Genomic DNA, 576716 nt, shown 5'->3' on the forward strand with positions numbered 1-576716 from the left:
TACTGCACAAGGTGAGTAACTTCTTCTTTCTCACCTAGCAGCTGAGAGCAAGGACTGGGGAGAGAAAAAGCAAAACTCTTCCTCCAACCTCACTCCTCTTCAGCAACTGGAAGTTAGAGTGAGCAGAAGTAAATGGTCTCTTCCAGCACTCATTCACCAGCAACAACTGGGACAAGGAAAAGCCTAAGAACCACTAATTTCCCGTCCTTAGCAACATGGCAGAATCCGTGGTAAGGAGCCCAGTAAAAAGAGAGAAAGATGGATTTATCAGAATTCCACTGCTGTGTTTTCGGACTCGCATCTAGTTATCTGAGAGCCCTATGGACGCTAGGGGGCGCTGCTCCCTGCGGACACTGTGAGCTCTGCGGGCGCTAGGGGGCGCTGCTCCCTGCGGACACTGTGAGCTCTGCGGCCGCTAGGGGGCGCTGCTCCTCAGGACACTAGGCGGCGGCTCTTCACAGCCGCTGAACTCATAGCTGCCCGCGTGGCTGCCTGACCGAAGCGGCGCGCGGTCCGGGGGCGGGTCCCCCACAGGCCCCGCCTCGAGGACTCTGTCGGGCTGCAGTGCTGAGGGGTTGTGCGGGGAGCGGGCGTGGTGTGCCCCGGGTGGGGGGAGGCGGCGGCGGACACCCCCGTCAGGCGGGTCCTCGGCGGGCCCGGGTGAGGTCACTCTTTGTGGTGGCCGCGGCTGCTGTTGGCAAGATGGCGCCGGTGCTGGTGGAGAAGAAGTTGCTGGGGCCGGAGGCGGCGGGCGCCGCCGAGATCCCCAGCGAGGAGGAGGAAGGGCAGAACCTGTGGTGAGCTGGGCCGGGGGCTGCTCCCGAGTGTCGGGCGGGGCTGCGGCTCCCCCAGTGGGGCGGGGTCCCCTCCCGGACGCCCGGGGGAGCGGGGTGTCAGGAGGGGGCCGGGCGCGGCTGTGGGGCCCTGCTGCCTGCCTGCTCTCGGTGGCTGGTGCAGCGTGGGCCCCCAGCACCCCTGCAGCGGACAGGCGGCTTGGAAGCACAGCTGGGGCTCCGTGGCGGGGCCTGCGCTGCCCCAGTGGATGGGAGGAGGGATTGGACATCGGGGCGCCGCGCGTAGGCTCGTATCCGCTTTGTCCTGGCCTGGCCCCCCTCGGGGGACTCTCCCTGCGCCTTAGGGATTTCAGGGACTGAAGCCCCTCGGCAGCCCTGGCCACAGCGCTTCCCCGCTTCCTGGGTGGGGTGTAGAGAATGACTTGCGTGTAATCAGAGGGGAAATCATGGCAGAGCTGGGGATGCTCTGTAGTCTCCCAACCCTTACGCTTTCTTTCACCACTGAGTAATGTGTCTGATTTCATCTCCTGTGGTTAAAGGCAACAGAGTAAGGCCTTCACCATAGGTTAGTACCAGTCAGGCAGTCAGCAGTCATAGCTTTAGGTCTTCTTACAATTAGCAGGCCTCTTCATTAGAGGTTCGAGTTTGTAAAAAACGATTTGCTGTTGAATGTGTCACTGAGACAGTGCAATATTCTTTTCATAAAAGTGAACAGCTCTGCAAGCTGCCTTTCAGATTATCTGAGTCAGGTATCCGTCTTGAATATTTTTATTTAGAGATTTCATAGCTGGTAGATATCTTTTCTGAATGGATGACATTTGACAGGTCTGCTTAAATATCTGCTCATAAGGGCTTTGGAGCTGACATTTTCCTGATCTTTCTTTTTGGGTGCCCCACTGGCAAACTAACAAGTGGTACTGTCCCTATAGGTCCTCAATACTGAGTGAAGTTTCCACCCGGTCCAGGTCTAAATTACCATCAGGCAAAAACATTCTTGTTTTTGGTGAGTAGTATCTTCAAGCAGTGGAGAGGGTTGGATTTCTTAGAAATAATAAAGTATTGTGCACATACAGAACAGGGGTTTTTTTTTTTTTGGTGGTGGGAGGGGAGAGTCGGAGTTAAATAATTTAACAAAATTGCTTCAAAACTTTGTATGGACAAAACCATGAGTTGATGCACTTAATTTGACTTTAAACCTGGCTTATGTTGGTTTAGCTTGCATTGACAAATGTATACGTGCAAACTAAGCGAATATAACGGCAAATATAGATCTACATTTGTACTGGTTTAACTTAATGTGTTTTTAAAATAACTTTAAATGGGTAGACAAGGCCATTTTGTTGGAGTATAATTGGCCCATCATGGGTAATCATCAATTTTATCTTTTCTTTCAGGCAGCAGAAATGTAGTAAGTATGGGATCCCTAGGTTGGGTGGAACTTGAAAAGTTGCTCTGGAACTGGCTTTGCTTATACTGGGGATTAAGAGATGGAATATTAGATACATCAATTGGTGTTAAGATATAGGTAAACTTACTTTAAATTCATGAGGTGCTATGTGATGTCCCTGTCCCCAGAAGAGTGAACTCTCTAGCTTCATGCTGTTAGACTATATTCAAACAAATGGAATATGTTTTTGAATAGTGCAGCTGCTCTTCTCACTTGTCAATCTATAAATTCACAAATTTAGCCCCAAAATTTGAGGAAGGGGGAAACACAAAACCCTCTTTACAAAAAATTGTAACCTCTTAAGTTTGCATAAAAAATCTTTCCAGTAACAAATACACTTCTGAATGTATCTTTTTGCTGTACAAACTTATTGATAGGTGATGATGGTTCAGGTAAAACAACTCTTATGACTAAAGTACAAGGAGCAGAGCACAGCAAGAAAGGAAGAGGATTGGAATATTTGTACCTAAATATTCATGATGAAGACAGAGATGGTAAGTTACATGCTTTCACATGTAGTCTTCTGCTGAAATTGAGTAGTTGACACATTTTTATAATCATTATGGGTGTCCCTAGTGTATCTTTGGATTACAGTGAAATAGCTGTTTCAGCATTCCCTTGTTGTATACGTTGTAAGAAATTGATATGGCTCATAAAAGAAGAATGCATTTCACACGTAGAGCATTGTGTCTTTCTCTGCCCTTCTCGCAGTCTGAGCTCTTTAAGGAAAAATACATTAGAACAACTTGTTCTCAGAGGATCCATTTACTTGCAGGATGACATTTTGCTGATGTTGATTTAGTAGTACATTATTCATCCTGCCTACACTCAAATAAAGGTGCATACCAAATCTTGAGCTACAGGAAGGATTCTTAACCCATCCAAGAGCAACCAGGATCTTAAATATGGATTTCATAACTTCTTATTGTAGCCAAAACTTTTAAACTAAGTTATATATAGGTTACAGTCTTCTATATCTTGTGTCTTTGGTTAGGTTGTTGCCATCGTCTACATAATGGAAAAATTCCAGTAAGCATGGTTAGGGGAGTGAAAAGGAGATCTTAAGCCACTGACAGAACCAATATTTCCTTTTCTTCAAACTGGAGCTTGTCTTTCTCTTTTCCTCCTCTCCCACTTCCCAAAATGTGTTGCTGGTTTCATTGCAACTGTTCTCCAGTACACTGGAGGAAAAAGACAAGTTTACTAAAAGAGTCAGCATGGTCCAGGAAGTAGAGCATTGGCCTGAAGGTCAGGAGAGCTTGGTGCTGTGCCACAGACCTGCTGTTTTGTCTTGCACAACTCACTTTACCTCTCTATGCCTCAGTGTCCTTATCTATAAAGTGAGAATATTGATATTAACCATTATTTGTAAATGCTTTGAGCTCTTTAGATGAAAGTGATAATACTGTTGCTCTTCTGTGCCCCGGAAAATATAGGACCTTAGGAGCAGTGCACTGGCCACATGGCTGCTTGTGTGTAGGACTGACACACCTCATGCTCACATCAATACTCAGCAGAGGCTTGGTACTTTCCTTGCCAAAGATGCCATATGAGTCATACCCCTTGAATCCAGAGACAGCTAAAGTCATCTACAGGCTGTCATACTATATTTGACCCATAGGCTATCTGGTCTTGCTGGCATTGTGGTGCTTCTTACGCCTGGGGGTCTGGAGATAATTAATCAGACATAAAACCTACTGCAACTTACCTTTCTGCTTCTCCCAAAGCAGCGAAGATAACATCTTCACTGCTGTCTCCTCTGCCACCCAAATAGATATTAACATCTGTAGTATTGCCTTTTCTGTTGGCCATTATTCCTGACTGCTTGCCTCCTTCAGAGGCAGGGGAAGGAATTTGGGATCTGCAACAGTGCTTTAAACCAGCAGGAAGGTATTGCTCCCTCCTCAGTCTCTCTCATAGTCTTGGGTAACTGGCAAAGTACCACTTTCCTCTTTGGAGACCCATCCTCTTTAGTCGTCTACCTTTTTGAGGAGCAGAAAAAGAGAGCAAAGGAACTGGCGAGTGAGAAGAATGCAGTGTTGAGTAACATCCAATGAGCAGCTTACAGTGTTTCAGACTTTGACTTACGCAGTAGCATCAGTATCTTTTCTAAAGTCAGGTCATCTGCCTTTTATCAGGGACTCAGCCTGTGTCAAAAGAAAGGATTCCTGAAAACCAACAAGATGCTGGAGGAAAATGAAGGGCACCAAGTCAATAATAGGTCGCTGGAACTCTTTCACTGAAGCAAGAAGAGAATGGCCTTTGCATCCTTCTTTGGTTCTAGAGACCATTATCTGGTATCTTCATGTTTCCAGACTTGGGTCCAGAAGAGTCTTAATCTTGGGAGGAAAAAGCAAAATATGTTGGGCAGAGAACTGACTCATCTTCCCTCCATACCTAATTTAGCCTTTAGAAGCAAGATGATAAACTTGATTGCTCATGAGTCCAAAGCCAGATAAACTCTTACTTTCCTTCTTTCACCCTTTGCTTTCCTCTTCCCTCCCTCCAAAATCCCATTTGAGCATTTAGTTCATTTTCTTGCAACTTCAAGTAGAATAGCTATAGATTGTTAGGCCCTAGGGACTTACCTTGGAGTGCTTATTCTTACCTTTGTCCTTTCTACCACATCAGAGGTTTCTGCCAAATTCTTGGGAGTGACTGACATCTGTCTTGGATGCCAAGTTATTCATGTAGTCCTTTTCTGAGATAACTGGTCATTTCAGGCCAGTTCTTAATTTTGAAAGTCACAGTTAAAAAAAGTGGTCATATTTTTAACTGTGTATATTCTCCGTGTGCTCAGTCTTCTGTCCTCTTCATCTTTCTAAAAGTGTCCTGATGAAGTCTCAGGTGTATGACTCATTGGCTTAACCATTTGAGGATGGCCACATTCGCTATCCTTTAGATTATTTAAAGTGCAGCTTGCACCCACTGAGTTTTAAAAAAACAAAATGTGAAGTCATCTTAGAACAGCGGTACCAAACTGTGGGGCATCCCCCCCAGGGAGTTAAGGAGGAATGTTTTGGGAGAATGCAGTGGGGCCTGAGCCAGCCCTCATAGCGGATGGTGAGGGAGCGCCACTTTACTCCCAGCTCTGCTCTGGCCCTGCCCACAGCCTCAGCTCCTGTCTGCAGCTGCTGGGGAGGCGCAGGCGGATTATATTAGGGGCAAAAGGGGGTGCATGACTTAAAATATCTACTGAATTTACAATACATACAGATCTTCAGTAGAAAGTTCTAATTCTCATATGTTGCATATAAGTATTGTCATGAAAACACATCTTGCTATAAGAGTGGAGACCAGTGATTGCTAATATTAGATACTTCAGTGTTCTTGGCAGAATATTGGTTTGCATAAAAGATTACATGTACAGGTGGAGTGGGGTTTAAATTCTATTGCAATTCCAGTTGGGCTTGTTCATAAACTGATTACTTTGATATCTGCATTTTCAAATTTATTACAAATGTGTATTTTAACCTCTCATGCTAGACTTGCAATACTTCGCAGGATTCTGGCTAAATATACTAGCACCTAACACAGTAAAGCCTTAATTGTAGGCACAGCTGTAATGATCTCATGACATACTTGGGAGTCCAGATATGAATACGTATGCCAAATTCAGCTGTGCTGTATAATGTACGCTGCTACCTCGATATAATGTCACCAGATATAATACGAATTTGGATATAATGTGATAAAGCAGTGCTCCGGGGGGGGGGAGGCGGGGCTGCGCACTCCAGTGGATCAAAGCAAGTTCAATATAACACGATTTCACCTTTAACACGCTAAGATTTTTTGGCTCCCAAGGACAGCGTTAATTGAGGTAGAGGTGTATTAAGTAAATGATTGTAACACACTAAGCAGAAAATATCCTTTTATAAAAATGAAATGTGTACTTAGGAAAAGCAAGAGAATACAGATCTTCATATCTCTTTGCCGCTAAGTTAAAACCAAGATTCTTACAGAAAGCAACAACCCATTTTACAGGGACGCTGCCAGATTGCTTTGGTGCTCTTTTTCCTTAAGGGATGGGTGGTGTACACACACTCATTATGTTAAATGCAAACAGGCTAGACTTGCTGGTAGCTAGCTTCTGCTCATCTTCAATTTGGCACTGTAATACCATGTTGGTTTGCTGCTTATTGATGGGCTAATGTGGCTGTAGCAAAAGGCACATTAGTTTGAGGTATAATTGCCCCTTTTCCTTTTCAGATCAGACTCGCTGTAATGTTTGGATTCTAGATGGAGACCTGTATCATAAAGGACTCTTGAAGTTTGCTGTTTCTGCAGAAAACCTGCAAGAGACCTTAGTAGTCTTTGTGGCAGATATGTCTAGACCATGGACTGTTATGGAATCTCTACAAAAATGGGCCAGTGTCTTACGTGAGCACATTGATAAGCTGAAAATTCCCCCGGAAGAGATGAGAGACATGGAACAAAAATGTAAGTCTATTATGATTTTTCTTGCATGGCTTTTTGCATCTTAATGACAGTTTGTTTAACCCGTGTCTTGCTGTACTACTTCCCTAATGCATAGTACTTAAAAGCAGGAGATGGCTAAATGTAAACTTTGAAGTTTTGACTGTAACACTGATTTTAAGGGAATGGACTTTTTATCAAGCTTTTAAAGAACTCCTCCAGCTTTTGCTTATATTCACTATCAGAATACTAGTTGAGTTAATCACTCTTTGAGTAAACGATGTAACATTTCAAGTTGCCTTGTATTTGAGCCTTCTTGCTTTCATTGAAATAGATCAGTATTTAATCAGCCAACTTGAAATATGGTCAAGCTTTTTTTTTAAAAAAAAAAAAGAAATCTACCAGAACAAACTTAAACTTTTTTCTGTCTACTCACTGTTCTGTATGTAGCTGTGTACATAAATACAATACTCACAAATATATACGTTCTCTAATTGACTTCTACTTGCCTGTCCTTTAGGGTTGAGTGTCCATGGTTGTATATTCCAGTGTCAAATTCTGGATTATGATCTAGATAAAAGAATGCTTTAATAGGATTTTGCAGGCTATAAACAACCACTATCTTAAGTGTGGTGTTGAGAGGAAGGGTACACTAAAACACAGTGTCATTTTGAGGCTAGTAGTTTCTCTATAATGTACTTTCTAAAGAACTACTTTCCTGGTTTGAAAATGCTTCCGGGTATATTCAGATGGCTAATATCCTCAGAGGAACTCTCTAAATATATTTGTCATTCTAGAATGTCGTTGTAATTGGTCAGGGTTGTTTGCTACATGAAAGAGCACTAAAATCTTCACCAAACTCTGGGTTTTCTTGGTGCATATGTTTGTTTAAAAAACTGGAGTGATGCTTGGTGTTTAGAGTTGGATGCTGTGTTACATCGGCTACAGTCCTGAAAATGGTTTGAATGCTTTTTTTTCAAGTGTGGCCGTAATTCTATATCTGGAAGTTCTTAAAGATTTTTAAGAGATTTTCAACTGAAATGAGAAGATACAGTGTAATAGGACTGATGTGTAGGAGTGAATTCTTAGGAAATAAGGCCAGAAGACTCATCATGTGATGGTCCACCAAATGCTGTCAGTCTTGAAGAAAGCCCTTCCCCGCCCTCAGCCCCATCCCCCACCCCCCCAGTAAGAATGTAAGCAGCAATTCAAACAATACAGCATGTAAGGAAGCCACCAAGCTGGAGAGCCATATGAGTGAGATGCAGCCTTCAGAAGAGAACATGTACTACACCTCTACCCCGATAATAGGTGACCCAATATAACACAAATTTGGATATAACGCGGTTAAGCAGTGCTCCGGGGGGGTGCTGGGCTTTGCGCTTCAGCGGATCAAAGCAAATTTGATATAATGTGGTTTCACCTATAACACGGTAAGATTTTTTTGGCTCCCGAGGACAGCGTTATATCGGGGTAGAGGTGTGTTCTATAGCTGGATGACAGAGTAAAGTTACCTAAGCCACATCCATACTATAGCTGCTCCAGTGGCAGAGGTATGGTTCCAGAATTATGCCTATGTAAGCGTGTAATGTAGATGCAGACTACAGCAGCAGAAGGGGATTTTCCATCGCTGTTGCAGCTTCACTTCCCCAAACAAGAGTAGTTAGGTTGGCAGAAGCATTCTTTTATCGACCTTGCTGTGCCTATGTTGGGGGTTAAGTTGGCATGGCTACAGCACCCAAGATTGTGGATTTTTCACAGACCTGAACATCCGCTGTGTTAACCTAGAGTTTTAAGTGTGGACCAGGTCCAATGAAAATGGTTTGGGAGTCATGGTGGATATTTAGCTGAACGTGTACTCCTGGTGCGATGCTGGCAATCCTTGGATGTATAAACAGGGGTCTTGAATAGGAGTAGAGGGATTGTATTACTTCTGTATTTGGCACTGGTGTGATTGCTGCTGGAATACTGTGTCAGTTCTGGTGTCCATAATTCAAGCAGGATATTGATAAATCGGAGAGGGTTCAGAAAAGTCTTTCAAATAATTAAAGGATTTGAAGCTAGAGAAATTCAGACTGGAAATAAGTCTTAAAATTGAGAGTGAGTAACCACTGGAACAACTTACCAATGGTTGTGGTGGTTTTTCCATCACTGACTATTTTTAAATCAAGAGTTAATGTTTTTTCTAACGGTTTGCTCCTGGGGGGAGATTTCTGCGGGGCTGCGCGCCTGCAGAATTCCTGTGCTTTCCTGCAGAAAACGGCAGGGAACCAAAGGGAAGCTGGGGGGGCGGGGCAACAATGTGTGTAGTTTTGCGGGGGATTGCCCCCAACACACAGAGGCGAGGTGTGGGGAGAGTACATGGGGTTACATACCCCCCCCGCCCATTTCTACAAGTGCAGAGCAGTCCAGCTGAAGGTTGCATGCCAGTGTTGAGGTGGGGGATTTATCTGGTCGTGTTAAGGAGAAAACGTTAAGCCTATAAAAGGCAGTTTTAATGTGCCCATCATAGCGGTACCCTCTATTGTGGGGAGCCTATTTTGTTCTACCTCTCATTCAAAGCAAAAGAAAAGTTATTTGATTCATTTGTACCACTTCAAACCCACACACTTGTCTTTTCCATTAAATGCCATTTGGCATTGTTTTTGGAGAAGGCTAAGAATACATTCCTGGAAATGAGGAGGGAAGGTGGAAAGGATTTGTTTTTGTAACCGATTCTTTAGTTTAACTGAATTTTTTTTCCAAACATTTTTTTTCTCTTTGAATCTGTGCTTTTTAAAATACTGTTGGGTATACAGTAGAACCTTGTTTATCTGACCCTCCATTAACTGGACAACCAGTACTCCAGGGCCAGAAGCAGGTGATCTCTCCTGTGACTGCTAGAAAGTTCTGCAGAATGGCATTTTCACATTCTCTGGTTTATCTGGATTTTTAATTATCCAGTCTGGTCCCGGTCCCAATTAGATCAGAATAAATTGGGTTCTGCTGTATAATTCTGTTATAAAACTAGGTGTCAGGAGAACTGGATGCCTTGCATAGGTCATCCTCCCCTGCCAACATCTCAATAAATTAGTGCCAGCACAAGATTTTTATTTAATGTGCAGCCCTGAAACATACCAGAACTTTGAGATAGCAGAGCACAAAGGTTAAGAGGTAGCCCTGGGATGCAGTCTCTGTCCTTTAGAGCTGTAAACTGAAGGGTAAGTCAGTTTGAGTCTAGATACTGCTGAAGCAAAGTTCTTAGTGTACAGTGTGAGGATCTTAAAAGATGGTAGTGGCCTTGTTTTGGGATCTGTATATCAAAGCTTCTTGGAATGAGTAGCTTGTATTGCTCCTTACTATAACAGATTCCGAGAAAGTAATTGTTATGGAGAAATGTTAGTGACCTTCATGGTCTTGGTAGGAGCGTGGATAAATCAAAGCAATTTACATCCCCGATTTTAATAATAATTGTAAGTCATTAAGCAGGAAACTTTAATTAAAGTAATCAATTTTAATAATGTTTGCATGTGTATTTATTCCTCTAAAGAAAAGTTCATTCTCATTGGTTAGTAATCATTAAAACATTTGATTTGCTACTAAATATAGCCTTTACAGTAAATTTGCTGCTTATTGCTAACCAGGAAGATATTTGTATTCATGCATATTTATTTACACAACTATGTAGCTTAACTTTTTACTAGGTGATTACGTTTTTACTTGCAGTTTGTATCAAGCTCTATTTGGACACACTTTTTCTGAAGCTGACAGCCTCAGTGTGGACTTATGTCTGCACAGGGCATTATAAATATGATCTTCACAGCCTGTGTCTATACTGCACACCTTCCAGCAGTACACCTGTGCCACTACAGTAGTGCTGCTTAAGATATGCAGTGTAGCTGCTTTTTGTCAGCAGAAGAGAACTCTCCTGCCAACAAAATAAAACCACCCCCAATGAGGGACGGTAGCTTAGTCAGCAGGAAAGCATCTCCCACTGACAAAGTACTGTCCACACCTCCACCCCCAACTAACTTCAGCAGGCTACCCAACCGGTCTTGGTTGCACCCCACCTCCCAACCCAAAGTTATAACTCAAAGTGGAGGGCTTAGCTCAAAAAGTTTGAAAACAGCTTAGGGTGCTGGGAGGGGGTAGCTAGAAGCTATGTGCAGACATGGCGTAGCTGAACTTGCAGGGAGGGGGTAGCTATGGGTGTAGGGAGAGGGATACTAGAGGCTGTGTTCAGGCAGGGTGTAGCTTAGGTTACAGGGAGGGCATAGCTCAGGGTACAGAGAGATGGGTATTAGGGGCCGTGTGCTGGGAGGACTCCCCTGTGGTCCCTGTTACTGGAGGGGTCTGCCAGCCACTCTTACTGGTTGTATCTGCGGTTGCAAAGGGGGCTGGGAGCTAAGGAGCAGCTTCAGCCTGGGGCACCAGCAGGAGAGGAAGGAACGCTGCTGCTGTCTGTGTCATGGCACCAGCCAGAGCAGCAGCTGTCCCATGATGTCAGGCTCCGGCTTCTCACCTCTGACCTGGACAAGGGGCGGGGACTGAAGATTTGGGGGAGGGAGGGGTAAGGTGTAGTGATGCCCCAGGACTGCTTTGATCTTGCACTGCAGGTTTGTCGGGGGGAGTGCAATGCCTTCCATGTCCCCAACTCTGCCTCTGGGCTCCAGGCTTCAGCTCCATGGGGTGTGCTGGGAATTGGGGCTTCAGCCCCATGTCTCCCAGCTTCAGCCCCGTGGGGGGGTGTTGGGGATCCCAGCTTCAGCCCCATGCCTCCTGGCTTCAGCCCCATGAGGGGGCGCCGAGGATCAGAGCTTCAGCCCCGTGGGGGGCACCAGGGATCGGGGCTTCAGCCCACACCTCCTGGGTTCAGCCCTGCGAAGGGGTGCGGAGGATCAGAGCTTCAGCCCTGCGCCTCCTGGCTTCAGCTCCATGGGGGGTGCTGGGGATCAGGACTTCAGCTGTGGGGCCTCATGGACCCCTTGAAAGGGCTCGCGCATCCCCAGTTGACAACCACTGACATACAGCACAAAGGTCAGCAAAAAGGCTTTTTGCTGTCTTTGCAGTCAGCTGCCAGTTGTAATGCCGTGTAACGGGGTCACACTGCGCTCCTGGGTATTCGGCCCCTGGGCCTCCCTCTACAATGAGTCAGGGACACTTCAGTCTGGTGCAGTGCCTGAGCTCTTTATTCTCAGAGAGTTTTCCACCACCAGTTCCCAACTATATACAGGCTTCACAGCTACTTTGCCTACAACAGGCCTGGCCAGCAACAAAATAAGAGACTCCCACTTCCTTTCTTCTCTTTCCCTCTTCCCCCCTTCTCTGACTTTCTCACAGCCTTTATAGCTCTGGGCTAATAAGACTGGCAAGTGTGGCCAGTTACCAGGCAGGCACTGGGCTACTCACCCAGCCTCAATCCATTCTCCTTGATTGGGGCTGGAGTGGCAGGAGCTGATTAAAGGCTTCTCAGCCAGTACCCTGCCGCACTCCACCACTGGATTTTCATTTGCTGAAGTCAGTCTGACTGACCCATCTGTCGTGCTCAATGATATGCAGCCTTCCTAGCTACTGAAACTTGTCCACTATGTAGGCTCATTGGGTAGCATGCGGTGAGATCAAGAATTGACATATTTCAGGGTAATTCTCATCAAAGTAGTTCTGATGTTTCCCTTTAAACAAAGTGAAGAACTTCAGCAGCCATATTATATGTCAAATCCCAAAAATGTTTCCAGGCTAGCCCTACATCCACTGAGGCTTCTGTCACTGAGGGAAATGCTTCCATGAATTTCTGTTGGAATTAAGTGTCATAGTTTTCAGGGCTTGAATTATTGATATGGAGACATCATGGAGCTCTGTTTGTCATAAAATAACTATTTTGAATGAAGGCGCCTCCAGGTCGTCTTATAGTTGTTGGCCTGTTGAAACACTAATGATGACTAGGTTGTACTTGGTACATTTGGAAAGTAGTAATAAGCCATTAGAGTTCTTGTTACCAACTCCATGACAACTTATCACATCACCCCAGGATGCAGTCATGACCAACCCTAGCATGGAAATCACCTAAAGTGGTCAGCTTATTACATGCGACTGATGTGATGATGCTATCGGGTTTGATAGAAGTCCTCTGTATCCTTATCTGGATTAATCATTTTTAGTGCATGGGTTGATGATAGAAGCATAATGAGCTTTCACAAAGGTCAGTGTGGAGAAGCATAGGTCTGTCGTTGACACCATTTGACAGTGACTCAAGTTTGCAGGCAATCAAAAAGCAAGTGGCAAACCCCACACCCAAGTATCTGCATTTATCCTCAAATATGAGAGTCAAGTAAAAGATGCACCCTCTTCTTCTGGCTGCAACTCACCAGCAAGTCTTGTCTCACTGAATGCGTCAATATCCATATTGTACCGTGCCAATACTCTTGAGTGTTGCAGTTCTACATTCAGTTCTGTCATCTCTGTCAGAGCATACAAACATTCCAAGTTGCAAAATTTATTTGGGTCTTCCTTATATTTAGATTGCAGAAAAGCTGGAAGACCAGTCAGGTATGATATTCTGAGGGTATGTCTATGCTGCAATAAACCTGTACCTGGCCTGTGCCAGCTGACTCAGGCTTGTGAGGCTTGGGCTGGGGAATGTTGTAGATGTTCAAGCTCAGACCTTGCAGTGTCCTAGAGCCTGGACTCCAGCCTGAACCTTAATGTCTGCGCTGCAGTTAAATAGCCCCTTAGCCTATGCCCAGTGAGCCTGAATCAGCTAGCACAAAAGATTGGGGAGGAGCAAGTGCCGGGAGTAAAACTGTGCTCTTTATATAAGTCAATTAAACCTTTTGATTCTGTAAATCATGAGGGACTTTGGAAACATTTTGTTCATCTTTGGATGCCCTGCAAAGTTTTTCTATCATTTGGTCCTTCCATAATGGATTGATGATCAGAGTAGTGGAAAATGACAAGATATCAGACCCCTTTCTGGTCACTAGTGGCAGCAAACAAGATTTTGTTATCATTCCCACACTTTTCCACCTTTTGGGGGGCTGTGCTTATGGATGTATTTTGTTGTGTTGTTAGAGGAGTATTTATCAGTTCCACACTGATGGGAAGTTGTTGAAGCTTCAATGTGTTTATGCACACAGTGGCAGGTTGACTCATTAAGGAGCTTTTATTTGCTGATGACTGTGCACTCTGGTTGCTCATTCAGTTTATAACTGTTACTTTGCTCATGCAACCAATCATTTTGGTTTTACAATCAGCCTAAAGAAAACTGAAGTACTGTATCAGCCTATGCTGGGGATGTTGATGTCTACACATTTGTTAAGATTAACCACACTTTTCTGAGGTCCATGGAGAAGTTTTGCTACCGAGCCAATATGCTGTCACAGAATGCCACAGTTAGTTACCCATCACATAGGCAAGGCTGACTCTGCATTTGAAATGCTGTCACACTGCCTATGGAAGTGTAATGTCTGCAGTGGTAATGGACGATCTTGTCTGTCCCACGTGTAACTGTATCATGGTTCTCACACTGGTCTGACCTCACATATACGTGTTCACCAGTAGCATTTGATGAATCCCTATACGTCAACATTGATGTGAGACTCCATCGTCATTTGGATGGAAATTCAAATTCAGTTAAAAATGCACCACAGCTTTTAATTTTTTTATAAAAATAAAATCACCATATATGTTTTGTGTGTGTGTATATATATAAGAAAAAAGTTTATCAAAACATGTTTTGTATTTAAAACTGATTTATTTAGCAAAGGAAGAAATATCTGTAGTTAGTGAATTGAACTGATAGTTTTGGTCACCATATTCTTTGTAACTAATAGATCTCATCCACTCACACGTAGCTTTTGTTCATAGATTGAAAGAGGAAAATAAGCTTTCCTGCTTTTTCAGCTCTGTTGGTTTCTTAATTTTTGAATGAATTAGTCATTTAACTGAACTAATTCAGTAAGTTCAAACAAAGAAAATATTCGGTTTACACCTGCAGACGTGACCACTGATGTCAAAAGCTGACTTAGCACTTCAACAAACTCTGGTTCCAGATGCTCATCCAGCGACTTCAAACAGTCCAGAGGTCTAGCTTTATTTGAAACTTGGTAGCAAATGTAGTGCTTAGTATTCTTTGTATTTTTAATTTAAATCATTTTGATATAATACAAGTTTAAGACTTTTTAAGTTGTAAAGTTCAAATTTAAAGTGGGTTTATTTAAAAAAAAATCTAATTTAATGTAAATAAAAATCCAATTTAAATAAACTTAAGATTTAAAAACTTTTTTTTATATACAACTATTTTTATCCCCCACCCTTGTGGAAGCTTCTCTCTGACATCTTTTCAGAGATGTCAGAAACAGCCAGCTCAATCTCAGCCTGGCTGAAACAGCTTTCAGTATTGAAACTACAGGCTACCCCAAATAATTTCAAAAAAAGGGACCAAAAATGTCATCCTGGCAGTAAACGGAGTAAAAGAGGCAGAGACAAAAAGACATTTTTGTAAAAATGGGAAGTCAGATCATACTGAGGAAAACAGAAAGGAACATAAACTTGGGCAAGTAAAGTATAATTAGGCAGGCCAAAAAAGAATTTGAAGAGCAATGTGCAAAAAAGACACAAACTAACGACAGGTTTTTTAAGTACATGTGAAGGAGGAAGCCTGCCAAACAGTCAGTGGGGCCACTGAAAAATCATGGTGCTAAAAAAGCACTCAAGAAAGACAAGGCGATTGCAGAGAAGCTAAATAAATTCTTTGTATCTGTGTCTGCTATCTGAGCCATTCTTTTTAGACAAATCTGAGGAATTGTAGCCTATTGAGTTGTCAGTAGAGGTGGTTTTGGAATAAACGGATAAATTAAACAGTAATAAGGACCAGATAGTATTCATCCAAGAGTTCTGAAGGAGCTCAAATATGAAATTGCAGAACTACTTACTGTGGTATGTATCCTGTTACGTAAACTAGCCTCTGTAGCAGATAGCTAATGTGATGCCAATTTAAAAAAAAAAAAGATTCCAGAGGTGACCATAGCAATTTCAGGCCAGTAAGCCTAACTTTAGTACCAAGCACACTGATTGAAACTGTAGCAAAGAATAGAATTATCAGACACATGGATGAATGTAATATATTGGGGAAGAGTCAATATGACATTTATAAAGGGAAATTATACCTCATAGATCTGTCAGAATTCTTTAATGGTGTCAAACATGTTAAGGATGGGCCAGTGGATTAAGTGTATTTGGACTTTCACAAAACCTTTTACAAGACCCACACCAACGGCTCTTAAGCAAAACAGGCAGTCATGGGATAAGAGGGAAAGTCCTATCATGGATCATTAATTGGCTAAAACAGTGTTCCCCAAACTTGCCATCCCACTTGTGTAGGGAAAGCCCCTGGTGGGCCGGGCCAGTTTGTTTACCTTCCCTGTCCGCAGGTCTGGCCAATCGCAGCTTCCACTGGCCGCGGTTTGCTGCTGCAGGCCAATGGGAGCTGCTGGAAGCGACGGCCAGTACTTCCTTCGGCCCATGCCTCTTCCAGCAGCTCCTGTTGGCCCAGAGCAGTGAAGCGCGGCCACTGGGAGCCGCGATCGGCTGGACCTGCAGACGCGGCAGGTAAACAAACCGGCCTGGCCTGCCAGGGGCTTTCCCTACACAAGCAGTGTCCCAAGTTTGGGAAACACTGGGCTAAAAGATAGGAAAGAATGGGTAGGAATAAATGGTCAGTTTTCACAATGGAGAGAAGTAAATAGCAGTGTCCCCCAAGAATCAGTACTGGGACCAGTGCTGTTCAGCATGTTCATAAATAATCTGGAAAAAGGAGTAAAGAGTGAATTGGCAAAGGTTGTAGATGATACAAAATTACTCAAGCTACATAGGTCCAAAGCTGACTGTGACAAGTTACAGAGGGATCTCACAAAACTAGGTGGTGAGGCAACACAAAGGCAGATGAAATTCAGTGTTGATAAATGCAAAGTAATCCACATTGGAAAATTTAACCCCAGCTATCCATACAAAATGATGGAATCTAAATTAGCTGTTAACACTCACGAAAGCGCTCTTGGAATCATTATGGATGGATAGTTTTCTGAAAACATCTGCTCAAAGTGTAATGGCAGCTAAAAAAACTAACAATATTAGGAACCACTAGAAAAGGGATAGATAATAACACACAAAATATCATAATGCCACTATATAAATACAGAGTCTGCCCACACCTGGAAATACTGTATGCAGTTCTTGTCATTCTATCTAAAAAAAATCTGGAACTGGAAAAAGTACAGAGAAGGACAACAAAACTGTTCGGGGAATGGAACAGCTTCCATATGAGCGGATATTAAAAAGACTAGGAGTATTCATTTCAGAAAAGATATGACTAAGGAGGGGATATGACAGAGATCTATAAAATCATGAATGATGTGGAGAAAGTGAATATGGAAGTGTTTGTTTACCTCTTCACATAACACAAGAACCAGGAGTCACCCAATGAAAGTAATAGTTAACAGGTTTCAAACAAAGAAAGTACTTCTTCAGACAACACACAGTCAACCTGTGGACTTGTTATCAGGGGCTGTTCTGTGTTTGTTCAGCGCTTAGCACCGTGGGGTCCTAGTCCATGACTGCATCTGTGCCTCCTAGTGTTATAAACAGATAGTTAATGTCTTTTTTACCTGTAAAGGGTTAACAAACAGGGAACCCAAAACACCTGACCAGAGGACCAATCAGGAAACAAGATACTTTCAAATCTCGGTGGAGGGAAGCCTTTGTGTTTTTTGGGTTTTGCTTTGTTCTCTTTGGGTCCTGAAAGGGACTAGACGTGCAACCAGGTTTCTTGCCAATCTCCCTGCTACAGTCTCTTATATATTCAGAATAGTGAGTATTAAGCAGAAAGGCGGTTATAGTCTTTTGATTGTTTTCTGTATTTGCAAATGTGTAGTTTGCTGAAAGTATTTTAAATTGTATTTTGCTGGGGGGAGGCTTCTCTCTAGTGTCTATAAGCTGAAAGACCCTGTAACTTTTACCATCTAAATTACAGAGACAACTTTTACTTTTTTTTCTTTTTTATTAAAAGTTTTGCTTTTTAAGACCTGTTTGATTTTTTCCCCTGGTTGAGGCTAAAGGGAATTGAGTCTGTACTTACCAGGAAAGTGGTGGAAGACAGGGAGAAAAAAGGGAGGGGGGAAAGGGGGAATCCCTTTGTTTAGATTCACGGAGCTTGAATCTGTCTATCTCTCCAGGATAGCCCAGGGAGGGAATGCCTGGAAGGGGGAGAGAAGGGGGGGGGGAACCTGATTTCTCTGTGTTGTGATTCAAGGAGTTTGAATCACGGTGATCTAGTGTACCCAGATGGGAAATATCTGGGAGGAAGAAAGGAGAAGGAGGGGAAATGGTTTATTCCCCTTTGTTGTAAGACTCAAGGAATTTGGGTCTTGGGGTCCCCAGGGAAGGTTTTGGGGGGACCACAGTGTACCAGGCACTGGAATTCCTGGTTGGTGGCAGCGTATCAAATCTAAGCTGGTAATTAAGCTTAGAGGAATTCATGTTGGTACCCCAACTTTTGGACTCTAAGGTTCAAAATAGGGAATTATACCGTGACACGTAGGCACTGTGGTACCATAATAATAATGATAATCCAGATCTTTCCTTGCCAAAGCCAGATTGTTCCACTTGATACTTCATATGCTGTTCAGTCAGGGTAGAATCTTCTGGAGAACTTGGAGCAAATTGGGCAAGCTATTCTGGAGATGCTGAGGCTCAAAAAATATCTGGGCTTTCACCTGTGAATAGCCCACTAACTTTTTGGTTTGTCATACTCCAAAAAAGGCCTGGCATAGTAGGAACTTCAGAACAGGTTTTGCACACTCTTTGAGGAGGGCAAGAGAATGTGGCAGGATATATCTCAGTACCTATTTAAGAAGTCACTCACTATGGAATAGCTTCACTGGTTCATAACTATCAATATTTTGCAACTTAACTAATATATAATCTAGTATAAAGTAATTATCAATTTTGTGGAAGCTAATCTTAGCATTACTTGTTTTTCTTGAATATTTCAATACAAAACAATATTTTAAAAAGTTTACTATCATGGAGGTTGTTACCCAGGAATACTTGCTTTCATAAATATAAACTTTGAAAATCTGTCTAAATTATCTAATTACTGCTGATTAGTTTTGCTTTGTTACCAATACTTTAAACCTACCAGTTGTATAAGATTGTGTGTGTGGAAGAAAGGAATCATTTTAGCCACAAAAATATGTTTGTGTTCATGAAGGATTATATCACTTCACATTTGCTTCATGAGAGAAACCGTGAACTGGTTATTCAGTGTTATAATGAGATACCGGTGTTGCTGTGACCTCCACGTTCATGTGAGAGGGCTTCACTTTAGAGCAAAAATAACTGTTCTTCAAGTAGCAATGCGGTATGGAGAGATCCTCTATATAGGAAAATGCACTTGGACATGTTGATTTTTTCCTGCTGGGAGATCTGTCTCTAAGCTCTACTGTTTAAATGGAGAGGGGAGTTGTTAAATAGCCTTCGAAGAAAATTTTATTTCTGAATTTCTCTTGTCTGCCAGTTCAGTTAATGGTGATAATTGGAATTGGCGGCTGAAAAACTCAATATGTCACCTTGAAAATAAGTAGTGGACTGTTTCCCTTCCCTCTTCCCCTGCTATCTTGGGTGTGTAGTGGTGGCAAATTGTGTAGTGTTGAAGTCCTCTTTCTTTGGTCTTCCTACCACAACTTCTTCAGTCATGGGGGGGCATCCTTCTTGTTGAGAAGCTTATGGTGGTTTTGTTTTGAGAGCATTGGTTTATTACCTCTTCAAAGGTTTGCCACTTCATAAAGCTCAGAATACCAGTTGGTATTGCTATATTGTATGAGTCAAGTATTTTCATTTTGCATTTTTGAATTATTTTAATACTCAGTGTCAAAAAAGTCTTTAGAACCACGATCTTTGCCAAATCTCATTTTTCTACATAATTCATTGCAGCTCTGCTAGGTAAATGGAGGCCTTTCCAGATGATTTAGATTTCTTGTCTCACATACTAAAAATAGCTTTGAATATACTCATGCATTCAGTATGCAGATAGTGGTTGACTTCCTGTGAGAGACAATAACAGCAAAAAATGGATTGCTTTGTAAACTAGGAGTGGTTGTTTAATTTGGTGTTTTCTGTACTTGTTGTTTACATTTTGCAAAACAAGTTAACTCCAAAGGGTGCGGCTAAATAGTATTTGCTTGCAGTTATAGATGTTAACTCTTTTAGTAGGCTCGTAGTGAATACAAGTTATAGCCCTGCTTTGCTGTAAGTTACAGTGAACTGTCTGATGCAAAGGCACAGAAAGCTGTCATATGAGGCTTTTTAGCATGAACTACCAGAACAACCCTTTTATTCTTGATGCTTCTGTCAGTGCACACTTAAAAATACTACGAAGTTTGTTTGCTTTTGGTGCTACTTCTATGTTCAGCTCTTAACTGCTAGATTTCTTATTTTTTGTGTGTGTGTTGTGATTAAACCTTCAGTACCCTGAATTGAATGTGTAGCTTTTCTGAGCCTGAAACCACTTTTCAAAAACAAAATTTTTGCTCAGCAAGGCTCCTATGATATCAAATTAGAAATCACTTGTTTGAATAGTTATGCATCTCATTTTCTTTAATTTTAGGCACTTGTACTTTAGATCTCAGGGTTTGTTTAACAGTTTCTAGATTTGAATATCAGGAGTTACATTAATTCTTCTTTTTTAACCACTAAGATTATGGATATTTTTATGTTTCCATTGGCCCCCCCTGTAAATACGAAACATCTTCACATTGTCCAAGTTATCCATAAATATAATTTGAGTTCACTTCAAGTTGTTGGATTGTTGCGTTGCATGGAAGCTTATTTGAAATTGCATGATTTTAATCCCCCAAAACAGCATAGTGCACTTCCTGAAAATCAAACTTCCACAGTCTGTCTAGTTGAGTACCCAAAAATTGAAGCTCCGAGAATCACTAAACACGCCCGAAAATGTTGGCCCTTATATTTAAATTAGAGATGTGCTTTGGGTTCAAAAGCTGAAAGCTAATAATAGCCAGATTCCAAAATCTTATTTTTTTTATTTGGTTCAGTAGAAATTGTACAGTTTCTTGAAGCTCAAATTCTGTTCTCAATTCATGTGTTACCTTAAAAAGGTTGTTGAGAAGATGTCCCAACTGCTCATAAACATATAATTGTCTGAAACTATTTCACTTTAATATAAATTTTAAAAATTTATTCCTGTCTCTTACCTTACAAAGATATTTTTTCATAGTTATAAAGGAATTCCAGGAGTATGTGGAACCTGAAGAAGGCTACCAAGGATCACCACAGAGAAGAGGTCCTTCATCTGGCCAAGAAGATGAAAATATTACTTTGCCACTTGGAGAGAATGTGCTGACTCACAATCTTGGAATCCCTGTGCTGGTGGTTTGTACAAAGGTGAGCTTGAACTTGAGTTTACTAGAAAGGTTAGTTACTTTTCCTTTTGGAAGATAGTTTGATGCAGATGTTTGCAAGCTGAAAGTGAAAGTTCCGGATTCAGAGTAGATAAACTTACCTGGCAGGGGAGATACCATGATCGCAAAGGTGGTTTTCCCAGGGTGAGGCTCATCCATTGCACTGCAGGTGTGCTGACCCTTGAGATATCCTCATATGTGGGAAACTCGACTGCATAATTTGTGCTAGTGAGGCACTGCGTTCGTGCTTTCCCCTGGGGAATAAAACAAACAAACAAACAAACCCAAAACCTTTTGGTGTATAAACAAGACTTTAAAAGTGTTTTAGATTTTTATTTTTTTTCTTTTTACTAGACAAGGATTGAGAGAGACCAGTTTTATCTTTTCAGTTTGGATGAAAGACATATTAGAGGTCTAAAAGGTGGACATTCTCCATTCTTAATTGAAAAAGGGAAGATGTTATGTTTATCAAAAAATCTTTTCTCCCAGTGTTTTGAGGCATTTGAAATAAATGCTTCCTTTTCCCATCAGATTTCACTTGCATAGTATCTCAGTCTTTCCTTAAATAGTCTGTGGGCAGTAGTGTAGATGAGATCTGAATTTCTAATGTAAAAAAGAGACAGTTGAGAAGGGTACTTTCAAGTTATCTTTGTACATCATACAGTTATCTGAGTTACTACATGAGAAGGTGTTTAGCAACTAATGACTTAATGAAAATAGCATTTCAAAGATACACATTTATGGCATCAACTTGATTTCTTGTTGGAATGGATATTTGATGTGGCTTTAACTTTTAATTAGACGCTTTTTGTCTTTGGTACCTCGTGAGCATTTTACCCATTGGTTAATTAGTGCAGTCTCCCCAACAAAAAGCATGAATTGAATACTGATTAATACAAGGGAAGATGTGTACAGGAGAACCTCAGAGTTACGAACATCAGAGTTACAAACCACACACCTCATTTGGAACCAGAAGTACGCAGTCAGGCAGTGCTGAGACCAAATAAATAAATAAATAAATTCCCCATACACAAATACAGTACAATTCTGGGCTAAATATAAAGTACTAAATATAAAGGGAAAGTTTTTTTTTTTTTAAAAAAAAAAAGATTAGACAAGGTAAGGAAACTGTTTCTGTGCTTGTTTCATTTAAATTAAGAGGGCTAAAAGCAGCACATTTCTTCTGCATAGTAAAGTTTCAAAGCTGTATTAAGTCAATGTTCAGTTGTAAACTTTTGAAAGAACAACTATAACGTTTTGTTCAGGGTTACAAACGTGTCAGAGTTATGAACAACCTCCATTCCCAAGGTGTTTGTAACTTTGAGATTTTATTGTATATCTAAAAGCTTGAAGAAAATGCAGGTTATATGCAAGGAAGTGTTAAGTGGCTTTGCTTTTTTTTTCTTCAGTGTGATGCAGTGAGTATACTAGAGAAGGAACATGACTACAGAGAAGAACACTTTGACTTCATTCAGTCACACATTCGTAGATTCTGCTTACAGTGTATCCTTTCCTAATCTGAGGATAGTGGCAGAATAAAATCTGGAAGATAGGAAATGTATTTTATTATAGTGTGTGAGGGAAATAAAATAACCGAAGGAGAAACTGCGTATCAAAATAACTTCTGGCATTTACTAACTTAATGAATAGTATTTGGAGTGTAGTTATGAAAATACATTAAGATAGTTGTCAAGTTTTTTTATCTGAAGCCATACATTTGATCTAGGGTCTGTTACATTCCTTGGCAAGAGACTTCAGTTTTGAGATGCACCGCATTACTCTTTCTCCCAGAACGTGGATTTCCATACTAAACTTGCAACCTGTGACTTTTTCAAACAGCTTTCTGGTGTCTACATTGGTTAACATTTTAAAAGCTGAATCTGTTTCTGAAGTGACATGATTCTCATCCTCTTTTTCCCTTCCTCCCAAAGGTGCTGAACAGCTATAGAAGGGGTCGGCAACTTTTCAGAAGTGGTGTGCCGAGTCTTCATTTATTCACTCTAATTTAAGGTTTCACGTGCCAGTAATACATTTTAACCGTTTTAGAAGGTCTCTTTCTATAAGTCTGTAATATATAACTGAACTATTGTATGTAAAGTAAATAAGGTTTTTAAAATGTTTAAGAAGCATCATTTAAAATTAAATTAAAATGCAGAGCCCCCGGATCGGTGGCCAGGACTCGGTCAGTGTGAGTGCCACTGAAAATCAGATTGCGTGCCGCCTTCCTATAGTTTCCATTGACCTCTAAAAATTGAGCCAGTAGGTGCCTAACTTTAAGCACCCTACTCTGAAAATTTTGGCTATTACTCAATAGAAAACTTCAGTAATTATTGCAGTTTAATTTAATGTTTATAGTTTTCCTTAAATGAAGTAATTAGATGGAGCTGCCTTGATTTATACATCAGTTAAGGAAGAAAAGAATCTTGACTTGCTGTATAAGTACATTGTACATAAAACATATGGTTTTCACTTTACCACACCCGCCTTAGTGGTAGAAAAGGATGCAGTCTTTATGTAAGTTGATGTAAGAAATATATTTTTCGAACTTTTTGTTTGTCTATGCCCTTATCACTGAAATGTTGCATTTCCTTATGAACAAAGTGAAACTTGTACACCCCAAGCTTTAGTGCATTTAACTCTTCAACTGAAAATAAAATCGCCTCTGAGATGTGAAATATTCTGTTCTAATGTGGGCAATTTAAATTTGTTAAAGTAGAATGAAAAATTCTTTCCACATAAGCAATTCATCATTAGCTTCATAATAGCGCGCTCTCTCTCGCGCGCACCCCTCCCACCCCCAAATAATTGTCTCATTCTATGAAATACTTCCATATCTGATTAGAAATCTGCCTTGAAATGAAGTAAATTTGTAAAGAATCTGATATCTAATAGTCATATTCAGCATGCTGGAAGGAAGTTGGAAACACCATTTTAGACTGATTTTCCAGCAAGCACTTTCATGGTTTTAAGGAAAAAAAAAAATTGTGCTTGCATTGTTTCAGTGCTCAGTGCCTAGATTAATTATAGTCTGACGTTCTTGTGTTCCACAATAGCTTAAAAAAGCGTAGTGGCTATAGGTCTAATTACCCGGAATGATAATGCCATCTCAACATCTTGGTAAGCATAGCCTATGTTTTCAGAGCGAGGACTGTGCAATGACCTCTTAATGACATGATAAAACTGTTACAGAGGAAAGACAGTAGTATGGCAATACAATTACTTGCTTAAATGTGCATGTGCTGTGCCAACAATCTTTTGAATCTAAAAAAGCAAACTTTGCCCTAAAACTTTTTTTTTTCCTATAGACCTGCTGGTTGGGACAATGAAAAGAAAATTGCTATTTTACATGAAAACTTCACAACGGTGAAACCAGAAGATGCATATGAAGACTTCATTGTAAAACCTCCAGTAAGAAAGGTACAAAAGAGTTAATTTTTGAAGTTTAGTGTAAAGGAACTACAAATCACTTCACTATAATTGGATGGTTGATATTGACAATAATATCGAACTTCAGCTTGTACAATAATATGCTTTTCTGTAAATGTTAAACCACTTTTGAAGTAGTGGCATACATTCTCTAGTGGTCTAGGGCAGGGGTTCTTAATAGGGCTGTTGATTAATTGCAGTTAACTCAAAAAAATTACCATATATACTTGTTCATAAGCCAAATTTTTTTAGTAAAAAAAGGGAAACATCAGAGTAGGGGGTTGGCTTATGAACAGGTATATAGAGGGAGAGCTGGAACACTCTTCTCTCCTCCCCCACCCCCCAACAGAGGTGACAAGGAGATGCAACAGAGCCAGAAGGGAAGAGGCAGGGCCAGAGTCTCTCCTCTTCTGGCCATGCTGCTTTCCCCGCAGCCTCCAAAGCAGCTGTAGCTTCAAGGCTGGCAGGCTGCAGCCTTGCTGCCTGGTCTGCCACAGCAGGCTGCGACCAGGCCAGAGACATCCTCCCCTTGCCCGCTCCAGGTAAGGTGAGAAGGGATGGGATGGGGAGAGTGTGGGGATCCCGAGCTAGGAGCAGGTAGGGGTTACATGGGGAGGGGTCATGTGGTGAGGTCCCAGGTTAGGGGTGGAGTCATCTGGGAGGTGGTCTAGGTATTTTTCATTAGTGTCATAATGTTACTTTTCAATGCTTTTTAACATTAACAATCGCAGCCCCCAAAATATTAATTTTACCTAAAATTCTAACTTCAGATGATATGCGCATGCAAAAATCACATTGTCTATAATTTGAGTCCTACAGAAGAATATTTATTCTCTTACTTGTTTTAAATTATCACCAAAATATATTCTGTACTACAAAATTCTATTTGTAGAGTAGATGTGGAGCACAATCTAGGAGTACAAATATTCTGTAGACTCCTAATTGTCTGGACCCATGGACAGGTAACTTATTACAGATAGAGGAAGAATGCATTCTTTTCTAATGGGGCTGGAGTAGAGTAAGTAATATATAAAACCCTTAAATGCTATTTTAGTCCATATTTGACAACTCCCCAGGGTTTGTTTACCTCTTGTCTTGCGTGTTTCAGTCCCATCTAAAACCCTGGTAAATTGGGAAAGAAAAGAAGAGTGGGAACATTTGAAGACACTTGTGGGGAGAAAGGAGGAGAGGGGAATGGGACTATTGTTCTCCCTTAAAGATGCTAAAGATACAGCACACCACTGGCAAATCTTTTTTTAGGTGGGGGCATCTATTGCTCTGTTGGAGTGATGGGAGAGGCAGCCCTCCAAAGTTCAGGCAGCCATTTCTTTGAACATCAAACCTTTGCCGTCTTTAGTAAATTTTAATATTAATATTATTTATCAAATATGTATACAGCCCACTGCCAGTTCCTCATATTATCCAGGGAATTGTCCTCAGAAAATAATTTTTTTGCAATTATGCCAGGCCAGTCATTCTGAACCCAAAGCTTTTACTGGAAGTATTTTCATTGCTGCTTAAAGTCTATTAAAAATATAAAAGCAGCACATCTTTATTGTAGTCTAATGTACTCGGCAAGTGACTGTTCAGTTCTCATGGGTTCAGCTGCCCATCAGAACTCTAGTGAAATGCATCTGCACCATAGGTGCTGGTATGGATGCTGAGCAGTGAATCCGCTAATTGGCTACACTGTTTAGGAATATGCATGAAATAGTTTGCTTCAGATATTAAAAAGCTGATGGTATTTGATGGAAGATCAAATATTTGCATGTAAATATAGCATTGAGTTAGTTCTGTACTCTCCTTTCTTGAACGGATAAAACCACTTAAAATATTTCTACAGCTGTGCCTATTTAACCAGCAAAAGCATGGATTAGGGATACATATATACATGTTTGTTCTTGAAGTTTACATGGGATCAGTATCAAATCCTGTCACTGTTATTTTACACTTGTTAACTATTAAAAAAAAATGCTATAATCTTGGTCCTGTGTTTCCTTAAGGGTAACTGCTGCCAAAGTGTCCCTTCTTTTGAAAGCCAGACAGAAGGAGATAGCAAACTTACTGCCCAGTTAGTGTAATTCTGCACCTGAAATAAGCCACACGTCATAGAATGGATGTAAAAGATTGAATGGATATAAGAAGTTGAAAGAGGTTGAAGTTAGGCTTTTGTTTTTATATGCTGCTGTAATTGTTTATAGCTTGGGTGACCACTTTGTTTCTAAAGAGAAATGCATTGTTCAACAGTTAGTCCATGAGAAAGAGTTGGCAGCAGAAGATGAGCAAGTGTTTCTTATGAAGCAGCAGGTAAGAATGTGAAAATGAAACTATTTGAAATGAAAGATTACTTAAATAAACAATGCTTCTCTTGAACTTTTCAGTGTTATATGAAGTTTAGGGCAAGGTACATTGTTTTTAATATTTCATTTTTGAGTGGGTATCCATTATTCTATTTTGCAGATTAAAATGAAATAAAAAAACTTTGAGTGCATAAGAAATGTCCATTTTTATTTTACTTCCGTGCATGTGAATAGAAAGTATGGCCACCATTTTCAAACTTGGTATACCTGTTAGTTGAGGGTGAGTGCCTTTTGAGAAGCCAGCAGGAGCTGGGGATACTCAGCACTCTTGAAAAATAAGGCCACTTTTTGATGCTGAAGTATGATATGGTTGCCTAATTTTGGGCAATCAAGTTGGAAAATGTGTACTTGTGTTTTCTAAAATGGAATCCTATAACCCTTTTGGATGTTTGCCATAACTGAAAATATTAGGTGTACCTTAAACTTGGCTGTGAATGGGTGTGGCGTGCTGGGATTGCATTGGCATATTTTCCCGAAAATACCAGACAGGTACAAATGAATACTAATTTATACAGCAGAGAAAAAAAATGTTGTTAACATAGTAGCAGAAGTAATAGCAGAATGTTGGAAATTGGCTTCCCAGATATGTAAACCTTAAAAGTGAGGTGAAATTGTTTTGTACCTCAATAATAATGCAGTAGCCAATCTCCCAGTTAAAATGTCTCATTCATCACAGGCTTAAATATACAAGCAACACTCTGGCATGAGGTTTCAAGGTGTTCGGCGTGAATAAAGCCAGCCTCCAGACTGGTAATAAATAAGTAATAAATATATACAGTAAAGAAATGAGAACATACCAGTGCCTTACAGTTGTATGTGTTTGGGTGGACGTGCTTGAGAGGCTCTAAACTGAGTTCTAAGGAAGGTTATACGTTAAGTTTGAGATGCTTTAGTGAAACTGTGTAAGGAAGCTCTTGTGTATGTATCACACAGTATTTAGTTCTTTTAATTGTAGTGCCCTCTATTGGTAAAATTTGGAAATGTATCTAAATGTTGTTACAGAGTGACCATGAGTTAATTTAACAAGTCTGCTTCCCTGCTTTTATTTTGAAAAGTGTGTAGTTTTGCTGAGGTATATTTACAAATCGCTGTACTGTCTTTGCAGTCTTTACTTGCCAAGCAGCCAGCCACGCCTACAAGAGCATCAGTAAGTATACACTAGTAGCCTCTCAAGAAAGGAGGGCAGCTTTTTCTAAACTAGGAAGCTATTCGTTGGTCTATAAACAAGGTACAGACGAGAGCTCCTTCTCTGAATAACCAAAATGAGCCCTCCTTCATAGTGCATGGTTCTAATCTGTGTGGGGCATAGCGTGGAGTTCATAAATGCAATCATGACCTAATAAAAAAAAAAAACAAAACTTCCAGTGCCACGGAAATTGTAAAGTGTCTTTAGGTATTCAGATGTCATGTGACAGAATGGTTTTAACAAATAATTGTGGAAACATGGCGTTAAATAATCTGGAAATTGGGGATGAGTTGAATATAGAATGTGCTGTGGTAATTATCATCTATATTCATCCAGAGGCACTCTCCCAAAATTGGCTTTTATAGTTGATAATTTTTCAGGTTAAATGTGTATATACATTACAATATCAAAAAAGGTAAAAGTGGGAGCTTTGTATGTAGTGCAGTGTTTATAGATGGTCATAAATTAACCTGTTAATTCACGTACTTGGATTTGGACTGTTTTTATCTAAGGAATCTCCTGCAAGAGGACCTGCAGGATCCCCAAGAACCCAAGGCAGAGCTGGTCCTGTCAACGTACCCAGTGCCTCACCAATAGCATCAGTTAAAAAACCAGATCCAAATATTAAAAGTATGCATTACTACTTTGGTATTTACTAGGCATTTTTTGTTTTCCATTTAAAAGGGGAAAAAGTTATTTCCTGATTAAACCTGTATACACTGTTTTGAGATTGACTCACTCATACTTTATGCTTTGTGCAACTCACACGAAGATGTCATCCTTTGAATTCCAGATTGTTTTCTGAGACACTCATTGCTTCAGGTAGCACTGCACTGTTGTCTAGCTGGTCAAAGTTCAAATACACCTCTACCCCGCTATAACACGAGCCGATATAACACGAATTCGGATATAACTCGGTAGAGCAGCACTCTGGGAGGGTGGGGCTGGGCAAGCTCGATATAACGCGGTTTCACCTATAACGTTGTGAAGGAGGAAGCAGAGTTGTCCTCACACAATATCTTGTTGCATCCAAGTCCTGAAAGCATGTAGCCAAACTGAGAATAGCAGTTAACTCAGAGAAGCAAAGCCCAGGTTATGTAGAGCAGAGCATACTGAAGAGATAAGGGAAACACTTCCTAAACATTTAATAAATCAAACAGATCAGAGAAACATTGAAGCTACTGCTTATTTAAATTTGTTTGAGCTTTAAGGACTCTCAATTAAATGTTATAACTAAAAATGAAGAGTAGCCAGGATAAAGTTTTTGTGCAAGATTTGTAGGATTTGGCCAAAGTACACAGAGAAGCGTTCAAATGCAGAAGGTGAATTCATAACAAACTAAAGCTTTGTCTAAACACAAATGTTCACCATTGCAACTAAATTGGTTTTAATTCATATATGTTGTAGTTTCAGAGCAGATGTGTGTGTAGACACTCTTATTTTGGGATATGTCCTATTTTGATTTAATTTGTCAATTTTTACCAACTTAAGCATAATTAAAATAGGACACTTTTATTACAAAACAAGTGTCCATGCACTCACTTGCACTGAAATAACAAAAGGTATGAATTAAAGATGGTTTAGGCTTTGTCTAGACTAGGATATAAAGGAGCGGTGTTGGCACATATTGGCTAATGCATTCTAAAAGCCAAGTGAAGACAAGGCTGTGGAGCCGTCAAGATGTGTTAGGCTGATTGAGTGAAACCCTGGTGATAGTGTAGTTTTAACATGCTTAACACGTATTATTAGGCTTACACATTCACACTATATCTTCATATTTTTTGTCCTGCATACTACATGTGGGAAGTTGATTTCATATAACTCTGGCTACATTAGCCTTTATTAGTTACATTTTTGGTCTAGATATCTGACTTGCAATTTTTACTTACTGTTGTAACAATTGTACTTTTTGCTACTGTGAATACTCAAGAGCCTAGCAACTGGTGAGCTTGTTTGTTTGCCTCTTTAAAATCAAATATATTGGGGGAGGGGTGTGTGAAAACTGAGCAGTTCAGTCTTAATTTTCAACACTCCATTTGTAGCATTAATATTAATTTGACACTAGCTAGCTGAAGATTTTCAAGGCACATCTGCAATATATACAGCTTTGCATACAAAACTTACTGAAAACTCTCCACAGAAATTCCACTCCTGTTTTAGAATGAGGCTGAAGAACGGCAGCTGAAATATTAGGACAGTTAATTTGCTAACCAATATTTAGGTAAACCTGGTGTACAGACACCATCTAGTCCATGAGACTTACATTTCCCATCTAGACAAGGAAAAGCTAAAGCACATAGATTTAGGTTGAAGTTCTTTGCTGCACCTTTAAGAGGCTCAGCACAGAGGGCACAGTCAGAGAGAAACAAGGGGCCTTAAGCCACCCTTACATCTTGGGATTCTGGGCTACTTCAGGAGCTCATGCATCCCAGAATCTTCCTTGGCAATCTTGGCTACAGCACTTTCCCTACATGCCTCCTGTGCCAGAGTACAAATGTGTGTGGAGGGCGGTAAAGGAGGAACTAGCAGCAAATAGGGGCTGGATAAGTGAGACAGCCTGTCCCATACTTGAGATTTTCTCTTTTGGCTAGTGTGTGTGTAACATATTTTTTTCCTAACACTTAGAGGAATGTAGGTATACATATGTTTTAGAATTTATGATTTCAGAAAAGTAATAAGTTATTATTTGTTTTTTAATTAGACAATGCTGCAAGTGAAGGTGTGTTGGCTAGCTTCTTTAACAGTCTGTTGAGTAAAAGACAGGCCCTCCTGGGAGTCCTGGAGCTGGAGGAGTGCAGACCACAGCCAAAAAATCAGGTATTGAAAATCTGTTGTTGTTGCAGGATGTTTTGCATATTTTTAATGTTTTACTTGGACCACATTTAAATCAATGTGCTTATCATTTAAGCTGATCAGTCAAATAACAGAACTTGAGGGGTATGATATGGAGCCAGGATAAAAAGTCTCTTCTTACAGTTTTGCAGACTTTGGGGTTGCTATTAAACTTGCTGTAGCTTGACTCTTTTAATGACGTTGCACTGCTGGGAAATAAACAGCACTGAGTCTTGATTGTATTCAGAAGGTATTAATCTACCTTGTAATTTAAACTTTATTTCTGAATTCTATCTATGTGGCACTTAGCTGCTACTTACCTGAGAGGAAGAAATTTAGCTTAATTGTTTTAGGCTGCCGTTTCCAATCAAATCCCTAAAATCTCTCTGGCATTCAAGTTTAAATTAATACATAGCAACTATTATGAAGGAATGTCTTAAAGCTGCAGTAATAAGTGTTTAATTAAAGTATCATCAAAAGCAATTGTCAGCTTTGATCAAAGACTCAATCATATATATGTAGTTGTGGCTCTAATGAGCAGTTACAGTAGGCTGAAGGAACACAGAAGTTAAACCTTCAGGATTTTTGGCACCTACATCATAAAAATGAATGAATTCAGTTTTCTAATGTACATAGTTGCATCATAATTCCACCCAAAAGGCAGCTCCCAAGATTACCTTCCTTTACTGCTGCTCTAACCATGTCACCTTTCAACTTTGATATTGGCTTCCTCTGTTCTTTTTCCCTTAAATTCATGCTTCTGTGTACTTAGAGAACCTATTCGTACTGCAGTGGATAATACATGGCTCCTGTTTTTTTCCAATTTCTCAAGTCACTCAGTATTACCACAGGTTTAAATCCTGAGATGGCTGACTAAGCCCCAAATTTCTTGAGCTTCCCCAAAAAAAAAAAAATAAGTTTAGTCACTCGGATACCAATATGTTAGCTGTAATAAAGGAACTAGAACAGAATATTATCATGGAATAGGGGCATGTAAAAATTCAAAGGTCTCCCCCCATATTATTTCCATCTTCTCATAGCTCAAATGGTTGTGAGGATTTTGCTCAAAATTAAAACAAAAAACCTTCAGGCAGAGATTGAGCATAAAATATTTCAATTCAAATGATGTATACTTGGTAAAGTTTATATATATAAAAAAAACAACCCAGTCAAATGGAAACTTCTTGAAAACTCGATCCACAGGGCATTATTAGGCATTAGCTATAAAATAAACATTGTCAACAGTTATATATGAGATATAGGTGGATAGTGTAAAAGTAAAATGCATGTTAGTACATTATGTAGCAGAAGTCGGTGTTAAACCTAAAATAAATAGCTTTTTGAAAATGGCACAATGAACTTTCCATGACAAGAAAAATCTTACCTCCTCTCTGACAGTATGTGCTCTTGATTCTGTTCAAGCAGCACAAAATTAAACTTTCAGCCAAGGTAAGAGCTCCTAATAACATTGGTTTGTGAGGCAGTGAAGTTGCGGATACGGGGGAAAAAATTCAAGGAGAGCTCAATAAATGGTCCTTGAGGAGCATATCTTGAAATGACCTGACTGTTGGTCAGATTAGAAAAATGTGTTATTCTATGGCACCCTATTCTACACTAATAACATGCTAAAGTAGTCTTGGTGTAGTGATTTTCGGGTGCCCAACCTGAAAACCCCTTCAAGGGGTCTAATTTTCAGAAGAGGGATTCTCAGTACTTTCTGAAAGTCAAGACACTTTATAGTGCCTCAAGTTGGGTACCCAAAATCACTAGTTGCTAAAATATAGACAAGATTTTCTCCAGGCAGTTTTATTGAACTACTTTACATCACAGCAATCAGATTTGTTTAGGGTAGTTCACTTATTTTAATCAAAGTAGCAATTAGGTGACAGTGTAAAATGTCAGAACTCTCACTTTCTTCAGTACATCTGTTTCAGTAGTAAACTTATTCCCAATGTATTGTTTGAAGAGATCCGTCAGGGTTACCTTTCAGTGGGAGGAATTATAGGGTTATGTCTTGGGTTGAGAAAAATGCCACAGATGTCGGTCCGTCAGGATGGTTTTGAGTTGTATTGTTTTCCAAAACTCTCTTCAGCTCATGTTTGAAAGAAGTTCCTCACTTCAGCAGATGCTGCTCATACAGTCTTTGCCTCCCTTCCATGCAGCCAGCTCCTGGCACATCTTATTTACTTTTTGATGTCTTCACACATAGGCCTAGTTCTGTTTTGTGAGTAGGGTTTCTTTGTGCCTTTTTAACTCAAAGGTGTTAATAGGATGCAAGAAAAATGGGCTTTGTGTTAATATTTGTGTGTACACAAACTAATTTGAAAATAAGTACTGTTCGAACAGATGCTTCAGTGCTCATACTGCTGATAAGAATGTTGCTAAGGGATTTCAACTTGAGTTTGTATTTTAGCCCTTTGAAAAAATTAAGATAGCTGTTTTTAACTTGGTCATGCCTTGTACTTTGGAAAAGCGCTTAAATCTCTGAGCAGTCATACCTTGCCACTTAATGTTTTCAGCATGTACCCTGGGAAAAAAATCACCTAATATTTCACACACATCTCTGAGCTGGAAAACAGATATGCTTGTTAAATTCTTTGGCAATGAAAAAAGACTATTGGAGGAAGCCGTACATAGTTATATAATTAACCTATTTTTTATTTTGAGTGCCTGTCTCAAAACCTTGCTTTATACCATAGCATTTGTGTAGTTTTAACTTGAAAAATATTGTCATATACAAGTCCATATTAAGACAGTGATAAACCAGGATATGAACAGGCTAATTAATTCTATATTAAGCAAAAAAGAGAGAAGAAAATAAACTAACTACAAATTGCTAGTGATCTGTCTATAACTGAACTGAATACTAATCCTAATATATAAAAATCAGAAGGGTAAAATCTCCCATTTGTACAGCTACTCTAAAGTATCTGTTGATTTTAATTAATGAATGCAACACATTTAAATTCTAACACTTCATACAGTATTAAAGAATCTGCATTTTTCCCATTTTTCTTTGAGGGGCACAAATTGCACAATATGAATTAAACTTTTGATTCCTGAGAGAGATCAATACAGTTAATAATGAAGGAAACAATGAGTGTGATTAAAACCAAAGTAACAACACTTTGTAGCAAGTGCCACATATATCTTTTTTTTTCTTGTGCAACTTATTAAATACTTAAAGATTTCCATATAATACTCTTCGATATGACAGACATACTATGATCATCCTAATGATGGAAGATTGTTAGTTTTTTGGAGGAAACATCTTAAATGATTGACTGTTAAAATTTCAGTTGTCATAACAATGTACATCATCGTACGTACTTAAAAGCTGATTATACGCAGTCTCGCTTTTATTTTAAGGCCTAATCTATTTCTCAGTGAAGTTATTAGGAGTCTTTCTATACTCATCAATTGATGATTGGATCAGGCCCTATGAAGAATGGATGAAATAATGAGAGTTAATAAAATACCAACAGAAACATTATTATAAATATTGTGCTGCTGCTATTTCAAACAATGCATTTCAACTATATTACTTACTAGTTGTCCTTTCTCTTTAGGGCAAAAGACTGTTTTGACAAATGTTCAAGAAGAACTGGATAGAATGACTCGCAAGCCTGATTCCATGGTAACAGCAAACTCTCCAACAGAGAATGAAGCTTGATAGTGCTTAAAAAATGTATATGTCAATGACCAAATAACTATGTATATGGATCTGATAAGACCAGGATTTTTCTGCTATGGCAGATGCTATAAGTTTTCTTGGGGCAGGGGAAATGAACGTAAAACTTCATTGGCTTGTCCTGGTATAAAGTGCACATTCAGGAAGTTTGCATATAAAATCCCTCTGTATAAGATAACCATTTAGAGTTTATATAGGGCAATTCTCTTGATTTTGGAGATAAGCAGGTACATCAGCAGCTGAATTTCTTGTTATGAAGAGCACAGAGAAGCAAAATGCAGAATACCTTTTGCAGTAGTACTACTGACTGCACACAAAGCAAGAAAGACATGAAATCCCTTTTCAGAGTTATTGGAATTGGCCATTTGTATGTTAGCAAACACATTGGTGTACTTGGAAAGGTGGGGATACAGCACAGCATTAATTAGATGGAGGGGAGAGAAATCCAGGTAGGAAATGCAGCACTGGTAGGGGGACGCAAGATTTGGCTCAGTAGGAATAAAGAATGCTGATTGGACTGGAGAGGGAACACAGTTACTAAATCCTGTGGTCAACATAGGGCAAATAATCACTGTTTAAAAAGGCTTCTTAAATTAGAGTTTCCAAGCCAAACACTAAGCATCATGGAAATATTCTTGTTATAAATTGCGTCTTTAACAAAAGACGTGTAAAATGGAGGGATGCCTTTTTTGGTATAGCTAACACAGGGAGAAAACAACTTGCTTAGATCCAAGTGCCTGGCACAAAGTGTGATGTCTTTAGAAGGTGCTTGAACTTATTGTGCACTGTAGTACAAACAGTCACTGTTTGGTTTTATTTTAAAATCAGTAGTTTTAAGAATTGTATTTAATTTCAAATTCTGTTTTCTGATATTGTTTCTGCCTTGTTTTTTTAAATGCCAAGAGGCTAGCCTAAGAAGGATGGGTGACATATCATTTTCCCATAATGAAATGTGCTACAGAATACTCCAGTACTTCTTGTTTGTAATTAAACAATGGCTCCCAAGCTCAGACTGATTCCTGCCTATACCTATGGAAGTTTTATAGACTTCAAGGTTCTTATTCCAGCCATGTAGGCTGCAATCTGCAGCCGACTCTCCAATTCTAAACAATAATTGAAGAGTATGAATGTGTACCTGAAGAATATAGAACCAGTGAACTGTTCAGTTTGTATTTTTCCTAAATGTAGCATTTTCATATGGAAAGTTGCAGTTGTCCCCTGTTGCTATATGGAGTAGTGTCCTTGGTCATGTAAAACACTTCTTAAGTTACTGAAATGGCACTTTGATTTTATTACGGTATATTTGTTTTACACATAACACTACCATAAAATGAACTGTATCAAGCATATTCTGTGCTTTGAAGGGAAAAAAAAACCCACAATTTGAATTATACAGAGTTTACTTTTTATTGTATGAACTTGTTTGTGTACAAAAATCTGATGTCTGGATATAGCTTCCCTAATATATATCATTACTTAATATACAGAATTAGATTGACCATTAATACAGTCCCGGACATACCTTCAAATCCTATGTTAAATCAAGAGGCTGGCTTTTTCCTGTTTTTGTATGTCGTCTAAACTTATCTAGAAAGCTAAGAGTATTTACTTGCTCCTTTGACAAACATTAACATAAAAGCATGTTACTTGTGCCAGTTTATTCTTGAAAATATATTATATTTTTTCCATATTTTTACTTTTTTAATGTTATGACCTTGAGTTATACATTTGTCTAAATGGTTGAAAACTGAGAGGCTGTGGACAGCAGATAGGTTGTGTGGTTGTACTGCCTGGTGTATCAGGTGCCAGTGACAAGATGAAGTTAAAAAAAAAAAAAAAAATCCTGTTACACACCAGAAGAAGCAGTTGCATCCTGTCCTTGTGATATTGAGATTGAGGAATAAACATCAAAGCAAGACACGTACATTGAAAAAGCATGCGTTCTAATGGTATACAGTTGTAATGAAACCTGTGCAAACTGCAATTTGTATTAATGTTTGTCATTTGACCTGATAAGCACTTCTGGATCAGTATGGCTAAAAGTTACAATTTAAGTATAATTTGTTAGATCTACTAAACGAGCGAAAGGCAGTAACGTATTATACAATTTGTCAGTTGTGTAAAGAGATGCTGCTGACAAAACAGAAGTTTGATTTCCAGTTCTTCATTGCAAGTCAATGCTCCTAGTTTATTGGAAGAAAGGTTTAAGTAATGTAGTGTCCACTGTTTTGCCAAAGTCTAGCAACTTTGGAGAGCTGCACAGTTGTTTTTCTGTGTTTTCAAACATTGGACCAAAGGCCAAACTGCAAACAGCCTTACATTTTAAAATAAAATTAATTTTATTGCAGGATACACTTGTATGGTAGACTGTAAAACTATTGTATGACTATTTAGTGCATTATAGTGATTGCATCTACTGTTCTGTTTAAACTTAGAAAATAAAATAACTTATCAACTTGAAGATAAGGCAATATAAAGGTTAAGATGGCCCTCCATAAAATGCTATGGTTATGCTGCTTGATTTTAAGTTTGCACTTTTTTATTGGCGTTTAGAAACTGTTTAAACTGAACAGAATTTGTCATATTTTATTTATTTAACTACGTTGAAGGTGACTGCTCTGTACATCATGAACTTAACAATATACATGCTGTAATGAAAGTAACTGTCCTGTATACTAAGTTTATATTGATGTTTTTAACTTACAGTTACGACTGCAGATGTATCACACAAACCTTAGTCCAGTTGTATGGCTTTAACCAGGTGCGGTATGCAGTCATGTGGAATCTTGCTTTCTAGTGCTGGCAAAAATGAGGACATGTCTTTAGTTACTGGCTTCAATAAACACGAATCCAGACTGCTTAAAATGTTGTGCCTTTTTATTAAAGACAAATTCTAGTACTTTTTTTGGAGGGGGCAGAATCTTAAGGCATGTAGGTAACAACAGGCATGATGGACTCATAGCTGAGAAACGTCACTGGCTTTATTATCGAAGGGTCCTACTGCAGATCTTACTCATGCAAAAGCTGCACTGAATTTAGTGGGTAAGGCCATGGCTATACTACGCATTTTTGCTATGTTGTGATACCTGACCAACATAGCTGGGCAGGTTTTGCCAGTATAGCTTATTTTGGTCGGGGGTTGCGGGAGAGGGGCTGGAATAAGCAAAAGCAGTTTGTCAGTATAACCTGCATCCACTCTAAGTGTGCTTTGCCAGTATAGTATACCATTAGCTATACTAGCAAAACATTCCAAGTGTAGACTTGGCCTTAGGCTTGCAGGACTAGTACCCAAGTTACTAGGGTTAAAGTAAGGAGCTGCAGGGGCACTGCAGTTCACCATTCTCTGCGAAAAGCAGTGAGGAACTCCCCTTCCTTTCATTGTCCTGAGCAAGCAGAGCTCCACCAAACTACCTCTCCTGGGCTGATATGGTGAGAGCTGCCCCTCCTTCAATCTACTAAAAGTTGCTTTCATTTTGGCTTCAGTGCATACTCTTTCTTACTTGATTTCCTATGCTTAAAGAATTCGGCATTCTCTAAGAGAGCTGGCTTTTATACCTTAGACACCTGTTCCATTATTTGTCACTCACCAAAATTCTGGTTATTCCAACATTAATCCAAGATTTCTTTGGTCATTTTCCCATTAAAATAGCTGCCTTCCACACCAAGATTGACAGATTTCTAGAAGAGAGTTTTTGCTGAATTCAATCCTCATGAAGCCCTGTGCAGCAATAATATGAGTTATTGATTATAGAGGATAAACTTAAGCATGTCTCACTTTTAATTTTACTTCATTAATGTACAGTGAAGAATGTAGCACAGCAAACTGTGAAAAGAAATGGGTGAAACCAATAAGGTGAAATTTAGCAAGAACATGAACTGTTTGTTAGCAATAAGAGAATTACCCAATATGTTCATTCTTGTGCACAGAAGTTTGTATTATAGGCAACTAGAAGAGTTTTCCATTTCCAGCTGCAGCATCACTGAAGTTCCAGTTTTCAAAAGGAGCATGAAAACACTGGCAAAAAAGGAAGAATGCCTGTATCATGCCTGTTGGCTTGCTGCTCTTGATCAGTATCATACTCTGAGCATAAAGAAAGTTTTTCCCATGCTAACCACAGTTTGAAAAAGAAATGTCTCAGCCTGGCAAACGGCAGGAGTGTCTTCACTGAAGAGACAAGGTGAGTGAGATAATATCTTTTATTGGACCAACTTCTGTTGGTGAGAGAAACAGGCTTTCTAGACAGCTCGTTAGGTCTGGTAAGTGAACTCAGTTTCACAGCTGATAGAAGGTTGAACAGATTGCTTAGCATAAGTAGTTAACACATTTCAAAGGTGGAATGGTCTGTTAACACCCCCCAGTCAGAGGGGAAAAGAAAAGAAAAAACTGGGGGGGAGGGGTTAAGTAGGTTACAGATTGTTGTAATAAGCCATACATCCAGTGTGTCTATTCAGTTCATACAATGGAGCTGTGGCTTCTACTGAACACTGTTCCAGACTACTGTCTGTTTTAACTCCTGTATTCTCATCCAGACAAAGCCAAACCTCAATATTTTTACTTCCTCCATCTAATACATTAAAAATCTTAATCAACTTTTACTCTAATTATTCATGTTCACTTACTGATTTTTTTCTTGCTGATCATAGGAAAAATGTCTCCAGGAAAGAACATTGTCTGCTAGAGAATGTAGCTGAAAATAGGCAAAATTTCAATAACCATCAAATTGATAAAGAAACAATTTGCCAAACCCCAAAAGACAACTGAAAAAAACATTCAGATTAAGGTTTCATCAAGGTTTTTAGAACAAATAAGGTATTCATCAGCTAACGTGGGGTTTGGCAGTCAAGTAAAACATTACTGCAGTCTGTATTAGCTGTACAGGAGTAGAATCTGCTCTGTGTGCTGGCTATCTGACTGTTGCTCAAGCCCATCGTTAAACTTGGGCTACTACACAGCCAAGGGCATCAAAGCATGAGGAGCTGCCCCTCCCACTGCAGAAGGAGATCTCTGCAGATCATACAGGGGACTTGAAACTCCCAGCAGCTGCTAGCTTTGCGAGTGCATAAGGCTGGCTCTGACTTTTGCTTTTAGTTTTAATTATTTTTGCAGCTATAACGCGTGATTCTTGAATATAACCCAGGACTGGCAATCTTTCAGAAGTGGTGTGCCGAGTCTTCAATTATTCACTCTAATTTAAGGTTTCGCGTGCCAGTAATACATTTTAACCTTTTTAGAAGGTCTCTTTCTAGAAATCTATACTATATAACTAAACTATTGTTGTATGCTAAGTTAATAAGGTTTCAAAATGTTTAGAAGTTTCATTTAAAATTAAATTAAAATGCAGAGCCCCCCGGACCGGTGGCCAGGACCCGGGCAGTGTGAGTGCCACTGAAAATTGGCTCGCATGCTGCCTTCAGCACACGTGCCATAGGTTGCCTACCCCTGATATAACCTGTTTAATATGAGAAATGAGTATTTGTTGAAGAGAAATTGCAATATCTAAAGTGTGAAGCTTACCAGATTTATTATGCATCCTTGCATATGCACTCTTAAAAACTGACATTGTACACTGAGGGGCAAAAATCAGATTTACATTAATCTTTATATAATTTTATTTACTTTGGTAGAAAAATAGACATTCTAAAAAGAACCTTGAAGCAAAGAAATATGTTCAGCACTGAATATGATGTAAGAATATAATGCAGATAGCCACTGACCTAAATTGCTTACAATCTAAAAGACAGCAGGGAAAATGTCACATAAAGAAATCTAGAGGGGAGGCACTCAGAACATGGTGTAAACAAACACGCAGTTTAACACATAGCTATAATTCAGTTCCTATATTTTAGGATTAAAAATTTAAAAAATTAATCACACTGTTAATAATTGAATAACATTCATTGAAATATTTTTGGACGTTTTCTACATTTTCAGATGTATTGACTTCAGTTACAACAAGGAATACAAAGTGTGCAGTGCTCACTTTATATTTGCACTGTAAAAACAAAATAAATAGTATTTTTCAATTCACCTAATACAAGTACTGTAGTGCAATCTCTTTATCATGAAAGTTGATAAATGTAGAATTATGTACAAAAACAACCTTCATTCAAAAATAAAACAATATCAAACTCTAGAGCCTACAAGTCCACTCGGTCCTACTTCTGATTCAGCCAATCGCTCAGACACAAGTTTGTTTACATTTGCAGGAGACGATGCTGCCCGCTTCTTGTTTACATCACCTGAAAGTGAGAACAGGCCTTCTCATGGCAGTGTTGTAGCCAGCATCCCAAGATATTTACATGCCAGATGCGCTGAAGATTAGTATATCCCTTCATGCTTCAAACACCATCCCAGGAGACATGGGTCCATGCTGATGATGAGTTCTGCTCGATAACAATCCAAACAGTGTGGACCGACACATGTTCATTTTCATTATCTGCATCAGATGCCACCAGAAGAAGGTTGATTTTCTTTTTTGGTGGTTCGGGTTCTATAAAAGCTGTGTAGCATAGACATTCCCTTAGATAGTTCATGATGCCTATCAATGGCTATTAGCCAAGATGGTCAGGGATGTAACCAGTGTTCCCTCTAATTTTTATGTTCATGTGCATAATGAATTTAATTATGTTCACCAACGGAGGTGATGTGTGACACATCACCTTCATATTGGTGCACATAACAAATTATGTAGTAGGTTGAGGCCGAGGAATTCGGAGTGTAGGTGGGGGCTCAGGGCTGGGCAGAGAGTTGGGGGCAGGGGTGAGGGCTCTGGCTAGGGGTGAAGGCTCTTAGGTGTTGCCAGGGATGAGAGGTACAGGGTGTGAAGGGGGCTCTGGGCTGGGGCACAGGATTGGGATGCAGGCTCTGGGTGGGGCCATGGTGTAGGATGCAGGCTGTAGTGCCGGGAGAGGATTCTCCCAGTCCTCTCTCACCGCAGCAGCTCAGGGCCAGGTGAGAGGCGCCTCCTGGGCTGGGCCGAGGGAGGGGCTCCTATCCCGGCAGCTCCATGGCCTAGGCCGGGCCGGAGGAGGCTCCTGTCCCCAGCAGCTCTGGTGCGCTTGGGCTGGGCTGAGGGAGGAGCTCCTTTCCCCACCTGCCTGCACTGCCCTTATGTCAGTATAAGATATGCAGTTGCATAAATGTTCACAGGAGTGTGGCATGAGATTGTAAACTCCTTGGGAAAGGGATAGAACATAGAAGCAAAGGGTTCAGGGTGATGGGCACTCAGTTTGTTAGATTCATATCATCCCCAAAACCAGAGGCTTTTTGTGTGGAGTGAGGGGAAGTGATAGAAGGGGGTGAGTTAATAGGAGAAGGAAAAGAGGAAAACTAGAAATCCCTGAAGGGGAGGATGGAGAGGGTCATGGAGGCAGGGAGAGTGAGGCAAGCACCACAGTGACAGAGGGAGGGAGGCAGGCACATGAAGCAGCCAGCTATTTACACATTTGAGGAATATAGGATTTACCCTGGTTCCTAATTACTGATTCACTTTCTTCAAATGATGGCTACATACTCACAACACATGGGAAACACTCCACTTTCTGCTGGTTGGCTGGAGTGAGAGAGCAGGCTCTGTCTATGCCCACATGCAGAAACAGAGACGAGCAGCCAGGAGCAATTTTCCTGGCAGTGTAACTGTACAAACTGTACAAAAATTGCTGTCAAATGTAGAAATTAAACACAGAAAAAACAAGGAAATATTTTTTCTCTAGTCTGTTTCAGTTACAGTAATCCTAGGTGTCATTTGTGACAATAGTAGCTAAAATACATTGAGACAGAAGAATGTTGTTGAAGTTAACAGCAATCACATTAAAAATAAATATTTGCATTTCTCCATCTGAGCAGTGAATGAAGTGGATTTATTACATAACACCAAACTCTTATAAACAGTTGCAATCAATCATTTCATTGGCCCCTTTTGTCTATAGAAATAAAGAATATAGTAAATGAACCTCATCCTTCTTCAAACCTGCTATGGGGCCTTTAAAACTCTTGAGTTTATAAAACAGTTTACATAATTTTGCTTCCTCCCTTTGACTCCCCCCACCATTGCCTCCAAAAGCACTTTTATTCAAAAAGCTTGGCTGTATCCTATACACTTTGTTCATTCTCTCACTATAAAAATACTACACATCACATGGAGAGCATGACTGCACCCACACTGCTTTCTGACCTTGCCCTTTGTGCCTGTGTTTTCATGTGACTGTTCAAGGAAAACTGTACCCTTTTTCTCTGCCCATTGGTACATATTTCCCTGAAGTAAAAAGCCCTGATAAGAGGCTTAGTTTGCCATGAATAAAGCACTGCAGCCTGTCCCAACCCACTTTTAGAAAGCTATTGAATATGCTTATTTTTTCAACACACTTTATTGTATTGGACTCTTTCAGAGGAAACATTCTAACACAAGGCCTTGTCTGCTCTCCAGCACCATCAAAGGATCCATGGCACTTTTCATAAAGAGTAGGAATTTTTGCCTCAATTTCTGTCTTTTCCCCTTGCAGCTGTGTAGCTGTTAACTGGTCTGCTGCCTTCACCCCAGAGGCGGAGGCATTATGAAACAGTGTGTATAGTTTGCAAGTGCTTTGCAGACGTTGGAGATGGAAGGAGCTTTATCTGTTTCAAATATATGTTATACCTTTTCAGGGTGATAATGAATGACAGTGTCAGTGGGGAAATGTCAGACCCATTGGACGCTATTGACACACTTTCAAATGTAACTCTCTTGTAGTAGATGTCTTTCCCTTTGTCAAGCTCTATACAAAAGAAAGCCCTGATCCCTGTGACTAATCCCATTGTTAACAGTGTATAAATGAGGCATATCTGTAAATCTTTGCAGAATCAGGCCCAAACAAATCTAATTAATTGTGGTGCTTCTTTTTTTTGAAGGGGGGCAGCTAGATTTGCTCAAAAGATATTGGAATTTATTGACAGTTCTTGGTAAAGGATAAAAAGGTATCTGAAAAGCTCTGGATCTTCTGCCATTACTTAAACACACATAGGTGAGATTCTTTGCTGTTCCTTTAACACAGGGATGGGTAAACTATGGCCGTCAGGCGCATCAGGCCTATCAGATGTTTTAATCTGGCCCTCAAGCTCTCATTGGGGAGCAGGGTCAGAGGTTTTCTCCTTCCACAGGTGCGTGGCTCTGTGCGGCTCCTGGAAGCAGCAGCATGTCCTGTCTCTGGCTCCTATGCATAGGGGCTGCCAGGGGGCTCCGCAGGCCTATGGTATGGTGGCTTAAAGCCACTCTTGGGCCTTCCTGACCCTGGGCAGTTCTGGGAGTTGCAGAGGCCCCTGGCATAATGTAGACAGCTCTAGGGGACTGGCTATGTTACAGCAGCATCCCCTTGGTGCCCTTTGAGTCAAAGCACTGCCTGAAATCTCTGCTGTACTGGTACTGCAATCCCCTCCTCAGCATACTCCACGTACACCAGGGCTTGTGAGGGGGGTCCTGGCAGGGCAGCTGTTCTTCCACAGTGTCTGTATTGGGGAACTCTGTCCCCAGCTTCATACAGGGATTTTAGGGCCCCTTTGGCTGCTCTGGCCTTTTACTCAGCTTCAGAGGGGCTGAGGCGAGGGGCTCAACCAACAAATTATACAGGTAAGGTGTTTGTAGCTGACACAGCGTATAGAGCAACATTTTCAGAAGTGATGGGCCGAGTCTTCATTTATTCACTCTAATTTAAGATTTCACGTGCTGGATAACATTTTAAGGTTTTTAGAAGGTCTCTTCCTATTAGTCTATAAACTACTGTTTAAGAAGTTTCATTTAAATTAAATTAAAATGCAGATCTTATCAGTTTATGCAGTGGTTCTTAACCTGGGGTGTACACACCCCCTGGGCAGGGCCACTGCAAGGATATTTTGCACCCTCGGCGAAACTTCCACTTATAGGCCCACCCCTTGCACATCTGTTCATTGAGGGACAAATCCCAACAAGCCTTATTAGACCCAGGGGCCAGCCGTGCCCAGAGGATGCTCCGCCAGACCAGGTCCCCCCTCCCCACCCCCTGAACTCCCCTGAGGATGCACAGCCTCCCCGCACCCTCCCCACCCACCCCGGTGGCCCCGCCCTGAGTCTACTCACTGACTTCATTGCTTGTGCCGCTGTAGCAGCTCGCAGGGAGGAGCCTCGCCTTCCGGAGGGTACCGGAGAGCCAGAGCATCCCGCTTCTGCAGCAGTGACCTCAGCCATGAGCCGGGCAGTGGTTTCAGGGGGGCACAGCCCTGCAAAGGTTATGGCGCCGCTAGCGGGGAGGTACTGTGTCCCCCTGTCCCTCCTGCCCAGGCTGCGGCCCAGCTCCCCCGAGAGCTCCTGCAGGCTGCAGTGGATGTATGTGGGCGCCAGCCCTCATGCACCCCCCAGCTGCCCCCTCGCCTAGGGTTACCATATTTCAACAATCAAAAAAGAGGGGAGAGCCCTGCCCTAGCCCCGCCCCATCCATGCCCTACTTCCCATCCCGACTGCCCCTGTCAGAACCCCCAACCTGCCCCCCCCCGCTCATTGTCCCCTGACTGCCTCCTCCTGGGACCCCTTCCACCCTAACTGCCCCCCTAGGACTCTACCCCTTACCTGTCCCCTGACTTCCCCAACTCTTATCCACACCTCCGCCCTCAGACAGACCCCTGGGACTCCCACACCCCCTCCAACCACTTCCTGCCCCCTGACAGGACCCCCAGAACTCCCAACCCATCCACCCTCCACCTGCTCCCTAACTGCCCCCCGGGACTCCCCTTACCATGCCCATGCTGGTCAAATGTTGGCTCCACGTGGAGGCAAAAAGCTGCCGGGCTGCTGCACGCACAGCCCCTCCCCTGCAGAGTGCTGAGGCAGCGAAGGGGGGGATCTGTTGGGGGGGGCAGCGCTGGCACTGGCTTACACCTCCAGAGCCACAGAACCCGAGCACAGTGAGGGAGCACCGGGGGCGCGCCTGCCCAGGCTGCGGCCCGCTGCCACAGCCTGGGGAGCTCCCGCAGCAGATTCATGCGGGCAGTGGTCCCCGTGCACACCCCCAGCTCTCCCCTCGCTGCGCTCGGGCTCTGCAGCTCCCAGGAGTGTGAGCCGCCGCTGCCCCTCCCACAGCAGGCTCAGGGCCCCGTGCCGCAGCGGCTCACACTCCTGGGAGAGCTGGGGGCAGGGCCGGCGCTACCATTTAGGCAGCCTAGGCAATCACCTTGGTTGCCAGGATTATTCGGGCGGTGGCATTTTGCTGGGGGAGGGGTGGCAGCGGCTCCGGTGGAGCTGCCACAGTGGTGCCTGCGGAGGGTCCGTGGTCCGCGGCTCCGGTTGAGCTGCTGCAGTCATGCCTGCGGACGGTCGCTGCTCGTAGCTGCTCCGGTGGACCGCCCGCAGGCACGACTGCAGCAGCTCCACCGGAGCCACGGACCAACGGACTCTCCGCAGGAATGACTGCAGCAGCTCCACCGAGCCGTGGGATCAGCGTGGGGGGGCGGCAAAATGGCCGTGCGCATAGGGCGCGAGAAACCCTAGTGCCGGTCCTGGCTGGGGGGCACACCTGCCACCGGTCTGGGGTCTCGACAGCCAGCCCCGCTCAGCCTCCTTCTGGCCAGGACCCCGGCTGGCAGCCACGTGCCAGGCAAAATTGGCTTGCTGCCACCTTTGGCATGTGTCCCGTATGTTTCCGACCCCTGGTTTAGAGTATGGCGATGATAGGATTGACTAGCTCTATTAGGAGATCTGCACTTGCACTATGTATTATTCATGAACTTGTCTGAAGATCCTGGGATTTATTCCTAAAATTAAATGTTTTTGTCTTGTGAGTAGAACATTCATTTATTTAACTTTTTGACCCATTGAGAATAGTTTTTGTATTTGATTTTATGGCAACTCCATTGGAGATCTTTGCTGTTGCCTTTCCTAATCGGTAGCCTCTCTTTATACTCTTAACATGAGTGTGTTGTAAAATATTGAAATAAATACAAATGTGTAAAACCATGATTATTCTAACTGACCAATAGCATTTTCATAGAAAGAACCAAACCTCTCAGACTTTTTCATTTGTTTGGGTAAGGAATCTAAATCTAAATCCAGATTCATGTTTTGCAGTTGAGGCCCTCACTTATTCATGCACTGAGATCAGGTCTGCTTACCATGTGAACTTGTAAAAGGTGGGATGAACAAATGAGATGCAGTTTTCCTTTAAGGCCTTTGGCAGAATTTTCAGGCACAAGTCACATGTGCAAGCTCTGATGAGGCTATCTGGCCAAAGAGCCTGTCAGACACTGGTGAACGCTGTCTGTTATTCTACATCCTTGGAAAGCTGTTCAGTACATTTCCAGGATAAGCTAGGCGGACCTGTAGGTCTGAGAAAAGAACACTTTATTTTCAACAATGCTTGAGCCTTTCAGGGAACCTCACTGGATCCTTCTTTTCCACACGCTGTCCCCCACAGTACTTTCTTTCCCCTGCTCTTGTCAGCCTACCTAGCCCTTTAGCTGAGGACTAAACTCAGTTCTCTACAAGGTCCATCAAAACTGCTCCTGAGTTGGCCAGAGGGATCAGCACTAAGTGACACACAGCATTGTCCTCATCCTGGGGGTTCTGTCTGCTGCTTCTGCAGCCAAATTGAAACTGAGCTAGAGCCGTGAGCTGCACTCTTCCCCTGCAAGTTAATATTGGATTGCTGCACCAGTCCCCATCTATGGTTCAGTTCTGCTTCTACTGAAGATCAGTGCCAGAATTTTCAGTGGGAGCAGGATGGGGGCCTTTGTCCTTGCCCCATACTGTAGTAATCTCTAAATCTGATTTAGCGAAAAAATTAGCTTGTCTCCCATGCTGCTCAGGGCTACAGAATTACACACACACACACACATACAAATTGGCATGCTAAGTGTCTGCATGAAGTGAAAAATTATTGGATGTTTTGCTGAATTACAAAATTGAAATACACTGGAAGTTTCTCCCAAGTGAAATCCCTTTACTGGTATTCATTGGATGTTTTTGAATTTGAGAAGTCAGAGGGCTGTGGAATTTTTTTAGAGTTGGGATATCAAAGGAAAACATTTCTCTCCTATGCTGGAGTTAAACTCTAATCACTGCTCGGCTCTCTTGGAATTTGGCAGCATACCAGTGCTCCTTCCCTTCAGTAGGTCATGTGGAAATACTAGTGTTTTCTTAAAGAAACTCTCAGCTCTTTTCAAGTACTTACATGGATGCTACTTTCCTGTTTGAATTGGGTTCTAACTGCTTCAGACATCAAATTGCATTTTCCATGAAATAAGCACTATTCACATCTACAGCATTTTATATGTAATCATTAAAATATTTCCAACACATTCACCCCCAAAAATACAACTTTTAAAATTAGTTTTTAGGTTGACATTTGTATTTAATTACAATTGAATCAAATATTTGAACTTTGAGAATGTTTAAAAATGTAATCTATAATTATTGTGATGTTCAATATATTTAATAATTGCTTCATTTTTATATAGGCATCTATTAATTTGAAGTTGTCCACATGTTTACCAAAGGCTGTAAATCTTATACATGAACAGCTGGTACATTTTGTTCAGTTATAAGGGTAAGTGACATATGGCTATGGATTCTCTTCCCTCTGCTCTTTGTGCCTGGATTATTGATTGGCTTTAAGCTATAGTCATAGTACCGGAGATACTTTCTGACAGGTAACAGTTAATTCTGTCCAAGGCTGGATTATCTATTCTATGCTGATGTGAATCTTTGACCAGACTCAGTGCCCGATCTCAGCATTCTCTCCTTTATAACTTTTATTCTCCTAGAATGATAACTGCCCTTCAATTTTTCAGTCTTATTCATTGGTTGTAGGGCCGTTCATCAAATTCCGTCCCTCTTTCCCATTTCCTGCATTATTTGTTTTCTACTAAGGTATTGCTAAATTCCAGCTGGATGTGAAATCAGCCTGGAAAGATGCAGTGGTCTTATTATTATTTATTTAGTATTTGTATTGTGGTAGTGCCTAGAAGCCCCAGTCATAGATCAGAGTCTCATTGTGCTAGCTTCTTTATGTATGTAACACACACACTGAAATCAGACTCTGCCCCAAAGAGCTCACAATCTTATTACAGAAAGTTACCTTCAAGTAACATTTGGATGAATGTAATAAACTTTACCTAGGATCAATATATGAAATGTATTTTATACATTTAATATGTATGTATTTTTCTTCAAACACTATATAGCAAAATCTATAAAGGCGCTGCTTCTGTGTCAGGCACGGATTCCTTTATTAAATGTCCGTAAAAACCACAAAAGCCTTTGCTAAGTTGGTCCAGGGAAGCTGGCCCACCCGCCTTTCCATAAGAGTGCCAAGGAATCCCTCGGTATGGCTCAGTATTGACTCCATGCCCTTTATGGGGTAGGCAATCTATGGTACGCGTGCCGAAGGCAGCACACGAGCTGATTTTCAGTGGCATTCACACTGCCCGGGTCCTGGCCACCAGTCCATGGGGCTCTGCATTTTAATTTAATTTTAAATGAAGCTTCTTAAACATTTTTAAAACCTTATTTACTTTACATACAACAATAGTTTAGTCATATATTAAAGACTTATAGAAAGAGACCTTCTAAAAACGTTAAAATGTATTACTGGCACGCGAAAACTTAAATTAGAGTGAATAAATGAAGACTCAGCACACCACTTCTGAAAGGTTGCCGACTCCTACTCTATGGCAATCCAGGAAGCACACTATACTGTACTGATCATGGTGCCGAGCAGGGTTTTGCTGTGCATGCTGGTGCCCCATCTATTAAACCACATTAGGACACTGTCAACATAGCCTGTTAGGAAACATTTCTTACCATTGTTAGAAATAACCAGACATTACCAGAATGGAAAGAATATTAACCATGCTTTCTTCTCCCCACATTTGCTCACTTTTGATAATAAATAATACTGTGCACTTCAGTTCTTTCATCCACAGTTCTCAAAATGCTCTATAAATATGAAGTTTTCCTCATTCCTCTGCTCCCCATTTCACAGAGTGATAGTATGGAGGAGTTAAGTGACTAGTTGAAGGCCACACAGGAAGGCTGTGGCCTCCCACTTGTGTTTCACTCACATTCCCCGACAGCAGCAGATGGCGGGTTCTCCTGCAACATGCTATTATGCCCTGACTGAAATGACAAGGGATCATTCAAAATAATGTTAACTGATTTTGTAAATATTTTGCTTTAAACCATTCTGTTCATGGCAATTTTGTAAGAAGTCCATTCCACCCACTCCTTAACAAATTAGAAATGTGGCATTGACAATGTCCCTTTGAGCTGTGAAATTCCCAGTGCTTCAGGAGCAGCTGTGGAACTTATTTATGTTAAATAGAATCGAGAATGAAGCTACCATGCAGTGGCAACCACTTAGCTCTGATGTTTGCTGCAAGCAAAGGAGCTTTGTGAGATAGATTGGATTTCCCCGTGGAGTCACAGAAATATTGAAATTAGAGCTGGAAAAGACCTCTTAGTCAACCAGGTCCAGCCCTTGCCAATGCAGGATTTTAACTAGCACATTGCCATGCTTGACATGTATGTCCCAAGCAATGGGGATCTCACTACTGATAGGTCCATCAATGGATATTAGCCAGGATGGGAGGAATAGTGTCCCTTGATGATTACCTGTTCAGTTCATTTTTTCTGGGGTACCTGGCACTGGCCACTGTCAGAAGACAGGATACTGGGCTAGATGGACCTTTGGTCTGACCCAATAGGGCCATTCTTACGTTCTTATTTCCCTTGTGGGACAATTCTATGATCTAACAGATTGTAGAACAGCTCTGCATTTATCTCTGTGGTCCTGTTGCCCCCTGCCCCGTTTATCCAGCATCTGGGAAGAGGTAGAAAAGCTGTTTTTCAAGCCATTTCCAGCACCACAGTTGAGTGCAGAGAAGCATTATGGCAACCCCCACTGGCCTGTCAGCATTAGTCTCTTCTTCCTCACACTGCTAACCCTGCAGTGAAGAAGAGTAAGGTGTGAGGAGTAAGAGAGAAATACCCCTTGCCTTGGAGGGTCCCCAGCCTCTTTCTGTCTCTCTTCTTCTATCACTGTGGTCCTGCCTCTTGGGGCCTTGTAAGGAGTGACAAAAGGGGAGAAGAAAATTCCAGGAAAGTAGTGGAGGGGATGGTGGAGAGAATCTCATGGGAATGAGGGAAAGAGAGGATGAAGGGGAATCCAAAAAAGGGGAGGGGAGACTCCCAGAGTGGAGAGTGGAGTGAAAATCCTGGGGAACAGGGGGAGGAACAAAGGTGGCAAAAAAGGAAATGCTAAGTGTGGAAATCCAACAGGGTCAATGGAAGAAGACAGTTAATGATAGTGGGGGAGACCTACAGAAGGTGAAATCCTGAAAGGACTAATAAATATAAGAGAATACACTGTATAGAAATGTGAATGAGAAAAAATGGTGAGAAGGCAGAGAATGAGTGAGAGATGGGAAGGGAAATGAGAGGAAGGGGCCAAAAAGCTAGAAAGAGGCAACTTCTAAGATAATTTTATTTTAAGTTCTGTATTTGCTTATTGCAGACATTGGGGAAAATAGACCATTTTGAGTAATACTATTAATATTGCTAGTTGTCTACTCTGGTTACTGTAGTATATTAGTGTGGTTTCTTTAGTTTCTACCTGCTTTCTTATTATTAATTATGGCTATTTTATTGTCTTATTTCCTGCCCATGTTCATATTTCTGTAGTGGACTCTGAGTGAGGTGTTGTAGGATCATCCCCTCTCTCCTCACTACATACTTTCTTGTCCCTTCCCCTGCATGGGATGGATACCTAAATGAAAGTTTGCCTGCTTTCTAGAAATCAAGCCTTCTATGGATCACACATCCTGGGTACACACATTATCTCCTTTCACAACCCCCTCCCCCAATTTTGCTATACAAAGTGAATGTGGGGAATTAGAAGGGGTGTTGCCCAGCCTTCTCTGGCTACTGCTAAAACATCACTCGCTGCCAAGGAAGACACAAGTCTTTGGATGATAAAGATATGTCAGAAGAGCAAATATTTGCTGTTGGAATACACCTGATGGTATCAATTACAAATATATATTTTGCATAGGAAAGGTTGCCCATGTAAAGGTTTTAGCCCCTCCACATTTGAATTCTCAGTTCAGTCACTACGACAGTACTACCAGTGTGCACATGCTCTCTGAATATAAAAGATTTTAGAAAATGTCTGCAGCTGCATTTATATACATTTATTAGGCAGATTATGTTGCACCTCTCTCCTTGGTTATGATGACAGCATTGTTGTGTAAATTATAGAAAAAATGGAATGTATCTCCGAGTGTTCTCTCTCCTAGGTCTGTACATAGACAGTGATTTTTGTGGCTGTGGAATCTACCTCTTGCCTTTGCACTGGGTTTCCCAATTTAAAATTTCACTTAAAAATATTGCTAGCCCTCATAGAAGATATTGCTGAAAGTGTTCAGAGTACAAACAAATGCAGTGGTGTCTTCTTGAGTTTACGGACATTCTGTAACTGTAGTTCTAAAAGGCTTAAACTGCTCTATATAGCTCAATGGATCAACTTTGAAACCTAAAGAAAAATTTGTAAATTGTCAATTTTTAATTTTTTAAACTGAAATGGTGTTATTGTAAAACTGCCAGTTTGTTGTGCCATACTATTGCAGAATTGAAGTTTAGCTTGTTGCAGAGTAGGGGAGGCTGGAAAAAGAAAAAACATTGTGAGACGTTTTCCCATTTTTTAATCTACATTTTATTCTGATTTGTTTTCTGACCTGCCATACTGCAGAGTAGATGGCACTTTGGTTATACTGCCATCTACTACCATAAATAGTTCCTCTTTTTCCTTCTTGTTTACCTTTGTAAATATTTGTAAACTGATCTCATAATCTTCCCTCTTCACTTCTTAGACAAGACAACGACTAAGGTCAAAATGCACAACAACCTGCTCGAAAACTGGCCAGAATGATATGCGGCGTCAACACCCAAAAAGTATTTACTTCAGCCTTGGCACTCTGTTGTTCAGCAGTGGAGTACTGTGCATCAGTTTGGGCTCGCTCATCTCATACAAAGATGATCTACAACTTAATTCCACCCTGCGTATCCTTTCAGGTACACTTAAATCTCCTCTACCTTTGTTACTAGTTCTCTGCAATATTGCTCTGCCCAGTGTTCTCAGGAAGTGTCGCAAAGCTCATGACAGAATTGCATGATATGCCATATCTTCCATTAATTAAAGACTTGTTTAATCCATCACATGGTCGTCTGCCCTCACATCGCCCAGGTGGATAAATTTACTGAGTGAGGGATTTATGGTAGAGGACACAAAATGGGTTTCATGGCTCGCAAAGTAAGTGACAAATTATTACCTTGTCTTGGATCCCACTCAACGTCAACCCAGGTTTGATTTACGCAAAGGCAATGAAGCCTTCTGGACCAGTTTTGTACCAGACATGGAATTTGTGCTGCAGCAGAATTTCGGTGGCATTTTAGAGATAGTCCACTATGTCTATGTGGGCAGCCACAAACCATGACATATTGTTGAGGACTGCAAAATGACAGCTTCCTGGAGGCCTTCATGCCTTGAACATCATTGATAAGAACACTGCGGCTTGGCTTGACCAAATTGCATAAGCCAAATAAGAATAACAACACTTCTTAGTAAAAAAGGACATGACAATTATTTTAGGCCCCAATCCTGCAATGAACACTGGGTGAGTCTCATTCCCTTTGCACAGCTCTCATTTTAGGACTGGGGTCTTAATTCTCTATAAATGAGTCCTTCCAGCTTCTTAATTCCTGTTACTCTTCTCCATACTGCCATTCATTCATTAAGAAAGTATCTAGAGCTGACCATATTTCAGCTGTGGTCATCCCAGGGCTGCATAAAATGCTTTCTTTCTTCATGTGACCCCTGCACATACAATCTGTGACCCATTATTGCACTGGAGATTTGTTTTAAATATTAACATCGCATCACTTTATAAAATAGTGTGTGATTTGCAGTCTGCTCTCCTATACAGAGGAAAGCTGGCCTGCTGGGGTGCAAGACAAAGTGGGAGTCTGTGAGTGAGCTGAGTTCTTTCCCAGCTCTGCCAGGTGATTCCTGTGTCACCTTGGCCAAGCCACAGAGTCACTTGCCCATCCCGTGTCTTGGTTGCCCCATTTGCAGAAGTGGGATCATCCCACCAGCTATCCTCGGAGACACATTGAGGCCCTTATGTCTGTTCAGTGCTTTGGGGTATTTGAGGGGGAGCACTAATGAAGGGCAAGGGGATTATCGTCACCCCACGATCATCTTCTACCTCCCAGGTTTCTCTGCTTTTCAGCCCACCTGTGGCACGAATCGTTCTTCCCAGAAGATATCGACGTGGCCTGCTCCAAACCACATTTATTTTGCTTCTGTCTACGCGCTGCCCTTAAGTGCCATCCCCAGGCTTGGTGGCTGGACCCAGCCCTTTCTCGGGGGCCGGGGGCCCTGTGGGAAGGGGGGAGCGGGCTGTCCCCCGGGGCGGTGGCCGTACCTGACCCGTTTTCAGGGGAGGGGGCTGTTCCTCCCGGTGGTGCCGCGCTCCCGGCCCTTGCTCTGGATAGGGGACGTTCCCCGCCGCGCAGGTAACCGCTCCCGCTCGGGGCAGGCGCCTCCTGGCCCCGGCGCGCCTCAGGGCGGGCTCTCTCCGCCCTTTCCGCTCCGCGGCAGGGGGAGGAGCAGGCGGCGGTATCAGCAGCAGCAGCAGCAGCCGCTTCTCCGGCCGGAGCTGCCCCTGCGTAGGACAAGGGGAGCCCCGCAGGGCAGCTCGCGCCCGGCGGCCCCATCCGGCGAGGGCCTGGGGCGCCCCCCCCGCCCGGTACCAGCGCCGGGCACACCCCCTCCCCCCCCGGCACTAGTGGGGAGGCGGCTCCGCTCTCACAGCAGCGGCGCCCGGGAGCTGAACGCCGTCGCCGGGGATTGCGGTGCCAGAGGCGGGGTTCGGGGCTAGAGGAGCCGGGCCGGGCCGGGCGCGCACCATGCTGCCCCCGCTCTCCCCGCGCCCATCCGCCTAAGGGCGGGGAGCCCGCGCCAGCTCCCGGTGCTGCCATGCTGCCGGCGCTCCGCTAGGCGAGCCCGGCTCCAACCTCGCGGGCAGGGGTCGCTGCGCCTCACCCCGGGCGGCGGCACCATGAGGAACGGCGAGGACCTGGAAGGCTTCGATGGCGAAGCGTCCAGCACCTCCATGATCTCCGGGGCCAGCAGCCCCTACCAGCCCACCACCGAGCCCGTCAGCCAGCGCCACGGGCTGGGCGGCCTCCGCTGCGACCTGGACTATCTGCGCGGCGCTCTCGGCAAGATCAAGATCACCGAAGTGGTAGGTACAGCGCCCCAGGCAGGCCGGGACGGGCCGCGGCATCCGTGAGGAGGGCGTCGGTGTCCGGCTCCCTGCCCAGCGGGGGCATTGTTCCTCCCGCACTGCCTGGCGCCTCATGCGCTGGGCGGGAGCAGGGTGTATGTGTCGGGGTAGGACCACAGGAGGCAGTTTCTTGTCCCCTTCCCGGCTCACAGGTGGAGGGGGAGGACGCGCTCTGCTGCACTTCATTCCTCAGGTGAGAGTTTAACCTCCCTGCCCTCCATCCCGCCCACGGTTTCTGCTTGCATGGTCCTGCTGCCAAGTACCAGCGCTGCCACCGCCTTTAGGTCACGTTAGTCTGGGAAGTTCAAAGAAACCTGTAATGCGTTTTGCTGTCGGTGGGTGTTCCAGATCCCATCGGAGTCGGTAATACGTTCTGCCTCCCCTCCACCCCCTTTCTTGGTGTCGATTAGTTTCACTTTTGCTAATGGTTACTTGATGGTCTTATTTTTGAGAGAGACCTGGGATTTTTGATCTTTTGATACGAGGCAGCTGGTGAGGGGCAAGTTTGTGAGTCCCTTTTCTGCCTCCCATAGATTGATCATCTGGTAACAGTTGGCCCATTGTTTCTAGGTAGTTGAATCAAAGGTGGGTGTGAGAGGGTGTTTTTGATGTTATATAGGTGTATTCACCAACTCCAGACTAGCTTGGATTCGCCTATGTGTACATGTCCTACTCAGTTGTTAGTTTACTTTTGGTTGTAAAGATGTATAAACTCACAACATACTACTTTGCATGTTAGAGCTCTATAGTGTAGATGTGGGACCCCAAAAACAATGGTTTGGGTCAAGTGGAAGTGATGATGTTAATGCTGTCATCTTTTGTATATTAGAAAGTCTTACTAAAAATAAGTTTAGGCCACAAACTCCATTTTTAAAATGGTCTGTTTTCCTAAATGCCATTCAGATTCCATTTTTTCACTTTCCTAAATTGTGTGAGGGTGGATTCAGCACAAACTGTGTGTGTACAGATTTGTCACCAGCCAATACATACCATTTTATATTGTTGCAAGTGTTTGTCCAGTTTATGAAGGTAAACCTGATTTTTTTTAATTTAAGAAGATTTTTTATTTTAATATGACTGAAGAGAAGTACGATTTGTACACCTGGATACCTGTACCATCCTGATATCTTATTTGTTGATTATTGAAGGAGTAACTAGTTGTGCAGCTGATTGTGTAAGGTTCAAATTTTGCTCTGTTATATGGGTTGTACTCCTGTTTGACTTAAGGCAGCACTACAATTTGAACTCTAGTCAGCTCAAGAAATGAATTTCAGAAGCTTTAAATCCTACACCTGCACTTTAATCCCACTGCTAAACTGTGTTTTATTTGATTTGCAGGACCAGATGGGGACTAATCAAGGATCAGTCACCCATTGTGCTACATATTGTATAGACATGCAGTAAAAGGACAGGCTGTGCTCAGACTTGACAATCTAGGGCCCCAGTCCTACACAGACTCTGTGTGTAAAGTTAGTACATGCTTGAGTAGTTTCCTTGACTTTAGTGGGACTACTTGCAGCATATAAAGTAAAGCATGTGCTTACATCTTTGCAGGATTGGGACCTTAGTTTTGGCAAGATTCAACAGGTAGAGGAAACAAACAGGAGGACAAGAAAGGTGGAGAGGATAAAGTAACTAAAATTTGTAAATCAAATACATTTTACCAGTAAGAAGTCCTAATTCTTGTAGATTAGTTTTTAACTGTTTTTCTGTCCTTGTTTGTTTGTGGAAGACACACACAAGCAGAGGACACTAATGAAAGGTTGTATCTTGCAAACATAAAGGCGAATAACTTCATTCACGGGAGTAGTTCCAATGGTCACTGCTTGCCTGAATACATGTTACTCACTTCTGTGCTTGCAAGTTCAGGCCCTTACTGACTGAAGTGGTGTCAAATGCACAAAGAAAACAAATTGAAGAAATAGAGAAATAATTTTCTAATTTTTCTTAGATAATGAACTTCATTTATTAACAATTGTGTGTTAAACATTTGTGAACAGAAGTATGATTAAAATGATAGTGTCTCTTTTGTGATTTTCTAGGTGATTTCCAATTTTTTTGTGTGCCCTCGTGTGCCTGGGATGCTGGTGTGTCTTTTCCATCTGCTTGATTTTATTAGTGGAGTTTATTTTGCCAGTTCTGTTTCTGATCATTGCAGATTTAAATTTAGAGATTTTTTTTTTCTATCTTCCTGGAGATGCCACTCAATGAATTAGAAATTGCTTTTACAGTTTTTTGTCACTGTATGAACAGTGCATCAGGGAAGAGATCTGTTTGAAGTATTTTTTCCTTCTTCCTTTCTCGCTTATCTCTGAGAGAGGAAGCACTTCAGTTAATGTTTGTATAATTTGGAGTCTATACTGGCACATTATTGGCAGGAGGTTCAGAAATTAGTTTTTATATTTCATATGCATACTAAATACAGCAGAAAGCTTATATTTTCAGGCTTAATTTAAAATATTCAGGGTATTTTTGCTTCAATATCCGGCAGATGTTAATTTTTCAAATGAGAGGTTTGAATTAAATGATTGTAAACTATGTTGATTCCAGAATACTTCTACAAATAGGTTACAAGATCGAATATCTGAATAAAGAAGAACACTCACTTTGTCAGTCTCCCTTTTCACCTCTCACCTCCCCCTCAAATACATCATGTTCTGTAAGAGGTGGCCATGAGCATCTGAACTCCCATGTCCTGTAAAACACTGAAAGGTATGCTTAGCTTTACCATTGAGAGTAGCCCCGTTGGAATTAATGGGACTAGTGATGTCTGTGTGAAGGGGGGTTTGGGCCTAAGAAACTGTCATCTGTGTGCAATATCCAGCTGTTTTGAACGGTTAGCTACAGAAAGGGGCGGGGGGGTTCTGGGGGTGGTGTTTTCTAACATGCTGAAATAATCTTGTTGTTTCGCTCGTCAATTATTTGCTCTTCCTGCAGTTATTGCAATAGACTTTTTTTTTTTTTTTTTGGTAGGTCATATTAAATATTTGAAATTTAAATGAAGATTTGAAGACAATAAATCGGTTTCTAAATTCTGTTTTTGTTTGAAAGAGCAAGCCCCAGAGGCATAATAAGCATGTTTCATAAAAGAACTTAAAAAAAAATCCTACTAGGAAAGAAATAGGAAGAACACATTGTACTTAAGTTACAAACATAAGAGGTTTCTTATCTGCATAGCAAATATTTTCCTACATTGAGTCCATTGTTGAGGAAAAGGTGTGTGTGAACTAACCTTAGTGGAACCAAAAAAATGCTTTGTGTGTTTTTGATAAACATAGTCTATTTGTCATGTACAGTATTCCAGAATTTACCAAGACACATGGAGATTTACCGTGGCTTGGCATATTTGGCTTCTGGATATTTGCAAATAAAAGAGAGAATTTATTTAATTAATATTAATAACTCAGAGTCCCAGAGCAAACATGGATTTTAACTCTTTGTCATTACTGCTGAAATGATTGTTCATCCAAATGTAAATTTTTGTTTGTCAAAAGAAAAGCGAGACAGGGAAGGAAATGTGACTGAAGAAAACAGTACAAATAGTTCTAAAAATTTGTTTCTTCCTCAAAAGAAGAAATTTGTATCGATTCAAAATATTGTTACATCATTGAATGTCATTGATGAAACAGGAGCGTGACATTTTAGACATGAAGAATATTTTAAATTTTTGTTAATATATCAGAATATTTTTAAGGTCAAATCTGTCTTATAACGTCATAAAATCTTTAATTTAATACATCAATGGATAAACCACAAACTGTCCTTTGAAAGTGTGTGCTGTATTAGTAGTGGATTTGGTGATGTGATCCATGTTTATAACTCTTTTTCCTTACCATGACCCTCCGTTCTCTCTGTTCTCCCCCCACCCCCCAAAAGTTTAGAATTATTGTAGTTTTGCTCTTTTCTAAATTGAGTGTATAACCCCAGGAAATCTTATTTTGATACCACTGGCATTTTTTATTGATGTTTAACTCTGATTAATCTGTTTAATCATTAATTAATATAACTGTAAAACTAGAGGAAAAGTAAAAAAGAAGACAGATTGAAGATTAAAAAATTTAAACTCAAGTTGATTTTTTAAAAGGTTATTTTTATATACATCACTACCCAATATAACGTGGTCGCGGGGAGCCAGAAATTGCTACCGCATTATAAGTGAAACACCATTATATCAGGGTAGTGGTGACAGGGCTCCAGCAGTGATTTAAAGAGCCCGGGGCTCCAGCCCTGAGGAGCCTCAGGCCCTTTAAATTGCTGGCGGAGCTCCACTGCCGCAGTCCCGGGGTAGTGGCAGCAGGGCTCAAATGGGTATTTAAAGGGCCCAAGGCTCCCCACAACAGCCCTGGGCCCTTTAAATCGCTGGCAAGCCCCACTGCTGCAGCCCAGGGGTAGCAGTGGCAGGGCTCCGGCGGTGATTTAAAGAGCTCTGGGTTCCGGCTGCTATGGGGAGCCTCGGTCCTTTAAATTGCCGGCGAGCCCCGCTTTCGCAGCCCCGGGGCAGCAGCAGCAGGGCTCCGGTGGTGACTTAAAGGGCCCAGGGCTCCCTGCAGCTGCCGGAGCCCCAGCCCTTTAAAGCGTTGCTGGAGCCCCGCTGCTACCATGCTATATATGAAACCGTGTTATATCGTGTCGCGTTATAGTGGGGTAGAGGTGTATAGAGAGAAATAAGTGTTTAAGAATTAGGTCTTTCAGTCATATTTAACTAATAATTTATTTCAATCATATTTAAGTTCTCACAATTCCATACAAACAGGAGTTTAATTCCTATCTCACCCCTCCAAAAAAGTCTCTCACAGATGGCTATGTTATCCAAATTAAAATTGCATCTTTAATGTTCTTTTGTTTCTAAACTAATGTGACAACAAAGAGAACACCATTTTCCCCCTGAACATCACCACGTAAGAGAGTTGGAGTATTGGTCTGTGTAAGGAAGGAAATTTCAAGCAGAGAGTGCTGTAAGGAAGAAAAGGTGAAGAAAGAGTGATAAATATAAAGGGAACGGTTAATTATGTGACCTTATAGAGAAGGAATGAAGAGGAAGGCAGGTGCTGAGTTTAGAGAGCCTCGAAGTTGAGGAGGACAAAGAGTTTAAACTTGAAGTGAAAGGCAAGGAGAACCCAGGGAGGGATAGCTCAGTGGTTTGAGCATTAGCCTGCTAAACCCAGGGTTGTGAGTTCAATCCTTGAGGGGGCGATTTAAGGATCTGGGGCAAAAATCTGTCTGGTCCTGCTTTGAGCAGGGGGTAGGACTAGATGACCTCCTGAGGTCCTTTCCAACCCTGACATTCTATGGTTCTAATTCTATGTGATTATAATATGTTTTCCCTTCTGTGAAATTAAAATTCAGAAGAAAAAAATCTCCCTGGTGACTTCTCAGTGGAATGCTTCCTTATCAGACTTGAAACTTCATGCAGTCATCCTTAGGGATTATTGCAGAAGTGTTTCTTTGTGGTTATTTTCAGTGCTTTCTCTGGTCTGCTTGTACATTTCTCAAGCAGTTGGGGATCTCCACTTTCCCTAGAGACTATTGAACAGATCTCCCAATGAAGACGTTTTTCTTTATGTGCAGCCTAAATTTCTTTTTCTATCACTCCAAATACTGTAGTTGGTATGTTTGCACTATGGGGACTACGTTAGTTTAGCTACACTGGTGTAGTTATGTCAGCATAACTCCATAGTGTAAATGCTGCCTACATCAACAGAAGAGTTTTTCCATTGGTGTAGGAAAACCGTCTCCCTGAATGATGGAAGCTACATCAACTGAAGCATTCTTCTGTCAACATCAAAGCTATGTCAGTGGGTGTAGTTTTACTGCAGTGCTGGAACTGAATGTGGCCGCCAGAGCAGGATTATGGTATTTGTTTCTTATGACTTGATACCTGTGAATTTTTATCCAAGTATTGAGAACCTGGAGGTCCTGGTGGGCCCTGAGGTCTATCCTCATATAATCACCATCATATAATCTTGTGGTATCCCCTGAACCTCTTTACCATTTACTAGAGCTAATTGCTATCTCAGAACTAAGTAATTACTCTCTGGAGAAAAATGACTTTAATTTCTAAACGAAAGACAGGTAAGTCAGTAATTCACACCTTGATGCAGTGAGAGCTCCCTTTTCTTCAGATGGATTTAATTTTTTTACAACATTCCATCTTTGCTCCTGTAATATCTACTTTATTTTAACCATTCTGCTGGCTGTTCAATGTAGGAGAGATTTGTTCCATGGGTTACCATCATTACCCGTGCAACCCAAGGTTATTTAGAAAGGAAAGTAATAAGAGAGGACATGCTAAAAGTAAATGAAATAATGATATAGAGAAGGTAAACTGGTGTTCTCTCTGGCTCATAACACAAAAACAAGGGAACATTCAATTAAACTAGACAGTGGAAAATTCAAAACTCATAAAAGGAAATACTTGTTCACAGAAACTTGTAATTAGATTATGGAACTCATTGCCACAGGAAATCATTGAGGACAAGAAACTATCAATATTCAAAAAGAGATTGAGTGTCTAGAGTTGTCATAATTAATGATAAAAATGTCAGAATGGATGATCATATTGGTCCCTTCTGACCCTAAAGTCTATGAGTCTATTAAACCTCACGCATCAGGGCTTAAATCAGTCTTTAATTGTTAAAGATCACTGAGGTCTAATGTGGAGGAAGATCATTCCACATTTGCCTACTATGGGGTTCTTTACACCCTGGAACATCTGGTCCTACTATCACAGATGTCAACTCCAAGGTCCAACTAATCCAGTATCACAATTCTTGTATTCCTACTTTGTTTTAGCTTCTAGTTTTAAGTAGTGTTACTAGATATTACTTCGTTTTCATAAGTATAGCTTTTTTACTCTAGAATGTGAGCTCTTTGGGCAGGGACAGTGTCACCTTACCTGTAAGGTGGTGCCTACTCCAGTTTTGGCACTGTAAAATAGTAATGGTTCTTCTTCGAGTGATTGCTCATATCCATTCCAGTTAGGTGTGCACATGCCGCGTGCACGTTCGTCGGAGAAACTTTTACCCTAGCAACCCAGGCGGGTCGGCTGGGCGCCCCCTGGAGTGGCGCCGCTATGGCGCCCAATATATATCCCAGCCGACCCAGCCACCCTTCAGTTCCTTCTTACCGCCCGTGTCGGTCGTTGGAACTGTGGAGCGCGGCTTCGCTGACCTCCACACTCCCTAGCAGCTCTTTTTGCTATCGTTGTATATACAGTGCTCAGCTTGTCACAAGCCCATGCCAGTTGGAGACCCTCATGACTCCTGCCTGAAGTGCCTCGGGGAGTTGCACTTATCGGCCAAGTGCTCAATCTGCAAGTCTTTCAAACCGAGGACCAAGAAGGAGCGGGACATTAGATTAAGACAGCTCCTTATGGAAGCGGCCCTGACACCTCCGCCCTCGGCACCGAGCACAAGTCAGCCGATAAGCAAAGGTGCTGCCACGGCACCGAGTGCTGCCACCAAGAAGCCGGCACCGAAACCGACTCCGAGCCGCTCCCTCTCCCCGAGGCCGAAGGCAGCGAAGGCGCAGATCATCCCGCCACCAATTGCCTCGCAGTCGGAGCCTGCGCCAAAGACGGATCGCCCGGCACCGATATCTGCCGCGGCACCGTCTAAGCCGGTACCGTTGACTCCGACCCCACGAGGGCCATCGAGTCCGGCACCTGGCGGCTCCCCGGTGCACACAGGGGTAGACCCTGCTTCACCTTCTACCCTGGAGATGTTTGCAGCAGCGAGGGATCTGATTGCGATCACCGAGGCGCCGTTGCCCTTACCCCCGGCACCGCAGGTGCGGGTACTCCACTCCATGGGCAAACCGACCTTAACCAGACCAGCTTCGGTCGGCGTAGCAGACCGGCACCGCTCCAGATCACGGTCCCGCGGGCTCTCGGCATCGAGGCGTCGCTCATGCTCTCGATGTCGATCTCGGTCCCGGCACCAGTCAGACTCCCGGCACCGATCACCTCGGCACCGGTCGAGCTCCCGGCACCGGTCACCTCGGTACCGATCACGCTCCCGGCACCGCTCAGGCTCCCGGCACCAGTCGACGTCCCGAGCGTCAACCAGGTACTCCCGGGGCTGCTCCAGTTCACGGCACCGCGGTGGACGCCGCGCCTCCAGGAGCAGATCTAGACAAAGACATTCGGGATCCCGATCGACTTCCCGGCACCGAGCCGGTCGCAGGTCCCGGTCTCGCTCTCAGCACTGGCACCAATACCGACACCGGTCACCGCTACCCAGAGGTGTAAGGTCTGTTGGCACCTCGGCACCGACTTTCGCCGCTCCACCTTGGCCATCTAGAGGCACGTCGGCATCCTCCCAGGCGGGTAGCTTCTATGAACGGGACCAGGATCCCGAAGTACCGCTGGGAGTGTTCCAGGACCCCCAACCGCAGGACGTGGGGGCCCAACAGTGGGGTTTTTGGACACCCTGGGCATATCATCAGACCCAGGGTGCCCCCGTGCCCCAGACACGTTCCACCGCCTCAGAGCATCGGGTGCCAGAGGCCACTGTTTCCCGCCCTCCCGTGGTTGAGTCAGATAAACAGCTGCCACCAGACTCCCCGGGTCAGCTCGAGCAGGAACCAGACCAAGAACAGCAGACCGCACAGGAAGCCCTCATCCCCGGAGTATCCTCCTCCTCCTCCTTGCCAGATGAGGCAGTGGCTGGGTCTTCGGTGTCAGGACCCCCACCGATAGACCTCAGGGCCCACCAGGACCTCCTCCGTAGAGTGGCCCTCAATATCAACCTGCCTGTGGAGGAGGTCCCAGAGGTTGAGGACCCGGTAGTGAGCATCCTCTCGGCCGATGCACCTACCCGGGTAGCCCTCCCATTCATAAAGACGATCCAGTCTACTGCCGATAGCTTGTGGCAGTCACCAGCCTCCATCCCGCCGACAGCTAAGGGAGTGGAAAGGAAGTACATGGTACCCTCTCGGGGGTACGAGTACCTATATGTCCACCCTCCTCCCTCGTTGTCCAGTCAGTCAACGACAGGGAACGGCATGGCCAACAGGCTCCGGCCCCTAAGGCCAAGGAAGCTAGGCGAATGGACCTCATGGGGCGCAAGGTGTATTCGGCTGGGGCCTTGCAACTCCGTGTGGCCAACCAGCAGGCCCTACTGGGACGTTATAACTATAATATATGGGCGGAGGTGGGTAAGTTCTCCGAACTTCTACCCCAGGACTCACGCCCAGAATTTAATGCGTTCCTGGAGAAGGGTAAGAAGGTGGCCAGGACCTCCCTCCAGGCCTCCCTCGACGCGGCTGACTCTGCAGCCAGAACCCTAGCCTCGGGAATAACCATGAGGCGCATTTCATGGCTTCAAGCCTCCACACTACCTCCGGAACTTCAATATACAGTCCAGGACTTACCCTTTGACGGGAAAGGGTTGTTCTCGGACAAGACAGACTCCAAATTACAAAACCTGAAGGACAATCGAGTCATCATCCGCTCACTGGGGATGCATATACCTTCCACCCAGCGTAGACCCTTCAGGCCCCAAGCACGGCGCCCATACTTCCCACCCCGTCAGAGGCAGGACCTCAATAGACGGCGTGGCAGGGGGGGCCGCAGACGCCAATCTGGCTCCCAGGCAGGCCAAAGCCAAGGGCCATCCAAGGCACCACCGGGCTCCAAGTCCGGCTTTTGAAGGTGCGCCCGGGGACGACATACCAGGCACAAGACAGGATCCTTCCCCTACCTTCTCCAGTCGCCTCTCCCACTTCCTCCCAGCGTGGTCCCGGTTAACTTCAGACTGTTGGGTGCTACGCACGGTGAAGCACGGATACCATCTGCAGTTTGCTTCCTTGCCCCCTTCCTGCCCCCCTTCCCGGTCCCTCTTCAGGGACCCCTCTCACGAGCAAACCCTCCTGCAGGAGGTTCATTCCCTCCTCGCGGCGGGAGCTATAGAGGAGGTACCTCCAGGCGAGAGAGGCAAGGGGTTCTACTCCCGATATTTTCTGATCCCCAAATCCAAGGGAGGTCTCAGACCCATCCTAGACCTGCGGGGCCTCAACAAATGGATGCTCAAGTTGAAGTTCCGCATGATCTCCCTGGGAACTATTATCCCATCCCTGGATCCTGGAGACTGGTATGCCGCCTTCGACATGAAGGACGTGTACTTCCATATCGCCATCTTTCCACCGCACAGGAAGTACCTTCGCTTCACGGTCAGACATCAGCACTTCCAGTTCGCAGTCCTACCCTTCGGCCTCTCCACGGCCCAAGGGTGTTTACCAAGTGCATGGCCGTTGTGGCCGCCCACCTCCGTCGGCGGAACATCCACGTCTTTCCGTACCTCGATGACTGGCTCCTGAAGGGGTCCTCCCAGTCGCAAGTGCGGAGACATGTCGAGACCGTTACGGACCTCTTCTCCCAGCTAGGCCTGCTTCTCAATGCCGAGAAATCCAGCCTGGTCCCCACACAGAGGTTGGACTTCATAGGTGCGACCCTGGACTCCACCCAAGCCAGGGCTTACTTACCTCAACCTCGCTTCCAGACGATCGTCGTGATCATACGGAGCTTGCAGGCCTCCCCAATCACCTCAGCTCGCACCTGCCTCACACTACTAGGGCATATGGCCGCATGCACTTATGTGATGAAGTATGCCAGGCTCCGAATGAGGCCCTTCCAAATGTGGCTTCATTCCATATTCCGCCCAGGCAGGGACCACCTGGATGTGTTGGTGACGGTCCCCCCCGACCCTCTCCGCTCCTTCGACTGGTGGCTGACCCCATCCCTAGTATGCACGGGAATGCCGTTCCATCCACAGCAACCGTTGATGACTCTAACAACCGACGCATCATCCCTGGGGTGGGGAGCCCACCTAGAACACATGCGTACCCAGGGCCTCTGGTCATCCCAAGAGCTGTCACTCCACCTAAATGTCCGGGAGTTGAGGGCAATCCGCCTCGCCTGTCAGGCGTTTCAACGATGCCTATGTGGCCGTTGTGTTTCCGTACTCACGGACAACACAACGGCCATGTATTACATCAACAAACAGGGGGGAACCTGTTCGTCTCCCCTATGTCAGGAAGCCATTCGACTCTGGGACTTCTGCATAGCCCAGTCGATAGATCTAGTGGCATCCTTCCTCCCAGGGGTCAAGAACACACTGGCGGACAGACTCAGCCGATCCTTCCTGTGCCACGAATGTTCGATCAGACCGGATGTCATCCATTCCAACTTCCAGAGGTGGGGGTTTCCCCGCATAGACCTCTTCGCGACCAAGTCCAACAGGAAGTGTCAGGAGTTTTGCTCCTTTCAGGGTCTCTCTCCCGGGTCGATCACGGACGCGTTTCTCCTGCCATGGACTCGCCCACCTACTGTATGCCTTCCCTCCGTTCCCTGTGGTGCACAAAGTCCTGTTGAAACTACGCAGGGACAAAGCGCATCTAATCCTGATCGCATCTGCGTGGCCCAGATAGCACTGGTTCACCGCCTTGCTGGACCTATCGGTGGACCCTCCAATCCCCCTTCCTCTCTACCCAGACCTGATTACGCAGGATCACGGCAGGCTCTGTCACCCAGACCTACAAGCCCTGCACCTCACGGCGTGGCTCCTGCATGGCTGAACACGGCGGAGCTCAGCTGTTCCGCACCGGTCCAGCACATCCTCCTTAACAGCAGGAAGCCTTCCACTCGCTCAACGTACAGGGCCAAGTGGAAGCGCTTCTCTTGCTGGTGCGCTACTCAGGGGGTGAACCCTACGCAGGCCCCGATTCCCACAGTCCTAGACTACCTCTGGTACCTTAAGCAGCAGGGCCTGGCGACATCCTCCTTAAAGGTACACTTAGCGGCCATATCCGCCTTTCGACCAGGAGAAGGTGGCCGCTCCATATTTTCCCACCCCTTGGTTGCCAGATTTGTTAAAGGCTTGGAGCGTCTCTACTCCCCCCCCTCCCCCCCCCCGTACGCTGCCCTGCTCCTACCTGGGACCTTAACTTGGTCCTAAACAGGCTCATGGTCCTGCCATTCGAGCCACTGGCGACTTGCTCACTCACGTACCTGTCATGGAAGACGGCCTTCTTGGTGGCCATTACATCGGCCAGACGGGTCTCCGAGCTCAGAGCTCTCACAGTCGACCCACCCTACACCGTCTTCCATAAGGACAAAGTGCACCTGCGACCCCACCCGGCGTTCCTCCCTAAGGTTGTTTCTGCCTTCCATACCAACCAGGACATCTTCCTCCCGGTCTTCTTCCCGAAGCCACACTCTTCTCGGAGAGAGCAGCAGCTACACTCCTTAGATGTACGCAGAACTCTTGCTTTCTACATTGAGCGAACAAAGCCATTCCGGAAGTCCCCTCAGCTGTTTGTGGTGGTCGCAGAACGGATGAGGGGTCAGCCAATCTCATCTCAGAGGATTTCCTCCTGGGTGACTACATGCATTCGCGCATGCTACGACCTAGCTCGTGTCCCCTTTAGCCACCTCACGGCACATTCCATGAGAGCTCAGGCGGCGTCGGCAGCCTTCCTGGCACATGTGCCTATCCAGGAGATATGCCGTGCAGCGACCTGGTCATCAGTCCACACGTTCACCGTGCACTACGCGCTAGTCAGACAATCAAGAGATGATGCGGCCTTTGGCGTAGCAGTTTTAAATACTGCCACATCTCACTCCGACCCCACCGCCTAGGTAAGGCTTGGGAATCACCTAACTGGAATGGATATGAGCAATCACTCGAAGAAGAAAAGACGGTTACTCATCTTTGTAACTGTTTTTCTTCGAGATGTGTTGCTCAAATCCATTCCAAACCCACTCTCCTTCCCCACTGTCGGAGTAGCCGGCAAGAAGGAACTGAAGGGTGGCTGGGTCGGCTGGGATATATATTGGGCGCCATAGCGGCGCCACTCCAGGGCGCGCCCAGCCGACCCGCCTGGGTTGCTAGGGTAAAAGTTTCTCCGAACGTGCACGTGGCGCGCGCACACCTAACTGGAATGGATATGAGCAACACATCTCGAAGAACAACAGTTACAAAGGTGAGTAACCGTCTTTTCCCTAGAGCTGATATTTTATTGTTTAGTATAGGATATGCTCATCACCTATCCTAAGTATTGGTTGCATTTGTGACATCATTTTTATAAATGCTCTCTTTGAGATGAGATTTTTGTAGCCTTTTTCTAACAGATAAAATATCTCTGTTGTAAACACATTTAGTAATCCTACTGGGATAAATCACATCTCTTTCATTTCTTTGAAATTTCTTTTGACAATTTCCCTTTGGGGAAAAAAATCTTTTTAAGGTTTTGAGCCCACTTTAACATACAGTAAGATTTTTATGTTCATATTTTGTCTTTCCTTCTCCTTGACTAACTTCTATGCTAAATAACACTCTTAACTAATAATTTTGGGTCAATAAAACTTTGTGTGGCTTTTATCTGTGGAGGTAAAATTAGGCATACAATGGAAACTCAGCTATAAACTGAACTATGGAGTCGCTGTCACGCCATAATAGCAGCTATTACGATTAAATTATAACTGTACAGAGAATTGTACTTTCTCTTTTGATATTCTGATAATAAAATGACTCACTTTTGAATTTTTTCATATGGCAAGTGCAGGCAGTTCCTTCTGGTGCTGCAGTCTCCACCAATAGGTGGAGGTTAGGTTATTTCTGGTACTAATGCAGTGCATAGGGTTTAATGTTTACTCTTGTTTCTTAGTGAAGGAGGTGGGTTAATAATAATGAAGCATCTAGATGGACAAACTGTTTATATTTTCTTATACCTGGTGATGCTGGATGTACTTAAAAAGGATAAATTACTATTACACTGAAGTGATGGTTGCTGTACTGGAAGAGCAGTAATCTCTTCGGCAGCTGCTTTATTCCATTTTACATACAAGTGTAATGCTAAAAGATTCCAAAGAAAAATGTAAAAACAGTATGTTTGAAAAGCCTTCCAGTTCCAATTGCAAATTTATAGATTTCCCTTATTTCTGTTAACATAAGATGATAAACCATTCTCTATTTAGAAACAGCAAATACCCATAATGCGAGATCCAAAGTTGCATTATAGTAATTTTAATGGAATAGTACTAAGGCTGAAATATGGTTTCAGGTACAGAGAGCAACCCACCACTGAGAACAGCCTAGCTCCATCCTCTTTGGAACCTCCCTTCAGGTAATTAAAGGCTGCTATCAAATCCCCCCTCCCCACTCTTCTTTTCTAGTGATTTGCCATTGGTCCATTTCCCTTTAACATCTTTTTAAATAACTGCTTTAAAAAGTTTTATCTCTGGAGAGTGAATCTTAAATTTGGAGATCATTCTGTACAGCTTGTACTGACTTGTATTTATGATAGCAGTTAAGTGTATGCATTGACAACATACTAACATTTTGGTCTTTTCATATGGTGCCTAAAATATTTGTATATGCAAATACCCTAGCTCTGTTTACAGATACCTGTATAACTAGCATATTGGTCTTAATAAAGACTGTAGAATTATGGCCTTCAGTATGCTATTTGTCGAATCAGGCACATGTATAAAATACAGATGAACAAAAGCTGGAGTATATCCAACCATAGTAGGACTAAGAGTGAAGCTGTAACATAGGGTGAAGAATAACTGATTAGATGAAACTGTTTATGGATGAATAAAATTGTCTCAGGATTCTTTTTCTTCAGGGCACCACGACAAGGGCAGAGTTAAGGTTGTTTTGGAGTCTTAAGTCCATTGTAGTCAAACATTTCTGCTAGGTTTAATCCTCGGAGTGTCCTCTGTTTCTGATGCTTGGAGTTTTAAAAAAATATTTGTTTGACAATTATAACATTCCTGTAAGGTTTTACCCATAGGTTTGATATGTACTCAAAAAGAACTTTTTTATTTGTGAATTGATATTCAGGTGCCAGAGTTCGTATGTGAGGTTTTATAGCTTAATTGAAATATAAAATATATATTTTCACGCCTTTGTTCAGCTTCAAGTGAGCTAAACTTTATATAGTCTAAACTGAAGATTAACTTTATTTTGTTTAGTATCCTTCATTAAGGAACAGCTTAAAAGCATAGTGACAATTTATCCAATATATGAAAATATATCCCATACTTACATCTGGAATTGCATGAAGTAATGCCTCTACTGTGACTTTAGTACTGATATTGCTATATTCTGTCAAATGTATAGTGCTAGAAAATTAGATTGTGTAGTGTAAACTGTTCTCTCATGATGTTCTGGCAATTTCTCTAGCGGCATATTATTTTATGAACCAGCTACAAGATTTTTCATACTAGAAATTTTCATTATTCTTGCACATTTTTAAGCTGCAATAATCAGATGAGACAGTAACTAACAACATAAGTTGTTGATTTTCAAATACTTAAAAAAACTGCAGATCAAAACTCAGACTAAAATCCTGTAAGGAAGTGTAATGTCAGTTCTATCAACATGTGAAAACCAATATTTTGATACCAATAATTGATATTGTCACTTGTATGAGGAAAAAGCAAACCACATATATATGGTCTTACATCAGACCAGTTCCCCTTCTGTTTACTGTACTTATTCCCACAAGTCTGATGTTACTCCAGTCCTTGTTGCTCTGCCCTTTCCCAAGGTCTATGACTTTAGTGACTTGTCAGCCTCCACACAGAACAGTACATTTCTTTACTGTAAATAGCATTAAAAAAGGTAACTGGTTTAAACTGTTTAAAATTGTATTGGTTAAATGTTTAACCGTTAAGGACTTCACAACATAGGTGGGGAACTATAGATGTGGGGAGGGTGCTGCAGCTCCCCCACATTTTACGCAGGGCCCTGCTGACGGCCCACGTGCCTGGGGCCCCGGATGCCTTGGGCTGATAGTGGGGGCTCAGAGCTTTGCCTGTGAATCTCAGCATCTTTAACTCCTAACAGAAAGTGGATACCCCGTGCGTGGGGGTGGCGATAGGGGTAGAAGCGGGGACAGGCAGCCCAGATGTGCCTACCTTTAAGATGCAATGTAGGGAACAGTACAATATTTGCTGCTTTTATTTTTTGTCTCCTCTGTTGCCTGATTGGTTACTTACGGTTTCACGTGGTATCCGGTTGACCAGTCAGTCCATAACTCTGCTGTTCGTATCTTTGAGGTTCTACTGTAGTTAATCTAATTTCATCTAATTTCAAGCCTATATATTAATTTTGTTTTTGTGTCAACACTGGTGCTTCAATTAAATAATTCCTTCCTCTCCCTGGTATTTGTCCCTCTGCTTTCTATAAATACGTCAGTCGTATCTCCACTCAGACTTCATTTGGTTAGGCTAACCAGTCCAAGCTGTTTGAGTCTTCTCTCAGTAACCTTTCTCTGCATTTGTTCCAGTTTAAATTAATCTTTCTTAAACATGGGAGACCAGAATTGTTCACAGTTTTCCAGATGAGGTCTCACCAGTGCTATGGTACTAACTCTTCACCGTCTCTACTGGAAATACTTTGCCTGATGCCTCCTAGGAATGTATTAGCCTTTTTCATGGCCGCACGCTCGTAGTCATCCTGTGCTAAACCAATACACACAAGTCTTTCTCCTCCTCTGTTGCTTCCAACTGATAAGTATTCAGCTTATAGCAGAAATTCTTGTTAGTCCCTAAGTGCATGACCTTGCACTTTGCACCATTTGCATATTTCTGTTACTCCAGTTTTCAAGGTCATCCAGATTTTCTTGTATGATATTCCAGTACTCCTCCGTATTGTCAATGCCTCCCAGCTTTGTGTCATCCACACATTTAATTAGCACGCTCCTACTTTTTGTGCCAAGGTCATTAATAAAAATGTTAAAAAAGATTGGTCACAACACCAGTACCTGAGGAACTCCACTAGTAACCTCCCTCCAGATGGACACTTTCAATATGATTATTATAGTCTCCCCTTTAACCAGTTTCTTATCCACCTTTCAATTATTGTATTAATCCCCATCTTCTCCAATTTAACTAATAATTTTCCATGAGGAACTGTATCAGGTGCCTTACTGAAATCCAGATTAGGTCGACTGCATTTTCCTAGGTCTAAAAAAAATCAGTTATCTTGTCAAAGGAGATCAGGTTGGTCTGGCACAATCTATCTTCTGATTAAACACTGGAAAGTAACCACAGTTCTTTCCAAGACTGTTACTATCCAAGAGCTTCAGTACTCCAATCTGAACAGGATACCCCCATTTTTCTGCTCATTATGTAGTTATTTTCCAATTGTGATTTGAGAGTAGGTAGGTGAATGTTCATGGACATTTAATTGTCATTTCAATTTCAATATTGCCAATTCCAAGCATTTAAAAATCAGAGACTTTTTTAAAAAACAAACACCACTTTGGATTTTGTATTTGCCTTCTGGTTTTTAAGTCTGTAAGGGTTCATTTGGGTCACATTTTGAAGCTTTTCACTGCAACCCTGTGAGTAGAAACTTACTTATAATTTTTGTAATGAAACCTGAGATTCTTACCTCTGGAGCTGAGGCTTTAAGAGAAACACCAACTATCGTGAGAGTTGTGATAAAATCAAGAATTGGCAGCACTGTGATTTACCAGCTATAAGATAAGATTGTCATTCCTGTCATATAGTGCATTCTCATCCAAACTAATTCTGTTGTACAGCTGTGTAAGTGGCAGGGCAATCTTGAAGGCTTTAAGCATTCCCCTCACAGCTGGCAGTGCTCTTTAATGTTGTGGCCTACATCTATTTTTTTAATGTTCTGTTTTACCAGTATGTCTAGACTTGTTTAGCCTTTTAAGGCATGGCATCTGAGGGGGCCATCAGATTGCAGTTTTAGGATGCTTGGGATTACAAGTACATTTTGCACCATTTCCTTTTTATTGTTAAAATTCTTGCTCTAATGGATCCGTTTTTGGACAACTTTATGTTCTTGATTGTTTATCCATTAAAATTCTTTTCTTAGTATAGCATTGATAGGATGGATGCTTGATATTTACTCATGACTAATCTTAAACAAGACTTTTAAAGGGAATGAAGTGATTTTGTTAGTTTTAAATGGTGCTTTAAACAAGTTCTTTGGTTTGTTGAGAAGTGAATTTCAAAGCTTTTACGTTTTGTTTTTAAATAAACCTTGTTATTCCTAGTTAAACAGAAATATATTGATTTAAACATTAAAAATCTAAGTTTTAAAAAGAAAATAATTGAAAGTCAGTTTAACTCTGAAGTCCACACCAGGTGAAAGAACAAAAAAGAGAATGCTTTTTGGTTTAAATTTAATTGAGAAGATATATATTCTGCTCCCTCCAGGCACCGATTTCAGGATTCCATGAGTGAAGGAGTGACTGACATCATATACTCTGTTAACAATCATATAAACACAAAGTTATTTACTACATTCCAGCAGTGTATGTGTGTTGTCAGAGTTTTGGGGTAATTGCCCCTTTCACACACACACCTCTCCCTCATGGTCTGCTCAAGGACTGTCCATTAAGGTTTCAGGCCTCTAGCTGTCACCTCTCCATGGGCAGGGCCTCTCATCCCTCTCCCTTCTGACTGGGGGATTAGGCTACAGCTTTCCTGTAATTCAGTGTGACTCTCCTAGCTGATCTGACCAAGAGACCAGCCCTTGAATTTAGCTTTCTCTCTAAGCGCTGTGAATCATGTATGCCAGCATGCAGCTCTATCAAAGCAGAGTACATTTATTTAAAGACAAAAACCTACAGAAAAAAAATATGAAACATTAAAAGGGTCTAAATGCTTTAACAGTAGCTCCCTGTCAATCCAATGGAGACCCCAGCAGGATCTCGTCCCTCCAGGCCTTCAGCAGAGCTGAGTCCCTGCTTTGGCAAAAGATATCTGTCTGAATCAAAAATAAGGCCTCTCTGTGAGATTAAACTCAGGCCAAGTTTACACTACAGAGTTAGGTCAGCATAAAGGGAGCTTATGTTGACCTAACTCTGAAAGTGTCTACCCTATAGCTGAAAGTGTCTACAGCTCCTGCCTGTGTACGTCACCCACTACATCAACTTAATATCTCAACCTCCATGAAAGGTGTAACGCTTAGGTCGATGTACTTGGGGTGATACCGTGTCTTGTAGACACTGCATTACTTACATCACCTGTTGGCTGTCAGTGCCATGTGGGGCTGCATAGGGCGGGGGTGGGCAAACTTTGTGGCCCAAGGGCCATCTCTGGGTATGGAAATTGTATGGCGGGCCATGAATGCTCACAAAATTGGGGGTTGGGGTGTGGGAGGGGGTGAGGGCTCTGGGGTGGGGCTAGAAATTAGGAATTCAGGCTGCAGGAGGCACTCTGGGTTGGGGGGGTACGGGCTCTGGGGTGGGGATGGGGATGAAGAGTTGGGGTGATGGAGGGTGCTCTGGGCTGGGACCGAGGGGTTTGGAGGGTGGAAGGGGGATCAGGGCAGGGGGTTGGGGCGTGGGAGGAGGTCAGGGGTGCAGGCTTCAGGTGGCACTTACCTCAAGCAGCTCCCAAAAGCAGCAGCATGTTCACACTCCGGCTCCTACACGGAGACGCGGCCAGGCAGATCTGTGTGCTGCCCTGTCCTCAGACACTGCCCCTGCAACTCCCATTGGCCACAGTTCCCAGCCAATGGGAACTGCTGAGGCAGAAGTTGGGACAGGGGAAGCATGCAGAGCCCCCTGGCTGCCCCTGTGTGTAGGAAACAAAGGGAGGACATTCCGCTGCTTCCAGGAGCTGCGTGAGAGTGCCAGAGCGGGGCAAGCCCTGGACCCTGCTCGCCAGCAGGAGCTCGAGGGCCAGATTAAAATGTCTGAAGGGCCAGATGCGGCCCCTGGGCCGTAGTTTGCCCACCCCGGCATAAGGCTTTCTGCATGGCTGCAGGACTGGTGGTACTTGATCCCTCCAGGTGCAAGGTACTTGGAGGGAGGCAGCACTCGCACTGACTGTAATTAATGGATTTTTTTTTCCATCGATTTCAGTGTGTCGGCCAAAATCTGTTTGCCAATATCTGTTGATTTAAATAAAATCTTGCCAAGCCTAAATATCACATTGTTAAAGTTAATACAGTAGTCCCCAGAGATACTGCGTGTGGCTGCAATATCTGTCACATCTCCCCCATAAAGAAGTGGGTTTAATTAGGATGCTCAGTTGGCATCCTGGGGAACCCACAGGCTCACTTCCTGGACAGAGCATTAACTGCCAAATTTGTGGTTCCTTTCCAAATGGACCACCTCCATATCAACATTTGGAGCACCTGGCTCCATCTTAGCAATTTGGCAATAGTCCCTTTCATTTGATGCAACCAGGTGAGTGGTGAATGGTCAGTATATACAATGAAGAAATGCCCAAACATATAGGAGTGTAATTTGCAAAGGGTCCACGCTGTGTTGAGATGTTCTTTTTTTGGTAGTTATATTGTTTTTTCTCTCAGGGAAGCTTATTCAGATACATGGTGGGATGTCTTTCTCTTTTTCTATTGCTTTGCATCAGCATAGTCCTGACTTCGTGTCAGAGGTGTCTGTGAAACCATAAAAGGTTTGTCATAGTCTGGGTTTACCAGATGGTTTGTCATAGTCTGGGCTTACTAGAAGTGGGTTTGTACTTTGTGCTTCCTTCAGTTTACCGAAGGCCAGGTGACATGTATGTGTGTGTGTGCGTGCTCCTGCGTGTGCCTTCCATTGGCATGGTTCTGGGACAGCTTGTGGGTCAGTGTAACAAAGTTTGTGTGCCTGATAACTTATAATTTGAAGGTTGCGCTCCAGATGGCATTAATTTTGTTTTCAGATCATCTTTCTCATTAATTCTCCCTCCAGACTTTTGTGGTGTTATAAGTTATTGCAGGGTGATTCTTAACAAACGGGTAAAAACTCTAAAACAAAAAAAGTACTTTGTATGAGGTTAACTGATGTGATAGGTATATTAGCTGCCAAAATCTATCTTTGTTCCTCATTACCAATTTTTATTTTACAAAGTTCATGTTTTGCCTTTATTGAACCTGTAGTAAGAAAACACAGTTAGGTCAAATAGTGATAATGTTCATATTTTATACACTTTTTTACGGTCTGACCATAGAAAATATTTCTTAGAATCTCTGTGTGTCTGTCTTTGATTCTAGAAATTAACTAGAATAGTTGAAATTATAAAAGTTTTATTTATACATCTCTACCTCGATGTAACGCAATCCAGTATGACACGAATTTGGATATAACAGTAAAGCAGTGCTCCAGTGGGACGGGGCTGCGCACTCTGGTGGATCAAAGCATAAGTTTCACCTATAATGCGGTAAGATTTTTTGGCTCGCGAGGACAGCGTTATATCGAGATAGAGGTGTATATTTTTCTTAATCATCAAAAATGTCAATTTTGGGGAGGGAAATACTTAATAGACATCTTTCCATAATTTTGTAATTATTTCTCATAGCTGCTTAATCAAAAACAGGGAAACAAATGTAAAGAAATTCTCGTTAACTCTAGTACTAATAAAGGAAATGGTTATACTGTAGTTCTTTTAGCATAGTGTGCTCGTTGAATGCATATTTTTTATGCAACTTGCTGAATTTTGCGTAGGGCCTCGTCCTGTGAGCCCTCTTCACACAATTTCCATTGAAAGCAATGGGAATTATGCTCATTCAGTCCTTGCAGTTTGTGGCCCAAAGTGGATTTTTATTTCTGTATATTTTTCCAATAAAAAGCATTTAAAATTTTCAGTATAATCCCCAAACAAAATTTAGTTAATTTTTATGTATTAAATATCAGTGGGGTTAGTCATTTTTGTGATGCAGGCACTTAATCATTTCCAAAGCACATTAAAGTAAATGGAAAGACTTCCTTTGACTTTTCTGGACTCTGGATCAGTCCATTGTCTACTAAAATGACCTTCAGATAGTTGCAGCTTTTGGTTGCTGCAGACTGGTGACCTAGAGATGGATGGCTGTAATATCCATTTAACAATCTTCTGATCCCCACAGCCCTCTTGAATTTCGTTTTCTTAATCTACAAATCAAATCTGGATGTTAAACAGCTGGTCTAATAATTTTGAAAAGGAAAAAGTAAATTCTTAAGAGTTAACATTGTTATTCTGTGAAGAGAAGTTTGGGTAGAGGTGGTTGTGGGAAAGGAGATGGAGATAGTGTATTTACTGCTATTGCAGAGCTGTTTCCTGTGGAAGAATTGGCCTATGTTGCTTTTTGAATGTTCTATAGTAAATTGAATGTAGAATTTCTTTGCATCATGACATTGAGTAAACAGTCAGCGGAAGTATTGAAGATGAGGATAATATCATAGAATCATAGAATATCAGGGTTGGAAGGGACCTCAGGAGGTGATCTAGTCCAACCCCCTGCTCAAAGCAGGGCCAATCCCCAACTAAATCATCCCAGCCAGGGCTTTGTCAAGCCTGACCTTAAAAACCTCTAAGGATGGAGGTTCCACCACCTCCCTAGGTAACCCATTCCAGTGCTTCACCACGCTCCTAGTGAAAAAGTTTTTCCTAATATCCAACCTAAATCTCCCCCACTGCAACTTGAGACCATTACTCCTTGTTCTGTCATCAGGTACCACTGAGAACAGTCTAGATCCATCCGCTTTGGAACCCCCTTTCAGGTAGTTGAAAGCAGCTATCAAATCCCCCCATATTCTTCTCTTCTGCAGACTATACAATCCAAGTTCCCTCAGCCTCTCCTCATAACTCATGTGCTCCAGCCCCCTAATCATTTTTGTTGCCCTCCGCTGGACTCTTTCCAATTTTTCCACATCCTTCTTATAGTGTGGGGCCCAATTCTGGACACAGTACTCCAGATGAGGCCTTACCAATGTCGAATAGAGAGGAATGATCACATCCCTCAATCTGCTGGCAATGCCCCTACTTATACAGCCCAAAATGCTGTTAGCCTTTTTGGCAACAAGGGCACACTGTTGACTCATATCCAGCTTCTCGTCCACTGTAACCCCTAGGTCCTTTTCTGCAGAACTGCTTCCTAGCCATTTGGTCCTTAGTCTGTAGCAGTGCATGGGATTCTTCCGTCCTAAGTTCAAGACTCTGCCCTTGTGCTTGTTGAACCTCATCAGGTTTCTTTTGGGCCAGTCCTCTAATTTGTCTAGATACCTCTGTATCCTATCCCTACCCTCCTGTTTTAAAGTGTTTGCCTTTAGCAGTGTCCAGTGAAAAACTGTACTGTGCCTATGCCTGTTTTTTAATATATGGAGAAAACAATATTGTATTATAAAAGGGTTCCAAATTAAATGATAAAACAGAGTGCTGGCAATAATTCATAATATAAATTGTTATATTGCTATGATCTAATTTGCCTGTTCAGAAGAACATTTAGATTTTAAAATGTTTTCTTCATTTTACATCTGATTAAAGACTGCCCCATGGACATCACAGGGCTTTAGTTCAGACACCTATATTATTTCTGAAGTTATAGATTCTATTAATCATCAGCAAGGGTCATATTGACAGTTTATTCCTGTAAGCTGCCTGTCTTTCCTGGTTAATATAGAAGATGTAAAGACAGGCAGTTGATAAAATCACAATTAGCCTGAAGCTTTATGTAGGACCTGTGTATCTCCTAATACTGTAAATTAAAAAAAAAAAAAAAAAAAAAGGTTAATGGTAACTTGTTTTTAATTCAGACTTGTAGTCAGCATTTTTCCACTCTCCTTTCTGTGGTCAATTGTTATCATACCCTATTACTTCAATAAAGGTGACAATCAGGTAGGTAGCTCCTTTGGAAACCAGTACCATTACTTTTTTCAGGCTGGTTGGCAGTTGACATCGAGGAATAGAGCAACTGGCAATCTCTTCTTATTGAAAGACTGAGTCTGCACCATTTACACATTCTTCATCAACTTAGGGTCTAGAGCAGGGGTCAGCAACCTTTCAGAAGTGATGTGCCGAGTCTTCATTTATTCACTCTAATTTAAGATTTCGCAAGTCAGTAATACATTTTAACATTTTTAGAAGGTCTCTTTCCATAAGTCTGTAATAAATAACTAAACTGTTGTTGTATGTAAAGTAAATAAGGTTTTTAAAATGTTTAAGAAGCTTAATTTAAAATTAAATTAAAATGCAGAGCCCCCCGGACCGGTGGCCAAGACCCGGGCAGTGTGAGTGCCACTGAAAATCAGTTTGAGTGCCGCCTTTGGCACACATGCCATTGATTGCCTACCCCTGGTCTAAAGTCTTAATTCCTAGTAGTAACTCAAGTTTAAATGGCAAAGTGAAGCTGTACTAATTTGATCACTATGAAGAATCCTGGAAGAAGCCAATTATTTAGACTTAAGTTTTATAGTAGTTGATTATTTCATACTATCTCAGAACTACAGTATTCAAACTTTCAAAACTTCTGATTTAGCAGGGAATGTATGTGATTGTTAGTAAAAAATACTCTCTAATCCCATATATCTGTCTCTTATTTTTCGACAATGCCTAATACAAATAGGACTTCTGATAAAACATTTTATTCTTCAGATGTCATAGCTCTTACAGCTGGACATGAGTGAAGAAGACACAAGGGAATGAATCAGCATACCTGTGACAATATTTAATGCTACACTGAAGCAATGTATGAACATCCTTGAGACAAATTTGTATCTAGCATTTGTGTGTGTTTGAGGGACGTGTAGACCAATGCTATTCAAATTGTGGCAAAAAATTTGAATAGTTTTCAACGGTTACACTACAGGCAGAACTGGTAAAAAGTAAAGTTTGAGTTAATGGGAGTGTGACTTTAACTTTACTAGGACAAATGGTTGATTTTAGATGGGGCTTAACCAAGCAAGACAAGACACAACCTTGGTTTTCTGAGCAAAATGATGTGAGTTGTGCAAGAACAATTGTGAGTGAAATGTAGCACCTCCTGAAATTTCAAAGGAGAACTATCAGCATCTTTGTTGTTGTAGGCAGCAGTATGGGTGATGGCAGGTAACTATGGAATCAAGATCCTAATACAGATCATCATGATTGCAGAGATGGATGACTTGAAGGTCCAAATATAGTGATGGAAGTGAATTCCAATAGGTAGCATTAGCTACAGAGGCTGTTGGTTCAAAATTCTGGTCTTAGGCATTGAACTAAATTGTGACAGCTTCAAAAGAGCCTAAGGCATGCAGCAATAATATAAACCTCTAGCCTTACACATGCAGACAGTTGTCATGTAAAAAATGTGAACGTATTATATACAACGTTAGAGGATTTACTTAGAAAAATGTACAAACGTAGCATGCCAAAAGTTTAGGGAAGTTATTTGGGTCCACGATGAAGGAAACAGCTGTGTTAGTACATTAAAAATTTCCCTGACATTAGGCCACTGAGGAAGTTAAATATTCTCTTATAGCAAAATACTACTTTATGAATAGTATTTGAAATGGAACAAGTCTGCCTGTGAAGGAAGAACAAGGACATTCAGAATTGAGATTCTTCCAAACAGTATACAGAACACTGTTTAACCGAAACTAACTCATCACTTCACTCGGGCACTTTTTTCTTTCTAGTTGTATTGGTGATTTACATTTTTTAAAGTATTCTATTTCTACCTCAGTCAAGAATATTTTTTTAAATTCATCTCAAATCAGTCCTGCTAAAATAAGACACTTGGATTAATGTAAGTGTTTCAGCCCTGCAAAGCTCCCCCAGCCAGACTTTCCCCAGGCTGCTGTGTTTGGGTCCCATCATGCTAGACCTGTGTGCTTTAAACTTCCTGAGTCTGAGTAGCAGCACTGTCCAGCACTGTCTTTCCATGACCTCTCTGGCACACGTCCTGGGCATGTGTTCTGTCTGCACCCCTTCATGGAAATGGGACCTCCGAGTCCAACTACTTATACCCCCAGCCAGGGCTGATGGGAAGGTGGGATGGGGGGTTGTTCTAGGGCTGTGAGGCTCAGGGCCCCACCAAACATTTGTAATGTCTGTGTAAATAAAGGGAGGGGATGGGGACCCAGTGAACATGATCACCCCAAATTTATCTTAATGGACTTGCCTCCAGGATCAGTGCTGACCGCCATAAACACCTCAGGTGCTTACCAACACCCTTCACCAGAGCTCCAACCTTTGTGAACATTTTGGTCACAGTTTACCCCTTGAGGGACATGTGAAATGTAGATGAAGGACATAACACACAGACTTTGTAAAAGATTCTCAAATTAATCTCTCTTTACTTTAGATATCACAAAAGATGTACAAACCTAGATAAAACACCTATATGCCATCGCTGCGTCCGGTTCCTCACCACTCTTGAGCATTCTTTGCATTTGGTAAGAGTCCTTAAGGGTGTCCAGGATCCCCTCTCCTTACATACGGCTTCTCCTTTAAATTATGGAATCTCTGCCTCTCTCCAGCCAGCTTTCTTCTTCCTCAGCTGGTGCCACAGTTAGAAAAGGACATGCCTACTATGAAACCATGTCGTTGTTCCTCTGTCCCTGAGTCCCTCTGGGTTTGTTTGTCCTGCTTGTGGAAAATGTCCATTTCTTCAAATCCCATCTAGGGTTGCCAGGTGTCTGGTTTTCAACCACAATGCCCTGTCGAAATGAGACTCTGGTGGCTCCAGTCAGCACCACAGACCAGGCTGTTAACAGTGCAGTCAGCAGTGCTGTGGGTCTAAGGCAGGGGTTTGTCCTTACCTGTCCTGGCATTGAGTTGCGCCCTGGAAATGGCTTGCAGATCTGTCTCCTAGGCAGGGGGCAGGGGAGGGCAGTGGGGCTCCATGTGATGACCCTACCCTGAGCACTGGCTCCGCACTCCCATTGGCCAGGAATCTCGGCCAGTGGGAGCTGGGGGACAGTGCCTGTGGCGAGAGCAGTGTGCGGAGACTCCTGGCTCCCCTGCCTAGGAACCGGACTTGCTGGCCGCTTCCGGGTGAAGTGTGGAGCCAGGACAGGCAGGGAGCCTGCCTTGGCCCTGCTGCCCCGAGAGCTGCTCGAGGTAAGCTTGTGCCTCAACCCTCTGCCCCAGCCCTGAGCATCCCCCCAAACCCGGAGCCCGCTCCTGCACCCCAAACCCCGCATCCCTAGGCCCACATCAGAGCCCGCACCTCCAGCCGGAGCCCTCACCCACACCCTGAACGCCTCATTTCCGGCCCATCCTACAGCCCTCACCCCTTCCTGCATCCCAGCCCCCTGAGCCAGCCATGTGAAAATGAACGAGTGAATGACGGTGGGGAGAGCGAGCAACAGAGGGAAGGGAGGATGGAGTGAGTGAGTCTGGGGCCTTGGAGAAGGGCAGGAGGCAGGGCAAGGGTGTTCGGGTTTTGTGCGAGTAGAAAGTTGGCAACCCTAACCCCATCCCCTTCAGATCAGGCGAGTAGAACTATTTCTTCCAGCTCAGGCACCCTGCTTAGCATACTCATTGTTTAGCCAGAGCCCAGTCATTAAGGTTGACCGCTTCTTTTGGTTTGGTTTGTAGCTTCTTAGGGGATGAGGGTGACACGTTAGGGGCCCTGTTTGTCCATGGCTAGCGTATTACACATCCAGGCATTCAACGATACAGCAATTTCATAAAATTAACCAGAATTCATAAGTTGTACATAGATTTGTTTTAGTGTAATTGTTGTGCACAGTGGCAGAGACTTCTGTTAACCTTAGTTTAGCAAAACACCATTGCTGTTAAAAATATCATCATCTACATACTGGTTACAGGTCACAGCTGGCTTTTTGTAGCTCTTTTATTTATGTAAAGGACTTACGTAGTAGTTGAATATCGACTTTCCATAGAACCTTTCCTGTGGGACTGTCAAGTGCTGTATAAGGTTATGTCTTCGCTACTGGCCGGATCGGTGGCCAGCGATCGATCCTTGAGCGCTCTCCCATTGACTCTTGTACTTCAGCTCAATGAGAGGCACAGGCAGAGTCAACGGGGGAGCAGCAGCAGTCAACTCACCATAGTGAAGACACCATGGTAAGTTGATGTAAGTACGTCGACTTCAAGTACATTATTCACGTAGCAAAATTTGCGTAACTTAGATCGATTCTCTCCCCTTCCCTCCCTGCCCCAGTGTAGACCAGGCCTAAGTTTGTGTGACATTGCTACCAGACTAGCTATCCTCCTTTGTAATGGTATATTTGGAAATAAGCTGCATGTAAACTTTCAGATATTGACAAAAAATCTGCTTCCTTCTACAAATTGCTTTAAAAAAAAATACACCTGATAAAACTGACAGCTTCCCACATATGTCCCTTCCCTGCAATATGCCCTAAAAATGTTGGTCTGGCTTTAGAAGTATGAAAATATTATCCCTCCTGTATGAGGTTTGTAAATCTGATGGATGGATGGATGGATAGGGCCCTAGTCTGGATTATATTTGGAGGTAGGTTTCAAGCTGAATCAGGAGAATTGGTTGGAGTTGGCAGTGCCCAAATCTTGGAAACTGTTGTTGAGTAAATTTGCTCTAACGTGGTGGAAATATTACTAGATCAGCTGAACTCACAAGACTTCCATAACCTTGAATGCTGGAAACTTTACAGCTGTTATCACATCCAAACTGGAACTAGAAAATGAAACACGTTTCAGATCTGGATCAAGTTTGGCACCAAAACTGCATCAGAGTATGGTTAGGCTCTGGAGATTCAAACTTAACTATGTTACTTCCACCACACACACAAAAAAATTAGAGGAGGTTGAATTGAAGATTCTGGTTTTGGTCTCTTTGGCCTTGCTCGCTGTTTCATTTTGTGTACCTTGAACACAATTTAGTTTATTTAAATGCTGACTTACTAGTGCTTGCGGAACCGTCCCTTTTTATTTAAGACCTTTCCCCTAAAGTTTCCAGGTTTAAGAATAGGATCCCAACTTCATTTGCAGAGTTCAAGCTCTTCGCAGTCATGGTAACTGAGTTTTTGAATCTGAGGGTATGTCTACATCTACAATTTTGCAGCGCTGGTTGTTACAGCTGTATTAGTACAGCTGTATAGGGTTGTAGACCGCTGCAGAGTGGTCACACTTACAGCAACCAGCGCTGCAAGTGGTGTTAGATGTGGCCACACTGCAGCGCTGTTGGGCGGCTTCAAGGGGGGTTAGGGGAACGTGAGAGCAAACCACGGGGAAGCAGGTCTCCTTCCCAGCGGTTTGCTCCGGTGTTCCCCGAACCCCCCTGCAAGCAGGTCTCCTTCCCAGCGGTTTGCTCCGGTGTTTTTTGAACCCCCGTGCAAGCAGATCTCCTTCCCCGCGGTGTGCTGTCGCGTTTCCCGAACCCCCGTGCAAGCAGGTCTCCTTCCTGGCGGTTTGCTCCGGTGTTCCCCGAACCCCCCTGCAAGCAGGTCTCCTTCCCAGCGGTTTGCTCCGGTGTTTTTTGAACCCCCGTGCAAGCAGATCTCCTTCCCCGCGGTGTGCTGTCGCATTCCCCGAACCCCCCTGCAAACTGCGGGGAAGGAGATCTGCTTGCACGGGGGTTAGGGGAACGCGAGAGCAAACCGCGGGGAAGGAGACCTGCTTCCCCGCGGTTTGCTCTCGCGTTCCCCGAACCCCCCTGCAAACTGCGGGGAAGGAGACCTGCTTGATTACCAGAGAGGCTTCCTCTGGTATGCTGGGATACCTGTTTATTCCACGGAGGTCAAGAAAAACGCTGGTGAGTGTTTACACCTGATGACCAGCGCTGGATGACCAACGCTGGATCCTCTACACCCGAGTTTCAACGGGTGTACGGCCAGCGCTGCAAACAGGGAGTTGCAGCGCTGGTGATGCCCTGCAGATGTGTACACCTCCTAAGTTGCAGCGCTATAACTCTCTCACCAGCGCTGCAACTTTGTGGTGTAGACAAGGCCTTAGGCTTTGTCTATACTGGCACTTCTGTTGGCAAAACTTTTGTCATTCAGGGGTGTTAACACCTCCCCCCCCCCCGAACGACAAAAGTTTTACTGACAAAAAGCACTTGTGTGAACAGCACTTTGTCGGCGGGAGTGCTCTCCTGCCAACAGAGCGACTGCTGCTCGTTAGAGGGTGAAAGTTTTTTTTGTCTGCAGGAGAGCTCCCTTCTGCCTACAAACAGCAGCTACATTGAGTGCCTTTTAGCAGCACGGCTTTAGTGGCACAGCTGTGTCACTAAAAGCTGGGTAGTGTAGCCATAGCCTTAGTGATGCAGAGTAGGAGTAGGGAGGAAATCAATCATCCTTCTGCTTAGGGTAAAAGGTGGGTTTTTGCTGGAGAAGCAGTACTGTGTTACAGTCATATTATCCAAAATATTTATGTTTGTGCCAGCTGTTTTAGATGTGGGAAATGCACGTGCTTTACAAGGAGTGAGGCTTGATTTCATACATTGAGTTAGAACCACTGGGTCAAGTAAAATGAAAACAATATATCTATATTTGAATGCAAGATAAAGTTTATATTTTTTTAGATTTTTTTTTTAAAGTTTTGTAAAAGTGTTTTATTCCTTGTGTACTGTATGCATGTATTGTACTGTACCACTAATCTAAGCAGTCTGGAAATAAAAAATGTCTTGGTAATGTGACAATATTACTAAAATTTTGTGGGTATTTTTCAGGCAGAAAAAATGCTGACCATTTTGTGGTTTTTCTGAAATCATGTGCAATTATGTCATTTAACCAGACAATAAGGCTTTCTGTGGTGCTTTTAGATAAACAGGAAAACTCGCTTTTTGCTTTGTCTGTTTTCATTACAGAACCAGCCTTTATTTTTAGTGCTTAAGTTGTTTGATATGCAAAAATAAAGCACACAGTAAATTTTATAATTGATAGGAAAATGGGCCACTAATAATCTTCAAAAAGCTCCTTTTCAAGTTTGGTGTCTGTTGCTACAGGTTTTATTTTTTCAATTAAGACAAAATCAGTTACTGTATTTAAAATGTATGTGTATGCGTAACTGACACAATTGTAATCCATTTACTTGGCAATAGGGCATTTGACTCCTTTGCTATGAGTAATTTTCTTCTATGCTGAGAATCCAGCATTTTAAAAACCGTACATATTGAAACCCACTGCAAAATAGAATGAAAGCTGCAGTTTTATTGTAGCAACTAGTCTTAGGCCATGTCTACATCTAAAATTTTGCAGCGCTGGTTGTTACAGCTGTATTAGTACAGCTGTATTAGTACAGCTGTATAGGGCCAGCGCTGCAGAGTGGCCACACTTACAGCAACCAGCGCTGCAAGTGGTGTTAGATGTGGCCACACTGCAGCGCTGTTGGGCGGCTTCAAGGGGGGCTCCGGGAACGCGAGAGCAAACCGGGAAAGGAGACCAGCTTCGCCGCGGTTTGCTCTCTCGTTCCCGGAGCCACCCTGCAAACCGCAGGGAAGGAGACCTGCTTGCTCGGGGTTCCGGGAACGAGAGAGCAAACCGGGAAAGGAGACCAGCTTCGCCGCGGTTTGCTCTCGCGTTCCCCGAACCCCCCTGCAAACCGCAGGGAAGGAGACCTGCTTGCTCGGGGTTCCGGGAACGAGAGAGCAAACCGGGAAAGGAGACCAGCTTGATTACCAGAGGCTTCCTTCTTCCACGGAGGTCAAGAAAAGCGCTGGTAAGTGTCTACATTGGATTACCAGCGCTGGATCACCAGCGCTGGATCCTCTACACCCGAGACAAAACGGGAGTACGGCCAGCGCTGCAAACAGGGAGTTGCAGCGCTGGTGATGCCCTGCAGATGTGTACACCTTCAAAGTTGCAGCGCTGTAACTCCCTCACCAGCGCTGCAACTTTCTGATGTAGACAAGCCACTAGTATTGGGCACAGCTGAGCACCATATAGCCAGTCTGGCAGACATAGGCTATGTCTACACTACTGCAGAAAGTCAACCTATGCTACGCAACTTCAGTTATGTGAAAAACGTAGCTGGAGTCAATGTACCTTAGGTCGAGTTACTGCAGGGTCTACACCGTGGCGGGTTGACGGAAGAAAATCTCCTGTTGACTTATCTTGTTCTTCCTGTCGGGAGTAGAGTACAGGGGTCAACTGGAAAGCGATCTGCTGTCAATTTGCGGGTCTTTACTAGACCCGCTAAATTGACCACCGGTGGATCAATCTCAGAGTGTGGATTCCGGCTGTACTGTAGACCTGCCCATAGACTAACATAGCTTCAAAATCATCAGGCTCTCTACTGAAAAACACAAGATTTCTGCCTGCACGGGGTAAAGGAAGCTTGAAAGAACCCTCTGCCCAATAATGTACTTTCCTTTAAAATTTTCCTCTCCACTTTCTTTGTAGCTTAATCCTTACATTTTTATTTTCTAATAACTTTTTAAGTGTATGAAGACATTTTATACTCCTGTTCTCGTTACTGCAGGGTGGGCTGGTAGCACTACCTATTAATATTGCCTGACATTTCCCATTATACGACACTGTTTTTCCAGTTGTGTTTAACTTTGCTAATTTTTAACAGTTTGAACTGAAAGTTTTCATGTGCCTTTTGCCGTCCCTAGGAAAATCTCCCCACTTTGGCCAAGTTTTAAGCCTTTGAAAAATTGCAGTTTCCATGTGGTCATTAGAGACTTCTTTGACTTTCAGCAGCTAAAATCTTGAAAGATTCCATTCTCACCGAACATGTGCAAACCTCTTGCAGCTTCTTGTGCTGAACAAATTGCATATGCATCATCTCCAAAGTGATTGAGCATGGTTTAGCCCAAGGGTACAGGGGCTCGGAAGGACTTTCTCTGTAATGGCTGAACCTGACTGCTTTAGGCCCGTACTGGACTTGAGAGTAGGGATACTCCAATTTTTCACAGATTAGGTGTTGGCCTAATGCTTATTCCATTAAAGGCCATGGTAAAGTTCCATTAAGTGGGTGCAGAGTTATGCCAATATTTGAATGCTTTTGAAAATCTCACCTTTAACTTTACTTTCAATGTTTGTACTCTAAGCGAAGCAATTGCAATTATTTTTTATCAATTTTAATCATGTTTTTTCCTCCAAGAAAGATCAGTGTTGGCCCACTCCAAGAAAAGATGCATAATTCCAAGTGAATGCAATAAAAATTTGCTTAAATGACTATGCTAACACAACATGATTTTGCTTTCAGTCCATTTATATAGGAATAGCACTTTACTTACAAAAGTGTGTGTCACAGGTAAATACCCTTCCTCCTATATTGAATAATAAAGTGCATTCTACAAGTAATAATTGCTCAGAAGTTTTAGTACTTTCTTATCCCTCATAACTCAAGACAAGGAAATTAACACATTTTGTGCAAAATTCATCATCCTAGGTGTCTCTTACCCTGTGTTTGTCTCTAATCTTGTATAAGGCGATGGTTCCCTTTTAAGCTTACTGTTGAGATGAATACACAGGGGAAAAGCAATTCATCAGAACAAAAAGACCCCATATGCTGCAGAGTAGTTGCCAGTTGTAATGATCAATCTGACCCAGTTTTTAGCTCCTCCTCTCGAATTTTTTTGGTTACTCTGGCACAATTATGTATTGTGTATACTTTAGGAATGGGGCTAGAATTGCACAGAATCATATACTGTAATCTATCTAGAGAATGTTGTAAAATACACTTATTATAATATAAAACACTTGAGAGCATTTTAAAAAGGCTGTCGGTGCTGTTTTTGGCTACAGTTATATAAATCATGATGTGTGAGGCTGTTCAATGGAACTTCTAAAAGTATTTAAAAGTTAGCCAATTAACAGCTCAAGTTTAGTTGCGAAAGCTTGATATTAATGCTCATGAATAAATTGAAGGTTCATAAAAGCTCTCTCTTCCTTTGAAGTTGGTAATTCAAATTACTGTCAATTGTGAGGCAGCTATTTACACTAATGTTAGACTTTATTATGTGATGTTAATGCAAGATCAGGCCACCTCCTGGCAGACTATCCTGCATTTAGTTTAGCAGACTCTTCACATCAAAGTTTGACTTTTGAATATAGCCACTGTGATTGACATGTTTTCTTTTTGCTATTTAATATCAAGATTAGGCCCAAACCTTGCAGTTATATTTTGTGTTTTAACATGTTTACACTGTGCTCAGTTAAAAAATATTGTTTAGACATACCTGTAAATGCAGCATGTGTAGATATACCCAAGCTAGCAGAAATTGATTGTGACTTTTTGTGACTGGACTGTTTTGCTTAGGTGCTTTTTGTAGTAATGATGGAGAGATTGTATTCGTAAGGGTTGCATTGAGTTGTGTCTTAGTAAGTGCCTATGTTGCTGTTTTTAAATCTAAATGTATAGTCACGCCACAACGAAGAAGTAGACAAAAATAAGACATAGGATGAGTTTCCTTGAAATTGTTAATATTGACACAGGAAACCATCAAACACTAATGTAACCATAAATTCCTTCATTAAATCCAAAAGCCAATGGTATTCATACAATTGCTGTAAATATGCCTAAAAAGCCTAACTAATAAGCAATTTACTACATCAAAACAGTAACAAAACATTTATAAGCATTTGATCAAGATACTTAAAACCGGCTAAACCTGGGGTGCTTAGTCCCATGTTGGTCAGCTCCAACATGGTCAGGCAGGTATTAGCAATGAACTCCTTTAAGAGTTTGCCTTTTATACCCTTTAACTAACAAGTGATGTCATTGCCAATTACTGTACTGACTTCAGCAAAAAAAACAACATTTGAGACAATTTACCCTTTTTTCCAGTCTTAATCTAGATAAGATTCACAGCCTCCTTTCTTCCCAGGGCCCTTTCTTTCTTCTTTTCTCCCCTACTCCTTGCTTACCAGCAGAACAGTGGTAAGGTTTGAGCTTGTTTGTTTAAGATAGTTTTTCTTTGTCTTGTTACTGCAGTTCTTCTACTTTTACTTTTGGAACCATACATCCTTCCAATACTACAGGTAATACTTACTATTCTCACAGCCTTCATTTACCTGCTGATTGTGACCTTTTCCCTCCTGGCCACAAACTATAAAGAGAAAATGTCATTGTCTTAATTAAACTTAGGTTAACTTTAATTCTTTAGTTTTATATGTATTCTACAAGTGCTTATGTGCCCCCCATTACATTAGTATCATACAATTTTTAGTGTGTTTACCCTGGACATCCATTTGAGGGAGGGAAGTCCTATTATTTCTATTTTAGATGGGGAACTGAGAACCAGAGAGACTAAGTGACTTGCCCAAGTTCACACAGGAAGTCTGTGGCAAAGCAGAAAATTGAGTCCATGTCTCTTGAGTCCCGGGCTAGTGCCCTAAGCACTGGACCATCTTTCTTCTCACAATATGGTTTCTCAGATGAGGAGAGGTGAGTCTCTACCTTAATCAAGGATCATGTTTTAGAGGAGCTATAGAGAGAACAAAGAACAGAACATAAAATATTCATGTTTTTCTTTTTTTTAAATCTCTAAAGGCATTAGGTAGTAATTACAGAAAATCATCTAGGAGACCTAAAACCAGTATAGGAAGGGATATTGGACATGAACAGGTCTGTTATCACCAGTTCTTTCCTTTTGGCAGAAGGCCTATGGTCCCATAGCTAACTTGCTCTGGTTAACTTAACATTTCTAACTACAACAGATGTGAGGACCTCACAGAAACTGAGCTGAAATGGGATAGCACTTCAAAAAGTGCTAGTCTGATTAAGTCCTGCTCATGCCTGACTGAACTGATGAAACTGGTGATACTAGCCATGAGGCAGGCCGGAGGAGAAAAGTGTGTGCTTGGAATGGAGTTGTATAGTGTTTGCCAAAGTTGTAATTACTGACTTAGTGTTTTAGAGTCTAGGGTAAGAATATGAGAAGAGAACTGCATGCACAGCGTTGCCCCATTGAAGTCTCTGGAAGTTTTGCAATTAAGTTCAGTGAGGATAGAATTTTCCCTTCTGTTATGGGTGCAATAGTCTTTTGATACTCTTTGCTGTTTAATATATAAAGAAGGCTTGAAAGTTATATTTCTCCTTGTGTTTTACATTTAGAAACTAACAGATAAATAGAGTTTAAACAGTCTGACTGAAAACTCCCACCTCCCCATAGTTGCTTAATTTAATCTCTTAGGACTCTAGTGATGTTATCTTGCTAGTTCTCCAGTCACTGTAGAGTCTTCCAGGCTAAACAGAATTTCTGAGAAGCAGGGGGGAAAACGCCTTTTTCAGGGTTGAGGTGGGTAGTCAAAATCAAACATCCTTCAGGCTGCATTTATGCATGTCACAGATCTGGCTGAACTCATGTTGGACACTCACAAGACTGTTGTGAAGGGATCCACCTCACTGGGCCCCTTGTGCTTTAAGCCTCCAGAGTCAGAATGGAGTCCAGACACTGTCCCTAGCGTGGGGTCTCTAGGAATGCTATTGGGGTACAGATTCTGTCTAGTACCCCATTCTGAGAACTGAGACCCCATGAACCAATTGCTCGCTCCTGGGACCGTGCTGGCCTCTTAGACTTCCTCGCAGCTTAGACATATTCTCTCCCAGAACTCCAGCCATGTGGGAACCCTGGGTTTACAGTTCACCTCTTCAGGTGCATGTGATAGTGAAGTGAACAGAGACAGATAGACTTGGCAAAGGATTCTAAAATACCATTGTTCTTTACTTTATAGCATGAGAAACACATATCCATGTAAAATAATACACACCTCTAGGCATTTCCCTGCCTCAAGTTTTTCACAGCTCTGCAGTGTTCTTTGGGCTTGGGAAGAGTCCTCTGGGGTGACCAGCACCGGCGGCTCTAGGTATTTTGCTGCCCCAAGCACAACAGGCAGGTTGCCTTCGGCGGCTTGCCTGCGGAGGGTCCAGCGGATTCGGCGGCATGCCTGTGGGAGGTCTGCCGAAGCCACAGGACCAGCGGACCCTCCACAGGCATGCCGCCTAAGGCAACCTGCCTGACACCCTCGTGGCGACCGGCAGAGTGCCTCCCGTGGCTTGCTGCCCCAGACACGCGCTTGGTGTGCTGGTGCCTGGAGCCGCCCCTGGTGATCAGGATACTTCCTCTCCAGCTTATGACTTCCCTTCAGAGACATGGAGCCTCCCTCGAGGTCAGCTTTTTAAAGGGGATTGTCAACATGAAAATTGCATTTATGTCTGAATTATACCTATTATGGTTAAGACTGCTATCTGAGAGATTCCTTTTTTTCAAATATTTGAGTTTTGTTCATTTTACAGAGTATATTTCACTCTATCCCCTGCAGTCTTACAAACACTTAGGACTTACGCATGTGCTTAACTTTACACCTTCATTGAATTCAATGGGACTGCTCCCTGTGCAAAGTTTAAAGCGTGTAAGCATTTGCAGGATCAGGACTTTATACTCTTTTTCCTTTATGTATTGGAGGGGTAGCCATGTTAGTCTGGATCTGTAAAAGCAGCAAAGAGTCCTGTGGCACCTTATAGACTAACAGACCTTTTGGAGCATGAGCTTTCGTGGGTGAATACCCACTTCGTCGGATGCATCCGACGAAGTGGGTATTCACCCACGAAAGCTCGTGCTCCAAAAGGTCTGTTAGTCTATAAGGTGCCACGGGACTCTTTGTTGCTTTTTCCTTTATGTGAGGCTGTAACTCAGCAACAAAGGATGGGGGGTGGGAAAGAGGGGGAGAGGAGAATTAAGGATTTGCAGAAGTAGGGAATTGTGATTTTCAAATCATAACAATGGGGTGAGTTCTGTGGATAACATTTGAAGCTATTCTAAAATTTTTATTTAAACTGACTACATTTTTAAGTTGACTGACCCTTGAAATAAATATAATGGGAAAAGGCATTTTAAAATGGTAATGATCTGGATGTTGTTTGCACTAATAAAATGAGTTGGATATTTTCTCCAAGTTCTGAAAAGATGTATGAAAAATTTAAAAAGGAAATAAAATGTTTACTTTATCGTTCATACTTTATACTGTTGGGCTTAGAAAAGGGGATTCTTTTTTCAGCAACCCATGACCAGTGGCTTCGTTGACTTTAGATCAGTATAATTTTGTTGCTATAAGTTTTGTAATAAATGAAGTACCCAAAAAGTCTTGCACTAATTCCTTTTATTCTTGCTTTTAAATAGTGCCCTATTTTAAACTAAAATTGCACATTCTTGAGAGTAAACTGATCATGTTCCCAATGGAAATTTCAGGAATTCTTGTGGCTATTTTCAATATGTGGAAATCTATTTATATTTTTTCCATTTGTTTTTTTTCCTAGGTTTTGGCACTGATTGCATTCATCTGCATAGAGACCATCATGGAATGCTCCCCTTGCGAAGGCCTTTATTTCTTTGAGTTTGTGAGCTGTAGTGCATTTGTAGTTACTGGAGCTTTATTGCTTATGTTCAGTCTAAATCTTCACACAAGAATACCACAGATCAACTGGAATCTTACAGTAAGTTCTCATCCAAATCTTCATATTGTAAAAACAGCTGAATAAACATTTTAAGTCTGTTCTTTAAACTCTGCCTGTCTTTTACTGAAATTTAAGATCCTGAATAAATGCTATGTATATTGAGTAAAATATATATCTTACTTATGTCCAATTTGAACACCCACGGCGTAGTGAGTCTTTAGAAATGTAATGAGATTATAGGATATTAAATTAAATAAATCTGGAATTGTCTTCTAGCAATTTCTCCTCCTCTGAAAGAGAGCCTTTCTAGCAGTGCCAACGTTTCTTATTTATGGCTGAGGTGGGCAAAAAATACTCTTATTCATTGTATAACTTTGAGAAATGCTGTCCAAAAAAAAGAATTAGGAATTCATTTTATTAGATCTGTAAATCAATACAAAAAGTTGTTGAAATGTATGGCAAATGTATTTGTAATAACCTGCTGCTGTTTTTTGTCACTCTGAGTGAGGGTATATGCTAAATCTCTTGTAAACATGAACACAAGCATTGTATTATTTAGGGGGAAAATTGAACTGTCAGCAAGGAGAAGTCCGCTGCGTTGACTTGGTTACGTACCTAGCGACTATAAGAAACATAGACTAGCAGGCCTCATGTTCACAAATACAAGGAATTTGGGTGTGGGGAAAGAATTGCCAGTAACTCTCATTCATATTGGATGTATTTTCATTTTCTTGCTTGCTGTGAACCTAACTTTCCGATTTCGTGACCTGAAATGAGCATGTATATCAGCATGTAGATCCACTGAGCACCTACATTTGTATTAACTTTTGGACATATCTGTGTGCAGTTCACCTGAAGAAATGAGTCTAGTATAAATTGCTGTTGTACATTTAGGTGTGCAGTCCCAGTGTATCAGCCATCCCTAATCTTAGCAAAGCTGCCAGATTTTTGCTGCTCCATGTGTGGCATTTTGTGCAAATTACTTAACAGACATATTTGCAAACAGCTTTCATATATCCATAACCATCAACACATCCAGTCCTGAACCATGCTGGTGATAGGAACTGGAGATGCACAAAAACTGGCAATTGGGGATGCATAAATGCATGGGGGAAAGTGGCTGGGATACTAGGGAGCTGGATTTGGTATCTGAAGGGAAAACTAGGGGCTTCTGAGGAAGTGACTGGTGGCTGGGTCGAAAAGTGGATTAGAGTGAATAGTGTCTGGGGAGGAACCTGAATGAGGTGTTAGTGGAGGGAGAAAGGGAAGGGAAGTTGAAGAAACATGGGGCTTGTGTCAGGGCCTCTCATCTTCTGTCTCCATTCTGTTCTGTCTGCTCCTCCTGGCTGCTCCTACCCTGTTTGGATTCAGCAAGGAGAGGGGAGATGTCTGGCTGCTTGTACCCCAGTGGCCACTGACAGTCAACAGTAACAGTGGCAGGCCATTCTTGTAGCCCAGGTGGATGCATGATGTCTCCACTGTGAGGTGGGAATGTCGGGCAGCGCTGCCAAGTGCACAAGAAAGTCACGTTTGATAAATAAGACTTGGCAGCTCTGCTTTCGATGACTTCATTATTGCCTGGGATGTAGGGTAAATACTGGATTTCATGCAAATAACAGTGAAGCAAGCCTGACAGTGACTGCTAGGTAGTACAGATAGTATTCATGACTTGGCTAAAGACTGCTTCTTGAAGAAGCCCAAACATCTATTTTTTAAATTTTTTTTAAAATTTTCTGATAGAAATAAATCGGCATGTGTGGATCAGATCTTCCCTCGTGTACAGCCATGTAACTCCATTGACGTCAGTGGTTTTGTGTAGATAAGCGTAAATAATGGTGGGGTTTGGCCCTGCATGTTAGTTGGTGCTTTTACTGCTTGCAAGATGATTTTAACTGTATCATGAATGCACGTGGGTAGAAAAAGTCTATTGAGGCTTCGTTTTCTCTCTCTTCCCCCCTCGCCAATAATGGAATAAATTTGAACTGTTTAACTACAAGGTCCTTTCAACCACTCTTGGTACTTATAGGTTTGAATAGCCCTGTTCAAGTGATGACAAATACTGTTGTACTTAGAATGAGAAATCCATCTCTAGCATAACTCTGATAGAGATCTTTGAAAAGAAGGGATTTAAAATCTATTAACTGAAAATAGAGCATTTTGTTTGGGTTTTCACTTGATCTGGAAATGTAACTTGGACTCATTTATTTATTTAGAAGTTTGTTTTATTGCTGTTCTAATAGTGAACTGAAGGTTTATTTTAAGGTTTTATTCCCTTTCCCAAATTTAAAGGTATAATTTCAATTATATTGTAATGATATGTAGTACTGGATTTAGTAAGAATCCTTACTGAAGATATCCCCCCCAGATTTTCATACATACACAGTAATGTTTGACATGGGAGAGCCTGTAGCAATACCTGACTGTGTAGTGCATGGATCTACCTTGTGGATTGCAGATGCCATTGCTTCACTACATACGTGTGGTCAACAGAGACCTATAGTAATACTTCAGTAGCATTTCTACAGCACTTTCCGTTCATCTATTTTAGTGTGTTTTATGAACACCAAGTAAACTTTGCACTACTACTCTTGTGAGATAAGTACTTTTTATTACCCACATGGTGTAAATGAGGAAACTGAGACTGTGGCTTGGTCTGCACTACCAACTTATGTCAGGATAACTACATCACTCTTGGAGAGGTGGAATACCTATGTAGATGGGTGAAGCTTGCCCATTGGCATAGGTAGCATATTCACTAAGCGCTACAGCACAGTGCTGCAAGTGTAGACAAGTCCTCAAAGGGTTAAATGGCTTTTCCAAGGCTATAAAGGAAATCTTGTGGCAGAGCTGCAGATAGACCTGGAAATTGATGACTCCCAATAACCCAAGACCATCTTTGTTTCCCAGCTCTCCATGTTGAGGTAAGTGCCTGCAGGAGAGTTTGTTAGGACCTGTGGTCTGGAGAATTCTGTGCTGCAATCTTAAGAATTAGGATAGCTCATGGCTGCTCTGGTATGCATGCAAATTGAGGCCTTCAAGCTCCTGGCAAGCTTGGGCAAAGTTAGGATGCCCCTGTAGTACAAGACGAATTTTATCAGTGCTTTCTGGCAACTCTGATTTTTTTTGTCTTATGCAATTCAGCGATGCAATATGTTTGGTGTTTCTAATACAGGCTGTACCCACACATTAACCTTATTTTGTTCATGTGGCAGATTGTGTGCTTCTCACTTTTCCTCAGAGAAAATATTGTGGTGGTTTTTGTGTAGTCTGACAGTTATTTTAGGAATTATGCCACCTTTCATGTTTGACACAATCTATTAAAAGCATTTTCAATAATGACAACCATCATAATTTCTCATTAGTGTTCAGGAGACATGCATGTTCCTATCTATTTACACTTTTATTAGTTTCAGTACCTGTTCAGTTAATCATCAGTTTCAGGGTAGTATTTCCTTATCCAAAGACTAACTGCAAGTTTTTGAAGTTTAATGTAACATAATTACAGAGGCTGCTCTAGCAGTACAGAGGTTAAAACATGCCACATTATTTTTAGCCTTTTGAATAGTTTGTAGTGTTATGACTCTTTCCTAACCTTTATCTGAGATGCACCCATCTGTATAACAAACTTTCTGTGCAAACAGTTTATCCTCAATAAACCTAGAAATTAAAGAGGAAATAATTAGGTCATCTAGTCCACTCGCATGGGCCCTCTGTAGTATATTGTAAAAATTAGTATTTCTTTATAGATCAGTTGATCAATGCCTCAGCATTTTACCATGGGTCATAGATGGTAGCAAACTGGGCATCTGTGCCAGCAAAGATGCATCAGCTGCTGCTGGTTGTCTATAGCAAACTGAGATTATGCAGATTTTCAGTAAATAACCTTTTTTCATTTAATATCAGGAAACACTGAGGCTGTGTCTTTGTTTTAACCCCCATTCTATCTGTTCATTAAAATAGTACTTGAAACCCATAGCCTACAGCATAAGAGCACAGCATACAAATATTGTGTGTTCTTTGGGGAGCAAATTTGCTTCTGTGCCCTTACATCAGTCTTATCCCTAACTAGGCCACCCTGTTAGTGACAGTAATCCTTACTAGCAACACCAGTGTTTGCCACAATAAGAAAAAATGTTCCTTGGGTTCTGCCTGACTCCTCTGTCTATGGTAAAAATTAATCAGTCTGCCAACATCTAGTACAGATACGCAAATATTACAAAATCCATCGTTTTGTGGCTCTTACATTTTCAGCCATTTCAGCAACAGTGTTTTGTTTTCATCCTAATTAGAAATGCAACTGCCACCTGAATATTATTGAGATACAGTATATGAAAGAAACATGGGATCTCTGAAGCTAGGAAAGAAACTTCTCTGGAAAGAGAGCTAAAAATTGTGTATCTGTGACAGTGAGATAAAAGAATGGATCAGTCATTCCTCTGTGCTGCCTAGGATTATCAACATTACCATGAGACGTGAAGACTTGGGGGGAAATGACAGTAGAATTTTCCATTTTCCTCTCTGATACACAAGATGTGCTGAGGTGTGCATGCTATTTTTCAAGGATACTTGCATGTAGCAGAAAGGAATGTGATGTATACTTCTACACATGTTCTAGATGATCGATAGACATTGTAACTGCATAGAAATGTTTCAGATAAATTACTCATAACAAAGTGGTTAGTATAACTACGTTTGGCAAAATGTGTTCATTATCTGTTTATTATTTGAAGCATAAGCTGCTTGGACAGGATGAAATACATAAGTGAGGTACAAGTGGAATTTGTTGTGGGTTTGCATACAAAGGGTCATGGTTTGACAGAACTATGTTGAAACACACAGTGGCATGGAACATAAACAAGGATTGTATGACTAGTTAAGAGCAAGAGTGGAAATGTAACAAAAGAACATAAAAATCTAGATGTTTTGAAAGCCCTGCACCTGGGTTACCAGATATATAGTCTCAGTATTAGAGTATTGTCCTATGTTGCTATAGAGGATGATTGTTTCTGCAGAGATCTGCAGTAGTTTTACAATAATTTCCCAAAGCCACAATGTGTCTGTGTCAGAACTAAGAGAATCAAAACGTCCCCAGTAAACATGGGGGTGGTGAACTTGCAGATCATCATTAATTGCTATGGCACACAGTCCAGCATGCTGAAGTTGAACAATCTCTCGGATGAGCAGAGTTGTTGCAGATATAGATCTTTAGTTATTCTATCAGTAAAATGAACTTTTCTGTGACTTAGTATTCACATTTAATTTCTATTTACATAACCAATTGCTTCAACTAGAATGTTTGTCATACTGTCTGTTGATGATCTGACTTTGGTTATATCTATTCATGTTAGTCAGTGATTTGTTTATATCTAAAACAAACACAAGGCCAACAGTTACCAAGAATGTTAGAAGATCAGCATGTATTAGGTTTTTAAAATCAAATCTGGCTGGATTGCAATGTTGGCTCATGTCTCCCTCAGTTCTGTGTCAGATACCAGTTAACCAACACAGGTTCATTGAACATGAAGATTGAGCACTGGATATTCATGTTGCTTGAAAACATGCGTTAGAGCTTTTCAGAAAAGCTGGAGAGGGAAACAATGGGTACAGATGTCCAGGTAGGTGACAGCAAAATAATGGATGTTGCTCGGGAGAAACTGTTTTTATTGTATCAATCTTGGCTTTAAATATCTCCATTTCAAAGTTATAGGTTAAAGAGCATCACAGAGGAGACTGTTAAAGAGCACCAGACCTTTTCTGCTTGTAGATATTACATGGGAACCGGAAAAAGTTGTCTTTTATTTTTTACTTCTGCCAAGAAAGAGGTTCTTGCAGTTCAGGGCAACTATACCTGTATTCTGCCTCCGTTGTCCAGCAGAGGCACCTGTTCTTAGGATTCTGGTTCCCCATTCATACCTCTCTTGGGCAGAGACATGAGTCTCTCTCCTTCCTGAGTGGGGTATTTCCAGACTGCACAGTTCCCTGCCTACATTGGGAATTCCCCAGAAAGTCAGAGTGCTTCAGCAGGCCTGCTTTGCTTTCTCTTCAAAGGCTATAAACTGCATAATTGCCCATAGGTAAAAGATACCACAAAGCAAGCTCACTTATTCTTAAGGTGAAAGCATTATGGAGAAAACATATTAAAAACAATAAAAGAACATACAGACATGCTAGTAAGCTTACGAGAGATCACCGCAGCTCCAAAAATTGTTCTCCCAGGTGATAAACTTTTTTCAAACCCACCTGGGCTCAGAACAAACATACTCATCAGTAGATCAAGTTCTTCTAACCCTTTCAAAGGCGGATTGATACCTGCCTTGGATAGAAGGTCCTGTCCGTTTGCACAATCAGGCCCTGAGTTAATTTAAACTCAGGCTGTTTATCCTATCCAAAAGTCCTTTCTTTGGGCTTGGCTACACTCGAAACTCCAAAGCGCTGCCATGGGAGCACTCCCGCAGCAGCGCTTTGAAGTGTGAATGTGGTCGCGGCGGCAGCGCTTGGAACGAGCTCTCCCAGCGCTGCAGGTGCTCCACCTCCCCGTGGGGATTAGCTTCCAGTGCTGGAGCGCTGTTTACACTGGCGCTTTACAGTGCTGTAACTTGCTGCTTTCAGGGGAGTGTTTTTTCACACCCGTGAGCAAGAAAGTTGTCATGCCGTAAAGCGCCAGTGTAGCCAAGGCCTTTGTTGGTTTGCTGGAGAATACAGTTTGAATCAGGATATACAAGTCTTGCCAAGAGGGTGGTACCTCTTGTGAGGTGTTACAATCTGAGTGAATTTGACTAATCTCTGCTCACTGTTTTTAGTTCTTGGAGAGCTGTGGTTCTCCTCCCCTATGGAATTACATATAATCCCTGGCCCAAAATGATATATAAACTTAATTGAGCAATTAATTCAGGATTAAACAAAGACTGTGAATGGCTTGCAACTACAAAACCAGTTTCTCCTCCCTTGGTTTTCACACCTCAGCTGCTAGAAGAGGGCCTCATCCTCCCTGATTGAACTAACCTCGTTATCTCCAGCCTGCTTCTTGCTTTCATGTATATACACCTCCCCCTGAAAATTTCCACTACATGCATCCAATGAAGTGGGTATTCACCCACGAAAGCTCATGCTCCAAAACCTCTGGTAGTCTATAAAGTGCCACAAGATTCTTTGCTGCTTTTGCAAATCTAGACTAACACGGCTACTTCTCTGATACTAAACTTAATTGAATAAGGTTTAACTTAATTCAGTGAAGTTTATCCAGGATACTGCAGGATATTGCCATATCTGTCACAGAGATGTCCTTTAAAGAGCCATCATTTTCATGTTCTTAATTTTATGAACCATTGTCAAGGTTTATTATATGCGGCAGGCTTGTGTTCTAGGTGCACCATCCCTATTTGATGTTTCACAATATTCTAATCATCATGGGTCGTGCATTCTTCTGCTAACGATGCCCTAGTAAAACTTTAGCTTAAATGCAGGGAGTACTACTAGCACTTGGCTTCTGTTGCTAGTGATGTGTATAACAGTAGACAGTAACGTCTGTTAATGTCTAGGACTGGAAACACTTGGCAGAATAATTGGTAAGTAGTAAGGTGCAATGGGTTGAGAGAGAACAGGAGACTGAACACCATGGAATTTAAAAAACACACATAACCAAGAGAAGTTAGAAAATAAAAAGGGGGAAATGTTAAAACAGTGAATAGAAATGACACATTTGTCACTCTTGTAGAAGAAACACTGCTTCCAGCAAAGCCTCTGGAAACACCCAGAAATGGCGAGAGCCATATAAGGACGAAATCTTCTGACCCTGACCACCTCTTCCAATGCCGCAAAATCATGTCTTGTCCCTTAAAATATTAGCCAAGATTTTCAGGTGCAACTAGTGATTTTTGGATACCTAATTTTTCTGTGTGCCCAATTTGAGTTGTCTTAAAGTGGCTTGATTTTCAGAAAGTGTTGAACTCCTAAAATCATTAGTCACTTCTGAAAATTTTTGCTGTTGACTGTCTTGCCATAGGTGGGACCCTGTCCCCGTGGGATAAATTTCTAACTTGAATCCTGAATTCTTTTAGTTGCAGTATCCAGTATTTGAATACATGCTTTGTTGCATGGGTAAAAATAAATTAATATGGAGATGAGAGGGGTGGGAATTGGATTCTAACACATTTAATTTGGTTATTTCTTTATATGATTTATTTTTACTTTGCAAACCATGTTTCCATTAGTAACTGCACTGCGAGTGATCACATGATGTTTAATAACATGACTACACAGTAAAATTATGGGGTGACCAGGGAGATTGGGTTCAGCAAACTGACTGGTATGTGTATGAACTTAAAATTGATAGCTACACACAGGAACAAGGAAAAAACAGCCCAAACCTTGTAAAGTAAAGTGATGGTTTGGGGAAAGAATTAGAGACATTGGACAATGAAAATGAAGCTAAAAGAAAATGTTAGTTTCAGCTCTCTATTTTGCAGAAACTAACTTGGAGAGTGGTAGACCTCAAACTTCTATAACAGGTTTTTGACAAACTCATCCCACTGAAATGCAGGTTTCTTTTCCAGATTATATACATTTAGATGGAAGTTATAATAGTTAAATGTAAGCTTTTTGGATTTCAAGAATTAAATGGCAAAGAGAGAGATTCTTTTAAAATGCCTTGATAAAATAAGTATCCTTGTAATTGAATTTTAAAAAATACATGATTTGCCTTTACATAACTTCTGATGGATTGTGCGTCAGTTTTCATCCAGAATTTCTCCTGGAAAATTACACATGTTCAGGTTTGGAGATGAGTGGGTGAGGGCACGCAGCTGCCACTGCCACCACTGGGCAAGACAGCCAGCTCCTGGCAATGGACCCAATCTGGAATGCTTAACAGAAAGGTTCTTTCCCTGTCTGTTCCTTTGCAGCTCTTCAGAAGTTACTTCCCGCCTATAAGCAGCAACAGCCTTCTTCAAATTCACAGCCTCTATTCAGTCTCTCCACTACAGTTAGGCTTGTGGTTCCCTCTGCCTGTCCATGCTTGACTCTTAAAGGTGAAAGACTATGGGATGATTAAGTTGCACATTAGAGCATCCTTGGATTGCCTCTTCTGTCAGCTGCCTGGATACTGCTTTGCTGTGCCCTGCTCTGCTGTTTGTCATTCAGACTTCTTGTCCACTTCCTGAGGCAGGGCTGGAGACACAGAAATACAATTGAAGTAAAACCTAGTCTTAATTTTACAGTTGAAAAATTGGATGGTAATGTAGGTCACACACACTTACATTCCGTGTAGCTGAAGATTGGATCACAACATTTTTTAATGAGACCTTTATCTGTGCAGCCACTATTGTAATCTGCTGGTACAATTGCCTGGAAGAGTATAATTTGTTCTAAGGCAATACCTCCGGAAACATCTGCAAAACTAACTCGTTACCATCTTTCACAATCCTCCCAAAACTCTCCTTTTCCATGATGCCTACAAAACAAAACATGACAACAGGCTGCTGGTGTTCTGAGACCACTGCTCATCATGCTGACAAATACTGTTTTGTTTCTTTGTACTCCCCCTTTGGTCCGTATCCATCTGTTGTCCTTGTCTTGTATTGTAAGCTGTTTGGCGCAGAGACTCTTTTTGCTCTGTTTGTACAGCACCTAGGGTTGTGATCTGTGACTTGGGCTGCTAGGTACTGTGGTACTACAAGTAATAACTCCGGATCACTCCCTGCCTCCCTTGTCCCCTGCTCTGCCATCCAGCATTGCTGAGATTTTTGAGCCAGAGCAATGCCCATCCTTATCAGGTAGTTTGCCACCTAGTTAGTAACATGTGCACCTTCTGTCAGCTGTGGGCACGAAAAGTGTGACACAGTGCTAAATGTGTAGCATAAAATGGGAATCAGGATTTGAAAATGTAGCCCTGTGGACCTACTGTTGTCAGTCAAATATCTGCCCCATGGATACGACATTGAAAGTGTCACTATCTGACAAATTTTAGATACTTCTTTCATTTTGATTAGAACAGTTAATATGACCATTGGATAACAAATCACTGGCAAGCAACAATAAATCAATCTGACATTAAATTATTTCTGAGCGAGTAAAGGATCAGTAGCAGTCTAGAGTGGATTTGACTCAGATCCTAGACTTTATTCTGTTATGGACAGCAGCTTTGAACACTGTTTTATGGCGCAACATGCTGTCTCATGAGGTTGCTGTAATTTCAGCTGAAATTCTTCTATCTGTGTGATGTGGTTTTACTTTGTCTATAAGTACAATGGTAAAAACTTCAGCTACATCATGGCCAGATTTGAAACTACATCTTTTTTCAATTAGTTTATTCTTTTTTATTGTTATGGTTACTCATTTTGTCATCTTAATGTGTGTGTATATGTATATATATATATTTTTACAAAACATCTTTTGCTTCTAGAATCCTCACCATAGCTTTTTCTCTTCCTTTGGGCTTTAGCTTCTTCAGACCAGATTTTAGCATTTAAAGTTTGAGGCTGTCATGTTTTTTCATTTGAAATGAGAAGCACTGCTTTTTCAGAGGGAGAAACTTGACAACTTTCTTGAAAAAATTCAGTAGAACACGATAACAAATACTTGCCTTAGTTTAGACAGGCTCTTCAACTACCACCCTGCCTCTGAGCTCTCCTTCCTAAGAGAAATCATGGAGAAATGTCTGGATAGTCTAACTTCAGCAGTATTTCACATTCTGTCTTAGACCTCTCACAGTCAGACTTCAGACTAGCCTATGACATGGCAATTGGTCTTGAGGCATTGATTGGTCTTTCTGTTTATGGACAGGGCAGAACTCCTTGCCTGTACTACTCGGTATCCTTTTACTTGGATGTTCAGGTACAGAGTTGAAGGTCACGAGATCATTAGATCATTTAGTCTCATCTCCTGTATACCACAGGCCATTAAATTTCACCCAGTTACCCCTGTGTTGAGCCTAATAACTTGTTTGGCTAAAGCATACCTTCCAGAAAGACATCCAGTTTTGATTTAAAGACATCAAGAGATGGAGATGCCACCATTTCACTTGGCAGAGTGATCCAGTGATTAATCACCCTCACTGTTTAAAAATGAGTGCAATTCTACTTTGAATTTGTCTGGCCTCAGCTTTCAGCCCTTGGTTCTGGTTATGCCTTTGTACACTAGTCAGTGATTCCCAAACTCCTTACAAGGCGACCCACCAAATGCACTTTGTCTTTTTTTGTGACCCACTGAGATCCAACTTCATGGGGAATTGGAGGGGGGAGGGGCACAAATCATAAACCAGTGTCGTCATTCTTCTGTGATGACCGATCACTATGCCCATACTGACACCAACTACCTGCAGCAGCACCTCTGCCCCGGTGCTACAATCTTAGTGGCCCAGAGTGGAGGAGAGCCTGGGAAAGAGCAAGCTCATCCTGCAGGGCTGGGCCCAGTTCTGTGCTCTGGGTATTTTGGCCCATCCCCACTCTATCCATCATGATGGAAGGGTGGCTGCACCACATTTTAGTTAGCGGTGTGAGGCCTCATATGCTAGGTCTCAGCACCTGGAGCAGAGAGCCAGGCTCTTTGCTCCAGCAGAGAAAGAAAGGTCTGATGGGTTCTTCAGTCTAGCAGAGAAAGGTATAACAACGATCCAATGGCTGGAAGTTGAAACTAGACAAATTCAGACTGGAAATAAGGTGTAAATTTTGAATGCTGAGAATACTTTATCAGTGGGACAATTAACAAAGGATCATGGTGGATACTCCATCACCGGCAATTTTCATATCAAGACTGGATGTTTTTCTAACAAATATGATCTAGGACAGGGGTCGGCAACCTTTCAGAAGTGGTGTGCCGAGTCTTCATTTATTCACTCTAATTTAAGATTTCACGTGCCAGTAATAGAAAGAGACCTTCTAAAAACATTAAAATATATAAGTCTATATGGGACACAGTTCCTCCTCTAACTTGGTGGGTCCTGCGCTTATTGGCAGATTTGCTCACCTCAGTGATCTTCCACACAGTCTGGGTCAACTCCTCCTTTGTCTGATCAGGAGTTGGGAGGTTTTGGGGGAACCCGGGCCCGCCCTCTACTCCGGGTTCCAGCCCAGGGCCCTGTGGATTGCAGCTATCTATAGTACCTCCTGTAACAGCTGCATGACAGCTACACCTCCCTGGGCTACTTCCGCATGGCCTCCTCCAAACACCTTCTTTATCCTCACCAAAGGATCTTCCTCCTGCTGTCTGATAACGCTTATACTCCTTAGTCCTCCAGCAGCACACCCTCTCACTCTCAGCTCCTTGTGCCTCTTGCTCCTAGCTCCTCACATGCACTTCCCTCTCCTCTGGCTCCTCCTCGCCTTACTGGAGAGAGCTTCTTTTTAAACCTGAGTGCCCTGATTAGCCTGCCTTGATTGGCTGCAGGTGATCTAACCAACTTGTCTGCCTGAATTGGTTCTAGCACATTCCTGATTACTCTAGTGCAGCCCCCGCTCTGGTCACTCAGGGAACAGAAAACTACTCATCCAGTGACCAGTATGTTTGCCCTCTACCAGACTCCTGTACCCCACTGGCCTGGGTCTGTCACATGTATAACTAAACTAGTGTTGTATGTAAAGTAAATAAGGTTATTAAAATGTTTAAGAAGCTTCATTTAAAATTAAATTAAAATGCAGAGCGCCCCCCCAGGCCGGTGGCCAGGACCCAGTCAGTGTGAGTGCCACTGAAAATCCTCTTGCATGCCGCCTTTGACATGCGTGCCATAGGTTGCCTACCCCAATCTAGGGATTATTTTGAGGTAGTTTTTTGGCCTGCATTTTGCAGGTGGTCAGACTTAGATGATCACAATGGTCCCTTCTGGTCTTAGAATCTCTGAATCAAGTCACAACACTTGGAAAGGACAAGCGCCACCATTGCAGGGTGGACTTGCTCTCAAACTCCAAACCACCCCCACTGCACCCAACCAGCTGGGCCTCTGCACTGGGCCCACAACCTATCAACAGCCGTCCCAATCACAACCCACTGTTTGGGAAATACTGCACTAAATTAAAGAGACTTTTAGCACCTTCTCTCTATGAAGTTACTTATCTGCTGTAATCAAGTCACCTCTCAACTGTTTGTTTCTTCGTTTTTTAAAGCTAAACTCTGCATTTGGTAATATTGAAATGAATTTTGTTTGACTGGGCCCAACTCACCGAGCGATCCAGATTGTTCTGAACGATTGCCTTACCCATATCATTATTTACCACTCCATTGATCTTTGTGTCATCTGCAAACTTTATCAGCAGTGATTTTATATTTACCTCCAAATCACTGATGAGAATGTTGAATAGCATTAAGGCTAGGTGTTACTGACCTCTTTACAAGACTTAGCTGAAGTGGACAATGCAACACTATGATGACTTGAGTCATTCCTCTCAAACAGGACCTAAAGACTAGTACTGAGCATCTCTCATATAGTCACAGGGATCAGTACTGTATATTTCTCCTCCAGTTGGAGAGGTTGTGAATTGCTGCTTGCTCCCTGAAAGCAGTAAGTGGACATCTTTGTTTTCTGGATGCTCAGGTCTTCAAGATAGGACCTGTGCCTTCATATATACTTGTTCAGCATCTACGCCTAGGCTCCTGATCTTTGTTGTAATATTCCTTGGCAAATATAACCACCATCACTTCAGACTTGCGTGGGAATAATTTGAGGTAGCTGCTCTTTAGACAGGTGTTGGTCACGTGCAAGCATTTTGCTATCTTTGGTCACTGACCTTTCCCTCCATTTTTTCAAGGTAGCCTGGCAGTCTTACTGCATTCAGCACTGATTCTGGATACAGGTTGCAATAGTAGTGAACAATGGATTTTTCTCCAATGTGTCAGGAAACTGTCTCTTCCTTTTAGAGGAGGATCTGGCCATAGTGATCCTTGTATTCATCTCATTGTAATTTACTATACCTGAGCTGAAAGCATAGACAACACAAACCCCAATTTGTACAGACTGTAGTAGCCCATCTTCTCAGAAGTTTTTCCAGATGAGCACATATATCATGACAGTGATTTGCACCCTCTATAATCTGTCCTACCAGTGCTTTTTTCAAATCCTTGGCCTGTAAGGCAGAAAATGGTTTGGGGCCTTACCATGTCTTTTCACAACCCACAGTGACAGCTGCTTTCATAGTGCAGCTAGCTGTGGGCAGGTCAAAGTTTGAGATTCTTGGAGCTTAGTCAAGGGCCCTTGTCCATGGAATGCCCCACTTGAAGAAATACATCGGAGTCCAAGCATAACCATTTTTTCAGTACTTAACAAGACTTGCTTTTTGCAAAAATGTTGCTGCAATAAATGATGGAGAGTGGGAATTGGCAGTAAGCAAAGTGGCTGAATGTAGGAAAGACTAACAGCAGAGGCCACTATGGACAACTGTGCATTTTAATTACAGATAATACAGTGATGGGCATGTTGGAAATACCTCCAAAACATCTTATATTGTAGTTATCAGTTGCCGCATTTGAATTTGAAACTATGGTTTGCACTGCAGTCTTGGTTTTACAAAGCTGATCCTTCTGTCCCTTCAGTTAGTGTTATTCCCTTCCCCCAATTACTTCATGTTCCTTAAGGTTACCTACCTTGCCCTGTCCTCAGCTGCTGCATTCCATTCTCTTCCTTGCCCCTGTCTCCCTCACCTTCATAATTGCACTCTGCTTGTCTTGAAGAACTGGTGGTAACCTTGCTGTCTGAGCAGCTAGATTCCAAGGCAGCACTAATGGCTTCTTTCCCTTAAAATGATGCAGGAGAGTGCCCTAAATAGCACACTAGGGATTCTTTATAAACTAAATGATTCTACCACTCTGTTCTTTTGGTACTTTATCTCTTGCTTTCATGATTTTTAACTGTTGGCAGTTGAATGGAGTATTGAAGAAAAGAGCCCTCTTGTCAATAGCTGCTAGTTTAGAATATGTAGTTGTTCCACAGCAGTATGTTTAGTGACCTGATTTGGAATGCTGGAAGCTTAGCAGCATGATTACTTCATTGCTAAGCAACACAGAATCTAGTTAGTTGAATTGCATATATTGCTGCTGCAAGCGTTTCTACATTTAAAAAAAATCAAATTTCTTTCTAATCTTGGTAACTTCTTGGAGAGAGTATGTGGTTTTTTTATGGACATATATAAATAGTGTGTGAATATTACATATTTGCTTATCCAATACATATATTAATAAAAGTGTGTGTGTGTGTGAGAGAGAGAGAGAGAGAGAGAGAGAGAGAGAAAATAGACATTCTGTGTTATTCATATAGTGCCATAAAGTGTGGAGTACTTTTACAGATAAGACACTGTCTGGCTCCAGTGGCTTGAAGGAGCAGTAGTTTGAGTCACACATGAGAGCTGCATTAAGATTAAGCAGTTGAAATGCTGCAGATTCCTTTAATGTCAGCTGTACTAAAATAGTTGTATTCACAGTTTGTACTAGCAGTGCTTTTTTGCTTCTAAATACTAACTCTGAATAGAAACTGATGTAACATATTCTGAATCTGCAGTGATTTGCAAATGTTACTCGCATAGCATGTATATATATTTGTGTATGTGTATGTTTTGAGTGTAATGTACTTCCTGGATAAGTATCAGTGCCTTTTTTGCAAAAGGATAAACTACATAAAAGTTGGGGGAGTGTTAATGCAGATTCTGTTCTGATCTTCCTCTGTGTTTAATCCATTCAGTATAAAACAAAAAAGGATGATTGTGTGTAATTCTAATAACTTTATTTTTATAGGATCTTGTCAACACTGGACTCAGCACTTTCTTCTTTTTCATTGCATCTGTAGTACTTGCTGCTTTGAACCATAAAACTGGAGCAGAAATTGCTGCTGTGGTAAGAAAACAATTCAAATTTCTTTACTCTTGACAATTATTTTTCATCAGAAGTAAAGGGTGACTTTTTCGTGCACCCCACTGGATATTTCCCTCACCCTTGTTCACACATCTCTATATACTTTAATGGTCATCATCTACACATTTTTGGCTAGTAGCGATGTTTTGATTTCAAGGAAATCAGCTCTCCCTCTGTGACATGAGGTGATATTGGATGAGCCTTCTCCCCAAAATTTTTAATGGTGAGAGCCAAAGAAACTAAGTTTTAGGCTTAGTTGATCCGGTATTCTATAACTTTGAATGGTCACTGGCAAATACTTTATTATTTACTACTTTTAATAAAGGGTTACAGCTATGCATGAAATCAGACTCATTTTAAAGTCTTGCAAAATTCTACTTGCATTCTCTTTAGTAAGTTTTTGTCTTTTATGGGTGAGTAAAAGAGTATTCATTTTTTATTACCACAACCATCATAAGGGCAAGTGAATCGATTTTGTTCCTGAACTGGCAAATTTTAATGAGTTTTACGACGCTGAGTATAATAATGGTTAAAGTCACATAACTTCTCCACAGAATTTTGCAGGGATGAAATTGAGGAGAAGTAAAAATTAACTCCTTATTTCCTGTGCTTTGAGGGGTCTGATCTTGGGACGATGATCTCTTCCATCCTTGCCATTCAGTGCCATATGGTAGAGTAGCAGTATTTAACTTGCATTGCTTCACAGCATAATAGATAAGTGAGAGTGGAATTCTCATTGTGGCACTAGGTCATTTCTCTTTGTGTCACTGGCTTGAGGCCAGATTAGCTCCAGAGCGATCAAAATCACTACCATTTGCTGAGTGTTTGGATAAGCAATAAGCTGGTAGCTTCTCTCTCACTCAGTTTCACAAAACCCACAATCTGTGTTTGGCATCCTTGTTAAATCCAGCAGAAAAGTCGAGGATTTAATGGGGAAAGAACTAACTTGTCTCTCGTTAGAGGTCCCTTTGACATGAACATTATCTTGTATTGCCAATGTCAAGGGTGTTCTGTGTCTAGAGACCTTCAGTCTTTAAGATCATTAATCTAGTACCTTTCACAAATGCAAAAATTCATTTAAAATAAAAGGCATTGGAGCTGATTTTTATAGGCCATGCCAATGTGTCAATGCTAAGTACAACATTAAGCTCTAATGATTTTGTTATTAATCTGTTACCATTTTTTATTTGGAAGATTGCCTTTGACAACGTTTTGCTGCTGTTTCTTTTAGATATTTGGTTTCTTGGCGATGATAGTGTATGCTGTGAATATGTATTTAGATGTTAAAAAATGGCGAATGAACAGCAGACAGCAGAACAGTCGGCAGACAAGTGATTACATTCGTGCTCGGACAGAATCAAGAGAAGTAGATCACCGCCCTGAGATTCAGCGTCTGGATGCGTGAAAACTACAGCTGAGTGGGACTGCAAAGAGGGGATAGAAAACAGCAACTTTTTATTTTGCTACATCAAGTGAAGTTTATATAGTTTGAAGTTTTCATTTTTTAGGAAGAGTCGTGGCAGAGATAAGCTGACCATTTATATGTACAGAGAGAGAAATTGATCTACATTTATTCAGAAGCTGTTGGCTTGGAGGCTATAATTATTGGCCATTCAAAAGCACGATCTATATACAATGATTACATATATCTGATGTATGATAATATTTTAGATTAAACACCTGTATAGTACTTCTTTCTAGGTACCAGCTCTAGAGAGACTTGCGCACATTGGCACTATTTCATCACCCAGTAGGAATGTTATGATCAACAGTATATTGTTCTGTTAAAAGAAAGAAATATTCCAAAACTTAAGTACATTTTATTGCATATGAAAAGAAAGTGAGGGACAAATAGCAATAACATAAACCAGCTTTAGCGTACACCAACACTTTATATACTTCCTCATGCAGCTTTGCCAATGCAATTCACTTCTCACCTGCAGGACCTACCACAGTTCCATCCTTGGTGCATTTTGTAGCTGACACAGGCAGTCACGTCAGATATTTGGGCTGGTGGATTGGTGATATGGACAGACACACTATAGACTATACTAAAACCACCAAACTCATTTATTGTATGACCTCAACCAGATTTTGAATTGGGGCTCCTACATGTGAAAGACTAGCACTTTCACCTGCTGCACAGTCAACACAACCCATCCAACACTAGTATGTAGGTGTCTACTCGTGTTTGAATATGTATTACATGATTTTCATTCATGAAATACTTTTGGGGGGTTGTCAGGTAATAGAGACTACACCCCAATCAAGATTCATTTTTTATTTCAAGGTTCAGTCATCTTGGGATTTTAAGGAAATCAGGAGCCACCAAAAATGCATGATGTATATATTGTAGGATATTCGAAGACTATGACGTGTTTTGTGTAGGATAAATACATTTTATGGCATATTCTTGTTTTAGATTGGTTGTTCTGTTAAATTAAAATTGGTTGGTAGTAGGTAAAATAATTTGGTTTAATGCCTAACTTGGACATAGCTGTAAAACATTTTTATAATGTTCCTTTGAAGCTAATTTTAGGTAATGAGGACTTATGGGTGGTTGAACCTATTGTTTTTCTCTGTTTGCTTCTCATCTTTACAGACTGTTTTCCTAGCTCAAATTTTCTCACTTCCATTGAACTTTCAGTGAAGAGAAGACTGTATTCTCTGGTTATTGAATTCTGCAATAATATGTCTAGAACCTTAATCATAATTTTATTAGGGAGACTTCACCAATATCGTGTGTGTCCCATGTAATAATGGGTTGGCATATGGATAAGTGCTTACAACAGCTTTCTCATTTATTGTAGATGGGAACACAACATCATGCCACTCCCAGTGGAGTCAAATGTAAACCTGATGTACTTGAGTAAGATCTTCATGGAAGTTAGTGAAGTTGTATACACTCACACCAGATCTGAGTTTGTTCCACAGACTTTTAGCATTGTATTCATGCGTAACTATTCCCAGTATGGGTTGATGTTTACAGCAAAACATAGTTGGAATCATAAGTATAAGATGCTGTCAAGTCAGTTTTAAGTGCAAAATGTAGTTTTTTTTTCCAAACAGAGTTTTACCAATCCTAAAGTTAATAGAAATGTTTACATGAAACTTTTTTTATTTTTTGTAATTCCAAAAAAACAGGGAAGGCTCTAGATTTGAACATTCTACACTGTTCACTTCTCAGGCAATGCAAGCCTTGTGCTGATGCATGAAAACCAGAAAGTGAGACTGTTTCTCTCTTGTCATTCTCCAACTTGTTTGCTATTTGCAGTCATTCCACAGAAACTAGATCTTTTTAAAATTCTGTTTTAATAATTAAATTAAAGGAAATTAATTGTTTATTTTTAACCTGATAGAGATCTTTTTATCATATTATCATATTTAATGTTGTATTTTACATTTCACCGAAAGTTGTAACTGACGGAAGTGCTGAGTTTAGAGTCTAACAGTTGAAGTTCTAATGATCGTTTAGAGTGGTTAAGAACATAGCTATCTTATTAATTAATTCCAGTGAAAGCTAGTTTTAATGGGGTATCACATGAAAAATGACCCATAATTCAGTATGGTTAGCAGTGCTGAATGGAAGTCTGCATGGTGCCCATTGGACAAGTTCTTCTCCATTGGACAAGTTCTTCTTTCACCATGCTGTGCCAAGCATTGGCAGGATGATATAATTGGGGTAGTTCGTAGATGTTGCAGTTTAAAAAAAAGAATATCCATAAATAAACCTGAAAAACTAAACATAGTGATCTTTAGGGTAGACTTGCAGCTTAGTTTAAAGGACTATACTGAAATGTTATCGAAACCCTCTAAAAAGGGATTCAGAGGATGCCTATATTAATATTTCATGGGTGAGATCTTCCGCTGAAGTCAAGTAATAGAGGAATCCAGTGTATGGTATAATAACGAAGACTTTTCAACATAGCAAAAGCATATCCTGTTAGCTGATCAGTAGAAGGAATGAAATGGTGTGTTATACAATCCCCTTGTGCTTTTCTAGTTAATTTCTGACCCTAAGCAATGTTTTAGTTACTTAGAGATCTAGACAGATATCCATTTACAATTTTATGTACTGTCTTGGTATCTTTTAACATGTGCATTTTACTGCATGGGAAAGGAGGGAAAACTGCATAGTGCTTTGTCAGAGTTAGATCACAGAAGGTTTTTGTTAAAGTGCATGCTTGGTCTGGCTAGTTAATGTGAATTACTTCTTTTTTTACAGTAATCTGATACAATGGTCTCTAGTATATTGTACAATCATATAGCAAATGTATGATATGATTACACATGAGATACAATGGCTTTGATGTTCTGAGTACAAAATATAATTATTTATTATTTACACCATGATTACATGGTCAGCACAATTATAGAAGAAGATATGAAGTTTTTGAGATGAGCTTGGACAGAATAAAAATTTAAAAAACCCACTTTCTGAACACAAATCTTAAATAACTGTAAACAAACGGAAAATAAATGCAACTTCCATATAACTTTTGGGACCAAAGATGATTTTAGTGTTGATAGATACACTTTAAAAAAAAAAAACTAAATTAGAGATTTGTTAGTCTAGGAAAATGTTATTTATGAATGTCATGTAAGTTGGAGGGGATGGATTCATTGGCCTTATGAAAGAAAATTAAAATTCATATGCTGATATCCTACAGTATGTACACAATGATTTGTTTTTTTCCAGACTGGATTTTGTACTGTGGCATAATAAAATATCTGCATCTTTCCAACAAATTAAAAAAAACTAATAACCAAAATGCAGATACTGATATTGGCCTCTATATAAAACAATGGGGCAGAAAGTTTAACTTTTGTGCAACTTATATAGGAAACTCATCTTAAAGTGCTTCCCCCTATCAGATTATGGTTCTGCTTTACTACCAGTTAGTCTCACTTTGAACCGCTTGTTAAACATAAAGGGACCACTTCCTTAGTCCACAAGAGAACTATTTTGCTTCACAAAGGGATCCACAACATTGTAAATAGTACTCAAATTAAAACCAGACCAGTAAACCATTTCTCAATGATGTGGAAATGTGGTGCTTGAAATTGTCTTAGGCATCTGGGCATTCTTTCCAAGGCAAATCTTGTCCTCAGATATGCAGTTCCAATGTATTTCAGTGTGTATGTGTAGCTGAGGGAAAAAATTGCCATATTTGTGCACATCCTATAAGTAGGGCCCTAAGAAATTCACGGTCCGTTCTGGTAAATTTCATGGCCGGAGGGTTTTAAAATAGGTCAGTTTTACCTTTTCAGATTTCATGTCTGAAATTTCATGGTGTTGTAACAATCGAGGTGGTGACTCAAAACGAGACTTGGGGGGTCGCAAAGCTGTTGTAGGGGGGTCGTGGGATTGTCACCCTCATTTCCGTGCTGCCGTCAGAGCTGGTCTCCATGGAGCTTCCTGCAACCAGGGGAGGTACCCAGAGGTGGGGCTGATCTCTCCTCCTCCCTCTCCAGAGCTGCTATGCAGGGGAAGAGCATGTCCTGTCCCTCCCCAGACCAGCTGGGATTAGCAGCTAGGAGCCCCTGGCTGGGGCGGTCCCAGAAGCAAGGGGAGATCAGACCCACCTCCACCTCCAGGAACCTCCTCTGGCTGCAGGAAACTTGGTGACTGCTGTTTGGGCTCTGAAGGCAGCACAGCTACGGATCTTTCTGCAGCCAGGGGAGGAGGTGGGTCTGTCTCCTCCTAAGAACAGCCGTGCAGGGGAAGAGGAAATCCCGTCCCTCCTCAGCCTGGCGGACTATCAGCAGGAGCCAGCTGAATGGTAAGAGCCCCCTTACTGGTGCACCCCTAGGTCTGCACCTTTCCCTCCCCTCCAATAGCTACATTTCACTGGAAAGGTCCGATTTCACGGTCTGTAACGTGTTTTTCACGGCTGTGAATCTGGTAGGGCCCTACCCATAAGAGAACATGAATGAAATAGACAAATAATGGTAGCAGCTACACTGTGTGCAGACTTCTGGTTTTGTTTGTTTGTTTTTAAATAGTTCTGTACACGGCTTTCTGTCAATCCCATTTTCAATTTTGTCAGCCTCGCTACTTGCTCATCTTTTCACATTCTCTGTAACTATAGCAACATGGAAACCACTCTGAACCATAGAAATAATTTCACAAGAAACCTAGTAGGAACTGGGGTTTTGGTAATTTACTTGCCTAGTAGCAAAGGTGGTTCTTCCTGCCTCCTATTTGCTTTCCCCCCCCATGGAAATCACCTAATAATTGCTATGTTTCGCTAGGGAAGTTTTTGTACATCCCTCTCCACCAAACTCAATGAGGTTTGGCTCTGCGTTTGGGAAGATGAGGGCAGGTTGTCCAGCACCTTCTCTTTATTTAGTTAAGTATTTCCCTTTGGGATTAGTTTGGTGTTTTTTGCTCCCTTCTTCAGAAATTTGGAAGCTGTGTGGTGTACCCAAGTCCCCAGCTAGTTGTGTTTCTCCTGTAAATCATGTCTTCTGCCTGCAGCACTTGCACAGAGGTGAAAAGAATGGAAGACCCTTTCCCTTGGCCAGAGAGGTAGCTGTGAGATCTCATGCCAGTGCTTCAGAGGACCCCAAGCTCTCTAGCACTTGATGGTTCTGAAACAGTGGCCCTGGTCCCATAGTGTCTGTGCTGTCCATCCAGTCCTTGTAGCCTTCTGAATACAAGTTATAGCTTGGTTGGCCGTGGTAGCAAAGTTTATTACTTTTTCCTTTCTTGGTGGTAGATTGTCTGTTAGGCAAAGCCGTGAATGACATCAGAAAGGAACTTTAAAGAGCCTTAGCGTACCATCAGGGTTGGCAGATAAAGCCCTGTTTGAAATTAACTTTCCATTCACAAGGAAACTACCCTTCCTTTTAGGTTTCATATCACATAGCTTAGTTCTGTAGCCTGTCACTTAGAATGGTCTGGACCTTTTTTTTTTCTCTCTGCTTGTGCCTGATAGTTAATTTTGGTGGGAAGTGGGAAGAGATGGACAGCTGGCTATCTCCAGTCTCCTCTGAATCAGTGACTGTCTCTACTCTTCTTTCTATGGACTATTTCCTAAGATAGAGAGCCTGGCATGGTCCTGCCCTGTTACTGCAAGATCCACTGGGTCTTACAATACTCTCATTCAGACTGCTAGATAGAGCTCTGTGATCTGGACTACAGTTTGAGAGTTGCTGTTCTAGACAACGGACCCAGGTAGTCCCTTGCAACTGGATTGTAGAATTAATCGCTAAAGTTTTCAGTGAAATGTCCAGTTTGGCCTCCTTAAACAAGTGAAGATGTCCCCTTATGCTACTTACCCCTTCTGTTACATTGGGTTGAGGCATACAGGCAGAGCAAGTGATGCTTAATGTACCCACATCACATTAATTTGGCAATACCTGCTTTGTTTTTCAACAAGGAATCTTTTCCTGGTCTGAAATCTCCCCACATCTGTGCCTAGTGTCGTCTTTTCTGACTCTCTTTTTAATAAACATTTGTTCACCCATTTCCTTTCTGAGGGTGGTAATTAATATTACAGTGGTTCTGGAGAGCACCCGTCGCAAAAAGCCTGAGGCAGTCTGCATTTCAAACACTATTAAAAATAGCATCAACCATCCTCCTTCAGATGTGATGTAAAGACTGAACAGCTTTCCAAGTCTAAATAGCATAAACATAAGCTCTTAATGCTGAAACCTCTAGAGCCAAAGGTCTTTGATTGATATTTAGGACAAATAAATAGTCTGGTAGAATCTAACAATGAACCTAAGAAAAATCTGTTAATGCTTTTACAAAACTCTTTATTTTCCAAGTGATGTGTGAACATTAATAATCCTCAGTGCCCTTGGGAAGGAGAAGGGAGGTGCTTTCTGCTTTTCACAGAAGAGGAGACAGAGAGACAGCGAGTCAATGGTAGAAACAGGCTTGGAAATCTGGATTTTTTTGTTCCCAGCCTCTATGTCACATCCCATCCCTAATCAGGAAATAAGATATTAAATCAGAGAGTGTCTGTGCTTGTGAACAGTATACTGTAAAATCTGTGTCAGAGCTATGCTGTTATATCAGCCAGTGTGGTTATCGAACAGCCCAATTAAAAGCCAGTAGTTGGTCAAAGGAGTCACTACAGAATGCAATTACTGCTTTCACCAGAAAGGTGAATGTGCAGGATCGGTGCCTCAGACGGGGCAAAGTTTTACACACTGAGTAGTCCCACTGAAATCAAAGCTATTTAGGTTGTGTAAAGTTGAGGAAGTGTGTAGGTCCCTGCAAGATCAGATACTAGCTATGAGCCCCATTCATAATGTGGTGGACTGCTGGGATGGCCTTGGAGTCAACTAAGGATCAGACACATTATGCGGAGATAGAAGGTTGTTTTTTAACTATTGTGTTTAAACCTATTTTAGGCCTAATGGTCATAAAAATATCAGTTTGAAAGGAAACTGAAATATATACGAAAATAGCAGAATGCTGTAATGTTTGTCAAGTAAGGATCTGGAAAGAAATTATATTTGAAAACTGCTAATAAAAGTGGTAGAGTGTTCTTCCTTTCAGCAGGGCAAATTACCAAGACTCAGAAGCTGGATTAAGTTAAATTGCTCTTTACAAACTATTTCTCCTTATTCAAGAATTAGCTGGATACGTCACTAGAATTTTTCTTATTAGCACCGTCTTTACTATCGCCATAGTACCCATCATCCATTCACAGGAGCAGAGAGGTTTCAAATTGGCTGGGAGAGTAGGAGGATACAGTCTGGCCCTAACATTTTTTTTGTGTATGTAAAGTTAAAAGAAAAAAAAAATCTTTGACCGTTGTGTACCCATTGATGTTTCTGAAATACACTTTTAAAAGAAAATCTGCTCAGGCTGTGATTTATAATAATCTTTGATTTAGAGTAGATGACACCAGTCAATTTTGTTTAGGGACATGCAGGCTTCAAAAGTGTTCTTATTTATGCTTCGAAGTGAAAGTCACCCATTTCTTTCCAAAAATGTGATGAAGTACATATTGCGCTGGCATACACTATCGTTACCTATTCACAATCCCACCGGACTCATTCAGCTCTGCTGGATGAATGACCTAGTGAAAATGTGTGTCTTAGTAGCTATGGGCTAATAAATATTTTTTGTATAACTAGTCACAGGTGTTCCTTTTTAAATTATACTTGGCAAAGAAAATATTTAATTTTGTTTTTATATACAGTATACCTAGTTAACCTTGATTGACATATTTATAACATAAAGCTTTGAACTTACTATGAAGGTTTTCAGTCCCATGGATTTCATGAGCTAAGTAAAAGCTAATTAACATATAGTGAAGGATATGGAAATTGTCATAAATTCATAATGAAGACTTAAAAACATTTAAAAAGGCAGTGTCCAGATCTTGTAAACAAGTTTTTGGGGTTTGGTTGGGGCTGGTCCTACAACTATATTAATAACCTCTGGATGTGAAATACTGAGGGAACAGGATGAAATAAAAACATCTGCTTCTTTTGACTTGCAAGGACCCGATGAGTATCCAGAACATAGTAAATTTCAGGGTGTTGGTTTTTTTGACAAATGTTTTAACAGACATATTTAGTTGAAAGCTTCACATTTGAAAGGAAATATCTATAACTAGTTTGACTTAGTATTTTTAGTAATCTTTTAATCCTAAAAGTAAAATAGTCTAAATACTTTAGCAATGCTATATTGTTCCTGAAGTCTATAGGTTTAAAGTGGTTCAGGCTAGCAGCCTGGTATTTTGAAAATTTGCTACCTTCAATTTTCTACTTTTTATACTTTAGATCTTGAATGTTTACTGGTTCCTAGCAATTGGATATTGTGGAGGGATAGTGCATCTTATCACTACTATTCATGCAGCTTTAAATCACATTGCAGACCTATAGTGAGACTAGTACTTTTTATTTGTATTGTAATCAATTTAATGCATTTTAAAATAATTCCTATATTTAAAATACAACACTTAGGACATCCTAGAATGAATGATATAGCTACTTGAAAGGTGTTCTGTTGGCCAGGTTTCTCCTCTTCTACATTAGTGTCCATTGAAACTGTTTGTATATGTTGACATTTGTAAGGGTTCAGGAACCCAGAATAAAATAGTAAAGTATGTATTTATTACTCACTTTATTGCTCAGTTCTGATCTGAAAAGTTGACGTTTTGTTATGCCTTTTCTCATACTTGTAAACAAATATTGGAAAAACTGCTTCACCTAGGGTGCCTTCCATGTTTGGTATAAGTACTTTGTCAGTCATAAAGACAGAAAGGTAATGTACTAAACCAGTAAACACTATTTTTGTAACATGGCTTACTAACACATTTCTAGCTTTGTGTTTTATTTTCCCTAACACTAGCCTTAATGGTAACAGCAGCCATTTTTTCCCTTTGTACATTAATACTAAAGTTCTGCGTTCAGGGCAGAACAGGAAAGTTGTACCTATTTTGCTCTGCTCTGCTCAAAACTGTAACCTGAAAAGGTGAAAAACAACCCAGACTAACGGAAAAACAGACTTGAAAATACTTCGCCCCTCTCTAAGACCTGCCTGAAGAGATCCCCATTTGTGGGATGCATATGCAACCCTGATGCTGAATCTAAGCTCCAACTGGGGCTGATCCAAACATTCCTGCATCTAGACCACTACTTAAGATAGAACATCAATTTTAAAAAGAAATCTCTTGTCTTGGCTGAAGGACTTTAAATGACAGGGAATCTATTCCTGTGCTACCATACTTGTGAATGTGAACAGCAAGAGGTTCAGAAATGCCATCTAGAATAAAATATTTTTTTTCCCCTCTCAAAATCTGTGTGTAAGTTATATCAGAGTTAGAATTCTCTGTCTTTGAACTTGCAGGCTGCTGGGCTGGGCAAAGTTGGTCCACTTTTCCTTTTAATATTAGCACAACTCCCCTGTGTGATACCCATGTGTGTTTCCCCTTTTGGATAAGGAAATAGTAATTTTCTGCCAAGGAAAATACTTCAAGCATTTTCATATGTGCCACTGCAGATTCAGGGCCTGATTCTGCAGCCTTTACTCAGGCAAAACTACCCGTTGACTTCAAGGACCATAGGCTCGGGCACCCATGTGATTATATCGCCTTCATGTGTAAAAGCATGTTCTGACTCTGACAAATGAATTTTTAGTTTTTAAGAAAATTGCATTCAGACAAAATGTTATGTATAAAGATCATTTACAATCCAACCAAAAATACAGTTAAATTGTATTAATGTTCTTGCATCTATTTTAGATCAGCAAAAAACCACAAGTAAGATGGTCAACAAAGAATATTGAAAGTTTCTAGCACAGGTACTTACCCTCTAATCCAAACTGGTGTCACCTTCTTCACAGTATCAGTAACTAATTTAACCTGATACAGTACGTGTAGTAGCTGTCAGGCTGTTTATGCAAAGAAATTCTATTGAAGGCAAGAAAATCATACAAGAACAAACGCTTCCTAAACTTGTTTTATAGAGACAACTGATACTCGTTTATATGTTATGCACTTCTTTCCTTTTTTAATTAATGTTCTAGTATAAACAGAAGTTGAAGGATTGTAATAAATTTACTCAAGTGATATAGAAGGCAATCTCTAAGTTGCTGTTTATCTTGTCTATATGTTTTTAAAACACATGCCTTTATAACACAACTTAAATGGTGTATTTTATCAGTTTTAAATGTTATTTTGCTTATTCTGTGTTTTGTATATGGGCATAATTTTTTTTTTAATTTTCCAATTTAAAATGTAGTATTTGTGCTGCCTTTAGAGTTTGCTATTATCTCTTTGCTAGCTTTTTTCCTTTGTTCTTTTGATATATCAAGATAATGAGCTCTAAAAATTTTTATGGTACTCTTCTGATTATGTCTTCATAGTGGTAAAATCTGTATTTTTGTATGTAGGGAAAATAGTTTTCTGAACACTAATTTCTGATCAGTATAGTATGGAATCATTTGTGAAGGATTTCTCGTTTAATAAATGGACATGTTAATGTGCTTAAAACATTTTGTCATCTGAAAATATAATGTATAAGTTCAGTACTAGGTGTCATGGCTGGTTATTTATCATCTTTGCTGCTGATTGTCTGAAATTGCCATCCACTACTACAGCAGGTGTAAACTGGTTTATTAGTTCGATGCTTAAAGAAAATTGTTGTGATTGAATTGGTGAGGATGATAAAGCACCAGGAAAGAGATTCTTTGTGGATAAGAGAGTTGTTACAAAACTAAACACGTAAGTAGTCCCTGATAAATTCCATGCAGCAGAAAGCTCAAACAGCCTAGTTGCCATGGTGTATGTTTGTGACAGGATCTCTTTTGAGGGATTTTTTTGACCTGTTCAATGAAATGCTATTGTTTACTGTTGTTTGCAGTGTTGTACTCTGAATTGTAAATAAGCCTGAGACTGAAATCTTGGAGGAAATGGATACACTCTGAGGTGGCAGAAAGTTAAGTGGCATGAGATGTTATCCTGGGAAGTGGGAAGATGGATTTCTTATTGCTTAGATGCTGAAGGCATTGAGTCTCTGAAGGCAAGAAGCTAGCGGGAGGACATCTCTCAGGAGATCTGCTCATTGAATGAATGTTGTGGAAAAACTTTGGGATGCTTGGAAGGCACTTTATAAGGTACCTGTGAGGAATTGCTTGAGAGTGACAGGTAGTTGGGATCTTCGTTAAACCCTGTATCCACCACAACCTGCTATGCTGGATGAATCCCTTGGGGAGGAACTCACTGAAGTGTGTCAAGCACTGTTGTGATGTGCTTTTTTCCAAAATGTACCACTTAAAATATGGCCTGCTATAAGACCAGACCAGTTGCAATTTCTGTCTGGGCTTCACAGGTAACCAGAGCTAGAGATGTGATAGCTGGCCAATGATGAGGTCAGCAATGAGATTTTGTTTCTATTGCTGTAGCATGTAGGAACCTCACGCACAGATCATTATCCATCGTGCTAGCTGCAGTACAGAAAGAACAGAAATTTAATGCTGGGCAATGGACAGGTTGGTGCTGGCATTGTAACCTGCACTGTGTGGTGATCACCACAAGAGGTCTTGCCTGGCTGTTGTGTAAAAAAAGTGAAATGTATATTCTTAATTTAAATTCTTCTACCCACCTCCCTTCGCCCCGGGGGAAAGCTGACTTCTGGTTTAGTAAAACAGATTAACAGAATACTGGACTCATTTGATTTTCATTTTTGGACGCTGTCAAACTGCACAACCAGTCCCCTGCTCAAAGGAAACATCTTTTCATTTGTCATGTTTTTAAAAATATGTTTTCAGTGGTGTAGAGGAACACCTTGAAAAATAAACCCCTTATTAAACTTGTTTGGATTCCCTGTACAGCATATAACCCTAGTTTCCAGGGAGTGTTGAGGCTGGGGCTACCAGACGCATCCACTATTACTATTAACGTTGCAAGTTCTTACAAGGATCCCATCCTAGCACCAGGATTGGCACTGCCCACTGTTGTATCCAGCAAAGCACAAGACATAAATACAGGCTTTGAAATCTGTGACTAACCAATGAGTGATTAAGAGCATAGTAAAACCAATTTGTCTGCTTTTTATCCGGAACTCTAAATTGCCTGCTGCTTTCAAAGGGGTTAGTGGGGTTGTGGTTCTCAAATACAGCAGTCTGAAGAAACATTGTTTCTCACTTAATGTATTGGACATGCCCCCTTGGGTGGAGAGTTGAGATGTGATGATTATAGCTCAATTTTCTTGCCATGAAATGTGAAATTCCTGGATGTAACTGACAAGAGTCTTTTAAATGTTTTCTTAAACACTTACTTAATATCACACAGCTGGCAAGCCTGTAAGTTAATTGACAGTCTAAAAAGGCTCTATACAAAGGGTTTGAGTTCCATGCCCGGTAGTATCCTTATGCTATCACTTGTACAATGACGACTCAGGAGACTGGAACAAAGCGTCCACTAACAGGAATAAGGTGCAGAGATGAAACAGTGAGAGTGCCTTGTGAATTCATCCAAATGTGGTATAAAAGGAGACTTTCTTTTTCTCCTTACCTATAATGTTGATAATCCTGTGAGTGGCATTTTAAATTGTAAGTACATTGTCTTTACATGTAAGTTCACTCTGCATTTGCTATTGGAAGCTTGCTTCTTTTCCTAGCCTCGTTTGTTGTGTATTGTTGCTGAGTGCTGCTCGAGAACTGTGGAAATTCAAGCTAGGTAGCTACATTTCAGTTGTAGGTGAAGTGATACCTATATCAGCTTGTAAATGCTTTGACTTTAATTATTATTATTATTGAACTAAAATATATGGGGGTTAAAAATGCAGAAAACAGCAGTATGATCATAATCAGGGCCGGCTCCAGGCACCAGCGTAGGAAGCAGGTGCTTAGGCGACCAATTCAAAGGGGCGGCAAGTCCGGGTCTTTGGCAGGAATTCAGCGGCGGGTCCCTCAGTCCCTCTTTTCCTCTTTGAGTTGCCGCCGAATTGCCACTGAAGAGGAAGAGAAGGAGAACCCGCCGCCGAACTGCTGCAGAAGAAGCGGCACAATTGAGCTGCCGCTGAAGTGCTGCCACTTCCCCAGCTTGAGGTAGCAGAAAAGCTGGAGCCGGCCCTGATCATAACAAACTGTTGAACTAACAATTTCAGTAGAAGAAACCTCTGCACTCAGAATAACAGCTGATTCCCTCAAGGTCTGATTTTTCAGGGGTCCTGAGCAACCAGAAGTCCCATTGACTTGAACGTGTCAAAAACTGAGGACTTTAGTGTAGCATGGCTAGTCCCAAGTATTAAAAAAATTTTGAATCAGGCCCCAAAAAATCATGACTGGCTTTAAACAGATATCTCAACAATAAATATAAAATCGTAACAGCAAGCAACACAATGTATTATTAAAGTGATACTGAAATATCTTAATATTTTTTTATGCATCTCTTGATTTTGAGGACATCAGCATAAAAAACACTATTTTCATTTTTATTTTAGGAATAATTCCTGAGTTCCAAAAATAGTATGTGAATAAACTGCAAATCTAAAGAGCAGATTTGTTTACAAGAATGACAATATCAGATCCCAAAACACACAGCATCTTATTTACTTCCAAAGAGTGCTGAAGAGATCATAACAACATTTATGGTGACATCCCTTTTATGCATGGGTTAGAGGAGTGTGGTATACTCTACAAAAATACAGCAGTGAGCCTACAATCTCTGAGTGCTGAGGCAGCACATTTCTCACTGCCTCTTACAATGCTCTGTGTTAACTGGCACAATTAATCTAAACTGTATTATTGTATCTGGTTTAAAGCATGAAATGTTTATAAAATGAGACTGTAAAATAAAAAAACATGTAAAGGAAAACACAAAACTCAGCTTCTGTTAAAGATGGTATAATCCAGGATAGTTTATAAATGTTAATCTTGGGCTAGTTTCCAGGGTTTCACATGCAGTATGTTTAAAAAAAAAAAGAATTTAAAATTACAAAAAGACAGTGTAAAAATTACCACAGGTTCCCTAACATCACAGTAAATGCCAGTAAACATATTACAGTAAAAGAGAAGCATGACAGAAATGCAGAATTCCACACTGGAAAAAGTCCAAAGGGCTCTTTCCTGAGATAAGTGCTGATTACTTCTCACATTCATTGTTGTTACTCCTTCGGTGGTGTGGAGAATGGGAAAGTTGTCTTTCAGATATCCCCTTATTAAGCCAGACCATTCTGTCTGAAACACCTCTACGCTGCTAATCGGTACCTTGCTTCTGGACAGCTAACAGCCAGCTGCTAGCAGGTCACTGAAACACAAGTGGGATATGTTTATTCCCAGCAAAAACTGCCTTTATTGTTTTAGCTCTGTTTTCATTTACTCTGTTCGTACCATCTGCTGTTTCTTGATGAAGTCTTTTTTTGTTTAAAGAAAAGCCACCAGTCCTGTGACTATATGAAATGCTTGTTAACATATATGAGTTTCTTTGAAACGAGCATATCAAATGCCATACATGGAGTTTGCCGTTTTTAACCAAGTTATTTGGGATGTGTATATACGTTGTCAGAAGGTATGACTACTGCAGACAGGTTATGTTACCCTCTCTCTAAAGAGAACCCTTTGAAATGCAGGAGTTTTTCCTAGAAACTCCACACCAAGGGACAAATCTGGCCTCTCAGAAAAACCAGAGAGGGCTGGGAAAGTGCGACTTGCTGCACTGAGATTTCTGTCAGGAGGCTGGGTTTGCCTCTCCACAGTGGGTATGGCCCTTCTATACCACAAAAGTATAGATAAGGTGAGATTTGCAGAAGCCTTTGCCTCTGGGTTGTTTCCTCCATTCTCTGTGGCAGCCTGGCTTTATTAGGAGCTGTAAGCCCTGTGGTTCCCTACCTGGGGTAAACACTATTGACTGGAGGACTGATGTTAAAAGTATAGAGCAAGAAATTGTGCAGTGGTTTCTCGTGCGGAAATTCTTACAGGCTTGATGGGGTAGGAGATGTCATGTGGATGACTCTGAGCCAGGCCCATCTGGCCATGCACACTGAAACTAGAGCTAAATGTGCAGACTGCACATAGAGGCTTCTGCCCTGCTGGTAGGAAGGGAAGGTTAAAACAATGTGTCTCATGCTCAGCCTCGTTTTTGCAATAAAATTTGAAGAGCATGATGTGCCGCCACAGAAGCAGATTAGAAAGAGAGCGATTTCTCCTCAGAAAATCTTACAAAATGACAGAAAATTGAATGTCCACTAAACCAGCTAACCTGAGGCATTTTCAGATTTGCTCATGTTGCAGATGTCCAGCTGCCATTTTCATGGTCACACATACACAGCCTTCTGAAACCTACATATCCAATATAACTTGTGCCTTCAAATGCTTGAGATAGTAGAGGTAGTGGGACTTTATTTAAAGGAATACTATTGGCTTCTTAATCGGGGGGAAAAAAGTAGTAAGTTCAGATTCAGAAATCTAGTGTAAAGTTTGAAATAAAGCATATTAAAAGATAATATCTAGGTACAAGATTGCACACCTACAAAATGGCCAGTTTCCAAACAAATGTTCTGTGACACTGAAATATTCTTTCCACCACACCACTGAGTCACTGGTTTTTGTGACTCTGTAAACAGTGATGGAAAAAGAGAGAGAACGTACTGGTGACTGAGACCAAAACAAGAAAGGGAAACATTTCAACTGGCAGTGCATTTAGCAAATAGGAAAGAACTTGGTCATCTCTTCCCTTTTGACTTCACAATCCGTAGGTGTGCTGTTCTTCAGTCCGAATCCGAATCGGAGGCCTCATCTGGGGGGAAAAAAGTGGGGGGGGGCGCAGTGAGAAAAGTGAAGCTGCAGTGTTCAAATAGACTTGTTGCTCTGGTTTAGGTGTCTGCTTCAAAGAAAATAGGGTCTTACGAGGATTTCTTTAATTACAGCTTTTATTTCCATACCATTACAAATGATTGTGGTGCTTCAAAGTCCTGCCCAGGAGTTAGTCTCAGACAAACACAATACAAAGGACAACAGTTCAAGCGAAAGAAGTTATGGAGATACCATCAGCAAGGTCACTGTGAAAAGGAAGCCTTCACAAAAGACGTGAGTTTGATTAAAGACCTTCTATAAAATTTGTGCTGTCTTTTATAAGCCTTATGTTTTGCTAACAAGAGTACCCCCTTCTTGTTTTTATGGTAATCCCTTGTCTTCCTAGACAGCTCCGCTCCTATTCATATTGTCAATACAGTACATGAGTCTAGTTGAAGGCAAAGAATTAGAAAGCCCATGGAATGCATGGCATGAAAATCTTTGAGGCTAACGGGTATTAGCTGTTAAAACAGTCGGTGATATGTAAAATATTAGAACCTTTTGGTGCAAGGAAGAAACTCCCTGGCAGTAAGATCTATTAGTCTACGTAACAGTCTCCCAGAGGAAGCATCATCAGTGGGCACATTTAAAATTTGACTAGACAAAATACAGAGGAATGCATTTTTTCTTAAAATAGGGTGGAGATTTCACTTTCTCTAATCAAGAAGCCTTAGTTACTATGTTATTGACTGCAATGGCTTCATACCAGAGAATAGTTAACACACACGAGTTCTGGGTCACCATGAACAGAGTCTGAGTAGACTAGTTAATGTTGGGAACTCCCACATATCTGTCAGATAAGAGCTAGAGGTTTTGCTTGATCACTTGTAAAACATAACAGGGGCATTTACCTACCTTCTGACTTTTGTGCTTCAGTGGCATTTTCGGAACCGCCTTGTTTGAGAAACGTGACCAGGTCATTAAAGGTAAAGTAGAAATCAACAGCAAACACTATTGTGGCTATAAAGCCAAATACCTATACAACAGAAGGATAGTCTCTTCATCAGCAGTTCATGTCAACCATCCAGGACAAAAATGGGCTAACTTAATTAACAATAGGCAAATTGTTGCGGAAACATGGGGCAACTGGAGTGGTGGTGTAAGGCAAAGGTGGCTTAGGAGCATATTTTGAGGGCCTGCCTAACAACTTGTGAGGTGGATCTAAAAGGAGGCTTCCCCTAGTCACCTCTGGGTCATTTCATAGTTCAGAACAGCCAGAATGCTCTAGCCACATGCACCATTGAGCACCTGGCATGCCCCTATGTTTGGAGATACAAAAGGGGTCCCATGGGACCCAGCATGACTCAGGAATTTCTTGAATACAAAGGGGTTTCCAATCTGGGAGATCAAGATCCTTTTCCGTCTCCATAGGCCTAGTTTTTGCCATTTTGCAAGGCCTTCTGCCAGGCTAGTCATCTGCTGCTGAATGAGCTGTGCTGGGTGCAGTGTCTCTGGAGATGCCTGTTTAGATTAACCAGGACAAAGAGGCTGAAAAAAATGAGGCCTTTGTAGCTAAGAATCTAGCATATATGATACCTCCCATGCATAAAAAGAATGACAAAGGTAGATTGAAAATCAAACCCTTATTATGCAATTGTATTTACTTTCCAATGATTTGGTTAAGGTGTTTGGCTGACAGGGAGGAAAGAATCCAAGATCTCTTTAAAAATATGCAAATTTGATTTATATTATATATGTTGCATAAAATATTTATATCTTTTTGGCTTCAAGTTACAAATGGAAAGAGCTTGTCTTGGTTCTGAGCACAAAATGCTGACTGTGAGCTCCCTAGGAAAAGCAATTCACAGCCCATGTGCTGGTGACATGGTGTTTAAAGGGTAAAATGCCATTGCTTTTTTCTCAGCTGCTCGGTGCAAAAACAGGCAGCAAGGACACAAATCTGAAAATATTTGCAACATAGATCATGTTTTATTAAGTAGAATTACAACCCTTGGTCACTATATAGGGCTTTTCATCCAAGGATCTCAGTGCTTTTTACAGAAATGGGTGTTACTATCTTCATTTTACAGATGGGGAGACGGAGGCAAGAGTAAACGAGGTCACATAATGAGTGAGTGGCAACATCAGGAACAGATCCCAGATCCCCTGATTCCCAGTTCCTTGTTCTAAACAATAAACCACTTTTCCTCTTTGGGCCAAATCCTGACCTAAATTAATTCAATGGCAAAACTTCCGCTGATTTCAATGAGATCAAGATGAGGCTATTTCTCAAATGTATTGAAGTACAGTTCACCAAGATGCAGAAGTGGAAATTGCTCTTCTCCTTTTAGTACTTACCCCAGCTGCTTTGGATGCTCCATCAGAATATTTTGAGACTGCAGCGATTGAGATGGCAAAATATATAATGGCAGCAGTGACACAGCGCAAGAAATCCTGTATAACACAATGCAGTGCTGATTTAAATAGTCAAATTATTGTAACACATTAAAGTCCTATTACAATTGCTTTTAAAATGAGGACTTTAAAAATATTTCTTTGTCATGAGAATTTCAAGATTATATAGTTATAACTATTTTATTATCTGCATGTAGACCTGCTATTTCTTGGTATATCTGAGAAATCAAAATTAAAAAAAAAAAAGGTTTTTCAATGGGATCCTGACTCCAGTAGCTAGAATCTGATCTCAGTGACATTACAAATCCAAAGCTACTGCTAGTCCACAGAAATCAATGCAAACCTTACATTGGATCGAGAAGGATCTCTTTCCACTTAGGAACAGAGGCATCACTTTGGATTTATGCTAGTGTTGCTGAGATCAGAAGTTGGTGCTTTGTCGTCAATGATCATGCATGGAACATGACTGCCTGACAGCTAGAAATGATTAACAGAAGCTTTCCAACTGGAATCGATTTAGACTGCCGGTCGCCTCCACAGGAAATTATGAAAGCCCTGCCACTTGAGATACCAACTAGATGGCCAAAGAACAAGAGCACATATCATACAGGCTGGGTCATGCACTGGATTATCTATTCTACTTGTAAGTATTTCTAGCGCCTCAATTCCACTGCTTCTATCTTGTACACAGTGATTTTCTTAATGATAATAATAAATTATACAGCTGAGAATCTAATTACATTACAAGAAACTATCCAAATCAATGTGATTATTTTCTCCTCAGGCAACAATTGCACCAGCCAGGAGACTGAGTGGCACAGCAAGGGCACAACAATGCACTTAAATATTTCCTACTGTATAAATGAAAACATTATCGTCAGTACCAGATCAGAAATGTTTGCCTAGCGCTTATGCTGTAGTTTATACTAAATGTGTACTGACAAGTAAAGAGTGAAAGGTTGAGAGAGAATTCTGTTCAGTCTATGAAATGTAGAATATCCAAGCTACCAAGAAAGTGATGGAGGAAGATGAAATCTTTCATTCTTCTAGGTAAAATGTGCTGTGTAGATGGTTGACATTGTAGGCTCTTTGGGGCAGGGAACATGTCTTATACCAGTGTTTGTAATGTGCTGTGGAAATGGCATCTCTAAATAGTATGTCATATAAAAACAATGATTTGCTAATACACATGTAAACGTTGTGAGATGGGGGGGAATTGATATCTTGACCTCTGTTCACATCTTTTGTCTTTTCTGAACAGATGGACAACTCAGATGTTGTCATAAGACACAAATCCTCCAGGAAATTGAATTCCTTTGAGGTTAAATGGTGGTCAGCAGTCTGAATTCTGAGGTTGGTACACATTACCATAATGGACATAATAAATATGCAATTGATTTTTTTCTTAGATGGTTCTGTGAAGGGTGCTATAAAACAGTAAAAGACAAGCATTTATTTGAAAAGGAGTCAGGGTGGTGGGGAGAGGGCTCTTGAGATTAGAACTGAGAACACAAGCTCTAAAAATATGTACACTGTCCCTGAGATGACGAAGTTACTGCTACAGTTTTATCCACCAAAGACTCTACCAATATTTAACTCAGAACTCATTAAGACCAACTATCCCTACGTTGCACTAGGGAATCCAAACTGAACTAGGTTGGGATTTTTCCCTAAGCAAAAATAAGTTGTCCTGCTAGATAAATGTTCCCTGAAGTGAATGTTTGGAGCAACAGAGCCATCCAGTGGTCAGTGTGAGTAATAACCTGCAATTCCTTGCAGGCTTCTTATAGACCAGGGGGGTTGGCAACCTTTCAGAAGTGGTGTGCTGAGTCTTCATTTATTCACTCTAATTTAAGGTTTCACGTGCCAGTGATACATTTTAACATTTTTAGAAGGTCTCTTTCTATAAGTCTATAATATATAACTAAACTATTGTTGCATGTAAAGTAAATAAGGTTTTTTAAATGTTTAAGAAGCTTCATTTAAAATTAATTTAAAATGCAGAGCCCTCCCCCGGACTGGCAGCCAGGACCCAGACAGCGTGATTGCCACTGAAAATGAGCTTGCGTGCTGCCTTCGGCACATGTGCCATAGGTTGCCCTACCCCTGCTATAGATCAAATACGCTGCTTTTCAGTTTAAAGGTGATTTTCTTCATACAAATTGGGGATCAACTACCAGAAGGGTCAGATAGCTCCTCCCGCCATCACACAGCAAATACATTAGTACTGTGTTGTCAGGGCAACCGCTACTATGACTGCACTTATATAGCACATTCTAACTGAGAATCTCAGAGTACTTTAGCAAGGTGATATTTTGACCCTCACATCACAAAATGGGGAAACTAAGGCACAGAGATTAAGGGCTGAATTTTTCAAAAGTGCCTAGTGCTGGCCCAAAGCTGAGTTAGGCTGAGGCTAGGTGCTTTTGAGAATACAACCTTACACGGCAAGTCAATTGGAGAGTCAGTAGGCCCTAGGCCTGGCACCAACTACAATGTTACCTCCCATAAAAAATGGTAGCTACAAAGTTATAGTTCGTAACCTGACTTTGGGTCCTGTGGGATGAAAGACTAAAAAGAATTTATTAATAATAAAGGTCAAGTTGTTAGCAATTAGTGTAAAATGCAGCTCTATCCCTTTTATCATCTACTTTCATACTGTACAATTGAAGTTGTGTGTGAATTTCACATCCCACTTACCGACAAAGGCCAGTAGATTCCTTTAAACTTCTCATTAAGCTTAGAGGAGTATGCAAAGAAAAGAAACAGTGCCAGCAGAAATTCTATGAGTGGTGCCATCATGAAAGATGCAGCTGAAGATGCAATATAACAGATAAAGGTGATAAATGACAGCACCTAGAGTACAAGGGAAAACATAGCTTATTATTCACATGGTACAGCAGAGACAGAGTCCAGGGTAGTTCTGAGAGGCTTTGAAGAGAGATTTCTTGTGCATATTTCAGTCAATCCAGCGACTGATGGCAAATGCTACTTTCTACATGCTCCTCTTGCATAGAATTGTGTAAATTTAAAATAACTCCGTCCATTCCAATGGATTTGGAAGTTGGCTGCTGGGGAGCCACTTCAGATTCACACCTATCATTTGGCCCTGATTTGTAAACAATTCTGGGAACATAATTAAGTGATCAAGTTGGAATCTGTCAGAAAATGAATTTATAAATTCTAAGATTTCAATCACGGCAATGCAGTTCCCATTTGAAATCCAAGTCATTGCTCAGATAGCCCAGAGGTACTAGTCTTGTCAGTAAAGTTAAAAGAAAAAAAATATAATTTCTTCTGTTGATGATGATAAAAAAAAAACAACCTTTGACAGTTGCTAATGTTCAAAGGTTCCCGTGAGTCAAAGGTTCTTGTTTTTCTTCCAATACTGACTGCTTTGCTTTGGTAAAAACAGACTTCGGTAAGATTTTTCTCAGGAAGGAGATGGTGGTTCAGATAAAATGAACCTATTATGTGTGTTGTATAAGGATATTTAGCCCACTCTGCCTTAAACCTCCAAAACAACAGAAATGGATACTTTCTCAGCAACACTGTAGCTGCAAGGAAACGCATTGCTATATTATGGCTTAAAAAGGAAAGCTCTACAATGGAGATGTGACTAAAAAAATACAGCACAACCTGAATCACAGCCCCCCCAAAAATATAAAGAATGTTGGGCTGGACTGCCGCTAATACGACACACCTGTGAGGGTAAGAAAAGTGTCTGTCATTTTAGTTTTACAGATGGGAAACTGTAGCATGAAAGCCATGGGTTATACACTCTTACTTCAGTGAGGGGAGGAAGGATGGAGGACAGACTGAATCTATTATATACTTTTAAATATTAAATTTTATTTACCTTTACATGTGAAAAAATGAATTAAATCACCCATTTTGAGAAATAACTCCCTGCCGCACCCCCTTGTTTGTTTTGAGAAATTCTAGCCTGACATACTTTGTCTAAGGGTTGGAGACCAGCTTTATGGGCCTCTGGCTCTGTCTTTAGCTGTAGCCAGTCAGCCTCTCCACCTTTAATTTTTCCCCATAAGATGTGTATTAATTAAAACCATTAAAACAATCTCCCCTCCCCCTCAACTAACATTCTCTTGCTCTCTCTCAGCCTGCTCTGGCCAACCACAAGAAGAGGACATACCTGCCATAACAATCAAACCAAGTATAAAGCAATATTTGGCAATTGTTTAATGCAACTCAATGGGAAGCTGCAATACAACATTTCTGCACTGATGGGAAGGCAATAAAGCAGCAGCATGCCCAGGCTCCACTCCCAGAATTCCAAGATGGCACCATTTAGCATTAGTAGCACTGCTGGCTTCTCTCTGGACAAATTCACTTGTGTGTTTCAAAATCTCCCTAATAACAAAAATCTCTAGCATAGTAATTAAAAAAAATGTTATTTGCATGCCAAGCCACAAAATTTACCTACTGAATTGCCCAGCAAGCCACACCTCTTCTGAACCATTCCCAAATGCAAAATTTTAGATTTGCTACTCAGATAGTCCTAGGTGGTATTATCACTGGTATTTCATTCGCTTCCTTTTCAAACAGAATGAAGCAAATGTGCTCCTTCTTCACTGTTATTTTATTCACTAGCTGGAAAATACGATATCAGTAAAGTTCACAAATGTTGTGTGCTAGGTTCTGGTCCTGGGTTACAGGTCTGTGCTGTGTTTGAGTGTGGTCTGTGCCTGAAGAAACTACTCCACAGCTGTCTTGTTTTAATTAAATGACAGTTTATTATATATTAGTCAAACATAAAAATGTACGGGCACAAGGGGCTGCTTTTTGAATGGAAATCTAATTGGAATGCACTCTTGAAATGTTCATTTAATTTCACAAGTGTGATTATACTATGGAACAGCCTTGGAACATGATTCTATCCAATTATGCTTAGAATTTCTGTATTTGCAGGTGTCTGATACAGATGGGTCCAGACTTCCTTTACAGAGCCAAATGTTGAACCCAACAAAGGTCAGTGATGTTTCTAGATCATTACAGCGATAAGCAAGCCACAAAAGTCTAGTCAGAATATGAGTTCAAATTCCCCCTCCTAAATGTGGAGCTTTTCAAGCCCATCACTAGTGTCAAAGAAGTGAGGGGTGTACATGTTTGTTTCAGATGGCTCTTTCTGAAAAGGAGACACTGCTTCTTGAAAACAGTGTGTTTAGATTGGAGGAGTCAGTGCAGGGCCGGCTCTAGGCACCAGCGTTCCAAGCATGTGCTTGGGGCAGCGCTTTTCAAGGGGCAGCACCCCCCCCCTTTTTTTTTTTTTTTTTTGCTTGGGACGGCAAAAAACCTGAAGTTGGCCCTGGGTCAATGCGTTTGCCTCATTGAATTTCAGATCTATTGGTTTGGCTGCCTGCAGCTACAACATATTCCCTGCACCCAGTTGTATATCAATTAAGGAGTTTTACATTTGCCACATAAGTCACTAATTGCTCCTGTGAGAGGTCATTCAGTGCTCTCAAATACATATACCTGAAAAGCACATTAGGTTGAGAGAGTGCTAAGCAGTTTAATCTTATTGAGATTATTTACTAATTTATTAAACTAACAAACCTTCATACTGATCTCTAAGTGCCTTATTACATTGTTCCATCTGTGACCAGATGTAGAGGGAACATCATAACTGAGAGCAATAAATCATCCCATGCATTTAATATCAGATGGATTTGTTCAGATTTATAGAAGAGTGGATGTGTGTGTAATACTTATGGCTTACTCCTGTATCCAGTTCTGTTGTGTGATGGCTCAACCTCATGCTCTGTGCCCAATATTCCATTTGATTCTCATGTATCTAACGGACTCAGCTCATCCTCCAGAATACCATGGAAGACACTGTTAGTAATCTCATTCCCTGTTTCAGCTGTTGGCTTTTTGATGTGTTTGTTATTTATAATTAGATACAATCAGTGCTTAAAGTGGTCTGAATAAAGTGAGGGATCTGTCATAATCTGGGAACAATACCTCAGGTAGCACTGTGCTTAAAGTACACCCCTCAACGACCTAGCTTGATTTTTTTTTTTATTTATTTATTTTTTTTTTGGCCAGGTGTGTGACTACTTATAACTGCCCCTTCCCTCCACATGCCCATGTTAAGCAATGACTATGAAAGACTGAGGTGGGTGCTCTAGTAAAGATTAATGAGGAACACAGAACCAAGTTGGGCGGGGGACACAAGTAGAGATTCTAACTCCAGCTAGCACTGAGGTCGTCGTAGAGGAAGATTTAGAGGCTTCACACAAAGGTTAATTTAGAATTAAGGTTGCTAAATTCAATGACTAACTATGCAATCCCTAAAATAATCCCTGGGATATCCCCAGTTATGTTCCTTCTCTCCCGGAATATGTCACTTCTGATACTCTCCTACTCCCATCCACCACCCTTTACTTGTAGGCTTCTTTTGTCACAAATATGCAACCTTACTCTGATCCTAATGAGTACAGACAAGTGAGTGCTGAGATTTTGATGGAAGGAATAGTAGTTTCAGGGGCTTGGAAGATAGCAGTTTCTGATGGAATATATCTTGTCTTGGTGTGTTAGAATTGTGGTGGTAGACTGGGAGGGGCGGTATGAAATTCCTAGGAAGATGTAGGTAAATATGTATATGACGTTGTTCTTGTTTCATTTTAGGAACCTGTTATAAAAAACTGATACTGTTCGTAGGTGGTGGATGATTCTTGTGACTCAAATTAGGGGTGCACATTTGATAGGGAAGGATGAAGCCTTTGTGTTGCAGATTATGGGAGGGTGCAGAGGAATATGAGAAATGACATATCCTGTAGAAGTACAAATTGAAAAGTGCTGATTTCATTCCCCAACCCCCCTTCTCCTCCAAGATAAGTCTGGCCACTGATCTCTGGCTAGGAAATAGAAAGTCCCATAACTTTGTGTTATAAGCATATCTGCTGCACTTGCATTTGCCGGACATAACTTGGACCCACTGTTTCATTTGGAGTTAGCTGGAAGGTCCATAATACTGAGAATCTGAGAAGTATTGTTTCTCACTGCTCTTCTTTAAAATCTCCTGTCCTTTGTCTGGCTGAAGGCAGGGCAGAGGGGATGGGGAAAGGTGCAGGTACGGGCATGAGGACAAACAAAACAAGAATAAATAGGTGCAGCAAAGATGGGCCCTCCGAATCCAAATAATGGAAGAGTTAGACCCAAACTGTACTTCATAGCTTAGGTTTATCAAAAAGTATTAAGCACAATTTAAGAACTGAATTACCCTATAAAGAACGTAGATGAAAAAGCAAAAAGACCTAATTCAGAGGTGAGTGGTCCATAAAAACGGAGGAAAATAACAGAGAGCTTCTATACCAGACTCCATTAATTTAGCATATTCACACCAGATTTTATTGTGCACATTTGTCATTTCCGCCAGCAGAGCAGAGTTTCTCCATCAAAGGCATGAGCTAATTCAGGTGGATTGGCCATATAGAGTAGCCTTTGCATTCTCATAAGAGCAACCTTTTGGCAACAATTAAGGCAAATAGCAGCCCACTCTGAGGCAAATGAAGTGGAGTGTACTTTAAAATCCACGAAGTCAAGGATACAAAGTCATAGGAATAAAATGAGGAATATATGGAGAGAGAGCTTGTGTTTAGTGAGATCTTTGCAAATATCAGCAGAGATTCTGAACCTTCAGGCACAAAACTAATGTGTGTGTGAGACAGTGGCAGTATGTGCTTGGATTGAAATCCAAGTCAAACATAAGTTACTGGGCTCAATACAAGGGTAACTGGGTGAAATGTAATGGCCTGTGATATACAGGAGGCTGGATTAGATTATCTAATGATCCCTCCTAGCTCTAAATTCTATTAATATATGAAATCACCAACATCGTCTGCCTTATGCTGGCAAAATCCACTAGGAATTTTGTTTTGAAATAACCATATAGATGCACTTTTCCTAGGTCGGCCTCATTCTATCTTCAGATTTCTGTTGATGCTAATTATATTCTCTTGATGTGGGAACTTCAAAACAGAAAAAGATCATCCAGTGGGGTTTTCCCAGTATCTCAGGACTCCAGCAAAAGTGTCAAGCAAAGCAGGAAACAACAGGCTTTTAAAAAAAGTAACTGCTGTGTGGACTCTGAGTTATTCAGTGTTTTATAACTTGCAATATTTTGTCAGTATTACTAATATAACATGAACTGCTACTTGTCTCTTTTTAGTGATGTAAATGTTGGGTCTGACAGAGATTTGAATTCTATGAACTCTGCAGCCTTGTAAAGTTATTACACTTCATAATATTAGCACCATCACCACACACTCCCAGTAGATACTATCAATAATTCTGTCCACTAAGGTAGGTGATGGTTTTACCAGTTTTACCATCAGCCAGTACAATTGCTTATAATATAGGAACAAACTCTTGGCTTCCAACTTTTAATAGAAAGCTTTGTTCTTTAGATTCCAAGCAGGGCAGTCCTAACAAATAACGTCATAGTAGAAGCCATACAATGATCCACAGTCCAAACTCACGGAGGAGAAAAGAGAGCAGTGTGTGCGTTTTGGCAGAAAAAAACCCATCCTATATTTGTGCTAACGTGCCTGAGGGTAATTCTCTAATAGTTTGACAATAGAAAATGGATTCATCTGGGTTAAAGTGACCCACTTAATTAGCTGTAAGAAGCAAAACTTGGCACAAATGATAGGATTATGTAATAGTTCTTTGAGCAACTTTAAAGCGTCCCCCAGCTGGGGACAGATGCTAGTTCTTTCATGATAAATAGGTTCCAACGGCGCTGTGCTCTACTGTCATATTAAGGAAGTGGTTATAATGGATATGGGACTGATCCAAAGGCCACTGAAGTCAATGGAAAGATTCATATTAACTTCCAGTGCACATAGCTGGGGACTTCAATGAGAGAGAGACAGAGACAAGTTCAGAAGAAAGCAGAAAGGAAATGGAAACCATTGTAATCTAACCATTTTTTTTTATTTGCTTACTGACAATGTTTACATGCTAAATTTGCAAATGAAAATGGGGGTTTTCTATCTGCTTCACTCTTATTTGGCTTGTCTTACCTATCTAAAAGGACAGTAAAATTCAGGGACTGACTTTTATCCTGGCCACAGTCTGGTCTCATTTTGCAAAAGAATTTTGACAGCCAGTATGTTTTGTTGTTATACCACTGAGGATATTGAACTGCCTATGATTTTTCTACCTGAAAGTTTGATAGTCAGACACCTTATGTAATACTCATCCCTTCTCTGAAGTCCCATCTTTAACCATTGCTTTGGAGAGGGGCCAAGGAGTCGTAACGGGTCAGTTTTTCTAAATATCTCTCCTTTCTATTTCTGTGCTAAAAATAGAGAGAGGAAGTTTGTTCTAGCCAGAGAAGAGTTCACAAGTCCCTGTTCTAAGACCACTGAAAGCTCAACTGCTCCTGAAAGTTCTTCAAATTATCCTTAATCATAGCAAGCAAAGGTAGAACAATTTCATAGCAGGAGTCACGAGAACCCCCAAAATACAAGATTGACTTCTGGAATCACTTATTAGCACTGAGATCACTTATTGCACCTAAAATTGCTGTTGAGAGTTTAGCCAGGTTGCCACCCCTTCCACTGTGTGGGAGTACTTGTGTGCTGACAACTCTAGCATAACAGTCCATAGACAGGACCACAACAATATCTTGTTGTAAAAAGGGTCCCACCATAAGGGAACAGGCTAATGAAGAGACTATTTAATATTAACTGTTCAAGGAGCCTGATTTTATTTTTTATTACTGCATTTAGAAAGATATTTTTCATCTACGTGAAACTTTCTTAATCTCATTTACCTGGGGCTCCTAAGTTATCAGTAATAATTCCTACCTGCTAGTCGTGTCATTCAGTTACAGGTATAAAACATAATTAAAATGGTTAGAGTGGATTATGCTTCTATTAATGAAGGACCTCTGGAGGTAGTGAAGACGTTTCTAGCCTCTTTGTACTGAGTACACCCTCAACTGCAGTTCATCGGGGATCATACCGAGGGCCAGGCAATAGTTTAGAGCTTTGCACAGTGATACATAGTCTCACTGGCCACCATCCACCAGCCTGAATGTTCAAATCCATGTTATTTTCCCTCTTCATGGGAAAGAGCAGCCTTGCATATTCAAATTGCCTGTTGAGTATGGTCAAGGAAGATCTTTAGTCAGAGGGTTAACATCGGTGGCTCTAATTTTCCCTATTTCATCTTGTTTACACACTTCATGCAACGTGAGAAACAAATACACACAGTGGACTTTATGGTACTCAGCTACTAATTCTCCACCATATTTGACACAGAAATGAAGTTCTGTCCCCAGAGATTTAGCTGCAGAGGTCATCTTCTATTTACTGAGTCACAAAGTCGTAGGGGTCTTCTTCAGAAGAGGCATTGATTACACAACCTTTTCATCTGGAAGTTTCAGTTATAGGGCTCCCTTCAGAGAAGAAGACTGAAAAGAGAGAAGAAAGACAGCAGACAAGAAAAACAAACATCACTTTTTCTGCATCCTTTGTGTTGCAACATCTACCATACTTGTGAAGGGACAATTCGGAGTATTTGTCTGGTGTTCCTACAAAAATCTGTAGTGCCTCCCAGAGGGGTGCATCAGGCATACAGGAGTTGGGATGCACCACTTAATTTTAATAGAGAAGCAGTGACCAAGACAACCATGAAGGTTTGACTTAAATATTTGGAGCGGGGAGCAGAATGGATGAGAAGGAATCTTGCCTGGGTCAATGGTATGGAAGTCAGCAGCAGTGCTGTCTGTTACATGATTTCCTGGCATGTCTTTTTTGGGTGTGTGTATGGGGGGGTACAGAGGGGGGTGGAACAGAGCTTAGAAAGGATTCCAAAATCTTCAATAGGGAAGGGACAATGGTTTGCAGAAAAACTGAGCGGATAAAGAGAAGGAAGATTTTAAAATACTGGAAAATATAATGGATAGAGAAAAAGGAAAGCAAATAGGAATATGGGAAGAGGAGCAATTAAAAGGGGAAGATTATTAAAATAATTAAACAGAGAATAAGGGATTGATTGAAGTGTGAGAGGAGAGGCAGTAAGAGTGAGCAGGATCAGGGGAGAAGGCAAAACTCCTGTATCTGAATTAATGTACCTCATTATTGCTTCTTAGCGGCTATGCAGTTATTCCAGGTGGAATCAAAATAAGAAGTTCAGACCAAAAGGGAAAGAGAGAGCAGGGGGGAAACTCATTATGTGAATAAAATTTAGGATAGTAATTATCTTCTGGCAGTAATTAGCTTCAGCATTAGCCTAACTTCTGCTAAATGAAGTAATGAATTTCCCCAAAGCTGGGAACTCTCAATCTATGTTCCACTTTGCTGCCTCTGACAGAGAAATTACAGCCAAAGAGTGGAAATGAAACCTGTTTGTTCAAAAATTAATGTAAATAGCCAGGATGAGCATTTGTTTCATTCAATAGGAATAACATGCAGCTCGCTAGCAGAGCAGAGCTCACAATGGTCCTCTCTAAACTGCTAGTGGTGTGATTCACTTTGTAACACATGGCAGCATATCTGGCAACTGCAGACTTGTGTGCCCATTATGCTGTACAAGACTAAAGACTGGGTGCCTTTTAGCCACCTTAAAGGCCAGATTCTCTTCTGTGAGACTGGAGCAATGTTAGCAAAGGAGGGTGGGGAAGTGAGGAAGGCAGTTATGGCTCCCTGATTCTTAAATGGCCCCAGTCCTGATGTAACTTAAGAGTTGCTAAGGGACTATTCTACCTTATTGACCATATGCCAGCTGCAGATTGGTGCAGTGAGGCTGTGTTCCAGCCCTCCTATATTGAGATGTGGTTGAGATAGGAGCTGCACTGGATGGATTTGCAAACTGACAATTGTGGCCAGCTTTGGCCCCCTTTGTGCAACTCAGGCACATCCAACTTCCTCAAGGTTAGTTGTTAACATTCATTTTCTATGGTGCTGATCACTCTTTCAATGTTTCAGTTTAGGTTTTGAGTGTCTGAAAGAGCCGTGAGATGCACTCTATAACTAAACAGAGAAATTCTAGTCTACACTGAGACATGCTAGTAACTACATGGCTTTGAATCCTCAAACTGAATAGATTTCTGCAGTTTACCAAGCCACTAAATAACAATGTGACACTACTTTTCAGTTATAGCAGTGAGAGTCTGAATAAAATGAAATTCCTATTCTGAAACGTCCCACCTGTGTTAATTTATTTACATATTCCATGCAGAAATGCCTCTTAATATTAATGGAATACTGAGGCTGAGAGATCAAGCACTCTGGACAGGAAATGCAGAGTTATGGTTGACAGCTCAGTCTTAACTTTACCCATTTGTGCTTACACCATAAATTATGGCCTTGTGCTATTTGACATTACTTGGGAATTAATACTATATATAATGTAATGTAAAATGGGATTTTATTATCTCCTTGTATCCAGTAAATTACAGCACATACACTCTGCCGTCAGCTTAATTTTTAAGTTTGAGATGTTTGAATTCAATTCAATTATTTTGAAGCTCGGAACACCCAAAGCTAGCAAGCTGAAACATTTTCATCCTTTTTTTTAGATCATTTTACAACTGGAGCAACATAGTGTCAGGTGCCTGAAAGTTAGGATTGTCTTAAATGTAGCAACATAGTTTCTGAGCTGTCTTGAATGACAGATGGTCTCAATCTCTCAACTGTTTTCAAACTGGCCTCATCTGAAATGTGAAGGCATGGGACCATCTTAAACTTGGCCATATAAAAACTATAATCATTCACAGAACAGATTCATTCAGGGTCTGTTGGCTTCTGCCAGGATAGATCAAAGAACAAAACCTTGGCGACAAAGACCAACAGGAGTGGAGGGATAGCTACTGCAACCTGCTCTCTCCCATGGGCCAATGCAGCCCAAAATGTGGGTTGGCTGGAAAAGAGTGTGGCTAGTAAATTCAGGCTGCAGCCTTCACTGATAGGATTTAAAGCTGTCTTCACCCATCTAACCCCCAAAGAAGGGTGAATGTGGCCCCATGACTGAAATAATATGCCTTACACATGTCTTTTGCAGACATAAAAGCCACGTTGTCTAAAGACTGCAATTCATTATATGTAAGGATGTATAGAAAAGTCCAATTTACATTGTGTTATGTAACAATTTATAATGATATAGAGAGAATATTTTAAGTCATATGCTCAAGGGAGCACATTTAAATGCTTGATCGCTCATCCTGAAATGTTGCCTTAAGGTTAGGTTTTTGCCTGGAATTTTTAAAGAAAGTAAAGGGATGAGAATTATCAATGGAGCTGGTGCACGCTACAATCTGCAATTTCCAGCTACCCAAATACCCGCAAAACCAACCCTATTTCCTAATGACACTTTCCACCTATCCAACCAAGTCTCTTGCCTCTCTCTGCCTCTGTTTTCCCTATACCAGACAGCATGCTAACCCCAGCAGCTGACACCATAAACCCACAGGAAAAAGAGATGCTGTCAGCCATTCGTCTTATTACCCTTTTCATTCACAGTGTGAGATTTCTGGAAACAGTACAGCCAGAGTGTGGTGTCTTGCTGCTCTACAAACCAGCTTCCTTTTCCCTGTATGAGTTTCCTTCCCCTAAGCTGATCTAGTGAGTGAGTTCACATGCATCAGTAATCTATATTTATTGCCTACTGATTTTGGGTGCCTCAGTGGTTGAGCACTTGCTGCTGAGTTTTCAAAATTCCAGTTAACATTAATATTTTAAATATAAGGGATCATCTGTTTTGAAGAAAAAATGAATAACGTTTTTACAATTGGAGAAGTGTAGTGTTTTAGTCTTCTTGCAATTCAAAAACTGCTGATAGAATTTTTCTCACTTTCCAAAATAATTTACTTTTAGGCAAAAACTAGTGAACTCATCCTGCCTTGAGATCTGCTAGCATGGACCCCTGCATATGCTAAGGTTCTCCCTAAAGCCAATGGAACTCCATGTGAGCACACGGCTCTTTGCTTGCACATCTGGGTGCAGGATTGGGATCCAAGCATGGAATATTTCAGGTCCAAAGGTGAACATTTTGTGAGTGAGTTGTGGGTGTGTGAAAAAAGGGAATTAGTCCAGCATCACATTTCTGATGTGCTCTGTCAGTATAGAATGAGTTTCCTTTATAAACACCTTTTTCCTGATGACATGAAACATGGTAGACAGGTTCCCATTCTTGGCCTATTCTATCTAAAAATTAAAAAGCAGTATTTTCCCCTGCAAGAAGATAAATCTGTTTTTCAAGTGTGATGCTTTTACATAAACTCAATAGGAAAAAAATCAGAAAGAGCTTGGTGCTTAAATTTCTGGCTAATTCCAGAGTAACTGATTGAAGATTCAAATATGTTAATTTCTTTCATTATTCATCATATACTCTCTTGCAATCCTAATGCTTTTTTTTTCTGTCTTAATAATGTGGTGCTATTCCATCTGTCAAAATTAAAAATAAGTAAGTATAGTGTCAGACAGTACTGAAACCTGAAGTTCTAGAGTCAGACACAACACAGCTCTCAAATCTTGAGCTAGAGAAAGACTACAGTATAATTTTGGGAAAATGAACAAACCATCTTTGTATTTTCAATGGATACCATAACCTCATTCCTAGTCACTGCACGCCCATGCTGATTTGGCAGCAGAATAAAGGGTGACTCTGCAAAGGAGATCAAATGCATTCTTCCCTTAGCATAAGATGGGTTTCTGACCTTGTCTCTGCAAACTTCTCTATTTATTAGCAATAAATGGAACTTCACCACAAGTTATGCTATGAGTTAGAAATCAATTTTTAAACTGAAAAAGGGATCACTCCCAAATAAATTTGTGCACACAAAAACATTTAAACAGTGTAAGCTTATGAAACAGTCACAAAAAGTTAATGAAAAATTACAAAAGGAAATACATTGGGAAGGTGGAAACACGCCACCGTGCTCAGGCACAGTACCTGAGGCCATGTCTACATCTAAAATTTTGCAGCGCTGGTTGTTACAGCTGTATTAGTACAGCTGTATAGGGCCAGCGCTGCAGAGTGGCCACACTTACAGCAACCAGCGCTGCAAGTGGTGTTAGATGTGGCCACACTGCAGCGCTGTTGGGCGGCTTCAAGGGGGGTTCCGGGACCGAGAGAGCAAACCGGGAAAGGAAACAAGCTTCGCCGCGGTTTGCTCTCTCGGTCCCGGAGCCAGCCAGCAAACCGCAGGGAAGGAGACCTGCTTGCTCGGGGTTCCGGGACCGAGAGAGCAAACCGGGAACGCCGCGGTTTGCTCTCTCGGTCCCGGAGCCAGCCAGCAAACCGCGGGGAAGGAGACCTGCTTGCTCGGGGTTCCGGGACCGAGAGAGCAAACCGGGAACGCCGCGGTTTGCTCTCTCGGTCCCGGAGCCAGCCAGCAAACCGCGGGGAAGGAGACCTGCTTGCTCGGGGTTCCGGGACCGAGAGAGCAAACCGGGAACGCCGCGGTTTGCTCTCTCGGTCCCGGAGCCAGCCAGCAAACCGCGGGGAAGGAGACCTGCTTGCTCGGGGTTCCGGGACCGAGAGAGCAAACCGGGAACGCCGCGGTTTGCTCTCTCGGTCCCGGAGCCAGCCAGCAAACCGCGGGGAAGGAGACCTGCTTGCTCGGGGTTCCGGGACCGAGAGAGCAAACCGCGGCGAAGCTGGTTTCCTTTCCCGGTTTGCTCTCTCGGTCCCGGAACCCCGAGCAAGCAGGTCTCCTTCCCCGCGGTTTGCTGGCTGGCTCCGGGACCGAGAGAGCAAACCGCGGCGTTCCCGGTTTGCTCTCTCGGTCCCGGAACCCCGAGCAAGCAGGTCTCCTTCCCCGCGGTTTGCTGGCTGGCTCCGGGACCGAGAGAGCAAACCGCGGCGTTCCCGGTTTGCTCTCTCGGTCCCGGAACCCCGAGCAAGCAGGTCTCCTTCCCCGCGGTTTGCTGGCTGGCTCCGGGACCGAGAGAGCAAACCGCGGCGTTCCCGGTTTGCTCTCTCGGTCCCGGAACCCCGAGCAAGCAGGTCTCCTTCCCCGCGGTTTGCTGGCTGGCTCCGGGACCGAGAGAGCAAACCGGGAAAGGAAACCAGCTTGATTACCAGAGGCTTCCTCCTTCCACGGAGGTCAAGAAAAGCGCTGGTGAGTGTCTACATTGCATTACCAGCGCTGGATCACCAGCGCTGGATCCTCTACACCCGAGACAAAACGGGAGTACGGCCAGCGCTGCAAACAGGGAGTTGCAGCGCTGGTGATGCCCTGCAGATGTGGACACTCTCAAAGTTGCAGCGCTGTACCCCCCTCACCAGCGCTGCAACTTTCTGATGTAGACAAGCCCTCAGACTACTAATCCTAATGTTCCCCACTGTACCCAGCTTTGGCCTTGTGTGTTATGTTTTCACTTTAGTGTGAGCGCATCATCCCTATTGTGCATTTTGCTAACACACAAAAGGACATGCATATTATAGGGAGAAATTTCTCCTACTTAACTTAGAAACAGCCCACTGAAGAGTCAAATTCTCCTCTAGTTTACACTGGAGTAAATCCATTGAAGTCACTCACTGGAGTTAGTGGGGAGCTATACTGACCTGAGAACGGAATCGGGCATGCCCTCTGTTTGCAAGCAGACAGCTCTCCTCCCCCTACTATATCCATTCAAATAGGCCTGTCAGCTGGTTCCTATTTCCTTGAGTGAGCTTTCTGCCAGCCTAAGGGCTCGTGATTTGCTGAGCTCTGTCGGGCAGATAGGGCGAGGTAGGGGGCTGGAGCCCTAAGGAGCTAAGCTAGTTTACATGGTTGCGGCGGGAGCTCAGCGTGCTGTCCCACTGGCCGGAGTATGGAGGCTGGCCGGGCGGGGGGGGATCCCAAATGAGCAGCGGGGGAAAGCCGTTCCAGGCCCGCGCTGAGCCACCGCAGAACCGCCGCGGTCCCTCCCCGCCTGGGCCGTGCCTACCAAGCTGGGGCGGGGAAGAGGCTCCCGGAGCCCTTACCGACTCGGCCAGCAGGAGCTGCCCTTTGCGAGAGCAGAGAAACTCCCTGGAGGGCAGGAGCGTGCGAAGGCCAGGCGGAGGCGCTTGGGCATCGGGATCTTCCGAAGCGGGTAGGTCCATGGCCGGGAGCGGAGCGGGGCTCGCCTGGGCGGCTCGGGCTGCTGCTGAGCGCCTGGGGACTTGGATTTTTTTTTTTTTAAAGGAGGGAAACGGAAATCGTGACACTGCGGAAATGTGAAAAAAACTTAACAGCTGCAAATGTGGGGAGTGCCCGGCCCGAGCGCCTCCACCCCCTGCACTTAGCCGCCTTCTGGAAGCTGGCAGGCAACCAAGGTTTGTACCCCAGCCTCACCCCTCTGTAGTGTCTCTGCGCCCCCAAACTTCCACTTCCTGATACATCCCGGTGCGGCAGCGCTGCAGAAACCTCGCGCTAGCACCTGGAGCTGGCTATTCTCCACCGCCTCCCAAGCATGTAACGCCAAATAGAAAAGTGTAGCGGCTCCTATGACATCAATAACCCCAGACTTTGATGCTCAGTGGCACGACAGTGCTGGAAACATCTGGACCCAGCTAATTTTTGGCCCAACTCCCACAAATCCCAATGCCTAAAATAAACAGAAAACAAATGTAGTTGTTCCTACGCACAGAGTTGGACGCCAATGTATCCTGGTGCCACAGCATTACAAAACCCCAGAGCTAGTTCCTGAATCTCGCTAATTTTGGCTGCATTAGCCTTCCCGTCTTTACCATCTAAATTTAGTACCTATGCAACTTCTCCTGTGCCCCCAGAATAATCCAAATTCCAGTACATCATGGTGCAACACACCATCAACAAGGTAGCAATGCATATTTCAGGTTCCTTCCATTACATGCAACACTAAACATACCATTGACACAGCAGTAAACTTAACTAGTTGAAAGTACATATAGCTAAAGTGCTGGAAACAATTCTCTAACCCAGGAGTCAGCAACCTTTGAGAAGTGGTGTGCCAAGTCTTCATTAAGGTTTCACATGCCAGACCAGCAGCGCAGGCAGCAGGCTGAGCGGCTCATCCCGCTGCGGGTCTGGGGTTCCGTAATCCAGGCCAGTAGCGGGCTGAGCGGGGCTGGTGGCTGAGTTCCCGGCTGGCAGCAGCATCCTCCTAAAAATCAGCCCATATGCCGCCTTTGGCATGTGTGCTGTAGGTTGCTGACCCCTGCTCTTACCTGAGATGTTCCGTAACTGACCAGCCATTTCAGTCGTGAAATTCACATTTCAGTCTTTGTATTTATTTGTTATTTTGGTCAAAAATAATAATCAGGGCATTATTATTTTAGTGGATGGAATAGCAACAGAACCCTCACTAGAAGTAGTAAAAACTGGCAGATTAAGTGCCAATGGACTAGGAGTCAAGTATGGGAATACCAGAAGACAACTTTATATTTGTAAGAATAAGAGAATGGAACAAGGTACTAATGTAGGTTGTGGAAACAGCGGCTCAAACATACAAGTACGTCTGAAAGCGTAGCTCATCATTGCTAGGGAAGAAAGGCAAAATAACTATTGAGAATGCTGAAGAAAATATGAAAAGTATATTGCAACTATACATGGAGGCAAGAGCTCAAGTCTAAGATGGAATTAAATGTATGAATGAAAAAATGTAGAAAAGATACAGAAACTGATTTAGTAGTACTGTAGTAAGAATCTATAATGGAATTTTCAGAGATGGGTCTAGCCCAGGGGTTCTCAAACTTCATTGCACTGCCACCCCCTTCTGACAAAAAAAAAATACTACATGATCCCACGAGGGGGTGCCAAAGCCTAAGCCCCAGGCAGGGGAAGAGAGGGCAAAGCCCAAGCCCCGCTGCCCCAGGCAGGGGGGCCAAAGCCCAAGGACTTCAGCTCCAAGCAGGTGGCCTGTAACCTGAGCCCACCCCCCAGGGCTGAAGCCCTGAGGCTGACTTTGGCCCCAAGTGGTGGGGTTTGGGCTTAAGCCCTGGGCCCCAGCAAGTCTTAACACCAGCCTTGGCAACCCCATTAAAATGGGGTTGCAACCCACTTTGGGATCCCAACCCAGTTTGAGAATTGCTGGTCTAGAGCCAGGGTCCAAGTGCTATCTCTGTGTCTTCCTTTTCCATGGAGGAATTTGCAGAGGCTACCTCTTGCAATTTTCATCTATTCACTTCTGTGGAGAAGCAAACCCAAGCTTTTGCTATTCCTCACCCTGACAAATAATGAGAAGGAACAGAGTTGAAATTCACCAAACTTTCACTTCCCTGTCCAGAAATCGCCTGCTTAGGAGTGAGAAGAGCCCTTAGTGAAATTATGTCACTGGTTTGGCAATAGATGCAAAATGTTTGCAAAGATCAATTTTAACACAAAGCCCATTTCCTTGTTTACTGTTTGACATTCTTTGCATCAGGCAATTTACGACTATTGCGCTGTGCTTATACTTAGCTTTAAACTACAACTTACTATTCAATTTGAACGGATATGCTTTGGTTCTGAACTGTGCTTGACCTTTAATGTTGTACTCTGAACAGAGCACAACAGCTTCTTCAGCAGCCATTTCGATTGAAATTGCAGTGCTGTTTGTGGAAAATGAAATACATCTTAGCCCAAATATTGTCCAATACTTGCATTGTACATTAGCACTTACTGTTTATGGCATTACTATAATTGTTATGCTAAGGTTCATATTTCTAAGTAAGACTGGATTTTTTTGTTCTGTCTTCAGAAGAAGAAGATAAAAACTCAGACAGGTTTCAGTAAAATTATTTCTGCAGAATCTCCACATACTCAACGAATGTTTCATCAGCCAATTTGTTATTTTTCACAAAAAAATGAACATACTTTTTGCACATAGTTGCACTTATTAGCACTCCCTTTATTTGTTATATAATTTTTGAGACTGTATTTTTCCAGACGGAAAAACATCCAGCCTCAGTGAACAAAACTCCTGAGTTTACAGAAATTATAAAGAACACAATCATTAAATCCTTAGTTAAGAAAAGGAACGGTATTTCAAAGTCTCTGTTTTGGGTTACATAGCACTACTCGTCCAATGAGAAATAAGACTAATTCTAAGGGTCAGATTCTGATACCTTTACTCATAACAAATAATACTTTATTTCACAGTGATCCCATTAACTGGCCCACCTGTAGAGTAAGATGCTATTCAGCATGACTGTGGATGTCAAAATTGGTCCCTAAATATATCTGGCAGGAAAAGACTTGCGTTAATTCAAATAATTCTTGCTTAAAGTACAGTTACTACTTACCTACTGAAATAATACATTTAGATCCATTTTGTATTTTCAATTTTTTTATATAAACACTTTGTAGCAAATTAGATTTTTTAACAAATGAAAATGTATCAAGTTTACCAAAACACATAGGACAATATTTAAAAGTTAACACTGATAAAATGTGTAGTCTAGAAAAATATATAGGAATTTAAAGAATGTTTGTTAGTGTGAAAAAGTAAACTAATTAAAAAAAACACACAGGAAAATATTGTCATTCTAAGACGAACATGTTAAACCCTTTCAGAAAAATACATAGGCTAATAAAGAAACAAGTATCCTATTAATCAATAGGCATTTAAAGTGGAGAACAAATCAGTCTTTTGGTAAATTGGTCATTCTTATCTGGTAATAACATTCCTTCCTCTTGGCTTATTAAATGTTATCTTCTTGAAAAGAAGAACAGCATCTGCAATACAAAGACCAACCAACAGAAGACCAAAGACCTGCAAATAAAAAGAAAACTGTTTCCTCCTATGCACATCACAGTTAGTTGTTTATAGTCTTTACCTTTCATTGTAATAACTCATTCATTACCAATTCTGAGCAGATGCAGTTGCTATAGATTACTAAATTGGTCCTGCCCTTCTAAATGTTTCTGGATATTTGATTTGTGATGATTGAGAAATTCAGTGTTCTCCGTACTTTGTCAGATATGCTGCAATCTCTCATTAAATGACTTTCCCCTTATGCTCTGGCAATCATCTTCACCCTGACCTTGGTTGCCCTTCATCTGTCATCTCAGAATAGGAAGTGACTCAGTCTCCATGGAAACCAGACTACAGACCTGCTGCTTTATGTGAGATTATGCTTTCCTCCAGAACCAAATCTCTTATGTCTGTGTAAGGGATGATCTACTTAATGGTTTTGGACTGCAGTAAACACAGTGTTTGCAGATGCAAGGCTAGAAGAAAAAGATATTTTTCTCTTTCAGAAGTTTTGAAGTGAAAAACTCTGAATTGACAAGAAGTTACCTTATTTAATGTTTAAAATGTGAATACTTGTTATTAAAATGTGGGGCTAACTCATTATAAAATTTGAGTCACAAGGAAGCAAAACAAGTGTCACCTAAGAATCCTGTTTAGCAATGTCTTTGCTGCAGAGTTAACTTGGGTTCTTATGTGGGTGTTGCCCTAAGCCCCTGCCTGTCCATACATAAAGCACCAAAGTTTGGTGATGCTTTAAACCTGGGCTAGGTGGTCTGGCTGGGGGTACAGGCTAGACCTCAGGTGCCACTTTAACTTGGGCTGGTAACCCACCCATTTTTCAGTGAAGAAGCAAGCCAAATCCCTAAAGTGATGATAGTTCTTTCAATGCCTTCCCACAATTCACTAGGGAAGAATCATGGAGCAGCCCTGCTTATCACAGCAACCTTGGGATATACTCCCCAGAGGTCTAGCAACACATGTGGATGAGTGGGGTACCAGTGAGGGCACAGTGGATATCGGTACACAGCAGCTAGGAGGTGTGAATCCCAGCTCGAGTAGACATATTAGCTCTGAACTAGTGCGCTACAACTAGTAGTGTACTCACAGCAGCACAGGTAGCAGCTCAGGCTAGCCGAACAAGTACAGTCCCCCTGACTCCATGGGTACATACTGGGGTGGCTAGCCTGAGGCACTGCCTGTGCCACCGCAACCATGCTGCTATTTTTAGGTGCTAATTTGAGCTGAGCTAGCATGTGTGCATTTACCTATGCTGGGAATCACACCTCCCAGCTGCTGGGTAGAAATATGCAGTAACTTGAGTATGGCTTTGCAGTGTGGCTGCTCATATCTGCGCAGCAATCACTGAAGTTAACTAACAGGTATCCTCTGATCACCAACCCAACTAGCAGCACTTAGCACCTCTTTGTTACTGTATATTAGCAATTTCAGACCACATCTATACTTGAGCTAGAGATGTAGCATACACGTGCTAGCATGCTAACTAGTGTAGCTGCACCGGTATAGAAAGTGTGATGGGCTAGCCATCCCAAGTATGATCCTGCAAGGATCCTAGGTACTTGGGCAGCTAGCCCATGCCACATCTTGTACCACTGTGGCTACAACTGTGGTCTCAAAGCTAACCCACATACATCTACTCAAGTTGAAAATTACTTCTCCAGCTAGAGGCACACATACTCTCAGTATCACTTGGAGTCCTGTTAGATGCTTTGTGTGCTAAACTACACAGTTACATAAACCACTTCTAGATAATCTGTTCTTTGAGTGGCAGTGTTTTCTCTAATTTTAGTTATAAACACTGGAATGGACTATGATCACAAGCATGCTTTAAAAACTTGTCATCTTTAGCAAAAACAAAAGAAAACTAAGTATTCTTTTGCAAATAAATTAGCTAAATATGATAATCTATAAAGCTATATATTAAGATTTGCTCTGCTTTTACACTTTATCTGCTTATTACTCATTTCTCCATGTGACAGTCCTTCATTTGTACTTGGAGGGAGGGGAGAAGTACTGACTCTTTACTCAGATGTTCCTTTATCAAATTAACACACAGGGATGTCTAGTATTTATGTTAGTAAAGGTAATTTAGCAAATGCAGTTCAAATGAAATGCGTTCTAAAACATGTCATCTAGAATTCTAACTTTTCAACTCAATGCTATTTGATACACAATATGAACAGTTTCAAAATAATAGTAATTAAGTAATAATAAATCATTGGTGAACATTATCTGAAGGAGACAATAATTCACCTCATTCCTCTTTCTTGAATGTAGGCAAGAAAAATTGGTAACTAGCTATGCTAATTAACATCAGCTAAGAATCTGGCCCTTTATATTTAATCATGAGACACACCTGGAAAGCAAATGCCAGAGAAACAAGTTAAACACTTCTGACTAAAAATTATAGGTTCTTATGTTCTCAGAGACAAAACAATCCAAGAACCTTTTTCAGTTGCTCTAGTTCACTCTCAGCAAGTCGTGCACATCCATTATTTATATTATGCAATTTGGGCCTTTTTCAGTTTTTCTTCAGAATGTTCACTCCCCTAAGATTTCTTTATTTGACATGGTCATTCTCTGTTAGATAGAAAAAGAATGATTGTGTCTTAGCTGTCACCCTGGAGGAAACTATCATTTACTATTTCAGTGCATATCACTTGGCCTGAGTGCCTGGAGTCAGATCTGAAAAGAATCTGGTGTGTTTTCTTAAGTGCACCACCTTTCTGTGACACAGTTGCTACTAAAATGCATTACTTGTCTTAAGTGTAGTAGTGAAGATTTTTTTTCTTTTAGAATGGGAGTTTGTTGTTTTAGTAAACAACCTGCTCATAACAGGATGAACGGGATCTTTGGACATGACTAAATAATAGAGGAGGTATCTGAGCCTCTAGCTATTATCTTTGGATAGTCATGGGAGAAGGAGAGATTCCAAGAGACTGGAAAAGGGCAAATATAGTGCCCATCTATAAAAAGGGAAATAAAAACAACCCAGGAAACTACAGACCAGTTAGTTTAACTTCTGTGCCAGGGAAGATAATGGAGCAAGTAATTAAAGATATCATCTGCAAACACTTGGAAGGTGGTAAGGTGATAGGGAATAGCCAGCATGGATTTGTAAAGAACAAATCATGTCAAACCAATCTGATAGCTTTCTTTGATAGGATAACGAGCCTTGTGGATAAGGGAGAAGCGGTGGATGTGGTATACCTAGACTTTAGTAAGGCATTTGATACGGTCTCGCATGATATCCTTATCGATAAACTAGGCAAATACAATTTAGATGGGGCTACTATAAGGTGGGTGCATAACTGGCTGGATAACCGTACTCAGAGAGTAGTTATTAATGGGTCCCAATCCTGCTGGAAAGGTATAACAAGTGGGGTTCCGCAGGGGTCTGTTTTGGGACCGGCTCTGTTCAATATCTTCATCAACGACTTAGATGTTGGCATAGAAAGTACGCTTATTAAGTTTGCGGACGATACCAAACTGGGAGGGATTGCAACTGCTTTGGAGGACAGGGTCAAAATTCAAAATGATCTGGACAAATTGGAGAAATGGTCTGAGGTAAACCGGATGAAGTTCAATAAAGACAAATGCAAAGTGCTCCACTTAGGAAGGAACAATCAGTTTCACACATACAGAATGGGAAGAGACTGTCTAGGAAGGAGTATGGCAGAAAGAGATTTAGGGCTCATAGTGGACCACAAGCTAAATATGAGTTAACAGTGTGATACTGTTGCAAAAAAAGCAAACGTGATTCTGGGATGCATTAACAGGTGTGTTATAAACAAGACATGAGAAGTCATTCTTCCGCTCTACTCTGCGCTGGTTAGGCCTCAACTGGAGTATTGTGTCCAGTTCTGGGCACTGCATTTCAAGAAAGATGTGGAGAAATTGGAGAGGGTCCAGAGAAGAGCAACAAGAATGATTAAAGGTCTTGAGAACATGACTTATGAAAAAAGGCTGAAAGAACTGGGTTTATTTAGTTTGGAAAAGAGAAGACTGAGAGGGGACATGATTGCAGTTTTCAGGTATCTAAAAGGGTGTCATCAGGAGGAGAGAGAAAACTTGTTCACCTTAGCCTCTAATGATAGAACAAGCAATGGGCTTAAACTGCAGCAAGGGAGATTTAGGAAAAAGTTCCTAACTGTCAGGGTAGTTAAACACTGGAATAAATTGCCTAGGGAGGTTGTGGAATCTCCATCTCTGGAGATATTTAAGAGTAGGTTAGATAAATGTCTACCAGGGATGGTCTAGACAGTATTTGGTCCTGCCATGAGGGCAGGGGACTGGACTCAATGACGTCTCAAGGTCCTTTCCAGTCCTAGAATCTATAAATCCAGATTTGTAAAACCAATTTCTCAAGTGTTAAGGGGTAGGGGGAGAGAATCTGCATCTCTCCCTCCTGGCAATCGTAATATCCTTATTTATTTTGCCCAAAAATCTGTTTTATTAGGCTTGGCTTTAATCTCCTGTATCGTGGCAGCCAATAAGTCCTCAATCTTTTTATCCTGAATATGTGCAGTTCTTTCTGCTGCTGTAGCTTTTAACTCAACTTTAAATTCTAGAGATTGCTCACACAGGAGCCAATCCTATCAAATGTTTAATCCAGCACAGTCACTTATTTTGGAATATTTCTAAAAACTTTCTTTTAATTTGCTTCAGTTGTCAGCACTGGAACAAAATGATGGCTTTGCACACTATGGCTGATAGCTGTATGTATGAAGAACTGTGTGTGTGAGTTCCTGTTTTTATTGTTTGACTTTTTAAAATGTCAAATATTAGGACAGATTTATTTTGAGGATAAAAGAACAGTAATATTTGTTACATGAGAATAACTAAATATTTAAACATTTAAGCCATCTCAAATTTAATAGTATAATTTATTATTATTACTATAAATTCCTCTACTTACTCCTCCAACCAGAGTCCCAGTTGTGGTCTTGATTATTATTGCACATAGGCACACAATGATAAAGAACAAAACTGCAATCAATGAGTTGAAAATATCCTGAAAATGTATTATAAAACATAATTAAGTTTCATTAAAGTACAAAGCTAACAAATACTGAAATGTGTATACTTGTAGCATACAGCAGTCTTATTTTACTCCTTGAAGGAAGTCAATGAAAAAATGTCATGTTTAAAAACATTAAATGATTGCAAATATTCCCAACATTGTTATTACCTGCCAAGAAACCAAATCTTTTTGCCACTGAATGGGATTAGGTAATATCCAAATCTGTTCTAGAGTGACACCAAGTGCTTTGATGCTAAAAACTGCATTCCTGAAATATCCCCCTTTGTCTGAGCCCTGGTCTACACTATGAATTTTATGTCTGGGTGTTTTATTCATTTGATATTGTTAGTAGTGAGAGTTTTTGTAATTCTAATATATTCATTATTTAAAAGACTAGCTTAATTTAAAACAAAAGAATTAATACGAGAGCAATTATGATCTTTTTCCATAGACAAACAGTAGCTGTATCTTACCTTTACAGAACCGGTGCTTACATTTTTTTGAAATAAGATGGAGCCTGTTCAGAACTGTTAATTAATTAGGCACTAGCACCGCACTTGTTTTTATGCATAAATCATGAAACACATACATACACTTGCATTTCAAAAGACACAGGTCAATACTTACAGCTAAAGGCCAAAATAAGAATTTCATCTTTTTATCTAGTTTTAGTAAGTACAGCAGAAAGAACAGCACCGTGATGACAAATTCCATGACTGCAAGTGCTATAAAGGCTTCATGGGATTTCGAAGCAGCAAAACAGACGAATGTTACAAATGCAACAACCTGAAAGAAGAACGACAGTATTTACTGATGTCATTTCAGCACGGGGTGGGCACGTTGCTCTGTACCTCACGCCACACTGTACTGCAAAACTTCCCGCTGCCCCACACTGGCCCGTCTCCGCTCATTCTAGGACCGACCTAAAGCCTATTAAGGCCACTGAATTTACTTCAGGGGGGTTAGCAGACGGCACGCCGACCTGCAGGGGGCTGCGGACCTGGCAGCCCGCCCCGCCCCAGGGGCTCGCCCGGCGCCTCCGCCCAGCCAGCCTGTCCTCGTACCAGGCGGGCGATTTTCAGCGCCCCCGGCAGGGAGCGGGGGTAGCCGGCGTTCACCTCCACCATGGCGCGCGAGGGCACGGGACCGGGCGGCGGCGGCGGCTGCGGGGCGGTGCCGGAACCAACTGAAGCGGCTGTTGGGCGCGCGCGTCAGAACGGCCAGCGCGGGAGCAGGCGGGGCTCGCTCTGGCCCGCGCGCACAGAAGGGGCTGGGCAGGGGAGGCCAGGGTCGCTCGTGCAGCGCGTCCCGTGCCCGCCCCACTCCCTCTGCCTCCAGCTCCACCTACACGCTGCCTGCCAACTCATACAGCCCACCCACTCTCCAGCTCCTCCCCCCGCAGACCGTTTCTCACAACCCCCCAACTCTCCATCCCCCCACCCCTGTATAGCTAACCCCCTCCAGCTCTTCCTGCAGAGCCAGCTTCCCACAATCCTCCATCTCCTGTATAAATCCCCCAACTCTCCATCCCCCCACCCCTGTATAGCTAACCCCCTCCCACTCTCCAGCCCCCCCCCGCAGAACCAGCTTCCCACAATCCTCCATCTCCTGTATAAATCCCCCAACTCTCCACCCCCCACCCCTGTATAGCTAACCCCCTCCCAGTCTCCAGCCCTCCCTGCAGAGCCAGCTTCCCACAATCCTCCATCTCCTGTATAAACCCCCCAACTCTCCATCCCCACACCCCTGTATAGCTAACCCCCTCCCACTCTCCAGCTCTCCATGCAGAGCCAGCTTTCCACAATCCTCCATCTCCTGTATAAACCCCACAACTCTCCACCCCCCCACCCCTGTATAGCTAACCCCCTCCCAGTCTCCAGCCCTCCCTGCAGAGCCAGCTTCCCACAACCCCCCAACTCTCCATCCCCCCACCCCTGTATAGCTAACCCCCCCATTCTCCAGCCCTCCCTGCAGAGCCAGCTTCCCACAATCCTCCATCTCCTGTATAAATCCCCCAACTCTCCACCCCCCCATCCCTGTATAGCTAACCCCCTCCCACTCTCCAGCTCTCCCTGCAGAGCCAGCTTCCCACAATCCTCCATCTCCTGTATAAACCCCCCAACTCTCCATCCCCACACTCCTGTATAGCTAACCCCCTCCCACTCTCCAGCTCTCCCTGCAGAGCCAGCTTCCCACAATCCTCCATCTCCTGTATAAACCCCCCAACTCTCCATCCCCACACCCCTGTATAGCTAACCCCCTCCAGCTCTCCATGCAGAGCCAGCTTCCCACAATCCTCCATCTCCTGTATAAACCCCCCAACTCTCCATCCCCCACCCCTGTATAGCTAACCCCCTCCCAGTCTCCAGCCCTCCCTGCAGAGCCAGCTTCCCACAACCCCCCAACTCTCCATCCCCCCACCCCTGTATAGCTAACCCCCCCATTCTCCAGCCCTCCCTGCAGAGCCAGCTTCCCACAATCCTCCATCTCCTGTATAAATCCCCCAACTCTCCATCCCCCACCCCGTATAGCTAACCCCTTCCCACTCTCCAGCTCTCCCTGCAGAGCCAGCTTCCCACAATCCTCCATCTCCTGTATAAATCCCCCAACTCTCCATCCCCCACCCCGTATAGCTAACCCCTTCCCACTCTCCAGCTCTCCCTGCAGAGCCAGCTTCCCACAATCCTCCATCTCCTGTATAAACCCCCAACTCTCCATCCCCCACCCCGTATAGCTAACCCCTTCCCACTCTCCAGCCCTCCCCCCGCAAAGCCAACTTCCTACAATCCTCCACCTCCTGTATAAACAACCCCCCTGAAACTCTGCAGCCCCCGCCCGCGTAGAGCCAACTTCCGGCAACTCTCTAACAGTCCCTACAAGTGCACTGCGTTCTCCATTTATCAGGTTCCATTAGCAGATAGGGAACAAGTGACTTGGAAACAAACGCAGATAGGTTCCCCTGCAGGCCCTGTAATCGAAACATTGCCCCACTGTTCTCCTGTAAGAAAACTAGAACGTGAAATTGACTAGCAACAAAAAGGAAACTGATTAATTTATTTTCATTGTCTAGCCTGAGTTGCAAAAAAGTAAAGAAGCCCCAGGCAGGGTGAACAGTACGTCAGCTCTTAGTTTGAATAGCCTGTGTTGCTGTTTTTAACTTAAGCAGAATTTTTACTGCAACCAGCTTCTTGAATGAATGCGCATCTACCAAAACGTAAGAAACAAACTTGTAAAACAGAAGCATTGTTAGAGTGCACTGTGTCTTTAAGGGCCAGGCTGGAAGGCTTCCGGCAGTAGTTTGTCAAGCTTGGTTGCTCAATGCCTTGCTCAGTGCTTAATACAGTAGCGGAGGTGGGATCATACAGGAAGCAAAACATTACAGCTGCGGAAATGCGACCTGTTGGGATCTAGGAAGCTCTATGCGGCTCGAGTCTTATACCTAAATCGTAGAGCTCAGAGCTATCGGAGATGGGCCATGTGGTTATTGAAATCGTTGTGGATCCGGCCTCTCCTAAGCCCTCAGTGTACCCGGGGCGCTCAAGCTGGCCTCGGGTTTTGTAGCTGGAAGCACTTGCTACCTCCACTGATGGCTAATCGCAGCCTCTGCATGGCCGGCTGCTCCCAAGATGCCTCATGTATGTCTGGTACTTCTGCAGCATGAACCGTTTAGTTGTGTTTAAAAAGATTATTGATGCCACCCTTGCGTCCTGGTATTTGTAGCATCAAGAATCTCTCGTGCTGTCTCTCAATAGATTTATTATTTGAGATGAAAGTACGGGGGGGAGGGAGCAAACGCCACTTCATTCCCCGAAATAGGTTGATGGTTATTGCTTTTCACAAAGAAGTAGCTGATGCTTATTTGAAAGGTATTTGAGAAAATGCATTTGATCTAATGGCTATGGTGGCGGTAGTTTATTAAACATTGTTGCTGTGGTCCTTGATTTATCTTTTCCTAAGTATGTAGCTGTATGTACATTAAATCTGCTGATCGCAATAGCAGCCTCTATTAGTGTTTGGCCTCCCGCAGATTACTCATGATAGAGGAATTACGAAGGAGGAACCCACTTGCCAAATGGGGAAGTTTTAAAAATAAAATGAAATGCAATATATTGAAAAAGTTTCACGCCTTGAAAATATATCCGTTACTCTTCATTTCTAGAAAACAGGATGAACTGTGGCTTTTTTTGTTTGTTTGTTTTTTATTAGGAAGGAAGAGGCAGTTTTTGAAATGTTGAGCGATCAGGAACTTTCAAAACTCTTTTATGGCACTAGTCAGTACTTGTAAAGCAAGTATCCATCTCTACTTCTCTATTAAGATGCACACATGAACAATATACTGTAATTAAATGCCCTGAGTCCTTGGTCACCTATACACAGTGAACAAAGGTGCAGTGAACATTGTAAAGGGACGTTATCAAATTGCAATCCAGTCAATTTCAGAAAATGAGTTAAAAGTAGTTTTAATTATACCTGTTCTGAGTCTCCTATAAATTGAAAAAAAAAATTTTTACAATCACAAAATTCCCTGTTTTTAATATGGTTTCCCTCCTCTGTGAGAGAGGCCCAGACAAACAGAGAGAACCTGACTTTGCACAGGCTCTGGAGTCTGCACTATCTGTTTGAACTGTGAAACTGTGGTTTGTCATTCTGCACACAAGGTTCTGTCAAAGGTGCATAGTATCTGTTTTTCTCTACTCTTTTCAGTGATAGTTTATCTTAGATGTTACTTGTAACAATAGTAGGTACAAATTTTTAGATGGATGAGTGACTTTTAAATTGAAAATGTCTCCTTAGTATCTAAGTTCCTGATCCTGCAGAGAGCTCTGCTGACTGTGAAGTCTATGGCGCTTTGTTCAGGCACAAGGATCTGCCAATAATTCATTGCAGATTTGGGGCCTATTTTCTTGTGGTGAAAATAAGAACTAACAAAGAAACAACCATATATAATAAATAATCTTACTCAATGAAGGTAGGAACCAGCCATTTGACTGCTTGTAGTGTATAATAAAATATAAAGTAAAGCATATGAATTATAGCCATGGGAGTTTAATGGAACATGTTTACTATTAACTCCTAACCCTAAAACTCATTAATATATTCATTCTTACAAGAGTTCTGATAGTGGCTTGGATATACAGTCTAAGAGCAGTTTCCTAGTTCTTCTAACAGTGCTTTTTTCCTGTTCTAGATAAACACCTCATTAATGAAGGAGAGAAAAAGACAGTTGTAAGTATAATATTTTGCTCAGAAAAATGTAGTTATTATATTACTATTGCAATATAATTATATTATGGAAATGTCCACAGGCTAATGACTGGATCTTGGTGTAAGCTGGCACACAAATCTAGAGTCTTATCCTGCATTTTGTTCCAGGCAGGCAGACCCTTGCTGAAATCATTGAGGTAACTTAAAAGACAATCAAGAGGATTTCATGCAGGGGCTGCTCATGTGGAACATAAGTTGCTTGATCAGGGCCACAGAAGTAATCATCAGCATTCTGAATGTAGCGTCCTTCATTTACATTACATATATTTTGGCTATAAATTCTAAGTACTCAATTCATGGTGTTTTAAATCTAATTATTTTATGAACTATTAGTAGATGGTAAGACAAAATACTTTTCACTCATTTTAGAACCCTGGATGGCTAAAAGAAATTGTAATTTGTCTGAGAAAAATCTATTTATGGGTGTAGAAGTGATAACATTTAATGTATAGTAAATTGTATTCAAAGTAAGCGTAAAGTCTTTTGGGGTGAAATTTAACACAGTGTAGATGGATGGCTGTGTAATGGGTGCTATAAAAGGTGCAGCAGCACTGCAGGGAAACCTCTGCAACTCTGCATGCCATGGAAAGGGGTTCTGCACTTCTGAAAAGGATGTTGTGGTGACGAGTTCGGATTGGATGGTGCAGATCCAGTAGCCCAAAGCCTACAGGCACTGAATCAAACTCTTATTATTTTAATAGCCACGCTAACGATAACAGGGCATATGGGACTGGGTGCAGATGTGTAGTTACAAACATGGTTTTGAAAATCTGGCCAGTTGAAGCCAATATGTATCAGTTTGCACATGGAAGGCCCAAAACTGTACTGGCAACTTGTATCTTTAGACATTAAAGGTCTGATTCCCCACTGTGTTATTCCATGTTTATTCCAGCACAAAACTCCATTCCTTTCAACATGTCACTCCATTGTACAGCTTCTACAATGCAATAGTGAATCAAGACCCGAACTCTTGAAGTTTAGGTGTTCTCTTGGAAATGCCTTAACTATATTGACACTAGAATTTGCTCTAGTGTATTTATAATGCTAATTGATTATTTTTAGGCTATGAGTATGTGTTTCTACATTTGCTGTCAGTTATTTCTTTGTAGTAGCATTCATTTAGTATTGAAAGGTTGGTGTCCTCTTTCACCAGATCTGTGTTGAGGGGAATATTGCAAGTGGAAAAACAACATGCCTGGATTATTTTGCCAAAACTACCAGCATTGAGGTAGGGGGCTTGAACCGTCTTAATGTTCAGTCAAGTCAACAAGAGTTTTTCTATTTATAGCATTGACAGTACTCAAGTCTACTACAGTATTTCCCAAGATTAAATGCGAGTAAGATAAATTTAAAGGCACACTGTCAAACATTTTCTAATTTTTAAACTCTTAGTAATAGTCTCAGAAATTTAAAAACAATACTTTTCTTTCTTGATGTTGCCCTTTTTCATTTGGCAACCAATAATTGTCCTTGTTTTTAGTTAATGGAATGGAAGCCGGTATGATGGATTATATTTTTTACTACATTTGTGCTCGGGTTAATTGTTGCCTCGATCCTCCAATCACACACTCATAGCTTTGCTCATGTAAAATAGGCTGGGTCTGCCTACTTGATTAAATATATATTTGAGGGTTTCCATAATTGAGGTGTGAGTTAGTATTAGTTTCTTGGAATATTGTAAACTGCTGCTACACAGTCAGTGGAAGAAGCAATATATATATTAGGAAAATTCTTAGTTGTTGAGTGGCAGATATAAAATATATGCAATTCAAAAATATTCAACAACGGAACATAGTATATTCTGTAGATCAAATTTTGTCCCTCAGTAAACTAACAATAACCAATAGAACTACCATTTTTATTTACTGCGTTTTTAAAAATCTTAAATGGATCTCATAATAAGCAAAGTCAGAGACAATTCACGTAATTAAACTAAAATAATTCAGGTAAAGATATGCTGGTTTGCTGGGAAAAATACATTTGTATAATTCCTTTTTGGAAGTTTGTCAAACAAACATGGGAGTTGATCCCACATTCCATAGGCAAAATGCTTTTGGATGAGGAAAAGACAAACCTGTTGTTAATACTGTAATTGCTTTAATCAAAACAAATTCAGAATAAACTTCAGGAAGCATTTATTTATGTGTACATAAAATCTTAAAGGTGTTGGTAGGTCTGCTAAGACAATCCTAATACAAAAATCTAGGATTCTTCATAGGGATACTTAGTATTATGAGGGTCCTTGATAATTTAAAAGGAATGAATTGAGTTGAATAAATAGCCAGTAGCCCAAAATGTTTTTTTTAAAAATATGTATACAGTGCAAAAATTTAAAAAGTAAGTGCATGTAGTTTATCTAGCTAATCTCAGACTCACACTAAGATCTTAGAAGTCCTTTATGCCCTGATCATGTAGTTTGCTGGATCCTCATGCCCACATGGAGACCCCCTGGAGACGCTTGTGGTTTTAGCTACTTAGGGCAGAATAGACCTTCTTTTTCTGTCTAATTTTGATTATTATTAAAGTTCTAACTGCGTTTCTTTGTGATCCACAAAAATAAAATTAGAGTTATGTATAATGGCATATTGATCTTCAGCTTTTATTCCTTTGTCATTCTGTTTTGTCCTATGGGAATTTAATTTGTGAGCAGCTCTTTCGCATGATATACCCTCTACATTCGGCTGTCAGTTCTTCTCTCTTTACACTGTTACTGATAAATGACAACCTTCTACGGGTATCAGTCAGCCATTGCTTTGTTTTGGTGGGCTGATAAAAATAATAATAATGATAATAATAAAACTACCATTCACGACATTTTGTAATTAAATGCATCTTTTTCATTTGTATAATAGCTCTTAAATATTAAATTGTGTATTTCATTAAATCAGTCCTTTTTTCTTTTTTTTTTTTAAAAGGGATAGATCCTCCAGTACAGACATTTATAAAAATGGTCTTATGTTGATACATTCACATAAATAAAATAAAAAAATTGAAATCGCTTTGGGCCACGTGGAATGAATGTCATTTTTTAATTAAGGTTTTGACGGAACCTGTGCCTAAGTGGAGGAATGTACGTGGTCACAATCTTCTGGTAAGTGGCAGGAACTAACCCTGTGATTTATGTTCTGTTAAAAATATGGACCCTGATGTTCTCAAAGTCCTGTGTGAAGGTTTAGATGCATTGAAGTCCGTAGCAAGGATATGGTCACAATCTTATGTAACTGAAAATTAATATCATGATGGTGATTTTTTTTTTCTCTTATTGAGGAATGGGCATTAAACCTATTGTGTGCAAAAAGTAGCCCTGAGAAGGACTTGGGCTCCGATCTTGCAAGCAGCTTCATGGTAATGGTCACTGCACCCACAGTGAGCCACATTTTGAAATCAGTGAGCTCTGTGCAGGCGTAAAGGTCTGTCTGCATGGAGCAGATTGCAATCTTAAAGTGATCTCAGAGACACAATGGGTCTGTTACTGCCTGGCAGTGAGTTCTTTAGTTCATAAATAAACTAAGGCTAAGACAGCTCTTTCAAATGCTCAAACCAGGCAGGAAAGTGTTTTTTAATACTAAACAATACAATACAAGTAGAGTGTGTAGTAAGGAGTTAGATTTGGCAGTCAGGGGGTGCTGTGTGACTGCTGAGAAAGTGTCCTGCAAGATGTTGAGTGCCTTCATTGATTATGGTGAGAGTGCAGGGTCATCCTCATCTCACAGAATCAAACACTTTTAATGCAGTGATGCAGCGCCGTCAGAGACTCCACCCTCTGATTGATAAATAGCATTATTACCCAGAGCGGAGTGGCGTGTGTCAGAAATAAAAGTAAATGAATAAATTTCACTTCCAGCCTAAATTGCACATACAACCTGTTCAAAATACCTGCACTTTTGTACTCACAGTATGCATTTTGGCTCCATTACTAGTAGCAGTGTGTCCTGAGGAAAGCAAATTCCCTTGGGTGGAGGTTACTGATGCTCTGCTTTCTGTTCTTCTACTGGCAGTGTAGCAGGGGGATGCACTGCTTCATGCCTTGTTGTGTCACCAACATCTTCACCAGTAGACCACCTGCCTCACAGCTCTCTTTGAGGTGGGGGGAGAGGCCAAGTCCGTGTCTGCAGGCAATTCAGATCACTTTAAACCCTGATATTTGCTATTAAGCTGTTTTGCAAACCAACACTTCATCCTAAAAACTCCCTTTTTACTATAAAGTGTTATACTTTGGGTTTATGTTACAGGCCGGTATTTACTGGTGTAAAGAATTGAAGTGGGTTGGGAGTCCTGGAGATTAGAGAAATTCTTTGCGGGGCCACAGGGGGAAAACACTCATAAGGTGCTGTGGAAAGGACCTCTCTTCTCAGAGTCACAGTGGATACTGTGGACACATCCAGCTACTCCTCTGTAGTGTCATTCGCTGTCCTGGGAGCTCCAGCCCTGCTCACAAAAGCACAGAAGCAGATTCATTTTTTTAGACATTGTGTAATTTGCATTTGCCTCATAGAGGAGACTTCTGGCTGTGAGCTCTTGTGAGTTAAATGCACTACATATAGGTATTCATTCAGAGAGGTGCTGAGTGCCTGTAACTCCCACTGAGTTTAGTGAGAGTTCTGATTGCTCAGGGTCTCTTATGATTAGGGCTATAATTCAACACATGCTCTGCCAGTGCAGATGAGCCATTTCATTCTTTACTCCTGGGGAAATTCTGTGCCACTGTGCAATGCAGAGTTTTGTAGAAATTAACATGGTGCGTGCAGAATTTCCTTTTCCCCACAGAAATGGGCTGCAGTGCTGTTGGCCACCACTAGGGATCGCTGGACCCAACAGAGCCCAGCATGCACATATAAGACATTGCTGGGGGGAGGGGAAGGAGTTAGAGAGCTCCTGGATGCTTAAGTTCCCAGTATGGAAGGAGAAGGCAGCGTGCAGGAAACTCTACACAAGCCTAGGACCGAGCATCAGGCTGTTTCTTCCTCTGGATCCCTGGGCTCTGGGAGAAGAGGGAGGCAGGTGTCTGGGCTGGGGGGGCCACAGGTAGGCTCTGGACGAGGGGAGAGGGGGCACGGTTATATGGCCAAGGGGGGCTTTGTGGCTGGGCTCGGGGGCAAGAGGGTTCATGTATATTGGCTGGTGGGGCCACAGCTGGGTTCTGCGGCATAGGCACCGACTCCGTGGGTGCTCTGGGGTTGGAGCACCCACTGGGAAAAATTGGTGGGTAGCTTCCTGCCCCAACTCCCCTCCCCTCCGCCTCCTCCCCTGAGCATGCCACATCCTCACTTCTCCTCCCAGTGCTTGCCGCTGCAGGACAGCTGTTTCGTGCGGTAACAGGCTATGGGAGCAGGAGGGGAGGATCGGGAACACGACACGCTCAGGGGAGGAGATGGGGAAGTGACAGGGATTTGGGGAAGGAGTCCAATAAGGGCAGGGACTTTGGGGAAGGGGTTGGAATGGTGGTGGGGCAGGGGTGCGGGTGGGAGGTCGAGCGCCCACCAGCACCAGGAGAAGTTGGCGCCTATGCTCTGTGGGGGAGGGGTTGTTGGTATCTGGTCCCCTGGCATATATACTTGCTGACAGACATACTTGCTGACAGGTATTTTGAAATAAATTTCCAAAATAATTGAAACTGGTGTGATTATGTAGTGTTATTTTGACAAATAAAATTTGCTGTGTGCAGAACGTCCCCAGGAGTAATAATGCTGGTGTCTGCTACCTTAATACCATTATTTTGGTAACTGTGAGCAGGTATAAAATATATAGCTTAGCTTTTTTTGTTACTAATTGGTATAGTCAAAGTGGTTTTATTTCTCTCTTACTCTTCTTCCCCCATCCCCAACACCAGGGCTTAATGTATCAAGATTCATCACGGTGGGGGATAACGTTGCAGACATACATACAGCTTACCATGTTGGATCAGCATACCAGGCCAATGGTAATTTAAAGATTTTTTTCTTTTAATCTGAAGCAGAGCTATTAAGGTGCATTTATTGATCAAAATAATTTGTTAACCCTGCATCCAGAAGATAAGACCCTAGGTTGACTTTCATTCTGTGTTCCTGAAGCTAGTAGGAATTTCCATGTGAAAAGACAACACTGATATACTCAAGTCTATGCTCAGTGGGGGCTGGGACATCTACCTCCTATATTTACATGTGTTTCATTCCCATATCCAGTATTGCGTATTGTTAAATGTTGGCCCATGCGTTGGTCATCTCTCAGCTTGACTGTTGTCTTTGCCTTTTTATTTATTATTTGGGGTATGTGAATTGTAGGAACCTCAAACTCTGGGTTCACATATGGTAATCTTAAATATGAATATTCAAAATCACACATTGGCTGGTGTCACTCAGAATAACCCCTGCTGATCCATGTGACTCTAAACACAAATGCAGCTTCCTGCTTCTCACCTCTTCTCACTCTAACTCCTTCAAAATACTTCCACAGAGATTATCTACCTCTTCCTTTTGGATTGTCTACACTTCTTTCTCCTCATCTGTTTTCCTTCTGCTCCCTTCTCACATTATTCCCAGTCCTCTCCTATGTGCACTCTTTGGGCTGGATCCTCCCTTTTCCCTTTCTCATCCCCCCTTGAAACTCCTTTGTTGTTGCCTTGGAGTCTTCAGTTATTGTTTCCTTCCCACTTGATAGCATCTCCAGTTACTCTTATACCTGAACTGTTTGCTATTGTATCATATTGTCTGGCTTTGCTTTGGGCAGGGGTCTTTCTTGTAAAGTCTCATGTAAGGTTATGGTCCAGTGAAAATGATTAATAGTAATTTGACAAAATAGTTCTATAAGGCTGTGGCTTGGGGCTTTCTGGAAATCGTTTCTCCTTCCCTTCTCAGAAAAGTGACATTTTACAAGTTCGAGTTTTGAAGTATGCCCAGTTCTCACTTCTCTGCACTCCTGAAGTTTTGGACAAATCCTGTTAACTTTCTATTCAGTGTGCATTATGAGACAATTGCACCATAATGCTGGGTTCTTCTTGGATGAAAACACAAATAAAAATTATTCCTGGCATGTAAAGAAGGAAATGGAAAAAGATTGATAGCTTCAATGAAAAGATGCCGAGACACTAGTCTCCTAAAATGAGCAGACAGTAGGCTTTTATAATGGCCATGTCCCTAGTCTGGATTAAAGCAGTAACGGAACATACCAGATTGTGGCTGCTTTTGCACAGATACATAGGGAAGAGAGGTCACAGGGAGACCTTTCTTCATCTTGTGCATTAATGAAGGAGGCAGCCAGCACATTGGTCTTGTGCTAAATGAGCGTGAGGGAGGTGGGTTAGTGTGGCCAGAGGCACAGGGAGCATGGCCGGGTGGGGTGAAATCCACATCCCAATCTCCTCTGCACCTGTTTACAATGAGCACTGGAAGAGTGCATGCTTCACCTATTTAGAGGGTGTGATTTCCACTTCTGAGCATGTTCCCTCCCCATCCTCAGGTGTTTCTTCAGTCTGTTTCTGTGTTCCATGGGCAAAATGCCTTCCACTTCTACCCCTCTGTGCCCCACGCCCTATAGCACTGCTCTGGTTCTCACACCCACAGAAGAGTCTCATGTGTTGTACAGCTTCAGGGTGGATGGAACTTTTCTCTCTCTCTCCATCTTCCCCGTAGATATAGAGGAGGCTAAAGAGGCAGGAAGCCTTCCAGAGCTCTGTCTTGCAAAGCACCTTGAAAAGTGCTCCATGCACCATCACTTCTGTGAAAGTTGTGAGATGAAAGAGCTGCCATGCAAAGGAGCATATTGAGTAGCAGACAACTGGGGGTGCTCAGTACCCAGAAGGCCTTTTCAGTTCCTTTGTATTTCCTAGCACAGCTGTGGAAAAAACCCAAAAGGTTTGGATGTGTTTGAAAGTGCAGAGAGTTCTTTTGTTTGATTTGCAAAATGTTAAAAGTCCCAGTGTCTCTTAAGAGCTCATTAAAAGCTCCCAAGAATTCCCCTGCATTCTAATCTGTACTCTGCTGCCAGTTCCTGTGTCAACCTTGCAATAGCAATTGTGACTGTGTGACCATTAACTCTGTGCAGAATAGCTGATTGGAAAGAACTCCTCCAGCACCACCTGATTCTTTAGAGACCAGGGAGAAAAGCTTAAACAGTGGCAGGAAATCATCATTCACCAAAATTGAAGCTCATTTGGGTGGTAGATCAGATGAAGCTGAGATATTCTGCCAATTACAGTGACTGCTTTGGCCTCTGTGAAGGAGGAGTAGCACACTTGAGACAATTCGAAAATCCTGTTTTCTTTCTGTAGTCTCTCTGATCAGTGCCTTATGTAATAAGCTCAGTAACATATCTGAGGAGGGCACCACTTCAGGCAATGACAGTTCCCATTGCTCTGCACGTTCTAATGGACTGCAGTTTATTTCTAGTCAAGTGTCTAGTGATTAACTTCTTGGTATTGATGGGTTTGGTGTTCCTGCAGTTATCCTTCATACATCTTCCATAAGTCTAGTGTGTCAGGAAAGTCCTGGTTCTGGAATCCCAGGTTTATGTACATAATGTGGGTTTTAGCCCATGAAAGCTTATGCCCAAATAAATTTGTTAGTCTCTCAGGTGCCACAAGTACTCCTGTTCTTTTTGCTGATACACAGTAACATGGCTACCACTCCCAAACCTGTCAGAAATGTTTCTGAGTAAGAGTAATTTTTTCTCTCTGCCCAAACAATTAGTCCATGTTACATTTAGCATAGTTTAGTAGGAGTTTAATAATGTAGTGAGCATGAAGAAGATTAATAAAAAAATGGATGTAAAAGGACATGCTATGCAGCATCAGGGGGTGAAAGAAACTAAGAACATTGGAAAATGTAAAACTAGTGAATGGCTGTTGTTTTTATCTTGTAGATTTCCCCGCTAAGAATGATGGAGAGGTCAATTCACAGTGCAAAACACATTTTTGTAGAAAACTTATATCGAAGGTACAGTACATGGTTTACTACTTTAGCTTCTTGTTTTAACTGTAGAGCGTTTTAAATAAACTGATCATCTTAGTTTTCTATGATGATTTGCATTTCAGTAATCCATAAAACCTGCAGCAGTGTATTAGAGAGCTAGTGGTTGCTTACTTAGTCAGTGCTACCATATATATACACACAGACAAACACACACATACACATTCAATCCAATCTTCTCTTGGCTGAAACAAAATATCTGTTGTAGTGTATTTTTCTGAATACTACTAAACAGGGGTCGGCAACTTGTGGCACGTGTGCCAAAACCGGCATGCAAGCCAATTTTTAATGGTATGCTGCCACCTGCTGGGGTCCCGGCCCCACTCAGCAGGGGCAGGAGGCAGAAGTTTGGTCCTGCTGGCAGCCAGGCTCCCCTCTCCCCAGTTTCTTCCCCCAGCACGCTGCCTTCCTGCAGCGCCTCCTCTCCTTCCCTGCAGCAATCAGCTGATCGCCCTTGCGAGGGGGAGGGGGAGCCGAGCCGAGCCGCAGCATGCTCGCTGCTCTGGGGAGGAGGCAGAGAAGAGGTGGGGATGGACGGGGCCCTGGGGAAAGGGTTGAAATTGGGCATATCCCCTCCAGCCCCCTCCCATGAGCCGCTCATAGCAGGGGGCTGGGAGCACCCCCACAAGCTGAGCACCCCAGCCCTCTGTCCTGACCTCTGAACCCCCCCACACCCAACCCTCTGCCCTGACCCGACCCCTGCACCCCTCACACACACACAGCCCTCTGCCCTGACCGCTGCACCCCCCACAACCCCAGCCCTGGCTTCTGCACCCCCCACAGATACCCAGCCATCCCACACCCTGACTCCTGCACCCCCTCACACACTTCCAGCCCCCATTCTGACTCCTGCAACCCCCCACACATATGCAGCCCCCCATCACTCCATGCCCTGACTCTTGTACCCCCCCACACCCCCATCCCCACCCTGAGCACCAAACAGAAGCTTCTGCACCTCTGGTCTGGGGTCCTGGCCGCTGGCCCCGCTCAGCACACTGCTGGTCTGGGATCCCGGCTGCCAGCCTCTTGCCAATTGGGGTCCTGCAGGCTCCACTCAGCCCGCTGCCAAGCTAGGTGAACGGAACCCTAGGCCAGCAGCGGGCTGAGTGGGCCAGCAGTGTAAGATCAGCATTTTAATTTAATTTTAAATTAAGCTTCTTAAACATTTTGAAAACCTTGTTTACTATATGTACAACAATAGTTTAGTTATATATTATAGACTTACAGAGAGAGACCTTCTAAAAAACGTTAAAATGTATTACCGGCACGCAGAACCTTAAGTTAAAGTGAATAAGTGAAGACTCTGCACATCACTTCTGAAAGGTTGCTGACCTCTGCACTACAATTTAAGACAGGACACGAAGAATAAAACTATAGATAATTGGAACAGGGAAATTAAGTAGATACAATGTACATTAAATATACAAATGAGATTTGGCCAGGGTCTGGAGACGGGGGAGTTAGGGGACAGGGAGCAGGGAGCGGTTGGATGGAGCAGAGGTTCTGGGGGGGGCGGTCAGGGGACGGGGAACGGGAGGCTTGGGTAGGCATGGCAGTCCTGGGGGCCTATCAGGGGGCGGGGGTGTGGATAGGGGTTGGGGCAGTCAGAGGACAGAGAGCAGGGGGGGTTAAATAGAGGGTGGGGTCCTGAAGGAGCGGTTAGGGATGGGAGTCCTGGGAGGGGGTGGTCAGGGGACAAGGAGCAGGGGGGATTGGATGGGTTGGGAGTTCTGAGGGGGGCAGTCAGGGGGTGGGAAGTGGGAGGGGTTGGATAGGGGGCAAGGGCCAGGCTGTTTGGGGAGGCACAGCCTTCCTTACCCAGCCCGCCATACAGTTTTGCAACCCCAATGTGGCCCTCAGGCCAAAAAATTTGCCCACCCCTGGTCTAGATAATACTTAGTACTTCCTTGAGTGCAGGGGACTGGACTAGATGACCTCTTGAGATCCCTTCCAATTCTATGATTCTATGCTGGCTTTTTAATATATTCGAAACAATCTATAATGAGTTATAGTTTATGAAACCTCAGACTGGTTATAGGAAAAATGTATCTTGCCCAAATCTGTGGGGAAAACAGCTGGTTGCCAGTAGATCCACAAGATGGCATCCATGCTACATTGTGTTTGTTACTGAATTACTTTGAATGTTTACATAAATGATAAGCTAAGATGTAAGGCATGTAAAAACAGTGGAAAATAGTAAGAGTCACTGTTTATCATAGTCTGTATTCAGAAGACTATACAGTACTTAGTTCTTTTTCTTTCTTTTAAGCTATTGATTTGCTTTTTTCATTTCGGACCAAATGCCTGTGTCTAAGTATTGAAAATCTTGCCTACTGCTAAAAGGCTAAGTATAATGTGCAATAACTTTTATTTCTTGACTTTGTAACATATTTTCTACAGGCAGCTATGGTTTTGTCATTTCTGTTTTTGTATTTTTTTTTAGTGTTGGGGACCAGGTATTTACTTTGTGTCTCATTACAACAAACTGTAAAATTGGTTGCAAATTAAACAAACAAATGTCAGAGTCTGTGAATGGATATTTAGGTGTTTGGGAAATGAACTCATAGAATATGGAAAAGGAGACATGACAGGTGAGGCAGAGGGACAAAAAGTGATTGGTCTTTTATAATTAATAGATGTGATTTGACAGTTAATAGATGACGTTATATGTAGTTTAGGACCTACTTTGGATCTCCTAAAATGGGGCGTGTTATAACCACAGGCAATCTTATTACTTAGTGCATATATGATTATGACTAAAGCAATTTTTGTATTACATAGCCAGTGTAACTAGTCTTCAACTCTAAGATGCACCAAGATGTGTATTTCTGGTTTCTTGTAGAATCATAGAATTATAGGGCTGGCCTTAAGAGGTCATTTAGTCCCTCCCCTCTCACTGAGGGAGGATTATAAAACACTTCAGAAGGAGATAAGCCTGAGGCATGAAGCCAAAGCCCTGATGATTTTAAACCATCTGAGATGTGCAGTAGTTGCACTGAAATTGCTACCACAAAATAGTTTCTTTTCTCTCTAAATATCAAGAAAATAAAGCTATGCATTGACCTGGCATAGATATATTACTTACCAAGTTTGCATGGCAATCATATTTCTTATGCTGAGTCTTGATAAGAGGAGATTTTCAGAGGCATCAGTGAGAGTTAGACACCTAACTGCCATCATTACCTTGAAAATCTTCCCCACACTAAATAGGTATTGCTACTGTTCTGAGACATGGGGAATATTCATTCTATGGATATTCTCATTTACATGTGTGACAACAGGGGACTTTGCCAAGAGGTCTCTGTCTTAATAAACCACTCACACTTCAGACCTGACAAACACCTTACACCGAACACATACTTTGCAAGGCATTTATCCAAAAGGGATATAATGTGAGATGTCTGCAGAAAGCTCATAACTTGTCAAGACTCATAATCATTGCGAGATGTATGCACAGGTAATATTTAAAAACCAGTGTGTTTATACTGAAGTATGCTTTATGGACCTGGAGTAGAAATTAAACACCAAGAGATGATGGGCCTCAGGGATGGCTCATTCAAGCAATCACTAATCAGTTGGCAAGATGATGAAAATCTCAATTGACCAAGCTTGCTTCCTCCCAAAACTATCCATGCAAAACCACCAGCAGCACCATAGAATCATAGGACTGGAAGGGACCTCGAGAGGTCATCTAGTCCAGTCCCATGCACTCATGGCAGGACTAAGTGTTATCTAGGCCAGGTCAGGGCAAACTATGGGCCAGATCTGGCCCATCAGGGCTTTCAACCAGCCCACGGGATTGCCAACCCCGTGGCGCAGTGGGGTTAAGGCAGCGTCACCACGCCACTTCCAAAAGCAGCTGGCACCATGTCCGTGCAGCCCCTCGGGCGGGACAGGGGGCTCTGTGCACTGCCCTCGCCTGCAGACACTGCCCCCTGTAACTACCATTGGCTGGGAACAAGGAACCATGGCCAATAGGAGCTTCGGCGGTGGTACCCGCAGGTGAGGGCAGCGCGCAGTGGAGTGTCCTGCCCCACCCCACCCCCAGGAACCACTGCTGGACATGCTGGCCACTTCTGGGAGCGGCGCTGTGCCAGGGCAGGCAGGGATCCTGCCTTAGCCCCAGTGCGCGCTGCTACTGCCTTGGAGCTGCTGGAACTAAGCGGCACTGGGCCGGAGCGTGCACCCCAAACCCCTCCTGCACCTTGCACCCCAATCCCCTGCCCTGAGCCCCTTAACCCCCTGCTTTGAGCCCCCTGCTGCACCCCTCCTGCACCCCAACCCCTTGCCCTGAGCCCCTTCCTGCACTCCCACACCCCACAGTCCCTCCTGCACCCCGAACCCCCTGTCCTAGCCAACATTCATGGCCCTGCATAGAATATCCCCATCCAGATGTGGCCCTCAGGCCAAAAAGCCTGCCCACCCCAATCTAGATCATTCCTGACAGGTGTTTGTCTAACCTGCTCTTAAAAATCTCCAATGATGGAGATTCCACAACCTCCCTAGGCAAACAATCCAAACCTCTCAGAGATGAAAAAGGAACTTTACACCAGACAAAGTTTCACCCTGGCTGTGTATGGAAACAAAACACTGTATTCAGAATCACAGAGTGTAGAAAAGACATTCTGGATGCATTGAATGAGGAGAATCCCTGGCGGAGGTGGGTGCTTTCATGAACATTTTGGATCCAGGTTAATGAGAAACCAGCCAGCTCTGCAATAGAGTGAACTTGGTGGCGTGGGAAATCTACTTTATTAAATAGGAAAGGTAACTATTGATAAGTATAGGCCAAGGTTCACGGTCCATGATTTTATTTTGTACTGTAATCACTTGTTTCCACCACACTCTTGGTTCTAGTTAAATTTTTATTCTACCTTTAATAAACCTCCTTTTGTTTTATTATAAGTGTTGTGTGGGTAATAGGGGTGGTGGTTTAAGGAAGAACCAGTAAGCCAGGGTCCAGTGTACCTTTGTGTGCAGAGGATCTGGAAATTGTGCAAATAGCCAGTGTCAAGGACTGGATGTCACAGGAGAACAATTCAGAGGAAGTCCGGGATTGCGGTGGAGCTGTTATTAACCTGTAAGGGGAAGTTAGGGCTGGCATAAGCCCAAGGAGCAATGCTTGAGTGGCTGAAGGGCTGATGGTGCCTGTGAGCTGTCACCCAGCTACCAGAGGGAAGACTCCCTCTCACTGGAGGCAGAGGTGACAAGGTGGCTCGCAGGCCTGGGTAGCCCAAGGACTGTCACTTCATAATGCTGAGAGTTTAGTGGCATGTGATATGTGAGCATGCGTGTGAAGAGAGACTGTTCTTGCACAGGTGAACCTGGTTTACGGGTGTGATATTGAAGTACAGTACAGACACGTGGATGTCGGGAGTGAAGCCATCAGAACGGCTTGTTAACGGACCGTGGGTTAAGAGGGCCATGCTGAAATATCTTAAGATATCTATATATACATACGTAATCCATACATACGTGAATACATACGTAATCCTAGATAATTATACAACGTCCCTATCTGTTAATGGTGCTTTGCAAGAATATAAAATAAAATGTGTAATCTAATAAAAACATTATTATTACTACACAGGGGTGAAAGTAACTCAGGACACTTACTGGTATGTGGTAGGGGCAGCTCTGGTCCCTGGAAGGGGCGGGGCCTAGGGCAGAAGGGGCAGGGCTAGGAGTCAGCATCCCCCAGCCAGCCCTTGCAGGCCACCTGGTCTGCACCACCCGGAGGTCCTGTGGTGATTTAAAGGGCTTGGGGCTCTGGACGCCACTGCTGCAGTAGCAGCATCCGGAGCCCCATCCCTTTTAAATCGCTGGCCCTGGGGCAGCTGCTGCCTTTGCCCCCACAAAGGCGGCACGTGAGCTGATTTTCAGTGGCACTCACACTGCCTGAGTCCTGGCCACTGGTCCAGGGGGCTCTGCATTTTAATTTATTTTTAAATGAAGCTTCTTAAACATTTTAAAAACCTTATTTACTTTACATACAACAATAGTTTAGTTATATTAAGACATAGAAAGAGACCTTCTAAAAATGTTAAATTGTATTATTGGCACGCAAAACCTTAAATTAGAGTGAATAAATGAAGACTCAGCATAGCACTTCTGAAAGGTTGCCAACCCCCTCCACTACATATCCTGGAAGAGAGAGTTCTGAGGGTTGTTCTGTATTGATTAGCTCTGAGAGTCATGACCTGAGTGTTGCACTGAGATACATACATTATTGTACTAGGTAGAATGAAGTCCTTGCTGTGGAAGCTTTTAGCACAATTCTAGATCGTTTAATGGAGAGCTTGAGCTGTGTGGTGGTAGCAGTAGGGCTACTTTCATTGGTTGCCCAAAGGTATAAAACAAATTGCTTTTCAATAATGGCAGTGTGGGGTACGTGATTGGAAGTTGGCCCTTGTTCTTTATCTGCATTGATGAGTTATGCTGTAGTTTCAGTTAATGGGGGTCGTTTCAACCTCTGTATGAGAGTTAGTGAGATTAACGAAAATCACTGAACTTTTGGAATTTGTAAAGCTCCATCTTAAATGCTCTGGAGTGTAACTATTTACTTAACTAATAGTCTTCATAAAGAAGTATACCTCATTTTTTAAGTAAGTGGGAGCCAAAGGAACAATTTCTTTCACCTTTAGCTAGTCCCTGGGGGATTCTCATATTCAGTTCAGATAGGCTTAGAGGTCCTTATCCCTAGGCAAGTCATAAATCAGCTGTCTTAAGTAAACCGACCAAGGGCCACAAAGGGAATCCAACAGTGGTTGCTAATGGTGTATCAACAGAATCTGTAATGAGCATCCAAAAAACCAGACCAACTGGAGTGACATCTTCAGGTTCAGGCTGCTGGAATTTTATTGACAGGTCCAGGTCCAAGCTATTCAACTAACCCTTCCAGCAAAGATTGTTTACCAAATATAAGAAACTGGATGGCAGAAGAGGGGTCGTAGCTTGGTATCAATGCAAGGGGGTATTTATTTAAGGGGTTTACTATCAATTACAAGAAAAGTGCATTTTTGTTCTTAAAAAAGGGGACCTTGAATCTTTTGAAATAAAGAGCCAGGCTGCTCAGAGGTGGATAGGCATTCTGTATCAGAACAGAGGTTAGACTTCGCTGATAGAAACAGGATAGAGTATGAGTCCCTGACTCAAAGCCAGGGAGCAAGCGGAGGTCCAGATGTCTAATCTAAACATGCTTCCTTCCTTTTCTCATTGTTAGATCAAGGGACTGGGAGCTAAAAAATTCCGGGTGCTGTCCCCGGCAGTGCCATTGACTCCATGTGTAGGCTTTCAGAGTCACCTTAACTCTCGGTGCTTCAGCACTCTGTCAGTGAAAAACTGAAGAATATTTACAGGGATGTTGAAGGCTCCATTAATTTCCATTTGCTGTGAGATTCTATGATGAAAGTCGCCACAGAAATGCAAATGTTCCTGTATTCTTATCATTATTACAACTCTGTATTTAATATTGAAATAGAAGCACGTATTTGTTTTAGACGTGCATTTGAATGGGTATGATTTTTATGACTAAATCATAATTAAGTTAATTTTTCCATTTGAAATCAAATTAGTAGTTGGGTTAGGAAGTTGCTCCCATTCCTATATAACCTTGGCAATGCGAACTTTTACTCTGGAAAAGTCATGTCCTCGTCAGCAAGATTTCAGTTGAGATGGAGGAGCTTCTGCTTTGATTCTTACACATGACCTTTATTTTCCATGAGCCTGTTCCAGATGCTCATGCAAAATATTCCCATTGATTTCAGTGGCACTGCTCGCATAAGCAAGACTGCCTGCGCATGAGAGGTTTTCAGGATTGGCTCCCAAATGCAGTATATATTTAATTCTGGGTTTTGTTGTTGTTTTTGTTTTGTACTTCCATTTCTATCCAGCCTTGCCACTCCTCCTTTTCTCATATGTCTTGGGGAAAAAAAGTGGCAGAATCAACCTTGGTTTGTTTGTTTTTTCCCTTGGCTTGTGCAGTTAAAATATAAAATCATTATGGATGGTGACACAGAAAAACATTTGCTAGTTACGGGTATTTGAAAAACAACAGTTGTTTGTTCACAATGAATTGTTACCCTTCCCTTTGTCTTTCTCCAAACTGTGGAGGCAAGCTGTTAATTTGGATGGCAGACAAGGAATGGGGATAGCATAATTTCTGCAAGCTTTTGCTCTTTTTCTTTCTTAACTCCAATATAGATATTGCAAATATCTTTATATGCTGCTGTCTCCTCCCGGTTACGACCCAGACATGTTGCCAAAAGAATGGCCGAGACGTCTGTCTCTTTTAAACTCATCTGAAAGCTGCAAATGGTCATAGGTCTGCAAGGAGTTCTACACATCAGTAGTTTTTGTACATGTTTAATATTTTACTGATTGTTCTTATCAAGATGACCATTTTGGGGTCATCATCATCACTCCCATAACCACATTGGTCGTTGGGGCACCATCATTGATGAGCAATCAGCCAATTGTCTCCACCCCTGACAATTCTGTGTCAGTCAATCAACCATTCATGGCAGCATGGCGTGCAACAGTTTAAATACATTCATAACAGTCCCACTGTGAAAAATGTTAGAAATATGAGTGATGCTAATTTACTGTATCTACGGTATAGATATTGATGTTGTAACATTTTCCTACTTAGTTCACCAAGTAACTGTGTTTTTGCGGCATAGCATAAAATACTAATTTGTGTTACAAAAACTGTTAAAACTGAGGGTTATATTAGCCAGTATTTCATTTTTAATTGTTTTTCAGATGTCTGACCCATGAATGATATTTCTATGTGACTAGAGGCATTATGGGTCTTGAGTTCACTTATGCTGGTGTAAATCTGGAGTAGTTCTAGTGAGGTCAAAGATATACTGGTGCAAATCATTTGAGAGATCAGAATCAGGCCCTCTTGCACACTGTATGATTTTGTAGTAAAAGAGGTAATAAAAAAATCATTTTCTTATTGATTGTTGCAGTGGGAGAATGCCAGAAGTGGATTACATAGTGCTAACTGAATGGTTTGAATGGATCACGAAGAACACTGATGTTTCAGTTGATTTGATAGGTAAAACATGTTCTTCTTTGACACTGGTCCCTATTTAAATTGGGTATTTTTTGTGTATTGTATTATGAAAATGGAGAAAAAATGTTTTCCTATTTCTTTTTCCTGTGCCCTAAATTTCTGTGACGTAAGAAATACCTTCTAGTGTACACGTTAAACAGCAGTGATGCCTTTGGAACATTTGGTGATGTTGTTACATTGCCGTACTTCACCTATATATATCCACGATGTTTGGAGGTGGCTACCTTCCTCCGAGAAAAAATCCACTGGTGTCAGATAGATTGGCCAGCAATGGAGCCACTGTGGACATTTATGGCTGATATCCATGTCAGAAATGCCTACCACAGATTGCTTTTCTGTTGGTTGTGGAGAAGATTTCTGCTTTACATTGCTTTCTAACCTGACCCCGTGAAAATAACTAGTCCAATGTTTTGTTGATGGCAGTTTATCTACAGACGTCTCCTGAAACTTGTTATGAGAGATTAAAGAATAGATGCAGAGAAGAGGAAAAGATCATTGCTATGGTAAGGAAATCTTCCATCATAGTTAAGCAGAGGCTCAAGATACCTTTCAGGGCATCACGTGTCTGCATCTTCATAGCTTTTAATCTGTAGCTCCTCTCCATCTAAATATAAAATCATGTACTGCAGTCAGTTAATAAAAGTCAGGGTCTTGCCACAGTGTTTCCACTGATGGATGCAACTTATTAGGAAAAGCGTGTAGGGTTCATTGTAGCTTTATGGTCTAGTAGAGACAAGTGAATCCTTATCTATTTAAAAATCAAAAAATTTTGGACAGCGAGTACCCCAAGTTCTCCATGTTTGCAGATTTGGTAGGTCAGTACAATACAATTCAGTGAACACGGGGAAGAAAAGGAAATTAACCACCAAAATTTTCAAAGGGTGTCTGCCTGCTCTTCTTTTCCGCATGCAGTTCTTGAGTATGAGCCCCTGTGCATGTGGGCAATAGAATTTATATGTGCAAACTTCATCAGCTGTATGCAGAGGTGTTTGGGCTTGAAAAATGCCCTTCCAGGTGTTTGCCTGTACCCCAAAAGAAGGCACTGTTTGAAAAATCAAGCACACAGTGATACAGGAACCTAATAAAAGTAAGTTGTACAATTAGATTACTACATCTCCTAAACTATAGTTTATGTGAAGGCTCTGCCTCAAACAGATCTTTTTAAATGAATCCCTAAGCCAGAAATAAATGGGGTAATAGAAGGAATGTGCTGCCTATTATTAAAGTGCCTCTGTTGTAAGGTGATTTAGTAAGAGCAGTTGGGTAGGTTGAACATGTATGGTGAGATAAAAGCCAAGAGCTAAATCCTGAGCCATGTGAAATATCCCCAAGGTGAATAAGCCCTAGCTATTATTTTACTACAGTGGCTTTGAAGAGACATCATGTGTTGCACTTTGCAGTGTCTTTCTCTGTTACTGAGGAAAAAACCTATAGTGAATGGAAAAGGTTAAGTCCTCTTCATGAAAATCTAATAGCTGCTGACAAGCAAAAATGCTTTTAAAGGACATGAGTGGAAGTTGAAGAAAATCATCTGGGAATGTAGAAAAAACGTATCCACATAAAAAGCAGCTCTGAAGTCAGTGTTCATTTCAGTTTTCCCTTTTGTCCTTTCCTCTTCTGTCTATTCATCTCTGTGTAAGGTTTAAGTCAGACTGCTCCCATGGGAATTAAAACAAAGATTTTGATCCTGCAAGGTGTTGAGAGCTCTCCAGTCCCATTGATTCAGTGGATTAGATCCAGTGTAGGTTAAATCCTAACACCAGTGATAAATTGTTGCCATTGTCAGTAGGAAGAAATTAAAAGACTCTACTTGCTCAGTCTGTGTGGATTCGCCATGAAGCTTCAGTGGCATCCCATGGGAATGATGGTGCTAGTGTCGCTTGGATGGTAGACTAGAGCTAGGGGAATAAAAGAAATCCTTCATGGGAATTATTTTGGGGAAGCTCTCTGGCCTGTGCTATACAGGATGTCAGACTGGATGATCACAATGGTCCCTTTTGGCCTTAAAGTCTCTGACTTCAGTCAAATTAAATGTTGGGTGAAAGTTTCTGATGCACTGCATTCTGTACTCACAATGCAGTGCATAATAAGGACCTACCTTATTTGTCAAACCATGTCAAACCCGGGTTTTAGTATCAAATATTTGTACACGGTTGTAGTCATTGACCTCTTAGCTGATTTGGTTTACCTTAAAAAATATAAGATCAGAAACCGCAGTGTGTGTTTCACCTCTGTAAACACTTGTTTTGAATGGCTTTTTATAGGAATATTTAGAAGCTATCCATCAGCTCTATGAGGAGTGGCTTATTAAACAAACACTGTTTAAAGTTCCTTCTCCAGTGCTTGTAAGTATATATTGGTCAATTGTAACCAGGTGAGCGCACACAGAGAAAATTTCAATTCTCAAATGTCACTTTAGTTGTAAAGGCAAAATCTATTTTTCTAATATGATTTGGAAAAGAAAAATTTCAATAAGTGTTCTGATTCTCAGTAGGATACAGCATTAGAGTTTGATCTTGCAAATGACTCTTACTTCATCACCCAAGGGGCTATTTACAATAGTAAGTGTTTGCAGAATCTGACCCATTGATTGTAAAAACCCATCCCAACCCCTGCACTGAAAACAAATTGACCAAGTGCCTAGGTAGTTCATTTTAGGACTTAGTGGTAGTAAGTCCTTGCTTTTCAAATGCTAGCAAAATGAATTATTTTTGGAAAGAATATACAGATTTTATAGGGCCTCTTGTTCTAATTTTCATTTTCTTGTTTCCTAGGTGATTCAGGCTGACAATGACATGCAGAAAATGATAGAAAAGTATGAAGAAAATCGGGACCGAATATTAACCCCGTACAATATACAACACTGTCTGTAGAAATCCAGTTTTATGGTCATGCTTTAAAACACATTTCCATCGGGAATTCTGATCAGCATTCCCAACACTTTTTATGATTTGGTCTCTTGGTTGAGATTTTGTCTTGTAACGTGTCAATGACTTTAGCTAGGAAAAGGCCACAAACAGGCCATATCCTGTTTACCTTCAGCTTCTTGCACTTCTAAGTTCCAGTGCAGCTTCACTGATCTCAGACTACCTCTGACAGGAAGCTGCTGTATCTCGTTTCCCTACTTCACTTCTGCATTGTATAAATACCTTTCTGATATTGCATTTTCTCGTATAATGTGCTTTTATTCACTTCAAATAGCCCCATATATATCCTTTCATGTAATTAGAAGGCTGTGAATAAGTCAAGCTTATGTAGTCAGTAAGTGAGCAAATTCAGTCTAATTTTGTAACAATTTTCAATGGAAAAGCAATGAAATAACTATGCTACTGTTCTCAACCACCATTTTCACAAAATATCATTAATTGCTCTTAAAATAGGAAAAGTAAACAGTTCACTTCTTAATTATGGACCTGATTCTAATCTCACTTGCACCAATGTAACTTCATTGGCTTTACTGGAGTTATTTCTGATTTAAATGATATCAGAATCAAACCCCAAACCTGCAAATACTTATGCATCTGAATAGTTCTATTGAATTCAGTGGGACAACTCAGGTACATACAGTTACCCAGGCTTTATAAGAATTTGGGGTCTAAAGCTCTCTGGCCCAGATTTTCAGAAGAGTTCAGTATCTAGCTGTTCTCAACAAAATTCTGACTCCAAATGAAAATCTCTTTTGAAAATCTGTCCCTTAAACTTTTTCTATCATGTGACAGAATTTTTCTTATTATGCATTGAAATTGGGTAGTAATTCTGATACTGATTATTTGATAGGTTAAACTTTTTATGTTCTAGTAGATGTTTGCCTCACGTGTAAGTTTAAGAACATGTGACAGGGCGGTACATAGGGTCATCTTGATCCCAGCTTCTCCTGGCTACAGATATCAAGAAGAGAGCAGAGAACATCTAGTGACAGTTAAATTCTCACTTTAATTCTTAAACTGCTCTGTGGTGTTTTTATAGATCACTTATTATTTACCTTCTCGAGTGCTGTCCTCATGTTGGCACTTTTAACGGAGCGGTCTTAAGACAACTTGCACTTTATTTTCTCTTTAAATTGGAAGGGATGATTCTTTGTTTATTCTATAAAAGTTTGTTGTTTGAACTGGAGTGCCAGCAAAATTAGAAGTGCTTCCAGGAACACCTCTGCTTAAAACAACATAGCAAAAAAAAGCATTTACTTCACTGGACATGTCATAACTGTATAATCTTAAAACTAGCTCAGTGTTTAGCTCAGTCTTTAGCTCAGCTTAGATGTTTTTGTAAATGTAAATATGCAGTAATCAATGTCTATGACGTGTTAGAAACAGAGGATAGTAACTTTCAGATACAGAATTCCGTTGTGTACGTCATTTGGTTAAGAATAATAACAATCAGATACTACACAAAGGTGTATCTTTAGTTTTCGTTGTAGTCATGTGTAGTTAATTTATAGTTTCATTGTAGTCCTTAATTTATTCAGTTTCTACTTGAATTGGACTGCTGCTAAGAGAGGAGGCCCTGTGTCATGGGGTCCACTAACTACTAGAGCACCTCCTCCTTGCTGCTATGGAGATTAGTTCTTTCCAGGTCCGACACATGCTTGTTTGCATGCCGTGCCATGTCTCTCTCTCTCTCTCTCTCTCTCTGATCCAGGTACTCTCCTTTCATGGCTTGTTCCTCCAGTCAGGTCACTGTATGTTTTCCCATTTCTGGGGTATCAAAGTCATTCCATAGAAAACTATCTCCAGTAGTCTTCTCCATCGCTACCCAGATGGTGCCACTTCCCTAGTGGCTGGTAGAGGAACCCAGGCCCACCCTCTACTCCAGGTTCTAACTCGGAGAGCCTCTACTCAGATGCTAAGGTCTGTACCATCTTAAACCTTGCTGCTGTTTCTTGGCGCCTTTTCCTACATTATCTCTCTCAGGCTTTCACTGCACCACCCTTCTGGATAAACCCTTCCTTCTTTCCTTCTGGGCCTGGATCCCCTGGGGTTTCCACTTTCTCCCTGCATTTCCTTCCTTCCCTCTCTCCCTCACTATCTTAACCTTGTCAGGTGAGGGTGAGGAGAACACCCCATCACACCCTGGTAATTTCTTCTTTTTTTTTTTTTAAACATCAAACAAGATTTTTTGTTCTCTGTTTATACAGTCTAATGCTGGTAGTTTTGCAGAAAGAGTTTCTGAGTGCAACACTAAATTAATTTTCTAAAGCATGTGAATGCAGTGCCTAGGCTCTGCCTAGGCTTCTGTTCTAAAGCTTTAGTACTCTAGCTGAACAATAAGATCCAACATTTCTAACTGCTTAAATATATAAAGATTTTAAATGTAGAGGAAAAAATAATCATATTTGAATGTTTCTTGAAAACACACAAGCTGGGCATACCCTAAGAGAGACCAAAAACAGCCAACTCCTTGGAGATTGTCCCATATGTTTTAAATGCTCAATTAATTATATATATTTTTCCTTAATAGAAACCCTTTAGTGAGCAGGGAAGTTTTTACTCCTTTCAGTCTTGATTCCAAATTCACTGTGTAAATTAAAATGTTTCAGCAGAATGGCATTGTTTCGGTTATTTGCTCAAATTGTTGGTGGTTACTCTGCCAGTGTTCAGAGAAAAAAATGTGACAATCAGAGTAGTGTGTTCTAGGAGCTACTTTTTTTGTGTGTTATAAAAACTGACTCAGTTGGGCCCTGGAAGCCTAAATCTCTCTATCAGACAGTATCACAAACTCTCCTAAATCACTATCAATACTTTTTTGTTTCTTGCTCAAACAATTTGTTTCATAATCTCCTGCTTTCTAAATCTATGCTTACTATCCCTAAACAAATTATAATATTCCCCTATTGTCTTTGCTTAATGTGTTTTAATCTTCCTTGCACTGAAATTCAATTTTCTTGGTTCTTACCTTTTCAAGAACATTTGTTCTAAAGCTAACCTATGCCTCTTCAGCACCTATATTCTGAACAGCACAGGGTCATGGGTGTGATATGAATGGTAAGTGGGGAAAATGACTAGCTCAGGACACCCAGAGGGAGAGCTTGTGTGAGTGAGTGAGTAGTATCACCAACTACCAGATTCCACAGCCTAAGAGCCGCTTCTGTAGGGATCAAAAGAGAATGTTGGTAATCCAGGGCAAGGGAGTGGAGCCATTCAAAGGGGCTAGCTCTGTGTAGCATGTCGCTTTGGGAATAGGCTGGGACTCAGATTTGTGACAGAAAGATATCCAATCAGTAAGGAAATCCCCATTTAATCCACAGACAATCAGTACTAGCTGTAGCAAAGTTAAAGTCAGCCGCTTGCAAGAAGATATGCACACATTTTACCAAAACAAATAGACCCCCTTTAGCAAGAGACATATGCAGCCCTGGTATTGCTGTCAACTAAGTTCAGGTGCTGACTGTGATGTAATTTAACTAAGCAAAGAGAGGTGCAGCATTTATTAGAACTTGTATGTAGGAGCACACTGGCTGATGGGATCATAAATTGCTTGGCCCTTTAGAAACCTCCCTTGCTATCTGTCCCCAGTTTCTGTCCAGAGACAATGCATAACTGTTGATAGTAGGGGGTACGATTTAAAGCAGAGATTTTCAAACTTTTTCAGCTGAGCCCCCTCCCCCTCAGGTTACAATTTTTGGTTGTGCCCCACCTACTCCAACCCAGACAAAAATAGGTGAAATGGGGTAGAGGTGGTGCTTCCTGAGCCCTGTCATGTGGGGCTGAAGCCTGAGCCGCTGCTTGCCCCCTGAGCATTCCTCTGTGCCCCCCTAGGGGGCATGCCCCACAGTTGGAAAACCTCTGATTTAAAGGTTCTGGTGGTATGCAGCAGGGTTCAGGGCAGGGCATATAAACACTGGAAGAAATCGGGGGGCAGGAGGGCACATGACCCCGTTCCCCCTGCTGTAGGCATTGCCTCTCTTTCTATCCATTTATAAAATAGAATTACAGACAGCCTCTTGTCAGTCTGTGTAGCTGCTGCTTGACCATCTCAGCGTTTCCACAGGTGCAGTGAGAATACACATGAAGTTCCATGCACACAAATGGAACACAGTTCAGGGCCCACATAAAAATGTAGCTTATGTGGTTTAAAGCTGTGCTCCGAATCGCACATATGTCATTAAATGTTCACATCTCAAAATATGGCCGCTTTAGATCTGCTGGGTTATTTGTAATTGAGATGTGTGTTCAAAATGGGTTTAACTTTAGTTTTATTATTGAAGCAAATTCAGCGATATGATTTGGAGACCCGATGTAGTGTTTTGGGCTGTGTGAAGTGGGGCTGCCAACGCTGAGTTGAGATAACCCTTTTTTTAATGCTTTCTGTTTGGACTCCTTTAAGTCTTGCCTCTTCTTCCAAATATAATTTAAGTTTTCTATTGTCTTTATCACAGTCACCTCCCTCAGCCTACCTGGCCCACTCAGACCCACTTTCTCCCAGCAGCGTTATCTATACACCTCTCTGGGTATCCCTGCATCGCACCTAAGACCAAGCCTCCCAGCTCAGGTAGACAGACTTCTGCTAGCAGGGCCCAAAGTAGCATGCTAAAAAGATCTTTGTGGATGTTGCAACCCTTGAGTCTTAAGAGCCCAAGCTCCAGGCCATGCCACAACATCCACGTGGCCACTCAAGCCCTGCTAGCACGAGTCTGTCTATCCAGGCTGAAGCCTGCTCCCAGCTGCTGTAGAGATGTACCCTATATGTCTATACTACATATCCTCACGTGTGGTGGGGACAGTTTTTGCAGCTTCCTAGTCAGAGCTCCCCTAATAACTTTTGCTAGACACAAAGCTTAAAACAGAAGAGGAACTTTAATAATCCCCAGTGGGGGAAAAATTGCATCTTATAAAAACACAAAAAATAAAACAAAGTTTAGCAAGTACATGAATGTAGACTTGGACGACATATAAACAGGTATTCCTGTGTGCATATGTGTGTAACGTAAACTTCCTTCAAACCTCAGGTGCAATCCTGCCATTGACTTCAATGGAGTCAGGGTTTTACACCCGCTACACTGTTAAAACTTCTAAGAGCTTCATTGCAGGGATTCTCCAATGACTTTGAAAGTGCAGAGCTTCCCGTGTGAGTTCTTCAACTTTCCTGATAGCCCATTCTTTCATTCACCCCGTAAGAATCCTGTTTTTCTTTTTCTCTTGGCACAGAACTACCATTCTACAATCCAGATGTGACATTATAAAGAACTTGAAGAAATGATCAGCAAATATTTTCTCTATATACAAATATGCAACTCTAGGAAAGAATTGGTATTGGAAATATCTAACTTATAATACCTTTTACTAAGAGGGAAATTCCTTAAGATTTCTGAAAAATATATTGAGCTTAGCATTCGAATACACTTTTTTTATTCTGCTTTATACTAAACACTATTTTTGAAAAGATATTTTCAGCAGTCAAATGTACTGTTATCATGCAATATCAGATAACTGCATGTGTATCTAAATGAGCAAGTCAAATACGTTTAGTATTTGCATACTGCTTCAGGCACATGTTTGTATTTACACTTAATAGCCAAGATTTTCCATATAAGGAACCTAAAGTTAGTCTTACAGAGTTGCCAATTCTTGTTATTTTGTTGCAATATTCCCAAGAGTTGGTGTTTTTCTTAAATCCCCAGCCCCTGAAGTCATGTGCTTAAGTAAGAATCCCAACTTTCGGGGGTGGGGTGTGGGTGTGTGTTTTTTCTAGCCCTCATGGAGAAATAATTGAAAACGTGAACCCTAAAGAATCAAAACCCAGAAGGCAAGGCAAGTAACTGAAATATATAGACAAAACCATTCCATTATTTGTTTAGGCCTGAATCATGATTTCTAAATGCTTAAGTTTGACAACAGAGGGCTCCTGAATAAGTGACCAAAACCCATTGAAGTCAGGGGCTGGTTAGCACTCAGGCTACTTATTTAGGAGCCTACCTTTGGTTCTAACTTTAGCATGTATTTTTGAAAATCTTGGTGTATATGTACATGAAAGTATATCTGGAGTATGGACCTTCATCATATTGCTAAAAAGTTAGTAGAAAACAACGTATAGTGCAAGAGAAGCATGTAGTTTTCAAAAGGTTATAACTTCATTAATAAACACCTTTTGTCATATTGGTTAAAGGAACGAGTCCTCATTAAGGCCCCAAGCCAGCCATCCCTTTTCCTGCGCTAAGCACCCTGAGTTCAATAGGATTTTGTACAGACATAAGGGTTTGTGTGAGAGAGTCAAATTTCAGAATCGGGGGCCAAGACAAAACATTTTATTTTTTAATTTTTTGGTATTATTTGGTGGTAGCAAACAGAGGCAAGTATCAAATCCTATAATTGTACAGAATCAAGTATATTTAGAAGACCCACAGGATTATTCTAATGCAAAAATACATCTGAAAATGTCTTAGCAGAGTGTGTGTTACCTCTGTTGTTGTTTTTCTCTGAACATCCAAACAGAATTTTACCAAACTTTGTAAATCAATCTTAGGACTGAGAACAAAGAAAAGGAACAGTAGCTCAAAAGTTAACTTAACTGAAATGTTATGAACTGGAGATGAGCTTCAAATGTAACTTTAACGCGGCATGGGAGAGACTATAAACAGTGAACCTTAATTTGGAAGCATTTATCTATTTTTCCCATTGCACAACATTTTAGACTTTATTTCATTCTTTGAGGTAAATTTGCTGCCTTGCTGCAAGAATAACTTGTTAGAGAGAGAGAAAAAAAGCGGCAGTATATGTATTTGAAAAACCTGTCAGAAGCCAAATACAGCAGGTCCTGGTGTCTAACTTATACATCATATCAAATACATTTGTGAATTTATCCTCATTTTTAAGACACACAAATTAAAGACAGGTGACCATTCAGGTCTGAGCACCTGAGTATCAGTGTGATCACTGAAGACAAACAGAGCAGACTAATGGACCCTTTCTTCACTACCCAAAAGCAGCAGGTGCTTTGGTGTGATGAATCTTTGCTCAAGGGAGGACCAAGACCAGCCTGGAAATACATTTATGTTGTTGACAACAGTGAAGGACATTGGCAGAATCATATGGGCCTGGCATTCCTTATTCACCATCCTTGCTGATAATTACATAGTCCTCTTGGTTAGTTTCATTCGCTTTTGAAGTGTAAGTCTCAAACTTTCCTTTGTCTGTAGATGAAGAGGACTCAGGTGAGCCTCCTTCAGGCTGTAAGTGGGTCTTCCTACAATTCACAATGGTGGCACTAGGGCCTGGAGATGGAACATAAATACTTCTGGGAGGGATGTAAGTGGGATTAGGTGGCTCTCTGATGTGTCTGAAACCCTCTGAAGTTGCATGTGTACCAGGCATATGCGTTAATAGTCTCTTGTTATCTGAGCCAGTGGTAGGACACTCGGGGGCCCCAGTGGCATTACCAAGTAGGTTTGAGGAAGACTGACCAACACTGAAAGGTGCTTTATTTGTTGTCTGAATCCTAGCTGGATATGTATATTTCATCTTGGAGAGACTGCATTCTCTGATGTCTTTATCACTTATATTTACATTTGTTATACACTCAAGTTGTGCAGTTTCCTCTACTGGATACATAAGCTCTTCATCACTGGCGTCCTGGATTTTTAGTTTGCTAAAAGATAAAGCTATTTCACAAACTTTGTCGTCTTTGGTTAAATTACATTCTGTAACAACCGTATTGCTATGAGACAGGGGCTTCAGCTCCTGGGGTTGATCTGCGGGATTTATAGAGATGCCTATGCAATTCATGGCATCACTGATTTTTGCTTCAATGGTTTCTTCAGGGACTTCTTGGGCTCTGTATTTATCAAGGGCATTTCTGCTTTCAGGAGTATCATCAGTAAATATTGCAAAGGCTTGTGGGCCACTTGCACCTGGTGAGAGTGGTTTGGGGCCAGCTTCGTTTGCTGTCAACGGCGTTGAGATCACCAAAACACATTCTTCACTCTGATTGCCTCTTAGCTTCTCTTCAAACACTTTCTGAGGAGAATTCTCACCAAAGATGGGCTTTTGTCCTATGACAATGTCACTGTATTTGTTCAAGAAGTCGTCGCTATCTGAGCATTTGCCATGAGAGTGTGCTGACTCACTGACGTGCCTGTGGTGTGCTTGAAGCCTGCTAGTGGATTGAGTAGATGCTAACTGAGACATATCAGTAGCAGGCTTAAAATGGGATTCATCTTTGATCTTACTATTTCTAGCAGTTTCAAAGGATTTCTCACTCTTTGTTGAGGACTTCTGTTGAGCAGCACCAAGGCATGAAGAAATCTCATTATTTTCTTTGTTTTCCAGATTTTCAGGGTCCTCTCTCTGGAAGGGTTGACTCTCTCTGTCCTTGTTCTCTTCATGATACCAGTGCTTTTGTGCTCTCTTCTGTAAGACATCCCCCAAATCACTGTGTTGTTCTTCGCTTATCATTTCAAGGATGGTTTCACACTCGATTCTTGCAAGAAATATTTCAAATGCAGTCTCTTTTGTTTCCTCCTCATTTATCTTTCTGACAAGTGAATACTCTGTTGCTGTTGTTGCAATGTAACCTATTTTCTGCAGTATTGTGTTTACTACGTTTTCTGGGAGCACTGATTGAACACAGTAGACAAAATTACCTGTAAACGTCTGGGGAAAAAAAAAAAAAGAAACATTAAGATGGGCATTGAGGGAAATCATGCAGGGGAAGGGGCTTTTTAAACAAGTTCATAACTATTTAATTTTTAACACCTATTTCCCCAAACTGGTGTCACTGAGTTTTGAATTTTGAGGTTTTATACCAGCATTATTGTCAGCCTCCTGAAAATTACTGCTTTGCTCAAGTGCAATAACTTGAGTGGAGCTATGCCAATTTCCACCAGCTGAGGATAAGGCCTGTTACCTCATTAATTGAAAAGGACAGTGGCAGCAGCAGAAGATCGCCGTGGCCAGACTAGGATAGTATAAAAACACCAACCACCTTTTCTTGTGTTCCATTCAAGAGCAAAGTCTTTTTCAATTTAAAAAATAGAAACCCCTTGAACACTGAAGCTCTTCCGTTGACGCAGCGCTGACGCAGCGCTGTCTACATGGGGGGTGGGTGAGTGTTAGATTAGTATAACTGTGTTGCTCAGGGGTGTGGATTTTTCACAGCCTTGAGTGACGCATTTATACTGATTTAGGTCTGTAGTGTAGATCTGGCCTAAAATATGTTCAGACCAAGCAATCTGAGTAGAGTGGAAAAACAGGCTTGTCTTATACAAAGGAATATGGATTTGCCCATGTGCCTGAGTCTAACTTTGTAAGCTACAGACAATGAAAGTATATTTGCATCTAAGGTAAACAAAATAATCAACCCACCAGAAAGAGCTAATTAACAAGAGGACAAAAAAGGGACATGCTCTGCACCCTGTGGAACAAGCAGCAGGGAACTTTGTATGGGGTTACTTTTCAAAAAAATATGTTTCAAAGGTTTTTCAGAGTTATAAGGAAGGGGAAAAAGACATCACTTAAGGGACAAAAGGGCCAGCACTTCTGGAATCTGTGAAAGGTGTATTTTGCAGCCGTGTGGATTGAGGATACGAGAACTGACCGAGTGAGAAATTGCCCCATACCAGGCTTGTAATCTGTTAAGTTTTAGATACAAGAAAGTGTATTTTATTTATGGTTTATCTGTACCCATTTTCAGTTTATATTGTCTCTGCTTACTATCGCTTAAACCTGTTCTTTAGTAATAAACTCAGTTTTGGTTTTACCATAAAGTCATCTTAGAGCTGTGTGTTACAGTAAAGCATGGGTCCTCAGCAAAACTAACAAGCTGGCGTGTGCACTGTCTCTTTGGAGGCAGCAAACTTTGGTAATTTCAGAGACTCTGCAGTCATAGGGGTAGGGTACTGCAGAGGAACTTGCAGGGGGTTTACTGAATGTTATCTGCAAGGCAAGGTTAACACTGGCAGAGTCTTGAGGTGTTTGCTGGTGAGGTGGACAGGCGGATGTGGCAGAGAGATGACACACAGTTAAACTCCAGCAAAGCTCCCTTGCTGAGGCAGAGGGATATCCCAGCAGCTTACAGTTCTGGCCGCCCTGGGAAAGCATCACAGGGTGCTCAACTCTTTCTGGAAATCAGGCCTCTTTTAAGTGTGCCAAGTTGGGCACCCAAAATCAGCAGTTACTTTTGAAAATCTGAGTTTAAAGCCTTACATGTAAACATTATTGATAATCCCTTCCATTACCTGTATCTGCCTGTCTCCTGCCTTATACTCCCATTGTAAACTGCTTGGGGAAGGGGCTGGGTTTTTTTGTTCTGCCTTTGCATGCTGCCTGGCCCAGTGGACTCCTGGTCCATGATTGGGGCTGTGTTAATACAAATCACAATGCTATTGTTGGGCTCATTTAATAGAGTCGTATGAATATATGTGCGTCTCTGTTAGGGGGCTTATTCCTTCACCCTCTCACTTCCCTGGTGCGTCTCTTGTTTCTGGAGCTTCCCTTGGTGTTAGGACACTAGATTTCCCTCATTTCCCCTGAACCTAGTCTAAAGATATAATAAAGAGCTCCAATGAGCTCAGGTGGTGACTCAGAATTGTGACAGGTATTTAGAAAGGTTGTTCAAAGATCACAGCATTATGTAGCTGGAGTAGTCGCTCTGGTCAAGCAAACTCCTGTGCAACTGTTTTGCAGAGGATACTCTCTGTATTCATTTTACGTCAATCTGCTCCAGGCTCCATATTCCTCAGACTTTCTTTTCCCACATCAAAAGTTTCCATTCCCTCAGGGTGGCATTTATCTTCCTCTTTGTTTAGCTTTTCCTTATCCTCTGCCTTCTGATAGTTTGTTATATATTTGCCTGGAGAACAATATGGACAGATGAGCAACAGGTTGTTGGGGCGGGGCATAGTCAATAGGCTGGGTAATTAATCCACAATCAAGGGTGTGACAGTCAAAACCAACATGTGCTAAAAGGCTTCCTGCTTAGCAGTCAGGCCAGGTCATCTCTGTGGATTCCGTGGTTGATAGTTTCCACTTCTTCAGGTACTGTTTGACTCTGCCCATATCATCACCTTCCATGGATCAGCCCAGTGTCTGCACAGTAAGGATGGCAGCAGGGAACAGAGTAAGCAAGATCTGTACAGGGCACAGAACTGCTGAAAACTGCGGCACAAGCCCTGCACAGAGCTGATGCCCCTCCACATCCTTCCTCCAGCCCCCTCCTAGCTCTGGCAGTGGGGTTGGCGCACACACCATGCCACATCTCTCTGTGTCTGTGCACTGACTTGTCTTGTGTGATATTTATTTGAGCATTATAATGAATCCAAACTGGCAGCCATGCAGGGTTAAATGGCATTTCATAGTTCATGCTCTGGGACCCATACTTTTACAATGATGACATTATGTAAAATTGCTTCATTTTGTCTGATCTGTAGAGAACCCAATTTGCATTAAAAGTTGCCAAGGAAGAGCTGTAATGTTAGTGTAGCTTGTTTTAATGTTTATGCTTTCTGCGTTAGAGCATTACTGCAATGTGGCTGACGTACGAAGTACAAACAGTCCATTCACAAAGAAGAGAATAAACAGACTGCATATAGCTTTTGCTCACCAGTATAGTGCAAAGCATGCTGCTCCCTTCTAGCAAGGCCGGCTACGTAAGCAACGTTTTCAAACACACCTAAAACTTGTTTTCAAAAGTGACTTAGGCACTTTGTTGAAGACTCATTGAAAGTCTTGGGCTCCTAAGGACCATATTTTAAAAGGTATTTAGTCACCTAAAGATGTAGCTATACACCTACTTGAATTTTAAAAAGGCCCTGTGCTGGCTAGGCACCTGGTTCCCAAAGGCTAAACGCCTAACCTGCTCAGGTCCTTTTTAAAAACTGACAAGGCACCTAGCTGCACCTTTAGGCAACTGCCTTTGAAAATCTGGCCCTAAGTCACCTAGGTCTACATGCAATAAAACACCAGCGGCTGGCCCATATCATCTGACTTGGGCACATGGGGCTCAGGCTATGGGGCTATAAAATTATAGCATAGACGTTCGGGATCTGGCTGGAGCCTGGGCTCTGGAACCCTCAGACATCTGGGATCCGTCTGGAGCCTGGGCTCTGGGACCTCCCCAAGGGAGGATCCCAGACCTTGGGCTCCTGCCCAAGCCTGAAGCTCTACAGTGTAATTGTATAGCCCTGCACAGCACAAGCCCACATGCCCAAATCAGCTGATATGGGCCAGCCACTGATGTTTTATTGCAATATAGACATATCCTTAGGCAGTTTTAAAAATTTTATCACTTGTGCATAATGGACCTGATTGAAAACCCACTGAAATCAATAGAATTTTTCCCCTTGACTTCAGGGGACTTTGGATCAAGCTGTAAATCCTTAATTTCATTAAAGGTTCAGCACACTGGAAATAAAGCACTACCCTAAGGATTTGATTTATAGCTTTCTGATCCTGTTGCTATGCCACTGTTTTCATCTCATATCCTACCTTCAGCGACTTTATTTCTTTTCTCCAAGGAGAGAGGAACAGGTTTATGCAGAGCAGCTCCAGGAACTCGAAAGCTTGGATGAGGTTTTTGAAAACATTGCCTCCTTCTTGCTTTTTCACCTTTAAACAATTCTCTGCAATGTTGTAGAAGCTAAACCTGCTAAATCTCTCAGCAGGGCAGGCACCAGACTCCAGGAAGTGTTTAGCTTTTGCTTTTAGCGTTGTCTCGTTGCAGATCAGAAGTTTTCCTTCCGACCACTTCGTTTCATAGTATGCAACATAGTCCCTTAAAATGTCTTGTTTAGCTGGTGCTGCTGCTTTAAGCTCCTTCATCGTTTGCAGGAGTCCCACACTAGCAACTATTGCTCTTTAAATTTCAAGCACGTTATGGAATTGTAAACGAGGAAGTTGCTATCCTGCTTTACCTTTGCTGAGTCTCTTCTGTCTAATCCGTTATTGGCTCCTTGATGGCACTGCTAAGAATTAAGTGGTCACGTTGTGTGTCAGTCAAGGCTCAAATTACAAGAACAGCTCTTGTGGAATCAGGAAGTGAAAACACAAGTCCAAAGCAAAAGTGAAACTTACTCTTCGGCTGTTCACCATTTGTCCCTGCAACTTCCTCGCTCACCGTGATTACTTACAATAATGGGATCCTCCTGGAAATGTAGGGGTCCGGTAAAACAAACTGACTGCAATGTCACAATAAACAGCGCAAGGAATAGGCTGTGTTATTCATAATAAGAACAGGGGTATTTGTGGCACTTTAGAAACTAACGCATTTATTTGAGCATAAGCTTTCATGGGCCACAGCCCACTTCATCGGATGCCTAGAATGGAACATATAGTAAATGTTCTCCGTACGTGTATATATATCTCCTCACCACAAGTACTCCTGTTCTTTTTGCAGCTACAGACTAACACGGCTGCTACTGTCATTATTCATAATAGTTCAATCAGACCTCCAATCAATAATATACCTGGAGCTACAGTTGCCACCCCTCCAGGATCGTCCTGGAGTCTCCAGGAATTAAAGATGACTGTTTAATTAAAGACTAAGTGATATGTGACGACACCTCCAGGAATATGTCCAACCAAAATTGGCAACCCTAAAGTTGTTACAGTTTTCCCCTTCTGAATACTGCAGTATTCTACAATAGTGGAGATAGGTCAGAGGAATACAGTTTGCAGCAGTGACTGCATCATTTTGAGCCATTGCTGCAGGCAAAACTCCTGTTGACTTTATTTGGTGCAGGATTGGATGGCTGGGGTGGGATGCAAGTGATCTGGACAATGTCACGAGTGCAGCCCACAAAATATTGGGTAGTTTGCAGCAGGAAGGGTAAAGTTCTCTGTTACCTTTATTTATTCATTTTATTTTTCATCCTTTATATCACGAAAGCAGCTGTTGCATTAGAAACTTCCCTTCACTGTTTACTTTTATTCCCAACAGGAACATGAACCTGTTGCTGTTTTAATCTATCTGGTCACTCCAATTGGGAAGAGGTGCCGTCACTCCTGATAGGTATGACTATCCAGGGCCAAAATTCCACAGCAAGAAGCTGCTGGGCCTGTCCCCAGCTCAGTGGAAATGTCTGCGCAAGGTCACATGATTTCCATGCCAAGCTAGACCTTCATTCTACAAGATGCCCTGGGTTTCAGCAGCAGAAAAGAAACTCTGCAGCAGCTTTAGGTACGTTAAAGACTGGAGGGTCCGAATGAAATAGGATTATGAATAATGCAGCCTAGTCCTTGTGCTATTTATTTTGATATTACATTCAGTTTATTTTACTCTGTCTCTACATTGCCAGGATTTGAATGTGAGCAGTGTCTCGATTTAGGGGTCCCTTCTCCCTCCCACCCTCTTTGGTGGGCTAGTTTTTAATCTAGATTTTGGATGCAACACCTAGAACAGGGGTCTCAAACTCAATTTACCTTAGGGCTGGTGCCAGTCCTCAAATCTTCCCAGTGGGCCAATAATGTCACTGAAGAAGGTGTTCAGAAAAGAAAATGTTTATGTTGAATTTTTTAATTTTAAATTTCTTAGAAATAATAAAACTATCATACAACTTTATACAATTCTTCGCCTGCCAGTGAGTTTTTAGTGTTTGCCAGAGACCTGGCAATGCTTCAGTTCTGTCAGGTTGTTGTTTGGCCCCAGTGACTGAGCAGTTGAAACCTTCAGGATTGCAGAAGGTATGCAGCAGGTAGTTGTGTTTGGTATTTTGACCTATTTATATGCAATGTGGAAAAAAGTGATTCTGCCTCTGCCCAGTGACAATATTTCTGTCCCTCTCCCCCAGCCAATGGGAGCTGCGGGGGCGGTGCCTGCAGCAGACATTGCCAGCAACATGGCTGCATGAATCTCTCCTCCGTGGACCACAGTGAGGAGGTTCTTGGGCCACAGATGGTCTGTGGGCCAGGACTTTGAGACCCCTGACCTAGAAGACTGGTTCAAATCTGGATCCAAACACTTCCCAAATTCAGTGATGTTTGCATTTGGAATCTGGATTTGGGCCTCCTTGGCTTTGGCCAGCAGAGTGTTTGTGCCAGTCTTAGAATCATAGATTATTAGGGTTGGAAAGGACCTCAGGAGATCATTTAATCCAACTCTCTGCTCAAAGCAGGGCCAATCCCCAAATGGCCCCTTCAAGTATTGAACTCACAACCCTGGGTTTAGCAGGCCAATGCTCAAACCACTGAACTATCCCTCTCCCCTCCTTCCTCTCTTCCTCCCCCCTCCTTCCTCTCTTCCTCGTCTTCTAGGACCGCCATTTATATTAAGACCAAATCAGAGACAGTGTAATTCAGCCTCACTGCACTGACGGCCTTGGAACTGCACCTGCTGATTCCAGATCTGAATTTGGCTCCATAAATTCTTAATGGCGTCACTCATAATTGATTATCCCAGTTACAAGATAGTTATTCATTTTTTAACACCATTTTCTTCTTAATCCTTTTTAATAAATGGTTCCCCTCGCTTAATTTTGTGCCAAATCCCAAATTCACATAAACACAGTCATTTGCTGCTCCATCTTCTCATGCACAAGACAGCTGTGTTCTATTGCAATCGAACCAGTTTTGAATCTGACTTCTCAGGCTTCCTAGAAACATGTGCCTTGATAATCATTCCAAGTGAAATGTCATTGGGAATTTCTTGTGTAGAAATCATGCCTGGATAATTGCTATATAGAAATTGCTGATTTAGCTAGGAATAAAGACATGTCAGAATGAGGCCATCTGGCCATCTGCTGCGCTATTTCAATGACCCCTCTCCCAGCCCCTGGAGTCAAAGACATGGTATGGCTGGAGCCTACAGGCAGCACAGCTGCACCATCACCATATGCCGACAGCTATTGACACAAACTGGGGCCCAGTGTCCATGTTTCTGCTCATTCCCCCACCATTGTGCTGAGGTGAGCTCTGGATTATGACAGAGCGTTAAAGGCTGGTGGAGGGGAGGAGAGGGGAAGCAGCCGGGACTGAGAGTTGATGTGATAGAGGATAAATGAGTGTGGCAGAGAGAGGCTGACAGTCAGTTATAAGGATCAGAGCTAGAGCTGGAAGATAAAATGCAGGTCCCGTATTCAAACTCCTGTATTACATTCTCCTAAACAGAGGTGCTGCTTTTTGGCAGGATTGAAGTACTCTAGCAGGGCAGGAGGTGGACTCTTGCTTTGCTGTTGCTCCAAGTGGCCAGATTTACTTTGCAGTACAGCTGTGTGTGGGTGTTTGCATGCACACAACATGCTGATAGTCACCTAGTCTAGTCTTGCATTGGTTGAGAGGTGTTCCTTGAACTATATTTTCTACTGTTGTCTCTAAATGTCTCCATAGATGGGATTTCTACCCTTTCTTTTGCAGGGCCGCCCAGAGAATTCAGGGGGCTTGGGGCAAAGTGGGGGAGCTGTGGCGCTTGTACTCACCCAGCGGCCTTCTGGGTCTTTGGCATTTCAGCAGTGGGGCAACAACCTTCAGTCGTTCTGCATCTTTGGCAGCACTGAAGAGCCCCCCACTGCCAAAATGCTGCCGAAGACCTGGACCGCCGCTGGGTCAGGGATCGGGGCAAATTGCCCCACTTGCCCCCCCCCCCACCCCGGGCAGCCCTGTTCTTTTAGGAGATTGTTCCAAAGGCTTAGAAATCTGGCCTCCAAAAATATTTCTGAGACCACCAGCACAAAACACAAGATGGTACTTGGCTGATGCCAGCTCTCACTCCCAACATGTCCTGGGTTTGTGCCGGTGACTTAGCTGTGCAAGGTGCAATAGTCCATTTACAATTCCTTAAAACAGACTCCCCGTAGATGTACTTTTTTTTTTAAAATCAAAAACAGGAGTTTGTTGCTCAGTCTGTGCTTTGCTCTTTCCTCGGTATCTTTTACCGTTTGTGACACAGAAATAAATCTGGCTTTAACCTTGCACCAACATAAAATATCTTGTTGGAAGCAAAGCTGTGACACAACAATCTCGTTTTTACAGGGATCTTTCATTGCTTCATCTTTGTCGGCATCTAACCTGGAAAAAAATGCCTCTCCATCTTGAATTTATTGGATTCATTCAGAGCAAAAGAGTAGAGAGAGCTCACCAGATATATATCAGTAACTAAGTGCTTGTCGCTGCTGGGATGATTAGTGTAATATTTATGTTCCAAAGATCACAACTAAGCAAAAACCTGGTTAGTAGTTCCAAGAGAGAAAGAATGATGAAACTGAGGACCAAATTCAGCTCTTGCATAAGCAAGCACAATTCCCATGGAATCCAAGAGGTATTGTGCTCACCTACACCAGAGCTGAACTGAACCTGGAGACTAAGGTTTAGATTCATAAAGGTACTTAGGGATTTGAACCTGGGTTTCCTACATCCCTGATGAGTGCCCTGACCGCTGGACTCCATGGAAGCTGCCCTCCTCTGTGCTTTGACAGTGGGAGTAGCCCGAGGATAGGCTTCTCTTGCTTAGTTCCCACAGAGGGTGTGTAGAGGGAGCCATAATCTTGCCCTGAATTAACCTAGTCAGTTGACAGACAACTAAAGAAGACAGCGAGCGGTCTGAAATCAGTACAGACAAAACAAAAAGCACAGGAGTTCTATGATTTACATGTATGTTCTTTACTAAAAGTTCAGTCTGCGAAGGTCAGCTTACTAAAAATACCCCAAATAAAGGAGGTGAATACAGACATGCCTATGTTAACAACAAGAAACATTGTGTCCAAACTGTTTTTCCTGACAATAATGAGATAAACAAAAGGCCATATCCTGCACTCAGCCTGCCAATAGGACACCCTTTGAAGTTAAGAGAGTGTCTGGGGCAAAACCTGATAGCAGGATATAGTTCTCTTAGGGTCTAACCCAACTCCCATTAAACTCTGGAGAAAGAATCCTGTTGACTTCAGTAAGGAGGGGTTAGATTGAACCTTTAAATAGTCCTGTGTTCTCTAAGAAATTAGATTTCTCTGTTACATAATTTTAAAAAACCATAGTCAACGCTTCTTACTCTGGCAGTGGTAGTAAAATCTACTGGAGAGAGGTTATAGTTGCATACAAACGTCTGTTAATGGTATTCTCTGTCCTGAATAGTATCTGGGTCACTTCCATTCAGATTTGTCCAACTATTTCCACATAATGTTTAGCTTTCACATGTTTAAAAAGAATTACCAACAAGGTTTTAAAAAGTCATTCCAGCAATTCTCTTCAGTGAAATACTAATTGCAGAGTTACTTAGTACAATTAATAACATACTTTTACTTCTAATTCTAATCTGGAGGAAATTTTAAAAAAATCATTTAAATACTATTTACTAAAAGAAGCACTTTTTCATTGGTCACTGTTCAGAAAGCAAGTATTTCTTTATAGTAAGTATATGACAAGATAAATACCTGTGTACTCAGTGCTAAATTACGTATAGAAGTACTACATTATTGTTAGTAGTATTTATTTTATTTAAAACATATAAACAATTAATCATTGTTAAGGCCCAAATCAGCAGAAGTATGTGCCTGGCTTCTATGCTGAATGTGAGTATGGAAGATGATGTTCTAGTTGGCTACTGTGTCCTTCTCTGACAAACAAGCTGGACATATTTTTGATGGATTGGGCCCTTTGAATGATGTCTACATAGTATGATAAACAGATGAGTTTATTTTATAAAACAATATACCATAAGGGGGAGCACACAGCTATTTGTGAACAATCATGCTACCTGTAATTCAGATTACAATACTAAGACTGTTTTAGATCTAGTGTCTGAACAGAGAGTTTGATTAGATATCTACAGTTTCAGCACTGGTAACATCTCCCTCACTAGATAAATACAAATCTGTCGTTCTCACCACTGCCTTAATCAAAATGAGATTTTTGGGGAAAAAATCTTAGCCCTTCACCATACGTGGAAAATCAATGGAGGGGAATGAAATAAATTAAAGAGACACTGTCAGCTTAAAAATAATATTTAAAAATTACTTTCTTAGCTGTATGTTCCTAACAACAGATTGGGGGCCTGATCCTCTGAGGTGCAAAGTGGTCTCAGCTTCAAGAGCCACTGCCAGCACCACAATTTTATAGTTACAAAGGAAAGAATTTTCTAAACTCTCTTTTACTTTCTAATATTTATGGGTCAGATTCTGGGTCACTAATATTTATGGGTCACCCTTACTTAACTAGTACCTTATTCTGCATGTAGGCCCACTTATTCCAGTAGGACTACTCATGGGTAAGGTCCTACTAAATTCATAGACTCTAAAGCCAGAAAGGACTATTGTGCACATCCAGGCTGATCTGTTTAGCCCAGGCCATAGAACTGCCCCAAAATAATTCCTACAGCAGATACTTTAGAAGAACATCCACCCCTGATTTAAATCTTGTCAGTGATGGATTTAAAGGCAGGAAATGAAATTTATACAGCTCTACATGGGTTTATGGAAAATAGATCCTGTCAAACTAATTTGAGATCTTACAGGTTTGGTTGATAAAGGTAATAGTGTTGATGTAATATACTTAAACGTCTGTAGAGCATTTGAATTGGTATGACATGACATTTTTGATTAAAAACTAGACTAATATAAAATTAACATGGCACACATTAAAAACTGGTTAACTGATAAAGTCTCAAAATGTAACTGTAAATGAGGGATCATCATTTTCATCAATGAGCTGGAAGAAAACATAAAGCAATGACAACATACGTACTGTATTCATTTTCATAAGAAGTAATTACATACTTGTCCTTCAGAGGAGATAGTAAACTGAGATCCTTTCTGCCCATGTGAAAACTGAAGAACTATCTGCAAAAGATTTACCAAAATGGGCTAGATCCATTGGCTTCAAAGGTACTACATTGATTTACACCAGTTGAGGATCTGGACTACAGAGGGTATATGCTCACCATACCAAGTAAGGTCAAATCTTCGTATTTACAGAGTTTACCTCTGTTGTTATTGCTAGAATGAGTCAATTTCTTTCAGATATATGAGTGACAGAGATCTAAGAACAGATGCAAGATTTATGGACAGCTAAACTGCAGTGAAAGAGATCATGAATGATTAAAGGGGTTTTTGCAAAATAAGATTCATTATGTCATTGTGCATGCCAAGTCCTGGCATCTATTATTAACTTTGCACTTTGGCAATTACTGCAGGGAAAGATCATGATCCCTCGAACGCACTGTAGGCTTATAACTGTGAAAGACGACTAGCTAATGCCTAGAAATGCAGCTTTGTACCAAGAGAAACAGGCCTAACCTACCTGCTAGTATTTCAAAACACCTTTCCCACCATGGCTATGCCAAGCCACCATGCTGTGATGGAATTTGCACAGGTATCAACCCCATGAGGAAGAGCTTCTAGGAAGACTGTCATAGGCCTTCCTCATCAATTAGCAATTCTGGAAACTCACTGCTGTAGGTCTAGCCAATTAGCATTTCTGTGAGTCCATTGACATTTCTAACACTCCCATATTTTTTTTATTTTGAGGTGGGATTGGCACTCTTTGGAATGGCATCAAAATCATGGTAGCCGATATATGTAAAGGTTAAGAATAGCAAAATACCATCTTTCATCACCTTTGAGTAGATGAGTAGTTATGATAACCACATTTTCCAGATACTATCCAGCCTATTCACTTGAAATATATTTAAATAAAAAATGCTTTATAAATTATAGTTTTTCTTATTTCTAAGACATTTGTTATAATGTACCAATGATGTACGCAAACAACAAAAAACTCTTCTTCCTCTTTTTGCTCTACAACATGCAAATACTATAACATTGACAAATAGTGTCAATTGGTTAACATGTATCTACATTAACAGTGGCTGACTTGAACGTGTTTTCAAATGCTTAAAAAAGGTTGGATGCACTGCTTGTTGCTGTTGTTTTATTCTGCAGTTGTTTATATGAGACACCAGGGAATAATTCAAAGCCCAAAGATAAAAGTTTACCTAAACTTTCAAAATTCACTGTTAAAAAAAATCCAGCCTCATTTAAAGATATAAAATAGATAAAAGTTTTATGGGTTTTATTCTTCTGTTTAAACCTCATTTTCTCATCCTGACAGACTCCTCCTAAATAGTGGGTGGAAAGAGCCACTTGTATTTAGATGATTTGGTTGAGAAGGGTTTGACAGTCAGTTGAAGAATTTTTCAGCACATCCATTGGAACCAGAGGAATGGGCCTATTTTGTTCACACACAACCGTCTCATATGAGGGGGCAGCCTCGAGAGTGAGTGCTGTCAAAGAAATTGATGATATGGGCTGCTGCAAGTCCTGCAGTCTGACTGGATAATTAGAAGACCTTCCTGTAGTCCCAGAGGCTGCCTCCTCTTCCAAGCTAATGTTTATAGACAATTCATTCCTTTGACAAGGATCTGTCAGAGAATAGGGTGGAGGATCATCTGTAGGAATATAGATTTGTGTCGCTCCAGGCCCAATGCACTCATCGTAGCTGAAAGAAAACAAATTCAATGTTAGGTTTGTGGGCAGAATATATCAGACAGTTGTTTTCAGTGTAAAAGAGGCAGATAAAATAAAGGGGGAAGCGATTATTTGGTATTCTTTCCTCCAGGCTGCATCCTCGACCTGCCACTTTGGAAACTTAAGAGCATGAAAACTTAAATGCATGTCTTCAAAGAGATAGTGGAAAAAGTCAAGCTAAGCATCAGAGTTTCAATGAGTGTTCAGGCCCAACCCTTTCCAGTGGTGATAGCACATAGTAACACCTCGCCTGGTATGAGCCAGCAACTTACCGCAGTCCTGAAAATGATGCAGCCTATTTTTTGTTTTATGTGATAGTCACTGTACATATACACAGTAATAGACAGACCTTGCCTTGAATAACATACAATCTAAACAGGCAAAGCAGATAACGGGTCGGGGGAAAAGAAGTATGCCCATTTTACCAACAGGGAATTGAGGCAGACAGGGAGCCTATAACACAGCCTATAACACAATGCTGGCCTCTTGACTCATAGTCCAGTATCTTAACCACAAGAATATCCTTCCTCTCTTTATTTTCCCATTGGACTTGCTCATTTCTTCTGGCCTGGAGGTGCAGAGGTTAAACCTCCAGCCACTCTGTCTCTCTTCCCTGCCTACTGGCTTGTGTAGCGGAAGGAGACCATCATGCATGAGGTTCTAGTGTGACCATGCTGGGGTTCAGTGTCTTACTCCCCCTTAATCCCATGCCTGGCTGCTTGAGGGTCAATTGCAATCTGTCCCCAAATAAATAGGCTGAAATTTCCTGTCCAAATCCCATCCTGCTCAACTGAATTGCCAGCCAGGTTTGCTGGAGCCAGATACATTAAGAATCTATTTCCTCAATCATATTAGCATCTGAGAGATGTCACAGGCCACTTCCTGAACTATGTAATGTTTAGAAGAGGCTTGATTCTGCACATTTACTCGTGGTGAAGAATACTTTTGTCCATGAGTAGTCTTGTTGATTTCAATGAAACTGTTTGCGGCTGTATGTGTCCTATTCAGGATGAACGAGGGTGGCAAAACTGGCAGCAGCAGACAGATAATGAAGTGAAAAAATGCAGCGTGCATTGCTAATATATCTGGTTAACAAAGAGCTCATAAATCCAGTGGATGTTTCTGTTTTTAGCTTCATGGATTGTCCCTTTAAGAAGAGGCAAATGCTTTTAAACTCAAATTCAGATTTCCCCAAAAGAAAGTAATTGTTTTGTTTTAACTTGTGATCTTTACACCTTGAGCAAAAATTCTGGGGTTTTTTTTTGGTTTTTTTTCAGAAACAAAGCCTAGCAGATAAAAGGTTGAGTTCTTTTCATGAGTCACTTGGAAACCAACTTCGTCCATTCCTTATTAATCCCACTGAAGCTTCCCAATGTATTTGATTTTCCTTTCAATAAAATCAGACCTTGAACTAAGGATTAAGAATCTGATGATGCAAAGTATCAACTCCCAGTTAAGTCAATGGGAGTGAACGCTACTCAGCACCTTGGAAGGTTGGACTTTTATACAGGTATTTAGAACAGCATGTTTATTTTGAAGGTACAAAGCCTGAATCAAAGCCCTTGAAGTGAATGGGAGTCTTTTTGATTGCAATGGACTTGATGAGGCTGATACAAGAGCTATCCAGCCCAATAGCTTCTCTAACCGCATATCTCAACTCATGTCACAAGAAGTCACCTGGAGCCCATCCAAAGTCTACTCTCACTCTCCGAAAGCCCCAGTATCTCAGCCCTCTGCATAAGGGAAAACAGACAGCCTTTGCAGGGGGTATGTTTGAGATATTTCAAAGCAGCCATATAATGGGAGGAGGGTGGAATGAATAATAAGGTTGAGGTGGATCCCAGCGAACCACTTTCTGGCTGATCCTCAGGATGCTCCACTGTTGTAACTGTCAGTATTGCACAGGAAGAGGCAGCCTCCCAAATAAGTGGGTCCCAAGCTAGTTACAACTTTATAGGTCAAAACCAACCCCTGAAATCCTACCCAGAAACCAAGAGGCAGCTACTGCCCATCACAGAGCACGAGTGTCCCATAGTGAGAGACTTGGTTTAGCAAGAAGGTTGCCTCAGTTTTCAGTGCAGTGCCAGGTCGAGTGGATTGCAGTGCTGAAGACAGGATGGATCAGGGCAGTGAGAGAAAGGTTTACATGCTACTGACCAGACAGGAAGGAGAAAGCAGCAGTTGTAGTGCCTGACTGAAGTCACTGTGACTTCTGACATTGACTAAAATGGGACAGGGCACAGGATCAAGGCCCTAGTCACTGCTATTATCTGATCATCAAAATTCCTTTCCTAGGATTCAGAATAATCTCTTTTAATATCTGTGATGGATCGTAGTGCAGCTCGGTAAAACTAAAATGCTGAGTGGGATAAACATCAAAATGGTCCTCTGTGAAGTAGACTTTAAGCTGGCTTTTAAACAACAAAATGAAACAAAACCAAAATGCCCATAGCCAATACTTGCTTTTCAGTGTATTTTATGTAAAATAACAATATGGTGTTTCTCTATATATGCTCTGGAGAAATAAAAAAAACAAACAAACCACCACTGCAGATTCAATCACCTTGCTTTTTTTTTGGTAATCAGGATCACATTTTAAAAATCTAATGGGGAACACTTGCCAGGTTTTCAATTAAATATCTTTTTGGCACTCGCAGTGCTGAATTTGCAGATTATCATTGCAAAGCAGGAACTATAAATCATTCAAAGAGTGTGTTTTTACTCTGGAAGCTAGAAATACACTGTCGTGTTTCATTTGCATTTCAGGGTCTTGATATTAATGTGGAATTAGTCTTCTCTGAAAATTTGTAAGTGTTCAGTATATAAGTTGTTCTTGGCTAATAATGGTGCTTCATTAGCTTACAATGCACAATTAACCCTGCAAACAACTATAATTATTTATCATAGGTGGCGCAGGTAGTGATGCCTATAATTGAAAGCCCATAATTTTCTATTATTGGATGCCGAGAATAAAAAGAAATATTGAATAGCTACTCATTCCCTGAGCACCATCTGTCCTGTGCACTGAATGAGGCAGGGTTTTGAGGAAAGAACAGGACATGCTTATGAAATTAAAGACTATATTATAATGCATTATGCACAAGAGGGCCAAACAAAGGCTACACAGGCATTTCCTAACTTTTGAGTGCTTGACTTTGCAACCATAACTTTCTTCTAATCAGGGGTGAAAGTAGAAATAGGGATTTACTGATATGGGGCTGGGTTGGAGCCGGCTCTGGCCCCTGGGATGGGCGGGGCCTCAGGCAGAAGGGGTGGGAATGGGGGGGGCAGAGCCAGCCCTGGCCTAGTGCCCACCCCCTCCCCTGCCGGGGTAGTAGCAGCACCTGGGGGCTCCGGCAGCAGTTTAAAGGATCCAGGGCTCAGCTGCTGCTACTGCCCTGGGCCCTTTAAACCGCTGCCGGAACCCCTGGCTGCCGCTGCTACCCAGGGTTCCGGTAGCAGGGCTCTGTGGGCTATTTAAAGGGCCCGGGACTCCCCTGCCTCTACCGCCCCAGGTCCTTGAAATAGCTGCCAAAGCCCTGGGGTAGCAGCAGTAGCTGGGGGCTCTGGGAGCGGTTTAAAGGGCTTGGGCCGTAGAGGCAGTGGGAGCCCCTGGCCCTTTAAATAGCCCCCGGAGCCCTGCCACTACTCCAGGGCTCTGGGGGCTATTTAAAGTGCCCAGGACCCCCCTGCTTCTACCACCCCTGCCCATTAAATAGCCTCCAGAGCCCTGGTTTAGCGACAGTGGGGATCCAGGAGCTATTTACAGAGCTCAGGGCAGTAGAGGCAGCGGGAGCCCTGGCCCTTTAAATAATGCCCGGAGCCTCGCTGCCACTACCCCTACCCCAGGGCTCCAGCAGCAGGGCTCTGGCGGCAATTTAAAGTCGGGGGCTCCAGCCCTTTAAATTGCCTTCTAGGGAAGCCAGGCCACCCCGGTACAGCGTGCCGGCTCTTGCTGGTACGCTGTACCGGCTTACTTTCACCTCTGCTTCTAATGTAGTTATTTGTATGTAAGTACTGCAGTAATACATGTACTAATGTATGCAATATCACAGGTCTGACTCATTCTTTACACACACTAACACACAGCCCCAGCTCTAAAGACCTCACACTGTGTGAACGTCATTCTGTGAGTAGTCCTTACCTACAGGAGGAATAGATCATCTCAAATGAGTGTTGATAACACATTTATTCCACTCCACACAGTCATGATTTTTGGGTATGCCTCGTGTGTTTCACAAACCATTTCTCCTCAAAGAGTTTTTAGGGAGTTTAAAGCAATTGAATAGGGATTATTTCTTGCATCTTTCCACCTGCAAAGCCAGGTGCCTTAGTTACCATCAGGCTCACTGTGCACAGCACAGAGAGAGTAACAAACTCCTCTAAATATATTCTTAACAAGCTTTTTTTAATACATCGGAAGGTCACAGTTTTAAAGTCAGACCTATCAGGCTCTTCCAGGGTTAGACGTGAGCACTGGGTCCCATTGGAAAGCTGTAAAGTTGCTTTTCCCAACAGCCCTGAAGAGGTTGTGAAATGATGTGTTTTAAAGCCATGTAAGTATTTATGTATGCAAAGGCTGTCAGCGGCCCCGGGCTGAATCTTTCCCTATTCTTGGCCTCTGGCTGGGGTAATTTTGAGGTGAAGTTCTACATTTGGAAACAGAAAATGGAACAGACCCCTCCACTGTACTGGAGGCTGCCTGGCATCCTCAGGTTGTGGCTTGGCGGGTAGGCCCTGTTAGCCTGCACCTCTGGGCCACCTGCTCCTTGGCGCCTCACTACCTGCACCTCAGCAGACAGACCCACAGTGGAAGGAAGGGAGCTGCCCAGCCAAGAAGGCATTTTAAATAGAGATGGGGCAAAGAGCTATCGGGAGTCTTTTTATTCACCCGTGACAATGGCATTGGCTCCATTTGCCTCCAACTGAAATTGCTTGGCTCCTGCTCTGCTCCTTGCCCTAGTCTTTTTGATCCATGGAGTGGATTGGCTCTGGGCCAGAAAGGCATATCATGCTTCTAGGTCCAAGAAGACAGTGGGTGCACAGCAGCAAGGCAGGGAGACTCAAGCAGCAGTAACGGGGGGAGGAATGGCATTAGTGTGTGTGTTGGCGAGGCATTAACTGGATTGGGGTGAGGAATGAGCATCTGTGTGTGTTTGTCGAGGGGAGGATTTGCATTAATAATAGCTGACATATTGTGTGTGCAGTAACTGAAGAGGAAAGTGGGCACCAGTTTGTGTGTGTTTGTGTGTGTGTGAAGGGGAGGAGGGAATAGGACTGCTGCATTACTGAACTGGGGCAGCCTACGCAAGGGCTCCAAATGAGCAGAATATGTGACCCCTGTGCACTGTTGCATGTCTTGCTATAACTAACAGATGATAATGTTTTTAAAGTGTAAAACTTGTTTTCTCGGTGTGTGAATTCAGTTTTGCAATCTCGAAGAGGATGATTTTTGGGGAGGAAGGCTGCTACAACTCACAAAACTGGTTTAATTGACTCACATTGCTGAGAAAACACCCTTAAAACCAGGCTTTGCATTTAAAAAAAAACACTATAAAGAGTCAGTTATGGCGGAACATGCACTAAAACACAACTGTCATATTTTGGTCACTGGTCACACATTTTGATGACTTGTTACACACTGGATGTTTTGGAGGCTGGGTGGTATGAGATGCTTCTATGTTAGGTTGATTAAAAATTGGTGGTGGTTTGAAGCTGATGGGTGGGGTGTGTGTGTTGGAATGGCACAGCAAGTCCTTGGGAGATGTATCCATGGGCAGAGGGCAGATGTGGTCAAAAGTGCATAGTAGCTTCTGCAGTTTAATGAACAGCTACAGTACATTTGTGGTGACGGTATCAGCACACAGAGGATGTATACAATTTTACTTTCATTAGTTTGGTACAAGCGTGTGGGTCGCTGTGGTGGGATTGCGGAAGGACTACATTAAAATCGTCCATTGTTGTATGCAGTGTAGTTATAGCCATGTTGGTCCCAGTTATTAGAGAGCCAAGGTGAATGAGGTAATATATTTTACTGGACCACCTTCTGTTGGGGAGAGAGCCAAGCTTTAAGAGCTCTGTGTAAGCTTGTCTTTCACCAACAGAAGTTGGTGCAATAAAAGATACAATGTCACCCTGTCATAAACAGATAGCTAAGGGTTAATGTCTCTTTCACCTGGAAAGGAGTAACCTGAAACACCTGACGAGAGGACCAATCAGGAAACAAGACTTTTTCAAATCTGGGTGGAGGGAAGTTTTGGGGTGTGAGTTTTTTGTTCTTTGTCTTGTGTCTGACCCTCTCGGCTATGAGAGTGATTTTTCTATCTCCAGCTTTCTAATCTTCTGTTTCCAAGTTGTAAGTACAAAGATAGGAAGACCATAGGTTTATATTGTTTTCTTTTGTATTTACATGTGTGTAGTTGCTGGAATGTGTTAAATTGTATTCTTTTTGGATAAGGCTGTTTATTCATTTTTTTCTTTTAAGCAAATGACCCTGTATTTGTCACCTTAATACAGAGAGACCATTTTTATGTATTTTTCTTTCTTCTTATAAAGCTTTCTTTTTTAGACCTGTTGGAGTTTTTCTTTAGTGGGAATTCCAGGGAATTAAGTCTGCAACTCACCAGGGAATTGGTGGGAGGAAGAAGTCAGGGGGAAAATCTCTTTGTGTTAGATTTACTAAGCCTGACTTTGCATACCCTCTGGGTGAAGAGGGAAGTACTTGTGTTTCCAGAACTGGAAATGGGGAGGGTGGAGTCCCTCTCTTTAGATTCACGGAGCTTGCTTCTGTGTATCTCTCCAGGAACCCAGGGAGGGAACACCTGGAAGGGAGAAGGGGGGAGGGAATGGTTTATTCCCCTTTGTTGTAAGACTCAAGGAATTTGGGTCTTTGGGGTCCCCAGGGAAGGTTTTTTAGGGGACCAGAGTGCCCCAAAACACTCTAATTTTTTGGGTGGTGGCAGCAGTACCAGGTCCAAGCTGGTAACTAAGCTTGGAGGTTTTTATGCTAACACCCATATTTTGGACGCTAAGGTCCAAATCTGGGAAATATGTTATGACACACCCACCTTGTCTCTCAGCATTCTCAAGCTTGGCTCTATTTATCCCTTTACTTCCATAGTAAGACAGTATACATTTCATTTTACAGCCATCTAATTAATAGTACAACTGTACTAAGATGAGTCAGTGCCAGTTCTTGATATTATCTGCCAGTTCTATACCTTAACTAAACTTGAGATGGTGTGTAGGATTTGTCAAGAGCTCAGTTCACTGAGACCTCAGTCATGCCATGTATGCCAACTCACTTTTCTGCCTGAATCAGTGTCAAGGGTCTTGTTTGTTCTCCCCAGAGTTCACATACAGCCAGCGTTTAAATTGTTTTTTTAAATGTTAGTAACAAAAGTCACATTATTCTTGGTACTCTTGTTCCATTTATTTTGTAGAGTAAAATGTTTTACAACATTCAGGTTAAACAGAAATGTCAATAGCCTAGCAGTCTTAACTAGGGAAGGGTTGAACTGGCTTGAATAGAATAAAAACCAAACTGACCTTTAGAAAATGGAACCTGGTGTTGATGAAAAAGAGTGGTTAACATATTTTTCCTGGTTGTTTTCATTTTTGTGTTCCTTTGCACTTCCTGCTTTTCCCTGGGATTCAAAGTGGAAATACTCCACTGGACTGTGTTTGCATTCTACAGTGGCTACCCCGGGGGGTGGGGAAGTCAATGTGTACCACATCAGTGACATCCTACATACCTAGTCAAAGGACAGTGTAAAAGAAGAAAATGTCTTTTCTCCTTTTAAATAAGGGGAAAGGGGAAAATAGATGTCAAAAGGTGTAAAATTCTACAAAGGAGGGCCCCATCTGGCAAACACTGAAGGCATGTGCTTAACTTTACCATCATGAATAGCCCCATCAATTTCAATGGGACTACTTACAATAGTGAAGCTAAGCATGAATGTACGTGTTTGCAGGATTGGGCTTAAGTGCACAATGCCTAAAGTAGTGAGCATTCGGAGACATAATTTGATATTAGGAAGATGAAACTTGTGTCATTTGACATTAGCTGGGGACAGGGCCAGCTCCAGCTTTTTTGCTGCCCCAAGCGGTGAAGGGGAAAATAAAAAAGGATAAAGCCGAGATCGGCGGCACTTCGGCGGCAGCTCTAGCACGCTGCTTCGTTCTTTGGTGGCAATTCGGTGGCAGGTCCTTTGCTCCGAGAGGGTCTGAGGGACCCGCTGCTGAATTTCTGCTGAAGACCCGGACGTGCCGCCCCTTTCCGTTGGCTGCCCCAAGCACCTGCTTCCTTCCCTGGTGCCTGGAGCCGGCCCTGGTTGGGGACCAATAATATTCGTTAACATGGTATTCAGATTTTTGCATGCTCCTATTAGGGTGACCAGATGTCCCGATTTTATAGGGACAGTCCTGATTTTTGGGTCTTTTTCTTATATAGGCTCCTATTACCCACCCAACCTTGTCATGATTTTTCACACTTGCTGTTGTGATTGCCCTACCTCCTATGATCTTTTGTCTGGACATGCATGCTTCAAACTACTACAGTAGAACTTCAGTGTTACAAACACAGAGTTACGAACTGACTCGAAAACCACACATCTCATTTGGAAGCGGAAGTATGCAATCATGCAGCAGAGACCAAAAAAAAAAAAGGAAATATTGTGCAGTACAGTATTGTGTTAAACTTAAACTATTAAAAAAATAAGGGAAAAATTTAAAAAAAAGATTTGACATGGTAGGGAAACTTTCTGTGCTTTTTTCATTTACATTAAGGTGGTTAAAAGGCATTTTGCTTCTGCATAGTAAAGTTTCAGAGCTGTATTAAGACAATGTTCAGTTGTAAACTTTTGAAAGAAGAAACCTAAAGTTTTGTTACGTTACGAACATTTCGTGTACCCAGAAGCCTCCTACTGCAAGATAAACCCAAGAAAGAAACCAACACGACTCCACTGGCCATCACATACAGTCCCCAGATAAAACCCCTCCAACGCATCATCAGGGATCTACAACCCATCCTGGACCATGATCCCACACTTTCACAGGCCTTGGGTAGCAGGTCAGTCCTCACCCACAGACAATCTGCCAACCTGAAGCATATTCTCACCAGTAACTGCACACTGCACCACAGTAACTCTAACTCAGGAACCAATCCATGCAACAAACCTCGATGCCAACTCTGCCCACATATCTACACCAGCGATACCATCACAGGACGTAACCAGATCAGCCATACCATCACCGGTTCATTCACCTGCACGTCCACCAATGTAATATATGCCATCATATGCCAGCAATGCCCCTCGGCTATGTACATCGGCCAAACTGGACAGTCGCTACGGAAAAGGATAAATGGACATAAATCAGATATTAGGAATGGCAATATACAAAAACCTGTAGGAGAACACTTCAACCTCCCTGGCCACACAATAGCAAATCTTAAGGTGGCCATCCTGCAACAAAAAAACTTCAGGACCAGAGTTCAAAGAGAAACTGCTGAGCTTCAGTTCATCTGCAAATTTGACACCATCAGCTCAGGATTAAAGAGACTGTGAATGGCTTGCCAACTACAAAACCAGTTTCTCCTCCCTTGGTTTTCACACCTCAACTGCTAGAAGAGGGCCTCATCCTCCCTGATTGAACTAACTTCGTTATCTCCAGCCTGCTTCTTGCTTGCATATATATACCTGCCCCTGGAAATTTCCACTACATGCATCTGACGAAGTGGGTATTCACCCATGAAAGCTCATGCTCCAAAACTTCTGTTAGTCTATAAGGTGCCACAGGACTCTTTGTTGCTTGAACATTTCATAGTTATTGTACCTTTAAAAACATAGTCTGCACATGAGGTTTAATGTTGCATACATACAGAAAAATCCTTCTAAGCAAAAAAGGATGTACTTCTGGGAATGACTGTTATTGCAACATAATGAACTGGGATCATGGGAATTTATTACACATGCATCTCTCCTGAATGCTGCTGTTGTCCTCCCTGAAATAATTTGCAGAATCAGTTAATCGTTCATTTCCCGACTCCTCAGTTATAGCATTTTATGAAGCATTTCCTTTAATCCATTATTTTCTTAATTGCAGCACATTAAGATACAGTACAAAGCATTCCTGACTGGGGAAGAGGGTCATTGACCTTGAAGCATGCTTTAATCTATATTTCTCTGGCCTGGTTTCTGACAGAATGGTAATTTCATTCTTCTTTTAGCCTTCTCTTTGCCATCATCTTTTAAGAGATGATATTTTATTTATCAGAAGGAGAGGAAAGGTGGATGATTTCTGGTACATCCTTCCTTAGCAGGAGTGAATTTATTCTCCAAAGGAAAAATATCACTTTCTGATTTTAAAAATGCAGTGGATCTCTAGTGACCCCATTGACTCAAAATGTTGTAGTTGTTCTAAAGGGTGGGCGGAAGGAATCATTCCATGATTTTGTCAGGTCTTAGTCTAATGAGTATTAAGATAGGTTTTTTTGCCAAGGAAACACAAAAGAGCTTATTTAACTGGTTGTCATTCATAAATTATGATCTTCTCACTAGGAAGAGAAGAAGAGGGGTCTGCTAGCAGAATTTGTTAAGAAGCAAACAAACAAACTGATTAAAATAAGCTGGTGATGGGGGGAGAAGGGGTGCTTCAAAAAAGGATTAAAAATTTATGAAATATACAGGGCTCCTTGTTAGCTTACACTGGGCCAGATTCTCCACTCCAGTACATTGGCATAAACCCACTGAAGTTACTTGTGTCATATTAGTGTAACTTAGCTGGAGATCCACTCTTTTCTTTTAAAATCTAGTAAACAGAACCATACACCCATGCCTAGAAAATAATTCTGTTAAGAACATTAAGCTTAAAATAAAGGATGTCTGCATGATGTTGCTGCCTAATAAAGGAAAGCTGAATCTCAAATGAAAATGCCATGACTTCCTAAAATGAACATGAAAAGAAAAGCTGTAACGTGACTGATGCTAACCTGAGTGGTTTGGATGGTGATGGTGCTTCATCTGATTTTATAACGCCTGAGTATAAATAGCTGGATTTATAGGACCGTGGCTTGAAAATCAACGTCATTATTTCCTCTTGAGTGTTTCTTCTTAAAATTGGTATACAGTTTTGTTATGTGTAACTGTCATGAGGAAATGTTTGCAGCGTTATTGTAGCCATGTTGGTCCCAAGATATGAGAGAGACAAGGTAGGTGAGGTAGTATTTTTTTATTGGACCAGCGTCTGTTGGCCGCAGGGATAAGCTTTCGAGCTTCACTGAGCTCTTCCTCAGGTCTGGAGAAAATAACCCGAGTATTCAGACTAAATATAAAGCGGGACAGTGTTAAGCACATGGGGTCAAACAGGCTCTTGGAGATCACTCAAAATGAAGCGTACAGTTAAGAGATAGCAGGCAGTATGGTATGTTACAACTTGTAATGAGGTATAAAACCAGTGTCTCTGTTAAGTCCATGGCTTTTAGTGTTCAGCAAAATTATTAATTTAATTTCCCAGACTTGGCTTTTGAAGGTGTTGTGCAGGTTTCTGTTGAGGATAAGGACTGAGAGGTCAGATGCAGAGCGCTCACTTCATGAAAAATGTTCACCCCTGGATAGAGCTTTTCGTCTTTTATCAGTTTCCTGTGTGAATTCATTTGAGAGCATACGATTGTCTGGTTTCACCCACATACTTCTTGTTGGGCATTTGAGTTACTGCACAAGCTATAGGGGTTCTCAACCTTTTTCTTTCTTCCCCCCAACATGTTACAAAAACGTCACCTGTGCCAGAATAACTGGTTTTCTGCATATAAAAATCGGGGTAGCAAGCCAGGCAGTCACCTGGGCCCCCAAGAAGCTACATTGCTCAGGCTTCAGCTTCAGCTCCAGGTGGTGGAGCTCAGGGCCCTGGGCTTCAGCCCCATACAGTGGAGCTTCAGCTTTCTGCCCTGGGCCCCAGCGAGTCTAATGCTGGCCCTGCTTGGCGGCCCCCCATGAAACCTGTTCGCAGCCTCCCAGGGGCCCCAGACCTCTGGCTGAGAACCACTGAAGTACACCACAGGTTGTGATAGGCATGTGTAGGACTTATGGATCTTGAAAGGCATGTTGGGGAGGTATTGATCATCATAGGAAAGGAAATGTCAATTTGTGATAGCATTGCTCTTATCTATCAGTGGAACTTTTTATGCTATTGGACTGTGGATTTTTCCTAGTTGTTCATATTTTTAAATAGAGACAATCTACACCTGAGATGTCCGAGTGATTTAAAAAAATCTATTAAATGTATTTATCCTACTTTTAGTATCGGCTTCTATTTTGCTGGTGAGTTAGTAAGCATTAAAGTACTATTTTCTCAAATGCAAAGCAAGTTTTAAAAAAATCCACTCCGTATGGACAGATTTCAGGTGCTTGTGGAGTGCTGCATCCATTGGAAGTGCTGGCCATATTAAAAGTCACCCACCGCCTGTGCCACTTGATGTAAACCATAGCAGTTATGGATTCTGTGTCACCATCCACCTGATTTAATTTTCAAACTTTAGTCTATAATGAAGTCATGAAAGTCTATTTTATTTGAATAACTATTTGATCCCTTTCTGGAGATATCAGTATCCACTGACATAGCACCTGTAACATACACGTTTGTAATACACCCATGTTGCTTCTGCCCTCCCAGCTACAGCCTCATCATATCAACATCCATCTTTCTTTGAGATTCAATAATAATAGGTCAGGATTTTTAGTATGACTGGCCCTGAAGCAGGGAAAAAAAAAGGTGATAATTAACAGTGTCGTTATTCTGCCATTACCTCATTTCCAGCAAATCTACAACACCCTTCGATAGGAGATAGAGATATCTAGTAACACAGTCTCACTAATGCTAGACCCAGAAGTTGAGTGAAAGACAAACTGTAAACAAAGGAAAACTGTGAAGCAAGAGCAGGACACATAAGACTTCAATTAGAGGTGAATCAATGACTTGTCCTTCCAGTTCTGTTGATGGTTTCTGGGGATATGATGATCCTCTGACTTGAAAAGGTTGAATCATGATAGTGTGACTCTAATGCAATGCCATTGTCAGCATGCTATAAAGGTTTGGGAATGATGAGTGCCAGCCAATAAGGTGTTGAGATCTCTCAATCCATGTTGATTTCAACAAGAACTGATGGCACGCCCAGCCATGCAGTATTGAGGCTTGAGAAACCGATCCAGCGCTCACTAAAATCAATGGGTATTTCTACTGGCAGTCAGCTCAACTTCTCAATAAGCTGGCCACATATGCATGACACAGTTGGCTTTAACCAAACAGAAAATTGTCCTTTAAAGAATACTGACTCTCTTTTCTAGAACTGTGAGAAACTGGCTATCTCCTCTGAGTGAATATGCTTTTGGAAAGCTTAATTGAAGTCAAATAAAAAGGTGGCGTGAAGCTGCGCTCTCACTCTAGTAGAGAAGAGACTAATTAGCTCTTCTGGGCTGGTTTAGCACTAATCAGACACACCTGTAAGACTTGCACTGCCCGGAAGGCGGAGAGCTTAAAGAGGGACACACTCCTCTGGGGAGAGGGGTTTGAACTGGAAGATTTTTGTACTGCAGGGACTGCTGACCCTCTGAACCAGATCAGCTAAGAGGGAGACAGCTGTAGGCCTTACTGCCCCTGAAATGGCATGGATCAGCTATAAGCAGGCACCCCAAGAGGAGGGGCTGGAGGCAAACTCTAATTAAAGACACTGTACTAGCTGATAATCCAAGCTCCAAAGGGGTAACCACAAAGGACTGCCCTAAGGAACAGACCACCTTTGCCTTTCTTTTACTCTGATTTACCCCATCTCTCGAGGGAAAGAGAGACTAGGACCTTTCTTTGTTTGTTTGTTTGGAAAACCCTGTGTATGCTACAAATGGGATGGACATTACAAACAACCTGAATTGGGGTCTGGTAGAGACTTGGGGAGCCCTAATCCTCACAGGCAGGAAAACAGACACTTGAAAGAAAAATAAACCAGAAAAACAAAGAGCAGTTAAAAGCAGGGCAGTGTGGGAAAATGGCTGTTTCTTTAGCCTTTCTTTGGTAATGAGTCCCCTTCTTTTGACACTTGGTGTCTTTTTTTACAAAACAGTATTATAAACAGCAGCTGTTACAGATATTAAAGAACCCAGAGTATTCAGAGAAAAGGAACCTAAAGAGTGACAGAATCCATGAATGTTAAGGGCAAGGGGAGGAGGCAACCTGCAAGTTAAACTCTGATCCTACTTACAGGAAATTGACTGTGAAACTTGGTGTTGTGGTAAGTGTGTGCACTGTCTCTAGATTCTGAGCTCCTCAGGGCAGGGATTGTACCTGATCTCTGTTCAGAAAGTGCTGACCACATCTTGGCAGTGACCAAAACCAAATAATGATGGTAATGCCCGTTTTAGATGGTCCAGGACTCTGAAGAGTATTAAGGTGTGGGAGGTGTGGGGCAAGCAGATACCTGAGTATGGGTTCTGTTCCCATCTCTGCAAAAGACTGGTCCTGTGTAAGTCACTTAACTTTTCTGTGCCTCTGTCCTCTCGTAGTTAATAGTCACCTAAAAAACAACTCTTCTCAAAAACTGAAGTTGACTGCAGACATTTTTCATTCAAGATGTAGTTAGAACAGTCATACTGACAAAGTACTGTACTTGGGATCCAGTCCTCCAATCCTGGAGGATGTGTGTAATATATTGGAGTCTAACAAATAATATTAGGCTTGTGTTTTCAGTGGGATTACTTGGATGAATAAAAGCTGCGGGACTGGGGCCTTACTTTGCAATATGCATGGAAGGGATAAAAAGTCTTGCAGAAAACAGTTGTGGCTCAGGGACATTGACAATTTTATAAAAATAAGGTATTAAATATTAAAGATTGTTTGTTTGTCAAATGAGAGCTTTTAAAAGGAATGGAAGCACATGCAAGCCAGTATCTTAACTAGATAAATTGCTATTTTGTATATTGTCATGCAGCTTTAAAATTACCAAAGCAATTAAAATAAATATGTTCCAAAGAAAATCAATCATTTTGTGATGAAAATTTTGTGTGACAAATTTCAGCCTGGAAAGAATTTTTTTGCATACAAATTATAAACCCTTGATAAGCAGTGTTTAGTGTGTGTCTGCATTACCATTATAAATGAGAGTGAAGCTATGGGCACTGCTACAGTAATCAAAACCAATTAAGAAAATTGTGCCTTCTTAAAATAATCCATTATGCATTAACCTCTATTAGAACTTCCAGGCCTCACATGGGGATATAAACATCCTAAGAGACACCAATATTCATTTTAATATATCATCACTGTGTTTGTTAGTGTCCTCTCATATCTGAGGACCACTGGAAAATAACCCACACTATGATGCATGAGTGTATAAAGTTCTGAATAGGCTCATGCTTCTAGGAGAGGGCTTTGATTTGATTAAGGTAAAAATGAGTTTTCCAGCAGGTGACAGAAATATCCAGTTTGGTAGGTATCCTGTTCTAGCCAGTGGAAAACCAAAGGAAAACTCAGCAAGGATTTTTTTCCTAGAAGGGTAACTATCTTACTTTTTTCAGTTCTGACTATCAAAGGCCTCTTAGCTTTATTGTGGCCATACTGCATAGTGCAATGGATTTCTGGCTAGAAAATCTTGGGGTGCTAGTGGGTTATGAGGTATTGCTGCTTTTAGTGCTGCAGCATATTCCATTTAATAATAGTTGGCACTTCTATGGTGCAGTTTTGAAAAACTGCTCAGTGTTATCAATATGATCAGAGTTAGGCAGTCACTGGAAATTTTACCATTGACTCAAACAGGAGCAGAGTTAGGCTGATTCTGAGTTTCGCACCCACAATGTGCCTTTTATCGCTGAATTTCAAACATTAATGACATCTCTCAGCATCTATTTGAGGTAGATATTATTAGACTCATTTTACAGAGGAAATTGTGAAACAGGCACAGGATCTGGTTCAAAGCCCACTGAAGTCACTGACTCACTTTCTGCACACCATTCATGATTTTATAGACCTCTATTATATCCCCCTTTAGTCATCTCTCTTTTTAAGCTGAACAGTCTTTGTCTTTTTAATTTGTCCTCATATGGAAGCTGTTCCACACCCCTTATTATTTTTGTTGCCCTTCTCTGTATCTTTTCCAATTCTTGTATATCTTTTCTGAGATGAGGTTACCAGAACTGTATGCAGTATTCAAGATGTGGGCATACCATGGATATATATAGTGGCCTTATGATATTTTCTCTCATTATATATCCCTTTTCTAATGGTTATTAACATGGTTAGCCAGGGCCAGCTCCAGGTGCCAGCGCAGGAAGCAGGTGCCTGGCGTGGCCAATGGAAAGGGGCAGCACGTCCAGGTCTTCGGTGGCAACTCAGCAGCGAGTCCCTCTAGGATGGAAGGACTGGCCACCGAATTGCTGCTGAAGAATGAAGCAGCATGGTAGAGCAGCCACTGAAGTGCTGCCAATCGCGGCTTTATCTTCTCCCCTCCCTCCCTTCGCCACTTGGGGCGGCAAAAAAAACTGGCGCCGGCACTGTGCCTTTTCAACTGCTGCAACATGCTGCAAATTCATATTATGGTGATGGGTGACCTCTGGAAAAGGGCTGGATCTTGCATTTTATCCTGATGGTGTTTGGTTATGTTTCTTTTTTTGTAACTCTTGTGGAATAGAATTCCATGCTCTGGATTCTTTGTGTCAGATGGCACAGATCTTTTTTCTCAGCACTAATGGCTAGCGTTCTTGGAAGTAAGTATCGTGCTTTCTTTTGTAACAGAGGCTTCAAATGTTTCAGGATGACATAACACCATATAAAACTGCCCCAGCATTGTAAAACTTATTTGTATATGATAGGAACAGGATATGAAGTGAATCCAAGTACCATTCTGATTCTTTCATTTAAGACCTGTCAATTTTTTTTCTTCTCACGTAAAATCAATTTGACAGACGTTCACACAGATCTCAGATTCATTAGCAAGTCATTACATCTCCTAAAGGGATGTTTATGGATATGAGCACTATATATTTAGGGCTGTCAAGACAAATTGACCAAACTGAGTGTGGCAGGACTATGACAAAACCGAGTGCCTGGTATTCCTCTAAATCTAATCTAAGAAATGATTAGAAAAAGCATCTATAGTGATAATCAAATTGAGCCCTAAATGAGATTTGAAGCTCAGACATCAAAGCAATTAAATTATTAACATCCCAAGGCATTTTTCATAAATTTCCCAATTAGAGGTTATATAAATAGTATTCTTCACTGGACATCCTACAGGTGCAAGGATATTTCGCGTCCTAGGCAAAACTTCCACCTTGCGCCCCCCCCCCTGCGCCCCTGCCCTGAGGCGCCCTCCCCCCCCGCAGCAGGTCCCCCCCTCTGCCCTGAGGCACCCCCCTTGCGGCAGCTCCCCACCATCTGCCCTGCCCCCCTGCCCCAGCTCACCCCTGCTCCGAGCATGAGCACCCTGAGCACGCCATCGCTGCTTCATGTCTCCCGCCTCCCAGGCTTGCGGTGCCTAAGCTGATTGGCACCGCAAGCCTGGGAGGTGGGAGAATTGAAGCAGCTTACTCCCCACCTCCTCCTGAGCATGCAGTGGAGGCGGGGCAGAGGTGAGCTGGGACGGGGAGTTCCCCTGCATGCCGGGCCCCCCACCTTACTTGCTGCAGGCGGCCCTGTCCCAGCTCCTCTGCCCCAGCTCCCTCCACCTAAATGCTGGCAGCGACTGGGGCGGCTGAAGATTTGGCCGCCACGGTTGTTGCTAAAGAAAATGGCACCTCCCAAATCCCAGCACCCTAGGCGACTGCCTAGGTGGCCTAAATGGTTGCACTGGCCCTGAGCAAAGTGTAGATTGATTTTTGTGGACTGTTCCCGTAGGAAATCTAGAGTGTTGTGCTCTTCACTGCTCAGTTTGAGCTGAGATATCAAGTGGAATTTTTGTCTTTCTGTGAAAGACATTCATGAGATGTAGAGGAAGGTCAAATTGCATATAGAGGTATCTCTGTTCTGTTTGTTCCCTACTAATGCTCCTCTTCTGATCTTGAGCTAAATATACAATGCCAGATACTCTTCTGCATCACGACAGCTTTGTGCTGCCTGAGCTGGCCACAGGAGGATCTCTTATGCAGTGAGATTCTCAGGTTAGTTACTCTTATGCCATGCAGATGGCATAGTCAGGAGAAAGGGCATGGCTGGGCTGTCCCTCTGCCCTGGCAATCCTGAGTTATAGCTCTCAGGGGCTGTAGGCAGCTGTACAATTTTATTCCTACCTGCTTACATGCAAACACTTTTTTTACTTTTGTATTTAGTTGTAATTTTTCTTGGTTGCTCGGGGCATCTTTGTTTTTGGTTTAATTCCTCAAGATTCTTGTTTTCTTTGGCTGAATTAGTCTTGTTTTTTAGGGAAAGTTGTGCTCTGCTCACAAAGCAACCCTTTCCCTTGCCTCACGTAGAGGCTGTCTTCCCTCAGACTGGTGCAAATTACACTCAGGGCTGGCATTAAACTCGCTGGGGCTCAGGGCGGAAACTAAGGAGTGGGCCCCCACCCCACTGTGCCATGCAGGGCCCAAGCCTGAGCCATGCTCCACAGTTTGAAAACCTCTAATTAAATGTGATTTATTTCCACTTTTAGAAATTAAATTACTGTAATACTTGCGTTACATTTACCTACAGTGACTCTGTATGTTTGAAGCAACTTAGCTTCGTGGGCTTCTCCCTCCCCCCCGCGTGGCATGGGGCCCAGGGAAATTGTCCTGCTTGCTGCCCCGGTGCTAGTAGCACGGGCCAGATCGTGCAAAATCTTACTGAGATGAGCAGTCCCATCAGGGCTGGCTTTAGGCCAATTCCCTGGAATCGGGCCCCGCACCTTAGGCGCCTTTTTTAATTTTTAAAATTTTTTTACTCACCCGGCAGCAGTCCGGGTCTTCGGCATTTCAGTGGCGGGGTGTCTGTGGAAGACCTGGAGCGAGGGAAGGATCCTCCCGCCATCGAAGATCCAGACCGCTGCCAGGTATTCAAATTGGGCCCTGCAGTTCCTAAAGCTGGCCCCAAGTCCCATTGACTTCAATGGAACTATCTGCTTGGGTAAGGGCTTGTAGGATTGGTCCTCAGGGTATGCTTTCATATCTGAATAATGCTATGGCTTTACAAATTCACCTGGAGTACCAGAGAGCTTTTTTGTATAATCTGATTGCTGTGGATTTTGGAAGTCACATCTCTCCTACTTCAGGCACATCTGGATCCTGAGATGCTGTCCAGCTTTGGGATTACAAATGATGCACCATTGTAGAGGCTGTTAATTTCTCTTCCAGCTCATGATTGGTTAGCATAACACTTAGCCCTCCCCTAATTGCAGAAAAACAGGAAATCTATTTTATGTTCTTGGTTTTCTCCAACCAGACTACCTAATCCCACTCTCTCACTGGTTTAAGACCTGAGTACGAAACCTAGTGAAAATGATAGTCTGAAACAATTATAGTCACCCTTGGGCATGGAGTGGTTCCACTCTTGCTCCCAGGAATTTTTCAGATGGATGTTTTTAGCAAAAATAATATGCTCAAGAATGCTCAGTTCAGTGGCACCTGACATTTGGGGGTGACATAGCAGGACAAAACATTAGAACAACATTGTGAACTGAAACAAACTTTTCTGATGCTTGCCCAGGGCATTAGAACACCCACAGACTCTTATCGCTTCAGGTGTGTGCTAGGGAGGTTTTAATTTATCACTGCTGTTAATGCAATGATGCTTAATCTGGGCTGCCATTTATTTCTGTTCCTCGCCCCTTTTCCCTCATGCTTAGGCCACATCATCATTATTGATTTGTTGGTGTCCCAGATTAGTTTTACATGACATGTTCCTCTCTGAATTAGAAGGAGAAACTCCAGTAATTCAGCTAACCTGACATTTTGCTATACCTATTATTCAAAATTTTTATTTAGTACATAGCAAAGTGAGTGCTTAATATTTTTAAATTTTATTGGGACTTGCACAAGGACAAACAGTAAATAAAAGTTAGACCTAGAACTCTGTTCCCCTGGCTCGCAGGCCCAGCCCTAACCCAGTAGAACACAGCACCTCTCCGTACACAGAGAGAGCCCTCAATCCAAATCACAATAACTTGGCTGGTCCTAACACTCTACTAGTCACTTGAACATTATGCCATGTGGCCATGGTATAAAGGTAGCTATACTGAATCTTACTGTGGTGGGGTGGCTCCCCCTCACTGGTAGGTAAAGGGTTACAGCCACCTTGGGGAGGCTGTTTGGGAGGCAGCCAATGAGGAAAAGGCTTATAGTGCCAGCCTATCAGGAAAAGTTTTATTGGAACAGCCAGTCAGGGCCAGGTTGACCCATATAAGAGGGGCTGCCCAACAGTGCAGGGGCAGCCTCTCCCTGGAGTGCAAGGAAGAAGCACGGGTCACCTTAGATAGAGCAGTGCTGGGCAGGGTCAGGGAAGCAAGGTGGTGCTCCAGCCTGAGGACTGCCAGACTGGGGCTCCAGTACAAAGGACTGGGATGGCCAGGATGGCCAGCAGGAGGTGCTGCAGTGGTGAGTTGCACCTTGTCACACTTACCCATCATACTAATATTTTTGTATTCTGTATTGCAATCGTTTTGTGAACTGAAGTTTATACAGCAATATATAATACATTCAGTGGAAGCTTAAATGTCTCACTACATAATTCTCCACATTTTACTTTGAACCATCTGCTAAACTCTACTTTTCCTGAGATTTGGCCCCAACCATGTTGCTAAGATATAAAATTTAAATTTTTGAATATTTGTCAAAACTATTCAGTGTTTTCTGTCTTGAATATTTAACTACTGTGATAGCGAGACTGGGCCACACAACAGCTGCACTTTGTACAGCTCAGGACTGGGATAGGGAATGGGAAAGTGGTTTTAGCCACTTTTATGCCTCTCTGATGCTGGTCTATCAAGGTGCTGGCTGGTCCCTAAGTACAGTGCAGACTGTAGAGCACCCTGAGGGCTGCTCTAAATGATATAAAATTGCTCTTGGCCTCAGGAGCCCAAATGCAGCTGGGGATTGCCAAAGCTCAGAGATATTCTGGCCATGCACCCCTGTGCCAAAGGGATGGTGTAGAACTATTACGGCAACTGTGTGTCACCTGGCACTTCCCCTTATTCAAGGGATATCTTGAGCGGCCAGTTAAAAAGCTTTCTGGCAGTGGAGAATGGCACTTCCAATCTTGTGCAAACTATCTGCTAATAAAAAACACTCTTTTCCTAGGACTGAGCTGGTTCAAAATAAACAGCTAACCTTACACATGTAAGTTGTCCCATTGCTGTCAGTGGATATGCTTTGATCAGTAACCGTTTTCAGGAGTGGGCCCTAGAGCAATGTATACTTGTAAGTGGATTTATGTACAGTTCTGTGGATTTAGATGCAGGGTTCTGGTTGATTTCACACTTCTAGTCTAAGTGCTTTGAAAAAAACCTATCGGGGAAACAAAAATTTATTGCTTGGTATGGCTTTGAGATAGTTAATAGTTCCTTTGGAGGGATCAACAAATGGCAAAATGGGTGCCAGAGCCAGAAGAAATAGAGACCAACCACTGTAACACAGGTTTATGGGATAAAGCTGGCTGTTTGCTTCCCCCATAGCACAATCAGAGCAGGTAGCAAGTGCAGTGCCAGCAGGCAAAACATTGGTCAAATCATGTACTAATCATGGAGCTGTCTTGCACATCGATTGTATTGCTGTATGTCTACCTTTGTGTCTATTCACCTTATCTGTCTTCTGATATAGTGGTACCTATTTACCAGGTTCTTCTATATTTCCATTTTGTGGATTTGAGCCATGATCAGATATTTTCAGTAGCATTTTCTCTGCCATTGATCCAATTCTCTCCCATCTTGGAATGTGTCTGGTTAGTTCTGGTGGCCCCAACAACTCCCAGGAAGGTCTTCTCAACCACAATTTGAGGATATTGAGCTACTATACACAACAGGGTGGCCAAAACATTCTGTTTACAAGTTTTTATTTGTCCTTGTTAATTTTATTACCTTATACTAAAGACTATTATCCAAATATATTTATACTACTTCTTCTGGAGTACTTAAAAAGAGTATTTATTTACTTATGACTAGGTAACAGTCCCTTTTCACAGAGGCTTAGTCAGCAAAATACAAATATAATCACAACATTCTTTTGCAAAAAGAACTACCACTCCTGTACCTATAATAAGTAAATAACCATAAAAAGGGCTGGCAGAAACCCAGAAATGTGCTTACCATGGAGGTGAGTCAGGATACATGATATTGACCTGAGAGAGAGTCTCCATGTAGGAACCAAAGTCGAAAGCTGGTGGGAACTCCTCTGTGCAGGTGGATCTCAGTTCTCCAATTGAGCCACCGTAGGAGAAGCCATCTGGAGCTATAAAAAAAGCAATTAATACTGAGTCTTTTCTCCATAGTGGCTTCTCTACTGCTCTTTCATAATTTATACCTGTAATCCACAAATGAGACAGTAGGATTGTTGGTGTTTTGGGGCAAGCAGGTCTTAGGGAATTGTTTTATTTCCTTGTCAGGATGGCTGCCAACTAAATCCCAAGCTACTGTGTATCACGGTGTGGAGCTAGTAATATGCACCCCATGCAAATCCCCAAATTGTCAATGTCATCAGTGCTCTATCTAAATAGAATACAAGGTCTATATACAATCTCAAATGTTAGCACTGCTTCTTCATAACCACTGAAGATATTGGGAGCTGCATATATTCAGCACCTCTGAAAACCAGATCACTTCTATGTAGGTGCCTAAATAAGGGGTTAGGTGCCTAACTTTAGGCATCTGTGGGTATGTCTTACACTGAGGTGGAGGTATGACTGCAGAATAGGTAGACATATCTGAGCTAGCTTTGATCTAGCTAGCCTGAATAACAATAGCAGTGAAGCTGCAGCAGCACAGGGGTGGCTGCGTAAGTACACATCCGGGTCCTGACTGGGCTTGTAAAACCTGTGTGGCTGCCCATACTGCCATGGCTTGACTGCTATTGTTTGAACTAGATAGATCAAAGTAAGCATGAGTATGTCAACATGTGCTGCAGTCACACTTTTGATTGCGATGTGGACGTACCGTTAATTTAAGTCTTTAACACTAGGACTCACAGGGGAAAAGAAACTGGAAAACGGGAATGAGAAAAGAAAAGCTGCAGTCATTATGTGGCTCCCGCACAGATATCAGGAAACTGGTTCAAACAAGGTACAAGCAGGGAGTGCTGTGTAAAGGGGCATAGTCTTCCACTGGAAGCTTGCCTCTTTAGATTTTGGCACACCCTGGAGGTGTCAAGAGAGAAACTGCTGGCACCTTCTTCTCTGCAGTCAGTGTTAGGCTTGCCTGCACATGGGCTGTCCCTGAGACAGGAGTTAGTAGCATAAGGGAGAGAATACCACCACAGACTTCTCAGCTGCACCGCGTTGTGGTGTAGCTTTGGCATTGCCTCTGTTTCTCTAGCTGTGTCCCACAGGGCCAGAGGAGGAGCAGCAGTGGCTGGCTGGCTGAAGAAAGGGGAGATGATTCTCCTCCAGCAGTGCCAGGCTCCTGGCCCCTCTCCCTTTTTCTTCAAGCACCAGAGAGAGGCCCGTAGGGAGGGGAATCAGGGGCTGATGTTTTTGGTAGGGCAGGGGTGAGGCGATTAGTCTTGGAAGGGGAAGGGGAGCAGACAATGACATGCTGGTAGGCTTCACTGGCTGGCTGCCCTACACTTATGGAAAACAGTCTGTTCCTGAGCAGCTTGGGAGAAGAGAAGCTAGCAGCCAGCACCTCTGTGGGGACAGCGGCTGTGGAGCCTTGCAGATGGATGAGGATGGCTAAATGTAACTGGAATTGTAGGGGAGAGTTCATCTGGTCTGAATTAAGTTAAGTGTATTGGGGGCAACCTAGTGCCCAGAGAAGCCTAGTCAGGGACTCTTTTCCTAAAACCACCAGTGCCTAGACAGTAGCCCTCCTCCTCCTCCCCACACCTACTTCCATTGGTAACTGATTACACAACTCATTTGTTTAACTCCCACAGTAAGTAACTATACTTGTGTGTAATTTCAAAATGTACAATGCTAATGGCTTCCTAGAGATTTTGTAGGGAGATGCTTCATAAAACACTGTTTTGCATAATTGTAGTTTGAAAGTAAAAACAAAGGTGGGGGTTTCTTTTTTGGTAGGTAGTCAAATAAGGCTTGGGTTGAATAGGCAGCTCAGGTGAAAGGTCTCACAAAATGAAAAGTGAACACCAGGGTTGTAATTTGTAAATTTATGCGGTTATTCCTCCTGCTCTTGAAAGCTAATGCTGTGTTTCTTTTGGAGCATGGGGGTGTGTGGAAATAAAGGTGTAAAGTTTGAAGTGATGGCATCAGAGTAACATCTATAAAAATACCTACCACTGCAATCCATAGCATGAAGGGATCAGTGATAAAAGGTCAAATCAATTTTTAGGCAGAATGACCCACATATTTTTAATAATGAAGCGGCTGATCAATATAGTGAGCCAAGAAATACATAGCTATTGTTAAAGGCACCATGTTCTGTTGAAGGAGAGTTACTCAGAGCAATAAGGACTGACCTTAGCTTCAGAAAATGTATATAAATCAATGCACTAAAATAAGATGATGGAGGGGGAGGGAATAGTAGGTCTATGAGGGGCATGATTTTTAAGCTGTTTTCCTGTCAATATTGCCTAATGCATACCTAGCCTTATCTAGAAAACCAGGCATCTGTAAGGACACTGCTTAACCACTAGCTTAGGAGACACCAGGGTGTCATTAAAAAATTCTGGTACGAATGTGAAGGGTGAGGTAGAGTGAAAATGAATGGATTGTGTTAGGTATAAATGGGATAAGTCTTGTTACAGAGGGAGGTAAACTCTGTAAGATTCCCCTTGGGGTGTCTTTTCCAGACTCTTCTGTTAAGGGAATAGTGTTTGCAGGTGGTCTATGCACCTATCCAAGACCCCCTGCAGCTTTTCTTGGCAGCTCAGCTCATGTGGCAGCTAGAACTAAGGGAGTTCCTAGGGGACTAAGTAGGAAATTGAATACAATAGCAAGTCTCCAGTGCCATGATGCTTCCACCCCATAGCTCCACCTCCAGCCCTCCCCTTTGTGAACAGAAGGGACAAAATCAATCTAATAAAGGACTTCTGTGTTCTTTCCCCAGCTCTGATCTCCCTTCTTTCCCCAGCTCAAGATCTCCCTTCTTGTCCTGTAAGAGTTACTAGGAAAGCTAGTCACAATTTCTTGTACAGTAGCATCATACACTGCAGGCAGAGCCTTCAAAATCTTCTGTAGCTTTCCTATGGCTTTTCTATATGAACAAAAATAACCAGGACAAATTGTCCCCGACTCCCTTAAGGAGCCAACAAGATGATGATTTTATTGCCTGTCTGGTTTTATGTCAGAGACATCATCCACAATGTGATTTTTTTTGCAGGTGATTACTCCACAACCAGGTGCACTTCATGAAATGTCAGCATTACTCAGAGGCAGGCTAGGCCTGTTCTTTAGTGAGCTGATAAGGGCAGTCATGTTTCACAGAGGCGGTTTAACTCACTGAAGTAGAAAAATAGTGTGGATAAAAATTCATTTGTGAATAAAAAGTAGCCACTGTGAACTGTGTGCCTGCCTCCCATTTGTTAAGATATTTATAAGGTGCACTGCAAAGTGGTTCCTTGCAATGATTACTCAGTCAGGGGCCAGATCTGCAGCTGATATCAACTAGCATAACTATATCAGAGCCGGTGGAACTATGCCAGTTTACACTGGTTGAGGATCTGGCCCTGGAGTCTGCGCTTAACTGTCAGCACCACTGCTTTGATATCAGATTTAAATTAGACTTTTCTTTACCACAAACACAGTCAGCAAATCTTCACAGCTATGGGTTACCCTGAGAAGACTTGTCTGAAACTCAAAATAGTGATGTAAACTTCCTAAAGGTGTTCTGAGTGGTAGCTAGAAAAGATAAGAATATAATTTGTGCCCTGTAACGAAGCAAATTGCCCTAGATCCATGAATTAGGGCTGTGACTGTAAATAGGGATCAATATTTTTTTCTTTTATTTTGAGGGAGGTCTCTGCCAGAGTAGTGATCTTTTTGGGTAGGGGTTGGGACACACTTCAAGTTGGGGACTGTTTGTGCCTTCCTCAAGCAGTTTTCATATGTCTGTACATTTTCAATTCATTTTTCAGGGTCATTTTAATAGGCTAACTTGTTACTGGTGGAACTCCACCAGGGATTAATTCAGGGCACCATGTTTACTATAGCTCTCCTATGCTTAGTAAACTTAGTCAGCCAAATTCACAGTGCTTCCTGGTGCTACCACTGGAGCCAATGGAAATGTGCCCAGATGCTATGGTAATGGCTGCTAAGGTAAAACCTTAAGATAGGCAGATGAGCACCACTGAGCTCAAGATTATTATTTTGATTTTTTTCTTAAAAGATGCTGCTAAGCCTTTCGTACAACTTAACACTTATTTTTAATAATAGCTTTTTTCTTTAGATTGTTGTTTTCTCTGGGGGCTTTGATGCCCCCCCCCCGTGTTGCTATGGAGCTGAAATATTAACATAGGCATTTTTGTTTAAACAGTGACAACTTCATCTTATATAATACACAGATATTTTGGCATTATAAGGTGTTGTATACCAGCTTTACTGATGATACAGTAACTGTACAGCTCAGGGATTAGTGCCCTAATTGTTGCAAAGCCAGAAAAAAGAGCAGAAAAAAATAGGTCTTACGAAAAGAGTAGACGTTGCTTGTAATTTATCTCCAATGGACTAAGGTTGGTTATTTATGTATTTTACTAAATACAGCAATTCTAAAAGAGGTGAAAAATGTGAATCTAAGATGGGGTCCAAAGACCTTGACAATTTTTGAATTATTTGAAGAAGCTGACTGTAGACACTCCTCTATTAAACACAGATAGAACGCAAAATGAATAACTATTAAAATAAAGATTGAATCCCCACTGATTTCAATGGGAGCTTTGTAAATTACCTCAGTAGGCTCAAGTTTTGGTCCAATGTACTTATAAGCAGCCTGAGAGGCATCCTCCAAACAAGGGTATATTTGTTTTTGGTAAGTGGCTTTTTCTCCAAATTATAATGTTTAGAGGTTTTTCTCCTTGTAAAATCATAAATGAACAACTCCTTGAGATTAACTAGAATTAAAAAATTAACTGTCTTATGACAAACTGCAAACTTGTGGGGCTAGATCCTTCGCTGGTGTAAACTGCCAGTGCACCATTTAAATTAAATGATCCTCAACTTCAGTGGAGCTACAGTGCTTTGCAGCAGTGGAAGATCTGGCCAATGGGATCACTTTATATATCCATCCCTAATATTTTCCCTTTTTAACTACAGAAGCGCATCTGCTGTCAGTTTTTCTGGTGTAATTACCTTTCAAGATTTTCTGATCTGCAGCCTCAAAATGGCCCAAAAAGTCATCCTGGGCCCCTTCATATCTCATATGCTTTGAAATCACAAAAGATTTCAGTCTCAGGAAGAAAAAAATGGGAATACTTTTTTGATGGTAGGGGGTGGGATGACTAGTGCTGCTGGGAGAGGCTTAAAGTCTAATGTAACCAGATGTCCTGCCGTGTTACCAGGGCAGCATCATTACATGGAACTCTTCACTTTTATAGAAAACAAAGAGGCAATTTTCAAGGTTGGTACAGATTCAAAGACTAAGAATGCCATTATTTTCTGTTCTAGAAACTACTATATGCTGGCTCTAGCAGAGAGAAATTAAAACTGGGCCCACAGACCAATGGCAGTAATGGGATTTCAACAGAGTGTAGCAGGAAATTAGGAGACTATAGAGAGGGAGACAAAAATGTGTACAATACCAAAGAAAACTAAGCAGCCTCGCAAACAGGAGCCATGCAGTTGGCTTTCACATATTCATTTTGACCCCTTAAAATATTAAATGTAGCTCTCATTACTTTACTTCAGTGCCAACACAGAGATGCAACTAAACAAGAAAGCCAGTTGTATCCTCCTTCTGTCTTTTTAATGTCTGCTTTGCAATTTCTGCAGAGCCATGATCTCACTATCCATAGGAGCAGTGCAACAAGGCACGTAAGCACTAGCTCACCATAATTAGCTTCTCTCCTCGGGTGTGGGTGTCTTAAGCGTCCATCCTTTCTCAGGCTGCCAACAATGATTGTCACACAGGATAGAAACAGCACAAGTCCAATCACTACTCCAGCTACCAGGAGGGGGGAGACCAGCAAGCTGGTGTCATTGCCGCTTTCACTGTAGCCAGGAAATTCACTGATAGGGCTGCTCTGGTTGAAGTGAACTTCTGCACAGGAGAAAGAGAGGAGAGTGCATAAATGATGCTGAAAGGAACAGACTTGATTAAAGCTGCTGCATAAGCAACAGCTATCCAGAGCAACAAGTTACAAATGGACTTCAACTTGGACAGTCATTTGCATCGTACTGATTACATCTTGCCCCTAATGATCTCCTTGTGAAATAATTAATATTTTTTAAAAAAGATCTTGGAAGAGTAAGAATGTCCTGGCTCCCAGCCAGTAAAACTTCCTGTGTAGCAATGCACATACTCACTTCAAAGGCTAGAAGCTATCTGTAGTGTATTTTGTATACCTCTCCACCCTCTGATTATTGCTTCACTATCTTCACAAGATCATAGTTATTTTATTTCTGTCTGTGTTATTCTGGTAGCAAATAATAAAAGTTCCAGTGATCTCTCTAAAGGAAATAACTGCCATGAATCTGAATAATTTGTCCGCTTGGGATACTTGGATAAACCTTTTTGGCTCGTCTGAGAGATGAGCGCTCTCTCTCTCTCTCTCTCTCAATGTTGGCGGACATATTATTGAATATGGGTGCTTGGTCAGCCTGGTATGGTATGTTAAATTTAAAATAATTAATAAAATCAGCCAGCTAGCCTACTCTTTCTGCAGCAATTAATGGCAGTGCACCTGTACTGCAATATTTCTGCAGGCTCTTCTATGCTAGAGTCTAACTTAGCAGTCCTGATTATCTAGTCATTAAGCATGTCCATTTAACAGCACAGGTTGTCTTCTCCTGCCCAATCTTCTGTATGGCTTCAAGGAACATGTGCTATAAAGAGTGACCCTATTACCTAGACAAGTCCTACACTAATACCCACCTCATTAACAAATAATGTTATAGTGATTACTTATACTTTAACATTAAATTTAAAATATATGTAACTTTACAGTTAAAGAAAATCTAAGTATTTAAACTATGGCAATGAATAGTGAAAGGAAGATAAATATTCAAATACCCTCACCATTCATACAGTTTCTAAAACAAATGCATAAGAAGCAGTGGGATAGAAGCAATGGATGATTCTGTGATCTTTGTTATGCCGGAGTTCAGATAAGAGACTCAGTCATAATGTCCCCTTTTGCCCTTAAATTCTATGAAATGTCTGAAGTATAAATACATCACATTGCAAAACCATAGCAGCACTTGGCTGACTGTGAGAATCTTCATGGGCATTTAAGACCGCTTTCCAAAAAACTTCCCAGCGCTCTTACAAAGTCTTGCTCTTTAGGATAATGAAACTTTTGGTATGCAAGTTGGTACGCCTGTGTGTGTGTGTATGTATGTTTAATCCTATCCTAATTTTACACTAATGAAAACTCTTGGCTCACCACTTTCTTGGTATGTAACGTGCATTTGGGTTTAGTTGAGGCTGTGGATGTTGTATTAGGAACCAGTTCGTAAATATCACTTCTAAAGATGAGTGTACAGTGCAAAGTTTGGATGTTTCTGTTTCTGAACCACGGGCTCATTGTAAAGATAGGAGCTAGCTGCAAAGTTTGGATCTAGATTTGCATCTAAACTTTCCTGAAGACTGAGATCTCACCTCTAGTAATTTCCATAGGCTACTGATTTATGTGAAAGCTTTATAGGCTAGCAAAGATAAGAAGCTCACAGAAAATGGGGCTTGGTGTGGTTGGGTTTTTTGTTTTTTGTTTTTTTTAACAATGTAGCTTTCCTGCTGTTACCTTTTAAGGTGGAATAAAGTGAGATCTGGCACATTCACTACACTAGAACAAAGATGTATAACTTTTTTTTTAAAGAGTGATTTCTCTCCCCCCCCCCCAGCATACAGTTTGCAATTGGTAAAAAAGTTAATGTTTTTGATTGAAAATAAAATTTTGAAATTGTTTAAAAAAGCAGGAACTCTTTTTGTTAAACCAGCAGTTCTTGGCAATGTTTCCAACAAGCTGGTGTAATGGTGACAGACCCTGGTCATTGGTGGGTGGGATCAGACCTGGGGCCTCTGGAACTTAAGTGCATGAGCCTTTACTGCAGTGGCTATTAACCTGGGGTGCAAGATGCCCTTTCTGGGGGTGCAAGACATACTTGTGTGAGATAGGATTTTCATCACCCTTATACATCAAAACAAAGGCCAGAAACCACCTAAATGTGAGTGATGACGTGTGTGGCTATTTCAGAAAAGTTCCTCATTTCTTAGACATCATTGAACAAAAGCAACAGCAGAAGAGTCACTGAGCCGGTAAACTTAAAAGTGTGGAATTTTTCATGTATTAATTTTACTGCAAAATTAAAATAAATAGAATTATAATATAGAATGAAAGAGAGATATGATATATCTAGGTCTAAAAAACTGACCTACTTCAATGATTTTTGATAAGTGGTGCGAGAATGTACTTTGATAACCAAAGGGGTGCAGGCTGCAGTAAAGGTTAAGAACCACTGCTCTACCGTATGAGCTAAAAACCAACTGGCTTTAACTAAGGCTGTAGAGCAGACTCGTTTTCTCTTTCTCTCTAATGGTCTCGGTGCCGCTAGATGGGACAGAACACCACACCCAGAAGGTATGTGGGTTACACTGGCACTGGATTGCAATGACTTTTTCCCCCTGATACACAGTACCTAAATTCTTGCAGGATTAAATAGCAAAAATGAAAAGCATTTTCACAAGGGCTGAACCCTGGAAAGTCCCGCTCTGACAATCAGGCCAAGGTATATGCAGCCAGATATGCACAAATGTTCTGCAAGCTTTCAAAGATGAAAGGAAAGTGTTTAATGTAGTACCCACTATAATGACATGAGATTGTCTTGATGTGGCAACAGACACTACCAAATAGATTGTCAGCCATTTGAAGCAGAACAGAATTAAAACCACACAGACATTGGCACATTGATCTCCAAATATTTATTTTAACCAATTAGCAGATGGGAATATGCCATTACTAAAGCAGAGATTCTACTGTCAGTTCGGCTAAAAGCAACCTAATATAATCAACTGCATTTAAGAGATCTTATAAAAGCTATGTTCTCTGATAGCAGAAATGAGAAGGTCAGGAGAGAGTTACAGACTTGCAACTCATCCTTGATGCCTTTGTTTTATCTGTCAATTGTTTCACAAGGCAAGCTTAATACTTTCACATTAGGTGTGGCACTGGTAATATTATACATCAGGTTGGTGATAAAAAATGTCAGCCCTCTGAAGATGTTTCACATTTGAAAAACGGCCTAATGCACAGAGCATATTAATTGTGCTAGAATTTCACTGAATGCTAGGCAAGTCCACAAGAATATGTCAAAAGCTTTTCATCAGACTGATTTTTCATTTGTAATTGGTGCAGGATTCAGAGTGAGATTAGATTTAAACTTCATGGCCAAGTCTTTAATCTATTATTATTTACTGGTTAAGCACCAGCAATGTGCCTGATTCTTTCCAGACCCTGAAAGAAGTGGACAGATTCTTCTTTCATTTATGCTGGTGTAAACCAGAAGTAACTCTAGTGAATTTGAATGAGATTGACTAGACCCAAGAGACTACTTTCGCCCTTTCTGTTTACTTAGAGACCTACTGGGAGATCCAGAGGAAGGTCCCAGGTTTAATACTGTTCTTTTTGGGAGTGAGTAGGATACAGAATTTTGGATGACGTGCGTTAACTTTTGTGGACTTCACAGGAGAAGCTTATGGGTGGGATTTTCAAAAGCACTCATTGTTGGCTTACCACTACTCCCATTGAACTGAATGAGAATTTTACCATAGACTTCAAAACTGACTACGATGAGCCATTTTGAAAATCGTGCCCTATGTGACAGTCTATTCCCTTTCACATGCTCAGGATGAGTTTTAAACAAACATGGCTCCTCATTGTAAATATATACACATCAATCACTATCAGAGTAGTAGAGTAGTAAAAAGTACAAGGAAATAGGAATACAAAGTCTTGTGATAAAGATATGGAAAAAATATGCAGAGTACTTAGCTGTGATTGTTGGAAGAATCATGACCTAAAGGATTTGCAATAGTTTAAGAATATAGGTAGAGTGGTCTATTTTGAATATCCAAAAACTTCTATTCTTTCCTCTCCCATAATTTTCTCCCATCAGCTAAACAAGCTCAGAAGATTACTGCAAGTGAAAAATTGTACATTTCTACGTGTAACAGAAATGCTGCACCAGTAGATGTCTTCTGAGAGAGGGTTCTGACCAATTTTATGGAGGTGGAATTTATTCCAATAATTACAATAGCCAAGTTAGAATATGCAGCCTTTACAGAGCATTCTAATTTTGGTGTTGGATCCCACCATCATTATGCTTAACCTAACAAAATTCTGTGACTCGTTTGGTCAATGTTTAAGAATAAATCAGAAGCACTGGCAATTTCCTTTCACCAAAATATTTCACTTGCCCTAATGGGTAACTGAAGAAGAAAAACCATTATTTAGGTGTACAATGTATTGAGTATGGTGCAGAACTATTCCACAAACTGTGATGTTTGTTTTTTTAAATAACTGTAGATCTGGAAAAGTCTGAGCTGTCGTGTGTCTCTCTCTCTCTCAAAGGTTTGATTTCTTTAAAAAAAAATGGCTACTAGAATTACTGTAAGATTAATAGCTGCCGTCACTAGTAAAGAGTGTTTACCAAAGTAAAGGATGGTTGGCATTGTACAACCTTTAGACATTATTTAGCTATACGAGCTATGGATCAGATTCTTATATCCTTACTCATGTTGCATAGCACTTTTGTCAATGAGTATCCCCCCTAAAGTCAGTTAGAGTAAGGGTATCAGAATCTGGCCCTATTTTTGTTTATAGGAGTTTAAATCTCATTAGCAGAGTTGAAAAAGAAATCACTTCTGAACTTTAAATTCCTCTTTTGTACCCAAAGAAGCATTCTTCTTTTACGACAAAGAACCCATTTATCTAGCACTCCCTCAGAGCTTTGAAGATGTCTACGCTGTTCAAACGCTTTTACCTTCTGATACTCATATTCATGAATCTTCCCTCTTTTTATATACATATTAACCTAGTTGAAACCAGTCTCTGGCAGAAGCATGATATATTACAATATTACTGTTATTAAAAGGAATGAATTGCCCTTAGCCCAGCTTCTAAAACAATATGCAGTTGATAATCTCCTCCTTTTACAGTATTTTAAATTCTAAGCCAAATCCTCTAGACTTTACTTCCTGAATAGCACTGAGTTCAATGGGAGCACTTGAGATAAGAGTTACAAAACGAGACCCCTTATTTCTGAGAATTAAGAATTTCTATTAACAATCTCTGAAAAAAATATATATTCGTACTACACAGAGCAAAGTGTAATGTCAACCTTTTTATATTTTTCTCTTACTCAAATTCCTCTGTTAGTAATTTTGCATATTTATGCATGGCAAAATAACTAACTTCCACTCTCATAAACATTAAGAATATGGATACTTGCACAGAGCCCACAAATATCTGTAACAGAGTTCCTAGTTATTCCATTATGCTAAATTGTTTGCAAATGTTTTCATTCAGTTGTAGGTCTGTAGGTTGTAAATACTTCATTGTGAATATTCCATAATAGTCCTTCAAAATTTGCATCTTGTTGGTTACATAAATCACACGAAATTGCTCCTATTTGGTAATAGGGCAAAGTGCACATCCCATCACAGGCTATAATAGCCAAAATGTGCAAACTCCATACTGGCCAGTCAAGGGTTAATGAATGGCTCTGGGCTCAAGCAGCCCTACCTTGTCAATGTGCAATCATGCTGAGCCTACAAAAAAGGCCTAACATGGGGAAACTTGGCTCAGTTAGCAGCTGGCTGAGGAACGGAACACACCTTCAAATCTCAGCTCCCAAAGAGGGGCTGGGACTGTTCCCCTGAGCACTGCCTGGCCGAGCCCCTTGGAGGGAGGGTGGGCCACACCCAACAGTTATTTTAAAGCACTTGCTAGGAGTGATTCTCGTGAGGATGTTGAACTGGACTACAAGTAGTCAGATCCCCTTCAAAGACAGAGGCCTGCTGCCAGCTTCTGCTTTTCTTTTCTTTATTTGGTGCTTGGGAGGGGCCTTTGATAGTCCCAGGAGGGATCGATTCCTATGGACTCAGACCAAGGGCTGAATCTCCCACACCTGACCTGTGCTGACAACCACCTGGGTTTGGGAGGCTGCTGACATGATGAGTACAGGGCTCCCTCACGTATTGTGGGAGACCAGGCCTATTACACAGCAAAATACACAATTTGAATATTCAAGCATTTGAACTGGACTTTTTTTTTTGTGCTAGCAAAGCTCAACCACTTTCAAATCCCCAGAAAACAAACTTGAAATGAGTGCAAATGTGGCAGATTTGGTGACGCTTGTTTTAGAATGAGAATGAATATTGGTGGAAAATTGCCTATTCTAGATTCTAGGCATCAACATCTGTCTGCAAACCTCTCTAATACTTCAGCACAGAATTTTACAGAGACCTTGCACCACTCCTAACAGACTGTGTTTATAATACACACGACACACCACTCCATTCTGCTGGGGGAGCTGCAACTCTTCTGGAAACTTTATCACGTGGCGCCGTTTTCCCCTACCATTAATCTCTTTTGAAGAGAAATCTTTTTACACTGTTCCAGATTACCTGAGGGAAGGAAATAGAGCTATTCTCGGTCACTTAAAATCTGATCCTAACCTGGTACATGCATCTCTAGCATAGTACTGACAGGGCCAGCTCCAGGCACCAGCATAAGAAGCAGGTGCTTGGGGCAGCCAATTCAAAGGGGCAGCACGTCCGGGTCTTCAGCGGGAATTCGGCGGTGGGTCCCTCATTCCCTCTCTTCCTCTTTGAGCTGCTGCCGAATTGCCACCGAAGAGGAAGAGAGGGAGGACCCGCTGCCGAACTGCTGCAGAAGAAGCGGCGTGACTGAGCTGCCGCCGAAGTGCCACTGCTCCTTTATTTGCGCTGTTTGGGGCAGCAGAAAAGCTGGAACCGGCCCTGGTACTGGCACTTACTTCCAAAGGCTTCAGTTGAGGCTGCTCAGCACCTCACAGGATATAGCCGTTTAACAGGGCTTAAACTGGCTTTCCCCTTCTTACAGTTCTACCTTTTTGCAGTTTGTATTGTCATTGATGCAGAATGGAGGCCATACTGAAATTATTTCCTGAATGCATGTCCACTTTAGAGTAACATGTATCCAGAATTTGTGCTGAAGGGCATAATGTTCTTTTTACCTGGAACTTTAAAAGAAGATATAGCCATCCCTACAGGCAATGAGTTGGTTGCCAAGTGGATAGACAATGAAGAGAGAGGGAAAGAAGCTGGTCAAGATTTATGTAGTGTTATGGTTATCATGTTTATCTAACGTGCAAGAAGTCCTCTGTTCAAAACTAGGCAAAAATGTGACCTTTCCCTGCTGTGCAGGAATCCTCTTACTGCCAGTGGCCTCTGCCCTGTTGTCAGTTCCACACCCAAGAGGGCAGTGACATCACACTTTCTGTCAAACTGGGCCAGCTGGAAGGGTTAAGCCAGTCACTTTCTAGAGACTTGTTCCTTGGCCGCCTCTGCCTTTGCAGGTTGGCATACAGAGGTGAGCTCTTCCTGCTGGCCTCCTTGGCATTTCTTCCCAGTGGAACAACTAAGGCAGGAATGGGGCCAGGAATGTAGGCAACAGTGGATCTTGCTTTACTGGGATAGCTAGAATGTCGTCTTTCTTGTGTGGCATGACTGGGGGGAAAAAGGTAATGAGCACATCACAAAAACCACGACTGCCATAATTGTTGCCAGTGTCAGTTAAGAAGGTAAAGGACTGACTGATCATGGAAAGTAAATCTCTTATCCTAGAAATAAAGAACATGAAGACAATACTGCATTGACACTGCCTATGCTGAATTTGTTTTGTGGATTAATAGAAAAATTCATCCACTAGGACTATATGTCCAGCACTTTCAGTGAGCTTTAAATATATTGAATAAAGCCCTATAGGACTGAACATGGGTGGCATGTACAGTGGCATATTGTATAAACAATGTAAGTAGGTGCCATATTTAACACAATAAGGTGCATCGTGTGTAAGTATTCAAAGTAAATTTCAAGAGCCTCATTTTCTCTAGCTAGGATAAATTACATTTTTTAGGAATGACGAGACAGACTCCTGAATATGCAGCCTTTTAATCAAGGGGAGAAGACTGACAGATGGTAAAGAAGAAACGATAGATAAGGCAAATTAGCAGAACTGATAAAGATTTTGTTGCTCCTGCTTTATGAGTAGTTCTTGTTCAGTGATGATTTAGTTCGGTCAAGAGTAACCAATTGGATTCTGTGCTTTCTGCTGGACTGTGAAATAAACCTCTGGCTACTGCAGCTATCAAACTGCTATCACACTGTTTATTCCTATGACTTCCATGAAGGAAACCACAAAATAAGCAGAGTAGGTGCATTACAAAAATCTCTCAAACACTTCAAACTGCAGTGAACTGGCTGTGTGCCAAGTAGCATTGTAGCAGGTGAAGTGATATGATTTAACTCATTCATGCAATGGCCACATCAGGGCTAGATCTTGGAAAAATGTCTGTTGATTTCCAAGACACCACACCTTGGATCAGAAAGAAAAACTGGCCTTGTCCATAAGGCCAGTCATGTCAAGAGGTCTCCTGTCTAGCAGAATCCGTGGGCCCTCTGCTATATTAGGTGTAAATCCAGACAGGCTTATATTTGATTTATGACTGTAGTTGGCCCATTGTTTCACTTGTGTGCCGGAACAGGTTGCTAGCTGAATTTAAAATCCAAAATGGAGCTCTGGGGTGCATTTTTGTATTCAAGCAGAGGTTTTTAAACTGAGCTGGCAATTTAAAAGAAGACAAACCTTCTTAGTAATCTTTCAGATCTCGAATTGTAGTGAAAGCATTAAAATATTTTCATATTTTGGAGTCATGTGTGATGGTTCCATTACAACAGTGGTTCTCAAACTAGGGCTGCTGCTTGTTCACGGAAAGCCCCTGGTGGGCTGGGCTGGTTTGTTTACTTGCCGTGTCCGCAGGTTCGGCCGATTTGCGGCTCCCACTGGCCAAGGTTCACCGCTTCAGGCCAATGGGGGCTGCAGGAAGGGCCTGAAGCGGCGAACCTTGGCCAGTGGGAGCCGCAAATCGGCCGAACCTGCGGACGCGGCAAGTAAACAAACCAGCCCAGCCCACTTAAGCTGCAGCCCCCATTGGCCTAAAGTGGCGAACTGTGGCCAGTGGGAGCCATGATTGGCTGAAACTGCAGATGCGGCAGGTAAATGAACTGTACCAGCCTGCCAGGGGCTTTCCCTGAACAAGTGGTGGCCCTAGTTTGAGAACCACTGACTTAGAGGGCACATAAGTTGCCTAAAAGGTGCAACACTACTTTTGCCATTCATAAAGCAGAAAGAAACTTTAGTTTTTATATTGCAGTCTTTTCTAAATTTCAGATCAGAGTGAATGTTTGAGTTTTCTGCATGCACATTTCTACTAAGGGATGCTTGGAGCACTGCTCAGTAATAAATAACCGATAGTGATATTAACTGGACATTAAAACCACTTGTTTTATTTTAGTAACAGGACGTGGAGAAAATTAGGCCTGAATTTTATGCCCACGGGCAACTTTTCCCAGCCCCTTGCTGCTAAATAACATAAAGGTACCTCCCCAATCCCACTGACCAGTGCTTTCTCCTGCCAAGACTCTCCCCTCCTGGTTGGGCAATGGACAAACAATACTGTCTGGCATATGCCAGTCTGAGTGTGCTTGATCATAGAAATGCAAGGGAGCTCGAGGTCATCTAGTGCAGCCTCCGTGTGAGAGGTCAAAGGTGGGGAGTACAAGAGGGGTTTGGAAGCAGAGAATGAGGATTTCATGAGGAGGTACCAGCTATTGTGGGAATCTGGAGGGAGGAAGATCTACTAATCAGTGGGGGGAAAATGAGAGCAAAGGTCTTGCAGATCTGGTTAAAGCAGGGGGTTCTGTAGTGTGAGACTGATGGGTGGTGCCGCTGTAAGTTTTTGGCAACATTTGGATGCTTAACCAGACAACCTCTTGAACTTTGAGATTTACTTGTCACTAGCACTGACACTGCTATGGTGGTGTGAATAACAGTGCCTCAATATACAGTTTATCTGCAGTTTAAAAAACTACTAATTCTGCAATAGGAGCAGCATGCAACACAATAATCCTATGTATTAATCTTAACACACACAAGGCAGATACCTACTGTCTCAAGATGCCCAATATCTAAAGAAGGAATAAAAGAAATCCCTGATCCTGTGAACTTGTGACCTGAAGGCTCCTTCCATAGACAGGCATATTTACTTCGGCTGGTCTCTATGCTTTTGTACTCATCTGCCAGCAAAGCTGAGTAAATTGGTGGAAAAATAGAATCATCTGGAAATTGTCCACTATAAATCAGCTTAACTGGTGTCAGAAAAGAGTTTGGGAATAGGAATTCCCAGCTCAGGATGTCTAAGAGCTGATCTAACCTCTCTTTCACACACAGGTACCTTTAAAATGAAACAGCTGAAAGGCCATCTGTTTCTTAAGCTTATAACCCACACTCAACAATTACTGTACATAGACTCTGTGACGGGTTGGATCACAGAAACCGCCTTGGGAACTGCCAACTGATGTGTCAAGACTACCTCTGCTCCTGCTTTCCCTGCCAGCATGGGATCCCAGCACCCTGTCTTGCTGAGCCAGACACACCAATCTGCTCCAACACAGACCCAGAGTCTGAACCACATGCCCCAAAGCTGCAGACTTAACTGAAAGCAACTTAAGAAGTGTTCCTGTCTTTAACACTCAGATGCCCAACTTCTAATGGGGTCCAAACCCCAAATAAATCCATTTTACCCTGTATAAAGCTTATACAGGGTAAACTCAAAAATTGTTCACCCTCTATAACACTGATAGTGAGACAGGCACAGCTGTTTCCCCCGCCCCCCGCCCACGTATTAACACCTACTATGGGTTAATAACTAAAAAGTGATTTTATTAAATACAGAAAGTAGGATTTAAGTGGTTCCAAGTAGTGACCTACAGGACAAAGTGAATTGCCAAGAAAAATAAAATAGAACATGCAAGTCTGTCTAATACAGTAAGAAAACTGAATACAGATAGATAACCTCAACCTCAGAGGTGTTCCAGCAAGCTTCCTTTTACAGAGTTATCTCCTTCTAGTCTGGGTCCAGCAATCATTCACATCCCCTGTAGTTACTGTCCTTTGTTCCAGTTTCTCTCAGCCTCTTCACCTCCAAGGGTACCTATCTCTTGAGCCAACTGAAGACAAAATGGAGGGGCCTCCCAGGGGTTTAAATAAACTTTCTCTTGTGGGTGGAGCCCCTCTCCTCTCTCCTATGCAAAGTCCAGCTCCAAGATGGCATTTTGTAGTCACATGGGCAAGTCACATGCCCATACATGACTCGGTTTTTACAGGCAGCAATCATTGTTTACATGCTAACCTGAACGCCGTCAGGTAGACTTCTTATGTGGATTGGAGCCTTCCAAGATTCATTGTCCTTTAAGTGTTTCTTGACTGGGCACTTAATTTGCACATTCCTTTCTCAAGAAGCTGACCAAATGCATTACTAAGGCTACTTAGAAATCAAGCAAGTACACAGCCAATATTCATAACTTTGAATACAACGACACATGCATACAAATATGATGAATAGATTCAGTAGATCATAACCTTTACAGAGAGATGTTACAAGGCATATGTAGCATAAAACATGTTTCAGTTATGATATATATATTTCATATATAAGCATATATCCATAAAACCTTATGGGGTTCAAGCTTTATTTATTTTCCTGTATTGTGTGTGTATCTCTAGATAATTAATTGTTTGTTTGTTTGTTTTTGTTTGTTTTTTTTAAGGCCATCTAGTCTGACCTCTTTTGTGTATAAAGCAGGCCATAGAATTTCACCCGGTTACCTGGGGATTGAGCCCAATAACTTGCATTTGACTAGGTCTTGATCCGAAGCCATCAGATGTCAATCTTCTTCTTGATAAGTTAAACAGAGTGAGCTCTTTGTCTCACTGTCAGGCATTTTCTCCATCCCTCAAATATTTTTTGTGGCTCTTTTGCACCTTGTCCAATTTTTTCCACGTCCTTTTAAAAAATATGGACACCTGAACTGGATGCAGTATTCCAGTATAATCTCAACAACATTCAGAAGTAAAATCATTCCTCCAAATCCTCTCCCACTCCTAATTGCCACTAGAAGGCAGTATGAATAGACTTGGCCCTGTCCATCTGGGGCTTCCCCTTAGTGGCCTCTTCTTGGCCCTGTCCATCCGGCTTCCGAGCATGACTGGGTCTGTGCTGCTGAGCCTCTGTGGGGGAGTTGCAGACCAATCCAATTCCATCCTACAGCTGCACGAATTTTGCCTCAGAGCCACTTGGGTAGTGACTGGAGCCCATGGTCTCAGATCCCATCATGGACTGAGCTGGGCTCGTTGGTGTCTCCAGCATCACTGCCTCATACCCATCACCCTGCTACAAACACTCTGATATAAACCAGCCTCAAACACACCCGCTGGGTGGATCCATTCTTCCAGTAGGGCCTGGACTTGCTCTGTGCTGGTCACTCACCTGAACTGACAAGGATTCAGCTTGATATTTTAAATTTTTCGTAAAAGTGGGATCGAATTAATATGCTATTTTATAAGGGCCCATGTACTCGCATCTAGGACTTTACAGGAGGATCAGCTTATTTGGGCCCTGTGTGATGATGGGGCACACTGGCAAGGAGGGGGTTAATGTGGGACTGTGGACCTAATTAGCCCCACCCCACTAAACCTGTAACATATATCGGGAGTGGAGAGGGGAGTTAAAAGGAGGAGACTCAGCTCAGTTTGGGGCTGACCGGGAAGGAGAGCAGAGCTCTGCTTTCTTGCTGGTGGAAACTAGGTTTCAACCAAGGGTGAGACATTTGCAACCCAGATGAACCTCCCAATGTGTGGTACGACTGGGCCCGCGCAAACTGACTGAAAGGGCTGGCTGCATAAACACAAGCCCTAAATAGCAGAGCGGGCTCCTGCTGCAGACTCCTTGGATGACCCTGGTTTTGAATTCATAATATTACTTTTATTTCTGGATTTTAATACCCCAGAAGGAATGGACATAAATTGTGACCTTGGCTGAGTCACAGGAAAAGGCAGGCTGTTGGAGGAGAGCAAGACTACACCATGCTCAGCCACAAGGAGGCACTCCAGTAGTGAGTCCAACCTTTCACTAAATTCCCATTGGTATTAGTGGGAGTTGTGTGCTCAAAAGGACCACAGGATCAGGTTTTTAATGGTAAACAACATTCCAACAAGATACTTTATAATATTTGAGGCATGACTGAAGGGGAGAGAAATAAAAGCACGATAGCAGAGTATGAGCAAACTCTCTTAATGCACTGATTAAGTTTTATGTATTCCTCTTTGTTTGTTTCATAATCACATGAGTGATGTAGAAATCAACAGGAGGTTCAAGTATAAGATCTTTGCCTTCAAGTGCCATTTAGTTCTTAGAATAAGAATCTTACAGGGTTTTCCCATAGTGCTTTCATGTAAACTAATTTGATATGAATATCAGAGCCCATTTGTGCAAGTCTTGGGTATCGCAGTTATGACTAGTTGAAGAGAAATAAATACCTCTAAATCCCTGACACTGAAAGAGAACAAAAGGAATTTGAAAAATCATAAGGGTGCAAGCTATGTTAGCTGAAAGGGAAAATGCCCACCCCCAAAGAGGTTAGGCTGACATTCTTAAAGGAGCAAATGGGAGTTAAGGATCCAACACTCATTAATTGTCAACAGTATTAAGGTCCTTTTTGAAAATCCCCCTATGTCTCATCTCCCTACACGCTTCATCTTAGGTTTTGAGCACCCTAAACAATATTCTTACAAAGACTGTACTGCAGTTTCAGGATCTTTACTAGTGGTGGACCACAACTAGGACACTAAATGTGCACTCCTTCCAGCTCTGAGGCATGTTTATTATTTTTAAATTTGGGATAGGATGTAGTAAAAATCACTACTTAAAAAGGCAGCTGTTTGCACAAGAGTTCTGCTTTATTTGAGGAGAGATTTCAGCACTGTATAATCCAAACCTGAACCATAGCCATGAACTGGACAGAACCCCTAAATTTAAAATAAACCTGCTCCAAATAGAACCACCACCTTTTTGCCACATCTCTTTGTTCATCGGTTCTAATTATAATTAAAACTTTGCCACTGTGTAGTAACTAACAAATCAATGTCTCATTCAAAACATGTGACTGTGAGTATTAGGGGCATTATAGGTTTATCAGATGCACTCAGTACAGATAGCTGTAAGTGAATTTGCTGCATACTTGCAGGTACAAAAGCTACTAGTGTCCTTGAGAAGCTCATCCAACACCACAGAGGGTAGACCACCTTTGAGATATCTAATGCTGCCTTTTTTAATCATGTCTGCTAGCTATCAGATAATGACTTTTCTCTTCTTGCATTGACATCCTTATTACAGAGCCAGAATGAATAAGATTGGATCACCAGCAGCCTCCAAATTGAGAATGTCAGAAGCAAAGAGACTGCAGCTGCATATAAGGGCTCAGAAAATAAATCTTTTCAGATCCCTGGCTTTAAGGTATTATGTTGATGTCACATCAGCATGTATAGGTGCTGTTTCATATTAACAGGAAAAATCTTCCAATTTTCAGAGCCATGGCCTCTTTTATTAACATGATAAATACCACTATAGTCAAACAAATCACTCTGGAGGTAAAGCAGCTCACCTTATGGTGAAAATATATTTTTCTCCCTTTTCTCCTACTCAAACAACTTTGAGCTAATGCAGTTTTATAAACAGGACTTGAGCCTACTATTTTTTTCTTTCCATAAACCATATTAGGGCTTAGAAATAGGTAAAATGTTATGTAATATCAGTCTGTTAACCAGTTAAATTAAATTAGCATCACCAGATTAAATCCAGCCCAGAGCTCGTCAAAAATTGGAATCTCTATCCTATGGGAAATTGCTATTTTGACATTTTGTTTTCATCCTGATTCAGCCCCCCAAAAATCAAAATAGCATAGGGGGTTTTGGAGGGGATGGAAAGTTCTGGAAAAATGTTGATTTTTTTTTTAATGTTGAAACATTTAATTTCATCTTGATTCAACATTGAATTGTGTTTCTCTGTTGCTGTGGTGCCTCGTGGGCACTGTAGTTCAGGTGCCTCATGCCCTCATTTTCCTTGGTGTGCTGGGCTCAGTGGCTTGACTACATCTGATGCAGCACGGTGGTTCAGCCAGAGGACAGACAGCGATGTATCATGGAAAATGTAGGCCAGCCAGGGAGCCCAATTCCTATTGAAAAATTTCTGCAAAATCTAAATTTTCGCATGTAAAATTCTGATTTTGCAGACACTGCATTTTTCATTTAAAAAAAAATTGTCTCAAAATTCCCAACCAGCCCTAGTAGTGCCCAGTAGTTACCAGCTGTTGGCTTGCTAGTGCATTAGTGCCAGCCCCATGCATTGAAAAACCAGGGGTTTAGCCTCCCCCTCCAAAATCATATGTTTGGCTTCAAAATGATGAGCTTTAAAAATATTTTTGGATTGTTTTACTTGCCTTCTGTTTGAGACACATTTAGGTTCACATTTTTCAGCTTCTTTTTGCAAATATGAGGGGTAGAAAACTTATTTTATTAAAAGCTGAATTTCTCTATCAGTATGATACCACAAAATGTGGCTATTAGAAAAACATCACATATTGTTAAGACTTGCAATAAAATCATGAGCACGACAATACTATTGGTGGCCTATGTTTAATGAGCTTGGTGGCCTCAAGCCTGTGTCCAGGGGAGAGTGTCCACATGACGACAACTGAGTCACAATTTCTTCCCTGGGCTTCTCTTGGGTTGCTGCTGCCTTCTGCCTTCCCCTCATACAGGAAAAGTCTCACCTCCTCATTACTCCCAACCCCCTGGTGTTTAAGGGTGACAAGCAATGAGGGGGAAATCATGAAGATATGATTGACATTTCTACCTTTTAGTTCCTTACTACTTAAGAGAAAATGTAGTAACAGTAGAAATATTATGCTAGTTGATTGTGTAAGCAGCTAAGAGAAGACAGCAGCTCATTAGCAAGTGGCTGAATCTACACATTTTTCTCTCTCACGATAGTGAATCTTTATTCCCAGCTCTGAGACTTGAAACTTATGCTCTGATTAAAATGACTTTTGAAACTATGTACTGTCATGTGAGTCATTATTATTGGTGACAGAGAGCAGTAAATCAACAGTATGACAGTTAATGGTCCCACCATTTAGTACCTCACAAGCATGAGAGAGCCAGGCCAACATCCGACTGCATACCTAGCATAAAACAGGAGTAGACTAGGCCAGCCTTCTCCTAATGCTATGAAAACTTAGGAATTTATTTCATTCATTCAGCTTTTGTATCATTAGTACCTTGACTTTTGTTGAGAGAGCTGCAGGAATTTCAGTAATACTGAAACTCACATGGGTTTGCCATCATCCACTCTTAGTTGTAGTCACCAAAACTTAAGGACACTTTAAGGTCTCCTGCAGAAATTGAAATGATGATGACTGTGAATAATTTCAGGACTGGAAAGAAATTTGCCCTTAAAGTGTTCTGTATCGTGAACAGGAATGCTGGACTTACCAAGAGCAAAATATCATTCCACATACACTTAGCATGTGAGGCAAAAATAACTCCTTGAATGGAGCACGGGACAAGTTCTTCTCAGTTACAGAGTCTCACTTCAGAGTGACATCCCCTGCCCTGTCTGAATCCCTCTGTGGCTTCTCCCCTCACTCTCCAAGAATCCTTTATAATATTTGACCATTTAACTTCTGTATCCACAGGCCTTTGTGCACCACTAGGGAAAGGGGTGATGTTGAGGGCCAGTTGTCCTGGCTCATGATTTTTATTTGTTGAATTACTGTACATCCTTCTTGGTAACAATAGAACAGCTTGATTTCAACTGAATTTAGGGTTAGATGGTAAGTAGCCTTCATGTGGCCTTGCAGGAGAGTAACCTGACTTCACACTTGTTCTAGGGCTCTTCCCATTGTGCGATTTTTGACAGGAAAGGAAGAGGAGAAGCAAGTTCTATGCATGCAATACATGCACCCATGAGAGGATTGTTGGACTGGGACCTAGGAGTGGGCAGAGCATTAGCTCCACCTCTTCCCTGAATGCGCTGGCCAGCAGAGCTGAGCTAGTTCATAAAGGAAGTAAGCTGCAGCAAGCTGTTTCCTCCTGGGAGCAAGGGGAAGGCTGGGACAAGAATTGTTTCTCTTGGGATGGCACAGATACTTGCTATTGCACAGGGCTAATCTTACAAGCTCAGTCTGCCTCAAACTCAATGAATAGTGGGATGTAGGCATGGAATATCCAGTATTATAGGAACAGTAAAGAGATTTCTTAAAATAATGAAATTCCTAAATTGTACGTACATATAGTGTGTGTGTTCCCATCTAAAGCCGGTTTCACTGTAGGATTTATGTTGACAACTGCAGAGATCCCCACTGGCACAAAATCTGCTGAGAGTCCAGTTTGCAGAGAAGTGTCTGTGATTTACTCTCCCGGTGGGAGACACAAAATGGGAAGTGATGATGGCTGAAGAGGGGACTTGTGCACGGATGGGTGAAAGACTGACTGACTTTGTGAATGCCCTGAGGAGAGTGCATTGGCAGCCTGCTAACTGTGCTGGACCCCAGTCTGGTCTGGTTGTAAACTTCTCCCTGAACCAGGTTAGGTGGAACCTAGAACAGGATTGTTTTTTAGTTATGCCATTTTATAAAAGCAATAGGAAATGGCAATGTGTACTGATCAGGTCTGACATCACTGCTGCTCAACTAGAGTGAGAGAATATAATGGAGACCATCAAGCAAAATACAGAGTAAGCCTGCAAATAGAAGCTTCCCTTGTGAGCACGTTGTTTCTTAGATTTGGTCCTATTTAAATATTTTTGTCTAAGAGAAGTTAATTACATTTGGACAGACAAAAGATGTATAATCCTTTCATAATGAATGACGTTCCATATGTATTTGAACTCCTGTTATAGCTGTGCTCACATAGCACACTTGACAAAATCTGAAATGAAATACAGAATATTTTCCGAACATTGCAACCCTACAGGGCATTTTGAACAAAACAGGCCCTTGTTTAATGAAAAAGAAATTAACATGCAGTGCAGGGATGGATCTAACGAGAAGACATAAATAAGAGGTGTTTAAATGATACTGCTTGCAGCAACAAAGAGAGAAAAATAGCATGCAGCTCTCTACCCTTCTCCCTGGTGTTATGCACATCAAAGAGACACGTTTATGGTTTAGTCTAATGTTAAAGGTCAGTTTTTGATCTAATGGTACCACATGGTAGTCATTTCATACATATGCAAGTAATTCAACAATATTTCACCTAGGGAAGAAGGACCTTTTTGGGTTTTGAGCCAGTGTTCAGATATAACTCGATCCTGGGATAGGGGTTGTTATAAAATTGGATGGGTGGGGTTCTGTGGCCTGCCTTGTGCAGGAGGTCAGACTAGATGATCAGATTAGTCCCTTCTGACCTATGAGTCTATGAGATGGTCTGGCTTGTATGCCCCCAGCTCCCACACTAACAGAAAACCTTTGGGCAAGTCACATAACACCTCTTTATCTCAGTTATTTCCTGTGGAAAATGGGGCTAATAAAACCAAACTATTCCCTAGGGTGTCAGAGGTTAATGAACACCTAAAAAGTGCTTGGAGATTCCTGAATAGAAGGATAAAATATTATTCAGGTAAAGATAGTCCCGGGTTTAACTGTGGGGAACTCATTAATGTAGGCCAACCGTGACCCTCTGTGTCAGGGGTGGGCAAACTTTTTGGCCCCAGGGTCACATCTGGGAATAGAAATTGTATGGCGGGCCATGAATGCTCACAAAATGGGGGTTGGGGTCGGAGGGGGTGCGGGCTCTGGGGTGGGGCCAGAAATGAGTTCAGGATGTGGGAGTAGGCGCTGGGGTAGGGGGTGGGCCTGAGGCCTCCGGCTGGGGGTGTGGGCTCTGGGGTGAAGGTGGGGCTAGGGAGTTTGGGGGAGTAGGAGAGTACTGCGAGCTGGGATTGAGGGGTTTGGAGGGCAGGAGGGGGATCAGGGCTGGGGCAGGGGGTTGGGCTGTGGGGAGAGGCTCAGGGGTGCAGTTTGCAGGCAGCACTTACCTCAAGTGGCTCCTGGAGACTGTGGCATGTCCCTTCTCCAGCTCCTAAGCGGAGGTGTAGCCAGGGGGCTCTACATGCTCCCCTGTCAACAGGCACTGCTCATGCAGCTCCCATTGGAGCACTGGAGGGGGCTACTGGAGCATGTAGGAGCCAGAGGTGGCCATGCTGCAGCTTCCGGGAGCTGCGTGGAGCAGCCCTGACCCTGTGCCGTGGCTGCAGCGCTTTAGTGGGGCAAGCCCCAGACCCCACTCCCCAGCGGGAGCTTGAGGGCCAGCTTAAAATGGCTGGCTGGCAGACTGGATGCGGCCTGCAGGCTGTAGTTTGCCCACCCCTGCTCTGTGTAGTATGCTTTGTATTTTGCATGCGTCCCTGAAAGTTTCCCCAATGACCTTGAATGAATAAGGAACTGACCTTTGTTAGATTTTTGCAGTTCACATTTTTAAATTCATGATTCCTAGCACTGAGTGCAGATTATAGTATAATTTTCGCCATGATGATTCCAGTATTGCCAACACCAAGAGTTCAAAAATCATATCAGATGCCCCAAAATCATGAGACAGACTTAAAAATGATGAGGTTTCAAAAATACACTTTGGCTTCTTTTTATTTACCTTCTGGTTTTTGAACTTTTAGGGGGCACCTGAGTCACACTTCTTAACTTTTTTTTCTGAAACCATAAGGGCTAGATTTTTATTTTTTTTATTATTTTTTTTTTTTTAATAAAAGCTGAGATTCTTGTATGCCTCCAGGACCTGGGGATTTAAGAAAAATGCCAAATATCAGAGATGGGAGTTGGCAACACTGCAATTCTGTATGATTAGTAGACACCTAATCGTAAAACACCATTTGTATCAAAGGTCCAGACCCTCTATTGTACTTAGTCTTGGGAGTAGGGGGGATACCACAGGGTGTGGCAGTGAATTGCTATACCTCATTGGTTCTTAGACAGATTTTATATTGGACATAGTGGAGATTAAGGCATCATGTGGGAGATTAATGCAGCATGCCAAATGGTAGCAGCTCCCATGGAGCTGTCTGCCAGGTGGAGATATCCAAGCACAACATGCTATGTCTGCATCAGAACTGCCAACTTTCATGTGGTAAATAAGCACCCCGACTTTCACAATAAGCCAAAAATCAAGCTAATCCCATTTCAAAACAAGCCAATCTCTATGAACCCCAACACTCTATGACTAGATTTCCCTTTCTCTTTCTCCCCCCAACCCCCCCCCCGGCATGCAGTCTGAGACTATGTGGTAGGTCTGCTGTGCACCCCTGACTCTCTCCCCCTCTTGCCCCTGCTTGCTGGGAGCAGGTCCAAAAAACCCCCCAACAAGCAACAAGCCAAAAACTAGCAACAAGTAACTCACAAGCCAATTAAGCCAAAAACAAGCCCAATTTCTGTGTTGTTTTTTTTTCCCCTCTATGGGTTTGGCATGTCTGGTTTGCATCCCTTCTCTTTCCACAATGTTCCCTTAACATATCCTCTACACACTGAGGGCTGCGACAGACTGGTAGTGGTATAGTCCATTGAGGACTTCTCCACACTGGGGGGGAATGCTAAGGGTTTTTCAGACTGTCAGAGAGTTGCAGAGGGAGCAGACTATGGGGATAGGAGCCAACCCAGAGTGTCTGTTTCTTGATAAGGGTGTCAAGCTGACCTCTAAGCTAATAGGGAGAATGGCCTTGCTCTAGTTACTTTCAAGTCCCTGGACAAGTACATTTGGACTGAGCTACATTAAACAGTTTTGTAACAGAAGTTGGTTACTTCCGCCCTGGCTTTCCTTAAGGTACATTAAGGCAAATTTGATTTCCATCCTCAGTTTTTAACAGCAAGGACTTCCACAATCACAGATTAACACATTAATTTAAAAATGGCTTAGAAAAGAAATTGCTGAACGCGCTCTTCAATTTTTCCCCCTTATCTGTCTTAATGATACATTTTATCTACTGGTAAGTGCTGGAAGATAAGATTTACACTCTTACATTCATAAAGGGGTCAACAGATCCACTTATCTTGAACAATAAAGTACACCTATTCAAATTAACTAAACATAGCCTCTTTCTAAGGAGTCCTGTAACACAGGGCAATTCCTGTTGAACCAGATTTACAGCTGGGTCAAGATGGTCTCTAAATTTGTACATGAAGCGTGCACACACATGTATGCACATAGGTAAATGGATATTTGCATGTACAGCTTGGCTTGGTGTGTGCAGAACAACTCAACTTTTTATACACAAATAAGTTCAGGCTTCACAGATACATTCCTAAATTAGAAGCAGGTGAAAAATGTGGTCCCTGGAGTGTCAACTCCCTTATATTTTAAAAATTCCATTAAACTATCACCAGCTAAATACAATTATAGCTGAGAAATAGACACTGTTTTTATGTGACATGCTAGAAATATAGTGTGTGAGTTGTTAACAAGCTAATGCTGCTCCTTGATGGGCACTCATTCCTGCTGATACCATCGATGAGACTGGTGCAAAGCCTCAGGAGTAAAAGGTAAAAATAAAATTCAGTATGCCTGCAGTACTCTCCATCTCAGAAGGGTGACCATACGTCCTGTTTTGACCAGGACAGTCCCTTTTTTTGAAGCCCTATCCTGGCTGTCCTAACTTCATCAGTTGGCAAGAGCAAATGGGAAAATGTGCACTTTTGTTAAAAAGGGGGGTGTGGAGGAACATGCAGGGGGCGAGCAGTGATGCCAGCCTCGTGCAGTGCGGGAGGCAGGGCTTGAGCAAGCAGTTCAGGCCAGTTCTGTGCTATGTCCTGTTTTCTCTTTGGGAAATATGGTCACTCTACACCTCAACAAAATACAATGGGGTCTATTCTCTCAGCGATGCTGGTGGCAACTTTTTGTGACGCTGATCTCCCTGTGACTCCTTGCAGGAGATTGGGAAATCCACTGCTTAGCATATCACGTATTTATGGTCTTAAGAAATCATCCTTCCAGGAGCACTGGAGCCATAGAAAACCCTAAATGCAGTGGAAATGCAGTTCTGTAGGGTGGTTGCCTTTCTGGCAGGGTAGACAGGATTGGTTGTTGGAAGGTATATAGCCACTACCAAGATCCATTAATCAAAACCCAGAAACAAGAGCTGAGTCTAGGGGCTATAATTGATCCTTCTGCCATAAAATTATCTATAGATCTCCTGTATAAAGTCTATTTACTAGGCCCCAGTTTAGGAATCCAGGATCTGTGCCTTAGGGCACATGCATATTCCAGAACACGAGCCAAATGAATGCTTAGGAGAATGTGCACTTCCAAATCTTCAACTACAAAAGGGTTACATGTGAGAGCACTGTAATGACTGGTTTGATTGTTCAACTGAATAAAAATAGTCCACTCGCTTTTACTAAAAGCAGCTTCACTTTACTGGCAGCATGAACTCACCGTATCATAATGGGCACTGAAACACTGCACAGTATCTCCAGGAAAAAAAACACATTAAGCACCATTTTAATTAAGAAACCAGCAGCACTTTCTGGCTCTGCTTAAAAGAGAGAGGAACAAAGTAGTAGCATATAAACTCACAACCATTCTATGGCCTTCAAGCAGATGTGGTATACGCAGCATTACATAGATGTGGAGGCCAAACAGGTATTTATCAGAATTTACAAATCCATGAACTCTGCAGTACATTGTAAATCCAGCTGTGTAGGAAAATGCCTTCTTGAATGGATAGTTGGTGATGTAATTGCCAGTTTTTATTAAAGGCACTCCAAACACAGTCCTTAACTTGGAACAAAACATTAAAACCTCTTTGAGGAACAGGTTATAAATTCTTTATTCATGTCAGATGGTTTCTTACACCACTCACTCTTAACTTGGGGTGTCACAAACAGTTTCAGGGGGTCACAAACACTCTCCCTTGCTTGATGGCTACTCCTAAAATTTCTTTCTACTCTAACATGGGGTCACGAGAGCCCCTGCTTTCTTCCATAGGCTGTCTCATTGAAATGACTAGAAATGCATTCAGAATAATTTTACTGCTTACTGTGAATAAGGGTATCATCATCTGTCCCCTAGTGAATACGATGCAGATATACAGTTCTGTTTGACCTTCTGTCGGCTCTCAGATAGCCTGATGTCTGGCATCATTTGGAGATCTGTGCTATCAAATGTTATCAGTTGTTCACCACATAGCATAGGACTGAGCACACATGCATAAATATTTATGCTTTGTATAGAGATTTATTACAGTGTCTTTTTAAAACTGGCTTTTCTGGGGTCCAACTGGATATGACATGGGTCAAGGAATATAACTTTAAATCTTATCTATGTTCATTAATGCACTGATATGGCATAGAATGCAAGAAATAAAGAACATTTCTCATTTTTGGGTGGATTCTGTAGATTAGTATTTTTTTATTTAATATCTCATTCTTTCCGATACAAACATCCTCTTCTGGGGATGAGTTCAAAGATTCAGCCAACCCAGAGGCTATCTCATAAAACACCAGATTTAAGGGCAGGGTCAAGAAAGGCAGTATATCCATGATGGGTACAGATAGTGACTTTGCTGACAATAAATCTGATCTTGCAAGGCACTGAAAACTTACTTGAGGTGCTGAGCAATTCTCTGCTCCTACTGATTTAACACATTACAAGATTGGGCTCAAAATAAGATCTTTGTCTCCATTCATCTTTTGTGTTAGTACAGGATAAACAAAATCTGTTAAGGAAGATTAGGGTATCTCTCTAATGAATGTATGTTTATTCCTAAAGTTCTACTTTGTCAAGTGTTAGATTATCCAGAAACTCATTTACAAAACAGAAACAAATACCAACCAAGCCTAGAAAGTTACTGTGGCTGAAACAAAGTGACAAAGGACGCATAATACATTAATTGATGATACTTGCCACAATGATTGCTGACTACATTAGTTATGGCCCCATTTCCTCTGATGAATCTGGCATAATATGGCATTTTTACTACTCCAGTTCATATGAAATAGATATCATCAGTCAAAGATGTGCTCTCTGTAATTTCTTTCACACTGCCTTCATAATATCTGAAAAAGCTTCCATTATTCACCAGCTAGTGATCCTGGTAGGAGCAATCAATACTTGAATGTTCAAGCAAATTATCATTATGCAGTGTTTTTATTATCTGTTCATCTTTAAGTTTCACAATTATTTACAAACATAAATTGCAGAGAGGCAGATGATACAGTGCCACAATATTCTAAATGGCAAGGATGCTGATAGGTTGTGTTACAGAATTGATTTTCAAAACTGTATGCATACAATTGCGCACGTAAAACTGTGTGTGCAGATACATGCCTAATTTATTTACATGATTACCAATGCTGTAACAGATTAACTCTGTGTGTGCAAATACCTAGTTTGATGAAAAAGTGGCATTTTTGCATTAACACACTGGATTGGCCCATGCAAACATCTGCAAATTAGATAAGCAACTTCATTCATCTTCTTATGTAAACAACAGCATTTTATTTTTAAATTGAGGCCCTATTTGTTCACCTTTTAATTTTTCAACCAATTGCTGTATTAGGATCTTGGCAAGCTATTTCTCATGGTAGAGAAAACTGTAAGAGACTGTCTAGGAAGGAGTATGGCAGAAAGAGATCTAGGGGTCATAGTAGACCACAAGCTTAATATGAGTCAACAGTGTGATACTGCTGCAAAAAAAGCAAACGTGATTCTGGGATGCATTAACAGGTGTGTTGTAAACAAGACACGAGAAGTCATTCTTCCGCTTTACTCTGCGCTGGTTAGGCCTCAACTGGAGTATTGTGTCCAGTTCTGGGCTCCACATTTCAAGAAAGATGTGGAGAAATTGGAGAGGGTCCAGAGAAGAGCAACAAGAATGATTAAAGGTCTTGAGAACATGACCTATGAAGGAAGGCTGAAGGAATTGGGTTTGTTTAGTTTGGAAAAGAGAAGGCTGAGAGGGGACATGATAGCAGTTTTCAGGTATCTAAAAGGGTGTCATCAGGAGGAGGGAGAAAACTTGTTCACCTTAGCCTCCAATGATAGAACAAGAAGCAATGGGCTTAAACTGCAGCAAGGGAGATTTAGGTTGGACATTAGGAAAAAGTTCCTAATTGTCAGGGTAGTTAAACACTGGAATAGATTGCCTAGGGAAGGTGTGGAATCTCCATCTCTGGAGATATTTAAGAGTAGGTTAGATAAATGTCTATTAGGGATGGTCTAGACAGTATTTGGTCCTGCCATGAGGGCAGGGGACTGGACTCGATGACCTCTCGAGGTCCCTTCCAGTCCTAGAGTCTATGAGTCTATGAGTAGCATGTTGTTTTAGTAACTGAAACAAGTAAAGGGAGGCAAAAATGCTCTTCCTTTGTGGCTAAACCTACGTTTCTTGAAATTTTAAAACAATTTTAGTATTGTGGATAGTTTATCCAAATCAGTAGTTCTCTTAGCGTTCATCATTACACTAAATTACAAGCAAATTAGAAATCATATTGAACCCTCTTGCAGAAATATGTGCAGATGGAGACACAGGGCTCAGCATACTTCTGTGAGTTTGACTTTGTGGCATTTCTCTTAGATCTTTCTTTCTGTGGTGAGAATGGAAGACAGCATGAGAGGACTAAGGTTGCCATGAAAGGGATAGTATGGGAACCCCAGTCTAGCACAGTTGGCTCTCCTTGCCTTGTCTGGCACCCCATACCTGCGCTCACTCACACATACACTCTGAGTAGCATTAATTTGTTTGGGGACATCCAAGTGGCTAATGCACCTGGAGTGGAGGACACTGCAAACAGCCCCTCTTCCTCCTGCCCCCAGCACAACTTCCCACTCTCCATGTGGTCCTTGTACAGAGCAGGTTTTTCATGGTTATGAGGCAAAAGGATGCTGCAGCAGAGATGACACTGCTCTTTTCTATTCCCCAGCATCTCCTCTCCACAAAAATAGAGGAGCTGATAGCACCCTAGGTGTATGATTTCTAATAAAGAAGCTAAGGTTAATGACTGATACACAAAAGTACTTGTAATATTAGTCCTTAAGAAAAGGGAATCAAAGTAGAGGATATGACTGCTTTAACAGGACCAGCAAATAATCTATAACATACAAGCTTTGGCTAACAGGCTATATAGAAAAGGTGCATTTTTGGTCTAAGTGCTTGTATAGCACAAATTATTTGTTGGTGCATGGTCACATCATTGACCTTGCTGCATTTCTGAAGTTTGCTAAGGCAGCAGAGCCAAGAGGGCTCCATCCCAGAGCTCCATGCGAAACGTAGCAAAGATGGATGGCCTATCTCTGAGAGCTACAAATAGTCATTAGAAACAGAGTGAACCCCCAATGTTAAATGCAATTTCAAAAGAATAAGGGAGGGCCTGTCTGTCTGCCTGCCTGCCAGTCTCTCTCTCTCACATACATACATAGTAACTATCCAAATAAAGTATCAGAGGGTAGCCGTGTTAGTCTGGATCTGTAAAAGCAGCAAAGAATCCTGTGGCACCTTATAGACTAACAGACGTTTTGGAGCATGAGCTTTCGTGGGTGAATACCCACTTCCTCAGATGCATGTTCCTCACATGCATCTGAGGAAGTGGGTATTCACCCACGAAAGCTCATGCTCCAAAACGTCTGTTAGTCTATAAGGTGCCACAGGATTCTTTGCTGCTTTTACATATCCAAATAAACAGACCAGTTACTTTGGATTAATGACACCAGAGCCGGGACTGGGATATGGCAGGAGCTATATTACTATGGGGGAAAAAATAAAAGGAGAGGAGGAGGCAAGAAACAACAGTGAGGATTGGACAGCTGCAAGAGGAGGAAAGAACAATTTTTCTCCCTGCATGTCTCCAATTGTTTGGGTATGAGACAATTTTGGCTGTAACTCTCCAACCTACCCACTACTCCCCAGATCTATTTTGAGCCTGTAGCTCCAAGACTGAGAGCTGCTGCGATGAAGGAACATGTATACAGAACTGACCAAAGAGAGCCTGGACTCTCAAAATGAACATCATGCTAAACTAACAAGCCAGATGGAAGTTAGAGAATTGACAGGGGTGTTCAAATGTGAACATAATTTACCTGGACTTCCAAAAGCCATTGAAACAGTTCCGCACACAAGACTAATCTGCAAGGTTCAAGTTAGATCTAGGGGAATAGCTGCTAAAGTGGATAAAAGTAGGTTGGGGAATGACAATTTAGCAATCTAAACACTGAATTATGCATGGTGATGGCATAAAAGCCTCAAGGATTAGGATTTAGTTTTATAGTTGTTGTTATCTAATTTTATTAATTATTGTACAACACTAACTTAGAAGAAAGCAAACTTTGATCTGGATCAGGAGTAATAGGATGGATCAGGAATATGCACAGACAGTTGACTTACGCAATTGAACAGATAGGTATATTTGGTACTGAGGTGAGGAAGAACAACATTTATAAACAGGAATGTACAGTGCAAAGGACATATACCCCAGTTAAAAGAGGTGCACGGGGTTTTGCCACATGACTTCCATTGACTTTTCTTGACTTTAATGGGAGTTGCATGACTGAATCCAGTTCAGACCTTTGAAACTGCAGGGGATACAAATGAATACAAGAATGAGGAAGATTGCAGGATACAGGGGAATAGTTAAGTCTCGCAGCATAATATCTGGATGCAATAGAAAGTTTAAAACTCTGGGATACAGAAATAAAATAGAAGCCTGAGGATATATTTGTAGCCCTAAAAATGAAAAGGCTTCAGTTAAAAGACTGTGTACACTGGAGTACTTCAAAGCTCTTAGTTACTGAAAAGAGCTAAATAAACTTTTTTTTTTTTTTTTTTTTTTTTTGGGAAGACCAAACTAAGGGCTGGTCTACACTATGGGGGGAAATCGATCTCAGATACGCAACTTCAGCTACGTGAATAACGTAGCTGAAGTCGAAGTATCTAAGATCAAATTACTCATCGTCCTCATGGCGTGGGATCGATGTCCGCAGCTCCCCATGTCGACTCCTCAACTCCATTCGGGTTGGTAGAGTTCCGGAATTGATATAAGCGCATTCGGGGATCAATATATCGCGTCTAGATGAGATGCATATATCGATCCCCGAGCAATCGATTGCTACCCGCCGACATGGCGGGTAGTGAAGACGTAGCCTAAGAGGAGACCTGTTTGAAGCGTCCTTAAAAGCTTCCATATGATAGCCTATGTTCATTGTGGGGAATGTGACAGCTTTTAGTGATTCCTACAATAGTTAAGACTATAAAACCTTTCTGCTTAAATAGATCCTTTTGGGCTCTCCCTGAAGACTACTCCAGCTTTAGTACAAACAGTTTTTATATAATGCAACAGTCTTTATGCAACATGTGGTAAAATAAACCACACATGGAGAAATAAGGGGAACAGAGAGAAGAGCAGCATATGTATTAAAGGCCAGTGTGCCACTTACGCCTGAAGAGAAATTAAGAAGGTTTTTATTTTCTCTGTCAAAATATAAGTTATTTAAGCCCAGATTCAACTCTGGTGCCACCCCACTAAGACAGCAGAATTGCCGTAGGCTGGCCCTTACCCTGTACTCCTTGAATCTAGACGGGAATTTTTACTGATTTTTCTTTTTAAATTAAATTATTATATGTACCGATTAACTTTGTTATTGAAAACGTTATTGGGTTTGTATTTAAGCTTTGCATCAGATTCTTGGCTGTTTGGGGCTTTCTCAAAGGATGGTTGCTAGCTTATAAATGTCAGTGGGATAGAATAAAGAGTGACTGGAGTTCTCTGTGCTGTTAACACATTTTCCCTATATGTTTATTGAGTATTGATGCCACATGTAAAGTATGATGAGTAAATAAAAAATTCATAGAACTGTGGAATTTCAGTTACCAATAATGAGGATTTAATATCTAAATTCGTTATTTCATTGGTTCTAAAAATGTAGTGTATGCAAAAGAAATTCAATAGATGCTGGCTTTGAAAAACATTCTCTCCTTCTCTTCTATAATAATAATACTTCTATAATACCATGTCAAGTGATGAGGGTCAGGAAATAAAGCACAGGAAATAAAGCACAATCTGTTATCTGCAAGCCTGTGTGTTTTTCTACAGGTTGGAATTGGTAGAATGGGGTGTTTGTCTCCTTAGCAGTCAGTGAAGTCAACAATCGGCCACGGAGACTCTGACCATGTAATAACTGTATCACCTGACATGGGTCAGGGTTACAAAATATCCATGTCAGATGGCAGGGATCACTGTCCACTGACTCTAGCAGACTTGCCAGGCAAGGACATCAGTTCTCCCCAGACGATGTAATATAATTTGGGTTGGATGTTACTGCCACAGAGGCTGAAACCTAGTGATGGGAGTTGGAGGCATGAATGATTCAATTGTCGTACCAGACATAGTCATGTCCTCTGTGGAGGCAAATTCATGATATAATGAATAGTGCTTCAGGTCTCTTGATATCTAACTCTCTCTAAAATGTATTTTGTGACTGGGTTTAGTGAAATGTGAACTATTTATAAAGATCAAAAGGAGTGGAATGTTGTTGACATCAATGGGGGCTAAGCACTTTTGGCTTTCCAAGCAGCTTTGTAGGAGGGGGAATCATACGTGACAGAAGTTACCATTTTGAGGTTCTTAGTCTACACTACACTATAGTGAATTATACTCTTTTTAACTACAGAGAGATTGAGGGTGACTTCAAATTCTTATGATAATTATTGAAAACTAAACAATTTGTTCTTTTTTCCCCACTTATGTTGCTTCATGTACTGTTACCTTCTCTGTAATATTTACATCTCATACGTTTTCTGACTTAGGGCCTGAGTCTCATTTCATGTACTTGCATCAAGACCACCCTCCTTAAGTAAACGGATATACAACAATGTAAAATTGGTATAAGAATCAGGCTTTAATGCTTCTGGGTAAGAGTCTGATCCCTATACATGCTCTGAATTGTGATTTCATTGGGCCTGTTGAAGAAAGGTGCAACTCAATATGAGTAAAGGTGAAAGGAGTAAGCCATTCAATAGCTTTTCTTATTTTTCAGAATGGGGAAACATTATTTGAAATACTAAGGTCTGCGTGTTTGGGGGGAGGTTGGGTGGCGCAGGTGTTATGTTGTAAGTGACCACTACCATCATCTTATTTTTCACTTTGTCTTTTAATGAAAATGCTCATTAAATATAACATTAAAAAGTGTGTGTGTGTGTGTGTGTGTGTGTGTGTGTGTGTGTGTGTGTGTGTGTGAGGAGTGGCAAATCTGCATCTTCAGTAGCTTTCAGATTTTATCATCTTAGTGCAATCATGATGTAGATCAATAATATTACACTTCATACAAAAGCAGCATTACATAAATGATTCAGGCATGCAACAGACTGCTTATTAATGTCTCTGAACCAAAGAGTATAATTCCCAATGGTGCCAACATTTGGTAAGCAAAGACAACCCTTAGGAGTTTGAGTTTTATAAAAAATGTCTGTTTTGTTGTATTGTTTATAATCGATTGTCTAACCCAAGTAGAGACTAGATAAAAGTTTGAGACTTCTCCGTTTTTATTACGTTTGTATTTTCCCATGCAGCTTGTCTTTCATAGTGACAGAAACAGTTTAAAGCTTATTTAAAAGTCCTGTCATAAATGCCTCAAGATTAAATTTCAATAGATGTTTACAGTATTTGAGGTAATATTACTTCTAATTTTCCTACCATGTTGTATTTTGTTGTTCTTCTTGGCAGTAAAACTGCAGTATAGCTAGGAGACTGATGGTGGGAGTTCTTAATAAAGGGCAGACAGTCCTTCTGCTTTAATCTGGCTCAGCATTTTATTTGTTTTTCCAGCTGTTCATTATCATTCTAAGAACATACAAAGAAAGTCCTAAATGTTGCTCCAAAGAGTATTCTTTTTTTAATGAACTGCCTTGCCTTTTGCAAGGCAACCCCTGATAGAACTGCAGTGCTAAGCTGGGTGGGGAACATATACTCTAATTCTCAGCATCCAGCTAAGGAAGCTAGGAACTGACCTGAAAATTAATTCTTAAAGGCCAGATTTTACTTGGGCTATACAAAGGTGTGTGGTTTTGAGAGAAGGGACCTTCCTATCCCCTAGCCTAGCCTGCATAAGTACCAGGCAGAATTGCAATCTATTTACTCTGGGAATGCAAGGGCTACTTTCTCCCTATTCACTTGGGGTACACGGCAGCCCAAGGGGGGCAGGCAAAAGGACAGGTCATGGCTCTTTCCCCATGTGCGAGCCACAAGGTAGAGCATAATGCATCCCACAAAAAGGATGTTCTCTGTGGGCCCAGGAGCCCTGGGAGGTATTCTGCTTCCCCACACACTCCTAGGACTGTCAACTCCAACCCATCCCCTTCACTGTGGTTTATGCATAAATAGTACAGTTGTGTCCATAATGATGGAAAGTAAATGTGGCTGTTTTCCTCCGTGCCGGGACTGCCTCTGCTCTAGGCTAAAATTTAGAGGTGATGTGAATGCAAGACTTTGTCTACACTATCACTTTTGTCAGTAAAACTTTTGTCAGTCAGGGGTGTGAAAAAATCCCCCCCCTCAACCCATATAAGTTTCACTGGCAAAAGTGCTGGTGTGGACAGTGCTATGTTGGCAGGAGAGGTTACGCAGGAGTGCCGTAAAGTCCATAGAGTAGACATAGCCCTCGTCCAGACTAACCCGCGGCATCGGCGGGTTAAAATCGATTGCTCGGGGATCGATATATCGCGTCTAGTCTGGACGCGGTGTATCGATCCCCGAGCGCGCTTACATCGATTCCGGAACTCCATCAATCCGAACGGAGTTCCGGAATCGACACGGAGAGCTGCGGACATCGATGCAGCGCCGTCCAGACTGGTGAGTACCTCGATTTTAGAAATTCGACTTCAGCTATGTTATTCTCGTAGCTGAAGTTGCGTATCTAAAATCGATTTTAATACCTAGTCTGGACGTGGCCATAGCCCGAGTTACACATCAGTAAATTAGGGTAAAATGGGATCATGTACACACCAACAGGCACTGCAGTGGGAAAAGCAGCCAGGCTTTGAATAAGGAATAACACATAGAGCCTATTAGGATGACCAGATATCCCAATTTTATAGGGACAGTCCCGATTTTTGGGTCTTTTTCTTATATAGGCTCCTATTACCCACAACCCCTGTCCCGATTTTTTACATTTGCTGTCTGGTCACCCTAGAGCCTATCAGCCCATGTCTGGAGCCCCAGTCCTGAAATCTCATGATGATGACATCAGAATCTGTTTTCATTATAAAAAAAATTACATTCTAATCTGCATGCTTGTGAAGGAAACCTAGAAAAAAAAATAACCGGAATGCTGAGTCATCTGCAGACAACCTGAAACAAAAGCTCTGGGACGGGTAAGCCACCTATTCATTCCAATGAGGTATTAATGCCGAAACCTGTTGTTCTTGTCAGGAGCTGCCAATGTGATGTTAGCAGGGAGCTCTTCATGGGGAGCTCTCGCTGCCACCACCCCATCATGGCTCTGCCATCAGATTCAAGCTACCACAAGACAAGGAAAGATGGCCTGGGGAGGGAGAAGGCCCCACTTCTTTAAGACCAGTGACTGTGTGGAGCAATTGTTGTTGTGTAAGGCTTTGTCTACACTACCACTTTTGTCGGTCAGGGTTGTGGAAAAAAACACACACCCCCGACCAATGTAAGTTTCACCGACAAAAGTGCAGGTGTGGACAGTGCTATGTCGGCCAAAACAACATCACAGGGAACCAGCAGTGCACAGATTTGAGAGTATCCAGGAGGAGTTTTCACAGCAACGCCAGATACCTGAACTGCACTTACTCAGCCAGCCAGGTCAAAAGGCTTGAAACTATCACAGGAATTAAGAATTGGGGGCAATGTGGAGGAATTGTGGTATCCTTTCTTGTTGTCTAGGATTATAGTGGATGCAGACAGCAGAAGCTGTGCTGTGGCCTTAGTATTATAGTTTCCAGCTCACCCACAGACACAATGGATTTTGATAGCATTCTAGCATAGTTTGAAGCTTAGCGTGTGCCTAGACAGAAAGAACCTTTGAAGGATTTCTCTTCCACATAAGAGCGCAAAAGGCACATGAAAGTATTGAAGGATATGGTATAGACATGAACTTCAACAGCCAGTCTGTTGCAGTTTTGGTCCTGTGGTGAATGAGGGACATCTCTGTATTATTTAATAAATGTCATGTGCTCCTCAGTTTCCCTGTTTGATTTAACTTAGTGCAATCAGGCAGGATAATACCAAAGGGGGCTGTAAGGAGGAAACAAAGAAGCAATGAAACTATGGCAAAGTATCAGAGAGAATACCAAAGGCTTTTGGGGAAACAATGGATAATTCCTCCAGCCTGGCTCCAACTAGGCTTACAAGGTTTATTCTGCCCAGGCCAAGTCTAGGATCAAAGATCCTAGCCTAGACAGGAAGGGATGGGAGTTGCGCAGCCAGCAGCTGGAGGGGAGTCTACAGAGAGGGACACAGAGATCATGCTGCAGCAGTAGTCTATGTCTCCCAGCCCAGAGATGGAGGAAACTGCACTGAATAGAACTTAGTAAAGTTTGCATGGAAAGATTAAAGTTTAGGTATGCGTACAGGCCCCTATTGATTTTTTTTTTGTCTCTGCCTATGTAATTTGGGGTGAATGAATAAATAATGCTTTGGTTTGAAGAACTTTCTTTTTAGTTCTTTTAATCAGCTGTGGGTCTCAGGCTCTCAGAGAAAGTGGGTTTACAGGTGTCAGATACTGTGGGACTTATTGTGTTAACTTGGTTGGGAAATGGGCTCTGTCACTCAAAGACCCTTCCTTGAGTGGTTACACCATGGGGTTCTACCCTTGAGAGAAGTGCAGGAAGCTAGGCCTGTCACCTGTCGGATCTAAAGTGCAGCTCACCCTCTAACTCTGACAGGCCCTGTAGGAGTCTCTGATTACAGACAGACTGGTGGTGGTCTGAAGAGACAGGAAGGTAAGTGAGCATTTGCTAAGAGATTGTGTGCTGACTTCAGAAAAAGCCATACAACTTGCAAAGCAGTGGAACAGGCAAAATTTCAGGTTTAGGCTTTAAATAAGGAAAAGAGTCAAGAAACCATTCATGAGGTTATTGTGCAGTGGAATATGAAGGATGGAGGGGAAAAACACGAGGCAATTAGGCAGCATAAGAAATGCATCAGAACCTTGCAACAGATAGCCCAGATAGCTGTGCAGGAGGTGTGGATGTGAATATGCACATAGATCAGCCAGCATTTGGACAGTCTCCCTCAAGTGCAACCATTTTTCAGGACAATGCAGGCAACAGTAAACACAGTAGAGTTCAGTGGGAACCCAAAGGTTTTGTTTCATGGGAAAATCTGTGAATTCAATTTTTTTTCCCAATCTGAAATGGAACGCAACCAAAAAAATTTGAAATTGTCCATATAACAAAATTCTGAAAAAAAAATCATTTTAGGTCGATCAAAACATGCTGTTAAATAAAATCAAAATGTTTCATTCCAATTTTGATTTTTTTTACTCACTTTTATTATAACACAAACGTGGCTTCAAATGGAAAACCATAACATCCTGTTCCAAAAAAAGCTGAAATGGAACGTTTCGACCTTATCAGAACACTTATTTCAGTTTTTCTTTTTAGACAAAATGTTGTTGAAATTCATACATTTCAAAAAAAGTTTCATTTTGACAAATCAGCATTTTCCCATGAAAGAACGTTCCATCAGAAAGTTTCCAACCAGGTCTAAAATGTAGTGAAGAAATCCAGTTTTGGCTTCACTGATGGGGAAATGGATGTTATTTCTATGGACCAATTATCAGAGCCCTGGTAGATGGGGAGAGATGATTGTAGCACTGCTAGCTAGGCAGAGTATGGCTAATGGCTGCCCAGATTCCAGTAAATTCAGCTGCACTGAGGCCAAAACAGAGACTGAAAATAAACTTCTGAATTTCAGCCTGAAGTAGACAAAACAAATTTGGAAGCAGCGTGGCATGAAGACAATTCGGAGAGAGAAAAATTTTCTCCATCTCATAAAGGGGATCAGATGGTAGCAGAAAGAAAAGGAACAACATCTTGAATGTATTCCTGTTGTTTCAGAAGGAACAGAGGGATTAGAGATCATCCACCAGACAGACTCCAGCTGTACAGAAGGAGACTCTCCAGTATGAGATGGTGACCATTTAAGCTGCCAGAACTAGCACCACACATTTTGGCGTGCAACAATATGCCAATTCCAGAACAAGGTGCAGTACTACTGTGAAGAAGAGACCAAGTGTGGTGACTTGTAGCATGCTCAGCCAGAGCTTTCACAAAGACAGATGTTTAAGTTTAATTACGTAGGGGTGTATAGAGCAGCTGTCATTGTTGTGTAATGATGTGGCTGCAGAGATCATACAAAAGTCATGCTCCATTTCGGAAGCCAGGGTGATCTGGATGGCAAGGAGCTGTAGTCAGCACGAGGCTCTGGCTGTGTTATGGTCCTTTAATTTTTTTTTTCTTTTTTTAAAAAGAGTTGTTAAATACAAACTCTCTATGCCTAAAAAAGAAACACTACTGGGTTGTGGTAGGCTTGTGTAGAAGGCCAGGTCACTGCCAGCTAAGGGAACAGCGGGGCCAAGGAGGAGGGCAGTGCCATAGGGCCCCATTTGATGTGTGTCTAGGTCCCCGGATTCTTTAATCTCACCCTGACTCAAGCAGCAGGAAGACATATATTAGTCCTGTTTGATTTTAGACCTTGAATGCTTTTCCTTCCTGCCTCCTGACCCGTTAATGTAATTGCCACCTTTTTACATGCATGCTACATTCACTTATGCCCACTTACCAACATGTGACTTATACCACAATCCACATGACTGCTGAATATGGCCCTACGAGGGGGCCAGTGTGTATGTGTTGATTTAGCTGGCATTGTCCAGACCAACAGCTAAATGAATACTTTGGATGATGCTTGGTGTCTAGGTGATCTACAAAGGATTAATATTTTCCAGCAGCAGAGACATCCCAAAAAATATACACATGATTATGCATATATCAGGCCTTGATATGTTTTCATCTAGACAAACTTTATTATGAATTACTAACTTTAACTGGGATAGATTCCAATTTCTCTTCCAAAGCACTCTGGGAATCTGAATTACTTACCATATTCTAGCAGAGTCTGACTACAGAACCTCTTTTCTTGGAGATGCTGACAAGGGAGAGACAGGTTCAGATCCTGTCAATCAGAAGTGAATGACCAGAAGATCCTGTGTTTTCTGGTATATAAACAGCTAAACATGAGTTAACAGTGTGATGCCATTGCAAAAAAAGCAAATGTGATTCTTCCGCTCTACTCTGCGCTGGTCAGGTCTCAGCTGGAGTATTGTGTTCAGTTCTGAGCACCGCATTTCAAGAAAGATTTGGAGAAATTGGAGAGGGTCCAGAGAAGAGCAACAAGAATGATTAAAGGTCTAGAGAACATGACCTATGAAGGAAGGCTAAAGAATTGGGTTTGTTTGGTTTGGAAAAGAGAAGACTGAGAGGGGACATAATAGCAGTTTTCAGGTATCTAAAAGGGTGTCATAAAGAGGAGGGAGAAAACTTGTTTATCTTAGCCTCTAAGGATAGAACAGGAAGCAATGGGCTTAAACTGCAGCAGGGGAGGTTTAGGTTGGACATTAGGAAAAAGTTCCTGTCAGGGTGGTTAAACATAGGAATAAACTGCCTAGGGAGGTTGTGGAATCTCCATCTCTGGAGATATTTAAGAGTAGGTTAGATAAATGTCTATCAGGGATGGTTTAGACAGTATTTGGTCCTGCCATGAGGGCAGGGGACTGGAGTCGATGACCTCTCGAGGTCCCTTCCAGTCCTAGAGTCTATGAATCTATAACATTGTGACTGAGACCATCTGAGTCTTAGTGCAAGAAGGGGCATCTCTCAGAACAGGAGTGCTCCAAACACACTTTCTTCCTAAGGGGTGGGTAGGCTATCCCCACACCTCCCCACTTAACATGGTGACATGACTGTCTCATCGTATTTCTACTCAGCATAAATGGAACGTGGCAGCTGTCCATATACAATCATTTGTGACATTTCCTTCTGTGTTTGTTTCTGCTGCTTTCATTTTTCATGAACATCTCATAGCATTTATAAACAGCCAGGTTATTTATAACGGCTCCTATTCCTGCTAAATTTAGTGTCATAAATAGAAATTATATGTTTATTAAGTGGTGCTCTTGAGTCAATGAGCAGTGTCTTTTCAATTCAAGAATACTCACTGACACAGAACATTACTATGAGAGCAAATGAATTAGTGCGTGAAGGAAGGAGCTAATGAATGATGAATGGTTGAATATTCACTTGTGGTTTGTATTTGTTTCCCATTTAAATTTAGTAAATTGCACCACAGCCCATCCTTCTCTTTGGGCCAGAGTAGGCCTACCCCTTGTACAGGTATGCAATGAGCCTTCCCCTCAACTTGTTAGGCCTGCATAAAGGTCTGGCACAACAGCAGCCCTTGCATTCAAGGGAGCCTTGGTGCTGCTGTCTCTATGCTCTCCTGCTGGGATTGGAAGTAGGCAGAATCTTCCACCACGCCACACCAGTCCACAGAGGTGAGGAAGTTCACAGCAGATCCCAAGGGAAAGAACATCCACACCACAAAGAACACCATAGTATTGAGTGGGTGTCTCAGCACAGTTGTCAAAGGCTGACTGGGTCGAGAGAATTAACTACTCTCTTATGCTTAGAGGCAGTTACCTACTGCAACCATGCCCTTGAAGTATGTGGGGCCATGAGGGAGGCCTGCGCTGTGGATATGCAGAGTTTTTCAGTGCCCAGGAACCTTGAATGGCAGAATATTCACTTGAAAATTTTGATGGCATTTACAAGGGATGCCTCTGTTGGCTCAATCTTATACCCTATGACTCTTTCACACTCAGGTTTACTCCTTAATTACTGTATTTTGGCCCTTATTATTATTAATTACTATATAATATTCAAGCTAATTTAACATAAATGCATCAAACCCTGCTCTGCCTCCTGCAAATACATGTTTATGTGCATATATTATCACAACTAGTTGCTGTACTGTGTTCCCAAATGAAGATGGATTGGAAGCTGGATTGCTTCACCCCACCCTTCATCTTAACTTTAACTTGCCATCCTTTAATAAAGAGCAATTCCCATTTCTAATGCAGCCAGCTCTGTCAGAGCAAGGCTTTCTCATTGCAAGCTGCATGTTGAGACAAGACTGACATGTGGATGTGAAGTGGTAGAAGAAGATGCTGTTCAATAAATATTCTGTTTTGTTCTTTGTTTCTTCAACACTGTAGAAACTAAAGCTTCTCTAAGACAAAACACAGATGGGATGAGTCTAGAAGAAAGCAGAATCAAAACAGCATTCCCTCCCCCTCATATCTTTGATCCTACAGTAGCCCCTCTCGGTGAATATGCCCTGACATGAACTTTGTGGATCCTCTGTTTAGAGGTGGATGTAGCTGGCTGGGTGTGGCTCGGGTATGAGAGAAATTCTGTGGAGCCCTGCTCCATGGTGCCAAAACCCCATGCTGCAGAATAAGGACTGTCTCAAGGGAAGTGGAGTCAAACAGCTAAAGATGAGGAGGACATGTCCCTTCCTGGATTTTGCAATGAATCATGGGATATCCCTATGGTTGGAAGCCCATCTCCTACACAATACTGCCAACCCTACCCCCTTCCCTTGACTAGATAATGCATCAGCAACTTAGAGTTCAAGGCCTAACCATAAGCGCCAACTCTGTGGGTGCTCCACGGAAAAAAATTAGTGGGTGCTTAGTACCCACCAGCAGCCAAACTCGCCTCCTCCCTCCCAGTGCCTCCTGCATGCCTGGATCAGGTGTTCAAGGGATGGGGTGTGGAGTGGGGGAGGGGGCTTGGGAGAAGGGGTGAAGTGGGTGTGAGGCCTGGGGAAGAGTGGGGGTGGGAAAAGGCAGGGCAGAAGTGGGTCCTTGGGGGAAGGGGTGGGGATGGAGCAGGGGCAGGAAGAGGGGGGGCAGGAGCAGGGGCTTGGAGGAAGGGGTGGAGTGGAGGCAGGCCTGGGGCAGAGGGGAGGTTGGATAGAGAGGAAGTCCATGCCTACGGGCCTATCTGTACCCTCCCTGTGGGCTCGTCTGTGTGAGAGCATGGTATTAGTGCTACCAGTTATCACACAGTGATTTTATGCACATCAAACCATTATGATAGTATCAATACAAAACAAAAATCCTTCCTGCAAGCAGAAAATAAACCAAATGTACATGCGCCTCAGACAGTGACTCTGTTTGGCTTGTTGAGTCATGGAATCCCATGTTGACCTCTAGTAGAACCAGCCTGGCAAAATGCTGTCAGTCATGTACTTTATTTTGTGGTTGCTGAAAAGACCACCAATGTGCTAACTGCACTGCAGTCTCCTGAAAACAAATGGTTCTGTTGACCTACTGAGTTGGTAAGCCAACAAGCCAGTGAATTCGGATAGGTCAGGGTGAGGTTATCGTTTTGTTTCAAATAAAAATGACTTTTCTAAAACAACAAACACGACAGAAACAACTCCTAACTCCTTGCAATCATCTATTTGTCTTGTGATTCCAAAGAAAATTGCACAATTGATATTCTGCTACACTGCACCATTGCTGCCTGATGCTCTCCTTTATGTTATGCTGCAATTTATTGCTTCTGCATACATTTATTTTTCTGCTGCACATTTCCTCATCTTTTGAATTATCAACACTGTATCTGTTTCCTTAAGCAAAGACATTTTTTATTAATATTACATGGGTTGTATTAAAAAAGGAAAACAGAATTAAAACTGAAAAGAACACATTTATAATGTAGACAAGGATTCCTTCCCCTGCCCCCGATATTTTCATTGTTTTTCATTAGGGACTGTTAGTGTTTTATTTCGTCCACAATAACCTCTGTAGTAGTTTTAGTTTGTCATGAAATACAATATCTGTTCTGATTTTTTTTCTTACTGTGGTTTATATTCCCCAAAACCTGTGAACACCAGCTAACATTTCTTAGATTTTTTTTTAGTTTTGTTTTATCCCAATGACGTCTTTTCCCAGACTGCAGAGGTAAAGGGGTTTTAACCTGCTTCTCTAATTTATTCATTTCCATCACCAGATCAGCCTTATATCCTTTCCTTTAGCTTTCAAGTTCTGTAGTGTGTTTGCAAAAAGAGATGAGTACTTTGCATATGCTCTTGTCAGCAATCCTAGTTTGGAGAGAAAACGTCTGGAGCCCAGCCAAAACTTGTGTGTAGAGCCCTGCGTGAATACAATTTTTTTATCTGCATCTGATCTGCGATCCACAAAAATGGTCTACGGACAGCTGCAGAGTTGCAAGGTTCTACTTGTGGGAATTGGGCTCAGCAACTAACCTTCCTTTCTTTTATTAGAGTAATGAGTCCACCCTTTGTTTTTCATTGACTACCTCCTTTTGCGTACTTCCATCCATAAACCCCTTCCTATCCAGAATTAGAATTTTCTGGAGCAATGTAAACTTTACTAATCCAAAACAACTAGCTCACTAACAAGTTTATGATGCGAATTTCATCCCGTTGGCACTAACCCATTAGTCCCAAGAAGCAGAAATGCATCCTAGTGCTCCGGCCACTGAGCCAACAATTTCAGCCGAAGAGGAAGAGAGAGAACAATATTTGTCTTCCCCTGCTAAGTGCAAATAAGAAAGTTTTGTCTCCTTTTGCAGTCTTGCTGCCCTGAGTCAGTGCAATAATTTACATTTTAGTGACACACAAAAATCTTGATAACATAGCTGATTACTACAAACAGTTCTGACATTTCTCCCTTATGAAAAAATCCCTAGAATGGCTGTTTGTTCACAGTAAATGCAAAAGGCTAGATTTTCAGAAGTCTTCTGCACCCAGATTTTCAAAAGAGCTCAGTTTCTATTTAGGTGCTTAAATGAAGTGGTCAGATTTTTAAAAGTGCCCAATAGTCAGTTGAACAATGAGAGCTTCTGGATGTCTAGTTTATTTACACTGCTTACACATGCCACTCAGTACATATGCACCTTTGTTCCCTTCCCCTCCATTCTGCAAGCAGCAGAACAGGCAGGGAATGTTTGATCCAGGATTTTGCTTCCCTTTGAGATAGATTCATGTTTTTCAATTATAATCTGTATTTACTAGTTCTGATGAATTGCTATTGCTCATGATCATGACCAGTGCTAGCATTGGCTAGTCTCTCACACACAGTTTTTTTTCAAGGTGGTCCATATCTTATCCTACCTTGCTTTTTAACTACTGCTTTCTCTCTGAAGCAGAGACTAGCAGTTCTGAACATTTCTCTGTGTCCATATCACTACCTTACCAGAACTCTTCCACATGAGACTCAACTGAAACCACATAAAAAATTTCAGTCATGACCTAAGGCAAATCTGAATGCAGGTTTTCCAGGAAACCTTTGTGTCCCTGTGGTGGGGCAACTGCCCCACCCCCATGTGAGAGGGGGCTAGAGTAGGCCAGAGAGGCTGTTCAGGCCGGTAGCCAATCAGGAAAGGGCTGTGATTGGAGACAGCCAATCAGGGCTCAGCTGGGCCATATATAAAGGCTGCCCAGAATGGCACCAAGCAGTCTCTCCTAAGCTTCCAGAGGGGAAGGTTAGTCTCCTGAGCTAGGAGAGCAGCACTTTGGACAGGCTTGTGGGAGCAGAAGGGAACTCCACTCTGGTACCTGCCAGGCTGCAGGCCCTGAGGTAAGGGCCTAGCTGGTGGCAAAGGGGTTGATGGGGAAGTGGCCCAGGGACAGAGGTGCACAAGGGGAGAGAAAGAGGGTAGAAAGGCTGCCACCAAAGGGTTTCTGGGTTGGGTCCTAGTGTAGAGGATGGGCCTGGGTCCCCTGCCTTCCCCTTTGCATGAACACCCAGCCAGTGGATGTGGTGACAGTGGACTGCACTAGACCTCTGACACTAGGGGTTAGACTTTGGGGTGTGGTTGACCACAGTGGCTGGGGCACAGAAGGACTGCTGATAACTAGACCCCTGGAAGGGGGTGAGATTGGAACAGTGGGCACTGCTAGAGGGTAGTGTCCTGAAGAGGAGACTGCTGAGTGGGAAGCAATGTGGGTCCAGACAACAACAAAGGAGCAGAGGATGGATGGGACACTACCAGCAGTGGGTGCCCCACCATGGCCTGACCTAATTCTTGGAGATAACCATTTTAACCATCGTGGTGTGTCCCAACCCTGTCACAGTCCCCTAGCCCCTTTGTATTTTTTACATTTGCTCTCCTAGTCATTTTTCATCTTGTCTCCAAATACCTTGTGTGTTGTGTTTCCTAGGGCTATGCTGTATGCAACTCCCAAGAGGCTAGATGTAAGAAACTTCAAGGGCCTCCCTACTTTGTTTGTAATTGCAAGGTAAGACAACAAAAGTGCCCAAACTTGAAAATACTCTTGTGTAGAGCTGTATGTTGTGCCAAAAAAGTTGTGATCCCAGGAGCTGTCAGTGGCTTGCAAGGTTCACTGAAGAGTATGGTGAAAGCACAGGGTTAGGAGTTTCTGATCTGTATGAAGCCACTCATTTCCTCTGACTTTAGACAAGGTACTTATGCCTCAGTTCAGGAGAGCACGTAAGCCTACAGAGAGACATTAAACTCCTGTTGTTGAATTCAACACTAACAATGACATTGAGGAAGTTGGAAATATGGTAAAACAGTTAAAATGCAAGCATAATTACAGTTTCTATTTTAAAAGGGTGGCAAAGAGAAGAATAGGGAAAAACACAGGTTTAAATTGTTACAAGTCAGCACTGTTTTGCTAAAAGGTGGTATTTTCAAAGGAATTTATGGTTAACTCTTGAACAAAGATTATACATCTGATTTCCTGTAACAGCAAGGGAAATATTAGCTTATTTTCTTAACTGGAACAAATCCATGCATTGCTTTTCAGGGCAGTTTCTCTTGAGTACATGGAATACAAAGGCTTTTGTTCAGACTTAGTAGTAGTTATACTTGTTGCATGTGAAGATTTAACAGCAGAAAATTGCCATAGAATAAAATTCAAAAAAGAGCCTACTTGTTCATAGAGGGATTCAGACTGATTGATACAGGAAGCTAGAGAAAGTATATTCATAGTAAAACGCACTTAAATTTACATTCTGTCTCAACAGGCCAAATTTCATGGTAGTTGTATAGATTAAATTAAAACCTTGTACTTAGTGCTAAAACTACACTACTCCATAGTATGCTAGGGTAGGAGATCCTTTACCTCACTTAAAGGAGAGAGAACTGTTATATTGTGAAGTCCAGTTGAGCTGCAAGGATTTCTGACCCTGCAAGATGGAAGGAAGTGTGCGTCTTATTTATTAAAACAAACTTCCTATAGAATGGGTGGGATTGTTCTGCTCCCTGAATATATCTGACCATATCTGGGTATCCACTGAACAGTTTGAGCCCTCTTAATCCTCCAGAATGGAGTTATATGCTGGAATAAATCTATACAATCCCCTGCCTTAAGTCTGCTCTGACTTTAGATAGACACTTTGAAAGATGAATTTGGGGACTCAACCTTTCTCCATCCTACTACTGATAATTTCCCAGATCCTTCCCTACCTATTTTGGAAACCCTCCAAGCTTCCCAGTGACAAATTTCCTGATTCCCTTCCAGGCAAACAAAGCCCAGCATCTATTACGGGCAAGCTACTTTAGCCACCCCAGCTGCCTAACCCTTCCATAACACCTCAAAGAACATGGTGCTATGTGGGCTACTACAATCTATGCCATTATTCAAAAGGGGTCTGCTGAAATCTGGGCTCAGTCTTGCCCCTAAAGAATACACAATACAGAGAGACTGCAGCTCTGCCATTCACTTTCATGTATACAACAAGAGAATCCTGGCCAAGCAGCTGGTATGTTCCCTACTGAAATGCATCAGTGATGGGCACCTTCTAAATACTATGGCCTGATTCTCCACTGATTTAAATGGTGTTACACTAAGGTAAAACAAGTGTAACGGTGGAGAATCAGGCCCCATGTCACTTTCTATCTAAACAGTGAGTGTGTGTGCCCACACTGTCACCCATGCCTTCCCTCTCCTCTAATCTCCTTCACAACTTTTATGAAATATAATATCTCAGACTTTTAGAGGAGCAAGCTGTAATAATATTAGGGACCATGCAACAGCAGTTTTAAACTCATTTTTCATGGTAATCACAGCTCAGTGAAACATTGAAAGTGAAACCAATCCACTGAATCAAACTGAAATGAACGACTAAACTTTTTTAGTAAAAGCAAACCAAAGGCAACAGCTTTTTAACCTCTCAGGATTTGGCCAGGGGAGAGCTAAGTTCTTGGTTCAATCCTTATTCAAGCAAAGCTTCCACTTATCTTAGTGAGTGTTTTGTCTGAGTAAGATCTTTGGGATGTGATCCTGCAAGTTGAGGCTCAATGCCTTCCTCAGCCAGAAGCTTCCATGGAAGCTGAGGATCCTCATCCCCTTTCAGGATTGGGCCTTGAGCCCCAGCATATGCTATCCCAGGCCAATGACTCCTCTGTACTTTCATTATTACATCACTCTTTTCCTTCTGCCTGTCTCTCACAAGCACTTCAACCAAAGCATAAATGTATATTCTGCCCTTCTTAGTGATGTCCTGGGGTGCCTTGCACAAAAGAATGAGGGTACAATGTGACCTTTAGTCTCTTGGTAAAGGGCATTTATCCGTTTCATGACTGTTAATGCTAGCTACATGTGACAGGGCATTTGGGTAGCTTAAGAGGGGATCTGGGTAGTTATGCTTCCATAGATGCACCTGAGAACTAGATGCTGATTGCCAAAGACTAATGACTGAGAGCAGGAAGAGTTTCAGCTGCACCAAGTTAACAACTTATCAAGGCACAAGGAAACTTTATAAAGGTAGAGCAGAAGCCTAACCAACTGAGTGGGGATGTAGAGTGAGAGTACTGTCTCAGTATTGGCTCTGCAGATAGTGGTAGATTGGCTTTTTTTTGCTCTGGTTCTTCCCCTAAAGTTATGTAGGGAAAGAAGAAATACATTAATCATCATCTTTCCCTGACAGACTGGAAGACCTATCTTTAATTGTAAAGTGACCCAGCTGTTGAGACCCTTTGAGAACTGGCAAACAGACAGCAGTAAAACACGAGTTAACAGTCAAGGGGAGGTAACTGTGACTTAATAACAAAAGTACTCACTACACATCCCTTCATTTTGGTTCTGTAGTAGGTCAGGGCCTTGCCGTTTTCTATAGATAACAGCTTTTTGCAAAATTGTGTCTTAATAAAATGTACAGTGGCAAGTACTAATCATAGTTTTGTCATGACAACAAAACTGGGAAGTCAGTGCCTGGTCTGCCCTTTTGGAGTGTAGGGAAGTGTGGGAGGTGATAGTAAGCCCCATCTGACTCAAGGAGCGGTGATTCTCAATGTCCATGGAGAAGAGATTTTTCTTTTTATTAAAATCCCAGCCCAAAAGTGGGCATGTTGCTTTTGAATATGGATATTGGTGGTTTTTAAAAAACATTTACAGTATGGTCTCCTGGTAAGGTGCCATACAACTGTCATCTGCTATTACAGAATGATCAATATGGCATTTTTCCTAATTCAAAAAGCCTTGTATTTGGCTTCCTAGTAGTGATACAAATGGATTTGCAGCTAAGGCTGGAGAGAGCAAATACATCCCATATGTGATAAACACATCCCTATGCTTGCAGCTACTTTCTCAGCACCCACTGGTCATTCATCCTTGTGCCTCCTGTTCATAAAGGGTTATTTTTGATGCTGAACTTATTTTGTTACTTTGCTTCTCTTGAAGTGTCTGTCCCCCTACTCTGAATCCTCTACCTACAGCTGATTGATTCTTTTTTACACTAGCAAGCTCGATTGAGAATGACACACTTGCCCTTCTGGCTAGAAACAGAACCCGAAACAGAACTTTTTTATTTAAACACTTCTTAGTGGCCACCCTCCTCATTTCCCCAATCCAGGTAATTGGGGTTGGTTCCATGTCCTCAGGCAATAGAACAGCTGCTCACTACTGTGAATACAAAATGAGATTAAACCAGACATTGTGGCCTTGATAAAAAAGCAGGGGTACAAACAAAAATTTGGGTGCTTTGCACATATATAAATCATTCATTCATATTCTTATGGGGTGGGGGGGGGGAGGAACAGCATATAGGGCCAAATCTTGAGGTATTGAGCAGCCACACTTCACACTGATGCAAACAGAAACTGTATGTGCTGAGAACACATGATTTGACCCAGGAATACCAGGGTCAAAAAGGCCATTTGCGCTATCTAGTGTGACTGCTTAATATGTAATTCCTGCTAAAATATTGTCTGTGTTATTAGATACATGTAGTAATGGTGCCACATAAACCTCCCTTTGGAATCTCTTCCTCTGCCCAATTTCTCTTATAGCAATTAGGAACTTTCCCTGGTATTTAACTTAAACTCTTCCTTAGCTCTTCTCATTTTTCCTTGCCCTTCCATTTTTGAGGCTTTCACTATTTGCATATTTGAAGTACCATAGCTTTTCCTATTCTAAATGGGTTCCTCTGGTATCAACACATTGTAGTAATTATTGGTAAAGGTATCAGCTCTAATGGACACCACTATATCTGGTTTTATAAAAATAAAAACATTTTCTCTTCTTCTCCCTCTTTTTTTCAGTCACTGACTGAATTGAGAATATTAGGTTTGACACTCTGGGCAGGAGGTGTTTTGTGTTCCCATCCACTCTCACTGGTCTGCTTCAGGGATTGATGTGCTGCCAGTGTTTTAACAAAGGGCTCTCCATAATTTCTTTTTAGCCTGGGATAAATCTTACCATCCCTAAGGGGTGACTGCATAGACAGGAACGAATGGGCTGGGGAATCTATTCATTTGTTTCCCTACTTGAAAGAGAAAAAAGCTTTTGCCTTCTGTGGTTATGGTTTGAGTAAGTACTGGGGAAACAAACTTGTATTAAGTTTATTAGTTGGAAATGTTTATGCTTTGTTCCTGGTAGTTGCACTAAGAATATTGAGTTTAACAAACTGTTAAACTTGTATAATTTGAAGTGAGATGCCTTTATTTGTGTAAAGGCTTTGTATTTATGCTGTCTGTGAACGGTTTGTTTGAAAGATACCTGCCATTTGGGACAATCTGGTCCATTCTAAAGGCAAAAGAGGTGCTCCTGTGAAGTATTTTTAGGAGCCTTTGTGGTAAGACCTATTTGGTAGGGGATGACTTAGCAATATCTCAGGTGGGGGGGAGGGGGGGAACTGATTTTTTTTTTCCCTTTGGGGCAGAGACCACTCCTTTCCCTTCAGTTTGTAGTGGTAATTTAGTGATTCTCAAATGGTGGGTTGTGACCCCATTTTAATGAGGTTGCCAGGGCCAGCATTAGACTTGCTGGGACCCATGGCTGAGGCAGAAGCCTAAGCTTCACCCCCTACTAAGGGTGTCGGGGCTCAGGCTCCGGCCCATTGTCTTCTCCCCCCTCCCCCCCGCCCCAGGTCATGCAGAATTTTGTCAGAAGTGGGTCACTGTGCAATGACTTCTAAAATCTCTCTGAGCTAGGCTCTCCCATAATATCATACAGTATCTGACTGCTTAGCATCTCCACTGTAGCCTTGGCTGAATTTTTTTCCTCCTCCAAAGGTGCTAAGCACCTCTAGATAGCTATGGATAGCTATCCATTATATGAAAACAATTGTTCAAATGGCTAATAAAATTGCCTCTTGAGAAACTACTAAGTACCTGCAGTCCTTATTCTGAATGCAGTGACCTACTAAAGTACACTCTGCTTTCCACCACCTGGGAGATTTTTTCTCAGGCCATGTCTACATCTAAAATTTTGCAGCGCTGGTTGTTACAGCTGTATTAGTACAGCTGTATAGGGCCAGCGCTGCAGAGTGGCCACACTTACAGCAACCAGCGCTGCAAGTGGTGTTAGATGTGGCCACACTGCAGCGCTGTTGGGCGGCTTCAAGGAGGGTTCCGGGAACGCGAGAGCAAACCGGGAAAGGAGACCAGCTTCGCCGCAGTTTGCTCTCGCGTTCCCGGAGCCACCCAGCAAACCGCAGGGAAGGAGACCTGCTTGCTCGGGGTTCCGGGAACGAGAGAGCAAACCGGGAAAGGAGACCAGCTTCGCCGCGGTTTGCTCTCGCGTTCCCGGAGCCACCCAGCAAACCGCAGGGAAGGAGACCTGCTTGCTCGGGGTTCCGGGAACGAGAGAGCAAACCAGGAAAGGAGACCAGCTTGATTACCAGAGGCTTCCTCCTTCCACGGAGGTCAAGAAAAGCGCTGGTAAGTGTCTACATTGGATTACCAGCGCTGGATTACCAGCGCTGGATCCTCTACACCCGAGACAAAACGGGAGTACGGCCAGCGCTGCAAACAGGGAGTTGCAGCGCTGGTGGTGCCCTGCAGATGTGTACACCTTCAAAGTTGCAGCGCTGTAACTCCCTCACCAGCGCTGCAACTTTCTGATGTAGACAAGCCCTCAGTTGTAGACATTTCCAGCCTGGTTGGGGCATGTTTTAGAAAACACAATCACTGCCTCAGACTCTTGAGATGTCAATGAATGAGTGGAATGTGTGTGCCATTTAAGCACTGGTTTTACTCAACCTGTCGGTCATGTACAGTCAATGCTATTGTTCCAGTACCAGCTTTATTCATTGACATTGTCTTACACTAGCTTCTAAGAAGGAAACTGGGGGAGAAGTGGAACAAAACCAAAATGAAAACAGTGGAACAAAATGGAATGAGTAGCTATTCGCATGAAAGGTGTTTTGGGTTGATAAATTCCATAATAGTAAAATATAGAATACACCTGTGCTCTTTGCCTGTTTCACCAGCTGCTTGGTAATGCAATTAATTAATCTATAACAGAAGTGCCCTACTAATTACATGAAAAAATAGCTGAATCATGTGAGTGTTAGTCACAAGAAAACTGACTTTTGCTGTCTTGTTCCAGCCATGTACAACACATTTAATTCTTACTACTTTCCTTTGGAAATGGATTCCAACACAGACAGCTTTTTAACGTGCTTGTTACAGGGCAGAGAACTGAACATTCTATTATGGTCAGAGCAACCTTTCTGGCATCTGTGTCACTTTACTCTCTCCAGGAGGTTTGGAATAACTGTCTGGTGTATGCATGTAGTCAGAGATCCACTAGCTGTACATTCCTCAACACACTTCCCTTTATTCTCACTTGTTCAGCCTTCCAGCTGCAGCACGGATGGAGTGTCCTCTCCATGTAATGTCTGCAGTAGCCAATGTGTCAGCATCCCCCTCTGACTTAACTGGTTTGGACCAAAGGAAGGATGGGAGTCAATATATATGGAACCAGCTACACTGCAGGAGTTGCCAGAGCAGAGAAGGCCTTCCATCTGCCTGCCTTTCAGGGCTCCACTTCTAGATTGGTTATCAGCAACAGCTGAAAGACCCAATCTGTCCTGTGTGTATGTTGGCAAAAACAGTGAATTTGCTCATCTGCCTTCTGATTGCATTTCCTCCATCAAGGGTTCCACTACCTTCATTAGGTGCTCATCAGTCCAAAGCCGTTGGTGTTTCCTGAGGTTTCTGGGTTAACCATCCCTCAGCACTGACCAGTACAGGTTGTACCAGTTATGGTCATAGCAGTAGCCGGTTTTCAATTCTAACATGACCTAATGGTTTTGACGACCTTCCAACTAACAGTTGTTAGGATAGGGGGTTCCATGAGATCCTTAAATGCAAACCAGCTAGAAGTAGTTCAGCTGTTAGGTGCTACAGTGACAACCAACCTCTCATTGGATGAAGACTGAAATGTTTGCATTGGAAAGGCTGCCACCACCTTTAGCAGACTAACTAAAAGAGCATGGGACAACTCAAAGCTGACCAAGACCAAAATGCTAGTGTACAAAGCTTGCGTCCTCACCACTCATATGGTGGGGGAAACATGAGCAACTTATGCTCATCAGGAGATAGGTGGAAACTGTTCAACCTTATGTTGCCTATGCTGCATATTCAACACCAAATGGCGGCAGGATAAAGTCACCAACACAAGTTCTTCAAAGGGCAAATTTACCAACTGACAGCCCTTGCTCAAACAAAGATGACTGTGCTGTCTGGGCCATTTGAGTAGGTTGGAAGATGGATGCATACCCAGGGACATGCTATATAGGGAGCTATTGGAGGGGACAGGAACAAGACTTCCCAAGCTTCGCTATAAAGACACATGAAAGCAAGATCCAAAGGAATCTGGAATTGATTCTGACCGATGAGAAATCGTGGCAAGTGGTCATAACAAGTGATGTCATTGTCTCCATCAGGGTATCAAAGTCCATCACAGGAGCTCTCTCCTACAGCTTGGAGAGAAAAGAGCCTGTAGGAAGCAAGTAGCTCCCAACCAAGATGCATACATTTGCAATAACTGCCAAAGATCATGCAAATCTCAGATTAGTTTATTCGGTCACATGAGACATTGCAAGCCATCTACATCATAGGCTGCAATTCCCACCATCTCTCACAGATTAAAGGAGGCCAACAAAGCCTTCCAGCTAAGGTATTTGTGTGCCCACCTCTAACACAGTATCTGGGAACCTCACAACCATCAGTTAGTCTGTCCTCACCTCACCCCTGTGAGGTAGGCAAGTGCTAGTCTCCCATTTGTAATGAGGCACAGAGGCTAAATGACTTGACCAAGGTCAAATTCTGTTCAAAAGCAGGGACTTGAATCCAGATCTGATAAGTCCTAGACAAATGCTCAAACCTCTGGACCAACTTTTCTCTCTCAACTCTCTAGAGAGGCTTCTCTTTTCCACCTTCCTCTCTCCCATCCATGCTATAGTGGACTGAACATAATCTGAGACCAGGCAGTGCAGGGATGTTCTTAAACCTTGATGTTCTTAACCTGTACACCTCCCCACAGTGTAATGTTTGGATCTGCTGTACCCAAAGGAGTTACTAAAGCAGAATCTAGTTTTGAGTATTTAGGCTTCTGAAATAAGGTGATATTTGACCTTGTGCAGAGAGCTAACACCAGAGCTGTGTACACTGAAGTCCCTCTAAAGTAAGTCCTATTAGGGGTTAAGTGCTCTGTCAACCTTTCTCCCCCCTGCAGAGGGCCTGCAAATTTCACCCCAGAAGTACAAAAGCAATGATGAAAAACTAAATCACACAGGAATTATTTTAAGCAAAGATGGGAATTGATTTATATTTCTGTCACTGCAATTTTTCTGTAATTACAGAGGGATGAAGAATCTTTCAAGGTTCAATATCATATTTGGTCCACTTTATGCCGAAACTCTTTACTGTGACATCACAGACTCAGTGAAGCTGGTAAAGGCTGAAATTCAATCTGTCCATACAGAAGTCTCTCATCATGGTTTGATAATTGTATCACAAAGGAAATTCACTTTCAAAATTATCCACTTAGATTTTTCTCTTAAGGAACACCATATTGCATGGAAAAACTTGGCCACAGCCAACTTTTGTGTGGGGAGTAGAAAAAGGACAGCTGTTCTTTCTATCCAGTCAGCTCATCAAAACTACAGAACAAGTAACTAATAGGATCCACTGAAGGTCAATGTGTGGTGTTAAATGCACAGACTTGTGATGGAATTGCCTTTATCTATCCTTTCAGACCATTGGTCAGCAGAGACCTATTCTCCGTGGACTTGGGTTTATCTAGATTTGAACCAGCACTCCCTTGATATAGCAATCAATCATGCTTTTAATAGCCTTTTTCCCCCTACCCTTTCAATTATACTGCCTCCTGAGGACCCCTTGCAGACCAACTCTGGCTCAAAGGGAAGACATTAAGGCAGTCTTCGTCCTTTCAGGAAAAGGAACCTAGAAGGTCAAAACCCTCACCATGAAATCTCTCATTTGTCTAGCATATAGCTATGGATCTGCTCTCCCCACCCCACAGTGTACCTAGGACTTTTCTAGTGCTAGTTCTTGCTTCATCTAGCATCTTGCATATTATTAGAGCCAAAAGACTATTGAAGATTCTACATCAGAGGCAGGACCAGATTACGTTCTGTTTGTGACATGTCATTCCATATTCTTTATGGAAAAATGCTTGACATAACTGAGATACTTTATATAAGATGGCTCATGTGAGATCATTGGAAAGGTTGATTTTATTGAATGTGATTATCAAATTTGTGTGCCTGTATCATTTCTATATCTGAAACTAGTCAATATTCCTATATCATATTTAAACTATTACTTTGGGTGATGCTCACTGCTAACACTTCAGGTACAACAATGGAAAAGCCAGATGGAGTGGATGGCCCATCAGCGAGGACAATGGACTGTGAAAAGCTTGGCCTTCCTGTGGACACTCCATACTGCCACTGACTCATGGACACTAATCCTACAGAGTCAGGTGGTCTTGTCACTTGATACTAATACATTACCTGGGACTTCTTGTAACTTTCCTGTGGGGGGAGAGGTGGTGGTGGTGTGGGAATCAAGTTTGGGAAACTAAGGATTCCCGGCTTGCCTAAATCCTATTTAAGGATGGAGAAGAAGGCAAACAGGACTCTTCCTCCTCCATGGCCTGTCTGCCTGAGAAGAGAAACTGAAGACAAGGGGGAGTCCAGACTGAGACACATCTAGTCTGAAAAAGAATATAACGAACTCTGAACCACAGAAGCTTTGCAAACTGCCTGCAAAAATATCTAGGGTGATAAATATTATTTGTAACCAATTTCTTTAGTGAAACCAGCTTAGTCTGCATGTTTTTTATTTGCTTATTAATCTGCTTTGTTCTATTTGTTACCTCTTTTACCACTTAAAATCTGCCTTTGATAGTTAATAAAATTTGTTTATTAAACCCAGTTTCTGTAACTTCTAATGCAGAAGTGGGAGAAGTGTGCACACCTCTCTCCAAACTGAGGAAGAAGGCAAATTTCATAATAATCTTGGAGTCTGCACTCCAAGGGAGATGGATATCTGCCTGTTGGAGCAAGTCCCTTATGCTGGTTCTTCCCAGAACTGACCTGCAGGTGGGTGTGGCCCTGCTTGTGTGTTAGGAGGTTTTAAGAACCTGGCTCAGCAAGACAGGTTAAAGGGGGCCCATGCTGACAGAACAGTTAAACTTAGTGGTATCTCAGCACATCAGGTGGCTTCCCAAGAGGTCCAACATGTCATACTGTTATAACAGTTTAAATCAAACTAACTTGATTGATCTCAGTATTACTCTGATCTTCATCATTGTAACTGAATCAGTCTCTAGTTCTCTAACTTCTGCAGAAACTTTCATTAATAGACTTTGCAACAGCCTAGCACTATTTCTGTTAAAATCATTTTATAGAAAGAAATTTCTATTAACCCAGCACTTGAAAACTGGACTGTCCTTTTTAATCTCAATTACAAATGTTGATATTTAATCTTCTAAAATGCCAGCACACCCACTACAGGTCTTGTGTGACAGATTTAATTACATTTTTTACTCTAGCTTTAAAAAGCATGATACACTCCTAGTCCAGGGACTTGCAAAGTGAGGCATGCATTCAACTGTTCTAATGCAACTTAAACTCAAACTGTTTTAAATAGTAAATTGAGGAACTGCATTTCTCCTATTGTCTCCATATCAATGATGTGAGGCTTTTGCAAGGGTTGACATTTTTTTCCTCCCTTACACATTTACACTTGCGGTTGTACTACACCATCCTTCATGAGTAGCTGTGTATATATTCTAGGCTAAAAACCACACTAATTCTGAGCTTTAATAAAGAGCATTGGTAATTTGTCTAAATGCCTGGTTCCTGGAACATTTAGATCAGATTTCAAGGTCTGAGTGCTTGAAGTATTCATTGACTTCAGTAGGAGCTGCTTTGCTCAATATCTTTAAAGTTCAGACACTAGCTGAAAGGAAGTAATTAAAGCATTTTACTAGTTGAAACAAAGGTCCTTTCCACCCTATTGGACAAATTTCAACTGACTTGTAACAGTGTGCACACAAATTCTAGGTATGCCTATGTAAAACAGGTTTACACTTTGACTGATTTGCCTAAACCTGTGAATGTGGGGTTTTTTCATTGAGGCTGTGACTGAGAATGTGTCTTAGTAAAATGAGGAAGGAAACACTCAAGGCAGTGCCAACTCAAGTGCCCTTAAGCGCACAATTCAATTTTCTCATCCTGTTTTGAACATGGTAATGTGCATGGTGTTGCTTTCTCCAGTTGTTGATGGTATTTTCACTACTTTTGGTGCTTAGTTTTTTGAATGATATTTTGATTTGAGACTCTCCAAATTAAAACCTGGTTGTGGTTATGGTTGGTTTGTTTAAACTAGGAGGCAGACACCACTAGATTCTTCTTTGTTGCAGAAAGCATGTCTCACATTTGAAGTGACCTTAGTCCCCGAATACTAAAAGTGGGGACAACAAAGACATTTGCTGCCACAGAGCAATTTATAATTACATTTGATTTTTGGGGCAACCCAGCATATCTGATGCAGCCTCAAGCTGTGCATGGTATTTGAGATGTTGAATGATAGATTAGAGAACTGGAGTCATCTATAAATAACTGTCTAAAATACCACAGAAAGAAGAGTTTGTACAGAATAGGAACAGATGTACCACAAATACACCCTACATGGGAAGGGATGAATCTGCTAATGTAAGCAGGCACCACTGTGTATAAAAAGGGTGTGCACATGGAATTACATTAAGCAAAGAAATCTGGACTGAGTATTCACCTAGTTTACCCCCAAAAGACTTCCTAACATCAGACCTAGGCTGAACTGGACCCCATGATGCCATTTTTAGCACAGCTGCTTAAAATACCCCACATAAACCTGAGAAAGTGGTGTTAAAAAGCAGAGCCGTGAGGAGAAAACATTTGTAAATGAGCTGGAAAAGGAAGCTGACATGAGCAGTACCTTTTTAATTCATGAGAACATCCTTCCTGTGAGCAATTTCTATATCGGGTGCAACTTTGCTGCTGCCTCAGGTATAGGGTTGGAAGTAATTGGTTACAACAGAAACCTCCCTTAAACTGGGTAAGTGCCCTTGAGCTTTACTTCCTGTCCTAAGGTAAAATCATTCTGACAGTTATTACTGGTTCTACTGTATGATCAGGTGCAAAGGTGATGAGTGCCACGTAAGAACCCAGATAACCATGGAGACATAGGACTTAAGATCTTGTTGGGAGAAGAACCCACAGGTAATACATTCCCTATGATGCAAATAGATCTGCTCCCACATTTATAGCAATAAAGTGTACACAAAATGCAGCTATATAGTATTAAATCTAAGAGCTAACCAGCTGGAAGAACTTCAGGTAACCTTTTTTTATTCTGCCCAATTGCACAGTGTGTGTGGTTGTTATATATATATATTACACGCGCGCACACACGCGCACACACACACACAGTTGAATTTTCAGATATAGGTCCCTGCTGTAGGTGGTGTCCACATCTGAAAATCTGTCAGCGCTTAAACAATAGTCATTGCTCCATCCTCTCCCTTCCTAAGTCACTGAGATTTTGTGGCAGTACTGTTTCGGGTGGTGTTGGGCATAAATAGCATGCTAGTTCAAGTTCAGACAGGCTTCTTATCTTGCTGTAGTGCTGGTATTTTAACAGTCCTTGGTATTAGCAACACCTTCTTAAACTGGCAGAGATGCCTGATATGGCAACTGACTTGTATAAAACTCTTCTTTGCTTTTTGTTTTTGAGACTATTGGGAAATAACAGATACTAGTACCTTACTGCAGTGCTGCTCAACTTTTAGTACACAGGAGGGCCACAAACCTAAGCACAACCTTGTGCTTCTAGTGATTTTTAATAAGATTTAGTCCTCTGTATTGATTTATATTTAAGTTCAGCTTGTTTCATATGTATTTGATAGGCTGTTGCTATATAGAGAGCATTTTCTTTTTAAAAACAAAGAAACCAGTGCATAAAATGTCTATCAGAATTATAGAAAATGGGGGGGGGGCACATAAAGAGAACACAACGCTAACAAATCTGCTATTTGGTATATTGCGTTGGAAATGCTCTGGTGGGCTGTGTAAAGCCCATGGGCCTGTAGGTTGGACACCCCTCCCTTACTGTGACACCCTGCACTCAAGTCCAGCTGCAAACAGAAAATCAGTCTTTCCACAGAAATATAGTGAATTCTTCGTGTCAGCAAGATTTGATTTGTATAGGCCTCTGCCACGCACTTCTGTGACTATATGGGGCATTTGTTCCTCTGAGCTTGTTACAGAAGAAATGCTAAAATGTGACTTAGTCACAGATTCTAGGACTGGAAGGGACCTCGGGAGGCCATTGAGTCCAGTCCCCTGCCCTCATGGCAGGACCAAATACTGTCTAGACCATCCCTGATAGATAAATATTTAACCTACTCTTAAATATCTCCAGAGATGGAGATTAACTGTTTTGTTGATCAGCATGGTTTATATGGTGTATTTTATTATTGCATGGATAGCTTTGCAAACAAATTTGGAAAATCCTATATATTGGAGAAGTACCCCATGTTGCTTGGTATTTATTTGATACTTGAGACTTAAATAGTCAGTTGCTTTAATTCTGCTTTTTTATTAAGTACCTCTTGAAATAACATGCCATTGTTGAAATACTTCATTTTGCAGAAAAGATATAATAGTGCCTTCAGAACTTTTTAAAATGCCTATTCAGATTTGGCTTGCAGAAATGGACTGGCCAGTTCCTCTTTGTCAAGCATCTAATTTTTTTTGGCTATCTCAAGATAAGGGGTTTTTATTTAAAAAAGCCAGATCAAACCTTCATCTCCAAGATGTAGATATTGTATAGATCTTCCTTCTCCCCCCTGCCCCTTAAATGTTTTGTGGGGCTTTTCTTACAGGTACAAGGTCTGGCAAGCAGTCTCCTCCAGAATTAGTGCTGATTTGTGGCACAGATGGCAGGGATATTTGGGCAGTGAGTGGCGCTCATAATTATCCTTGAACATTTGTGCATCATTTTACTACAGCTCCTCAGATCCACTAAATTGACAAGTGAGAAACCAAGGTCTCACCAAGCTCAGATCTCTTGCGTCCTTCTACACAACACAGTAGTTCTGGCCATTATGAAATGCTTAATTATAAACTCCCACTTCCTGTGTTCCATGGGCTTGATCCAAAGCTCACAGAGTCTAATTGCCTTCGGATTAGGGACTATATTACCACAGTACTTGTGTTTGTATGAATGCTTTCAACTCCACTTTATGTGCATTGCTGCTGGCTGTCAGTTTATTGTCCCTAGTATAACTGGCTACCTGTCATTCCTCAAACTTGTAGCTATATGCTTGTCTGCAGGAGGCTGTATTAACTGAGAAAATGAAGTCAATGGACATGTCTAAGGACAATAGTGCACCTTCAGTTCCATTTACACTTTCCTTTTGGCAAGTTTTTATGGCAACAAAATATAAATATTAAACTGAAGTTCACACTCCTATAGCTTGAAATCAGCAGTTTCGCAAGGCGAGAACAAAAATCAAGGGAACAGGCTAGGCTGAAGCTGTTAATCACCTCTGTACTAGTAAATAGGTAGCACTGAAATTGCAACATACTACTTTTCCTAAAACTTGCATTATCAATTTAGTAAAAATACTCAAGGCATTGCTTAGTCACTGCCAGAACAACACTTTTTCCTATATACACTGTCTGTAGAAATCAATCCTTTGAATATATTTGACGTCTTTGCTTTTACAGTAATTCTGTTTCTTCCAACATTGTTTTAACCTGCTGACAGTTGGGTTGTTACTTTGCATTAACAATTCCAAATGCAGAGAATCTAGCCTGCAGTTGCTCCTTGATATTGATTATTTTTTCTAGCTGCCAATGTTTAATAGGTTCCAGCACTGACTAGCTTCTTAAGTAGTCGCAGCGTTTGGATTATACTCCCCCTTTTTGAAACTGGCATTTGGTTGCAGCACCTGTCATGATACATTAGCTAAAAACATTGAGCAGAGCTAAATCATCCCTTCCTACTATTACTATTTGCAAGTATTCTGTTTGAACTCCATATGCAGTATAAACAAGGGACTTAGACATAAATAAGCCCACCCATATTAATGCAGCATTAAACTCAGAACAAATCTAGTGCAAAGTGCAGTCTGTGGAGAATGATTGATTCAACAGGAAGGTGTATTGACAGTCCCATGGAGGAAATTGAATGGTAACTCACTTGAGCATGTTAGTTTGATGGACATGTAGTCTCTGCCACAGTCCTTCTTGTAGTGACAGCGCAGCCAGTTCAGGAGGCAGAGTCCGTTGCCACACTGTAGTTCTTCTTTTTTACAGGGCAGAATGCTGCCTTCATCTGAAAGGAAGAGAAACAATGGATGACTGTTACTGAAGTAGGAAATGCCTGCTGCACAATGCCACAGCTCTTCTGAAAGTCTGTCCTCTTCGCTGACTCTAAAAGCCCTGTGAGATTGAAAACAGATTTGTCTGTTCTTTGTCAGATAGCAAAAGGGGGGGCCTCAAATTCAGACAAAAGCTTGGTAAATCGTTAATCAATTTATACAGTGCTGTAGACCTATGAAGCATTGCACACAGGGAAAATGTGCCCAACAAATCACAGAAGGTAAAATTTTCAAAAGTGTAGTTACTTAGGTTAGGTCAAGTCTGAAAATGGGACATGAGTGTGTTTGAAAACTTGCCTGCAGTATTTGTCCTAGTCTATATGCAAAAGGATGACAGAAAAGAGGATAAACTTAGAGCTATTTTAACTTCCAGGATCACGAAGGGCTGGACTGAGAGAGCCATGGATGGGAACATCTCACAACTCCTTCCCAGTTTGAAAAGTAAGGATGGGAACTGAATCTCATAGTGTGTGGGCTGACCACCTTAAACATCAGAAAAATGTGTATGTGGACAAATATTAGAGCATAATTCACATTTGAGTTTGGAGATTCTTAGGACAGAGCAGGATCTGGCTTGCCCTTACATTTGAGCACGCTGAGATCTTTCTCCTACCATATGTGTAGTGGGGAAGAATGAAGAAGAATCCACTCACTCCTCAAGCCCATCTCTGACCCTAGAGGAGTTTAATAGCTAATCAACCCACCTCTGCACATGTAGGGGAAAGGTTAACTTTGTTTCCCAATGACACAACTGATGGTCCTGTTAAGTTTCTCATCCTATCATCTCAATGTGAGGGGGCGAGAATAGCTCCGGGCACGTCTACCCTACAAGTGTCCCAGCAGCACAGCTGGGGCACAGCAGCTCTGCTGCTATAGTGTAGACTCTTGCTACAGCAATGGAAGGGTTTTTGGTTGTATTTAACCCACTCCTTGAGAGGTGGTAGGTAGGTTAAGGGAAGAATTCTTCTGTTGACCTAGCTGCATCTATAGTGGGAGTTAAGTTGACCATCTGTTCCACAGGGCAAGACACTTTTCACAGTCCTGGGTGAAGCAGCTAGGTTGACCTTTAGGCCTGGTCTACACTATGCATTTAAGCCGAATTTAGCAGCGTTAAACCGAATTAACCCTGCACCCGTCCACACAACAAAGCCCTTTATATCGAAATAAAAGGCTCTTAAAACCGATTTCTGTACTCCTCCCCAACGAGGGGAGGAGCGCTGAAATCAGTATTGCCATGTCAGATTAGGGTTAGTGTGGCCGCAATTCGACAGTATTGGCCTCCGGGTGGTATCCCACAGTGCACCATTGACCGCTCTGGAAAGCAATCTGAACTCGGATGCACTGGCCAGGTAGACAGGAAGAGCCCTGCGAACTTTTAAATTTCATTTCCTGTTTGCCCAGCACGGAGCTCTGATCAGCACGGGTGGCACTGCAGTTCTAAATCCAAAAAGGGCTCTAGCATGGATCGTATGGGAGATACTGGGTCTGATCGCTGTATAGGGAGACAAATCTCTTCTATCAGAGCTCTGTTACAGAAGATGAAATGCCAAAGCATTTGAAAAAATCTCCAGGCTCTGATAGACAGAGGCCACAGCAGGGACTCAGCACTGTGCTATGTGACAAGCATAATGGAAAGCCAAAGAATCAAATGGATGCTCATGGAGGGAGGGAGGGGGGACTGAGTACTCCAGCTATCCCACAGTTACCGCAGTCTCAGAAAAGCATTCTTGGCTGAGCTCCCAATGCCTGAAGGGTCAAAAATATTTTCCTGGGTGTTTCAGAGTATATGTTGTCAATTTTTCCCCTTCTCCCTCTGAAAGAAAAGGGGGGAAAAATCATTTCTTGCCTTTTTTCAGTGTCACTGTCTACTGCATGCTGTTGGTAGATGGGGTGCTGCAGCGCTGAACAGCAGCATCCCCTCCCCTCCCTGGTGGCAGACAGTGCAAAATGACTGATATCCGTTCTCATCATCATCCCATGAATGCTCCTGGCTGGCCTCGGTGAGGTCGGCTGGGGGCACCTGGGCAAAAATGGGAATGACTGATTGAAAACTGTCCTCATCATAGCAACTGGAGGCTAAGCACCTCCCCCCCCGCCCTTTCATGTCTAATGAAGATTCTGTACTGCCTGGACTATCATAGCAGCGGGAGGCTGCCTCCCCCTCATTTTATCTCACTAAAAAGTCAGTGTTTCTTATTCCTGCATTCTTTATTACTTCATCACACAAATGGGGGGATAACTGCCATGGTAGCCCAGGAGGGGTGTGGGAGGAAGGAAGCAATGGGTGGAGTTGTTGCAGGGGTACCCCCTAGAATGGCATGCAGCTCATCATTTCTGTGGGATATCTGGGGCTCTGACCCGGTGGCTGTGCTCTCTGGTTCTCTAGTAGACTTGCCGCATATCCTAGGCAGGACTGACTCTATTTTCAGACAAAACCTAAAGAAGGGAATGACCTGGGGAGTCATTCCCAGTTTTGTCCATGTGCCCCCAGCCAACCTCAACGAGGCCAGCCAGGAGCACCCATGACAGCAGCAGACAGTACAAAAGGATTGGTAATCGTCATCACCAATTTCCAATTGCAGACGGTGATATAGGGCTGGTAACAGTCTCTGCTACCTTGCAAAGGCGAATGAATGCTGCTGTGTAGCACTGCAGTACCACGTCTGTCAGCAGCATCCAGTACACATACAGTGACAAAAGGCTAAATGGGCTCCATGGTTGTCATGCTATCGCATCTGCCAGGGCAATCCAGGGAAAAAGCACGTGAAATGATTGTCTGCCATTGCTTTCATGGAGGAAGGATTGAGTGACGACATTTACCCAGAATCACCCGTGACACTGTTTGCCCCATCATGCATTGGGATCTCAACCCAGAATTCCAATGGGCGGAGGAGACTGCAGGAACTACGGGATAGCTACCCACAGTGCAACACTCTGGAAATTGACACTAGCCTCAGTACATGGACGCACACCGCCGAATTAATGTGCTTAGTGTGGCCGCATGCACTCGACTTTATACAATCTCTTTTAAAAAATCAGGAATAATCCCTTAGTGTAGACATACCCCTAGTCTTAGGTGTAGAGAAGGCCTTTGTTTCCAGTCACTATGAAGAAACAGAAATTTGGCTAATAGGGCCCCAACAATTGTAAATGATGACAAATTAGTCATGTGGCATTCAGGTGAGGAAATGAGTAAGTTTGGGTCAGCCTTTATTGTCACTGAACACAGTCGTGCATCCCTAGTCAGAATGTTCTGAGTTATGGAACTAGAACAGAGTGGCTATTGCAGAAGCAGTGAATACAAATACATGTTTATCTCTTCAATGTGACCGTTTTAATGGATACTCCTAAACAAGCACTTGAATAGACACTTGCTCACACCACTGTCTGGGAAGCAGGCATTCTTCATATCCTTGTTTTGTGTGCAAAATTAATGCTTGTACCCATGTGCAGGGGAAAAGATTTACTATTCATCCTTCCTTATTCTCCTGTCTTTGAAATGTTACTGTTCCAATTGAGAGAAGCAACACTGTCATGTAGATTACCAGTCACACCCTGCAAATGGTGCTGAAGAGAATAGTCTGAGTTTATAATCTGTCCAGACTCCTTTTGTTCAATATTTGTGGAGCACAAATAGATTCAGAGAAATCAGGATGAATGTGCATACAATTCAGAACTTGTGCACAAAAATAAATCCAGCTTCAGTAGTACAGCTGGTCATGTTTTCACTGAAGACGAGAGGAGAGTGTCTGAAAGGTGTAAGTAATGCACGTGCTTTGGCAAAAGATTTAACTGAAGAAGAGGCACCTTATTTACCACTTAACTGGTGTCCATTATCGCTCTACTGCTAACTGAATTAAATAGTAGGATTCTGATGTTTAGTAATGAAGAACACTAGGAATAGAAAACCAATAGTTTACTTTGGCACTTTTGGTGCCTATCCTATACCCTAAAATTGAATTCAAGTCACTGGTATATTACCAGCTTTAACACACCAAATAAGCCAGACCCTCCACCCCCTTGAAAATACCAGATCCTAGAAGCAAAGGAACAGAAAAAACAAGGTGCAAACTGGCATCCAGCTGAACAAAGGTATTCTGACTTTTGTTTGTTCTCCAATATTCTTAATTCGGAGCCTTTGTGTCAGCTTTCATAGCAGGAAAACCCTGCAGTTGAGTAATTGTTCATGACTTCCAATTCTCCACACAGCTGCTCCATTGGAAAATGTCAGAACCCACAAATGCATTTATAAATATCACCAGCACTGAAAACACTTTTACTATATGTATTAGACCATATACTTGTAACCTGGCAGTGCTTCCATCTACAGGGTAATAATCGAGCTTTGTTTTGCAATTCTAGCACATCTTGGATAATGTTTTCTGAACAGCTACCATACTTGTGGTAGGTACTTGAAACATAAGCTTTGGGAACCTGGGCATTTCCCAAATAGAAGAGAATTCACTGCAATCTAAAGGCTTCTTAAATTTTTTTTCTGAAGGATCTAAAATACTTAAATGAAGGCAGGCTAATGGAACTTACCGGATCCATTCCACTCCAGGTGGGAAGAGATCAGGTCCATTGACTTCACACAGGTCTAAGCTCAGAAAAACGTGCATGCAGATGTTCTGAGGTCAGCGAAAATGCTAACAATTATTCCTAAATATTAAAGGTGTGTGCGTGCATACACATTCCCAGAGCATTATTCCATAGGCTCCCCATTTATTTCAAGATCTAGTTTTAAGATGTCCTATTTTTTTAAACATTCTGAGCTTGTTCCAGGCCAACAGGATTCACTGCCCCTCATTGCTCCACTTCCAGTTGTCCAACACTAAGTTCCTTTCTGTAACTCCAATAGTTTTACAGCTGTTAATGCAAAAGCATTGGCCTCAGCTGTTCCATAGTCAGGAACTGCAGTCTTTCCTCTACACTACAAAGATTCTCTTCTTGATTGCAAATGTCACTTGAAAATACAGCCACTGTATAGGCAAGGGAGAAAAGTTCTAAATGTCTGTCTTTTGGCTATTAGTTGTTTGGGATACAGTGCATATGAAAGATGCTATTAAAAACTGAACTGTAGTATAATGGAGAGGAGAGCTCTTAGGCTTGTGAGCTATAAGGAATGGTATGGGCAAAATGAGCTTTCTTGTCCTGAGAAGCAGTGAAGGCCAGTGACACCTAAAAGGGCAGGCAAAACTGACTCTTGTAAAGGTTGGTTTATAGTCAATCTACAATAGGAGACACTGTCTCCAAACAGCAGAGGCAGCCTATCCACCCCAAGGGGCTTCTATTGCAGCAATTTATCTAATGGCGGGGGGGAGGGGGAGAGGCGAAGGCACTGTTTGAGGACAAAATATGGGTAAGGGACTAAATTCTGTTCTCACTTACATTGGGGGAACTCCACTGAGGATGGAGTTACTCTAGTGAGAGTTGGGCACTGAAGGGTGACTGTCTCAAATTATTTGAGTATTCTAATGGCTCAATCTTAGTACTGACAAGAAAACTGGAGATGCTGAACTTCCATTGTAATCAACTTTTTTTACCCAGTTCACTTAATTTCATGTGCCTTCTGAAGTCACAAGGGTCTTGATTAAAAATACAGCACTCTAAGTGTTAGATTAAATTATGCCACCAAAATTGGTGGATTGGTCTTGTTTCTTGACATCTGGTAAACAGCCAGGGGTGGCTCTAGCCATTTCGCCACCCCAAGCATGGCGGCACGCAGCGGGGGGGCGCTCTGCCGGTCCCGAGGCTCCGGTGGACCTCCCACAGGCTTGCCTGCAGATGCTCCACCGAAGCCGCGGGACCAGCAGACCCTCTGCAGGCACACCTGCAGAGGTCCACTGGAGCCGCCTGCCGCCCTCCCGTGGCATGCCGTCCCAAGCACATGCTTGGCGTGCCGGGGCCTGGAGCTGCCCCTGTAAACAGCCATTTCCATTCCTGGGCACTGTAGTCCTCTCCTGTATTTCTGGCTGCTTTTTACTTTTTCTTTTTTTTGATACGTTTGTATTAATCTTTCTCTTGGCTACCTGTAGCTAGCACTGGAGCAGAGACTTCAGCGGGGCATCACGTTGCAGAACCCAGTCATTTCTTAGTATTTTGAAATTTGATCTCACATCTGAGCTACATGCAGGAATCACTGAGTGAAATTCTGTGCCCTATGTTACACAGGAGGCCAGACTAGATGATTGTATTGGGCCCCTCTGGCCTTAAGTCATTTAAATGTTTATTTAAATAGGGCAAGTATTAAATGGTGTCATAAAAAGAGGTGGTAAATACTGAGAAGTGATATGCATTGAATAGCTTTGTGCTCAGCGCAAATCCAAACAATGTATCTTACTCCCCCCACGTTTACTGCCTGAAAAGGAATCAGCTTGGTACAATTTCCATAATATCTAATTACCAAGTAATAGTGATCTTGATTAATGTATTGCTGACTGTGAGTAGCCAACATTTGTGTGGATACAGTACAAGGACAGTATATATACTTAACACTCTGAGCATAGAAACACCATATTTTAATATGCTAAGTGAATGGATTCTAATTCCCAAAGGCATTTTCCTTTCTGAAACAAACATAAACTGTAACAGAAAGGTGTAATAAAAATGTTCAATTGCCAGTACATAATACTCTGTAGAGGTGCAATGCTTCTTGACAGTGACATTACTAGTCATATGATAGGTGTCACTCAGATTCTTATTCACATTTGTATTCCAGTGGTGGCAGACTCAGAAACAATGCAAATTCATGCAGAACTTGGTGCATCTGATTAGCAAAAAGTCCTAGAATTCAGCCTTCAAATCAATGTAGCACCACTGATGCTACCCCAGTTTGCTCTGGTTGAGGATCTGTCCTCTAGACACTAATATAACCACAAGGTGTCTTTGAAATTTATTAAACAACATAGGTGATTCAATATTGATTTTGATATTTTTGGGTTCAAGCACTGTTTGTTTCAGCAAGGGGTGGTTTTTGGCTTTGATTATTGGGTAGCTAGTGAATCTTATCCAAACTGAAGATCAAACTGACTTGGTACATGACTTAATGTGTGGTGTGAGCAACAAATTGCTTTCTCAGTTGATGTTTCTATCTTGGAACAAACTAAGTGAATCTCCCTTCTGATGCATGATCAGAAAAGAGCTTTTTCCAGAGGTGCCAGGCAGCTGGAGAACGAGCCTGGCAAGTCTCTCAGGTGGAGCAGCTCCAGCCTATAACCCCACGTAATGAACCTGCCTCCCTGAAACTCTAGAAGTGCTAAGCAGAGCTGGATGGATAATGAACTGTATCTCCCCCAGGATGTAAATTCCAACACCAGGAGACTGTTCATCCCAATCAGCACAAAAAGCTCAACATTTTCATAGTACAAAAATTCTGAAACTTCAATTTGGAAACATTGTAACTACTGTACTGAAATGCCTGCACATTGAAGTATTATAAAATTATATATCAGTAAAAACTGGAGCTGAAACTAAATACTCTATTTTGAAACTTTCCATAGACACCTTAGCAAAATTGACACATTCCCTTGAAATACTGTACTTTGCTACAATTCACCCAGTGCAGACATTATGCCAGCTCGGTCCATAGCACTATGGGAGTTCTTGGTAGCGTAGCTGCCATAACTTAGATAGTGTCCCCTTCCCATCTCTCCTGGTCTGAGTTCTGCACTGCACTTGACTGTCCCTTTAACTTAAGTACCCTCTACAAGGCCTATAAAACCTTTTTAGCCTTGTAAAAATTCATCCCTGGCTAGTAGTGAATAAGTTGTTACTATCTGATTTGGTTGTTGGGGAAATAACTGGTATTTCCTATAGCTTTATTTGAAACCCAGAAGTTGACTAATCTGGACTGTTAGTCTAAAGGTTAGAGTAAACACTGAATTCCCAGGATTGGAACAACTTTCAATTGTTTGACACACACACTTATTGACAACTGGGATGTAGAAGATCTACCCAAAAGTTGAAAAACTATTCCATGCTATTAAAATAAGAACTGTATGTTTATCTTGCTGTAGAAGAATATATAAATGGATGATGCAATTACCATAAAAATCCCTTTTATTCAAATGACTAACTGGATTATATCTGATTTAATTGTGCACTTGCTTTGGTATCAACCAGCTGAGTCTGAAAATGTGCTGATTACTCACCATAGTTAAAGGAACACTATCTGATTTAAAAACATGGCCCCCACTTTCAGCTGTGTTCTGGCACTGTTGCCAGTGATGGGAGGGTCTCCCCAGTATAGATGGAATCTCCTAGGGATGCAGAGATAGTGTAAGAACTCTTGTGGCTGGAGGATAGGGTTAGTAGCTGAGGGTTTCCTGAACCTCAGAGATCCCAAGCCCCTTTGCACTGTTGGCATTTAGAGCAGTCTTTCATTGGATACTGTCCCAGCACACAACTATCCCAGCATTGGCCAGATAGCTAAATGCCACTGTTACACCCCACTCCTGAGTTGCATTATGCAGTCTTTGGCTGAAGCAGAAGATAAGAGCTTGATCTGTCGAAACCCAAACCAGATTTCCTGTTTCTATCTATGTGCTGGTACCAAAACCTCAGATCTCCTACCCTGAGCTTTGAGGAAGTTCCAGTTGACTCACCATTGCGTTATTTCACTTTTTTTTTGTACCGATATAAATCCATTGAAATCAACAGTAACACACTGGCATAGAGGAGTAACACATCAGATCCATGTTAGGGACTTGATTCACTGAACTTCGCAACTGGGCCCTTTCTGTCTACAAACTGTTGAACTAGGACTCCAGATCTAAAGATTCCCCAAACATAGGGGAAGTTCAGATCTGGATTGTATTTCTCAAGCTGGACAATGGGAGTGGGATCACGACCCCATAACATCTCCACTCAGGTATTTCAACTAGGAATCGTTTGCCTTTTTTAAAAACTATTGTAGTTTTTTTCTGTAACTGCTTAATCTCCATTAAATTGTCCTGTAAAATATAAAGTTTGCCAAGAGAAAAAGGGGTTGTGATAGACAGCAGGACAAAAGCATACTGATGTTCTGCTCTTCCTAGGTATTGAGGACTTCCAATCAGGGCACGACATTAAGTAACATACCACACAGCTTGTGCTCTGGCACACAATGGAATGAATGTATTGTTAACTGCTGTCAATCTTATTTAACATCTTGGTTTCCTTCCGAGGAAACATTTGATTTTACACATTTGTTTTGTTTAAGGAGCTGAATTGTTAAACTATACAAACAGCCTTTTCAAAATGATGAAGGCTAAAATAGCAGACACATCCCAAACAAGTTGCTGGTTTTTGTTGCAGAAGGGACTGAGTTCTCCATTACAGTGCAATGGCTGTGCTACTGGCACTGCATTTCAGAACAAGTATAGGTCAGTCTGGATGCCACTTTAGACAAATATGACTAACTACTGCATCTGGTGACTAGATGCTATGGTGATGGATGCCCTAGCAATGTCTATGATAGACTGATGGAAGTTAATTCTATTGCTCACCTGTACTGCAGGGGGTTCAGCTTTCAGTTGCAGAATAGAGTCCATGGCAACAGGCCTGACCATGCTGCCTGTGGAAGGAAGGATAAAGGGCAGGGCAGGGAGAGGAAAGCATTCTGTGCTGATGCTCTAGGATCCATGGGGATGGGATGGGTTTGTAAATCTAAAGTCCTGGTGCTTTCTCCTTGGTCTCTAATCCCTGCCTCTAAAGGGAGCAAGGGTTGGGATTTCTGTGCAATGATTTTTCTTTTTTAAATGAACTTTCTTCTCCTATTTGGGATGTCTTAAATGATCTCTAACTATCTGTTTGTACGGCAGCTAGTACAAGGGTCAGCAACTTTTGGCACATGGCTCATGAGGGTAAGCACCCTGGCAGGCCAGGCCAGTTTGGTTACCTGCCGTGTCTGCAGGTTCGGCCAATCGCGGCTCCCACTGGCTGTGGTTCGCCATCCCAGGCCAATGGGGGCGGTGGGAAGCAGCAGGAAACACATCCCTCGGCCCGTGCAGGACCGGCGCTAGGGGTTTGAGCGCCTTAGGCGCAGGGCAATTTCGCCACCCCATGCACTGGTCCCGCGGCTCCGGTGGAACTGCCGCAGTGGTGCCTGTGGAGGGTCTGCTGGTCCGCGGCTCCGGTGGAGCTGCCACAGTCGTGCCTGCGGGAGGTCCACTGGAGCCGCGTGAGGAGCCGACCGTCCACAGGCACGACTGCGGCAGCTCCACCAGGGCCGCGGACCAGCAGACCCTCCGCAGGCACCACTGCGGCAGCTCCACTGGAGCCGCTGCCACCACCCCCCAGCAAAATGCCACCCCCTGAATAATCCTGGCGACCTAGGCGATTGCCTAGGCTGCCTAAATGGTAGCGCCGGCCCTGGGCCCGTGCCACTTCCCGCCGCCCCCATTGGCCTGGGATGGCGAACCACGGCTAGTGGGAGCCGCGAGTGGCCGAACCTGCGGACACGGCAGGTAATCAAACTGGCCTGGCCCGCCAGAGTGCTTATCCTAGCAAGCTGCGTGCCAGAGGTTGCTGACTCCTGAGCTAGTGCAATGGGGCATGATCCTGCTTGGGAGGGAGGCAGCTTTGGCTGCTACTGCAATCCAAATAGTAAATCACAATGAAGGCCCGCTATCAAACTGTACGTAGGTCTAAAGCTGAAGACTGAAGGACCCAATCCTGAAGCAAAGCTCAATGAGATGTTTTTTTTAGCCTTAAGTGCTTTAGGATTGGGCACTAAATGTCAAGTGTTTAATGTAACCCTATAGTCAGTGTGTCATGTGTTCACCTCTGTTCCAAATTCACAGAAATTAGAAGTTTATTGCAGCTCTTCATTAACAGCCTAGGCCTATAGCTGAAGCTGTGAAGACTCCAAGGTTTTAGCTCTGGAGGTTGTCTGCCATCTAAGTGGTGGGCATAGCTCATTCAGAATTGAAAAATAAGAAGCAAAGTTCCCCTTTGAAAATAAATCAAAGTGGAAGCCTAGGGAGGTGCTGTGTAGGTTGTAAAAAGTCTGACTTCCTAAAGCATAACGTGCCAAAAAATGCAAAATCTCTGCACTTATTGGTTCTGTGTGGGGCCAGCAGTGCAAGGCAACACAAATGCTTTTCTAGCGTTTTTGGTCTGACTGGAGCAATTGCAAGAAAGCTTGCTCTTACGATGAATTTGGCAGACTCAAGACACTGAGATAAGCATCCCAGTTTTAGAGTACTTATCTGAACCAAATCTCCCACCCTTTCATAACTCTCCAAGCACAGCTAACAATCCAGCTATTTTGAAAATCCTGTGCAGAAACACAAATAAGTAGTTTTACAGCATTTGTCACATATAGTCTGTGAGGCTAGTGGGGCACTTCATCAAAGGTGCTAGGATTCACACCAACCTTGGAACTATATTCACTGAGAAACCAGAGGGGAAGGAGCAGCATGCCAACAGGCCTCAGTGTGGGACTTCTGGCAAACAAAGAGAGGTACAGTATGAGAGGATGTCAGTCTTCAGCAGAGATGTTCCCATCCTCTTCCCCACTATTTACATCCATGTTAGCAATATAATTACAAGAAAAAAAAATAGATGGTGAAGTGTAAGAAGCCCAATGAAGTTGAAAGGAAATGTTACAGAGAAACTACAAGGGGGAAAAATAAGGAGCAAAAACTCCCTACACTGACCATGATGGAGGGAAAATTGCCCTCCCTAGGTTTATCCTGATTCCATGCTGCTTTGTCCTGTATTCTGGAACCTTCTCCTCCCCGGTTCCCCTCCCCCACTTAACTATGCAGCATACATGTGCCAGCATCTCTGACAGAATTAAGTGGATGGGCTGGAAATGCAATCTCTTCCAAACCTGCAGGTCAGGGAAAATCTGCATTTCTGTACAGTCTACTCTGTGCCTGGAGTTTCCTGGCCCCTGGAAAAATATAACATCTTGCTCTTATAACACCGGCAATCCAGACTGAAATATAGGCTAGAAACAGTCAGGAGATTCTAGGAAAACTAAGAGTCTGCAGGCAGGAGGACAATAGCTGGAAAAGGGAACCCTGATTTCAGGAGACATTAACCCAATAGTGGCTGAAATGAAAATAATAGGAAAGCAAACAAATGGTGTATATATAGGGAAGGCCTCTAACTTCTCAATAGTGGGTGAAGGACATGTTTGACTGCACTTGGATTACAAGCACTCTGGGGATGCAACCATTCTGTCAAAACACTGGAGCCTGGAGGGAGGGGGGCACTGCAACAATCACCATTGGTACCCTGCCCAGGAGGAAGGCTGGAGAGAGCATGCCTGCATCCTCCCCAGGTATGTTCCATGTGTTCTCTGTATCAGCAACAGGATGGTGCAGATTGTTCCAAGTGTGCTGGCCAAGGTCTGTGGATTTGCATGTGAGGAGAGGGGAATGACCCCCACCTTTTCCCTATCCCTCTTCAGAGTGCTTTGCTCCCAGGGGAGAGGAAGTGAGCAACTTCTGCTCTTCCCAAAGCAAAGGGCCAGTTGAGAGAAGCCTTTCTGTGGTCCCACAAAGGGAGTGGGCATGAGGCTTTTTACACATCCCTTACAGAGAACAGTTCCAGTCCCTCCCTTCCATGAAATAGGAAATAGATGACAGAGACAGGGAAAAAGCCCTGCCCACTCCCCAAAATAGTGGATGCATTATAAGGATCTCTTCTTTGGGCATGGAACATGTTGCTGGGGACAACCAAAGCTGTGAGCCACTACTACCCCTCTGCCTCAGCAAGAGCGAACCTAGCTAGAGATCAAACTGTTGGCTCCTGGCAACCCCAGTGTAGCATCCTCACCAGCAAACTCCTTAAGGCTCTCCTGACCCATACCTGACCTCGCAGGTGAAAAATCAGTGAATTCCAGGCTCAGTTTCTCAACTGTTCCTCTGCAATGCACAGTTCCTGTCACTGATCATTCACAAAGATATTAAATTCATTGCCCTCTTAAATTTAAGCTGTAATTTACTGACTCTTTAGCTGAGGCAAACACATACTTCTCTTTAAACACAGCACTGAGTTGATTTATAACAAGTTGATTAACAAAAGACATGGGTAAGTGATACCAATTAGCAGGAATAAAGGTAGAAATGGTTACAATCAAATAGATAAAAGACAAACAATCTAGCAAGATGCAGTCTTTGTTCAAGATGGTTTCTCTCACCCACAGTCTCCTTTCTAGCTTTGACTGGCCGGGCTGCTCAGGATCTGTCACAGAGATGAAATCACTTGGTTCCTTTGTCTACTAAGGCAAAGGATAAACATGGTCTCTGCTCCTTTATCCCTAAAAGGATGTCTTTATTTCACAAGTCAGGAAGGCCTCTGCCATATGCACCCTTATAACATGCAGTATGGCAAGGGGGAAACAAACTGTAGAGAGGTGCAGGGTAGTATGTGAGCAGGAAAGGTACAAAATCCCTTTCGTTGTGTAGCTGTCTCAAGTCTTTTGCAAAACATCCACCTGTAAAAAGGCGTTTCAATCGAGGAGCATAGGGAGCAGTTGCTCTGAGTGACCCCATCCACTGCAGATTAGTTATTGCAGCTCAGGTATGGCAAAACCTGCATTCCTCCTCACTTCTGTGAACGTACATGATTTCTGCTGTGGTGGCAGTGGGGTGGCTTTGCTTTGCATGGAGACTGGGGCAGGATTTGGGGAACATATACAGGTGGCCTGGTCCCCCTGGCAACACAATTCCATAGGGCTCCTTGGATGGATAGAGGCTGGAAATCGCTGATACTGGTGGATCTGTTTGGTGATTCAATCACCTATGCATTTCCACCATCCATTGTGCACTGAGATAAGAATACAGGGAGTTGGCAGCAACCTCTGCTCTTCCTCCGACTGCTTAAGTAGTAAACATTTGCTACTGGATCCATGAAACCACTGAGCCACAGGCCCCACTCAGGTATATCTCCAAGTTACTCTTTGAGCTGGAGCACAGGAAGTCCTGTGCTTGTCAGGCTTCTGTCAGGCTCCTTGATTCCTGGGCAGGGTGACTGCATCACTTTTACTATAGAGGAGGGCCCACAGAGGCTGGAGGGATGGGAAGAAGCAGGATTTGTCACTAGGAGCAGAAGCTGAGCCTGCGGTCGTGGCTGCAAGAGTGACTATTTTATTTGCTTGATAAGGATTTGGTTGTTCATGAGTTAATGCTTATTCAACCTTCATGCTCTTCATGGAGTCACAGAGCACAGCTGGCAGCCCTGTAGTCAATGACAACACAGCCTGAAGCCAGCTGTGCTATTGCTCGGTGTATGTGGGGACTCAAGTGGAGCACTGAGGCAATGGTCTCCTGAATGTCTATTCAAGGATATGTAGGATTAGCGGCAGGATATTCTGCAGAATTTTCTCAGTAGTGGTGTGTGTTTGTTTTTGTTTTTTAACGGCCCTGCCCTTTGCTGGCTTCATCTTCATGCACCCTGGGACAAAGCCACAGAATTTCTGAATGTGTTCCTTCATGTTTTTGAAGCTAATTCTTTTAAGGGCAAGTTTTCAAAACCTGCAAAGTTCAAGATGAGGCAATCAAAGAATTTTTTTTAATCAGGCCTGTCCACATGCATGCAGTTATCCTGATTAACACCTGTCACTTTGGCCTTTTGACTTGTGTTCATAAGCTGAATAATTGCATCTGCAAACTAGGTATACAACTGCACATGTATCTCTGCCTGCTTTTAAATTATTTCTTCAGAGGGGATCACCTGGAAGTGAAAAAGGCAGTGACTTGAGGGGAGGAAAGCGAGCTTGAAGACCGTGTCCTGCTTGCCTAGCTATGTGAACAACTTTGGGCCATGTTCACCGAACTATCAAGAGAATAGGGCTGAAGTTCATGACTGCAGACTGAACTGAAAACTATTTAAAGTTATTTGTAGAACTGGTTTAAATGTCTCCCCTCATTTCCATCTGTCTTCAATAGAAAAGCTTTTGGTTTTCAATAAAAAGTTAAACTTCTTTTCAGATGGCAAACTTTTTAATTGAAAACTTGAAACTTTGGGCAGAAACCAAACACTTTGTGGAAAAACTTTCATTTGACAGAAAAATAGGTTTTAGACTGTTTTTTATGGAAGGCTTTCTATCAGCCCTGTTAATGTACAATTCAAGTCAAATGCTTCACCTAGTCATACTCCTGAATTTTATCTAATCTCCGAGCTCTTGACCACCAAGCTGGAGGTCAGGGGCTGGCTCTCCTGTTCTGATTTTGACCAGAGATTGCATCCTGGACCTGAGAACTTCCCCAGTGAAAGTTTTTGGCTATGATAAATCCAATATTTTTCTTACATGCACAAAACTGTCATCAATATTTTGTTAGGAGGTGGAGGCAAGACTCTAGTCTCTCTGACCCACCTGCTCAGGAGGGTGAGTAGCAACCCTGTGGAGCTTGCATTATGCAGAAACATTAGACTGGCCATAGTCTGAATTTCTGGTTTGGCCATCTCTAATTACACAAGTTAGGTACAGAAGAGTTTTACAATTCTCATTACAAGCATTATCCTAATTAAAAGCAATTACCAAGGCGTAGAGTCTGGCTGAACTCTGCTCCGTACATGATCCTTTGTGCAAAGGTGGGAGGGGAAAAGTTGGCTTAAAGACAGAATAGCACCAGGGCTGCTCTAAAATATGCTGACTGCATCAGCATAACTGCACTAGGACCCTCTGCTAGCCTAGATTCCACGGGCGCACAAGGTACTCACAAGCTCTTTTGTACACCAGTCAACAACTGCCTAATGCAAGGGGTTGACAGGAGAATGGGGAAGAAACCTGCATTGTCACTATCTGTGCTATACTTGCTATATGGATATACAGAGGACCTCTGTCTCCAGGGCTGCCAGTCTGGCAAATTTCACAAGTATGAAGTTCTATTCAAAAGCTATTTTTAAATCTCTCTTGACTAGGATTTTATCCTCAGTGTCATTAGAAAATGGTGCACTGCACATGTGTGGTTTATCTCAAGCATGAATTTCAATAGTCATTACGGAATGGGCTTCTCTGGTTTGCATGGCCAGGAAATGTAATTCCTTTTACACTGCTGTAACACTTTTTGCTGTAACTCTGGGATCAAGGCCTACCAGTATGCAGGGATCTAATGCAGTAAAACGCAGACAACTACATATTTCTTCTGGAGTGATGGAAATGGAGTTTGGAGGGACCAGGGAGGGGAACATGAAGGAATCCTGCTAGGGGAGGGAGTAGGAAAAAATCTCTGGAGGAGAACTGGGATGAAGAAACTACTTTGAGGGGGAGAATATCAAGGAATGTGGGGAGGAAGAATGGATGGAAAGTGTGCATTATGACAGGGACCCCAAAGGTTTAACAGATCTGGATCATATAGGTAGACTAGTGCTATGTACTTGAACTGTGAATATCATGCACAGTTAGCTGAATGCAAAAATTCATTAGAAAATGGCTAAACAGTTCATTAGAAAATGGCTAAACACTGAAGCAAGAACATGTTATAACGTTTCTTATGGCCACAGGTTTCCCATGACATTGGAAGGTTTTTTAATCATCAGTTCTGTTTTCTTAAGCAGCCATTTAGTAGCTTTAATAAGGTGAGCTTTTAGAGTTGTCCATATCTTTTGGAAGGCCACTGTTGGAAGCCCTTCCCCTTTTTAAAAAAAAATATGATATTGTTTGGGTGATGGTGGTTAACAATATCATCAGCAATGTTCAGTCAATATCTGCTGCTCTTGAATTTGCTTTACAGCCCTAGCCTGGCATGTTTTTGCTAGGAGTTCAGGTTCAAAGCCAAACTGAAGTTACAGCAAATACTTAAACTCTGAAATTCAGTGACTTTGATCTCTTTAAATTTGCCAAGTAATCAGCTTTATGAGTCAAATTCTGCTCTGCTGCAGCAGGGCCCAATCCTGCAAACATTAACAAGAACAACTTTTCTTACTGTAGTCCCACTGAGCTCACTGTTCAGGGTAGCATGCTGTAAGGTTCATAGTTTTCCAGGCCCTAAATGTGGAGTAGTTCCACTGACTATATAACTGAAAGCAGAATTTGCCCATTGTCCGTCTCTCAAACTTCAGACCTAAACTGAATTATTCTTACCATGATGACGGTCCAGTTCTTGTGTTTGTTATGGAAGTTAATCTATTTACATTATTTCAGCAATACTTTCTCTGTGGGGAAAAAATGTCTGTCATCCTTCATATGTCTTTGTCTTCACTTTTCTTTGCTTAGTAGGGTCCTGATCCAGCATCAGAACCTGTTAGCATGGATTTCTACATCCATCTGGATTCCCATGCTAGATTTAGGGCCTTAAAGTTAATACTCCCTATTAAGATTTTTCATGCAATGACTATCCATAAAATAAAAATAAAAAATTTTAAATTGTCATTTTGTAGACACTTCTCTTCTGACAGTAACTGTCAAAAATGGTGTGGAATTTCTGAAACCACAGGCAGCTTAATGTCCGCCTAGCCAGATTGCAAATCAGTTTTGTCAGGAAAGGGCTTATGTTTTGTTGTGGCTGAAGACATTTTAAATAGCAGGAAAGAAGGCAAATATAGCTAAAGAATTCGAGACTTTAAAAGTAACAATCTTACAGGCTTTGTTCTCAGGCAAATCTCCCTGACTTCAATGAGTTTTTTGCCTGAGTAAGGATTGCAGGATTTGACCTTTAAATAAATGAGACCTTTAAATAATGGCACAGTTCTGTTAACACAATTGTTTTCTTAGGCAGAAAGCTATTTGCTCTTTAATGGATTGATACCTTATCTTCTAGAAGACTTTAAATATAATATTTGTACAACTGTACATGACTGAGCATGCCATGAAAGCAGTTTTTTAAAAAAAGATTACTTACAGAGATTGGAATAATTGCTGCCTATTCCAATGTGGATGGAGCTTCCAGAGATGAGAGGAAGATGTAAGAAAAGAACTAAGGAGGGAAATAAAAAGAGTCCTTAATAGCAGTTTTGTCTCAGAGCCAGATGTCATTTGATGACACAAGTTGTTGCTAAAGTGCACCCACTCTCTTGGGACAGAGCTGTATATTTCAGATTGTGAATCCACAACAGATGCAGTTTGAATGTGTAAATAAAATGAGTTGTTGCTTCGAATTTCCTAGGAATCAGTCTGTTTTAGGAAGTGCTATTATACAAGACTTCAGTGCATTAAGGATTCCAAAAAGCCATGTTTAGACAACACTGTCATGCAAATAGGCTAATTATTATTGTTAAGCATTTAGTCAATTACTGAAATGGGCACCTACCCTGGCAAAGCAAAATAATGCTTTCCTAACTTGCTTACATAAACTAGCTGTGTGCCAAAGTAGGGCTGGAATAGTAAAATGTATCCTGGAATGTATACAAAATTTCTCACTATTTATTTTAAATATTAAACTACTTTAAATATTTAAATTTAAATAAAATACACGTGTACACTATATAGGCAGCAAAATACACACACAAAGTAACCTAAATCATAGAAGATCTTTTCTTAAGAAGACAATTCAGTTTCTCTATATTACATAGAAAACAAGCATTATTAGATTTAAAAAAAAATATATAGTTTAATATGCACAAGGAGTTAAGTATCTCCCTCCCTCTATACTCGACTGCTAGCCCTCTCAAACTATTTTATAACTAGCACAGAAATATTTCTAATCTTGCTCCCTTAACCCGTAAGAGAGAAAGACCCTACTCTGCATTTCTTGTTAAAGGCATATGGCCCCTTCAATAAACGGAGCAGGGCCCCTCTGTTTAACACTTTGGGGGGGGGGGTGGCGAGGAGATGAGTGTCTGACAGAGCTGAAAGTTCCCCCATCAAACCTCCACGCTGATGCTGTACCCTAATGATGGATGCGGGGCTGGAGGGAGCCACCGACGCCGCACAGCGCGGCGCTTATTGCTCCCTCCCCGCTGCTGGCCGAAGAACGCCCCAGCCTTACCTAGCCCTGCCCGCCCTGGGGCTCTGAGCTGCCGCACGCGCTGTGCCTAGGCAGGGCCGGGGCTGCGCGGAGAGTGGGTTTCCCCCCGGGGGTGGCGATGCCTCTGCAGGGCGGTGACTCCCGTGGAGGGCGAGGGGCAGCCCCAGGGCACAGCGCCCCCCATCCCTTACCCGAGCACGCACAGGCGGCCGCGCTCTCCATGCGCCTCGGCGACAGCTGGCGGGGCTCCCAGGCGGCTCATGGGCGGCGGGGAGGAGGCGAGCGCGGCTCCCAGGCGCTGACGCTGCCCGCCGCCTTCTCCGGTCGGGCGGGCAGGAGCCGCAGCGGGCGGCCCAGCAAGGACCAGGCGCCCATGGAGTCTGCGGGATGGCGGGGGGCGGCGAGTGACCTCAGCCCGGCAGGGGCCGGCAGGCGGCGGCGGGTCCCTCCCAATGGCCGGGGGCCATCGCTGTCACCCCCCCTCCCGGCGCGCGGGGGAAGGGGGCGGTGCCAGCCACGCGCGGGGGCTGGTGCTCGCCGCCTGCCCGCGGAGCCCGGGATCCCGCACCGCGAGGGCTAGAGCAGCCGCTGCGCGGAGCGGGGCCCCCGGGGGCGGCCGGATCACCCCGCGCAGCGCTCGTCCTCTGGGACTGTCGCACGGTACCGGAGGCGGAGTGCCGCGGTGACTTGCCCAGCGCCAGGCGGGGCGTGTAACAGCGAAGGGCTGGTCCGGCACCCTGGCTCTGCGCTGAGCATCCTCCAGCTAATCCTCAAAGGCACCGTGGGTGCTGCGCCGCTCAGAGTTTGGCTCCATGATTTTGGATATCTCCAAATAGCTTCCTCCGGCACCAGTTCTTGCTTTCTGTTCCCTCCCCCCCCCATGAAATCCAGCCTTGGGCTAGGGATTGCGGAGAACATTTTTTGGGGGAGGGGACAACACATCACTTCGCTCTCCATGTTTCCCCTTTTCCTCTCCTCCTGCTCTCACTGTCACTTTCGGGGAGGGGGTATGAAGAGAGGGTTGAAAAGGTTCTGCTTTGTTTGGAAATATTCCATGATTTTCTTGCTCTGATAAGGTGTTGAACGCACGGTCATCCTGTGGAAATCGTTGCCAGGGGATGTAATTTGTGAAAGCCAAAGGTATAACTAGGTTAAAAAAAGAACTAGATAAATGGAGGATAGATCCATTAATAGCTGTTACCCAAGATAGTCAGGGGTGCAACCCCATGTTCCAGGTGTCCCTAAACCACCACTGCCAGAAGCTGGGACTGGACAACACAGGATGGATCACTTGATTATTGCTCTGTTCTGTTAATTCCCTCTGAAGCCTCTGGCACTGTCTGCTGTCAGAATACTGGGCTAGATGGACCTTTGGTCTGACTTAATATGGCCATTCTTCTGTTCTTATTACAACCTGGAAACCTGAACAGTTATGAATCCAAGCAGGGTCCACTCTGATAGGTGCTGTATAAATATAGACGTAGACACTGGCCCTACTTTATTTATTATTGACTAAAAATCAGCTTAAAGGGGTACAACTGTGGAAATAAGTAAACACCAAGGAGGGAACGGAATTGTTTGGGTGGTGCAAGGGATTATGAGAATAACTGGATTAAATTAAGAAAGAACAAATTTAGGCTGAATATCAGCAAAAAACAAAACACTTTCTAAAGGTGAGATCTATTGCAGGGCCGGCTTTAGGCTGATTCCCCCGAATTGAGCCGTGTGCCTAAGAGGGCCCCGCGTCCGCGCCTAAGAGGTCCCTGTGCCCTAAAGAAGAGTGGAAGTCCGGTCTTCGGCTGCACTTCGGTGGTGGGTCCTTCACTCGCTCCGGGTCTTCGGCAGCATTTCCGTGGCAGGCCCTTCAGTGCCATGGAAGACCTGCAGCGAGTGAAGGACCCACTGTCGAAATGCTGCTGAAGACCCGGATCCCCGCCGGGTATTCAAATCGGGCTCCACACTTCCTAAAGCCGGTCCTGTCTATTGGATCATAGAAAAGTCTCCCAGGGCAAGCAAGGAAGCCCCAATACAAGAGACATTTAAAGTAATAAGTTCTAAAATATATACTGTAGTAAACACATCTGCTTTAGTAATTCTGTTTCCTGTTAACCTGTGTACATACCCAAGCCTGCAAACAATTTTTGCTGTAATGTGATACTTATTGAGCTCTCTATTCATGCGAGCAAGCAGCAATGAGAGTTGACTAAGTTACCTAACCCTGAATGATGCCTTCCACCTCCTCCCACACTTTTGACTAGTTCTGTGGTTCTGTGAACAACTTCCCTGATATTTCAACAACTTCTTTAGGCCCAGTGCTTGAGCTATCTGAATTTCTCATTGATTCCATGATGATGTTCTTAGGATTGTCATGAAGTTTGCAAACGGTCCCAATTTGGGAATTTTGAGATTTGTTTACCAGATGGGCAGCTTGCTGCTGCTCTAGGTTTCTTTTTACCTAAGTAGCCAATGATTTATTAAGCTTTGTTGAACTTCAGTTTGTCTCATGGCCTTTGGAAGTATATTTCGTTCTCTATCATTGGTGACTTGTCCTGGTGACACTGTACATTTTGTGTAGTTCCCAGAAATACTGGCTGTGAGATGCTGAAGAGCTTCAACTCACTGATTTCCGTAGGTGGGTGAGGGCTGTCAGCACCACAGAGGACAGGGCCCCCGAAAACAATCCTGTCTCTTCTGTATTGTGTTTATACAGTGCCTAACACAATGGGGCCTCTAAGAGTTATTGTAATACACTTACATAATATTATCAACAAATACCCCCATCCTAAAATTCACCCCTGAAAAGTCAGTTGCTAACTTGTAACATCTTCCTCAGTCTATGCTGTCTAGAGATTTGCATCCTGTCTTGGTAGAACAGGTACAAATTATGACTTGTGCTCATAAAAGGTATGTCTACACTCGAGCTCGGAGTGTGTCTCAGAGGCAAACACTAACTCTGTTCAAGCACTGTGGACATTGCAGCACAAGTTAGCCACCCAAATACAAGCTTGCCTGACCCCCAGTTCCAAACTCAGGTTGCTAGCCCATGTCACAATGTTCACACTGCGGTTTTTAGTGCATTCGTTCAAGTGGACGTTAATGCATATTTTATCTACTTGGGCTGGGATGCATGCTCCCAGTGTCTTTCATCCAGATAGATCGCAAAATGTTTCACGAACTACATGCCTTATGTAGGAACTGCTTCACCAAGTATAGCTACTTCAGGGGCAAAAATGAGTAGTTTAACAGTGCACATTAAAACTCTACAGCAGTTTAGGGTAAGATAATAATAATATTTTATCCACTTTAAACTCCAAGAGCAACTCTGGATAGGTGGACTTTATGCCAGTTTTGGTGATGTACCCCTGTTAACCAGGACATCAGCACTAATGCTTTATCTTGCAGAAAATGCTAACTCTAGCCAAGATTATTCAAAAGTATGAGACACAAATTTAGGTTTCTCAGTCCACATCAGGCATTTAAATAAACTGCCAGATTTTTTAAAGTGCTGAGTATGCAGCTGCTCCTCTTGACTTCAGAGGGAAACTGCTCAGTGGTAAGTACTTCTGAAAAACAGATTGTCTAGCCTCAGGGCTCTGTCTCTGAAACTCTTTGGCCCCCTCTATAATAAGAGCTGTGGATGCTGTGTTGTTTAGATGTGTCAGTTTATGCACCCAAGTTTGATCTAAGTCACTCCTCAAAAGCCTAAGGAATCAGTATGTCATAACCAGGATTGAAATTGTGGAGTTCCTGCTCCCCAAGTCTGCAGACCACTATCACTTAGAGGAATTAATAGATTTGAGTGAAGGAGAAGCCATAGAAAATGTTGACTAGGATAGTTCTTGATTGAGCTGAATACTTTTAAAAAAAATCTGAACAACTATTTATGAAAGACCCTTTCCATTTTGCAACATATACTGTGACTTAGCACAGCTTTGTTTCTAGGTCAGACCATACAGTATATAATATGAACCAATAAAATCTACTGTAGCATTTTCACAGCACACACATAACTTTCCTGCCAGTCAGTAACACTGACACTGTGCACATATTAAATGGTATAGATTTTGCTTATGGCTTCTAACCTCTTGATGATTAAGCAGATTGTACAGTACATTCTCCCACATTCCATTGTGTGTTTTTTCTGGGTCAGTCATGCACCTGAATGAAACCAGCACATACTGCTGAGTTCAGGTCAGAATCTTGTTTGCACACTTGGTGCAATAAATCAGCAATAATGTGCATCTCCTTGGCTATACTATGGGAACATATATATTTAGTCAAATTCATTTTTTTTTCTTTTTTGTTTTGGCAAAACCGACTTTTAATTATAAAGAGAATCTCACAGAAGATGAATGAATCACACTCAGAGAGCAGTTTGCTGTGTTGATGTCATAACATTTCTTCCCAGAGCTGGACCTTAGCGTCCAAAATATGGGTGTTAGCATGAAAACCTCCAAGCTTAGTTACCAGCTTGGACCTGGTAATTGCTGCCACCAGCTAGGAATTATACAGTGCCTAGCTCACTGTGGTCTCCCCAAAACCTTCCCTGGGGGACCCCCAGACTCAGATGCCTTGAGTCTTACAACAAAGGGAAATAACTCCCTTCCCTTGTTACTTCCTCCCAGGCTCCCCTCCCAGGACGACCCTAGGAGATTCCCTGCTTCCAGTCCTGGAAACAAGTACCGAGAGAGCTAATCTCTCTTCCCCCTCACCCAGAGGGTATGCAAAGTCAGGCTTAGTAAATCTAACACAAAGAGATTTTCCCCCTGACTTCTTCCTCCCACCAATTCCCTGGTGAGCTGCACACTCAATTCCCTAGAGTCCCCACTAAAGAAAAACTCCAACAGGTCTTAAAAAGAAAGTTTTATATAAAAAGAGTGAAAAAGGACATAATATATAGTCTCTGTATCAAGGTGACAATATACAGGGTCAATTGCTTAAGAAAAAAAGTGAATAAACAGCCTTATTCCAAAAGAATACAATTTAACACATTCCAGCAACTACACACATGTAAATACAAAAGAAAACAATATAAACCTATTGTCTTACTATCCTTGTACTTACAGTTTGGAAACAGAAGATTAGAAAACCTGGAGATAGAAAAATCACTCTCAGAGCCGAGAGGGCACAGACCCAAGACAAAGAACTCGCACCCAAAACTTCCCTCCACCCAGATTTGAAAAAGTCTTGTTTCCTGATTGGTCCTCTGGTCAGGTGTTTCAGGTTACTGTTGTTACCCCTTTACAGGTAAAAGAACATTAACCCTTAGCTATCTGTTTATGACAGTTGAACACTAAGTTTTCATATAGAGAGCGAGTGCAAGGACAAAAACATTGAGTTTCAGCTACCAAGGTTTGTTCATATTCAGACTAGTTTATCTCGCTAATATCACAAAACAAGAAGCATCTGTATTTCAAAAGAGGCTCTTTACCTTGTGATTTACATATTGTATCTCAATGTTATTTTCCTTCAGTCATGCCAGAAATGTGTTTTCCTAATATTTTGAAATGTGGATCTTGACTAACTGTTGAAAACTCAAGATTCATTCGCATTAGGATCACCATGATATTCTCTATGGATGGAATTGTGAAGGGGTGACGTTGGCTGTGACTATTTCTCCTTGTATTAATAATGGGCATTCAGTGAGAAGCCTTTGCTGAAGACAGATCATTTTATTCCTGGATGATCTTACATTTTTCTTCTATCCAGGGACTTCATTGTGGTTAAGCCACACAGTTAGTACAGGGATCTTCAACCACGTTACCACCTTCTGCAACTAAGAGTTTCCTTTAGGTTGCTGTTTCTGAGTGCTGAATTGAAGCTGAAGAATGGTGGCAATGTGGTGACTCATAGGTGCATTTTGAAATGGCTGTCCATTTTCGGTAAGATAAAATTAATATTTTAACCATATCTCTAAGTGACTGACTGATACACTCCAGACATCTCTTAAACATTTTAAAAGTCAACATTTAAATAAACTGCATCTCATCATACTGTTACGGAAAAGGTGGTAATGAAATGTATGTTATAGACTTGTTGGGCCATAGTATGGGCCTTTGCTAAAATACTTCACCATATCAGATGTGAGCATGGTTGTTTGGGAGGACATAGGACTTACTTCTCTGGATGGAGAATCCCAGGCCTTGTCTAGAATATCACCATTGATTTAGCACCAGCGAATCTCCGGCAGGGGTAGCATATACAGGCATTTTTGCCATCGCGTCATCTACCTGTCTTTTGAGCCTGGTCTACGTTTGCATTCCTGTCATAGCTAGCACAGGTGCACCTAAGCTAGGTTAACAATGGACGAATGTTCCCGGTGTAGAGCAGCTCCAGACAATCTGGCTCCAGTAGGCATGGGTTAAAGTTGTACCTGTCTGAGAACTTCCACTGTGTTTCAGAGCAGCCCAACAAAGAGGAGGCAGGGGACAGGATTAACCCACATGCCTACCTGGACTAACCCCAGCTCAGTACTGAGGAAAGGCACCTTGAAGTGAGGGAAGATGTGACTTTGGACGGGGCGTTCCCAAGTCCAGGTGCAGGGACCAGAAATACAGGACAACATAGGGATAAAGAGACTGAGACATTTTTGACTAAGAACTGTGTGTCTTAGGCCTTGTCTGCATTAAGGTTTCTGCAGTGGGTTGTCTTGCAACTGTGGTTTAGCTGAACTCGTGTTGACTATGGTGTCACAGGGTAGCTGGTCCTTGTGGATAGGCTAAGCCCAGTTCTCCTGCCCCTCGTCCAGGGGAACCCAATCCTGCCAATTAAAGAGGGCCGGGCTGCCACTAGGCAGTTGTAGGAGATTGACTGACAGATTCTCCAGGCTGTGCCCTAGGGAGGAAAGACCCACCCTAGAGCAGAGCCAGCTCCTGTGATGACTCTCTGGAGCAGAGGGCCAGAGGTTCAGGGAAGCAGCCTTGTGCCTGTTGTTCTAGGAAGGGAGCTATGCTGACAGAAACTGGGAAGCTGCCAGGAGCAGGAGTGCCAGAGACCCTTGGGGTACGTCTACACTACAGGATAAATTTGAATTAGCTTAAACCGATTTTATAAAACAGATATTATAAAGTCGATTGTGCGCGTCCACACTAGGCACATTAATTCGGTGGTGTGCATCCATGGTCTGAGGCTAGTGTCCATTTCTGGAGCGGTGCACTCTGGGTAGCTACTGTAAAAGAATGAGGCCAATAATGTCGATTTGCATCCACACTAACCCTAAATCGATATAGTAATATCGATTTTAGTGTTACTCCTCTCTTTTAGTAGGAGTACAGAAATCAATTTAAAAAGCCCTTTAAATCGATATAAAGAGCAGTGTAGTGTGGACGGGTGCAGCGTTAAATCGATTTAATGCTGTTAAAATCAGTTTAACAGCGTAGTGTGGACCAGGCCTTGGAGGGGGTGGCCCTGAAGCCTGATGCTAAACAAGGAGTTAAAGCTGTTTTTTTTGTTTGCTAACCTCCTAAGAAAATAAACCTCCTTGCAAAAGACTGGGTGTGGCAGCACATGCTTTGGGGCCAGAGGGAAATATAGCTTGGTGACATAAAGTGAGATTCCAGCCCACTCCTAGAATAAGGGGGAGATCCACCTATTAGTGACATGACAGCAGCAGGTGGCTGCTATGCAGCAGCAGCCAGAGAAGCAACAGCAGACCCAAGCCCTGCTGATGCAATCAGTGGTGATGCATATACACAAAAACAGCAGGAGACCCAGTTTCTTGTGCAACAGAGGTGGCAAGAAATCCACTCCAAACAGAAGTGGATACAGAAACAGGCCAAACCACATCCGAACACAGTTGGTGATAGGACTGGGGGCTGGTTGGCTCTGGGCCTAGTGAGGCTCACACAGGAGGATGACCCTTAAGCCTTCTGCCAAACATTTAAAGAGGGCAAAGGCAGTAGAGTGGGAGGAGTTGACTTGAGTAGCCTGCATGGGTAAGGTGCTGGCAGCTAAATGAGTGGTAAGTTATGAGCAGGTAAGCTCCTATCTGGTGCTGAAGGCAGCCATCTCGGATTGATTAGAGTTGACTCCTGAGGTCTACAGACAGAGGTTTCGGGTAGAACCATTCCCACAAGGGATATGACCACGGATAGTGGTCCAGAAATTATGTGACTCTGTGATGCTGTGGCTCTGCTTAGAGACTAGTTCAGTGGATAAAGTCCTATATCAGATCATGTAGTAGTTCCTGAAGGTTCTATGTTGGGGGTACAGAGCTGGGTTAGGCGCTCCCAGCCAGCCTCAGTGGGGGAAGGTGTGAGGCAAGCTGAAGCCTGCTTTGAGGCTGAAGGAGATGAGCTGCTGGGGCAGTATGGTAAATGGTGAGTGCTCACCAGAGGATAACCCAGGGATGCTTTCAAGAAGGAAGGACCTTGAGTGGAGGTTCGGAATTGAAGAGTCCAACTGTGTGTTGGGGTGGTCAAGAGCCTGCCTTGGCCCATATCTCTAGGGCAGGGGTCGGCAACCTTTCAGAAGTAATGTGCTGAGTCTTCATTTATTCACTTTGAGTTAAGGTTTTGTGTGACAGTAATACATTGTAATGTTTTTAGAAGGTCTCTTTCTATAAGTCTATAATATATAACTAAACTATTGTTGTAAGCAAAGTATATAAAGTTTTTAAGATGTTTAAGAAGCTTCATTTAAAATTAAATTAAAATACAGAGCCCCCCGGACCAGTGGCCAGGGCCCAGGCAGTGTGAGTGCCACTGAAAATCAGTTTGTGTGCTGCCTTTGGCACACATGGTGTAGGTTGTCTACTCTGATCTAGGGAGAGACGAAGTGGGTTTCTCAGCCCTTGTGTAACCAGAGCCTAGGACAGCAGACCAGGATGGGAGGGATCCAGGGCTGACTAGGAAAGGAAAAAAGAGGGCTAGAGGCTGGAGTAAGGATAGGAGAGGAAGATTGCCACCTTTCCAGAGGACTGAGGGATCAACTTAGAAAGTGCCAACAAGAGTTGGACAATGCAAACATGTCATGAGGGAAAACCCTCAACCAATTGGTCAGATTAGAACAAGAGTTAGCCCAGGGTCACATGTGGGCCAGAGGGTCAGAGGAAACAAAGCTTGGGCCTGCAGGAAGAATTGTCCTACGCCCAGATAAAGAAAACTGAACAGGATACCATACTGATCCAGACTGAGTCCCAGGCCAGCAGGATACCATACGCCAGATAGAGTTTTGGACTTGATGGGACATCATGGGGACCCAAATTAAATCCCAAACCCTGCAGCATGCTGTGGGGACCCACACAGAATCCCGAATTCAACAGTGTACCATGGAAATATAGGCTGAACTATCCATCAAACAAACTAGCTGGGGACTCAGACAGGACCCTCCAACAAGTAGAGGCCCAAATAGGGGGGCAGGGTGGGAAACGGCTTCAGTTCAAGGAAAGAAACAGGAGGGGAGTGATAAAACAAGTCCATGCTAAGAGCCCACAAGTTTACAGAATGACTGGAGTCAACAGAGGGTGAATTACAGAACCTCAAGTTTGAGAAAGAACAACTTGCAGAATCTTGTGGATTTCCTTTTCCATCCAAGAATATTGAAGGAACTGGCACATGTAGGCAAAGCCTTGGAACAAATTTTGAAAGAGAAAGCGGTTGAGAACATAGAGGTGAATGGTAATTGGGATAAAATACTACATGGTTTTACAAAAAGTATATCGTGCCAGACCAACCTGACCTTCTTCTTTGAGAAGATGACTGGGTTTTTTTTGTTTGTTTGTTTGTTTAGACAAAGGAAATGCAGTAGATCTAATCTACTTGGATTTCAGTAATACATGTCATACACTTCCCCATGGCAAATTATTAGTTAAATTGGAGAAGATGGGGCATAATATCAAAATTGAAAGGTGTATAAAGCACTGGTTAAAGGGGAGACTCCAGTGGATCATACTGAAAGGTGAACTGTCAAGCTGGAGGGAGGTTACTAGTGGAGTTCCTCCGGGATTGTTCTTGGGGCCAGTCTTACTTAAAATTTTTCTTATTGACCTTAGCGCAAAAAGTGGGAGCATGCTAATAAAATCTGCAAATGACACAAAGTTGGGAGGTATTGTCAACACAAAGAGGACTGGAATATCATACAAGATGATCTGGATGACCTTGTAAATTCAAGTAATAGATATGAGATGAAATTTAAAAGTGCAACATGCAAGGTCAGGCACTGAGGGACTAACAAGAAGAAATGTTGGTATAAATTGGAAATGACAGGAGGAAAAAGACCTGGATGTATTGATTGATCACAGGATGACTATGAGTCGCCAGTGTGATTAGGCTGTGAAAAAGGCTAATGCAATCCTAGCATGCATCAGATGAGGTGTTTCCAGTAGAGACAGGGAAGTGTCAGTACCATTATACAAGGCACAGGCGAGACCTAATCTGGAATATTGTGTGCAACTCTGGTCTCCCAGGTTTAAGAAAGATGAATTAAAATAGGACTAGGTAAAGAGAATGGCTACTAGATGATCTGAGGGATAGGAAATCTACCTCACGAGAGGAGACTTAAAGAGCTTGGCTTATTTAGCCCTAACCAAAAGAAGGTTGAGCGAGATATGATTGCTCTATATAAGCACCTTTAGAGGGAGGAAGAAATAACTTAAATACTAGAGAGGGAGAAGAGCTAAATGTCAATGTGGACAGAAGAACAAATGGATTATACACTGGCCATTTTAGGCTTACAATTAGACAAAGCTTTATAACTACAGTAACTCCTCACTTAAAGTCATCCCGGTTAACATTGTTCATTGTTAAGTTGCTGATCCATTAAGGAACGTGCTCATTTAAAGTTGCACAATGCTCCCTTATAACGTTGTATGGCAGCCATGTGCTTTGTCCACTGCTTGCAGGAAGAGCAGCCCGTTGGAGCTAGCTGGTGGGAGCTTGGAACCTGGGTAGACTGGCAGCCCCCCCATCAGCTCCCTGCTCCCCTAAGTTCCCTGTGTGGCAGCTGCCCAGCAGGCTGTCAACTGCCTGGCAGATCAGCTGTCCCTCCTCCCACTGCTATGTGCTGCTCCTGCCCTCTGCCTTGGAGCTGCTCCCAGGAGCCTCCTGCTTGCTGTGTCAGGGTGTCCCCCTGCCCCCCTTACCCCTTCTCCTTATAGAGCAGGGGGGAGATACAACAGGGCTAAGGATGGAGAGAGTTGGCCGCAGTTACTGTCTCAACTTCCTGATCTTTTTAAAGGCAATGTACTTAGAATGTGGTGTCAACACATAGACTTTAGACTTTAGAGTCAGAAGGGACCAATATGATCATCTAGTCTGACCTCCTGCACAAAACAGGCCACAGAACCCTACCCATCCACTTCTATAACAAACTCTTAACCTATGTCCGAGTTATTGCAGTCTTCAAATTGTGGTTTGAAGACCTCAAGCTGCAGAGAATCCACCAGCAAGTGACCCATCTTTCTCTCCCACATCTTTCTCTCCCACACACAGGGTGTGTATCTCTGTCTGTCATGCTGTCTCCGCTCCTTCCATTAGTGCTGCCTTGTAGAGTGTGAGGCTACATTAACAACAATGGGTTAACCCTTGAGGGCTCAGCCAAAAGCTAGTTCATCATGTAGCAGTAAGGCATTCCCTGGAAAATATCCCACCCTCTTCCATCCTCTAACTTCACCACCTTAACCAAGCTTCACAATCATTGCTGTGTACAGTATTAAATTGTTCGTTTAAAACTTATACTGTGTGTGTGTGTGTGTATTTATAGTTTTTTGTCTGGTGAAAAAAGTTTCCCTGGAACCTAACCCCCCCATTTACATTAATTCTTATGGGGAAATTGGATTTGCTTAACATCGTTTCACTTAAAATTACATTTTTCAGGAACATAATTACAACGTTAAGCGAGGAGTTACTGTATCAGAGGAGTGAAGTTATGGAATAGCCTTTTAAGAGGAGCAGTGGAGGCAAAAAACCTAACTGGCTTCAAGAGTGAGCTTGATAAGTTTATGCAGGGGGTCTCAAACTGGAGGTCATGACCTCTCAGGAGGTTGTGAGTTTATTATGTGGGGAGTCGTGAGCTGTCTGCCTCCAGTCCAAATCCCACTTTGCTTCCAGCATTTATAATGGTGTTAAATATATAAAAAAGTGTTTTTAATTCATAGGCTTGTTATGTGAAAGGGGTCAGCAGTACAAAAGTTTGAGAATCGCTGATTTATGGAAGGGGTGGAATGATGAGACTGCCTACAATGGCATGTGGCCAATTTGCAACTGCTAGCAACAAATATACAGGAGGATAATTAAACTCTTAGTTCAGGTTTAAACTACCTAATACTTTGGTAGCAGATGGACTATCCCCGCCCCTTCTCTTCTAAGTAAACATTTTTCACACACATGTAGCTTACCTTGTTAGATATCAATGTTAACACTATGGCAATATAGTATCTGACATGTCAATGTTTGCTTTACAAACACTGGGGTCAGTTCTGCTCTCATTCGAGTCACTGGGATATTTGCTATCAACTTCAATGGAAGCAGGAGCAGATCCTTGGTGACTTGAATTTCCACATGTTACAATGCACAAATCAACTCCTATTTGCCTTACTCATTGAGTAGTTCCATTGACTTCAGTTGGTCTGCTTGTGTGAATAGAATGATCAGGATTTGTCTCATGTGAGAAGAATACCATGTGTGTGAAGGATGTTGTCTTCAATGGGAGCAGCATCAGACTGAGATTTTACCTGAATTTTCTGGCTTTTAAAAGTTTAGGCTAAGTTAATAGCATGCTTGTGAGATAATGTTCTGTGTTCGGAGGAACGCATGGGGTGCTGTATTTCCTTTAGCTATGTTCTCCTTTTAGTTTTCCCCTCCTCTCTCTTTCCATGTTTTTAATGCCATATTTTAAACAGAAGTAACTTGGAACAATGAATCTATTTCCATTTTGAGATCTGTTGTAAAATGGATCAGGATTTCCTGAAGAGTTGTGACAAAATGTTAGCTTTTTAAATTGTACTGTTTATTTGGGGTTCTCTAGAACACACTTCCAAGAAATCTCAGGATGACAATAGTCTTCAGTGATCAATACCATTTCAGCTGTTATGTTGGCAATTTTCAGGCAATGGGTTTGAATGTAATTAAAGAGACATGAATTCCCAGCATGATAAGGATCTACTGAGTTTGAACATATACTGTAGAATTATTAATAAGAGAACTGCACCTGTTTTTCTTGAGTGGATAAGGTTTTAAAAATGTTGTATAGATCAGTATATATAAATTTTCAACCAACATGTAGGACATGTGAAATTAATATACTTATAGATTTAAAAATTAGTTGCTAGAAATATTTTCCCAGATAATGTAGATCTTCTTCAGGCTCAAGTTATCCAGAGAACCAGAGAAGAAAAATATATTTTACAAAAAATTCATAATCCAGCTAAATATACCAATAAAAAGCTATTTTAAAGTAATACTAGGGTCCAAATTCTGAGTAGTAACTGAAGTAAGGAAACACAGAATTAATACTGAAATTGTTCTTACATTAGTTCAGAAGACTGGATTATACTGCTCTACAGCCAAAATGCTTCTGAAATAAATGTAGTCCAACTTTACTAATTCTGGGTCACTGAGAATGAAAATGATGCTTAAAATTGTTAATTGGCTCTAGTTTTCAAGATATGCTCTTGGGGTCAGTATATACGACCCTTGACTTGGGAATGGCGGAGGATAAGTGAGTTATAAAGGGAAGGGATCTCAATTTAAACCAGAAATGACTAAAATACATCTTTGACTGGATCTATGAATAAATCTATGACTGGGTTTGGACAGTACTTGCTTTTTAGGCAAAACAATGAATGATGCAATCTGAAGCTGGTATTGCATCATACATGATACGAATTGCATCATGTTATTCCTAGAAGTCATGGATGATGCAATCATAACGAAGCTTACATCACTCTGCTGAACAAATTGCCCTATATCAGCTCTAGAAATCGTACAGTGTCGTATTCTCTTATTTGTCAGTGTTTGATTTTGCAAAGGGACACATTTCTGTTTAGCCAAAGTGAGCAGAGATGCCTCGTACTTGTGTGAACAGTGCAGATAACTTCTGCTATGTTTGCGGTGAAGTGACTTTTGCATCACAAAAGCGCAGTATAACCACTATGGTTAAGAAAGCCTATCACCTTTATTTTGGCTGCAAAATTGGAGATCAGGACAAGAGGTGGGCCCCACACATATCCTGCAACACTTGTGCAACAAATCTTTTCCAGTGGTTGAACAGGAAAAGGAAATCTATGCCTTTTGCAGTGCCAATGATTTGGAGAGAGCCAACAGATCGTACCAACAATTGTTACTTCTGCATGGTGCCTCCAGTTGGGAAAGGTGTGTCAAAGAAGAAAAAGTGGACTGTGCATTATCCAAACATTCCATCAGCTATACGCACAGTACCCCATGGAGAAGGACTACCGGTTCCTGATGCACCAGAATCATTCTCACTTGAGTCAGATGAGGAAGAGGATGAAACTTCTGGTCCTGAACCATCAATGTCACAGGACCCACATTTTCTCCCATCCTCCTCCTCTGAACCACACCTCATAACACAAGGTGAACTGAATGACCTTGTCAGGGATTTGGAACTACCCAAGAGTAAGGCAGAGCTGTTGGGCTCCAGACTACAGCAGTGGAATCTCCTGGCAGGTGATGTTAGAGTTTCCATGTTCCGTGACCGTCAAAAGGATCTTGTCCCATTCTTCTTCATGGAAGGTGATCTTGTAGCCTGCAACAACATCGATAGTGTGATGGCAACCCTCAACATCGTTCACGATCCAGATAAGTGGAGACTGTTCATTGATTCATCGAAGACGAGTCTTAAAGCTGTTTTGATGCATAATTGCAATGTTTTGCCATCAATTCCAGTTGGTCATGCAGTCCATATGAAGGAAACCTATGACAACATGAAACAACTTTTGAGGTGCATAAACTATGACCAACATCAGTGGCAGCTTTGTGGCGCTTTGAAGGTTGTTGCTCTCTTGCTTGGTCTGCAGACTGGATACACAAAGTACTGCTGTTTTCTCTGCGAATGGGATAGTCGTGCAAGAGATTCCCACTACATCAAGAAAGACTGGCCACTCCGACAATCATTGGAGCCTGGGAGGAAAAGTGTTCAGCATCTACCACTTGTTGAATCAAGGAAGATTTTGTTACCACTGTCACGGAGTGTGGGGGAGTCCGGCCCTGCACCCCTCTTCCTGGGACCCACAGTGACTCTTTGCCAGCCAGTAAAACAGAAGGTTTATTGGACAACAGGAACACAGGTTACAGCAGGGCTTGCAGGCACAGTCAGGAACCCCTCCATCGAGTCCTTCTGGGCTTTCAGAGTGCTTGGATCCTAACTAGGATACCTTGAATTCCGCCCATCCAGCCCCAAGCCCAATCTCAAACTGCTTCCCTCCTGCCACTCCCTTCCTTTGTTCCCCTTCCTGGGCAAAGGTGTTGACCTTTCCCCTCCCTTACCTAGCTCATGTTACAGGCCCTGGCATCGTCCATCCCCTAAAGTCCTCCCCTGCTCTCCCACTCCCCACACAGACAGCCCCTACTCCATCACAACCACCCTTACACATCAAGCTGGGTCTGATGAAGAACTTTGTCAAGGCCATTGACAAAACACAAGCAGCTTTCAAGTACCTCAGTGGATAATTTCCAAGGTTAAGTGAAGCTAAGATAAAGGAAGATGTCTTTGTTGGTCCTCAGATTCGTGAATTTCTTCGAGATGATGCATTTGACCATGCACTGCATGGCAAGGAAAAGACGGCATGGAAAGCCTACGAGTTAGTGGCAATAAATTTTCTCGGAAACAACAAGGCAGACAACTACAGGTTGTTGGTGGAAAACCTCCTCAAGGCATACAAAAGCCTTGGTTGCAACATGTCACTAAAGATACATTTTTTGCACTCTCATCTAGATTTTTTTCCACCAAACTGCGGAGCAGTGAGCTACGAGCATGGCGAGCGATTTCACCAGGACATTGCAACAATGGAGAAACGCTATCAGGGCAAATGGAGCCCATCAATGCTTACAGACTATTGCTGGACAGTAACAAGAGATGCTCCATTTAATGAATACAAGAGACAAGCCAAGAAGCGCTGAGTAGACACTGAATAGGACTAAACTATGTACATAATAGTTTTTTGCCTTTTGTTTCATAATACATTTTATTTATATAACCCTTCTGCTGATTTTTAAAGTGTTACATAAACAGGACCGGTGAAATATTATCATGTAAAGCAACCATAAACACATGAAAAGACCTAGGTTTACAATTTATGATTAAAACTCTACTATCTACACAATATACATAGACATAAAATGTAAAAACTTAAATATCTTAGAAACAGTAGCCAATCAGTTGTTTTAATTGTCATATTTGAATTCAGCACATCAAAATACATAATAAATAGCACATTTTATCTCTGAAGCAGACGACTTCTCAAAAATTGTAGACCAGTGTTATCAGAACAATCCTCTACAAGAATCTCAAACCATGCCAGAACCTCCAAAGTCTAATACAGTCTTCCCTCTCTTCTAAAACCTATCTGATTCTTTTCCTTCTAAACTTTGTAAAAACAAAACTTGTTCCTAAGTAAGGATCAAGAGCCAATTTCAGTTTGCTGCTCACTAACTTTGTGTACTTCTCAGAGGGACGGTCATATACACTGCAATCCTCTTTCTGTGCACGTTTTCTCTTGAATACACTTGTTTGTAGTTTTGTCTCTCTTTCTTTTGGATTTCCTTGTGCCAGCCTGGCAGTAGGTTATTAAAGGGAAAATTTTATCTCAGTTTTATCTCCTTTTTCTGTCATTCTTTGACTCCTTAATTAAATTTACAGTTAATTATACATTTTATTTTGTGTTGACCTTTACAAGAGGTGCCTGGCAATAATGCAGATTCTCAGTTTCTTTTAATCACTCCTTATATAAGTTAACCACAAGTTCTAGTGAGGCTCTGGCACATAAATGGGAGGCAGAAAATGGTCAGTAGATAAATAATAAACAGTATATGTCTAAAGCACACCTGTGAAGGATCTGCATTATGGAATATTCTGAATGTCATGCACCCTGTTCTATGTAAGAAACTGATTATGATCCTGTGTATCTTTTATCCCTAAATACCCAAAGTATCTTACAGATGATGGGCCAATATTAAGCTGCCCGTTTTTTAATAGGGCATCCAAATCCTGTATGATATGGATGTTTAGCTCTGCACTTAAGTTAATAGAGCAGCCATGTTTATCACAAAGGGCTGATATGATTGTCCAAATGCAGGATGTGGCTGTCCTCTGATGGTGACCATATTTGAGAATTAGTATCTTTAGGTACAGGGGCTACTTCACCCACACCTAGAATTCATCCATCCCGAAGGCAGAACACAACAGACATTCTGTATCAGAAACAACACAACACAAGAACTTCTAGGGGGTAAAATGAAGAGAAAGGGGAAACCCAATACTGGGAAATACTTGGTTATGAACCCCTTTTACAACTGTTCTTCACTGCAGCCTGTTGTGAAGATTCTGGGTTTTATGCTGCATTTCTGTGCAGTTGGATGTTGAGGTAACACAGTTATCTATTACAAGCAATCTTTTAAAAGAGGCTTTTGTTATAGAGCTCTCAAGAAGAATGCCTGGCACATTGATTGATTGTGTAGACTTATGAGTCTAGGGTGAGTTTAATAAAACTCAAAAGGAAATAAGTACAAATGAGAAAAAGCAATTACGGCAAGGAGAGAAACAGCAACTTGATCCAAAATTGGTGGTATTCCTCCTACCAAAATTGTCCTGTGTTTTAATAGCACACGTATATTGCACCTTAGTGAAAACTTATAAACCCCAGTACTCATTAAGTCTCTGGGTTTTACCATGAATACAACAGCTATTTAACTGATGTCATGCCTAGAGTTTTAGTAGGGTACCTCACAGGAAATTAAGAGCCAGACAGGTGTTAAAGGAATCTTAGAATTTTCCATTGTGATATGTTGAAGCTATTTCTCTCCAACTGATGTGTCAGATTACAGAGAATTGTCCGTATCAGACACTCATTCAAATTCTGTATCAGCAGCAACTGTTGATTGTCAGATGGAGGATCTCCATATTTTGGCCTAATAGTATTAACTGTTTAACACTGTCTATTTTCAGGAGTTCATGATTACATACATGGTAATATTTCTGGTTGCAAATGAAAATATTTTCAGAACAAAATGCTGGAAAAAACTTTCGTATCCTTGTCAGCAGTTCCTCTGCATTTCTAAACTGGACTCCAAAAGATCCTTTCCAAGTAACATTTGTACTGTGTCAGGCAAGAAGTTGTAATTATTATGACATTGGCTTATTTTGCCATGAAGCTTCCAACCCTATGCTGCATTCCATTCTCTTCTTGCAGACTGTCCTGAAAGGAGAATTATTTTAGAACCTCATGGGCAGCGGTGCTGGAACAATTTGTATAGTGGGGGTGCTGAGAGCCATTGAAACAATCTGTAAACCCTGGATATGATGGAAACTACTTCAAGCCAGGGGGTGTGGAAGCACACCCAAAAAGTATTTTGAGGCTGCAGCACTGTATCGTCATAAGAAGCTGCATTTCCCTCCTTCCCCCATTGACACGTCTTCATTGTCACAATGGGACAGAGCAGGGTAGCTATTCCTCCTCCTTTCAGCCTGTACAAGTGCAACGGACAAGTCCTCCAGCAAAGGACAGAACAATTGCACATGCACAGCACAAAGCACTCCTTCCTCACTGGAGCTTAGCACGTCACCCCCACAACACTCTTCTGGTTTGGGGAGACAGAGATTGGGATTCAAACTGTTGGATGCCATATTCTGCTGTCAGCCAAATTCATACAAGCCTTCTATGTCAGTGGAATTGCATAGGCATAAATGAGGACAGAACTAGGTCTTGTCAGCTGCATGCCCCAGTTTAGAGGAGGAATTACTGAAAGAAGCAAAAATACTGACTGGTAAGAGTAAAAGATTCTGAGGTTGGGTGGTTCAAAGTTAGCCAGTGTGTCACTTCAAACTGCAATCCCTGAAAAATCGGACCATTAACCTCCATCAGCACTCCTTTGTATCCTGCTAGATTGACATCGTTTATGTGAGACCTGGTGTGGTGTTTAAAAAACATTGGATGGTTGAAGTGTCAGGTGAGTCCTTATGAGAATGTAATGTACTTTCCTGTGCTTAAGTACATTTTAAATAACACTGACCTCTAGAAATGAACATGCAGTCAGATGATAAACCCAGCAGTTAATGTAAAATCTCAGGAGAGAAGAGAGGGTCACCGATACAAAAGAGAAGCACAGCAATAAATGACTAGGGAGAGATTGGGAACCAGGGCAGCTAAGTGGTTTATACAATTCATTTGTAGAGAAATGTGAGGCAGGCTTTAGAGCACCAAAAAAAAAAAAAAAAAAAAAGAGAGAGAAAAACAAATGCATCCTCAGAGCTATACAGTACAAAGTGCTGTTAGAAGAAAGAGCCGGAGTTTAGAGGCAGATAAAACATTGTCTGTGGCAACTTTGACATGGTATTTAATGCAGTAGAGAGAGCAAACAACAACATAGCATGAACAAATAGAGGTCAGCTGAAATGCGATTCAAGGACTGGTAAGCGAGGACACATTTAAGAGCTCAGGTGCATGGAGTTTAATTAATCCCTGTTTTTGCTTTTTAACAAAGCCAGATATTCCTTAAAATAGAGGATGAAACCATAGAGAAGCAGCCAGAATAACAGATAAAAGATCTTAGTCATGGAAATATGTGAGTGAAAGCAGGTCGGAATTCTGTGGAAAGTGCTAAATTGAAACCTCAAAGGGGTGAATAAACTACAAGAAGCAGCTGAGGAAACGACTGCTGAAAGGCCGTGTGAGCTAGTGACAAATAGTCTCAAATGAGGAAGGAACAGTGTAGGCTCCTTAGCACTTCCAAGAAAAACAACCCTTAATCAGAAGTCCGAAGAATAGATAAAATGCTGTGAGCACTTTGTTCTGATCAATATCTCTGCAGCTGGAGCTCTTTTAAAGTCAATGAGAGTTTTTCCACTGGCTTCATTTGGACCCAGGCCTGAAGCCACAGAGTGGGTTGTTAAACCAAAACTTGCCTGGGTCAGCCAAGAGGTCCACCAAGACTCTCAAACACAGGCCAAAGAAAGTAAAGAGCAAGTTGGTTTATTTGATATAACTGGGTTGTCTTCCTAAAAAGTAACTTTTCTGTTCTAGCTCATGCTTTGTCTTGTGTAAATCTTCAGATGGGTATGTTAGGGACTGTTCTGCTTTGGTTGTTCCAAAGTGCTGATCAGCAACTATATGTTATGAAAGAAACAGTTCTTAAAAAAATAGGACAGATTTAAGTGCACATCCTGATGACTCCTGCCAAATGTATCTTGTTTAGGAGGGTGACCTCTCCAGTACATCACTTTGAGGTCAATTTGATTATTCTGCTGTAAGCAATAAAAGACATTAACATGAAACAACTGTACATCATCAAATCTGTGCTTAATGGTACTTTCAAATGGATTAAGAGATGCAGTATGGAAAGCTGAAATTGACATATTTACTTTGGTAATAAGTACATCCAATTGATATGAAATCTTACACATTTTACTGGTGACTGTATATCTCGAAAGGGTTGTATCTGCAGTTCAATTTGGCTATTCATCCTGAAGAAAAACTGAAGTCCTAATTATCTGTGCTCAGTTAAAGATGCAATCGTTTTAACAAATGGAGTAGTGATAGTATCCTGGCCAAATTCCAACTCAGGAAATTGCATTCTACCTAACTAAATTCCTGATGCAGCTTCCTCTCCTTTTAAAAATCACGATTACATGTTGATGCTGGAAATAATTGGCCAGATCCTCAGCTGCTGTAATATCCACTGACTTCACAATGCTGTATTTTATTCATGGTGGACCTGGCCCAGCATTACCAATGCCATTTCTGCAGCACATTGGATGTTCCCTGGAGATCTCACATCCAAATACCCACCAGACCTGATCCTATTTGATTGTGGCAATCTGACAAAAATCAGAGCCTAAGGTAGTGTGCTGTTTTCTGCAGACATAAGATGATTAGCTTCTTGTATATGAAATAATTGTCAGTCTAATTGGCTTCAGAAGGCTTTTCAAACTTTCAGCATCTATGTGGTGATGCTTTTATTTTTTTAAAGCTACCTCTCTCTGGGATTTCTAGCATTTGTGAAAGCTACAAGCACCATCAAGTCAATCCACCTGTCCTTTTGTCTGATGTGGAAACCATCAGGGAACTCTCCAAATCTGCCACACAGCAGTGGCAGCAGGTACAGTAAAAAACTGCTGCCATTTCAGGTGTCCATATTTTCACCTCCTGCATGTAAAGCTGTCATCCAATTCTAGCAGCATTGCTGTGATCTTTTGCTGACCTAGCCAGGGCCACTGTGATCTCTGGTCAGAATAAAGGGGACCATTGAGATTCTAGTTTTTCATGTGTTTCTGTTCAGTGATGTCAGGGACTCTAACCCCGTTGCTCCAGTGAATAATTTATGACGCGATGGAACTGTCTATATAGGCTTATACTAAGATGTAAAGAGCGGGCTGGTTCTCTCTGGAGACGAGCTGCTCTCTATTGATGCGTGCACTTGTCAATAAAGAGCTTTTGATCGGACCTTGCTGGTGTTGCCTGTCTCTCTCGCGGTCAGACAACGAACTTTGCCGTCGGGGTTAGAGTCCCTGACAGTGATATATCTCATCCCAGCATTGGTCTCTTCCCAACAAACCCAGCTCTGCAGAGATGCTCAAAGAAAGCTAGCAGAGACTTGGAAAAAGTCCATGGGAAGTTACATGTTCTCTAAAGGATCTCTAAGGCACCCAGAAAAATATAACAGGTAAACCATTTTGATGGTAGACAGTATTGCATCAAAGAAATTTCTGGGTCTATTTACAAAGAATCTACAAAGTTCTGTTTCCATGGAGACAGTTGGAATAAAACGGGAGGCAGTTTCTTTGCTTGCAACTCCTAGCCTTCTTCCAACCAGAAATCAGCCCCGAAAGCTCTCTCTCTCTCTTCTGTCTCAGGGACACACTATAATGATTCTCTTGATGTTTGGTGCTTCTGCTGCTTTCTTTGCCTGGTTTCTGCTGCTTCTTATTCAGGCATACACAGCTCCATTAAACAATACCCAGCCCCTACATTCGCATTCAGACCACAAGGAATATCTTTAAGACTACAGGGCTCAGCTTCTACTCCAGCTTTACCATGCCATGCTGGTCTTTGGCTTGGGCAATGGCTTCTGTTGCTTCAGTTGTCACTAAACAGAGGCATTTAACTGCCTACCAGCTTCAGTGAGGTTTGTGAGTGCCCACAGATCAAACACACACTGCCTCGGAGACACCCAGCCTCTAGCATAACACTAAAATATACATCGGGAGAGTTATTTGGTGATTGTTGTAGAATCTGCTTGTCTGTGTTGTTCCTCAGCATTGATACCCTGCCTTGGCTGCTGCATGCAGGAATGTTCATCTGCTTAAAACTCTCTAGTTAATTCTGGACTCTATTTTTCCATTACTGGTTACACACATATGTGGGGAAAAGGGTATGTGGAGGGAACAAAACCAAAGCAAATGTTAGTGTAAGCTTCTGATTTCAATGCCTGTTTGAAATTTCCCCCTCACAGTCTTCTCTGCAGCCAAAGTCCCACTCAAAAGGCCATTGCTTATGCTCAGATAAATTTGTTAGTCTCTAAGGTGCCACAAGTACTCCTGTTCTTTTTGCAGATACAGACTAACACGGCTGCTACTCTGAAACCTGCTTTATATAGGAGACCACTATACAAGTCACTTTCCCCCAACTCTTAAAGATGATCTGCAGAGGAAAATCACTGAATGTGTGATTATTTTTAAAGCTCCAACAAGCAGCTCAATTGAGTTATACCTGCAAAGAACAGGTACGCTTCTGCAAGAAACCTGAATGTAGGGGACCCCGGAAGACTTTGTCATGGCCTAGTTAGGGCTTGCGCTTTCTCAAGGAGAGGTTATTAGCAGACACCGTATGCTACCAGATGCTGCTTATAACCAGTTAGAACTGCCCTGTGTGGGAAGCCCCGGTGTTTTGAGGAACTGCTAGAAAGCCCCTGGCCAGAGGCCAGGGGAGGCGGCCATGGCTGTTGGAAAGTCCCCAATTGCATATGTATGTGCTGCTTTGCATGGTATTAGCATGATACTATAATTGCTGTGGGCCATTGATTGCGCAGTTGGACTTTGCACCAGGCCGAGCTTTTCGGGCACTGGGTTCCCCACCCCAGTGGCAGCAATGCTTGGAGTCCCCGTTGCGGGTGTGTCACTTAACCTTCATTAAAGCAAATTAATTCACCTGTGTATGTAGGCCTCGTCCTTGCAGAGCATCTAGGCACACAACACTGAGGTTAGCAGGGCTGGACTTATACCCTATGCGCCCCTAGGCACAGCATCTTCAGTGTCCCCCTTGCCTACAACTGACCTTCATGTTTTCCATAAAAAATGAAACTTTTAACTTTTAGGTGCCCCTAGGCATGTGCCTAGTGTGTCTAATTGGAAATCTGGCCCTGGAGGTTAGAGGAAAGGACCTGGGTTTTGTATTTGTTTGTGGTCAATTGTTTTGATTTGGAAAAATAAAAGTTAATCCTGAGGAGAAAGGCCTGAAATGTTGCTGCCACTGGGAGTGTGATTTGTTCCCCTGGCTGGTGAGCTGACCGGGCATACAGTGCTTTATTGCACACATATCAATGTAAATAAATTCAATAAGAAAATCTCACCATATGGAATTTACATGTAGTATTCATAGATTCATAAACTTTACGGTCAGCAGGGACCATCATGATTATCTAGTCTGACCTCTTACATATTGCAGATCACAAACCCTCACCTCTAGTTCATAGAATCATAGAATATCAGGGTTGGATGGGACCTCAGGAGGTCATCTAGTCCAATGCCCTACTCAAAGCAGGACCAATCGCCAACAAAATCAAGATTGTCTTGATTACATTTCAGTGCCTCCTGTTAAATTGTTATGGGTCCCACACAAGTTGACCAGTCTGTCAGTGTCACAAATTCCCAAATTTTGAAGCTCTCTAGATTACAATTTGGGTCAAGATCTGGATTATTTACAAGGAAGAAACTCATACTTTTGCCAGTGGTTTTCACAAATATTTCACAGAGGAATGGTGAGACTCAGAAATCTTGGGTTCCTGCCCAGGTTTCATAGGAGAGCTTTTGCTAAGGAGCACAGACTCTTCTGCTTGTTCCCCTGGCCCTTGATCTCCCACTGTGTCATCCATTGGACTCTCCCTGTCCAGTGCCTGCCTCTTCCCCTCCAGCTCCCCAGCTCTTTTTCCCAGTCCCATTTTTCTTACCTAGTCCATTTCAATTGCCACTCCTTGAGCTTCTCATTCCAGTCCCAGTTTCCTTGCCTAGCCAGTCTGAGTCTCCTTCTCTGGGCTCGCTGTCTGAGTCCCAGTTTTCCCCCAAATCACTGTGTGTCTCCCCCTTCTCCAACCACTCCCCATCTCCTTGCCCACCCAGCCCCAATTTCTCCTCCTCCCAGTTCCTCATCTGATTTGTGTGTCCTCTCCCACCACACTGTTTCCCAGTCACTCTCACAAGGTTCCTCATCCAATCTCAGTCACTCCCACATACTTTCCATGCCTCCTTGTAGTTGTTGATGATAGGCAAGTCTGAATGGCATCTCCCTCACCTTTCCATCACTCAGCAGTGATTACCCAAGATGCAAAGTGAATTTAAAAAAAAAAACCTACCCAGTTTTGAACCTTAGTATATCACCAACATCAAGTCCTAATTTCGTTTTTGCTGGAGGACTTGAATGGCTGAGGTCACTTAAGGCAATTACCATTGTGAGTGTTCAGTACTTCTGAAAATCAGTTCCTAACTGTCTCAAGTTATGCACCCAAAATGATGAATCCTTTTTATTATTATTAATTATTACTATTATTATTTTATTTTATTTTAAATTAGGTTCCAGAAGTTTGGCTGTTTGTTTGTGTCCACAAATCAAGTATTTGGATGTCTACATTGTCATTCCTGCCCAAGTTGTCTGTATGTAAAATAAAAGTCTGGGTTATGCCCCATTCACATATGGCTTGTAGTGTGTTGTGTTTTTATGAAGAAATATTTCCAGAGCTCTCTGCCACTATTTGCAATGTAATCTGTCACTTAACAGGCAAGGTTCCTTCCAGTCAGTGGGGGGGCAGGCACAGGTTTGTATTGCGATTCTGTTGCACTGCCATCTGCTGTTTTCCAGTTGTAACTTCTGCAACACAGTTTCAAGGATCACATTTAGCCCTGGCTTAAATGAATAACTCCCGGTGAAGTCCATAGCATTGTAGTCACTTATGCCAGGGCTGAATTTGGCCCAAATAAGTCAGAAAAAGGCCTAGAAGGGCATTTTCTTATGCAACATATTGCTGCCTTTGTGTCTTTTTAAATTGTCTGACTGGCAAAAGCCAAGATTTTTATTACTTTTAGTACGAAGGAAGGCCCATATTGAGACCCAGATAACCTTGAATTTTGTTGTTGGATCCAAAATGAAGCTTTGTAAATTGGGCATTGCAGAGCTCCTATAGCCATGGGAAAGTGAGGGAGATGCCATTCAGCCTTGTGTGCCATCAACACTGATAACAGATGATCTACCTGTAGATGGTGAGATTTTATTCATATCTTTTTATTCTGAGTTGTATACAGTGAGGTAGTGAATACTTGTGGGCCAGTTCACTGGCCAGGGCATCAAATCACACTGCCACAAGCAGCAGATTTTCTGTTCCTTCTCCTCAGGGTTGAGATTTATTTCTCCAAATCAAAACAGAGCAGTGTAAGCCAAATGGATCAGTCAGGTCCCTCCCCCAGCTTGGGGTCTTCTGATGCTCTTATTCTGAACTGGCTCCTTGTTGGCCTTTTATCTAAGGATGAGTTGACCTGCATGCTATCACCCGATCTGTGGCCTCACTCATCTCCTGGGAGGTAGATAATTTAGTCACAGGTGCAGCTAAGTCCACCTCCCTCAAAGTTCCAGACCAGCCTGTGACGGGCACCTATCTTGTGCTCTAGCCACTGCTTATTAGTTTTGGGTGATTCTGTTTTCAATGCGTGGATCCCACAACAATCTCTCAAAGATCAAGAAAAACTGCTGTGACCCTATATCCCATATTCTTCATAGAGATATTATTACAATATGATTATGGCATAACTATGATGTATTTTATGCAAGATGGGTCGTGAGATATCATTGGAAAGGTGATGTTTTACTGAATATGATTATCCTACTTGTATGCATGTATCATTTTGGTATTTGAAGTTAGGGGCATTGTCTATACGTCTATTACAAATGTGTTTACACCTGGGGAACACCCACTAGGCAGAATGCAATCAGTCTAGATGGCTGGCTGGGAAAGGCCATTCGGAAGAACAATAGGTCTTAGAAGAAGCTAATCTCCTGCTGGGACCCTTCCTGAGGACACTACAAATAGCTTCCGAGTCATGGCTGCTGTGACCCTACAGGGACATGTGACTAAGTCACCTGGTACTGGACTCCATCTTGGATTACCAGTGTTTTTCCACTGACTGGGCATAGGAACCAAGCTTGGAGACAAAGAGTTCCTACCATATGCAAAAGCTATTTAAGGCAGGGGAGTGACATCATCGTGGTTCTTCACTGACTCCCCGCCTAAAGGAGACTCTTGTAAACACTTGAGGTAGAAGGATTGGACTGGGGGAGAAAGGTTGAACCCAGGGACCCTAGAGGGATTTCTAGCCTGTGAAAGGAATACCTGGGGTTTTAAAATTGCAAGCAAGGCAGCTGGCCCCTTAAGAATCCCTGCAAGTGGCTTAAACCATCATTTAGAGTGAGAATTTTCTACTTATATCCAATCTCGTTAGTATATAAAGCTTAGATTGTGCTTTTGTTTGTTTGCCAGGTAACCTACTTTGATCTGTTTGCTATTCCTTATAATCACTTAAAATCTATCATTGATAGTTAATAAATTTGTTTTTACTTAATCACAAACCAGTATGTGGAAATCATAACTGGGGGCAGAAAGTGTGTATGTTCCTCTCCACATTGAGGGAGGGGGTGAATTTCATGAGCTTACGCTGTACAGTTCTCTGTGCAGCACAAGTTGGTATAATTTTGGGTTTATCCTCCAGAGGATGGGTGTGCATTTGAATACTGGGCAGTTCCTTAGCAGAGCTGATCACGGCATCTGTATGTTTCTGCGATTGCAAATGTCTCTACCTGTATGTGTGCTGGTGACGGTTCAGACTGGAGCCTGGGAAAGGGCTTGGCAGGCTGGTCACAGCAGTACAGCATAAAGGGAACCTAGATTGGTAGGTCAGGTGGGCTTAGTGGTACTCCAGTTCCAGGGGGCACCCTGGGGGAGCTCATTACACCCCCATAGCTACCTCTTCTCCATTCCCCTGCTCAAAGACCTAAATCTTTCAAGCCCTTCAGCCCTCTCCCAAGACACTAAGAACTTAATGGGCCTGAAAGGCCTCAACTTTGGGCTATTTCAGACCAAGTTAGATAGAGTGAGTTCCAGTGCTGAAGTGTCTTAATAAAAAATACCCTATCAATTGCTCCCCTTATTTTTCAATTAGACAGAGCTAGCTCTTCCACTGACTGCAGCTGCTGCAGTTTCGGGGGTTTCCTGAAGGAGGGGTGTTGCCGACCATTTAGGGATTTATAGGTCAGAATGAAAACTCCATTTAGAAGCCAATAGACTCATCATGTACACTGCTTACTACTACCAGGATCCCATTGTTAGGTGTTGTACAAACAGAGGATACTCAGCAAACAGACTGCAGCATTCGCCAGGAGCATCACTTTATAAACCCATGGGTGGCATCTATATGGGAAAATTTCATCTCCATCACTGATAGCACTGGTGGAAGCAGAGCTCAGAAGTTTTTTAGCATTATATTGTCTAACTGTGCTTACAGCCGTGGGGAGCTGCGACAGTGGTGAATTAGGGCTACTAATTTTCCTAGGGTTGATAAGGCCATTTATAGTGCATTGCAGTAATCTAATATTGAGGTAATCAAGGCTTGGATCATAGGATCAAGTTCTATAGCCAAAAGAAGTAGTCATAACTCATGACTGATTTAGGAGGCAGATAGAACACAGGTGGATTTCTAGCTTCCAGGTTTGTATTTGCTGTGCTGCCAAGGAGAATAAAACGTTACTTGTCTTGTAAACACAGCAGACTTGATTTCTAAATCACTGAGAGGATAAATCGGGAGACTTACAATGTCATTTGACTTAGTCAGTTTTCTGATTACAACTGCCCTTTCAAGTTGCAGGACAACATGGCTCTGATCTGTCTTGATGTGACATGTTACCTTGAGAAACATCAACAAGACATTTTCATGATAATTGTCCAGAGAAAAGCCAGCATCACCCTTTGATGGAGTGGTTTTTTTTTTAAACTCTGTGTTGGTGGAATAGCACAAAATGAACATTTGCAGCTGCCAAAGCCAACTGATGCTTATGTGCATCTGGCCTGGAAAACTTTGATATGAAGATCGCTGACATATGAACCAAAGTGAGAAACATCACATTTATGTCTGTGGAAGAAATGCTGCTGAGAAAGCAGCAAGGTTTGAAGCGAGGTGGAGAGTTGGGGAAGAGGAGAGTAATGCTGAAGTGTGAGAAACATGCAATCCTTGTTGTATTTGCATATGAAGGGACAGGATTCCTCTGTGGAGGGAAGGAAAGTTTTGCCAATAACAATGTCAGCAAGGTAACCACAGCTTGTGTTTATCTGCCCTTCAGTCCAAAAGAAGCATTTGTGCGTGGTTCTGACCTTTTCTTAGTAAGATGTGGAATTAGAAAAGTAGGACACAAACAATCCACACATGTCCATCTTTTTACTGTGCATGTATACAGTGGGCTGCTACAGCCTGAGTGTAGAGGCAGTCCACAGCTGCAGTACTTTAGGGGAAGCTCCAGGAGACCTTCATGAACTGCTTGGTGTGGTGGGGGAGCTTATCCACTACTTTTGTTCTTTTACAGAGTGCAGCATCCCTCTCCCCATGCATGCCAGTCCTGTTTTGGGGGCCCACTACACCATGTGGCCCAAACGGAGTGTTGAGGGTGCTGTGGAACATATTGAGACCCTAACCTAATGTATCCTCAGGACATACATTATGTATGCAGGTACATACAACCTCACTGCAGTCCTAGACAACTATATACATATATATTTATCACCGAAGTTACTATTGTTTATTCTCAAAGTACAATCCTTTAGGAGACTAAATGAACATTTTTTCAATAAAAACAGCTATAGAATATGCATTATTTAACACTTGGCCTTGTGATGGTGTTTAGTCTGGAGATCTACCCATCTTTGGTTGTAATTGCATATTTGCTCTATCAATGGGAGCCTCTTAAATGGATTTCGAAGCCTTGCTGAGGACAGTGTTATTGCACTATGTCTGTATTACTTTCAAAATCACTTTGTTTCAGGCAATGTGAACTGACAACAAAATGAAAATGTGTCCCACCCTATTAGGGTTTTTTGTACATTCTCTTTCTTTCTTCATCTGCAGCTTGATTACAGAAGTATGATTGGCCCTGTGCAGAGGCTGCCCTTAATAGAAATCAATAGCTGTGTATATTCAAATTATTACAGGTGTAAGCCCTATGGCCAAAGCTCCAGGGAGAAAGAACTCCCTACTTCTCCTATTGCTGAAAAGGGAAAAGTGCTGCCATAGAAAGCTTCATTTGCATAGATTTACCCACAGTTCCACAGTGACACCTGGAGGGTCACCATAACTTTCCATGAAGTTGGATTTTGGGCATAGTGGCTTCTAGAGGGATTTAAGAGGAGAAAAGAGCTATTACTTGGTAGCAAAGAGCTTGTATTTAAGTAGCTAGGTTCTGTCAATCATTTTAAGTTCTCTTGACTCCCTTCCTATGGGGCCTTCACTGCAGAAAAGGATGCAGAGAACAGCAGTGGAGCAGATTCTGGTATGGCTCCTCCTTACCTCACGTCTTAATAAAGTTGAATCACTACATGGAGAGATAGGCAGTGATGCCTTCTTTGAGGCAGGAGACAGACCTGCAAAGAAATCCTTGAACTACTGCTACTTGCTGATCCTTGCTGTGAGTGGGGTTTGGTGCATGGGTGAAGTGATGCAGTCAAGGGACTACTATCTGCAGGACATATTCACTGTCAGGTGGGAAGGTGGAGGAGTATTTACTTTTTTATTTGAAGATGTTCTGTTGTTGTGTTTCCCAAGTTTGACCATTCCCTTTCCCCTAATAATGCCTTCTTGTTTGTGCACGGTTTTGGAGTGTTTGTGAGTGGGGAAATTCTGCCCTTTAAGGATATGGAGGGAGTGGGTGTTTAATTTTCCCAGGTTCCTGGGGGTGAGTTTGAGCCACTTTAGTTACTTCTCAAGAGGGACCCTAGATATATTGAACCATTTTGTTGCTGTTAACCACCTGACGGAAGGGATGTACAGTACAAGAAAATCACATAGAGAAACCTTATAGGGTCTGGATTCAGGAAGAAACTCTCCTTGGGTACGCACTTGTAATATGAAATACCTAAGCAAAGATAAACTAATTTAGATTGAATGGCAATCCTCTGTGTCTAGCCTGGAAGTCAAATATCCACAACAGAAGAAAAGGTCAATGGGATTGTGCTATCTGCTTGGGTGTTAGCTGGAACAATAAAAAAAAGGCATTAGAATGAGTGTAATGGAGGGAATGGGACCTGGTGCTGTAATATTTTCCAGGTAGCAGGCCTTGCCTGGTAGCTATGCAGCGAGACTGTCCCTATTACAGAGAGAACTATTATAGACTGGGTTTAAATGTCTTGCCTAGCAGAGCAGCTTACAGTAGTATCACTATAATTAAGCTTCCATCAACATTTCCATCATAAATGTAGCTTTCGGATTTATAACACTCTTTAACTATTCTCTCTGGGCTGTAATGTGCCATACAATGACTTCACCTAAGTGCAAAGAGTCTAACACCCAAACTGAACAGATGTAACTGAGCAAAATTTGGTCCAAAGGATTTTGGGCTGGGCTGAAATTGGCAACCCACCATGTGGTATGCAGCCGCACCACCCTGGGACAGACTGAGTCACAATTCATGGGGAGGAACTACCTTATTTCACCCCTTCTCATGGAGCAAATGGAGATGGAGTGGAGCCAGGGCTCCTCTCTTTCCCATCCCCTCTCTGTCTCCTCCCCATTTACTCGCTCTCCTCTCCATGTCAGGACTTAGCTTGAGCAGCTCTGAGCCCTTATTCATCTCTCTAGCTAATTGCTGTGCTGCCTAAGGAACAGGGCAGGAAGCAGATTGTGACTCTGAGTCAGAGTCTGGTTCCTGCTTTCCTCCCTCTCCTCCCCCCTTTGCTCCAGGAGGGATGTTATCTCTTCCAGCCCCTTTGTTAATGTGGATTACTTCGCCCGTGGCATAGGCTCAGTTGTGGTACCTTGGGAGTGGGTAGAAAAAAGGCTACATCCAATTCCTGCTCACCTGCACAGGAGGGGGAGCGGCAGTGGGCAGGTAGGGAGAGAGGGGGACAAAACTTTGGTTCTATCCCTGCCCCTGCGCTGCACCAGCTAGCAAAAGGGCTGTAGCAAATTACTCCCTCATAGAAGCAAAGAAAGAAGTAGACTCTACAACCACAATTTCTCCATACGCAGGGTACTGAACAAAGACTCAGTCAAACCTTTAATGAACACAGGGCTTTCTGTTTGGGCTGTGAAGAGGCCTCAGGACCATAAGTTTCCCCTAATCTCTCTCTCTCTCTCTAAGGTACCACATTAGTTGCAGGTGAAACTCTTTTACAGAGATTAGAAATGCAAGGAAGCCTTCCTGGGCTGTGAAGATATTTAATGTTCTGTGTTATTTCTGAGGGGCAGTGAGATGCACAGCTCAGGGTTTGAATTTCCCTTCAGGAACACTGAGTGTGTCTGGAGATAGACATTCTCCTCTCCTCCTTTGCATGAGTTAATACATATATTTGAGAAGAAAATAGAATATTCACTCAGGATCCTTATCTGGCAGAAGCCTGGAGACTTAAACTGAAGGGGACAGCAGTTAGGGGACTGGAAGCTATTGATGAGCTGGCTTTAAGAGTGTTAATATGTAGAACTCCCTCTTTTCCTGTCTCTGAGCATCAGATCACGTCTCTCTAAATCCTGCCTTAAAACCCTTCTTTTCTGTTCAGCTTATGACTGACTCTCTGTATAGTGTATTGTAATATTGTGTATTAAGGACATGTCATAGTAATTCCATTACCAGCTCTCACAGTTATAGCATACAGAAAACTCTCATTGACTTTAGGGAGGACTACAAGGTCAAGTTCTGTTGATAGTGAGGATTTCACTGAGTACCTATGACACAATATCAAAATAAAAAGCATTGCGTGATTGTGTTGTAATGTAACCCATTGGTGAGTGGGCACAAAGGGAGAGCACTAACTCGCAGTTTGCACAGGATATGTCTGTCACCGCCCCAGCTGGAGAGCTTTAGCTCAAGCTGGAACAGCTCATGCTTTTAACTCCTGAAGTACCTGCCTCAATCGAGTGTGTTGTCCAACATGTAAACTGTCACAAAGATGAGGGCTTGTGGGGTTTAAACTGCTGTGGGCCTCTAACTCTCATGACAAGCTTCCTTTTGATCAGAGGAAGTACATAAAACATGGGTGGGTGTGTTTTTATAGTCCCCTTCTGTGCTAATCCAGGAAGAATATAAGTGTTCTAAATACACACACATTAAAAATGAATCTTTAAAGGTTGACGGCTGAAGCTATTAGGCTGGTACCATTTAAAACCATTAAAGGAGTAACAAGAAGAGAGTTGACGTAGGTTACACTTTGAAAAGGAGAAATTACAGTGAGGCCAAACTAATACTGCTGATCTTATGGGTATGCAGTGCAGGCTCTGAATTTCCGTCACTGCTCATAGCTTAAATTGATGTGAAATGGGTAATTGCCAGGTTTAAAGTTTGAAGTTTGAATGAGCACATTCTCTAGAGGTAGAATAAAAAAAGCAATGAACAACAAAACCAAAGTCTGCATTCAGCTGAATGTGGGTCTCTTTGTCGTTTTCTTGGCGAAGGGAAGCCATTGCACCGCCTGTCATGTGAATGCTGTGGGTCTGTCCATAAAACTAGAATACCCAGTTATTTCCCCGCTCATAAAATGAAATGTATGAGTTAGTCTTTTGCAGAGCAGGAACCGTAACCCAGTTTTGTTCATGTAACATTGTATGTGCATATCCTACTTTATCTTTCTTAAATGACTAACAGGTTAGCTTTAATTTTCAGATGCACCAAGATCTTCCCTTGCTGAATAATCATGTGATCACTATGCTCCAATCCTTGCCTATGCCTCTTCTACTTTATCACCCTCCCTTATAGTGTCACATATACAATATGGGGCCTGACCATCACTTACAATCATGTGTAGTGCTTACTAACACGGCTAGTCCCTTTGACCTCAGTGTGCCTACTCAGGCATGAAGCACTACAGTGGGCTGTAAGTGTTTGCGGGATCGGTCTTTAGATTTGAAACTCTTTGCAGATTTCTGTGAAGCCTCTAGTGTGCTATAAAATGCTTTACAAACATTTATTAACCCTCACAATGCTGGTAGGAGATAAGAAAGTATGGTTACCATACATTAGCCTAAAGGTGGCCTCTAATTTAATTTAAATTGCAACTGTTTTTTGAAATCCGGGCCTAAATAACTCACCTGAGGTTGAAGGGGATCAGAGTCAGAGCCAGGATAGAAGCTTGTGAGTGCCAGTCTCCTGTTCCTGCATATGGACTGTTCTTCTCTATGTACATACAGTTTATAATGTCAGACTTTTTTCAAATGATTCCTTCTGCAACTAGGAAATGGAAAACGTGGAGAGCTTTTTATAGGCCCGTTTGATGACTAATCAATGCCATATCAGGTACACTTCTTCAAGAGGCTAAATCAGAAGGCAAGTTAGCATCTGCCTGCAGCAGGAGGCGCAGTATCTTGTGGGTAAAATGGAAGGAAGTATAAAGAGGAAAATTTTTCCATAAGGTCTTTGCTGTGGATTTTCTCTTTAACTAATTCCCCTCAGAACACACAATAAGTAAGAAATAAGCAGATGTGGTAAGTTTTCTGGCTGGATCAGAAGTAGGGCATGTAAAAATGGATGTACCGGGGACACCTGGCTGCTGATTGTGAACTGTTCTTGCTTTTGTATGGATCACACATTTGTGACAATGAAATGCTCATCTGCTAATACTTATTGTGATGTTATCTAATTAGAATCTGACCATGCAAATCATTGTTGCTACCACTGTTCTATAATTGCAATGAATCTTATACAAAGTGTGATGCATGGCCAGAAAGGGTTAAGCATCCTGTAGGCTAAATAACCCAGAATCAACCTGTAGAGACATGTTAGAAAAGTATGTGAATGGTAATTAGGACCATTCCATGGTAGATAGACTAAAACTTTGAAATGTAAACCTGTATTGTTAGAGAATTGGAGGTGATACTAATTGTATGTGTGTACTTATATCTTGTTAGCCATGTAAACAGACAGCGCCTGTCTGTCACTAGAGCTATTGAGTCAGAGATGAAAAGGAAATGTTAACATTGAAATAAACTGTAAACTTAGTAATATCATGGTATTCATCTCTCTGTGAAATGTATAGCAAATCACTGAGAATGGTGGAAAACGGGCAATTTCCTTATGTTAATCCGTATAGCTAATTACTAGTGATGCTTAGGAAATAGGTCTATTTCAAAGTCTCCATAATTGCCTATTGCTCACCTGAGTACTCCGAGCTGTCAAAGAAGACCTGAGACTGTATAAGAGTATCTGGGGTCCTGCTCCTTTTTAATCTCCGATCTGCTTGATGCTTCGTGCAGGGGAAGCTTAAGCCAAAAGGTTGAGTTCTCCAGTCCTAACCTGGAATCACCCTACATATAAACATTGGTCTATAATCTATGAACTAATTCTGAAAGAACTCTTTGCAGCTACAAAGCTCCCCATCTCTACTATGAATCTGAATCTCAAGAATTGTGCTCATGTCTGTATGTATACTGATCTTTTAACTGATAGACTCTCTCTTTTCTTTTTTAATAAAGTTTAGTTTAGTTAATAAGAATTGGCTGTAAGCGGGTATTTGGGTAAGATCTGGGCTATTCATTAGCCTGAGAGGTAATGTGTCTGATCCTTTGGGACTGGTAGAATTTTTTTATATGATGAATAAGATTTTCAGTAATCCTCATCATATTTGAATTGGGTGTCTGGGAGGAGGCCTGAGGCTGGGTTTCTTTAAGTGAACTGTGGTGTTGGCTTCTGGATAACCACTGTGGTATTATAGAAGCTGTTTTGTGCTGGCTTGGTAAATCTAAGTATTGGAATATCCACTAGCTTTGGGGATTGTCTGCCCATTCTTTGCAGTACACACACATTTGAGTGACCTCAGTTGGCTTTCCTGGGACTCTGGTCACACTTATAGTCATAGTAATTATATTATTCAAAGTATTCATGGTGGATTATATTCATAATATTTATATTCATAGTAATTCCTCCAGAACTTGTCCAGCGCTTTAGACCCCTGATCTTAGGTTTTGAATATTCTGTCATTTCTCCGTAGGAGGGAATTTATGTGGAGACAGCTTTGCTAAGATAAGAGACCTCTTTAATGAAGTAAAAACTCTGGAATTATGGGAGATTTTAATTTCCCAGATGTAGATTGGAGGACAAGTGCTACTAATAATATTAGGGCTCAGATTTTCCTGGATGTGATAGATGACAGATTTCTTCACATACAAGAGGTGATTTTAGATTTGGTATTGGTGAGTATTGAGGACCGCACAGAAGAACTGGTTTTAGGGACACCCTTGGTTCAAATGATCGTGAGCTAATTCAGTTTAAGCTAAATGGAAGGATAAACAAAAATAGATCTGCAACTAGGTTTCTTGATTTCAAAAAGGCAAACTTTAAAATATTAAGGGAATTAGTTAGGCTGAAGAACTCAAAGCTCTGAACATGGAGGAGGCTTGGAGTTAGTTTCTGCAACTTTTGCTTAAAGTATCTGTAGCTTGCATGCCAAGCAAAGGGAAACAATTCATAGGGAAGGGTTGCAGACCAAGCTGGATGAGCAAGTATCTCAAACAAGTGATTAAGAGGAAAGCAGAAAGCCTACAAGGAATGGAAGATGGGATGGATCAGCAAGGAAAGCTACCTCTTGTAGGTCAAAATGTGTAAGGAAAAAGTGAGAATTACCAAAAGCCGAGAGCTGGACCTTGCAGGGGAATTAAAACCAATAGTAAAAGGTTCTATAGCCATATAAATAAAAAGAAAACAAGGAAAGAGGAAGTTGGACAGCTAAGTACTGAGGATGGGGTGGAGATAAACGTTAATCTAGGCATGGCCCAACACCTAAACAAATACTTTGCCTCAGTTTTTAATAAGGGTACGGTAGTGGCAGGGTGACTAATGGATATGATGATAAGGAAGTAGAAACTACTACATATGAGGTGTAAATCAAACTCGAACAGCTTTATGGAAGTAAATTGGGGGGCCTGGATAATCTTCATCCAAGAATATTAAAGGAACTGGCACATGAAATTACGAGATCATTAGCAAATATTTTTAATGACTCTATAAATTTGGAGGATTGCTAATATAGTACCTATTTTTAGAAAAGGGGAAAAAGTGATCTGGGAAACTACAGGCCTGTTTGTTTAACCACAATTATATGCAATGTCTTGGGACAAATTTAGAAAAGTAGTTAAGGACATAGAGGTACATAGTAATTGGGATAAAGTACAATATGGTTTTGCAAAAGGTAGACTGTGCCAGACCAGCCTGATCTTCTTTGAGAAGACAACTGATTTTTTAGACAAAGGAAATGCAGTAGATCTAATCTACATGGATTTCAGTAAGGCATTTTGATACAGTTCCACATGGAAATTACTGGTTACATTGGAGAAGATGGGGATTCGTATGAGAATTGAAAGATGGATAAGGAACTGGTTAAAGGGGAGACTACAATGGGTCATACTGAAAAGTGAACTGTCAGGGTGGAGGGGGGTTACTAATGGAGTTCCTCAGGGATTGTTCTTGGAACCAATCTTATTTAACTTTTGTATTAGTAACCTTGGCACAAAAAGTGGGAGTGTGCTAATAAAATTTGCAGATGACACAAGGTTGGGAGGTATTGCCAGTGTAGAAGAGGATGGGAAGTACTGAGGATTTTTCATACAAGAAAATCTGGATGACCTTGAAAACTGAAGTAATAGCAATGGAATGAAATTTAATAGTGAAAATTTATGCATTTAAGGACTAACCAAAATTTTTGCTATATGCTGGGGATGTATGAGTTGGAAGTGCAGAGGAGGAGAATGACCTGAGTTTATTGGTTGATCACAGGATGACTGAGCTGCCAATGTGATGCAGACATGAAAAAGGCTAATGTGATCCTAGGATGCCTCACGGGATGTATTTCCAGTAGAGAGAGGGAAGTATTAGTACTATTGTACAAGGCACTGGCAAGGCCTTGTTTGGAATACTATGTGTAGTTCTGGTCTCCAATGTTTAAGAAAGATTAATTCAAACTGGAACAGGTGCAGAGAAGGGCTACTAGGATAATTAGAGGAATGGAAAACCTACCTCATGAGGGGAGACTCAAAGAGCCTGGCTTGTTTAGCCTAACCAAAAGAAGGATGAAGGGAGATATGATAGCTCTCTAAATACATCAGAGGGATAAATACCAGGGAGGGGAAGTGGTATTTAAGTTAAGCGTAAATGTTGAGACAAGAACAAGTGATATAAACTGGTCATCAAGAAGTCTAGGTTTAAAATTAGAGGAAGGTTTCTAACCATTAAGAGGAGTGAAGTTCTGGAACAGCCTTCCAAGGGAAGTAGTGGGGGCAAAAAAACCTAACTGCCTTCAAGACTGAGCTTGATAAGTTTTTATAGAGGATACAGTATGATGAGACTGCTTACCATAGGCACTGAATCTCGGGTGCTCTGAGGCTGAAGTATCCAGGGGGTAAAATTAGTGGGTGTTAGTAGAGGCTAGTTCTGCTGTTACACTGAGTGGTATTGCTCTTCAGTCAGGGTTTAATTCTCCTCAGTGGTGCAAAGCCTATATAAATAGTAGGCGAGGATTCGCTCAGGGTCTCAGCAGCTGCTGCTACTGCGCTCTGTGCAGGTTGGGCCTGCCACCCTTCACTATAATTTTCAGACCTATTGGCTGCAACTTGCATATTGTGCTTCTGCAGAACGAGTTGCCAGGAAGCACTGCTCTGTGACAGACAGAAGGGAGAGAGACCCCCTGTGCGCTATTGATGTGTCCTAGCTCCTCCTCCCACCCCAGCTATCAGCACCGTTACAACGTTCCAGCGGCAGGGGAGCCTGTTGGAAGCAGTGCCATAATTAGAGCTGGTCAGGCTATTTTTGCAAATGGTGAATTTAGCCTTCTGCTCAGTTTGTAGATTATGCACAGAGGCTTTGATTTTTTTGTATTAAGTAATTTGCTGTTTGTAATTGAGTGGAAAAAACAGTTTAGGCAAACAAATTCAGCCTGTGGATTGTTGGGGAAAGGTTCACTGGGAGTAGTGGCTCTTCATTTTTCACAGTGTTTGATTATGTATGTCACACGGGGTTCTTTCTGCTCTCTGTTTGGATGACTTGATGCTTTGAAAATGAGTAACAAATGATGGCTCATGGGTAGTGCATGCTCCTATTCATGTACAAATACGCTTGTTTGTGTTCAGAGAACAGCCATTCCACAAAATGCATTGGAACAAAAGCTAATTGGTGGTTGAGGAAAATAACTAGAAGGCGCATTCTGGATGCGCTAGAGAGGAGCACTGTAGGTAGCAGGAAGGTAGGGTGACCAGACAGCAAGTGTGAAAAATCAGGACGGAGTGGGAGGGTAATAGGAGCCTATATAAGAAAAAGACCCCAAAATTGGGACTGTCCCTATAAAATAGGGACATCTGATCATCCTACAGGAAGGCCAGAGACAAGGATTGTGCAGAACTCTTGGAAGGAGATAAGTAGGACATGGACAATTAGTGTGGACAAAAAAGGAAAGAGTTTCAAGATTTTGTGGAGCCAAACTGGTAAGATTTAGGATTATCCTGACTGTGTGTGGTGGGGAGTGAAAGATGTCTATGAAGTTGTGATCCTGAATGACAGGGAAGGATGATGATTGTTTGATGGAGGAAATTAAAAATAAGCAGTTCAGTTTTTACCATATAAACCTGAGGCTGGCGATGATCTTGTGCCTTTGGTTGTTTTTTTTGGGGGGGGGGTGTTAAGGTTTAAATTTAAAAAGGGCCCCTGTGGTGCACTCAAACTTTCCCTCTAACAGTTTTCAATGAATGTGGATAAGAAATATGAAAAAGAAAATACCATGATCACAGGAGTTTCCCCACTACCAGTATCTGGGAAGCTATCACTTAAAACACCCCATTGCGATCAAATGCTGGTTCAGTTTAAAAAGAATAAAAATGTAATGTATTGATTTCAGCTGGATCAAAATTTGATCCTTAATGGTGGGTAGTATTTGATTCATATTCCCCTTTTCTCCTCCCACTAACCTTGTCTGGAGTTTACATCCCTCCACTCCCTTCCTTCTCCCCCACAGGTATTTTAAAATCAGTTTGGTTTGAGATCATGATTTAAGGTTCCCTTTCTGAATCTAACACTTCATTTAATCATTTCAGCTGGCTCCACAAGCCTCAGGTAATACACTTAAGCATGACATAAAAAGTGAGCCTAGCAGGCTATAACAGCATGATGTTTGCTAGCTTGGAAGAGTCTGTGTTCTTCTGAGTTCACTGTCAGGGTATGAAACAGACTGTAGTGTTAACCATTATCTAAATAAAATATCATGTGAGCTATAATAACAAAACTGAAAAGAGCAGGTGCCCTACGCTGGTTAGCATGGTCCAATAGCTAGGAGAAAGAGCAGATTTCTGATTGCATTGTTCTGCACAACATATTTTGCAATGTAATTATGTTTTTCTCCCATGGTATTGCTGGAATTGAGTGCCACCAGGTGTTCACTGATGAGTATGACACAACACTGATTACATTTGAAATCTTTCTTTTTTAATTTAATAAACAGACCGTGGCCTGTACCGTAACTCCACCAGCTTCACTGGCTCACTGCCTCATCTTGCTTAACATCTGTAGCATGAAACATATTGCTAGTATTGTGGAGGAGGAGTGGTAGCCACACCATAGTTAAAAATAAAGATAGCTTACCATTATAGCCCCGTTTACAATCCCACAGCTCACTCAACCTCCTTTAAAAAGAAATCAGTCCTGAAATTTTGCATGCTATATCTCATTTTAGGGGTGACTCCCGGGGTGGGAAGTTTTCAGGGAAAAAAAAGAATAGAAGATTTAAAGTGATGGGGTCGGACTCATGGCATGATCCCACTCTGGCTTCTTTGGGCCACTCCAGTAGTACAAAGGGAACCAGGGCCGGCTCCAGAGTTTTTGCTGCCTCAAGTGGTGGAGAGGGGGGAAGCTGCGATTGGCGGCAGCTCCACCGCTGCTTAATTCTTCAGCAGCAATTCGGCGGCGGGTCCTTCCCTCCGAGAGGGACAGAGGGACCCACTGCCGAATTTCTGCCAAAGAGCGGACCGTGCCGCCCCTCTTCATTGGCCATCCCAGGCACCTGCTTGCTGCGCTGGTGCCTGGAGCTGGCCCTGAAGGGAACACAAACTAGTCAGATCTCACTCCATTTATATCCTCAGTGCAAGGCTATGTCTTCACTACCCACCGTATCGGTGGGTAGCAATCGATTGCTCGGGGATCGATATATCGCATCTCATCTAGACGCGGTATATCAATCCCCGAATGCTCTTATATCGATTCTGGAACTCCACCAACCCGAACGGAGTTGCGGAGTCAACATGGGGAGCCATGGACATCGATCCCGCGCCGTGAGGACGGTGAGTAATTCGATCTTAGATACTTCGACTTCAGCTACATTATTCACGTAGCTGAAGTTGCGTATCTGAGATTGATTTTCCCCAGTAGTGTAGACCAGCCCTAAGTGGGGTGTCATAAGAGCAGCTGGAATGGTTACATGCTGCCCTTACTTGAAACCTTTAGTGCAGAGGGCGTCAGTGATGTAGGGGACATTGTAGGTCAGGGCCAGACCATTCTGGCAGCCAAGAATAGCCAAAAGGATGAGCTAATTAGTTCATTTTATCATTTGTGTTGTTAACTCGCATGTTATTTCATATGTAATCAGTGTGTGATGAATAGGTAAGTAAGATAGGATTATAGCATAGAATCATAGAATATTAGGGTTTGAAGGGACCTCAGGAGGTCTAGTCCAACCCCTTGCTCAAAGCAGGACCAATCCCCAGGCAGATTTTTGCATCAGATCCCTAAATGGCCCCCCCCAAGGATTGAGCTCACAACTCTGGGTTTAGCATGCCAATGCTCAAACCAGTAGAAGACTGACAGGTATTTAGGAATGACAAGTGTATATTAAGGATGTAAGTAAGGTAAAGCTGTAATGCAAGGCCTACAGGCAGAAGTCTGTACAATATTTTTGCTTAGCTACACTAGGCCACAGGCTTACGGAGACTTGGTATGGGTGGGTAACCTAACACTGACCCTCTGTCAATAAGACAGGGTAACCAGACAGCAAGTGTGAAAAATCGGGGAAAAAGGGTAGGAGATAATAGGAGCCTATGTAAGGAAAAAGCCCCAAATATCGTGACTGTCCCTATAACATTGGGACATCTGGTCACCCTACAATAAGATCACAAAATTACTGTAAAAGATGTGCCAGAAGGTGACACTTCAGAAAAATAGACTGCAAGATAACTGATTGTAACATCCTGGGGAATTCTCTTCTGACCTCTGGTTACTCTGGAAACAGATTGGCATAAATATTAATAAGATGCTAATAAGGAAAAGGGGGGACAAAGAAAAGAACCTATGGCAAGTAGGGTACCCCAACATTTATGGGGTGTGGAAGTACAGGTAAGGAAAAAGGTTGGAACCCTCATGCATATGAATAAGGTGGTTTGGCATGGTCAGAACAACAATGTAATAGAGGTTCCCTGGTTGGGTAAAAATGGGAAGACCCTAGCAGGAACCACCTGACTATTGATGACCATCCATTGAGAGCTCCACCAGACTCTAATATCTTTGAGGATGTACAGCATTGACTATGGCTTGGGCTCTGTCAGACTGGGTAGATGTGTATGTGAGTATGACATATAATACAAACAAGACTGTTTATTGTAACTGTGTTCGTAGTCACTGTAGTCATTCTTCATGTGCTCCTAAGAGTCTCCCAGTCTAAGAGTAAAGGGTAACTTCTGATTCGGAAACAGTAGCAACAGGAGCCGAGCCCAGTGTAGGTTAACACAGAATCATGAATTCAATTCAAATAAAGAGAAGGCTACAAGGGTCCCCTGGGGAGCTGCTGAAGCCCATCTCTCACTTACTTTAAAACCTGTCCCATTTATCTGGCTTATTTGCTTCCCTCTCCCTCTTTCAGACACAAACCAAAGCTATCCCTTTGTTTGCTCATTATTTGGACCAGACTGAAGAAAGTCCCAGTCTTTGCTCTCTGTGTGTTGGATCATAAACTGGTCACTGAATAAAGAAAACGTAATGGAGCTGACACTGTAGCCCTATTTATAACACCACCAAATTCTGTTCACATTTACTTTGGTGTAGATCCAGAGTAATTCCCTTGACGTTAGCATAGTTGCTCTGGATTTATGCATGTGTAACTGAGAACAGCATTTGAAATGTAATCTGTAAAGCACCTTAAGGTACTTCCAGATAAAAAGGTACTGTATAAATTAAGGGGTTATCATCACTAGCAGGTGCTTTTCTTGGTAAGGGAGGTTTTCTTAGGCTTTTCTTCTTGACAAGGCAGGATCGTAACAAAAGCTTTAGATCTCTGAAATTTGACAGTGAATTCGCCAGTCCATGTGCCTATGATTCAACACAAGATCAAGTGATACAGTGAACTGTATGCGCTCTCTGACTTGAAGCTGTAACTCTATGCATCATGAACACACAAGAAGAGACTATAACACAAGGTATTGTTAGCACCTCAAAGCCTGGTCCTGACAAGGTGGCCTATAATATTTTTTTGTTTTGCTTTGTGCATGACAGATATTAGATGGGGCAGTTTTATTTGTGCCTCTAAAAGGTAAAAAAGATTCTAATAAGGCATTAAAAAGTCAGAAGGAATCCAGTTAGCCCTTCTCACTCAGACTTCAGATCTCCTTCTATGTGTTGGGTTTAAATTGCAGTTCAGGTTATTTTTAGAGCTAAATTTAAATAGGATGATGCAGGTTGGTCATATATTCATACATGCTACTTGTTGAACTACAACATGCATTGTTTGGGTGTTGGTTTATAAATAGTACATAGTTGCAGGTGTAACCCACATCGGTCTTGCCCTCTTGTAGTGGCTGGGCCATGTACAGAGATCAAGAAGCCTGCTACAGTGTTGGATGACAGAGCGAGGTGTTCTAGCTCAGGCAGTAGAGGATTGTGCTTTAAGACCCAGAAGTCCTGGTTTGATCCCTGTTGCCAATGATCTACCCAGAGACCTGTACTATAGTGTTAGATTGATGAAAGCTGGAGATTTTGGTCTAAAATCTTTTGGAAATGTAATCTTGTAAGTCACTCAAATACCATTGATGTGCATAACATACATGTGTGGATAGACTGAAGATAGATTTGTGAGCCATGAAACATCTGTGTGCGTACGGCTAGCCATTCACCAACAGACAGCATTACATAGCATGTGCAAGATGTTAAGTGTCAGAAGGGGAAAATATGAGATGGGTTTAGGGAGGGTTCTTGGATCAAAGCACTAAACTCCAAAGGAGACCCTTCATGACTGAGACATCACAACTAGGGCTGACCAGAAAACAACAATCTGATATAAAATTTCAATTTTTGGAAATTTGTTTTGGTTGCAATGTGTGGGTGCTCTCCCTCTTTCTCTAGGTATTCCGTCATGAATCCACAAAACCTTCCAGATGCATTTTTAATTGAAATTGATACATTTCCATGGAATGTTTTGGTTTTGATAAAATGACATTTCAACTCTAATAACAATGTTGACAGGACCCCTTCTAGACTTAATTTGTATTGCTGCCAGGGAGGTAAGAAGAGAATCCATTAACAAGGCAAAAAAACAAAAACAAACCCCAAGAACAGTTAAATGCTTTTTTCACTTCTCATTTCTTGTTTTATGTCCTCTTTCCTGGCTTTTATGTGTTTTTATATTTCTCCCTCAGGTTACAATAGCTGTGCTGAATGCTAATAACATAATACTTGATGCAACTACAGGATTCGTTTTTGAATTATTCTTTCCCTTGAATATTGAAAATTCATCTGAACTATTTGGAGTAGTAGCTGGGTCAATTCACCAGATTATTTTGGCATACAAAGGGGTTCAATAAATGTGGTTATTTTAACACATATTCCTCGCTAATTTGTTTAGCAAGGATTTCAAGCATAAATGACTATTTCATAAAAGATCCCTAAAGGGGGGCCATGTAAAAATCTTTATTAAATGCATTAGTCCCCTGGCATGACCTTTTATTACATAAAAATAATACAATAAAAATTCATGATAGACTAAGAATAAAAATCAAATGCATGTTTTAATTAAATGAATAACACTTAAAATATTGGGTAAAAGCAAAATTATTGCAGAGAGATATTTAATTGTCTTTCTTTGGAAAAATGCATTTCATTGTAACTTAACTGACATAAGTATTGAGCTTTTCATGCAATGCGTGCTAAATTTGTGTAATCTGAAACTTTTATATTATTCTGCTCCTGACACTTAGCTCTGAAAGAACTGACAGTTTTCATTTGATTTATATTTGTGTAAATGTCAACAGTCTGTGTACATCTCTTAAAAAAAAGTTTTGGCATGAACTTTGAGAGTGAATAAAGAAAAAAATGATAAAGGACTGTTGTCTAAAACACTGAATTTAAGGGTCTTAGATTGTGAGACTTAAGTATTCATAGATGGTTAGTTGCAATTTATAGTGCAATTTAAAACAGTTACTACTAACTTCTGCAAACACAGCTTTCTCTCCTGACTCTGTCCTTCCCTTTCTGCTATGACTGTCTATTCATCTGTTGTGTGCTAACCATTAAATCCAGGGTTATGGGAAATGTGGGAAAATGACTATCCATGGTGTTTTGTACAGTGCTATGCACCCCTGCTCAGTCCTTTGCTTCTGGTATGGCAGGACTAGAAATATTAGGGAGACATCTGTCCATGCCATTGCCGAGGGGTGATGGGGAAGAGTGCTTTGCATCCCTTGAAGGGATGAAGATATTGCTAGGGAGTAATGGTGTTGAGTGCAGAGGAAGTTGGGATAGGTCCATTCTGGCTGGCAGTTAAGTCATACACACACGACATGAGGGATAGGAGTTGTGACTTTATTCTCCAAAACCCCCTATCAACTGAAATAAGAATTTCTCTTCTAACTGTTGTCTCCTCAAACAGTTATGCAAAATTCCCTGTAATCTCAATCAAATTCATATCCCCAGCTATCTGTTAATTACATTGAAAATGCCCTCCATTTGGTCATCTAAAATTATCAGGGGACACACTGAACACATTTGATAACTCAGGATGGAACTGTTCTAGTGGTAGGTAATGGAGACTCCCCTTTAGTTCAAACAACAGAAGATTGTATTTTTGGGTGAGAAGGTCCTGATTTCTGTGCTTCATCCTGCATGTGTGGGATCTGGCTGATACTATAACAGTATTCTCTAGAACTGCATAGATTCTGTAGGCAAACTTTCAAAAGATCTCCACACCCCCAGTGCCGGGGGGAGCTCTCTTGAAAATCTGGCCTCACATGACAAGAAAATTGGTGTGTTGCACAGCTCTGATTTGCCTGGAAAAGGGTCTCCGTGAAATCAGATGTCTGAGAATGGAAGATTCTGTGGGAAAAAGGTCTTAGAGCAGGGGTTCCCAAGCTTCATTGCACTGCAACCCCCTTCTGACTACAGAAGTTACTACATGACCCCAGGCAGGAGGACTGAAGCCTGAACCCATCCCATCCCTGCCTCCCCATATGGAGAGGCCAAAACACCACTGTCCTGGGGGTGGGGGCAAAACCAAAGCCTAAGGGCTTCGGCCCCAGGCAGTAGGGCTTAGGCTTTGGCTTTGGCACCTGACCCCGGCAAGACTGAGCCAGCCCTGGTGACCCCATTAAAATGCAGTCATGACCCACAGTTTGAGAACCACTGTCTTAGCATATAGCTTTCCAAGTGCGTGAAAAAAATCATTTTTACGCAGAGCTCCTCTATGAACCCATGTCTACTGTTCTCTGGGTTTGATGACTTCCTATCCCCTTCTCTAACAGATTCCAGCATGCTTTTGACTGAATTAACTGCAGCAAGATCACCCAAAAACCTATAATTGCCTTATGCATACAGATTATTAATTCACGGAGAAATAACATTACATTTGAATTTGGCTTTTATGTAAGTAAAAACAGAACAAGTATAGCAATATTAAAAGAAAATATCCAGTGCAAACACCTTTGATGTACAGTAGAGATCAGTACAATGTTCCTTAGAATAATGTTATAAAGCAGACTGCAAAAAACCCCACAGTGATTATAGAAAATGTTATCTGGATGTTGTTTACAGAAGATTCTTTAGCTATGGCACTGAATAATTCTATAGCTAACGTTTCCTGTTGAATAGCAACACCTTATTACATATGAAAATCTTAAAATATAAGTATTAGTAAGAATTCTTTATAACACAATCATCAGTAGAACCTCACTAACTTGCACTGAGGACTGGATTTGCAGATTAATGATTAAGTGGACAAACAGTTTTTTAAAACAAGTACATTATTTATAAAGGGTCTGATCCAAACACCAATGGGAAGACTCCCAATGGGCTTGGATCAGGCCTGTATTTGGAACGTGTACTATAATTTGAATAATTATGAAAGTATCCTACTAAATGCTGTATATTTGTGTATTTTTGAAAAAGTAGTGAAGTACTAATAATGAGACCACCCTGCAGATTTAATACCCTTGCTATTAAATCTTTGCTGAAAAAGGATGCTGGTTTTTGTGTATCAATTATGGGTGGCTTAGTGAAATGCAAATCAGTGAAATTCCACTACACTGGTTTAAAAAAGACAACTTTAGTATTTGGATTCGTGACTATATATAAAATCCAGTCTTAAATCAAGAGATCAGCTAAACTAATTCCTACAGATCCTGCAAAACTGGGTATCTCATTGGCAGGACCCTGCTCCCATTAAAATCAATGGGAGTCTTACATCAGTGAGCCTTACATCAGGGCAGGAGCCAGCCCATCGTCATCGCTTGCCTAGATCCTGAAAAACATACATGTTTGTTTGACTTGATGCACTGTGTGCACTGGCATTCAGCTGAACGGGACGACTCCTCACTGTGCGTGAAGTTAAGTATGTACATGTGTCTTGCAGTATTAGGGATGTAGTGGTGGTGACACCCAAAACCTTGCTTATGCCCATGCCTTGGTCTTTCAGATAGACAGTAGAGTACACAGATACAATAGTCTGGTCTGGAAGTCCCCAATACTTTCCTAGGTGGAAAATACCCATTTTACAGTACCTGTTTAAAAACAAAATTCACAGTAATGAGACCCTTGAATTTTTTTTCCTGAAATAGCTGAATACCTTCAACTATGTTAAAAAGAAAGCTCCTAGAAAAATCCATACCACCTTAGCCTGTAATACCTGTGATTTGATTGTGGCAATCCAGTGAAACCTACAGTTCTGGCGCCTTAATATTCAACCTGATCTGCAAGCTTCCTGCCCAGCAGGGTATATTCCATTGAATAGCACCAAGATCCTAGTTAAGAAAGGAAAATATTTTTTTCTGAGGATAAAGAGAGATTTTAATACTCCAGGATGGTGCCAGAAGTCCACACAGTCGAGCTTTTCAAAAATGACCAATTAAAACCACTGTGGTGGTCTTCTAAAAATCCCAAAGAGTTCTACTATCTTCCTGCAGTAGCCCATTTTTGGAGTGGAAAGGTAACTAGTGAATTGGGAAGAAGGGAGAAATCATGATTCTCTTTGAACATAATGGAATCATCGTTAATATTAAATGATGATCCTCCCCTTTGCTGCGGAAGCAAAGGCATGGATTATCCATGCAAGATGGTACAGGAGGCAAGGCAGACTTGAGGGGGAGATGGCTACAAGTGCCTCCCTAATATGTTCCTTCTCAGAGTCGCTAGACTCCTCTGTTCTTAATTTCACATTGACAAAAGGGTATGACACCACATGGAATGGGGAAGAAATCGGGGGCATGCTGCTGTAGGCATCAGCATATATATGGAAAACTTTCACAGGTGCTGGGCAGTAATGATTCAAAAGACATGTTCTGTGGAGCTCACCTGTGAGTCCTAGAGAACTAGTGTCAGTGGAGGAGACAATGTGCTATCTGGGCTACCCATGCTGGGGGAATGGGACAAGAACAATGTCATTACTTAAAAAAAAATGGATTTCATTGTAACCTTCTAACCCAAAATGCTTTTGGTTTTTGATGTCTAGAATCATAGTTAAAACCTGCGCTTCTTGTGTAAAGATCTGTGGATCCTCCTTTTGCATACTGTTTACATCTTGGTTTTACTATCTGTCTCTAAGGGGAAAAGCTAAACACAGTTGATTTGAACTTAATATACAAAGTCTTCATTTGGCTCCAATCCATAAAGCTCAGCTAACATTTTAAATCTGGGACCCCAGTCATTTAGAAAGTCATAGTCGATATCTGAATCAGAGGATCCTGACTCCAAAGAACTAAGAGATTCTGCAATGGACTCAGCACCTTCATAGCCATAAATGTGAAGGGTGTCATATGGCAGCAAATCCCCATCATTATCAGCTTCATCCTTCTTCACCTCAATCATAAATGCCATTTCCCCAGTGCCAGAATTTCCATTTCTTGTTGGCTTCTTGACCTGTGCATACAGGCAGGGCCCAGACTCCAGGTTCATGCCATTCTTGCGGACAGAGTTGAGCACAGACACATCGTAGCTGGTGGTATCCATTTCACCACCACCTTCTTCATCATAGGTCACAAGTTGCTCATGAATCTCTGCCACACTCTTCCTGAGTACAGTCAGCTCTTTCTTGTGCCTCTTTCTCAGAATGATCAGCAACGTGATTACTGCAGAGAAAACATATCCCAGCAGTTGTAAATAAAGACAAATATAGGGAATTGGAGTAAACCAAACTCAGTGTAGTTAAAATTGAACATAATCTGAAGTTCTTTCGCAGGAAAAATGCTATTAAATTCTTTTTTTGAATGTTATCTATAACATTCCTAACATAGGACTGATGTGTTCACAAAAGGGGCCCCTTTTTGCATTCTATCAATCTGCTTTACTGTTGATTTCATCATCTCCTTAGAACTTTATTTTTACAGCACCAGACTGTTAGTCCTGGAGCCTGAAGTCCTGTATTCATGAACAGAGAACAGGCAACAGCAGTGCAAGCTTTCCCTATGCTGCCCTACCAATATGCCTGAGCCCTGCCATGGAGGGTATATCTCTAGCAGAGAGACCATAGTTCATTCTCCATAATCGGCTGTTGTTTGACCTCTTTTGCTGAGGCTGACTTATAGGTGTGGCGTTGTGATGTGGACACTTGTCCACTAGGAACTGAGCTTGGACCATCCAATCATTTAACATCTAGGCTATCAAACAATACCCACTTTCACACTTACCAGTCCATGTTAAACTCAAACTGATGACCTAGAGGTGAACACCTCCATCACCCAACCAATCCCCATGTCAGCCAGTTCACGTTACATGCTATATTAATATTTTTTTAACATTATGCATTCTTATGCCACCCAAGTTACAATCCTGGATACCAGCTTTCCATTCACAAAAGCTTCAATACCCATACATCAAGTACAGCAGCCTATTGTTGCACCATTAATGTATTATGCAATATAATTTTTATTGGTGTCTTCTTGTATTGTTACATGTTGTGCCCACGTGAATTCAGCCTTTTGAGACAGGGGCCCTGTTATTTCTCTGGCTCAGATCTCAGGTACAGTTATGCCTAATGGTGCTAAATAATATTAATACTTGGTGAAATTATAACTGCTCCTTAGTTACAGTAAGACAACTATTCTAATAGGCCAAAAAGAAAGCAAATGCAAGAGTTTACTGAATGTGACTTACTCTCTTGATCCTGGATAAGCACAATGCTTCAGGTACCTCAATTAGAAAGAACATGTCAAGAGCAGAGTATGCTTGAAATATCAGATATTTACCAAGGATTGTGAGGATGCAGATAAAAATTGCCACCAGTGCCTGAATGCTAACTCCAACCTGCTTATTTGCTTCTTCGCAAAAAGTGAATTCTCCTTTCTCATCACACTTGCAGACACCGATGGAAAGTGTGTTTGTGCTGCTTAGCTCTGGCGTGCCATTGTCTGAGATGATGACAGGTAGGTAGTGGATTTTCACCAGCTCACGATTAAACTGTCCATATTTGACGGTGACATTAGCTGTGTTATCTGGAAAAGGTAATGACATCTAATTAAATGATGATCTCAACGTCTGACTTTCTTTATAGATTATCAGTTGTCTGACACAATCCCTTGAGGCTCATTGAGCCTTTAAGGAACCCCACAAATAGTTGGGTGGGCATGAACAACACTTTATCTGCTGAAAAAGCCTTAACCTGTTTATAAATAACAAAAGCCCATTTGGACGCATCAGAGATTATCTCTGTAGCTTTCACCTCATGTTTCTTGGTGCCTCTCTTTTGCTATCTACTGATATCTACTGAGGGGATACACTACCGTGATTGTCAACCAATGTGAAGTTGCTATCTTCTGTGGTCAGGGAATATTTGAAGTTAACGCCGGGCAACGTTTCATCCTTGTCAGTAGCTGAAATCCTGATTATCACCTATGAAGATCCCAAAGTTCAAATTTCAGGTATGCAGTGCACACAGTGGTAAAAACACTCATTATGTAATGCAATAGCTTTGTGCTGGGCCTTTCATGGACCATCTGCAGTAAGAGATCATGTGAAGCTGCATCGCTCCAGAGGGAGCACGGTGCCTCCTGGGGCCTCCTATCCTTCTCAGTGCAATAGGAGTAATTTGAGTAAAGCCCTCTTCAAAGGACTGCTTCCTTTCCCCGTTCCATGACTAGTCAGATCCACTGGCTGGTGTGGAGGGAGAATCAGAAAAATCCCTGCTTACTTTCTGTTGAGAGCAACTGGTGCAGAGCCTCTATCCTCCCCCACAGTAGCAGGTGCTAAAAGCCAGGTAGCTTGAATCCTGCCACACAAAGAGGAAAGGGATTTTCTCTCCTACTCTGCTGTGTGGCTGTGTCATGGCTTGTAATTAACCATAAAGAGAATAAATTAATGTTCATTTAAATATCTTAAGTGGATTTTTTCTAAAGTGCCTAATGGATTTAAGAGCACTAATAACAGTGAATGTCTGACTTCTGCTCCTAAATTCCTTACTTGCTTTTGAAAATCTCCCCCAAATACCCAAAATGCACAATACAGCTACTGCATGTATGGCAGATGAATAATATATATGACTTCAATAAATAATATACCAAAAAGTATTTCAAAATCGAGTTAAAGGTCAAATACTACTCCTGGGTCTGTACACACAGCTCCCATCAAATGGTAGAATCTGGCTCGAAGACTGTAAATGAATGAATATAAATCAAAAAACTTTCATGTAAAGGCTGCAGCTGAGGAACCCATGACACCAAAAAATACCAACTCTATTTGTTGGGACACAAATTGGGTGCTGATGAAATTTGCAATCTTAATATTTACTCATGTTTTCTCCTGCCTATTTTACATAGCTCAGGTTTTGCATGTATGAATATTAGATAGATGAAAATGAATTGCTGGTGATAACTGCCATCTTGTAGGGTTAACTGAACTGTAATGTAATGGCTAATGTGCATGTATTCTGCTGACCTTCTGCGTGATGGGAGGGAGAGGGACTAAGGAGAGCGATGCAATGTGTGTGTGTCAAGTGATAGAGTTCTGTATTGTAGCAGCAAAAAGACTGAAGCAGAAAAGTCTTGAGTGCTGACAGCTTGGAGGTCAGTGCAGTCATGGAGTAGTCACTGGAAGCACACGCAGATCAGTATTTAGGATTAGCAAACAGGATAACTCTTATCAAAAGAGTTGTGGTTTAACTTGTGGTTGAAGGTATATGGTTAAGTATAAATGGGAAAAACCCTCTCATGTTATTACCTACCTTTCCTGGTGCAGCATTTTCACACACTTTGGGCTCATAAGGATAAGCAAATTCTGGAGCATTGTCATTTTGATCAAGAACCTGGATATAAACTTGTGTATGTGATTCTATGTCAGACAGTCTATCTGAAACGATAAACATAAAATAATGGATGATTTATCATTCAGTTGGCTACGGACTGAGCCCCATACAGAACTCTGGTCCTGTGCTTTGCATCATTCATGGAACTTCTTCATAATGAGCATGAATAGTACAATATATCACACGTTGAGTAATTTATGCTTATCCTACTTTTACTTATTAGATGTGAATTTAGGCCCAGATTTGTTCCTGCACAGAGATCTGCTAGACAGGGGGTGGAATGGGATGGGGGAGCTGGTTATGGCTCCCTGATTCACTGTACTGGACTCTGTGTAGGTTATAACAACCTAGGGGCTGCTCTAAACTGTGCCAGCTGTCTATAACTCCAAAGGAATGTATGGCAGTTGAAGACTGCCAAAGTATAACAAGCTTTGGCTATCCTTCCTTCCCACTTGCTCCTTGGCTGTTATGGCAGGTCTTAGAACTTTTGAAGGGTCTGGCTTAGGAAGTGCTTACAATGGCTCTACATATAGACATGAGGGGAATTTTGCTCTTTTTGTACTGTGGGAGTATAATCAGGCCAGATGCTTTTTCTAAGGGTACGTCTGCACTACCCGCCAGATCGGTGGGTAGTGATCGATCTATCGGGGATTGATTTATCGCGTGTAGTGTAGATGCAATAAATTGATCCCCGATCACTCTCCCGTCGACTGCTTAACTCCAGCAGTGCGAGAGGCAGAAGCAAAGTCAATGGGGGAGACGTGGCTGTAGATCCAGCGCCGCGAAGATGCGAAGTAAGTAATTTAAATTTGATCTAAGATATGTTAACTTCAGCTATGCTATCTTCTTTCCCCCTCCCCACCTCAGTGTAGACCAGGCCTAAGACTTATGTTAGAGATCAAGGCATAAAGGTTAGCGTTTTCAAGGGATTCTTTGCATTTGTACTGAAGGCTGTGTTAAATCTGGTTTCTGGATCCTAGCTGGAGAAGACTTGCTGAGCAACCTTGAAACTAAACCATACATGTATGTTACAGAATCTATACTTCACCTTTTAATGCTCACCAACCTGTGTTCTTGAGTATCATTAAAGTGCCATATTGACAGTTACATTCACCAAATCCAGTAGGATGTAGGTAATGTGGAATTTTTCCTCCCTATCCCTTTCCCCCTTCAGTTTTACTAGTACTTTGAACGAAGAGGAAATTATTAGAGGTGAAATCGCCTCTGATGGAGGACTCAGACACGGCCACTTTAGAGTGAGGCTATGTAGAGTTGCTGCTGTCCCAGCAGTTGTGCCACCTTGCATGCTTTGGAAGGGGAGCTCTATACCCTTCCTGCAATAAGTAGGTGTGAATGATGATGATGTGGCATGCTCTGGGGATGTCTCTGGGGGAATAGTTGCTATTCTAGACTGCTTGTTGAGTGTCAGCCATGCACTGACTCAAAGGTATATCTAGCTCAGCAGTTCTCGAACTGTGGGTCGGGACCCCGAAGTGGGTCATAACCCCGTTTTAATGGGGTCACCAGGGCTGGCGTTACACTTGCTGGGGCCTGGGATTGAAGCCAAAGCCTGAGCCCCACTGCCCAGGGATGAAGCTGAAGCTTGAGGGCTTCAGCCCTGGGCAGCGGGGCTCAAACTTCAGCCATAGGTGGCAGGGCTCAGGTTACAGGACCCCCGCCAGGGTTGAGGCCCTTGGGCTTTGACTTTGCCCCTCCCCAACCTGAGGAAGCTGGACTGGGGCTTTAACTTTGGCCCCCACCCCAGCTGGGGTGGTGGCGGTAGGGCACTCTCAGGCTTTGGTCCTCCCTCTTGGGGTCATGTAGTAATTTTTATTGTCAGAAGGGAGTCGCAGTGCAATGAAGTTTGAGAACTCCTGATTAGCTTAAGAGGGAGAGAGAGAAACAAGATATATTCTGGTTAATAAGATGAGTGAATTTGCACAATAGTAATAGGCCATATTCCAAAAAAAAGGATACTCTGCTCACTTGCTGAAGTAGACATTTGTTGGATTTGATCATTTGCAATGCAAAATCATTCTAAGGCAAACATAGGCACTTTGATCAAAGGGGTGCATTAGCTTGTGTCAAATGTTTGTTTTTGGGGGCTTTTTTTTCTCTTTTAAACTAGGATAATTCAGAAGAAACATACTGATTTTTTCCCCTCAGTGAAACAGGTGTCTAGTTAACACTTACTGTCTGCCATGATTTCTTGGGCTGCCACGGTCAGGTTATGCCAGGCACTGGCTTCTCTGTCCAGATGCTTTGAGATGAAGATATCTCCACTATTGGATACTTTGACATAGTCCCCACTAGGGCTGGATCTTCGGAGGGTATATCTGTGTTTTGTTTAAAAAGGATAATCCTCAACAAAATAAGAATAGTAATACAGTGTGTAGGATTTCAGTGATTCATTGCAGAAGGTCTGCAAGTTTTGCAAAGTGGTATGATAAACTGCAGATCTGATAATTTGCCTTTACCATGAGCTTTGGTAACTGTTCTCCTCTAGAACTAACATTTTGTAAAGCTTCAAACATATAGCAGAGAACTGTTTTCTTCTCTTCCAGCCCTCCTCACCGGATAGAATTTTCCCCCAAAATTACCTGGGCCAGAATAGAGTAAGTAGCCCAATATATCTTACGTCAGCTAGAAAACTTTCCCAAATTTGCTGTTATATGAATTTATTTATTTATTACTCCTTTGCTGACTTTAAATTAGTTCACTTTATTTTAATTTTGCAGCCTATACATGCCAAGGCAGTAGTTGCAATATAAAAAATTGCAACGATTGTACATAAACATGAAGTAAGACATACAGAATTGTGCATTTTCACTTGTCTGCTAATCTGTGTAGGAATAACGCACACGTGCTATCATAGTGACCGTATGTGGTAATTGCCCAGATGCTTAACTTTTGTGAAGTTATTGCACGTGTGTGTGTGTGTGTGTGTGTGTGAGAGAGAGACTGCACATGCAGATTATGCATTTTTGCATATGCAGTTCTTTATTTCCTTAAAATGTTGAGAATTTAACAATTGTTTGCTAGAGCTGGTATAGTATCCAGCCTCATTTACCTAATTTTCCGTTTTGCTGCATCAGGATCTACTGCCAAAACTGTGCCAAGCGGGTTTTTTGTGAAGTAGTTTTCTTTTACTTTATAAACATAAGATGGCTGAGAGAAGATGGGAGGCTCATCAACATCAAGAACTTCAATGGTAACGGTTGCAATGCTCTTTGTCCCACCAGGCTTGAAGAAACGCATATTAACCGTTGGATCAGTTGCTTCAATGTCAAACTTGTACTCTTTTATTTTTTCATAGTCCAATGGCTAAATGAAAAGAGAGACATTCTCAGTCAGTAGTAAAAATGCTATATATGCATACTGGATCGTGTGATTTGGAAATGCTAGTATGTTGTAACAGAACTAGATTATCAGGGAATCAGTTATTCAGTGCATTTCTCCCTTTTTCTGTGCATTTATTACTTGAGCAGCCTATGACTTTTTTTCCCCCACAGATCTAGTCTTTATTCAAAATTCAGCACATAAATCTCAGTCTGTAATTTTATGTCTACAGTTCTGTGGCTGTAAGCTTCAGTCAGAGCCAGCTATCTCTGACCGTAGCCAGGATAGCTAGCCTAGGGTGATCTGACCTAGCTCCTTTCTTTGAAGGTGAGATGGAAATTCACATCTCTGCCCCTGCCAACTACATTTCTCCACATTCGTTGAGGGGAGGAGATGGGGCTTTCTTGCCTGAGAGCCAGACCCTTAACTGTAAACTACAGCCAGCAATGCAGCCAATAGTAGCATGCCCAAGGTCTGTTGCTGCTCTGCCTACGAAACTCACTGGCCATGATGGGCCTCTTAGCCAAACTTGTTCACTGTATGCAGGGGCGGCTTCAGGCACCAGCGCACCAAACGCGTGCCTGGGGTGGCAAGCCACAGGGGGCAGCCTGCCAGTCACCGTGAGGGCGGCAGTCAGGCTGCCTTCAGCGGCATGCCTGCGGGAGGTCCGCTGGTCCCGCAGTTTCGGCGGCAATTCGGTGGTGGGTATGCTGAAGGCACGGGACTGGCAGACCTCCCGCAGGCATTCCGCCAAATCCGTGTTACCAGAGGACCTCCCGCAGGCAAGCCGCCGAATCCATGGGACCGACATGTGTGAGAGCAATTGAACTCAGGAGACATTTGGACATTTTGTCACAAGTTTGGAGTGGCACAATATTATCAGTGCTTCAGTGTAACCAGAAATGCCTGGAAATCAGCATGTCCAAGAGAAAACAATTTAATCTACAATGAAATAAGAATCTGGTATAGTTTGTTTTTTGCGGGGGGACAGAATTGCTTTTCTGTATACTATTAGCACCACACCTTCTAGTGCTGTTTTGTTTTGCGTTTTTTAAAAGCTGCATATTTAGGGCAGTAGGAATGCTGCAAATTTCATCTCATGCCTTGCTGTAACTCAAACTCGCTATGGCTATAAAGTACGTATATTCAGGATTCCTACTGAAAAGCTGCTTCAGTCTGGAGGGACAGTTGAGAACTGTACTGATAGTTTGAGTGATTAGATGTGGGCATGAATCAGAAAAGCTTGGATCTGACTTGAACATCAGAGAGAGATTTCACAGCCTGCCCAGGATTCAAGAAAATAAAACACCATCTCCAAACAGCTCTGAATATTGAGATGCTCATAATCTGAGTTGGTATTCTTTCCCAAGCATTCAAAAACCATGTAACAAGTCATCAGAATCATGAGATTTTGATAAGTAAAAATTGTGGGCATATTTCTTTGTGTTCTCATTTTCTGTTTTAGGGTTCACATTTTCTTTTTTCCCCTCTTCAACCATAAATGCTAGAAATCTATTTTTTTAATGAAATCTGAGATTCTTCTGCAATCACATTACTGTAAGAGCTGGGGCTTTAAGAAAATCACCAACTATCCCTAATTTCTCAGGTTCAGTCCATCTCCACCTTGTAGATAGTGTAGGTGTAGACCAGACGTGGGCAAACTACGACCCACAGGCCACATCCGGCCCAGAGGACGGTCCTGTCCAGCCCCTGAGCTCCTGGTCGGGCAGCTAGCCCCTGGCCACTTCCCTGCTGTCCTCCCTCCCCCGCACCCACTCCGCCAGCGCTCTGGGCGGCAGGGCTGCATGATCATGCAGGGCAGTGTGGCAGTGTGTCTGGCTCTGGCTGGGAGGCGCGGCTCCAGACATGCTGCTCTGAGTGGCATAGTAAGGGGACTGGGGCTGGGTGGTTGAATATGGGGCAGGGGATCCTAGGGAGCAGTCAGGGGACAGGGAGCGGTTGGATGGGGCAGAGGTTGAGGTGGACAGGGAACAGGGGGATTGTATAGGGGGTTGGGGCAGGGGTGTGGATAGGGGTCAGGGCAGTCAGGGGACAGGGAGCTGGGAGAGTCGGATAGCGGGTAGCGTCCTGGGAGAAGGTGGTCTGGGGACAAGGAGTAGGGCAGTGTTGGATGGGTGGGGGGTAGTCAGAGTGTGGAAAGTGGGAGGGGTTGGATAGGGAACAGGGCCAGGCTGTTTGGGGGGCACAGCCTTCCCTACTCCAATGTGGCCTTCGGCCCAAAAAGTTTGTCCACCCCTGGTGTAGACAGCAGTGCTTGAGATACCCAGTTGTTCCTTATATAATACACTAATCTGAAACATGCTAATTAAATAGTGATAAAGGTGTTAAACTTATGACTGGACATAGTGGCAGAGACAATAGCCTTGAAACTGTTACATAAGTTACATTGACGTTTTGCCTTAGATGACAGTGCAAACTGAGACATAAACATGGGGACAAATTCATTCTTCCGGAAACTCCACCAGTTCCAGTGAAATTGCACCATGGATGACTCTTGTCCATTATGTGCTTCAAACAATGAACCGAGCCTTTAAGTGGTTCAGGTCCTGACTCCTCTTTTCCCCAACCTTCTTGCAGATCATATGCTAGAGCAGGTGAGGAAGCGCCATGCCTGCTTTGTAATATAAGCAGCAGCCTTTTCCCCACTATGAGGGAGGTCTGCAGGGAGTAGGAGATGCTGAGAGACCTGGTGGTGGTGTGCTGGGAATTATGTTACTAGCAGCTGTGCTTTTAAGAGCATCTGGGTGGGGCATTGTGAAGCTGTTGTTATGCTCAGCCAATTGGAAACAGACTCAGAATAAATCACAATGAATCTTGCAAGCACTTGCCACTTTCAGCACTGTGGGATTACTGAACACTACAGGAAGAGGCCATGGATGAGGCTTAGTGACAAGGCCAATGTTACCAGCTCTTATGATTTTTACAAAGTCTGTCTGTGTTTAAGCCCCTGATGCTGGAATAGAGGGATCTGAGAATCTCAGCTTCACTTAAAAATTAAAAAAAAAAAAAGCTTCTAGTCTTGTTGATGACACACAGAATCTTGAAAACATGAAGTGACTACACTCAAACAGCTCAGGAACCAGGATGCCAATAAAAACAAAACCAAATTTATAATTTATAGTAGTATCATGATGCGAGGGTGGGGGCTGAATCATGATTTTTGAATTCTTGGGGTTGGTATTGTTGCAACTAATGAGGAAGTGTCTCTGGTACCAGTGATGCTGGTTTGGGAGCTTTAAGGCAGGTAGGGTTTTGGAGAAGGCCCAGGCTCCTGGAGCCCCTACCACAGTACCTGGAGGTAGTGTGGAAACCCTCCTGTTTCCACGGGAAGGGATGGGAAAGGCAGTGAAGGTTCAGGGAGGCTGTAAAACCTTAGAAAGAGGAGAAGTAAAGCGATTAACTGGAAGATTTTGAATTTTTCATTTCATTTGGACTTTGACTCCAGAAGGGGGTTCGGAAAGTCAAAGCATTAAAATCACTGGTCCACCAAGCTATCTGAATACCTAAGGACAGGGGAAACTGAGACACCAAGCTGAGGGGAGTCTGAGGTGTGCAGCCTGGAATATGATCAGGTAAATCTCAGTTACACACTGGGGGAAAATGAGTTTTTATCCTAGTAATAATACTGAATCAATTCACTTAATATATATATATATTACCTTGAAACTGAAAAAAAAAATTGGATTTTTCTGTTCCATACTGTTTTTAGAGTATAGCTAGCTTAGATATCAATTGTCAACATGACAAACAACACATTTTTCTTTGTCAATAGGAATTGTACCTTCTTTGGCTTAATTATTCCTTCATTGGTGAATGCATTTGGTATAATTTCAAAGGTATCTCTATAGTCTCCTCTGACAAAATTGTACTTTGTGTTTCTGTTTTGTGGATCATCAGAATCTTGTACTTTCAATTTGCCGACTTCACTTCCTACTCGAACGTTTTCAAAGACTTTAAAGTGGAACGATTCTGTTTAAAAAAACAAAAACAAACACAGCCCCCCCAACACATGCAAGTGAGAATTCTGTTAATTGTTCATCTCAATTTATGTTTAGCAACAAGAACATAATTTCACAGAGAATACTGAGATTATTATTTAAAAACTGCATTGATGCTCAAAAATGTCAAGATGCAGTACAGAATGAGCGAGATACCATAGAATGGATTTATTCTGCCCTAGCTGTGCATCAGAGCTTCTTTGCAAAATTCAGGGACTCTAATCAAACTTATGTATACAGTGCTGGGAGGGGTGGGGTGGGGTGAATGAGGAACAGGAAAGGGAGGAAGTTCTGTTCAATTCAAGAGATATTTTAGCAATTTTTATGAAGCAATACATCTTGATTGGATAAACTCTGATAAAATCATTTGGTTTTAATCATACCTGTTCATACCTTTCAAACAAACAATCACTTTCACAACTTACGCTGTTCAAATGTTGGGAAGTTGTCATTGATGTCAGACAAAGTAATGATGACTGTAGCAGTGCTTGAATCCCCACCGTGAAGCCCTGGAGAATCTTTTGCTTTAACCACAATTTCATAAGTAGACTGATTCTCTCTGTCTAAATCAGCTGTAGCTGTAGAAATCACTCCTTTAAAAAACACATTAAAAAGGATCAGTTTGTGACATTATGCTCCATATTCTTCATAGATATATTATGAGATGAATATGGCATAACTAAGATATATTTTATGCAAGATGGGTCATGTGAGGTAGATTGGAAAGGTTATGATTTACTGAATGTGATTACCCAATTTGTATGAATTTCTGCATCTGTATCTGAAGTTAGAAATACTATGTAATAATTACAACTGTGTTTTCACCTGGGGAATGCCTATCAGACAGTATGCAAACAGCCTGGATGGGCCAGTAGGAAGGACACTAAGACTTCGAAGATGCTAATCTAGCCTCTTTCCTGAGGATTTTCCTGGGATGCTGTTTTAACACTGCAGCGTCAGGTGATCATGTCACCTGGTACTGGACATCATTTTGGCCTTCTGGTATTTTTCCACTAGAAGGGGTGGGGTTCAAACTAGGAAACAAAGGATTCCTGCCACGTGTAAATTCTATTTAAGGTTGGGGAATGAGTTCATCTTGACTCTTCTCCACTGCCTCCCTCCCCAAGAAGGAAGACTGTTGAAAACAGCTGAAGAAACAAAGAAACTACGTTGGGCAGGGGAGCTCAGGCAAGAAAGGTCAGCCTGTGAGGGGCATACCTGGAGATTTAAGCTGAAAGCAGTGCCGTTTACCTTCAAGAAACTTTGCAACCTGCATAAAACACTTAGGGTGAGAAATTACTATTTGTAGCTAATTTCTTTAATGCATTAAGCCAGTGTTTCTCAAACTGGGGTCGCCGCTTGTGTAGGGAAAGTCCCTGGTGGGCCGGGCTGGTTTGTTTACCTGCCCCATCCGCAGGTCCAGCTGATCGAGGCTTCCAGCAGCTCCCATTGGCCTGGAGCAGCGAACAGTGGCCAGTGGGACCTGCAATCGGCCGAACCTGCAGACTGGGCAAGTAAACAAACTGGCCCGGCCCACAAGGGGCTTTCCCTACACCAGTGGCAACCCCAGTTTGAGAAACACTGCATTAAGCCTAGTTTCCGCGTTTGCTCAGTAATCTGCTTTAATATGTTTTCTATCCCATATCACTTAAAATCTACCTTTTGAAGTTGTCAAACTTATTTTTTGTTTATTCTAAAACCCAGTTTGTGAGATTCATAACCGGGGGTGGGAAAAGCGGATTTCATGAGCTTATGCTGTATAGATCTCCATACAGCACAAGACAATATACTTTTTGGTTTGGACTCCAGAAGTAGGGCTGGCTGCAGGCACCAGCATTCCAAGCAGGTACTTGGACTGCAAGTGGGGGCAATCCATGTGCCGTTAGGGCAGCACGCGCGTTTCTGTGGCGGCGGCAATTCGGCGGCAGCTTCTATGTTCAGCTGTCCGCGGCGGTGCAGCTTCTGTCTTCCAGCTGAAGACAGAAGCTGCTGCTGAATTGCTGCCGCCACGGAAATGTGTGTGCCGCCCTAACGGCACTCGGACTTCCCCTGCCGTCTGCAGCGGCAATTCGGCGTGCTGCTTGGTGTGGCGAAAACAGTAGAGTCGGCCCTGTCCAGAAGGTGTGTGCACTAGAGTGCTGGGCAATTCCCTGAGCTGAGTCTTTCCACACACAGCTGATTGCAGACCCTATGTGATTCTACAGCTGGGTGTGTCCTGGTGTGTGTGTGTGCGCGTGCACAGCTGCAGCAGGACAGGGTGACGGAGCCTCGGCTGGTGGAACTGGCAGGCTCAGTGGGACCCAGTGCATCAGGTGGCACCCTGAATTGGGGGGGTCCAATGTTGTCATAAACAAATAGCTAAGGGTTAATGTCTCTTTCACCTGAAGCACCTGACCAGAGGACCAATCAGGAAACCGGATTTTTTTCAACTCTGGGTGGAGGGAAGTTTGTGTCTGAGTCTTTTGTCTGTCTGCCTGCTTTCTCTGAGCTTTGGAGAAGTAGTTTCTGCTTTCTAATCTTCTGTTTCTAAGTGTAAGGACAAAGAGATCAGATAGTAAGTTATATGGTTTCTTTTCTTTGGTATTTGCATGAATATAAGTGCTGGAGTGCTTTGATTTGTATTCTTTTTGAATAAAGCTGTTTATTCAATATTCTTTTAAGCAATTGACCCTGTATGTGTCACCTTAATACAGAGAGACCATTTGTATGTATTTTTTCTTTCTTTTTTATATAAAGCTTTCTTTTTGAGACCTGTTGGAGTTTTCTTTTCTGGGAAATTTCAGGGAAATTGAGTCTGTACTCACCAGGGAATTGGTGGGAGGAAGAAATCAGGGGGAGATCTATGTGTGTTGGATTTGCTAGCCTGATTTTGCATTCCCTCTGGGTGTAGAGGAAAGTGCTTTTGTTTCCAGGACTGGGAACGGAGAGGGGGAGTCACTCTGTTTGGATTCACAGAGCTTGTGTCTGTGTATCTTTCCAGGAGCACCTGGAGGGGGGAAGGGAAAAAGGATTATTTCCCTTTGTTGTGAGACTCAAGGGATTTGGGTCTTGGGGTCCCCGGGGAAGGTTTTTCAGGGGGACCAGAGTGCCCCAAAACACTCTAATTTTTTGGGTGGTGGCAGCAAGTACCAGGTCCAAGCTGGTAACTAAGCTTGGAGGTTTTCATGCTAACCCCCATATTTTGGACGCTAAGGTCCAAATCTGGGACTAAAGTTATGATAAATGTGTCACACATTTATTCTAGTATATTTCACTTCACAGCAATCTTTTGTTAGATGTTCCTGTGTGTACTTCTGCTGTTGGCTTTAACTAGCATTTTGGCTATTGCTTCTAATGCTGTGGTTAGAAATCTGATTTCTAGATGATGGAATATTTTGGACATTTTGTATATCTTCATGCCGTATTTGGAGTTTTTGAATATTTTGATTACAAATCAAACACTGGCTAAATAGTATTATCCTATTATAGATATCCTTTGTAGAGGTACTGCAGCTGGAAAAAATAATGGATCCTTGCATAGTGTACTGCTGGCAATAATGTTACTCATTTAAACATGTACATCTAATACTCATATTTATTGTATGATGAATGAATCAGGAAACAAATGTAGAGCCAAATGGTCAGATATTTGGGATTAAAGGTAAAGCCCCTTAAAGCATGTACATGTACTCTGTAGAAGCAGTGTTTTATGTGCATTTGAATATAATCAGGCTCATGCACTTCCCCCTATTTCTACTTAGCATGGGAATAATCTGAAGTGTGGCTGGACACAGTGAAAGTTGGCAGATCAAGCACATTCACGTGTAACAATAGCTCCCCAAATGTCTGAGAGGACCTGCATAGCAAAGTCTCCATGAATTCATTGGAGAAGTCAAGTTTAGTGCTTTGTTGCATGTGTATACATTCAGCCAAACTATGTAACAATAGAAGTCATATGGCAATCAACAAATGATGCATCCTTTTTCTTTACTGATGATCAGCTGACTGTGGGTGGTGAAAAAATGCACACTGTACACTATCTCAAAGGGTGTCCGGAAAAGCTGTCACACTTCCTTTTAGTTAATCTATAGTCAAGACCTCAGCTTGATGCTATTATTTTTATGCATAAATATTCTGGGAAATGGTAAAGTACATTTACATAATTCAAATAATGTATTTCTATAGTTTGAATATTTATAGGACCCCTTCCGCTGTACTATATCATCAAAAAGGTGGCAATTGCAAGAAAGAGAACTTATTGGAAAGATTAGTGAATCTATGCCTTGCTATTGGTATGAAGACGGTGGGAGATAACTCTTTGCCTCGTATAGCAGACAGCATGATGGTAGTCATAAAATAGACAGAGGTAAATACAGTATTTATATATAAAAAAATTAGTTAACTACAATCCTGGGTGGGTTTACAAATCTCCAGGAAGGCAGATAATGACTAAATCAATTGCCAGTGCTTAAGGGACAAATCAACTGCTGGAAGTCTACCTCTTATCCCACCAGTGAGATGCATAAACTGGATTAGTTAGGTTCAGGGGTCCCAGGACAAAGACACTTTGACACAGATAAAAGGATTGCCTCTCTATGAGCTCTGCAGGGGGAGACAATGAAAGTCAGACAGAACTGGGGGCAGAGACTGGAGAAGTGCAAGCTGTCTCGTCCTGGGACAAACTTGCACGTTTTTAGGCAAGTCAAGATTTACGTGAGATAACAAAAGCCTATATGCATACTGTTTTAACCTTACCCCTCCCTGTTATGTTCCAATGGATAAATTATTAATACTTTTGTTTTGAAGAGGCTGTTCTGTGTCACTGCATTTACCAGCTGGTCACAGCTGCCAAAGGGAAGTTTGTAGCAGAGGACTCATGGGTGGCGAACAGGGATACTGTGACATGAGGACCCCATCTAAAAGTGGGGTTATTTGTTGGATTCCACCCTGGGAGAAATACAGGCATGGGCCTGTCACTTACTGGTGCCCATGGAGAGACTGAGTGAAGGGTCTGGGATACAGCCACATCTCGCCCAATAACAGTTGTAAGAATTTCAGTGATGTACAATATTTCTGTGCTATCTCGTTCTTATTCCTGGTCAGTGGGATGAGTGATATCTCACTCGAAACTGAAGTTGTCAGATAAATTCAGCTCAATCTCATTTGCAAATTTCAGCCTTGAACTAGGTGCCTTCACTGCACCTGCCTTCACCAGGGGGAAATTCACCCCTTTACCCTTCCCCCTCCAGCATTTAGTACACAAATGCCTTTTGGTTTTTCAGTTCACTTTCACATTCCTAAATAATACAGACAGTGTCACCAGAACAAAACCTCTCCGTAAATACATTCTTGCTGATAACTAAACCTCCAACTCATTCTCTGGCTTGGCTAGAATGATAAAGGCTTAAACGTGTGACATTTGTAAAGTATATGGTAAAAGTTGAAAAGTGTGTGTCATGCTTACCTGATTCATCTACTGTGAAATAGCGCTCTCCTTGAATAACTTGGTATATGACTGTGGCATGACCTGCAACGGTTGGGTCATCAGCATCCACTGCTGTCACTTTGGTGACTGAAGTTCCTAGAGAAGGAATTATCACATGATACATTTACTAAAAATCCCCTCTGTTAAACAGAAACATAAGGAGAAATGAGTAATCAAAGAACTTACCTACTGGTGACATTTCTGGGACAGAACCATTGAACACTTTTTGTACAAACACAGGAACATTATCATTAACATCATAGACTTTGATGATAAATCTGGATGGTGGCTCCAGTGATTTGTTAGTTGTTCTGTCAATAAAGAGAGCTGTCAGCTCATACTCTGATTTCTTTTCTCGGTCCAGCCTCTCAAATGCATACACATCTCCGGTGTCTTCACGGACTTTAAAGATGCTGTTGGCATACTCCCCCTCAAGAACATACATAGCATTTTTATTCCTTGAACTTGATGTGATCTAGAAAGTATAATTGAGGGAGTTAAAAGTGAGTTTTAAAATCTGAAAACAGAACACTTTCTGCATGGAGATGTACATAATATTCATACAGATAAATTTCAGCAAATAGCTAAAGCCATTACTTTAGTTCAGTGGTTCCCAAACCTGGGGCGTGACTTGTTCTGGGTAAGCCCTCGGCCTGTGCCGCTTCCTGCAGCTCCCATTGGCCGAGAACTGCGGCCACTGGAAGCCACAATCGGCCAAACCTGTGGATGTGGCAGGTAAACAAACTGGCCCGGCCCGCCAGGGGCTTACCCTGAACAAGCCACACGTCTAGTTTGGAAGCCATTGCTTTAATTCATCTATAAATAATTTGCAGTTGCTGGTTTGCACAAATCAAGTATAAATTAGGGAATTCCTGCCTCATTTCCCCTTTGAAGCATAGGCAGTTATCCAATTTGCAATAAGAACTGTGTGTATAAAATCTCACCTAAGTGCACCACCAAACTTTACAGTTGAGTTTTTGAGGCCATTTGATTCCTATATCACCTTTCCACTATCACCTCTTCCTAGCTACTCTTTTCATAAATTAAATCCAACTATTAGCAATATACATTATCCCACTGAAGATGGCCTGAATATTCAGACCTAAATGCTGAGACTGGAAAAACTCACTAGCTTTGTTTTTCCAATAATGTTGTCTTATCCCAAGACTTTCAAAAACTAAGTGACTAATGACTTTCTGATTTTGAGAGAGTCCCCAGCACCCACCCTCTGGAAGTTTGACCCTCTTTAATGCAGTTTCCTAAGCTATCATCCGAAATCACTAGTTAATTTTGAAGATCTGGGCTTAGGTTTCTTGGTTTTAATGCCATATTTGTAAGCCTTACCCAAATGTTACATACTTGCTCTGGTTCAGCATTTCAACTGAATAAATAAATGGACTTGAGGAAACAGTTGAGGATTTTTATAATTTCTGTAATGGAAATCTTACGCAAACACTTAATTTGGGATTGCTATGATCATCAGGTAAGTGTTCCACTTATCACAGATTTTGAATCCTGGGGTCAAATCCTGACCCCGTTTGGTGTTTTGCTATTGACTTCACTGTGGTCAGGATTTCACCCATGGAATTCAGGGCCTCTTGGAGTGGTGGATCATCTGTCACACCCCAGTGGTAATATTTATTTATTTTATTCCTTCCTTCCTTCTACTGCTATTTGGTTTATAGTAGTAACCTCAGTGTGCTAGGCACTTTCAAAGCATGTAATAAGATTCAGTAGTTTACAATTTATGAAGATGACTGACATAAAAAGGATGGGGGAAAAGGGATAAAATATACAATCAACTTTAAAAAATATTGAATTCACTCTCCCTACAGGTTCTGTACATTATTGTTAACCTGGAGGTAACTTTGATTCTTCTATTTCGACATCTTATCTCCTGATTCCTGATAGAAGATTTAAACTACTTAAAATAACATTTATTGTACAAAGATATATGCTCTCGATATATTAGCACTCTTATTCCATTTATTGCAGTTGGATACTCACCAGCAGTCCCTATAATTAACCAAGAATTTCCACTCCTACATTTCTGATGTTATCAGAGGTTGCATTTGCTTTTGTGTTTAGCATTTCTGCTTTATCTTGCTGATGGTCAGGCTATTGCTGTTAAACAGTTTTTTGTTTACATCCCCCCTTTTTGTAGTATGTCATGGAATTCTTCTTCTTCCTTTATTCCACATTTTACGTCATGTTTTTTGTGGCTTCCTGATCCTGGGGCTGCTGAGGAGTGTCTTAGAACTCCTGAGATGCAACTGAGGGCAGCTTGAATTGTGCTAGATGACAGTGATTTCCAGAGTTCATGCTGGCAGCCAAGGCTTCTCAGGTTGTCAGGATGCCCCAGCACATCCCCTGCACCAGGGGCCATAGTGGTGTGGCCCAGAGCCTTTACACCAACTCTGCACCATCTATATATTTCCTTACTGAAGAGAGATGCTTATGATTTTAAAACTATTCCCATTTTTAATAAAACCCTTCAATAAGTAGAGTCTATGCAGGTATTTGTATATTTCAACACGTTCCTTAGAAGTTAATTTTATGATTGGGTTTGTGGGAAGAAACCACATTCATTGAAGGGCTTCCTAACTTCGTAAAGTGGTCTTAAGTCTAGGTGCTGTAATTTTGATATTAATACCTAGCTAAAGAGGGAGAGAGAGTGTAAATTTTGGTGGTTCTAACACTTTAACTTTTCATTAGCTGTTACTTTTCTCACTGGTAGAATCTGCCCAGATAGATCATGGTCTGATTAGTGGAAAAATCTTGTTAGATTGGCTAGTCCATCCCCACAGGGACTAATGCCGGATTGTTCCCTATAGCAGTCTTATTTTAAATGCGTCGGAAAAATTAGGCTTTTTTCATATTGTTTTCTAGCTCTCAATTAGATGCCTGAATATTATTTCTTGATGGGATAACTGCTTCTCCACTGAGGTTTTTTGCTTTGGATCAGCCCTTTCCCCTTGTAATGCTCCAAGGAAGTGCCCTCTCTTGATATATTTGCAGGTAACTGATAAGACAGTCTCACAGGATTTTGGCTAGCATCCCACTGCTGTGTGCATTCCTACTACAACTGAGATGCAAAGAATAGATTCTCTGCTTTACTGTATGAATTCTTTTCTTATTATACTTGGTGATGTAAATAATTTGCCTATTTCCCATCCCACTGTTGTCCTATACCACACGTTAAAAACTCTCACCACATATTAAAGGTAGGAGCATATACTGTGTCTTCTCTCTCTCAATCTCTATTTGTCTGATTCAATGTAGCACAGGGACTTCCAAAACTGCCTTTGTTAAAACTGTGGGGATGAACCTATAGAGAAAGCATCCTGGGTCATAAAAAATAAAATCAACCTATATGAGCCTATTCCTGCTGCTGTCACTCAATTCTACATGCCTGCTGTTGTAGCCTTTATTTAGAGACTTATCAAGTGTTCAATCCTGCCAATCCAATGCCTTGCATGCAGACTTTGCAAAAGTAATCAAAAGCATTCCATTGCTGGAAGACCACAGAGCACCATACAAAGTGAATTATTCTCTTATTTAGGACAGCACCAGGAATAGAGGTGTTCTTCTCAATCTCCTATTGAATTGGTTTGAAATGAAGCAGAAATGCCCTGTGTTAGCTGAGATACCCCATGGCCTCTTTCTGTCTCGCTCACCGCCAGTAAACAGCGCTGATCCAGAAAAGTCTGTTTCATTTTACCAAGGCAGGCTGACAGGTGCTGATTGTCGTACATGGGAAGAAAACATACAGCTGCATTTATCAGAAAAGTGTCAAACTTGTTCAGACTGAAAGACTACATTTGAAGAACTTTGCCAGGGTGATGTGCAGTTAATCATAGGATTTTATGAGCAATGTACTATAGAAAATGAGTTTGCAAGTAGGTCAATGCTCTTTTTTTTTAACAATTAATTTTTTACTGAATTGTGAAAAAACCTGAGGACTACAACATTTCCAAATATAGCCCCTCCCCCCCCATTTTGGTCTAATCTGAGAACTATAGGCTTTCTTTTAAAAGAAAGAGAACCAAACAAGTTAATACCACAACTGCATCTAAGGTGGTATTATCAACTCACTGAGTGCTGGTATAACTCTTCTGCCTTTTAAAGTCCATGGTAAACTTTTACATTAAGTCTAATGAGAGTAAATTTCAAGAGTGGTTGGCAATGGCCTAAAATTCCACCCTTTGTGTATACCCTAAAGGGAATCTTTCAAATGATGTTCACTCTTGCGGTATATAGCAGGCATGTCAGGTTTAGCTGCCAAATTTTCATGGTTCTAGTTTGATGGCTCGATGAATAAAAGAATAAAACAAAACACAAAAATTGACAACCTGTTTGAGATTAGCCATGAACACAGCATGCCTGGAGAATGGCTGACAGGTTAGAATTGTATCCCTTTAGTATATTTAATTCATCTAGTGTTCATGAGACATTTTATATGTCATGGTGACTGATTTTTCTTATTACAGAGACTTGAAGTCAACACAGTTGTTTAATTAGAATATGCAAATTTGCCATGCACACAGAAATAAGTTGATTGAGTGCTGATAATGACACTAGTCTAAATACAGTATAACTCAGGCAGCCTGCAGATATAAGTGGTAGGACTTAAACTCTTCTGAGACTGTTAGAAGCTGAAGATATGATAATATATTTTTGGAAAGGTAGTTTCCCCCTGGATTTGCAGTAAGGTTGTAGATCTGACCTATGACCTTGAAATTAGGACCTATTAATGAAATCCACAAAGAAATAAGCAGAAAGAACTCTCTTCAGATTTGCTACAATTGTATTTTGGGCCCAATACAACAGATTGAAATCAATGGAAAAACTCCTATTGATTTCACTGAGCTTTGAATCAGGTGCTTGTTGAGGGTAAAATCTATAAATAAACTCATTAACTTCTGAATTCTGATTTATTTACACTGACTGTATCCATTCCTTAGCTATGTGGCTCTATTAGCTGTTTATAATTCATATGCGCACAAATAACAAATTATCAAATTAAATGAGCACACAACACAAGAGTTTTGTTTTTGCATCAAATAGACTCTGCACATCTTGACTTTTGGCATAATTTAAAAAAAAAGATGTGCAAAAATAAAGCATCTCATTCAAATTACTCTTCTTTTTTTAATCTGCACAGATTGGTATCTACAGGTAATAGTGAAATGCAGATGCATGAAGCTACAATTACAAATATTAAGCATATCCAGGGGCAGCTCTATGTATTTTGCCGCCCCAAGCATGGCAGTCAGGTGGCTTTCGGCGGCATGACTGCGGGAGGTCCGCTGGTAACACGGATTCAATGGCATGCCTGCGGGAGGTCCACCGGTCCTGCACCTATGGTGTACCCACCGCTGAATTGCCGCCGAAACCGTGGGACCGGTGGACCTCCCGCAGGTGTGCCACCGAAGGCAGCCTGACTGCCGCCCTCACTGCGACTGGCAGGCTGCCCCCGTGGCTTGCCGCCCCAGGCACATGCTTGGTGCGCTGGTGCCTGAAGCCGCCCCTAGCATATCGCAGCTTTATTGTCAATTTAAAAATGAAGCACAAGTTCAGTAATGTCATATGTGATTTTTAGGGAGCAACCATGGAGTAATTAGAATATGCACTTCTGCTGCACAATGAACAGATTAAATCTATTTTCAGTAAAACTGGATTCTCAATGTAGACCATGTTGCTTGTTGGTGGATCAACCGTTGTCTCAAAATGCTCTATAGGATAATTTGTTTCATGACTGCCACATGAATCTATCAAACTTGCAGATTATAGGTTGTTTTAGTAGAACTGACTTTGGAGAGTCAGAGTAGAGGGTAAATAAGATTAGCATAGTTTGATACTTAAATTTAAATGAGTGATTTGTGTGTGTGTGTGTGTGTGCGAGAGAGAGAAAATTTTATTAAATAGTCTTGTAAAACTATCCATGCTTACTGCAGGCATTTTCAACTAACTCTACTATTCCCAAAGCAGGCTGTAAATTGTGTTCCTAACTCTCCCTAAATAACCAAATACTAATTTACAGTCACTGGGGGATGAGAAGTACAGTAGTAACGTGTATCCAGAGAGAGAGACTGGCATGCTAAACTACCTAATCATTTCTCTATTGTCTATAGAATTATGCAGTTTCTCTGGTAATCAAGTTTTGTCTCTGATACTGAACCACCCATAACCACTTCCTCATGCTCACTTTCCCTCTAAAAGGAGAACAGCAGTCAGAATTTATGAATATTGTAATAAAAGCACAAGTTCACTTCTCAATACATTTATTTAGAACCTAGAAGCATGAGCTAGATCCATAGCTGGAATAAACTGGTGTAGCTGCACTGAAGTTAATAGAGCTGGGCCAATTTACATCAGCAGAAGATATGGTCATTAAAAGACAGAATTCTGGCCTGTGTTTCAGGAAGAAGATAAACTGAGATGCGGGAAAATGGTAGTGTAATATTAGTGCAACTAATTTACCATTCATCCCATTACACCTGTATGCCACCAAAATACTTCCCAGTTGCACAGATGTCCAACCAATTTATAAAACCTATTTGTATTTTACAAATAAAATAGATTTTGGTTTTGTGACATTATTCTTGGTTTACTATAAGTCTTCAAATTGTTACCATTACCCCCATCCTGTAGCTTGGGATTAAAACCACATTACAATTTTCTTTCTTCTGTCACACCTACAATGTCAAAAAGTAAACCTGTTCATCAAGCTCTTGCATGGTATTGTTTCATCCTAGTTAGTAACTGCTGATTGATTGCTAATACATTGTTAATTACCTTTCCAACATGATGTGGTAATGGTGAATTAATCTCTTCCATGATATGCATTTGATTCCAGATCCATTCTCTCTTAAATCGTTTATGACTGTTACTGCTTGGTGAAAGATTTAGTTTTGTCTTGAAATCTTCTGTGTAAACAGAGGCTGGAGCCAAGATCAGGGAGAAAAGGAGAATAAACTTTTTCATCTTCTTTTGCAACCTAGAAAACATTGTAAAATATGAACAGTAGGGAATATAGAACAGAGATTTCTTAAGTAATGGTAAATGGCTGCTAGAGAGAGCCAAACTCATGAAGGCTCAGAATTGGCTCTGGCTCAGCTCAACATCCAAGCCAATAAACCTACGGAGCCTACATTTGTTCCCACACCAATATAAGTCACAATTAACTCCACTGAAGTTACTGGATTTACCCTAGAGTATCAGGCCAATTAATTACAGTACAACTAACGCTGATCAAAAAATGGAATTTCCATCAGTAGTATATACCTTGATAGCATTCATCACCAGGTATTTTTGATAGGTTTCCACACCCCAGTTAGGGCTTATATTCCACCCTCTATCCCCATTTCCATTGGCGTCGAAGTCTGGCGCCGAAGGCCATTTTGAGAAAATATTTTGTTGATTATTTTTTATGTTTGAATAGGGGGTATGTTGCGTGCTTGTGCTCAGATACATTTGCTTTTTTGTTTAGAGAAAAAGGATAGAGTATGAGAGCATAAAGATTAAAAAAAGAAAGCATTGGTAAGGTTTAGAGGGCAAAAGGAAAGAGAAGTTGTTTGATGAGGTTGAGTAAGGAGAGATGAAGCAGGCCAAGGGGAGGTGCTGGCTGCCGCTTCCTGCAGCCCCCATTGCCTGGAATGGTGAACCGTGGCCATTGAGAGCTGCGATCGGCCAAACCTGTGGATGCTGCAGGTAAACAAACCGGCCCAGCCCACCAGACCCATTCACCCCTGTGGGCTGTGCTTCCTTGTCAGACTACATCTCCTGCGATGCACAGAGCTTCCCCTTGTGTCTAAGCAGTTGCTCCCATGATGAACTGAGGCAACTCAGGTGGATGCAGAGTTATATCAGCTGAATAAAATCAAATAGGAAGTTTTGAGTCATGAATATTAAAAGATTCTTATGGACAGTATCAAAACAATGTTCTAACAGAAATTTAACAAAAACAGCATCTGTGAGTTAGCGGATCATAGCTAAGAAGGCTGCTGCTTTGCCTGCTTTTCAACAAATACAAGTGAAAGTTATATTAATTTTTTTTTGGTAAAGGAATAATCACCTGAAAAGACAAACCTATATGAAGAAACAGCCCTTTATTTAGCACTTTTGCATGTGTTGTAATAAAAAAGGTGTAACATCTCTTCATGAGAGGCTTGACTGCCAGCCTTCTAGGTGCAGCCATTTTTAATCTTCAGACCTGTTTAAATAGAAGCTCCTTACTTAGGGAGGGAGGCTGCACGATATTGTTAGCCAATAGTTTAGGGCTTTCCCTCCCTAAAACATAGGGGAATTTTTTTTATCACTATTTGTTACTTTTATAAAGAGGTTGTTATAAAAGTGGATGGGTAGGGTTCTGTGGCCTGCCTTGTGCAGGAGGTCAGACTAGATGATCATATTGGTCCCTTCTGACCTATGAGTCTATGAGGTTTTCTGTGTTTTTAACCCTGGAATGTTTCGGCATGCTCTTTTTTTATTGAAACATATGCAAAAGTGCTAAATGAAGGGATGTCTCTTCATATAGGCTTGTCTTTTCAAGTGTTTATTCCCTTACAAGCCTTAATATAACTTTCATCTCTGTTTGTTAAGAAGTGGGGGAAGAAGCAGTCATCTTCCCTCTGATCCACTGGCTCACAGACACTGTTTTTGCTGCAGCTTCTAATTGTCCTCACTAAAAACATAGGGAAAAGCTTTTAAAAACGTCTTGTTAGTAAGGGTTTGTGGGTTTAACTCTGGGTTGTTTCTGCATGCTCATTTTTTATAACAACACATGCAAAAGTGCTAAATAAAGGGCTCTTTCTTCATATAGGTTTGTCTTCTCAAGTGTTTATTCCTTTACAAAACTTAATATAACTTTCAATTGCATTTGTTAAAAAGTTGGGGGGAGAAACAAACTTCTTCTTTCTGATCCACTGGTTTACAGAATAAGGGGAGTATAAACTGGCTGTAACTAAGGCCCTGTGGTTTTAAACCTGGGGTGTTTCTGCATGCTCTATTTTATTGAAACACACCTATAAAAATGTTACATGAAGGGATGTGTCGTCTTATAGGCTTGTCTTTTAAAGTGTTTATTCCTTTATAAGAGTTTCACCTCTATTTGTTAAAAAGTAGAGGAAGAAGAAATCTTCTTCTCTCTGATCCACTGGCTTACAAAGGCTGTTTTTGGTGAAAAAGCACGCTGCTTCAAATTGTCTCACTAAACAGTAACCAATGTTAGTCTAAAACGTAGGGGGAAACTTTTAAAAATTGTTTGTTACTAAGGGCTTATGGTTTTAACTTTTATTAAGGCCCCTATGTAAAAGTGCTACATAGTGGGGAAAAATGCTTGGGGTCTGTTTTTTTTAGATAAGAATAAGGCAGTTAAAGGTGTGGCGGGGAAGGGTGATGGCTCTTGTTTTAAAACCTTGGGATTATAGGACTGGTTCAGGAAAATGAATTCTACGACACTGCTGTAGAACAACATCTGATTGGACCAGTCCAAATCAGGCGGTGATAACAAGCCTGAGGGGCTGTGAACCTGGGAAGTTCTTTTTCCGCAGAAACACTTGGAAGGGTAAAATCTCTCTTTCTCTCTCTCTGACTCAACCACGTGCTGTCTATCTTTGCCCTTTGAAAAGGGGCTTTCTTTTCCCTTTTCTTACCCTGTTCTCTCTTTTAACCTATCTTTATATGTTTCTCTTTTTTATTTAACTCTTTTTAAATATTCTTTTTAAAACCTATACTTGTATTTAATAGTTTAAAGGCCTTACTATTAACCTGTCTTTATACTTTTTTACCATGTGCTTACTAAACAGTCTCTGCTTCAGTAAATGCCCTTTTTTTTGCCATGTGTGTTTTTTTAAATCAATTTTTCAATATTATTTAATATTTTTAAATGCTCTTTTCTTAACCTACCCTTATATTTAATACACCTTTTACATTATCTCAACATTTTTAATTCTTTAATAACATACCAAACTAGTCCTTTAAAATTCTCTCTTATTAAACCTCACCAAAAATCTCTTTTCTTTAACAACTTGCCTCTATTCTTTCAAATTAACCCTTTAAAAATCTCAATTTCTTTAAAGTTCTCTCTTTCTATTCTTTAATAAAATGCCAAACTACCTTTAAAATCATCTCTCCTTACCCTCATCAAACAACCTTTCTTTCCTTTTTTCTCTAAACTTTACCAAAACTTAATTTTTTTAATCTTTATGCTCTCTCACTCTTCTTTCATCCTTTTTCTCTAAACAAACAAGCAAATGTATCAAAGCACAAGCACGCAACATACCCCCTATTCAAACATAAAAAATAATCATCAATTTTTTTAAAAAAAAATGGCCGACGGCACCAAACTTCGACACCAACGGAAACAGGGATGGAGGGTGGGATATAATTCCTAAATGGGGCATGGAAACCTGTCAAAAAATACATGGTGATGAATGCTATCTAGGTATATAGTACTTCTATCCCATAGTAAATTCTGAAATTTTGACATTCATTTTCATCCAAATCAGGAAAAAAATATGAAATATCAAAACTTTTCATGAAAGAAAAAAATTTCTGTTAGAACATTGCTTGATACTGTTCATATGAACGTTTCAACATTCACGAATCAAAACTTCCCATTTGGTTTTGTTTGCTCATACTACACTGCATCTGTCTGAGCTGCCTCAGTTCATCATGGAAGCAACTGCTTAGACGCAGGGGGAAGCTCTGTGCATCGCAGGAGATGTAGTGTGCCAAGGAAGCACAGCCCATGGGGTGAATGTGGGTAGGAGGCAATACGACAGTTCAGGCAGATGCAAAGATTAATGCCAACTCAACCTGAAACAAAAGGTTCTGGCTCGATGAAATGAAATGTTTTGATTTTCCAGACAGTAAATTCTGCTGAAATCCATATTTTCACGAAAATATTGACTTAGAAAAAACCCCATCTTTTGAATGAAAACATGTTTAATGTGAAATGTTTCAACCAGTTCTGAGTACAACACAGGAACAAATGAGCCAGCTCAGAGAAATCTTTAGGTCTTGGAAAAGTTTAAAACCAAACACGCAGTCCCCTCTGCCTTTTTTATTCTTAAACTGTACAAGGTATAGAGTTGATGTTTCTGAAGCTGTTCTCTAGAACAATATTTAAATCACTTTATTATTAACTAACTTTAGACCTGACTTTCATATCAGATTGAGAAGTTTATACTATTAGCAAAGCTGCCAAATTTTCCTTCTGAATTTTCCCTTCTACAGTACAAAGGACTTTCAGGGAAAGTTAACATTCAAATAGTTGGAGAACTTGAAATTACATGTAAATTGCTTCCCATTACCTCTGATCAATTGTCAGTAGGTATATCAAAAGAGAAGCAATTATTAGTGACAGAAGAGTAGACACCACACGATTAGCTGGATATTCTATTAAGACAATATTTTGGGAGGTAAGGTAGTCAGACGTATTCCAAAGTTATTCTTCAGTCTTAGGCAGTTACTGTTGTTCTGCAGTGCTGTAACATGGTTGGAATGTGGTGTTTTAGGACCTTCATGTCATAGTGATATGTTTGTTTTTTCCTGTCCCTTTATTCTGCATCTTCGTACGGGAGCTACACACACTGCATTCCTCCTTCTATGTCGATGTGTAGGAAACTGCTGGGCAAAACGATTGTAGCTTCTTTAATATTAAATGCTAATTGTTAAACTATGTTTAAGATGCACATCTAGGAAGTAATTGATTTTGTTTGCAATTGAGAAACCTTACACTGCAAAATATAAAGGATCCTGGGGGGATTTTGATTCTCAAAGTCATGGTGACTACTTAACCATATATATCAACCCTTGATCATCCATAGTTCAGATTAATCTGAAAACAGTTTGTTAATGTCAGTTAGGATTGAATGTAGCTTTGGGAAATACTTGTGAAAAAGACCCCGCTACCCCCGTCCTCAGGAAAGAGAACAACAGGCTGAAATCTGTCTTTGTACCAGCCTGTTTTCTCCCTAGGAATGAAGGGAATGGTGCTTTTCATCATTCTGTTCCAGCCCTAGTACAGTAATTATCTTGTTGTTCATTGCTATATTGTAATGGCTAGTTGAGAAGACTGAAACACTGCACTGCAAGCTTAAATTGCTATTAACTTCACTAGAACTGACATATTTACAAAGATGCTCTCAGAAAGTGTTATCATCTTAAGTGGCCAGCGTCTTCATTAGAGTACAAGGAGGGGAGAGAAGCTTGTCTTTCACATTATTCCTACCTTACCTAAAGGAGAATAATTCACCCCCGTTAGTTTGTTTTGCTTTTTACAGGAGAATATCCACAGGCAAGAGAGATGCCTCTGAACCAAAACCACCTGTCCAATGCCAGCCACTGGGAAATTCAGATATGGATCCAAACTTTGAGGCTCTGGCCTGTATCTACCAGAGAACACTGTGCTAAGGATACCTTTCCTTTCAATTAACCTTAGAAATATGTTGTCCAGAGAGGCATAGGTGCTGGAACTAAGGGTGCGGGGGGGAGGGGAAGGGGGCACCCTCTGGCTTGAAGTGGTTTCTATTATATACATGGTTCACAACAGTTTGGTTCCATAGCTCTCAGTACCCATACTGTACCAATTGTTCCAGCAACCCTGCAGAGTGGTGGTCTCTTTTCTGAACATCTTAGTCTTTAAAGAGCAGTTGCTAGAGAGAGAATAATTTAATCTGAACAGATAATCAGTACCTTGGCTATCTCCATGTTGTGGTGATCTGTGGGCATGGAAATTGAAGACCTGCATCCAGAGAAATCTAAGTGGATGGGTTTATCTGTTGTATGAGCTCTGGGCCAGCTGCACTATCCTGATCCTTCTAAAGATTTATCAAGCTGCCACAGAGCTCCCTGTGAGGGAATATGGGGCCTTCACCATTTGGGTCTCATACAATATGTCAATCATTAACATAGAACACATACAAGAAGAAGAAGCAAGGAACATCCCTGGGGCAGAAGGGGTGGGGAATACTGCTGTAGTTTACAGTAATAACCCCAAACATGGTGCAGAGCACAGTAATATTTTTAATAAGTGGTGAATATCCCAAAGCACTATATTTTATTTAGGGGCCTCTGTCACCTATGTATCAGACTGAACCTGTTAAACAGATGTACAGTTTGGTTACAATACAAAATGTTTCACTTCAGTCAGCAGATCCCTCTTTCCATGTTCTCCCAAGTTTAAAATGATTTTGCTTGTGCTGGCTACTGGCTAACAGACTCTGTGTCCCCAAAATCAGATAATTTTGCTGTCTCTTGACTTGCTTCAGAACTGCAGCTCTGGCTCCTTCCTCTGTAAAACTATTTCTCCAGTTAAGCTAGTACCCGCCCTTTGGTATATCTTTCAAATCAAGCACATAGTGAAAACAAAACCCTGGGACTCCTTCCAAAAATAATTCCTCTTTTCTTCTTGGCAGCTTCCATAATTTCAATCAGAAGTATCACTGTTACTTTGTATGGTATAGTTATGAGTGATGTTTGGTGCCATAGCACAGCTGGAGCCTGCAAGGAGACACTCATTTCTGGCTAGTCTGTGAACATCTCCTTCAGCAAAAAATGCTCCCCTTCTGGTGAATCAGTCCCATGGAACTCCTTTCCCTGAAGTTGGGGGTGGAACCACTCATGTTCAAGGATAACACATCCCTCGCCCCCGTCCCAGCTTTAGAGATCCTTCAGAAGTAACTGGGTAAGGGCATGAGGATCAAGTCCTGCAGATGTTAGATTCCCAAAGAAAGGCTAGGTAGTGCACTATTTCATTCAACAAACGCTGGAGATAGCAGGAGGGAGGAGTTGTTGAAGCTGAGCAAGGGAAAGTACGCCCCATGCAACATGGTGCAGCATGTTGGAGTGGCCAGAAGCAAGCAGCTAAAAATGCAGGGCTAGATTATACCCATGTAAGTAGGGGAGTAAGCCTCCGCAGATGCCCCCTTGCTCAGCCTATCTGTATCTTGGGTGTGGCTCAGCGGTGGAGTGCACTCTGCTCTCCAGACACTTGCTGTGTCAGCAAGAGGGTGGCAGTGCATAGGGCAGAGTAGTCCATTCAATCCGTCCCCATCCACTGCCAGGACTAGCTGGCCTGGCTTTGGGGCCTGGTGGGGCCAGGAGAAGCAGGAGTAAGCTGCATCCATTTAAATGTTGCAGTAAATTACTCCCTCCTCCTATCATCCTTCCAGAACAGGAGGATAATAAAGGATGAGCTATGTGGAGACAGTTCCTTCCCAAGCTGTTCCTTCCATCAGATCGGAGACTACAGGCTCAGTCTAGCTTTTGTCTGACAACTTGTACCAATAGCTTAAACCCCATTTATTTTAAGCAAGGACCTTAAATATGTCCTGAAGAGAGCAGGGAAAAAAATTCACAATTATTCAATTAACTGAGCTTCTCTCTCTACTCATAAATCTTCTTTGAGCAGATCATGATTTTCTCAGATGTATTCATTATTTGAAATTGTGCTGGATAATTTCAGCAAATAATTCTCAGCCTGCAAAGTATAAGTGGAGAGTTCACTGAAGGATTTTGATATTCAAGCTGCTTTTGAGATACATGTATCACATGGTATGGTTTCTTTTCCTAATTGGAAGAGTATAATTCCTTAGAATCAAGTTTTTGGTGCAAATGCATGTAAATACTGTAGTAATTAGAAAATTGTTTTCTGCAAGTAGTTCTGCAATATTGGCTTTAAAATGTCCTGTTTCAGTGATGGTTGCTTCAGAAAATTTTTGCAGTCCCTGTCCAGCTCTGATCTGTTTTCCTCCCATTCTTTAAAGTTAATATAATGCTTAAGTGAAGTTAGTTTCATCAAAAATAAAAGATGCATATCTAGGCTCTCAAATGCACTGTTCTATAGCTCTGTCCTATGTAAATCAGTAAGCCAAATCTAATGTATGGTTGATTAAATAAATGACTGAGCAGTCGCCATTGATACAATTTTTATTGCCCTGGCCAGGGAGGCTGAAATATCTCACAATGATCTTATGCAGAGAATCATTTTGATTTTTTTGGAATGAAGATTCCTTTGAAAGAATATTTCAACTGGAAAATATTGATAAATATCCCATGAAAGAAATTTGACTGAAAACAACAGACATGAATCAGACTCGCAACAGAAATTTTCTGATCAGCTCTAGCAGCTCTTAAAATAGATCTTTTCAATATAAAATTTAAATTGAAGGCAACTTTTTTTTGTTGTCTTTTCCTTAATGGTTTTTGTGGAATTTTCTGGGTTATTGTTGACAAACCGGAAACCATTTTTTTGGCATTTGTTTGTTGACAACCTAAAAATGGTAGGTTCCCCCACCCCCCCAGTTTTTTTAATGAGAACCTGAAAGATATTTATGAAAATGGCTGTTCTTTTCCAAAAAATTATAATTTTAGGCATAAAAACCACAATCAAATATATTTCAACCAGTTCGAGCTCTTGTATGATGAACTGCAGAAAAATTAAACCTTCCCATCACACAAAATATCACTATAAGTTACTGAAGGTGGTAATAGAAATGTTTGCCAGCATTGTAATAAGAATAAACTGCATTGGAACTACCAGATACATATAGTGCAGGCATTTAATTGATGTAGCACCCAAGCTCCCACTCACTGATTTCAATGGAAGGGCTCCCATTGACTTGGAATTGGACTTGTAACTACATAGTGGTCAATGCATGTAAACTGAAATGTTGCTCACAAACATTAGACCCAATTTTGCTCGTTACACCAATGTAAATCCAGAGTAACTACTGAACTCAGTTAAATTACACTGGCTTTATTCTCAAGTAACTGAGAGCCGATTCTGACCTGATGTCTATCTGTACAGTAATCGTATGTATTTCCGTATAGAATCTGCACTAAAAAGTTCTCACTTTGTCATCTAATATTATGTCTATGAACTTTGAAGGATAAAGGCTCATGAATAGAATAACTGGCAATAAGTAATACAGCAAGGTAACCACTAAACAACATAAGGTGAATAAATTATCTTTTTCTTTCCAAGGTGAGTGCCCACCCTATTTATGTAATGAAGAGACCTTAACTGCAGCACTTAAAGGGATAAAACCTTAGTAAATGAAAACAATCCTAGTAATACTTTGAAAACACCTTTCCTTCAGGGACCCCAAAGCACTTTGCAGAAATGAACTAATAAAGCCTGCTCTAGCTCCTGACCAGTACAGTAGATACAGCATGCATTATGTACAGCTTACAGATTGGGGAACCAAAGCACTTACAGCTTCAATGACTTGTCAACGTTCCCACAATGGATCAGTATCAGAACTAGCCATAGAACCACAGGCTCTGGTCTCCCAGTCCCTTGATCTAATCATTAGACAACATTTCCTGGTGAAAGACTAACAAATCTAATTAAAATAAGAGGCAGGACTGTACTATAATAAAAGAGCATTGTTACCTTTACTGTAGCTTCTGTTAGAGAACTATATCTAAAGCTGTAAAAATGAGCTACTTCATTTCCTTGGGCTTCACATGTAGCAATAGCTGAGGCAGTACATTTAGTTCAGTGCAAAATGCTAACTGGGTAGTTTTTTAAACTCTAATAACACTTTTTTTGGTAGGATCCATGATGCGACATATGAATGTCCCAAGACTCTCAACTTTACAAAACCATCATTTTCTGAGATTCCAAATGGGATAAACATTGGTGTTTGTTTTTTACATAAAAATATTTTTAAAACACTTGTCAAATGTTCTAAGCAATATACAGAAGTTAGAGCATTTGTAGGAAGTGACCTGTTTTGGCCTTCCTTTTATGACAATGGTCTGTCACTTTGTGTTTATTAGATTAATGTGCTGATCTCAGTGGTGACATGGTGCTTTCCTTCATTGTATCATTTTATTTTGGAATGTCATTTTCACCTCCTGGTTTACAGATGACAGAAGTAATCTCTTTGGGTAACCAAGCATTGTGGAATGTTTGTGACTATCTAAAAACTATTGTAGCATCACAGATTCTGAGACATCCTAAACAAGCATGTCTTTACTTGGATTTTTATAAGAAAGATAGTGCTACAGTGGTATACATTGGTACCTAAATATCCTAACCACAATTCCTCTAAAAATCTGGTCACACAACATTGCTGCTTTTGCAGTGTCCTTTGCATCATATTCACTTAATTTTGGGTCCCAATCAGCAAGGGCCATGTATAATTATGGTATAGGAGGCAATACACTGTTTTGTTCTAGGCCCCTATTTGCAAGTGCTTGTATAATTTTTCAGAAGAACTTTATGGGCTGAAATTTCCCAGGCCTGTTTTATCCCTTAGATGATTCCTGGGAACTTCAGGAAAAAATCTTATATTTCTGAATTAACGGAACAGTCTTCAGTCAGGACTGGTGTTTTTTCACATCTGAAGAAATTTGGTTAAGAAGGAGCTGTAAGCATTTGCAATCGTGCTGTGCATGATGAAGATTTATTGCTTATCAGATATAGTCACAGGCTTTATGTTCATAAAGTCGGATAGCAAGAAGGATATTTGCTTTCTTATCCCAGGATACACAAAACATATATAGGCCTGCTGGAAAGTAGATCAAACAAACAGAAGTAGGACATCTGGTCTTCCTACAATTATTGTCTAAAATATAGAGCTCATAGGGGAATAGGGGAGGGGAAGTGTTGACTATTGGGTTTTTCATCAAAGTTTCAATTTTTGTCAGTTTTCCAGCTGGCTCTAATGAAATGTCAAAAAAAGCACCAAGCAAATGTACAGATAAAAAATACTAAAGAGAGCTTGGTAGCAGCAGCCAGAACTACAGCAAAATCCCAGTGACCGTACAGAACGGGAGTCCTCTGTATGTGTTCTGGACCTGATTTGCTGAGTCTTGGACTAAAGAACTGGCGAAAACACTGAGGGGACAAAACAAATCAAGGTAGAATGAGTCATCCGCACCAATGTGGAATGAATTTAGCAAAACCCAATGAAAGTGTTCTCAAGGTCTGTATGAAAGTGAGCCATTTCAGAGTAAAGAAGATAAGCCAGGAGGAAAAATAAAAGCTCTTACAAAAGCTCATAAAGGTCTTTTCTTCCTCTCTTTTTTTAATGAAATTGGATTGATATTTGTGTGATCCTTTTCACAAAGGAAAAAAATGTTCTTCAGAAGTAGCCGCATTACTGTAGGTATAAACTGTTATGTGGTTCTTCCCCCTCCCTGCCCCGGTCTAAAATGAGAAGACAAATCCTGAGGCCATATTTAGTCTAAGGGTCTAATCCTCCTGCATTCCTGATCCAAAGAACTCTCACTGAATTGATTAGGAGTTTAACTTACATCAAGAGTTGGCCCAAAATATTTTAGCCACATAGGCAAAGAATGGGATAAAACAACAGTGAATGGAGAGGAACAGTAAACAGGGCCCTTTGCCTTTTGGTTTGATTTTGAATGAGACGCTCAAAGTCAAATGAGAGAAGTTGCTCTGAGTAGCACAGCACCAAGCAATGTAGCCATCTCATCAAGCCCAAATGAGGACATTTTGTGTCATTCTGTGATTGTCCATCTCTGACTGACTGACTGACTTTTGCTCACGTCTGTCTTCCCAGAGAGTCCATTCCCCTTTCTTTCCTAGCCAGTCACTGCGTAGCTGCCAAGCTGAGGAGCAAGACATACCATAAACTGTGATCTTAAGCAAACATCCAATTTTTCTGACAGCCCTTTACTGAGATGAAAGGATTTGGCAATGGGAATGAATGCTCAGCAACAAGCACCACCAAGATTGCCCTCCTTCCCCTGCCCTACCCCCATCCCCATTCCCACATGGTCAGCCATGAACTGCAACCTACTAAAGTTATCTCAATTCTTAGAACAAGTTAATGTGTGACAGCCAAATAAGCACATGTATATGTTTTAAATTGCAATCTCTCTCATTTGGATTGCTGGGTAATGGTTGAGACTATGAGGGAAGGGGAAGAGAGGAATTAAAATTCCCAAGCCAGGGATGAGGACACTTGGGGCATAAACCTTTGAAACCAATAGGAGTTTTTTTATTGATTTCAATGGGGTTTGGCTCAGGGCCTTAGATACCATGGTGACAGGCACTTCTGATCTATTTTAGATGGATGAGAAGCCTATGAGGGGTAGTTTTGCAGTATCATACGGGGATGAACTCCATAAGAGACAAGTAAGTTATTTTATTCCTTCAACTCAAACAAGGCTCTTTCCTGAGCAAACTATTAAAAGGAGACCAAGAGCCATATTGGAGACAACTGGTGCTAAAGAAGAGCAGGGATTTTGTATGGTATATGGAGTTAATTCTGAACTGATTTATACCCTGTGCAATCCACCTTGATCTCAGTTCTCATTTGGCCTGCAAAAACTCCTCAGGGTTAAGTATTTACTTTGTTGTTGAGATAGTTCAGACTAGTGTTTTGTCTATGGGGACAGCTATACGCTAACTGCTTCTTTATCGTCTCTAGATTTATAATGAATAGTGCAAGTGGTCTTGCCTTTTTTTAAAACCTCTAATATCTGAAGGCCGTGTTTGGAGTTGAGTACTATTTGTAGAACTGTGGTGTTTTCGATGTGATGGAGAAGGTCTATTGTTAGAAAACCGGTTAATATGTTTTTGCTGGCATACACTCTTAGGCTTAGCTTCATGCTCACAAAAATACGTTTGGTTGGCTTATGTTTTGATGAATTTATCCACCTCACACTGACATGTTTGCCTATGGTTATGGGACAAGCTTTTTGCAAACTGTGATCCCTAGGAGGAACATGATAATTCAAGTCTGACACAGCCATGAAATTCTTTGTGGAAGCAAAAATCAAAGCATGTGACAGTTCAGTGAACTCTTCAGACTAGCAGACTGCATTGATTTCCTCCTTTCTAGATACAGAGGGCCAAATTCACCTGTGCCTTAACTCTATTAATTTCAGTGCAGTTGCACCAGCTCTGAGTGTGGCCTGTGTTAGAACAAAATGCAGTCACCACTTGCCAGTTAGTGTATTTTAAAGTTATTCTTGGAAAGCTTGAAAGAGATGAAGACACACACGGTCCCTTGGGAGCCTGTCAGAACTTGTCAGGGGAAATTTGTGTTTACTCATGGGATTTGTTTTGTGCATACTGCGTCTGCCAGAAGCAGAACTCTTTTTTTCTCTTAAATGCTTCTATTTGCCTGTATTTATGAACATGGGTCGTTACCAAAATGGGATTAGGATGTCGTATAGGGCATATCAAATGGCCTTGCATAGGGAAGTTTCAAACACAGCTGTGTAGATTTATTCAGAAATCTACATGCACAAACAACATCTAATTAAACAATTGTTCCACTTACAGAGAATCATTTTTTTTTAAAACAGTACTTCCTTGTCTGAAAAGGGCGCTATAGAGTTTAAGGCCAGAAGGCACCACTAGATCATCTAGTCTGATCTGCTATATATCACAGTCCACCAGCACCCACATACTATGCCCCTGAACATGAACGTAATAGAAGGAAATGGAATAGTGTGTGTTTTATTCATTGAACTAGGCTCTTTTTCTAGACTTTGCAGAAGCACACGTCCTAGAGACTAGGTAAACTAACATTTTTGGGAATCATTTCAATGATCTAAAGGGGTTAATGCTATTACAGAGAAGTGAGGCATTGTACTATGGTAAGAGTTACACATGTATCATGCAGGCAATGAAATAAATTCAAATCACACAAATGAACAGTAGTGGCATTAACCAGTCTCGCCCATTTCTCCCCACATCAGTTATGCAATGCAGTTGTCATTAAAATGGATGACTATTTTCATTTTATATGAGAACCTCAGCATGACTAGCAAGCAATTCACCAGATTTTATGAGACTGCTGGCTTTCCATCTGTCCCAAGAGACGGACGCACACAAAAGGCTATTAGTACACCGCTGCATAATGAAGTGAGTTTGAGGAATCTCACATCATTTCACTCTCTCAGTATGCAGATCATGTATCATGCCAGGTGCAGAATCAATGATGTCCTTGCCCAGTTTCCAGGAAAATGTAATTTGTCATCATAAAGACCAGGGAGACACTTGGGAACTGGTGGAAACCCATTTGGGGCTGAACAGGTATAGTGCCTGCTGTATTCTATGTGCATTTGTTTTGGCACTGACTAAGAGTTCTTGTTCTCTATAAGCTCTTGAATGATATATCATAATGCCTTATCCCAGAAGTGATCTGCAAATTGGATTAGAACATTCTAAAGGGTGGAGCAAGTGTTATTATTCAAAACAGTGCAGGGTTCCCTGTGCATACAGCACTTAACGTCACATGCAAATCTATTAGCACGAAGGATGCTGCATGAGTATGCTGAGGAAAGATACTGAAGGCTCCTGAAGGGTAGTACTGGCTAGGAAGGGGGAGTAAAGAGGAGAGAAAAATCTATCTGTTTTGGAAGGAGAGCAGAGAAGGGTGTGTGAGGCGGTGGTGGGGGTCACAGGGAGGGAGAAGAGGGACCTAAGAAGGTTAGGCTCTGCTTCATGTGCTGGGACTGAACCCAGCTGCTGAATGTTTTGAAGTTCACTATTTAGCATAGCACCAGCCCAAAGTAATGGTTATTTTATATTTGTGACATCATCCTTCATTTTGTAATAATGACTGTAATGTCACAAACAGAGGATTTTGACCACTTGCATGGAATTAGTGGCATGACCAAGGGATCACTAAAAAATTCTACTCTCTGATCTTCATCCACGGCTTCCAAGAGTGGGCTGCAAACGTTTGAGAGTAGAAAGGACTCTGGAAAAAGTAACATTGTATACTTTGCTAATGCATATATAATTAAACAGATCAGCAGAACTTTTGTTTCTGATACAGAATACTTTCACTTAGTGCTCTATATTATTCATGCTGTCACATAGCGCTTTGTATTTTGTTGATTCAGAGGATTCCATTTTTAAAATCAGCAAGTGCAAGGGACCTGTGACTAATGTGATTTCTTGGCTTGGAAAATATCATCGGAAAAAAGTAGCAAGCGACACGAGATTTACATTTTGACCACAAGCGTTTTGATGACAGTGGCCAAATGCCATCAAACTCCAGGCTGTGTTTTCACGGTTAGATTACTCTGCACCTCCACCCGTTTTATTAGATCACTCTGGAACAAAAGAGCTGTATTCAATGCACATTAAAAACAGAAAGTAAGCAATGTTTTCCTGATGAATCCTTCGTCAGAAGTGATAAGATAAGGAAAAGGTATTGTTAGGCAAAGTGCTAGTAACTTATTGGACAAGGACAGATGTAAAAAATATGATAGTGACCTAATGAGAGGGAGCAAAATTGCAAGGGATATGTTATCCTCTATATGCTCCAAACAGAAAAGGTAGTTAGGGATGATGATCTGGCAATTTAAGTTCAGTGATCCGTGAAGAAGACCTCATCTCATTTGGAGAGAGTTACTTTGGTCTGAAAGTATTTCCTGAAGGCTGGTACTTAGTAGAAATTCTGAAACAATTAGAGCCTTTTCCTTTCCTTCTTCCTAACACTAGCCCTTGCTTCTAAATATACCCTGCTTAATCATGGCATTGGACTACAAGCTGGCTTCCTGCAAATCCCCTCTATCAAGATCTCCAGCTGCTTATGACCAAGGCCTCTTGTGTCTCTAAATGCAGTGACTTGGGAATCCTTTAAAAATCCTTCTGTTTTGGGGAGAACATTTATGTGGGGCCTAGTGGGTCTTTGTTCTATCAGCTGGGTGCGGGTTTTGCCCCGATAATCTTACTGATCCAACAGTCCCTGGGGCTTGTTGATTAATTAGGAAAGTGTATGCTGACACATCTAAACCTTTCCAAAGGTTCTAGTTCATGAAGACTGGGAGATGGATTGAGATTCTGTCCAGTAGAATCTCTAAACATTGACCATTTTTGTTTTTCTTTACACAGCCTTCCTGCCAAAAGTCTCATTGTCAATACAACAGCCATAAAATTTAACTCTGAGACCACTGTAATCATGAGGGATGACTTTTTCCACAATGTGGCAGAAGAATTTTAGTAAAGCTTGTGTTATAAATAATAAAGATCTATATCTATATGTCTTGCCTGGCTAGGCTGCTTTTAATGAGGACTCCAGCCAAAATATTGCAAACCATTTTCTGTTCTTGCTGCAGTGAATTTAGTGTCTGTTTTTAGAAATGATCTGTTTTTTGTGCCTTCCCCTGGTTAATTCTGCTGGGTACAGAGGTTAAGTATTAACTAGGGTTGTTGCTGAATGTTAAGAGCTTGTACAAGCCAAAGCAGAATAAGGTCCACTCTTCACAATTTTAATAATATATGAGAACCTATATAAAGTACAACAGAATGAAATGTATTGCAAAGCTTTTATTGCTCCTCCTGCTTCCGAATGGACACAGCCCTGAGTGGTGCAGAGGCGTCACAGTTTAGTGTGGAACGCGAACTATGTTCTTGAGCAAGGAAAAAATCTCAACACCCCAAGACCTGTGTACAATAGTTATCATATGTACTTAAAAATAAACCCTACAGCAGATACAATTGTAACTCATTCATTCACAAAGTCTTAACGAACAGAAACATCATATCTCCCCGGTGTAAATACAGTGTATGATCCACAATAACCGATATTTATTACACAAAAGCGCTGAAGTTTTGTTTTCTCAGACTGCAGTAAAACTGCACCAGCTTGTGATGGGATGCATACATGCCACACTGGCAGCAAAAAGGTTAATGGGAGCCTGAAGGCTCAGTTAGCCTACCTAAGGGCACCTGGAGGGAATGTTAGGTACAATTCCTTAGCAGATCTAGCTAGACCTTCTTTGTATAGGGAGCAACTCAGCACAGTGGCGGAAAATATAGTGCCAATCTATAAAAAAAGAAATAAGGACAACCTAAGGAATTACAGACCAGTCAGCTTAATTTCGATACCCAGAAAGATTATGGAGCAAATAATTAAGCAAATAATTAAGCAAATAATTTTCAAACACCTAGAAGATAATAAGGTGATAAAGTAACAGTCAGGATGGACTTGTAAGGAACAAATCATGTCAGACCAACTTAATAGCTTTCTTTGACAGGGTAACATGCCTTGTGGATAGGGAGGAAGCAGTAGATATGATGTATCTTGACTTTAGTAAGGCTTTTGATACTGTCTTGCATGATCGTCTCATAAACAAACTAGAGAAATACAGCCTAGATGGAGCTACTATAAGGTGGATGCATAACTGGTTGGAAAATCATTCCCAGAGAGTAGTTGTCAGTGATTCACAGGCAAGCTGGAAGGGCATATCGAGTGGGGTCCTACAGCAATCATTTCTGGGTCCAGTTATTAGGATATTAGGAAAAACTTCCTGTCAGGGTGGTTAAGTTCCTAGGGAGGTTGTGAGAGCTCCATCATTGGAGATTTTTAAGAGCAGGTTAGACGAACACCTGTTAGGGATGGTCTAGATTATATTTAGTCCTGCCATGAGTGCAGAGGACTGTACTAGTTAACCTCTTGAGGTCCCTTCCAGTCCTATGGTTCTAAGACACTTAGGAGACAGGAGCCCCAGGGAGAGAATGGGCCTTGGGATCCTCTCCCAACAAGGGAGCTCTGGCAAAGGGCCAAAGTTGGGAGAAGCGCTGAAAAGCTTCTGGAGTGGACTGAGTTCCTGTGGTGGGCACTGATAAAGGGAAAAGGCCACAGGCAGGCAGTCCTGTGGGGTGGGGCTCCAGAAGAGGTGTGGGGAGCTGGGGAGAACACAGAGGGGCTGCAAAATGAGGCCCAGGATTGGCAGAGTGGCTGAAGTGGTGTCTGGTTCCGTTTCAGGTTCGAGTTTTGCTGGGAAGGAGACTGAGAGCCCCCTACCCTGAAAGAAGAGTGGGCTTGAAGAGGAGCACTGGAGGGGCAAAATGTCACACTGATAACTAGTGTCGTGGGACACTGACGTGGGACACTGACACCCTGTAAAGAAACTATGACGTGACTTGGCTGGAGGGCCGTCACCACACCAGACCACAGGAGCCCTGAGGCTGAGAGGAGGCAGAAGTATTGCAATGTTGGATTTCAAGACGAGGGACACTCTCTGGGATGGTGAGTTTGTCGTGCAGTTATTAGCCCTGCTGTTTATATGTCGATATTCATGGATAACTAAATTTATTATGTTATAATTTGAAAAGGAAATATTAAAGACTTCTGATTGCACATACATAAATATCTTTTGAGGAAGGGGACTACAATGTATGGAGAATATGGATCCACAATGTATTTTGTTGAGTATATAACCACTCTAATCTTTTCCCTTCTAAACATTCAACTCAAATCTCCGTCTCTTCTTTACTTCCTGGAGATAGTCAACCAGTTCCACAGATCATGCCTACTTAACCCTTTAGAACTTCTCGGTCCCCCACTTATATTTAGCACCTTTCCCAATACCATTTCTATTGTGAACACTGTGCATTGTGAAATAATGTTATGAATTACACATCAGTGAAGTGTTACCAGTTTTGCAACACTTGTGCTTTTATTGTGAATCTTGTAATTTTGTTATTTCTTAAAGCCCCAGCTCCTGGAGTCATGTTGTTTTGTGAGAATCTTTTTTGCTTTCTCCCCCTCCACCCCCCCCAAAAGTTTTTTACCCTCATGGTAGTGGAGAAAAGCTTGAAAATGAGAAGCCTAAAGACTCAAGAGCCAGGAGGCAAAAAGTAATTTTCTAAAAAATGTTTTGTGACTTCGCTTTCAAGTCAGTTTCATGCTTTTTTGTTGCCTGACTAATTTCTGAATGGCTGGATATGGCGATACCATGTTACATTGTACTGCAGTTCAAGTGGCTGTATATTGGTTGCTAATTAATGGGGTGGGCTTCAGAACCCGAGCTCCAGTCGAAGCATCTACACAGCTATTTTTAGTGCCATAGGGCAAGACCCATGAGCCTAAATCTGTAGACCTGGACTCTGAGACTCTCTGCTGCAGATTCTGCTCCTGGTGTAGACGTACCCAAAGAGGCCTGTGCCCATACTGGGAAACAAGACTGAGGTCTCCTACCTTTTCCACAGCTGGAACACCAGCCACTGCTGCTGTGCCACTTCCACAGCTTAAGGCCTCAAACAACCCCAGCATTTGTAAAGTTCTTATTCAGATCTAGACCCAAATCCAAGCTTTGTGGCTTGATTCTGTTCAGAAGGTGGGTTTGCTCTCTGACTCTGAAAGATTGCTACCTGTATTTCTTATGATTAGGAGGTAATTGTTACTACCTTTGATTAATGTTAGAATATGTGGTAAGTGTTTATGCCCTAGCCCGGTCTTTTAGTTCTAAATTTCTTATGGAACTGAAGCATTTTTCTTGATTTAGAAAAATCAAAGCTGAGACCATATAGGGAAAGTGGAACAACTCACAACCTCTCTGAGTTAGGTCAGCACAAGGGAAATGAGACAGCATGTTACCATGGGAAACTTACTCATTTCTCCTCCTAGAGATTTTAGTCGTCTTTAATAGTGTTACTGGAAGATAGACCTGTACTAGTCCGAAGATACTAGCAAACTCTAGTGACAATTCTGGCCACAAGGGTACAGAACTACTGTATCTGTTAAACAGAATACTTTGTTCCGTGCAACATTGTAATGGTTTAGTTGTCTTCCCAAAGGGAAACTACATAAGGTTTCCACCCCTTCTGCTCATTTCCATATTGGACGATTCTTTGTTTCATGGTGTTTAGAGGTCTATTAATCCTATGCTGGCTGGCTCTATAGGCAGTGGCATATGTTTGACCTTTCATAAGAAAGATAAAATGCCAACAGAACTAGTGAACGTATATCTATTCATTGCCAGTTTGGGCCCCTAGATACCACAGTAGTATAAAGCTGAGAACACATCAGTTGGTCATAGTTTTGATTTTGACAGTACTGTCATATAAAAACCATTTTTCCTAAAAACAGATAGAAATAAAGCAAATCTCAAATCTTCTTAGTAATAAAAATTGAGTACTTCAGGCTAACCCCAAAATGTTGTTTAAGTAAGTTGGCTTTTTCAGATAAAATTTCATTTACTTTAAGTGGACTTTAAAACAAATCTTATGAATCTGGGAGATGACCATGATGGAGATGCTAATGTACCATAGGGGATGTCCTTCTCAGAATGCAGGCTGAGTTCTAAGGGGGAGTGGGAGTTTTCCACAAACAGAATGGCATGACTAATTCTGAATCTCTGTCCCAGAGGAGATTAATCTTTGTATGAAGGCTGTCCATTCATACAGGGCCCACTTCTGCTCCCATGGCAATTAATGGCAAACTCCCCATTGTCTTCACTGAGAGCATGATCAGGGCAACACCTATCTGAACAGAAATCACAGGCCCATGTGTAGATTAGAGGGTATCTTTTGTGCTCCTACAATATTTTCAAAGCACAAGCTGAAAGTGGGTAGCATGGTGCGAGGCAGAAGAGAGTGATGGCAGCTGAAAGGTGAAATCAGGCGCCTTCTCCAAATACCTTGTGGAACAGAAATGGCCTTCCCCAGTCTTACTGGAGCAGAGACAAAGAGCCAATGGTTGCTGTGCAGATACCACGTCTTTGCAGTCTGGTGAGCTTCCTGTGACATCAGATGCTTCTATTCTAAACTCTGCATGTGCAAAGGGGATGGAGATTTGTTCAGTGGGAGGGACTGATCTCAGGAGGGAGGTGTGGGAAGAATGCAAGGAGCTTGTCTGGGCTCACTGTGTTGAGGGAAGGCCAAGAGTTATTTTGTAGGGGATAGACTGGAGGGTGATGGGTCAAATAATAGTTTGTTTTGATTTTTAGCAAAAATCTTCCAAAAAAAAAATCATATTATGGGTTTAAAGGTTTAGGTTTTGGATCTGGTCTGGAACCAAATTGTACGGGAGGGTTTAGATAGCAACTGCTACCTGAAATTCAAATGGAGTCAGATTCTGCTTTTGGCCCATCTCTAACTGGAGTGAGGCTTTGCAACCATCCTTCCCACTTGAGATCCTGGTGCTAGTGCAGCACGACGCTCTGTCTCTACTGGCCTGGGAAAGAGCTGACTTTATATGTTGTCTGAAGTGCATCTCAGGTGACCGTGCTTTTCCCTCCCTCTGAAATAGCAGGCTTTTCACTGCAATCTCAGTGTTTCCATACCTCCAAATGTAATATTTAGTAATACTTTTACCTGATAGTCCTAACCTTTGAGAGCATTTGCTTACTTGGCCATACAAATATATCTGTGCTGAGAAAGACTGATCAAATGTTTGGGCTGGCAGCATTGCTTTGATAGAAAGGTTAATTGCCAGATGACTGAATGACTGTAGTTTTACACTATCACAGACGGACAGGTATTAAAAATAGAAAACCAGAAAAAAACTATACCTCAGGGAAATTATATCCTTGATCTGTATGTTCCTTTTTTCCTTAGTGCAGCTACTGTTTTCAAGAGGTATGAAACTCAGATGTGAATTGAAGTGACTCAACAGCCTGAATGCTGAAAGTTGACTTTTTTTCTCCAAATTATTTTTCATATAAATTATAATAAGTCCCATATATACCACGGCATACAAAGTTCAAGCAGTGCCTGAAATGGGTGTGAAATAACAGCTACTGCTTTCATCAGAACCAGCCAAGGACAAAGCATGGTGTATGTGTGTGTATATATCTATATATAAAATATCTTTCTAGCTCAGTGACTTCCATGAGTTTCATGGAATTTACACTTACACAGGATCTGGTTCTGTAAGGTGCTGAATATTTCCTAAGCACTTTTAATTCCTATGGATGTTAATGGGAATTAAGGATGCTCAACGCTTCAGAGGATCAGGCCCAAAATACCGTTTCTGCCTGCCATACTGATATTTCATGCATTACAGTGAGCTCCCGGAGGTAGTAATATATTCTTGAGAAGTATGTTGTAGTGAGAGCTGTGCAAAATGTGTGCAACAAAACCACACATCCCTCAAAATTTGCCCAGATTTATGTTTTGTTACAAACTTGAAATTCAGAGCAAGTTCGCTAAAAGGTATATTTAAAGCTCACATTCTTTTTGAGTAAACATAGTCAGTGAATGGGCCAATTTATGTTTTTGCAATGAAGTTGTAGCCTTTAATGGAAAACTTAGCAGTTTTGATGGTGTTTGTTTGGGGGTTTGAACAAACCCCAAACTCAAAGCAGAACTTGGGTTATGGGTGGTTGTGAACTTGAGAGAGGCTGAAACAAAAGAAAATGTTAATGGAAACCCCTGATAAGTGAATTATGTTGAGTTTTACGCAGCCCGAAACGTGGAAAGGAATGATGCCATGGTTACCAATTTTCCAGCAGTATTTCTGAGAATGGATCCCAGAGCTATGGAGCTGCCCACAGTAGGTGACATGGTGGCTTCAGATCACCATGTTTGCTTGTGACTGGCAGTATGTTGGCTCCCTGTGTTTTGGTGTTTGCAGTAGTCATGACACTAAATCAATTCCCCCCCAGACTTGATCGCTCCAAAATGTTGTAGCTGTTTGAAATCTAAATCCAGAGTAGAGTTTAGCAAACAGCTGCTATCTTTGTAGTGGGCCATACCCATATCCCTGGACCTGAGTGTAGCCAAGGTCTGTTGGGAATCCAGATATAAATTCAAATTCTTGGGAGGATTTTCAAAGGCACAAGTAGGAGATAAGCATCCAGCTCCCAATGAAAGTCAATGTGGCTTGAGTGTCTGTCTACCTTTTGTGCCTTGCAAATTTGCCCCCCCTTGCAACCCTCCGTGTCTCTAGTTTGCAAAAAACAATCACTCTGACACACAACAGTGCAAGAAGGAAACTAATCTTTCCAACATGTGTGCTGAGCAGTTGGGGCTCATCTCATTTTAAACATACTGGAATGAAGAATGGAAAGTACTTTGTATACCTTTAAAATGTTTTTCTCTGTCACAAAATATTCCCATTTCACACATCTCATGAAATCAATGGGAAAGACTTTTTCCCCACTTGTCATTAGAGTTTGGACCTGTCTAAATTAAACCACGAAGTGATCTGGAATGTGGATACTTGTACATCAGAAACCACAATGAAGTACAAATGGAGTAAAAAAAAAAAATAGATTAAGCCTTTTTAAAAACCCAACCACCAGCAATAACCATCCTTTTCCCCAGACAGAAAGCATTAATTGCTTTAAACCCAGACAAGAAATAGGATTATTTTTTCTATTTTTTCCACTGGAAAAAGGAAGAATTTTTCTTTGAAATATTTTATATTTTTATAGCCTAGCTCAGCAAAAGCTATCATCATATGAACTTCTAAGGCAGAAATTATACAAGTCTCTTTACCTATATCCTGTTTTCAATTACTCTATTCTACTTCAACAAAAGCAGGATATGAGGCAAACATATTCTTTTGGCAAATATCTTCAAACTGTTAACTGTTTAAGTGAATCTCTTTCTGCTTAAGCATCTTCAGTACTGACCCCTGCACCTGGTCCTGTAACAAATACCACAATTTTAATACTCTTAATGACTGAAAACTGTTCAGGTTTCCTCACAAAATTAGCCTATTCCATAATTTTTCTTGCATTTCATATTCTTTCCTTTTCTTTATTACAGCATGGCAAGCCGCACAGTAAGATATTGTCCACCCTACAATCCCACCATGACAGAATATAATTTCAACAGAAACAAAGATGCACTGACTCCTTTCTTATTCATAAATGTTTGTGTCTTTGAAAGTTGTATGGAACTTGTATGTTAGCTGAGGGACTTGCTACATGAAACATTATAGTTATAACAACATAAAAGCCCTGTTAGCAGATTTCATGTTTCAAGGATCTCTCCATGAAGTAACTTACCAAAAAATAGGTAAGCTTGGACAGCTGAGAGCCAGCGATGTCTACTTCCAGACCAACAGCCAGTTGTAAGGTCTAGGTACTGTTAAATGGAACTTGGAAGCTCAAGGGTAAAATTTTCAAAAGCGCCTGAGTCCCACTTTCAAGAGTGGCCCAGGCACTTAGGCCCCAAAATCTCATTAAAAATCAATGGGAACTTAGATTCCTAAGTGCCTGAGTCACTTTTGAAAATGGGGCTGATGCTTTAAATCACTTAAAGGCTTTTGAAAATGTTACCCCTCGTCTTTACACAAATGTAGCTCCAGCTAGGTGAGATCTGCATAGTGGCTGCCTTTGAACATGAGAACTCTAACCTTTTGATACTTAGTCCAGTAGCACTAAAATTCCTTTAATTTTAAGTAAGAAAAAAACACCAAGGGCCTATGCAACCTTGATCCGATGTATTTATGTATAAAAGAAGCGAGATATAACATAGCATACATTTTTCTAATGGCAAAATAGTAAGCCTGTTACTGTCTGCGCTGCAGCTGAAAGGTCCCCAGGTACATTTTATAGTATTGATCCTGTTGTTATGTCTCATTGTAAAAGGCCAGTGACCGCATACCCTGGTATCTCAGTTTGCATTGTGAACCAGAGGTACAAAAAGGATCCATTTCTTAATGTCTAAGCGCTCCTTACAGTGCGGGAGCATTTTGCTGTAGCCTCAGACAACCTCAATTTCTTCTCAAACCAGTGTAAATTATGATGTCAATAGAATTATGCACAGGTGACGGCAGTATCAGATCAGAGGATGCTGCGAAGATGTCTAATGCACAGAATGTTAAGTAAATAGCCCATCTGAAAACTTTAAACAAAAATCAAAGCAATTAAATAGGGAATAAAGCCCTTGAAATTAACCTGCAAAGAGCAACACCCCATTGTCCCTTACCTGATTCAGGAATCAGTGAAGCTTCAGTTTTATCCCAAGTTAGGCAAGCTAAATCAACAGTATCCAGAAATCTACACAGCACTGCCCAGAGTGAAGAACAATAACAAAAAATCAGTTTTCATTTCATTAAGCAATACTGGGAGTGTTCAGCTTTCCAGTCTCCAAGGTTCCCCAGCTGGGAGTCAGCCTTTTCCCATCCTGCATCCCTGCATCCTGTTATTGTTCCAAGCCTTACTAATGCCAGTGACAGAAAGGAGTGGAGGAAACCAGATAAACTTAGACTTATTATTACTATGCTTACCTTTTCAGAGGGAGCAAGAAATAAGTAGCTGAATGAAGGGAAATGGACTCTAACAGAAATACAAAGCCAGTGCTGGTGCTTAATACATCGAGTACGAAACAGTAAAAAAAAACCTAATTTTTTTTTATTAGTTGAATGTTTGATCACTATGGTCAGTACGGTTTATTTTCAAATATTTGTGTTCAGGCGGAACAGGATTTTTCAGCATTTTGGTGAGTCCTGGCCATCGGGATTTTTACACCAGAAACAACGAAGACTGAAGCTCACATCAGTCATATGGGTGTTCCCATAAAGTTCCACTATTTCCCAAAATCGATGAGTCAACCTTTGCTAGTGGCATGAAAAAAATATGTACTAGATTGAAGTATATTGAAATTATGGGAAAGAAACATGGGCCAAATTCTGTTCTTGGTAACAGTGGTGTAGATTTTAAGCAACTGGATTCATACCAGTACAACTGAGAGCAGAATTTGGTTACATGTCTCCAATTTAGGGCCTGATTCTCCTCTGCAATTTGTATATTCATTTCCACCTGTGCAAGAAGGGTGCAAAAATGTTGCCATTCTGATTTAGCTGCAAGGCAGTAAAGAGTCAGGCCAGAAAAAAACTCTAAAGGGAAAACTGTTGAATTAAATTGTTGCCCAAGTTGCATTAGAGTTTTTAAAGCAGAGGAATATTAAGGGGAGAGGGAAGGGGAAAAGTTAAACATTCCAAATGAGTGGTTTTGAATTATACTAGTCGACCTGATTTGTTCCTCTGTTGCAGCCCAATGGGAATTTCCCAGTTTCAGGCCACAGTGACTTTAATGGGCATTGCACTCATGAAACTTAAGGTAGTTCAATGTGATGAGTAGATGGGCCCTCCTAGAACTCATGTAGAATATTGGTGCTTGGTTCTGGGACAGCAACATATACTTAAGTTTTTCCTCCAACCCTATCCATAAAGAAAAAAATGTAGACCCACTATTTCTTTTACCCTACAAGCCAGAGAGGAATTACTTTATTAAATGATTCAGGAGAAACTCTGAGAAGCATGAGATTAAAAAAGAGACCAATTTTTGAGGTCTTACAGGTATGTTATAATAAATGTAGCCAAATGTGCAACATATTTTATAGAAGACTTTAAATAATAACATCCTGCAGTGAAATACGCTCTCACCCCTATTCTTCATCACAATTTAGCAAAGGTAATGGGATTGATTTTTCCAGTTTTCTAGAAGACTGGGCTTTGGTTACATTATTTCACATTTTTATGACATGCAGTGGCAAAGATGAATAGCTCTTTTAAAATTTTGATACATTAATTATTCAGGAAGGTTAAGCAGCTAATGAGGGGACATTTTTCAAAGTTGTCTTTAAGGAGACTGATTACAATTAGGTTTCCTCATAAGCAAATAAGCAGTTTCTGTTTCATTGCTGAGAGAAGAGGAGAAAAGGGCGGGGAGAGGACGTTAACTGCGGTTCACTGGAAAACAGTTATCTGCTGAGGATGCAGCTTAAGGAATAGGTTCTGGAACTCAGAGCACACGACAATCCTAGATATAGTTTACTTTTGTAAATAACTCTAAATTGGTTTAACTGACAGAATCATCTTTGTTGCTATCAGTCTAACGAAGGGTGGGGGATAAGATAGTCCTTCATGCCCCTTGCTTTCAAAAATGCTCACGTCTTCTTTACAGGTCACTTCTAGTCCAGGTCTCTCCAAATCCACACAATCATCATCTACTTCTATTGCTGTCAGGATCAGTCATATATGGCTTGATCCAAAGCCTCTAGAAGTCAGTCGGAATCTTTCCATGGCCTTTAGTGCAGTGGTTTTCAAACTTTTTGTATTAGTGACACCTTTCACACAGCAAGTCTCTGAGTGTGATGCCCCCATAAATTAAAAATGGGGGGGAATTAAATTTAATGGGGTTCGGAGATATCAGCCCCATGGAGCTGACAGCTCATGACCCCCATGTAACCACCTTGAGACCCCCTGAGGGGTCACAACCCGCAGTTTGAGAACCCTGCTTTAGTGGGCATTGGAGGAGTCCCATAGTGACAATTTGGCTACGTCTTGGAGAAATTGTTTCCTTTGCCTTTTCTTCCTGTATGTGTCTTGGGACAACAGACCAATCTTTTGCTTTGGATCCTATAGAACTTAATGGAGAATTGTCTGCTTCAGAGTTCTGAAGGATAGTGTGTGTGTGGAAAACAAAACCAAGAAATACTATTTTTCTATTGGTTTTTAAAGTATTAGAACCTTATTAAATTTCCATAGACCCTTTTCTCACTCTATAGATTTCACTTCTGCTGAATCCCACAGGATTTAAGAGATTATTATGAGGTAATGTGAACTTGGATATTTTATCCAAATAGAAACAAATCTCCTAACCTTTCAGGCATACTCTTCACCAGTTTGAACCCAGGCTTTCTTACTGTTGTGCTTTCTGGACAACATAGTTCAGATTTGCAATAGAGGCACCTAAATAAAAGTGGTCTGGTTTTCAAAGGTGCTGAACACTTGCAGCTCATGCTGATGGTAATGTAAGCTCAAAATCAGATCCCTGTTCCCAGACCTCCTGGCATGATGGTTTTCCCTTAGACTGTTTTTTTCCCAGCTTTTCTGTGGGCCTGCAGGGTAAATCTACTAGTCTATGGGGAGGTGCCCTGCTGACTGGCTGCTTACAAATTAATGTAATTGTATGCAAATCTAAAAGGTACTGTGTTTTGTCCAAAGATATTGGTAGAATCATAAAACCATAGGGCTAGAAGGGACCACAAGGGTCATCTAGTCTAACTCCCTTCCAAGATCAGGATTTGTTGTGTCTAAACCATCCAAATCAGATGGCTATCCAGTCTCGTTTTGAAAACCTCCAGCGAAGGAGCTTCCGTAACTTCCACAGGCAGATTGTTCCATTTTCCTATTGTTCTTACAGTTAAGTTTTTCCTCAGATTTAATCTAAATCTGCTATGCTGTAGTTCGAACTCATTGTGTCTTGTCCTGCCCTCTGTAGCAAGAGCCAACAATTTTTCTCCATCTTTTTTATGGCAGCCTTTCAAGTATTTGAAGACCACTATCATATTCCTCCCCCCTATCTTCCAAACTAAACATACCCCGTTCCTTCAGCTTTTGCTCAGATGCATTCCATTTCTTTGATCATCTTTGTCGCTGGCCTCTGGATTCTTTCCAGTTTCTCTACATCCTTTCCATACAGCTGTGACCAAAACTGCACACAGTACTCAGTTGACACCAAACCAGCACTGAACAGAGCTGTCCTATCATGTCTTGTGGTTTACATGATATGCCTCTATTAATACAAACCAAAATTGCATTTGGTAGGTATGTTTTTATTTAGGTGCCTCACTTTAAGCACACAAGTTTAAAAAATTTAGACCTCTGTGTTTAAATAGAAAAGCTTCTAGAAGTGGATGGGAATGTGGAAACAATGCATGGAATCCTCAGCGAGTAATGAGCTCCATGCAGAGTGGAGGAGAATTAATGTTCCTTAGGAAATGGAAGGACTCGGAGGATGCAGACTTTGTGCCAGCAAAAGATGCTGCACTATTCACATAGGACCTATGGTAGTTGTCTGTCTGCATCTGTAAATCTCTTTTACTTCAAGGAGCATTCAGCCTTTTCCACTGATGACATATCTCTTCAGCATTTATTCCACAACACATTTTTCAGTTAACTGTAGCCAGCTATTTCACCCTGACAGCTTTGCTCCTTTCCTAGTCTTTGCCCCTTGGATGTTCAGCAGCTGCTCTGCATGCTGTTTTTGTGTAGCACAGTCAGTTTAGTGCCATCTGGTTCAGAGCAGCACCTCCTTCTATCACAAGCTAAGATTTCAGAATCATCCTTATGTAAGAGATGTTGAAGTATATGTAGATGAGCTGAACTATTTACTCTTGTAAAGTTCAGTTTTTAAATAGTCTTTTTACCGGACTGGATAAAATGCTAGCTTTATTATTCAGAGCTGTCTGTCTCATCCAGCACTGTTTAAACTTGATATTTACATAAATCCTAATAAGTATATATGGGTTTTCTTTTATTAACGAGAATAACACATTACAGTGGCCTGTAACTGACCTTCCATTTAATATGGTAAATACAGTCAATCTGCTTCTGCACTCACTTCCATAGATGTAAATCAGGTGTAACTTCATCAAAATCAGTGGAGTTACACTGTTGTAAAACCAATCTGAAATCAGAATCAGTGTCTCTTTTTTTTTTTTTTTAATTTTTTGCAAGCTTATATTTTATGTTTAAAGTACTGGGCAGGTTGTTTAGTTTATTATTAATCGTGCCTAAAGGCCAACTCCATAGTGGGGCCTCACTAGACACTGTACAAGCACAGGCTCTCTTTATGGTTGGAGCTGGTGGTGGGATGCCTAGCTGGCGCAGATACGCTTTCACTTCATTCTCATCAAGCTAGCATGCTAAAAATAGTAGTGTGGTCATGGTAGCATGGACAGCAGCAAGCAGTGGAACAGCCTAATGACTCAAAATACAAACCTGCCCGGACCTTTTGGGTACCTATTTGGGGTGACTATTCCCTGCTGACACTTGGTGCTGCCTGTGCTACTCTGACTACACTGCTATTTTTAGTATGCTAGCTCAATAAGAGCTTGTGCCAGTATGTCTACTTGAGCTGGGAATCCCACCCCAATACCAACGTAGACATAGCCACAGTGTAGTACAGAGTCCCTGCCCTGAAAAGCTGGTAACTTGAAACTCTAGGTCCTCATTTTTGTAGCCAGCACAGTGGTGTGAAATTCACTGTACAGTACAGTATATTATGCCAGGTTCTAACTCCTGATCGTACTGTTGCCTCAATCTTTGCTATTACAGTCTCCATTAACACTGATAGCCGCATTACTTCATGTTCTTCTATACAGAGAGTCCCATTCTCTCTGTTATACTAGTGTAAATTCAGAGTAACTCCATAACTGAGCACAATTTGGCTCATAATGTTCATACTTTTAAAGTCGCTTCTTATTATTGTTCCCCCTGACAAATGGGGCGTTTACATCTCAGTAAAGGACTTTTTGTGCTTTAGTGGAGGGACTGTCTCTTATCCAGTGGCCTGACATGGCAGTTAAAAACTGACAGTGAAGCTTGTGCTGTTGGTCCCTGGGGTATAAGGCCCTCCCTTTTGGAGACTTCTCTTGGTGGTGGTCATCAAAGCACTGGGGGATTATGGTATTCAGGACACGTTATTAACAAAGAACTAAGGCATTTTACGCATTCTTAATATTTAAATAACTGGTTTTGGTGGTATCTTGTTTTGTTTTAATTTTCATTTTAGTTCTTGATTTGGGTTGCTTTCTATCTTGTCAGACTTGTCTCTTAAATTTTGCTGGTAACATTCCTGAGAACTATAGTTTTAGAGTCAAATTTGCTGCTTGGAGAAGCAGGAAAAATTCTGCTGCTGTCAATGGAATCAAGTCTGCTTTTTGCTAAGAGAGAGTTTGGTTCTTCATGTTGATGCCCCCACGTATTAGAGTGTTTTATTTAATTTATGCAATTTATTTTTTGGTAATGAAACCATTTACCATGACAGCTATTGGAATTATAGAAACCAACATTATAGCAACTGCGGATTCATTAATCATAAACACTTGCTGTAATAATTTGACTCCCATTGGACTGGGGCTTTACATTTGAGCAGTATACCCATAATTTGTTCCCACTGTATGGCTTGTAATATAACACGAAGACCAGGGCCAGTACACTATCCTCATAAAACTTACCCACAAGGTACAGTGCAAGTGAAGCTTTGCCAAGAGTTGACGTTTAATCACAGCTGTGATATTTGTGTCAGTATTTTTAAGACTAGCTAAGAATTATGGAGAGACAGTTTTGCACCAGTTACAAAAATAATCCCTAAACTGCTAATTTGAAGATGTTGCGTAATCATTGTAAAATTCCTCACATTTTAAATGGGGAACAATTGTATGTGACAGCTGTCTGAGTCCTCTCTGACGGCAACATAATTTATGGTTAAAAATAACAATTAATGTGCAATGTGGCAGGTTTAATCTTGGTAAAAAGTTTTGTTGTTATTTCTGGGACTTTTAATCAGAGCTCTGCAGTGCTATCAGTCATTTCCATTTACTAGCTGTTTCCCTCTGTCACCGATTGAAGTTTATATCCTGGAGCAGGTCTGACTTCAGCTTCCTATAGTTAGATTTGTTAAACAGAGGAATGTAACTCTGGATGTATTTGTAATGTAAAGTTTGTAGAAAATGTGAAGAAATGTCAGCTCAGCGGGCTAATGGAAGCCGACATCTGTATGTGTAAAATAATTGTCTCAGTAATGTCTTCAGTTTGGGCTACTACAGCTGTGACATCTGCATTTGATTAACTAGATCGCAAATTAAGGGCCAAATCCTACACTCATTAATCAGGCAAGCTTGCCACTGATTTATTGATATCAGAGAGTTCTGGCTGCATACAATCTAAGGACTACAGAATTTGACACTAAAAAATTCACTGGGGCAGATTCCTACCAGGCAAACTGTCCTATTTCCTTGTTTATAAATGACAGGAACAAATAGTTTTTGTGTTAGAAAAGTGGATTCATATTCCAGTCTGACTCCTAGTGGCATTGTCAGAATGAGCTATAAAAGGAAACGCTTCCTTACTGCTGAGTGACCATAAGAATCTAGCATGCATGCAAGATGAACTTGTTTGATTTCAAGTATCAGAGGGGTAGCCGTGTTAGTCTGCATCTGTAAAAGCAGCAAAGAATCCTGTGGCACCTTATAGACTAACAGACGTTTTGGAGCATGAGCTTTCGTGAGTGAATACCCACTTCCCTCAGATGCATGTAGTGGAAATATCCAGGGGCAGGTATATATATGCTAGCAAGCAAGCTAGAGATAATGAGGTCAGTTCAATCAGGGAGGATGAGGCCCTGTTCTAGCAGTTGAGGTGTGAAAACCAAGAGAGGAGAAACTGGTTCTGTAGTTGGCAAGCCATTCACAGTCTTTGTTCACTCCTGAGCTGATGGTGTCAAATTTGCAGATGAACTGAAGCTCAGCAGTTTCTCTTTGAAGTCTGGTCCTGAAGTTTTTTTGCTGTAGGATGGCCACCTCTGATACTTGACACCATGCAAGGCCCTGCATTTAGCCGTATGGAGTGGAAATCCATCAACCTCATGAAGAAACTTGCACAAATACAGACAGATATCATCTTCCTTTCCAAATGCAAACGGATGGACATCATACCAAATGGACTAAAGGTAAAAAATCCACTGCTATCTACATACTACACAGACCACAGTGAGAGATTATGCCACACTCTATCAAAAAAACTGAGGAACCACCTGATCAGCATCCTATACAGGAAACAGGAAAACATCAAAAAAGAGCTCTCTAACCTGGAGACTCTCATTAATAACCAAACTTCTACACAAACGGACTTCACTAGAATAAGACAGGAGATCTACATTACTCACTTCACCTCTCTACAAAGGAAAAAGAACTGTAAGCTGTCTAAACTCCTACCTGCCACATGGGGCCACAATCGTGGTACCCCAACCCACCCAGCAATATTGTCAATCTATCCAACTACACACTCAGCCCAGAAGAAAAGTCTATCCTATCTCGGGGACTCTCTTTCTGTCCTGCCACCCCCACCAACATGATACAGTTCTGTGGCGATCTGGAAGCCTACTTTCACCGTCTCCGACTCAAAGAATACTTCCAGGACAACACCGAACAGTGCACTGATACACAGGTGTCCTCCCACCAACAGCACAAGAAGAAGAACTCCACATGGACTCCTCCTGAGGGTCGAAATGACAGTCTGGACCTATACATTGAATGCTTCCGCCGGCATGCACAGGCAGAAATCGTGGAACAATAACATCGCTTGCCTCACAACCTAAGTCGTGCAGAAAGCAATGCCATCCACAGCCTCAGAAACCACCCTGACATTATCATCAAAGAGGCTGATAAAGGAGGTGCCGTTGTCATCATGAACAGGTCTGACTACCAAAAAGAGGCCGCCAGACAACTCTCCAATACCAAATTCTACAGGCCACTTCCCTCAGATCCCACTGAGGAATACACTAAGAAACTACATCATCTACTCAAGACACTCCCTACACTAACACCAGAAGAAATCAGCATACCCCTAGAGCCCCGACCAGGGTTATTCTATCTACTACCCAAGATCCACAAACCCGGAAATCCTGGACGCCCCATCATCTCGGGCATTGGCACTCTCACTGAAGGACTGTCTGGATATATGGACTCTCTACTCAGACCCTATGCCACCAGCACTCCCAGCTATCTCCATGACACCACTGATTTCCTGAGGAAACTACAATGCATTGGTCACCTCCCAGAAAACACCATCCTAGCCACCATGGATGTAGAGGCTCTCTACACAATCATCCCACACACAGATGGAATACAAGCTGTCAGGAACACTATCCCTGATGATGCCACAGCACAACTGGCTGCTGAGCTCTGTGCCTTTATACTCACACACAACTATTTCAAATTTGATGACAATATATATCTCCAGATCAGTGGCACTGCTATGAGCACCCGCATGGCCCCACAATATGCCAATATCTTTATGGCCGACCTGGAACAACGCTTCCTCAGCTCTCGTCCACTCACGCCCCTTCTCTACCTACGCTACATTGATGACATCTTCATCATCTGGACCCATGGGAAGGAGACTCTGGAAAAATTCCACCACGATTTCAACAGCTTCCACCCCACCATCAACCTCAGCCTGGACCAATCTACACAGGAGATCCACTTTCTTGAGCAAAAAGTGATGGTCACATTAACACCACCCTATATCGAAAACCTACCGACCGCTATGCCAACCTTCATGCCTCCAGCTTCCATCCCGGACACATCACACGATCCATTGTCTACAGCCAAGCACTGAGGTACAACCGCATCTGCTCTAACCCCTCAGACAGAGACCAACACCTACAAAATCTCCACCAAGCATTCTCAAAACTACAATACCCGCACGAGGAAATAAGGAAACAGATCAACAGAGCCAGACGTGTACCCAGAAGCCTCCTACTGCAAGACAAACTCAAGAAAAAAACCAACAGGACTCCACTGGCCATCACATACAGCCCCCAGCTAAAACCTCTCCAACGCATCATCAAGGATCTACAACCATCCTGGACAATGATCCCACACTTTCACAGGCCGTGGGTGGCAGTCCAGTCCTTGCCCACAGACAACCTGCCAACCTGAAACATATTTTCACCAGTAACTGCACACCGCACCATAATAACTCTAGCTCAGGAACCAATCCATGCAACAAACCTCGATGCCAACTCTGCCCACATATCTACACCAGCGACACCATCACAGGACCTAACCAGATCAGCCACACCATCACTGGTTCATTCACCTGCACATCCACCAATGTAATATACGCCATCATATGCCAGCAATACCCCTCTGCTATGTACATCGGCCAAACTGGACAGTTTCTACGGAAAAGGATAAATGGACACAAATCAGACATTAGGAATGGCAATATACAAAAACCTGTAGGAGAGCACTTCAACCTCCCTGGCCACACTATAGCAGACCTTAAGGTGGCCATCCTGCAGCAAAAAAACTTCAGGACCAGACTTCAAAGAGAAACTGCTGAGCTTCAGTTCATCTGCAAATTTGACACCATCAGCTCAGGAGTGAACAAAGACTGTGAATGGCTTGCCAACTACAGAACCAGTTTCTCCTCTCTCGGTTTTCACACCTCAACTGCTAGAACAGGGCCTCATCCTCCCTGATTGAACTGACCTCGTTATCTCTAGCTTGCCTGCTAGCATATATATACCTGCCCCTGGATATTTCCACTACATGCATCTGAGGAAGTGGGTATTCACCCACAAAAGCTCATGCTCCAAATCTCTTAGTCTATAAGGTGCCATAGGATTCTTTGCTCCTTGTTTGATTTGGTTATGAAAATTACAAACAATGATGGTAACTGGCAAGCTAGGCCAGGCCCCTCGATCCCTAATATGCAATATTCATTTTTGAGAGGCAGCTGTACTTTAATGAAGTAGGACTGTTCAGAAATTATCCATTAAAAAAAGTTTTGATGGATGTTTTTTGCAGAAAGTGACTGTTTTTTCTTGGCATTTTTTGTTTTTTTGGTGGAATACTGAGTTATTTGAAAACTCTCTTTCCCCCTCCCCCCCCCAGGACAAATCAAAAATTTGCATGGAAAACTTGAACAAAAATGAAAAATGTTTAGCTTTCGTTTTGTGGACCCTCTCATACCATTCTCTGACTAGAGGAGCAAATATGCAGTCAGGAGAGCTGTACTCTTTCCCCAGGAACTGATACTAATTTGGTGTGTGACATAACTTCTCTGCCTCAGTTTTCTCATCTGTGAAATGAGGAGGATAATTCTCAGTCACCTTTTTAAAATCTTTTAAGATCTTTGGTTTAGAAATCACTATGCAAATATAAAGTATTATGAATATTATTCATAAAATACACTCTCATATCAGTGGATAATTGTGACAGACTGTACCCCTATGTTCACCACTTTTATAAGACTATGATAAATTTTGTACAAAGTATGCCTTGTGAGGTATCATTTGAAAAAAAAACAATTTGCTGATTATTGTTGTCTTGGTAAAATGTGTGGCAACGTTGTACATAAAGTTATAAGATTCTACTGTGTGATGTTACTAAGGCATATTCCAAATCCGGAAAAGCAGCCCAAACCAGTTCCTGAGAGACAAAATGCAAACTGATGCCTCAGCCAGGTGTTAACAAAACCAAATGGACTATCACCTGGTTACGTGACTATTCTTTGGCAGGAAGAAGGGGGTAAATGAGAAATTTACATCTTGGCAATGGGAACAGTTGTTCCCATATAAATAAACTGGCTGTCACCCGAACCCCATCTGGAGATGATTCTCAAAGAGGAGGAAAAGATATAAAAATGAGGAACAGAGGCCCGAAATCACCTCTCTCCCCTCATCTCTACTCATGGCATCAACAATGTTTGAAAGACAAAAAAAACCAACCGCATTCAACTGTGGGAGGGGTCCTGGCTAAAGGATTCCAGCCAGACTGCTGTAAGCATATGGTGAGAAGCCTTTTTGCTTTGCATTCACTTAGCTTGATGATTCAGGTATTAATTTACGTTTTACCTTTTATTTCTTTGTAACCAATTCTGACTTTTATGCCTTATTACTTGTAACCACTTAGTCTTTCTTTCTCTCTCTCTCTCGTTAATATACTTGTTTTATTGTTTTGTCTAAACTAGTGTGTATTTGGATTGAAGTATTTGGGATAACAAGATTTGGGCATATTTTCTATTAATGAAATGACGGACTTTCTGTGCGCTTGTATTGTCCAGAAAGAAAGAGCTGGGCGATGCAAGAGGCACATTTCTGGGGACAAGTCTGGGACTGGGAATTTGCTGGTGTCACTCTGCAATATAATTTAAGAGTGGCTGGCCAGGAGCACTCCTATAATGCAGGAATTCACATGCTAGAGGTGTGTGAGCAGGCCAGAGTGGTTGTTCTCACAGCAAAGCAGTGTAAAAGGCACCCCAGGTTAGAGAACTGAGGGCAATAGCTGTTCAGCAGTCAAGATTGTACCTTGGGGAATGTCACAATAATGGAGAAAAAAAGGGAAGCCGTGTTTAAGATATGTAGTTCTCCACATTAATGGGCCAGACTATGCCCTCTGAGATGTACATGCATCTCTAAAGGTGGGGTTTTGCTGGACATTTGTAGTAATCTGGTTCCCTGTAGTCCAGTGGCTGCATCCAGCAATTCAAACTGCACTCAAAGCTAAATATACTTCAGGGCACTCCAAAATGAAAAGAAACTTAAGCAAAGGTTTAAAAGAACTCTCAGAAGGTGCTTTGTTTTCCTTGTTTTATTTAAGAGGTTACAGGGTAAACCAAAATCTGACATTTCAGCATCTCATTGTTTTCTGAGAGAGGCCAAGAGGGATAAATGTCAGATTTCTGTTTTTGTCCATAACCCACTAAATACAAAATAAAGAAATAAAAAAAAAACAATAATTGAAGGATCTGGGTTCTATTTCCAGATCTGTCCCTGACCTGCTGGGTGATCTTGGGTTAGAGCTGGTTGGAGACTTTCTACTAGAACAGGGTTTAGTCAGAAAAGGCCAGTTTGTTGAATGCTGCCTGCTGGACAGGGTTTTGTCTTAAACCTACCTGATTTCCTGCCAACTTGCCTGACAGGCTGCTGGGAAGCCTGGGCTTTCAGAGTCTATCAGGCAGACTGCCCTGGATTGGGAACCCCCGGCTTCCCAGCTCCCCATTGAAGAGTCAGGAGCTCCAGCTCTAAGTAATGCTTGGCTCCTGGTTCCTGAGATTGAGGCTGGGACTCTCGGGGCTCCTAGGCATCCTACCATTCAGCAGGGAGTCTAGAAAGCCCAAGGCTCAGCCAGGGCTTCTGGCTACCTGTGACTCCACTGGGAGTGGAAATTCCAGCTTTCAACTAGCTCTACATTGGACAAGTCATTTTGCCCCCAGCTTTGTCTGTCTTGTCTATTAAGATTGTAAGCTCTCAAAAGCAGGGACTGCCTCTCACCAGGGGTTTGTGCAGTACTTGCCGTGTCTTGCATATCTTGCACCAAAATATGCATCTGCAAATTTTGCAGAAGACGTGGGCCAACATTTTAAAAATACAAATGACTCACAGAAGGAAGGAGAGACTTCTGAAAATGGAATGTAGGCCTTTCTACTACACATGGACCTGAGCAGCAAAACTGAGCTGAGCCATATTTTGAAAGTTTTCCGCCATCCCTGGCTCAAATTTCCAGGCTCTATATTGTCCCATTAGTGTGATAAGGACCAGATGGATTCAGATCTTAAAGCACAACCACCACCACCCTCTTCCCAAAGCTCAGGATTTCAGACCTGGTTTTCTTGTGCCAATATCTAACACAGTACACAGAAAAGAGAGGCAGATACATGTACCCTGTATAAAAGCTCTTCATGAATGAATCCAGCTGGTTGGTTGTGACACTGTGTTTGGGTGTAGCAAAAGGGAGTGGAGAGAGTTATTCTGAAAGTTTTGGGGGCAATGCACTAATGGTTTAAAGATTGCATCAATGACTTATTCTCATTTATATGCATTCTCTTTATTATACCTCAAGACCTATGCTGCTTTATTTTTGGTACTGCTGCAAACATAGTGTAAATGCAGATGATCTTAAATGTATGACTGACATTCCCCCATGTACTGTTCCTGTTCTGAATTCTGCTTTGTGCCTCCTTTGAGCCAGTGAGTGCATGCATCAGAACTCTTAACGGTTTGGAAATCTCAGTCAGTATAGATATATTTTTCCCAATAGACACTGATGCATATGATTGGAGGTAGTTAGGGGTTATTTTAGTTGCACATCTGTTTTAGCTGTGGTGTCAGCAGGCATAACTCCACTGATGTCACTGAAGCTGCACCATTTTCATGTAGGCTGAATTTGGCCTTTGGCCTCTAATATAGAATGAATGGGGAGTTTAACTTTGTTCCTGGGACTGATGGAAATAGCATAATTTATGTAATGTTTGATGGAAGACTATATCTATTTGCAAAAATAATTATTGACTAGTGTTCAACTACATAAGCAGAGCTCAAATCTTGTGGAAATCCTAGGAGTGAACTTGCATTTATTTTTTCTTTTAAATTGAAAGAGATGCCCTGAGGGAGGGGGCGGGGAGTGAGAGAGAGAGATACTGGTAAATATATTGAAGGACACCGCCTATAAGACTTAATTCCAATGTGTTATTGTTCTTTGTCACTGTGGGGAAACATCAAAAGCTGGCAAAAGAAGTCAAGTCTTAGAGCATACGAGTCAGTTGGCTAAACTCAGTCTCTTCATCTTTGTCCCATAGACTCCAGTGCCAACCCTTCTGCCATCTCTAGAGCTATTTGAATTGTATAATTTGCTTCTTCCTTCTTCCACCTCTACTGGTTTCATCCAGCTGTTGTTTCATCATACCTCAGATTGTTAAACCTCAGGGTAGGGACTGTGGTTTCTATTGCTTATCTATACAGTGCCTAGAATAATGGTGCTTGTGTGGTGCCCTTAGATGCTATCCCAATACAAACAAATACCTTATAATTGGGAATAATATTCATTGCAAATTAAGTCCCTTTTCTCCCTGGGAATCACTTGCAAACTGATCCTGACCTCTGTAAATGCATTTGCTTCTTGTAGTTATTCACTAAATTCCACTTCTAGTGTGGAAGAGAGATTTTTAGCATGCAGTTTGGCTGTGAAGTGCTAACTTTGACTCTTTGTGCTCTGGTGTTTGACTGTTCTCCTCAATCACATGGTATTATTTCTGCTCCCTAACTGTTTAATTGCACCTCTTTTAACCTAGAGAATAATGAAGGATGAATAATGCATAGTGGATAATAAACAAGACTCTTCTGGTTTCAATTTTTAGAAAACAACCATTCATGCTGAATTGTGTCCCTGGATGGCTTTCTTTTGCTGAAACGCTCTGTATGTCTAAAATGTTATCCATTGCCCTCCTTTTCCCCCCCAACTCTTCCCCCAGTCTACTTTAACCCGGCTTTTCAAAAACAGAAGCCTAAAATTATACTCTTAAATCCGTACTTAGCTAATACCACCTAAATAAGTGGGCAGCTTAAAAGTACTGGATAACCAGCAATGGTATTTCTGGGTGCTTAGAACTTCTGAAAATCTATCCATTTAGTAAAGTGCCCAAGCATGGATTTAAGAGTAGAACTGAATGAAAAATGATTTTTTTTTTGGTTCAGTGGCTGAAATGAAAACATTACATTTTGGGTTGTATGAAACATTCATTCAACACAAACTGACTTTTTTATGTTTTTGATTTCATTTTCAGGTGTTTCTACTCTTTTTAGTTATTCAAATAAATTGAACTAGATTTTGAAACAAAATGTTTTTCAGAAATGAAAAGTCAAAACATTTCATTTAAAAAATGTCAAAATGAACCATTTCAACTCCCCCCGCAAAAGTTAATTTTTTCCAGCAGAAACTACTTGCCAATTTTGACCTGAATTTGCAAATAGTTTCTACATATTTTTGCTGAATTAAATATGCATCTGAAAAACTTTACTTGAAGTTTTAGGAGTTTAATTTTAGGATCCTATTAAAAAAATATTGGCTATTTATCGGTACAAATTTATCTTTTATATTTTTATGAAATCCAGCTAAATGACATGAGCTATATCCTCCTATCCTACCTATTGAATACTGCACTCAAAAATTCAAACACACTGTTCTTGTATGTTTGAATCCATTAGGATTATTTCATACTAAATATTTTCTGGCAGCAAAAAGGCCTCAGCAACAACTTGGTTGGTGCCTTCTCTTTGCTTGTCCCTAAATAAAATTAGTAAAAATCTTTTACAAGCATATGAGTTGGAATAGAAATTATGTAAAAACAAGCCATTTTTCTGTCTCCTCTTCACTTTCTCATGCTGGCCAAATTTTCAGATGGAGAATTCAATATCCAATGTTGTGTATTTTGGGTAACGGGGCACCCTACATTATTTACATGTGCAAGTGTTGATGCACTGTCATGCAGGTTCATGCAAGCTAACAGTAATACGTTTTTGTGGGTGTTAAAAAATTTTTTTTAGGCTGATTTCATGCAATCTGAAAATTTTGCTTTTTAGGCCATGCTTTTGTCAGGGAGGCAACAACTTTCAATCTTACATATTTGGGCTATAATTAAAACCTTCTGCCTGAGTCTATTCTGCCATTAACTCCTATTTCTTTTGAGGGATTATTGATGCTATGAATCTAACTGTTCATTCACACTAAGTATTTGTCAGTGCTGGACATGTGGAGTTATGCACATTGTGGCAATTATTGTTATGGAGGTTTTGCACATAATCAAATATATGTGCATTTCATATGTAGTTGATGATAATATATTAGTATTTTACCTCTATATAGCTCTCTGCCTTCCTATGAGTTCTGAAAGTGCTTTACAAACAGTATAAAAGTACTGTATGTTGAGTTGACATAAAATGTGCACTGAGACAGCCATATGCAATGAACAACAAGAAGCTTATTGGTCCTACAAAACCCTGGAACTATGGTAAACATTCTTAAGTGCCACCTACTGGCACCTTATCTAGCGATTATTTACATATCGACCCATCACTCTTGTAACACAATCTTTACCTACCCCTGAAATGCAGCCACTTATTGGGTGTAATAAGCTGTGTTTAACAACTCACAGCAACACCACAACAGTTTAGGACAAAAAGTGGATCAAATTCTCTTCTCAAATTAAAATTGCAAAATAAATGTAGACAGGCATGCTGTCCTTACATCATCTGGGATTTCCCTAAATTGAAAGAATCCCATGCCAGGTTTGAACTGATTTTGTGCCAGTGGACCATAGCAAAGCAGTTGCAATCTCTATGGGGGACCAGGATCTGGCACATGGAGTCCACATTAGATTGAGATAAATGACAAGATGTTAAGAGGCTCGCACAGTGCTTATTTGAGCTATTGTAGAGCTCTCAGTTTCCAAAGCTGGGCTGAAAACCTTATGGGAAGTGACTTCTGATGTTCCTAGTATTTCCTGCTTCCAGTCCGGGTGGCAAAACAGCAAGAACAGCTTTTCTTGAAGAAGTTTGTTGTTCCCACTACTGGCGCTGGCTGGGGCCTACAGGTGCAGGCGTAGCACAACAATAGAAGGAGTTTCCTTTAAACCTTCAGAGAGCTTTGGTTTGGGCTTGGATCAAATGTGGGGCATATGGATGGCTCCACCTATTCCTAATTGTTTCTGTGCAGCATTATCATGTACTATAATTACAACTGTATAGGAAATCGGTGTAAACTGCTATGGGAAAGTTTACACTAAAATATGAGCTTTTACATTCTGAATGATTCTTTAAAATCTGGTTCCTAAGAAAGCAAAAATGCCTCTGTGCAGACACCTGCAATATTGAATCACTGAACTGTAATATTCTCTTTAAGTCTGAGCTGCTGGTGCCTGGCGGTTGATTGCTCTGATGGTGGCCTCCATCTGCAGTGTGTGTGTGTGGGTGTCTTATGATTAATAAGGAAAGAAAAGATTAGCTATCCAGAGTGTTTGCATTTTGACTTAGGTCAAAGAGATAACATAACCAAATACAACACCTTCCTACTCACAGTGAGATTGATTGATCTGCACCTGCCAAGGCCGGATTGTGAGTTACCACGCAGTGCCATGCCACGGGTGTTCTGGGCCCTCCCTCCCCCACTGCAAAAAACTACACAATCACTACTAAATACTCTTCTTAAGGGAGCTTCCTAGCCTTCTCTGAAGTAGACTGGGATCAGCTAATTAATGAGACTATCTGCATTGCTTCCAAGTTCTCTAGAGAAATAACTGTCAGATTGCTTAACCTTTCCTTGTCCCATGGACGTTCTTAGATAGGTCTTGATTAATTTTAGTTGCTGAAACTCCTTTCATTAGCAACCATTGTTATAGAAAGACAGCAAAAAATGCACAGTGCTATTTCTGAATTAAGGAAACTCTTCTCTATATACCTTGTGTGAATGTAGCTAGTGAGATCAACGGGCACCTTCATTTCCAAGTCATCCTTAAAAATTCACTTGCAAAAACTGGTGAAGAGCTTCATCTGATTCTCAAAACTGAGTTTAAATCCTCAAGATGGCTCCTTGCTAAATTTCGAGTATGCCTTTTTAGGATTTCACTGCAGAGACTTTTCAGTTTCTCACCTGTCAGAAAAGCAAACATTTCTCCAATGCTATTGTACTCACACATCCTATTGTCCAATTGTGTTAATATTATACTTAAAACATGGCTGAAAATGTCACATTCGGAAACATTTTTAGGATCTGATGTAATTTTGCTTGGCATTGGTTTCCTCCTTTCAGATAATTTCTTCTTGAACTGCTTGGGTGGATATTCTAATGTTTCGACTTGTGAAGCAACAGCTTCCGTACATGCAACAAACCCAGAAGACCATTATTCTGATACAGCATGTGATAAACTAGGACCCCTTTGAATGTCACGATCTGGACCGAACAATTTTTTGCATGCAATGTTAATTTTTGATGAGATAGTATACCACGTCTTGGCTAAAACAAGAAACAAAATCTAAGAAATGTTTGTTTTGTGAGGTATCATCTTCCGACTTAAGTTCTGGCATAAAACTGTGATCTCATCGTTAGCATCTCGGTCACCCTCAACCTGATTTTGTAGTGGATGGATTGCCTCTGCCTTTGCCATTTTGTCATGCTTTACGATTTGCATGTAATGCTAATACCATTTTTTCAGCACATCCGAATGGCTAATAGAAGCAGGAAACAGGGTATACAATCTTGAACAATTCCAAAAAACAGAACAGATGCAATGGTTGTTCCTCAAGATTCAGAGAATGGGAAGCACATGGGCTGAAAGACCTGTACTGATTTATCTGCTGAGTTCAATTTTGAACCTTTGCAAGCTGCAGCCATGTTAGCTCCATTGTGGTAGCTTTGTTTTCTGCAAAGAATCATATCTAAATAAAATTTTTAAGCTTCTCTAAAATAACCTCGGTAATACCCTCTATTGTTTTGATGTGGATATCAGTGAAATCTACAAAGCACGAAACGGGGCCCTGAATACAGCTTTTGAGGCACTAAATGGACAAGATTTGTACTCCACCAGAGAAGAATACAAACTACCACCAACAAACCACAGAGCCCTTAGCAGGCCTCTGACTATCCTGGGCCCTGTCCTACTGGAATGAATTGAACGTCCCTTCTTGTGGCCCTGTTACAACTTGTGACACAGATCTAAACATAAAATAATTCATGCTGTAAACCTAGAATGTTGTGGGATTCCTTCCATTAGCGTCATGATTTATTTTAAACTTGTAAATAATTTTAAACAATAAAAATGGGAGGACACAATCTGTGTGGAGCATGGGTGACTTAAAGATTAAAATGAGGGATGTTTGAGAGACCTGGGTAGCTAGTAGGTTTCTTCCTCTGCCCCTCCCCCCGCTGGTCTTTTGTGCAATCTGAAATGTTGCAAGTATACCTGTGATCTCTATAATAGAAGTGGCCTTTTTATACAGCATGGATAACAATAGATATATTGGGCCAAATTCTGATCTTGGTTAGGTAGGCTAGTGTAAACCCAGAATAACTCCTCTGAAGTCATACCATAATTTAAGCTTTCCAGAAGACTGTGATCATATCTAAATCACAGGTAGTAGTAGAATCTGCTGTGGATTTCCTTATCTTGAAGTGATTTTAGCTAGTTTGGATGCCCTAGGGTTTTAAATTCCCCCTGTCTGCCCCACTCCCCACACTTTATTTTCGTATAATGATCTGGTAGGAAAGGAGGAACTAAAGAGAGCCACACAGTCATGGAGTTTAACTACTGATTAAGAAAGTTTTCAGCATCACAGATAAAGAGAATAACAATTCCTGGGTCTGGCTTTGCTTTCCAGGGTGAGACATAAAGTATAATATAGGCACCGACGCTGAAGTACAATATATGAATAAGAAAATATGTACCATAGAGTGGTATAAACTTCAGAAGGCCTCTGTAGCCCATATAATTTAGTCCCAGAATATTCTTATTAGCCATGAGGTTTCTTTGCCTTGTTCTCTCTATTATAACAAGAAGATTTCCCACTCTGCAACCTAGCAACGTACACACAGTCTGCCGTTTACAACTGTAAAAAACAGCAAGCAGTATTTCAATCAGACATGGATCGATTTATTTTTTGACAACAAGAAGGGTGCAAAGGTGGAGAAGATAATGAAAGTCCCGGACCATCTACAAATACGTGAAATGAGCCAGCCAAAAAAATAAAGAAAGTGGTAAGAGAATATGATGACACATACTTGAAGTTTGGATTCTACTTTACCAGATGAGTACCCATTGCCTCAGTATGTACTAAAGGAAAGATGTACGTTTCTTATTTACAGTTACAGTTTATATGTATATAATAAATTAAATTAGTAATATTCCTCAAGCAGTGTTAATAGTGGGCTGCAGTGCCCACTGAAGCGGCACAGGTGGGCCTCTGGGGGAAAAAAAATTGGGAACCTGCTCTAAGCCAGCAATCACGGTCTGTTCCCTTCCAGACCTTGCTGTATTTCCCAGAGCCCTTTTCTAATCTTCTGCCTCTTCCTTGCTTCTCTGGCTCTGCCAGTTTCACTGCCCCCTTCTCCCAGGGAGCAACTGCAGCCTCCAGACAGACATCCCTTTTCCCAAGGAGTGACTGCAGCCATTCCCAGCAGTCCCTTCTGCTTCCAATTTCCTGTCTCTATTGTCCCAGCCCAGCTCCTTCTTCCTCAGCTGGGCTCCCTCACTCAGTCAGGAGATTACTTGGCCACCTGATTCCTCTCAGCTGTGGCTTGCTGGGTTAACCCTTTCCAGGCAGGTGTAGGGTAAACACCCCATCACCTAGGAGATGTGTAGAGTGTAGGGGCAGGGTTAGGGGTTGGGGGAGGAGGAAGATACAGGTGCATGGGGGGCTACAGACACCTGCCAGACAGTTCCTGCAATCACAGCTGTTTGTTTCTTACCTTCTAGTTATTTATTAACCTGTCCCACCTCAATTTCCTTCCCACCTGATTCCAGAAGTTCACACCCCTCCTAAGCTCTAGTTGGAACTGATCCCCCACATCCCATTTTCCAGTGTCAATATTTGCAGAGGTTTAACTGAGAAACCCAGGGTTCCTTATAAACAGTCCCTGCTCCTCCCCTGTTTTCCTCTCTTCATCTCCCCCCTCCCTATCCCTTCTGGGTCCCTGCAAAGCACAGCAGCAAATCAAGTGGAGGAGCTGAGGAGCAGAACAAGAATCCTGATTCCCAACGACTAGAACTCATTCCTCTCTTAGGGCTTGATTGTTTCAAGTGCTGAGGGCTCCCAACTCCCATAGACTTCAACGGGAATTGAGGATGCTCATCATATTGCAAGATTGAGCCCTGATCCAAAGCCCATTAAATCAAGGGGAATCTTTCTGCTGATTTCAGGGCTTTGAATTGGACCAGTGGTTCTCAAACTTTTTGCAGCATTGGTGACGTCTTTCAGACAGGAAGCCTCTAAGTGCAACCGCCCCTTGTAAATTAAAAACACTTTTTTTTATAATTAACACTATTTTAAGTGCTAAATTTATAACCCTATTGTTTAAAATGAAATTACCTTTTCTCACTGCTTTTCAATTAAGATTAACACACATTTTAATCAAAATATTGATAAGCAGAAATACTTTAAAAAATAGTTACTGTTTAATACTGGGAGGGCATGAAGAAACTTTGTCAATATCACTTTTCATAGCAGACTCAGTGCCCCATTGTTACCCTTATTTCTGTGCTGCCTTCAGAGCCGGGTGGTCAGAGAGTGGCGACGGCTGGCCAGGCGCCCAGCTGTGAAAGGCAGAACTGCCGCCAGCAGCAGCACATAACTGTAGAAGTAAGGGTGGTAATGCCATACCATGCCACCCTTCCTTCTTCATAATGTTTGACCTTTGCACTGGGAGGGATGGCTCTAGGGGGTGGGGCTAAGGTGAGTTTTAGGGTGACTATAGCCCTTGCAACCCCACCCCACCAGCGCTGCCCTTGCCTATGTCTGACTGTTAAAATACAAATTACTTTTTTTTTTTTTTTTGCTGCTCTCAGTGTTCTGATAGGTCTGCTGTTTAATGCAGCTGAACAATCAAGCCCTCTAATATTGCCTCAGTCCCACCCTTTTACTTCTCAAGACGACAAATCTGTGCACATGATACTAAGATCCCCGGAGTCCAGTATCCTTAAAGTAGTGGTAATACAAATGTATATTTTGTTTAGGAACAATGATCACTGCATTACATGTTTACAATGTTTTTTGAAGTAAATGCGATTCAACAGAGAGGTGTGTGCAATTTTCTAAAACACTAGATTTAAACTGATATATTTTGTTCTCTGTTTCGTGCATGTACTCACGACCCCCCGGGGAACAGCCTTGCGACCTTCAGTTGGAGAATCCCCGAGTCAGATCAGTGAAGCTGAGGTTTAGCTAGGGTAACATATTTATTGATTTACCCCACTTTAGCTTAATTAACATTAGAAGTGGGCTTGCTTTACCTTTATGACTCAATATGCACTCAACTTCTGAAACAGAAATTTGTTTGCTGCAAATGTATTACTCAAATGTCCTATTGATTGTTTACACTCCTTGCAGAACATATTGCTTTAAGAAAGGCATAGACTGTTCACTGTCTATTCTGATCTGTACACTGTAATTTTATAATACATTGCTAGTCCTACTCACTTCACTCATTAGAGTAGCCCCATCGTCTTTAACAGAACTGCTTGTATGAGTAAAGTAAACTGATTTTTCCCTGTAGGTTGGCACTTTGCAATGTATCTTTATTTTTCTTTAATCACTCTGTTTATGGCTGTTACATGATTTGCTTTGGTACATTGCAGAAGGAAAAGAGAAATTAAAATACTGTTGTAAGACACAAAGCATTGTTTAATGACTCTTACTACCCTGTAAAATCAAATATTATGTGTATTTTCTTGAAAGTAGAAGTTGATGTTATTTCATTTTTATTCAGATATGGGTGATATTTCCATTCACTTTGTTACATGCATCCTGTAATGCAGCAGAGCTGCTTTTCTGATTATATCAACCATTCAAATGCTCACAAAGGTCTCCATCTCATTTGCTCATAGAACTGGTGATGCTGCAAAAAATGCCGAGCAGGGAAAGAGAAGGTTCATATTCTGCTATGTTATGCTGAGGTAACTAGATGTCAGATTGATTTACAAGATCAGACTCTGGCCATTAGCACTGGTGAACTGGAGAGGGCTCTGGAAGCTTCTTGTTAAAATTCCACTAGTAAGTGAAGGGGCGATTGAAGTGGTCTCCCCCCACCCATTCCCTGCATCCTGCTAACTATTCCTTGCCAGATGATCCCTGGGGCTAATAAAAACACGTCTGAAAGAGCAAATTGGGATGCACCAGGTGGTGCCAAGTGTCAGTTATGCTGAGAAACATTTCCTGGTTAAAGATAACCCTCCCAGATCCTCTTACAGAGTCTTCACCCCGCACCCCTGCCACTCCCCAACATGAAAATTGTGCTGATACTATCAATATACTCTCTAGTTCACAGGAACAAAGAATCATTTTCAGCTAAGTGCACTTCATGTACATATTTACTAAGTGCTGTTTGCTTCCCTCCTTGTTTGTATTGAGAGGCTGGGAAAACAACTGACTAACTTTCCAGCCTCTCACCCCACTCTTAGTGGGCGCATGCTCTTCTTGTACCCAGGGAATTGATCCACAGGATAAGGGGGAATGTTATTGGGTGAATCCCTTATTAAAATGCCTCGCTGTGGTACAGTAAACACAGGAAAATCCAGCCCTCCCCTCCATCTGTTGAAGAAGATCCCCTGGCAGGGGAACGGGTCTGGTTGAGCTGCTCAAGGGGTAACAAGTAATTGAAATGTTTTGTGTTTAATAGAGATGCAGAATTGTGGAATTGGAGTACGTGAGCCCTGTCATGCACCTCACCCCTGGTCTGAAGGGGCCATTGTTAACATTGAGAGATTCTCTTGAGGCATATCCAGAGCCCATGGGTCAGTCCCTGTAGCTGAGCTTGGAGCTGGAGGGTGATGTAGTTGCAGTCCCTTACTCCTGATCTCCAATGGGTACCATGTAAGACAGGAGGATTCAGGTCACAGCAAATCGTCTGATCTCTTACTCCTTGTGGCCTGTCCCTGCATGCTGCCAGGCATATAGTCTCTGCGAAGCTGACCTCTGTGCCAAGCAGCGGAGCACCTTTTCCCATATGGCATCTGCCAATCACTCCACAGGGGTAGGACAATTAAACTCGTTCTGCAGCCAACGGACTATCCACTGGTGGGAAAGTGGGGCAGAATTTGCGCTTCTATGGCCTTGAAAGTGTTGAATTTCTAACCTTATAAGTCTTGCTGTCTCCTCTCAGATAGGAAGGAGTATTTGGAATCTTCTAATCCAGAATTGGGCCATTTTTTAAAAGTTTGCAAGTTATTTGTTTTATTTTATTTTAAAGAGGTTTTCAGAAACATGACTTGTGCATTCTCTGGGTAGGACGTCAAAGCTCTCCATTAATTTATTCACCTCTGGTGGATTGCACGAGACTCAATGTTGTTACTCAGATGATGGGGTAAAATAACTTAAAGAATACACTCCAAAATACTTGACTATTTCTTTTTCTTTTCATTTGTCTGGTAAACTAAATGACACATACAGTTATGGGAAGAATCTCCCTTTCCAAAATTCCCTTCCCTCGGATTTCCTAGCAGATGAATCTTTTAAGGTATTGCCTTCCTTTTTCCTTTCAATCGCCAGTTCTAAAGAGTTATATTTCAATTGGGTGCTACAGTAGATTTGCTAGTACTTTCCTGAAATGCTTTGAAAAAAGGAACTTCTTGTTTTCTTTGCTGAGCGTGTAGTTTAGCTTGTGTTGACCCATCTGGGTTTCTATCTAAAGGATTTCCTTTGTATAACAAAGCTCGGGATGGGGTATAAATGACAGGAAGCACATTGTATTTGCACTCTAGCTGAAAATGCTGTAGGCTGCTGTAGGATTAATGCATATTAAATCCTTGATACTGAAAAGTAGGTTTTCTTTTTTTTAATTGTTTCTTTCCACTTTAGAAAGAGGCTGTTGGGAGAACAAAAGCAAAAGAAGAAATACAGGAGGCTAACTTCTTGCTCTCAGTGTCTGGATCATGTTTATACACTAACAGAGATGGAAGAGCTTGGGAAAGGGAAAAGTGTTCTCACTTCAAACATTAAAAAAAAAAATCTCTAGCTTGGTTATGTTATTGCATTTACTAGGCTATGAGGAATCCATTGTATTTTTAGCAAATCACTTATCCAGTTCATTTTACCTTTTAAAATTTATCCCAGAGCAGATGTTGATTGTTACAATTTTGTTTGTGGTTCAAAATTGTTTGAGGCGGTTTCATATGCATATACTTCAATCTATGGATTGTCTGTGACCTGGTCACTTTGGCTGTGTCCTTCAAGTATTTGCTACTTGTTCACTGAAAGATGCTAGTTAGGTCTTATTAATCTACTCTCCATATAGATAGAAAGTTTTTCATAATATTTAACCTAAATCTCTCTTACTGCAAACTAAACAGATTACTTCTAGTCCTACTCATGACTGATCACTGTCCTCTTTATAACAGCCTTTAACATATTTGAAGACTTTTATTGTGTTCTCCCTCCACCTTCAATAAAATCAAACATGCCCAAGCCTTTTAACCTTTCCTCATTAGTACTGTTTTATATTTTTGCCTGGGGATCCTCCAGCCTGGCCACCACCCCTGAGGCCTGGCCCACTCCTCTGAAGCCTTTGCTCGCTGGTCTCTACCCTTCCCTAAGCAGCTCCCCAGCCTCCAAACAGCTGATCAGAGGCCCTGCTGAACAGGATGCCCAGATAGCAAGTATGAAAAATAGAGACAAAGTGTGGAAGGTAATAGGCACTTATATAAGAGAGAGCCCCAAATACTGGGACTGTCCCTATAAAATCAGGACATCTGGTCACCCTAGTAGTGGGTGCTGAGTACTCACTATTTTTTTTTTTTGTGAGGGCTCCAGCACTCTGATACCTCAGTGCCAGTAACAGCAGAACAACCACCTCCCATGTCTGCAATACCTCACTTCTGTTAATACAGCTCAGAAATATTTCCCTTTTTTTACTTTTTTTTTTGCTACATCATCACATACCACCTAGTCACTTTCTCCCCCTCTTGTATTTGTGCTTTTGACTTTTCCTTCTTAAGGATAGTGCATATGAGATAAGAGGGTGAATGGAAATATTTTGAGGTAGAAAATAATGATGTAAAAGAAGTCTCGTCAGATGCAAAAGGTTTGTAGACAGAGTCTGTCTCTAAAATCAGGAACAAATTTGTATTGGGGCCAACATAGCATCAATCTAGACTATTTATAGCACAATTCACTTTCCTGGTGTTTTTCCCTGAATAGGGTCTCAAAGCAAGGAGAAAATTTGGAGTTTGTATATGAAATTCTGTGTTAATTTCATTGTTTTAATGAGATACTAACTAGAGAGCTGGTTGAAATTACAGAATTTTCAACTGGACATACAGAAAGCATGGCTTGAAACACTGTGGTTGTGTATGATTGGAAAGATTTTCTGCACTCTTCATGACCCTTCCTAAATCCTGCCCCTGAGCTGCTTTCACCACAGTTTTATCTTCTTCATGCTGTTTTGTACACAATGTGCAGGCCAGCCCTCATTCCAATACTGAAAAAATGTACCGCACCTTTTATGAGTGAATCAACTTTTAAGTTCAGAAGGGAAAACACATTGTATCAATCATGGTGAAGAATCCCTTGGGAAGCTGAAAGTTCAGGGAAGCCTCAAGAAAGTAAAATGAAAACCAGACTGTGTTAAACACAGTTTTTAAACCTTCAATGGATAACATTTTAGGTAATTTAATGGATAGTTATCTGTGGCCAGAGGCTATCAGATACCTTGGCAGACTGCAGTGAACATGCAATTCATTATTGAGAGAAGTCATTACTAAAGATAGAGCAATGGTCTCCAGTTTCCAGAGCAAAAGCTCTCTTACTGAAGGTAGAGCAGCTAGTTTTAAGCCAGCATGTTTCTGATGCATAATCAAGAAGCCTTCAGATGTCATAGTGTGGAAGGGCTGAATGGAGATGTGCAATAGGCTACAGAGACTTTCACTAGTTGTAGTATGTGACTGGTGAATAGTAAATGACTGTTCAATGCCTTAGAAAAAACGACTTCATGGCTTCAAAGTTGCTCCTAGGGAGAGGGCAACATCTCGGCAGCAAAGCTAAGGAGTGAATGGGCATTATGGTATGTAACCTACCATTTCCTTAAAACTGGAGCACTGCATAGGACTAGATGACCTCCTGAAGTCCCTTCCAACGCTGATATTCTATTATATTTGAAATGCTGTCCCCTAACAAAAAAAGAGCTTTGGCAATTCAAACCATTCATGAGTTCCACTTAAATGGAGTTAATTTTTTTTTAACATCAAATTGGTTCACATAATTAAAATACCAAATCTTTCTCATTCTCTGTTCTGGAACTTGGGGGATCTGCAGGTGTTAGTTACTGATAGCAGATTCAGTGCCATTCTGTGGAGAAACAAATTTGCACCTTTTACCAGGGCTAAATTCACTTAATGAGAGAAGAGGAAACTGCTAAAAAGTTTTCTCAGCAAAGATGCTAACTGGTTTTCAGGTTTTAAAACAACTGATTTCATTAGTCTCCTCATGTCCTGTGAATGTGTCAGAAGGTCTAAATCTTCTCCCAGAATTACTGAACTGCTGATGAAACAAATAGTGGTTTTTCCCCTTGCCTTATAGCTTCTGATTACATCTTCTGACATGTTACATGAAATCACAAATTCTGGACTTCAGAAAAGCAGACTTTGACTCCCTCAGGGAAATGATGGGTAGGATCCCCTGGGAGGCTAATATGAGGGGGAAAGGAGTCCAGGACAGATGGCTGTATTTTAAAGAAGCCTTATTGAGGGCACAGAAACAAACCATCCGAATGTGCAGAAAGAATAGCAAATATGGCAGGTGACCAGCTTGGTTTAACAGAGAAATCTTCGGTAGCTTAAACACAGAAAGGAAGCTTACAAGAAGTGGAAACTTGGACAGATCACTAGGGAGGAGTATAAAATATTGTTCAAGCACATAGGCGCCAACTCCGTGGGTGCTCCAGGGCTGGAGTACCCATGGAAAAATTAGTGGGTGCTCTGCACCCACCAGCAGCCAAGCTCCCCCCCTTCCTGCCTCACCTTCTCCTCCATCTCCTCCCCTGAACGCACCACATCCCCGCTCCTCTGCCTACCTCCCAGTGCTTCCCACCTTGCCGCTGCCAAACAGGTGTTTGGTGGTGTGCTGGGATGGAGTGGGAGGAGTGGGAATGCGGCGTGCTCAGAGGAAGAGGTGGTGCCGGGGTGGGGATTTGGGAAGGAGTTGGGATAGGGGCAGTGAGGGGGTGGAGTTGGAGTGGGGATTTTGGGGAAGAGATTGGAATGGGGGCGGGGCAGCAGTGGAGTTGGGGCAGGGCCAGGGGCAGAGGGAGCAGAAGTCGGCCCCTATGCTTGAGCATGCAAGGGTGTAATCAGGAAGGCCAAAGCACAACTGGAGTTACAGCTAGCAAGGGATGTGAAACGTAATCAGAAGGGTTTCTACAGGTATGATAGCAACAAGAAGAATGTCAGAGAAAGTTCCTTTTTTTGCCTCAGTCTTCACAGACAAAGTCAGCTCCTAGACTGCTGCACTGGGCAGCACAGTATGGGGAGGAGGTGAGCAGCCCTCATTGGTGAAATAACAGGTTAAGAACTATTTAGAAAAGCTGGACATGCACAAGTCTGTGGGGTCGGATGCAATGCATCTGAGGGTGCTGAGGGAGTTGGTTGATGTGATTGCAGAGCCATTGGCCATTATCTTTGAAAACTTGTGGGGATCGGGGGAGCTCCCGGACGATTGGAAAAAGGCAAATATAGTGCCCATCTTTAAAAAAGGGAAGAAGGAGCATCTGGGGAACTACAGACTGGTCAGCCTCACTTCAGTCCCTGGAAAAATCATGGAGCAAGTCCTCGAGGAATCCATTTTGAAGCACTTGGAGGAGAGGAAGATGATCAGGAACAGTCAACATGGATTCACCAAAGGCAAGTCATGCCTGACCAAACTGATAGCCTTCTATGATGAGGTAATTGGTTCTGTGGATATGGGGAAAGAGATGGACATGATATACCTTGGCTTTAGCAAAGTTTTTGATATAGTCTCCCACAGTATTCTTGCCAGCAAGTTAAAGTAGTATGGATTGGATGAATGGACTATAAGGTAGATACAAAGCTGGCTAGATTGTTGGTCTCAATGGGTAGTGATCAATGGCTCATTGTCTAGTTTGCAGCCAGTATCAAGCAGAGTGCCCCAGGGGTTAGTCCTGGGGCTGGTTTTATTCAACATCTTCATTAATGGATGACGGGATGGATTGCACCCTCAGCAAGTTTGCAGATGACACTAAGCTGTGGGGAGAGGTAGATGCACTGGAGGGTAGGGATAGGGTCCAGAGTGACATAGACAAATTGGAGGATTGGGCCAAAACAAAGCTGCCGAGGTTCAGCAAAGACAAATGCAGAGTCCGGCACCTAGTACAGAAGAATCCCATGCACTGCTACAGGCTGGGTACCAACTGGCTAAGTGACAGTTCTGCAGAAAAGGGACCTGGGGATTACAGTGGACGAGAAGCTGGATATGAGTCAACAGCATGCCCCTGTTGTCAAGGAGGCTAATGGCATATTGGGCTGCATTATTAGAAGCATTGCCAGCAGATCAAGGGAAGTGATGATTTCACTCTATTCGGCACTGTTGAAGCCACATCTGGAGTATTGCATCCAGTTTTGGGACCCCACTACAGAAAGGATGTGGACAAATTGGAGAGAGTCCAGCAGAAGGCAATGAAAATAATTTGGAGGCTGGGGCACATGACTTATGAGGAAAGGCTGAGGGAAAGGGGCTTATTTAGTCTGCAGAAGAAAAGAGTGAGAGGGGATTTGATAGCAGCCTTCAAATACCTGAAGGGGGGTTCCAACGAGCATGGAGCTCAGCTGTTCTCAGTGGTGGCAGATGACAGAACAAGGAGCAATGGTTTCATGGTGGCAGATGACAGAACAAGGAGCAATGGTTTCAAGTTGCAGTGGGGGAGGTCTAGGTTGGATGTTAGAAAAACTATTTAACTAGGAGGGTGGTGAAGCATTGGAACGCGTTACCTAGGGAGGTAGTGGCATCTCCATCCTTACAGGTTTTTAAGGCCCGGCTTGACAAAGCCTTAGTTGGGATGATTTAGTTGGGGTTGGTCCTGCTTTGAGCAGGGGGTTGGACTAGATGACCTCCTGAGGTCTCTTCCAACCCTAATCTTCTATGATTCTATGTACTAGGCCAATGGAGGGATAGCAAACAAAGCCATTCAGCTTTCTGACCCTTTTTGAGACTTAGCAGAACTGTCTACAGCACCATTTTTTGCTTATAGGTTCCATGTTCCTTTGTGAAGGTTGTCTCATTGGCATACTCATGAAATTTGTGCCACAGTTTAGAATTATTTCATAGATTACACTTTCATTTCTAGACAGCTGAATGCATCCCAGCTAGGTCTGTTGCTAAACAGCTTCAAAGCAGCTCCGCTGTGAGAAAAATAAATCAAGGCAAGATAATGATTTCTTTGTGTGGAAGATCATGCATCACTAGGCATGATTCATGACAAGACGTATAGTGCTGGTAAATGAAGTACGTTTTCGTTACCTCTTTTTGCAGAGATGAACTTATTCGTTAACCTTTATGTTAGCTTGCTAAAGAGATAAGCGTTTACTTATTTTGTTTTTGTTCTTTCTTTTGCTGCTTGTTGGCTTATATCCCCTATTTAACATTTCCAGACTTTGCTTCCTTTTAAAATATACAGTGAATAAATACATAGGCCAAGTTGAAATAGCATTGATAAAACCTAGTTAAAGATAGATGATCTTAAACTGATGGTATATGCTTAGGTACACATGAGGGAGGTGTGCAGACAAGATAATCCGTTTAAGAGTCATGGCTCAGCTATAAAGTTGATTGCAGCAGGACAGACATCCGCATACCTATCCATACCCCCATTTCTCTGGTGGTCTGATAAAATTCTTTCTCAGCTTCAGTTTACACATTGAGATTTCTTTGCTAAAATATTCTATCCCATACTTAACTCTTATTGTTGGCAGGTGGAGTTCAGGGATTTCCTGTTGACAGTAAACATTCCTGTTGACAGCAAAACTGCAGTGTTGCTGGCATGTAAGTGTTAATTATGTGCAGCACATCCTGCTCCCTCTCATTGGTTATGTTTTTTTTGTGATCTCTTACACAGTATTCCCATCCTGTGGGGGTAGGGGTGGGAGATGATAGGGTTCATATAACAGTATTTGGAAGGGTAGGTAGAACAAATAACTTAAGTGCCAATGTACAAGTGAGCTGGCAGAGCACCCTGAAAACAGTGTGCACCTCTGAGAATGAAGGCTGGAGGTGGTGTAAAGATTTTGGGGTTATCTGAAAAAGTGTCGCCTTTAGCCATTGCTACTATTCTTCTAGCACAATCAGCAGATCACTTGAGCGGTTGAGTAAGTGTTCCATCAGTGACTTCTTCCTAAAAGTGATTTGAATGACATGCACAGGGCAGTACTGTTGCCTAACTAAATTTGTAATGGTTTGTACTGTGGTATCTGTGCCTGGAAGATAAAATTATAATAATACTGTTTTCTGCTTAACTAGGGACATATTCTGATACCCTTATGTTGGGTAGCATCTTACTCCATGATTAGTTCCACTGATGTCATTGGGCATATTTGTGCAGTTAAGTAATATTCATTGTGAGTAAGGGGATCTGTTCGTTTGAGTTACTCAAAGTGCTCCAAAAATACTGGGCTGGGTCATTAGTTGGTATGTCAGTGTAGCTCCATTGACTTTGCTGATGGATTTACCATCAATGTGACAATTAAGTGGTCCATTAAATATTATATTAATCATTCTATCCTTTTAAAAATATAGTCTAGCTCAGTGGTTCCCAAACTTTAATGGTTCATGTACCACCTTCTTAAAAAATTGATATTTGAAGTGCTGCATGCAAATATCATCTTTTTTTTGTGCACCTTTAAGTCCAAAATAGGCATTTCTGGATGCATAGTAAAATAAACAATTAAGGAAGCCTATAGTGTTAGTTTAGATGTTTCTTAAACATCTCAGGTTTTTAGACAGTGCATTCTTTATTTGTGTTACTCAGATTACAGGAAACAATTTAAATGTCAAATGATGACTTGGAGTCTTTTTTGGTATGCTGCTGGACTAAATCAAGAGTTTGACTTGTCTAATTTAAAATTAAAGTTCCTTCTAATTCTTCTCTTGATTTTGTTGAACATGAGCCAAAGTTCACTTTGCTTATCTTTTTACAAAAGTTAAGTCAAGAAAAATACAAAATGTTTTGAGTAGCTTTCAGAGAAAATTAAAAAGTTTTAGAGTGCACTTGCTTCACAGAACATAGTTGCTTTGTCATGTGAAAGGCTGGTTCTGCACTGAAGTTTGTCCTGTAGTTGTTTTCAGTGGTACACCAGGGCAGAAAAATTAGTCTCAGAGAAGTGCATAGTGCTGAAGGACATCAATATTTCAAAGCTCTGCCAGATACCAGACTAAACTCCTCTCTCCCCTTCTCAACCAAAAGTCAATGAGCTGCACTTTATTGAACTCAATCTTGAGCCCACCGTTATATGTAAAGCAATTCTTTCAATTCCTTTGCCAAGAACCCCTCTCTGATCCTAACCTGGCCATTGGGCAACTTTCTCTTCATTTCTCCCTTGTTCCAATGCTTTAGATTCCTGGTTGCCCTCCAGCTCACTCTGATCTGGAGAGCTCTGCACGTCCCACTTCAACCTTGGCCTCTCTGAATAACCTCCACAGATTTCTTTCTGCCCTGGTCTTGGATCTGCAACTTCTTACCCTTTGATTAAGAGATTCTAAATACCTCCTTCATGGGGCTGTGCTGCAATTCAAGAAGGCTTCTCTAGCCCATCTGTTCCCAAGTTCTTGGACTCTCTCTCCCCTTGGTTTTAGACCCAACAACTCTCCTTCTTGGGGCTATGCTGTGTCTCAGGCAGGCTTATGCAGCCCACCAGTCTCCCTTATGGTTTGGTTCCCATCCAAGGGAAATTCATTTGAGACTCAATGCTTCCCTGAAGTTCTCCCCATCCAGATTGTCCATCCTCTCTCATCTTGGGAGTCACCTAGCAGCTGGGCTTCATCATGTCAAAGAGTCTGCTGCTCCATCAAACACCTGTTTCCTTAAAGAGGCCAGGCCATGGAAAAAGAGTTGGCTGGCCCCAGGCCTCACTACCTCTTAAAGGGGACAGACCACCCTGTTACAGCATACCACTTCCAACAGGCTCACATATGACAGTGATACATGTGCTGCAGTTTGGGAACCCTTGGTCTAGCTTATTTGATCAAATATGCCTGTAATTATACTTATGAAACCCCATTAAATCTGTACAACAACCCCCATAGCAAATGTAGAGCTGGAACTAAAATTTTAAGTGGTGTCACAGGGATGTAACCCAAAACAAATATTTAATTAGTTGCCAAATTTATCTCTCTTGTTCTGAAATATTTATACCTACAGAAGATTCTTTAGAAAATCTGCAAACAAGGTCTGACACTTAACATGAAACTTCTTAAAAGTGCGAATAGATTGTTTTGTTTTTCAGAAACCAAATGAGGCTAGCAGCACCATCATGTGTAGAATTAATGCAACAATGGAATGTGCATTTTGTGCATCATGTTTTGCTGTTACCCTAACAGATGTAATGCTGAGAACACCTTGCACTGACAGCATTTATGCACATTGCTTGAATTTTATTGAAAAATATATATAAGGCTTTTGGGGCACCTGGTATAGTAACTATGATAAATATTATACTGTGCTTAGGAACATGTAGCAGCTAGTAAATATGACTGTGAAAGAGATATGAAATGAGTCCTGTATGGTTATAGTCTACTAATACCTTGCACTTCTGTAGTGCTTATCATCGGGGAGCTCAAATTATACACACTAATTAATTACTACTGTACTACTTACCCACGTCCTGTTATGAAGCATAACTTATTAATCTTCAAGTCTTTAATTGGCATAGAACAGTCAGCATTAATGCACTCTCAAAATACAATACCCTGGAAAATGACCTGATTCAAAAATTGCTGAATAGCTGCTGTCCTCTTTAAAAATAAGTAGAAGACTTAGAGCAGGCAATTCCAAACCTTTCATGAGTTCCAGTTAAATGGTTTTAATTTTTTAACATTAAATTGGTTCAGATAACTAAAATGCCACATCTTCACCACATATATCAAGCACTTAGACTCTTTCCTGGAGCTTAAGGGATCTGTAAGTGTTGCCTTCAAACTTTCCCCAAAACTTTTTTTTTTGTGGCTGTGACAAAATAGACAAAATTTTCCCAAGAGCAAAAAAATTCAGAAAGTAAAATGAGTAAGTGAAAATAGATTGTTATAATGGAAATCATTTTCCATACGTCTTAAAATTATGTGTAATATTTATTTGTGCTAATAACGGTCTGTAGACATTTTTGGTGAAACTGTATATTGGGCAAATCATTTACTTCATTTTAAGGTCAGGCTGCTTTTAAATCACCTATTACTATAACTCAATGTGGAAAATAGTCATAAATTGCATTGTGTAACATTAAGCATAAAAATGTTAATGGATTTCCAAAGGATTATAAATAGTGGTGGTTGGAAGACCTTCAAAAGTTTGTGGCTTTGCCATGCTTGAATTATGGGCATGATCTTTCACTAGAGATGCATATAAATATCTATAATCATTCTGTATACAGTTATGCATCCTCCATTATGTCTGTAATGTATTTAGCAGTGAAAACATGGGAATATAAATGAGGGCACAGTTCAGCAAAAAATACATTTGACATTTTTGCTTCAGTGGTTTGTGCAAGAACAGGAGACCTGCCAATAGTACCTTCCTTCATTCTGGGTTCACTGATATGAGAAGTACTATGGGCATAGTCAAATCTGTTGCATACCAGTAAGTTAAAAATGAATGATGCTGTTGATGGCTGATTAATATTGATGGTTACAGCATCATCCATTTTTAATGTACTGGTTTCATCATTTCAGCCCTTGTCAGACTGATGTTGAGGTATGTTGTCCAGGGTACCAAAGCCTGTCCACCCTCTTGGCTTCAGCACTTAAGATTTCATTCATTTGATGTGGTAAAGAGCGGAACAGTTACAAACTGTAACAGAAAATAAATAAACAGAAGAGACTTTTTTGGCAATACCGTTATTATGTTCCTAGTCTGAAGAGTGGAAAATTGTCTGCGTGGTCATAAAATCTGTAATGTTCAGCTGCCCATCATAGTTACAGGACAGTCTTTGAGTTGAATAAGTTCATATTGCTTCAATATGCACTAAACCAGAGCTGGTTAAACCTTCAGGCTGGCTTTGTGGTGAAACTAGGGACTGACATAACATTTCACTGAAAACAGAGAAACAGAACTATGCAACTCTTTGTAATGCTTGTCAGCATGTCATGAAATGCCAATCAATATAATCCAAACAAAGCACTGTCACTGTAGCTAGCAATACTAACACCACTGAAGAATGGAATTCAGGGACTTCAATACCAAATACTTTTAAGAAACATCTCATTGACCCTCTTATAAGATCTGTTAGGAAAAGTATATTCACCATTCTTCAGTAAGTGTATGCAGCATGTGTTTGTGCATAGTATATTCTGTATGGACATATATCTGTATGCTGGGGATATAGCTAGTTATGATTAATCTATTTGACATTTGTAATATTTTTTTATTTTGTATGTGTATCGTAAAGACATCAGTCTTGCACGTAAATTATTTTGTGATAATGAGGGCAAATGAACTTTACTTATGCATAAATAGCGTCTTCAAAGAACTGCATCACAGCTAACAGCACAGTATTTCTGCCAGGGCTAGTTAAGTACTGCAAGTCTGACTATCTGTAACAGCCCCACCCGGGACTCTGGGACGGCAATCATGCTTGTAATATTTGCAAAACTCCTAATCGTAAAAATCTTTATACCACACTACATCATGATGTTCTCATTTTCTCCGTTTCCCTCAGTGATGCTGCACCATGCACAACAAGTAGCTCCCAATGCAGCGCTGTGCCTAAATTACTCTCTTGCCTTTTCTCTTCAGAGTCTGTCTCACCGGGAAGCCCTTTTTACCACAGAAGAGGAAGGGGAGGAGGGGACAGGTGAGGGTAATTCAGAACAGTTCTACTAGTAATCATTTCAGTAACAGGAAGAGATGCAGGAAACTGTTTGCTGCCGTAGACACTGTGCTTAATTTTTGCTGTGGTTTTGCTCATTGCTGTTGAGGAAGCTGGTTTTCCTTTTAATGACTCGTTTAATTACGACAACCGAAAAAACTCCCCCTCTTCACATGATTTCTAGGGGCCCACAAGCTGACAGGCACTTCTGAATACTTGAAAAGCCTGCAGTTCATTTCTTCTGTTCTTGTTAATGAGCTTCTCTCTTTACGGTTATACATGACTGTAACTTTTTTGTTATGCCAGTGAGACCTGAATGAAATGATGCAGGAGACTGAAAGTATTCTTGAGGTTGTTTTCCTAGTCCTCTTGTGGTTCCTTCCCAATTTAAAACTTCGCAATGAATTGACTTGCAAGTAGAAGAAAAACAATTTTCCCTTACAAGTGCCATAGCAAAAAATACTGCAACATGGACCCCATTGTTTGGCAAATTTATAAAAGCATGAACAGAAAAATACTGTCACAAGAGGCATTAACATGTTGTTTTCAAATTTCTGTTAAATCTCCAGTTTCTGAGGATTTGTTTTAATGTAGTTACCTGAGGAGTTATTTAAATGCACTTCCTCCTGTAATGCCATCAAAAAATCAGACATTAGGAATGGCAATATACAAAAACCTGTAGGAGAGCACTTCAACCTCCCTGGCCACACTATAGCAGACCTTAAGGTGGCCATCCTGCAGCAAAAAAACTTCAGGACCAGACTTCAAAGAGAAACTGCTGAGCTTCAGTTCATCTGCAAATTTGACACCATCAGCTCAGGATTGAATAAAGACTGTGAATGGCTTGCCAATTACAGAACCAGTTTCTCCTCTTTTGGTTTTCACACCTCAACTGCTAGAACAGGGCCTCATCCTCCCTGATTGAACTGACCTCGTTATCTCTAGCTTGCTTGCTAGCACACATATATATACCTGCCCCTGGATATTTCCATTACATGCATCTGAGGAAGTGGGTATTCACCCACGAAAGCTCATGCTCCAAAACGTCTGTTAGTCTATAAGGTGCCACAGGATTCTTTGCCAATTATTGTTGTTAATAAAATTTATAAAATTAGAATGACGGCTACTCCGTCATACAACTGACAATATCAATATGACAAATTTCAACAATCTACACATGCATATTCACACATGATAAACATATACACTAAAATACTTAACATACACAATTGACACAAAGTATTGGCGAAATGATGCAGCAGCAATTGCCAGAGTCTTAGATCTGAAACAACTCAACAAAAATAGTTTAGCCTCAGTCAACAACCTCTGAAAACTAGTAAACTTAGCATTATAAACAGCCTGTCAGAATGGGTAACGGCTGTGTGCGACGAGAAAAATGATGTCATTGCCACTTTGTACCGTAGTGAAGCAGTATGCTTGTGCCCTCAATGCAGAGCTGGCATAGGCTATAGCTGTAATGTATGAGAGGAGAATGACAAATTAAAATGCAAGTTCAACGATGTTTCTCTTTTCTTTATTCATTCGTTTTCCAGCAATGGTGTAAAAAAAATTTTTGGGCACCGCTTTTTGGCGCCCCCAAATCTCGGTGCCCGAGGCAGTCGCCTAGTTCACCTAGTGGTTACACTGGCCCTGGGCAACGTGCATCCAATCTGTGTTTGCGCCTGCTAAGCATGTAGCTCGGTACTTAACTGGCCCATTTCTGCACCAGTTCCTAAGCTGGTGTGCAGCACCGTTGTAATCAGTGGATTTTTGCCAATTATTGACATTAGCTTGGGATCTGACCCTCTGTGTGTAAATCTGAGGTTAACATGGGGGTAAGCAATTGGAGGTTTAATTTCAGGCACAGAAGTTTAGAGGCTGTGTCTGAGAAATTGGTCAAAGTAAGATAAATAGAACTCGGGGAGACATGTGAACCCCACCTTTGGGGAGGTCAGTCCCCCAACCCCGTCCCTACCCTGCCCCTTCTGCCCCCCTCACCTGCTGGAGCCCAGAGCCTCCCTGCCCCATGGCCAGAGGAACCCTGGCTGAATTGCCCTGAGCACTGGCCTGCCTGCCCAAGCTGCACTGAGCACTGGGCCATCCGCCCTGGCCGCTTTGAGCACCTGGCTGACGACTGGCCCTTAGCACCAGCCTGGGCCACTGGTTGGCTGAGCCCAGAGCTCCAGGCCGCCAGCCCGAGCTGAGCCCTGTTGTCAGATGCTACCGGTGTGGTGCTCTGCTCTGTTCAATTTTGATATCAATCGGCTGTGTGCGTGTGTTCCTGCTGTGTGCTGCCCCAGCTTTGTGCAGATAGCTGACACAGCAGACCCTGAGAGAACCCCCAATGACCACAGACTCTAGTAAGGTACGAAGGAACGTCGGCTAGGTTTATTGTCGAAGAGAGAGACAGTCTCCAGCTCCCTGGCAAATGAAGTCCAAGGTGCTGCGAAGGTGCAGCTAGCCAGTACTTATGTGCTCCCTGGCAATGGACTCAGCTCAGTCAGTGGCGGGACTTTCCACTGCCCTCTCAGCCGGACAAAGACACGCCCCAGGGATGCATTCTTATACACAGGTACAAACAAGTTACACATCACTCCTGACCTATTGAGGTGCAACTCCTCTACGTAGCAAGGTACAACTCCTCTACGCAGTAAGGTGACGCATCTCACCTAGTACATGTTGGTTCGAACAAAACAACTCTATCCATCATATTACCTTTTTGGCCCTGTCACTGGGATGGGTCAGCCTGTTCCTTGTTATCTGTGTGGAGTGTACAAGTATGCGAATGTTTTGATATCTGGTGTCCAGTACCTTTTAGGTGTGTCTCTTTTTGCAGCATCAGCCCTTTCCTTGCCAGCTTCTGTGAGCAGGGTCTGCCTCTGGCTCACAGCTTAACTTTGCTTTATGTTAGCGAAGCCTTGACCATTATTTTAGTTCAGGTCTTAGGCCTCATACCAGGCCTCTGATACCAAGGTTTATATCTCAGGGCCTCCTCTTACTACAAGCCCCTGCCAGCTTTGCGGGAGAGGGGAATGAGGGTAGGGCCTTGGGGCAGAGCGTGGGCAGAGCCATGGCCTGGGTTAGCCTCTCCTGGCCTATTATACCCACCACCCATGCTAGTGCTCCATGCAGTTGTTAACAATGAAATGGATGGGTGGATGACAGCGTGTAATCAGAGCATACAATCTGTCAATAGCTGTCCAGTTTTTGTACTGCACTCATCACCAATATTGTCACAAAACCTTTATTTGCTAAGTAAATTGGGAGGAATATAAAGCAATTCCCATAGGCTCCTTGTCCCAGTCTACTTCCCCCATCCCTAACTCTTGTCCCTCCTGCATTCGAATCAGGCAGCTTCCTCCTCCATATTGGGCCTAGTGGTGTGTGTGACTGAGAACACAGGAGTGACAGGCTCCTTGCTCTCCATTCCAGTGCCTAGCTCCAGCAAGACTGCAGCAACTCCGAGGTGCACTGCAGCAAAGAAAGTTGTGCTCTGAGCATGTCCGGTGTGGACAGAATCTTAGAGAAATTTCATTTCAAAGATCTAGCACATGCCTGGTAGAGACTTGCAAATTGATTTTTTTCCCCCAAAGGCTTAAACTGGGCCCAATTTGGGTGGATTTTCAAAGGTACTGCAAAAGGTGCGCTGCTAAAGCAAAGCCCATCCTTATCAAAATTCAAGAATGTGCTCTAAAGCATGGGTTGTTAGACCATTTCAAAGGAAAGGTCACCAGAATCTTTTAAAGATTTGTAAAACAACAGATGTTTCCCTAGCTTCGTTCTCAGAAACAGCTGAAACATTTGGGTTGAATTTTTCACAACCATTCAGCCTAAGGTAGATCTGGCATGGAAAATTTCAGTCTGAACAGATGAAACTTTGGTAAAGTTAAAAGGGTCTCATTAAGGTTGCTCAACAGTTCCCGTTATAAGAGGTTACCAGTCCCTCCTATCATAATCTCCAAAGGGTTATGACTTTCCTATATCTCCATATATACCCTGGCTTTCCTGGGCTGCTTGATTGTGTTGCAAGCCTTCAAGTCATGTTCTTTATAGTAGCCAAGCTACTACATGTTTTTGTGCTGTATATTTAATTCCAGTGGGCTCAGGAATGGTAAAACATCTATTTAATAGATTTGCAATTTTTGTATATTATGGTGTCTCTAGGAGAACAGCTATAATGCTTTCTTAGGGAATCAGGACAAAATCTCTCTGTAACGATTGGTGTATTACACATGCAATGTACATCATAAAATCCAGCAGGAAGAAACTCTCTGCAAATTCTGAAGGGCAAACAAAGGAGGAATAGCCTTGATTAGTGAACCTAGTTTGTATTACAGAGGGATCAAAGGGGACAAAACTGTCTATAGCACTGTTTGTAAAATAAAGATGCCAATTACCGAAGGCAGTGCAGCAGCTGGGCCTCTCTGACCGTTTAAAAGGAGAATCAGAACAGTGACTTTTGTTGCACTGTTATTAATTATTGTTTGGAGTAGGCAAGTTCAGGAATTATGGACTTGATTTTTCAAAAGGCTAGTGTGGGACTGGGGATGAAAGGCTCAAAGGTGACTAGGCCCAGATTTTGAAAGATATTTAGGCATTGCTGTGCTCAATGTTGCAATGGGTACCTGATTTAGGAGCCTAAACATCATTTTCACAAGTGATTTTGGCGCTTAACTCTAAATCCTATTGACAGTTGATGTGATTTAGGCTCCTAAATGCCTAATTCAGTTTTGAAAATATCTAGGCTCCTAAATCAGGTAGACATTGCAATGTTGTGCACAGCAATGCCTAAATACCTTTCCAAAATCTGGGTCTTAAACCCTTAGGAACTTAAGTCTCTTTGAAAGTCAATGGGATTTAGGCTTCTAAGGGCCAGATTTTCTAAGGTACATAGGCACGTAGTGATTTAAGCTCCTGTTTTACTTAGGTTCTTTAAAATTTCTACTCTATTGAATAGCTTGTCATACCTAAATGTTGCCTGCTTTATTGGCTAATATTGGCTAACTTTAAAGTACTTAAATATGTTAAACTAGTCTTATCCATTCTAATTTTAGGATTCTTTGCTATAATGTATACTTTTAGAGCCTTACATGGTTATAATTGAAATACAAAGCAGTCGTACTCTTTCTGTGCTGCTAGGATATTTATACACCAGACCCCACTTCTGGCCGCTTGTTAATATTCCTGCAACTAATGCTGAATAATAAGTTGGCACTTCTATAGCATCTTTCATCCAAAGATTTCATAGCACTTTACGAACACAAGTTAACTGTATTTCACAACACACTGAAGTTATATACCTATTACTGTATGTACCCCTTTAACAGGTAGGGAAACTGAAGGTAAAATAAGTTTATGGCTAGATTGCTACTTGGACTATATACCTGGGCAGGGAGTAAGAGTGAATAAGCATCTTCTTCTATTTCTGCATGGGCTACCCAGACATTGACTCTGGGTGTTCAGGAATGAGCCCATGTGCCCAGAGAGACAGCAGAGAATGGTCAGAGCATCCCAGTGCACCAGCCATTGCACCGGAGGGGGAATGCGGTGGTGGATGGAGAATTGGTAATTTCCTGCTGCTGTAGACTAGCTGGAAATTACTCTCCCTCCCTGAGCAAGGGGAAAGCCAGGAGGGAATAGTGCCTCAGTGGGTTATGTCTGAGGTACAATGCCTCCTGGGGTTATTCCTAGGGAGGTGCAGCTTATGTTCATCACTGTGGGTATGTCTTCACTACCCGCCGTATCGGCGGGTAACAATCGATTGCTCGTAGATCGATATATCGAGTCTCATCTAGATGCGATATATCGATCCCCGAACGCGCTTATATCGATTCCGGAACTCCACCAACCCGAGCGGAGCTGCGGAATCGACAGGGGGAGCCACGGACATCGATCCCGCGCTGTGAGGACAGTGAGTAATTCGATCTTAGATACTTCGACTTCAGCTACGTTATTCACGTAGCTGAAGTTGCTTATCTAAGATTGATTTTCCCCCGTAGTGTAGACCAGCCCTGTGCCTAAAGACAAATATTGCCCGTATTCACACAGGTGTTTTACACCAAACCCCATTGAAATCAATAGAGAGACTGGCTGACAGTTTGATCCTCCCTGCACCAACAGGATCGAGTCTGTTATGAATGTGTAAGTTGTGCCACTCAAAGATGTGAAGACTGTAGGCAATTCATGTGCAAACTAAACTTGCAGCATAGGTTGTGGCATATTGTATGAGCGACTGTGCATGCAGGGAGCTGAATTGCAGTCGGCTGTCCAGGTGTCCTCCTGATTGCTAATGTGAGACTGTGTTCTGCTGACAGACCTCAGGTTAATTTCTGTTCTCTAACAAGGTATCACATGCACTGTTAATACTATGACAAAGGCTTGTGAGGATGCTGTATACTACATGGAAAACAGCTTTCTAAAACTTTACGGCATGGTACTATGCCAGCCTAGCAGAACTTGCTTGCTTTTTGTTTGAGAAATGCCTTTATTAGTTGGTTGTTATATGGTAGCAGATTGGGCCATGCTGAAATTGCTTTTGGCCTGATGCTGTGAAAGTGCTTTGCAGCTCCTTATGCTCACCTTGAAAGACCCTGTATGTTACACTATTGCAATTGCATAGCATTTATTGTACCTGTGCTGGCCATGTTCTAGTCACATCCCCATTCTGTGAAGCCACACCCTTTATAGAAGCTAGATTTACTCCAGCCCTAGTATAAATCATCTCTCACTTTTCTAGTTCTTATGCCACTTTTGAGAGAGATCTTCAGCTGGTGTGAATCAGTGGCTCAGCAGATGATTTGGCCCAATGTTTATCAGTTACATAATTCACGCTGCTGTTTAACTATAACATTTTGTGAACAGTTACAAGCTCTTCAGTAATAAGACAAAAACAATGTCTGGAAAATATATTTTGATGCACTAGATTTCAGTCATATAGAATTAATCGGTTTATGCTTGGCAAGAGTAATAAGATATGAAGTTAAATTTGGGGGACAAGTTAAAAACAATAAATTGCATCAGTATATTGAAAAACAGGAGCTCCCAGACTACAAGCATTATTCACAACAGCAACACAATCTGTTCGTATTTGAGGTGTGTGTCTCATGAGGGTTGATGACATAAATGATTAACCCTTTCTTCTGGTCTGCCATACGCTTCACTGGGCAAATCTGCAAATACATCTAGGGTCTGTATTCTGTTGCTATTGAGTTCATTAGCAGAGAGATTAGGTTCCTGGGCCTGATCTGCTCAGTGAAATAGCCTGAGATTTAGTGAGAACATACTGAGAGCATCCCCCTCCCCACCCCCAGCCTCACTAGAGGATGATGTGCACTTAGGCACATGCTGGCTAACAGCAACATTCATGTGTGCTTCCGAATTCCATAAAACACTTGTTTTCATTTCTTTTTCTGTGAAAAATCTGGAGAAGTTACCAGATGCTTTGTTGTTGTTCTGCAAAATGGGTTTCATTAGGATTGAATGCTACCCATATATTTTCGCCTCTGGTTTAGTTTAAATCCTGAGAAACACTGGTGTTTGCTTGAAATACGCATTCAACAGCATAAATAAGCATATTAGAGAAGGTTGAAAATGGAGAGGAAATGGGAGAATTCAGCCTTGTTCCTATCATAAGCAGATACAATGCCATTCAGTATGGAACTTGGGAAGGCTCCATAATACTATATTATTGTTGATTATTAAAATTAATAAAATTAAAATATAAAAATATCATGAGTCCCTTTCCACCACATTTTTTCTAGAAAATATATAGCATTATTAGTGTACGTATGGCATTGCAGACTTAATTCTGAGCCCCTTGAAATCAACAGGAGAATTCAGCCTTGTAACTCTATTGTTATAATTATTAATATATATGACAGTAGTGCCTAAGGGGCAGTCAGCCCTCTTGTGCTAGCCACTGTACGAACAGAGTAGTAGATGGTCCTTGCCCTAAAGAGCTTGCATTCTAAATAGACAAGACAGACACAGGATGGGGGAAGAGGTGCAACACTCCTGCAGAGTGAACAGTATGATGGTTGCAAATGTCAAATTAGTTCTAGGATTTTTCTAGGTTTAGTGGGGATAAATGGAGTTGTCAAGGTTTTTTTCCCACTTTGAACTTTAGTGTCCAAAAAGTGGGGACCTCCATGATCACTTTTAAGCTTAATTACTAGCTTAAATTTGGTACACTGCCACCAGCCAAAATATAGTGTTTGGCACACTTCCTGTTCCCCCAAAACCTTCTCTGGGGGACCCAAGACCCAAACCCCTTGGATCTGAACACAAGGAGAAATTAGCCTTCCACCTCTTTTTCCCCCCAGACTTTCCCCTCCCTGGGTTACCCTGAGAGGCTACACTGATCCAAACTTCTTGGATCTTAAAACAAAGAGGAATTAACCTTTTCCCTCATCTTTTTCCCCCACCAGTCCCTGGTGAGTTCAGACCCAATTCCCTTGGGTCTTAAAACAAGGAAAAAAATCAATCAGGTTCTTAAAAAAGAAAGTTTTTAATTAAAGAAAGAAAAGGTAAAAATTATCTCTGTAAAATCAAGATGGAAAATGTTTTACAGGGTATTCAGATTCATATAGCCTAGAGGGACCTTCCCTCCACCTTAGCCTGAGATTTAAAGTTACAGCAAACAGAGGTAAAAATCCTTCCAGCAAAAGACACATTTACAAGTTAAGAAAACAAACATCAGACTAATCTGCCTTGCCTGGTTATTACTTACTATTCTGAAACATGAGAGACTGATTCAGAAAGATTGGAGAAAACCTGGGTGTACCTCTGGTCCCTCTTAGCCCCAAGAGCGAAAAATGAACAAAACAAACAGCACAAACAAAGACTTCCCTCCACCAAGATTTGAAAGTATCTTGTCCCCCCTCTGGTGAGGTGTCAGTCAGGTTCACTGAGCTTTTTAACCTTTTACAGGTAAAAGAGACATTAACCCTTAACCATCTGTTTATGACACGCCCCCCAAATCTCAGACAGTGTGGAACTACACTGGCGGTGATTTCTTCCTAGAACTTTAGAATAAACAGATTAATAAAACACATACACCTTTACATATACTACTAATTATGTAAACTACAAGACTTTTTACATTTTAAAGACAATTTTTAACCAGTTGATTCTAGGAAACTTTCACGGGAGAATGCATCAGCTACTTTGTTAGAAGCTCCTGAAATGTGTTGAATTTCAAAATCAGAATCTTGGAGAGCTAAACTCCATCGAAGCAGTTTTTTGTTGTTTCCCTTGGCAGTATGAAGCCACTTTAGCGCAGCATGGTCGGTTTGTAGCTGGAACCGCCGTCCTCAAACGTATGGGCGTAGCTTTTCCAGGGCATACACAATGGCATAGCATTCTTTTTCACTGATTGGCCAGTGGCTTTCCCTCTCAGACAGTTTCTTGCTGAGAAACACGACAGGATGGAAGTTTTGATCCGGTCCTTCCTGCATTAAAACTGCTCCTACACCATACTCAGATGCATCTGTCGTTACTAGGAATGGTTTGTCAGAGTCTGGGGCCCTTAGCACAGGGTCAGACATGAGTGTCGCCTTAAGCTGGGTAAGGGCCTTCTGACACTCATTAGTCCACTTAACTGCATTCGGCTGGGTCTTTTTGGTCAGGTCTGTTAGTGGAGCAGCGATTTGGCTGTAGTGTGGTACAAGCCTAAGAAGGATTGGACCTGTTTCTTTGACTTTGGGACAGGCCACTTTTTTGATTAGCATCCACCTTGGCCTTTAGGGGGTTTATTGTTCCTTGACACACTTGGTGTCCAAGGTAAGTTACTCTGTTTTGGCCTATTTGACACTTTTTAGCCTTAACAGTTAGTCCTGCCTGCCTGATGCACTCAAAGACTTTTTCCAGGTGTTCTAGGTGTTCTGCCCATGAATCAGAAAAAATGGCCACATCATTGAGATAGGCAACTGCATATTCTCCCAATCCTGCTAGGAGACCATCTACAAATCTTTGGAAGGTGGCGGGTGCATTTCGCAGCTTGAAAGGAAGCACATTAAATTCATACACCCCTGCATGGGTGATGAAGGTTGACCTTTCTTTGGTGAGTTCATCTAGCGGTACTTGCCAGTACCCCTTGGTTACGTCTATTGTAGAGATGAACTGGGCACGTCCAAATTTCTCCAATAGCTCATCGATACGTGGCATTGGATAGTTGTCGGGATGAGTTACAGCATTTAGCTTACAGTAGTCCACGCAAAAGCGTATTTCCCCATCTGGTTTGGGTACCAGAACTACTGGAGATGCCCATGCATTGGTAAAGGAGCGGATTATACCCATCTGTAGCATGTTTTGGATCTCCCATTCTATAGCAGCTTGGGCATGAGGAGACACCTGGTAGGGTGGGGTTCTAATTGGGTGAGCATTACCTGTGTCAATGAAGTGGTATGCCTGTTCAGTCCGTCCTGGGGTGCCTGAGAACAATGGGGTGAAGCTAGTGCACAGCTCCTTGATCTGTTGCCGCTGCAGACGTTCCAAGGTTGTGGAGAGGGTCACCTCTTCCATGCCACCATCACTCTTTCCTTCATAGTAGACACCTTCAGGCCACTCAGCGTTATCTTCTCCCTGGGCTGTAAACTGACAAACCTTTAAGTCTCTGGAATAAAAGGGCTCGAGAGAATTAACATGGTACACTTTAGGCTTTAGGGTGGAGGTGGGGAATGCTATGAGATAGTTAACAGCTCCCAGGTGCTCTTGGACCATGAATGGCCCTTTCCATGATGCTTCCATCTTATGGGCCTGTTGCGCCTTCAAGACCATAACCTGGTCTCCTATTTTGAAGGAACACTCTCTGGTATATTTATCATACCAGGCCTTTTGCTCTTCCTGAGCATCCTTTAGGTTTTCTTTAGCAAGGCTAAAGAGTGTTGGAGGGTGCTTTGTAGGTTGCTTACAAAGTCCAGAATGTTAGTTCCTGGAGAAGGCGTAAACCCCTCCCATTGCTGCTTCACCAACTGTAATGACCCCTTAACCTCGTGACCATACACAAGTTTGAATGGTGAAAACCCCAAACTGGGATGTGGTACAGCCCTGCAGGCAAAAAGCAACTGTTGCAACACTAGGTCCCAATCATTGGAGTGTTCATTTACGAATTTATGTATCATGGCCCCCAAAGTTCCATTAAACATCTCCACCAGGCCATTGGTTTGATGGTGGTAAGGGGTGGCAACCAAGTGATTCACCCCATGAGCTTCCCACAGATCTTTCATGGTCCCTGCCAGGAAATCAGTTCCTGAATCTGTAAGGATGTCGGAGGGCCAACCTACCCTGGCAAAAATGTCTGTTAAGGCCTGGCACACAGTTTTAGCCCTGGTGTTGCTTAGAGCTATTGCTTCCGGCCATCGGGTAGCGAAGTCCACGAAAGTCAGAATGTACTGCTTTTCTCTGGGTGTCTTTTTTGGGAAAGGACCCAGAATATCCACAGCTACTCGCTGAAATGGGACCTCAATTATGGGGAGTGGCTGGAGAGGGGCTTTGACCTGGTCTTGGGGCTTTCACACTCTTTGGCATACCTCACAAGACCGGACATAATTAGCAACATTCTTGCCCATCCTCTCCATGTGGAAGGACTTCTCCAACTTGTCTTTGGTTCTGTTCACGGTATGATGGTTGCAAATGTCAAATTAGTTCTAGGATTTTTCTAGCGGGCTAGGTTTAGTGGAGATAAATGGAGTTTGGAAGAGAAGTGAGGAGACAGGACAGGGGAAGAGGGGCGGGTGTGGAATGAAGCTGAGGTGAAGAGACTAAGGGAGGAACCTTGGAGCAAACAGCCGATCAGCACAAAGCCAGAAGTTCCAGCCACAACTGTAGAAAGTTCTCTGAATGTCCAAAGGGCCCTGCTTTGGCTGTTTCTGCTGGAATCTCTGACTGTCTCCTCTCTGAAAGTTTTATTCCAAAGCTACATGTGGAGAAGGAGGAGAGGAACCACCTGGTTCCTAGTGCCCACAAAGCTTGTGTGTATCTGTCTGTCTCCCTTGCACAGTTCTGTGTCCAGCCAGGTGCTATGGGAAGTGAGGGGTAGCCCCAAGCATGCCCATTTCACCCCACTCCCCAGTACAGCTGTATTTGCTTTGGCTGCTTCTGCCCCTACCAGCTGGAGTCTCTGGCTGGCTCATCTCTGCAGTTTCTTCTCAAGGTCACAGTAACTGCAGTGTTGCAGTTCTGATGTCAGGGGAGACAGTCCTAGTTTAAATTTGCTGTAAAAGCAGCTTCCATCTCAAATTTTAATTACAAATTTTTGTTTTATACTCTAGCTCTTTATAGATGCTCCATTAAAGGCATAAAACTGCATCTATATAAACATCTTGTAAAAGTGTGATTCCTGAAACAAATGCTCCCAGGTAGATAGTATGTATTTATGTAATGGGTATTCAGATTAGGTTTAGATCTGCACTAAAAATCAAAGATACGAATGAAGCCTCGTTATATATAAAAAAAATATTAAGTATATGCACTGCAGTAAGCACTTGTCAGACTCTAAAGGATAGATTCTGATAAGTTTACTTGCATAGAATATATCTTACTCCATGAGTAACCCCACTGAAACTAATGAGATGGCTTGCAGAATAAGGTACACTCAATGTCAATAAAGATGGCAGAATCTAGCCAAAACTGGCAAATTTTTATCTTTTTTTTGTTAATTTTTCAACAGTTCTCTTGCCTCTTCATTAAACTTTTCCTACCTCTACATTCTAACTTAATGCACAGATCTAAAGGTTTGCCTAGCAACCAATAGATGCAATAGCTAGCACGGAAAAGCTTATTAACATGTTATTGGCACTCAACATCACACATTATTCTGTCAGAGTTCACATATCACTGAGTGACAAATAAAGTTGGTTTGGATATTCACTGCATAATTTCCTCTGTGTCACGTCACTGTGGAATTATTCCTGTTTGTTTATTTGAGGGCTAAATTGTGGAATTTGCTGCAAGCCCCGAGTGAGTGAGGAACCAAGAGGACACCAGGGGCCATATTACAACAATTTCTCCCTACTGGCCTGTTTCTCATTGAGAGAATGGTCAAGGCAGCCTGTAGTTTTTTTTTAAAATGCTGATGATGTCAGAGCTCTGTGGGTGCTGTCCCACTGCTACAGCTCCATGTGTTGGCGGGATGAAGGGCTTTTCACCTTGGGCTTGGTTCCCTGGAGTGGCTACTGCTGGTCCAACTGAGGCGGTGGGAAAGATGAGCGGGCTAGTTGTTCCATTGGGGGCTGGGAGGCTCTGCATTCACCACCCCAGACCCTGCTGCTGGTCTGACTCATGCAGCTGTGTTTAGCAATGACAATGCCATGTTTTGCAGCGTATCAGAGTACTTTCTGAATGATGTTCTGTGACGTTGGCTGCAGCCCATCTCTCTTATTTTAGTGCAAATAAACATTGCAGCATCTTTATATTATCATCCGCAAACCAATAATAATGGTGACTAATGTATAAAGTCAACCCTTAGCAGATTGTGTACATGAATTCCTTTGGCATTTCTCTAGTTTAAGGATATGTGGTGGAGATCACTGTATGGTAATAGTCCATTTTATAGTGATGATGGGTGTAGTTACCAGAACAAATCGCTTACCTATGACCGTGCCTCATAAAATGGAATCCCCGAGCCCAGTGTGGGACTTGAAGGGCTACTGTGATACAAACAATGATGCTAATATGTGAATTAGGAGTTACATTTTGGTTTTGAGTTACCCTAGAAATTGCAGCCAGGAGGTGAACAGCAGGGCACAACTATTGACTCTCTCACCTGAGTGCTCTGCATAAGACATGCTGGAGGTTCTCTGCACTTTGGGTGCACTAAAGTTGATATCCTTACTGTTGACTAAAGTGGGCTCTGGATCAGGCCCTCTGTGCTTCAGGCGATTGTTGCAGTTTTTGGCCAGATTACACACTCTGTGTTTTACTGTGGAATCTTTTCACTTCCAAAGGCTACTCTGTACCCTCCCCTAATTGGATTTGGATGACTTGGACTCCTGGCATGAGTACCCAATGTGAACAGCTGTGAGCTGGCTGGCCAGAACAGAGGTGGGAAAATGACTGCCTTTGCCCAGTCTGGAGAGGTGAAGGTAAAGAGAATCAGAATTTGGCTTTTGTATTCTTCAGTGGACGTGGCATGTGCTGGGCAAGTCACTTCACTGCTCTATGCCTGTTTTCCCTATCTGTAGAATGGGAATAATTGTACCCTCCTTTGTAGAGCACTGTTAGATCTCTAGATGAAAACTGCTATATGCGTGTTGATATTTAAAACAATGTATGTAGCACCAGTACTGTGCCCATCAATAGAGGAAATGGCAGATATACCAAGACAATGCACATATGGCAATCAATACTTTGTGCTGCATATAAAATCAGCTATTTAGTTAGAAATTAATATAGTTTATAAGCAAATGTTGATTTAGATACACTGTAATTTCCATGGAAATGATGCCTATACCTCAAGATATGATGCATATAAACAAAAATTATTTATTTTATTTCATTCCTAATTTGTGTTTTAAGGAAATAAATGCCAGAGACAAGCTATTGTGTTTTATTAAGAAATAAACATGTTGGAAATGCAAGCTAATCTGTTATGCAAAGGAATCATGCCTCGGTATAAATGCAATATGCAATATGCACAATTCTTAGTGGCTTTTTTACTTTACTGTTTAGAACCTCAAACAAAATAGCCTCCGTTGGCTACTTAGCTAGTAAGTAGAGAAGAAGCCCATTTGAAACTGCTGTATGGTTGTCTTTTGAGTTGAACTGTTGAAACTGAAAAAATGGGGGAAACATGGAATATGGGGGGGACAGTTATTAAAAAAAAGAATCACAAATACATAACTAATATGCAAATCAGGAAATTTAATTGAAGCAGGAAATTACTGTAGAGTGCTAATAATTAAATGAATGTACAGGAAAATCTATTATTTATATATCCTATCATCCAACTGATTAGTGTGTATGCAAATAAAAGGGACAATGAAATACCATTTCCTCTTACTCATTATACTATAGCTTGTTAAGAATTTTGAAGCTTTACAATAAATACACAAACTCCTTAATAACTAAATGTGCAATATTGTTTGCAGTGTTGTAGCTGTGTTGCTCCCAGGATATTAGAGAGACAAGGTGGGTGAGGTAATATCTTTTACTGGACCAACTTCTGATGGCAAGAAACAAGCTTCCGAGCTTCCACAGCGCTCTCTTCCAGGTCTGAACTTTCTGTAAACTCAAAAGCTTGTCCCTTTCACCAATGAAGTTGGCCCAATAAAATATATATCTCACCCACCTGGTCTCTCTAAATATGCAACAGTCTGTTAAGCCTATAGTCTAGGTCTCAAATTCCATTACAGCTCATCTGTATGATGCTGTGATATAGTACTTCAGGCCTCGTCTTACATATGGGTTAGTATTTAAAAATATTTGTAGCCTTAGAAAATGGAACAGAACACAGGCTAGATTATGTTTAAATGAAATAAATTATGCTCACAAGATTTAGAGTAGTAATATATTCAGCTGTTCTCCTTTATTTAAAATGACTGGCAAACAAACAGCCAGAGTATTTCAGACTATGGGATGCTGTATGCTTTCAAAGCGGTGAGCAGGATTTTAGCTGCATGACTTCCATCGACTTGAAGTGCTAACTGAAAATGGATCCACAACTCCAGCCATGAATGAATTAATAATACCTACATCTCTACTTATTTAATACTGCAAGAGCTCTTTGGAAGTACAAAGTGTTGGCTTGATCTGATCTGCAAAATTTTGCAAGATAGACACAGGGGTGATAAAAAGAAAAGAAGTCAGCAGGCTGACATTTTCCTCAAAGGGAATGATAAACTGGGCTGGATAAACACAAGAAGCAGTCTCCTAAAAGGAGAGACTATCATCAACTGTTAAAATTGTATATACCTTTAAAGCTTAAAAATAGCTCCTTAAGAATGGCAATTTAAACTAATTTAGCTATTTAGAAAGTTGTAATCTCATTGTAACAGATAATGACTTCAGCTTTTTTCGTAGTTAAGGAAACAACAGCACATATTTAAGAGGAACATTGCCTTGTTTATAGATAGAAAGATTTCCCATTTTACATTTGCTAGATAATTTCAGAGTCATTTCTACATTACACTGTAAATCTGAATTTCCTCTATAATTTGAAGTAAATTGAATAGAGATTTGAAGGGGAAATGATCTTTTAAACTGTATTTACCAGAGACCTAGGGAGTGGGAAAAGAAGCTTATGCCAGCCAATGTGGTGTTGCCCAAATTATTGCAAGGTATTGAAATTTACAAGGGTATGTTGCAGCCGTCTATATTATTCAGAAGAACATGACAGCATTCTGAAGAGATTCTATGGTTCATTTACACTTGATCTCATTTGGTAAGTCAGCATTTACTGTGCCTACTCAGCTGCCTCCATATCACCCCAGACATCATCTTTGCTCTCTGGATATGATCTAAAATGCACTGAAGTCAAGCCATCCTTTTTAACATCCATATGAAGTGACTAGGGAAAATGTGAGACACCCATGGTCTCAAGTACCAGCAATATGCAATTGGTTCTCAGGACTGCATCTGTTTCCTCCAATACAAATATCGTTATTGCCCATCAATCCTTCTGGCTGGCTGATTTGAGCAGCTTGCTGAAAATGAACCAGGCTATTAGTGCAAGTGACAGAATCAGGAACATTATCTGAAAGGTGCCGTATCCAAGTCTTCAGCAGTAATCAGCTCAGTTTGGGTCCACAGATTTAGGATGAAGACAATTGAGCTAGAAACGTGAAGATAGGAGAAGTTGTTACTCCTTAATATAAGCCTTGGTGTTGCCTTTAAAAAGATGTGTAATAATTTTCTGTGCTTTATTCTTATGTAAGATGCAAAGAATCCCAAATATGAATGAAAATGGATTTTTCATGGCATGGTTACAACCAGTATGCCTGAAGAAAAAATGCTGTCACTGGAAAGAGAAGATATGCAAGCTGTTATTTAAAGAAATCATGGTTTTACCCAGCGCATTAGAGAAATTGTTCAAGAGAAGTTCATCCAGCTGAAAATACAATCCTAGCAATGTTGCCAAGGTCAGTGAGGCACTCTAACCTGCTGAGAAAATGCCAGCTATATGAGTTAAAACTGCCTGAGGGAGCATTAACGTCTGCACTCAATTTTCAAAGATTCAAAAAATGAGAGAGACTCTAGAATGAGTAAGTTGCTTATGTGGGTCAGGTCCTCTTTTTTTTTTTGGTCTCCTCCATTGTTGAAATACTATACATGCTTTTCAGCCACAACTGGGAAGTTTCTTAAAAAGCCAGGTGTGTAAAAATACTGACTGAATATTATGAACTAAAGAGAGAACTTCAGCGTCCACCATTTGGTTATAGTTAGATGAAAACCCAAGACAGAGAGAGTGGTGGATCAGAGTGAGTTAGAACCAATATTTGAGTTGATTCAGGATGGTACATACTAATCCTCTGCTTATCTCTGTTAATAAGAAAATATTTTAATGTTCTTAAAATATTTAAGGTCAGAAAAAAATCAAATAGCATGATCTCCCATCCTCCAATTTGTTCATATGCACACATCTATGTGTGCATGTAATCAAAGTTAATTCTTATTGAAGAGACTCCTTCACCTATGCATATATTGGCTAGTCCACCAGACATGTACACACAAATGCATGTGCCAAATTACGCATGCATAGGTGGATGCTCTGTTAAAGCCCCACTGAAAATCAAGCGCCTAAACTCTGAATCAGGAATATCGGAACCAGCAAATGCTGTATTTCTACAACCCATTCTTAGGACTGAACAGAGGATATGATTGACAAAGAACTCTAAGGTTCAAGGTCTTCCTTTGTATACATACATGGCTCCCATAACTTCAATGGCAGCCATCCACATTAAGTTGAGAGCAGAATTTGGATCTAAGTAAACACACAGAGTCTGATTCACTATTGCATTAATCCAGCTGACTTCAAGGGACTTACAATGATGTAAAACCAAACTCACACAGCAGCAAATCAGGCCCATACAATGGTGGAGCCCATAAACTGTAAGAATCATTTGGGACTATACAATGTATAGAGTTGAGAGTCTTTCCTTTGAAGTGGTGCTGAGCAGGGCCCAAAAAGTTCACAACATTTCAGAAGATTACAGTTCTCAAGCTGAGAAAGTCGGGTTTTTTTTGTTGCTAATGGAAGAAGGAATTCATGCTGACCAAATGGATTTTTTTTTATGTTAACCAATTGATACAGGGGAAGAAAGCATTTGAGCAAAGTCTTAGGTTTGAAAAGAAAATAGAACAAGAGAATACAATCTAAACAAATTAGGATCAGAATGTGTTGGGAAAATCTGTTTTATGAAAAAGAAAAACAAATGTACTGAATGCATATTGCTATTAGGGGCTGTAGTAGCAATAAATATATCAGCATATCTGACAGAAGGCCAGATGATCAATTTTCAAAACTAAGTGAGGATGGAGGGAAAAAACATGTTAAGGAAACAAGAACAGAAAAAAAGGGGAGCCAAAGTAAATCGACATGAAGTCTTTTCTGTTCCTTCATCAAATGTATACATACCTTTGACCTATGCACAGTTCTGTCATTCCTAAAATTAAAGGGCGAAATTCTGCATTGACTTATGTCCTGGGTGTAAGTCAACCATGAGTTTCTTTCACTATCTTTTGAAGGCAGTACAGCTAGGAAAAGCTTCGAAAAACATTTCTTCAGTTAAGAATTTTCTGCAGTGAAGTTGAGATGCAAGTTTCATGTGTGGCCTCTCTACTCACAGGTCTGTGGGCACTTTTCTTTGTAGGGATACCTAGTAGAGCTATGCTAAATGTGCTGGTTTGCGCAATTAATTTTTTCCCTGTTTTCAGCTCATCTAGTTTCATAGACTCTGAAGTTCCACTTTAAGGTCTGAGATCATTCAAAGAGAGAGATTAAACTTCCGTTCAATATCTCACAGTCAGCACTGAAAATGAAACCAAAGAGTTTTGTAAAACCCTTTGCCATGTGTGAGGGCATCATCTTTGGAGTTATTTCTAAGCAGACCTACCATGGGGCCAACAGTTAAAAGTTTCATAATACTATCAAAATGAAGACCTGAAACTCAGTCTTGAAAGGTTCATTTTTAGGTTCCACAGACAGCAAGAAGTTTGACTTTGGGTTTCAGTGAAGATTCCACAGACCCGTTAAAATTGTGCCCAACAGTTGGTTGGTTCAATTCCACCTTCAAGTATCTGGAAAAACCATCTGGAAGCTACATAATTTCAGGGTTTCATAGGTCTAGGAAATGGGCATCTATAAGAGTGGTAAATGGGTTTTCCGTGGTCTTTAATGAGATTATGTTGTTGTAGGACTTGATTTTTTAAAAATGGCCTCCTATTTTACACCCATCATTAATAGTGATTGAAAATGTGGCACAAAATAATGTTGGGGCAGGTTGATGTCACCAAGTGATACTGTTACATGTAGTCTTCCAAGTATTTTTTCAGTCTTGAGAAAACATGTTGTGTTTTTTTTAGTGATGTTTTGGATGGTTCTGGGAAGAGAATTGTATGATCAGAGGAATTTTCTCTCTGTCTTGGTCTCTGTTTGGAGCACATTCCTAAGACAGAGTTGTTCCCTGGGAGCTGAGGACTGGTGTTGGGCTGAGATTCCAGAGAAAAGGAATTGCCTACATGCTGTCAGTGACCACCTCAGTTCCAGGAGTGACTGTGTGTGTAAAATAAAACAAGTTACGCTTAGAATATACCTCGAATTTCTGGCTTCCTGGTGAAGGAAGTATCAGTGACAATCTTCAAGGCCCCAAACACCTGCTACTACATGGCAGAGGGGTCACAATACGATTACTTCACTGTTCTATAAAGCAGTTTTCATCCAGACATCTCAATGTGCTTTTCAAAGTAAGCTAAGTAATATTATCACTGCTTTACCAATGGTGAAACTAGAATAGAGAGAAGTGAATTCAAGTTTTTGTATTTAGGACTGCAGCTGTCACTCTGATACAAAGCAAGATAATTTGTATTGGAAATATGCTGTATAATAGATTTTAAGCCCTTTTGCTGGACTTTGCTTTCCTGAGAGCCATGCAGATGATTGAAGATGATACTTGCTAAATGTTTAAATGTGTGCTTTATCATAAGCATTCAGGTGTATGGCTTTGTAGCTAAGCGTACCGACTGTGATGATTTAACCAGAAGAGAAGTGCTGAAGAAGAGCTTTGTGGCATGAACAGCTCTGGAAAGGGCAGTGCGTTAGTTGTAAATGGTGAAAATCAATAATTGACTAGGTCAGAATATGTCTTGTTCTTTCTGGACCATATGATCAGGGCTGTTTTTGTTGTCCTTAGAGATTAACATTCACTTGAGGTTAAGCTGAGGTAAGGGCCATATGAGGACAATATGTCTGACAAAGATAAATTGTGTCATTCCTCCTTTCCATTTTGCATTTCATAGAACTAATGCAGCTCACATTTCTACAACGTGGCTTATGGCTACCTTCATTTTTAATACTGAGGTGCAGCTTGCAGAAGCTGTGGGCTCCAGCATGCGACACTGCCTATCTTGACAATGATGACCTGCCAATAATTTAAGGAGATGCTCCAGCAGAAATCTACTCCACCGAGCCTGTGAAAAACTCAGTCTGTTTAGGGGTTGTGCCCATAGAATGTATTTATTTGTTCCTTATTTAATCTAAATGCATTGGCCACTGTCAGTAGACAGGATACTGGGCTAGATGGACCTTTGGTCTGACCCTGTATGGCCGTTCTTATGTTCTGTCTCCTATAAACCAGGAGGAAGGCAACACAACTTGGCAAACAAACATATTGAGCACACTTTGAAGGAAATATTTTTATTGTACTTTGTTCTAGAAACACTTTCGCTATAGCACAGAGTACAGCTCAAGTCATTTAAAGAATGTGTGACAAAGAGAATAAGAGGACTTGAGGTGTGGTTCATGGGGGGAGGGCATGCTCTGATTGGGACTGTTGAGTAGCTGAGACCTGGCACTAGCTGATGTGTAGCAAGGAAATTACAAAGAAGCATTTTTGTGTGTTGCAGAGAGGCTTTGTTTAGTAGGGGGGAGAGGGATGATGAAGTCCTCTAGGGGGGCAGAGGAGAAATCACTCTAGCCTTCTCTGCAATATGGGGATAGAATATATACAATATGGGGATAGAATATTAGCATATGGCTCCTGCAAGAACTGCCTCCTAGAACATCACTGTAACATTAATTTAAAAGTCTTCATTTGGATCAACATGCTGGTCCTTGGAGTCTCCTACTTACAGAGGGCAGTGGCAATCTGTTACATGACTCTCAAAACTTCGGAAATGGCCTAGTATGGCCCTTGCTTGATCAGATTGAGAACCTTCCAGAATAATCATGAGAAAGCACAGTGAAGATGTAAAACAGAAGAAACTTTTTTTTTTTTTTTTTAAACTATGGCTATATGTGTAAATGTGGAATAAACTTGAGGAAGTTTTAAGGTAATGGCTAGAATCAATTACTGCAGCAACTGAGAATTCAGGTGTAGCAAAATGACTGCAGCAGGACGTGGGGAGCAGGTTGCTACCAGGGATAAGTTTATAGTCCTGAAAATATTTCAAAATATTTACTTACTGTGCAGCTCCCACGTAGAAAAATATTGAATGAAAATGTGACATGCCATTGTCAGTGTTTCAGGCCTCACATTTCAGGTACATTAAAGTTGATATAAGTTATGTACTAACATAGTCTGGTTTTGAGAATCCAGACAGTGTGTTCTGCTAAGGTCTCTGGAGCAGTGTTAAGGGATCCGTATAACTAACTAAGCTAATCCTCCAAGAACCTCCGTGGTGGAGCACTCCCTAAGAGGTGCACAGCTGCCAGAAGAGCCCCATGTTCCCTCCTGCAGCACCCAGTATATGGGGCATGCCAAAAGTGTGTAAAGTGGGTATGTCTGGAGCCCCCTGCTTTCCATTTATTTTTTGGCCAGTATAGCAGCTCCTAGGGGTCAGTTAAATGCAGACAACACATAGAGCAGCCCTGGTGCTGCTCTAAGTTGCTCCAGGACTAAATTGGCCTCTGAAGACTCCAAAATATGGAAAGACACAAAGACACCTTTGACACCTCTCCCCTACTCCATTCCTGTACTGAGTAGAGCTCTCGATGGACAGAGAACTTGGCCCTTAATATCTAGTTGAAAGTATGGCTATTTCATTACTTAATAGAAATAAAAAATGAAAATAAATCTGCTAGCCAATTGGTAGTTTTTTTTTAAAGAAAAACAATAAGTATTAGTTTTATACACCCTTTGGAAATGCCAAGTTTTGTACTGCGCCTGCTAGCTCTACAGCAGCAGTTAATTAACAAACACAATTCCCAGAGCTGTGTTGACATTAATTGTTGATGATGGTGCACAAACAAAGATATTTTGGCATGAAAAGGTGCTTTGGTAGTTGAAATTGTTACTGCTGTTAAACAAAACAATCTCATTAATTTGAGATCCATTCAAAACATAGGAAAAGAAATCAATGTTTCTAAATGGAAGAGAACAAAAGTGTTAGGGAAATGGATGTGTTGCTCAAAGTTCTTGCCATGAAATGTGAACAATGGTGAGCAAAATAATGAATAAGAGTACTTGCAATAGATACTCAAGTATTCCTTTTAATTGCATGTGTCAACGAGAGAGGTCCTGATCCTGCCAACATTTATACATGAGGAACTTCATGCATGTGAGTAGTTCCACTGAAATAGCTCACATGCTTTCATGTTTGCGTAATGTCCTCAGTTGTCTCTGAGAATAGAATTCCAATTGAAATTCATGGGTGGTTGGCATGGCTGAATCTCTTTCGCTCTGATCAGATTTGCTCAATTTGTACCTAAAAATATTTTTTTTCCTCTAGCTCAGTGGTCCCCAACCTTTTCATCTGGCGGGTGCTAGATGAAGGACCATGGCGGCAGTGGAGCATCCTCCAAAATGCCGTTGAATTTCTGCGGCATTTCGGCGATGCCGCATCTCGATGATGTCACTTGTCGGCGGCAAACGGTGTCATCGAGAGGCGTTGCCACAGAAATGCTGCAGAAATTTGGCAGCTTTTCAGCGGATGCTCCACTGCCGGCCAGGATATGGGCGCATTTAGATGGGGACCCCTGCTCTAGCTGTTAGGGCTGCTGTTAGACTGGGCTCTAGAAGCTGAAGTTGGGCTCTTTGCCTTTCCTATCCATTATCACCCATGATGATGATTCTGCAGGCCAGATTCTGCCCTGACTGAGTTGCACAGATATGACTGAGAGGATAAATGGAAGCCACTGCGTAGAACGTACCATGTAGGGAAGTTATTTCTGACTCTATTTATTCCCATCCCTTAAACTCCTTCTCTGAACTTCAACTGCATTTTATGACTGTAGACGGGATGAGAGAGGGGAGCATGCCATGGGCGCACCCCTTTCTCTCTATTTAGCTTGGGAGGGTGATCAAGGAAAACAGGATCTATACTATAGAAACCCTTTGGTGCAGTAAGAAAAATGTGGATGGAGGAGGGGAGAAAAATATTTTAAGAGAATCTCTTAGGATGGAAAAAATAACAAGACAAACATTAAATCAGTAATCAAATTTGATCTACTGAGAAGCTGAAGGTGGTTCTCATGTTGCCTCTATACAGATCCATGGTACACCCGCATCTTGAATACTGTGTGCAAATGTGGTCACCCCATCTCAAAAAAGATATATTGGAATTGGAAAAGGTTCAGAAAAGGGCAACAAAAATGATTGAGGGTATGGAACAGCTTCCGTATGAGGAGGGATTGATAAGACTGGGACTTTTCAGCTTGAGAAAGAGACTGCTAAGGGGAGATATGATTGAGGTCTATAAAATCATGACTGGTGTAGAGAAAGTAGATAAGGAAGTGTTGTTTACTACTTCTCATAACACAAGAACTAGGGGTCACCAAATGAAATTAAAAGGAAGTATTTCTTTACACAACACACAGTCGACCAGTGGGACTTCTTGCCAGAGGATGTTGTGAAGGACAAGACCTTAACAAGGTTCAAAAACAAACTAGATAAATTCATGGAGGATAGGTCGATCAATGGCTATTAGCCAAGATGGGCAGGAATTGTGTCCCTCGCCTCTGTTTGCCAGAAGCTGGGAATGAACGACAGGGGATGGATAACTTGATGATTACCTGTTCTGCTCATTCCCCTGGGGCACCTGGCACTGGCCACTGTTGGAAGATAGGATACTGGGCTAGATGGACCTTTGGTCTGACCCAGTAGGGCCATTCTTGTGTTCGTTCTCTCTCTTTCTCTCTCTCTAAAAGCAATATACATTCACAGTATGAAATTCACAAACCAGATTTCCCTGACTGTAGTTTATTTGTGTGCTGGATTTACATGTGCAGTCACAGTAATTGTAGCCACAAATGTTCACCTAACTTTACAATGAATATCTGACCAATCATGGTAACTGCATATGCAGATGCATTTGTGGGTTTACATTTTTTAAATTAGGGCCAGTACATGATAGTTTTGTCTAAAATTTCTTTCTCTCATTTTGGTAAAAATTCTGAAGCAGCCACTCATTCCATTGAAAGGCAGATCTTCAGCACTGAGATTATTCTCACTGTTTGGCTGGAACCTCGCTATGTTTATTAGGTAGTGGTGGATAGTTAGGGGAAGGATGCTGCTTTTCAAGTCCAGTCTCCACTAAATTTGTAACCAAATGTAAAGCTGCCAGATACCATCCTCCTCATTTGAAGATCCTTTGTCAGACTTATTGGTACTGTTCCAATAACTAGTGCCTGTATTCCTAGCTTCTGAGGTAGAGGAGTCTTCCTCAGGTTTCTGTTTCCTCAGGTTGCGCTGCATGCATTTACAGAAGCTAATCTGAAACATCATGGGTTGTGCTTATATTGTACATCTTTGCTGTAGTCCTCAATTCTGGAATGTTATTGAAAAGTCATGCTTTAAACACAAGGAAAGGATAGATGCAGCATGCAGGGTTGCAGTAGTCAGAAGTACATAATGACAGTCGTGTTAGATCTCTGCTTGCAATTTTTCAGTGTTGCCATGAAAGAGCAAAGTTCATCTTACTTTCCTGGACCTGCAGTCTGTTACAGGATACACTCTAAAGAGGTGTCTTGCGTTTTACTATGTCAGTGTAGTGGGAGCAGAAAGGTCCAGTAGAGGGCAGTAGAATTCTAGGGTTCGTGTATTGCTTCACATTAGCTGAAAGTGTCATAGCAAAGTCTTTGACTCCTTTCCCAAATCTATCAGCACCAGAATTTTCAAATGTATGACAATGTCAAGCTGTAGCATTTTATAAATGTGAACAAAATACATTTTAACAATCTGATTTCACCACATCTCCAAACTGCTTGCAGACATTTTTTCCTTGACAAAAATGTCTGTTGAATCAGAATTCACTTTGCACTTGGATTTAACAACATATATATTTTTTTCCAATTTGAAAAAAATGTATCTTTCTAACTGGTCATGTAGAATGACAGATAAAATTGTTTCAAGATATTGTAATATGCCATTCTAGTATGATTTATCATATTAGAATACTCAATGGTTGACATTGGCATTATGTTCTGTATCTTTGCTACTGTATAAAGTAAAAGGGCTTTGCGCATGTCTAACATTAGGAACAATGCACCTTCTGTGCAGGTATTATAAAAGCACTGTCTAGTTGCATATTGAGCAGGAGGACAAGCTATTATTAAAACATTCTAGTGAATAGGAACGTTTCATTTCACCCTTAGGCTAATATTAGGTATTCTCAAGGTCAATTGTGGGAGAATATAGTGGAAGACAAAAGCATGGGTACTGCCAGTTGTATTTTCTTTTTTTCATTTAACTGCAGCCTTCAAATCAGAAGAATTTATATCTCAGGTGTACCTCACTCTGACCCTAAAGTAAATTCCTGCCGAGTTCAGGAGAGCCCTTTCCTTTGTGCTGAAAATGCAGCTGCAAGTTCTCCTGATTCATTCCCTCTTGTACACATCAGGCTGCTAGGAAATGCCTGAAGTTTTCAGTCTGATTATGCTCCCATTTTTAATTACAGTTTTTCTGCTTGTGTTCTTATTTGATCTTATTTGACACCTAGAGAGTTTTATGTACTGCAACTGCATTCAGGTTAGTTTGTATGTGACCGTTGGTCATTGGAATCCAGACTATTGATCACAGCAATGATTTCTAGTAACATTTTTTTTAAAAATGTGCTTAAGAAATGCTTAGCCTGTGATCCAGAGGAACAGAAGCCAAGAAACTGAGGTTTAAAGATGGAATTACACTTGGTTTTTACACAGACTGCATCTCTACATGTGTTTTAACTTCTCTTGCAGCCATGTGACCCTCCTGTACTCAGTCAGGTTGCACATGCATAAATAAGTTCAGAATCTTTTCCATGCTGCAACGTAATGCACTTATTTGTAATCTCCCTTCAGGATACATGTGTAGTGTACAACTTAAAGACAGATGACCATTTTCTCTTTGAATTTACTTGCTTTAATTGATTTGTTTCAACAAAAGTGGTATCAGGATAAACCTTTAAAATTGTCAAAATGTCAAAAAACCCAAACAAAACATCTAAAAACTAGAGCGTCTCCTATTAAACCATTTCCACCTATGTGGTTATAGGCTACTAAGTAGAAGGGCAGTTTCATTTATTGCTAAATTCCACTAGCTTCTCAGATGTCCTGGAGCAAGTCGCTTAAAGCTTTTGCCTCACTTTCCCTTTTGCAAATTGAATGGCTGTAATACCACTTGCCTACTTCACCTGGGTTATATGACACATGTATTTTAATTATTAATAAAGGCCCAAATCCTGGTCTTCTTGAAGCAGCAGCAAAACTCTCGTTCACGTCAGTGAGATCAGGATTTGTCTCAAAATGGATGTTATGTCCAAATAGTTTGGCAGTGCAATACAGTTAACGGATGTCATATTATTACATCAAATAAATTTAAAAGAAAAAACTCTTTACCATAGTCCCTAAAAGATGTTCCAGGAATTAAGACCTATTATACAAGTAGATATTCATAATAATCTTAAATGTTTGTTATGCCAGTTGGTTGTTGGTAGTATAGAAGCGAGATGTGATTACACTATGGAAACTTGCAATGCCAGATTGCTACCGATCAGTTGGGAATCAATTTAGAGTTGGGAAATCCACAGCAGGGGCCATTGTCATGGAAGTGTGCAGGGCTATTAATCGCCTCCTGCTACTCAGGATTGTGGATTTGGCCAATGTGCAGGACATAGTGGATGGTTTTGCAGCAATGTGGTTCCCAAAGTGTGTTGGGGTGATAGAAGTCACGCATATCTCTATTTTGGCACCAGACCACTTTGCCACAGAGTACGTCAACAGAAAAGGCTACTTTTCTATGGTAATTCAAGCACTGGTGGATCACCCAGGACACTTTAGAGACATCAGTGTGGGCTGGTCAGGGAAGGTGCATGATGCTTGCATCTTTAAGAACACAGGCCTGTTTAGAAAGCTGTAGGCAGGGAGGCTCTTTCCTGACTGGTGGATTACCCTTGTTGAAATGCCAGTAGTGATCCTGGGAGACCCAGCCTAACCCTTGCTCCCATGGCTCATGAAGCTGTATATCAGGCCCTTGACAGCACCAAAGAGTGCTTCAACAGATGCAGAATGACAGTTGAATGTGCCTCTGGTCATTTGAAGGGTTGTTGGTGGTGTTTACTTACAAGATTGGACCTCAGTGAGAAAAAAATCCCTATGGTTATAGTTGCCTGCTGTGTCCTGCATAATAACTGTGAATCAAAGGGGAAAAGTTTCCTTTGGTGGAGGCAGAGTGGCTCTCTGCTGAATTTGAACAGCCAGATACAAGAACCATTAGAAGAGCTCAACATGCAACTATATCACTCAGAGAGGCTTTGAAAGACCGTTTCAAAAGGGAGCCAGAGTAGTGTGTGTTACTGTAGTGTCCTCTACCTGGCCTTGCTCTTTTGCAGCCCGGTATAAATCTTGTATGATTGCTGTGTCTGCAGGAATATAACATAGTCAATGCACCTATTACTATTGTCTGTGAATGATGTTATGGGTTTTGTGACAAAGTGAAGTAACAGCAAATTGGTGAGTGTCAGACCTGATCAGCACTAGACTGAATATGTTGTGAACTAATAAAGATGATTCCCTCCCTCCCTCTAATAGAATTTTATTCTGTAAAATGAACTGGATCATTAAAAAACATTTAAAACTTAATAAATTAAGGGACCAGAACTTATGAAGTGGAAAGAACACTAATTTCCATTTCAGGTACGCATATACCCCCGGGTACAGTGATAGGTAGTATACTGACTCCTGATGCTATGTGGAATGTTGAGGGGGGTATAGAGAGGTCTTAATATTGAATTCTCTATAGGCTGCAGAGGGAGGTGAGCATGGGATTGTTGAGCCTGCAGGTCTACCAGAGTCTGCAGCATCTCTGTTTGCTGTCTGAGAAGAACAAGCATCTCCTACTTCACATCCCTCTCCTTTTACTTCACCTTTCTCCACTCCCCTCCTCCTCCATGCTGTCTGCAAGGTTGATCCTCTAGGCCCTGTGCTCATTCTCTGAAGCAGCACAGACTTGTAGGATTTCCTGGAACAAGTCATCCCAAGTTCTTTTCTTTCTCCTCCACATCTGGCTCAGGAGTTCTACAGGTGTGTAGGTGGAGACCCTGAAGGCCACAGTGGCAGCAGCTGCAGATACAACACACAGAGGCACCATTGCAGAGTATTCACAATGGAAATCAAAACTTAAGATACTGAACTCACTCCCTCTTGCTCCCCAAAAGCTGCAAGCACTATGGTTTCACTTCTGCATGTGACCGATAGAGAATGCCACCAGTCACAGCACCAGCCATGGTGAGCCTGGCCCTTGGGGGGTGTGTGTTGGGGAAATAAGGGGGGGATAACTTGCTGGAATGATTATAGTAGCATAGGGCAATGGAACTGAATACTGGCACCGTTTTTCACAGGTGATGGTTATTTTAGCTGATATCTCGCTCCTGAGGGTAACAGAGGCAGAAAGATCAAAGCTGCAGCTAGATCCCAATGCTGCTTAGGTCCTTATGCTGCTAGCCTGTGTACTGCCATGGTGCCTGCTAAAGTGGTGTGGGAAGGTGTCTTGCCACATTGGAAGAAATAAGGGACCCCTCCCCAGAAACCTCCAGCAGAAGATTGCAGAGTTCCTCCATGAAAGTTTCATTGAGATCTCTACTGAGGATTCATGGGATATGCCAGTAACATAAAAAAACTGCTCTGCATGGCACCATCTGCCAAACTTTAGAGAGGAATGGAAAGGAGAAAGCAACTCTATCTCTCTTGATGGTTCCACTACCTCTTCTGGCACAAATAAAAAAGAGAAAACCAACAAATGTGTCCTGCTACTTTGGGGGTTCCATCCCTGTAATTTCAAAGGAAACTGCATACTTACCTGAGGGTCCTTCCCCTGCATCGGGCTTATCTGTGCTCGACTATCTGGACTGAGTCAAAACAAGTCCTGGCTCACTGCACAGCTAGATCCCCCGATTGCCTGTGCCTCATATTCCTCTTCCTTCTCTGCCTCCTCCTCAGTGTGACTTGGGCTCCATGGAAGTATCCAGGGTGCTCTTGGGGGTAGTGGTGGGTCTCTGCTGAGGATGGCTTGCAGCTCTTTGTAAAAGCAGAAGGTCTGCAGCTCAAACTGGATTGATTATTGGCCTCCCTGGACTTCTAGTATGCCTATTGCAGCTCGTTGGCTTTCACACAGCACTACTGCTGGTCTGTGTTGTAGCCCTTCTCCTGCATCAGCAATCTGCTCGTAGATGCCATATCTGTGGCAGGATCAAAGCTGTGCCTGCACAGCCTTTTCTTCCCCCAGCCAGGAGATCCAATACCTCCTGGGCATTCCAGGCAGGAGTGCATCTGCAGCATGTAGCTGGTTTGGTCAGCGAGGCAGTTACACTCAAAAATGGAGAGCTGCTAGGTGTGCTCATGAAGCTGGGCAACCAGGAAAAAGAATTTAAAAAATGCATGGCACTTTAATGGAATGGGGGGACTTCCTGTCTACCTGACCACTGGGCAGCAGAGATTACAACAGTGACCAGAATGGTCAGTGTGGGGCATTATGGAACAGCTCCTAGATGCCAGTAACAGTTAATGTAATTAACTCAGCGTCTATGCTAATAACTGCGTCCACCTAACTACATCAACTGTGTCTCTATGTGGCTTGGGGAAGTGGTGTTATTATGTTGGCATAGCATGGCACTTATGTCAGTGGGAGCCAAATTTAATCAAAGACATATCCACAGCTGAGTCAATGTAAGCTGCCTTGCATTGACCTAACTGTAGTGTAGACCAGGCCATAGGTAGTGCATATTAATAGTTTAGTTGGCAGGTGCATTTGATAATAAGATCCTTTTCACCATTCTGAATATGTGGCAGAACTTTGATACCCTAATTATCCATGTTTTGATCTTACCTATTCCAGTAGTGCTGGTTTGTGACATTTTAATGACTGCTTAAGTTGATCCTGGGGGTTTTGGGAGCTATTTGGGGACCCAACTTTTACTCTCTGGTTGTGAAATATTTTGTCACTAATTGCTGGATGTAAAATTTCAAACAAAATATTGCTGATTCTATTGACCAGTGTGACAGACCCAGGCCAGTAAGGTACAGGAGTCTGGTAGAGGGCAAATATACTAATCACTGGTTGAGTAGTTTTCTGTTCCCTGAGTGACCAGAGCAGGGGCTGCACTAGAGTGATCAGGAACCTGCTAGAACCAATTAAGGCAGCCAGGCTGATTAGAACACCTGCAGCCAATCAAAGGAGGCTAATCAGGGCACCTGGGTTTAAAAAGGAGCTCACTCCAGTTAGCTGGGGGGGAACCAGACGAATGGAAGTGCGTGTGAGGAGCTGGGAGCAAGAGGTGCAAGGAGCTGAGAGTGAGAGGGTGTGCTGCTGGAGTACTAAGGAGTACAAGCATTATCAGACACCAGGAGGAAGGTCCTGTAGTGAGGATAGAGAAGGTGTTTGGAGGAGGCCATGGGGAAGTAGCCCAGGGAGTTGTGGCTGTCATGCAGCTGTTACAAGAGGCACTATAGACAGCTGCAATCTGCAGGGCCCTGGGCTGGAACCCAGAGTAGAGGGTGGGTCCTGGTTCCCCCCAGACCTCCCAGCTCCTGATCAGACACAGGAGGAGTTGACCCAGACTGTGTGGAAGATCACTGAGGTGAGCAAATCTGCCAAATAAGTGCAGGACCCGCTAAGGTAGAGGAGAAACTTTGTCACACCAGATTTTATAGAAGGACTGTTCTTAGAACATGGGTAGGCAACCTATGGCATGCGTGCCGAAGACGGCACATGAGCTGATTTTCAGTGGCTCTCACAGTGCCAGGTCCTGGCTACCAGTCTGGGAGGCTCTGCATTTTAATGTAATTTTAAATGAAGCTTCTTAAACATTTTTAAAATCTTATTTACTTTACATACAACCATAGTTTAGTTATATATTATAGACTTATAGAAAGAGACCTTCTAAAAATGTTAAAATGTGTTACCGGCATGTGAAACCTCAAATTAGAGTGAATGAATGAAGATTCGGCACACCACTTTTGAAAGGTTGCTGACCCCTGTTTTAGAAGGTGAGGGTGCCACCTTCTTCTTTGAGCACTAAGGTCCTGATTCAGCTATCTGTCTCCATTTAGCGAAGCACTTCAGCATACTCAAGTCCCATTGGTATCAATGAGATGTGAGCATACACTTATAGTTGAGCATGTGCTTAAGTGCTTTGCTGAGTAGAAATGTGCTTAAATACTTTGCTAACATTTAGTCCCTAATTTAATTTCCTGTAGCTTTGCATGTAAAGTACCATCAGAACGCAACCTTACACTGAATTTTCCTATCTTGGTCATGTATTTCACTAAAAAGGAGGTTCTTTGTCTGTAGCCCTGCTTGCTGTTTTATATTTAGTTCCTTTTCGACTCACGTACATTTCAACACTGAATAGCTCAGTAAGAACCAATCAGGGACTTTGACAAATGTTTTAAACATCCATATCTTTCTTCACTGCCAGTAGAACACTTATTCTCATTTCTGCATGTCAACTGATGTGTGTAAGCCATTTTTTCCTTTCTTTCGTATGGCATTTTGAAAAACAGGCTGGGATTATAATTGAATTTTAACATTTGAAAGCCATTCAATTTCTTCTGGGATAGCTAGGTGGGTGGTCCTTGTACCACCCCTATAAGCCTAAATGGGGCAGTTGTCCATGATGTCATATGATTTGTACCTCACAACAGTCAACAATTTGGTGATTCTTTGATTTTTTTTCCATTTTTGCCTTCTGTGCATTGTCTGAGCATAAGAACATAAGAAAGGCCATACTGGGTCAGACCAAAAGTCCATCTAGCCTAGTATCCTATCCTCCATCAGTGGCCAAAGCCAAGTGCCTCAGAAAGAATGAATAGAACAGGTAGTCATCAAGTGATCTATCGTCTGTCACCCGTTCCCAACATCTGGCAAACAGAGGCTAAGGAAAAAGAGGCTAGGGGACAAACAGGGAATATGGTTGAGTGCAGCACACTGCCTACAGGGAAGTCAGGATCTTGGGACTTCTTTCTTTGGAGTTTTAATTAGGTCTTTGTCTGGGACATCACAAATGGCCCATAATCTGAGCCAGGGAGTGCTGGCATCTTTTCTGTTGGCCTGGACTGTTCATGCGTGGATCCAGAAAGGATTCCTGGATTTGAGTCAGGAGAGTGGCAGTGAATTGAGATCTTGGTGTACCAGCAGGTCCAGAGTGACCAGGGTCTTACTGTACTCCTGGACCATATTAGTGTCTCGCCTGACTGGTGCAATGCCCACAAAAACTGGGAGTCAGGGTATTGGCGTTGATTTGGGAGAACTGCTAACCATCCTGAGTGTGGCATTGATTTTTGTGCCAACGAGATTAGTGTGGGAGCTGATGCACCAAACTGGCGAGCAATACTCTGCTGTTGATAAAACCAGGGTTTGTACTGATGTTTGAAGTGTGCATGCATCACCTCCCCAGAATGTGCCAACAAGCTTCTGAATGATGTTAACCCTTGTTCATATCTTCTTTTTGGTGTTGTCAAGGTGTTGGCGGTAGGTCAGCATCTGATTGAGGGTAACTCCAAGGCACTGTTGAATGTGGTCCTGAGAAAAAGGCAGACCACAAAAATCCACTTTCAGTGGCACTTTGGCCTTGTGGTTGTTCAAGTGGAAGGCAGAGATGAGTGTTATCGAGGTGGTGGGTTTCAGTTGCCAAGCTTTGAAATATGTCTCAAGTGTCTGGAGACTGGAGATATTTTTTCATGACCTTTTCTGTGGCCTTAAGAGAGGATGTTTGCATTATTACTGCAGTATCATCTGCATAGATGAATTAATGGGATGATGTGACTGGAATGTCGCTGTAGAGATTGAACAGTGCAGGCGCTAAAATGGATCCCAGACCATTGTTCAATCTCTCTGATTTGCTAGCAGATTTACCAAGGTGTATTGTGAATCTTCTGTTACTCAGCATCTTGGTGATGTGTCTGTTGGTTGATTGGCGTGGGAACGCTAGGGATAACTTCAGCAGCAGACCTTTGTATTATGCAATAAACATGCCTCACTAACACTCAGGAGGAGAAGTAAACTAACAATTCTTCTTCCATCTTTACAAATCAAACAAACAATTAAATATTTTAAACAAATATTGCAGACTTTTCTTTGAGTTCAGTTTTTCAAGGTTTGCATATTTTCCCTTCCCCTTATAAAAGTGTTTCTCCTGTTAATAGTTTAAATGCATTGGAATGTAAATGAATACTTGTTTTTAAATATGTCCTTTAACTAGATGGGATGGGAGTTAAACTAACAGTTTTTCCTCCAGCCTTTCTCCTCTTGTTCTCAGCACAACTGACACAGTCAGGGTATAATGTAGCCATATTAAGAAATGAATTCTGGCATGAAAAGTCTAATTTGCAAATTAGGTCCTGGTTCAACTTTCAAATGGATTTTTTTTACAGGGGTGCAATTTCACAGACTCTGCTGGAGAGACTCCTGTTTTACACTGATGTAACTGAGTGTAATCTGGCCCTTTATCTTTTATCTTCATCTCTCTTGCAGCAGTCACTGTCACTGTTTTAAAAAGGTTGTTCTATCTATTCACCTCCCCTACATTTTTTAAAATTCAGTAGAGGCTCTGTTTTCTGATGGAAACAGGTTTTATCTTTCTACTTGATTCAACATCAAAAATAAAGGCCAGATATTGCCCTTGATCCCCAGTGGAACTCCAATAGATCAAGGGCACACATGGATTGAGGGCACTATATTGCTCTAAGAATACAAATGACCTGATTATCACAGATTGTGTGCTGTGTTCAGATCAAAATACACACTTACAACTCTGTCTGTAGAAAATATGTAGGAAATGAAAATAGTCCTTGGTGTATTTCACAGGTGTTGTAGGGCTACTACATTCTACCTTCAGATGTCACTATAAACAGCATGTGTGGGCCTTAGTTTGTTTAGGACTTTGGGATGAAGAGTCCTATATAATGTAAAATAGCATAATTTATTAATTTGTGTTGACTGTTCAGTAGTAAATTGGACTTTACCAGATTCACACACAATGAAAGATTTGGCTGTCTTTAAAAGTACAAGCTTCTGTATCTTTTATGCCTGCATAGAACATTTTAGAAAGTGTCCTGTATCCTGTTCCTAGACAAAACTCATTGAGAAAGTTCTCATAAGGGCAAAATTCTCCTCTTGGTAATACTTGCCTCTGATACACTGCTCTCCATGTGTATTAGGATTTATTATTGATGTCAACGGGAGAGGTACATAGTACTACTCAGTAGCTCTGAGAGGACAGAATTACTCTAGAAGGCTGTTCCTGATGAGTCTGGTCTGAAAAAGGATACCAAACAATTGCAATTTCAAGAAGCCAGAGCGGATACTATTAAAAATATCAGATTTGAAGATGAAGAGACTTGGGGAAGCCTGCCACAGGGAGATGTCAAGTGTTAGGCTATTATGTAAGTCTGCCCCCTATTTCCTTTGATCTACAATGTTGAGAGAAAGTTGGAGAGGTGAAACTGGCATTTATAAGTGAATAGGGAAATGCATGTTTTCCCCACAAGCCATCTAACTAAGCAGCATGAGCAATGTTCACAGATCCCTGATGCTATTGTACTTTATATTATGCAAAAAAACCCTCTACTTTTCTGCTTTATGAGCAGCAGTATTCTAAGAAGATAACCTACGGAGCTTCATTAGATGTGCGACCCATTTATTTACAACTTTTCTTTGGTTCCCACACAGGCAGAAATCTGCAGATGAATGTGTGCACAGGACAACAAATAAGGGATAGTGTGGTGGCTTGCTAAACTTAGGACAGAATTACTGGTGCTATCTTTATGGAGCAGAGCTTACTGAATATCAACTTTCTGCTGTGATAAGATGCTGCAATTAGCATATAGAAATACAAAAAGTATACATAACACCAGCAAAGAAAGTGAATGGATGTCTTTATGTGCAAAATTTATATATGTGTTTTCTCTAAATAACTGCATGTGCGAGCATGCAATTATATATAGATAACAGCGATGCGAGGAGAAGTAAGGTCTAACCACCATTTACTCACTTTCTTGGTTGAGCTGTGGTTGCAGGCAGCAGAGCAGAAGCTGCTCGTTCATTCTTCTTTCTGAGCAGGGAGGGGTAGGGAGTTAGAGAAGCCTTGGCTCCATCCTTTCCTTTAGCCAGCTCATGCAGTTTCTCCACACACATAGGATGGGCTAAGTTTCACCACAGAAATGGGATGCAGTAATTTACTCCCCAGCAGAGCAAAGGTGGAGCAAGAGAGAGGCACAGTTCGTTCTCTGAGCACCACCTGAGGTGATTCAGCTACATGTCCCTCCTATAAGTAAGGTGAGCCCTAATGGGCACCTTCTAGCCCTTACAAAGTAAATGTGGTGGTGATAAGACCACATGCTTTGCAAGACCATCTAAATATCTCTATGAAGTAGGGAAAAAGCTCAGCAAATTATTTTTTTTAAACATAACTCAAGCTGAGAAGTTTTTTCCCATGAAATTGTTGTGCTTGACTATCTGGAAGAAGCCCCAGTGCAGCATCAATACAGTGGATTGATACTGTGTCTTTGTATAAAGTTTTCATATTGCATCTTGGGAAGAAAAAGAATAACCTGAAGAGTAAAGGTTGAGTCCCAGTAAAAAACAGCACTTTATCCTAACTGCACATATAGGCTGGTAAATATACAACCTTCTGTCAAAGAAAGAAGAACTATAAATGTATATTAGCTGAATCTATGGCAAACAGTATGACTGCAGTTGCTTCGTCTCTGTGATAGAGAGTGTACTGCCTGATGTCAACATAAATTCTTATATTATTTTCATGGTGGGAAAAAGAAAACTTATTTTAGACCTAAAGCTAGTTATATATCAGAAATACAAAATGCTGATTGTCTATATTTCAAACCCAGGACTATCTGGAAAGTTGAGATGCTCTAGTCATCTTTTGGTATCTATGGCAATTATATGCACCTACTTTCTCAGAGAGGTTTGTTTGGTTTTATGTAGTTCTTGAAATGAAAAAAAGAAAAGGAAAAGCACTATGCAGAGACTCAACGTACAGGAGGGAATCTCAAAGGACTGTGAGGGTAATTCAACTTCATTATTTTCCACTGAGACAAGAACAAAGTAGAGAGTGGGCAAAATTAGTTTATCATTTCATTTACATGGAGAACAAATGATTATGAATGAATATCAAAGAAATCTGCCTGACAAAAACCCAGCAGAATTTAGGTAAGATTTGCATTGTGTTTATGCCTCATTTTCTGCAGCAGTCCTCAAAGATAATCTGAGAGTTATTCTTCATTCTAAAAAAGGGGGAAGGGCTTAGGCAAGAGGTGTAATTGCTCAAATCATTAAGGTGGAAAATAGCTGCTGACTGCAGTTATTTTCCTCTACGACAGGCTGTAGGAATTACAGTCGAGGGTGTGATAGCCTTTCATTAACATCAGCACCCAAGCTAATGATACAACTAAAACTGTTGTACTTTATTACGTTCTTGCTGTCATTTAATTGCCTGATAACAGGTTTTCATAACAATAGAGGCCCACAGAAAGCTGCCTGGAGTAATCCCAACTGATGTATTAACTGTAACAAAGTTGCCTTTAACAAAGCAGGTTGTTCTGGGAGGTCATTCAGAACAGATGGCCATTATTTAGGGAAAATAGCAGTGGAGCCTTGTCTCATGAGAGGAGCTACAGTTCTCATATTTAATAGGAACTATATGAAAAACATGCAAAAGTGTTCCCAGGGCCATATACACAAAAGCAATAGATGTAAACACTTCACAGTGGAATCACTGTGAACAATATAAGCACTGTTAGATGGAAACTGCTTTTAAAGATATGGACGTATATCATGTTAGTCTTCCCTTCAAAGGATTGTTTTACTATGGAGGAGATTCTCTTATTTTATGTGTCTCTGTGTTGTGCGTATGTATACAAAACCTACAGTGTGAATGAAGGAAAACAACCACCTATGAATAACAGCATTAATAATTATTAATACATAATGTGTGCATGCAAATTTGTGCATACAAACATGGGTGTTGTGCATGCGCATTTTGAAATGCTGTTTTGTGACTTCTCTCACTGGTAGCATGTAATTGGGTGCTAAAAACAGTGATTGCCCTTAAAAAATATTAAGTAACGAACATTTTTTTTCAATGTCTGTGTAAGGGAGAAATTATGATGTGTGTTCCACACTTTCTGAAATTACCAAATACCACTTTTTCTCTCTAGAGGATACATTTCTTAACATCACTAGTGGTAGGCTGCATTGCCTGTTGCAATTCTTTACATTGTCTTTTTTTATATCAGCATTGTGAATCATCACAAAAGCCCAAGGAAATATGAGATGTTTAGCCTGTTGAATAAATATTTTCTACCTCATGATATTTGATAGCAATAGGATTAAATCCTTACAAACCGTACAACTTCAAGACTATCTTTTATTTCAGTGGCAGTGTGGCACATCAGCACTTTGCAGTGGCCATTTCTCTGAGGGAGGTGAACTACTTTCATAGATTTATGAAACTAGTGGTATGAGTAGATTTTTAACTCTTACTGGCGCTGTGCCAACTCCCTGACCCCTCCCCCCAAATTCCGTGACTAAAGCCCTGCGTGGATAGGAATTGGTATCAGCTGAACTGCATGGTTCTTCTGGGAACTGCAGCGGCGAAGGGAGCAGAAAGTGGGGTCGCCACTCACAAGAGCCAGCACCCTGTGCCTGCAGCTCCTCCGGTGCAGCTGTACCGCTCCAGCCCCGCCCCCATCCCTCTTCTCCAGCGAGGCTGTACAGATTCCAGGCAGGAAATGCAGCTGTGTGGAACGGCTAGGGGCATAGCAAGGGGCGGTACAGCTGCACCAGAGGAGCTGCTGGCATAGTTCCTGGGAGAGCCCTGTGGTTCAGCAGATATCTGTTTCTATCCGCAGATATAAATTTGTATCCATGAAGGGCTCTTACAATTCATTCTTGAAAATGTGTCTTTCTGGTATGGCATACCAGCAATGAATGTCTTAATGGTGCGGAGTACCTGACTGTACCGGATTACTTGCTCCATTGTATGGAACGTGGAGTTGGAATGAACCTAATGGATAATCTGGTCCATTTTGTCCTATTGTAGGTATACTTGCTTTTTGTATTTTAGAGTCTGTTTGCATTGTCTGAGAATATTTCAGACAGTACTCTTGAAGCAATACACTTTTTATACTCTGAAACAAATATCTGTAATCATGCAATGAACTGTGCTGGGCTGTGGTCTTGGCAGATCTCACAAGTTTGACAGGCTCAGAACTTGTCAAGACAGCTCCAGTGAAATCCTTGTGTGATGCTGGTGATCCAGTGGGTGGCACTCTTGCCTCTGGTTTGCTGCTGAGCTGGTGGTCCAATAGGGGGGCAATGTGCTGTCGGAGATACTTGACTTGATTCTCAGTTCCTTCAAGGCCCCTGTACATCTTTCTGGCAGTGTGAATGGGCCTCAAAGGAAATGTAAATTGTGGTTGTACCCACGTGAAGGCCCCTTTACACAGACAGAGTGGTGTGAAGTGGCCTTAATGGAATTCAGAATTCAGGCTACTGTCTCTTTGGATGAGAAGTAAAACTGGCACTTATGAAAACTGCTGGATCACTTATAATCACAAGAGCAGGGATGCTATCTCATTGTTCTGACTTTCATGGGGTAACTTCTATGCCTAAAGATAAAACATGATCTTTGCTGGATCGTGGCCATAACCTCTAGAGAATACTGTCCTGCAGTGAGTTTCATCTCCCACTCAACACATTTAGAAACTTAGAAACCATTGGGAACCCTACTGTTTTTTAAACCACATTCACTACAGAATCCTTAATTCACAGGTAGCTCTTTACGTTCTATTGAACTTTCTTTTTAGTGTATGCTTACATTTTACACTCTGAAAACTGAAAGTTCCAGTTCAGCAAGGTGCTTAAGCCCATGCTAAACTTTTAAACATGAGAATAGTCTCATTGGTTTCAGTGGTACTCGAGTCCTTAAAGCTAGGCATGAACTGAGGCCAGAGTGAAGAAGCTGTATGACAATGTTCTGAAAATGTGTTAGGAGAAGCAAGGCCCCATAATACATTAGTAGAACAATGAACAGGTTTCAGTGTAGCAGCTGTGTTAGTCTGTATCCGCAAAAAGAACAGGAGTATTTGTGGCACCTTAAGGATTAACAAATTTATTTCAGCATGAGCTTTCGTGAGCACTTCAAAAGTTTTTTTCTCCTGCTGATGATAGTTCATCTCAATTGATTAGACTCTTCCTGTTGGTATGCATACTTCCACCTTTTCATGTTCTCTGTATGTATAAATATCTCCTGTCTGTTTGTTCCATTGTATGCATCCGAAGAAGTGAGCTGTAGCTCACAAAAGCTCATGCTGAAATAAATTTGTTAGTCTCTAAGGTGCCACAAATACTCCTGTTCTTTTTAGTAGAACAGTGGTGCTCTACTGATCTGCAATACACAGCCTGATAGCTCTTTGCATCAGTAGGCCAGAAGACTTTAGTGGAAGTACACAATTATACATGTCTACAGAGAAAATATTAGATAGCCTGTATGTACACTCTGGAGTGAGCAGTGACTCTTGAAACATGATTGTTTTAGCGAATTGACATATTCACCTAGATACAAGCGTAGTTTGGGGTATTCTGAAGTGGCCAAATCCAGTGCATTTAATTTGTGTGAAGAACACTTTGATCACTTTTAGGAAAAAAGCCATAAATGCATGGAAAGTAAATGACTTTGTTTAACGTGTCCTTAAAAGTTCCTTTTGTAACATACTTTAAAAAAATCGTGTACAACAATATTCCGCCATAAAATGCAATCATGATACAAAACATTTTTCAGCAAAAAGCTAGTCAGATGCAGAAGTGGATCGTTGACCTCCCTGAGCCAGGCCTATGACTTGTATTTGATTGTTTTGAAGTTTGAGATGGAAAAGCCTTTTAGATCATTGCATCTGTCTCTTTGCAAATACAGAAAAACTTCCCTGGAGATGAAGGACATATTAACTGAATCAGAAAATGTCATATCAATCTTTTCCTGAACTTTTCCTTTTAAGAAAGAACTATTTGTTGTACTTGGGTAGGATGGAGATGGAGATTCAGGGTGTGGGAATAGAGAAGAAGAAAAACTGAAGAACGGCAGAAGTTTGTGATAAACAACCCCTAGGGTGGAATGAAATCTGCATCTTAAACAACACATTTACTTGGCACCAATACAGTAGTATATGGGCCCCTCAAAGCTAAAGGATCACAGTTAGATAGGTCCAAACAACTTTTCTGACTTTAGTGGAGTTACACCAGTTATGAATTTGTTCTATGCTATTTTTAGTTCTTTTACATAAATAATAGCATCTTTCTGGGAAAAAGCAGGTGTCAAGAACAGATTTGCTAAAGCAGTTACTTTTTGTTCTGCACTTTAATAGTTAGAGCAGATTCTGTCATGTCGGGCCTCATCCAAACCCCATTGAGGTTAATGGATAGACTCCCATTGATTTTAAAGTTATTTGGATCAGACCTTTAAATCTGGATGTTTCTTCTAAGAAGTTCTGAAATTTCCACTGCTATAATAAGCCATTTTACCCCACAGGTTTGATTATACTTAATGCTTATCTCTTGGTTTGCCTGCTGTAACTCTGGAACTGCATTCATGGAAATGCCTGCCTTCTAGGGATGTAAACCTATCAAAGATAAAAATAAGAGTCTCTTGCTTTGAATTGGCAGGTCTTAATTGAATTTTGGGCATAGTTTTGTAACCATTTCTTCTTAAAGAGTTTTGCTGTGCATGTGCTGTCAAAAAAATCAGATCTAACGGAAGGATTCTGTATATTTTATACAAACCTCCTTTAAGTTCGTGAATAAATCAGTGTCTCTAATCAAGGTTTGTTATAATGGTGGGGAACCTTATTAATAATTTATAAAAGCTATTTCATGTAATTAAAAGTGGAGAATAAAGTATTATTTTACAATTACACTGACAGTCTGCCTTTGATCTCAGAACCTTTGCCAAGCTATGTTAGTAATGAAAGAAAATGCCCTCTGAGTTTAACCTCTGAGTAAAGCTATCATTATGTTTACTAAGGCAGAAATGCCCCGTGCAAGCAAAGTGGTGCATTAATTGTACTCCATGATAGGATCTGCTTGTCTTTTTTAACCTTTTTTCCCAGATCCCATTACTTTTGAATCAAAAAGCTTTAATGAATAACCCTTAAAAAACAGAAATAAAATTGTCATTGCTTTATAATTTTTCAAAAATTTAAAGAATGTAAAAGGTTAATAAAATACCAATGCAGCATGGGTGCTTCAGTCAGTTTACAATATCATTCTGTGAATGGTACATTTCATGTTTTGATTTACAGTACAGTACAATGCGTTCTCTCCTTGCTTTCATGATAGCTTCATTTCACAGCAGCATGATCGGTAGCAGGTGCTGACTCCAATGGAAGTTTAGGGTACTCAGAATATTTAATTGCCTAAATAAGGATTGAGCTGTCTAACTTTAGGCATCCAGGTTTGAAAATGTTAGTTTTAGCAGTTGTGTTAGTCAAAAATAAGAGGTGTGGGTGGGTGTGCTGGGTGTGGATGTGTCAAATATTGTTTTGTAAAGAAAGGATGGTTAGACTTAAAAATACAAAACATACCCAGAAACAACCTCCATTTCAATTCCTTATATTAGTTCTTAAGATTAAGAGGCAGCTTTGGAATATGTTTTAAAGGACCCTTCTTATTTGGTGTTTCAAAACCAGTTGCAAATCAGAGTCATAGTTGCTAACAGTTTCTCTTGGAAATTATTTTATTTTATTGATTTTTATTTAAAAGGAAAGCATGGAAATTTATGTACTGAAGCAAATCGGAAAGTATGCACTGGCGGATTCTACTGTATACAACAGAGGGATTGCCATTTGGTATAGTTAGATTTTCAGATCGCTATGGACTTCTATTTTCTTCTTACATATCTTCGGGAGTCAGTATATCTCTATGTGGATCTGGAATCAACACTAATATCTTTGGCCTGCCCCAACTATACTGTCTCCCCAACACATTCCCATGGGAAGGATCGTCATGGAGCTTGAGTTCATGGAGTGCAGGAGGCTATGGGATCGCCTTTATCCACATTCTGCCACACAGTCACTGTTCCTCAGTTTATGGACCTTCAACGCCCTCCGCCTCTCTAGAATGTCACCTTTGGTAAGCAAAATTCCTCCTGCTTGCTTCCACCGCCAGGTAGCAGCACAATACCTGTTATCCATAAGTTATTACCTGATTTTTCTCCCTGTGTTTATCTGTTATTAATTCCCCTTCATAATATTAAAAATGTTAATTTGGTGTTTGCTAAGTCTTCTGTTTCCCAGTGAGAATAAGACCAAGCTGTTTAATCTTTCCACACAACCCACTGTAATTTTTGAGAATTGTTATCATTTTGATTACTCTGTAATGCACCTCCCAGAACAATTATAAACTCTGTAAACTAAAGCTGCTGCAAGCTGTTTGTCAGAGATTCAGATTCTGGTGAACAGGCCTTTGTAAGCTTGCCTTAAAAATGTGTCCCTTCCACTGTGCTTGTGTATTAGGTGTGCAGTGTTTGTAAGACACTGGAAGACATGTCTTTAGTGTCACTTCTATGCTGTGAGTCTTTTAACATGAGGAGAAAAATAGGATTGTTTAAAAGCAGCTTGGATTGATACGAAGTCTGGATAATGAGAAGCTGTAGGAGAATTTGGTTCTGATCATGAACTGCAGCACAGCTCAATGAAGAGGCCAGGGCAAGAAATTTAAAATTAAAGGTATACAGAATGGGTGGGAAAGGAACGTGACCAATGCAAATAAAAATGTCATTCCTACACAGCCACTTGGCTGGCTGGCCTCACAGAGGGCTCGAGTCAGTGCTATATGTTTGTGTACAGGACCAGGACTCCCTTTGCCATTTTTGTATAAGCTAGCTGATTCACAAACTCGAGTCAGTTCAGAGGGACTGATTGCTCCCTAATATTCAATGTCTACCTTCATAGCCAACAAAACAGGAGCTTTGAGAAGCTGTCAACCTTCTGAATTGACTCAGAGATTTTGTGAGTTTACTGTTTTGTTTTTTTTTTTTTAAAGCTGAGAGACCTTTCTGCCTCCTGCAAGGTTTTCTAAATCTCTCACAGCTCCACTTGTTTCTTCCTTTGTGTCTTTCCCTCACATTGTTAAGGTTAAATTTTCAGGTGCCTTTCCTTTTTGAGCATGAAATCAGCACCTGCAATGAAGTTGTGGGTGCAAATCAGAGTAATTACGCCTCTCACTGCCTCAGAGCAGGTGCCGATCAGGTAATGAGAGGTGTTACTGTTTGTTTCTCTTCGAAGTTCATTCTATGGGCACAATTTAAGCCCACAAAGAAAGAGGCCATTTTTGAGCCCAACTGACAATGCACCCCTTCTGAACTCATTAGACTGTAAGCTCTTGCTGTGGTTGAAAGACTGGGAGATCTTTTTTCTTTAAAGAGAGCTTACTAGCAGGCAGATTTTCTCAAGCTCTACAGCAAATTGTACTCTAGTGCTTCACATAATAAAACAATCATCCCATTTGATTTATATCACAGACTCCTAGCAAGATAGTCTAATGTCCTGTTTGCCTGTTTCACAGCACATTGGGCTGAAGGTTTTAGAGATGGTTCTATAATAACTTTCATATAGGTGGGTATGCTTTAACACCTTTCCATTTAATAGATATTTGCTCTTTTGCTTCTTTGCAGCAGGACTTATTAATCTATATTTAACTCTAGTGCTATGTGTTTGAAATCGATTTGCTTAGAATCGTAGCCAGTTTGCCTCTCTTTGCCTTTTTTCATCTGGGTGTGTTGTGGCTCCCAGTTTAGTGTGGAAATGCTACTGTTGGTTCTTGGCGTGGCTCTGTAAACCAGGGCTTTAGTCTTGAGCTAAATAAGAGCTGTTATAACAACCCCCCCACAGAGTCTTGGCCCAGAACCATGCTATCAAGAACTAACAGCAATCTTCACCACACGAAAACTTGTTTTCTTTTATGTCTCAGTTACTAGATTGATAAGGGCAGTAGAAGTACCTAGCTAGCTACCCTAGATTGAAGTACCTAGCTAGCTACCAGTCTCTTCCACATTCCATTGCATGCTCCTCTTTGTTTCAGCATGTATGAAAATTCATCATGATGTAATTCTCCTCTGACGATAATACTTCCCTGTCTGATAATGCCATCTGTAAAGATTCGGTTTTCTACATTCTCCTTTTAATCTTTCAGAGTTCCCTAGGGTTTAGATAACCCCGGAGACATGTGACATCCAAAGAGAGAGAGAGAGTCATTTGCTATTTTAGTATGGTATGTCTTGCAACAGACACTGGTTTATTTAAAAATATAAATAAACCCATCACATGGGGAAAGTCAGCATTTGTATAGTGAGTGTTTCAGTGAACTGGGGCGAGGTAATGAAGAATGGCAGCCTAGGTGGAAAGGAGGAAAGATTTAAATATCTGACACATGTCTTAAGGCATGGGAATGAGATTGGAATTCTGCAACAAAGCGGTATGTTACATCTAAAATGAATACAGGCTTGTGAAAGGTGCTGGGTTGACACTTTTGGTGAATTAAGTCATCCCCAGAAGACTCCAAACATGATGCTAAACCAGTTTGCTAAGAATGAGATTGAGACCACCAAATAATTTCACTAGTCCTCAAAGACACATTAGATGGTAAATTATTTTCTCTTCCAACCTTGGTTGGATGAGCACTAGACACTAATGGGCTATGGCATAACATTCTTTTCATCTGTCTCCTGAATCATCCAGTTCCCTAGGCAACTTTTATAATATGACAGCTTGACACAGCTTAGTTATGGAAGCCATTGGAATCATGAAATCTTGTTCTTTAAACAGGGCAGGGACCACCCTCTTCTTTGTGTTTTGTATGGCATCTAGAATGATGGGGTCCTGGTGGTGCCTGGGAATTGTAGGTGGTTCTTTAATGCGAAGCTGTAATAGTAAAGTTTTTGTCCAACAGGGTGGGTGAGTTGGCAAAATAAAGCGCAATAAATTCTGTATTGTCTTCTCAATAATTCAGACACTGCAATCTCTCTTCTGCACTTCTTCAAGCTAGTTTTTCCTCATTTTACATCTGTCCACATCTCAGGTATACGCCGCTTAGTGAAATGGCCAGGGATTACAACTTGAGAATTCTATCACTTAGGAATGCTGGTGTAAGATTCTGCAAGAGAAAGAGATTCCTGCTGCCACATTCAGATGGGTTCAGAACTGTCCCAAAGGTCTGGAGCGATCAGAGCCAGTGTTCAAATTCAGGCATATCTCTGCCCAACAATAGAAGCAACATTGGTCAGACGAACCTGGTTACCTAATGTTAGGCCTCTAATTTCATATTTGGCACCTAAATAAAAATAACCAGTTATTATGTGTGAGAGAGTTTGGAGCAGTGGAAACAAGTGGATTATCAGAAATATGGTTCCATCACCCATACTAGATGTGTTGTCAGCGAACAAAGAAGGTGAGCTCTGCCACTTGAGACCTCCAAGTAGCCCCATCATCTCAAGTCTTGTATCTACAAGGAAGGCTGATTTGCCTCTCTGTGATGAGAACTGGTTGGACATTTTTGTGGAAAATTGTTTTTTCCACAGAAAGTATGAAATAGTCCCCCTCTCCTTTCTAAACCGCTGTGGGGGAAATATTTTTGGGAAAAATATTTTGATTGAAAATCAAATCAATTTTTGACTAAAATGATCATGGAAAATAAGATTCACGTGTATTTGTTTGCGGTATATTAGACGGTATCAAGTCAGAAGCGTCCAGTCTTTGCATACACTTAAGACTGTTTTTCACATAAATATGGTATAATTTTGTGACTCTCACTGTACAGATTTTGAAAAACAAAATCTCTCTGTTCTATGAAATAGTGTCGAGATTAGTAACAGAGAAAGAGTGTGTGTGTGTGTGTGTGTGTGTGTGTGTGTGTAAAATTATACTCCCCATTCCACCAATGATGCATCTACCTACCCCCATTGTTGTCTGTCTAGTCGTGAATTATGTTTTGCTCGTTTATCTTATGCAAGATGAATCTCCTGAGCTGTACCTCCAGGCTTACCCACTTTCCATTTGCTCCTGTGCAGATCTCTGCATCCGGAGAGAGGCCTCCACAAAGGAGATGCAGTGCAATGAAAGGAGCATATCCAAGAAAGGAATTCCATGTGAGAGTGTGGGACATCAGTGTATATAGGGGCTTCTTCCGACCTAGATTTGGAGGACATGATCCTATGCCATTCATGTAATTTGGTAATTCTTTTGTCTGAGATTCTGAGTGTGAGTTGTTCAGGTAAAGTAAAAAAAAACAAAACATAAAACCCAAGTCGTAACTGATTATCAAAGGAAGAAACACATTGATAAAAATAGAAAAAACACTCTCACTACAGAATTAGTTCCATTATTCTATCTGTGCATAAGAAAGAGTTTGGGAGTGAAAATGAATAGAGCTGCTGGTAATTTGAATAACTATGAACATGTAAGATACTTTAACTTATGGTGCTCAAGGTATGTACTTTGCTACCCATGGAGGCGAACTTCAAGAGGCTTATATTTGGCACAGTATGTCTTTAGATTACAGAAAGAAATACTATACATGGGGCTCTTATTGCTCCTCTCAGGCTTAGCAATTAGGAAAAATAAAAAATTTACTGGAGTGTAAGCTCTCAGAGTAGTAAACATGGGGAAAATTAAGGGACAAGAAAATTATAGCAGCTTCAGTAAACCACTATAATTAAGACTGAATTGCTTTTTATATTATAACATTCATGAAGCAAAATGTTGAAATAAGTGAGAAATGAAAACTCAGATACTTGATGAGGCTGAAACTTGGCAGTGTAAATCTGATATATTTCCTTTTTCTCTGAAAATAATTATACCTCTATTTGGTGGTTTCTTCCCTAAGCATCCTATTTCCCAAGGGGTGATTTGACCTCCAAAGAACATGATGGACAGTTTGTGAGCTCCCATAAGCAGGGGCAGCTCCAGGCCTCAGCACGCCAAGCACGTGCCTGGGCGGCAAGCCGCTGGGGGCGGGGGGCGTCTGCCGGCACTACGAGGGCTGCAGCAGGCTTCCTCCGGCGGCTTGCCTGCAGAGAGTCCACTGGTCTTGTGGCTTCGGAGGACCTCCTGCAGGCACGTCTGCGGGAGGTCCGCCGAAACTGCAGGACCAGTGGACCCTCTGCAGGCAAACCGCCGGAGGCAGCCTGCCTGCCGTGCTTGGGGCGGCAAAATCCCTAGAGCCGCCCCTGCCCATAAGTTCAAGAATTTCAAGGTGAGGAAAGGCTCCCACACAAAGGCCATGTAGAATCTAGTCTTGACAGAGACTGAGTGGGATTTTTGAAGGCTTCTAAATCACTTAGGTGCTTTTGAAAATCCCACTGTATATTATATCCACAACGGACCAAGCCAAGGGCACTTTTACCTTTTGACTTTAGGATCTGCGCCCAAGCAAAAATTAGTTCTCTTAGGAACATTGATATTGTTTTATTCTCTTCCTTCATATACATTTTTAATGGCAATAGATTCTAATGTGAGAATTTGAAAGGAATTATTACCTTTTAGAAAGAGGTTATCTTCTAGAGAAATCTTTTTTTTTTTATTGTTTGAAATTATATTAATGTCACATAGGTACCAGTAAAATACACAAAAAACTAAATATATTTAGGACTTGGTTAAGTTATCTTTTGGTTTCTGAGCCTTTAGGGAGCACTTGGCTCATGTTTTTAAGCTTCTTTTATGCAAATGTGGGCTAGAAATGTATTTTTTTTTTAAATTCTCACATAATCGGAGGATTCCAGGACCTGGTGCTTTAAACGGAACACGAAATAGGTCTCAAGACTCGTGACAGAATCACAAGAGTTGGTAACTTTGCCAAAGTCTGCTTCTGGTGAACGCAATGATAAATTGACTTCACTGGGAGCAAAGTTAGGCCAATTCTGAGCACATTTGAAAATTCCATTTAAACTGTATATTGATTCTGTTCCCATTCAAAACAGTGCCAAAATATTCATTCACTTGAATGGGATCAGCACTGGACCCTTTATCTTTAAATTCCTTTATATGTGGGCCAAAAGCACTCGCTCTCTTGTTCTTATCTGTTACAGTATTGCTAACTCTCACAATCTGATCACAAGTCTGGCAATGTTTGATATCTTAAAATCCCTGCTCATGAAGTCATGTGAAAATGGGAGAACCCTGGCTTTCATTTTTTTTTTTGTTAAAAAAAGAGATTTCTAGTCCTCTTGGTTGCAAAGAGCTGGAAAACGTGAACATTGAAGGCTCAAATACCAGAAAGCAAATACAATAAAAAGATGCTGGAATTTATTATTTTAAAATTCTCCTGATCTTTTAATGTCTGGAGTTGGCAGTGCTTCTGTAGAGTGAACAAGCCCAGTTAGGGTGTACAGAAGAATGTGGGAATATGCTGGCACTGGTGAAGCCTGTTGTTTGGAGAGTCACTGAAGGCCCCACTGGGAACTATTCCATGGTGTTACACATCTCTGCTCAGTCTGGCTGCCACAGGCGTTGCTATAGAGTGCATGCACATAGGGGCAGAAGAGCAGGGAGAAAGGGGCATGTTATGCTCCCCACTTCCTTCCTTTTTGTTGGCAGAGGAGTAGAGGACAGAGCAAGGTGATGCTGCAGCTTTTTGCAGCTACTGCCAACTCTCCTGCCCCTGAGGGCCACCTTACAGAGGTCCCAGCTGCTGGGTTCAGTCACAGGAAGCATCAGCAGCAGTCTGTGGCCAGCCAAGGCCAATGTGTACCTCGCTGGGCAGGTGGAAGTTTGCAGATAGCCCTGCTGTAGCCAGCCCTGCACCTTTCCATCCTACCCTGAGTCCAGTCGCAGTCCATTGCTGGTTCAGAGAGTCTGGGAAAGGCAGGGCCCAGCCCCTGGTTTCCCACATCAATGTCTTTTGTCTTCTTTTCCCCCCTTTGGAGACTGGTATGGGGTCACTCAGGGGAAGGGAGCCTTGGGAACGGGAAACTAAGATGGGCAAGGAAACATGGAAAGGGGAACTTAGGGGGTGGTGATGGTTGAAGTGCGTTGGAAGGAGCTTGAGGAAGTAGTAAGATAGGAGGACAAGCCATGGTGGGGACCTGGGGATAGGAGAGATGGGGTCTGAGGATGTTGCATCTGTGGGGACAGGTATGGGGCAACTGGGGAGGGAGAGACTTTGGCACAGAAACAGGAACCATTGGGAAGCAGAGGAGGGGCCTTTGAGAGATGTAATAGATATGGGTACCTTGGGATGATGGGAAGGAGGAGACAGACTTGAGAAGGCACTTGTGGAGGAGCCAGAGAGAAGAGGGGTGGAGCTAGGATAGCAGGAGCAATTAAGAGGAGAAATGGGTGAGGTTGGGGAGTGATGACAGGGAGTGAAGAAGGAGAAAATTGGAGAACGGTAGGAGTTTGGGGAGAAAAAGAGGGAAATGTAGAGATTGGGCTATGGAGGGATGTTTTCAGGAGAGAGAAGGAAGAATGTGGGGCGTTTGACAGCAGTGGAGGGGAAAATGTGGGGCTTGATTGTGAGGGAGGCTAGAGGTAGGAACTTATATTGGTATGAGCTCATTGAGGTGGAGCCTCATGGTACTGTGGAGCTGTGTCCCCTTCCCTCACCTCCCCACTCCCCCACACTCACACAGAGCATACTTAGCTCTCTGTGTCTGCATTCAGACCCCAGGGAAAACTTCTCAGGCCACATGGCTCAGCTCCTACTCCAGTCTTGCATGTGACCTGTGTTTCAGGCCTTGGCTCCTATTGGTTCAGCTATATATTCAATAAAGGAGCTTAATTGCTTTTTACATTGATCCATAAGGTTTCGCCCAGCCCCGAGCATAACAATATCTTCATTGTGTCATAGATGCATTGGCCCTGTCAAGGGTGTTCTATATGTAGTTTTTGGATGTTAAACTGTCTCTCTTGGAATATAAAATGGAGCTGGTTATAGAAATAAGCATTGGGTTATGCTGACAAGACACCATGCTGGTACATATGAATGATGGATTGAACAAGGAGGTAGATGTCAGATCAGAGCAAACAGCCTTGAGAAATGAAAAGCATCACATACATCAAGTGTGAAGATGTTCTATAATCAAACATGGTGTCCAATTTCCCTCCCACTGAAGTACATGGGAGTGACTTTCCATTGACTTCAGTGGCAGGCAGATTGGGCTAATAGTGATTTCTATATTGTACTAAAAAGACAATTTATATTCCATCTGGAGATGTACAAGAGTCTCTGTATAGTCCATTCCTTGGCATCGATGGCAGCTTGTGTCTCCTGAGCATGCCAACCCATTACAGAGAATCACCACAATCTTCTTGCATATGCTGCAGATAGCTGACACTTCCTTGCTGTTCTGGAAGATTAGGCCATTTACTCAATAAATCCACAGACTTGTCTAATGCTGCACTATAAAGATATTTTACTTTTGCAAAGATTAAAATAAGCCACCACCTTTGCACATCTGTGGAGTTGATATCATCTTTGCTGGTTTGTAAACTTTGTCTTTGTATAAATATGAATCTTTTTGGAAAAAAAAAGCCAGACCTATACAAAAAAGGAAAAAGTAAAAATTTGAAAAGTAGGGAAAAAATCCCAAAATTACATAATTGATGATATCCATAGATGGTGTCAAACTGTCTTTTCAGCAGACATGTAGATCAGCAGCAACATTTTTATTATAATACTACTAAGTACTGATTTTAAGTATCAAAATGTAGGGTTTGATGTCCTATTAAGGCACCCTATATTTGAAAATTGGGTCCACAATGTTTTTTTCTTTTTTAACAGCAGCTAATGTAACAAGCAAAACACATTCCAAAAGCTGTAATGACATTTCACATTGAGCAACTGGAGCTGAAATAAACATTGCTGTTTTCGGTTATAAGAAAGGGAAAGGGGAAAAAAAACCTATAATGGTTACCAAATGCTTAGGACTAAACTAGAATAAGAACAAATATTTCCAGGATTCTAAGCAGGGATATTTATATATAACTTATGTGGATACATGCACTATATACATGTCTGTGTGTAAATAGAAGTTTGTCAGGGTTATTGGAAATGATGTGTATGTGTCATAAAGAGATAGTTAAGGGTTAATGTCTCTTTTACCTGTAAAGGGTTAACAAACAGTGAACCGGACATTTGACCAGAGGACCAATCAGGAAACAAGATACTTTCAAATCTCGGTGGAGGGAAGCCTTTGTTTGTGTTTTTGGGTTTTGCTTTGTTCTCTCTGGGTCCTGAAAGGGAGTAGACGTGCAACCATGTTTCTTGCCAATCTCCCTGCTACAGTCTCTTATATATTCAGAATAGGGATTATTAAGGAGAACAGGCGGTTATAGTCTTTTGATTGTTTTCTATATTTGCAAATGTGTATTTTGCTGGATGTATTTTAAATTGTATATTGCTGGGGAGAGGCTTCTTTCTAGTGTCTATAAGCTGAAAGACCCTGTAACTTTTACCATCTAAATTACAGAGACAACTTTTACTTTTTTTTTTAAAAGCAAAACTTTTAATAAAAAGAAAAAAAGAACTATTTCCCTATTATTTTTATCAAGTTTAGAACAGTGTCTATACAGGCGTAGTACGTTTATACAGACCCCTACTGTTTGCATCCCTATACATTCTGTAGGATTTTTCCATGGGGCAGGTACTGGAAGATAATGAGGTATAGGCAGAGTGTCTCTCTGTGATTTGAGTGGGAAGTGTGTGCATCTGTTTTGTTCACCCCTTCTCCCCCTGCCCTCCCACACCTGGCAAAGGGAAAATGAAGAGCCAGGAACCATGGAGAAGGTTACCTGGAGTGGGATTTGAAGGGCCCATTTCAATGAATTCCTGTCCCATGCAAGAGGCTCTCCACTTCACTGCTTCCATGTGTAAATCATCTTAATTGCCTGTTTGGTACTGGGTCTAACCTGTTCAGTAAATTAGGCTGCCCAATAAAGAGTCAGTTAATGGCCAATAAGAGGCTCTCTGAGGAGCTGATTTGATGCCCAGATATGAATGCATTTGAATTATTCCTATATAAAAAAGCCTGTGCAGACATAAGACAAGAAGGAGGAAAAAAATCTCTGTTTACTGTATTATTTTCAGTGGCTGTGATACATAAACACCGACAAATACATTTGTTTTATTTATATGTTTGTTGTTTTAATGGTTTATTAGCAGGGATCCAATCAAAGTTGGTAATAAAAAGAATGCAGCTTTAACATGATTCAGTGTCTGCAAACATTGCAGCAAAAGTATAAATAAGTCAGGGGAAATATGCTGTTCAGGCAAACACAGATAGTTGTGATCATTTTTAACACACTGCCTTTATTTTTTCTTATTAAGCAACAGATGTGCTGAATCCTTTTAAATTATTGATAAGTCATATTGCATACCACCCTGAACCTGCATGGAAATATTCCATTGCAGAGGGGAGCTTGGATCTGTATATGTTAATCTGTTCTTATAAATCACTTTCTGTGGGGAAATGTATTGTTCTGGCCCCTTAAAATTTCACTTCCCCTGTTGGAGAGAATGTCTTCTTTAAAGGCACCACTCTGTGCTATTCACTGGAATTCTTCAGTTCAGGGGAGGAAATCCTCAGCAGGGTTTAAAAGTACCAGGGCTCTATATTATTATTATACTTCAATAGCGAAACACAAGGTATAGGTGAGAGAACGTAATATGTCTAAAAATATTGCTTGTTGTTCATGCCAGAAACCGTTGGGCAAGCAAGGTCAGTTAGCACTGGCTCAGTCAGTTCAACTCTGTTTTGCCTTTTTGGACCAGTCTCTTCGTTTACTTGTGGGAGTGCTCCCAGTCAGAAAGACATGTAAATAGAGTTAGAGTAGCTGTGTATACTTCATGCATACAATGGGATGCCGAGCCTGAAGTTTTCTTCGCTCTCTTATCCTCATTCTTCCTCCCTCCCGGTTATCTTCTGCTATGTGATTAAGAAAAGAAATCGATGTTAAATAGTTTGACTCAGTGTTTCACTTCCTTTAAGTCAATCTGCTCCCCTGCCAGGACAGGTGCCATCCCTCCATTCCTGCTGACTGTCACTTTTTCATGGTTGCCTTGCTTGCAGTAGCAACATGTGCTGTACCTGGAGGCACTATGCAACCAAGGTTTTGGAGGCAAACCTGGAGAAGTCACGCAGAACTTGTGGTGTGTGGAACCTGTGATGGGTTTGGGCCCTTTGGGGTGTCACCTGATGTGTTGGGGTGCCACTGAGTCAGCCTGTTCTGCCAGCCTGGGTCCCCTTTACCTGGCATTGCTGGGCTAGGCTCACATCCTCTTCCAGTCAAGTACACAGGCAGGGCCACAGCCAGCTGCACAGAGAGACAGATCCGCTCTGGAAAGATTCAGCGTTAGGGACTCACCCCAACACTCTGGTGCCCACTCCCTTTAAGGGATACAAACGCAAAGGTTTTATGAAATTCACCTCCTCCCTCAATGTGGAGGGAGATATGCACAACTTCTCCTCCCCGCCCCCTAGTTAGAAATTACATAAATTATATTAGCAACAAGAACTAAGTTTAACAACTACAAAAGGTGAAGTTTAAGTGAATATAAGAGGTAACAGACAGAACAAAGCAGATTACTGAGCAAATAAAACAAAGTACACAAGCTAAGCTCAATATACTTAAGAAACGGGTTACAAAATTTAATTTCTTACCCTAAATGTTATTTTAGGCAGGTTGCAAAGTTTCTGTGGTTCAGAGTTCCAGTTATATTTTTTTCAAACTGGACCTCTGTCTCAGTCTGGACTCCTGTCTTCCCTTCAGGTGGCTTTAGCAGTCTTTCTTCTTAGACAGACAGGCCATGGAGGGAGGATGAGTCCTGTTTGCCTTCCTCCCCACCCTTAAATAGGATTTACATAATGTGGGAATCCTTTGTTTCCCAAACTTGACCCCCCTTCCCTTCCAGTGGAAAATTACAAGGAGTCCCTGGTAATGTTTAGTATGAGGTGACAAGACCCCCTGACTTTGTAGGATCACAGCATCCATGAGTCAGTGGCAGTATGGAGAATCTGCAGGAAAGCCAAGCCTTACCACTGTCCATTGTCCTCGCTAGTGAGCCATTAGCCCTGTCTGGATTTTTCATAGTTGTACCTGAAGGTTAGCAGTGGGCATCACCCAAAGTAGCATAGCTGAAATACAGATACATAGTCAATATTCCTAACTTCAGATACAGAAATGAGACAGGCACACAAATTGGATAATCACATTCAGTAGATTATAACCTTTCCAATGATACCTTACAAGACCCATCTTGCATAAAGTATATCTGTTATGTCATATTCATATCATAAGCATATTTTCATAAAGAATATGGAGTGAAACACCACAGAACCCATTCCATCCTCATGCTTTTCTGCTCTTAAGCACGGCCCTCTGCTTTCCTCTGGTTAATTTTTAAAAGAATTTAATTGTTACTTCTCCTTCACTTTCATCTCCCCATATTACCTTCTTCCTCTCCAGATGAAGAATGCTCGTCTCTACAGTCATTTGTACCTCCTTCACCTTCCCTGATGCATCAAGTGAGGTGCCATGGCAGATAGCACCGTGTATCCTGAGCCATTTTGCTTGGTATCTTGATTCAGCTGAAATAGGAAAATCCATTTTAAAAACATAAACCACATTGTTTTTAGACACGAAACTTCTTACCTACTGATCTGGAGCAGCAGATGCCATTGGTGCTCAAAAGTTCCCTAGTTCTGCATTGTGGCTTCTGTGATACTCCAAAGGCACCATAACAGCTGTGCAAAGGACCCTGGGGTATGTCTGAGCCTTGAAGGCAGGTGCTAGCTGTCACAGTTCAACAACTTTCTCAAAGCCCTTTTGGGAGAAGCATCTGAGTAACGGAAAAAAAACATAAAGAGAAACTTGAAATTAAACTTAGTTTTGCACTATAACCTTTATTTCAGTGTAGTGTACACTGGTAATGCAAACACAGTTCAAACAGCTGAGACAGGCTTGTGTTTACTAAAAAGTCCTCTATTTCAGGAAGGAAAGCTACATAATTTTTTAAATATGATTAATCACTTTGCCCTTTATATGTCATCAGGTAGATGGAGCTGAAGTTTGTGCTCAAAAGTATAACATTCTTATCTTACTTCCCGTCCTCTTGGTATTTTTGGATTGCTGTAATTGTGTTTCTACAGTCCCTGCTTTGCTCGAAGTCCTGAGGAACTGTGTGTGTGTGTGAGAGAGAGAGAGAGAGAGAGAGAAAAAGAAACCTCCTGAGGAAAAGATGGCTTTATTCCACACAAACACAATGGCCAGTTCATGAAATCAGCAACAGTCTATTTGTTTCACTATTCTGTTAGTTAGTCACTGGCTTTTGACATAAAAAATGACTAGTCACACCCCTGTGGAGTTTGTGGGGGTTGTGAGTATTCGACCCCTGTCCGGATCAGCCCCTGAAATAAACAGGGTAATCAGATCACCAGCCAAAACTAGAACGAAATAAATCATTAGCAATGTGCGCCCACATGTATTTCCCATACACAATCTGCTCCTGGACTTGGATATGTGATTTTCAATGGGGCAATAACATTTTCAGCCTGCAGTAAAGGGGTGTTAAGGGCTGTCAGCATTGTGCAAGATCATTCTGTTGGTCATTATAGGCCAGATTGTGGCCCCAGTTTGCGTATCTGTGTAAATGGGCTCAAGGTGCTGGCTTCACAAGTGCAGGGAGGAGAGCAGCTTTCACTGGGCTACCACATTCCCTTCTGAGTAAACCAGGCTGTATGGGCAGAGCCTTGGCTCTAACACCTCAACCTGTTGCCTATCTAGATCTGTCAGTACAGCAGAGGAAGCACAGTGCACCAGGTCTGGATCTGGTACAGGGTATTTCTCTCTTCTGGAAAGCAGATTATCTCTTCGACTCTCACTCAGCCTTCTGGTCTGCTCCAGAAACCATGTGCCAATGTGCTGCTGCTGCTGCTCAGGGCTCCTGGCACAGCCCCATGGCCTAGTGATGATTTTAACCCACTGGATTGTAATTTACTCATTCCTTCATTTATTTAATTTCATTCAGGGTTAGACAAAGTAATGCCTAGCTTTTATTAGCATAGTGTACAAATTCCTTAGCTACTGTATTTTGCAGAACTGTACTCCCTAAACAATTCAGTATTTTCCTTTTCCTGTCAATATGTATTCTGTTTCATGCACTGTTATTGCCACTCAAATTTACATGACATTTCATGCCTTTAAAAAACAAAAGAATACTATTTTTATTTGTGTAATATCCTGACTTGTGAGTAGGCTTTGGCTGTATGGAATTGCTTAAAAACCATCCAAACACTCAACGTCACTGACCGATTTGCAGGCACAAGAAACTCCTGCTTTTTCACTCTGGTGCCGATCTCTGCAATTTATTTGGATCAGATACTCATTATCCAGATGGATAATGTGTATGAGATCTCAATTAGAAAGGGAGCAGTTCAGGGCACTTCTTAAACATTAATGATCTGGAGGATGGGTATGGACTGCACTGTCAGTAAGTTTGCAGATGACACTAAACTGGGAGGAGTGGTAGATACACTGGAGGGCAGGGATAGGATACAGAGGGACCTAGACAAATTAGAGGATTGGGCCAAAAGAAACTTGATGATGAGGTTCAACAAGGACAAATGCAGTGTCCTGCACTTAGGACAGAAGAATCCCATTCACGGTTACAGACTAGGGACCGAATGGCTACGAAGCAGTTCTGCAGAAAAGGACCTAGGGGTTACAGTGGACGAAAAGCTGGATATGAGTCTACAGTGTGCCCTTGTTGCGAAGAAGGCTAATGGCATTGGGCTGTATAAGTAGGGGCATTGCCAGCAGATCGAGGGACATGATCATTCCCCTCTATTCGACATTGGTGAGGCCTCATCTGGAGTACTGTGTCCAGTTTTGGGCCCCACACTACAAGAAGGATGTGGAAAAATTGGAAAGAGTCCAGTGGAGGGCAACAAAAATGATTAGGGGGCTGGAGCACATGAGTTATGAGGAGAGGCTGAGGGAACTGGGATTGTTTAGTCTGCAGAAGAGAAGAATGAGGCGGGATTTGATAGCTGCTTTCTACTACCTGAAAGGGGATTCCAAAGAGGATGGATCTAGACTGTTCTCAGTGGTACCTGATGTCAGAACAAGGAGTAATGGTCTCAAGTTGCAGTGGGGGTTACCTAGGGAGGTGGTGGAATCTTCTTCCTTAGAGGTTTTTAAGTTCAGGCTTGACAAAGGCCTGGCTGGGATGATTTAGTTGGGAATTGGTCCTGCTTTGAGCAGGTTGGACTAGATGACCTTCTGAGGTCCCTTCCAACCCTGATATTCTATGATTCTATGAACTATACTGTAAAACCCCCACAAACTTCCCTGCAGTGACCTAACATGCAAAGAGAACCCTTGACTGTTCAGATTATCAGTTGTATTATATGGCATTACTTGGGAGATGATCCCATTTCTTTGTGCTATAATTTTGAATTGTTGATGATTCTTGTTTGGCTAATGGGTATATGCAGATCTGAACACTGGAGGCCCTGTATTCCTACCACCACAGTCAAAGAACCTTCTGAAGTCAGTGGGAGTTTTGGTTGTGTAGAGAATATGGGATTGGACTGTGGGACACTCTGTACCTCAGGGGAACATGCTGCCAACCCCATGTTCGTCCTGATAATATGATTGTGTGGTATCCAATGCAAAGTTTGTCACATTGGGTGTCTTCGGAAGGCTCATGATGCACTGAGCATTGTTGTTATAGTGATGTTATAGGTTGTAATTTCATGTACATAGTTATGAGGCTGAAAATGTGTCCTCATGGCTTAAAACAAGCCCAGGCAAAACTCTCCAGGAGCAGAGGGGTAGTTCACACCTCTTCAGGACATGTATGGGACAAACCCAGCCCAGCCTCACAGGAGCAAAGGATATTGGCCTAGGCAGCAACAAAGGGTCTGGACTCTGAGTGAGTCACCCCCCCTTCCCTTGGTCAGTTTGGTAATGCTCACCTGACTCTGAAGGTGGGGTGGGGGGCAAAGCCAGGAGGGAAGAAAGGGCATGATAAAAGGGAGAGACATTTGCCATGCTCTCTCTCTTCCACCTCCATCTACAGTCACCACCACCAAGCGACTGAAGCACTGATCAAAGGGGAGAACCTGGCTGAAGGGCAACCAGCCAGCCTGTGGTGAGAAGCATCTAAGTTTGTAAGGGCACTGAAAGTGTTAAGATAACTTAGAATGCATTTTGCTTTTATTTAATTTGACCAAATCTGACTTGTGCTTTGATTTATGATCATTTAAAATCTATCTTTTATAGTTAATACATTTGTTTATTCTACCTGAAGCAGTGCGTTTGGTTTGAAGCATGTCAGAGACGCCCCTTGGGATAACAAGCCTGGTACATATCAATTTCTTTGTTAAATTGATGAACTCATATAACTGGACACTGCGATACAGAGTTTCCTAGGGTTGTGTCTGGGACTGGAGATATTGGCTAGTGTCATTCGGTTGCACAAGCAGCGGCTGGTCAAAAGTGCTCACTTCTGTAGCTCGGAGTAGCTTACATGCTAGAGGCTGTGCGTGAAGAGCCTGGGATTGGGGGTTCTCACAGCAGAGCAGGATAAGGCTGGCTCCCAGAGTCAAGGATTGGAGTGACCTAGCAGATCACTGGTCCAGATAACGCCAGGGGAACATCACAGACTGATACTGTACAAACCTTATTTTATCTGAGTTCTGGAATAGTTAAGGGGAGAGAGAGAGAGATGAGACTTTTAAGTCCAGAAGGAAAACACCACTCTATTATATGCCTGCCAATGAGTCTACATGGCTGTCTCTCTGATTGTATGTGGTAGGTTTTGTATTATCTGTAATGTTTCTATTTAACTGGTCTTCATATGCAGACTCATTGTTTGCCAAATATCAGTGCTATCAGAAAAAAAAAATTGAGATGGCACCTCATTCACAAAAGTTCCTTTGAGATGAATTGCTTTTGCTAAGTACCTTTTATGGCATCTACTTTCTTTTTGATGTGAGCTGCTGGTGTCCCATTTTAATAGGACTTTCCTCTTATCATAAGGACTTGTAAGAGTATCGTATTAAGAGATTATCTGCTCGGTTTGGTTTATTCCTGCTGTCAACTTCATGATTCTTAACTCTTTTTACCCTTTGAAGACCTGCATCAAGAAATTTGACTTTGCCCTGAGATAGATATAGCAAAATCTCTTTAAAGTATTCTTTTAATGTTTATTATAAGACTTCCCATTATAAGGGAACATTTTTATATGTTCTAATACATGGTGTAAAGTTTGAAATAATAATAATAATAAAAAACTCTAACAAGAGTGTCCTCATGTTTTACTAATCTTGGAATGGTTAGCTAGCTCATGGCTGTCAGGGAAGCATTGCTAATGCATAGGAAATATTACTGTTCAGTTTTCTTTTTTGAGATTCTTGTTATTGCATGCTATTCATCTCTACTACTTATAACACTAGGGATACATTTCTTTACCATTAGTAATCATTATAGCTGACTTGTTATCCAGCTGGATTGTGCTTGTGGTTATTAATTGATGACTTTTTTCCTCTAAAATTCATTCCAAGTTCTCTTTTTTGTATGTGCTTTACAGAGCTTTTCATCACTAAAAGTGTATATTGGGGAAGACTGTGACTTTCCTTTTTGCCTGGCCGCTAGTCTACCACTTCCTCATCCAGGCATGTTCTTTGGGACGGGACATGATTTTTTTGGCACAGCTCCCTTCTTGTACAGTGCTATGTACTCTTTTACTACTGTTAAATAACAGTAAGAAAGTAAAATGGAAATAAAGTGAACAAAACCAATGAAAAACTATAAAAAGGACCAGAAAATCAAAACTAGATTAAAAGAGCCCTCTAGGAATATGAAGTAAGAGACATACAAAGGAAATACTAAATCAGAAATCTTTTAAAAATTATTTGTGTGGCATAAATCTCAAACTTTCCAAAATAAAATGCAGGCAGGAAAATAATTCAGTAGAATTAGCAAAGGGATGTGAAATCAATAAGAAAAGAAAATATATATTTTCAGAAAAGAAAAGTCTTCCAAAGACATACAAAAGAGCATTCTGTTTACATGTTCCCATAATGCATGGACAAGAGGGCACTGAATGAAATTAAAGAATACAATATTGAAAAGAGATAAAAACTAAGTATTTTAAATGTATGTAATTAACTTATGGAATTCACTGTTACAGGCTATTGTTGGGGCAAATATCTTTATAAAATGAAGAAAAAAAGACTTGATACAGAAGTGAGTAACAATCACATTTGCAGGAGCGCTGGAGAGAGGAATATTACAAAAGCAATCCTTGTGTTTCAGAGCTTAAGCTCACAGGAACAAAAAAACCCCCTCCCATTATGTAGCTGTGCTTAGTTTGGTGCATTAGGACTGGGATGCCTTCCTTGGATGCATCTGCCTTTGGTTACCAACAGAGATGATGTACTGGTCTAGATGAACCATTACTTTGCTACTCTTTGGCAATGCTTAAGAAAATTGAACCCATAGTTGAAAAAGAACTAAACTTGTTCTGGAGAAGCTTACAGACAAAGGCAATGGAGGCAGGCAGAAGGGAAGAAAAGGAAACATAGAAACAGGTGGTGAGGGCTGTTAACACAAAGACAGCACAATATTTAAAGGACAAAACATTGAAACAAAATTTGAAATAATAAAATCTTTGAGGTGCAAATTGGATGAAAAGAGCTGGTGTTCTGTAGGTACTATCAAGTAGCACATGGTTTTCAAGTATTAAAAAAAATTACTAGAAAGTGGTAGGATAATTTCCGGGAAGGATAAAATAAGATGCATCTTTACAAAAGATATTTTTGTATTTAAAATATCCTGTACCCACCTGTGTTCAGATTGTAGTGATGAATGGCTGAAGAGCCATTGTCAATACTTGTAAAAACGGCTATCGTTCTTGATAAAGTTGGGCAAATTTCATAATCATAGTATCTAGCAGGGCATCAATAGCATTAGTCCAGTCCATAATAGTATAATGAGACATTATAACAAATACATTCTTGCAGCAGCACTTTAGGTTAATATAAAGGAATAACACAGTAAAATCTGAAGAGGAGAACATAACTGAGTTCTGGAACATAATCCATCCAAAATTTATTTCTGGGTTATACAAAACATTATGTACCAAAGAAACTGATATCCATTAAGAGATACTTGTTTGGGATGAGAAATATTGGATAGTACATTCAGTTTGCACTTGGTAAGAGATGAAATACATTTGGCACAAAAAGTGATGGTGCAAACTTTATATCCTCTAAATGTATAATGTAGCTCTAAATTGGACTACTCATCACAGTCTAAGGAGAGGGTTGGAATTTGGTGGTATTGAAATCTTACTATGAGTCATGCATTTAGCGAATGTTACTATCTGTCAACTGACATTTTTCTTTGTTTTTGTTTTGTTTTTACAAAAGAATCAAAATGAAGCTGCAACTGGAAGGCATTCCATCCTCTTAACAAAATGTTGTGGTCTCCTTCCCAAGTTATTGGTGCACACTGGAAAAAAAAAGGTGTAGCACAATTTTAATGTCAGCTGATAACTCTATATGTGTAGAGAAAAGGTTCTATTTTCATGTATGTAGCTCTTAATTACAGAGAAATTAGTGCAAACTTTATATTGCTGGCTACTGTGTGCATTGTGGCTATTATGACTGAGAAATAAGTGCTATGCACTCAGTGATTGCCCTAAGCTAGTTTTGTCTATCTGTGGCTCTTCATCTGATATATCCCAGACAGGATTTTACATGATTCATCCAGACAGATAAACCAGTTCATTTTCTTCATAGGATATCTGAACTGCAGCACAACATACTTTATTTCTTTTCAATATGTTTTGGGCCACTTTCACCAATGGCATAAGCAGATTCAACACCACTGACCTGTTTATGCCAGTGATACATTTACCAGCGGTTCTGGTTTCTGTGAATCCTCTATACCATGTAATAGAGACTTTTAGCTCTAAATAGTAGGGGACATATATAAATCTCTGGATGCTCAGAAAGTATTGGATACTCAGAAAACATCTATTAAATATCATAACTAATACTTATATATTTTATATAATTATAATAAATTCTAGTTATTAATTATAATATAACATATTATTGGGGTAGAATGGATAGAAGAGAATTTATAGATGCATGCAGAACAAAAGAAGATGCCTCTTCAGTCACCATTTTAGGGAACTCTTGGTTAACATACATGCAGGTTTTATGTTGTACAAGGACAAATTGCATATGTAGTTAGTTTCATTTACTCTTAGTAACATCAAGTATTATCTAATGTAGAAACATCAGCATCCTGTGATGTGAATCTAGCTGAATAGATTGTGTGATTTATTTTATGTGATTTATGAGGGGACTACATTTTGATATGGACAGAGTGATTGGAATCTTGGGACGGAGGGGAGCAAATGCACTGTAAGTGTAACTGGGGAATTCTGCTGGGGAAACATGCATGGCTTTATTGTGCAGAGAGAATGGGGAGGGAGCTTCTGTGTAGATAACAAAAAACCAAAACAACCCATCCTCAAACCTGACCAACCCTCCTGTAACTGCAGTATTCCAGGTTTCTTTGCTTGCATTCTACATCCTTATTCCCACCCTTTTGTCTTTTTTAGACTATACACACTTTAGGGCAGAGTTTGCATTTTCCTCTGTGTTTGGAAAGTACCTTACACACAGTATTATGCTGGGAGCTACCAGGATAATAATGTTAAATGACATCAAATTTAGGAAGATATTTAAGCACTGATTTCACTGGAACTACTAGCACGCTTACGTACCTTGCTGAATCAAGCTCATTATATGAAGCTTTGTGTTTCTTAAACATTTATAAATTGTATAAATATTTACAGAATGCTAAAATAATGTTTAAAACTCTTTCTTTACTAATGCCTAAGCATACATTTCCTGACAAAAAATAGTGCGGATATCATGATACTTGTGGGCAGCTCTATCTGCATTATGCAGTACACGTACACTTACAGAGATGTAACAACTGTCTGATATCACTCTTATTCTATTGTTGTTGCACCTCAAAAATATGCATAGTTATTCATCTGGTGCTAGTAATTTTTGTTGATAGGCATCTAAAATTATTTTATTATCCTATGCTTGGAAAGACAGGTGAGTAGGTTTTCCCCTTGGCTACTAAGTTGCCCTGCTGATTTTTGTAAAATTGGATTAATTTCAATTGAATTAAAGTTGGATAAGGGTATGGCTACACTTACATTTGTGCAGCGCTGGGAGTTATAGCTGTGTTTGTACAGCTGTGTAGGGACAGCGCTGCAGTGTGGCCACACTGACAGCTACCAGCGCTGCAGTGTGGCCACACATTTGCAGCATTTGCAGCGCTGTTGGGAGTGGTGCATTGTGGGCAGCTATCCCACAGAGCACCTCGTCCCATTTTGGCGCTGTGGGCTGTGGGAAGGGGACGGAAGGGTGCGGGTCATTCCGCTTCCTGTCCCAACGCCCTGTGGTGCTTCGCTACACATTCCAAGCAGTTTGACGCCATTGTGAGTCTGCAGCGCGATTTCTGTTACAAATGGAGCCCGAGCTGCTGAGGACCTTGCTGATGAACGTTGCCAGCACATCACGTTTGGCAGTTGAGCTATTCCTTCAGCTCCAAAGTGACAATGAGGAGTCAGACGATGATATTGATTCGCCTGACGCGCAAGACACTAAATTGCTTGTGGCAGTAACGGACGTGCTCAGCACCATGGAACGCCGCCTTTGGGCTCGGGAAACAAGCACTGAGTGGTGGGATCATGTCGTTCTGCAAGTCTGGGATGACGAGCAGTGGCTGCAGAACTTTCGGATGAGAAAAGCCACTTTCGTGGGACTGTGTGAGGAGCTCGCCCCCACCCTGCGGTGCAAGGACACGAGATTGAGAGCTGCTCTGCCGGTGGAGAAGCGGGTGGCTATTGCAATCTGGAAGCTGGCAACTCCAGACAGCTACCGATCGGTCACAAACCAGTTTGGAGTGGGAAAGTCGACCGTTGGAATAGTGTTGATGCAAGTTTGCATGGCCATTAATTGCACCCTGCTAAGAAGAACCATGACTCTGGGGAACGTGCAGGACGTTGTGGATGGCTTTGCACAAATGGGCTTCCCTAACTGTGGAGGGGCGATAGATGGGACACATATTCCTATTCTGGCACCACCCCACCTAGCATCCGAGTACATTAATCGCAAGGGGTATTTCTCTGTGGTTCTCCAAGCGCTTGTGGATCACCGTGGGCATTTCACTGACATTTACTCAGGATGGCTTGGAAAGGTGCATGATGCATGCATCTTTCGGAACAGTGCCCTGTTCAGGAAGCTGCAGGCCGGGACTTTTTTCCCAGACCGCAAGATCACAGTAGGGGACGTCGAAATGCCCATTGTGATCCTTGGAGACCCTGCTTACCCCTTAATGCCATGGCTCATGAAACCGTATACAGGGAAGCTTGACAGGAGCAAGGACCGGTTCAACTACAGGCTGAGCTGGTGCAGAATGATTGTGGAGTATGCTTTCGGCCGTTTAAAAGGACGCTGGAGGTGTCTTTATGGGAAGCTAGATTTGGGGGAAAGCAGCATCCCCGCTGTTATATCTGCGTGCTGTACCCTCCATAATATTTGTGAAGGGAAGAGTGAAACATTCAGTGAGGAATGGACCTCTGAGATTCGACGTCTAGAGGCTGAATTTGCACAGCCAGAGAGCAGGGCTACTAGAGAGGCCCAGCACAGGGCTTCAAGGATTAGGGAAGCCTTAAGGGAGCAATTTGAGGCTGAAAGCCAACAGTAATGTTTGGTGCCTTGACCGGGTGTGAAGTGCAGTGGTTACAATGATTTTTCCCTTGGGGTACAGTATTTCTCACTTTCTGCAATAATAAAAAATGTTTTAAAAGCCAAGAAATCATTTATTCAAAATACAGTACATAAAAGGGCAGGGGGGTAGGGTGGTGGACTGTACATTCAGAGGTTTGAATATGTCCTGCCTGGATTGCTGTGCAATGCCTGCTGCACTGCAGGATTAATATGCTCCATGGCAATGGGGGTTGAGTGCATAGGGTAAGGGTTGTAGTTCTCAGGGCTGGTAGGTGAATGTACAGGTGTTGGGGGCAGCTGGTGGTGGTAAGAACCAGGCTGTGGGAGAAAGGTGTTTTGAGCAAACACTGGGGAACAAGGGAGAGAGCTTTTGGGGTGGGAGGTGTTAGCACGGTACTGATCTGCCTGCATGGCTACGAGAGACTGCATACAGTCCGTTTGGCGCGCCAGGAGGCTTATCAGTTGCTTTGTGCTTTTCTTGGTAGCCAATTCCTTTCTCCTGCTTTGTGCTTCCCTTCACTCATGCATTTTCTCTCTCCAGTCCTGCAGCCTCTTACTCTCTCTGGCATACTGATTCATAACTGCTTTCACCAAATCTTCTTTGCTTTTCCTTGGCTTGCACCTCAAGTTCTGTAGTCTTTGAAAAGGCTGTGATAGGGCCGGAGGATTCAAGGACACTTAAAAAAACAGAAATAGAAACATTTAATACAGAGGCTACATTGTTTATTATCACAGTGAAGGAGTTTGTAGACTATTTGTAGCATCATTTACACATAGCAAACATAGCACAGAAAGGCCACAGCAGCGAAGACATGGTGAGTAATGGGGTGAGTGTTTCACCTGGGAAGGGGAGCTGCTGGAGTCAGGGCTCACTGAGGTTTCTGTGCATTGGGGAAAGCAGAGAGCAGCTGTGGGGAAAGTGCACTGAACACCATCCCCACAATTGCCACAGCAGTTATTCCTCGGGAAGGGGATCTGCTTGTGTCAGGGCTCACTGGGGTTTCTATGCATTGGGGAAAGCAGAGAGCAGCTGTGGGGAAAGTGCACTGAACACTATCCTTACATTTTCAACAGGATTTTCTACCGCCAGATATATCACTGCTACGTGTTACCTGGGAAAAGAGGGAAGGTCTTCTACAGCAATGTGGATTCTGCCCTGGTCCCTATGCAGCTAGCCTGTGTGCAGCAATGATCCCCCCACCCCTCACAGCACAGTGGCGCGGATGCGTTAGCCTGACTGGGACAAGGACCACGGTGGCTCTCCCTATAAACTTGTGCAGGCACATTGCCCATGCTCTGGCTGAAACTTTTGAAGAGATTACCGAGGCTGATTAAAGAGATGTGATAGACCAAATCAATGGGCTATTCCACATCTAGGCATACATGCATGCAGCCATAACCCCCACCCCCTCCTCCTCCTCTCCCAAAACATTTCCATCCTTAAAATAAAAGCTGCTTACCAGGAACTTGCTCCTCTGCTTCTTCTTCACCAACAAGTTCCAGCTGCTGCGACTGGCTAGCTTCCTCCTGGCTTGAGAAGAGCTCCTGGCTGCATGTCTCCTGGGACTCTGGGGTGTCTCCCTCCACCCCAGTAGCCTCACTCTCGGCTTCCTCTACACCCTCCCCCACTTCTCCCTGCTCTGAACTCTCCATCGTGGTCCTTGGATTGGCAGTGGGGTCACACCCAAGTATGGCATCCAGCTCCTTCTAAAAATGGCAGGTTGTGGGGGCAGCTCCTGAGCGGCGGTTTCCCTCATGGGCTTTGCAGTAGGCACTCCGCAGCTCCTTTACTTTAACCCTGCACTGCAACGCGTCCCGTTCATGGCCCCTTCGCTGCAAGGACTTTGATATCTGTCCATAGGTATCATAATTTCTAAGTCTGGAGCGCAGCTGTGACTGCACAGCTTCCTCTCCCCAAACACTGATGAGGTCCTGCAGCTCGGAAGTGTTCCATGCTGGGGCTCGTTTGGGGTGTGGAGGAGGCATGGTCACTGATTGATTGATTGATTGCACTCCACACCTGGCTGAGCAAACAGGAAGGGGATTTTTAAAATTCCCGGGGCATTTAAAGGGCGGGTCACCTGAGCCCAGGGCAGTGGAGTGCGAAATGATGAGCAGAGTGGCTGAAAAGGTATGCTGGGATACCTCCTAATACCCTGGAGGCCAATAAAAGCGCTTTTGGTGGCCACACTTGATGACCAGCGCTGCATCACCAGCGCTGGAATCGCTACACCCTAAGCAGACCAGGTGTAAAGCTAGCACTGCAGCCAGGGAGTTGCAGCGCTGGCTGTGCTTTGCAAGTGTGGACACAGAGTGAGTTGCAGCGCTGTAACCCCATCACCAGCGCTGCAACTCTCCAGTGTAGCCAAGCCCTTAGATTCCATTGATTTGATTTCAATGGAAGATAGAAGCCTAAATCCTTTTGAGGACCTGGTCCTTAGTAATTCTAAATTGAATCCTTATTTCCTTTGAAGTGTGACCAGGTTCACCCCTCTCCCCGCGACAATGCTAACTGTAGCATTAAGACCTACCAAGATTTAAATCCTGGTGATTGTTAACTCAGATTCTCCTTTTGCTAGAACTGGTGACAAAAAACATGCACTAAGGTTGAGACAGATGAATATTTAAAACGATAGTGAATTACTCTGCCATGTTACAAGTGACAAGTTAAATTCTGTTTTATATTCATGGCTCCATCTGAATTCTTAGGAATGTATTACTATAAAAAAAAAACCTAGATACTAATAACCATCCTTCTTTTTGGGAAAAAAGATAATTGAGCGATGTCTTATATTCCACAGTACCTTGACTGAGTTTTACTTATAAGTATCTTGATATCTCCTCAGGGTAGTGATGTTAACCTATTATCACATTTTGACAGTTTTTCGAACAGGTTGGCTCTGTGAAACAGAACTGTATAAAATTTAACCTTCTAAAGTTTGCATATAATGTGCCATAATAGGAACAATAAAACAAGAGCTTGCTGCTTCTCAATTTTCAGAGCAATAAAACACACCCTTTTATCTCTGAGAGATGCTTCTTGCTGCTGGCATAGGGCACAAAAGTTCAGCCACTTGAAATCCTGCAGAAAACTATGGGCTTCCAGATTTGAAAATGTGTGGGCTTCATTTCAGCAGTCTCAGATGGAACAGGGCAAATATTCTCTGTGCGTCTCCTCCTCTCTTTTCTAAGGGAAATGCATCGATAGTAGGAATGATGACAGGCTGCTGTGATCAGCTCAGAATAAGAGCTTCGTACTTGGCAACCCATTTGATCCAAGATGTCTGGCTTTCTTCTATTGTAATTTGCTTTTTTCCTGTTGCCCCTTGCATTATTTTGAATGTGCTACTCTTTAGGAGTTGATTGCAGCAGTAGTTAAGTCAACAATAAACATTCCAAATCCACAGTAAAGTCAACAACTACATAGTCCGGATGTTCCCTTTTTAAAGTTCCCAGTACTTATTCCTGGCTCATGGTAAACTAAACAACAATCCCTCTCTATAAGAGACGATGCCTAGTAGATTGAACATCAGAAAATGAGCCTTTGTTTCCCTTTCAGTGCAGGTTATTAAACTCTCTATCATACAGGAGAGTGTTTTCTGATATAAGGTCACCATAACAGCGCTCCCAGTATTAACCCCCAATATATTTTCTTTCACTATAACAATCTCTTTTTATTACACACAGAATGCTCTACTCATAGAAATGCTCAACTGGGGTTTTGCAAGTACTCTAAGCACAAATTAGAGATGATGTGGATATAAAAAAAAGGTGTGTGGGGGGGGTCAAACTCCATCCTCCCCAGTAAGGTTACAAAGGCTTAAAGGCTTCAAACAAAAATAGAGTTGAGTTTTTCCCCAGCCTATACTGAAAAGATATTTTATTTTTCTTTTAAACAAAACAAGATCTTTTTTAAAGCTCTCAGTTCTGCTTTCAATTACATTCTTAATTTACTTTGCAGTTAAAATGGCTATGGAAATCTAGTATTCTTACAGGCCCTGATCCTGAGCCCACTGAAGTCAATGGAAAGACTCAAATTGACTTCAGTGGGCTTTGGATGAAGCCTATCCTCCATATATGCTAGCCTTTAAACTCAAAAATTCATCACTCAGGCATGCAAGAGATTACGTGTACATACAGAGAGCTAGGCTGAGGCCCCTTTGAACATTTGGCTCCAAGGATTGGAGATAACTGTTATGCAGCTACTATACATGATGATGTCCCATTCCTTGTACAGCATGAATCAAAGTCAAACGCTGAGCTGTACATAAGCATACATCCTAAAAACCTCATCTGGCCAGGGACCTAAAGGTGCAGATGTTACTCTAGTCTGCCCCAAGACTAATGGAGTAGACCTGCAGTATGTGCTGAATATTTGACATTAAAAATTATGTGAAATTTGCCAGTTAGAATATTTGGCAAATATATTTTTGTACGCTCAGCTCTTAAGAAAAATTTATTTAAGAAAAATTAAATATATCTATTAAAATAGCAAAATACATTGAATAAATTATTAGACACATAATATTCAGCCTGCGCCAAGACGGTGTTGACAGATTCTCCACAGTGAGAACTGCCAACCCGAGTATTCTGGGGTGAGGCTGTCTCTCACAGGCTGAAATTTATGTAATTTAGGGTTTGATCCAACACCCATAAGAGTCATTAGATTTCAGTGGTCATTGAACAGGCTCCATAATGCGTAGGTTTTGTGCACAGTACTCCTTCCCCAGAGGGTGGGTGGTCTGTAGTGCCGTACCCATACTGAACATAAATACACTGCCTGAAGAAAGAATCTGCTCCCAGGAGCCCTGCTGAGTATAGGCAGTTAAGAGAGGGCTGAGGCGGTAGGGGGCAGTGGTTGCACCATATTAAGAGCCTGCATTTTAGTTTCCAGCCCATCACAGAGTGGGCATAATTAGAACATCCAGGTTAACCCAAACCAGCATAGGTGATGGGGAGCTTGACAGAGACATGGAGGGCATACAAAGAAGGGGAAAGAAACTATTAGGGGAGGTAAGTGAGATAGAAGGAGACAATGAGATTGTTGGAACCCTAGTAGGAGATTTAATGTTTCTATGATGTTTTGAAAATGCCATGTACCATGTAAGTGCTGCCACTGATTTCATTAGCCTGGTGGCACAGAAGGTGAAGAGAGAGAGAAATGTGGGTTTAGTGAGGGAGAATACCATGAGGGGAATCAGGAGAGAGACTAACTGGAAAGAAGTAGGTAAGGAGAAAGCACAGAGGTTAGTTGCTAGAATGATGGAAAGGAAGGAACAGAAAAATTAAGGAAAGCTCGGGAAGGAAGAAAAATGTCGGGAGATCTAGGAATGAAGGTGGAAAATTGGTAACAGGGGAAATGAAATAGAAAAAAGAAGATGGAAAAAAGAAAAATACTGAAAAGAAAACAGAAGGAAAGAACTTGAGAAATGAAAAAAAATACAAGTAAAGAAAGGAAAGACAAACAGCTGTAAGGTTTCATTCTTTTCACCATAAATTTGTTCATTTTCCAGCATCTTTTATATTGTTAACAGAAAAAGGGGGTGTCTGAATAGAGGGAGAGAGACTAATTTTAAGCCTAGATGAGGGAGATTATTGGGGACATCATGGCCTGGGAAGGCAGGTGTTTATCAAGCTGACAGGGGCTCTGGGATGATGGGGGCCATTTATTTGCCATTTGGAGCATTGCCATTAGGAGGCAGTTGAAGATGATAACCGGACATTGGGTAATTACTTAGAACAATTCCTTCTAGTCTAGTTAATGACAACCGGTGGCAGCTGGGAAGCTTGATGCAATTGTTTGTTGAAAAATCAAACAGACCATGTAAAAACCTAAATGCTGTGTTCTTCAACAGTGTTACTTTATGTGTATGCATTGGGTGCCTTTTGTTTTTGGCAGCTGAGTTACATAAACAGGACTGGTGGTAGTAACTCTTTTAAAGCAGCATCTACTTTGACTTTCTATGTAACCATCTGAAATTGCTAGAGAATGAATCAAATGGGAAGTCAGTTAGAGTTCTATCAATCTCCTTGAGGAGTTCGATTTAAATTATGTCAATCACATTTGATTGTACAATTGCTGCCTTGTTTTTAGTTTTGTTTCTGTTTCTGAGAGGGCTATTTCTCAGCACTCTCATTCATTGCTTGACACAGCAGGAAAATCTTGCAGGGCCAAGGAAAATTAGTGCCACTGGATGGACTATGTATACAGAGAGATGTATTAGCAGCAGTAGCATGCCCCTGGAATTTAGTAATAGTGACACTAGTGACATTTATTGACAAAGAAAGAGACCTACTGGGGACCAGAGTGACACTGGCCGCTGACTTTTCCTTTTTTACATTTTAAGCGTACATGTAGCACATGGAGAGAAAAAGAACGTAAACAGTTCAAATGTTGACAGTTGGTATTAGTATGCGAATGTATGTAACTGGCATAAAATGAACAGGTTATATTCTGCCAAGTTTCTTCCTAACTGATGTCATTCAGGCTCCTCAGTAGGTACTGGAACACTAAAACGCCAATCTCCCCACAGTCCTTAGCTGTTCAAAGAAGACAATACAGTTTCTCAGTAGTTCTCAAAACTGGAAATTAATTTCTCTGAGATCTTAAAAAATGATGATGCCTTTGAGCACAGTCTTGCAAAGTGCTGAGTGCCTCAGCTCCCATTGGCTTGTGGGTGAAGGGAGGCATTCCACGCCTGGTATGATCAGGTATTTGGTTCCTGCATTTCATGTTTCGCAGCAAGTCCATGGTTTCCCTTGTGGGTCCTGGGATAAAAAGTGTGGTATAGCATCTCTGTTTTCTAATTTCCTCAGTCGGGAGATTGGAGTTTTAGTGTGAACAGCTAATTAAGCACAAAGACAGTGAATGGCTTGCCAACTACAAAACCAGTTTCTCCTCCCTTGGTTTTCACACCTCAACTGCTAGAACAGGGCCTCATCCTCCCTGATCGAACTAACCTCGTTATCTCTAGCTTGCTTGCATATATATATACCTGCCCCTGGAAATTTCCACTACATGCATCCGATGAAGTGGGTATTCACCCACGAAAGCTCATGCTCCAAAATGTCTGTTAGTCTATAAGGTGCCACAGGATTCTTTGCTGCTTTTACAGATCCAGACTAACACGGCTACCCCTCTGGTAGGGGAAAAAAGGCATATGTGTCTTGATTCAGTGCCCATTAAAGTCAATGGGAGTCTTTCTATTGATATCAGTAGACTTCAGATAAGGCCCATGCAGAATACTACTTACTCTCTGTCACAGCAGAATTTGAGAGAGAGAAGCTCTTTACAATAAGGCGGCTTATTCCACCTCAGAGGAGGCTTACTTCTAGTGATGGGTAAAGTTTCCTCTATGTACATGAGAAATCCATGTGCAGTGAGGCCAAAATATTGTCCTTGAGCAGTCTGTAAATTACCTTTGATTGTCTAATCTTTTTGGGTAAAAGACACGTCACATTAACAAAGCACATTATTGGGACTTACTAAACGCACCCATGAAATCTGCAGTTACATTGGTCTTGTGCATTGGCATTGGTAGTCTACGTCTGTTTGCTACTTTTTGCATGAGAAATGGATTCTTTCCCAATTTTTTGTGGGTACAGTTAAGGGGACCAACTAAAACTGTTGTCCTTTATGTTAAACAATATGATTTGAAAGTCATCCCTTTATCTACTACTTTGAAAAATGCACATGCATGTGCCTTTCCTTTTGCTTTAAGCATTGTGTTTTACTGAAATTGAATCTGAAAGATCTGAAAAATCAAGAAATACTCTGGCTTGGTCTAAGGAGATTTCAGTTTAATTCGATGTGTCAAAACAGTAGGGAATGTTATCAGGTACAGTTTCTTTATGTGATAACAGTAGCTCGGTGAGTCCTGAAAACCAAAATAATAACAGTCTTGTAAACAAGAGCCTAGTATGATTGTTCTTGACATTTTAATTTACTGTTTGTTAAAGGTCCGTTTGCTATGGCCTGAACAGGCTAAATTGGAATGAATTTGAACACTCATCACAGAAGTTTTGCTAAAACTGCTTATAACGTAGCGTGTTACCTGCTAAGAAAAAGGATTTAATATGCAATTGTCTTCAGCTGACAGAATCTGACTTGGATAGTTTTATTCAGTATTCTTATTGATCACATTTCCAAGATTATCTCTTTCCACAGATGGTCTTCACTTCTGATTACCTCCATCTGACAGAATAACATTCAGCCTGTGTGTAACTGTAAGCTTTTTCTCAACTTGTTCTATAGATATAACTTCATTTAATTGCATGCATATAACAGAACATAATACAATTGTCCCTTAAATATACACTCCTGTTGCTAATTTCAATAAATATTATTTTTTCTGAATTGTATCTGGAATTCAGTTTTCTCGCTGGGCCATCAGAATGAATTATTTCGATCTTCAGAACATAATGTAATGCACACTTGAGAAGTTAACACTGTAAGGAAAATAGATTTTGGGCTACAAGTTGATATAGGGCCCAGTCTCACAGCTCTTACTGAGACGCTTTGACTTGAACTGTTAATTGTTCATGTGTTCTTTCAAATTATTTCATATATTCCCAGAAACTGTTTGGATGGGCACATATTTAGACATGAAAAAAGAGAGAGAGAGACATCAGAATTGCACTATATTAACAAGAAATTCACCGATCAGCTGCCGTCCCTCCAAAAGAAAATTCCACTAGATAAAAAATGGTACTTTTTAGCTTCTTAAATACATCCCAGCAATCTTTACCAATATGTGTCTTTCACCAGCAGTTGTAATAATAATTTCCTGTGTTTATTTCTGTTTTTCTTTTAACAAATTACATTGCCCTAAATGCTGTTTCTATTGAGTGATGCTTTTGGTGGTAGTATAGATTTTATCAGTATTTCTTTTCTAAAACCCCATTTAGACTGATTAGAATTTTGTTGTGAAACTTTCGTCTGACGGAAACTTGTCATAGCATATAACAATTATTTATTTTTCCTTAACATTTAAATAAAATTATTTCAATCCATTTTAAGAACAAGATAAATAAAAGCTCCCATGTGTTGTTTTTCTTTTTCTTTTTTGCCAGCATACAGTTAATCAAAATGTGAAAGCCACTTAATAGTTTCGGTTTTCTTTTGTTGTTGTTGTTTTTTTTAAATATATTTTTTCTATTTTCAGCTGAGATTGTGGGTGTCTTTGAGAATTAAAGAAAACTGTGTGAGAGATGCTGAGTCTTTTTATAAATCTGTGTAAAATGAAAAGCAGCAGAGTGATGGCTCTGCAATGTGAAGTTCTCCATTTATCCATATAGATCAGATTGAATAAAGGTAGCTGTAATGCAAGCTTTCACCACTCTACCTAAGGTTTCAACTCTGTTCTGGAGGCATCACCTGTAGCGTGAGAAGGTTGTTCATTGGGAGACATTCATATTCTGGATCACTTTCATGTGATTACAGCAGATTTCCTTTCCCTTCCTCAGGTCATACTATGTTTTTTTTAATAGTTTTGAGGGGTAAAGTACATTATCCTTTAATTATAATCATGTATAAATATAAAGCGAGTAGCAAATTACATTTTGTACTGGACATTCAGAAAATAATCTTCATCCGACAGAATTTGAAATCTTGTATGGTAAGAAGATGTGTGTGCTGGTAATGAAATAGCTTCTACCTCTTCCTATAGTTGCGATAACTTCTTTGACAACTACTCTGCCTTCACTCGTTAACCCTTACATATTCTAGCATTTAAGTAGAAGTTGTCACTTCCAGGGGAGGTAATTGCTTTTGATTACTTAGAGTCCACACTGAATAGCTTGTTTAATTGCATATTGTGCAGTACCAAAAGGAAGGAAGCTATTTGTGTCACCATTATGCCAGCAGTGCATTAAACTATATCAATCACCTACATACACTTGAGGCATTTTAAATCAATAGTTCTTTAAACGTTCAGCCTGGTGTGATCTTTAAAGTCAAGTTCAGTCAGATATGTTTAACAGTGCTTTAAAAAAGTTATTACCAGCAGTATTGGTAGCAAAACACTCATGCTGCTTATGAGTTGGTTGGTATCCTGACTTTCACTCTTATCTAGATTATTTTTGGATAGTTTGGCAAATCTGTAGTTTCAGGCAGTTCAGCACATCTTTTCATAATACCACATAAATTCAACCATAAAAGCTAATGGACTGGAATACATCAAGGCTTTAAAGACTTATGGCCAATACTATATATTGTGTGCAGTGAAAGGGGCTATCAGCCTAGATTTGTCGTACAGAATCTCAACCTGAAATTGAAAAACTATGTAAGCTTTCTTATAATGGTGATCTTTCTTCCGTGGAGAATGATCTGACTTTTATTGAAATACAATAGTTACAAGTAGAATCTCTTGTAAGCAATCACTATTGGTGGCTAAACAAATCTTCTCATTGCTAAAAGGGAAAATGACTCATGAAAAAGCAAACATGCTTGCTTGAAAAGGAATGGTCACCACTTTAGTCAACAGCCAACATAACAGTACAAGTGGTAGGCTGATCTTGCCAATTTTAATAGTCCAACTGCTTCCCAGGTAACTAGTAAAGGTCTCCAGATCTGGCCTCAGGCCATTATGATTCTGGAGGAGTCAAAAACCTTTGCACTGCAACCTTCTCCACTACTTGGTAAAGGTTCATGTCTCCTCATAGGTCTGTAACATTGTGAAATAGGTCTCTGTGGGTATGCCTACACTGCAATTAGACACCCGTGGCTGGTCTATGCCAGCTGACTTAGGCTTGTGGGACTTGGGTTGTAGGGCTCTTTAATTGTGGTGTAGCCACCTAGATTTAGGCTGAAGCCTGGTTCTAGGACACTGCGAGGTGGGAGAGTCCTACACCTTGGGCTGCAGCCCAACCTGGAATATCTACACTGCAGCAAAACAGACCGGTGGCCCTAGCCCCGTGAGCCAGAGTCAACTGGCATGGGTCAGCTGCAGGTGTCTAATCTTAAAGCCAGCAATGTATTTAGGTGTATGCTTACCTTTAAAGTCAACTGGACTTATTTGCTTAGTGGTATTGGTCTGTGACTATTCATGTGCTAATGTGAACATGCACTTGATTATGATCTCAGTGAGTTAGTGAAGGAGCCGAGAATAGAACTAAGGGTCTCGGGCTTCCGCTACCCTCTTCCTGCTACTAGACCACACTTACATAGGGGAAATGTATCTGTTCTATACTATTTACAACACAGTGATGCTGTATGTTCTTGTCAGATGATTTTAGAAAATAAAATATTTGAGCAATGTAAACATAGAATATGAACATATATCACCCAAACCACCAGTCATAACAGTATCAATTATAGATTCAACTTGATGTAAATAAAACTACATGTAAAATTAGACACAATTAGTACAGTGGAGACAAAAGTTACCATATATACTCATTCATAAGATGAATATTTTTAGTAAAAAAGGGAAGCGCTAGAGAAGGGGGTTGACTTATGAATGGTATAGAGTGGGAGAGACGGGACACAGTCCCTCCCCCTAACAGAAGGAGGAAGGAGAGGCAGCAGAGCCAGAAGGGAAGAGGCGGGGCCAGAGTCTTTTTGCTTCTGGCCACACTACTCTCTCCTCCAGCCTCTGAAGCAGCTGCAGCTCTGGGGCTGGCAGGCTGCAGCTGTGCCGCTCAGCCCAGCCCCCTAGAGCAGGCTGTGGCTGTGCTGCCTGGTGTAGTGGCACAAACAGCAACCCTCCATTTTTGCAACTAGTTGCAGTTTCTGCCAGGCAAAAGCGAAGGTTACTGAGCATGCTCAGTGCACCCAAAGTAGGGACTTGGGAGAGGAAGCTTTTTGTGTCATCACACTCGCGTGCCAGATCACAGTGGGGCATGCTGCAGCCATGCTGCCCAGCCTGCCGGAGCAGCTCCAGCCAGGCTAGAGACAACCTCCCCTGGCCTTGTAAATGAACTGGCTTATGATTGAATATATACAGTAGTTATTTAAGTCCAGTCACACAATCTCATGTTTTACTTAGGGTGTGAATCAGTATGTCTAAAGGTTATAATTGCCCTCAGTTCCATGATACCGTGGTATGTTATCTTATGATTAGGTCTTTGGCTTGACTAATAATGAAAGGGGGAAAAAATCACAAAAAAGCAGAAATACTGTACTTCCATATTATGGACACAAAGATTAAAACTATAGTTTTAACTAGTTCCTATAAGTCAGGGGCACTTGAGTGTGATTTAATTTCTGAAAACCTTGTATGTTTAATCTTATGTGCTGGTATAAAACACGACGTATAATTTATGTGTAGTGCACAATATTACTAATGTTTTCTGAATTTATTAGCACTCCAACTTTCCTCAGATAAGTTGGCAACGAATATTACGTATAACTGCTGTCATGAGAGGCTTTTGCGTCATGCTCTTGGATAATTTGTAATATATTGAACGTTGTCTTTGATGAAAAATCTTTAGTTTTTATCTAGGAGTTAAAATGATCTTTGAACCTGGTGCATTAAATGAATCTATTGCAGTAAATACATATGGGTATTTTGGGTGTAAACCCTTTAATTGGTGCTGTTCAGACATAAACATTATTTTTTTGAAAGCTGGTTGTGCAATCAGCTGTCACTGTTGTAGGAATTCATCTTCATGGTCTATAGATTTCTTTCTCTGAGGTTTTTGTGTAAATAAATTCAAATTCTTTTTCATTTTAATATGATCTAATCAGTATGTATAATGCATTTTAATATAATAATTATTTAATTGTTACTAATTATTTAGTATAATTATTAGTTTTCTGCAGTTTATATGAATTGAATTGGGACAACTCCTGTACCCGCTAGCATTGCCAAAGAATTTTTTAGTATTTTTAAAAAATCAAGTTATTTAATAGTCTTTTGAGAGCTTAAAACTAAATCCTGTTTATTTACCAGTTTTTGCTTAATTTTTTCAAATGATAATTAATTACTATTAGTATTTTATTACTTTTCACTTATTTTATTAGAATTATATTTGACTGTTTCCTACTTTGCATACAAGAGCAAACCAAAACATCATTTTCTTTTTTTTTTTCCCTTTTGTGAATTTTATGCTTGTTAAGGAGACTCAGGGCCAGACTGTCAGCTGGCATAAATTCAGTGGAGCTACACCCATTTACTCTAGGTCAGGATTTGGTCCAAGGTCTCCTCTTTATCCTTAGGAAAGATAGTAGCATATGAATTTGTAATTTAAGCTCATGGTATCACTCAGTATGCCTCTGTCTTGTTCTGGAGGGATTTACTCAAGGGGTAAAAGTATAATTTGGCACCTGTGTCAATTCAGCCCTTGGGTGGCTTCTAAAAGGGATTGGATCCCCTTGTGAAAATCCAAAATTTTTAAGGCTGACATTTTCAAATGAGCCTAAGGGAGTTAGATACCCAGTTCTTATTGAAATTTAATGTAAGTTGGGCACCTAACTCTCTTAGGTTCCTTTGAAGATTCAAGCTTAAATCTTTTCTAAGGTGAGATTATAAAGTGAATCCACAACAGTATATGCATATGGAGGCATCCATGGTTGCATGGAGGAGTTTGTTTATGGCCAGACCAACTGCTCTTTTTGAAACATTTTTGTTAGCTACCATTGTGATGAAATAATAGATTTTGGGACAAAAATGTGGGGCTGGAGACAGGATGGCATTTCCAACAATAAAAGAATGAGACTATGTGTGTGCACCTAAAGGGAGGCTTTGCACCTCAGAAACTTGTATGCGTATTTAGGAGATTCATAGATTCCAAGACCTTTGCTTGTGGGATGGAAAGGATTTCAGAAAGGATAGCTTGGACATTCTTCTATTGTAGCACGTTTCTGAGTTCCCTGAAGTTATCTACTATCTGTGAGATATCCCATGATGCAGTGTCATTAGTGTCAATGTGAACCATCACCAGTGGATCATTTCATATCAATGTCAAAAGTGCTGGTAACATCTGCATGGAGGAAGACAATCCCAAGCACTGGGTCATATGAGGATTTATCTGCATGACAGTCTAGTTTTTAGAAACAAGCATGGATTTAAGCAGGGTCTGCATTTGTCAGTTGATGGGGCCTTTGAACCTGTAAGGAAAAAGACCATGTTCATCCTTCTGTGACCTCAAAGTCTGTTCTTTTGTCCTCATGGGTCAAGTGGAATTCATACTGTCGCAGGGTGGTCTTTCCATGTTCAGTTTAGCTATGCTGAATTGTATTGAAGAAAAATGCAACCTGTTCTTTCATTCAAGAGTATTGTCTTCATTTGTAGAAATTCTAGTTACCTTGGAGTTTCACAAGAATGTGATTTAGCTTCCCTTCAGACATCGGTCAGAATTTTTTTTTTAGCAACTGAGGGAATATCCAAGAATAACCAGGACTCTTACAAGGTTAACATGAGCTAGTATTGCTTGGAGGTAGACACACAATATTCTGAGCTACAGGTGTGACTAATTCTCCATTTTAATATCACAGACTCCTAGTTGTAGCCTCAGTTTAAGGATGCAAGGCATCAATAAGTTATTAACGTTTACAAACATTTAAAGCATGTTCTTAAAAACAAAGACCCAGATTATCCTGTGCCTACATATACCTAATCTGAGTATCTATCTATCTATCTATCTATCTATCTATCTATCTATCTATCTATCTATCTATCTATCTATCTATCTATCTATCTATCTATCTATATGGAAGTCTCTGAGGATTTCCTTATGGAGATTCCCCTGCAGCATGCCAGAGGGGTGGGAGGTTGGTTCCCTGAGGTGAAGGATACCCACAAAACCTGGCAGGTCCTGGGGCATTTGTGGGAGACCCTGTCATGTTCCCATGCTCAGGAACCCCTCTGGTCATAGTTACCCCTGGATATCTTGGAGTAGAGCCATGGAAAAGCTTTAATTTTTCTAGGCAAGTTTCTGTTCTTGATCCTAGGGGGCCCCAATTCCAACCCCTTGCTCAGACAATGCTCTGCAAGGTTCGTGGGGACAGTGCTATGGAGGCATTGCTGCAAAGACTTGGTGTGGAGATGCTATTGACACAGAAAAAAAAGTTACAAAGAAAAATACATGCTCCTGCAAACACACACGTATAGTATTTACCCAGTCTATTAGTGTATCAACTCCACCAATGGTAGCAATAGTAGGGAAGCTAGTGTAGATGTGGCTTTAAATACCACCTGCATTTTAAGCATCATGTTGTCTTATACTGTTCAGAACACGACATGGTGCTTAATATGCTGCCGGCATCTTGTCTACTCTTCTGTCTCATTGGATTGTATTTTCAAAAGTGCTCAGCATTAGCCTAACTTTGCTCTCAATGAAGTCAGTTTGCTATCAACGCTGAGCACTTTTGAAAATCCCCACCTGTTGTCACTGGAGAATCTGAATTGGTGGTCACACTGATGGGAAATATTAACAATGATATCTTAGTGTAGACAAAACTACAGTGAGTGATTTCATTTAGAAACAATCCCTTTATTGCCAACAATTAGCAGTATGACATTTTCACAATGACCGTTGCTTAAGTTTTAATGTTTTCACTATATGCAAAATAAACAACCCCCGGCCCGCCCATAGTTGATTATTAAAAACCTAAGCCTTCCCTTAGAGCTCCCTGTTCAGATCTATCATAAAGAAAAATAACATTACATCTGTTTACTACTCTCACCTGGTTCTTTTACACAATACATGTGTTCTGCAGGATATTAAAAAATCTATGATGCACATGTGAGTCGTAATAGGAAAAGCAATTACATCTTTATCTTTATTCAGAGCATATACGATACTGGGCTGTTCAGACAAGAATATGACATTTTCAGGCAGACAGCATTATTCTACACATTATGCAGTTTAGGATTTTTAATAAGAGCTTTCTCATGGAAAATTTTCTAAAATATTTTTACGTCTGTTCAGCTAGGCACTCGTGTGTGAAGGTACAACACAGGTGAGAGCCATATGCTCCTCTCCATGGGGAAAAGAAGCAGTGTCCCCACAGTCTTGGAGACTTTCTTTGGCTATTGCTCCATTGCATTGGTCTCTCTTGAAGATAAAGCCACTAGTAGAGCAGAGCAGCTAGAGATGCATCTGGTAGCTCTTCTAGGGGTAACCTCTTCTCAGATTCTCCTAGATCTTGATCCATCTGTGCTCCAGCACCCAATCCCTCTGCAGCACCAATCATGTTTTTTCCCTTTGCCTTGCTGCTACTGGCTACAGCCCTATCAAATCATCCAGATCCCATCCACTATTTGAAAGAGCCATGAATAGGGGAGTTTTTAGTGAAATAGTAATGTGAATATGTTTTGCATGGTAACTTATGCTACCCTGAAGGGAACCTCTTACATGTAGTTGCTTTTCTCAAATGCCTTCCCATACCCAGCCTTTGGCCCTGTAGCATACAGAGACAGCTTATAATGTTTGAAAGAAGCTGTTGCATAGTTATTTCCCTTCTCCCAGGTTCCCTTAGCTACCAGCTGAGAGATTGGAACATCTGTCCTGTAAGTGAAGAGTCCTGCTGCAACAATGGGGGAGGGTGTGGGGGGGAAGGAAAAAGTCTATGATTACTAATTGACAATAACCTATTTTAGGTGTAGAAGTTTTAACCACACCAAATCACCACTATAGGATGTCCAAATAGCCAGGAAAAGAAAGGGAGCAGCTCCCACTCCTGCTAAGAAAACTTCTTTCAAGCATTTTCATAGAAATGAAAAGAAACTTCAACATGACACACCTAGGCCCATCAGTTCCTCCTTCCTGGTGGTCCCAAATATCTTCCCTGAGAATGTGCTCAATTACTTTGTGTGTTAGTCCTCTACAATATTGCATGTATTGAACAGTTTAGGATTCAGGTAGTAGACTGCTGGGTTTCCTGCCATTTCTCAAATCTCCAGTGAGAGTCTTGTTTGAGCATTATCTGGCTTAACATATTTAATGGGGATGATGTGGTAATAAAGTTCCAGAGGAAATCCATGTACAATAAAATATTCATGAATGAGGACTTTAGGTTTTGAAATTTCCTAGGTAGAGGTAGTAGCTTCGCAATGTGATTTGCTTCATGGGATCGTACTGCCTTGATGCTTTATTTGTGGAGTACAGTACGTGGCACTGGGTATGGTGTATTCTCAAATACTGATATGATTTTATACACAGGAACATAACACTTGACATTCCATTAGCTAAAAAAATATTTTATGTGAGAGAGATGGATAAAGAGAGAGGGAAAAAAATAATAATCCCCTCCTTGTTCACTTACAGGCTTTATTGATGGGCTGAGACCTAGCTATATACTCTGTAGACCACAGTTTCAGATTGCTTCATTTCTCTGCTGAATTTCACCCCAGCGGAACACTAGGAGAAAACTCTTTTATGATATCTACAGGAGAAGATGGTTTTTATCTTAATATCACACTCACTTCTCTTTACTATTTTAAATCACTGTGTCATAATATTTGATAACTTACCCCTTTTAGCTGTCTTTCTCCCTCAAAAAAAAATCATCCTACCTGCTTTTGTTGGATCCCTTCACAACTGGACATTTTATCATTTTCTTCAAGTTTGCGCTGTGGCCCTTAAAGTTGTCCATCATTGCAGCATTTTTCTTTTCACCAGGATAGGTGAGTAAATGGTCTTCTCTAAGGCTAGGCCCCATTAGCAAGGGGAATCAGAGAGTGGCATATCCAGTATCATGACCCTCAAACCAGGATATAAAACATGCTTCCATGGCATGGCTGGCCTTTGTTGGCCTGGAGATTGGTAGTTCTAAAGGCTTCCAGGTACTGGAGTAATGCACAGCATGTCCTATTGGTTGACCTAATACAGTAAAGTAATTCCACTAAATGTGGTATGTGTGGAGTCCATAGTGACACAGTTAAGACTGCTTACACGTTTCCTTCTAAAGGACCTGTTTCATTCTTTTACGGGCTAACATTTTCCAACTCTGGTCTCTGCTTAAGAGTTAGTTTATTTTTGTAAAGTTTTCACAAAAATGGTTCAGCTGTTTTTGAATGTGAAGAAAGTTGGGAGGAAAGTTTAGTCATTATAATGAAAAAATAGTGAATTTTATACCTGTTTGGTTTGGGACAAAAACCTGAAATTTGGCAAGGAATTAGTCCCTCAGTTGGAAATGTCTATTTCAGTCATCTGGTGAAAATCCATTTTGATTTGGCCAAGTAATTATGGTTTACAAATAGATTTCTAGCTCCCAAAGTAATTGTCTATTTATTTGTTACAGTCTACCAATGTCCTACTTCCACTACTCAGACATACGTAAGTAATTTCAGTGAAATTTTTGATCTCAGAAGGCGATGTAGTTAAATAAGGATTTTCTGGACTGAACTATTCTTCTCTCCTTCATAGTTTGCTTTTAATATGTAGAGAAGATGGAATAGAGAAAGAGACGACAGAGGGTCATTGGAAATACACATGAAACTTATCCACAATCGAATGCCAACAAAATATTTACATATGATTAAGTGTTGACTGTACAAATTATAACAACATTTATTCATGTAGTTCTAAGACTTCAAAGCAGAGTGGGAGCAAGCCTCAAGTCTCATTTGAAACCTCCGCATTTTTTAGAAACTACATAAGGCATTTTGAAATGGTCTATTGTAGAGCTAAGATATCACAGTCAAACAGTCCAATATGGATGCAGGAGTTTTATATATATTTGGATCAATGCAGGTTAAGCTGCCAAAGACTGTTTTTGAACTATATCATTAGTTACTGTACCAAGTATTATTGAATGTTGGCTAAAATTACTGTTAGATGTTGAATTAGTAGCACAAGCTAAAGTTGTTTGTTCATCATGCAGACATTAGTGGCTTGGTCAGATCATCTTTTGTTAAAAAAATATATATATGAAGAGCTGCTTGCTTTTAAAATAGCTTTGGGAAGAAGCTTACAAAGATTGCTTGGGAAGCAACAGAATTCTCAGAATACATTTCAGGATGTTGATAAAACTTGTAGGCAAATGGATCTTAGTTAATCATTAAGGCAAATAGGGTATTTTGCAGATGGATAAATGAAACTCCTTGTTCCCAGCAGTTTTGGGTGCTATTAGGGTAAAAGAGGGGAGAAACAGCCCAACCTCTGCTGGGCTTGATCAGCCAAGAATTTGCCTTTAAAGTACAATTACAGAAAGAAGCCCAAGTGCTAAGGTCAGGAAGTATAAGAGGCATCACTGTCCAGTTGATGTGTAGTTGTAGCGTATGTTTAAGAACATATAATTCACAAATTAAATCTTAGAAAGAGGTCTCTTTGTTATCCCAGAAAGACATCTTTTTTGGTCTGTTTATCCGAGATAGACATAATTTTTTAATAACTATAAAGCTGGTGGTTATTAGTCTGTTCTTTATTATTTGATATTTAGTAGCTTTTCAGGGCAGCTCCAGTCATTTCTGTATCCTTGTTCCTTGTTCTCAGAGTTGGTAACAGAAGATTCATTTGTATCTTCCTTCTGTGTGGGTTTGTCAGGGTGAAAGGACCCAAAAAGCCAGTGCTTCCCCTATGCTGAGGGTGGCCATGCTGTTCAACTTGCCAACCCTCAAATGTGTGGAACACAGTATGTGACATGCACCAAAAAGGAGGGACACAAAAATATTCATGCAAGAAACTTAAAATGCTGTGGGATTCCTTCCTTTAGTATGGATAACATTTTTTTTGGTAATAGTTTCATGGCTTTGCATTTTAAATAACTCTTAGTAATAAAAGCTAATGAAAGGGGACACTGAATTTGGGACCAAAACAGGTGATACGTCTTGAAATGTGGGAGAGTTCAGAGGTATGTGGGTGAGCACAGTCACCATCTCATCAAGCTCTTGGTGCCATTGCATATGGAGCTTTGAGGATGCCCTGGCACCAGCCAGAAACCACTGGGGATGGCACAATAAGTGTCTGCTTTCTGTACTTAAAGGAATTGCCTGAAAATGTTGGCTTGAGGTGTATTAACCTTGGGACCTCTGTCAACTTTGTAAATTCTACACAGGCAGAAGTCCTTGATCTAAGCCATACCAGAACATGTAAAATTGTTTCTATCAGTTTTGTAAATTAATCTTGGGAAGCACAATGTGATTGTGACCTGTTATTAGTTAAACCTCCCCTTCATGTGTTTGATAGCTGCAGTAAATTGGTGCACCATGCTTTTTTTTTATGTGCTCGCATATAATTAAGTCTTATGACAAAAGAATGCTGCTCACCCCTTTATAATTTAAGGGTCCAGTTGCACGACCCTTCTTTACACAGATGAATACTTTGATGTCAGTGGGTGCGTTTACCTCTGTAGGAGCTTGCCAACGTGAGGAAGGGATGTTCTACTGAGCATGTGGTGGATTTTTTGAAAAACTGTAAAAGGAGTGAGAGCTTCATTAGGGGAATCTCCATTCTCTCTCTCTTTCTTGCTCAACTTCTCTCATGTTCGTGAGAAAACAAAATTCTACAAGGTGCTCATTTCACTGCTGTGGTGCTCAGTGGATGCTTACTGGCTTCTCTAAGTGAGATCACAGATGTTTACGTGTCCTGCCTTAAGCATGTTTGCTATAAAGCAACAACATAAAAAAGATCACATTTTGAATGGGAGTAGGACCACCTTCTGAATGTTCTTATTTCTCTGACTCCTGCACTTAGTACAGCCTAAATTTCCTGCTAGCTATGTAGTATGAATTAAGGTGATTATGTTTAGGTTAACTCCTCTCTCTGAGCTTAATGTGGTAAGCACATTCAGGCAGGCTCATGATGATGAAAAGTGAGTATTCTGGATAAATGACAGCAAACTCGAAGCTTTGCGGTGACTGTTCACACTGACAAAATAACTTTTCCATATAAAATTGCCTTATGAGAATAATTTAATTTAGCATTTCTGAATTTTTTATTTCATAATGAGAAACTTATATAAATTGTAATTCCCTGTAGCCCTTTTAACTGTATTTATTGAAGGATGGCAGCAGTTGCCAACATTCAAACAGTTCTATTCTTCAGCAAAATATAATATTTATATTTCTGTAGTAGTAGTAGTAAAAAAACTTTATATAGAAAAGAGATGACTTAAATCGGTTCTAGGATTGAAAACTCTGATATATGAAAATGGATTAAAATATCTATGTCGTAGAATACTTACTTGTCTCAGTGTAGATGCCCCATTGAATTAATTGGGAGTTTTGCATGCACGTTGAAAGGAGAAAGAGAATCTTCTTACCCCACCAAAAATGTTCATATTGTAACGTATAAAAGCTACCCCAGGCAAAAAGTCTAGATTGTAATTGCAGCAGCACTAGTGTCAATCCAACCTGATAAAGGTGTGTCGGGTTTACACTAGTGTAAATGAGATCAGAATGTGTCCCAAAATATTTCTGTTGACTGGAGTACCTTCAGCTCAAGTCTAATCAATAGGTAAAGGATTATGAAAATTAGAGACAACCTCATAATCAGCCCTTAGAAAGATCTTCCTTTGTGCAGCTGTCAGGAAACTTAAATGGGAGGAATAATCTATTAATCATGATAGCTGAGGTTAAAAAATAGAAACTAGAAATTTGGAAAATGGAGATTTTAAAAGAAATCCTCCACACTAGAAATAGTAGCATGTGAAAATAGAAACTATGGGTCTGATGGCATAAATAAGAATCATGCCCTATGGGTCTGATCCAAAGCTCATTGAAGTCAGGGTCTTTCCATTGACTTCACTGACCTTTTGATCAAACCCTGGATTTTTTTTTATAGATTAAATAGTTTTTACTATTTATTTTTAATGTTCTTTTTTAGTTACCAAGACTGGTATACAGGAGTAACTCTGGTGGAGATATTGGCAGATTTTTAGTTGTGAAGTCATGTTTGTTGCAGTTGCTCTTTACTTAGTGTTCCTGTAAAGATCCAGGAATACTCAAAAAGGAGAACATCAGAAAACTAAGATGCAAGTTTTGAAAGGCTCTACACTTAAACCTCACATAATGTATAGTATGTAAGCCAGAGGTGGGCAGACTACGGCCCATGGGCCAGATCTGGCCCATCAGGACTTTGGATCTGGCCTGTGGGATTGCCACCCCCATGGCACCACAGGCCCCATGCAGTTGCTGGAAGCAACTGTGGCCCCTGGGGGAGGGGAGGCAGAGGGCTCCATGCACTGCCTTCGCCTGCAGGCACTGCTCCTCCACAGCTCCCATTGGCCGGGAATGGGGGATGCGGCCAATGGGAGCTTCGGAGGAGGTATCAGCAGGGGAGGGCAGCACCCTCTACCCCAGGGGCCGCAGGAACGTGGTGCCAGCCGCTTCTGGGAGCGCTGCAGGGCCAGGGCAGGCAGGGAGCCTGTCTTAGCTTCGCTGTGCACTGCTGCCACCCCAGAGCTGCTCCAGGTAAGTGGTGCTGGGCCAGGTCGGAGCCTGCACCCTGAACTCCTCCTGCACCCCACACCACAACCCCTGCCCTGAGCCCCCTGCCATACCCTGCACTCCTCCTGCACCTCAACCCTGTCCTGAGCCCCCTAACCTCCTGCCTTGAGCCCCCTGCTGCACCCTGCACCCCAACCCCCTGCCCTGAACCCCCTTGTATACCCTGCACCCCTCCTGTGCCCCAAGTCCTTGCCCTGATCCCCTTCATGCACACCACACCCCCTCCCACACCTTGCAGTCCCTCCCGCACCCCAAACTCCTGCCCCAGCCCTACATTCATGGCCCCTCATGCAAGTTCCTCACCCAGATGTGGCCCTTGGCCCAAAAAGTTTGTCCACCCCTCGTGTAAGCAAAGCAGAGTTCGTATGTTAGACAGCCTTCTCCACATGTGCATCAAGTAGATGGCACAAAATTCATAGGAAGGTGAATTGTATTTCAGAATATGGCCCTACTTCCTAGAACTAACACCTGGTCTGCATCCCACTGAGAGGAAAACCTCTAGAAATTACATCTATGAACTGAACAATACTCTAAAAGAGAACATTTATTACACGGAGAACTGGGTAATACTATCTCTCAGACTTCCTGCTGCCACTCTATTTTCTCTAGTCTGTTGGTGCTAAGTAGTGATCACTTGAGGCAATACATTATGAGTTGAAAGGAACAATTTATTTTACAATTAGGTTAGCAAATATGGGCAATGGCTTACCTCCCTGTTGATAATTGCAAATCATTTATATTATATGTTTTTAAAAATGATAACTGCTACAGTGTTTTGCAAAACAAATGTTCTCAGAAAGATGGAAGATCTTTAAGGCCAAGTAAGAGAACATGTGTAGTTATTAGCAACAAAAATGTTTAACCCTGAAGCAATATTTCTGTGAAAAATAAATTAAATTAAGGTCAATCAGAGCAAACCGCTGCTAAACGTGGTTAGTATAAAAAAGAGAATATCTTCAAGGGAAAAACTAATAGAACTGATTTTTTATTTCTAATTAATTGAAGATGCAGGCTCTGATGCAAGATTGTTTTATACACTATTTATTGTATTGTGTGGGATTTCCTCCAGTTCAAAATACAATATAAGTAAGTTTTTCATTTTTAAATTAAGGTGGCTACATGGTCTAATTTCCACAAAATGTTTTTTTTTCTCAATACAAATAATTGCTGGGCTGCAGTAACTTGTAAAAAAGGACAATATTTAGATTACCTACTATACCCCTTTATGTAGGTTCATAAAATCATTTCTGAAGTAATCAAAGGCAACTAATTATTCAGTACAATATATGCACTCATAATAACAGAGAGATAAAAGACGACTATTGTATCTGACTGGCAGAAGGGTTACATCAATACATGTCCTTTATTTTTTAGAGTTGGCAGCAACAAGGTTCAGTATCCAGGGGTTCCTTTTCAACAACACAAAACTCGACAGAGGCTCGAGCCCCCATGCAGTGACCTGGGACAATTACACGCCACCCCCTGGGCACCTCTAAGAGGCAATACTTCCCCAACACAATGTGAGTGTAGCAAAAAATTTTAATAAAAGGAGGGAAGTAACTCAGCATTAATTTAGGGAAACCCCGCAACAAAGATTCATAGACGTAAACCGTGAGCAAAAGACCCACCCCCAAGTAAGTTGGGCAGTGTTCTTTTCCCCTCAGGTTCTTAAGTCCAGCAACCCAAATGTCCGTTTAATGTGCCTGCCCTTCTCTGGAAGGGAGGGCAGTAAGGAGGCACCTTATACCCTCCTCTGCTTGGGCACTTGCTCGCTGCCTTGCCGGCAGATTACTGCACCTCTCTGCGGGGCTCTGCTCTGGTCCCCTCTGCCAGCCACCCTGCTGGCCACTCGCCACACCTTTCCTCATGCCTCTCCACTAGCTGCCCCTCTCCAGGCTTGCCAGGATGTCTTCAGGGCACACCACTTAACACATTTCTGAGGGATTTCAGCTGTTGGTGGGGGAGCCTCAGTACTGGTGCACACTGGGCAGTATCTTGCATGAGAGACCTTGTCCCAGAGAAGGTCTAATTCTTAGGCCTAGATATCAGTGATTTCAGCTCTGCAGCATGTAACAAGACTCTCAATTGAGTCCAAATTAGCTCTTTTATTATACCATGGAGAGAGAAAGGGTCAAATGGTGTCTAGGACCCTTAAACAGTGTCCACACCCCATGTAGAAGTGCCTGTCCCTACCCTCTCTCAACTCATTGAGCTTTGGAACCCACGTCCCCTGCCCTAGTGAGTGCTGTTCAGTTGAGGGTGAGTCCCTCCATTGGGGTATGCCAGGTACAGTTCTGCTGCCATCAATTGACACAACAAGGATAACAATGCTTCATCACACCTGCCCCAATAACAAGGAGACTGGGGATCTAACACCAGCCACAAGTGATCATTTGGGAAAGCAATCCCACCATGCTGAGCTTCTAGGTAGGGTGGGTGTGCCCATGCAAATGAGATCAGCTCCTGAAGTCCTTTTCCAAGCTCACCACTAGATGTCAGGGAAGAGCTCATTCAGACTATGCTTACATTGAAAAACAATTACAAATGAGGGTACCTAAATGGAGCTGAGTTAGTTTGTTGTTCATAGAGCACAAATAAGCAGATTTCATGTCAATTTTATCTTATTCCTCAGTCAGAACAACCCAATAGCTGTCATACTGTATATACCAGGAAACAGCAATACTTGAAATATTTCAAATCCTTTAACAGGCATAAATGCTATATTGCATCCAACTTTTAAAATTCATTTTTTGTTTTCTCTGTTTCTTTTTCAAAGTTAACACCTCTTGATATCCTTTTGATTTAGCCTTAAAATTATTAGCAATACGTGAAAGATTATTGTACATTAGGTGAAGGGATTGTAGAGCACACATTTATGATCATGTCGTGTGGCAAAATTTGATATTGTAATAATTAATCAAAATGTTGGTTTGCGCTAAAATTGACATAAACATGTGGGCATTAGAAAACCAAATCCACTGTGCATGTGTCATTTGTGTGTACAATTACAGTGCTTGTGCATGCAAGTTGGGTAATTGTTTATGAAAATGACCAGAAGTCATTTGCATGTACAACTGCTCAGTCTGTATGTACAGTCACAATAAATAGTGTGCCATGCCTATTGGCCCAGTAACCTGTTTGAAATGAGGCCCATTATTTTTTGCATTGGTTAGTATTTGGAAGCGTCTGTTTCTTATTATACCTTGGACAAAAAATCAGGAGGAGCAAAAGTCAGCTCAGACATCATTGACCTTTGTCTGTATTTGAACAACAGTCTGATTCTTCACAAATTAATATACAACATCTCAGGTGTTGGAGATGTGTATATTCATCTTATGCATGTAGGATGGGGTAGGTCCTGTTTGGAGATCATTATATCCTCACAAATGGATAGACTCTCTTTTCTAGGAAAAGGGGCAAATGTATCAGGAAAGTACCACTACAAAATAGCATCCTGATTTCAGTCAGAAGTTAGGGGAGAAAAAAAGGCAGAAGAAGAAAGGGGAAAAAAATCTACTATGAATGGGAAAAAAAACAAGTTGACAGTTAAGGTGTCCCACGGTGAATTTGTCACTGTTCCATTTCATGATGTAAGTTGCTGATATTGCAGCTTTGTGGCATTTCCCATCAAATATGACAGGCTTTATAGCAGTTCTAAACTGGAGCATGGAGGAATGTACAAGTTGTTAGAAAGAGAGCAAGGTAGGCAATTGCTGTAAATCTTATTGTCAGTTTTTGTCTCAGTGAAGTCTAAATACTATAGTATTGTCTATTTTATTGACACAAGTGCAAAAACAAGCTAAACAAAAAACATCTTTTCACTTTTTCCTTGCTACAGAAATACTATCCGTGTTAATTCTGCTTACTTAGTCTCACATCCAGACTTTGGAACAATGCCACTTTTCAGCTGCATGATTATTGTCTAGAGATTAGACCTCAGGATGAAAGTGAAATGCACTGAAGTTTAGCTCTGGCTTCACTGATATCTGCCCACAAAGGCTGAGAGTCCTTTGATCATTCCTCCTGCAGTAATTTTAGAAACCCCTTCTGAGGACGAAAACTCTCAGCAGGAGGAGAGATCTTCCTCACTACCTACATAACAGTTTAACCCGTAGGGTGGACTAGATAACTATATATTCACTGTTTAGATGCGCTAAATATTTAATTTACTTGTTGACTATCACTTTGGTACATGACAGTATTACAGTTTGCACATCTTTGCAGGCTCTGAATATATTTTCAATGAAATAGAAAGGATGGGGAATGAGGTGAGGATGTAGGGATATACAAGATCTATTGCAACAGGCCCAACAACTAGATATGAAAGACTAGACTGTTAAACAATACTGTACATTAAAAACAAATGACTAGAAATGTACATCTGATAACAACATAGAACTCATTAACCATATAATTCCAATAACATGTACCTGAATATCTGCCCAAAATACTTTTCTTTCCCTCCAAGGTTCATTTGTCTCTCTGTATGTGCTAATTCACTCACTGAGTTTTGCATTCCACAATGTTGTTTACACACTGATTTCCAGTCCCTGAAAATGGTTCTTTTGGCGACTGCAGTCTTGAAGGTTGATTTATGCCAAGTGTCTTCTGTGGTATCCCATAAGAAACACCTTTCATTTGATGCCCTGGATAAATAACTGACATACCTTAATGCCGATTTTGATGTTTTAAAAGTAAAATGCCACCTTTTGAGGTGTGATTTGTGATTTGCTTTGTTCACAACCATTAGAACAGTGGGTCTCAAAATTTTGTACTGGCGATCCCTTTCAAATAACAAGCCTCTGAGTGCGACCCCTCTTATAAATTAAAAACATTTTTAAAATATATTTAACACCATTATAAATGCTGGATGCAAAGCAGTGTTTGGGGTGGAGGCTGACAGCTCGTGACCCCCCATGTAATAACCTCATGACCCCTGAGGGTCTTGACCCCCAATTTGAGAACCCCTGCATTAAAATGACTGTTATTGGATAGGCTGCTGCCTCCATTTTGTTTACCACATTTAAGCTGATTAACCATTTACTTAGGAGGATGTGGTGAGAACCTTTGGGGCCTTATAGCTTTTCTGTTGCCTGACGTTTAATTTGGGAAAGAGTTCATGTACTGTAGGCTGAATGGACATATAAAATAGTAGCCTGCTGAGGCTTTTTACACACACACACTTTGTGGTAGACAACATGCCAGCAGAGAATCACATGAACGTTGTATGTAGTGGCACATATATTGTTTATAGACAATTTAAAAATACCAAAATCCAGTAAATCTTATACTTCCAGTGTACAGCCAATGTACTGGATATACCAACTGAAATACGCACAGACATTTGGATTGGAATTCAGAATAAAATTCACAGTGGGATTACTGATAAATCCCAAAAAGCAGAATACGTTTTGAAAGGTCTTTCCCCAAAAGGACAAAACCAGAAAATACAGGATACTCTACATTATGAGTATCATCATCATTTGCTGTTTCTATTACCATAATACTCAGGGGCCTGGATCCGATCCTGTTCTGCTAGATGTAGTCTCTACCATGAAGAGCTTAGACATTCACAGATCTTTATGACAGGATATGACATGAAGTGACATGTTGCCTGCATATGCTGGTAGCTTATGTACAGTATTTATGCACTATATACTTCATTTTGCCCACTTGTATTTCTATATGGGTGGGTTCAGTTCATTAATAGGTAATACATCATTTACAGTCAACTGTGTATGTGAGTCCCCTAGAGTTTACTCTCAGGAAGCACAGAACACATCAAAAATAAGTCAATTGGACAGTTTTGCAATTCATCTTTCCCTATGTGCCTCCAACTGAACAGAAATGATGACTCGTCCACAAAATAAAATGTCAGTCTTTATTTATGTTAGTCTCAGAGGCATGAAGTCATCTTTTTTTCCCCTTCTTGGTAGGGTTTCACCTGCACCATAATGTTTCAGAAATGTGTGTCTGTGAGTCATTTGGGGTGGCACACAGGAGGAAACAGAGACTGACTCTCCCTACTTTCTGAGTTCCTGCTTTGGGGTATGAGAGCTCGCCTACCCCATACCCCCAGCTTTGTCAGATTGAAGAAGGAGAGTCTAAATGTGGATGCCTGTGGGCCTACCACAGCAAACAAAACAAAATAAGATTGGAGAGCTTTTTTATGAAACTTAAAGTGACATGATGGAAGAAACTGGTTATTTCTGTGCTGGATTAATTTATAGGGTTCAGACCAAGCTGTATTACCAGATCTACAGCATGGAGAAGGATTTCATTATTAGTTTGACCTTTTTTGACACCAGACTGGGTTACTTTGAAGATTATCTCTATCATTAACTCCATGTGTATTATGAATGCCGCCTTTGTCGTTTCTAAAGAAAGAAAGACGGGAGCTTGCTCCAGAAAAATTGTGCGGTCTGCCTGCTTAGTCTGATAAATTTTTCTGAGGCTTCTTGGTGTCAAACAAGAACTTGTGCATATGTGTATATATCTCGGTATAAAAACTGGTACAAGCAGATGCAATGATAGAAATGCACTCACTTATATCAAATATGAATTTGGCACAATGAATTTAATATTTCAGTAGAGGAGAAGGTATACCATAAAAGACAGCAACAAGATTATTCATTATGTAATCTGCAAAGGGGTTATGTAATCTGCAAAGTTTCAACTTGCTTTGGGGAAAACTAATAGGATTTGTTGGCATTCAGATAGGGCTAGGCCCCTGAGCAGCGCAAGAGGGACTTGTAGATTCTAGTGAACATTTCCCATGCCAGTCATCGTTCTCTGAATGGTAGTTTTTGTTGTTGTTTTCCCAAGTCCTGGACAATTACTGCCCTGCACTTGGCCAGACTTTTGAAAATACCATGTGTGCATGCTTTTTTCTTTAATTCTCAACATGCTAGATTTTATCCCCTTATCTGAGGAATTCATTGCCCTCCTAGGTAAGATCTGAGGACTATCTAGCAGATTTTTAGAATTATATAGCAAACTTATGGTACCACTTTAATTGCACTTTTATCTAGTTTCATGTGCTTTATTTGCTTTGGCATTTTATATTTTAGATTGTAAAGTGCTGCAAGGTGCCTTGCATTAATGGCTTTATATAAAATAAAGTGACTGATGCATTGACACATATTCTTTCTAATCATCAAAGACTGTTTTGGGCAAACTGAAATGTCAGGCCACCTTCACCTATGGCCTACAGTAAAATAATAAAAATAAATCACAGTGAACAACTGGAAAAGATATATTAGAGTAATTTCTTGGTTGCAAACCACATAGAGAGGAGAGGGCTCCTGCAACTGTAATGTTGTCGTCTTCTAAAATACTCACCTAGGGCATCTGTCTCCCAAAATGACATGTCTGGCAGGGAACTAAAGATCATTAACCAGGAAAGGTTAAGACTAGGAGGTTGTAACTACAGTACTTTCACAACCAGTCTCTGCTCATTGAATTTTATTGCATTCAGAGAAATGGGGCCAAATATGGTTTGAGTTGACAGCAGTGGAAAGGAATATAAGGAATACAACAGGAATCCTTATAAAAGTTTAAGAGTAACGCTATGCATATGAGACTTTTTTGAGCTTTCTTGATCTTCATATTCATCTAAAAGGAGTGTGCAAGTTGCACACAGTGTTCTTCTTCTTTAAAGGACTTCCAACCACGGCCATCAGTGGTTCTGATTGTTCTCTCACATTATCAGAGTCCATGGCATGAGATCAGACTTGGGCCCAGCGAGCCCAAGCTGTAGAGGGACTATATGTGATGAAAAGAACAATGACTTCACTTAATGACAGCTAATTTGTCAGGATACTTTGTGGCCATGCTGATATGATTATGACCATTAGAGGGAACAATGGATGAGATCCTTAGCTGGTGTAAATTGGCACAGCTCCATTAAGGGAAGTGGAGCTTTGCTGATTTACACCTGCTGAGAATCTGGCCCCACATCTTGGTAATTTTCTCTGTTTTTTCTGCCAGTTAGAAAAGTTTGTAGTAGGCTCTGCTCCTACTAAACAATTGATATTTTATAATAATACGGCATAATATTATGGGGCTATTCCACTTGTTTAAATAAATTCAGATAGTTATTAAATAACCATATACTAACCTGAAAGTCTCTTGGGGGAATATCGCTTTGGGATGGAGAAGGGGAGGGGTTAATAGTCAGCTGACAGCTTGTTGTTTCTGATGTTTGATTAACACTCTCCTTATCAGAGCAGTCTGCCAGCAAAATGTCATTTTAAAATGTGTTTCCAAGACCATGAGCCAGGGAAAACCCCACGGTCTCACATTAGCACATCAGTACATTCACTGGTCATGCCATGGAAATACCTAAATTGGTAGGAAGTGGTGGCTGCTGAGGAGAAAGAGCCCTCCTGGAGGAGGATGAATTTCCTCTAGCTTCTTAATGCAGAGTGTCTGAAGGTCAGATTAAATTTGTATCTCACTACAAGCATATTAAACCAGTGCTCCAAGATTTTCACCACTTGACTGTTGATTTTCAGGTGAAGTTAAAGGAATCAGTTTTGACTTTTAAAGCCTTAAATGGCCTATGACCTACCCAGCTGAGAGAGTGAGCCTCGCTCTCCATGCCATATGACCACAGTAGAGATCAGCAGAGGCACTTGAACTAGATCCCCGTTGGTACAAATGAGAGAGAGTCTTCCCTATGAGAGTTCTGTGGCTTTGGTTTCACTACTCCCTTTGGTCTGAAATAGCTTAAATCTGATGACCTTCAGGGAACATTGCAAAGCTCATCTATTTTTCCCAAACATTTTAAATTGGGATGAGATGGGGGGGATTTATGGGAGAAGAGCTCTTTAAGGGGAAGGGATTTTGAGTTTTTGCCTAGGACACTGCTGATGGACTTAAACTGTACATCAGCAGTGAGGATGTATTTCTAAGTTATGTCAGGGGCAGCTACAGTGTGTGGTTAGACACTCTTTTTAGCATTTATATACATCTAAATAAATACAATAGATTAGACAAAGCCCTTGGGTACAGTAAAAATGAAACGAAGATTTTCTATTGAATTTGTACAATTAAGATAATTGTTCTTGATTTTCTATTTTTTTATTTTAAAGAAAAATAAGCATTCATTCAAAACACAGTTATTAAAAATCCTAAATACTATCATTACAGAATCTCTTTGCATAGCCTCAGAGTAATACATTGGAGAGAGAACCCCAGTAAATGCTTTAATAACTGGCTGCCATTTGCTGAACAATAGTCATCAAAAATATCTGCTACTGATATATAAAGAACCATTAGTTTTTGTAACACCAAAAAAATTTAAAATTTGCCTAAAATTAAACAGTGTTATTAATTTTCATCTGAAAGACAGTATTCAAGATATTTGGTTAAAAAATTTTCAATCTTGAATAGAATTTCCTTGTACTTCTAAAAGTGTTTCTATTATGTGGGATAAAATTTCAGTTTCCTTACAAATCATCTGAGCTGCCAATACATACCCCGTCCAAAATATGTTTCAATTAAAATGACAACTTTACTTCCCTTTCATGTTGCATTACATTTTAGTGTAGGTTGATGTAAGGCATGTTTAAAACACTGGAAAGGTTGTATTATTCAAAGCATCTTTTTAAAAAATTCCTACGCAGAGAATCATGACTTCTTATTTTTGCTTTTTTAGCCAGCCATATGTTAGCCACTTCATAAAAGCAAGTGAAGACTTCATATTTATACTGCATTTCTCATTGCCCGTGCTAATTAAAGCTATTTTTAACAGCGTATTTGCAAATATGTTGTAATAGCCTAGTGTGGACATTGCAGGTTTTAGCCTTGACACCATTATAAGGCTGAGGTAAATGCTAAAGAGAAGCCCAAGGTTTGCCTCTCAGCTAACCCATATTAGAACCACAATTGCCTTGTCTTCACTAGGATTTTGCCTCATGTTAATTACCACATGTAAGGTGATTTTTGTACCATGGATTAGTTACTTTCCTAGTGGGGACTCACCCCTGATGAAACGAAATAACCTGTGTGGAGGGTGGGGAGTGGCAAGTCTCACTAATGCAGTGCACCTTGTCATGAATTTTTAAAATAATCTTTTGTACATCTCCAGTTTCATAATATCACCTGGCACAAGGCTCCTGACACCAGGGGTGAGGAAAAACATGTTTTCATTACCTAATGTGCCTTTTTGGTAATCTGGAGATATTCAGAACAATGCTTTGTTTTTAATATTGTTAATATTTTATGAAAGCCACATCATGTCAATTTAATTTTTTTTGGCTCCCTCATCTCTGAGGTCATGGTAGTATTTATTTTAATAGGGTACAATAGAACATAACTTGAAGTAAGAGTACACAACATACATTTATATAGAGCTTTATTTCTAAATATCAGATATTCCAGCCCACGATATCTTAAAAAATGAACGCATCAATTCATTTTAAATTCCCAATGGACAGTACATAGTGATTGACTTTATGCATTTCTATCCAAACATCACCTACTAGGATTCAGTTTTTGCTTTCTGGGTATTGCCTTCAAAAAAATAGCCTGTCCCTTACATAGTCAATCAATGCTGTGTACTGTAATTGTGTTAAGACAGCATTGCTGAAATCTGTTTAAGCCATCTGTCCATCCATCCAGAAACAAAAAGCAAGAACTGAAAAGCAAGAATGACTGTCAAAGTCTAAATACTTTATCACAAATCCTTATTATATATTGGATATGATCAAAACACACTAGTCGCCATTAAAAAATCAGTATTTGAAAACAGTTACCAGGCAACATTATCTGAAATAATATAGTAATTTTCTATTGCAGCTATGGGGAAATGCTAAGATATCACTTATATCTTAGTTATCACTGTATATGGTATTATTTTATAAGATTGTTAAAGAGATTTTGTTTTGAGGTTTGTAGATTTCAGATGGGTAGTACTTTCTTTAAGATACAGTATTCTATAGAATTCTATCAGAATCGTGTAAGATCCATGTTCAGGGCTACTGAGTGTCTTCAACATGGGATGCACATATCACAGCAGGACATGGAAAAGCTAAAGCCTCATCAGTTCATCAAATTGCTGTCCCTTGCCATCCAGTATCATATCTGATTATGCTCTCATTTACAGAATACTTATTCTACACTGGTGAAATTCCAGTGACTTCAGTGGAGTGATTCCTGATGTAAACTAGTATTGGGTTGGGCATTTGTCTGGTTCTCAAAAAATGAGTTAATTGACCAGTTAAATAATGTCAAAAACAGTCAAAAATTTTAAAGCACTAATTTATTAGAACAATAACAAAGAAGAGTAACACTTTTTGGTGTCCATTAGGCTTAGCCTTAGATCAGCGGTCCCCAACCTTTTCTGGGTGGCGGGCACTGGACAATAAGCCACCGAGGACCGTGGCCAGCGGACAAGCCGAAAATCAGTGGCATTTCAGTGGCAACACCTCTTGGGATTCCACTTTTTGGTGGCATTTCGGCAGATGCTTCTCCGCTGGCCAGTAGATGGGTGCACATATACGCCTCGGTGGGCTCCCTGGCGCCCGTGGGCATTGCGTTGGGGACCACTGCCTTAGATAGAGACTTATGCCTAAGTACAGAAAATAATTTTTTAATTGCATTATTTTGACTCTCAAAATGCAAAACACAATGAAATGAAGTTCTAAAAAATGAAAGAATGGCAATCAGAAAGGTAGGCTGCCACTTAAATCAGAGCATTCTTGCTGGAATATTTGACAATATTTGACTGTTGTCAACTAAACGGCAGTCAATTACACCAGTTTAGGCATGGCAAGCCAGTAAATTGACCAGTCAGTTAAGGTCTCAGATAGCTCTTTCTCATCCAGGTGTCTATCTTGGCCAAGGCTTGGGAAAGGAAGGAAACTGCACTGCTCCAAACTGATTAAAAAAATAAAATGATGTAGAACTAAGTATCAGCAACAAACTGTTGGGAATACAGCCCAAAATCATGCTTTCTCTCTTAGTAGCTTCATGTAACATTTTAACAAAATGGGCCAAATAAGATTTTATAGGATATGCACTAAGATTGGATAAAAATTAAAGAGGCTGCAAAGATGGATAGGAATTAAAGATGCATGAATATTTTCAGAAAAAAAACACATTTGTTTTATGTGTTCAACTTCTCTTTCTGCTTGGAGATTACAATTTCCTAGATATATTCATTTTTAAAGTCTACTCTAGTATCTTGTCAATTTTTTGGTCTATGGGTTCAGCCTTGTCGCTTAGTTGTGACTGGATTCCTGTACAAATACTGAATTTTGCTTTGAAATTCACTTTTCATGAACATGAGTGCTCAGATACTATGGTGAGGAGTGTTGTAAAAACACCTCAGTAGTTAGATTTCAGAGACTCTGGATAGATCTAATAATTCAGTAGTGACACCTAAACTTCATCCATCATTGGGGAATCATAAATCGTACCCAGATCTAAGACCAGATTGATAGGATCCAGGGTTCCAGCAGAATGCAGATGAAACTGGAGTGTTTCATAGTCGATCAGGTCTGGAATAAGGTTTCTGCTGTCACATTCTAGTCTTTCCTTGCAGCTTCAGTTTTCCTAGGTCCTAGTGTGCATACTAAAGCAGCCCATGATTTTGGTGCTGCGGAAAGGAAAGTTCTAAAGGTCACTGTTTGCCATGTCCTTATCTCTCTATTTTCACCAGCCTGTGGAGCTGGCTGGATTTGTTGTGGAGCACAAGCTGCACTCCATGAAATGGTGCCACTGCTTGGGAACTCCCTCTGTGGCTCTGGGTAGTATTGTGCCTTTCTTTGGTCATCCTAGTGCTCCTATTTGAATTGGGTTGGTGTAGCCCTGCAATGTCCCAAATACAGTATGGCTGCTGCAAGTCACAGTAGAGCCCTTATATATATGCCCTAGATACTGTAGGACTTACATTTTTATAGGGAGATAGCATAGCAGATTGCTTGATAAGGAAGCTGTGTGTTATGCCACCTGCTAGAAAACTTTTGAAATATAAAGTGAGTGTCTTGTTAGCATTCAAAACATGATTGAAATTATTTTTCTGAATACTATGGAAGTAGCAGATATTAAAACAAAGACAAAACTCCAAAGTTTTGGAATTTAAAATGTGTAAGAGGGATAGAGAGCTAAACCTTTTTATTACATTAAGTTCAGCCTGCACTTACTTCTAATAACGGAGCAATTACATGGATGCCAAGTAAATGTTCCAAGTAGTATCACATTTTCTTATAGCTGCTGCTGATGGTAGGGCCTTGTCAGGTTTGTGATTGCTGATCTAAACTACAAAGAAAGGGTGAAACATGTCAGTTTATAGCTTTGCAGAATTAATTTGTCATCTAGGACTTTGTAATGGCTTAGAGCCTACCCATTTCCAAATGGTTTGTTTTTAAATATTCACTCCTAAAGAGAGAGAGAGAGAGATGTTACCTGCTTTGATATCTCTGTTGGTTTCACTGTAGGGAAAAAAAAATCACATACAAGTAACTAAAGCATTTAAACTGCCTTAGGGTCCTAAACCTCATGCTCAATGAAGCTTCACTGTGACTAGAGGTGTGAGTGCATTTCAGCTTGTCAAAACTCAGGATGCTAATGATACACTACACAGGGTCTAGACTAAACGGGAGATCATTTAATTCCTCACCAGAATAATTTTCAGCTCAAGTTTCTTGCGAAACTTGTATTGGTATAGATATATTTGCAAGTGACAGTTGAATGAGAATTTTGGTCAGAGATAAAAACAAGACGACTCTTCTTCTATTGTGTATAGTGCTTCTGTTCCTCCAGCGATGATAATGGAAATATTTCTGACAAGAGGAGTCATATATTTATTGATCAACATTTTAATTTTTTTATTATTCCAGCAGGTCACTGTGATCTTTTTTCCTCTTCTTGCTCAGAAAGCAGGAGGTTGTAGAGACATCACTGCTGAAGTTTTAGAGCCTTTATGTTTTGCAAACACTGGAATTATTTGCTGGTTAAATAATTTAACGAGTCCTTGGTGTGCCATACTTCCTGGCCATCAAATATTTAAGAAACCCAATTTTTAAGTGTTTGTGTTTTTTGTGTTTTTGGAGTGCATGCATTCATTGTCCTTGAGTATTTGTTACAATTTGGTTCTGTTGTTGGGTACTTAATAAGACCCCTTCTTCCAAATCTAGGAACCTCTTCCACAATAATACTGCCATCTGCCTGACATCTCTAACTTGATCACCTTAGCTGCACCCCATCCATATGAAGTTTTGTTTCAGCAAGATGCTTTATGGTCATGTCTGTAACTTTAAGTGCATCATAATCCTGTTGAAGTCAATGGGATTCCTCAGAGCTGCTCTGAGATCTTAATCAAGTAGTCTTCAGGACCAGCCTATAGATCTCCTCCTCTTTGTTTCAATGTCAGACATCCTCTGGACTATAGTATTCCCTTTTTATTTTATTTTTAAACTACCGTATGGTTCAATGATGTGGTTAGAAATCTATGTAAGATCAGCATCCCAATGGTATTTAACATGTCTAAAGAATTGTTACTGGAATAGCAGTTGGGATCTCATTTACATAGGCCAGAATATTTGGGATGTCAGTGACATACTGTAATAGTTGAGGTTTTCATTAGGATAAAAAATGTTTTTAGAGCTGGGCTGAATTAGTGATACAAATGTCTCTCATTCGTCATCAGCTGTGCCTAGAATACTCAGTAATAAACTAGTAATCTGCCCACAGAGAGCTGCTATGTATTTAAGATCATCAGGACTCTGGATGTAAATCAGGAAAGAAACTGAGTACCATGTTATTACATACACGTTTTGACCAGTTACTTTTTAAAATAAACCTCTCATTTCATTTTCATTCTTACTGTGTGCGATGCTAGTACTGTAATATGGTTCTCAGTTTTATTCAGCAAATTGCAGGAAAACAGTAAACTCAAGCAACACGATGTATTACATAAATTCTTTACAAGATGTCTTTCATATTGGTCAGTTTTTACCAGCTTCCCATCATAACTGTAGACCTGTAAAAAAAAAATCAATTTTGTTTTAAAAAACAATATTGCTGCAAAGAGCCTTGGTGAGAAGGTGGCATCTCCCAGCCCCCCAACACTCAACATGCCGTTGCTTTAAAACTCTTCCCCTGCCTTCTCTATTAGCAAGTTAACTAAAATAAGCAAGAAACTCCAGCACAAGCATTCTGCTAGGATTCCTCCGACAAACACTGCTCAGCCATAGAGTCTTTTGAGTGGAAAGGGCACTCTTGCCTCCTTTCATAGCGAAGGTGGGTTAATGAACAGCCTCTGCCAGAGGGAGTCAGCAAAGCTCCATCATGTGCCAATGTGGTGGTCAGTTGAAGAATCTAGCCACACTTGGACGAAAAATTACAGGATGTTGTTATTGGACCGAAATTAAGATCTATTCCATCCAAACCTCTTGGTTAATTTAGACTTGAGTTGGCTCAAAGTGCATTTCTAAGTAGTAAAGAAATCACAGCTGAGGCAATATTCACACTAGGGTAGTATCTTCAAGTAGTATCCCACTGCCAGAGTACTCAATCACACCCACACACTAGTGGCTCTCTCGAACACGCTCACGCTCAATTCAGCAATATTGCCATCCTCAATGCACACACCAGAGAACTGAAAATCACACTGCCATGCTGAAGCTTCCCCTCTCTGATTCTCAGAGTTTCACTCATAACATAGTAGGCACCTTGCAGTCTGAAAAGCTTTGAGTGTCAGGCACAGAGAGACAGTTTACACTCCCAGCAGAGAAAACTTTAAGCATTAAATGGAGCAGCTATGATGGCTTCACTGGCTTCCCTGTTTCCCTGGCCTGCACAGTGCTTGAGACTCAGCCTGCTTCCTCTGGCTAGCCACTGCTCCATCCAGTTTACTCCTTGTAAGTTAGAACTGCTTACATTTGATACATATACATTTTCTTTTTCCCTGCACAACTAACATGCATGTTCTAGTAGTTAGAAGAAGACTGGATTGGGTGATGGAAGGTGCAGTAGTGATTGGGGGGAGGGGAACCGAAGCCATAGGAATACTGGGGCATTAGAAGAGAATGTAAGGGGGATGAGGAGTTCCCAAGGTCTACAGGAGAGCCAGGAGACTTGCAGGAGGGGAAGGAAGTAAGTTCTCCTGCAGACTTCCCAGGGCTCAAAAAGTCATCAATGGCATTGTCGTCCAAATTTCAAGGCATCAAACAATTTGTCAACCTAAAACTTTGGCTAGCAAGTATATTTGTCATACAACTCATCTGCCTTCAAATGACAAAGTTGGAGCCTGTTTGTCTTCCAGTATCCAGTTCTTCATGCTCTATATTTTGGGGGATAGCTGTATTAATTGCATTAATAGGCATAGGTCATTGTGTGGATTTTTTTTTGTGGTAATATGATCATTTTGGCTTGTCTTCCTTCCTTTTAACTCAGCGTGTGATAGGACATCGAGGAATACATTGCCCCATGTACTACCAGTGCTCCTCTGTGTGCATTTCGTCTGAGCTGACTGTTCCATTCTGAAGCACTGTGGGATAGCTCTCTACATTTCCCCAAAATGCACTGATACAAACAGTTAGGGAGCATGGTAATTTGGGCTTGCAGACCCAGCTGTAATGGCAGAAGAACTATTGTGTAGACACAAATTGAACTGTTACTTGGAACTGGTTACAGGGACTGTGCTTCTACCTGGATAAAAAATTCTGGTTGTAGTTTAGTGATGAAAAGGTCCTTAAAGTTCTGACACAGTCATTCAAAGAGGTACAAAAAATTCCCAATGTGCACTTGCAAGTCAGGTATTTGCATGTTCACACATCTCTGTGCACATAAATATCCAAACTGCACATGCACTGGGCATATACAAAAGTACGTGCCCACTTTTGAAAATATTGGAATGAGCTTTTAAGGGGAATGCCTGCAGGACTGGCAACAGCTCAGATTGCAGAATGCAAATATTCCACTTATCCATGGGCCTTTGACTAATGTCAGAGGTAATTACTTCATGCAGGATTCTCTTGGCCCAGCTGTAATTTTTTATGTGCTTTGCCTCTACTAGTTAAAAAATTTTCTTAAATCAATGGCAGTGAACGTGAATAAACTTTCCTATAGACAACCAATCTGTTGTGTGTAGATTGAATTTGATGTGCTGGGGTGATCATTTAGTGAAAATCAACAAGAGTCAGGAACAGTGGCTCCATGTCAGCATAGCAAATTGCTGCTTAAAAACAGGAGCTTTAATCTTGTACATTTAATTTTGTGGGAAAATTGCAACTGCCAGCTTCTCAATTTGATTGGTTCCAAGAGCAACTCGACATAAGAAATTGGAAATGCCAGAAGGCATCGGTCCTGCAAATATATTAGTGTACCATCTGGAGTTTAGTGACCTTGGACACTTTGCTTGGCCTCAGTATCTCATTGTTGAAATTAATTCCACTGCTGATACTCTCTAGAGCTCATACCAAAGACTAACCAGAACTCCATCTCTCCTTGGTATTATTCAAGGAATAGGTGACATGATTTGTTAATGTATAAAATGTGCATGCTAATAATTTGTTATGGCTCTTACACAAAAGGATCAAGTTAATAAATATGGATTGTTTTAACCTACTATATGGTGCAGAATAGGGAAAAGAAGCTCTTAGCTTTTTATGACAGCCTTGGAGAAGCATAATTAATTTTATAGATGTCTGCCTTTGGGATATTACTGAGTAAGTTTTTATTAAATCTAGCTAGTTGTACATTATCAAGTTTTAGAGGAACAATTTCTAGATTTAAATTACTGTACCACTGATTTTAGGGCCAAATCCTTTTTAATGTACACAAGAATTCCCATTGATATACAATCTGCTGTAAAAGTGCATTGGAGTTTAAAAGACTTCCATTGACTTCAGTGGGGTATAGATCAGGTCCTTTATGGGACATAAGTAAAATGAGCAGTATCAGGCCTTTAGGACTCAATCCATAGTGTCCATTGACTTGATAGGAGTTAAAGGCACTTGGACCCTCACAATATCAGACCCATAGGCCATGATCCTACAAACACATAATCACAGATTTAATTTTATGCATGCAAATAGTCTTGTTAGGGTCATTGGGGCTACTCGTGTTCATAACAGTAAGCATGTGTGTGTTTGAAGAATTGGTGCCTTAGCTTGTAAACAATTTAAATTTTAATGCAAGCTGCCCTGATATTAACACAGGATGGTAGTAATTAGCAATGTTTTAGAAATTCTATGTAGACACAGGAAGATCAAACCTTATGGTGTAAAGAGTGGGAAAAAATAATAGAGGAGACTTTTCAAGCACTTCAGGGTAAGAAAAGCAAACCTCCATTTTATACAATATATAGGGCCCAACCAAATTCACTGTCTGTTTTGGTCAATTTCACAATCATAGGATTTAAAAAATAATAAATTTCATGATTTCAGCTATTTAAATCTGAAATTTCACCATGTTGTAATTGTAGGGGGTCCTGATCCAAAAAGGAGTTTGGGGACGGGAATCACAAGGTTATCGTAGGGAGGCTAAGGTACTTCTATCCTTCTGCATTGCTGCTGGCAGTGGTGCTGCCTTCAGAGCTGGGTAGTTGGAGAGCAGCGGCTGCTGGCCAGGAGAGCTGCCATCAGCAGCAGCGTAGTGGCTTAGTGTGGTATTGCCACCCTTACTTCTGCGCTGCTGCCTGCAGAGTGGGTCTCAGTCAGCTGCCGCCACTCTCTGGCCCCCCAGCAAAACTCCTTTTGATTTCAGCAGGGACAGGATTTCATCCGCTATGACCAGTTGTGTACCTAAAGTGAATCACATGTGTAAGTGCTTTAATGAATCATTACTGTCTTTGTCTCAGACCTACTGTATGACTTTGGGAAAGTTACCAAAGCTCTCTGGGCCTCAGTTTCCAGTGCTACATCTATATAATATCAGTAGTAATATTTAACTACCTCACAGAAGGTTTCAGAGGCTTATCTCAGTATTGTCTGTTAAGCATTTTGAAATTCTTACAAAAAAGTAATAGATTCTTACTTGCTATAGAAAAAAAGTTAATAAATCTAGAAGCAGAGCATGAAGTGTTTTTTAAATTGTGTGCACAGAAATGCATACACACAATCTGTGCATTCAATGATATTGTGATACTGAGTCTGCACTTACACTAACTGCCTGTGCAAATGATCAGTTTCACATCATGCTGGTCGTTTGGAGGTGAACTCATGCTATCTATCATGCCATCACAGTCCACTCTTACACACCAAACTATGCCTGAGTTTTAAAACTTTGGCCAAGAACTGATAATTCTTGTATTCACGTAGAACCTACTTCCAAAGCACCAGATTCAATAAAAATTCCAGCTGCCTTCCATGCTGTGAAAGCCTCTATTACTTACCTAAGCCCCTCCAAAATGGACTGGATTGCACAGTTTACCACAATTGTGAAATCATCAAATGAGACCGTTTATATTCAGTCTGACTCAAAGGTTTGACATGTATATTTGGTGATTAATTTCATTGAAGAGAAAGCATTCTAGAACAGAGTGTAATACTGACCGTCTATCTAGTCTAATACACACTAAATCTTTCCATACAAGATCTTCCCTTTATTTTCCAAGACATTTTATTAAAATCATAATGGAGACTCTCCCCCTTTTCAGACACTGGACATATGTTGCTATAGTTCTCCTGTTCCCCCCCCCCCCATCTCTCTTCTTAAAGCTTGATGATTTAAGAGCCCCCTGAATAGTGAAGCTGCACTCAAAGAATCTGGACCCATGGGGCTTTAAGTGGGTTAAATGTGTCTGGAGACTGCTGGAGCAAAATAAACCTTTTGGCTTTTGGCATAGCCCAGGCAGGAGTTACTGAAATCAAATGGCGAAAACCATGAAGCATTGGTTTTCTGATGCTTAGTAAATATTCTCAGAGTGATTCAGTGGATGCAGTGTTTCCTTTTGTAAGGAGAGTAAATATGACAAGAAAGAAAAGAAACAGTTTGGCTTTTTAAAGATGTGGAATCTGTATGCAAACCAGGCTAGCAAAAATGGTTAGTCATTTAAATGAGCAACTTACACTTGATATAATTCATTATCTGAAAGGTCCATAGGAAGAATGCTCTGAATTAGGGAGGAATGATCAAAGGCCCATTCCTGCAATGTGCTGAACCCACTGTGAGAGCCAATGAATGACCTCGTCTCTTACTGAACTTATTGGGAGTTGAAGCTACTCAGCATCTCCCAGGAAGTGGTCAGCAATTACAGGATCAGACCCACGTTATCACCAGTAATGCCACGTTTGACTTGACCATTGCAATGGCTAACTCTTTTCTCTTCTTCTAATGTGGCTTAAAAAGGTAGAAATCACATCTCTTTTTTGCAAGCATGAATTGCTCTTTTCACTAACATGGCTATTTTTACATGTGAAGGATTCTGAATGAAGAATAAATGTGTGGTTTGAAAAGTGATGAGGTTTACTCTATCATTGCATTGATTCAAAAATATTAATATGCTACAAATAACGGAAACGAGTAGGATTTGAACATATTACATATGAAATATAATGCTAAACCCTGTGGGTTACATGAATGGCAAAGTTAGCTGTGGTATTGGTTCCCATTTGAAACCTCAAAATGTCATGAATGTTTTGAAGTACCTATCACCTGGTGTAGCAGGGAGCTGGTGCAAAAACACCTAATTAGCCTCTGCTTGGTCAGCTCCAATCAAGGGAAGCAAATTAGGACTGATGGAAAAGGCCTAAGGATTGGCAACAATTTTTCTCACTGAGGCAGTAATTGAGAGTCACAGTACTGAGCAGAACAAGTTAGATGAAAAGAATTAGTGATTTGTCTGTCTTCTTACATTACCTCCTTCACCATAGTATCTGAGAGTTTGTTAAGCTCCACACAGGATGGGATAAAACAAGGTGCTGGGGTCTTATTCTTTCTGGGATTCTTATGTAGATATACTATCTGGCCTGACAAGCCAAGGGCTATAAAAGCTGGGAGGGAGCTGGAGGCCTCCTAGCTGAAGGCCGACTCTGCCTATAAAATTTGTATATAGATGGACCCTGGTGGTGGGACAACCTTAAGTAAATATAGACGTGGGTGTTGCACAACCCAGAAGCCTCTTTGAGCCTTACTGGGAAGAGCAAGTGGGCTCCAGGAAGGGGGGGGGGGGGTTGTGAACCCTGTTACACCTGGTGTCTACTATTTTACTTAATGTGTGTAGAACTTTCCCTACATTTGTGACATTTATTTTTGTTATAATTGGGGCACATAATAGAATGATGTTTTTTGTATATGATGTTGGAGTGATCATAGTATATCTACATAAGAATCCCAGAAAGAATAAGACCCCAGCACCTTGTTTTATCCCATCCTGTGTGGAGCTTAACAAACTCTCAGATACTATGGTGAAGGAGGTAATGTAAGAAGACAGACAAATCACTAATTCTTTTCATCTAACTTGTTCTGCTCAGTACTGTGACTCTCAATTACTGCCTCAGTGAGAAAAAGTGACCCAACGGATTGTCCTTTAGTAATGACACTGAAAACACAACAAAAATGGAATTTTCTGAATTTCAGTTGATTTGGACAAGAGGGATCATTGAAAAAGAATGGACCGTACCCTCTAGGGAGATTATTAAAGTAGCGTAAGGTCCTGTGCTATTCCTTTGTTAGTGGATGTCATCTACCCAGGGGTTATGATCCTACAGGTAGATGAGTCTTTCCTCTCTATGGAGAAAAGTCTTTTTTAAAAATAAATTTTGGAACAGGTCTAATATCCGGCTTCAGAAAAGCTCTAGTATGCTGGTAGAGTAACTGTTGATCATATTTCAGTGGAAATTTCATTTTATTACATTTTGAAAAGAAAAAATGCTCAGTATACTGCATACAGTATTTCATACTGTAACCAATGCTTTATTCAAAGCCATGTAGAGGATTATACTGGTAATTTGGTTTTATCTAGTTAGACTTCACAGTACAGTTCCTTGGCTATCAGTGCACTAGATTGGAGAGGGAAGGGATTTTGAAATTCCTTTGACATTTGGGAAAAGTTAGAATTCTGTTCAGAATCCTTTTGCGAGTGTTTGATTTCCTTATGTAATATGCCCTGTCTAACTAATCGGAGTTAGTGCATATGATGGTGTAGTTTGTATAGTAGTTGTGAAAGCCAGTGCCTTAGGGCATTGCTTTCACACCCTTCCTTTGACCTACTTCACATTAGTTCAACACCATATGGTTACTGGAAGGCATATGCCACTATTTTATACACAGAAGCCAATACAGATAAACAGACATTCAAACACAGCCACCTACACAATAAGGTTCTAGTGCTGCAAACTCTTGATCACTTGAGTAGTCCTTACAGTATTCACACAAAAGTTTCTTTGGCTTAATTGGAGCAATTATGTAAGTAAGGATTCCTGAGTAAGGAAGGGTTACAGATCTAGGTTGTCCCAGATAAACAATGCCCTGAAAATGATGTAGGGTGTTGAGCCGGGCAGGGACCTTTTGTCACAATGCTTCTGTGAGGGAAAATGCCCTTTGTGCAAAATTGAAATGTTCTGTGCTGATTTTTTTTTCTTTTGGGAAAATTGAAATGACAGCTCCCTAGTTGCCTGACTGGAAGACTCCTGTTTGTACTTTCTGCCTTGGGGGCGAGAGGTGAGCTGAGTGGCCAGGCTCTCTGCCTCTTTGGCTGCTGGAGCTGGAGGGGAGGTCGGAGGCTGAGTGGGTCTGGGTATCTCCAGCAGCTCCCTTGGAATTTCATGTTACTTTAGTGAAATTGACAAGAGCCTTCCAGGCAGCCAGCCAAGAAGTCTGTCCCCCTCCCCTGCCCCCCAAAAATCCACTTTGGGTCTCCCAAACTGGCTTTTTCATGAAATTCCTTCCTGCAATTTTTTTTTTGCGGTTTTAACTTTTTCCCAAAACATTAATTTTTTTGCAGGAAGGGATTTCCATTTTCCAGGCAGCTCTAATAGTGTCAGCCATTCCCTGAGCTTCCCAGTCTGCAAGATTTGTATGTGAGCATTTGAATTCTTTAGGATGGTGCAACCTAGTACTCCCTAGTATGCCTACATCTTGGATACATTTCAGAGAGCAGTCCCTGTATTCCAAAATTTAGAGTCTGCAATTCTATCGCTTGCAAGGATTCCACACCCTATCCTCACCCAAGTGAGGTTGAGACACAAGCTGGGAAAAAGTTTTGGTGCCATTACAGTGGAATGCTGTAGCAATTTTTTTAAATAAGCAAGAAACATACAAAAGTTCTAAAAAAGTAACCTCTCTACTGCCCCCATCAATCCTGCGGCCCTATTCTTCACAGACAGAATATTAGTAGTTACTTCGATCCTGCAGGAGGAAAATAGGGCCCCTGGATTTTAAGAGATTACTTGTGGGTCTTTTGGCAGAGTGGGTTGGTATTTCCATTTGCAGTATCTCTGACCAAACCCTTTTGGGTATTTTGACAACCATTATTATGTTTTATCCCCACTCCCCTCCTTCATGTTAAAACAAAATCAATGTTTTATGCACTTGAAAGTACTGTTAATGAGCTGCAGTCATTCTGGGTATTGTGGTCATTTTTGGCACCGCTACATTATTGAAACTCTAAACCAAGTTTAGTGGCACTGGCTGCAAACAGTGTAGTGGGAAATAGGATCCTTTGTTGATAAATAGTGCTGAAAGGAATGGTTCCAATTAAATCTGGGGAGCTAAAACACTGAGTGGGTTTCATTCTTTTGGCTTGTTTGTCTTTTTACGTTCAATTTTGTAAGCAAAGTTAAATATGCATATCTGGGTCATTCAACCTTTCATTTAATAAATGCTCTCTGAAATTACATAAACACTTTGACAAAAAAGAGCTTTGGAGATCTGCAGGGCATAGCTAAGGATACTGCAGATAAAAATACATCTTCAAATTAGGAATTGTTAAATGAATAAAGCTGTCCAGTAAAATACAGTATTTTGGATTTGTATACAGGGGACTTCAGAAATGGTAGCACGGAGCCTTAGATACAGAGACAAAGCTGGCTAAAAATACAGTTCCCAAGCCACAGGCATTTTATTGAAGGAAGAGGAATAGATTTGGCAGACAAAAATAACAATACTCACCATATACTCTTCAACACAGCTCTTCTATTTTCTGTCTTCAGACCTCAACTTGAACACCACTGGCTGTGATTGAGCTAGAGGAGATTCATAATGCTCGCATCCTCTGCCTTCTGGTCTCACAGCAGTCAGGGATGGCTCCAGGCCCCAGCACACCAAGCGCGTGCTTGGGGTGGCAAGCCATGCGGGGGGGGGGGGGCGCTCTGCTGGCGCCGTGAGGGTGGTAGCAGGCTGCCTCCGGCGGCTTGCCTGCAGAAGGTGCGCCTTCGGAGGACCTCCCGCAGGCACGTCTGTGGGAGGTCCGCCGAAGCCACAGGACCAGCGGACCCTCCGCAGGCAAACCCCTTGAGGCAGCTTGCCTGCTGTGGTTGGGGTGGCAAAATCCCTAGAGCCGCCCCTGACAGCAGTACCTTGAGCAGACCTTCTTCCTAGTTCCTTTTAACCATTCTGTTTTATCTCTGCCTGGATCTAGTAAGCCTAGCACTGTCACTTGTACAGAAGTGGAAGTTCTCCTTGAGGAATAACCTTTAATATGTAAGGCCTTGACTATGTGGGAAAATTTCCTGGCATAACTATTCTGTTATAGGTATTCTGGCATAGTCCTCCTGTGTGGACACACTACTCCAGAATAAAAGTGATTGTATTCCAGAATAAATACACCACTTCCACAAAGTGGAATAATTATTTTGGAATAAAATCATTTTTATTCTGAAGTAGTGTGTCCACCTGAGGGAATTATTCCAGCATAACTATAGCTATTCTGGTATCACTGTAGCAGAATAGGTATTTTGCCATAACTAAACCAGGAATTTCCCCATGTAGACAAGCCCCTAAATACATATATCCTTAAATGCCAGGCTTTAAAGTAACCACTGACCATAAAAACCAGTGCTTTTCAGACCCTCTGCCATGCCTCTTCCACATTAAAATTCCTGTCTTGCAGAAGCCTTTTGTTGTTAAAACTAATCCATGCTTTCTGTGTAAGGTTTTCTGCTAAAGCAGCACTGTAGCCAGAGGGCATGCACTGATGTGCTACATTTTACCTACCCCTAAAGCAAGGCCATACCACTGCATATTATTATTAATTTGTATTACCATAGCACCTCGGAGCTTAGAATGTTATGCTAAGTGTTGTACAAACACAGAACAAAGACAGTCCCTGCCCCAAAGAGTTTATAATCCGAGCAGCACAGAGGGTGTGACCTTTGAATTGGACCTTCTCAAATTCAAGAGGAAGAATACTCCTTTCTGGATATTTTAGATAAAGAAAAGTGCAGAACAGCTTGTCACTCCAAAGGTCCTGTACATTGGCATTTTACGGGTTTTAAAACTATCTGAATGCTGCTTAAACATACTTACAGCTAAGCTGTTTTCTGATAGTGTTTAAAAACTGATACAATCAGGTTTTGCTCCTTCCTGCACTGGTTGGGGAAAAAACCACAGTAATAAACAATGGACCTGGAAACTATCTTTAAACCAGTGAAAATGCCAGTAGATAGGGTCATCATAATCAGTCCTAATACCTGGTGAGCTCTCTCTGCCACAAGGAATTGAAATACAAACAATCAAGATAATCAAAAGATTGAGCTCCATTTATTTGATGGCTGGTGTAGTAGTTCAATCACTTTTTAAGTCATTGTTTCCCCATACAAAAATCAACTTGCACTATAAAAATAAGCTTAGGGCGAGGACTGAGGAGAGGAAAAAACCACCCTAATAGGCCACAGAGAACAGAGGATAAGACATTTATCACATAAAAATGCCATGGAAATAACATCCCTTATCACAGTTCATGACAAGTGTTGAACTTGTATGGGTCCCCTTATATTTAATCTGTTACTCTTCAAATCATCTCATTTAGACCACTGGGAACTTGCATGTCTACAGTGGTTGGATTTGACTTTGGATTGCACGATAAGTAATTATTAATAGAAGCCACACTTCATTGAAAATAAAAATGGCCTTAAGTTATTCATGTGTTCTGAGCCAACTGTATGTTGCCTTTTTGGAGGGTAAAAGTGCAAGAGGAATGGATGCCTTAGAAAAAGACACTCCATTGATCCCATCTCATTGCTTTGGTAAAGCCCTCAGTTTATCTATTCAGAAAATTAAGACACAGTGCCTTGTACCTAAGTGGCATATTTTAGATTGGACAACTTCCTTACGAATACTGACCACTACACTACTGTACTTTGTATAAAGAAGACCTTTTTGCTGGCACTGTTTTTAAAAAGATGTGGGATGGTTGTATAGTGCAATACAAATCTTTAAAGTTCATTCTTCTGTACAAAGATATACTTAGTTTTGATACTTATGTGATCTCTGTTACTCCATGATTATCTGGATCCACTGGGATCATCCATTCTCTGAAGGTTATTAAAGAGATATTCCATAGATTTTCTGTGAGATTAAATCATAGAATTTTATTTTAAATAAATTGGGCAACATTCATTCCTCGTCTAAATTATATTGATTTCCTTGGGGTTACTCCAGGAATGAATTTGGCCCAGTATGATTTGGAGAGCATGTAATTTCCCTTACCTATACAGACTGTCTAATTATATATCCAGCTAGTTTTGTCATCTGTTAGTATGACATTGGTGCAATCTTATAGATACAGCATAAAGTGACAGTTGCTTTTGTAGAGAAGAAAGGCTCAAGTACTCAAAGAAAACATGCTGATTTCCACAAGTTTGTATCTCCATTACCTAAAGAGTTATTATCTTGACATTCACTTCATTAAGTAGAATCTCAGTCCTTAAATGGCAGTCACATTTGCTTATAAAAGACAAAATGGTCAGACCCACAAAATGAAAAACCTGCTTAAAGTGTAAATCCATTGTGAGCCACTCTATGTAATCCTATGTGCAGGAATTTCTAAAACAAACACTTGAAAAAGGCCCAGTTCCTTTTTAAAAGGTACGTTTACTGGACACCAATTGAGTTTCTTCGAGAGACCCTCATTGTATTAAGTTTTCATTGCAATGGAGAATGTGCTATTTATTGAAAACTGCTGGGAATAAAGGCACAGAACTAAAAGGTGCTGAGCCTCCTCAACTGCTAGAGATGATTGTGCTAAGCATCTCACTGGACTGGGTCCGACATTCTTAACACAGGGGGTCAAACTCATGTGACTATTTCTAATTCACTGAAACTACACTATGGATTAATCTGGCTATATATAATATTGAGATCATCTTTAGTCTGAATACTGAGGTTTATATATATTGAAATCATCTTTAATTCTCATCATGTATGACAGGGCAAGATCCCACCTTTCTTCTGTTCTGTCTGTACAGACTATTTGGAGACCCTCAGTTGTTATATATCACCATGCAGTTTATTTACATTGCCCTTCCCAACACCTTACTGATCCATCCATGATAGCTTTTATAACATCAGTTCCTCTTCAGCCCTCTGCCAAGGAGAGTGAAGAGATCTCTTCATCCAGAGATCATAGAATCATAGAATATCAAGGTTGGAAGAGACCTCAGGAGATCATCTAGTCCAATCCCCTGCTCAAAGCAGGACCAACACCAACTAAATCATCCCAGCCAGGGCTTTGTCAAGCCGGGCCTTAAAAACCTCTAAGGATGGAGTTTCCACCACCTCCCTAGGTAACCCATTCTAGTGCTTCACCACCCTCCTAGTGAAATAGCATATCCTAATATCCAGCGTAGACCTTTCCCACTGCAACTTGAGACCATTGCCCCTTGTTCTGTCATTTGCCACCACTGAGAACAGCCAAACTCGATCCTCTTTGGAACCTCCCCCTTCAGGTAGTTGAATGTTGCTATCACCCCTCCCCCCACTCTTCTCTTCTGCAGGCTAAACAGATCTTTCTTGGTTTTTACTCCACTAGCTTGCCTCTCCCCTGGCACTTCTTTCTGGTGCCACCTTCTGCATTAATAGGCGAATTAGCTCTTTAATCCTCCCCAGAACATTCTAATCCGCTAAATAGACACAGTCATGTCCATTGGGTGGGAATTAGTTGGTGTTCAAGTGATCAGAGTGCAGCTCAGCTGTTGACAACACTCTGTCACAGCTTGTACTAAAAAAAAGAAAGAAAGAAATGAGCTGATCTTGTGTGAAGAGAAAGTTTTGTATTAGAATTTCATAATGTTGTATTCTGTTGCTGTTAGACCTTTCCACCAAAGCCCAGTGGGTTAAATATGTATAATATTTATTGTACCTGGAATAAAACAGCACTTTTATTCTAAGATAAAGCTTCCTTGTTAAGATATTAATACTGTAAGCTGATATGCCTTTTGATATAATATTTCATAGTGTTATTACCAGGATACAGTCACAAAAATGGGGAAAAAAAGTGCCTCCCTACTCCATGGAATAATAAAAACAGGAAGTCTCCCTTAGTTATTTGGAAATGCAAGTTTTTGGAGATGCTTGTGAAAGATGTTGGCCTATTTAATTGTTGGGATAGTGGGTGACGTTCACTAAAACAACAAAGGGCCTGTACCCTTTGAGGGAGGTGCCTCCAAGTGCCAAATTTTACAGGGATAAAAATGAAACAGATGGGAGGGGACAGCTCACAGGGTCACAGTGAGGGATCCAGATGTGGGGACAGAGCAGAGAATCTCTTTAACTGGGAGGGACCATGGCAAGAGTGAAAAGGTAGTTCAGTCTCAATGCCCATTCATCTCTTGTCCTCCGGGCTGAGATCTCTAAAACCTTGCCAATTAGTGCTAGTCTTAGTAATGTGTTTTATGATGTGGACACCTATCCACTGGTCAAGATCAAGATCAATTCTCTCCTTTCTCCAAATTACTACTCTTGGTGCACTGGCTCAGTATTGCTGACCAGTGACTTGGAGGGAGCCAGGGAAGGAGCCAATTTTCCATTCATTCTCTGTTCCTCCCCATCCACTTATTGTGGGTGGAAGTTAACATGTGCACCTAAACACAAGGGCCAGACAGAGTGCATGGGCATAAAGATGGTTCTTACTCCTCTACACAGCAGCACTGTCTGGGTAAGAATATGGCTCACACCCAGCTAAACTGTAGTCATCTCAACAAACTTTAAAAAAGCCTCTTTAAAAAAACAATTGCAAGGCTTTAAAGAGTCTAACTATGAGTTCTTTTTCTTCCTCAACACATGCAATGCTGTCAGTCTCACAGTCAGAAACAAATGGAAATGGCTGCTGGTATTACAGGGGTGTCATACTAAGGGAGACAGACTGACTGAGGGCCTGACTTTGGAGGCAAGAAAAGCAGATCTGCCAAGTACCTCACTTGCATTTGATTTGTTGTAAGGCAGTTTTTTTTTTAAAAAAGTATGTCATTCTTGTGATGAAGGGGGTTGCAATGTGTTTCAAATGGGACATTTAAAAGCATGCTCATTTAAACTGTCACACCTTGAGAACCCTGGGGGTAAGCTTTTCTTGAAGCAAAAACTTTCCCATTCTTGCTAACTCCTTCTAGATGTAACATATTTGTCAGATGATTTTGTTTCTCTTTGTGTTCTCATAGAAGGAGCCTACAGGCTTGGTATAACTTTGGAAAACACCTCTGGAAGTTAGCTTGCTGAGCTTAATGGATCTAACATTGTTCCTGCCTTTTATTCAGTAGAGCACTAAGATACAGGGACTCTGGATTTGACACTTAGCAATGCAGATCACATTGTTTCTTTAAATTCTTTAATTGCTCCAGTTCGCTCCTCCAGAGCAGTTTTCTCTCCTTCCCACTCAGGCTTGACCAATGTACTGTGGCCAATGACCAACGATTGTACACCAAAGAGGATTACAGATACCAGCCTATTTTAAAAGATTATTTTAAAAGGTTTACATGCTGTAGGCTGTACAATCATTTCACAGGCTGGTTTGGATTAGTAGTCTAAACAGCCCAATCTGGTGTTTGGAAGGGAGTAAGTTACCTCCCCTAATAAATGGGCTTTTGAACACTACCAGAATGAGAAACGCTGGAAATTTACCAAACTTCTTAGGCTTATTTCCAGTTACCATTAAATATACGGTTTTGAGTATTTGTGAAGGACTCCAACATTGCCACCCCCTTGCAAAAGGAAGTTTAGGGAGTGGATTGATCGTTTTAGAAAGTGTATAATCTTCATGCTTTTAAAGAGAATATCACTCTGAGGATAAGCCTAACAATATTGGAATCAATGAGATAAAGGAGGAAAATATCGGGATCCTCTCTGATCTCCCACAAATATTGAAGAGTTTGCAAACAGTGATATAGTAACCAGATGTACATCACACAAGTGATTTCTTTGGCCAGCCAAGCTAGACTGTATCAATGCATTAGAAGGCAGAGCCATACTCCTGACCTCAGAATAAGTAATGAGCCAAGCTCTCTTTCTCTAGGCAGCATTCCTTTCCAGCCACATCAGGAAAAGTTCCCCAAAGTATTTACTTTTTGATTTCAGTTTCTGCTGACTATAATTCTGCCACATTCCTACACATACACAAAACATATGTTTGTAAAATCCTGATTTTTATCATGGAAGCCCTCATGGAGCAGGATTTTAGATCATTGTTTTAAAATTCAGACATCAGTAATGCCAAAGTCTATTATTCTTACAAAGAGGGTGTTTTTTGGCAGGTCATCTGCTGGGTCCCTGGAGTTTATTGTTCCGTCTCACAGACAGACTTTAATGCATCTCAACTGTGAGACATGCTGAAAGTGCTGCACCTTAAGAGCTGAGGAGAACATGGTCAGAATGTTCTGTATATGAGTGAGTCCTGCACAATATGTCCAGTCAAACTTCTGTGCAGACTCTTTTCCCCTGGGATTTATGCTCTTAGTCTTTGCATGATGTTTTTCCTTGTTAAATGGACATTTCTTTAAAAATACCCCAAACAAACAGATTTTCTTTTGCAGCAGGAACTGAGCACCAGCACGACTTATGAATTTAAAAAGAACAACCTCCCCAGCCCACACACTGCCAGAGCTCAGCTCCATTGGGCTTCTGCTTGCACTGCGAACTGCGTCTGCATCATGTGTATCCTTTCTAATGTCGGTAGGCACATGGTTAAAGCATAGGCCTGAGTCTTAAGAGTGCTGGTTTCAATATCTGGCTTCCTATGGGACCCAGGGCAAGTCACCAAACTTCTCTTCATGTCAGTTTCCTCACCTGTAAAATTGCAGTTCAGTGAGGCTTGTGCGGGATTTAAAAACAAACTCCTACTAAAGTTCAATGGGAGTAAATTACCTGCCCTACCTATGTCCCTTTGTACGCTGCCAGAATTATGAACACTAGAAGTTCATTAAATTGCTTAGGCCTATCTTTAGTTACTAGGAGCTGGATGCCTAATCCTTTAGATTCCTTTGCAAATCCCATCTTGAATTAATGTCAATAAAGTGTTGTGAGATCCTGGGAAGAGGCTATGAAATTGCAAAATATTCCAACTGGAACATCTGACTCAGAGATAAGAAGTGAGTGAGTAGATTTGTTCTGGTCTGGTCTGTTGTCAACATGACTACAGGGATCAGCTGGCTGGAATTCTGTGAGAGCAGTTACACCAATATCTCCTCCTCTGTGAGCGGGCTGGAAAATAAGAAGTGCAGAGCTGCACTGGGAAGAGTTAAACTCTGCTGAGTTTTTGCAACTCAGCCCGATATGACCATTGTAGTGAATGACAACAAACAGAATATTTAATATGAACAGTATTCAGGTTTTGTTTTTTCAGTTAATTTGATTTCAGGTGAAATATGCCAAGATGATTGAAGAGATCTGCTTTCCCACTCTGGCAATGCACGCTTTCCCCCACCCTACCGATCTCTTCTAGAGATGCAGTGGGTAGTTCAGTAGCCTTTCCATTCAAACATTGGTGCCTCTGCTTAGAAAGTCAAATGCTGCTAATTCTGGTGGTCGTTTTTGGGATGCTGATACTGTCCACTAGGAACTTCAAGTCCATCATCTTATGTCAGATGGAAGAACTTTCTTCACTACCAGCTCGCTGTGAATTTGAATCAGCAACCTAGAGACAATAAGTTCAGATGTCAAATGTGTTGATTGCAGCAAAGAATCCTGTGGCACCTTATAGACTAACAGGATTCTTTGCTGCTTTTACAGATCCAGACTAACACGGCTACCCCTCTGATACTTGAAAAATATGTTGATTATGCAATATCAGATATGACTAAGGGCATGTTTTCATATTTAAAGTGGCAAGGCATAAACTGAGCCGTGTGAGAATACCATTTAAGGATACTATATATTTGTAGAAAATAATGTATCTGGTTATTGTCTTAATTTGAGGATTTAAGTAATTGATGGAAACTAGGAAGGACTAATGGAGTCAGACTTTACTCAAGTGTTGTCAAACCTGTGACCTTCAAAGCTTTAAACTGTGGCCCTCTCAGGCAGCTACAGGATAGAATTTGTATTTGATTATGAATTGAAGATGTTCCCTCAGCCACACCCTGTGATTTTTAAACAAAAGTGTTTAAACTTTCTCAGTTTTTTTCTTGGCAAATCCAGGAGCAGCTTTATCATGAGCTAGGTATGCTCTGAGCAGCTGCTGCCACTATCTGCTAGCAGTCTGCTGTTTCATAGAGGAAGTAGAAGAACGCAGTTCTGGCAGCTTCATTGCTTGCTTCCCTGCCGGACTGTGGGAGGCCCATGGAGAGCAGGACAGGAGCTCAGATTGGCTCTGTCTGTAAACCTGTGCATAGTGGCTTCATGTCCCTGGCTCCTTTATTGCAGCGGGTTGCCTGCCTAACTTGATATTCTTTTAACTGCTTCGGTGTCGTTTCTGTCATTCCTCCACTGGGCTGAAGCAGACTACCCCTGATGGGAAGCAGAGCCTTGGTTTTATAACCTATCAGTCTCTATGCTGCGCTACTATCTAGTCCCTGGGAGACATTGTGTAGTGATGGTCCAATATTTCCAGGCAGGGATCCCTTTTTGTCTGTTTTGCTTTTACAATCAGTCTCTTGGCTGTTACTACTTTACTGCTGACTCTGACTTCCTGTTGCTTTGTGTGTATCCAGAGGAAAATGTCTTTGTGACACGTCCCCCCCGGGGTGCCACCTGGAACTGGAGTACCACTGAGGGTGCCTCTCCCCCCCCCCCGCAACCCACCAGCCTGGGCTCCCTTTACCCTGTATAGCTGTGACAAGCTCTTTCCAGGCCCCAGCCTGCTCTTTCACCAGCACCCATATGGGAAGGGACACACCCAGCTGCAGTTACATGCTGATGCTATGCTCAGCCCTGCATGGAAGGCTCCAGCTAGGGAACTTCCCAGCTACTCAGGCTCTGGAGCGTAAACCCAAAATTGTACCATCTTGCACTGCACCGAGAACTGTACAGCATAAGCTCATGAAAATTTGCCCCTTCCCTCAATGTGGAGAGGAATATACAACAGCTTTCTGCCCCAAGTTGTGACTCCCACACACTGGTTGAAGATAAAATAAAAACAAATTTATTAACTACAAAAGATAGATTTTAAGTGATTAGAAAGGATAGCAAACACATCAAAGCAGATTACCTAGCAAATAAACAAAAACACAAACTAAGCTTAATATACTAAAGAGATTGGATATGAATAGAAGATTCTCATCCTAAGTCATGATACAAGCAGCAGAGCCGGCTTTAGGCTGATTCCCCTGATTCTCTGGAATCGGGCCCCACGCCTAAGAGGGCCCCGCTCCTTAGGCACATTTTAAATTTTTTTTACATACCCGACAGCGGTCCGGGTTTTCAGCGGCACTTCAGCAGCGGGGGGGTCCTTCACTCACTCCGGGTCTTTGGTGGCATTTCAGCGGTGGGGGGTCCAGAGCAAGTGAAGGACCCCCTGTCGCCAAAGACTTGGACCACCGCTGGGTATTTGAATCGGGCCCCGCAGTTCCTAAAGCCAGCCCTGACAAGCAGGCTGCAGATTCTTAAGTGACAAGCTGCACTAGCCTGGGTCCAGCATTTCCCCCAAATCAGTCTTTGCTCCTCAGGTGCTTCCAGGAGTCTCTTTGGGTGGGAAGTCGGTGAATAACCAAGATGATGTCACTCCCCTACTTTATATAGCTCTTGCATATGGCAGGAACCTTTTGTTTAAATGCTTGGTTCCTACACCAGTCAGTGGAAAAATACTGATATCCCAAGATGGAGTCCAACCCCAGGTGACCTGGTCACATGTTCCTGTAGTGTCACAGCAGCCATTACTTGGAGGCTGTTTGTAGTGTCCTCAGGAAGGTCCCCAGGTGGGGGATAAGCTTCTTCTAAGGCCTGTTGTTTTTTCTAATGGTCTTTCCCCACCTAGTTTTTCAGAATGAAAGCATCTTGTCTGGTGTGCACTCCCCAGATGTAAACTCATTTGTAATACAGATACATAGTCAATATTCCTAACTTCAGCTATAAAAATGACACATGCATACAAATAAGATAATCATATCCAGTAAATCGTAATCTTTTCAATGGTATCTCACATGCCCTATCTTAAATACATCATAACTATGTCATAATCATATCATAATAATATCACTGTGAAGAATATGGGGTGCAGCGTCACAGTTTTGTGCTCAAATTACCATTTGGTGCTGAAATGTTTGAATTCTACTGCAGTGTACTGTGGCCCATTATCTGAGCATAGTGTCAAGTATGTCAGACCTTGCAGAATGTGCCTTCAGTTTCCTGATCACAGAAATAGGTTTAGTAATATACTGTGACCATGTAGTTCTGTCACTAAAAGTGAACAAATCTGTTCCCCAGGTCCGGCTGGGATTTCCTGAGGCTGTAAATTCTCTTTCTGTTGTTGATTACTGTACTCTGCACCTTGTCAGTAGATACACTCCCTGGCTCATCTCAGGCAAGCCTCTACCCCCAGGTGTGCAGCTTGTATCTGTCTAAACCTCAGCTCTTAGATTTGCAGGGATTACTGCTCAGTCATGTTTAAACAAAATCCCATCTTGTACACGCAGTTGATCTGTCTTCTGGTATTGGGAAGTAACCTCCTGTGGCACTTGCTCCTTGTGATATGGCTGACCCTAGAGTAAGAACTGTAACACCCTTTCCTGTCATGTGCTTTGTTGGATTGTGAGATGTGAAGATACTGTAGCATATTGATAGACTTGATTCCTGTCCCAACACAGAGCTGTCTGTGTTGTTCCCTGGAAGGTACACGCTGCATAGTGTATCTGCCACCAGTCATGGACTTTCCTGGGCAGTACTTCTATTCTTACATCACAATGCTGGAGTTCCAATAACATGTATTGTAGTTGCTTGGGTGCACTCAGCAGTGACTTCTTCATGATGCTTTCTAGTGGCTTGTGAACAGATTGCACATCCACATTGTGCCCAAAGGTGAACAGGTGGAATTGTTCCAAAGAGCCGTGCCAGTAGCTCCTTTTTATCTAAGCATGTCCACTATATGTGTCAGGGCTCATTAGCAAATGCTATGGATTACTGGCTTTGCAGCTGAGCTACTCCGATACCACCACTTCAGGCATCGCAGCTCTAGCTGCTCTGTAGGGTTGTGATACTTTTTAGAATTGTTGCCTGTGCTTATGGTTTTCTTTACTCTTTCAAATATCTGTTCTTGAGTCTATGGCTATTCCCACACTGCACCATTGTGTGTTCACTGTCTCAAGGGCTCACAGGCTTCTGATAGGGGTGTGTAGAATCTGGAAAAGATAGTTGGCCATCCCTATAAATCACTGGACTCCCTTCACATCTTTTGATCTGGGCATTTCTTTAATTCTCTGTTTCTCCAGGTCCATCTGGAGTCACTCAGAAGTCAACAGATGTCTGACATAGGTGACTTTAGTTTTCCTTAGCTTCATCTTGCCTGCATTTAGTCTAATATTTTGCTCCAAGAGTCCATTTAGGAGTTGGTATCATGGTCCAGGATGGCCTCTTTCTTGACATTTTCTCCTACAATAAGAATGCCTTCAGTTATAGTCTTGATGCCTGGGAATCCCCCTAGTTGCCGGTTCAGTTTATACCAGAACACCTCTGGGGCTGGGGTGATGCTCATATGTATTTGTGTCCAGTGGAACATGCCAAAAGGAGTGCTATCATTGTCAGGTGGCTGGATAGCTCATCTAGCTCAATATGCCAGAAGCCATTCTTGACATAAACAGTGAATAATTTTTCCATGAATAAACCAGGCGTATGTCTTCAGTCATTGGTAGTTGGCCCTGACTTCTTTTCAATGCTATGTTCAGTGATTTTGGGTCAGTGCATATCCTTAGTTTTTTTCACCACTACTAGACTGCTGATCCATTCTGTGCTAGTTTTAACAGGTGTATGATGCACCTTCTTTGCAAGGCTGCCAGCCCTTCTGTAGTGACTTCACTGGACTGCTGCACTTTGGTGGTTTCCAAGGCTGCTCATAAGGGTCTATTTCTAATTTCACCCTCTAGGTGTCAATCTCCATGAAATATGTCCTCTGTTAGAATGCTGGGCAGGGCCTAAGGTGATTGTTCAAATCCATGGCTTGCCCTCCTCTGCTTTGGGAGGTACTCCTGCTGGTCAACTACTGTGAACTCCAGGCGATAACGTCTCTTGTTTCATGAGCTTTTTAAGGCCAACCTGCATTTGTCCACTGGCTTCAGAATGGCTTTATGTACATCGCCAGTGCTTGGTCCCATTTCTCATTCCAGTATTTCTGTTTATCAGTGTTGCTGGAATTACACTGGAGCTGGCTCCATAATCCAGATGGAATTGAATTGGTAATTGATCTAAGAGCATGATTTAAAATATGGCAGTTGAATGGTTGGCAGCCTTCTTCTGCAATGTGTGTACACTGAGAGTCTTTCTTTCTGCTAGAGTCATACAACAGATATTCTCTTCACTGGAAGTCTCCACATCCTCAGTCACTGCATGTAGCTGTGGCATTAGGATAAAAGTGGTTTTGTTTCTCACATGCCTTCCATCATTGCCTATAGGCTGGGCACTTTTCTTTCTGCCTTTTGTATTACTTTCCACAGTACATACACTGGACCATGTACCTGCATTCTCAATCAGTCTATCTCTGTCCTGCTGCCTCTTGCTTGAGCCTGTGTATTTGTTCTGCAGTAGAGGCTCTGATTATTTTGATCCTTTTCCTTTAACCTGCCCTTGGTATTTTAGACATTTCTGTAGGGTTAGATCTATTTCTCTCAAAGGTCTCTACTGTAAGAGTGGGACCATGTGTCTCACAAATTAACCTGCCTTTAATTAGGGAATCTTTAATCTCTCCAAAGTGGCATGTGGATGCCAGAGTTCTCAGCTCTGTAATATAAGTATTTATTCCCATTCTGCTTCTTGGTTTCAGGTACAACAAACAAACAAACAAACTGCATCTCAGATAGTCCCATTCTATCTGGGGTTACAGTACTCATCAAACATTTTTATCAACTGTTTCTGGGCTTATTCCTGGCAACTGTCTCTCACTCACCTCACTTCTCATCCTCTTTTCCCAGTGAGATATTGAAAAAACTTGACCTTCCTTTTCTCATCTTTATCCCCCATGGTCAGCTCGGTATAAAGACTTGGTTCTTCCTTACACTGCTTTCATGCCTGTGGAAGTTTTTGCCAGGAAAGCTAGTATCGCAGTGATCTGAATTTTCTTCTATGATGCTCTGTTTCTTGGTGATGCTTTGTTTGCCTGTTAATCACACTGAACTCATCGCAAGGGGTCTTACTAGATTCACTGCTATTGCAACCACCATGTTTTGTATACTGCATGCTGGATCATAACAGGAAGGGACTTCGTGCTGTTAAAATTAAACTGGCTCTTTACTGAGAGAACTATTTACAATAATGTTGCAATATCACTAGCATTCAAGTCACATGTAAACAGGCTGACTTCCTCCTCCAAACTCTTCCGTCCTGCTACCTGTGCTCCTCCCTTCAAGCTCCATGTCAGTTGCTAGAACTGCTTTAGCCAAAGGCTTAAGTGTAGAGGAAATGCCTGTTTTATTAGCAAACACAAGTTAATGTCACTATCAATGTATCGCCATTACTCTCATGTGAACTATTTTAACGAGTAGCTGTAATATAATGGTGCCAATAGGTATGGCCCAGATTTTTAAAGGTATTTAGGTGTTGTGTGATCAGTGTTATAATGCCTAACTGATATAGGAGCCTTCCTGTTCTCGGCCAACGGGAGCTGCAGGGGATGGTGCCTGCAGGCAAGGGCAGCGTGCGGAGCCCTCTGGCTCTCCCCCCCCAGGAGCTGCAAGGCCCACAGCACCACAGGGGTGGCAATCCTACGGGCTGGATCCAAAGCCCTGATAGGCCAGATCCAAAGCCCTGTTGGGCCGGATCCAGCCCACAGGCCATAGTTTTCCCACTCCTGACATAGTTCCACTGAAGTCAATGAAACTATTCACATGCATACAGTTAAGCACATGCTAAAGTGCTTTGCTGGACTGAGGCCTAAGACTGCTATAATAATAAATTAAAGCTGCCTTATTACAGGGTGATTTATGTGTCTAAAGAGCAGAATAAGAATGGCTTTCCTGATGGCGATGGACTAGATCCCTTCCTTTTTCCATTTTTACTTCATCCCATTTTGGAATTTCATACCCTCTGCAGTATCCTGCATATCTTGGCTTGCACATAGTCTTTCTGATAGTAGAAGTGGCAGAATTACTATGTGAAGTTCAGATATGCTGTAGAATCAGAGAGCAGAGAAGTCGCTCTTTGTTTGTTTTCAAGGAACACATGGGTGAGGTGGGATGACATAAAAAAATAATTTCAGCAATATCTGTGAGAGACTCTAGTGCTCTGGCCTACAGTATGTAAAAGCGGAAATTAGGCATTGCATAAAGTTTGAAGCAGAATGCATTCTTTCCAACATCAGAAACTGCTGACGCTTCCAGATTGTGTGCCAAAAAAGTTTTATTAGAGAGCCATCGGTTTTGCACTTTTTCCAGATCTTTGCAAAATATAAAGCCCACCCCCCTTCGATTTTCTTGCCAAGTTTAGATGTGAATCTACTGTTTATACAGCTTGCATTGACTTTAACACATGATTTACATTGCTTCATTTCCTTTTGGCCTGTGTATTAGATTTAGGCCCAGATTTTTAAAGCTAAGCAGGTGTGGCTGTGCTCAGCATTGCGATTGCCTAATTATCATTTTCAAAAGGGATTTAGCATTTAGACAGAATCCCATCAACTTCCATGGGATTTTGGCTCCTAAGTGCCTAAATCACTTTTGAAAATGAAATTTAAAGTCCTAAATTAATGAGGCATTGCAGTGCTGAGCACAGGAACACTGAAATATCTTTAAAAATCTGGACGTTAGGGACTGCTGCGGGGGAGTCCTTCTTTGTGGTATCTAGGACATCCATCTCCTCAAGCTCTGTTTTTGTGTGATTCATATAATCAGTTTAGGAACCAATTACAACCCAGTCCTTTCAGGAAAGGCAAGTAAGACGAACTGACCCTGTTAAGTGACATCCATGGACAAAAGAAGCTTTCTCCTTGATTTGGTCTACTTAAGTGCTTTTCTGGTCTACTTGATAGTCACTTTTTGTACCAAGTGACAGCTGTGTTAAGAACAAGACTCAATTTTCTTGTTTATCATTCCAGGGTTCTTTCCTGAGGGTGGGCATATATCTATTATAGATAAGATCAGGGATCGCAAGTTGAAAAAGGTTTATGTGACAGTAATTGAAGCGCTATGTTGGCCCGGCATATTTGGTTCTTAGATTTTTTGCTGCATGTTGTTTTAAAAGCAGCTTGGCAATTCGGAGGGATAACAATTGAAGCTATTTGTTGATTTGTTTTTTTTTTCCTTATGCTTAAGCAATGGAGCACATGCAGCACCAGTGGTATTATTTCTGGAGTTCTATTTGCATGTCAGAAGATGACATTTGAAAACAGAATCTCTAAAATGAGTTGATGGTTTAGACTCACTTTGCCATATGTGAAATTAGAGGAATATGCACAGCGATGTTTCATTAACCATTCAGGGAAAAAAAAAATTGTCTAATAGGTCTAGAGCACTGTTTCCCAAACTTGGGATGCCGCTTGTGTAGGGAAAGCCCCGGTGGGCTGGGCCGGTTTGTTTAGCTGCCGTGTCTGCAGGTTTGGCCAATCACGGCTCCCAGTGGCCGCGGTTTGCTGCTCCAGGCCAATAGGAGCTGCTGGAAGTGGCAGCCAGTACGTCCCTTGGCCTGCTCCACTTCCAGCAGCCCCCATTGGCCTGGGGCAATGAACCGCGACCAGTGGGAGCCGCAATCGGATGGACCTGCAGATGTGGCAGGTAAATAAACTGGCCCGGCCCACCAGGGGCTTTTCCTACACAAGTGGCATCCCAAGTTTGAGAAACACTGGTCTAGGGTGACCATACAGCAAATCTGAAAAATTGGGACGGGGTGAGGTGTCATAGAAGCCTATATAAGAAAAAGACCCAAAAATTGGAACTGTCCCTATAAAATCGGGATATCTGGTCACCCTAGATGGGTCTTTAAAGTGCTTTAGTTAAATGTGATTTGGGTATCTTGAAAGCAGGGTCGGCAGCCCTTGGCTCATATGGAACATGTGGTCATTTGTGAGATTTGAGAGGGTTTTTTTTTAAATTGCTTTTCTTCTTTCCAGAAAATTTCAGAAAACTGAAAATTTATCTCCCTAGTTTCCTATTATACACTGTGAACTCAATGGAATGTTTAAAAGGGAACTGGATAAATTCATGGTGGCTAAGTCCATAAATGGCTATTAGTCAGAAAGGGTAAAGAATGGTGTCCCTAGCCTCTGTTCATCAGAGGATGGAGATGGATGGCAGGAGAGAGATCACTTGATCATTGCATGTTAGCTTCACTCCCTCTGGGGCACCTGGCATTGGCCACTGTTGGTAGACAGATACTGGGCTAGATGGACCTTTGGTCTGACCCGGTACGGCCGTTCTTATGAATTTAAATTGGGGACTTTTTAAAGAGTATTGTTTTCAATTTCCCATAAAGTAGTTCACATTAATTTTGTTAACCAAAAGTGCTTGGTTTTGTTTTGTTTTTTAATTCCCTACATCTGTAAAAACCAATAAAACTCTGGAGATTCCTTTTGACCTGTAAAATGAATTGAGAAGGGGTATTGTCAGTTTATACATCATGGAAAGAGGTTAAGAACATTGAAGGTATGACTCCAAGACAGCTGACAGAAGTTGTATTAACCCATCTCCTCTCCTCTCTTTGTTTCGGAAACCTATGGATTGTAAACTCACCTCTGATTTTTGATAGAGTAAGTTCTTTGAAGTAGGGACTGTCATTTCCTTTGTGTTTGTATAATGCCTTGTCCAAGAGGACCTGAATACTGACGGAAGCTGCTAGGCATTACTAGACTACTATTATATGACTTTATTTTTTAATTGTGGTAACATTTGGAGCCCCAGTTATGGATCAGAACCCCGCTGTGCTAGATGCTGTACAAATACAGAACACAAAGAAAGTCCCTGCCCCAAAGAGCTTACACTCTAGGTGTTACTGCTGCTTCCAGCATAGCACATGAAAATATAAAATCTCCACTAACTTAATCTTATTAAAGGAGGGAAACTGATCACTGATGCAAGGGGGAAGGTAATCTTTTGAGAGGGATAGTATGTAGGTCATATATGTTTGCCCACAGCCCTTCTCCCTACTACTAATAAAACTTTGAACTGAAACATGCCATAATGCTTTTCAAATGTTAATGATTTAATCCTCACAAGCGCCCTGTGAGGTAGATGCATATTAGTTTTACCCATTTTAAAGACCTGATGCACAAGGAGGTCACTTATATGCTTAAAGTCACACAATGGCAGTCATGAACAGAACATGGGTGTCCCAATTCCCAGTTATCTTGTCTGTCTGAACTCCTATGGCCCCCATTATCTTGGTATGTGAGCACTTCACAGTCTTTAATATATTTATCCTCACAATTCCTGCACTATTATGTCACTGAGACCAAGTGGCTTACCCCAGGTCACATGGGAAATCTCAGAGAAGCCTAGGGAATAGAACCAGAGTCTCTTGTATATCCAAACCACTGGACTAACCTTCCTGTCTCCATTTACCACTATTAGCGCCAACCCCATTCGGTTTTATCCTCTCATATAGGCAGCAGTGTTCAAAACTGTATGAAACAAAAATGAAAAGGGGAGCAATAGTTCCACTTGGCTCTCTTGCACCTAAGCTTGAAAGACAAATTTTGAAGGCTATCATAGTGGCCTAGAGAGTTTGAAAAGTGAAAATAAGGACAAACACAAGGCTGCACAGTTACTTATCAAAATTCAGGAGTAAATTCACAAGTTACCCCAGCAACATCATCATCTCAGGTCAGGCATACCCTCATGTAAGAAGAATTAAAAACAATAGTATAATAAAGATATGAGGAAGGAAAAAAATTAATTGAGAGCCAAGAGAGAAAAGCAGAAGGAAAGTGAAGGTTGTACAACTATGCCAATGGAGACATCTCCCTCTGGAGAGAGAAGTCAGGAGCATCTTTTAAATTGGCTAGTTGTCATCTTCCACCATACATGTGTGCTATTTGCATGTCTCTATGTTGTCTTCAAAAGTGTTGGATACCTCTCCGTTTCAATTCTGAGCAACACAGGCATCGTTAGACAGGTGCTGTAGTTCCATGCCGGCTGCATCATTCTCAGATATATGATACCATCTTCAAGCAAGAGTCATTGTCTGGGTACATTGTTTTAATGGGAGATGCTCATAAACTCAGGCTGTGATGTCATCCACTGAACGTGGCAACCATCCACCTTGGAATGTCTGTGAGGAATGGAGAGCTCCCTCCTGCTGTGTTCTTTTGTATGTATTTGATTTTCTTACTGCATGTTTGCACATCATAACTCACTGTATGAATATTTAAAGGATTAATTTCATGATGACGGAGACAGGGCTAGATCCTCAGCTGGTATAAATTGTCAGACCCAACTTGACCACCTAGAGCAGAGAGTTCGCGTATGTGGTCTCTTTGGAGAGATGGACTGCCTTGTGCTCTTTGTTCTTCCCCACTTCATTTTTTAATTCCTTTCAAGAAATATTAACAATTTGATTGCAACATTTCTGATTCTTCTTTCAGCTTTTGCCTGCAGGCTCTTGCACACACAATTATTCCTTTGGTTCCAAACCCATTCAGGTCTGGTCTCTAATATCATTGAGTATTCACTTTAAATAAGAGTGGTTTCCAAGATTTTCTTGTTTCCAGACTTTGAAATACATAAGTTCACTTCACAGTAAGCGCTAATTACCCCTCATTATGCATGCACAGAGAAGAAAAACAAACCAAAAAAATTTGCAATGCTTCTCCTACACATTTGGGATCTCTTTCTCTCTGCCTTTCTCCAATTGAATGTACCCTTTGCTTGGCACCTTTTCCTTAATTTTCAGTATATGTTTGGCCTGGCTTGCTTTTTAAATCCGACAAGATTTATTTTGCCTTGCCTTCACTCAGAACTGAATCTCAGATTGAGAAGTCCGCTCCCAGAAATGACCTGCAGCAGCAGCAGCAACTGCAGTATCATTAGGTCTTCAAGGAAGCCTCCCTTGTTCCAAACCCAGGATTTGATCCTGTCATTCAGTGACCCCGTCAGAGGGTATGGAAAGAGCACAAAGCTGAGGGATATTCAACAAGTCACAGTGCCTTAAACAGTCCTGTAAGAGTGTCAGTATGAACTCTACTTGTTCAGTATAAAGATAAATAACCTGCCCAGTTTAATTAATAATTCTAACAATTTGTTCCCAAAAATGAAATACTAAGACTAAGGAGTAGGCGCAATGAAAATATTGGGTAATGTATCAGACTCCTGGAAAAGATATGGAGCTGTTTTAGCCCAAAATCGATTCAGGGGGACAGATCTCCACTAGTGACTGCAGCTACAATTAAATGATAGGGTAGGTGATTAGTGGTTTGGCTAAAACCAGTATTTGCTAACTGGAAAAAATATGATAGTGTATTTTCTATAGTTCATTCTGGAAATAAATAAATTTAGATTCTTACAGGCAAAATTCTGCTCTTGCATATAACTACTCTTCAGTTTTCCATTTCTTCTTCTGCACTCAATGCTTGAACAGAATTCCCATTGGAAGGGAATGGGAGTTCCACCCAGGAATTGAATTCATAATACAGAATTTCACATTGCAGATAACAGCTCTGTAGGGCAGATTACAGAGGGGAAATTTGCTCCAAGAGCCAAATCTAGAGGTCTTGGCTCACTTTTATTCAGGCAAAAACTATTTATGACTTGACAGGGGACATACAGTGTTTTATTCCAAGGGCCTTATTCTACTCTTTCCTAAATGAAAAGTGATGAAAAGAGGCTGGGGGGAAATGTCACTATCAAGCTCCTTGGAGGCTAAAATTATTTCAATAAAAATTGTGTAAAATGTAGTTCAGAGTCATCATAGTGTCTGTGAAACTAACACTTTTTGGGAAACAATAAATTGCATAATGATAGTCAGTTTTGCTAAGATTGGCTAAATCGTAGAATAAAATGTCAAGTGCCAAAGCAATCATGACCAAATCATAACATCACAGTTCTACAATCTCATAAAAAGCCCCATATATGTACATCCCAGAAGAAAAACTTAAGAGTAAGAATGCCACTGAGATCCTAAAAAAAGAAAAAAGCTAAGTGTTCTCTTTTTTTTTTCAAATGAAGTTGGCTTCCCCGAGAGAGAAACTAAAGATATAATCAATCAAAACAAGGTTTTTGTAGACCTTCCTGTTGTTATTCCTCATTATTTTTGAGAGAGCAAATAAATTTACTGTTGAAATAAACAACAATTTGATTGAAGTATCAAGGGTAAATCAATAGGCAGAGAACATGGATCAAAACATTATAAACTAGGGAACATAGAATCAATATTTTCATGAGGAGAGTCAACAACTGGGACTACTGTGTTTCAACTAGATAAAAACCACATTGGTCTGAATAGCTAATTATGTTACATAGTTAGGATCATTGTACCTACCTCATATGGTCTTTTTAAATTTGAGCTTACCAAAAATTGCAACTTATCTGTTGGGAAACTATGAAGCTGCAGTGTGTCCCTGCCTGCAGGTATATGGGATCTTGGGGAGCAATTACCACACAGGTGGGGTGCCAATTAATTTCTTTATTAAAGGAAAAAGAAAGTGATGGGAATTTAACAATGAAATGCGATGGGATGGGGTGTTTAAGGTGTTTACAATAGACAATGATTGGGGGGGTTCTTATTGAACAGTGTAGGGAGTTTTAACAGTGGGGTACAGTAAGTGGGGTTCAGCACAATGGGATACAGTACAGTCAATAAGCAACTCAACTTTATATAGGAACAACTCTAGATACAGTGTGGAATGCAAAATAAAACGGTAGCTTCTATATAAAAATGGTATACAAAGTATATTAGAAAAATGGAGGCAACTAATGAGGTGTTATAACCACAAGTAAAATGTGAGTCACGGTGCAATAATACAATATGGGTGATAAGTAAAATTATGCAATGTAGAAAATTACTGACTTAATTTGTGAGGCTGTGATAGCAAGAGTGTACCTAAAAGCTAGGTCAAGAAGCGAGAGAGGGGAGGGGAGTGAGTGATTAGTGGTAACTAACGAGAGGAGAGTGCAGCTGCAAGCAGCGAGAGACTCTGAAGCCCTGTGGGGTGAAGCCCAGAGCAGCAGTCTTCAGGAGCCTGCGGGCTGGAGGTACAGGAGACGAGAGCAGCTGGAGCGCACTTAAGGGAGTCTGGGAGCAGCCAGATGGGAGGGCGCTGAACGTGCAAGCGATGCGAGGGCACGTGGAGAATGGGGGAGACGGCTGAGGGAAGAAGCAGGTTGCAGCAGCAGAGAGCACTTCAGGGAGGTTGCGGAGCAGCGTGGTGAAGACAAACGGAGCAGTGTGATGGCGATCTTCGGTAGCGGGGGGGCAGCGGAGGAGCGGGGGCACGAACACAGGGGATACAGGGAAAGGCAGCAGAGAGATGTAAAGAAGGGCTAGAGGGACACTCCCCCCTCCTCCCCCCCAAAAAAGGGAAAGAAGCGGCAAAGGGTTTGGGAAGTTACACGGGGAGCAGCAAGGGGTTACCACAGCGAGACACGGAGAAGCACACAGAGGGGGAGATTGGAGCGGGGGAAAAACAGACACGGGAAAGTTCAGGGAGAGATTGGGACAGCGGGAAGACGAATTCAAGCAGTAAAAACCTTATCTATCCCTTAACTTAATTAAACTTATATAAATTACAAGCAGCTTATACAAAGTAATAAAACAGGTACAGAATACAACCAGGCAATGGTTTTTTTTAAATCTATCTTAATCAACGACTAGGAAAACAACAAATATCACAATTCTAAGCAAACTATAACAAGCAACTATACAGAGCAACAAAACAGCAAACTGTAACAAGGCAGGTGAAACTTACAAGCTCTACAATCTTAGCAAACTATGACTTATTAAACTAAAAAGCAAAACCTACGGTGCACCTTATGCTATGGGGAAGTCACAGAGGGCGGAGTGGTATGTGCCCAGGATACAGCTCCCAAGGCAGCCCCCAAGGAAGCCAAGGGATGGTGGCTGCAGCAGTGGATACAGCTGAAAGCAGGGAGCAGAGCTTAGCAGCGGCACAAGCTTATTTTTAGCAGCAAAGCGCCAGGGAGTTTGAGAGGTTTTAAGACACAGACCAAGGTTGAGCTTGAGTCTGTGTGCTGGGGAAACAGAGCCAGCAGCTAAAGTAATAAAATGAAAGTATGGAAAGTTTTACAGAGGGATTCTTACCAGTCTCCAAGGCAGCAGCAAAGGCAGAAGCAGCAGTAACATCAGAAGAAGCAAGGAGGGCTCGGTACAGTCTTGATAATCAGGAGATCTCTCAGGCAGCAATTCGTTCTTCGTGGATTTTTTTTTAAAACCGGGGGTATGCTCAAAAATAAAACGAGAGCGGAGAAAGGACCCCCCAGAACCCATGGCTGATCAGACCAGGCAGCAATGCAGGAACCTTTCTGATGTTTGTTTCAAAAATGTCTGTTTTTAAAGGCAAACTCAGGCAGTTTCCCGCCAGTGATCCTGATAGGCTCCCTCTGTCACATGGGAGGAGGCACAGGGAAAAACTGCAGGTGAGCACAGAAACATGTCTGGGCAGAGTCCTGTGCAATAGGTGACTCAAAAGCACATGAGGCCTATGACTCATGCCCAGGATCTTAAAAACACAATAGGTCTTGCAGCTCTGGACATTGCCTGCCCTACTCCAAGCCCAGGTTCAACAAGGTGATAACAGGACTAACCCTTTGAACAGGGCAGTGGTCCCACTTAGCACGCAGCACAAGTGGCCATCCCTTTGAGAAGGGCAATGGGTCTTGGTAAACAACTTAAGGGGCCCTCCCTTTGAGAAGGGCAGTGGCCCTGGTAAACAACTTAACAGCCAGGGAAGGGCGGCCACAGGAGGAGAACAAAAACAAAATGGAGTATGGGGACAGCTGTAAGAAACAAAATGGAATGGGGGATAACTGTAACAGACACAGTGAAACCAAATACAAAACCTCAAATTATATTTGGATATTACCTTTAATGCCTGAAATACCTGTATGCATCAAAAGATAATGTCGCAGGTCATTTCTCCCTTTCCCTAGATCCACACACAAAGGTGACTCTCTGAGTGTAGATTTCCCACCTCCTACTTGGAAGGATGTTGAAGCACATATGCACCAACTTCCTTTTCTTTTGTAGCCAGTAGAAGGCATTCCATGGTCATAAGGTCAACACAGCTGAAGGTGGTGAAGGAGAAAGAAGAATGAGCATGAGGGAGCCAGCGCTGGGTGTGGCAGGAGGAAGTAGAGGGCTGGGAACGCACACAGTTCCCTGCCCCACAGATGTTGAGTGTCCCAGGATCAAGGTTTGACCCTATGCACAGATGGCCTTGGACATCTAGGTTGGAGTGGAGCTGCAGCTCAGTTTGCAGGGTAGCAAATTCCTCCACTAAAAGGCCAGAAGGAAGCTATAGGAGGTCGCTCCTGGATATTTCCTTCTCCAAAGATTTTGAAGTCTACAGGACAGGGAATCCTCTAGGCCCGTAATAGTCCTTTCCCCTGTATCTTCATTGGCCTGCTTTTGGTCCTGATATTGGCCCTGATGTTTTTTCTGCTCTCCACCATCCTGAACACCATGAATGGGGCTGCAAGAAAGCTGAGGGCTTGTCTATGCAGGAAAGTTTTACCACTTTAACTCTACTGCTATAGTTAACTATACTGGTATGGTTAAAGAGGTAAAACTAACCTAGTGTGGATAAAGTTATATTAGTATAATGGTGCTTTATACAGGTATAACTGTTCCTCTACAAAAGGTGAATAAACTACATCGATGTATGGTACCTTTGTACTCTATAACTGTATCCCCTCAGGGGGTAGTACCCAGTGTAATTATTTTGGTAAAAGATCAAACCCTTAATCACATGGTTATAAAAACTGGACGTATATCAGACCTGAATTTAGAGGATGCTGCATCTATGTGTTGTTTTAAAAGTTCAGTAGAAATAATGTGTTGTAGCAATTTCTTTTTGATTTCTAAAGGAATTTCTAAGAAAACCTCACTGCTTTGAAAAATGGATTCAACCTCCCTGCCCCTTGCATGTGTAGCTTTTGAAAACCCCCAAAATATAACTTTTATAATACAAGGAAGAGCATTAACTACTTAAACTTCACAGGTGGTCACAGTCAATACTTGGCCTTTGCCCATAAAATCATTTATC

General features: G+C 41.6%; 8 protein-coding genes, 1 long non-coding RNA gene and 1 other non-coding gene across 15 annotated transcripts; 5 read left to right on the forward strand and 5 right to left on the reverse strand.

Annotated features, from left to right (window-relative positions):
- Positions 1-630: 630 nt before the first annotated feature.
- Positions 631-36517, forward strand: DYNC1LI2 (dynein cytoplasmic 1 light intermediate chain 2). Its single transcript, XM_030581512.1, is given in 14 exon segments — positions 631-797; positions 1724-1797; positions 2619-2735; positions 6451-6681; positions 20927-21093; positions 22520-22613; positions 23489-23624; positions 24416-24527; positions 26784-26843; positions 28002-28043; positions 28595-28712; positions 30784-30834; positions 30837-30899; positions 34484-36517. Coding segments are annotated over 14 exon segments (1464 nt in total). The 5' UTR covers positions 631-702; the 3' UTR covers positions 34588-36517.
- On the forward strand, positions 21204-21367 carry LOC115660683. Its single transcript, XR_004002890.1, has one exon. It is a non-coding gene; the product is annotated as a U1 spliceosomal RNA (small nuclear RNA).
- Positions 36518-54391: 17874 nt separating the features above from the next.
- On the forward strand, positions 54392-120804 carry CMTM4 (CKLF like MARVEL transmembrane domain containing 4). The gene is made up of 4 exons (XM_030582285.1): positions 54392-54907; positions 92838-93014; positions 108687-108785; positions 110035-120804. The coding sequence occupies exons 1-4, from the start codon at positions 54722-54724 to the stop codon at positions 110206-110208; spliced, it is 636 nt and encodes a 211-aa protein (XP_030438145.1). The 5' UTR covers positions 54392-54721; the 3' UTR covers positions 110209-120804.
- A 2887-nt stretch (positions 120805-123691) lies between these two features.
- Positions 123692-148055, reverse strand: CMTM3 (CKLF like MARVEL transmembrane domain containing 3). 2 transcript variants are annotated; one of them, XM_030582283.1, is made up of 6 exons: positions 147827-148055; positions 145372-145595; positions 131125-131280; positions 128368-128463; positions 126925-127045; positions 123692-126013 (listed from the first exon to the last, which is right to left on the reverse strand). In XM_030582283.1, exons 1-6 carry the CDS (start codon positions 147918-147920, stop codon positions 125985-125987), a joined length of 720 nt encoding a protein of 239 aa, XP_030438143.1. In that variant the 5' UTR covers positions 147921-148055; the 3' UTR covers positions 123692-125984. The 2 variants fall into 2 exon arrangements, with proteins under 2 accessions (XP_030438143.1, XP_030438144.1); XM_030582284.1 differs by having other exon boundaries at positions 145372-145550; positions 147827-148054.
- Positions 133384-185597, forward strand: TK2 (thymidine kinase 2). Of its 3 annotated transcripts, none has more exons than XM_030582281.1 (10): positions 133384-133413; positions 159314-159351; positions 160544-160618; positions 162428-162481; positions 165221-165310; positions 168226-168299; positions 177308-177396; positions 177838-177917; positions 179679-179759; positions 180189-185597. In XM_030582281.1, the coding sequence occupies exons 5-10, from the start codon at positions 165227-165229 to the stop codon at positions 180285-180287; spliced, it is 507 nt and encodes a 168-aa protein (XP_030438141.1). In that variant the 5' UTR covers positions 133384-133413; positions 159314-159351; positions 160544-160618; positions 162428-162481; positions 165221-165226; the 3' UTR covers positions 180288-185597. The 3 variants fall into 3 exon arrangements, with proteins under 3 accessions (XP_030438141.1, XP_030438139.1, XP_030438140.1); XM_030582279.1 differs by lacking the exon at positions 133384-133413 and adding an exon at positions 157445-157760; XM_030582280.1 differs by lacking the exons at positions 133384-133413; positions 160544-160618 and adding an exon at positions 157447-157760.
- CKLF (chemokine like factor) lies at positions 148292-155336 on the reverse strand. Its single transcript, XM_030582286.1, has 4 exons — positions 155190-155336; positions 154753-154911; positions 154021-154116; positions 148292-149102 (listed from the first exon to the last, which is right to left on the reverse strand). The coding sequence occupies exons 1-4, from the start codon at positions 155250-155252 to the stop codon at positions 148998-149000; spliced, it is 423 nt and encodes a 140-aa protein (XP_030438146.1). The 5' UTR covers positions 155253-155336; the 3' UTR covers positions 148292-148997.
- A 1038-nt stretch (positions 185598-186635) lies between the features above and the next one.
- LOC115660652 lies at positions 186636-193271 on the reverse strand. Of its 2 annotated transcripts, none has more exons than XM_030582275.1 (2): positions 192831-193271; positions 186636-188999 (listed from the first exon to the last, which is right to left on the reverse strand). In XM_030582275.1, exons 1-2 carry the CDS (start codon positions 193161-193163, stop codon positions 187455-187457), a joined length of 1878 nt encoding a protein of 625 aa, XP_030438135.1. In that variant the 5' UTR covers positions 193164-193271; the 3' UTR covers positions 186636-187454. The 2 variants fall into 2 exon arrangements, with proteins under 2 accessions (XP_030438135.1, XP_030438136.1); XM_030582276.1 differs by having other exon boundaries at positions 186636-191196; positions 192831-192909.
- A 134-nt stretch (positions 193272-193405) lies between these two features.
- On the forward strand, positions 193406-272718 carry LOC115660659. Its single transcript, XR_004002872.1, has 3 exons — positions 193406-193494; positions 194281-194520; positions 272487-272718. It is a non-coding gene; the product is annotated as an uncharacterized LOC115660659 (long non-coding RNA).
- LOC115660653 (protein BEAN1-like) lies at positions 197135-307618 on the reverse strand. 2 transcript variants are annotated; one of them, XM_030582277.1, is made up of 6 exons: positions 307513-307618; positions 306257-306331; positions 288299-288433; positions 229890-230099; positions 224043-224184; positions 197135-201761 (listed from the first exon to the last, which is right to left on the reverse strand). In XM_030582277.1, exons 1-6 carry the CDS (start codon positions 307541-307543, stop codon positions 201413-201415), a joined length of 942 nt encoding a protein of 313 aa, XP_030438137.1. In that variant the 5' UTR covers positions 307544-307618; the 3' UTR covers positions 197135-201412. The 2 variants fall into 2 exon arrangements, with proteins under 2 accessions (XP_030438137.1, XP_030438138.1); XM_030582278.1 differs by lacking the exon at positions 306257-306331.
- A 44227-nt stretch (positions 307619-351845) lies between these two features.
- Positions 351846-404276, reverse strand: CDH5 (cadherin 5). Its single transcript, XM_030582274.1, has 12 exons — positions 404114-404276; positions 379291-379492; positions 372679-372967; positions 372472-372588; positions 367454-367621; positions 366812-366999; positions 362741-362994; positions 361864-362006; positions 359590-359714; positions 358154-358262; positions 357620-357865; positions 351846-356503 (listed from the first exon to the last, which is right to left on the reverse strand). The coding sequence occupies exons 2-12, from the start codon at positions 379477-379479 to the stop codon at positions 356010-356012; spliced, it is 2322 nt and encodes a 773-aa protein (XP_030438134.1). The 5' UTR covers positions 379480-379492; positions 404114-404276; the 3' UTR covers positions 351846-356009.
- Positions 404277-576716: the final 172440 nt, after the last annotated feature.

Source organism: Gopherus evgoodei, chromosome 12 (assembly GCF_007399415.2).
Source record: "Gopherus evgoodei ecotype Sinaloan lineage chromosome 12, rGopEvg1_v1.p, whole genome shotgun sequence".
Taxonomy (NCBI): Eukaryota; Metazoa; Chordata; order Testudines; family Testudinidae; genus Gopherus; species Gopherus evgoodei.

What these genes read in the sequence shown, in the direction of transcription:
- TK2 (XM_030582279.1), top strand. Translation starts at nt 157,601, where the DNA reads ATGTGGTTATTGAAATCGTTGTGGATCCGGCCTCTCCTAAGCCCTCAG. An exon ending in CTGCTCCCAAGATGCCTCAT is followed by an intron (nt 157,761 to 159,313) that starts GTATGTCTGGTA and finishes TTCCTGTTCTAG; the next exon opens with ATAAACACCTCATTAATGAA. An exon ending in AAGGAGAGAAAAAGACAGTT is followed by an intron (nt 159,352 to 160,543) that starts GTAAGTATAATA and finishes CTCTTTCACCAG; the next exon opens with ATCTGTGTTGAGGGGAATAT.
- CMTM4 (XM_030582285.1), top strand. Translation starts at nt 54,722, where the DNA reads ATGAGGAACGGCGAGGACCTGGAAGGCTTCGATGGCGAAGCGTCCAGC. An exon ending in AGATCAAGATCACCGAAGTG is followed by an intron (nt 54,908 to 92,837) that starts GTAGGTACAGCG and finishes TTTTTTTCCTAG; the next exon opens with GTTTTGGCACTGATTGCATT. An exon ending in GAGCAGAAATTGCTGCTGTG is followed by an intron (nt 108,786 to 110,034) that starts GTAAGAAAACAA and finishes TGTTTCTTTTAG; the next exon opens with ATATTTGGTTTCTTGGCGAT.
- CKLF (XM_030582286.1), bottom strand. Translation starts at nt 155,252, where the DNA reads ATGGTGGAGGTGAACGCCGGCTACCCCCGCTCCCTGCCGGGGGCGCTG. An exon ending in CGCTGAAAATCGCCCGCCTG is followed by an intron (nt 154,912 to 155,189) that starts GTACGAGGACAG and finishes TTCTTCTTTCAG; the next exon opens with GTTGTTGCATTTGTAACATT. An exon ending in TCTTATTTTGGCCTTTAGCT is followed by an intron (nt 154,117 to 154,752) that starts GTAAGTATTGAC and finishes ATACATTTTCAG; the next exon opens with GATATTTTCAACTCATTGAT.
- CMTM3 (XM_030582283.1), bottom strand. Translation starts at nt 147,920, where the DNA reads ATGGCTGCTGAAGAAGCTGTTGTGCTCTGTTCAGAGTACAACATTAAA. An exon ending in ATATCCGTTCAAATTGAATA is followed by an intron (nt 145,596 to 147,826) that starts GTAAGTTGTAGT and finishes ACATTTCCGCAG; the next exon opens with TGTCACGATTTCCGTTTCCC. An exon ending in AGCTCCTGCTGGCCGAGTCG is followed by an intron (nt 131,281 to 145,371) that starts GTAAGGGCTCCG and finishes CTTGTACTCTAG; the next exon opens with GTGCTGTCATTTATCACCTT.
- LOC115660653 (XM_030582277.1), bottom strand. Translation starts at nt 307,543, where the DNA reads ATGGAGAGCGCGGCCGCCTGTGCGTGCTCGG. An exon ending in CAGCAATTATTCCAATCTCT is followed by an intron (nt 288,434 to 306,256) that starts GTAAGTAATCTT and finishes TCTTCCTTTCAG; the next exon opens with ATGAAGGCAGCATTCTGCCC. An exon ending in GAGGAGAGAAGCTAATTATG is followed by an intron (nt 224,185 to 229,889) that starts GTGAGCTAGTGC and finishes CTTTTTTTATAG; the next exon opens with CTCCAGATGGCTTCTCCTAC.
- CDH5 (XM_030582274.1), bottom strand. Translation starts at nt 379,479, where the DNA reads ATGAAAAAGTTTATTCTCCTTTTCTCCCTGATCTTGGCTCCAGCCTCT. An exon ending in CCCAGAAATGTCACCAGTAG is followed by an intron (nt 372,589 to 372,678) that starts GTAAGTTCTTTG and finishes TTCCTTCTCTAG; the next exon opens with GAACTTCAGTCACCAAAGTG. An exon ending in CTGCATCCTCACAATCCTTG is followed by an intron (nt 356,504 to 357,619) that starts GTAAATATCTGA and finishes TTTTCTCTGCAG; the next exon opens with TAATCACGTTGCTGATCATT.
- LOC115660652 (XM_030582275.1), bottom strand. Translation starts at nt 193,163, where the DNA reads ATGAAGGAGCTTAAAGCAGCAGCACCAGCTAAACAAGACATTTTAAGG. An exon ending in AAGAAATAAAGTCGCTGAAG is followed by an intron (nt 189,000 to 192,830) that starts GTAGGATATGAG and finishes TTTTTTCCCCAG; the next exon opens with ACGTTTACAGGTAATTTTGT.